General features: G+C 45.2%; 5 protein-coding genes and 1 pseudogene across 13 annotated transcripts; 2 read left to right on the top strand and 4 right to left on the bottom strand.

Annotated features, from left to right (window-relative positions):
• Positions 1-50,367: 50,367 nt before the first annotated feature.
• MYOD1 (myogenic differentiation 1) lies at positions 50,368-53,162 on the top strand. Its single transcript, NM_001009390.1, is given in 3 exon segments — positions 50,368-51,339; positions 51,854-51,932; positions 52,193-53,162. Coding segments are annotated over 3 exon segments (960 nt in total). The 5' UTR covers positions 50,368-50,709; the 3' UTR covers positions 52,444-53,162.
• Positions 53,163-67,805: 14,643 nt separating this feature from the next.
• Positions 67,806-111,585, top strand: KCNC1 (potassium voltage-gated channel subfamily C member 1). 2 transcript variants are annotated; one of them, XM_004016119.6, is made up of 4 exons: positions 67,806-68,376; positions 99,990-100,923; positions 107,917-108,105; positions 110,117-111,585. In XM_004016119.6, exons 1-4 carry the CDS (start codon positions 67,807-67,809, stop codon positions 110,179-110,181), a joined length of 1,758 nt encoding a protein of 585 aa, XP_004016168.1. In that variant the 5' UTR covers position 67,806; the 3' UTR covers positions 110,182-111,585. The 2 variants fall into 2 exon arrangements, with proteins under 2 accessions (XP_004016168.1, XP_027835153.1); XM_027979352.3 differs by lacking the exon at positions 110,117-111,585 and having other exon boundaries at positions 106,926-108,034.
• A 4,800-nt stretch (positions 111,586-116,385) lies between these two features.
• On the bottom strand, positions 116,386-373,258 carry SERGEF (secretion regulating guanine nucleotide exchange factor). 4 transcript variants are annotated; one of them, XM_027979349.3, is made up of 12 exons: positions 373,136-373,258; positions 369,224-369,359; positions 367,868-368,023; positions 366,015-366,109; positions 360,482-360,542; positions 355,380-355,493; positions 351,275-351,337; positions 345,799-345,957; positions 315,831-315,997; positions 311,113-311,224; positions 206,128-206,164; positions 116,636-116,751 (listed from the first exon to the last, which is right to left on the bottom strand). In XM_027979349.3, exons 1-11 carry the CDS (start codon positions 373,193-373,195, stop codon positions 206,142-206,144), a joined length of 1,146 nt encoding a protein of 381 aa, XP_027835150.2. In that variant the 5' UTR covers positions 373,196-373,258; the 3' UTR covers positions 116,636-116,751; positions 206,128-206,141. The 4 variants fall into 4 exon arrangements, with proteins under 4 accessions (XP_027835148.2, XP_027835150.2, XP_027835149.2 ...); XM_027979351.3 differs by lacking the exon at positions 116,636-116,751 and adding an exon at positions 179,014-179,109; XM_027979347.3 differs by lacking the exon at positions 311,113-311,224 and having other exon boundaries at positions 116,386-116,751.
• Positions 373,259-378,606: 5,348 nt separating this feature from the next.
• Positions 378,607-415,777, bottom strand: TPH1 (tryptophan hydroxylase 1). 5 transcript variants are annotated; one of them, XM_060399336.1, is made up of 14 exons: positions 415,747-415,777; positions 415,146-415,315; positions 409,629-409,714; positions 408,275-408,411; positions 404,674-404,857; positions 394,743-394,843; positions 393,921-393,986; positions 391,776-391,843; positions 391,436-391,632; positions 385,380-385,515; positions 384,546-384,672; positions 383,459-383,554; positions 382,584-382,717; positions 378,607-381,854 (listed from the first exon to the last, which is right to left on the bottom strand). In XM_060399336.1, exons 3-14 carry the CDS (start codon positions 409,639-409,641, stop codon positions 381,680-381,682), a joined length of 1,434 nt encoding a protein of 477 aa, XP_060255319.1. In that variant the 5' UTR covers positions 409,642-409,714; positions 415,146-415,315; positions 415,747-415,777; the 3' UTR covers positions 378,607-381,679. The 5 variants fall into 5 exon arrangements, with proteins under 5 accessions (XP_060255319.1, XP_060255322.1, XP_060255320.1 ...); XM_060399339.1 differs by lacking the exon at positions 393,921-393,986 and having other exon boundaries at positions 415,648-415,777; XM_060399337.1 differs by lacking the exon at positions 393,921-393,986.
• Positions 415,778-429,268: 13,491 nt separating this feature from the next.
• On the bottom strand, positions 429,269-454,649 carry SAAL1 (serum amyloid A like 1). Its single transcript, XM_004016582.6, has 12 exons — positions 454,477-454,649; positions 453,037-453,150; positions 448,710-448,793; positions 447,673-447,752; positions 446,090-446,149; positions 445,840-445,955; positions 445,056-445,236; positions 442,771-442,853; positions 442,494-442,682; positions 437,847-438,043; positions 435,039-435,131; positions 429,269-434,032 (listed from the first exon to the last, which is right to left on the bottom strand). Exons 1-12 carry the CDS (start codon positions 454,606-454,608, stop codon positions 433,940-433,942), a joined length of 1,422 nt encoding a protein of 473 aa, XP_004016631.4. The 5' UTR covers positions 454,609-454,649; the 3' UTR covers positions 429,269-433,939.
• Positions 454,650-457,021: 2,372 nt separating this feature from the next.
• On the bottom strand, positions 457,022-465,242 carry LOC121816641 (serum amyloid A protein-like; annotated as a pseudogene).
• Between the last annotated feature and the right edge of the window lie 21,601 nt (positions 465,243-486,843).

Below are 486,843 nucleotides of genomic sequence, written 5' to 3'. Positions count from 1 at the left end.
TCCCCCAGCCTCTCCCCAGCAGCTACATCAGCATCCCACCCCTCCCTATCCTGAGCCTTGCTCCAATTTCAAAGCTTTCTCCAGCCCCAGCTGGGTGGGGAGACCAAGGAGGGGAGAAGGTATAATTTTTGTCCTATTTTTGGGAGGGGATGTAAAGAAGGAGCTGGGTGAAAGAAGGCAAAGAAGTAGAGCCTTTTGAAATGAAAACCAGGCCAAGTTCATCAGAGATTAATGTAGGAAGCACTCCACTCATCTGATAGGGCCCAGATGGTGGGCAGACTTGTTGAGCTCGCTGACAGATCGTGATGGTCCACAGCCTGCCTCCTACTTTCACCCTCATCTTGGAGAAAGAGATGCAGGCTCACCCCCTCAGGAACTTTGGGGTGTCCCACGGCTGACTCCAGACCAGCTGGGGCACCAGAACTCTAACTATAGGCTCTTTATGCCAACTGCTCATAAGCATGAGCCCGTACATGCCCATAGGCACCCACACACACAGAAAGGGGAAAAGAACAGACATGTGACCCAGGCTCCATCTTCCATGGGAAGCCTGGCCTGGAAAAGAAAGAAGCAGACTCTGGGCTCGCTCACTAGCCAGAAGTTGGTGGAAAGAGCGTTATAGCCATCATCACAGCTTGAAGCCCTCCCTCCATCTCCCCGTGGGCTCAGTCACTGCTCCATCTCTTTCTTTCTCTTTCTAGCCAGGCTGACTCTAGCCAGAGCTGTCTCTATTCCCAGTCCTGCACTTCCTCATCCCTACTCACTCAACTCCTTGCCATCTGGATTCCACTCTCTTCATCCCAAGAAAGCTCTTCTGTTCCAATCATGTCCCTGCTAACTTGCAGGGACGTGTCACATCTCAGTTCTCAATGGTCTGGACCTCTCTGCATTATAAGACAAACTGGCAGCTCCCTCCTTGAGCGTCCCTCTCCTTCCAGCGGAGCTCTTCTGGTCTCCCGGCTGTCCTGCGTCTGTCTTCTTCATTGGCTTTTCTCCTTTTGCCTTTCCAATGCCTTCTTTCTTGTTCCTCTTGGCACTGTCCTCAGTTCCCTTCTCTCTAGACACTCTCCCTGACACAGGTCTTCTCTCCCAAAGTCTTTAAACACCAGCTCTAGGCTGATGCATCCCAGAGCAACATTACCAGCCTCAGTCTCCCTCTGAGCCCCTGGTTTATCCAACCATCTGCCTCCTGAGAGCCCATTCTAGGCACCTAAAACTCAACCCAGCCCAGATTGTGGTCCTTATCTTTCCCTCAACTTCTCCTCCTGAGTTCCCCATCTCAGGAAAGGACACCACTGTCTATACTGTGGCCAGAGTCAGAAATCTGAGACTCACCACACCTCGCACATCCTCACCGCCAACAAGGTCTGTTGACTCTACCTCCTAAATAGTACTTGGACTCTGCTTCTTTCCATGCTCAATGCCCTCAGGTCCCCACATCTCCTCCTTTCTCTCCTGAAAAATTGATAGCAGCTCCTATCTGATCATGCTGCCTCCATCCTTGCTCTTCTCCAATCCATCTTTCAAAAATAGCACATGATAATCATTCTAATGCTATCATATTAGACAACATCCCCCCACCCCCCAGCTCCAATCCATTCATTGGATGCAGTTGACACTGCTTACCCTGCCGTTCAAGGTCCTACATATTTACCTCTAGTCTACTGTCCTGAGTGACAGTAAATAAGAAATATTTCTCTTATATGTTATTTCTCTTACATGTTACCCCTTATGCAATTCCCATGCACCCTACAATCCAGCCACAAAGATGTACTGCTCTCTCTATGCCTTGGCTCAAAGTGCTTAAAATTATTTTCCAGCTTTTTGTCTGGAAAACCCAGATGCCACCTTGTCCAGGAAGTCTTCCCAATTTACCAAGAAACAGGACTGTCTTGTCTGAGTTCTCATGGCCTCTTTCACTTGCCTCTAATGCAGCATTTATATTGACTTCTATTTTAACTCTTGGAGTTCTCCTTTCTTGGCTAAATTGTGATCTCCTTCAGAGTATAAATAATGTCTGAATCATCTTCATATAACCATTCTGTTGTTGTTGTTCAGTGGCTCAGTTGTGTCTGACTCTTTGCAACCCCATGAACTGCAGCATGTCAGGCTTTCCTGTCCTTCACCATCTCCCCAAGCTCACTCAAACTCATGTCCACTGAGTCATTGATGCCACCCAACCATCTCATCCTCTTGTTCCCTTCTCCTCCTGCCTTCAGTCTTTCCCAGCATCAGGCTTTTTTCAAATGAGTCAGCTCTTCGCATCAGGTGGCCAAAGCATTGGAGTTTCAGCTTCAGCATCAGTCCTTCCAATAAATATTCAGGACTGATCTCCTTTAGGATTGACTGGTTGGATCTCCTTGCTGTCCAAGGAACTCTCAAGAGTCTTCTCCCACACCACAGTTCAAAAGCATCAGTTGTTTGGCACTCAGCCTTCTTTATGGTCCAACTCTCCTATCCATACTTGACTACTGGAAAAACCATAGCTTTGACTACATGGACCTTTGTTGGCAAAGTAATGTCTCTGCTTTTTAATATTCTGTCTAGGTTTGTCACAGCTTTTCTTCCAAGGAGCAAGCATCTTTTAATTTCATGGCTGCAGTCACCATCTGCAGTGACTTCGGAGCCCATGAAATAGTCTATCACTGTTTTCATTCTGTAGCCCAGGGCTTAATGGGTGATGAAAACCCTTTGATGTTTAACTAATTGATTCTATCAAGTATTGTGGCTGCCTTCCCTATTTCCCTATGCTGATTGGAGGATCCTGAGTACCAGTCTAGTTGACCCCAGAAAGAACATAAGCAGAGCAATTCTTTCCAAAATGGGTGTCTTTACTAGCATAAGCAATACTATGAACATCTTTGCACATAAAGCTATTTCTATATTTTGAATTCTTTTCTTGGGACAACTAAGAAAGAACAGCAATCAGACTATCTGATTTTCTCAGGGAAAGGATAAGCCCCAAGAGTGGGATAAGCCTTCTTTGCAGGTCCTCTTGGCTTCCCAAGTGGTGCAGTGGTAAAGAATCCACCTGCTAATGCAGGAGATGCAAGAGAAACAGGTTTGATCACTCGCTTGAGAAGATCTCCTGGAGCAGGAAATGGCAAGCCACTCCAGTATTCTTGCCTGGAGAATTCCATGGACAGAGGAGCCTGGCAGACTATGGTCCATGGCATCACAAAGAGCCAGATTGGACTGAGGAAACAATCATACACACTCACATGCACTTGGGTACCTACCCTGGATCATACCACCAACCAGTGATTACAGGTGTCACATCTTATTAAACAGTTACAGAACATGGTGCCAAGAAGACCCGGGGACATGATGGAATGATTCTACACCATTGTGGGTGAGAATGCATGGCTCAGGGAAGGAGAGTAGCTCATCCAAGATTGTTCAAGAACATGACTAAGCCAAGTCTAAGGACCAGGGTTTCCTGAGTGTCATGCCTTGCTCTTGCTTCCGGCATCTCATGCCTTCTTTGGAATAGCAAGCAATTAACAATCCCCTGAGGGTAAGGCTAAAGACAGTTGCAAGAAAGAGTGAAGGCTCTGGGGGAAGCAGAACCCTTGAGGATAGGAAACAGTTGGCTTCTCCGAGGAAGGAGACCTTCACAACCTCTTCCATTCCCCTGTCTTCACAGGGCAGTAACTAGGTGCTTCCCCAAGGAAACGGGAATAGCAGGTGGGACTGAGGCACTTAAAGGATGCGGTGGAATCACCCTGTCCTCTCTTCATCATTCTTAAGATAATACATAGTATTAACAACGACAGTAATAATAAACATTTAATTGTCTAAACCTCTCAATATCGAGCCATCATGTTATTCTTATCTTCATTTTACACATTTGTAAATAGGTTCAAAGAAGTCAACCAACTTGTCTTAAGCCACACAACAAAGACTGGAAAGTCCTCGAAGCTGGGAAAGATTAGAAAGCAAGAGAAGGGCATCACAGCTGGATGGCATCACTGACTCAATAGACAGGAGCCTGAGCAAACTCTGGGAGATGGTGAAGGATAGGGAAGCCTGGTGGCTGCAGTCCGTGGGGTCGCAAAGAGCTGAACACGACTGAGCAACTGAACAAGAGACTGAAATGTGAATTTGCCAGATTACAAAGCCTACAAGACAGAAGTTTCCCAGCTTACAGCCAGTCTCAAGCCAGATATCTGCTGGGCAGGAGAGGCAGGAGTCCTGAGTGCAGACCCCTCACCTCAGAAAGAGCTGTGGTGAAGAATAAAATAGATAGATGTGAGGATACATCCATGTACACCTGACTGACGACAAAGATACCACTGCAGTGCCATAGGGACGTGATAATATTCTCAGTAAACAGTGCTGGGTCAGTTGGATATCCATAGAGAAAAACATAATGCTGAACCCCTCCACCTCATACCATACACAAAATTAACTCTGCTTGGATTACAGATCTAAATGTGAAATGTCAAACACCAAAGCTTAAAAAAAAAGAAAAAGGAACATTTTGGAAATCACTTTGGCAAGTGATTTCCCAGGCAAGAATACTGGAGTGGATTGCCATTTCTTTCTCCAGGGGAATCTTCACAACCCTGGGATCAAACCCACATCTCCTGCATTGGCAGGCAGATTCTGTGCCACTGAGTTACTAGGGAAGCCCAGGGAATTGCAGGTTAAAACAACAATGAGACAAGAGTCCACTACAGACCATTCAGTTCAGCTCAGTTCAGTTCAGTGGCTCAGTCGTGTCCGACTCTTTGCGATCCCATGAATCGCAGCACGCCAGGCCTCCCTGTCCATCACCAACTCCCGGAGTTTACCCAAACTCATGTCCATCGAGTTGGTGATGCCATCCAGCCATTTCATCCTCTGTCATCCCCTTCTCCTCCTGCCCCCAATCCCTCCCAGTGTCAGGGTCTTTTCCAGTGAGTCAACTCTTCGCATCAAGTGGCCAAAGTATTGGAGTTTCAGCTTCAGCATCAGCTCTTTCAATGAACACACAGGACTGATCTCCTTTAAGATGGACTGGTTGGATCTCCTTGCAGTGCAAGGGACTCTCAAGAATCTTCTCCAGCACCACAGTTCAAAATGAGCATCAGAAGGCCCCAAATCCTAAATACAGATGATACCAAATGCTTACAAGAATGTGGAGCAACAGGAACTTTTATTCATTGCTGGTGGGAATACAAAATGGTACAGACAGTGTGGAAGACAGTCTGGTTGCTGCTGCTGCTGCTGCTTGCTTCAATCGTGTCTGACTCTGTGTGACCCCGTAGATGGCCTCCTACCAGGCTCCTCTGTCCCTGGGATTCTCCAGGCAAGAACACTGGAGTGGGTTGCCATTTCCTTCTCCGATGCATGAAAGTGAAAAGTCAAAGTGAAGTCACTCAGTTGTGTCCTACTCTTAGCGACCTCATGGACTGCAGCCTACCAGGCTCCTCCGTCCATGGGATTTCCCAGGCAAGAGTACTGGAGTGGGGTGCCATTGGAAGACAGTCTGGTAGTTTTTTATAAAACTAAATGTATTCATACCATACCACTGATCTAGCAATCAATCACACTTGGTATATACCCCTAAGAGTTGAAAATTTATGCCTTCACAGAAAAACTGCACATGGATGTTTATAAGTAGCTTTATTCATTTACCGAAACTTGAAAGTAACCAAGATGTTCTTCAATAGGTGAGCTGATAGATAAACTGTGGGATATCCAGATAAAGGAGTATTATCCAGCACTAAAAAGCAAATGAGCTATCAAGCCATGAAAAGACATGGAGGAAACTTAATGGTATATTACTAAGTGAGAGAAGCCAATTTCAAAAGGCTACATACAATACTGCATTCTAGAAAAGGCAAAACTATAGAGATAATAAGAAGATCAGTGTTTGCAGGGATGAAGAGGAGGGAGAGATGAATAGGCAGAGCATAGTGGATTTTCAGGACTGTGAAACTCTTCTGTATGATACTATGATGGCAAATACATGTCATCATACATCTGTCTACGCCATAGAATCTACAACACCAAAAGCGAACCCTAATGTAAACTATAGGCTTCAGATGATAATTATGTGTCAATGTAGATTTACTGATTATAACAGATGGACCACTCTGGTGCAGGATGTTGATAGTGGAGAGGGTGCACATGTATAGGGGCAGAGGGTTTTAGGAACTTCTTGTACTTGCCACTCAATTTTGGTGAGAAATTACAACTGCTCTTAAAAAAAAAAAAAAGCCTTAAAAAAAAGGTGACACACAGATTGCAAGAGGCTATTGCAACGCAAATAGCCAACAAAGCACTCATATACAAACTCTTACAAATCAATGAGCGAAATAAAGACAAAGTAATTTAAAAAAAATTCACCAAAACTTGAGTAGATACTTCTCAAAAAAAATTATTTTCAAGGGGCCCGTAAATGTATGAAATGCTGCTCAGCTTCACTAGTTCTTAAGGAAACGCAAATTAAACCTGTCACACAATATCACATGCATTCCATTACATGACTAAAAGGAAAATGACAGAAAATCCCAAGATTTGGTAAGGATGTGGAAGCCAGGACTTTGTGAACTGCTAATGGGAATGTAAATTGGTAGAATCATTTTGGAAAATTGATTTGCAGTATGTATCAAAGATAAACATATGGACAGCCTAAGGTCCAGAAATTGCACTCTTCAGTATATGCCCAGCAGAAATGCTTATATATATTCATCCAAAGATAGACCAGAATGTTCATAATAGCACCATTCATAGCAGACAAAAATTGGAACCCACCAAAAGTGTCTACCAACAGTACAATGGGTAAATAAATTGTGAGACACCGAAGAATACAATAATGAGAATAAACAAATTATACCTACTGTGTAGCAACAAGAATAAATCTTGTAAACATAAGTTTCAGTGAAAGAACCCAGAAATAAAAGTATAGTGTATGGTATCATTCAGATAAATTTCAAATCCAGGGGAAACCGTTTGTAGTGATGGAACATTTCTGTGTCCTGATTGTGATGGTGCTTACATGTATGTGATAAAATTTTATAGAACTATATACCAAACAAAGCTATACATAAACCTGGTGAAAGCTGAATAGATCTGTAGCTAAGTTTCTATCATTGTATACTGATGTCAGTTTCCTGGTTTTGATAATATACTATAGTTCTGTGATATATTATTGGGGGAAGCTGAGTAAAAAATATTCAGGAATTCTCTGTACTACTTTTGCAGCTTAGGAGTCTAAGATTGTTTAAAAAAATTTTTTTAAACAGATAAAATCAAGGGTGCAAAAGTTAGGAGAGTAATTTCCCACTGGGGAGTCAGAGTGACTGCGAGGGGTCATAGGATCTTCTGCAATACTGTAATGGTTTGTTTCTTAATATGAGGGGGTAACAACACAGACACGTTCATTTTATGAAAATTCATCAATCTGTACACTTATGTGTATTTTTTTCTATGTATACTATACTTCAATAAAAAGGTTTTTTAAATATATATTTTTAAAAAACAATGATAGGAGCTTGGTCCAGGGTCCAGCACACTATAAAGCCTAGGAAGAGTGTTTCTCTGTCTGTGGTTTTCTCCTGCCTAACTCTCCTGTCAGGTTCTAACTTGTGTTGTCCCTACTGTGGTCATGTCCAGGTGAGCACAGTTATAAAAAAGCCCCCTTAACCCATAAACTCCAAGACTAGGAATTCCAGGCAGATATTAGGGAATAACAAGACCTTCTGGCAGGACAAATACACTGCAGTACAAAGTTTCAGGTGCCTCCACTCAGGACTGAGCACAATAAAGAAGACTTATTGTAAATACTAGGCACATAATTTTACTAATAACCAATAATTGGTTTATTGGTTAAAACAAAAATACACCTCCTGAAAAAAAAAAACTCTGAAAATCTAAAACAAATCTTGACAGTATAATATTCAAACAATATTCTATTGCTGTGAAGAATTTTATACTAATTACAAAGGGTATACTCTGATCTTGCAATGCCTCTGAGTGGGAGAAGGTTCAGTTATTTGAGCTTTTTTAATAAGCTGTGTTACACTCACAACTGATGCTCCTTCCCATAGTTCCTCAAAAGACTTTAATTTTTTCTAATTTGGAGAAAGAATATTCTTCCAAAGTCGAAAGGCATAAAAATTGTTCAGACTGTAGATTACATTTCAGAAAATCGGGTGCTTAGACTGTAATATTTCACAGTAACCATCCTAGCAAATTCAGGCTTATTTTTTGTCATTTAGCATTTAATGATTTTACACAAAGCAGCATTCTTAATACTTCTGAAGGATCACTTGAGAAGTCCTTTTACATTGTTAGTGTGCCTGCTACACTGGATTTTTCACCCAGTTTTAGTGAGTTTGGAGTAAGACATGCAAACGAAGCTGGACTTTGCCTCTGGAAATATTTGGTCTTGATAGGCAGCTAGTGTATCAATTACAGGATGAAAAATGATGAACTATAATCCTTTCCTCTAAAGAATCTGCAGATCAGAGAACCATCATATGCTCAGCAGCAGATGACACAAAAATGTTTAAAGTATTACCCTTTCAACCAAGAGAGTTTCACGATGTGGGAAATATGATTTAAAACAGTTGAGTTTTGCATAGGCTTTAAGACAATGCCATTGGCCACTGTACACTTTAGTAATAACTGGATTACGATTTATGCATCACAGGTCAGATACACAAGAAAATATACTTCTGTTTATTACTCTCTAAGCATTTTTTTTCTTAATTCAAAGTTCCCTAACAGATGCAGGTAGGAGAAAAACTGTACTCCAACTCTTCTAGTTAAAAAATGCTGTGCGTAAGTTCTCTATGTGGTAGTTACTCAGTCCTTCAAGACGCTCCACACTCACTCCTTTGTCTCTGCTCCCTGAGTGCTACAGGGACCCCTGGAGGAGAGAGGTCTCTGGCCTGGCTTCTGCTGGGGAAAGGGGAGCTCAACCCACCAGGCTTCTGGTCACAAACCTCATCCATTGCTATGACTGGACACCTTGCAGTCTGTGCTGAGCACAGGCAGATAACTCAGTGATTGCTTTCTGGGAGATGATTGTTTTCTCCAGCTTCAGCTGCTACCTGGACCTCCAGTTTTGGCCTGCTAACTGCAGCGTCTTGTCGTGGGATCATCATGCCTCCTCACAATGGGGGAGTCCTTGCGTCTCCACACCATGACCGCCAATCCTCAGTTCTCAGCCACTTTCTCTGTTTGCCAGAGACCTGTAGAGGCTTTGGGATCTCTTCCATAGCAAGTGGGAGAAAGTGCAACAGTGGCATGAATGTCTGCAGCATTTCCTGATGTTGGTGGTAGATAAGTATTTCCTCTGCGGCATCTTTCATCTTCCTTCTCTATATCCCTGGGGCTAAGGCAGCACCCTCATCTTACGTTATCTTTTCCTAGCAACTGAAGGGCTCTCAGCTTCCCCCTCCTGTCTGTCAGGGCTGCTCTTACATCATCCTCTCCTCCTTCCCCACTCCAGCCCTACAACCTCAAGGTTGATGGTGGAAATGCTATAGGGCACAAGCCCAAACCACTTGGTATTACTGTGTGTGTGTATACACACACATATATATATAAAATCCCTGACACATGATTCTGCAGATTTCCATATACTTTCAGCTAATAAGCAACCAAGTCCCAAAGGACCAATAGACACTGACACAGTGGTCTAGCTGTATCAATGTTCACACAAGCTTCCAGATTCTTCTTGCAAAGAGCAGGCAATGACCAGTTCACGTAGGACCTTCCAATATACTGACCAGGTATATGTATATTATTTTTGCACATGAAAATGATTGCATAGGACAACCTAACCCTAAGATTTTAGAGTTGGATAAGGGAATGGCAATCCACTCCAGTTTTCTTGCCTGGAGAATCCCATGGACAGAGATGCCTGGAGGGCTGCAGTCCATGGGATTGCAGAGTCAGACACGACTGAGCAACTAATGCAACACAAGATTTTAGAGTAATAAATACAGGTGAAACATTCTTTGACAAAGTCTAAATTCCAAAAGCTGGATTTGACCAATAGAGCAATTTCCTGTACCCTTTAAAAAAAACCCACTGGTGTTTTTATTTTTATCAGAACAATGCATTTTGCTTTTGTAGCTGCTTAACAAAGTAAGGACTAGGAGGATAGTTATTGTTATTGGACAATTGACAGAATGTTGTGTTAATGGAATGGTGCAAAGATACACTTTAATACACCTTAGATCTTACTTCCTCTGTTGTTTAATTGTTGCACATCATGATACTGTAGTCATGTGTTTGAAACCAGAGTCTTCATCCTATATTTGAATCCTACGCAAGTATGCATTTCTTCCTTTTCTAATGCTTTCATGTTCATTTTAAAACGCTTTAGAGTATTTAACAGCCACAGCCAATATTCTTGCCACTCCTGAATCACATCGTTCTCTCAGAGCACTGGTCTTAATGCAACGTCTTAATACCTCCTCTTCCCTGTCTTGAGCCTCTAGTCTACACATGAAGACTCTGCCTGCCACTCATGAAGAACAGGTCCAGGTAGGACCAGCCACAGGTTATCCACATCCAGAAAGAGAAGAACTGCATCCATGAAATCACTGACCACCATCCAGGTCTTCCCATTGGCTGATCTTTGGACAGTATCCTTAACCACTTAGGACTGGGTCTTTATTACTCTACCAGTTTCCTTCTCTCTAAATGCACAATATAAACAGCTAATACTTGTTGAGAATGTATTATGTGCCAAATATTTTATATTCATTATCTCCTTTAATCCTCATAACATGTGGATACTATGTACTGTGTGTGTTAGTCACATACACACACACACACACACCTAGTCGTAGATACTATGTACTCTGTGTGTGTGTGTGTGTGTGTGTGTGTGTGTTAGTCTCTTTGGGACCCCATGGACTGTAGCCCGCCAGGCTCCTCTGTCCATGGAATTCTCTAGACAAGAATACTGGAGTGGGTTATCATTCTGTTCTCCAAGTATGTATTACTACTACCCCTATTTTGTATCTGTGGAAAGTGAGGCTCAGAAAACTTAAGTGACCCATCTGAAATCACACAGCCAGCAAATTATATTTGAACCCATCTAACTGCAATGCTCTCAGCTATTAAATTTAAGGCATACAAAAGTCAAATAGTTGGTTTATGCTGCTGCTGCTGCTGCTAAGTCGCTTCAGTCGTGTCCGACTCTGTGTGACCCCATAGACTGCAGCCCACCAGGCTCCCCCGTCCCTGGGACTCTCGAGGCAAGAACACTGGAGAGGGTTGCCATTTCCTTCTCCAATGCATGAAAGTGAAAAGTGAAAGGGAAGTCACTCAGTTGTGTCCGACTCATAATCACAAAGCTAAGACGAGCCTAATCTGGGATTCAAATCCAGAGCTCATCTATCTCCAATCCTTACTTCCTCACCCTTCAAGACGGGGAGCAGGCATTTTAAAGTAGGTTTATTAGAGTTGCATAAATGCAGAAGATCATAGCAGGAATTATTAGCCTTTAAGTAGAAATTATTTCAAAGGTGTGCGAGAGCAGGGTTCTTCCCACTGACTGGCTGGTGGGACTTAGCAACCAGAAAAGGCGATCTTTGGTGAGCACATGGTGGATTCGACCAATGAAAGCTGCACATTATGAGGAGTGGGTGGTAGATCTGACCAATCAGTAACTTCAAAAAGGGCCCCAGTCGGTGAAACTGACAAATCGAGGAGTCACAGCTAGACCTGCATCTCTGAGCTGGGAACGTTCTCCTTGGAAAGGTAATCTGACTTTCAAAATGGCTAAAGGCCACTCTGAGCTCTGACTGGCGCCAGGGTTCCAGGAAACAGGTCGGTGGCCATTCCCGCGCCAGCAGCAACTGCCAGCGCGCCTTTGCTCATAGATTAGCCATGAGGTCAACCGTTTCAGTGACTCACCTCGTGAAAATGAGGCGGCAGTGTCAGGCCTTACTGTTTCTCTGTAAGCATTTAAATTGATTTTTACAGCTGGTTAAATTCTCCCCTTTGTTTTTATACAGAGGCTTAGGATATGGCTGGATATCAGCTCCAAAGATGTTACCAGGTAAAACAGTCCCCCACTCCAAGCAAGATGGGAGCCTCTGGGATCAGTGAAACTGGCTCACCGAAACTGTGGCCAGGTAATGATCTACCTGAGACAGCTCCACGGGTGAGAGCTTGGGGAGAGCCACCACCAAGGACTGAGGGAGCTCCCTAACTAGAGACAGAGACAGCCACATCCTGAAACACCCTGCTCAGTGATGACCCCACCCATTGCCCCAAATTGAGATCACATGCCTCCCATTTGGACAGAAATTTCAAGAGCTCCTGGAATTTTATATATGGAGAATCTCCATGGAAGGAGATCCTGGCTCCTGTGTCCCTCTAAGTTTATTTTCTGTTCAAAGTTCTTTCTTCCTTAGCCACCATATCCCCTACCTCACCCTTGCACACAAACAAGGTGCTGCTCTCAATTCACACAGCCTTCCAGGCATCACATCAGGTTAGTTTGGGTCACTCTGAAAGCAGAACAAGCAAGGCAAGGATTTGATGGAGGTGGTCTACTCAGGTGACCCCAGGAAGAAGTGTGGAGTAGGAAGAGCGAACCAGGGAAATAGGAAAAGCCAAAATGAGGGTGTGTTTCCTTCAGGCCTGTAGGCATAGCAGGCTCGAGTCCACTGGAACCTCTGAGAAGGCGACAGATGCCTCGCAGAAGGGTCCACCCCATGAATGATAGCTGGAGTCTCTGTCTTCCCCCTACCCCCCTCAGTGATGGGGAAGTTGTTCCTGGGGAAGTTAACTCCCTTACACTTCCAAGTAGCATTTGCAGGCTGTGAGAAAGCTTCTGTGGTGTAGGAGATAACCCTGAATCAGAATCAGAAAGACTCTGGCTCTGCTTGAGGGAGGACACTGAGAATGAGTCTGACCTCACATAGTTTCACATAGGTCTGTCCTCTTCGGCTGTGACTGAAATCAGAGGCAGGCCAGGCGCTGGCGGAGCAGACAACACTGGCTACACACCCTGACTGCAGCCCTCCTGAACAATGTTACAAACGCTGAGGGAAAGCAACAGGGAAATAAAGTCAAAAGGAACAAGAAATGTGAACCCAAACTGAAGTATGGAGGGCTTCACACTTCTACCCAAAAGGCACTGGAGAAAAACATATGACTTTTAAACTCTAAATATTTGGGTTCAAATCTACTTAGTAAATTAGTGACATTAGGTATGCTACCTGACTGCTTTAAGCCTCAGTTTCCCCAAATATAAGATAGGTATAAAAATACTTACCTTATAAAAACAGTGATGTGCAAAGCCCCTCGGACATAGTACGCCCTTTCTCAACATATGGCAGCTCTTGCCAAAGGGCCAGCATGTTTTCCACACCCTCAGCCACCTCGAAGCCCCAGATCATCTCTGAGGGAAGGAGGCTATTTCACCTTTTCTAGACAGGAGCTGCCTGACATCCTGGGGCTTTGAAGGCCAAGACCTCATAGCTCTATGGTCTCTGCCGTCCTCCCCCTCAGAATCTCAACAAAACCACTTCTTGTCTTAGATATTAGGTTCGAATCATTTAAGAGGAACAAGGGAAGCAGGTGTGAGTGAGATATGTAAAATCTGGGCATTTACAAAATGAAATTATGTGGGAAAGATCAGTCTTTAGGAAACTAGTCTTTTTTCTCAACTCAGTTCAGTTCAGTTCAGTCGCTCAGTCATATCTGACTCTTTGCGATCCCATGAATCGCAGCACGCCAACCTAGATAGCATATTCAAAAGCAGAGACATTACTTTGCCGACTAAGGTCCGTCTAGTCAAGGCTATGGTTTTTCCTGTGGTCGTGTTTGGATGTGAGAGTTGGACTGTGAAGAAGGCTGAGTGCTGAAGAATTGATGTTTTTGAACTGTGGTGTTGGAGAAGACTCTTGAGAGTCCCTTGGACTGCAAGGAGATCCAACCAGTCCATTCTGAAGGAGATCAGCCCTGGGATTTCTTTGGAGGGACTGATGCTGAAGCTGAAACTCCAATACTTTGACCACCTCATGCGAAGAGTTGACTCATTGGAAAAGACTCTGATGCTGGGAGGGATTGGGGGCAGGAGGAGAAGGGGACGACCGAGGATGAGATGGCTGGATGGCATCAGTGACTCAATGGACGTGAGCCTGAGTGAACTCCGGGAGTTGGTGATGGACAGGGAGGCCTGGCGTGCTACAATTCATGGGGTCACAGAGAGTCAGACACAACTGAGTGACTGAACTGAACTGAACTGAACTGAGTACTAAAGAAAAACTTCAAACTTTCCTCTATAAAATTTTCTGTTTCATGGTCTAGGTGTCCATACTTCGGGATGAAGTAATAACCTTTGGGTGACCATGATAATAAGCAAACTCAGATTCCAGAGATGAGTGTTCCTATGCGTCAGATCCATCCATCTGTGTTCCTCAATTGTGCTGAAAAGTGTTACATCTATAAAATACATTTTTAAAACATATTGCTCTTATTTCAATTATTTCCATATTTTTATTCCTGCTACTCCCTAAATTTCCAAATTCCAATGACCTGAAATTGGACTTCTTTAATCTGGGTTAAAAGGATCATGTGCTTTGGTTCAAAACTTCCCTCCCCTGATCTCCTCTGCCTGGTGTCTGGGGTTGGATGGGAGCCCCCATATCAGACCCCATCACCCAGACAATGGTCTGCAGAAACACTTCTTCGGGAGGAGCAAGGGAAAGAGCCTGGACTGTAACCAAAGAGATCAGAGCTCTAGGTAAGCTCTTCCATGGACAGGTTGTGTGACCTTGGGCAGGTGACTCGCCTTCTGGGCCCCAGTTCCTGTTCTTTAAGGTAAGGCACTTAGACAAGAGGTGCTCTGAGAATAAGTGGATATGATCCTTGGGGGCCTAGGCAGAGGTCCCTGGATAGCTGGGATTTCCTGAGCTCCGCCATGGCGTCCCTGGTTTGGCTAGGGGCTCCCGCAGGGCAGGATCACGTTGCCCCAGATTCCAGGACTGGCTGCAGCACAGACCCAGGATCGGGTGACAGATCCATCCAGCCTGGACTGGCTCAATCTCTCAGCTACAGCCGCAGCCATGGGGGCTGGAAAACCAGAGCTAATGCAAGCCAGCTGGAGGCCAGGACAAGATTGATGAAGGACAGGGAGAGGATTTGGCCAGGGGGTTGGGGGACAAGAGCATAATTAGTCCTGCCTGCTTCCCAGAGGCCCCCAAGCTGGGTAAACCTCATTAATTGGGAACCCCCAGTGGGGAATTCCTGCTCATGACCCAGGGAAGGAAGGGCTTGTTAGGAGTTAATTAGGAGTAGAAGTGCCAATCAGGGAAAGTGTTTAAACTATTAAATGACTAAGCACCTGTTTACTTACAAACAACTGATATGTCAATTATCCAAGCATCAAAGAAGGCCCCCTAGATAGTGATTACCAATCTCGGGTGATCCTCAAGGTCATCTAGGAAACTTGTAAGCATCCATCTCCAAAACAGTGATCCTGATAGGTCAGCCAAGGTTGAGAACCACTGCCCTAAGCTAGCCACTAGCCCAGGATCTCTTGGCCCAATCTCAGTGGCTACTTGTAAGCAAGCAATAAGTAACACCCAACAACTACTATAGCTATTGCTCTTTCTGTAATTAATTTAACATTTACTAGGCACCAAAAATAATGTTTTGCTTTTAGAATGACTTCTTTTAATCCTCATAATAGCCATTTGTGGTAGGTGTTGTTATCACTTGGCTACAGAAGATGAAATAATTGAATTCAAAGAGAGGGAAAACTCACTAAAAATAATGGTAAGTGGCAGAGATTGTATTTGATCCCAGATATTTTAACTCCAGAGCTCAAATCTTTACTGTTTTAATGGTCCCCAAAGCCCTTCCTGTCCTTTGGCTGAATAAGACAAATACTCTATTAGGCTTTTAAAGATAGTCATAGGACTATTCAAGATATTGTCCATTATATTGATGTCACCGAAAGGGGACATTAACTGATTCAAAGATTCTAGGTTTATGGCTTCCGCGCCTAGGCCATTTTCCTTTAGACAAGACTATCACCTGGAATTATGGATTAGAAGGAAGAAAAGAGGCCAGTCCCAGTGCAAAATGTCAACACATGTGCCCAGGTATTCAAAATACTAAAAGCACTGGGCTCTAATCACAGCCACACCACGGACCCCAAGTGTGACCTGGAGCAAGGCACTGAACTTCTGTGGGTCTCAGTTTACCCATCTGTCAAATGGGAATGCTGCTAACTGTTTGCCTTCTGCTTTGTAAGAAACAAGTGAGTGGACTGTAAGCGAGGGAAAAGAGATTTCTCTGTAAGGAACTGTTCCAACTGATGTGGGGCATTCTTGATGTTAGGGAGCTTCTCACACAATTATGTGGCATCTTAGGGCTTGATAAGATGGGCTTTTAGGCCCCAGAGCCAATCTTCCCCTCCCTGGGTTGCAGGATGCTAAAGAAAGCACTTCCTAATTTTCTTTAGAAAACTGGCAAGATGGTTGACCAGATGGCCCCCCTTGGTCTTCCTGTGTGACACCTAGATTTGACTTTACTGGTTGAGCAGACCTAGCCCTACCCCTCAGGCCAACGGCAGCTTCTTCCAGAGCCAGCCTCACCTAGGGGCCCCATCCAGATGCCCGCTTAGTTCCCTTCCGGCCCTAGCGGAGGCATGAGCCTCCCCCGCCTCCTGCTCACTCCTCGCTCCTCGGCCGCCAGCCCAGCAGCTGTTGCCTCAGATCAGTGTGGACCATCTAATCCCCTCTCTAGAGCCCTGGCCCCCTCCTCAGGCAGTAAATTAAGGAGGATGTAAGAACAGAGGGCACCAGCGTCAGCAGAGCGGCATCCAAAACATCCTCCCCCACCCTGTGCCTGAGTCATAAGGCCCTGAACTGGCCCCCTCTCTGCCTGGGGTGAGGGAGGAGGTGGCAAGGAGAACCAGGCATAAGGGAAGAGGGAAGCCGGAACCCAGAGGATGGAAAGGGTGTGGGGACTATGCAGAAGAACCAGGCCGGACTCCTAGAGGTGTTCTCGCTCAACTGCCTTCCCTGTCACCTGTGTGAGGCCCCAAATCCATAAACCAGTGTGATAGGGCACGGAGCCTGCACGTTAGCTTCTTTGTCATGCCCTGCCTGCCTAACTCCACCTCTTCCACATGCCACACCCCTAACTGTCATGTCTCCATCCCTTAAGTGGACAGAGAATAGTCAACTGACAAGAATAGGGAACACCTCACTCTAGGACCCACCCCAAATCCCTGTGTTGAGGGGCTGTGGTGGAAGGAGCTGTGCTAATCTCCTGCCCCTAAGAGCAAGATCTATAGGGCCGACCTTAGAATTCTATCATTCTCTGACTTTAAAACACCATCTAAGACGGTCTACACATATGATGTATTGAAGTTCACACCAAGAGCTTCCCGGCCTGACACTGATCTACCAAAAACTGAAACTGGAGGAAGAGGGAGAAAGATGGCCAGATAAAACGATGTGGCACCTACTGGTCTGACCTAGAAAGAAGAGCCACCCAGCTTTTCAGAGATGCACCCTGGGAGGAGGAGCTGGCAAATATTGCAGTGGCTTTCGATGTAGAGATCAGAGTTGGGTGATGAACCGCATGAGCTTGAGATTTTAAGTCAGCAAAGTCAATATCATCTTTTAGACTTCATGGAGACATAGTGGGATGAGGACTCAGCCCTCAGAAACCAGATGGAAACATTTCACGTGCACAAAGAAAATGAATCTGTTGAGAGAGAAGAGCAGACAATCCTGTGTGTCAAAAGCATCAATGTTTGTGTTTCAGCCCTGCTTTAAATACCACGTATATGCTGATGGCTATCCAATTTCTATCTTCAGCCAAGATTTCTCAACTAAACTTCGAACTTATATTAGCCTGCTTGATATCATCACTTGGATATACAATAAAGCTCTCAACCTTAACTCATCCAAAACTGAACTCCTGATCTGCTCTACGAAGCTTGCTCTACATATAACCTTTTCCATCTGAGCTTGCGGCAATGCCACCCATCATGTTGCTCAGGTAAAACACTACCTTTGAATCTTCTCTTTGTCTCTCCTCTCCATTCCCACATCCAGTCTGTCATGAGATCCTGTTGGCTCTACTTTCAAAAACTGTATCAAAAAGCTGACTACTTCTCACTCTCTCCACCACTCCCAATCCAGACCAAGCTGTAGCCATCTCTCACTGCAGAAGAGGTCTTGTGCAAGACCTCTTGTTTCTAACCTCTCTCCCCTGGCCAACACCCTATCTCCCCACCCGACCTGTTCTAAGCACAACAGCTAGGGGAATCCTTTGAAAATGCAAGTTAGTTCTTCATAATTTTTCTGCTCAAAACTCTTCAAGGCTCCGCATTTCTTTCAGACTAAAATTCAAAGTCCTGGCAATGCCTGCAAAGCTCTACATGGTCTTGTTTCATCCACACTTGGCCTTCATCTCCTGCTCCTCTTCCTCTTTCTCTGCCCCAGGTATATTGACCACCTTGTTATTTCTCAAACTTGGTAGACATGCTTCTGCCTTAGAACCACCTTTGTAATTTTTCTCACTACCTGGAATATTCTCCCACCAGGTATCTGCCTTCCTAACTCCTCCTTCCAAAGACTCCTTCAGGTCTTTGCTCAAATTTCACCTTTTCAACAAGCCAAAGTCTGCCCTGATTATCCTTCAACTACAGTCAGTTTCCCTCTTCCAGCAGCCTGATCTCCCATACCACAATCTACTTTTCTTCTGTTTTTAATATATAACACAAATACACACAAAGTATATAATTCACTATTTACTATCTTTATGCTTGTTGCCGTCTCTCCCAGCTGAAAGGTAGTGACACAAGACCTGTATTTTGTTCACTGTTGTATCCCAGGTGCCTAGAACAAAACCTAGCCCATTCATGAATGAATCAAGGTGGGGAAGGGGAGAAGAAAGTCGCCTAAAGCTCACCGGCCACATTATAGAAATGGAGTTTGGCATATTGAAGCATGTCCCAGGGCTGACCCAGAGACCTATGTAAGCACATGAGGTCTCCATCCATCCGGATGTCCTGCTACAAGGGACTTAATGGCTAAAAGTCAAACATGCTGCAGACTCTGAGGTGCCTTCAGCACAGCTATAGTTATGACTGATTCAACCGAAAAGGGCAAAAACTAGAAGTAGCTTACTCACAATATTCCCCTGATTTATTCTGTGTATGCTGCCCTGTTACAACAGGATAACTGTCCTAGTTCTTGATTTAGTCCTACCTCTTAACATTAGATGTCTGTCCTCCCACCCAGGGTGGTTCCAGACCTACCTCATGACAATGCCATTTATTGATTCTTTGCCACTCAACTCAAATGGCTTCTTTTGTGGTCAACTTTTTCCCCATTTCCATTTTTGCCATCTGGGTTTGAGGAAGCACCTTTATTAGATTTCTATTGCTGTAGAACAAGTCACCCCAAACTTAGTGGATTTAAACCATATCTATTCAATATCAACTGTCATTAGGGAAATGCAAGCTAAAGCCACAAAGAAGAAATACTTCATCCTTGCTAGGATGGTTTTAATTTAAAAAAAAAGAGAGAGAGAGAGAGAATTAACAGTTGTTCATGGGGATGGAGAAATTGGAATCCTCACACACAACTTGTGGGAGTGTAAAAGTGTGCAGTTACTTTGGGAAGCAGTCTGGCAGTTCCTCAAAAAGTTGAACATAGGGTTATTATGTGACTCAGCAATTCTGCTCCTAGGTATACGCTTAAGAGAATTGTAAATGTGAGTCCACATAAAAACCTGTTCATGAATGTTCAGAGTGCTTTCTTCATAATAACCAAAAAGTAGAAACAACCCAAATATCTATCAACTGTTGAATGGATAAATATAATGTGCTGTATCTATACAAGGGATTATTACTCATCCATAAAAAGGAGTGAAAGACTGATACATACTACAATTTGGATGAATCTTGGAAATATTATGCTAAGCAAAAGGAGCCAGATGCAAAAGGCTGCATATTACATGATCCTATTTATATGAAATGTTCAGAATAGGCAAATGCATATATACAGAAAATGGATTAGTGTTTGCCAGGGGCTGGAGGAAGTGAGGATCAGGGAATGACTACTTAACAGGCTTCATTTGGGGGAGGTGAGTAAAATGTTCTGGAATTATACAGCGATGATGGTTGCACACTTTGTGAATATACTAAAAAGCATCGAATTATACACTTTAAAATATTCATTAATTAGTTCATGGTTCTGTAGATCGGATGTCTGGACAGACTTGGCTGGGCTCTAATCTCAAGGACTTACAAGCCTGAAATGAAGGTGCGGAGGGTGGCATGAGGCGTATTCTAAGAATCTGCTTCCAAACATACTTGCTTGTTGGCAGAGTCCAGTCCTTGTGATTATAGAGCTGGGGTCCCTGTTGCCTGCTGTCTCTCAGCACCTGCACGCCACCTGCATTCCTTCTCACATGGCCCCCTCTACCTCCAAGCTAACAAATCAGAGCTCCGAGTCCTCCTTATGCTTCAGATCTCTCTGACTTCCCTTTCTGCCACCAGGGTGTGAGAGTTCCTTGCTGGCAACGACTTATGTGAGTAGGTTAGGCCCCCTCAGATAATCACCCCTTTTTAAGGTCAACTGTATAACACACAGCATAATACAATCAGGGGAGTGTATTGTATCTCATCACATCCTCAGATTCTAGGGATTAAAGTATGGCATCTTGGGAGCCACTCCTGGAAATTCTGTCACAACAGCACCTGATAAATATTTGAGGTGGACTTGCTGACAGTTTGATCTCCCAGAGGAGCAAGCATTCCTGAGCACCTGTTCCACTTTGATGCTGGGAGTTCCATGAATGACCCTCTTGTCTTCCTGGTCCCTAGCCCAGCCCCAGCACAGGATACGCACTCCATGAATACTCACCAAGTATTTGCTGAACTGTCCCTACCCTACAGTAGGTCTCTGTTCAGCTGAGAAGACAGAACCATAAACACACGGGAAAGCTTCAAGTGCTGGTCACTGTGAGAGGAGGGTATGCATGCTAGGGGCACATGGGAGGCCATTTCTTTGAAACTAGTCTTGACTTAGATGAAGAGAAGAGATAGGAACCCTGAACGAAAGTAACCACGTCACCTTAGAACTTGTGATAACCACAGAGATTATCTGCATGAGATAATGCCAAGCATGTGCCCAGTTTTGGAAAGGCAAATTATAGAAAGTGGGAGAGCAGACAAACTCCCAAGAGCAGATATGTTATTCAACGGTAACATTATTTTTCAGTTTAATTTCAAATGACTCCCAAGAAGAAAATTGGGGGCAGTTCGGGGGGAAGGGTCATATCCAAGGAGAACAGTCTAGATAATAGGGCCTCTGCCAAGTGTCTTCTGGTGACTGCACTCGTTCTTTCAACAAGCATCTCCTGAGAGCACAGTGATAGGTGGGCTAATTCAGGGACAACCACACTGTGATAGGTGATCTCTGCCTCCTGGTTTAATGTAATCCCTCCCCTTTGAATATGAATATCAGTGGAAGTAATGGAAGTTACTTCCAAGATCAGGTTATAAAAAGGTGCATCTTCTGGGAGGGGGTTGGGATTTGAGCCCAGGTGTCTTTGTCTGCCTATTTTGTCTGGGGCACCAGAATCTGCTAAGTGGTCTTCACAGCATTATCCAGTCCAGTGTTGCTGCCCCTGTGGCCCCCGGGTATCCAGGTCAGGTCACGGCTGTGCTTTCCAGTGTAGTAGCCATCACCCACCACAAGCATTTGAGACCTGGAGTTGAGAAGCACTCTCATTAAGACCAACTGGCAGTTTGGAAGTGATTTGGCCCAGATAAGAAGAAAATGGGAGGCAAATAATCCTTCTATACCTGTGAGGGTTTGGGAGTCTCCTGTGGAGGCGTGGGTTGACAGTGGCCTGCTGTGGGGTCAGAGGCACTGGCAGCAGCAATATCAAAAGACACATCTTTGTTTTGGGTGCATTCTCTGTCTCTTTCCTCTCTCTGATCACTCACTCTGAGAGAAGCCAGCTGCCATGTTGCAACTTGCCCCATGGAGAGTCCCTCGTGGCAAGGAACTGACATCTCCAGCCAACAGCCAGCACGTAACTGAGGCCTGCCAACAGCCACATGAGTGAGCTGGACATGGATCTGCTCCTAGTCTTGCCACAAGATAACGTTAGCCCCAGCCAACACCTTAGTTACAGCCTGAGAGAAACCCTGGGCTTAGCTGCTGCTGGACTCCTGACCCACAGAAACAGCAGGATAATAAAAGTTTATTGTTTTCAGCTGGTAAATTTGACTGTATTTTGTTGTGCAACAATAGATAACTAGTACAGGAAGCTTTATTCTAGAAGTGACAGTACTTTACAACAGTTATGATAAAGAATAGAAATGAAGAATATACCCCAAATCAGAGGCAAGACATGCACCTGAGGATAAAACAAAGACAGGGCTCGACAGGAGGGAGTCAGGAGGGGAGAGGACTCATGTGGCGTGAGAGCTGGGAAAATGCTCAAGGTGGAAAACAGGATTTCTTGAGTTTTGTTTAGAAGCAGAATAAAGAAGACTTCCTGTGGGGGTGAGAGTGGTGAGAACTCCCCAACTTTATCCTGCATCTGCTGCCTCCACTGGGATCATGAGCCTCATTCATTCATTGCTCAAAGGCTGCCAAGAGCAGACTTGGTTTGGTTGCAGCAGACTGAAGAAGGAGATGCTGAATAAGATTGTTCTAGAACCGAAACCTCTGCCAAGTGCAGTCTTCTCTTTAGGCCCCAAGAAATCCCAAGAGCATGTGAAGTGAGATTGTTGAAGTGCTATGGGTGGCCCTTAGGAAGATCTGGAGGATGGAAGAGGTCATACGGGATGGAGCAGACGTCCTGATTTTCAGAAAGAAGGAGGCGGATCCATAGATACATGGGCTGGGGGTCCTGACCCGGGGAGAGGGTCTAGCCTAGATTCTGAAGAGAAGATGGTGAGTCCCAGGCCCCAGCCCAGCATCCCCTAAACAACTCAGGTCTAGCCTTGTGCAGTTTCTTAGTTTTTAAACAGCAAAGCATGAGCAATCATACCTGACCAGGATCCAGGGAAGGCTGTGGAAATGGCATATCCTGATTTCATCTGCCAGTTGACATCTCCTAATGTGGAAAGTGGAATAAAAGTAGTTTTAGGGATATTTATAAACATTTAAACAGTTATGACCAGAAATGACCAATTAAAGGAAAATTATCACTGAGAATATCCCAGAAACCTGTCAGCCCCCACTGGTTAATAATATTAACAGTTAGCATGTATTATGGATTTCTATTGTATTAATACTAGAAACCATTCTGAGTACTTTCCATGGATTGTTTCATCTGATTCTCAAAACAGTCCTATAAGATGGATATTTACTATCAGTTCTATTGAACAGATGGAGAATCTGAGGTCCAGGGAAATTAAGTCACTTGACAAAGTCACCCAGTTAGGATATCACAGAGTGAGGGCTGGCAACCCAGACTGCCTGCCTTCATCTTTATCATGGGGCCCTGTGGCCACAGAGAAGGCAATGCCCATGTTGTCATACCTGGGAAGAAGCATCTTGGCTCAGCTTGCATGAGAATGAAGCAGGCTCAGACATGGGCATGCATGCCTGCAATCCCTGTGTCTGTCTGTGTTATGTGAATCTGCATAATATTAACCTGATATTTGTGTGCCTGTGTGCTCTGAACCAGCAGGTTGTCGGGGAAAATCTGAAAGGAAGGAGGCAGGGCACAGCAGCCCTGATCATACAGTGCCCAGGGTGCAGCGAAGCAGCAGGAAGTTGGTCAGTGGGTCAGGCAGCCGGTCACCCGAGCAGGAGGGCGACAGGTGGGCAGGGCTGTCGGGGGTGACTGGCCGGCTCCCACCTGCCAGGGCTGTCCATCAGCACCAATGCTGACAGTGCCTGAGGCCAGGACCCCCGCCAGGCCAGTCCCAGATGTGCACCCTTCCAGGGGACATCCCAAGGTGGCAGAGACCCCCTGCCCACAGCCAGTCCCAAGCCTTGGCCAAGCCCTAGGCACCCAGATTCCACCTTGTTCTCTCTCACTCATCCCCCATGCATTCATGCATCCTCAGTCGCTCAGTCGTGTCTGACTCTTTTGTGACCCCATGGACTGTACCAGGCTCCTCTGTCCATGGGATTTCCCAGGCAAGAATACTGGAGTGGGTTGTCATTTCCTCTTCAAGGGGATCATTCCCACCCAGGGATTGAACCTGCGACTCCTGTGTCTCCTGGCAGGCAGATTCTTTACCACTGAGCCACCTGGGAAGCCCACTCATCCCCATGCTGCTGCTGCTGCTGCTGCTGCTGCTTCTGCATCGTGTCTGACTCTGTGCGACCCCATAGACGGCAGCCCACCAGGCTCACCCGTCCCTGGGATTCTCCAGGCAAGAACACTGGAGTGGGTTGCCATTTCCTTCTCCAATGCATGAAAGTGAAAAGTGAAAGTGAAGTCACTCAGTTGTGTCCGACTCTTAGCGACCCTACGGACTGTAGCCTACCAGGCTCCTCCGCCCATGGGATCTCCCAGGCAAGAGTACTGGAGTGGGGTGCCATTGCCTTTTCCGACTCATCCCCATACCAGAGGCTAAAAGTTGCCTTGGACGACTCAGACAGTGAAAGCTAAATAATGGGATGAGACGGGGTGGGGACACATAGCCAGTGGGTGCCCTTCCACATTCATCTGCCTTCAACATTCAGGTGACAGGAAGTACACGACCTCGCTATCGTTATGGGATTGGAAAAGACAAAAGCTTCTCGGAGGTCATCTCAATCACACTTCTTTATTTTTCAGACAAGGAAAACTGAGATTCAAAGAGGCCACAGAATACCTCTGAAGGTCCTGGGATCCATCCCAAGGTCCAGCAAGAGTCGGAAATCTAGAACTGAAGTTCAGCTTCCCTGGGGGGAGATGACTTCTGCCTGGGAACAGGATGAGCAGTTGGAGGCTGGAAATATGTGTGGTGGGGGAAGAGGGGATCCTGGAACTTTACAGATCCAAGTAGGGGAGGGGGACCCCAGCTCTGGCCAGCAGAAGGGGCAGGGCAGGTAAATGAGAGGGGTGAGGCGTGAGGAGGGTGGAGCCCAAGTCAAATCCGGTGGAGGAGCGGGCACGGAGCTGGCATTGAATGGCTCTGGGGCAGAGTAGGGCACCGCCGGTCTTGCAGTGGAGAGACTGGAATGGGGTCGGGGAGGTGCGGGGAGCTCTAACCAGCCGAGGACCCAGATGGCGGCTGTAGTGGGAGGAGCTGGGGGCGGGGCAGTGGGGCGCTAAGGGCTAGATAGGGTGGGAGCCCAAGGTCAGTGTCTGCGGAGGAAGCGCGAGGGTTGCCCGGGACTGGGGAGGTGGGAGCCGTGTGGAGGGTGGGGAAGGCCCCGCGGTGGGCTGGGGCTGCGGTGATGGGCGGCGCGTGGCCGGCCGCCCCCAGCTGTGGCGTCGCTCAGGCCCGGCTTAGCGGGCCAGGGCCAGGGATTAGGGGCAGTGGCCGCACCTGGCGGGGCGGCCGCAGGGCTAATGCTGTGTGACCGCGCGGCCCCGCCCGACAACTGGCTCCCTCCCGCCGAGCAGGGCGTGTGCGCGGGGGTGTGCGGCTGCGGGCGCGTGCGCACGTGTGCCACCGGGGGCCCTGCGGCTGTCGCTGATGGCCGGAGGCTGCGCGGGCCTGAGAGGGTCTCAGCAGTGAGCTGCCGGGGGGCAGTGGTTTGAAGGTGTGTGGGGACTTAGAGGGGCACGTGGGGGCCACGTGACTGTGTGCCACTGGGACAGCCATCACCTTGTGATGGTGTCTCTCGGGTCCGATTCCCAGGGGCTCTGACTGAGTGTGTCTCTCCGACACGACAGTTTCTGTTATCACCCTGTGCTGACTGTGTGCCACTGTCCAGGACCTTAAGGCTACTGTGAGACCCACAGACTCTACAGGGATGTCTCTGTGTCTTTAGCATCAGGAAGAACGTCCACCTTCCCTGGGCCGGGTGCCCACATCCCCTGTGCAGACGTAGCCTTTGCAGCAGTCTCCTCCCTCAAGCTCTTTCCCCACAGCCGTGTCTCCGCCATGTATCCTCCTGGTGCTGAGTGGGGCTCTCTAAATTCAGACCTGCCCCCTCAAACCCATCTGGAACCCAGCGCCTTAGCTTAGGGGCCCCAGACTTGCTTTCACATGGCCGAAATAACCAGATCTTGGCAAAGTCAGAATTGAAAATTCTTATCTAATGTCGCAGATAAGCCTCTGAGCCCTTGCACCTGCGGTTCCCTAGGCTTCCCTGGCGGCTCAGACGTAAAGCATCTGCCTGCAATGCAGGAGAGCTGGGCTCCATCCCTGGGTTGAGAAGATTCCCCTGGAGAAGGAAATGGCAATCCACCCCAGTATTCTTGCCTGGAGAATCCCATGGACAGAGGAGTCTGGTAGGCTACAGTCCACAGGGTTGCAGAAAGTTGGACAGTTCAGAGCGACTTCACCTTCTTTCTTTTCTGCCTAGAAGAAGGTCCCTCCCTTTCCTAGAACGCAGGAGCCACCTCCACCAGGAAGCCCTTCCTGTAGCACCAGCCCAGCCCGCTCTTTTCTCTCCTTGAAGAACCTTGGATCACACCTGGCTTAGGCCACTCCAGTGTCATCTGCATCTCCTGGAGACAGGAGCTTCCTGAGAAAAGGCAGGTCTAGACACATGATAACAGAGAATGCTCTCTGAGCGGAGACGCTGGGCAGGCAGAGACATGGACCCTGCCCCTGCCCACCGATAACTAGCAGAGGCTGCTGGGGACCTCATTTCTAAGAGGCAGCAGAGTCTGGCTCACTCCTCCACATACACTCGTGTCCTCTGTCCTTCCAGGGAGGCTCCAAGCTGCTGGAGCAGCCCTAGGCGCCCAGCAGTGAGAAGCTGGGCTGAGCTGTCCTCACCCGCCCTCCGGCCTCACCCTGGCCCTTCCCCGGTACTGTCTGCAGAAGCCAGGCCCCACAGCAGGTGCCTGGACAGACTTGGAGAGCAGGCCTGGGCGCAGTGGGCCAGCCTCTAGCCAAGAACAAGACTCGTAGAGAAACAAGTTCCCAAATCCTCCTCTTCCTCCTTCTCCCTGCCCCCTCCTTGTGTGCTAAGTTGCTTCAGTTGTGTCCAACTCTTGGCGACCCCATGAAGCCCACCAGGCTCCTCTGTCCATGGGATTTCTCAGGCAAGAATACTGGAGTGGGTTGCCAGGCCCTCCTCCAGGGGATCTTTCCGACCCAGGGATCGAACCTGTGTCTCTTATGTCTCTTGACTTGGCAGGTGGGTTCTTTACCACTAGTGCCCTTTTCTGCGTGCTTATTGTCTGCCTTACACAGTGCTTGACGCTGTAGGTACACTATTTAATCCTAAAGCAATCCCAAAATGTGGGTGTTACCATCCCCAACTTTCCAATGACACAGTAATGATTCAGAGAGTTCAGATACCTTGTCCAAGGTCACCTCACTAGCCAGAGGCAGAGTGAGGATTCCCACTCAGATCTGTCTATGCCCTTGTCCCCCGTGCTGACCCTTGGGTGCTGCTCTCATCCCCATGAATGGTGACTTCGGCAGACCTCTGCCTTCCATATTAGGTGGGAGCTGTGGGTGCGGGCAAGGCTCCCTCTCAATTGCCCCAGTGGAGGCATTGGAAATGCTAATGGACGGTGTTACCTTGGCTGTTAGTATGGCAAGTGAGTGAAGTGAAGTCACTTAGTTGTGTCCAACTCTCTGCGACCCCATGGACTGCAGCCTACCAGGCTCCTCTGTCCATGGGATTTTCCAGGCAAGAGTACTGGAGTGGGTTGCCAGCATGGCAAGTGGTAGCCTTCAAGTCCCAGCTCTATCTTACCTGCTCTATGACCTTGGGACACTAATCCTCCATCCCTGTTTCCTCATCTATAAAATGGAAGAGATAACCGTCCTCTAGTGTTAGGAGTGGAGTTGACTCAGAAGTAATTCTTGTCATACAGTAGGCAGTATATGTGTTAGATATTATTGTTGGTATTGTCTCCCACTAGCCTAGAAGTCACTTTACCCTGGTAACCAACACAACATTTTAAATCTTTTCCAGATTCTTTTCTGCTATGGGTTATAGCTGCTTAGTTGCTCAGTCACATCCAACTCTCTGCAGCCACATGGACTGTAGCCTGCCAGGCTCCTCTGTCCATGGGATTCTCCAGGCAGGAATACTGTTGTGGGTTGCCATGTCCTCTTCTAGGGGATCTTCCTGACCCAGGGATCGAACCCACGTCTCTTGCGTCTCCTGCACTGGCAGATGAATTTTTTTTTTTTACCACTGGAGCCACCTGAGAAGCCCATAAGTTATTATATGCTATTGAATATAGTTTCCTGTGCTATACAATAGGACCTTGTTGTTTATTTTGTATAAAGTAGTGTGGACACCCCATCTTTGGATCCAGGGTAGGGGCTACAAGCAGCACAGTACGCTGGCCCACATACCCTTCAGGTCCCAGGGCAGAAGGCAGACAGAGCCTCCTCCACTGTGTGGGAAACCGCCCCCCACACACACCCTGGGACCAAGATGCCTCCTTCTCACCCTTTTCTGGGTCTTCCCTGAGTAACTGGCAGCTTAGGCTTTGGGAATGGTGTCAAGTGGACCAGAAGTCACCCAGGAGATATCCCAAGCCAAACTTCTTTAGAAACAGAATCCTACCTTCAGATCCATAAAGCAGATGTGGGCATGCCATTTTGTTGTTACAAGTTAATTTTACCAGTTCAAATGTATAGTTCTTATTTCTTGTAAGGAACACTGTTTGTCTCTATCAGCTACAACTGAGCCTGGCACAGGCTAGGCCCTCAATAAATAATTGTTGACGGAATGGATAGTCAATTGGTAGGGGGGAAATGAGGTTATTTCGATAAATACGAATATGGGAGATGGGGTCACTAAGATAATTGGAGAATCCTACTGGGCTGAAATGCTCATCCAGCCTTTGTGGTAGCCCCGAGGCACTTCTGAACGGCCCAGGACTCCACCAAGCATAATTTGAAAACAACTTGTCCAGCTCTCCTTTTAGTGAATGAGGACAGAGGGTCAGCAGCAAAGCTGGGCTGAACCCAGGCCTCCTGCTTCCTGTCCCAGGGTTCCCTTTCATCCTCTCAAACCCTCAGCATGATGCATTCTGGAGCCATGATGCAATGTGGTCCTTCCTGATCATTTCGCCCTGGGTGCCAGCGGCCCACCATCCTGTTCCAGACATTTCCCACCAGCCTCTGCCCCAGGCTGGAGCCAGGAGGGAGCCAGGCCCTTCCCAACTGACTCCAGTCCGGGCTCTGTTCCTAATGTGTGTCATCTGGCGAAGGAAGGCCCATGGCCCAAGACCCTTCTTGGAACCCTAAGTGGCAGGCATTCCCAGTGGGTTCCAGGTTAGGGTGGGTGAGGAGTAGGGGGATGGGTACAGCCAACGAGGGCCTCGGCAAGGGGGGGATCCAGAAGCGCCCCGCATCATGGGCCCCACAGCAGTTGGGGGCATTTATGGGCCTTCCTATAAACTTCTGAGAGGGTAACTTTATCCTGCTTCTTTCGGCCAAGTATTCTCCTCCAGCAGCTGGTCACAAAGCTGGTTAATCTCCCAGAGTGCTCAGCCTAAAACCCGTGACTCACAGCACAGCCAGTGTGGGGGAGGGGGCAGCCGCCTCCAAAACGTGGCGCCCAGAGTCAGCTGTTCTGGGGGCCTTCTCGAGTTTCTCCAACTCAGGTCTGATATTCGGGGCTCTGCCTCCCTTCCCAGAGTCCTGCTCCTCACTGACCCCTAGATTCGAGCCATGAGATGCTGGGGCCCTGGGAGGAGGGCCAGCTCCATGCCTTGGCTTTGGCCAAGACCTCAGGCTGTCCCCAGGAATGACCAGCAGGCAGTGGCCTTCAAGGGAAGGGTGAGATTTCAAGTGTAACTCTGGGAGTGAGCAGAGGAAGCCCTACAGCTGGGGGACCCTTACCTGTACGTACCTGAAAAAATTCCCTTCAACTATGACCCCCTCGCTTCAGAGCTGCTGTTGCTTTGTCAGTGTGTGACTTGAAGCCCATGAGTAATGGCTGAAGCAGGCTTGCAAAAAGTAACACAAATGTCAAGTAGCCTGATGTGGGCAGAATAAAATACAAGAGCTTTAAGGGAAAAAAGTGAAATGGCCTTGGAATTGTAGAGACTTGGGTTCAAGTCCCAACTCCGCCACTTGTTAGTTGAATGACTTCTCTGAGCCTCAGTTTCTTCATCTGTAAAATGGGCTGAGTAATAGTACTAACTTCGGTGAGTTAATGTGAGAATCAGATGAGACTCAGTTTTGCCTACTTAGTAGGTGGGAGCTATGAATATTATTACCGATATCATCATCATCATCATCATTGCTCAGAAGGCAAAAGGCACATTTTTATTTGTCAAGGACTTGTGTCTGTAGTTGTAGGGAGGCTAATGGTTTGAAAGTCTTTCAGTGACTCTTCTCATCTGACAGGAATCTATGTAGATGAGCAGGACACTGCAAATGATCAGCGAATGTCTGTCAACCAGTGACACTGTGCTCATCGAGGCTGAAGACCAAACTCAAGAAAGAGCCATGGCAGGTACCTGAGGGAAGGGCTCTACCAAGTAAAGCATACATCTTTGTCACCCTTTGCTGCTGTGTCCCTAGCAATTCTCAGTATCTTCTACTCTATCCCAACGGTCCTGGAAGCAGCCTAAGATTCCTGTGTGAGGAGGAACTAACCACTTAACAGTTCCCTTCATGGGCCAGGCAGGCCTCTGTTAAACTCACCTATCTGACCACATCTGATGTTCGTGGGGAAGACACACCATTGTCCCCAGAGGGTAAACTAATCACATTAGGAGACCTAGTTCCTCACGCCTAACGCTCATTGTCCCCACTGTCGTGAGACTCTGCAGCTCTTCACATCAAGGGGCCTATATCTTCATCCCTCGGTTCTCAGTTCAATCAGGTAACTTGTTGTGGCTCCCAAGGGGCTTGAGCAGAGGTTTGGAAACATGCTACATGCTTTGGCTTGCACTTTTGCACCACTTCTGTCACCATGAAAACATGCCCAGCCAGCCTGCTGGATGATGAGAGACCTGCAGAGAAGAACTGAGTCACCCCAGTCAAGACCAGCATGGAGCAGCCACAACAGGTGAGGAGCCCAGTTGAGCCCACAGCAGCCCTATCCGCATAGCCCACCTGCAGATTCATAAACTAAATGCTTATTGTTTGAAGCCACTGAGTTGTGGAATGGAACATGACATATAAGCGTTATCATAGGAATAGATAATAGACACAAACCTTTTTCAAAAAATAGACTTTATTTTTTAGAGTAGTTTTCAGTTCATTTCAGTTCAGTCGCTCAGTAGTGTCCGACTCTTTGCGACCCCATGAATCGCAGCATGCCAGGCCTCCCTGTTCATCACCAACCCCCGGAGTCCACTCAAACTCATGCCCATAGAGTCGGTGATGCCATCCAGCCATCTCATCCTCTGTCGTCCCCTTCTCCTCCTGCCCCCAATCCCTCCCAGCATCAGGGTCTTTTCCAATGAGTCAACTCTTCACATGACGTGGCCAAAGTACTGGAGCTTCAGCTTTAGCATCAGTCCTTCCAAAGAACACCCAGGACTGATCTCCTTTACGATGGATTGGTTGGATCTCCTTGCAGTCCAAGGGACTCTCAAGAGTCTTCTCCAACACCGCAGTTCAAAAGCATCAATTCTTCAGCACTCAGCTTTCTTCACAGTCCAACTCTCACATCCATACATGACTACTGGAAAAACCATAGCCTTGACTAAACAGACCTTTGTTAGCAAAGGAATGTCTCTGCTTTTGAATATGCTATCTAGGTTGGTCATAACTTTCCTTTCAAGGAGTAAGCGTCTTTTAATTTCATGGCTGCAATCACCATCTGCAGTGATTTGGGGTCCCCCCAAAATAAAGTCTGACACTGCTTCCGCTGTTTCCCCATCCATTTCCCATGAAGTGATGGGACCAGATGCCATGATCTTCGTTTTCTGAATGTTGAGTTTTAAACCAACTTTTTCACTCTCCTCTTTCGCTTTCATCAAGGGGCTTTTGAGTTCCTCTTCACTTTCTGCCATAAGGGTGGTGTCATCTGCATGTCTGAGGTTATTAATATTTCTTCCGGCAATCTTGATTCTAGCTTGTGCTTCTTCCAGCCCAGCATTTCTCATGATGTACTCTGTATATAAGTTAAATAAGCAGGGTGATAATATACAGCCTTAGCTTTTCCTATTTGGAACCAGTCTGTTATTCCATGTCCAGTTCTAACTGTTGCTTCCTGACCTGCATACAGGTTTCTCAAGAGGCAGGTCAGGTGTTCTGGTATTTCCATCTCTTTCAGAATTTTTCACAGTTTATTGTGATCCACACAGTCAAAGGCTTTGGAATAGTCAATAAAGCAGAAATAAATGTTTTTCTGGAACTCTCTTGCTTTTTCAATGATCCAGCGAATATTGGCAATTTGATCTCTTGTCCCTCTGCCTTTTCTAAAACTAGCTTGAACATCTGGAAGTTCATGGTTCACGTATTGCTGAAGCCTGGTTTGGAGAATTTTGAGCATTACTTTACTAGCATGTGAAATGAGTGCAATTGTGCGGTAGTTTGAGCATTATTTGGCATTGCCTTTCTTTGGTATTAGAATGAAAACTGACCCTTTCCAGATTCACAGAAGAATTGAGTGGAAAGTAGAGAGGATTCCCATCTATCCACCATCCCCCTTAACACACACAATCTCCCCAGCTATCAGCATCCTGATACATTATTTGTCACCATCAATCAACCTTCATTGACACATCATAATCACCCAACGGCCATAGTTTTTATCAGGGTTCACTCTTGGTGTTTTACATGCCATGCTGTGCTCCTTAGTCTATTAGTCAACTCTTTGCAACCCGCATGGACTGTAGCCCACCAGGCTTCTCTGTCCATGGGAATTCCCCAGGCAAGAATACTGGAGTGGGTTGCCATGCCCTTCTCCAGGAGATCTTCCCAACCCAGGGACTGAACCCAGGTCTCTCACATTTGCAGTGGATTCTTTACCATCTGAACCATCAAGGAAGCCCCTTACATCCTATAAGTTTAGACAAATTTATTGTGATATGTATCTACCATTATAGTTTCAAAGAGAATAGTCTTACTGCCTTGAAACCCCTGTGCTCTGCCTATTCATGTGTTCCTCCTGCCTGACCCTTGGCAACCATTGTTTTTTTGGTTTTTTTTAGGATATCATATAGTTGGAATCATACAGTATGTAATGTTTTCTTCCACTTAGCAATATGCACTTAAGTTTTCTTCATGTCTTTTCATGGCTAGATAGATCATTTCTTTCTAGTACTGAATAATAATTCATTGTTGGATGTACCAGTTTATTTATGCATTGCCCTGCTGAAGGACATCTTGGTTGCTTTCTAGTTTTGATATGCCATTTTTAGGTGAGGAAACGGAAGCACAAAGTGGTTAAGTAGTACATAGCCATAAGTGGCAGGTCTGGGATGCAAATTTAGGTTTCATTCCAGAAATCACAAACTGAGGGGTGTAGGATCTCTCTAAACATTCAATAGGTGGACCCCACCACTGAGTTGTGGACAGGTGCAATCTTAAACATAGCAGTTTATTGATTCCTTACTATGTTCCCAGCTCTGTGCTTTGGATCCACTTTTCATAAAGCTCTTATTTAATATCCACAACAGCACTTTGACAAATGTAAATTTACATATGTGGAGAGAGAGGCTCAGAGAGATTAAGGAGCTTGCCAAAGTCACATAGTCAGTAGCAGAATCGTCACAGGCAGCTTGACTCCCAGAGCCCACAGTCTTAACCATGCTATTGACATTACTTCCCTTCCTGTGGCTCTTATTTTTCATCTTCCTTAAAGGTTACTCCAGAATCTCTGCTTCCATCTCAGGGGCACACCATCTACTAGCCTGGGGAACCTCTTGGCCATCTCTGCAAAATGAAGAAAACTATCCTTGCTTACCTAGCAGGAGTTTGTTGTTGTTGTTCAATCCCTCAGTCATGTCCAACTCTTTGCAACCCCATAAACTGCAGCACACCAGCCTTCCCTGTCCTTCCCCATCTCCTGGAGCTTGCTTAAACTCATGCCCATTGAGTCAGTGATGCCATCCAACCATCTCATCCTGTCATCCCCTTCTCCTCCTGCCTTCAGTATGTCTCAGCACCAGGGTCTTTTCTAATGAGTTGGCTCTTCGCATCAGGTGGACAAAGTATTGGAGCTTCAGCTTCAGCATCAGTCTCTCCAATGAATATTCAGGATTGATTTCCTTTAGGACTGACCAGCATGATCTCCTTGCAGTCCAAGGGACTCTCAAGAGCCTTCTTCAAAACCACAGTATTCCAAAAGCATCAGTTCTTCAACACTGGGCTTTCTTTGTATCCAACTCTCACATCCATATGTGACTACTGGAAAAACCATAGATTTGACTTTATGGGCCTTTGATGGCAAAGTGATGTCTCTGCTTTTTAGTATACTGTCTAGGTTTGTCATAGATTTCTCCCAAGGAGCAGGCATCTTTTAATGTCATGGCTGCAGTCACCAACTGCAGTGATTTTGGAGCTCAAGAAAATAAAGTCTGTCACTGTTTCCATTGTTTCCCCCATCTATTTGCCATGAAGTGATCGGATTGGAAGCCGTGATCTTAGTTTTCTGAATGTTGAGATTTAAGCCCGCTTTTTCACTCTCCTCTTTCACCTTCATCAAGAGCTTCTTTAATTCCTCTTCACTTTCTGCCATAAGGGTGGTGTCATCTGCATATCTGAGGTTATTGATATTTCTCCTGGCAATCTTGATTCCAGCTTGAGCTTCATCCAGCCCGGCATTTCACATGGCGTACTCTGCATATAAATTAAATAAACAGGGTGACAATATACAGCCTTGATGTACTCCTTTCCCAATTTTGAACCAGTCCATTGTTCCATGGCTGGTTCTAATTGTTGCTTCTTGACCCGCAAACAGGTTTCTCAGGAGACAGGTAAGGTGGTCTGGTATTCCCATCTCTTTAAGAATTTTCCATGGTTTGTTGTGATCTACACAGTCAAAGGCTTTAGCATAGTCAATGAAGCAGAAGTACATATTCTTCTGGAATTCTTTTGCTTCTATGATCCAATGGATGTTGGCAATTTGATTTCTGGTTCCTCCGCCTTTTCTCAATCCAGCTTGGACATCTGGAATTTCTCTGTTCACATACTGTTGAAGCCTAGTTTGGAGAATTTTGAGCATTACTTTGCTAGTGTGTGAGACGAGTGCAATTGTGCAGTAGTTTGAACATTCTTTGGCATTGCCTTTCTTTGTGATTGGAATGAAAACTGACCTTTTCCAGTCCTGTGAGTTTTCCAAATTTGCTGGCATACTGAGTGCAGCACTTTCACAGCATCACCTTTTAGGATTTTAAATAACTCTGCTGAGTTTTCCCAGAGAAGGCAATGGCACCCCACTCCAGTACTCTTGCCTGGAAAATCCCATGAACAGAGGAGCCTGGTGGGCTGCAGTCAATGGGGCCATGAAGAGTCAGACATGACTGAGCGACTTCACTTTCACTTTTCACTTTCATGCATTAGAGAAGGAAATGGCAACTCACTCCAGTGTTCTTGCCTGGAGAATCACAGGGACGGGGGAGCCTGGTGGGCTGCCATCTATGAGGTCGCACAGAGTCAGACACGACTGAAGTGACTTAGCAGCAGCAGCAGCAGCTGTTTTGCAAATTTGCTGATATATTGAGTGCAGCACTTTCACAGCATCATCTTTTAGGATTTTAAATAACTCAGCTGGAATTCCATCACCTCCCCTACCTCTGTTCACAGTGATACTTCCCAAGGCCCACTTGACTTCACATTCCAGGATGTTTGGCTCTAGGTAAGTGATCACACCACTGTGGTTATCTAGGTCATTAAGATCTTTTTAAAAAGATAGATAAATATAGTTCTTCTGTGTATTCTTGCCACCTCTTCTTAGTGTCTTCTGCTTCTGTTAGGTCCATACCATTTCTGTCCTTTATAGAGCCCATCTTTTCATGAAACGTTCCCTTGGTATATCTAATTTATTTGAAGAGATCTCTAGTCTTTCCTATTCTGTTGTTTTACTCTATTTCTTTGCATTGATGCCTGAGGAAGGCTTTCTTATCTCACCTTGCTGTTCTTTGGAACTCTGCATTCAGATGGGTATATCTTTCCTTTTCTCCTTTACCTTTCACTTCTCTTCCTTTCTCAGCTATTTGTAAAGCCTCCTAAGACAACTATTTTGCCTTTATGGATTTCTTTTTCTTGGAGAAAAAGCAGCAATTCAGTCCAGCAAAGATTTCTTGTCTCCTTTGTTTATGCCTGCATAGTTTCCTGGATGTGTCTCAGCCACCACACTTACCATGTGCTTTATACAGTTTATTTCGTCAGGACCCATGTCATTTCCAGACACATAGTAGAGATGCATATAATTAGGATATAGCTTAAGCTGCTGAAACAACAAAGATGACTAAAAGTACAGTTTGTTTATTTCCTACATAAAATTCCAGGGAGGGCCCAAAGACTTGCAGGGAATAACAATACTGGGGATCCAGGTTCTTTCTATTTTGTTGCTTTGTGATCTTTAGTAAATAACTTCCATCACATGATCTAAAATTGTTATATTAGTTTCCTATCACTGCTGAAACAAAGTGCCACAAACTTAGTGGTTTAAAATAACTAGAGGGACGGGATGGCAAAGGATGGTGGAATGAGAAGGTGGCTCAAGAGGGAGGGGATATATGTGTACTTACGGTTGATTCACGTTGTTGTACAGTGAAACCAACACAACATTGTAAAGCAACTACCCTCCAATTTAAAACCAAACCAAAAACATACACACACCTAGAGCCAGACATCTTGGAGTGTGAAGTCAAGGGAGCCTTATAAGGCATTACTATGAACAAAGCTAGTGGAGGTGATAAAATTCCAGCTGAGCTATTTCAAATCCTAAAAGATGATGCTGTTAAAATACTGCACTCAGTAGGTCAGCAAATTTTAAAAAACTCAGCAATGGCCATAGGATTGGAAAAGGTCAGTTTTCATTTCAATCCTAAAGAAGGACAATGCCAAAGAGTGCTCGAACTACCGTACAGTTGTGCTCATTTCACATACTAGCAAAGTAATGCTCAACATTTTTCAAGCTAGGATTCAGCAGAACATGAACTAAGAACTTCCCAGGGTACAAACTGGATTTAGAAAAGGCAGAGGAACCAGAGATCAAATTGCTAACATTTGTTGGATCATAGAATAAGCAAGAGAATTCCAAAAAGACATCTACTTCTGCTTCATTGACTATGCTAAAGCCTTTGACTGTGTAGATCACAACAAACCATGGAAAATTCTTAAAGAGATGGGAATACCAGACCACCTTACCTGTCTCCTGAGAAACCGGTATGCAGGTTGGAAAGTAAGTTAGAACCAGCCATGGAACAATGGACTGGTTCAAAGTTAGGAAAGGAGTACATCAAGGCTGTATATTGTCACCCTGGTTATTTAACTTATATGCAGAGTACCTCATGTGAAATGTCAGGCTGGATGAAGTACAAGCTGAAATCAGGATTGCTGGCAGAAATATCAACAACCTCAGATACGCAGATGACACTACTCTAATGATAGGAAGTGACAAGGAACTAAAAAGGATCTTGATGAAGGTGAAAGAGAAGAGTGAAAAAGCCAGCTTAAAACTCAACATTTCAAAAAACTAAGATCATGGCATCCTGTCCTATCACTTCATGGCAAATAGATGGGAAAAAAAGTGGAAACAGTGCAGATTTTATTTTGGGGGCTTCAAAATCACTGCAGATGGTGACTACAACCATGAAATTAAAAGATGCTTACTCCTTGGAAGGAAAGTTATGACCAACTTAGACAGTATATTAAAAAGCAGAGACATTACTTTGCCAACAAAGGTCCATCTAGTCAAAGCTATGGTTTTTCCAGTAGTCATGTATGGATGTGAGAGTTGGACCATAAAAAAGGCTGAGCACCGAAGGACTGATGCTTTTGATCTGTGATGTTGGAGAAGACTCTTGAGAGTCCCTTGGACTGCAAGGAGATCAAGCCAGTCAATCCTAAAGGAGATCAGCCCTGAACATTCATTGGAAGGACTGATGCTGAAGCTGAAGCTCCAATACTTTGTCCACCTGATGCGAAGAACTGACTCATTGGAAAAGACCCTGATGTTGGGAAAGATTGAGTGTAGGAGGAGAAGGAGGGCAACAGAGGATGGAGACGGTTGGACGGCATCACCGACTCAATGACCATGAGTTTGAGCAAACTTCGGAAGACAGTGAAGAATAAACACCACCACCATTATCTTACAAGTGGCCTTCCAGGGCTAAGATTGAGGTGCTGGCAGAGCAGCATCCCTTTGCAAGGCTTTGGAGGGTAACTCTTTCCTTCCCTGTTCCAGCTTCTAGAAGCCATCTGCATTCCTTGGCTCATGGCCACATCACTCTGACGGGTGCTTCTGTAACCAGTCTTCTTCTCTGATTTCCTGCTTCTGCCTTTCCCTTTATGGACTCTTGTGATTACCTTGGGCTCACCTAGGGAATGCAGGAATATCTCCCTATCAAGATCTCTAAGTTAATCACACCTGCAAAGTCCTCTATGCCATGTGATCCACAGGTTCTGGAGATTAGAAAAGGGATGTCTTTGGTGGCCCATTAATCTAACACAGATGGCCACTCCAGCTCCTGTCATTCACCCTTATTCCAACCAATGGGGAGGAGGAAAGGAGAAGTCATAACCAAGAAGTTGCTTACAAAGTCCTTCCATTCATACGTGAAAGTTCCATTCAGAACTTACTCACATGGCCACAGATAGCTGCAAGGAAATCTGGAAAATGCAGGCTTCTGGTTGTGTTTCAGTCTAAAAATTATATTAGTAAACAAAACAGCAACAAAACAAACAAACAAACATATGCCACAGAGGTGCAATCAGGAAACTCCAGACTATAGGAAACTCTGCAGGACAAAACCCCCAGCTTTTGTTTGGCCACGCCGCAAGGGTTGTGGGATCTTACTTCCCAACCAGGGATTGAGCTGGACCACAACAGTGGAAGTGCCCAGTCCTAACCACTGGACCACCGGAGAACTCCCTAAAAAATCGAGGTTTTGTTTTTCAATTAATAAATTACAAAGGAAGAAAGATATTGAAGTTAGATTTACAGGGGCTTAAAAAGATGACCCAATCACAATGTGTAAGCCCAATTTGGATCATGGGTCAAGCAAACAAATAAACAAATAAAAACGTATCTGAGATAATTGGAAATTTGATTATTGTTTGGATATTTGGTGGTAAAAGGAGTTACTATCAATTTTTTAAGTAGCCTGATGGTATTGTGCTTATGACAACAAAAGTTCTGATCTTTTAGAAATACATAATCAGATATGCACAAGTGAAATGATATAATGTCTGAAATTTGTTCCACGACAGGAGGGGAAAAAGGGGACAGTGCACGAACAGGTCAGCTTTGGATATGAGCTAATGGTTGTCAGAGCTGGTAGCCAGGCTCTTTACACTGCTATGTCTCTTTCTACATTTGAAGTTATTCATAATTTCAAAAAACTGTAAAAAAAAAAAAAAGGAAGAAGAAGGAATTTTGGTTAGGGAGGGAATAAGAGGCAGAGGAGGGGCTGAGTGGACAGGGAGCATATTTGATGGGTCCAGCATGACCCCAAGCCCAGATGTCTCTTCCCATGTTCTCCCCACCTCCCTGGCCTCTGGGACAAGCCACTGAGCCCCCAAGCCCAATCAGCTAAGGAGGGACAGTGAGACTAGAGACTTCTGAGCCTGGCAGATCAGAGGTCAGATGTCAGGGCAAAGGTGGCCACCTTTTGACCACAGAGAAACCAAATCAATGTCAGCCCCTGGTGACCTTACAATTGCCCATGCCCAGCATATGGGAGTGTCCTTGCTTAGAGGGCATGAAGTGGGGGCAAATTCATCCTTATCTATTCAGAGAATCCTGGGCATTAAGGGCCCTCAAGAAGCCATCAAATCCTTTCCCCTGTCTCCAAGATCTGGGCTTCCAAGAGCTGGCCAGATGTGTAGAACCAAGAGACCAGAGTTCCCAACCCAGGGCCTCCATAGCTAAGCCTTCGTGAGCCCTGGACAAGTTGCCTAGAACCCTGGGCCTCAGATTTCTACACTATACAGCAGGGATGAATGTTGTTACTGGTGTTGGGGTGGGGCAGGGCCATGGCCACTGAGCTGGACACTTTGCTGGACCCCAGCCTTTTCCAGGGCTGCCTTCCACAGAGCTGCCTCCTCTGGCCTCTCCCAGCCCCCCCCCCCCCCCCCCCCGCCCTGCCCGCACCAGCCTCGCTGCATCTGTCATCAGCCTACTCTGCTCCCCTCCCCGGGCCAGGCTTTGTTTGGGGGCGACTGGCAGGCTGCCCATGTGCACGGTGGAGGCAGCGACACCCACTGCGGCAGACAAGGCTTCACGGCTATATGGTTTCCCACGTTTCCAGCAGCCTTGTGCCCGCCATGGCCCCCGGCTCCAAAAGGTTCAGAGCCCAGAATAACCAGGCCAGCCCCCACACTGCCCCATCCTCACCCCACCCACTGGTTACTCAGAGTTTCCATCCAAAGGGAGAGCTCGCCAGGCAAAAATAATTCCCAAGCCCCTACTGAGCACCGTGAGATGGGCCTCACTCAAGGATGCCACAAGCCTTGGCATATTGATCCGTTACAATTCTGAGAGATGGGCACCAGGAGTAGTCACGTTTGACAGCTAAGAAAGGTGAGACTCGGAGAAGGAAAGTGACTTCCCCCAAGGGAAGTGAGGGGCAGGGCCGGCATTTGAGTCTTTGTCCGTTGGACCCTTAAGTCCAGTGGAGGTGCTGGGAGCACAGCTCCAGGCACCAGTGACCCAGCTTCTGTGTCAAGGAAGAGCAGCATCATATTCTCCAAGGCCACATTCAGACAGGGCCTGAGAGAAGGTAAGCCACACCTTCAAGCAAAGCCGAGGACTGACATTCATGGCTCCCCAGTGCTCCTTGGAGTGGAGACCCTCATGTTAACTGCCTTTCCAGTCTGAGCATCCCCCTCACGCAGGGCTCCCTTTCACTCACCCCCGCCCCGCTGGGCCAGCGGACAGATCAAAGGAAAGGCCTCTGCTCTGCGTGCCAAGAAGGGAGCCCCAATAGGGAGGCAGGGAGGCCAAGCAGGCAGGGACCCCTGGCCAGACCCCTCCCTGAATGAGAGTAGAGACAGGAGGCCAATGTCTCTCTCCTTGTCCAGAGAGTGAGCCCCAAGTAGGGGTATGGAAGGATTCAGGGCCGGGCAACCCCAAGCACAGCAAACACTCTGGTTTGGGCTCCAGTCCAGCCTCTCTTTCTGTACAAACTCGCTGTCCTCTTCCTGCAAGCCCTCCTTACACAACTCTCTGCCCACGACTGAACCCATTGTCCTACCTGGGAAACTAGTGGGCTTCACCTCAGAAGGGGGGCCCATTTATCCTTCTGGGGGGTCTGAGACCACAGGTGTCAAATGACCAGAGGAACCCCAGATAGTGTCTGTCAGCCACATGGGGACATCCTCTGGCCTGGCTTGGGCTGGTCTCTAAGCCTAGAATGTTGTTCCCTTCAGTAATCCTACTGGGCAACTCTGCTTACCCTCCAACACCTCAGGAAGAAGTATTCCCACACATCCTCATTGGGGCAGTCTTCACAGCTATCCACAGGAGAGTTCCTTACCCCTTTCAGGGGTGTTTTGAGGATTCACTCATGAGTCTTCCTCCTCCCACTTGACGGAACTCCCAGAGACCCTGTCTGAATCGGCTTCAGATCTTGCTGCATTGCCCAGCTTGGAGCCTGCAACCAGAGTGGCTGCTTATGGAGGAATGGAGGGAGGGGTAGGCCGGTTGGGGCACCTGGGCCATAAATCTCTTGCCCAAACTAAAGGGGAGACAGGAATCGAGGAGGCTTCATGAAGCAGGGCAGGATGTAGGGCAGAGACAGATGACAGATGTCCAGGGCAGCCTGGGTACCAGTCATGAGGCTCTCTGCTGTCTGTCTCTGCCAGGAAACCCCTGTCCTGGGCGCCACTGGCCAAGGGTGGGCAGGTTTGGGGGAGAGAATCAGGCCTCCCCCAGGCGCCCGACCTCCCCTCAGAGGCGTGTGCCTGGGGCAGCTGCTGGGGGCAGCAGCTGGTGTCTGTCCCTGGAGCCCAGCGGCTGTGTGTGCCTTAATCCTGGTTCCTTGGAGCCCCCAGGCTGGCAGGTGGGCTGATTAGGCAGAGAGGAGGCAACGGGATTGTGGGGAGGAACTGAGGCCCCTCCCCAGACCCCACAGCTGCCCACTGGATCCTGCCACGTGTGCCGGCCCTATGGCCGGGCCCCCCATCGCTAGCTCTTCCCTCGGCCCTGAGCTGCTCCTCCTCAACCCTGACATGGAGGCCTGACCTTCTCTCAGCAGGAAGACTCAGCTTAAAAAGTTCAAAGTAGAAACTGCAAGAAAAAGATGGATGCCACCGCCAATACGCCCACTTAGTATCTTTTTTCCTCGATGGAGTAGGGGAATTCCAGGTACATAGGTGGAGACAAGTGTTTACACTGAGACAAAGGTACAGATGTTGTTGTTCGGTGGCTAAGTTGTGTCCAACTCTTTGCAATCCTGTGGACGACGGCATGCCAGGCTTCTTTGGAGTCTTCAGGAGTTTGTTCAAGTTCATGTCCATTGAGTCAGTGATGCTATGCAACCTTAAGTCTGTGATGTATGCAAGGTATAGTTGTACCTGGCCTAGAATACGAGCATGTGGGACACAGGAGTGTTCCATAAGGTTGGTGTGCACAGTGTATAAGGTATACGTGTTTGTGAGGTATACATGGAGTGTGAGGTATACACATTGAATATGATGTGTAATGAGTGTAAGAAGCATGCACAGTGTAGACGATACGCCCTCTATATAGGATATACAGATGTATGAGGTGGGCATGGGGTGGGAGATACAGACAGAATGTGAGTCGTACATGCTGTGTGAGATGTGCCCAGAGTGTGACTGAGGTGTCCATGGGGTGTGAGGTGCACGCGGTGCGACAGATGTCCTTGGTGTCCATAGATGCATGGAGGGACGGCAGTGAGGGCAACGGCCCTTCCGAGGAAACGCGCCTGGCAGCTCTGTCCTTGGCCCTCCTGTGGGCTGTCATAGGCAGAGGAGACAGACAGACATCTGGTTTTTCACAGATCCTTACGTGCACAGAGTGGAGGGTGACTTGGAGAGGCCTCTTCCTTGACCTTCTGCAGCATCCACACCATCTTAGCGCAAGGACGATGCGCATACTTTGATAATATTATTTCTTGTGCCTGACTTAAATCTGTGATGCTTCAAGTTAAATTTGCATTTTAGAAATTATTTTTGAGAGTATATTCGGTGAGGATGGTGAACTCTCCTTTCATGAAGTTCTTCTCACCCCAGGAGCCTAAAGCACTCAGCCTGGAAGGCTAATTAGCACCTTCCAGAACCCTGCCTGCATTAGCACCTCTGGTCATTAAGCTCTTGTCACCTTATTTGTGCAGTTTAGTAAACCAGAGCAAGTTTGTACTTCAGACTTCAGGAACCTGGGTCCATGAAGACCTCTGTGCTCACCTGTGTGACTGAGAAAGGCTTTAATTACATTAAGGATAAGCTTGAAGGGCAAGAGACTGTATGAGTGAAATCCGTAGGTCTTTCCAGAAGCCAAGCATCAGCGGTTCAGAATCTGGGCCTCAGCTTTCCCTGCCTCAGTTAAACAGTCAGGGCTCCCATTAATTTCCCTTCCCTGGCTTCTCAGGGCTTGGAGAAGAACCTGGAGGTGGGAGGGATACCCAGAGACTGAGGTGTGCGTGCAGCGAGGTGCGCTTGGCCCCGGTGTGAGTTGGGGTAGGCAGGGTGAAAATCTGTGCAGCCTGTGGGGAGACATGCCCTTCCCTCCCCTCAGTGCCAAGCTCTCTCCCAAGCCTTCCACCCACTCTGTCAACACGCAACGCCTGGTACACGTGTTTCTGTGTGAACAAAGCATCACATCCTCACCTCACCCTGTCATTATGTCACCCATCCAAGCCATCCCCAAGCCCCATCTCACGCCACCCTCTCACCCTTAGCCTGCGTACACAGCATCAGACATTCAGGCCAAGGGCTCCTAGAACAGTGGAAGCCACACCTGTCTCTTCCTCAATGAATCATCTGCTTCTGGCGGAGGCAGTTATCCTAGAGAAGATGCTCAACGGTGATCTGTTCTCCCCACCCAGAACTTTCTTCCCCAGATGGGCATGAGGCTGGCTCCCAAGCCTCTTTTACCTCTTCGCTCAAATGTCACTGTGTCAACCTGACCCCTCTGTTTAATTCTGCCCTGGCGCCCCAGGTCCACTCACCCTGCTCTGCTTTCAAAATCTCTGTGCCTCCTAACCTACTCCATGATTTACTTATTAGAGTGCTTATTGTTTAGTCTGCCTGTTAGACTGTCAGCTCCACGAGGGCAGGGTTTGTTCTCTGCTTATACTTCCTGGCACAGAAGGTGCTGTGTAAATATTTGCTGAATGAGTGAACGAAGCACAGAGTGGATGGCCGGCACTGGGCATATGCCCCACTGTGCGCATACCACTCCATGAAGTCCCACCCTGCACACGAGGGGGTGCAGGATACACCCATCATTTGTGGTCTCCCTGTCCCCTTCCCTGTCCAACTCCCAGTTGCACCCCTTTTCTCCAACTCCCAGTTCAACTACTAGACTCCCAAGCCCTGTTTGTATGTGGGAGGCTGGGGAGTAGGGTAAAGTGGGAAATACGGCCACCTGTGGAGGATCTCTGGGACCCTGACCGTGAATCTAGGACCACATCTATTACTGTCCTCAACCCAGACTGGCCTCAGTTCAGGACTAGGGATCTCATTGGCAGAGACAGAACAGGGTTATCGAGGTGGATCCAGGGGCAGGAAGGGGAAGCTGGGAGGCAGAGGGGATCTGAAGCTGGCCGTCCCCCACCTGGCCCGCTCCTGTGTTCACCCCCTGACCCTGTGTCTTGTGCCCTCCCCCAGCAGATACATGGCCTGTGCCAGCCCCGGGGGAAGAGGCCACAGGTCCAGCCTGGGCAAGGGTAGGGTGCTTGAAGACCGGGGCAGGTGTAGGCTGGATTGGGTTTCCAGAGGCTATATATATATAAAGGCTGCCGGGTGCCTTGGAGCTGGCTGCTCCCTGAGGGTGCAACTCTGTGGGGCCCAGCCAGGCATGCATTCCTGCCCAGAGGCCGGCTCTCCATTTATAGCCGCAGGCAGGCAGGCCAAGGGAATTGAGGAGGGAGGACTGGAAAGGGTGGAGAGAGAAGAGAGCCCTCCCTCCCTCCCTGCTGCCAAAGGAGCCCCTCATTGTAAAGACCAGAAGCAAACTCGGGCAGGATGAGGTGTGCCCTTGCTCCAGACCACACTGCCCACCACTCTGCTTAGCCCTGAGATGGAAGGAGAGGTGCTGGGGGAAGCCCACTCCATAGGTCCCCCAGTCCGTTGCTGTTGGCCTCTCCCAAAACAAGTCCTTGACTAGACTCTACAATGTAAGAGCTTGGACTCTTTCTGCTTCCAGACTTGACATCTTTTTCCCTCTCTGCCCCCAAGCCAGCACTACAACTAAAAGGTCCAAGGTCCCTGGGCAGACACATTTCTCCCTAATCTTTTGCAACAGGGATGGGATGGTGGTGTTGGCAAACCTTTGCCAAAAGATGTGGTGGCATGTCCAAGAGAGTGACCCCAAGCAGGCATGGGGGCCAGCCCTGGAAAGGTCTGTAAAGGTCACCAAGTTCAGTATTTCCCAAGCTCTTCAAGCAGCCAAAGACTTGCTGCAAACAAAATCCCACTTGGAAGTCTAATAGAAAAATGGCATCATACCCCCAGAATGTGTATGCATTTTAAAACCATGCTTTCTAATTTCCAGAGAAGATGAAGCTACAAATCAAGTCAAAAACTGTCAATGGAGTTTAGATTTCTAAGCCAAAAGAGATAAAATATTAAATGTGTTTGGTAAGTTTGAACATGCAACATTTACTTATTGTAAAGGCACCTTGATGACAGCCCTGAGGTGGTTTTTATGAATGCAAAACACAAAAAGCAAAGTTCTGATCGTTTAAGTGTCAGAATCTAATATATTTCTGTGTTTTCTTTGCTTGCTCAGGTTTGAGAAGAATCCAGATCTGCATGAATAAATGGCTTGAAGAGCTTTACCTGGAAATCTCATGGTACCCTTCAATTAAAGACTTTGATTCATTTATCCAAGAAACATTTATTGAGTGCCTACTATGTGCCTACCTTCCCAGGTGGTGCAGTGGTAAAGAATCTGCCTGCCAACGCAGGAGACCTGGGTTCATTCCTTGGGTTGGAAAGATCCCCTGGAGGAGGAAATGGCAACCCACTCCAGTATTCTTGCCTGGAAAATTCCATGGACAAAGGGGCCTGTGGGCTACAGTCTATGGGGTCTCAAAGAGTCGAACACAACTGAGCACACACACATGAGCACACACACATGTACACACACAGACACACAGACAGACACACACACACACAGTGTGCCAGGCATTCTGCTGAGGCTTGAACCAGTGGGAAGAAACATTTATTTCAAACTAAATTACTAATATGATAACTATTCACATTCCTCATTGTAAATTTAAGTCAAAGGAAAAGACTCAAGTTTATTATAAGCACCAAATCTTCCTATAGTATGCTATGACAATATTGCAGCAGGCCATGCATATTTGATGAACTAAAGATCATTCTTCAGGCAGATGGACCTGAGTCTTTCCTGGGAAAAGTGACCCAGCATGAACGTCTAATCGTGTATGCGACAATCTTGTTCAGAAGAAATACATGCAGCCTCATTAATGACACTTTTCAAGATGTTCAAATATATGCATAGAGACTCAAGGCTATGAGGCCACCCATTCAATCATTTGACATTTATCAAGTTTCTACTATGTGACAGCCACTCTGATGGTTTCAGAGTATACCATGGTGAACAAAGCATCCTTGACTTCTTGGGGCCACATCAATCAATGAACGAACCAACTAAGAAGTTAAGAGTGGCTGTGCTAAGAAGAAAATGAGCAGGGTGACGTGACTCAGCTACCATAGAGAGGATAGTCAGAGATATCCCAAGCAGGCGAGTTTGAGCTGAGACCTGATATATAAAAAGCAGCCAGTCTTGGGAAGGGCTTGGCAGAGAAGCAGCAAGTATAAAGCATCAAGGTAGGACCATGCTCAGAGTGTTGGCAGACAGGAAAGAAGGTCAGGCTAGCACTGAATGATCGAAGGGGATGGTGGGTCCAGGCGCAACTGCAGAGATGGGCTAAGGCCAGTTCATGTAGGGCCTGATAGCCCAGGTGAGGAGATGATAGTTTATTTAAAATGCAATGGGAAGCTTTATGGAATTTGAAGTAGGACAGAAATATAATCCCATGTACATGTTTAAAAGATTATTCAAGCCGCTGTGTATTGAATGGATCCTACTGAGACAAGAGTGGAAGTGAGAGGAGGAACCAGGAGGCTATGGAGGGCATCCAGGCCAGCAGTGTGGCAGTGTAGTCCAGAATGGTTACAGTGGAGATGCAGAGACTTGAGCGATGTCTTAGAGGTGGCATGGTCAGGCTACCCATGGGCCTAGACCTCCCCTTTGACACTCCAGCCTCATAAACCCCCTCCCTACTCGACCTTTCTACCTGGATGTTGAAAATGCATTTCAAATATTGTGCCATCCTGAACTCTGGGTCTGCCACCTACAATCCTGCTCTTCTCCAATTCCATTCTTCCAGGAGTCATCCAAATTTCTCTTGCCTACATCCAATCACAAAGAAACTGTGAAGATTCCATTCCAGTGGTCAGCACCATGACCACCCAGATCTAAGCCACAATCACCACTCACCTGGATTATTTCAGTGGCCTCCTAGTTGGTCTCCCTGCTGCGCCTTTGCCCTCCATAGCCAGCTTGCTCCTGTTAAAATGTAAGTCAGATGGTAATTCTTTGCTGCTCAACCTTTCTGGTGACTTTCCATCTCAGAATACAAATCCTTTGCTCCCTCTCTGACCCCATATCTTACCACTCTCACATTTTCTCACTCTGCTTCAGATATACCAGCCTCCTTCATGTACTTTAAAGCTGATGAACAGTCCTTTCCCAGGACCGTTGCACATGCTCTTCCTTCTATCTGACTCCAGATAGCTGCTTCTGCCCTCCCTTCATTCTGGTCTCTGCTCAAATGGAATCAAGCTAGAGAGGTCTTCCCGGACCACTCCACATAATGAAATAATTTCCATCACTTTTTTCCCTGTCTTGCTTTATTTTCCTTCATTGAACTTATAACCTCCTGACATCATACATTTCCTTGCTTATTTGTTTATTATCTGCCAACTAACCCTACAGTGTGAGCACCATGAGAGCAGAGCCTTGATTTTGTTCATTGCTGTATCCCCAACACCTAGACCAGTATTTGGTACACAGTGGACACTCCATGAGGTGTGCTGAATGAATAAATGAAGATGGTGCTATGGAGTGAGAGGAGGTGAGCACTTCCTAAAGGGGGACCTTCGGCACTACTAGTGCCAGAGGTGTAGAAGTGGCAGAGAAGTAAAGAAGATAGGGCTCGAGAAGAGAAGAGAAGGACTAAATTCTCAGAGCACAGAGGGACAGTGGACAGCTTCCAGAAGTTAGTGGGAAAGGAACAAGGATCACTCTTGCTTATATCTTTGGGCTCCAGGGGGAGAGACCCAGTAGAGGTGTCTGGTCCAAGAGATCTCTAGCCCAGGTGTGGAGAGGAAGGTGTGGACTGAAGTTCCAGGAAGAGGCTGAGCCACCCTACAGGACTGGAGAGGGAGCCCACCCCAGAGCTTGTGAGAGAGCCAGAGTTCCAGAGTTCCAGGCTGCCTCTTCCTTCTATTACTAGTCTCTCCCGTGGTCCTGCCAAGAAGGCAATGGCACCCCACTCCAATACTCTTGCCTGGAAAATCCCATGGACAGAGGAGCCTGGTGGGCTGCAATCCATGGGGTCGCTAAGAGTTGGCACGACTGAGCGACTTCACTTTCACTTTTCACTTTCATACATTGGAGAAGGAAATGGCAACCCACTCCAGTGTTCTTGCCTGGAGAATCCCAGGGACGGGGGAGCCTGGTGGGCTGTCGTCTCTGGGGTCGCACAGAGTCAGACACGACTGAAGCAACTTAGCAGCAGCAGTAGCAGTCCGTGGTCCTGGCTGGGGAGAAATGCCCTGAGACCTTCACAGGAGCCTAGCCCTAAGACTACCTTGGCCTCCATAGGAGCTCAGTGCCCCAGCTGACAGCGGAGAGGGCTATAAGAAGCACAACTTCCAGCTGTCCAGCTGGTGTCAACGACAGAAGCAAGCCCTCTTGTTAGTATATCCTTGCACCTCGGACTGAGGGCTTCCACATCTTCGCTCTCTTTAGATTCTCACCGCCCCCCCCCCCCTCAACCCTGCAATCACTCTGAGAGATCGCTATTAATATCCTCAGATTTACAAAGTGGGGAAACTGAGGTTCAGAAGGAGATGTGACTTCCACAAAATCACACAGGGAACTGTGGGGTTCTGCTCATTGGTCTGCAAACTCCGCTCTCAAAGACTCCACCCTGAAGTCAGGTTCTCAGGTGGTCTCGGCGTTCTAAGCCTTTGTGCAATGAACTTTCCCTTTTTTCCCCAGCAGAAGAGACATCGCGGCTGAGACCCGCACTGGACATCTCCCTGCGGAAACGCGCAGGTTGAATTGGGCAGAAGTTTGTCTCCTTCCCTTCAGACTGGGACAGGCCCTGAGTTTGGAGAGATTGGCACGAAGCTTTGGCAGCGATCATCGACTCCTGTGTAGATGCGGCTGGGTTTCCAAGCGAGCAGAGAAAATGGGCCCGCGACCCTCTGAGTGATTCCCTTGGCAGGAGCTGGCCAAGTGGTACGACGGCAACGTTCAGTCTCAGGTTCCCCCACTTGGACTGAGTCTCATTTCTCGTTGCTCATCTTCCTGCCTCTGACTCTAGCTTTCTGCTCTCTTAATGTCTCTCAATGCCTCTTGGGTTTACCCCCTCACCGTCTCACTAACTTAGCTTTGAGTGTACCTCTGCCTTATCGCAGTGTGTCTCTTTCCAAATCTCTCCCGATCTGATTTCTACCCCTATCCTGCTCCTGGGTCCCCACAAATCAGTGGACCAAGGGGACCCCAAAGTCAGCCCAAAGGTAAGCGCGCGTTGCCAGCGTTTCCCGCGGAAACACGAGGAGTCCAGGGCTGGAGAAATTTGGAAAGAGTGTGCCCGGGAGCCAAGTGCAGTTGCGTTGGGCTGCCAGCCTCTGCCTTCCTCCCCGCCTGGGGAGGGGCCCGAGCGCTCGCGCGCGGGTGTCAAGGGGTAGGGGGCTGGCCAGTCTCTGGCCCCAGCTGCCACCCTGGGGATCCCAAGCTCCTCCCTGCTCTGTTCCTATTGGCCTCGGGCGCCCCCGCCCCTAGCCGCTAGCTGGGGCTCGGGGGCCCTTAGGCTACTACGGGATAAATAGCCCTGGGAGCCTGGTGTGAAGGTAGGGGTGGGGAGGCCTCAGGGCGCTGCCGCGGCTCTCCTCGCCGTCCGTCCCTCAGGCGGGACAGGACCGGGGAGGGTGAGGAACAGCTGGTTATACATTCAGACCCTCAGTGCTTTGCTCTCTCATTGCCGGGGCTCCAGAACCGCAGTAAGTTTCTGGCAACCCCTGCCGCTGCCGCTGAGGCTGGGCAAAGCCAGGACCGCGCCGCCCCACGCCGGGATATGGAGCTGCTGTCGCCGCCGCTCCGCGACGTAGACTTGACGGGCCCCGACGGCTCTCTCTGCAACTTTGCAACAGCGGATGACTTCTATGATGACCCGTGTTTCGACTCCCCGGATCTGCGCTTCTTCGAGGACCTGGATCCGCGCCTCGTGCACGTGGGCGCGCTCCTGAAGCCGGAGGAACACTCGCACTTCCCTGCAGCGGCGCACCCGGCCCCGGGCGCGCGCGAGGACGAACATGTGCGCGCGCCCAGCGGGCACCACCAGGCGGGCCGCTGTTTACTGTGGGCCTGCAAGGCGTGCAAACGCAAGACGACTAACGCCGACCGCCGCAAGGCTGCTACCATGCGCGAGCGGCGCCGCTTGAGCAAAGTCAACGAGGCCTTCGAGACGCTCAAACGCTGCACGTCTAGCAACCCAAACCAGCGGCTGCCCAAGGTGGAGATCCTGCGCAACGCAATCCGCTATATCGAAGGCCTGCAGGCGCTGCTTCGCGACCAGGACGCCGCGCCTCCCGGCGCTGCCGCTGCCTTTTACGCGCCTGGCCCGTTGCCCCCCGGCCGCAGCGGCGAACACTACAGCGGCGACTCGGACGCTTCCAGTCCGCGCTCCAACTGTTCCGACGGCATGGTAAGGCCAGGACCCTGGGCTAGAGAAGTGCGGGCAGCTCTTGGTATATCAGGAATGTGTTTACGAGAGGGCAAGGAGCTGGCCATCTGGTAGGGAGGGTTGGGCGGGGAACCTTCCAGGGAGTGGACCCCTGGTGGAGTCCACTGCCACCCCAAGCAGCTGTCACTGGGATGGCCTAGGGCTTTGGGGACGCACAGGAAGAATACGATCCACCCGATTGGGGGCACTGTTAGAACACTGCTGCGCCGACACGAAAATCTGCTTTTTCTCCTCTAATCCCTGTTGCCGAAATGCAGATTTGTGCTCCTGGGTGACTGTCTGCCCTCTGTTTGGCCCGGCATGCTGCAGACAGCTCCTGCCCACCCTTGCTCCCGAACCCAGTCAGATCCGGGCCCGGAACTCTCGTTGCTGAGATTTGGGGAGTTGGGGAGTCGGGGAGGGGGCGGCTGCAGGGAATGGAGCTCCTGCCCTGCGCAGTTCCCAGGCCTGACTCGGTCTTCCTTTCCATTTGCAGATGGACTACAGCGGCCCCCCGAGTGGTGCCCGGCGACGGAACTGCTACGACCGCGCTTACTACAGCGAGGCGCCCAATGGTGCGTAATCGCGCCTCCTTCCCCATCCCTTTTGAGCTACTCTGGCTTCTCTTTATCTAAGACCTCCTTGCCCCCATCCTGGGAGATGGTACCGGGAATGAAATACTAAGCATGTAGTTCCCTCCTTTTTCATCCTGAAGTTTCGTGGGATCCTCACGAATTCTGGCTGGCCCTCAGTTTCCCCGTCTGCCTCAAAGCACTGAACTCGGAGGTGGGAGACTTATGCACCCCCGCATACTAACCTACCCCTCCCCGCGCAGAACCCCGGCCCGGGAAGAGCGCTGCGGTGTCGAGCCTCGACTGCCTGTCCAGCATCGTGGAGCGCATCTCCACCGAGAGCCCCGCAGCGCCCGCGCTTCTACTGGCCGACGCGCCGCCGGAGTCGTCTCCCGGCCCGCAGGAGGCGGCCGCCGGGAGCGAGGTGGAGTGCGGCACCCCCGCCCCTTCCCCCGACACTGCCCCTCAGGGCCTCGCGGGCGCGAACCCCAACCCGATTTACCAGGTGCTCTGAGGGGTTGGGCGGCCTCATCGGGGGGCGCCGCTGCCCACAGGCCCGAGGGATGGTGCCCCTAGGGTCCCTCGCGCCCAAAAGATTGCGCTTAAGTGCCAACCACTCTCCTCCCAACAGCGCTTTAAAAGCGACCCTCCCGAGGTAGGAGAGGCGAGGGAACTGTTGTGTTTCCGCCTCCCGCACCCCAGGGCAAGGACATGGTCCTTCCCCCCCCCCCCCCCCGCCCCCCCTCCCCACTCAGCGCTCTTCCCTGAGACCCGCTGTGGTGGCCACTTGATGTTACTCCGTGGGCCAGAGCTGACCCTTGAAGAGCCAGGCCCTTCCTCTTCCTCGCCCCCTCCCCCATGGCGGGGTGGGGCCCACGCAGGCCTAAGCCCCGCCCCCAAGACCCCCGACCGCTTACAGGGGCGTGCCCCTCCGTTCCGGAGCCCCCTGGTGACTTCAGCTGTTTCCCGCCGCTCCCTTCCCAAGTGTTAACAGGTGTAACGGTAACCACTCCCACCCCCCAACCCCCACCCCCGGTTCAGGACCACTTTTTGTAATACTTTTGTAATCTATTCCTGTAAATAAGAGTTGCTTTGCCAGAGCAGGAGCCCCTCGGGCTGTATTTATCTCTGAGGCATGGTGTGCGGTGCGACAGGGACTTTGTATGTTTATACGGCAGGCAGGCGAGCCGCGGGCGCTCGCTCAGGTGTTCGAAATAAAGACGCTAATTTATACCGCGGTGGCTCCGGCTTTCGCTAGGGTTGGGGACTGGATTTTGACAGCGAGGGAAATCCGCAAACTGGGCCAGCTGTACCGCAGCGACCCCTGTAGGCGGCAGACGGACTGCAAGGAGGAAGCTTGAGGCCTTTGGGAGGAAGGGGCGTGTATGTTTCTATTACGTGAGGAGGTTCTGACCATAACAGCTCGTCACAGCACACAGATCAGTAGTTCTCCTGTCGGGATGGATATTGGAGCGATCTGAGCAGTTAATAAAAGGTCCATGAGATTCTGATGTAAAATATCTGCCCCCCAGATACCCCCAGCCAGGTACCGGTATTTTTCAAAACTACTCAGTTCATGCCGAAGTGCATACCTTTGAGAATCACGCCCCTCCAGACACAGAGTGAAGCCAGGTATGGTGTCCAGAAGGATCCCTGGAAAATTATGTCTTCCAGATGCCACTCGAAATCCTCATAGGTATCATAAGGGGCTTAGAGCATTATGAGGGAAAACGAAATGAGTGTAAAGGGGTACCTCCAGGCTCTCGGTGATGGGTGTGATCACGAAAGGACAGCAGGGAAGGCCAGGCAGGCACAGACACATCTACTGTCGGATCTCATAAGAAGACACGGGTCCAGAGCCTGCAGGGAGAGGGGAGCGTGCACAGCTGCATCGTCACAGGTGGCATCAGTGCTGGTTTCAAGCTATAAACACTCTGAGAGCTGAGAAGGGGCTTCTGATTTAGTCAGGGTGCTGGAGAGGGCTTCCTGGAAGAGGTGCCACTTGAACTGTGTCCTGAGGAACAAAAGAAGACGACGCATGCCCAATGCCACTGACCTCCCCTCACACACATACACACGGGGGACACACAGACATACTCAGGGAACACACACACATAGAAGTACCTCTGGGAGGGCACCCCGGATGGATGGCTTGGCAAAAGTTCAGCCCAACCCCAACCCCTAATTCACATACACGTGTCACCAGGACCTCAATGGCTCCTATAATCCCACTACTACAAACGTTTTTTTCCCTGAAAACCTTATAGGCCCACTTTCAAGGGCTCCTCTCACCCAGGAGGGGCAGATGTGAAGAGTGCCTGGGGAATGCAGGCAATACATAATGGCAGAAGGAAGAGTCGGGGTTCTGCTCTCTGCTCTAGGAGAGCCTCAGCTCTCCCCCGTGTAGGGCCCCTGGGGAGCCACCCAGGGCTCTTTGCTGCTACTAATGATTCTCCACTTTTCATCTGGCTGCCACCCCAGATGTGCCTTGGGGTTCCTTACACTCCCTTGAGACCCCTTGGGGCTCATTCATGAATTTATTCATTCAAATGATGCCAGGTGCCAGGCTGGGTGAAGACAGAAACTCGTGGACACAGTTCTGACCTTGGGATGCACCCAGACATTTTGGGAGGCTGGATCTTTTAGCAACTGGTTACACGGTGATGAATTAAGTGCTAGAATGGGGACGTACGTGGAGAGGAGTACAGTAGGAACAGAAGGTATAGACAGCAAGCAGCCCCTAATAAGAATCTTGAAGGAGCTGGCCAGGAAAGAGCTGCCAAAGAAGGATGCTCCAAGCTAAGGATATAGCAACGGCCAAAGGCCCAGAGGTGACAGAAGGTAAACTATGCCTTCACACAACGGGCTAGAGGTGAGATGGGGAAAACACAGAGGTGGGGCCACAATGGACCTCAATTAGGCTTTATCCTGAAGGCCATAGGGAGCCACAGACGAATCTAACCAGGGGAAGGATACAAAGAAATGTGTATTTTAGGAAGACCAGTCTGCGCTGGCAGAATGGATAGGAGGGAACAAGACTGGAGGCTTGTCAGGAGGCCACCAGGGTTGCTCAGAGGAGGCATGGTATGGCCTGAACTGGGGTAGTGACTGGGGATGGGAGAGAAAGAGGAATAGAGACAGTGGTGCCAGATAAAGTGTAGGTGTTGACAGGACACCGGAGAACCTTGAGGGCAGAGTTCCTACCTTCACAGAGCTTAAAGAGGGAAACAGCCACTAGACAGAGACTCAAGTGATGTTAGAAATGGTGGGTAATATCATAAGAAGAAACAAAGGGAGGGCGCAGTGGGAGATGATGATGGAGTATGAGAGAGTAATCCAGCAAAGGGAGGAGGAGACAGAGCTTCTGCACTAAGGAACCAGTAGTTTAGAGGGTTATGGGCTCCTGTATATAAGAAGAAGGCCCCAGTAGCCTATAGGGTTACTACAGCCTATAGAGAGCTAGTGTGCAATTTGAAAAGGGGGTCTCCTCTTCCCCAAGGATGCTGTCCTGCACAAGGGTTCACGGCTAGGGACAGACAGCAGGCTGGCCTTCACCCCTCTCTCACCCTCACGGCCAGGTGCACTGAACTCTTCACAGAGCCTCGTGTCTGGAGGCCCTGAGGAAGGCGGGAGAAGGAGCCAAGGGTGACCCTGGACTCTTGTTTGCTTCAGGGTGGAAGGTGGTGCTGTTACAGAGATAGAGGCCTCTGCAGAAGAAGAAGCAGGCATGGGGGCAGACTTAGTCAAGGACACTTTGGTTACAAGTGACAGAAACCCAATTCAAACAAGGTTAAACCCTACAGGGAATATGTTGGAAGGACGAAGGGCCGTTCACATAAGGGAGCAGGGCTGCAAGCACCACAGCACCAGTGGGCCTTGAGAGCTGGGACTGGAGCCCCTCTTGCTCTTCGACACACCTCCTTCTTGCCTTCTCTCTCTCTCCTGGTCCATATTGGTTTTCTGCAGCAACTCAGGGGGTTACCTCACCATTTAACTCTACTTTGAAAATTCCCAGAAAAAAACTTCAACTAGATCAGCTTAAATCATGAGGGAAGATTTGAACCCATGCAGAGAGGTTCCAGAGATTGCATGCTTAGTGGCCCGGCCCTAGAGCCTCTGCAGAGGAAGTAAGGAGAGGAAGAGAGCATGTCAGGATGCAGGGGAGTAGCTAGAGAGTAGCCACCAGAGTGGCTCAGATGGTGAAGAATCCACCTGCCAATGCAGAAGACCTGGGTTAGATCCCCGGACTGGGAAGATCCACTGCAGGAGCCCACGGCAATCCACTCCAGTATTCTTGCTTGGAAAATCCCATGCACAGAGGAGCCTGGTAGGCTACATTCCACGGGGTTGCAAAGTCAGACGTGACAGAGTGACTAACACTTTCAGCTAGAGATCAAATCACCCCATGAATGATGGGGTTTGAGGTCCCCTCCTGACCTGTTTTTCATCCCAGTTCCCTGGGCAGGGCCAGAAGTGGGGGACATCTAGCTGAACCCCATTTGCAGTGTAGATGAAACATCCCTGCTCTTGGGGCCATTTCTGCCTGGGCTGGATCTGAGGAGACACTGGGCCATGCTCTCCGTAGAGGCATGTGTGTGTCTGTACACACGTGTGCTCACACAACAGCACACAAGTCCTCAGAACATACCGTCAAAGCTGGTATTCCTGGAAGCTAAGGACATTTAAGCTTTAGGTCCGGTCCTGTCCCTGGCATAAAAAGCCCTAGAAATAGGTTCACATGGTTTAGTTTTTTTTTTTTCCACATATTTCAAAGTAAAATATTTTAGGAAACTGGTTATGACCATTGTTTCTATTCTGACTTCCTCCCTCATGTTGGGTGGCATTTATGGGCATGTTGAGGTCCTCTCAAGAGGTGTACAGCTTGTTTGGGTATAGTGGAATATATTTAAAATAAATGAAATATAAAACAGAAGCAGTAACAATGAACAATGAAATAAATTACAATGATTCTGACATTGAGAAGACAATTGTACCCCTAACATCTACTTAGATCATACCAAATGGAGCTGTTACCCTCGTAAGTTCAAGGAATTTTTCTTAATTTTGAACAGGCTGCATTCTTCATATTTAAACCTGTCTTTCTTATCAAAGCCCATCTGAGAACTCTTTTAGAATTAATAAGCCCTTTTACATGTGAAAATACTGTATATTTTGTTAGTGTAATTTAATTCCTTAAAATTTGAAATATATCTATAATCTATTGAATAATGATTAAATACAAATTTTTGCTTTCAGGTTCTTTGTTAGTATGCTTAAAGGTATAATTTTATTCTATCTTCATTAGAGGAATGATAAGTTGAAATTCCATTGTTAAAAATTATTTTTAAAAAGGATGCTACTCTTGTAGCATTAAATTTCATTATCTTTAGCATAAAGAGAAAATGATTATTTTCCTGTGGAGCTAGAGTGATACAGGCAGTGCGGTAAACATTATTCTCTAAAGAGTTATGCAGAGCCTTGACTCGCCGTATACATCTATATAGTTTTAAATATTTTTGATGTCATATCCTAGGACAAATTATAGATGGAATTGTCTCTGACTAACATTCACTTAATTCTTAATTATGTAAAATAATACCAGTATAAAATACTGGCAGGTTTCCCTGGTGGCTCAGTGGTGAAGAACTCACCTGTCAATGTGGAGGATGCAAGTTCCATCCCTGGGTCAGGAGGGTCCCCTGGAGAAGGAAATGGCAACCCACTCCAGTGTTCTTGCCCAGGAAATCCCATGGACAGAGGAATCTGGCAGGCAATAGTCCACGGGGTTGCAAAAAGAGTCGAACACGACTTAGCAAATAAACAACAACAGCAAAAAGCAATTTATTAAAAGAGATAACTTTCGAAGGGAATTATTGATAAGACTCTTGCATTGTTTGGTAATCTAATCAACAAAGAGTGAATTATCTGAGCATATTGAAAAAACGATTTAAGTTTTTTGCTGGTCTAACACAAAATAGTTACATCAACAAAGAATAAAATTCATAATATGCCACTATAACATGACCTCCAGTTCAGTTCAGTTCAGTTCAGTCGCTCAGTCATGTCCGACTCTTTGTGACCCCATGAATCGCAGCATGCCACGCCTCCCTGTCCATCACCAACTCCTGGAGTTCACTCAGACTCACGTCCATCGAGTCAGTGATGCCATCCAGCCATCTCATCCTCTGTCTTCCCCTTCTCCTCCTGCCCCCAATCCCTCCCAGCATCAGAGTCTTTTCCAGTGAGTCAACTCTTCGCATGAGGTGGCCAGAGTACTGGAGTTTCAGCTTTAGCATCATTCCTTCCAAAGAACACCCAGGGCTGATCTCCTTTAGAATGGACTGGTTGGATCTCCTTGCTTAGCATCAACAAATTTTTAAATGAACATTACCAATTTAAAAGCATTTATAATTAATCACCACACAGGAAAGCTGAAAATACCTTGAACTCCTATAGTCCACAGATGAGAGAAATTTGATGGAGCTTCTGCCAAATTTGACAATTTTAAAAGTGTACATTTTAGATACACTTTCCAATAGATGTTTCCAATAGAGTGGTACGCCTGAAAGAAACTTTCCTAAATTATCAATGATATCAAAACAAGTTTTGATCAACTGTGCTGAGGGAGAGACTGAATTAGCTCTTAATTCTCTATCTAGAAAATGACATTATAGAACCACATGAAGAGGAAATTAAAGAATATACAGCCTGACCGGATACGACTGAGCGACTTCACTTTCACTTTTCACTTTCATGCATTGGAGAAGGAAATGGCAACCCACTCCAGTGTTCTTGCCTGGAGAATCCCAGGGACGGGGGAGCCTGGTGGGCTGTCGTCTCTGGGGTCGCACAGAGTCAGACACGACTGAAGCAACTTAGCAGCATGGGTGGAAAGGGGTGGGCAAGACTGAAAAAGGCAAAAAAAAAAAAAAAGAGAGAGAGAGAGAGAGAGAGAGAGAGATCCAGAAGAGGAAGGCAGAAAGGATGAGGAGATGAGAAGGAAGAGAAAGACCAAAATGGTGATGGCAATAATGATGGAAAAAAATAAACTGGTTCTATCTCAAGTTTTTCTCTCCTATAAAACACTTAAATCCTCGGCACACAGCTCACTAGTATTAAGGGGAACAGTGTGAGGCTGTGTAGTATTTGGTTTTATACCATACAGCGTCACTTTTGTATAGTTAAATTTATTCCCCAGATAACATTTAACTGTGGATATTAGTTCACAAAGAACTTTCCCAGTATAAGTGAGGTGCAAGTCCCAGCTGATGTCAATGGCCACATGTTTTCCAGGATGTGGGCCTGGCTGTGCTGCTGACCAGCTCTGAGACCTTGGGAATGTGGCTTCACCCTTTTGGACTTGAGCTCTCTCTGTGTGTGTGTAATGAATTAGTGAATTTAAAAAGTATGTTCCAGTTCTGAAACTAACTTAAAGCATTTCAGAGAAAGAAAAAGATAACAAAATAAGTCACTACAGATAAGGGAGCTGGCACCATGACAGATTCTTCTTAGCATAAGCAAATTATTTATAGCCTCCTGGTTTATTAATCCTTCTTTTACTTTTCACAATTAAAAAAATAAGGGATATAATTTACATATCACAAAATTCACACTGGTAAAGTGTTGAATTCACTGGTTTGTACTATAGCCACCGCCATAGCAACCATCATTATTATCAAATTCCAAAACATTACTCCCCAAAGAAACCCATAGCCCTTAGCTGTCACTCCCCCTCTCTCTTCTCGCCCCAGCCCAAGGCAACCACTCAGTTATTGTCTGTCCCTATGAACTGGCCTATTCTGGACATTTGACATGAATGGAACCGCACACTAGGCGACCTTTGGTGCACGGCTTCCTTCACTTAGCACGTTTTCAAGGTTCATCCATAGTGTAGCAGCTTAAAAGTACTTCATTCCTTTTTATAGCTGAATAATATTCTACTGTGTGAACACATCACATTTTGTCTGTCCATTCATCAAGTGATAGATATTTGGCTTGTCTCCATTTTTTTAGCTCTTATGAATGATGCTGTTATAAACAGTTATGTGCAACTTATTGTGTAAACATAGGATTTTAATTCTTTGGGGGTGTACTTAAAAGTGAAATTGTTGGGTATATCATAACTCTATGTTTAAATTTTTGAGAAACTATCAAAGTCTTCCCCAAAGCAGCTGTACCATTTCACATTCCCATCAGCAAGGCATGAGTGTTCCAATTTCTCTGCTTCCTCAACAAGCGCTGTTATGGTCTTTTATTCTAGTTGTCCTCGTGGGTGTGAACTGTATCTCATTGTGGTTTGATTTGCATTTCCTTAATGACTAACGATGTTAGCATTTTTTATGTTCTTCTTGGCTATTTGTATATCTTCTTTGGAGAAATGTCTATTCAAATCTTATGTCCATTTTAAAATGAGGTCATTTGTCTTTTTATTATTGAGTTATGAGGGTTTTTATATATTCTAGATACTAGACCCTTATCAGATATATAGTCTGAAAATATTTTCTCTCTTTTTATGGATTGTCTTTTCTCTTTGTTGATATTGTTTCCTGAAGCACAAAAGTCTTTTTGGTTTTGGAGTCCAATTTATCTATATTTTCCTTTTGCTGCTTGTATTTGAGGCATCATATCTAAGAAACCATGACCTAATTCAAGGAAGAATTTTATAGTTTCAGCTCTCACATTTTAGGTGTTCATTTAGTTTTAGTTGATTTTTCTAGAGGATCTGAAGAGGGGATCCAACTTCATTCTTTCGCATGTGGGTAGCCAATTGTTCCAGTGCTATTCGTTGAAAAGACTCTTCTTTCTTCCATTGAATTGTCTTGGCACCGTTGGCAAAAATTAAATGACTATAAAATGTATGGGCTTATTGCTGGACTCTCAATTCTATTCCATTGATCTGCATATCTACCCTTATGCCAGTACCAGACAGTCTGATTACATAGCTTCATAGTAAGTTTTGAAATGAGGAAGTGTGAATCCTCCAAGTTTGTTCTTCTTCAAGATTATTTTGGCTACTCTGGGTCCCATCCATTTCATGAACGTGTCTGAATAACCCAGTCCTGGTGGTATTTTCAGTAGTCGCAAACCTTGCCTGATACACTATGGGAGGCTGTAAAGTGGCATGTAAATTTAAAGCAGATTCATGTTGATGCACAGAAAGAAATAGTTATAAGGGAGGATGATGATTTTTTTTTCATTTTCAGCCATATTTGATGAAGCTTTAATACAACAAATGTGGTTTTGTTAACTGAACATCATTTGGTAGTTGCAAAAAAAGTTGCAACTGTTTTCATTGGTATTATGAATGCTTCCAAGTAAATACAGCATATTTAAAAGTATTATGTAGGTGTGTTAGAAAGTTAATAACAATATTAAGCTATTGTTTTTCTGGATTTTATAAAACATTTTTGGTATTTGTTGGCTTTCTAAATTTTACATTTGGTCCTGATTTCTTCTCTAAGTCTCAATAAATATTCACTTTTGTACATAACTTTCTGGTTTTTTTTTTAATGTAACCCCAACCCCTCTCCCCAACCCTCACCTCCGTGCCCCACCAAATGTCTAAACTTCAGGCCTCCCTGGTAGCTCAGCTTGTAAAGAATCTGCCTGCAATACAGGAGACCCTGGTTCGATTTCTGGGTTGGGAAGATCCACTGAAGAAGGGGAAGGCCACCCACTCCAGTATTCTGGCCTGGAGAATTCCATGGATGGAGGAGCCTGGTAGGCTACAGTCCATGGGGTTGCAAAGAGTCAGACGGACACAACTAAGCGACTTTCACATTCACTTTCACTTTCCGGACTCACAGAATCTGGACCCAGCCCTGCAAGGCTTGCCAACCAAGCTTACCTGCAGGCTGACTCAGACATGAGGGCCCAGGAGAACACACAAGGTTCCTACAGGGAGTCGCAGAGGGGGAAAGACTCTTGGTACAGCCATGCATCTCCAGCTACTTCTGGGAGAACTCGGTGGTGCCAACTGGTCCTGTGGGGACACTCTTGCTGTAGTGCCCACATCCACCCATTTTTCCTACATTTGCACACCTGACCATCCTATGCATCCTTCACCACAGCCATCATCATTTCCCACTCCTCACCTCCCTCCTACATTTAAGAACAAGAGGCCAGGTATTGAGGTCCTTCTTCCTCAAAGTCAAGGCCAGGGAGGGCTGATGCTCTGCCCCTGAGGCCATACTGCCACTGAGCAACGGGCTTGGCTGTGAATGGCAGGAGCCCAGGAGAGAGACACAGGATAAGGCTGGTCACAGAGGGTTTGGAGGAGATGGGCAAACCGAGGGAAGGGGGATGAGGGAAGGAGAGGAAGTTAATGAGAGAGGCTAGCTCACTGAATCCTCACAAAATACTCCCTTTACACAGCTGAGGAAACAGAAGTGTGGAGAGAGAATGTGGCTAGTTTACACAGCTAGTAAGTAGCAAAATGAGCTTTGTAACCAAATCACTCTCCGTCAGTGGTTCTTGCAACCAGAGGAAGTTTTACCCCCCTCCAAGGAGTTTTGACAATATCCACAGACCTTTCTGATTTGTCCTGAATGGGGAAGGAGTTCTACTGACATCTGGGCTTCCCTGGTGGCTTGGTGGTAAAGAATCCGCCTGCAATGCAGGAGGCCTGGGTTCAGTCCCTGGGCTGGAAAGATCCCCTGGAGAAGGGAAAGGCTACCGACTCCAGTATTCTGGCCTGGAGAATTCCATGGACTGTATAGTTCATGGGGTCGCAAAGAGTAGGACACGACTGAGCGACTTTCACTTTCTACTGACATCTAGTGGGTAGAGGCTAGGAATGCTACTAGACCTCCTAGGAGAGCCCCACGACAAAGGATAATCTGGTCCAAAATGTGAATAGTGCAGAAATTGACAAACCCTGCTCTCACACTTGCCTGGAAGATTCTTTACCTTGGCCCTTTCCTAGACTTTCGCTGGACTAAGAGATCTGAGATCCACTCGCCAGGGATCACAGGAAAAAACAACTGTGCGCCCCACCCCATTCCCAGCTTCGGCACCAGGCTCAGTGCTCGCATCTGACAGCCACGGTCACCAGTTTCCAACTATGGCACCTCTAGTTTCACCCTCCCCTGTCCATTGGAGGGAGGAGTTCTGATCTGCAGAAGAGATACGCCTGTGTGGTGCACTGCTTATTACCTCCCCAAAGCCTGCTCTGTGCCCTGGTTAGGTTAGTTTTCAGATTTGGCCACAAGATGGCACCCCAACCCACCAGGAATATGAAGGCTCTTGGCCTGGGAGAGAGCACATGGGATGGGCCAACCTGTATCAAGGCCTGCCGGCTCTGGGCTTGGGCCAGTTCCAGAGCCTAGCAGGACCAGATCTAAGGTCTGCAAGGGCCAGGTGTGAGAACACAGGCCAAACTTGGCTTCAGGACTCCCTTCACCTCTTTCTAGCCCATATTCTGCCTTAGTTCATTCTTCATCACTCCCATCAACCCCCAGCCTCAACAAGAGAAATGACAGAGCTGAGGTGTTATGATATAGGGCTTATTATTATCCATCAATAAAGAAACTGACACAGAGAAGTTGAGTAATTTGCCCAAGGTCATAGCTAGTCAATGGTGGAGCTAGGATTTGAACACAAGTAATTTGGCTCCAAGGTTTATGCTCTTGACCACTGAATAACATCACCCCACTGTTAGTTCACTGTACCCTGAGCCCTGCCTGTATGCTCTTTAGTATCAGCCACTGATACCAAAGACACTCTGCATAGTACCATTGCTTTCCTCTGCAAGGGAGGGAGCAAATGTCTACGAGTAAGAGGAACAGCTCAAAAGTGGTGATGTTCTCATCTGGGCCGAGGGTCTGTGGTTAGTCTGTGGGTAAGAGGCTAAGGCTCTGTTCAGTGGTTCCTCCTCCCAACCCCCATTTCTCTCGGGTTATTTCCCTTCCCCCACGCCATGATGCCCTCTTGGTTTTTCTGGGCTTTATGCAAATGCCAGCCTTCTCACAGTGTGAAGAGGAAGTGAGAGAAGGAACTTTTATGTCTCTGCTTAGGATAGAGAAGGGGGGCATCATTTGGAGCCTCAGAGTGTCATCAAGGATGAAGGTGGGACAGCATGGGGCATCTCATGGGCAGCTACCCTCTCCCACCTGGGAGGCTCCTCTTTCTGAGCCTGCTCTGCTTACCTTATAGGGGATTTTAGGTGCGATGGATACACTTTCACACTCCCCCTCCCTCCAGCCCTGTCCTGCTTCTTTCTCTAGCCCTACATGGCCAGGCCTGACCAGGCCTTCTTCCAGCTTCCCTCTCCTAAGCACCCTTTGCCTCTCTCTGCCTCTCCCTCTGCTCCTACCCACCCCCTGGGGCATGCTTCAGTTTCCCATTATGGTTCACCATGGGGTAGAAGCCTGAGTGGGGTCTGCACTGACTCCCCAAGAAAACCTGGGTGGGTTTCCCCTTGACTCAGCCCTGGTGTAGGGCTCCAGACTCCTATGGCCTCTCACACGAGGATTCTAGGAGCCCAGCCCCTCTCCTGGCCTTTCTCAAATCACCCCGCCCTCAATGAGGAGCTACTGTGGCTCTGTGCACTGTGAGGGGAAGCAAGCAGGGAGCCCTGGTGCAGCTGAGAGCTCTTTCCCGAGGAAACGAAGTAAGCTACAGTGGAGGCTAAGGAGCCACAGGCTGATCCATGTGGCCCTGCAGGAGAGGGAAGAGGTGGAGCCCTGTGCCCCTCTGGTTGGCAGAATCACAAAAAGCTTCCATGGGGAGAAGAGGGACTGGATATCTGGCTGGAAGGAAGGGAAGGTTTGAAAAGGCTTCGGTCTTGTGTCTCCCCATCTTGATTTCTCCCAGCTCTGTGTGTGTGAAAGAGAGACCATCTCTCTGTGTCCATCTTTTTCTGTCCCTTCTAGGGACTCTGTTTCTCCATTTTATCACCTCCTTGGGTTAAGGCAGAACTTTGTGACAGAACTATGTCCTGGGAATCTGAATTTGGGCCAACCTGGGCTGCACCAGGTCCGGCCTCCTCTTGGGTAGGGGGTGGGATTCACACTGATCAGGGTGAGAGGACACTGAAAAACACTCTCACCTTTGTATTACTCTGAAGTCATCGTATTGAAGGGGAAACATCTCCCCTTTACAAGAAGAATACAGATCAATCTCTGGAGGGAGGAAGTGCCATCCTGGCCCCGGACTCCAGCTCTCTCTGTGCCTCTGCCCATCTCTGCCCTTATTTCTACCATAACTCCACCTCTCTCTGTCTCTCAGTTGTCCTTCCATGACCCTTCATCTCTTGCTCTGCCCCTTGCCCCTCTCCAAACCTTTCCATTCCTCCAGACCTTTGCCCCAGCACACACAGCTTTCCCTAGAGCTGGGCTGGGATTCCCCTGGCAAGTAAGGACAGAGATGCCTGCAGCACAGCTTCGTCCTCAAGCCCACAAGCAGGTCTGTGGGTCAGTGTCGAGGGACAGTTGTCTGCACAGTGAGCAAGTGCCGACAGGTAAATAGAGCCTCGTGTCTTCTTAATTAAATCGCCCTTTGCCCAGGCAGCCTTGTGTTCGATTGGGCTGGGCTGGATCAATAAGTCTCTTTTCCCAGCACAGCCACCCCTGGAGCTGGGCCTGACCTCCCCAGCCCTGTCCTGGCCCACCTGCCCACTTTCCTGACTGCCTGGAGCCCCTGGAGGGGCTTGTGACTCTCTGCCTGGGACCAAGCCTGGAACAAGTAAGGAGTGAAGGGGTGATGGCTTCATTGAGTAAACTGAGGGACTGCCAGCAAACATGGGCTGAGAAGGCCCAAAGTGCAGCTCCCACCCCAGCATCAACGGTGAAGCCCAGAATCACCGCAGGGGGCTGCTCCTATATAGCCCCCAGATATTGCATCAGCCTCCCCTCCAGTGTAGCTGAAACCCTTCGAGAAAGGCGGCCTGTCAGTGTTCAGGACCACTAGGAGTTGCTTCTTCTCACCTCTAAGGACAGAATCCCCACTGAGGATCCTGGACTAGTGTGGAAGGATCAGTGAGCTGGGATCAATATGCGCAATGAGGAACTCAAGGGAGACTAGGGTCAGCCTGGAGTTAAGACGGGCCCAGGGTCAGAAAAGGGTCGAAAGGGGTTAATAGGGGTCCAGGATTATTAGGTTGTTAGCAGATGGCTTAGAGGACAATACAACCTAGTGGAGGTGTGTGTAGTGTATAGGGGAGCGCGGAGAATTTGGAATCCATGCAATAGGGTACCTATGAAAGCGACATGGGGACTCCAGGTTCCCTGGAAAGGTCGATATTAAAGAACTGCTTGGAGCGATCCGGATCGAGGTGTCTCTAATAGCGGTCAAGGGTGTTTCATTTCACTAGGGAATCAGACAGTCCCTAGTTGGGAAAGATAGGGGCGGGTACCAAACCGCCTTCTCACCTCAATTTGACCCAGGGGCGCGGGTCGAGACGTCTCCCAGAGCCCCCACCCACTGAGTGGCGCTCCCCAGGGCGGAGCGTTGGCGGGTTCCTCTCTCCCACCCCTCCCCGGGAGCCGCAGGATGGGTGCCCGGCTGGCGCCCCCAGCGCCGGGGTTGAAGGAGGCCGGGCTCCGCGCGGGCCTGGGAGAGGGGCGCGGAATCAGGGCTTTTTAGGACCCAGCGCGGCGCCTCCCTCCGGGGGCGAGTGCGGCTGCGCGCGCCGTGTGCCCGTGTCCGGAGAGCGGCGGGCTGGACGCGGACCGCGCGAGCGAGCCAGCGAGCCAGCTAAGCCCAGCAGCAGCCCCGGCAGCAGCAGCGTCGCGGGCGGCGGCCGCCGCCGCTCCGCGCCTCGCCTCCCCGGCCTCACCAGCCTTGCCTCGCCGCGCCCAGACCCGCCACCCTCGCCTCCCCGGCCCGACCGCCGCAGCCCCCTCGCCTCGGTCAACAGCGCCAACCGCCTGCCCGAAGCAGGGCGCAGAGCGCAGGGCGCAGAGGCACCGGAGTCAGTGCCCGCCGGCCCCGCAGACGGAGCCCAGTCGGGAGAACCCTAGCCCGGCCCCGCGCAGCTCCGCAACAGTCCGGGAGCTGTCCCTTCAGCACCGCCGCCGGAGCCGGAGCCTGAGTCGGAGCGCAATCCAGCGGAGAGCCCCAGATCCAACCGGAGCGCACGGAGCGCAGCGCTCCGCGGCAGCAGCACCGAACAGCACCCCTGGTGCCCCTGCCCGGGGGGCCCGCCATCTCCTTCGAGAGGCGGGGAGAAGGAGAGAGGAGGGCGGGCGAGCGGACAGGCGCGCCTGCCGCCGGGGGGAGCAGGCAGCCAGGCAAGGAGAGGGAGGGGGCCGGAGTCCGCCCTGCGCCCCGAGCTGCAGCCGGGCCACGCAGGGAGGAAGGCAGCGGGCATCCATCTCCCCCGCGCCGAGAGCGCGCTGCGACGACCACCTCACAGCAGAGCGCGAGTTTCCCGGCTCCCTCTCCTTTCCCCTCCCCCTTCCAGGAGCTGATCTATGTCCGGCCCTGGAAGCAGCTGACCTTCCCCCGGATAGCTTTGTGTCGATTTCTCTATCTTCCCGCTGAGATGGGGACGGGAGCCCGGCCCCCCCACCCTCTTTTTCCTCCTCCCGGGGCTCGCCGCTGAGCGCCGCCTCCCCATCCCTCAACCCCTTCCCTCTCTCCCTCCCTCCATTCTTTCCTCCTCTGCCTCCTCCGCAGCCGGACTAGCTCCCTCCCACATCTGGCGCCCGGAGACCCTGGGGATCCCGCGCACACTCCCTTGAACCAGCACCCGACAGAAAGCGCCCTGAAGGGCTTGGGTTGCTCTCGGAGTAGCCGGAGCCGCGGTCCTCTGTCCCCCCGACGGCTTGGGGGGAGGGGGGAGGAGGCCGCGCGCCCCCCTCCCCGGCGCCAACTCCCCCTGGCGGCCGCTCCCATGGGTGTCGCTGGGCCGCGCCATGCCTAAGGAGGCGCCGCGATGGGCCAAGGGGACGAAAGCGAGCGCATCGTGATCAACGTGGGCGGCACGCGCCACCAGACGTACCGCTCGACGCTGCGCACGCTGCCCGGCACGCGGCTCGCCTGGCTGGCGGAGCCCGACGCCCACAGCCACTTCGACTATGACCCGCGCGCAGACGAGTTCTTTTTCGACCGCCACCCCGGCGTCTTCGCGCACATCCTGAACTACTACCGCACGGGCAAGCTGCACTGCCCGGCCGACGTGTGCGGGCCACTCTACGAGGAGGAGCTGGCCTTCTGGGGCATCGACGAGACCGACGTGGAGCCGTGCTGCTGGATGACTTACCGCCAGCACCGCGACGCCGAGGAGGCGCTGGACAGCTTCGGCGGCGCGCCCCTGGACAACAGCGCGGACGACGCGGACGCCGACGGCCCCGGCGACTCAGGCGACGGTGAGGACGAGTTGGAGATGACCAAGCGCCTGGCGCTCAGCGACTCCCCGGACGGACGGCCTGGCGGCTTCTGGCGCCGCTGGCAGCCGCGCATCTGGGCCCTCTTCGAGGACCCCTACTCATCCCGCTACGCGAGGGTAAGTGACAACTTACCCGTGAGAAGAGTGGGGCGGGGAAGGCAGCGTCCTCTGCCTCCCTCGGGCAGGTTTGGATGCTCAAACTGGTGCCGGGGGAGTCGCAGCAGAAAGGAGGATGTTTGTGCGCGTGTGGCCGAGACAGAGTGACTCTCCTCAAGGGTGGCTAGCTTTGTACACATGTAAAGGCCTGTGTATTTCTGAATTGAGTATGTGTGAGTGAGTGTGAATGGGTGTGTTTGTGTGCATGAGTTGATGTATTTCTGAATTGAGTATGTGTAAGTGAGTGTGAATGGGTGTGTTTGTGTGCATGAGTTGATGTATTTCTGAGTTGAGTATGTATAAGTGAGAGTGAATGGGTGTGTTTGTGTGCATGTGTGCATGAGTTGGTAGTGTGGCATGTTTATGTAAGTGTGGTGGTGTATATTTGGGTGGTAAGGTATGCGGTGAGAATGAGTGAGCGTGTGTTGTGTGTTTGAGTGTGCAGGCGTGCCTGTGCATGCGCATTGCCGTCTCCGCAGGTGTACAGGTGAAGCTCTGAACTGTCCTTTAGATTTGGGTGTGGGGAGGGAAGTAGGAGCCCTTCCTCTCTCCCAGGTAAGGGGCTTGTGGGACCAGCTAGGGCCCACAGAAGAGGGCTTGAGACCTGATCTGCTGCCTGAGATGGACCACCCCACCCTGGGAAGCAGCCTCAGACCATCCCAGGGAGATGGTCAAGGGGCAGTCTTTATGGCTAATTAGCTGATAGATGGGGTGGGAGGGAGGTGTGATCCCTCTGAGACCTGCTGCTGGAAACAGAGCCTGACCTTCTTCCTTGTCAAAAGGAGAGAGGGCTGGAGGGGGCCTCTGGGCTTCTGCCTCTGCTGCCTCTAAGACCTGTCCGGACAGGGAGGGTGTCTACAGGGGTGTGACAGGGAGGTATGTCTTCATCAGCCACTCCCCTTTAGTGACAGCAGCTTGTTGCCAGGGAGAAAGGGCACCCTGCTGCCCACCCTGGCCCATCAACTGGCTCCTCCAATCAGTTCCCTCAAATGTAAAGAGAGAGAGGGGGCCTGGTGAATTCTAAGGGTCTTTGCTGCTTAGCTGAGTCCAAAAGGGAGACAGGGGTAGCAGCCACCTACCCTGGAAGAAACCCCTCTTGCCTTTGCTAGGCTTTGCTCTCAGAGATCTGAACAGAGGGGAAGGGTCAGAGCTGGGAATTTAAAGCAGAGTCCCTCCCCCATGTGTGAGCCACCCCTTAATCCCCTCCCAGGCAAGACATTACCTTCAATGCCCAATCTCCTTTACTGCTCCACACCCCTTCCCTCCTGCTCTGGGAACCAGGGATGGAGGTTCGGGCAGGGGAGGGAGCAGGAGTGCCTGCCTGGCTGACTTCAGTGGGGTGAAGGGACCAGGGGGCACTGAAGCGTCCACAGCAGGAAAAGGCTGTTTAGGCATAGGCCTGATGGACGTATTACTGAGATCTAACACTCAGTGTTTTAGCATCTGAGGGAGAGGGCAACAGGTCTTATATATTAAATCCTAGGTCAGATCTGTGTGTGTTTGGGGCGGAGAGGGGGTGTGTGGAGATGCAGTAATAGGGAGAGAGTTAAACCCTCTGTTTTGGAAAGCCTGCCCAAGGTCACCCAGGGAGTTAGAGGCCATGGTGTACTGTGACCCAAGTCCCCTGGGACCCCGTCCTCCACTCAGCTGGCCACCAGCTCCCTGCCATCTCCAGAGGAGACTGGGATCCTCAGAGGTCTCCCCCCTCCCCTCTCCTGACAGAGGCCACCATAGCCAGGGGATTATGTAACTGGAAGCTGTAGCTGAGCTGTGAGGAGGGGCAGGAGAAAGGGGACTGGGAGGTTGAACTGGGGCATGTGGGGGCAGGGGGCAGGGGACAGGGGTTGCAGAGGCCTAGGTTAGAGCAGCTGCCCATTAGCCTGCATTTGACCTTGGGAAGCATCTTGCTACCATCACCACCCCCTTGTCCCCAGAAGCAAGGAGTAGGCCCAACTTCCATATGGTCCTCTCCACCTCCTGGTGCCCTAGCAAGAGGCTGAGTCCCCCACCCAACTCCTGGGGTCAGCTTCAGGGCTCTGCCCCTAGCCCCTGAGTTTCAGGATAGGCAGGGGTCATGTGGGAGATATTATAGCCCCCTACCCCGCCCATCTCCTCCCACAGGCCATCCCTCCATGCAGATACATGAGTTGACTAAAAGGGGTCGTGTTGGTGTACAGAGTCTTACAGAAAAGCCCTGGTTCTCTCCAGCATCCACTGAAGAGCAGCCTGAGGGAAAAGTTGAGCAGTGGGTGGGGGTGGGGGGTGGGGGGGTGTGTAGAAGGTGCCCCTTCAGCCTGTCTGTGCGACATTCTTTCCCCAGTGGCCACATAGAGTTGTTCCAGCTCCCTTGGGTGACAGCTGAGGACACTGGGGCCTGCCCAAGGGCACACAGGAAGTGAGGGCAGAGCCTGGATTAGAACCCAGGCTTCCCGCTGCACACCCGGCTGGCCTAGCTGCATTGCGCTGCCTCTCTGCGGCTCATCTGCGCAGAGCCCAGCCGGCTGCCCGCCCAAACTCCCTCCTCCATCTCGGCTCCACCGCTGCCCCCTTTGTTTACCCCTCCCCCTCGCGGGCCCCAGGCCGCCTCAGATTGCTGTGTAGGGATTCAGATGTTTATTCAGGATTCCAGACCAGAATCCTGTGTGTGACATTGTAGATGTGTGTGAAAGACAAGCTGTATGTGTGAGAATCTGTGTAAGAGAGATTCTGTGTGGGTGTGAGAGGGTCTTCATGTGTGTGTGTGTGTGTGTGTGTGTGTGTATGTGTGTGTGTAAGGCCACATGAGAATAAAAGCATGTGTGAGTGAGACTCGGGGGGTGGGTGCGTGTGTGTGTTGAGATTGACTATGTGAGAGAGATTCTGTGTGTTTCTGTATCAGAATAATCCCGTGTGAATGTGAAAAAGACAGATTCCGTGGGTTTTGAGAGATGGACTTTGCGTGTGAGAATGGGACTGTGTGGGAGAGAGTGCATGTATAAGAGAGAGGGGGAACTGTGTGTGTCAGAGAGCTGCTCTGTGCATGTGTGCGAGAGCAGGGTTCTTGGGGAGGGTGTGAGAGACTTGAGGTGAGTGTATTTCTGTGTGTGGCGGGTGGGACACAGGAAGCTCTGCACGTAAGGTTGCGTGCGTGAGACCTTCTGTGTGAGAGGCTGTGGCGGGGAGCTCTATGTGTGTGACAGAGACCCTGTGGGTATGTGAGGCGCGTGTGAGGCAGGAGCTCTGTGCGGGAACCTGGTGTCACTGTGGCTGTGTGCACTTGTATGGGAGAGGGGCTTTGGGTTACCTGTGTGTGTGTGCCTTAAGGGAGGTGAAACTCAGACCCGCTTCCTGCCTGCTGCCTTTATCTCCTGGGGCTTCTGAGCTGCCTTAGTGAGTGGTTTTGCCCCCATCTCCCATCCTCAGTGGAAACGCTGCTCTAGCCCAGGCCAGATAGTTGTTGGTGCACAGTGAGGCCACCACACTGCAGGCCTTAGTGGTGGCCCTGGGAGATAGGGCGAACCAGGCGGGTGGGAGGTTCTGTCTGAACTCTTTGGAGGTGACAGTGCTAGCCAGAGCTGCTGGTTTGCTGGCCCCTCTCTCCTACTGGTTCCTGGATTCCCAGGCTGAGGGAGTGAGGGGTAGGGAGGTGAGCTGGGGCAGGATGAGCCCAACTTGTCTTTTGGCGTGAGGGGTCATGCCCCAGACACACACAAGCAAAAGATGACGATGACACTTTGTGGTGAGGGCCGTGAAGGGGCTTCCTGGGACTGTGAGAGTAAGAACTATCCCGGAGGAGGTAACTCGGGGATGGACTTTGAAGTGCAAGTAGGAATTACCCAGGCAGAGGGCAGGGAACAGCAGTGCTAGCATGCAAAACTGTGGAGGTGTGGGAGCAGGCAGGGTCATGTGGGAGCAGCCTGGAGCAGCCCAGCCTTGAAAATTGCCCTCCTCTCTCCCCTGGGGGCCAGCACAGGTCTGAGGCTCTTGGCTTTTATCTTTGATGTTCATATTGTCATCAGGAGCATTGTTTGGTGTCAAGTCACACATCACCAGTGGTGTGCCCTGTGCTACAGACCACAGAGTGTCCTGTGCATGTGTGTGTGTTGATGTGTGGACATCTCTCCCCCAAAGTCACTTGACTTTCCAGTGACAAAGAAGTGCCAGTGACCCCAAGCTTGGGAAGCCCCACTTCCACCCACCCCACTGCCCAGCTCTCCTCTGACACCAGGTCTCCATCTCTCTTTCTTGTCCCCACCTGTTTGGAACCTGATGTAGTTCTCCTCTCCCCCAACCCCCTGGGAAGGATCCTCCTCCGGCAGCTGGGATGAATTGCCCAGCCAGAGACTTCGGCCCTCCCTTGGGTCCCAGCTGACACTGGGCTCTTGGCTTGGCATGTGGAGGGACTGGGGACAGGGGTGCTAATTTATGGGCACATGTGAAGGAGACCCATGAGCAGGGCAGAAGGGCTCGGTACCTTCCCCTCTGGCCACTCTAAGCACTCCTCACCAAGTGTGTCCACCATCCGGTGTTCCTCACCTTCTTGCAATGTTTTGACAGGTGTCCGCATGTCTTTGAATGGTAGACAGCCTCCCCTGCGCCAGCCCCCCAACCAGTAATGAAGTTGAAGTGAAGTCGCTCAGTCGTGTCCAACTCTTTGCGACCCCATGGACTATAGCCTATCAGGCTCCTCCGTCCATGGGATTTTCCAGGCAAGAGTACTGGAGTGGGTTGCCATTTCCTTCTCCGGAGAATCTTCCCTACCCAGGGATTGAACCCGGGTCTCCTGTATTGTGGGCAGATGCTTTATCCTCTAAGCCACCAGGGAAGCCCTCCAACCAGTGATGAAAGTCACCAACCGAGTGTCTTCTAGTGAGTTCCTCAGCCTCTTCACCTCTAAAATGGGCATAATGATAGAATCTGTCCCAGAGGTTGATGGAAAGATTAACTGAGTTACCTGCCTGTTGGTGGAAAGCCCCAAGTCACAGGGCCTGGCATGCAGTCAGTGCTCAATAAATGCTGGCTTCTGTTATTAAACTCCTGTTGGTCGGATTAGCATTTCACTCCATGACTTTCTCTAAGCTCCACCCTTTGCCCTCTGTCCTATGCCCACTATCCTGGTTTCCAGCCATCTTTGTGTCCCTCAGGCCCACCCTCCTGTAGCTTCCCGACTCCTGTCCTGCCTCCAGCCCCTGGCCCTTCCATGTCATCCTCCACTTGTAAGCCGCAGAGATCTCTTCAACTCACAAATCTGTCAGCTCACAGCCTTGCCTGCTTAAAACCCTTCGGTGCTTGCCCAGCCCATTTGTGGCCCCTCAGGCCCTGCCTGTCTCTCTAGGCTCCTCTGGCCTGGCTCTCTCCATCACATCAGATGAGCTTCAGTCATCCTGGCTGCAATTCAGTTTCTTGCACATGACAGGTCCCCCTGCCTCACGGCCTTTGCATATGCTGTTCCCTTTTTCCTCCTGAGTTGCCCCTCTTTATCCCTGACACCCCTCCTCAAACCTCAGCTCCCTGGCAATGCCTTTCTGGACCCCACAGGCTGGGTCTAGGACCAGAGTCCTTCCCTTTAAAGTAGCAATCTAGTGTGTAACAAAATGCTCATTAACAGTCTTGCTTGATTCCAATCTGTCTCCTGCTCCAGAATCTAAGCTTCTTACATACTCAGCTTAATAGGAGCCATTATTGAAACAGATGAGGAAGGCGAGGCCCAAAGAGGCGTGCTTTGTCCAAGGTCACGTGTGACCAAGTTAGGGGGCTGGTTTAGAAATTCAGGTCTCTACCTCCTGGTTCCGTGGCTGGAAGCCCCGTCTACCTTACAACACCTCAGCGAGTACCGGGGTCTCGCACTCTTGGGGCAGGAATATGTGCTCCCTAACTCTGGGCAGTCTAGAATATGCCAGAGCTTTAGAGGAGACTGGCCTGATCCTCCAAGAGAGGGAAGTATGTTGTTTCAGAGGTGGGGGAAGGGAGCTGGTGGGGGCTCATTCCAGGGCCCACTGCCTGGACCAAGGATCTCGGGGCCTCCCAAGACAGATGAATATAGTGCTATGACTATTCTGAGCAGTCCCATGACCAGTGTATTCACTCTGGACCAAAAGGTCATGGCCTCAGGCTGCAGCCTCCCATGGGCCCTGGGCCAGCCTGACCACACCCTGGGTGCGGGCTCCAGGGAAAGGGGAACCTAAGAGGCTCTGGGGACGGTGAGATGCCCGGTCCTAGTGCCGGGGAACCACTTGCGGGGAGGGACCGCCGTTCACATGCACAGGGCTGTTGGGTGCTGCCAGGCCACCTCTAGCTACTGCCCTCATCCGGCAGAGGAAAATCAGGCTCAGAGCAGGGAAGACACTTGCCTAAGACCACACAGCCCATCAACGAGGCTCAAACTCCAACCCAAGCCTCTTGGCCTAGGGGCTGGCCATTTGTATTTATTTGCTCTGTCAGTTTTAAGAGAATGTTAAATTCCACCTGGGCAGCAGTTAGCTGCCCTCCTTCCTCCCTTCCCCACTCCCCTCCCAGGGCCCAGTACAGCTGATAGACACCTCTCTTACCCAGTCAACCCCTACTTGGCCCAGATCCTGTATTCATCCCCCAGGCAAGATTTTCCAGAAGCCCCTTTCTTGAGTCACCATACTAATGGCTACTGTTTACTACCCAGGTGGTGTTAGTGGTAAAGAACTCTCCTGCCAATGCAGGATATTTAAGAGACTCAAATTCAATCCCTGGGTCGGGAAGATCTCCTGGAGCAGGAAAGGGCAACCCACTCCTGTATTCTTGCCTGGAGAATGCCACACACAGAGGATCCTGGCAGGCTACAGTCCATAACGTCACAGAGAGTCAGACACAACCGAAGCGACTTAGCACACACGCACTTTATTTACTAAAGCACTTACTATGTATCAGACAGCCTTAAGGGTTTGATTTACATATTCTCATTCAATTGTCAAACGAACACCCATGGAGCTGTACCATGATTATCACACCAATGTCCCAGATGAGGCTGTTGCAGCTCAGAGAGGTTAAGTAGCCTTTCCAAGGTCATTGTAGACCCTGAGTAGTGGACCAGCATTTAGCTGTAGGACCACCTGACCCCGGAGTTCCATCCATAACCACAATTCAGTACCGCCTCTTGTCGCTATTCCAGGGAACTGGGGGCTGTGGCTGGCTGTGGCACAGGCTTGGGTTTCCTTCTGTTTTCCTTCCTCCTTCAGCAAACTCTCTTTCCCAGAAACCTGTTCGGGAATCCTGCTCTGCAGTTCTGGCCCCTGAACCATGGCAGGTGAAGGCCCAGCCTGGTGGGGTAAGATGATGCCCTGGCAGCCCCCAAGAAGAGGCTTTTCAGAAGGTGCCTCTCCTGCCCCTGCCAGCCGTGCAGGCCCCCGGAAATGGCTGGGGGGCTTGGGAGGATCAGAAGTTATCCTGCAAGAGGTGACACCTGGTGAGCATGCTGGCTCCTCCTCAGCTCCGCATTCGAGGCCTTCTGCTCTGGAAGCTGGCCACGGGTCCTGCTGCTCCCTTCTGCCAGGCTCCTCCCTTCTGCCAGGCTCCTCCCTGACCTCATCTTCAGCCCTCAGTCCAGCCTCTGGGTTTTTGCTCATCTATTCCCTCTCCCAGTAGCCTTTCTAGTTTTTGCTGAACCGAAAATCCATTCCCCCAGGTCCCTAATGCTTAACCTGACTACTCCTGCCCTCTGTGACTCCTTTGGAAGTGCATGGTTTGGGTTGGGCAAGAAGTCACCAGGCTTGCCTGATTTGAGCTGACGGTCAGTAGGTCACTCCTGGGGGCCTGTGGCTTAGCACCAGCCCACAGACGAGGAGAGACGAGGCTGCAGACAGGACCCCCGTTGTGGGCATGAGGCAACTACACCAGGGCAAGATCTGTAGCCAGGCCACTAAGCCAACCAGGCTCCCATAGGCAGGTTCAGGCTATAGTTTCTCTCCCTTTGGAAGATAGTTCAGTTCAGGTCAGTCATTCAGTCGTGTCCGACTCTTTGCAACCCCATGAATTGCAGCACACCAGGCCTCCTTGTCCATCACCAACTCCCGGAGTTTACTCAAACTCATGTCCATCGAGTCGGTGATGCCATCCAGCCATCTCATCCTCTGTCGTCCCCTTCTCCTCCTGCCCTCAATCCCTCCCAGCATCAGGGTCTTTTCCAATGTGAAGAGTCAACTCTGCATGAGGTGGCCAGAGTATTGGAGTTTCAGCTTCAACATCAGCCCTTCCAATGAACACCCAGGACTGATCTCCTTTAGAGTGGACTGGTAGAGGACCTTCTAAATCAGCAGTCCCCAACCTTTTTGACCGCAGGGACCAGTTTTGTGGAAAGCAGTTTTTCCATGAACCAGGGTGGAGGATGGGTTCAGGATGATTCAAGCACAATACATTTATTATACATTTTATTTCTATTATTATTATATGAGCTCCACTTCAGGTTATAGGGCATTAGATCTCAGAGACTGGGGACCCCTGTTCTAAATGACCACCAAGTCCCTTCACCACTCTGACACTCCAGGAGTCTAGAGTTCCAAGCTTCAGCTTCCCAAAGGCACTGTGGGAGCCAGGCTGTGCATGCACGCTAAGCTGCTTCAGTTGTCTCTGACTTTCTGGGACCCTGTGGACCATAACTCGCCAGGCTCCTCTATCCATGGGATTCTCCAGGCATGAATACTGGAGTGGGTTGCCATGCCCTCCTCCAGGGGATCTTCCCAACCCAAGGACTGAACCTGCATCTCTTGTGTCTCTTGCATTGACAGGCAGGTTCTTTACCACTAGTGCCACCTGGGAAAGCCCCGGGAGCTGGGTTAGTCCTTACCTATTTCTCCTTCCACATTCTGGGCCCAGCTCCTCTCTAGGGCACATGTGAGCTCTCCTGGTGTCAAGCGGGCAGGAGCCCAGGGGAGGGGGTCTGAGAAGCTTCCTCCTCCATTCATTCAGGCTCCCGTAGTAATCCCGTCCTGCCTGGCGTCGCCATAGGCACTGGACCCCTTGGAGTCACCGGGTGTGTAGACTCCCCCAGTCCTCTCATGGCATAAACCGGGGGGTACCACCTCCCTATGGTGTGCTTGCTCTGGCCCAGCGGGTGGCACCTACAGCTCTCTTCTCCAGGCCCTTCTCTTAGCTGTCTGCCCTTCACGAGTTGCAGAAAGGTATACTGAGAGACCAGATGCTATGCCAGACTCTAGGAGCTGAAGCAGGGCAGGCTAGGGCTATCTTCGATGGTGCTGGGGCACTGCTGAGAAGGGAGGCAGTGGGCTGCTGCTGTGCTGGACGGGCCAGGGGTGTTTGCAATCGTTGTAATGGGGCTAGAGGGGTGTTTGCTGGGGACCCCCATCCGTGGCTAACTTTCAGTTTACTTCAGTTCAGTTCAGTCGCTCAGTCGTGTCCAACTCTTTGCGACCCCATGAATCGCAGCACGCCAGGCCTCCCTGTCCATCACCAACTCCCGGAGTTCACTCAGACTCACGTCCATCGAGTCAGTGATGCCATCCAGCCATCTCATCCTCTGTCATCCCCTTCTCCTCCTGCCCCCAATCCCTCCCAGCATCAGGGTCTTTTCCAATGAGTCAACTCTTCGTATCAGGTGGCCAAAGTACTGGAGTTTCAGCTTCAGCATCAGTCCCTCCAAAGAAATCCCAGGACTGATCTCCTTCAGAATGGACTGGTTGGATCTCCTTGCAGTCCAAGGAACTCTCAAGAGTCTTCTCCAACACCACAGTTCAAAAGCATTAATTCTTTGGTTTACTTAGGATCCTTCAAAAACATCAGGCTTGAACTTCCCTGGCAATCCACTGGTTACAATTCCACACTCCCAACACAGAGCACAGGTTCAGTCCTTGGTCAGGGAAGATCCCACATGCTGAGCAGCCAAAAGCAGAAGACAGGTCCAACTCCTGGGCTCTGTCCCTGGAGAACTTGACTCCTGGGTCTGGAAGGAGATGGTCAGGATACTTATGCTCTAGAGTCTGTTCTCTGGCGATGCTGATACTCAGAGAAGGAGGATTTGCCTTGGGGTCTGGGACACAGGCATTGTTGCTCCTCAGTGTGGTCCTCTGACCAAGAGAATCAACATCACCTAGGCACGTGGTAAAAAGAAAACGTTTCAGGTCCCAGCCCTGCCCCCAGTCCTACCGATTCAGAATCTGCGTTTTAACAAGATCTTCAGATGAATCATATGCACACCAGATTCTGAGAAGTGCTGAGGCAGGAAACCGTTCCCAGTGGAGGGGAAGTATCAGGACACAGAGAGGCCTGGACGGGTGTCTGCGGGTTGGCAGAGCTTCATGGGTGATTCTGATCTTTCCTTGTGCCCAAGACACTGACATCGGGGTGATGGGCCTGGAGGGTGAGCCCCCAGCTGGATAAATGACAGCCGCTTCCATCCGGGTGCTGAGACCAAAAACCTCGGCACCCATCCTTGATTCCTCTTTTTCTCTCACACATCAGCAAATCCTGTTGTCTCCGTGCTGAAAATACAGCCAGAAGCCGACCTCGTCACATTGCCTCCACCGCTACCTCCCTAGCTGAAGCCACCATTGTCTCCCCCCGCACCCCGGATTCCTGTGAACAGTCCGCCTGCTTCTGCCCTTTGCAGCGCCTTCTGCACACAGCAGCCAGGGCCCTCCGCCTGTCAGGTTGAGCCATCCCTGTGCTCTGCTCACTCAGGGAGCAGCCCAGGCCCCTACAAGGGTTATAAGGCTCCGCAGGAGCTGCCCGCACCCAGCTCTGTTTCCTCCCCACTCATCTGGCTCCTTGGTTTTCCGCCAGCGCAGTGCTCGTGCTTCTGCCTCAAGACCTGTCCTCTCACCCTGCCTTCTACCTGGAGCACTTTCCTCTCACTGTTTACTCCCTCACCTCCATTAGGCCTGTACTCAGAGGTCGTCCCCTCAGGTTGCACCCTTGCGATCCCTTCCCCCATTTCTTGCTTTCCCGTTTTCTTCTTGGCATTTAACAGCATCCAACTGTATTTTATTATTGACCTTGTTTATTGTCCACTTCCCCCACTAGAATATGTTGTTGTTCAGTTTCCCAGCCGTGTCCAACTCCTTGTAACCCATGAACTGCAGCACACCAGGCTTCCCGGTCCTTCACTATCTCCTGGAGTTTACTCAAACTCATGTCCATCACATCGGTGAAGCCATCCAACCATCTCATCCTCTGTTGTCCCCTTCTCCTCCTGCCTTCAATCTTTCCCAGCATCGGGGTCTTTTCCAATGAAATAGTAAAGAATGTTCTACTAGAATATAAACTCTATATTCTTATATAAGAATAAAAGCTTCACTAGAATTTAAGCTCCAGGAAGACAGGGATTTTTGTCTTTTACCCATTGTTCTGTGCTTGGTACCTGGAATAGGGCCTGGCACATAGCGGGTTCTAAATACATAGTCATTGGGAGAATAGATAAGGAGACCAGAGTTGAAGACCTAGGCCAGACATCAGCATCATGCTTCAGAGCCTATTACTGGCTGACCCGGTCCTTCTTTGCCTCACCTGGGAGCACAAGCCCTCCATCCCAACTCACTCCCCACAACCAGAGCTCAGAGACTGAAAAAGTATTTTTGAAAACCAGGATGTGCAAGCTCTTGGGATGATGACATTGTGCATTGCAAGGACTCTGAGCTCTCACGTCCACTTGGTCCAGCCGAATGCCCACATCTGACTTCCTTTGGGACTCTGTTTCTCCTAAAGACTAGCCAGGTTCTTTTTCTCCCTCTCCTTCCCCACCTCCTTCTCCATTCACCTCCTTCCCTTGCTTTACCGCTCCCATCGACCCCTTTCCTCTGTCAGCTGTGTTTGCGTGAAGTTCTAGGTATTAGTTACTGGCTTTCAATACAGACTCATCCCCTGGAAGTCCTCAGATGCCTTTTGTCCCAAATTCCCCTGCTTAAAGCCACAGTCCTGTGTTCAGTAGAAAGTGCATGGGCTTCGGGGCCGGCCCCCACTTCCTAGTGACCCAGTCTTAGCGATATGCCCTGGAGCCCCGTTCTCTCCTTAAAAGCATGGCCTCTTGAGCCAGGAGGCCTGCATTCGAATCCCAGCCCCACTTCCTCTTTTCAGCTGTGTGACCTTGGACAAGTTCCCTAACCTGTCTGTGCCTCAAGAGAGGGTTATTAATAGCACCTGACTCATAGGGAAGTCGGGAGGATTGAATGTGTTAAGCACTTAGCCCAGAACCCGAAACATAATAAGTGCTTAATTATCGTGGGTTCCATTATTGTCTTTTTAACAGTGCGTGGCTCTAGAAGAACCAAACCCTGGCCTGTTCACTACCTGCTTCCTTTTTCAGCAACTGACTCTCCCTTTAATACCTCTCTGAGGGTCACCTCACCTACTTGGCCCCAGGGGCCCCTTCTTCCAGAATCATCTCTCTCCCAGGAACCAGATCTCAGTGGTGTCGTCTTTGGAGGCAGGCCTGGATTCCGTCTTGGTCCTGCCGTAAACCTGCCGTGTGCCATGGGCAGGTCATAGCCCTCTTCAGAGGGCTCGGCACCCCCTCTGTTGTCACGGGCCACTCACCCCTGCTCTGCCTCCCTCTCCAGGCGTAGCGGGGTGGGGAGAGAGACGGATGATGGAACTCCTGCCCACGGGCAGAGAGGGAGGGAGGCCGCTGACATCAGGCTGTGGTCAGGAGCCAAGCCCAGGGACCTAAGGTGCTGAGAAGTGTGCCAGTGTGGCGGGGGTGGTGGGCCGTGTCCAGGCATCCCAGTGCAGGGTGTTGAGACATATCTTTGCAGGGGATGCGCAGGCTCAGGGAGCAGTGGCAGCAGGGCCCAGGCCGACCCCAGGAGCTGCTGGGGCCTCGGGGCTAAGGACTGGGGCTCCTGTTGGTGCCAGTGGGCAGTACCTATCCTCAGGCTGGACTGCCCCACCAGGCTGAGTGGGAACAGTCTAATTTTAGCTGGAGTAGCCCCAGACAACTGAGCTCAGGGGACCAGAGCCAACCTTGCTGGACCCAGAGTCTAATACTCTGTCAGCCGGGCCCACGGCAGCCAGAGGAAGCTCACTCAAGCCTCAGGGCCTCAGATGCATGCCCCTTCTTCCCTGGCTTAACTTGGCCCTTCCCTGCCAGCCTGGCAACCCTAATTCTGCTTTACTTTCCCCCTGACCCTCTGCCCATGGTGCACTCCATCTCACCTTCTACCTCCCCCATCCACAGTGTAGGAAGGGACTGCTGTCCCTACATCCCGACTGTCCACATGAAGACAGTCTGTGTGGTTCCCCTGCCAGGGGGCTGCTCTTAGCACCTGGTCATTCATTCCACAAATATTTATTGAGCACCTACTTACTAGGTTGCAGACACTGTTCTAGAAGCTGAGAGTGGAGCAAAGAATAAAGCAGTCAAGAATCCCTGCCCTCAAGAAGCTTACATTCTCAAGCAGGGAGAATAAAAAGAAAGAAATACATGTACTGTTTCGTGTGTCGGATGGTAAGCAGTGCTAGGGGGATATACAACAGAGGGAAGACCCGGGGAAGGCTGGAGGTGGTGACTTAACTCCTGTGGCAGGGAAGGCCTCCCTGGGCAGGTGATGTTTCAGCAAAGACTTGCAGGAGGAGAGGGAGGAAGACATGTGGCATCTGCAGAGCAGAGTAGATGGGACAGGTAAAAACCCCAAGCAGGTGTGTGCCTGGGGTTCAAGGCGCAGAGAGAGACCAGGGTCCAGGGCTGAACTGGGGGACGGTAGGAGGAGAGCAGAGCTCTGCACAGCCCCCCGGGGTGCCTGACAGTGGGGTCTTACCCACAGTGCGTGTCCTTCCAGCACTTGGCTGTGCTCACATCTGCACTGCCATCTCCTCCCCTCTCCTGGCCAAAGGCACTGCCCAGTCTGGACCTCCAGGAAGCTGGGCCTCAGGGAAGGGCTCTTGCTTCACCATCCTGGGGGACCTCTGTCCTCTCCTCAAAGGCAGCTGCGCCCAGGAGGAGACACTGGGGCCACATGGGGCTGCCACCAGGGTAGCGGTGGAAGGGTGAGCTGCTCTCTGAGGGGTTGTTGGGCTGGAAGTTGGTGAGGGAGTCAGAGGTGAGGGGCCCGTTCAGGCAAAGGTCCTGTCTGCAGTTTCCTGTGGCAGAACCCTCACTCCGAGTGTGCTGAGAGAGATGGTTAGTGTGGTGGTGATGGGCCAGACTGGAGCCAGGCTTGCCAGGGTCCAAATGTAGCTCTATTGGCTGTGAGCCGTATGACCTTGTCAGCCTTGGCTGCCTCAGCTGTAAAGGGTGTTCTGCAGACGCTGGCCTCACCTGCTGTGGGGGGTTCTGAGAACATGAACCTGATGTCTGTGAAGAGAGGTGCTGTAACGGGGGGCTTCAGTGGTTCCCCAGGGCCCTTCTCTGCCTGTGCAGGTGGTACAGTGGGGGAGTGGGACTCCCTTGGACCTTGTCAGCAGGACAGGACTGAACATACAGCCTCCTGCAGGGGCCGCTGTCTTAGCACTTAGAGATGAGTGTTTTATGCTCAACCTCAGGGGCTCTCTGAGCAGCTGGGAAGAACACAGCCACCCACTGGGTCACCTGGAGACTGCCTGAGCCCTGGGCTGAGGGCTGCCCTTTTGGAAGCCCACAGGGCTGTCATCTGCTAAGGGTCAGCCCTGAACAGCGTGCTTCTCCTCGTGGTGCCGTGGGCACTGGTCACATGGACCCTGAGTGGCCCGCACCCCTGGAACATGGCCCTTGTCCTTCTGGGCCTTAGTTGCCTCACCTATAAAGTGTACATGATGGTGTCACCTGCTTCTCGGAGATGCTGGAAGAACCCACTTAGACCAGAGGCAGAAAAGTAGTTTCTGAGGGAGAAAATACAGTCAGAACAGGGCTGTGGTTGGGTGTGGGGTCCATGAGGGGAGACCAGATCCCAAAGGCGGAAGGAATGTGAGGAGCGGACAGGGTGGGATGAGAGGACAAGCCTTGGATCTGGCTGGGCCCGGCTTTTGGTGCCCCCCGCCTCAGTGTGGGCTTGGGCAGGTGGTCTTGAGCCATTTTCTCCTATGTGAGATGGGGAAGAGTCCCAGAGGGGTGGAGCCCTCGGCACGGAGCCCAGTACACAGAAGGTGCTCGCCAGGGGTTGGAGCTGGCTGTCTAGGGCACACTGAACCTAGTCCTGGGTTCAGATTCCCTGGGGATGGTGGTATAAGGAGGCCTGGCTGAGCCGCAGACAGGGAGGCAGCCGTAGAAGCCTTGTCCGGTAGCCCCATAACCTCAGGGTCATGAACCACTGTCACCAATGATATATTTAGTGGCGCAAAGGTCAGAAATGCCACTGGCTTCCCTTCTAGGTGGCAGGAATCATGTCTCCTGAGGCCTGGCTGTCACCAAGAAGATATTTTTTCCTTGACTGGCAGTCTGGGGATCTGAGTAAAGGCCTCAGTGTAAGAAGTCACCATGGTTTATACTGACTTGCTGAGGCTTTCCACGTCCAGGGCTCTTCCCAGACCCTGTTGCGCTACCCCAGGAAATGCCACCCTTGACTTCAAGGCAGCAGAGGAAGTCCTATCTCTCACTAAATGGAAACATTCTAGAGGATGGGATTTGGATGCTGAGGACTTCAGGGTAGAAGGCAGGGTGGAGCCACCCAGCCTATCTGTGGGTTTGCTGATACAAGGAATGGATGGTTTGTGGAGTGAAGGAGCTGGAAGCTAGGGGCAGGGACTGGCCTGGGGAACTGGCTCAATCTCAAAGGTGAGAGGCTCTGATGGAGCAGAACCAGGACGGGCTGGAAAGAAATTGCAGGAAGAACCATGTGACAGGGAGGTCCTCAGGGCCTGGGGGTTTTCCAGGCTCTCTGCAGCCACTGGAGGAGGCCGTGAGAGGAGGATTGGCCTTCAGTCCCTGAGGATTGACCTCAGACCGCACTGAGCATACCTGTGGTTTCAATCTGTTCTGGGGTGGGGAGGCCGCTCTTTCTCCTTAGGTCCCCAGCCTTGGCAAGCAGGCTTCCTTAATACCTCTGATGTGCTGGCTGAGGAGGGGCTCTCCTGAGACCCTGGATGAGCCTGGCTCAGGTATGCTGAGGTCCATCCACACCCAACTGCTTTTCTCCATCAATCCCCAAGCTCTAGACACAAACTCCAAGGCTTTTAATTGCCTAACAAGGGCCAGTCAAGGGACCATGGACATGGGGGGCCAAGAGTTGAGCTTAGCAGGGCTTGGCAGCTTAGATGCAGCTAGTCTGGAGCTGAGGCTCTCACTTTGCATAAGGCACAGTGCTGAGCCTACCAGGCCCCTCCCCAAGCCCTGCTTCAGCGTTCCCCAGCACCAGGCTGCACCCGCTGCACACGTGCGCACACACACACACACACACACACACACTGGCCCTGGCGATCTCCCTGGGAAACCAGGTCCCAGTGAGAGTGCCTGGTGTGCTGCTAACTGCTCATTACAGTCACAGCTACAGCTAAGTATAGCTCCAGCACACACAAGGCCAAGACAACAGGGAGAGTCTTTCCATAAAACAGTTCCGCATGCAAACACATAAACACCCGCACACGCGTGCTCCCCACGCTCATGGGCTCGGACACCCATGAACCCATACTTGCCCCAATGCAAAGTTTTACTCATTCACCCAGGCAGTCATTCAGTCAGTGTTTATCCAGGGGTGAGGCGTTTGGTTAAGAGCATGTGTTTTGGAGTCATGGAAAGCTGGATTTCAAATCCTAACTCCATCACCTTCCGGGTATCTGATCATGGGCAACTTCTTCAACCTCTCTGAGCCTCAGTTTCCTTCTTTGTGAAATTGGGATGGTAACTGCAGTATGGACCTCTGAGATGGTGCAGGGGTCAATGAGATGGGGCACTGGGAGTGCTGATGATGAGTCCAGCTCAGGATGTAGCACTCAGTGGATGTTTTTACCCTCACTATTGAGTTCCTACTATGTGCCTTCCCCAGTGCCGGAAGCTTTATTTAAAGCTGTGACTTCTGGAGGTTCCTGTGAAACGTAAAATAGGCACTCAGTGAATGCACGAAGCTTGAATGAATGACCATGTGAGTGAAAGCTGCATCCGTGGCTCGCTGGATGGAAGACTCCATGCTCACTTGTCTCTCGTTCAGGCTGTGTCTCTGGTAGGACTGAGATGTTCTTACGGGTAACATGGGGATCCTACAAGAGGAGCTGGAGCGGGTCTGGGCCCCCTCTCATTTTGCAGATGGGGAAATGGCAGCACAATGGCACCCGGCAGCGGGCATCGTCCAGGCCAAACATTCGGCCCTGAGTCTAGAGCTACCGCCATGAGCCAGCCTAGCACAGCAACCCAGTGCAGTGGATGGTATCTGGCTCAGCCACAGCCTCTGAGTCTCTGAGCCTGCTCAGGCCACAGGCCCGGTCCCGGCTTGGGCAAACACAGGAGTCATACAGCCGCAGCAGAGCCTTGGCTGGGGCTGTCGGGCAGTCTGGGGCCTCTGGGCTGGCCCTAGACAGCACTCCATCCACTGGGGCAGGGGCTGGAACTGGCATGGGAACATGAAATTTCCAACCTGGGTAGGAAACAAGATTCAGGATTTGAGGGCAGTGTCACCGTTCCCTACCTTTGAATAGGCCAGCAGCTGAACTGCCTGGCCTTTCTCCTCCCATCGCACCTCCTCAAAAAGAAAGTGACATTTCCTGGTTCTGTTTTAAGCCCAGGCTGGCTGGGCCAGGCCCGGGTGTGGGGTGGGGAGGGGGCGGGCGGCACCAGGAGTCACACAGCCCGAGTCTCTCCTCACCTTGAGTGATCTCGAGGTGCTGGGAATAGACATGGTCTCATCTCCTCGCCATGTGTCCCAGATTCCAGCATCCTCACCCCACAGCCTGCACTGGGGTTTTGAATTTCATGTTCCCATGCCAGTTCTGCCCCCTAGGCAGGACTCAGGCTGCTGAATTCCGCAGTAAGCACCTTCAGCTGGCAGCCTGCTGGGAGGGGAGACTGTCTGGCCTCTGAAAAGGAACTTTGGTGCCCTTGTGCCCACTCCCCTCATTCATGTTCTCAGCCAGTAACGGTGCAGGTCTTTGCCCCTGGACAAGAGATGAGTGTGACTGGGCCTGCCACCTGTGTAGACATGAGTCTGCTGTTAACGAGTATACCCGCTGCCAGTGTAGACCTGGATCTGCTCTCGGTCACAGTGCCCCTTGCCAGTGTAACACACCACCTCTATGGGAATGAAGCTGATGACAACACAGCGAAATGATTAGTGACTGCATCCAAGACCAGGTTCGTCACGGATTCATGGAGAGAGATTATGCTTTTACCAGCGTGGATATTGATCTGCTGAGAGTGTGGCCAGTGCTGGTGTAAACACAAGTTTGAAGCCAACGACTGTACACGTTGCAAAGTAGAAGCAGATGCTGTATTAGTGAGTCTGTGACTGCGTGCACTGCCCGTGCAGGCAAGGGAAAGTGGGCGTCAGAGGAGGTGATCTCCTCCTGAGGAGGCTAAGGGAGTTGTTGTGCCCACTATGTAGACAGATGGGTTGAGGCAAGCAGATGCATAGGATGGGAAGCTGTGCTCTTGCTTAGCTGTGCCCCTGGTTCCCAAGGAAGGGACCCCTCTTCCCCTACTAGTGTGGAGCGTGTGACTTGAGTCTAATGGCAGGGCCAGTCCTGATCCTCTGATCTGACCGCCGCATGGGCCTTACATGCTAAGGGGGAGAAAGGCAAACAACAGACATGAAAATGAGCGAATTGGATGGTGTGAAGTGCCAACATTGTCCAGGTGGATGCTTAGAATGGGTAAGTGTTGCTGTATATACCTCGTACTTCAGTAAAGCTGGGGAGAGTTAGTGTTTGCCAAAGGGGGGCGTGCTCCATGGGGCGAGCAGAAGAAGGAGAATCAGATCCGCGTGGGGTGCTGGCTGACATTTTAGAGTGGTCAGTGGGCCGCGTGCAATGGCAGGAGAACGAGCCACAAGGACGCTGGGGAAGGGCACCCTGGGCTGGTGTGAGGGCCCTCAGGCGGGCGTGTGTCTGGCATGTTTAAGGATTGTGTTTGAGGAGGCGGTGTGGCTGGAACAAGCCAAGGGGGACAGCGATAGGAGATGAGCTTGGAGGCGAATGGAGAACCCAATCCCGTGGGGACCTCAGGGTGTTGTGAGGCTCTTCCTCCAAGAGAAACGGGGAGCTGAAGCAGGGTTTTGAGCAGAGAAATGACACAATCAGATTTACATTTTAAAAGGATCATGTGGCTGCTGTGTTGAAAACACTCCGAGAGCTCCAGGAATATTGGAAGCTGAGGGACCAGTTAAGAGGCTCTTACCGTAAATCTACGGATGGGGTGGTAATTGTGGTGGTGGGAAGTGGTCAGATTCTGGATTTATTTAGATCTGAGCCAACAGAATTTCCTTACAATTAAATGTGAGGTGTGACAGAAAGAGAGGTGTCAAGGATGACTCCAGGGTTTTTTGGCAAGAATGTCCTGGGAGGATAGAGTTGCCATCTCTTGCAATGCAGAAGGCTGCCGGCAGTGGGGGTGGTATATAGGAGCTTATTTGACGTGCTGAGCTGCAGAGACGCTAGTAGATCTCCACCACAGAGACACGAGGGAGGTGGGTGCTGGAGTCCTGACGCAGATAAGTGTTTGGGAGTGTGCAGTTAGTGGTATTTGAATAGGTGATGGTATTTAAGCTTTCAAACTGGATGGGTCACTAAGGGAATGCGTGTCAATGGAGAAGAGCACCAAGGACTGCACTCTGGAGCACCCCACAAGTTAGAGGCTGGGGACAAGTTTGCCAAGGATGTCAAGAAGGAGCAGCCAGTGAGGTGGGAGGAAAATCAAGAGACTGTGGGGACCTGGAAAGTGTGACAGAAAAGAGGGAGTGGTGAGCTGTTTTAGAGGCTGCTGATGGTCAAGGAAGGCAAGGATGGGGAATTGTTCCTGTTCTTTCTGCTTAGAGTGCTTGTCCTTGGACCTTGCATTTCCCTAGTGATTTTTACCTACCTTTCCAACCCCTGTACCCTTGTCACTTCCTCCTGGAGGCCTCTCCAGTTCCCAGGCTTGTTGTTAAAAGCCCATCGAATGCTGTGTGCATTCCCCTCAAAGTCCTCATCTCCTCATACAAATATGTATTTGCCTGCCTGGCTATTTGATAAATGTCAGTCTTTCCCAGCAAGACCTATGGCTGTTTTGCTCACCTTGTATCCAGTGCCTGGCACAGGCCTGGGGTAAAGCTTAAATATTTTTTGGAGGAAACACAGGTGGGCAGTCAGCTGTGGTCCCACCTGTATTGTGTCCACTGCCCTCCCTGACCTGTCCCCCTTGGGGTCATCTTTTTGTGTCTCTCAACACACACACACGCACACATATGTACACACACATGCATACCCTATGGGGAGTCAGGACCCTTGACTCAGTGCAAAACCATAAGTGAGCCCTAGGGGAAAACTTCCCTGTGGGTTCCTAGTGGACACTTCGTAGAGCTTGGAGCCTCAGTTTTCTGATCTACCAAATGGGGGCAATAAAGGCTGTCCTACTGATGGCCCAGCTAGTGTGTGTGTGTGTGTGTGTGAGAGAGAGAGAGAGAGAGCGTGCACGCACACACACACACACACACACACATATGCACGCGCATGCACAGTGTTTATATGGGATTCAAAATATGAAGATACTGTAAACTTTAGCCAGCTGTTCCTATGACATTATAATGGGAAGACAAATGTCTTCGTCCAAGGGTTGCCTGGATGGATATGAAAGAGATTTATAAATGGAAGCCCTGGAGTATGGTGGTTTTAGCATCAGGGAGACCTGGTTTCAAATTCTGCCTATTGCTTCCCAGCTGGGTGGGGTTTTATTTATTTATTTTTTGCACACATCTTAACCAATCTGAGCCTCAATTTTCTCATCTGCTAAATGGAGTTACTGACGCCTCCCCTGGGGAGGTTTTTAAAGATAAATGAGATCATGTTTGCGAGAGTAGTCATTATTCCTTTACGGCAGAGGTCAGTGAGGCTCAATGGAGCCCGGTACTCTCACCACTGAGGTGGCTGTGAGTGCTGAAAAAGGCCATGCGTGCCATCCATGTGGCCACCTGCAAGTGGGTGCCTAACACAATCAGGCTCTGAAACAGGCCGGGAGCTGGCCCAAGATAGGAAGCATGGATGGAGCCAGAGGAAGCCTGGCACGTGGGAGGGACAGCTCAGGGTGGGCCCTGTGGCCTATCTGCAGGTGTGGGCAGGGCTGTCAGAGGGAGGAAGTGTCCTGGTGACCCCAGAGGGCAGAACTGGGATCCCTGGCAGAAAGAGGCAGGGAGGCTGGCTTAAATAAGAAATACCTGTCTGGATAGCTGTCCAAAGACAGAATGTAGTCTCAAGGGCTCCTGTCACTGGTGGTCACCAGCAGAGACATCTGCTCTGGGTTATTGACCCAGCCCCAGAGGGAGTGCCTTCCTGTTCACTTCCTCATCTGAGAGTCTGAGTCAGGTGTTTCTTATTCCAGTCTGTGGCACAAGAAGGTTTGAGGCCCATGAGACACACGTACAACAGAATCCTTAGAAATAAGGAAGGAAAGAAAAGAAAATGTGAGTTGGATAATGAAAACAAGAAATAGCAACTCTCCATACTTCCCTGATGGCTCAGATGGTAAAGCATCTGCCTATGATGTGGGAGACCCGGGTTTGATCCCTGGGTCAGGAAGACCTCCTGGAGGAGGAAATGGCAACCCACTCCAGTATTCTTGCCTGGAAAATCCCATGGACAGAGGAGCCTGGTAGGCTACAATCCATGGGGTCACAACGAGTCAGACAAGACTGAGTGACTTCACTTTCACTTTCATACCTAGGTAAATGATGGGTTCAGCCTTGAGCATCAAATTTAACTGAGCTTCCTGGCAGTCAGAGCAAAAGAGGAAATATGAAGGGTTCCATAAGTCATCATTTGCTAATAGGAAAGTAGACAAGCTCATCCGGAAACAGACATAGTTCTATATCCTAAACTAGAAGAGGAATTTCCCATGTGGAAGACTGGTATTCCTCCAAGTTTAAGATAATGGGAGGGTTTCCACCTTGCAGTGCAGGAGATGCAGGTTTGATCCCTGGTCCAGGAAGATCCCCACATGCCGAGGGGAAACTAAGCCCAAACGCCGCAGCTACTGAGCTCTGGAGTCCGAGAGCCGCAACTGCTGAGCCTGTGTGCTGCAGCTCCTGAAGCCCACTCGTCCTAGAGCCCGTGCTCCACAGCAAGAGGGGCCGCCTCAATGAGAAGCCCATGCCCCGCAACCAGAGAAAGCCCACATGCAGCAACGAAGACCCAGCGCAGCCGAAAAAAAAAAAAAACAAGTTAAACGTTTAAAAGATGCTAATGGAAGATGTTTACTGTCCATTTTCCAGCAGGAACCCTCAGGTCACAGGAGCAGGTGGGAAGGGCACCTTCTCTGGGGCCCTGACACCTGGTCTCCTTGGCCTGAGGCACGGCAGGGGAGCTCTGTGACTGCACAGCCCCGCTCCTCTGAGGCTCCGGGGCTTGTGGCTGACTGAGGTCGAAGCCAAGCTGGAGCAGCCTCATTCATCTCATAGGGCACAGCCAGGCCAACCTGCACTGTGGACATTTTCCATGGCTGTCTAAGGAGCCTTTGGAGGGTCTGAAATGCAGGGCTTTGGAGCAAAACCAATCCTGCCACTGAGAACCTCTGACATCTGGAGCAAGAATCTTCTCTTCCCTAAACCCCAGACTTGTTGTCTGAAAAGCACTAATAACAGCAGAACTTACCTCCCTGGGCTGGCTTGTGGTTTACACGAGACACGATGCTAAGAGAGCCCCAGGAAGCCTGCTTGACAACAGGAAGCTCCATCATCATTTTGTCACCCGAGTTAGGGCCAGGAAGCACGGAGCTCACTGTGTGACCTTGGGTGTCCTTTCCCGTCAAGCCTCATTTCCTCGCAGTCCTCAGCCTGGGGCTCACATGGAAGACCCCACGGAAGTGGGCCTGTTGATCACCCCAACTCTGAGCAGCATGAGGCCGCAGTGCTGGGTCTGGGACATGGCCCCATCTTGGGCTGTGACCCTGGGAAACAGGCTCTGCAGGGCCAGGTGTTGGCTCTCCACAAGACTGTCATTTTCTTCTGGTTTGTTGTTTGCAGGCAAGTAGTTGCAACAGGAGCAAAAAAAAAATAGAGGGAAAAAACCTAAATTAGACACATTTCTCCCTTTAGCTGTTGCTGCTGTTCCTTGCAATCACTCCCCCACCCCCAACAATTTGGGTGGAAAAAACCCAAAATGCTGTGTTTGGATTTTTGTGGAGGGAAGCCTTGGCCCAGCTCCTGGAATACCAGTGTGCAAGGGAACTGGCAGTCTTGGGGTTTCTCCCTGCCCTGGAATTCCACCCTGGATCTGGGAAAGCCCTAGACACTCGGCCTTTCCCCAGGTGCCTCCTTGTGCCTTGCTTCCTGGGGCATGTTATTATTCTTATGATTGTCCCCATTTGAAGAAGGATGGGATTGAGCCTCTGCAAAGTGACTTGCCTGCCCTCACACAGCCAGTGGCAGAGCTGGGATTTGAACTCAGGTCTCAGAAGTCAAGCCCGGGACTCTCTCCCTTCTACCATGCCACCTACTTTCCAGCCCCCAGTGTGGTCTCAGGCTGAAGAGGTCCCTTGTGCATCAGAGCTACCGGGCACTGGCCTCGTGGATCCCAAAGTCCAGGACGGGGCTGGCAGCATCAGAGCCACAGAAGACATAGATTAAAGATAAATGTCCAGCCCTGCCCACTGCTGTGTGTGCAGCCCAGGACTCTGCATTTGAGTCTCTGCTCAGTCCTGCTTCCCCAGCATAGTGGCCTCTACCCACCCCTGGCTCCTTTGTGCTATACCAAACGCCCCAGAGAGGGCCTCTTACTCCCTGCTTTCCCTTCATGCTTCTGGGGGCTCTGGGTTAGCTCTCCCCCTAAGTTCTCCTTGTTGCTAAATCCAGAAAGTTCTCCCTGACCCTGTCCTGCCCGTCTCTTAGGAAACATGGCTCCCTTGTCCTCAGGGGTCAGGGCTGACTTCCGATGGGCAGGCTTGGGCAGGAGTGTGGACTCGTCCTCACTTGTGTCGTATGGCTGAGCGTGGGCATGGGGTGACTCTCTGAAGGACCAGGGTGCTGTTTTGTGATGGGAGTGGGGGCAGGGGGGCAGGTCCGCCTGAGTCTCCCAGGTGCCTCCAACTCAGCGATCCCCTGACCATAAGATTCTCAGCTTTTACATCTGACGTGCTCTGATGCTGCAGGTGCTATTTTGATGGGAGAGGGCCAGAGGTGGGAGAGGTCCACCTCTGGTTCATGGGGACTGAAGCAGCGCGTTCAGACACCTCCTTCTTTCTTTCTGTGTGCTGTTTCTTCTTAATCACAGCCACCCAGAGGCAGGGGATATTATCTTCCCCCTCCCTGTCCAGGAATGAAGGCTCAGAAAGGGGTGCTGTCCAAGGTCACCAGCCGGGCCAGGCTCCAAACTCAAGCTGGTCTCACCTCGAGGTCCAGCCGTTTCTGCTCCAGCGGCTGCCTCCTTTGACAAGTCAGATGTATAGTACAATGGGAAGCATCTCCTGCCTGCTGCTCCCTGAACTGGGTGCCAAGAGGGCAGGATCAGTGAGAAGGACCAGAGCTGGAATGCGGATGCTGGACAGAGCACTCAGGATGCAGCCAGGCCTCTGACTGGGCATTCATAGTGGAGGCATTTATTAATGGACCAAAAAGGAGATGGACCCCAAAGAGCCTCCTGTACCCCTCAGAGCCCTCAGCTAGGCCAGCACAGTGTGGGCGTGCCCAGCCTAAGGAAGCCCAGACAAGCCTAATTCAGTTTCCAAACTCAACTCGACCGACAATTTATTTAGGCCAATTGGCCATCCCGCTTGCTCTGCATCACTGACTCCGCATGGATTAACTTAAACGCAGCACACCCCTGCTGGGCAGATTTAATTAGGCAGAAAAACTGACCTGACGCCTCTAGGGGCTTGGGGCCTGGACACCAGCCAGGGCTCCCCTGATTAGTCCCACTGGCCGGAGCCTTGCCCAGTGTCAGTATCCTCAGAAGTGACCAAGTCCAGCCCTACTGTACCAAGATGAAACTGAGGCTCAGAGAGGGGAGGTGATCTGCCAAGGTCACACAGCGAGGGAATGGCCAGATCAGCATGTTGGCCCATGCACCACATCACAACCATGGCCTTACTTCTGGAATGCCAAACTGCAAGAACACAGATTCCCCACGGTGAACCCCTGAACAGTTCTGAAAGACAAGCACAATTTTCTAAAGATGACTGTGATATAAATAATTTATAATGAAAGTCACAGCACATCTTGGTCATTTTAATAGATAGTAAATTGCCTTTCTGATTTATAGTTTTAGGGGTGGGGTTACGATAAAAATAACTTGGTGATTTATAAAACATCTTCTTAAGTCAACAGATCGTTAGTAGGTTTGTCTGACTTTACAGCCAACAGTCTCACCACCCTGGTTACCATAGAAACAGGATGCCTCTCTCTGTTGCCATGGCTACCTCTTTCTAGAACACAATTGGTGGGTCTCTCACAGTTTGTGATTCTGAAAAAAAGAAAGAAGAAAAGCCAGAACTACCAGTTTGGGTTTATGCTGCCTTATCAGGCAATATTGCCTGCACTGTCTTGAAATTTCTCAGAGTAACCTCTGAGGTGCGGCCAGACTGGGTGACGGCTGGCCCTGGGCTGCCAGGCAAAGCTCCCTTTGTGGCCGCCTGTTAGACTAGACGCTCAGGAGGGTCAGCCCTCCAGCTGGTCTGGGTCCTCGATGTGGGGGCATATAGCTACTGCTGCTGGAGAGGGCTGGGGAGAAAGGATAGGGTCTGGCAAATGGCAGGAAATCAGGAATTGGTGGGTGACAGGCAGGTCTAGGGATAGGAAATCAGGAGTCTGGGCAGGGAGGCAGGCTGAGGGCATCAGGGAAGGCTGGGGAGGCTGAGGCGGGCTGGGACTGCCATCCTGTGGGAGAGTCAGACATTGAGTCAGTCACACCCAGCGGGGGTGAGGCGGGCAGAGGAGGGGCCAGCTGTGCAGCGACGCCCGGCGTTCGGGGTGTTTGTGGGAGGCACGCTGTGTGGTGACCATCCGTGTGCTCTGAGTGTATACATGGAGGGAGTGTGGGGGCTGTGTGGGTGTGTGCCTCATGGCATAGCGCCTGCGTGCTCGTGCCCGACGGGCAGTGACGTGTTCCAGTACAATCCGTCTGCCCTGTGTTTTCTGTGTGTGTGTGGTCAGGACCCTGGGCCGTAGTTTGTGTGGTCACTCGTCACAGGTGTGTGCTTAGGTAATGGGTCAGGTGCCTACTCTGGGCAGCAGTGTGTGTCTGGGGGTGACTGTCCTCAGGTGCCCAGCCCTTGACGGCAGCTCCTATATCCCAGCCAGCTTTGGGGGCTAAAAACACAGCTCTGTGCACAAGGGAGCTGGCCTTAACTGTGTCTGGATGACTCGATCTTGGAGCTTGACACCCATAGCTTGGACTCTGTGTGCCAGCCCAGGGTGCCGCAGGGACAGCTCCTAAGGCTCACTGCCTGGGCCTGCCGGGCAGAGGTTCCCTCCCTGCCAGGGGTCAGCTGATTCTGGGAACTCCCCATCCTTGTGCATCCACCCTGTCCCTCTGGCTGAGCTCCCTGAACAAGTTGTGGTCGTCTCTCAGCCTGCCCTCTCTGGGTCTGCCAGAACACGGTGGGCCAGATAGAGATGCAGGCTGGGCCATCTGAGGCTGCTGTTGGCATTGATTCCCCGAGCAAGATGGGGCAGCCTCCCCGCCCCAGGCACTAGCGAGCACTGGGCACCGAGGCCCAAGACCATTTCAGGCATTCTGGGCTCCAGCCTGTGGATTCAGGTATGCTGGTTCTCTCTCTCACTGGGGACAGACATAACCTGACCTCAGGGAGTCCGAGCTATGGGTGTCAAGCTCCAAGACTGAGCCATCCGGACCCCATCAGAGCCGGCTCCCTAGTGCACAGAGCTGTGTTTTTAGCCCCCAAAGCTTTGGCATCTCTGGTGGTGGACAGAGCTTAGACAGTGGAGCCGGATCAACTTGGGTCCAAGCCTCAGCTTCATCACTAGCCTTAAACCTTGGTTTAGTCCCTGAACCTCTCTGTTTCCTTTTTGACACAATAAGGTACAACCACCTGTCTCACCAGCTCTGTGGGAAGGTTAAAGGTGCACAGTAGGCCTTTTAGCTTCTTTTTTTTTTTTTAATGGATGTACTGGGTCTTTGTTACTGTGCACGGGCTTTCTCTAGTTGTGGTGAGTTGGGGCTGCTCTTCTTCGCTTGGGCTTCTCCTTACGGTGGCCCTTCTTATTGCAGAGCACAGGCTGTAGGGCGTGTGGGCTTCGGCAGTTGCAGCTCATGGGCTCTAGAGCACAGGCTCCGTAGCTATGGTGAACAGTCTCAGTTGCCACGGCATGTGGGACCTTCCCCAACCAGGGATCAAACCTGCGTCCCTGCATTGGCAGGCAGATTCTTAATGGCTAGACCACCAAGGAAGCCCCAGGCCTTTAGCTTAGACAGCTTCTCCTCTCTCCTTCCTGGCTCAGCTTCCCCGAGGATGGGCGGGAGGGCACTAGGAACTTGCTTGGCCATGGGCTCTTGCTTTGGCTTTGATGCACTGGGCTGACTTGCTAGTCGCTAGGCTTAGGAGATTGTGGCAGTCTGAGCAAGCTGGGGCGCTTTTCTCCATGGTGATCCGAAGGGCCCACTTGGACCCAGATGTTGCTGGGGCCCTGCCTGTGATAAGGGACTAGGTGCCAGCAGCAGAGCCTAGGAAGCCTGACTTCCACCTCCCCAGCTAGTATCTGACTCTAAGGCTGATCGCTGCTGCCCACCCCGGCACCCCCACCCCTTGGTCACTGAGGCCCAGAGAGGAAAGAATCTGAAAGGGATGGCGATTGATCCCTGAGAACCCAGGATTTGTCTATCCTAATTTCAGAAGACCTGATTGCTTCCTGGGCCTCAGTTTTCCTGTCAAGACCTGTTGTTCAAGAAGAGCCAATGGGTGTAGAGCTCTGAGGGCCTTTGAGGGCACCTGGGAGGAAGTGAGAAGCCCCCAGGGACATCAGTGCCCTCTCTGGGCTGTTCCTGTGAGGCTCCCCAAGCACTAATGAGCACAAGTTGGAGACAGCCTTGCTGCCTCCCTGGGGGAAATTTAGAGGCTCCTTGGGCGGTTGGGTGGAGGGACTTCATTTGCTGCCTCCTAAGGGCCTCAGGGCCAAGAAGAAGTCTCCCCAGGAGAGGTGTCCCAGGAGAAGGGCTACTTAGTGGGGCACTGATGGGTAGATGGGTGTTTCCACGTGGAGATCAGCAGGAACACCCTGGAGGAAAGGGCAGCAGGTGCAGAGACACCGAGACGGAAGGTCAGAAATGGCAGAGGGTTGCATGTGGCAAGAATGTTGGGTGCTTGCAGGGAGAGGTCCCTGGGAAGTCAATGCGGTCAGGGCACAGGGAACCTCACAGGCTAGGCTGAGAAGTCAGGGCTTTTCTCTGTAGCCAGATGGCCAAGCAGAGAGCTGGGATTCTGGTGGTTGCCCCCTCTGATAACTGGGTGGATGCTGTACTCGTGGCTGAGATTGAAGCCTACCATATGCTGGCCTTTATGGCAGTGACCCCATTGAGAGAGAGTCCCATGTGCATGGAGGGGACAAAGGAGGACAGCTGTGGGACGATTTAAGAAGGGGATGCCATGGCTGATGGAGCAGAGAGGAGAGACAGCGCCTCCTGCCTTCCACCACTGGCTGGGATCAGGAGCCCAGAGGTGCAGCAGGCCCAGCCTCTTGGCATCGTTTAGAAACTCACAGTGTCCATGTTCCTCTCCTCTCTCAAAAAGACCAGGGCAGGAACATGACCTGGCCCTGGGAGTCTGGGCTGTGAATTCCAAGCTCTAAGACGGGGCCCTTCAGAGGGAATCTGAGGCCAAATACCCAGCATTTGGGGAAATGTTCCAGGCTCCAAGAGCTTTGACAACTGCTAAAGGAAAAAGTGCTGGAGCTGGATGAACCTGGATCAGAGTTGGTGACCTCTTCCAGTGGCTTCCAGTTTGCTTTCCTGGCCTGCCCCTGTGGTGTCCCAGGTCAGCACTATCTGGACCCTTTAAGTGCTATTTCCAGAGTCGAAAAACCTGGCTTAAGTCCCCGCACTGCCCCCATCTTGTCCAAACCCCATGTACTTCACAGGGCTGATGGGGGCTCACCTTTTCAACCCACTGCATTTTACTTGTCTCTGTGTGTGTCCTTTATCTTCAGCTGTGCAGGGGGCTCCCTGGGGGCAGGGCTGAGGTCTTATTGCGCTCTGTGCTGGGCATAGCCTGGCGCTCGGTGAGGAATGGAAGGAAAAAAGTATGGATGGGTGGATGGATGGACAGGTAGATAGATGGGTAGGTGGAAGGAAGGAAGGGAGGGAGGAAGGAAAAAGAGAGAAGGAAGAGACGAATGAATAAATGCATGTCAGATGGAAAAGAGGGGGAGAAGGGAGGAGGAGCAAAGGAAGGGATAGAAGAAGGGAGAAAAGAAGGATAAATGAATATGTGGATAAAAAGGAGGGAGAGAGGGTAGAAGGAAGGATGAGTGGGTGAAAGGGATAAAGAAAGGAAGAAACAAAGAAAGGGAAGAAGGGAGGATGGATGGAAGGAAGAAGGCAGAGGGGTCACACTCGATAGTAGTCAAGTATCGAGTTTTTTAAAATTGCATGACTCTCTAAAGCCAGCAGGAGCCAGCGTGCCATGATGAGTGGCCTGGGTAGATCATTTCCTGTTTCTGTGCCCCAGACTTCCCATTTATAGCATGCAGTGTCTTGGGCCAGATCATCTCTGAAGGCTGCTCTTACTCTGGTATTCTAAAATGCTGACTTTGTCCCTTCCCCTCTCCTCTCCCTTTCTGTCAACCTGGAATGTGTCTTTGAAGGTCCACACAGCTCTTCATTTCTAGATCTGTGCTAGGTTGGGTGTCAGGATGGCCACGGTCGACCCAGACAGGGTCACCACCGAGTGGGGAGCTACGTCAATACAAACCAAAGAAATTACTAGAAGCAGCACGCTGCCTCTTGTGGCAGATAAAGAGTGGCACCTTGGCACTCCTTGAAGTTTTCTGTGAAGGCAGCTCTGGAGAATGAACTTGCCACCCATTCTAGTCTGTAGCCCAGAACTGCCTCCAGGGAGATGGCCTTACGCCGTTCATGGTCTGTCTTGACAGGCTGGGAGGAGGGGAGTCCAGAGGGGAGGGAAGCAGCAGGAACATGAAGGCTGGGTTCCTGGGGAAGAATCCCCTGGCCAGGGTTCATCTACCAAGGGCAGTGTTAAAGTTCCATGATCCCACACTGGAGGCTATAAGAAGAGCCCTCGTCTGGAATTCAGTCTGAGAGGGAAGGTTTGAAACTCTGACAGCTGCTTGATTTTCTTTCCTAGGGTACCCATGTTTGCTTGTGGCTGGAGAAGCCCAGTGGGTCATCAGATGGGGGTGAGAGTGACCGAACCAAACCACAAGGTCTCCTGAACCTCTCTCAGGGGGCAGGTCCACAGCAGGCCATTCTGGACAGACTGGGTTATCCTGGCCATTTCCTTCTCACCCGGGTGGGGGATCTCAAAGGACCAGGCACCCACGTATGTTTGGAAAACCTCAGTTCCCCAGCAGCTTCTTCCTTCCTCCCACCCACCCACTTCCCCTGGGGCCAGCCGGCCGCAGCAGGAGCAAAGCCATCTCTATGGTTTATGGTGCATTTGAGGACCCCTGGTCCCATTCTCCTTATGCCTGAATCTTCAACCCAGTATCTCTGACAAATAACTATTTAGTCTTTATTTCTGTATCTCCAGGATGGGTAACTCACTTCCAATACACGATGTGAGTTCCTGGGACAGTAGAGAGGAGTGGGTAAAGGAGCTGTGTGAGGCCTTGGGGAAGATACATCTTTTGCAATTCATCATAGGATAGAATATGAAGAGACTGCCTGCATGAGGTACAGATCCATGAAAAAGAGAGTGAACAGCCTAGCCTAGGGATGGAAGAAAGGTGGGAAATGCGGCCTCTGTGGGGCCTGGCTCCACCATAGCTTCCCTACCCTCCTTTCTTTGCAACCTCAGCCTCAGCCACCTAGGTCACTTTTATCAGTGGTGGGGTGGGGTACTAAAAGCTTTAATAAATCACATCTAGAGTGCAACGTCTCAACAAAGGAGAAGTTCATTTCCCACCCGTGTATTTAGTAGGTGTCTCTCCAGGGACCCAGCTACTTTCTTATGGTGGCCCTGCTGGCTTCCTTGGGCTTCAGCATTTGACTGGCAATCAGGGAAAGAGAGAGGGCATGAAAGGTTGAGCAGGAAGGTTTTGTGAGCCAGGGTGGGCCTTCTCGCACACCCTTTTGTGCACTGGCCTGAGACCAGTCATATGACCCCGCCCAGCCTGGAGGGCAGGCTGGGAAATTATGGTCTAGCCACTCATCCAGGAAGAAAGGAAAGGCATTTGTCAAGACAGCGAAATCTCCGCCACAGCCTCTTAACCCTTCAGGTCTCTTAACCCCATACTCCACGCTCTGAAGAGGGAACAGTAGCCTGCCTGCCTGGCCCATGTCAGAAGGGGCGTCCTGCAGGCATCTTGCCCAGCCTGGCCCCAGACTGGACCTGGCCCAGAGGTACCCAGTCTCTCTGCTTCGGGGGTAGGGCCTCCCCTCTGACACTGTGTGTTTCTCCTCCACAGTATGTGGCCTTTGCCTCCCTGTTCTTCATCCTGGTCTCCATCACTACCTTCTGCCTGGAGACCCACGAGCGCTTCAACCCCATCGTGAACAAGACGGAGATCGAGAACGTGCGGAACGGCACGCAAGTGCGCTACTACCGGGAGGCGGAGACGGAGGCCTTCCTCACCTACATCGAGGGCGTCTGCGTGGTCTGGTTCACCTTCGAGTTCCTCATGCGTGTGGTCTTCTGCCCCAACAAGGTGGAGTTCATCAAGAACTCGCTCAACATCATCGACTTTGTGGCCATCCTCCCCTTCTACCTGGAGGTGGGCCTGAGCGGCCTGTCCTCTAAGGCTGCCAAGGATGTGCTGGGCTTCCTGCGCGTCGTCCGCTTCGTGCGTATCCTGCGCATCTTCAAGCTGACCCGCCACTTCGTGGGGCTCCGGGTCTTGGGCCACACTCTACGAGCCAGCACCAATGAGTTCTTACTGCTCATCATCTTCCTGGCTCTGGGCGTCCTGATCTTCGCCACCATGATCTACTATGCCGAGAGGATAGGGGCTCAGCCCAATGACCCCAGCGCCAGTGAGCACACCCACTTTAAGAACATCCCCATCGGCTTCTGGTGGGCTGTGGTCACCATGACGACGCTGGGCTACGGAGACATGTACCCGCAGACGTGGTCCGGCATGCTGGTGGGAGCACTGTGTGCGCTGGCGGGCGTGCTGACCATCGCCATGCCCGTGCCCGTCATCGTGAACAATTTTGGGATGTATTACTCCTTAGCCATGGCTAAGCAGAAACTACCAAAGAAAAAAAAGAAGCATATTCCGCGGCCACCGCAGCTGGGATCTCCCAATTATTGTAAATCTGTCGTAAACTCTCCACATCACAGTACTCAGAGTGACACATGCCCGCTGGCCCAGGAAGAGATTTTAGAAATTAACAGAGCAGGTAGGAAACCGCTTAGAGGCATGTCGATCTGACCTTTCACCTCTGCCCCCTGTAGCGATGACTCCAGATTCAGTCAGACTGCTTCCTTAGTTCCGTGGGTGACTCTGGACCCCACGCTCAGTCTCGAGGTGTGGCGTCTGGGGGCCCAGGGAGATGCTGGGCAGCCAAATTCACGAGGCGAGAGCCTGCTAGAACCTCACTGGTGGCCCCCGGTAAGGAGGTTGACACACTGGTCTCGTGGGGTTCTGAAGAGATGCCACGGCCCGCGAGGTTGCTGAGGACTCTCTTAGCAGGAGCCCAGGGGCTCCGCTGCTCGATGGGCAGGAGTTGGGCATGAGTCGCTGACTCAGGCCACTGACCCAGAGTCACGGCGGGGTGGGGTGGGTGTGATTGGGAAACGCCAGACAGCTGCCCATTTGGTCTTTACATGGCTCCCTTCGGGCAGTGCACATGGCACGGATGGTGCCTGGGCTCTGGCAGGAGGTCCCTGCAGAGACAGCAGCAAGGATTCTCACCCCCCAGCAGAGCCTGTCTCCATAGCTGAGTAGCATTCCTGCTCCGATGCCGGCTGCCTAGCTCCAGGCGCGTCCTCGGAGACGCCTCTTGCCCTCCGTAACAAGCTTACTCACCCCACAGCATGCGGAACCAGCTCATCTTCTACCACCACTCTAGAGTTTAGCGTTTATCTTTAGGAACCTGTTGGAGTGACTCTAGCTTTCACGTTGTCTGTTTGGGTTGATGGTCCAGTGGGAGTTTCTGGTGGCCTTCTTTCTGATGGAAGCGGCTGGTGAGCGAAGGACTAGAGGGGGCCACCACCCGGGCAGCTTAGATGAAAGCGCTTCAGACCAGCAACAACCTCCCACTGAGAGTGTTCCCTGTTTCCGGCGGTAGGGACTGCAGCAGCAATACACGACATCCCAACAGTGTACGCCCACTTTCCCGTGAATTCAGTGGGGGTCAGGGAGGGGGGAGGGAGGCCATGAAACAATACTAGTCACCGTGGGATATATTCTCATATTCCATGGCTAGTGGCTCGTTATGGGACTATCTCAGTTTTATGAGAACCTGCACACAGCACATAAAGTTGATCATGGGGCTCTGGTCCGAAGATAAAAAGCCCATAGTCTACCTCTACCCATGGAATACCATCGACTTATTCTGTGGACACAGGGAGTTGAAGGGAATGAATGGCCCAGAACAGCATGGCAACGCTGAGCTCAGAAGGAGTGCCGGGGCGAGGGAGGGCTGAGTGGGTGACAGGTAGTGTGTAGTCTGCAGAAGATACCCCTGTGCCCAGGGCAGGAGGTAGGGGCTGCAGGCTCCCTCAGCCCTAGAGGAGCAAGTTGTCCCCTGGTTTGAATGGCCTCCCCAGTGGCTGACTGATTCTTTCTTCCCTGATGCCCCACTCTCTGGCCCACCACCCCATCCTCCTCCTCATCCGGCTTCATCCCATAGCTATTCTGCCCAGAGTGGTACCCCCAAAGTCCACGTCTCTGTCTGAGGTCTTTCTAGCCCCTTCACCTGGTCCCATACCCCTTCCCACTCCCTGGGATCCCTGTAGACACCTGAGAGGAATGTGGCTAGTGTTCTGGGCTGGGCCAGGAGCAGGACAGGGGTCTCAGAGGCTGGAATGGGAGGGTCTGGGGTGGGGCTGGACTCCTCAGCCAAATGCATGGCTTCTGCTTAGCCAGCCAGGCATGGGCCATGGAAAGCCCCTGCCCCACCTCTCTGCTTTGGATCATCTTGCCCTCCTGTTCAACCTCAGGAGCACTGTCACAGCGAGGAAAATTCCTGGGGCTCTGGGCAAGGGTCTGGGTGGGCCTTGCCCCTAGCTTCACTACAGGCCTCAGCAGGAAGAGTTGAGCCTGAGTGGCATCACCGTAGCACTCCTTGGCCCCCTGTCCCATCCTCCCCAGTGATTCGCTCCAGTCGGGCACAAATCCTTCAGTCCCACACAGTGCCAGCACTCTCCATGTGCTGAGGGCATGTGTGCATGCGCGCACACACATGCACACAGACACATGCACACACACACGCACACACACACGTGTACACATGCATGCGCGCGCACGCACAGAGTGCAGATGTGTGTTCTGATATGTACACCAGCTAGCCCCAGGACACAGGCCCTCTTCCCGGAAAGCCTGTGCCCTCCTCCCAGAGCCCCTGCATCCTACCACCACGACAGCCCTGGCCTCAGGTCTCAGGGATCCAGACTGCCCTGGCTTAAGCCAGGTACTTGGAGCCCTTCTCTCTGCGGCCCAGATGCCTCACTCCCTCCCGTCCCCCACACTCTGCCTCCTCCCCTTTCCCAAGTTCTTATTGCTCCTAGGGGTGCTGTCTTGACATCCCAGACCTGCTCTGAGCCTGGTCCCTCACCAGAACCCTCCTCCCTCTGAAAGCTGGTGTGTGAGAACGAAATTATCACCCAAGTGATAAGGATAAGTGTGTGATCCTTAGGGGGTGTCTCCCTATCTCTGCATCCCCGAGTCTCTTTCTGTTGGCCTCCTTTTCTGCTTGCAGCTATGCTCCTTGAGGGGCAGGGGGTTGGGGTGTGTTGGTGAGTGAGTGCGGGGGAGGCCAGAAGTGAGGAAGGCAAATGTGATGGGAGGCTGGACCCTGCAGGAACTGAGAGCTGAGATGCAGTCCCCAAAACCTTGACAACCTTTCTCCACCCCAAGGACAGTCAGTTGGCCCAGTGAGACCTGGGGTTCTCCATTTCTACTTTTAGAACATGGGTTGGGGCAAAGTGCAACATGCTGGGCTCTGAGGGCACTCCCTGCCCAGGGTCAGATTCCTGGGACTTAGGCAAGCCGTCCCAGTCATGCCAGCAACACCCTCCCCTCCTCTCCCCTCCCCTTCTTGGTCTCTCCTGCAGCCTCAGGTTGAGTGTCTGGTATCCTCGGTACCAAGGCTGACGTGGCCCCAGTGTTTGGGGGGTTTGTCCCGGCAGGGGTTGTAGGGTCTCATGGGAGGATGCCAGGATGGCACCCCCATGGTCAGGGACTGGGGTTGATAGTCCAGGAGAAGCTGTTTCTCTCGCAGAAAGGGGGTCCCTCCCCGACCTGCAGTCGGGGGCCCAGACCCCCTGCTCTGGGCAGTTCAGAGTGCTCCCTCTGTCCTGCCATGTGCATTCACGTATGTCTCGTCCGTCTCTGCTCCTGTGATGTGGGCTGCTCCTCTGTGGTGCTGCGTCTGGGGCTGTGGGGTCCCACCATAGGTGAGCAGGGGGCTGGCACAGGGGACGGGTGGTGGCCAAACCTCCCCCTTCCTGTCCATCAGCACCTAGGGCAGCAGCGAGGTCCTGAAAAGCACCCCTGTCTGGGTCTGCCCCGAGCTGGGACAGAGCTGCCCCTGCAGCCTCCAGGGTCTGCCCTGAGCAGCTGAGTTCAAAGCGCCCCCTGCCCCGGCCCTCCACGTCTCGCCTGCTGGCTGCAGTGGGTGTGGGAAGTGGTGTACCCCCCGGGGCAGGGGAGGTGGCGGGATTGGGACAGGGGTGACCAGGCAGGGTGTGGGCAGGGCCCCTCTGCAGGGGCTAACCAAGTTTCTGCTCAGATGCAGGGCCAGGGTGGGCAGCGGGGGGCCCTGAGTGGGGTCAGCGAGGCCCCCAGGTGGCTTAGGGGGAAGGAGCGGAGAAATAAGGGGCCCTGAGGCCAGGACTGGGTGTTCTTTTCTGTGTTGTTCACATGCTCTCTCTTTCTGTCTCTCCACTAATCATGTTTCTCTCTCTCTCTCCTCGTTCTGTTGCATGACTTGTGCCGGTTCTTGTGATTGTATTCAGCTCGTGTCTCTCACAGACCGTACCCAGTTAACCTGGGGCTTTTACCCTGAGCCCCCAGCTGGGCAGCCCCCTCTGGGGGACTAAACCCAAGGACATTCCCAGCCACCCCACCTGCCCCACCCTAGCCCTGCGTGCGCCCCCGGCGCCCGCTGCTGGTGTGAACAGTAAGTACCTTGGTGGTGCCCGGAGACCAGGGCACACAAGCCAGCCTGCTGGCTCAGGGCCGGACATCGGGTTCTCCTTGCTCCAAAGTTTAAAAAAAAATGACCCTCTCGCGGACACTCATCTCTCTCAGCCCATTTCAAAGCCTGGAAACCATCTTTGTGAGATGCTGCCCATGCTGCCATTTCATCATCGCAGGCCCTCGGGTCTAGTGGGGGCCAAGGGGCCCTGGGCCAGGGAGGGCAGGGCTCCCAGCCTTCTGGGGAGCAGGTGGGAACTGAGGGACCTGGTGACCATCTCATCTAAAGGACAAGGTCAGGGTATGAGGGGGCATTCTTGGGTGAGCTGGCGCCTCTGGCTTTTTTCATGAGTTCCCCAGGTTTGGTGAGCTGGCCACTTCTTGGCCAGTCTCTTTTCCAGCCCTCCTCTGGAGTTGGGGAGGGAGAGTATGGTTCCCAGTTTCTGAGAGCACCCCACATCGCAGAGAAGCCCACAGCCCAGGGAGGCTGGCTCCTTCAAAGAGCAGGACCCAAACACTCCCACCCAGGCTCGGCCTCTTCTCAGAGGACATGTTTGGGAGAAGAAGCAGGCTCTGAGAAGGGAAGGGGGTCTGGCTCACACCCACCCAGGCAGCCCCCTCAGCTGCCCCCTGGCCCGACCCCTGCAGGGAAACCAGCCTCAACTTCAGGTCCTCTAAAGGCTGTGGGAGCTGGCTGCCTCAGGGGCACGGCACTGGGGGGCAGAGTCACATGGAGGGTCTCAGGCTTGGCTACCCAACGCTGGGTGAGCCCTGCAGGCGGTAGATACCTCTGCTGGCAGGCGATGGCCAGTGGAGAGATCGCAAGTTCTGGCTCTCCCCCAGATGGAGGTGCTGCCTGGTAGGACTTGCTGTTTTCCCCTAGAGAAAATCTGCACAGGGCACTATGGGCTCCAACTTCCGTCCCCCTATCCACTGCCTCCTCCCTTGAACTTCATTCCCCTCTCCCCAGAGACCGTTGGGAGGGCCAGCCAGACTGGGAGGCAGGGCCAGGCTGGTCTGTGTGCGCACCTGTGTGCCCTCAGACACCCCCCCCCCCAGTGTTAGGCCGTGCCCAGTTCCCCAGAGAGGCCCCAACCCCAGTCACGTGGTATCCGAGTTACCCTGGTAACTGGCCTTTCTGGTTCAGAGTGAATTGGGGACTGAAGCCCCTGGGATTTGTCAAGAAACACACTGTACATGAAATGCTTTGCCATCTTGTACGACAGACTTTTTTTTTAAGTTCCAAAATTATGATGGGATTTTTTTTTTTTTTTTTGGATTTGCTTTACGAATAAACCTGATTGGTCCATTTCTCTTTTGACTGACTGCCTCTTTGTAGTGACATGATGTGTACACGGGTGGTGGTCCCGCCCGCGGGCACGCCGAGTGTGTGCACACGGAGAAGGATCACTTCTGCGTGTAGTTACATGATGTGAACAGGGTCACGGAGGAGGGTCAAACCGAGTGGAGACTCTCTCCAGCTTTTTGCCCCTCTTTAGCCTTTCAGAGGGCCTCCCCCTGTGCTCACACCCGTGTTGGGTCTGTCTCCCCTTGAGGCTCTCACCCTGGAGGAAGTCTTTGAGAAAACCGCAGGCTTCCCTCGTAACTCAGTCGGTGAAGAATCTGCCTGCAATGCAGGAGACACAGGTTTGATTCTTGGGTTGAGAAGATCCCCTGGAGAAGGAAATGGCAACCCGCTCCAGTATTCTTGCCTGGAAAATCCCATGGACAGAGGAGCCTGGTAGGCTACACAGTCCATGCAGTCACAAGAGTCGAACACGACTTAGCAACTAAACCACCACTACCACCACCAGGGCCCACCCTGGGGACTGAGTCGGTGCCACCCTAACCAGGAAGAGTCTGCTTGGAGGGCAGAAAGCCGGGGAGGGGTCCCCAAGAGTGATGGGTGGGGACAGAGGCCGACAGAGCCCTCTCTGCCAGCTCGAGAGGCATCCACGATGCTGCTCTTGGATTTGGGGGAGCGCCCTGCTCTGGCCAGAGCTGCGCCCTCACCAAATGTGCCCCCACACTTCTTCCCAGGTTCCTTCTCAGGCTACCGCAGAGGCCAAGACTCGTCTTTCCCACCCGAGTCCATCAGCCGCTGTTGTCTTTACACATCCATTTGCTCTGCTTTGCGGGGGACGCTGCCGAGAGGAGACGGAGGAATGGGAGCCCCTCCCAGACCTTGGCTGCTGTCACTGCCTCATGCCTGCATTCTTGTTGCGCCTGTGCAAGCTGACGAGGCCTGCTTGAGGCAGAGTGAGGTGGAAGACCCTGGCGTGGTCTGGGTGGTGATCGGAGTGGACTGAGTGACCAGCTTAAGTCTGTACGGAGAGGGAGCTGATCGAGTGGTCAGCTGCATGGGGGACCAGGAGACTGCGTGACCAGGCCTAGTCTGTATGGGTGATGGAGCATAGAGAGTGATCGGATTAGGTCCATATGGGGGTGGGATAGAGGGATCAGATAGGGTGTGGGGGGGGGGGGAGCAGCGTAAAGCAAATGACCAGAGAGGATCCCAAGGGCCTGGAGTGGAGTTGACCTTGGGGTTCGGGCGGGGCCCAGGGATGCCTGAGCAGACAGCTGGATGTGGAGGGGGCAGCCGGGCTCTGGTCAGCAGCAGAGGGATCAAAAAAGGCTGCCACTCTGGACAGGAGTGTTTCTGCGTGTCTGTCTGTCTTCTCCCTGAGCTCTGTGTCTGGCCCTCTACCCATGATCGCATCCACACCATCCTGTCTCATCGGCCCCGCCTTGGACGTTGGGCCTGGCCCCTCAGCACAGCGCTTGCTGGGCCCATCACCAACTCATCTTTTTGCAAACTTTGAGCAAACCCAGGAACCCTCCTCCCCAGCACTGTAGGCAGCCCAAAGGCTGCCCGAACGAGCTGGGAACCTCCAGCCTTGTGCCTCTCCGGCTCACTTTTCCGTCCTCAGTCATGGGCTGCCCTTTGCTGATGTCCCACTCTGGCCTGTCCCCCTCCCCCTGCACTAAACAGTTTTCAGTGTCTCAATAGCTTCTGCTTATATGTTTGAAGATTCCAAACTGAATGGGGAGGTGGCGAAGGCCGCGCTGGCGAACGAAGACTGCCCCCACATAGACCAGGCCCTCACTCCCGATGAGGGCCTGCCTTTTACGCGCTCGGGCACCCGCGAGAGATACGGACCCTGCTTCCTCTTATCAACTGGGGAGTACGCGTGCCCACCTGGTGGAGGAGTGAGAAAGGGTATGTAGAGGAGGCCGGGGTGCTCTGCGTCAGCAGGCCTGCCTCGAGCTCCTGCACAGGGGTGGGTGGGGCGGCGGGTGAGGGGTGCTGAGGGGCAGGCAGGCACACTGAGTGGGGCAAGGAGCAGGAGGAGCCCCAGGGTCGGCCCCCGGAGGTCTGAGTCCCACCCTCCCCAAGTGGGACGGCAGACTGGCAGAGAGAACCTGAGGTCCACGCAGCTGTGGGTTGGAATTGAGCTCGGGGGTAGGAGGGGACTTGAGGACAGGCTGGCCGACTGTGTTCCCCCAAGGCAGAGGGGTACCCAGAGATGTGGGAAGGTTCTCGACTTCCCCCAGGCTACTCTGGCAGATGGCAGGTCAGACCCCAAAGGCAAAGTGATCTCCCCTGTCTCTTGGCTGGGGAGACCAACAGGGTAGGCATGGGCTGGCTGGGACCTTGTGGGCCTAGCCACCCCAAATCCATGTTCTGGAAGAGGCATTCTCTAAAGAGAATCCATAGACCAGTTGGGGTTGGGGGGCAGTCATGACGAGAGAGAGGTAGCTTAAAGGCTTGGCAGTGAGGTCAGCGTCCTTGCAGAGGTAAGGTATGTGCCAGTCAGGACACTGCCAGTGGCAGATAGGAAACTAGCCGAGAGGAGGTGGTTACGTACGGCTCTGTGCAGCCCCTTCCGCTCGCAGCACCCATTTAGCGGCCCCAGGTGTGGTCAGCGCCCCCTTGTGGTTGGTGAAGGTGGAGCTCCGTGGTGGTCAGGGTTGGATCAGACCCTTGTCTTGTAAACCGACCTCCTGGGGACAAGGCTTCCAAAAGAGCTTGAGCATGGACTGGGGAGAGGTTTGGGGCGGGGGCTCAGCGCACCCTAGGGATCCAGGCTCCGGACACTGAGCAGGGCCTGGAAGGTGGAGGAAGCCATACTCGGCACAGCGGGCTGGCTGGGCGGCTCATGCATGTTGGGGAGCAGCTCACAGGCTCACACAGGATGGTTGCATGCTGACTGGGGTGAACAGGTTGGGCTAGAGAGTTGGCTTTTTAGAGCAACAGTTGGTATAGCTGGTGGCCATTCACAACTGCTCCAGTATTTGAAATGGTTCAATAATATGCGAGGAGAAAATAGAGAATTCAAAATAAAGGGCAAACCCAGAAGAGGAGAGGCAGCCCACATGGAGTCGGGGAAGTCCTTCTGGTGCTTGGTGTGCTCTCCTGATCCAGGCTGGCCTCTGCTTCCTTGCCCTGCCTGGAGGGCCCATGGACCCCAGTGCGGCATACCACGCTCCGCATGGTGCTGCATGGAAGGGGGGCTGCTGGCCTGGGGGCTGCCTGCCCCATCCTCAGCACCTTCCATGGATAGGCCTGAAGCTCCCCTTCACAATCGGCTTTCTCCCAAGTGGAGGCTCTAGAAAACCAGGATCAGGGGCAAGCCCAGGGGATGGGAGAGGAAGGCACGTAGAACTTTCCCCATGGCTGTGCTCTGCTGGTAAGGTCTCATGGGGCTGCCTGTCTCCCTCATCTTGAATGTTAGATCAGTCTGTGTGGCCTGAAAGAGCAGATAGGAGAGTTTCTTGACTGGGCTTCCGGAAGCCCAGGGTGTGTGGGACAGAAGCAGCCCGTAGGGAGCAAGGAGTCCGATGGCAACCACTGTCTGCAGGTGGTACCCACTCCGCAGTCCCCCAGAGGCACTGAGGGTGGGGAGCCCCCACCCACATCCACCTGGTCCCGCTCTCATGGAGTCATGACAGCCGCTGAGGACTTGCTTTTCTCAGGATAATGCCAGGCCATGAGCTGTGTGCGGGGTAGAGAACAGTTAGGGGCTCAACCCATTCCCCCAGGAGGGAGAGAAAGAGGCGTGCTGGGCTGGCTCACTGCATGGGAGAACCAAGCCAACTGGAGAAGATCCTGCCTGCCTCTGCATGCGGCTGTTCGGTCTTTCCTCCTCCTTCCTTAAAAACTAAGTACCAAGCGGGATGGGAAAGCCAAGAAGAGAAGCTCAAGTGTTAATTGTATTCTTTACATACAGATCTTTGCAAAGAAAGCCCTGTCATTGCTAAGTATATGCCGACAGAGGCTGTGAGAGTGACTTGACCAGGCGACTTGGCCCAGGACACTGGTGGCTATTAAGCATCTGGGTGGACCTGCAGCCCCTCCTCGCCCTCGGACAGAGTAAATTCACGCCATGCAGGTTTGCCGGACGAGTCCGAGTGGCCCAGGCCTTGTACTAGGACGGACGTAGCTTTTCTACGGCCAAATGGTAACCGACCGTAGAGGATTTCTTTTCCTTCTTTTCCTTTTTTTTTTTTTTTAAAAAAAAAAAAAACAACAACTTTTAATTTATTCGGGGAGGGGGTGGGATGGAGGGGTTCCTTAGCATGACTTGCATGAAGTTCAACAGAAAACCCAGCAATCCAAACCCACGAACCCACCCCCCAACAACTGTATGATTACCCTAAACCATGACAACATGAAGAAAAACAAGCAAGAGTCCTCTATTTTCTTTCAAAGCTCTTTCTTTTTATACATGTTGTTGGAGCCAAACTGTAAAGGCGTTCGGTAGAAACCTGTACGGTTTTTTTGGGAGGGGAGGGGAATGAGCAGGGTGGGGGCAGGAGTGGGGATGAGTAATGGATTGCTTCCCTTTTGTACACGGAGATTCGGAGATTCGAGAGTAAAGGTTCCCAAAAGGGCAGTTGGTCAGTCGTTGGTCATATTGACCTCACCTTCATAGTTCATCTCTCACGTGGAAACTGAAAACTTTGCTCCAAGTAGAATTGTGGAAACGCACTGCCGCCTTCTTCCCTCTGTTTGGCATGCTTGCGACCCAGCGGACGTCTCCCCAAGATCCCTGACAGCGGCTAGTCTAGGTTGATTCGATCATCTTAGCAGTGTGTAGATTCAGTGTGACCAACTCTCATAACAAATTGTTCATAGTAGATAATCAACACCGTATGGATTTTTCAAGTGTTCTTTCAGAGCACCAAAAAAGATCAGGACTGTGGGAAGGCCAGTCCTCCTCCACCTTTATCAAGGCACAACCCGGCATTGTATGCAATTTAGTACTTCAGAGTTTAACAAAAAAACAAACAAAAAACAAAAAAACTGCATGCCCAATGTTATGCAAAGCGATTCTAGCATGAAATAAATTTTGTATCATGGTTTCTGTATAGTCTAAAGCAGATTTGTTTTCCTGAAGCAATCGGAGGTTTGCAGAGACGCAGTTCTGCATCTCGAATAAATATAGTATTTTCCCAACAGAAACAGAGGACAGTAGCTTGGCTTTGGTCTGATTCTAAAATTAGTGGTGGGGTGGGGGGTGGGGAAGGATGATATTTTTGAAAAACACATGCTTGAGTTGAAAAAAAAAATGCAACATCTCAAGCTCTCACTGCAGCTCGCAACATTCCTGGAAAGAGAGCAATGCTGCTTTAGTTCAGCACCCTCCCCTCCCTGGGCCCTGGCCCTCGATAATAAAAAGCTGACTTTGGACATAAAGCATGAATTTGGGTTTTTATTGCCTCCAGCAGTGTCGCAACTCGGTTCTGGGCCCCTGGTCGGGCCTTCTGCGGCTGGGCTGGGCTGGGCTGAGCCTGAGCCCTGGCTCCTCTGGTCTCAGGGACCCATCCAAGGTGCAGGCTGTCCTCTCACTAGGAGAAAGCCAGGACTGCTCTGACCACCCCACCCTGCCCCTCCCCAGATCCTGTTGGTTGGGTGTGGAGGGAGGCAGCCCTCAGGAGGAATCAACAAAAAAGGCCTTGACCTAAGACGGGCCCATCCTCTGGGGATTCACCAACATGGAAACGTCTCTATGGATCCTGCCGTATTCATGACCCTTGAATCTGGTTATGTGGAGTTTCTAACCCCTGCCCCTGCCACTGCCCTTCATGTAGACCATGGTCACCTCCCTCCTAGGGCCATTCTTGAATCTGATGGAGCCAGAGGCAGGGGTCTGATGGGTCTGAGTGCCCCACCCAGCTGTACCCTTGCTGGGCACTGTCCGGCAGCCACCCCATCACATACCCCTCATTCAGCCTGGTGGCATCTTGGAAGGGGTGCAGGCCTCTCCTAGAGTCTTGATTTGCTCACTTGGTCTTGATTTGCTTGGGTATTTCATTTGGTTTTGGTCAGGGGTAGGGTGGGGATCGGAGTTCCAATTCTTAGAGAATCATTAGAGAATCTCAGGTGGTAAAGTCCCTAATGGTCATGGCAGGCCACCTCTGAACACTTTACAGATGAGAAATTGAGGCCCAGATCAGGGGCCTCTGACCAGGACCACACACAAGTGGAGGTCAGTTCCTCCCGGATTTCCATTCCCTCGATCCCTGCCAGTATGGCCAAGTCAACAATCATATGGTGGGTAGAAGTCTGAAGGTGGGTGTCGAGTTCTCACCCAACAGTTTCTCATCCCCTCTGAGCACTTACCTCAACTTCTCAGCTCCCTGTGCAGTCCAGCCACCAATGAATAGGGAGTGATGAGTGCAGCAGTGAGCAAGACCTCTGCCCAGGGGTCACGCTGCCACAGAGCTGCCTAATCCACTCCACCTGAATAACAGCCATTCATAAGCATCAGGACAGAGAGCCAAGCGGTGTCAGCAGCTGCAGGGAGGCCAGAGTTCCCTCGACCTGGGGTCCGTCCTGGGAGAAGTGCCTCTGGTGGACTCAGGTGGGGCTTGGCACGAGGCCATTTGGAATAGGGGTTTTCAGGGACACGGGAGCTGATGGGGAACAGGGATTAACATACACTGAGCATCTGTCATGTGCAGGACACCCGAGACAAGCTGTCTGATGAGGACCCACAATAACTCAACATGCCCATTATAGAGGCAAGAGAAGAGGCACAGAAAGATAAAGTCACTGGTTCAAAGCCACGCAGCTGATGAATGATGAAGCTAAGTTTTTAACCCAGGTCTGACTCCAGAGCTTAGGTGAAGCCATCTCAAGTCCTCATTGAGGACTTCCTGGGCCTGGAGGTGGAATTGATTGGAACACCGGAGTTATTGGTCCTGAATACCAGGGTCCTCAGGCCATGGGTGTGACAGAAGGGCTATTTACCTGCTGCTCTGAGCTTTCCATGCACATATTTGACTACCTCAATTTCCCGCTTAAACACCTGTTGTCCTGAGAATGAAGCCAGAGTTCCTTAAATTGGCTGGCAAGGCCCTCCGGATCTCCTCTCGCAACTCTCACCTCTCTGCGCTCTGGTCGCTGGGGAATTTGGACACTGCCCTTTAGGACCTGGAACCCCCTTTCCACTTTCTGACTCACTACCCTCCAATTTCTATTTATCACTAAGTCACTTCACTCAGAAGTGGTGGATGCAGGTGGAGGGCTTTACTCTGAGCCCCTGGCCTGGGTTCACCATTCTCAAGCACAGCCTCATCAAATTTTGACCTGATAACCCACTGGGACTGAAGGTGGTGCGGTGTTAAGGGGAGCCGGAGTGCCTGGGAGGGGAGCCTGTGTGGCAGGTTAGGATGTAAACATCCCCAAAACCTGGTATGTGGCTGCCCTTCAACAGTCATTCCAGGAACCTCAGACCTAAGACCTGTGAGCACACAGGGGATCTCACTCCCCTCTCTTTCTTCCTTCCCTCATTCTCATAGGGCAGCATGGTGGGGGGAGGGGGAAGGCCAATCAGCTTAGTCTAGCAGAAAAAAAATCATTCTTAGAGATCAGTGGGCATTTTCTCAAGCTGGCTTCTATGGCTCATTAGCTAATCACCGTCAAATGATTGGCTATCCACAGCATAGTTAACAAACATTTGTTAGAGATGAAGGCAGAGGGTGGGTGGGGGTGAGGGCATCTTAGAGCTCATGCGTTCAGCCTTTCCACCCTATGGTAACCCTAAGTGTGTACTGACCAGCTCATTCATTATTACCCATTGGGCACGTCCTCTGTCCCAGGACCCGTCCTTGGTGAAGGGTTCCAGAATCAACCAAGACCTGGTCCCTTGCTCATGAAGAGCTCGAGACCTAGTAGAAATGAAGGGCTTGGGCATCTACAAGTCTGTGAATAACCAATAGGGTTCAGAGGACCCCAAAAGTCTGGGAGACACTGCCAACAGCCTCTCACCCCACTGAAAGCCCTGGGGCTTTCCGGTGCTGCTCTGATCCGGCCAGTGAGCTGACATGGAGAAGCCTGTCCACTGCTGTTACCAGAGGGGACTGAAGGGTCCGAGGTGTCGTCTACTGCCAAGAGCCATTCATTCTGGCATGAGTGGATTAGCTGGGCTCCACAGGCTTCTAAGAAGAGTCTGGCTCAGGTTCTGAGGCTTAGGGCCAGTGCACCACCTTACCCTGACTCAGGCTGGGAAGGAGCCCCACGATCTTGTGCCCACAAAGAAGCCTTGGCAGGAGCATGAGGGCTCAGCAGCAGAGGCTTCAGGGTTCAGATCTCTTCCAGCAGGTGCCAGAACAGGTAGGGAGAACTCTACACGGCTGTGCTGCAAGACAGACTGCATGTGGGTTCCTCAGGCATGGAAACCCTGTCTAGAAGGTACGGGCCTGAGGACTCACCCATGTGGGGCTGCCTCTGATGCAGACCATTCAGCCTGTAGGATAGCAGGTGGCAGCCAGTAATGGTGGACTTGCTCCAGTTTGGGTCATTTCTGGGCCATCCGATTACTCCATCTCAGAAGGCTTGGTCTCCTTGGCAAGACCAGCTCAGTGTCCAGACAAGCCCTTCCTTCCACTCTGGAAGTGCTTAGAGGTTGTACTGGCCTCTACTGGTCCTGAGATGTGGGAGGACCAAAGGCTTTGCTGGCCAGCGCAGTGATGTAGACTCTATGCACTGGTGTTCAAGGTCAGCCACTGGCCATGGGTGGTCTCTAGGTGCAGGCCTGAGGAGCTCAGGGTGGCCCTCATCCCCACTCTCCTGAGTCGAACCCCCTGCTGATCTCAGGACCACCCCTTGTCTGTACTCCTTTCCTGGCTCAAAGTACTGGATGGGTCACCTCTCGATTAGGACCCTGGGTCAGAAGTGAGGTGTGTGACCTTAAGATGGTCCCTTCCCCTTTTGGGGCCTCTCTTTTCCCACATGAACAACAAAAATGTTGGATAAGAGCAGTGGTTTTAAAACTTTTTCAAGGACCTCTTGTCAAGTGAAATCATATGTGAAGCCAGGTTAAAATGATGCTGCTGTGAATAAGGTTGAGGCGGGGGTGGGGGTGGGGGGTGGGGGTGGGGGCGGGGCAGACCTCTGTGTAGTGGCTTTCCTTTACCCACAGCCCACGCGGTGGCCACTGTCAGGAGGTTGCTCTCAGTCTCAGGAGACTGCTAGGGTCTGGAATACAGTTTAGAGGCCACTAGGCTAGAAGGTGATTACAGTCCTCCAGTCATGATGTTCTGGGCCTTTGTAATATTCTCAAGCCTTTGGAGCCTAGCATTCGCAGATTCAAATGCTCTTCTGAGTCAGAAGGAGGCGCTGTGCAATGCACCACAGCCCTGGCTGGCTGGTTGGTGATACTGCCCCTCAGGGAAAGCCACTTTCTGAGGCCTCTGGACAAAGGCCTGCTGGCAGTCACAGCAGAGGGAAAGGTGCCATGGCCCCCAGAGCCATAGCCGCCACCAGGGAAGCCTGAGGCCTGTGGTCTGGCCTGGCCCCCATTTCACCAGAAGGCCCTCTTCCTGCAGAAGCCAAGGGCCTGGGGGGCAGAGCTCAGGGGTTAGGGCTCTGGATGCTGCTTTCCCTTAAGTTCCCCCCCCCACAGGGTCCTGGTCCCGCACCCAGAAATACAGCTTGGCAACTACAGTCACACAGACTGGCTGCAGAGTCCTGCCTGGCTCAGAGGAAGACACTGACCTTGGGAGTTTCATTGGTTCTGAAGATTCCCTCGTCTGGCCCAGGGGTCTCTTTGGCCTGGTCTTTCCAGAAGTCTTGTCTCTTCCTCCACTTACTCATCTACACTTCCTCCACTCCTGCTCCAGAGCCCTCTCCCTCGGTCCCAGTCACCAAGGGAAGAACTCCATCCTGTCCAAGGATTCAGTCACCGGATCAGGGTACATCAAACCAGGGTACCTTGAACCAGCAGACTGTATGCTCTGGATGCTGAGAATGAAACCCCAGAGCTGAACTTTCTGTCCCTACCAGTTAGGGACAGGCTGGAGACTTCTTGCTGCTTCCTATGTCCTTGGGTAAAGACCTCTCATGCACTGGGTAGAAATGATGTCTGTTTCTAGAGCCCAGACACCAGGCAGGCAGCCACCCATCATTCTGGTCTTGTCGGCCCACCTACAGTGCCTCCTGAATCCCTCTCAGGATTGCTGCAACCTGACAAAGCAATTGTCCAGGGACACGTTAGGTGGGTAAGGTCACTTTATTCAAGGGTCTCTGCCACAAGCCCCCCATTTCTGAACCTGTCAGATTGGGCTTGGGGAGAAGTTTCTGCGTGTCTTTCCTTCTGGTTTCTTTCTTGCTCCATGGCTACTTGAGATCTGGCTTCCTCGATGGCGTCCGGGGAAGGACTGGTGACCCTGGGGTGCTGGCCCAGGTCAGGGAGGGCTGGCAGCTGGCAAAGGGCCAGGGAGTGGCCAGCCCCACAGCCCACATGGAGTCCCAAGGAGGAAGGCAGGCCCGGCACGGGCTTCGGGGCCCAGACATCCGCTTCGGTGCCGTCCCCGCACATGCCATGCTCGTTCCAGCCCCAGGAGTGACACACGCCACCTGAGACAGAGACAGAAACAGCCTGTTGTAGCCGTGGTTCTGGGGAACAGGCCCAAAACACTCCCCCTGGGGGTGCGGTATCCCCAAGGACCCCAGGTTACACCTGAGGAAACCAAAGCTCGGCCACACCTGGGGGCCTGCCCGCCCTCCTGGCTTCCTCCCCTGCCCTTCCGGGGCTGCTCTACTTCACTCCCCCCACCCTCCACCTTCCTGCCTCAAACCTGGCTCTCCTCCTTGGCCCCTCCCTCTCCCTCCCCCTACAGGCACCTCTCTCTCTCTTGCATGGCCGGCGTTTGCAAGCGCGTGCGCACACACACACACACACACACACACACACACACTCCTAGACCCGCCAATTCTGCCTCTGAAACTCTCTCCAATCCTTCCCCACCCCTCCATCTCCTGATCCCAACCCCATTTTCTCTCATCTGGGTCACACCAACAGCCAACTAACCAGGCTGCTCACCATCCACTCTGATCTTCAAGGAGCATCAGGATAATCTCTGACAACGGCAGATCTAACCAGGTCACTCCCCTGCTTCAACCCTTCACTGACTTCCCACCGCCCTTAAAGACCTTTTCTGGCCAGTGAGGCAGAGCAGTCTGGCTCTGGACCAGCCTGCGGGGCTCCCCTTTCACACTGTCCCCACCCCATTGCATGCCAGAACCCCTGCTTCCTTCAGCTCCTAACACATGCCCTGCAGGACTGACCTTTCTCTCCAAGTCCCGGCTTTGCTGGGCTTTACATCCCCCTCATGCTTCAGATTCTGTTTAGATCATGCTCAGAGGCCGGATTTCCCGGCACCCAGTCAACCTGGATTCCTGTCATCGCCCTTGTACTTTTCCCTGTGGGCGGTGGATAGATGGTCTGGGTGGTGATGGGTTTATTCGCCACTCCTCACAAGACTGTCTGCCCTACAGAGAGGGAGGAACATGGATGTTCTGTTCACTGCCCTATCTCAGTTGTGGCTCAACAAGGTTCACTGAATTGATCAACAATTAAAGAACTCAGACTCCTACAGCCAATCTCTGAGCCAGCATTTGAGCGCATGTCTCTCCGAAAGCCCATGAGGCTCCCACCCCATCGCAGCACCTCTTCCTAGGTTTTGGACCCTTTCCTGGAGTCTAACTAAACTCACTCACATTTTTCTATGGTTGTTAAAAAAATTTTTTTTTTTCTGGATATAAAAGTAATACATCTTCGTGGTAAAAGCGAGGGGGGGGTGTAGAGACAAATATGGATAGGTGTAAAGAAAAGCAGACTCCTAGAATCTTGCCCACTGCAATGAATATTTTAACTATTTTATTTTACTTTTTTTGGCTGCACAACACAGTATGTGGGATCTTAACTCCCCGACCAGGAATTGACCCATGCCTCCTGCATCTTAACCACTGGACCGCCAGTGAATATTCCCACTATGAATATTTTCAGTCTCTCTTTCAAATCTTCAATTTGTGAAACCTGTAAATATTTGTGCACATATCATCTTGCTTTTCTGCCTTAATAACATAAACATTTCTCCATAGAATTACAGATTATTCAAAAAGTAAATTAAAAATAAATTGTTTGAAATTTTGAAAATACTCAATATGCAGAAAAGTACAAATAATTTAACAGAAAGACATGTTCCCCAATCAGATTTAGAACATAAGTTAACATTTTACCATATTTGTTTCAACCTTTAAAAAAATAAATTATAAAGATACCATTTAAGACCCACCTCTCATCCTTGGCCCTCCTTCCAGGAAGTAACCACTATTTGAAGTTGGTGTACATTGCCTGCATGCTTGTTTTATATTTTTCTACATATATCTGTCCTTAAGTACAATGTAATATTTTTAGTTTGTTTTAAAGATTTACATAAGTAGCGTCACTCAAATATATCTTTTGTTGTAACTTGCTCTTTATACCATTGTTTTTGAAATCTATCTCAGCTGATAGTTACAGATTTAGTTCATTTATTTCAACTGTGCGTAGTATTTCATTATGCATAAATCATATTTTACTCACCCATTTCCCTTCTGATGGACAGTTCTTTAATGATGATCATTGCTGCTATTTTATCACACAATATATAATTTACAACAATCCTATTACTATTGTTGCCACTATAAACGGCACTGCCGTGTGGAACACGTGTCCTTATACAAACTGGTATTTGTGCACACTGATCCCTAGAAGTGTGAGTGTGGTGGAATCACACGTCTACATTTGCCAGGTATGGCCAAGGGCTTCCCAGGTGGCTCAGTGGTAAAGCATCCGCCTGCCAGTGCAGGAGCCACTGGAGACGTGGGCTTGGTCCTTGGGTCGGGAAGATCCCCTGGAGGAGGAAATGGCAACCCACTCCAGCATCTTGTCAGGATAATCTCATAGACAGAGGAGCCTGGTGGGCTACAGTCCGTGCGGGTGACAGAGAGTCAGACGCGACTGGGCACGCGTGCAGGTACGGCGAAACCGCTCCTCACTGTGGCTGCAGCCTCATGGTTCATAGTCCCATCAGCAGTGGAGATGAATTTGTTTCCTTCTATCTTTGCCGTTACATTCTTTCGATTCTTATTAAATACATGTAATTATTTTGCAATTTTGACTACTAGTGAGATGAAGCATCTCTTTATGATACTACCCCTAAATTGCTTCTTCTATGTATTGTGTGTTTCCATTCTTTCATTCTTTGCCTGTTTTTGGTTGCTTGCCTTTTCTTTCTTCCTAATTTGTAAGTGTTCTTTGTGTATTCTTTTGTTTATATAATCCTTTGTTATAAGCATCATGTCTTCTCCCAGAAGGCTGTGGTGTCTCTTCACTTTGTTTATGGTGTCTTTTGTTATAAAGATTATTTAAAATGACTGCCTAGTTTTGCCCATTATGGAGATTAAAGTTTCCTTAACCTGCATTTTATTATCAGATAGGTTGTTGCTAATTTTTCATTATTTTGTATAACATTTCTATGAACATCTTTGTGCATGAATCTTTGCCTACATTTCTAATTATTTTCTCAAATTAAGATTCTTAGAATGGGAATTTCTGGTCAAATGGCATGGACATTTTTGAGATTCCTGAGTATTGCTTTGAGTACTGCCAGAATACTTTTCACAAAGGCCACTCGAATATAACTACAGCAATCTGTGCAAATCTCTGTAGCACTCCAGTATTGTCAGTAGTTATTCATTATTATAATATTTTAAAATATTTTCTAATTTGAAGGCAAAGATTATTACTCAAAGATTATTCAGTCACTCAGTCGTGTCTGATTCTTTGCAACCCCATGAATCGCAGCACACCAGGCCTCCCTGTCCATCATTATCATTATTTTTATTGTACTTTTCTCATTCCCACTGAAACTGAAAAATAATTCTTATTTTTCTCAGATATCTATATTTCCTCTTTTGTGTACTTTCTGCTTTACAAGTTTTCCCTGTTTTGCATAGAAGAGTTTAAGTGTTCAGACCCAAAAGCCAGATGGCCTGGGTTCAAAATCCCAACTCCTCCATGTATTAGCTGTGACCCTGGGCGAGTTACTTAGCTTCTCTGAGCTTCAGTCTCATCTGTTAAATGGGGATAATAATAGTATCTTTTTTATAAAGTTTATACATACTTATTCATTTGCACTGTTTCTACTGTTTCCCCATCTATTTGCCATGAAGTGATGGGACCAGATGCCATGATCTTCGTTTTCTGAATGTTGAGCTTTAAGCCAACTTTTCCACTCTCTTCTTTCACTTTCATCAAGAGGCTTTTTAGTTCCTCTTCACTTTTTGCCATAAGGGTGGTGTCATCTGCATATCTGAGGTTATAGATATTTCTCCCAGCAATCTTGATTCCAGCTTGTGCTTCTTCCAGCCCAGTGTTTCTCGTGATGTACTCTGCATAGAAGTTAAATAAGCAGGGTGACAATATACAGCCTTGACATACTCCTTTTCCTATTTGGAACCAGTCTGTTGTTCCATGTCCAGTTCTAACTGTTGCTTCCTGACCTGCATATAGGTTTCTCAAGAGGCAGGTCAGATGGTCTGGTATTCCCATCTCTTTCAGAATCTTCCACAGTTTATAGTGATCCCCACAGTCAAAGGCTTCGGCATAGTCAATAAAGCAGAAATAGATGTTTTTCTGGAATTCTTGTCAGACTTTTTATTTTTGGGGGCTCCAAAATCACTGCAGATGGTGACTGCAGCCATGAAGTTAAAAGACGCTTACTTCTTGGAAGTAAAGTTATGACCACCCTCGATAGCATATTCAAAAGCAGAGACATTACTTTGCCAACAAAGGTCCATATAGTCAAGGCTATGGTTTTTCCAGTAGTCATGTATGGATGTGAGAGTTGGACTGTGAAGAAAGTTGAGCACCAAAGAATTGATGCTTTTAAACTGTGGTGTTGGAGAAGACTCTTGAGAGTCCCTTGGACTGCAAGGAGATCCAACCAGTCCATTCTAAAGGAGATCAGTCCTGGGTGTTCATTGGAAGGACTGATGCTGAGGCTGAAACTCCAATACTTTGGCCACCTCATGTGAAGAGTTGACTCATTGGAAAAGACCCTGATGCTGGGAGAGACTGGGGACAGGAGGAGAAGGGGACGACAGAGGATGACATGGCTGGATGGTATCACTGACTCGATGGACATGAGTTTCAGTGAACTCTGGGAGTTGGTGATAGACAGGGAGGCCTGGTATGCTGCGGCTCATGGGGTTGCAAAGAGTCAGACACGACTGAGCAACTGAACTGAACTGATTCATTTACAAGGATTAAACGAATAAGTATATATATAAAATACATAGTATCGCAGTCCGCCCTTATGTGCAGGGGACACTTTTCAAGACCCTCAGTGAATGCCTGAAACCATGGATGGTACCAAATCCTATACTGGTTCTTCCTATAATAGTGGGCATGTAGCATGTACTGCATGGATGGGCTGCACAAAGGGTTCATTTACATCCTGGGCAGGATGGAGCAGGACAGAGCAAGTTTTCATTACACTACTCGGAATGGCATGCAATTCAAACCTTGTGAATTGTTTACTGCTGGAATTGTCCATTTAATATTGACTGACCATGGTTGACAGTGGGTAACTGAAACCACAGAAAGCAAAATTGTGGATGAGGGGACACTACTGCACTAAATAAATATTTGCCATTATTGTTCTCAAGAGCCTTACTAAGATTATTTTAAGAGTATTAATTCTGTGTATATGTGGCATAAATATTTATTTAAAATTTTGCTTTGGGTGTTTTGATGTAAAACATAAATTTTATGGTTCCACATAGTACAATTTCTTGCTCTTTTATCTAATCATTTCTCCCATTGCTGTAAGAATTGGAAGGCCATCCCCATCCAGATTAGAAAATACTTTGATTGTTTTTTTTTTCAATGATCTGAGTTTGTAATTATCTTTACATTTCACTCATTAGCCATGGAAAAATCTGTTTTGTGGACCACTCTTTCACAGAGGGAGCCTGGCTGGCCTGGGATTACCCTTCTTCCTTTTCCCTGGGAGGAAGGCAGTCATTAGCCAAAAGCTCGGGCTTGGGGAAACACAGATGTCTGCCTGTTTGGCCCATGAGTGAGGAAATGCACACAGAGAGGATGAGCCCCAGGCTGCAAGTCCTGCAGTTCAGCAGGCGTTTCATCCAGGCCGATCTGAGGCACAAGGTGGACAGTGGGACAGGCTTCAGACCTGTGGGCTTCATTCGGCACCTGCTGTGGGCTTTGCGCCCGGCCCTGGTGAGCGGCACCAGCTGACAGTCAGCAGGAATGGGGGTGGGAGGAAGGCAGCGCTGACCTAGCAGCAGGACATGGCACAATGGGCACCTGGCAGGCCCCTCTCCTCCTGCCAAAGGAAACGCTCTGAGGAAGCCATGTGCAGGGCTGGGGTAGCCCACTGGGTTGAGAAGCCTGGCACAGGCTCAGATACAGCTTCTTCCAGCCCTCCCAAAGAGGCTGGCATGAGGGTAGGTGCTTTATATTCTTTATCTCACTTTATTCCAACAATCCTGTAGGGCAGTCACGCTTCAAAGATTAATCTCATTTTAGAGATTATGAAACTGAGGCTCTAGAACCCAGGAGGTGTGGCTCCAGAATCTATGCTAAACTCTGCATGTTCTATATCAGGGCTTGCCGAATTTATTCTGTAAAGGCAGACAGGAAATACTTCAGGTTTGATGGTCTCATACAGTCTCTGTTGCCTATTCTTATTCTTTATTACAAGACTTTAAAAATCATTCTTAGCTTGCGAGGCCATACAAAACAGGCCATGAATTAGATCTGGCCCATGGCTTGTAACCCACCAGCCCCTGGGACATATATAACACATACTATGGATGACTGTGGACTATGCTACGCTTGCCCCGGTTCTCACATCACCACACAGCTGTGTGACAATGGCACGTCTGTCCCCACCTCCCTCATGGGCTCCTAGGAGGAGGCCCACGTGCGCTGATATACATTGATGCCCTGGCACCCTGCCTGACACATAGGGACAGCTCACACCCACATGAGAAGGAGGAAAAGGCAAGGAAGGCCATGCTGGTGGGAAACCCTCCCCGTAGATGGGGAGGCTGAGGGTGGAATGACAAGTCAAGGGTTCCCCAACACTGCAAAGAAACCTCCTGTAGAAAAAGACCAGGCTGCTGAACTTGGAGAGTGAAAGATGGGCTGCCCTGTAATAGAAGGGCTCACCCAAGACTAAAGTTCTGAGCTCCTCCAGCATTTTAGAAGATGTTTCACACACATACCTGCCTCCCACCCTCACTGACGGCCACCTATTCAGGGGCACAGTGAAGACGGGAGGGCCCTCTGGACTCAGCAAGGTGCTACTGTTCTCATGTAGAGGTGGGAGCCCATGACAAGTCTCCTCCTAAGCTAACTGGCATATGGGACACCCAGTTTCCAAAACAAGTGCATTCATGACTCCTGGAGTTACACAGGGATCTCTGCAGTGTGTCTGGCACTCACCAGGCTCTCGAGGACACTGAGATCCCACCTGATTGACCCAGAGCTGCTCCACGGGACCTGGGACACCTGTCTGAGCCTTGGGTCTCAATCGCTTCAGTCGTGTCCAACTCTTTGCAACCCTATGGACCAACCATAGCCTGCCAGGCTCCTCTGTCCATGGGGTTCTCCAGGCAAGAATACTGGAGTAGGTTGCCATGCCCTCCTCCTGGGGATCTTCCCAACCCAGGGATCAAACCCCTGCAACTCCTGTATTCCAGGTGGATGCTTTACCACTGAGTCACCGGGGAAGCTCCGAGACTTGGGTAGAGAGCTCATAGATACAGAAGGATTCCTCAACCTCTAGAGTTCAGTGCCCTGCCTATGGGGCTCAGCGGAGCTGATTTGGGCTGTGACAAGTGACAAAGCTTAGAGCCCACCACACTTGCATCAGCCTAAGAGCCCTGCGGGCGGCAGAATCTCAGGGTGGGACGGTCCCTGGCACAGGTTGGACACAGCACCTCAATCTGTTCAGGTCTGTGGCACTTGCCTGAGCTTCTTGGCAACCTGGGTCCTCACAGGGCCTTATGGTGCTGGGACTGCAGCCCAGCGCTAGGAAGAGGGCAGCTTTTCTGTGGGAGCGTACTTACCTAGAAGAGGCAAACACCTGAGCATGTGTGGCAGAAACCCTTGGTTGTCCCTGAACCACAGAATTGAGACTATATTTCCCTACTTCTTATACAGTGGAGTGTGGCCAATGAGTTGTTCATTGTTCAGTTGCTAAGCCGTGTCCAATTCTTCGCGACCCCATGGCTTTCCTGCCCTTCACTATCTCCCAGAGTTGGCTCAACTCATGTCCATTGAGTCAGTGATGCCATCCAACCATCTCACCCTCTGTTGTCCCCTTCTCCTCCTGCCTTCGATCTTTCCCAGCATCAGGGTCTTTTCTAAGGAGTCAGTTCTTCACATCAGGTGACCAAAGTATTGGAGCTCCGGCTTCAGCATCAGTATTGGAGCTTCAGCTTCCAATGAATGTTCAGGGTTGATTTCCTTTAGGAGTGACTGGTTGGATCTCCTTACTGTCCAAGGGACTCTCAAGAGTCTTCTCCAGCACCACAGCTCAAAAACATCAGTTTGTTGGTGCTCAGCCTTCTCTATGGCCCAACTCTCACATCCGTACATGACTACTGGAAAAACCATAGCATTGTTGATAATAGACCTCTGTTGGCAAAGTGATGCCTCTGCTTTCTAATATGCTGTCTAGGTTGGTCATAGCTTTCCTCTCAAGGAGCAAATGTCTTTTAATTACATTTGCAGTCACTGTTTAATTCGCAGTTACTGTTCACAGTAATTTGGGAGCCCAGGAAAATAAAATCTGCCACTGTTTCCACCTTTTCCCATCTATTTGCCATGAAGTGATGGGACTGGATGCCATGAGCTTAGTTTTTTGAAGCAAGCTGAAATGTTCTGTATTAGTTTATAGCACTCTTCTTCAAAGACAGGTGGCATGTGCCCTTTGCCCCTTTCTTCTTTGTCCCTTCCTCCATCCTGTCACTGGAAATGTAGATATGATGGCTGGAGCTCTAGCTGCCTCCTTTGACCATGAAGATGAGGGCTACAACCTAGGGATGGTGTTTCTCGGTTTCATATAAATGTTACTTTAATTCTCACAGCAACCCTCTGAAGTGTTCTTGCCTCCATTTTATAGATGAGGTAACTAAGCTCAGAGAGGTAAAAGAACTTGCCCATGGCCATTCTAGTCAGGACTAGAATCCAGGGCTCCCGAGTCTCAGGGTGATTCAGTAGTTCCAAAATGGTAATAAAGTCACTGAATACTTAGTGTATGCCAGGCCCTGTGAAAAACACTTTATGTTTGTTAATTCACTGAATCCCCACAGCAAGCCTGTGAGATACAACCTAACACACCTGGTGAGAAGTGGACCTGAATTCCAAGCCAGGCAGAAGGGCTCCAGAATCTCTCTTGTCAATATGTCATCCTCTCTAGCAAAAGCCCTGCTCCTCAGGTAATGAAGACAGGTTCAAAGTCATGGCCCAACTGCACAGGGACAAGGTCAGTGATGGGAGGCAAGAGGTGTAGCAGGTGGGAGGAGGAACATCCTATAGAAGAGCAGGATCCTCCCCGAGCCCTCATGAGCACTGGGGATGAGGCCGCAGCAGCTGCAGAAGACCCTGCTTCCTTCTGCCACCACCCACCCCACCACATCTTGGGGAGGGGGAAGAAGAGGGAGAGATGGTGCAAAAAGTCAGGCTGCCAATGGTTCACCTTGCCTGCTGCCTGCCAGAGGCCAAACATGGACCTTGGGCCTCAGGCAGAGCTGCTCTTCTGCAACACCAGGCAGAGACAGAGACAGAGAGAGAGACAGGAGGGGTAAGGTCTGAGCACCTCAAGGAGAGCAAGGCTCTGGATTCAGGAAGGTGGTAGATGTCAGTGTGGATGGAGCTGGCCTCAGGGCCAGGCAAGTTTCAGAGGAATGTCTGAGTGTCCAGTCGCCCAAGTTCACGCATATCTCACCATGCGGGCTGTAACTGGTGGTCCCTAGGTGCTGTGAGCAAGGAATTCAGGCTTCCTGATGTGTTTTGGATCCAGGTGGCAACCTCAGGACAGAAAGATGAGATTCAGGGCCAGAGTCTCTCTTGCCTGGACGATTACAACAGCTGGTTTCTGGGTGGGGGAAGTCAGGCTGAAACAGTGTGGACTAGGCCCTCTCGTGGACAATTTCCTGTCTCCCCACCATCTGTAAGGGACCTCTTAACCGACTCTCACGGCGGCCTGTCCCTCTTGGCTGCATCAGTGTTCTTTCCGCTGTTCCAGCCCCACAGGCTTGCCACTACTCTCTGAGTTCACCCAGATCTTTCACACAGTCACGATTCTGCTCAGATGGTCCATTTATTTCATCGTGTGGACGCCTCTCCTGGCTTGGACCCTGTACTGGACACAAGACCCTGAAGAGGAAAATTGAGTTTCTGCCTTGGGGCTCCCAGGCCATTAGGGTACACACCATGTGCATGCATGCTCAGCCGCTTCCGTTGCATCCGACTCTGTGTGACTCCACGGACTACAGCCTTTAAGGCACCTCTATCTATGGAATTCTCCAGGCAAGAATACTGGAGAGGGTTGCCATTTCCTTCTCCAGGGGATCTTTCTGACTCAGGGATTGAACCTGAGTCTCTTACGTCTCCTGCATTGACAGGCAGGTTCTTTACCACTGGTGCCACCGTGCTGCTGCTGCTGCTGCTGAGTCGCTTCCGTCGTGTCCGACTCTGTGTGACCCCATGGACAGCAGCCCAGTAGGCTTCTCTGGCCACGGGATTCTCTAGGCAAGAACACTGGAGTGAGATGCCATTTCCTTCTCCAGTGCCACCATGGGGAAAGACAATTATGGGGACCAATGGCATGTACAAGGGGGCTGGCACGACAGTGTTTACTGTGGTATTATTTCTAATTGTGAAAGATTTGAACAGAAACCCCAAAATACCCATCAACAAAGGAATATGCAAAGAAACTATGGTTTGACCCTACCATTTGAACCATATATGGGTCAAGTATATTGAATAATATTGAATAATATTATGAGTTATTTATAATAATTGAATAATATTGAATAATATTATGAATAATATTGAGTAATACTGAATAATATTATGAATAATATTATGTCAATATTATGTCTTGAATAATACACAGCTATTTAAAATAATGAGGTAGCACTCCGTGGCCTGACATGGGACAATACCTTGGACATTTTTAAGAGAAAATAGGATACAGAATAATATAGAGGAATTATGACTTAATTTATGCAAAGCCACTATATATTTCTGTATGTATAGATTCTGAAGAATACATCCCAAACTGAGAACACACAGTCTCTGAGGAAGAGAGGGAGATGTGGGGGAAGGATGACTGATATTTTCTCTGTTGTGTGTTCAAATATTTTAAAAACCAATAATATAGGATGATGATTTAAAAAAAAGCAACAGTATTTCTAAGGGACAGAGGTAGCATAGAGGAGAGAATTATATGCTCTGTAGTGGACATGAGGCAGGTGTCACTGAAAGTTCCAGGAATTAATTTTGAGCTGGATTTTGAAGGATGAATGAGTTCACCCGTCTTAAGTAGAAGGTACTCACTGAGATTTGCCTACTTGGAGCGACCTTCACTGATCTTGCTGGCATCTTTTTGGCTGCAGGAGTAAATTTTGGCCCAGTGTAGGGCCGGGTCCTCCTGTGCTGTTGGAAGGCTGTTGATCTCACTTCCACTGAGTTCTTAAGGTACCCAGAGCTCTCTAAGCACACACACCACACTCCTCCTGGATCTAGACGTGTAATGTCTCACTGGTCTGTGAGCTGGGATGAGAGCCAGGCCTGGGGTCTGGGTCACACTTGTCAACCAGTCCTCAGGTACGCAGTATGGGCAACTCAGGATGGAGCTACTGAGCGAACGTGGATACATCTGGGCCGTTCCCCTGGCCACAGTCTTTCTGAGGCTCCTGCTCTGTCTGGAGAGCAGCAGAGCTGGAGCACACCCCTGACACTGAGATCTAGTGCCATCAACGCCAGTCCTGTGCCTGGATCCTTATCTCCATCTCCCTATCTGTGGCCAGAGCCGCCTCCTGGCCACTGGCCTCAAGAACAGAGGGCCACGGTCACGCCGCCCAGAGAGGGGCAGCTCCTCCGTCAGAACAGCCTAGAGAGTGGCTGCGAGGACAATGGTCCCCCCGGGCCAGTCTGAGGGAAGAGGCACTCTCAGTGCAGGACATGTCTAATAATGCATCCATTTGTCCCTCTCTGGGGCCACTGATGCCCTCCAGGCAGGCTCCGAGGCAGCAAGAGGAAGCAGGCTTCCCAAATCAGGAGGGGGAGCCTGCTGGCCCCCAGCGTTACTCTGGAGATGCTTTCGTGACTGCAGCCCAAGAGGCTAAGCAGAAGCTGACTGGCCTGGGGTCCTTTCCAGATGAGGATCCACGACAGCGCTGAGAACAGGGTGAGAGGAAGAGGTGGGGTTTGGGACTGAAGGTGAGGGGGCCAGAGAGGAGGCTGTGGCTGTGCACCAGGTAGGAACAATGAAGGATTCAGGAAGGCAATGTTTAAAGGACATCCGGGATCTCACCAGCCAATCACTCTGCACGGGTGCTCCTGCAAGGGTGTCCTAACTGCTCTCTCTGCTGCCCCTGTTGTATTCTCTACACAAAAACTGAGTGAGGCTGTTCAAACCTGGCAGTAAGTCAGCACGGCACTGCTCTGCTCAGATCCTCTGATGCCTCTTCATTGTCTCAGATAAATAACAGCTGGTGTCAGCTTCTTCCTGGACCTCAGGTTCTATCAAGTTCCACCTTGCTGACATCACCAGAGCTACAATGACTGACTTCCTTCCTGTTCTTCAAAGAGCACTGGCCTCTGGGCCTTTGCTGTTCTCGCTGTCTGGAATGCTCTTGCCCTGACGTCCACAGGTTCACTCCCTCATGTTGTCAAGTATTTGTTTAAATGTCACCTTATCTGGGCTTCCCAGGTGGTGCTAGTGATAAAGAACCTGCCTACCAAAGCAGGAGACATAAGAGACGTGGGTTTGATCCCTGAGTTGGGAAGATTCCCTGGAGGAGGGCATGGCAACCCACTCCAGTATTCTTGCCTGGAGAATCTCAGGGACAGAGGAGCCTGGTGGGCTACAGTCCATAGAGTCACAAAGAGTCAGACACGACTGAAGCAACTTAGCACACGTGCACACACATTATCTGAGAGGCCTCCCCTGGCGACTCTATATGAAATAGCCGTCTACACCCCTCCCCATCTCCTCATTCGCTTTATTTTTCTTTGCATTTTTAACCTGTTACTTACAATCTGTCTCCTGACCAGAATACAAGCCCTTTGAGAGCAGGACTCTGTTTGCTGCTATTTCTGCACCTGAAACAATACTCACAGTACACTGGCACTCACACCTGTTGTTTGAATGAACGGACACCCGAATGAATGAAAGGCTGGCAAGAGCAAGGAGCTGTCAGATCTTTCCCAGAGGCTAAAAGAGCCCACAGACCTGGGGAGGAGATGCCACACGCAGGCCGATTTCTGCTTACCATCAAGAAGAACACTGTAAGGACTGCCCTGGAGAGGGGCAGGTCACTGTGCCAGAGGTTCTGAGCCTCCAGCTGGTGACGGCATTCCTGTGGTGGGCAGAGTCTGAGATGAGACAGAGCAGAAGTCCTTCTAAGTCTGGAGAACTTGCGTGGTGGTGTGGGTGGGTTTGGATGTGAATGAGAGAAAGAGAGAGAGAGGAAGAAGATGGAAGTAGAAGAGCCGAGGAGGGGGACACAGGCCCTGGGCCTGAGGCTGGCTTCCTCGGACCTGACAGAGGAATGGCCTTGGTTCAGATGATAAATAAAAATGGGTTGAATGGATGGGGTTTGCCCTCAGAGGTTTCAATCTGAGGCTGCAAGGCTGGGACTGTTCTAGCACCTCTGTTAGAATCTGATCGCTTAAACTGTTGTTCAGTTTTCCCTGTTGATCTCTCTCCCTTTACATAAGAGGAAGCAGGCCCGGAGTGGGGCAATGTCACGCCAAAGGTCCCCACCTGCAAGCCTTCTACTGCTACGTCCCCCTCTGCGTCTCTGCGGGCGCAACATTTGATGGTGAAAACAGCCCAGTGAGGAAGGGTTGGGAAGGGAGGGAAAGCCGGGTCTGAGAAGGTTCAGAAACAGCCAGGCTGAGAGAGACGGAGGCCAGCTGTATGCACCCTACCTCCCAATACACACCCAGGGGTAAGGAGGTGCTGTGGCTGCCGTGGCGGCCTGGGTCACCTGCGGAGAGAGTGTACTGCGGCACGTCGGCCCCACTGGGTGACTATTCTTAGATTCAGGGAGCTAGGAGCGATGGATTTAGAACTTACGAGGTGGAAACGTGTTGGCCTGTTTTATAAACAACCAAACTCCTCCCCACAGACTGCCTTTCTGAATTCTGTGTTCTCCGTCAGAACTGCGGACTTTCTGGGCTTCTTGGCTGCACTGGGAGAAGGAACAGAAAAGACAGCTCGCCCTCTCGAGGGCCTGCCAGGACCCCAAGTGCAGCCAAGGGCTCTGCGCGACCCACTCACTGAATACAGCCGCCCTGGGAAGGAGGTGTTTTGATCACGCTCTGTGGAAGAAGAAACAGAGGCTGGGAGAGGCCCCAGATCAGCACAGCCTGGGAGGCGAGGCTGTGAGTGAGGAGGCCCAGGGTGGAGTCTGCTGCTGCCAGCAGGGGTCTGCCCTGGAGATGGAGTGGTAAGGCCACAGCGTGGTGCCTGTGGGGCTTAATCCCTTTCAGTGTTTGCACATCGCTCTCCTGTCTTCCAGACTTCTCCACTGCAGGTAATAGGGAAAGACTGAATGCGGGAGGAGAAGGGGATGACAGAGGATGAGATGGTTGGATGGCATCACCGACTCAATGGACATGAGTTTGAGTAAACTCTGGGAGTTGGTGATGGACAGGGAGGCCTGGCGTACTGTAGTCCATGGGGTCGCAAAGAGTCGAACACGACTGAGCAACTGAACTGAACTGAACTGAATTCAGATAACCTAGTGGCCTGTCCCACAGCCCCTCCTCTTGGTAGGTCCCAAGTTGTCATCATCCGTCCTAGAAGTTTGGTCCCCAGAGCTGGCCGAGGGCTCTATCTAGACGCTTGGTTCCCAGCGGCTGCCTGCATCAGTGCAGCCTGAGGCCACGACAGCTGCGTTGTCCAAGTCGGCTGACTCTTCCCACAGCCTGCCTCCACCCCAAAACTGTTTCTGCAGGAGCTGCTGTACTGTGATGTACAAACACTGGCCTCAGCGCTGGTGTCTAGACCTGACTGGGAATTTCAAGATGTCTCCATCATATATCACTTTTCTAAGTGAACACAGCCACTTCTGAGGGGCACCAGCAGAGGGGCGCAGTGCAGCACTGAGGCTTGGAGCCTGGCCACAGCATAGCCTCCTGACACTTTGCTCCCCACGCCTGTTTGGGAACCCCCAGGGTTCAGAAGAGGAGGCAGGACACTAGTGCATTAGCGGGGGTGGGAGGAAGAGCGTCTGTTCTCAAGTCCAGCAGCAGGTCCAGAAGGAACTACACTCAGGTTCGGAGGTTCGGGCACTAGAGTCCATTGAGAAGCCACGGGATGACACAAACCTGACCAGGAATTCTCCTTATGCTTTCCAGCCACTTCATAAATACCTGCTGAGTGTCTACTCTGGGCGGGGAGCTGTGCCCGGCTCAGCCTGATCCATTTGATCCACAACGACCCGGCTCCCACACAGGTGGGGTGCTCATCCCACTGTGACGGTGCCGGGAGCTGGGTGCCCTGGAGAGGGTACACCCAGAAAGGCGGCGGTCAGTTCTTCAAAGGGACCACACTCCCTTGGGAATAGGGTCTGTCTCTTATTGATCTCTTTTTATTCCAGATGGTAAAATTTTCTTGAATTTCATGACATTAAAAAAAATTATAGTACAATATAGGAAACAACTAAGGGATTAATACTTTCAATTCACATTAGTGCACTTTTTTTCCTTTTTTAAAAAGTTATTTTTTTAGAGCAGTTTTAGGGTCACAGAAAAATTGGAAGAAAGTACACAGTTTCCTGCCCCCACACTCATAGCCTCCCCACTGTCAACATTCCCTATTTGAGCAACACATTGTCACAGTCAACAAACCTACACTGACATCATTATGACCCAAAGCCCACAGTGTACATTTAGGGGTCACTCTTGCTGAAATTAAAAGACGCTTACTCCTTGGAAGAAAAGTTATGACCAACCTAGATAGCATATTCAAAAGCAGAGACATTACTTTGTCGACTAAGGTCCATCTAGTCAAGGCTATGGTTTTTCTTGTGGTTATGTATGGATGTGAGAGTTGGACTGTGAAGAAGGCTGAGAGCTGAAGAATTGATACTTTTGAACTGTGGTGTTGGAGAAGACTCTTGAGAGTCCCTTGGACTGCAAGGAGATCCAGCCAGTCCATTCTGAAGGAGATCATCCCTGGGATTTCTTTGGAAGGAATGATGCTAAAGCTGAAACTCCAGTACTTTGGCCACCTGATGCGAAGAGTTGACTCATTGGAAAAGACTCTGATGCTGGGAGGGATTGGGGGCTTGAGGAGAAGGGGACGACAGAGGATGGGATGGCTGGATGGCATCAGTGACTCAATGAATGGGAGTCTGAGTGAACTCCGGGAGTTGGTGATGGACAGGGAGGCCTGGTATGCTGCGATTCGTGGGGTCGCAGAGAGTTGGACACGACTGAGCGACTGAACTGAACTGAATGAACTTGCTGCTATACATTCTGTGTGTGCATGTGTGCTAAAGTTGCTTCAGTCATGTCCAATTCTTTGTGACCCTACGGACTGTAGCCCACCAGGCTCTTTTGTCTATGGGATTCTCCAGGCAGGAATACTGGAGTGGGTTGCCATTTATATTCTATGGGTTTGAACAAATGTATAGACAGCTATCCACCATTATTATTTAATTGTCCTAAAATTCTGAGGTCCACTTATTTCCCTCTGGTTTTACCTACCAGAGATGAATGAATGAATGAGTAAATGAAGAGTTAGAGTGTCCATAAGGTTCAAGCTCAGTTCTAGCGGGAGGGGTATAGCAGAGAACACAGCCTAAGGTTCCGGTACTCAAAGGGTTTACATTCCAACAGGGGACCAACAGGCAAGCAGACACAAAACTCTTCAGCACATGGCAGGTTACATGAGTTACGTAGAAACCAAAATAGAGTGATAGAATTAGAAGGACAGGTTGTAAGAAGTCTTTCCAATAAGGTGGCCTCTGAGCTATGACCTGAAAGATGAGGAGCCAGCCATACAGTCACCTGGAGGACGGGGTTTCCAGGAAAGGCCCAAAGCCAGAGGGAGTTTTGCTGGTTCCAGGAACAGGCAGGAGGCCGGTGGGGTCCGGAGATGAGAGCCAGGGGAGAGGCAGGCCTCTGAGTGAAGCAGAGGCAGGGCCATGCGGAGGCGGGGGAGAGGGCCAGAGGGTGTGGCAGGTGGGCTAAGAAGCCGCTGGAGGGTTAAGAAGCGGGTGATCAGCTCTGACTCACATCTGAAAGGGCCGCTTGGTGACAGGCAAACAAGGAGGGAGACGGGTCAGGAGGCTTCTGCAGTGCTGGGGATCAAGCTGGCCAGGACGGGGTGGTGCTCGGAGAGGGCCAGCAGGAGTGGGGACGGAGGAGCAAATGGATTCACAGTCTATTTCAGAAGCAGGGTGTGTAGGACCTGCTGATGGAAATTTACAGGGAAAGAGTGAAAGAAGGGATCAAGAGGGACTCCCTGAACGATGGGCAAAGAACGTGCTTATTAAGGTGAGGCAGCCTGTGGGGAGTGGTCAGCCTGGGGAGCATGTCCACAGTTCTGCTTTGGACATTTTAAGATGGAAGGACTTTAAAGAAATGAGTGAGTGACCTGAGTGAGAAGTGGGAAACCATGGGAATAACAAAAGGCAGGGGCTATGAGATGTGGGAATAACTAAAGGCAGGAGCTACCAGGTAAGTTTATGATGTGATGGGGCCCGGATGGCGCCTTTATCACTCTGAATTCCAGCTTTCTGAATGAAGCGCATGACTGGGATGTATGCATGCTACATGGGCTAATATATAGATTTCTTCTGTGAATGTCCCTACTTCATAAAAAACACATTACACTGGAAACAAAATTGCCACTTCGGATAATTATAACCCACCAGCCCAAGTTCTCCCACTGGTCCCACAGGAAGTGGCATTCTTCGTTCAAGTCTGTGAGCGGCCAGGCTGCTGGGCTGGGGCGCACAGGCTTGGGGTTCTCCCGGGGCCAGGAGACAGCAGAATCAGCATTCCCAGAGGGTGCAGGGCTGGCGCGGGAACACTGCAGCCCTGCTGCCAAACTCTGCTTGGGCTGCCTTCTAACTCCCAGGGAGTGTGGGGCCACCCAGAAGTGAGGGCCTCGGGGCAGGCAGCTCCCTGGCCCTAAGAAGAAACAGAGCCGCATCCAGGGAGGACCAGTGAGTCCCCGGCTGTGTGACCGATCACGTCCCCAGAAGGGGCTACTCAGCCTCCTGTGTCTCAGTCCCAGGTGACAGACTCCCCTCGCAGATAACAGGAGTAGAGGCTCTAAGGCTGAAGCCAGGCGCAGGGTGCTAGTCCTCCAAAGGCGCCCTAGCTCAGAAGAAAACCAGAAGTCTGGCTCTTGGCCTCTAAGGTTCCACACTGTCTGGTCCCCAGGCCCCTCCCTCATGCCCACTGCTGCTTCTCTGGTCCTCACTCACTCCTCTCCAGCCACAGTGGCCTCCTTGCTATTCCTCCAACTCCCAGGCATGCTTCCTGCATTAGCTTTCACACTGGTGGTTCCTTGTGTCTGGAACATTCCTCCTTAGACATCCACAAGGTTCTTCCTCTCCCTCCTTTCACTTGGCTCTTAGTTCAAATGTCACCTTCTCAGAGAGCATTCTCTGACCACTCAACCACCCCTCCAGCCCTCACACTGCTGTTTTCCTTCCTAGTATGTCATGCGTGCGTGTGTGCTAAGCTGCTTCAGTTATGTCCAACTCTTTGCGACCCTACGGACCAACCATTGCCCACCAGGCTCCTCTGTCCATGGGATTCTTCAGGCAAGAATACTGGAGTGGGTTGCCATTTCCTCCTCCAGGGGATCTTTCTGACCCAGGAATTGAACCCACGCCTCTTACACCTTCTGCACTGGCAGGCCCACAGCATTACAGGACAAACTCAATGAGCCCCCTAGTATGTCACACCCCCCACCATATACCTGTCTTCCCAATGGAACGGACACTTTCAAGAGAGCAAAAATTTCATTTTGTTCAACTGCAGCATCCCCAGCACTTAGAACAGTGACAGGCACATAAAAGGTGCTCAATGAACATCTATTCTAGGAATGAGTGGGTGTCACTTGCCCCACGAGGAACTCATCTCCTTGAGGAGAAGCCAACTCTGAGAGCTGGGCAGGCCGTCCACAGGGGCCATCAATCCAACGGACCTGCAGTGGGTATGAATAGAGGGGCAGTCGGGGAAGCCCATGTCTAAGGCACCTGCAGTTTGAAGGGCACTGGGGCCCCCACTGTGGGGGCAGGGAAACATTATAGCTAAAGACTGGGCAGACTCCATCTCCAGCTCTAGGAGCACCAGGGCCTGGCACATTGCAGCTCTTTGCAGAAGCACCAGGACTCACCTAGCTGCCTGCAGGCCGACCCTCCCCTTCCAAAGACAAGGAGAGGCCAGCTGTGGAGCAGACATCCCAGTCCTCACTCACCGGCCAGAGGCTCCAAACGCAATTGTTGCTCACTGGCTACGGAGCCTGCCAGACTTGGATTTGATCTTGCCTCCGTCACCTACTATGTGTGTCTGAGGTTCAGTTTCTTCATCTGTAAGTAAGGACGGTCATCTTTCTTTTCCTTTTTTTTTGAATGAACAGGTAGCATGCCCGGCGGAGTCCATCACAGTATACATGCCTAGATGGCCCTCGCTCCCATCCACATCTCTCCATCCACTGGTGGACAGCCGCAGGCCTCTTGCCCAGAATCTACCCCTACCCCTCCTCGGTGTGCTCTATCTTGCTGCCAGCCATGGGTAAGCTTGGGAGAATCCCCCAGTACGGGGCGCATGACAGAAGCACGCCTTCCATCCTCTTCCTCCCTCCTTTCTGCCAGACTCCCTGCGTGGAGCCAGTAGATCAGATTTCACACAGGTTCTTGCCGAGGGTTCACATGAGTGTTTGTCTGAGGTGTCCTGACAGGCACAAACCGTGAAGCGTTGCCACGGAAACCATTCTGGTATTCTCTGCGGTGTCATTTGTTTTCTGGCTGAGCTGCAGTGGTGGTGCGGGGGGAAGGGCAGCGGATGCCATACCGGGCTTACAGTCCCCACAGGGGCCTCTGCTCCCACAGGGCTGTACGGCCCAAGGGAACACCCTGCTTCTCCTTGGATCTGACTTACCTCAACTCCAAGAAGCAGGCCACTGTTTCTCAGAGCATGGCCTGATGACCATCTGCACTTGTAAACAGTCAGAGTCCTGGCACCCATCTCAGACCAACTGTCGGAGTCTCCCATGGAGGCTGTGATACACACCAGAGTTTGAGAGCCCCTGGTGGAGGAGTCAGATTAGTTAAGATGTTTTCAGCCTCCCAGTGGGTAAAAGATAACACTGAAGCTACTCTGGTTGGAGCAGGGGTGAGTGGCTCAGAGCCAACACAGCCTCCTGGTACCCTCAACTGACTCCAAGGAATCCTAGGTTTTCCCAGAGCACGGTTTGAAAATCACTGGACCAGATGATTTGCAGTGCCTTCCCTAGAAGGGGAGTCAAATATTCATTTATTCATTTACAATATTTATTAGGTGCTTTTTGCTTTCTTTATCCCAAGTCTTAGTTTGAAGTCATAGCTCTGCTACTTACTAGACGTGTAATCTTGAGCAAATTACTTTATCTCCCTGGGGCTCAAATTTTTCATTTGCATTAGGAAAATAATACTTGTTTTCCCTACCTCACAGGACTCTTACAATGATCAAATAATCAAATGAGAACACCTATGAACAAGTGGTTTGTTACTTGGAAAAGACTCTATAGATGCCAACAACTAGTGTTAGTAGCCTAACTATCTGAAATCTGCAGAACTGAATTAAGTCCTTTCAGGCCCCTACGGACTGTTACTTTCCTACTCTTTGCAGCTAAACCTGCAGAAAATGTTACAGGGTATAGGGGACCATTGGTCTAAAAGCTTCCATTAAAAAAAAAAAAAAAGCAACAAATATGGCTCAGTTTGTTATCTTCCAAATAGAACATTTCTATATCACCCAAATTTTCTTCAATGATCATATAAACAATTTGAAAAACTAACATTGTTGAAAATATTGTCTGAAATACACAGTTCTTTCCCAAAAAACTCTTTTTAAACATCTGATTCTTTAAAATGATTTCAAATGAGGCACCCAGAGCAGGGGCAAATGCCAGGCTGGGCAGGGCTGCAGCATGGCCCCACAGGAGGAGCATGGGGCGGTTCTGCCACCAACTCAGCTCGTGATCTTGGGTGAGTCACCACGTCTCAAAGGGCCTCTGTTTCCCCACCTATAAACCGAAGGCAGCAGCTTTACTGATCTCCAAGGGCCCTGCCAGCTCTGATGGTTAGTGTTTTAGGACAACGGTGTGTAGCTTCCAGCACCCCCAGGCAGTCCTCCACAGCACAGAAGCATCTGCAGTTTTGCTGGGCTCAAGATGGCTCAGGGAGACCGCCTTTGCTGAAAACAATGTCTCTCTCCCCAGTCACTAAATCAGAATCTCAGACTTTCCAAAGCACCCTCAGCCCTACTACAAACCCAAAGAAGGAAGATGAGGGAGTAAGCATGTAGAGGAGAGAGGTGGCTCACCTAAGAGCTGCACCTTTGGAGGTGATGGGGTCCCAGGAAGAACTACAGACCCAGAGAGGCTTCAGACGGTGGGAAGACCACCAGAGTTGACATCAGAGGATAGGACTGTGCCCCTCCTCCAGCCCTTCCTGCTGTGTGCTTTGGGACCAGCCACTCCCTGCTACCAAGCTTCGGGGTCTCCACCACAACCTGGGCTATTACACAGGACAAATCCAGTGCTATGATAAGGCTCGTGTGAGAGTGAATGGAAACTTCTTGTATATTGTAAAGCTATACATTAGTTACCAGCAACACCATATATTGTGCCCAGAGATTGAGAGGGACCGACTCTACTGGTCCTTTAAGAAACACATAGCCCTGGGGCGTATAAGTCCTGGGTCTCAGGACAGGTGGGTACAAGTTACTTCACTGTGTGAGCTGAGCTACACAGAAAAGACTCTTGGCCTGGCCTGGTTCCAGTCCGATGGAGACCAGGCAGTACTGAAACTGAAAGCAGTCAATAGGAGCACAGAGCCCATCAATGTGGACAGTTCTCTATTCCGAGCATTCTTGTGTTCACCCAGTTAACAAACATCCCTCTTATATCAACTTCAGAGAGAGTACTACTTCACTGCCTTGGGTGTGCAAGGAAGGAAGAGGAGGGAAGGAGCAAAGATGAATAAGATAGTCCCCATTTTTAAGGAATTTCCAGTCTCTTAATTAATAACATTTCCTGAGCTCTTACTATATACCAGGGACCCCACTGTACAACTTCCATGATCTCATTTCACACCCATAATACCCCAACAGGGTGGGAATGTTCAGGATTCCTATTTTACCGCTAAAGAAGCTGACATTTAGGCTCACTGGAAAACTAAGTGATGCAGCCAGGACTCGAACCAAGGTCATCTTGGTTCCATCTCCAGATCCTCAGTTCTAACCACTATGGTCCATGGCCTCTGTGTTGCTGGGGACCTTAAACAACCTACCTTCCTCTGTGGGTCTCAACTCCCTCTATGAACGTAGAAGATCAGTGATTCCAGTGGGCACACACCATACTGCAAATGACTACAAACCAGGATAGAAAGCAAGACTTATCCACCTGACATGAGGTGTGGAGATTGGTTCCCAAACCTCAGGAGAGGAAGGGGTATGACATAATCTGGGTGAAATGAGGCCAAAGGCTGGGATTTGTCAAATAGGGCTCAAACCAGCAGGTTTCAGAGAGGCCCCTCCACCAACCTCAGTTTTCCCATCACACTGAACTGCCTACCCCATCCCCCTACTCCAGCCACCTGCCCAGGGAGGCCTCTGTCATGCAGTTCCCCTACGTTCCCCCAGCTCCCCTTATTTTTCTCCGCCAGGAGTTCTCTTCTGATCCTGCAGCTTTCCCCAGGAGACTATAACAGACATTCCAATTCTATTGCATCAAGAAGACATCACATCAATGGAACAGCCTTTTCCTTTAAGACCCTGGTCCTTGGTGCAAGGCTCCCTGTCTTCCCAATTTGCTCTGTCTCTAACGGAGAAAGAGCAGTGTCCCTTCTCCATCTGAATCGTTCATAGCAGCAGATGCCGGTAAGGTTGCCTGGAGAGTCTGGAAATGCCATGTTGCCATGGTAACAACAGACCAAGGTTTGGGATGCTTTATCCCCAGTGAGCTGCCCTGGCAGTGCTACTCCAGGCTGCTGGTAGAGTCTTCCTTGAGGGACAACAATAACAACAAAATCCCATTAATGGACCAAAAACTGCTCTGCTGGTGCCGAGTTTCAGCTCCTGCAAACACACTTGTGGGCTACTTCCCCAGCCCCTCGGCTGTAAAAAGAGGCCAGGCCCTGGCTGTCTGCACTGTGCCTTGCTCAAAGGGTAATATGGTTTTCAACTGGCTCAGCCAACAAAGCAGGCCCTTCCCCACTCCAGCCCCCAAATTACCACTTCTCTTGTTTGATGCCACCAACCAAAGTTCTGCCGGCATGGACCCTGGCAATTAGCACAGCATCCACATTTGTTGGGGAATTAAGAGCCACTGATTAGCCTAATTCCGTGCCATTTACAGGCAGCCAGTGTCAGCCTGAGATTGGCTTTTCCAAATGGTAGCCCAGAGGGAGGCATGATCATGGCTTGGGCTTGAAATGGAGCAAGGGCCTGGTGGGCCAGTCAGTGACCCAGAAGGAAGGCAGGACTCACCTCTGAGCCCAAGAACGTATCAGCCATTGCCTCCCCTAGAACTACCCACTGAAAAGGAAATGAAGCCCAGAAGCTATTTCCAAACTGAGGTCATGCCTATTTCCAAGCCAATCTTGTCCAGAAAGGGAGTCCATTTCCCTTTAATAGCATCTCTGCTGACTCCTGCTGGGAACGCCCAGCCATAGGACCAATGAGCCCTAAACTAGGGGCTCCTGAAGTTAGAGGCCTGAGTCAAACTCTAGCCATCTGGGCAGGACCCTGACACCCTGCCTATACTCTCCTGCCATCCCACCGCCTGAGCCTTTTATCTGAACCTTTTATGTATCCCCAGGTTGCTCTCTGACTGGAGCCTCTTGGAATTTGAATGCCCGGTGGTGATCACCTTAAGATTCCCCTGTCAGAGGACCTCTCAATGGGCCCTCCAGGATACTGACATTCCCAGGCTCACACAGGCCCCTACACCTGGACTGAGCCCGATCCCCACCTGGCAGGAGCTAACTCCACAGCTGATATGAGTCCCCCGGGTTTCTACCCTTTTCTGCCAGTTTGCTCATACACCGAATAAAGGGGTCATGACCACATGGAACTAGCTAACTAAATACGTGCCCACAGACCCTGGGGAACTTCCAAAATCTTCAAGAAAATATACAGGCATCAAGACCTGGCTTGACAGGCCTTGGCCACTGAACTTCCAATGCAAACTCTAGCTGCTTGAAAACAGGGACTTAACCAGGTCTTTCTAGTCATTCATAAAACACTTACTGAGTTTTATTGGTAGATGCCACCAGGAATATAGAACGAACTGTTTGTGGTATCTGCCATCAAATCTAGGGGATCAGTAGAGACTTCCAAGCAGAAAAAGAAAGTGAGAGGAGAGGAGAGGAAGGGCATTCCAAGAAGGAAGCACAGGGCAAACAAAGGCCTAGCTGAGAAGGCAGATGGAGCCTATAGATCTAATGGTGGTAGTTAAGCTTGGAAGAAGTGTAAAAAGAAGTAGAAGGAAGTAAATTGGGGGTAAAAGGGGGGAATACAATCCTCAAAATGCTTGACTAAAGATATGGACCTCAGGAACTTCCCTGGTGGTCCAGTGGTTAAGACTCCCTGCTCCAGATGCAGGGGACTTGGATTCAGTCCCTGGTAGGAAGATCCCACATGCCGCATAGTCAAAAGAAGAAAGAAGATATGGACTTTATTCAGGAGCTTTCAGGCAAGAGAGTAGCAGAATCAGAACCTGCTGACTGGATGAGAAGGTAAAGACCTGGAAAGGGTTGGCCTCTCCTGGCTCTGATCCTGGGTCTTCCTGGTGGAGGTCCTTCTGCCACAGTGTACGTCAGGCTGGGGCCCCTAGGTAGGGAGGAAACCCTGGTTTCCACCTGTCTCATTTTCTTCTCTGTCTGGTGGCTCAGATGGCAAAGAATCCACCTGCAATGTAGGAGAGCCAAATTCAATTCCTGGGTTGGAAAAATCCTCTGGAGAAGGGAATGGCAACCCACTCCAGTATTCTTGCCTGGAGAACTCCATGGACAGAGGAGCCTGGCGGGCTACCATCCACTGGGTTATAAAGAGTCGGACATGACTGAGCGACTAACACTTTCCTGCAGGTCCCACCAGGGCCCCAAGCTCTTGGGGACAAGTGTCCTTGGGTGGAAGGCAAGAGCCATCTCTTCAGAGACTGCTCTGGTGATAGGCCTCCCGCCTCACTCCACCCTCAGCCTGGGCTCCCTGGTCTCTGCTTGTGTTCCTGCACCCTCCTTCCCTCTCTCTCTCCTGGGCCAGGCCAAATGCTAGCCTAGCCTTCAAGGCTCAGCTCAAGTCTCCTTCCTCAAGAAAGTCTACAACAACCATCCCTTCACTGAGCACTTAGAATGGCAGTTTCAAAGCAGGAAGGGAATGAAGTGATCACAGGCCCAGATGTCTCAACTACACAGAAGAGGAAACCTGGGTCTGGAGAAGGGAAGAACTTGCCCAAGACAGACGAAGAGCTATTGATAGATTCTCTGGACAGCTTCCTGCGACCTTCACAGTTCTACTTTGTGTCTCCCATCCACGTCACAGATTGTGAGACTGTCTGTGGGGACGATGACTTCCACATCTTTGCATCCTTCTCAGTGCTGAGCACAGAGTCCTGGATTGCAGGGAGCTTGGGAAATAGAATTCTCAGTAGCTGAAGGTCCCAAAGGCAACAGGTCTGTGGAAAAGCAAGACATGGGTGAAGAAGGCAAAAACCCTCCTTCCAGGAACTCTCCACTGTTTCTGGGATGCAAGCCAAGCTCAGCCACTGGATTGGGGGTGGGAACAGAGATGATGCATTCAAAGGGACTTTTATGTCCGAAAGAGATTTCTACAGAGCTTCCCGGGAAAGCAGCTTCCAGAGGCTGGCAGAAGGGTTCATGCTGAGGTCAGCTTCCAGCCTGGGGCACTGGGGATGTTGGTAGCAGCAGCTGAGGGAAGACTTCTCTTTTAAAGCTGAGTCTTCAGATTTTTAGAAAACAACAACAACAACAACAAAAAAAAAACCCTTCAAGATGACCCACTCCAATTCCTGAATTTTTTGAACAGGGTAACTGAGGTCTTGGTAAGGAAAGGGATTTGATCAGGTCATACAACTCATCAAGGATCACAGTGAGGACATGGTCCAGGGCTCTCAATCCCAACCCAGGGCTCTCTGCAAAGCACCTTTTCTCAGTGGGGCCCCACATGGGTGTAGAAGGAGACTACCTGATGGAATTAGTGGCCAACGGTAAGTTCTACATTGTTTTTTTAAATGTCAAAACTCAGTTACTGAATCCCTGATGGGTGATGCGGATGTAAAGAAAAGTACTGGGTTTGACTAAGCCTTCAACTGAAGAAGCCTCCTGCTTGAGATTACAGAGCTAGGAAAAAGTGGAAGCAAAGTCAAAGGCACCCTGGCCTCGAAGTCCTTCCTTTTTCCGCTGGCTCACACTGCCACACATGCTGTCTCTGTGCTCAGACGTGAGGGAGAAAGACAGGATGGACGGACATCTGAGGGGTCCGACGAAGCGCTCCGTTAGACACATGCTTCCAGGTGAGCCCCGTGCTGGGCGTGGGGGACACAGAGAAGAAACAAGACCAGCTTCCAGGTGAGCCCTGTGCTGGGCGTGGGGGACAAGGAGAAGAAACGAGACCAGGAGTGCAGAGACTAGGAGGTGACTTCCAGGAAGACTCTAAAGGAGCAGCCTTCGTGATTGAAAGAGAAACAAACCCTGTCCTTTAAATTCTGAAGCAAGAATGAGGCTGACGCACAGGGATGGTGTGACGGCATGCTGGCGGGTCCTGCCTGGGGATGCGTGCCCCTGGCCACGGTCGTCACCCTCCTCACAGAGCCCAGCACAGGTTGAGCCCCGCACGGGAACACAGGAAGGCACGCGGGGCGGAGCTGCTGGGTTGACGCGTGGATGAGGGAGGTTCCTCCCCGGCAGGGAGTCGAGATGCAGCTCCAGGCCTCTCAGAGGAAGGGTCTGTCCCCCCACCCCGAGGTGGGGAGTGCTCTCTCCATCTGTAGAAGGAGCAGGAGGCAGCTGGCAGGTCCAGAAATGCTGACACAGAGAGGGACAGAGCTTTCAGCTGCAACCAACTTCTCCATGGCAACGAGCTGATAGAAAACTGCACAGGAGACTGGGAAGGCCGTTTTATTTAAAAATAAAGTCACTCGCAGTCTAAAATCACACATGCAGAGCAGTAGCTCCTGCCTCCCAGACCCTCAGGAAGGGTGGGCATAACCCCTAGGAAAGGTAGCTCCTTCCGACCTGCCATCCCCTGCCCAGGGCCCCGGGTGCCTCCACTCCTGCTGTGAACCTTCCCAGAGCTGTCAGGCAGAATCGCTCTCGCTCTGCAGTCCATGCTTCAGGGCACCACACCAACTCTGACAAGAGAGGGTAGGGGCTCCATCAGGGTCAGGGCTGGCCAGGACCTGCAGCAAGCAGGCTGCGGCAGCCGGCATCCTGGCGCACCAGGGCAGGGGTAGCTGCAGCGGGGTAGGGGGTTGGCAGGGAGGACGAGCAGGGCAGAGACCCCTCTCCCTCTCTGTCTCCTGATGGTCACATCCTGCTTCAGCCTTCAGGGCTCAGCTGTGTTTGCCTTCATCTCCCCGGGATGGCTTAATCGTACACAGCTTCCACTGTAAATCCAAAGCTTTCTGTTTACATTTCAAATATAAAACTTTTCATTATATACGTCTGCTTACAGAAGCAGACAGACAATCTGCTTTGCATTACACTTCTTCTCACTTATTCTGCCCCCAGTAGAGAACCTGGCCTGTGATAAAGCCTCAGTAAATGTTTTCTGAATGGAATCTACAGCATGAGAAAACATTTTAATTTTAGTCGCTAAATCGGCCCTCTGTCAGTTTAAGGGCATTCACTCATTTCCTTCCAAAGCCTTGGTGTTTTGGGGGCATGAAGGCAGTATCATCCCCTCTTCTATGCTGCTGTCTTTCCTGCTGGGTCCCCCCCACTAGCTTTCTGCCAACTCCAATGTGTTCCTTCCCTTATAGTTTCATAGACATCACTGTATTCAAAAGGGGACCCAAGAACAAGCTGGACTATGGATCCTGGGTTTAGCGCTAGCTGTATCACTTTCCATCTGTGTGAACTAAGGCAAGTCATTTAATCTCACTGGACCTTCTCTGCAAAATGGGAACAATTCATCTCCATACCTATATCCTGCCTACCTCATGAGTCTGGTATAAGGATGATGAATCATGAAGATGCTCTGGAAGCCACAAAGTGGTCTCTGGGGAAAGGTAAGGAGGAGTGTGGCTTCCAGCCTCTTATGAGGGAGGCATCTGAGGCCTGCACGGGGCAAGTGACTTGCTCACGACCACACAGGGAGACTGTGATAGAGCAGAGTCCAGGTCTTCTAATTCTTGGTCCAGAGCTTTTTCCCAACCTCATGCTGCCTTAGAGGTTCCATCCAGGCCTTCTTCAACTTTGGCAAAACCAACTCCACATTCCATTAAAACACGAAGCATTCTAGATCACCTGGGGAGGATAAGTCTCTGACCAGGAACAGCTCTGTATTTCCAGGCTGAATGACACTTGAAACATTGTAAGCAGGAAGTTAACTCTTGAGCTCCCCCATCAAGACTTTCCTTTCAATTTCTCAGTCACTGCTAACTTACCCATGCCAGAAATCTCATTCTGGCAGTAACACAGCTTTGCTGCGGCAGAGCCCAGGTCTTCTGATTTGACCCTAGAAATGGCAGCACTGCACATATCAGAGAAGCAGATCGGAATAACCTGGACCGGATATAGAGAAAACTTGATATGGCTTGGAGCACAGACTTCAATGGAAAACCACCAAGGCTACTCTAGGCTTGACTCGGGAAGTAGGGACACTGATTCCCTGGAGTGTGAGGTCAGCAGAAACAGATCTGAGGGTCATAAGAGGGACACAAAGGCCCTCAATCTAACAGCTCCAGGCCCTCATGTCAAAGATGTCACTGAATGAGGCTTCTTCAGACCTCTGTATTGATTTTGAAAAGGAGAAAAGGTAGAAGAGAGGGAAGGATACGTCCTCGTCTAGAGCCCTAACCCATTCGTGATGTGATGGTTAATTTTGTGTTACCTTGGCTAGCCCATGGTGACCAGTTGTTTGGCTAAACACTAGTCTAGATGTTGCAGTAAAGGTATTTTTTAAAATATTAGTTTGGCTGCATTGGGTCTCAGCTGCAGCATGTGGGATCTTCATTACATCACGTAGGATCTTTTGTTGCTGTGCACAGACTCTCTGGTTGTGGTGTAGGCTCAGTAGTTGTGGCACATGGGTTTAGTTGCTCTGTGGCATGTGGGATCTTAGTTCCCTGACCAGGGATTGAAACTGGGTTCTCTACATTGCAAGGTGGATTCCTAACCGCTGGACCACCAGGGAAGCCCTTGGTAAAGGTATTTTTTAAGATCTGATTAACATTCATGATCGATTACAGTGGGCCTTGTCCAATCAGTTGCAGGCCTTAAAAACAAAGACAGAAATTCCCTGAAGAAGAAAGAATTCTGCCCCAAGGCTGCAACATAGGAAATCCTGCCTGTGTTTCCAGCCTTTGGACTTCAGACTGAAACATCAATTCTTACCTGAATCTCCAACCTGCTGGCTTGCCCCAAGGATTTCAGACTTGCCAACCCCCACCACAATGGGAGACAATTGTTTAAAATAAACCTAGATAAATAGGTATAGTATATCTTATTGGTTCTGTTCCTTTAGAGAATCCTAACACAGGTAGCAGAGAAGGCGATGGCACCCCACTCCAGTACTCTTGCCTGGAACATCCCATGGATGGAGGAGCCTGGTGGGCTGCAGTCCATGGGGTCGCAAAGAGTCGGACATGACTGAACGACTTCACTTTCACTTTTCACTTTCATGCATTGGAGAAGGAAATGGCAACACACTACAGTGTTCTTGCTTGGAGAATCCCAGGGACAGGGGAGCCTGGTGGGCTGCCATCTATGGGGTCGCACAGAGTTGGACACAAGTGAAGCGACTTAGCACCAGCAGCAGCAGCAACACAGGCAGAGCTGAGTGTTTCCATCTAATTCACCTTACTGAATCCTCCAAATGAATGGAGAGTAGGTTTTGCTATTCTGATGTTTGTTCACAGATGAGGAAACTGAGCCATTTGGTAAGGAAGACTTCAAAGCCCTTACTTTATCAGTTTTACCACAGGGCCATGAAGAAGCAGAATTTCTCTAAAGAAGACTGGGACAAGAATTCCTGGCCAAATAGTGCTGCTGATTCCTCTGAGTTCTCCTTCTTGGAGTGAGGTAGCCTTTCCCTTCTCCAGGGGATCTTCCCAACCCAGGGATTGAACCCAGGTCTCCTGCATTGCAGGAGGATTCTTTAGCAGCTGAGTCACAAGGGAAGCCCTTCTTGGTGGAGAGGCAATTAATGCCAACAGAAATTAGGGGTATGAATAGGCCTGAGCCCTGCTCACTCAAGCAGGAAGACTTGATTTGCAGAATGCTGTCTTTAGGATTTCCATCCTTTCCGGGATCTGTATCTGGACCCAAGACTTGGGTCTGTATGAACACTGTGGGGTCTCATCACTTCTACACATGAGCCCTTACTGTTAGCCTTTGAGGGAGTGGGCTTTGCTTGTCTCAGTAAGCTCCTGCCAGGAAGCAGGAAGGCTGTGCTCAAGCGATGAGCCCTCACTGGGTGCTTTCTCTATGTGAGCCGCAGCCTTCCTCCACCTCTCAGCTGTCCTTTCTCCCATCCCCAGAGGTTTCTCACCACCACAGTGTCCCCTGGGGGAGGGGAAGCATTCTTCTCCTGAACAACTTTTACCAGAGGATCGAAGAGCCCTCTTGCTTCCATTCCCGTTAAAGCAGCTGAGGCGGAGTGGGATTTGCAGGCGGAAGTTTGTTAAATGCTAGGGGGCCCCTGAAAAGGAAACCATTACAGCAATTCAAGAACATCCACTGGCAGGCAGGGCTGCCAAGATGAGCCTTGACTCTTTAATAGCTCTCTCCTCTCTCCAAAGGGCTGAGACATACATCTGCAGCAGCCTCCGCTCAGCTTCCAGTCATCTGAACATGCAGTAGTTTCCTCTTGATTGCTATTTGGCTTACTGCCTCAAAGGCATGGCCTCCGGGGTAGAACCTCCCAACATGTTTTCAGGCCCACATCAAAAAATGATACTGTTTGGGACGTCTCTGGTGGTCCAGCGGTTAAGAATCTGCGCTTCCATTGCAGAGGGCACAGCTTCATCCCTGGTCGGGGAACTAAGATCCTGCATGCCACCTGGTGTGGCCAAAAGAGAAAGAAAGAAATGATACTGTTTGGGTAAATGTGGAGGTGGATGTGCAGTCCGAGGACTGGTTTCTGCTAGCCCAGGTCTGGCTACCACCCTTAAGTGCTGAGGGCATCGCTGTCTTGACACCCTGCCTGGGAAATCTGTCCTGCAGAGTCTTGTCCCACTCGGGCCCAAGTCAAGAGATCCGGAACCAACTCAGCCTCCTGGCTGGGCCAACCCCTTCACTCCTGGGACTGGTCAGAGGGTCATGCTTGCTCCACAGGTAATGGGCTGGGACGTGGTGATAGGTAAAAGACATCATCTTTCAGATGAAATCTTACCCCCCCCCCCCCCAACAGATGAGTAACCTTGCACATTATAGACCAAAGAGTCCTCAGAGGACCAGGAAAAGTGCTGCTCCCCCAGGAAGCCTGCCTGGCAGACACAGTCTCCCCTGTGTCAACTGAGACACCAAGAACCCATCCTCTCCTCTGCTGCTGTGTCAACACAAACAAAGAGTTGTCTGCATGTTCACACAGCTGCTAGAGCTTGGGATCCCCAACAACCAGCACTCCAGTGAGATGGACACAGAAGCTACCGATAATAATAACAATAATAACTAAAATTTACTGACAGTATACAAGGTATTGTGTTTCCCTGGTGGCTCAGACAGTAAAGAATCCACCTGCAATACAGGAGACCCAGGTTCAATCCCTGGGTGGGGAAGACCCCTCGGAGGAGAGCATGGCAACCCATTCCAGTATTCTTGCATGGAGAATTCCATGTACAGAGGAGCCTGGTGGGCTACAGTCCATGGGGTCACAAAGAGTTAGACATGACTGAGTGACTAACACCTTAACTTTTTTGCTTTTACCTCATACAAGGTACTAAGCACTACTCTGAGCACTTTACATGCTTTAATGTTTACTCATTTATCTTCATCATAACCCTTAAAGTTAGGTACCATCATCACATTCATTTTATAGTCAAGAAAACCAAGAGAGATTAAACTATTTGCCCATATTACACATCTAATAACTAGCAGAGTGGGGATTCAAACCAAGGCATTCTAGCTCCATATCATTTAATCCCAAACAACAACTTTGCCAAGTTGGTCTTATTAATTCTGCTTTAGAGGTTGAGGAAACTGAGGCATAAGCATTGTCAGCTAAGACCACATAACTGCTGCTGCTACTGCTGCTAAGTCACTTCAGTCATGTCCGACTCTGTGCGACCCCATAGACGGCAGCCCACCAAGCTCCCCCGTCCCTGGGATTCTCCAGGCAAGAACACTGGAGTGGGTTGCCATTTCTTTCTCCAATGCATGAAAGTGAAAAGTGAAAGTGAAGTCACTCAGTTGTGTCCAACTCTTCGCAATCCTGTGGACTGCAGCCCACCAGGCTCCTCCGTCCATGGGATGTTCCAGGCAAGAGTACTGGAATGGGGTGCCATAGCTAAAAAGAAGCAAATCAAGTATTCAACCCAAGGGCTGCATCCTTCCTCAAGCTCTTCTTTGTAAGGATTGTGTTACAAACACTCCAGGCTGAATTCAGGGAGGCCAGCTGACCTCATCTGTCTTCTGGGATGAGAACCAGCAATGGATGTCCACTGTTCTTCCAGCAGGTCATTTTGAATGGGTCTCCACAGTACTTTTTATAGATGATTACGTACACAGCCTGTTTCCCCTTAGGGAAGCAGAAGACCAAGATGAGCCAGCCTCCTGGGACAGTGGGCACACTTTTCTATTACACCGCATGGACTCTGTAGGGTTGCAGGTTTCTGCCCAGGTGCTCTTCTAGAAGTAGTCTAGTTATATATGAACATTCTTGTACCCAGTACTGAGTGAGATACAGGAAGCAGTGTTTCCCAGCAGAAGGACAAAGGCTTAGAGAGTCTGAGAGCTACTGTTCCCTTCTGGTGGGGATTGAGACAAGTTTCTTAATCTCTGAGAGTTCCAATTTCCTTCTCTGAAGCAAAAAAAAAAAGGAAACAAAATTCTTCCTTTTGGGGCAGTTATGAAAAAAAAAAGTATGAAATTTTATAGCAGAGAAAGAAAACATGTTTACTAAGCACCTATAATATGCTAGGCTCTCTGTGTATGCATCTCATTTATGTTTCATAAAAATCACACAAGAGAGATATCTCCACTTTATAGACAAAACTGGAACTCAGGGAGGTGAATGCTGTTCAAAGCCACACCACTAGTAAGTGCCACACCCAAGCGGTGAACCCAGATTGTCTGGAATGCACCGGAAACTTTACCACCTCACCAAACTCCTCCCTGAAAAGGCACAATAGGCTCTCCAACTCCACTGGGGTGGGGGGGTGCCTCAGGCTTTTACCTGCCAACTTGGCCCTCTTCTGCAGGGCCAAGGCTGCACAAACCTTCCCAGAATTTGTTTCTGTGAGGTTTCAATAAAATACATGAACAGGAATTTCACGCTTGGACTTAAGTGATCGAACAGCAGGTGAAAGACCCTCCTGTGTCTTCTCCCAGGTTTCCGGTGGGACTCCTCTCTAGCTCTCAGATCTCAGGGGAAGGAGGAGAGGCTGTGATGGTTAAGGTCGTACAGCTTGATTCTGGGGAGGCGTTTCCTTGCAGAGCCTTGAGCCACCAGGATCTGGGATGCAGCAGGTGCTCTCATCTGCAAGATGGGTACAGAGCCTGGCCTGGGCAGCTCCAGGCCCAGTGGGTGACTCAGCACCAGCTGGCCCTGGCCCTCTGCCATGGGAGGACATCCTTCAGAAATTCATGGGCTGAGAAGTCAAAGCTGGGTCTTCAGAGTGCCTCTGATGGAGGTCTGTGACGGGGGCTGGGCTCTGCGAAGTCCCAGTAAAGCTGCTGCGGCTCTGCCTCGTGTCCCTGGCTCACTGTCACCCAGCCCTGGGGCCTCTGCCTGAAAAGAGCCCGGTAATGTTTCCTCCTCTCTGCCTTCATTCTTCCCGTCCTAGTTGAGGCCTGCATCCTCCTTTACCTGGCACAGTAATATTAGCTAACAATACTCACTAATTTCTTCCTATGTGCAGACACTCTAAATACATTTTTTAAATTCTTATTCTTTTTTTAAAAACTGTCATAAAACACATATGACACGAAGTTTACTAACTTAACCATTTTTAAGTGTTCTATTCAGGGCTATTAAGTATACTCACACTATTGGGTAACCATCACCACCATCCACCTTCAGAGTGCTTTCTATCTTTTCATAATGAAACCCTGTACCCATTAAACAATAACTCCCCATTCCTTTCCCTTCTAAGTCCCTGCCAACCACTGTCGTACCTTCTGTCTGCTATGAGTTTGACTACTCTCAGAACCTCATAAACGTGGAGTCACACAGCATTTGTTCTTTGACAGCTGGCTTCTTTCACTCAGCATAATGTTTTCAAGGTTCGCCCATGCTGTGACGTGTGTCAGAATCCCCTTCCTCTTTTAAGGCTGAGTTAATATTCCATGAAATACATTTTCTTATTTAATCCTCCTAATAGTTTCTATGAGGTAGATACATTATTAAGTCCATTTTACAGAAAAGAAACTGAGGAACAGAGCGTCTAATTAAATGGGTCATTCATCTGGTAGGAAGCAGAGCTGGGGTTTGGGCCCAGGCTGTGTCACTCCTGAACCCTTATGCTTTCCCAATCTGCGATGAGCCCCACACCTTCTCTCCTACTTACAGGACTCCCAAGTTCCATCCTTCAAGCCAGTGATCTTTCTAAAGGCCAATTTAATATTGCCACTCCTCTACTTCACACCTTTGCTTGCTTCCCTCTGCTTACAGTCATCTTAAACTCTGGCATGACATTCAGGCCTGGCCCTGACCCAGCTTCTATCTGCTTTTTCTGGCCTTTCCCCTCTCCTAACACCCACTAAAACCCAAGTCTTCACCAGCTGGACTCTGCACCTTTCACCTTACTATTCTCTACAACTGAAATGCCCACTCACCAAATCAGGCAAACTCCTATTCATCTTTGAAGGCCTAGCCTAAATGTCACCTCCGCCTTCCCAGACTTCTCCAGGAAGTGTGTCTAGCTTTTCCTCTCTCCTTCTCTAGAACCTGAATGCAGCTCTGTAAAAGCACTGATTGCGCATAATCTGATTTGTCAGTTTACAAATCTGTCTCCCACACTATACCTGTGGTTGCCAACATACTTGAACATGAAGACTCCCTTTTAATATCAGAGAATTTCAGGGTTTTTCCATACACACCGATCAAAGCAATATTTAATGACAAAGTCACCACAAATTCAGAAAAGCTTTTAAATTAGAGTCACCACGATACCATCTATATATAGTTGAAAACAATGCTTTTTGCAGGTGTACAGAGGAATCTGGGGGCCTTGTGGCAGGCAGACTCTGGATTCTAAGGCACCAGAGCCTACAGTTTGGGAACTACTGCTCTGGCCTGAAGAGGCAGTCTTCTGATGAAAAGGAAGTAACACCCATCGACCCTATTATATTCTAAGGCTGTGACAGTTACTTTTCATCTTTATCTCCATTAAACCTCAAAAAAGTCCACATTTTCCAAGTAAGAAAACAGAGCCTGGAAAGGTACAGTGCCTTGTGGGAGGTCACACAGTGAGCGAGACAGAGCAGAATCTGGTTCTGGATCTTTCTCTCCTCTTGTCACTCTGCCTCGGGGCAAGGACCACAGGTGTTCCTCTCTGAGTGTCCGGCGCCTCACTTCCGGCTTTGCTTGGAAATGTCAGGGAACAAATGACTCAAACCGAGAGCCCTTCCCTACATTCTCAGGCCCTCCAGCTTGTAGCAGGGAGTCTTCGGTCAGAGACCACCCCCAGCTGCGGGCAAGCAGAGAGGTCCTTCAGACATCAAGGAACCAGACAAGGCGCTGGGCAAAGCTCTAAGACAGCACAGCATGGCTGCATCTCGTTTAGCTGCTGTTTCCCTTATTTAGTAGGTACTCCTGCCCCAGCTCTGGGCTCTGAGCCCCTTCTTCGCAACCAGTGCTCTGCCCCCACTCCCTTCCTTCCCACAAACTTCCTGTCCGGCTGCACAGCAGTTGCTCTCAGCTAACAGTTCCCTCAGGCTAGTTCATATTTGATCCCAATGCCTGGTAAAGCTAGGTGTGGTCTGCCTAACAGCCACTTGTGTTTGAAACCAAAGGAGAGATTTCTCAGAAATTCTGGTTGGTCAGGAGGCCAGGGGAGGACAGGAATGGGCTTCAGTGTCAGATACCTCCAGGTGTCCATCCCAGGCTCTGCTGCTTCCTTTCTGAGTGACCCTGGGTTAATTACGTAATTTCCCTGGGTCGTAGTGTCCTCCCATGGAAAATGAGAATAAAATCAACCTCCCAGGGTGAATATGCACAGGTCTTACACTCTCATACCGCATGGTAGGATGAACAGTGGCCCTCCAAAAGACAGCTCCGCATCTTAACCCCCAGAACCTCTGAATGTGGCCTTATCTGGAAAAAAGAGTCTCTACAGATAAGATTTTAAGTTAAGGATTTTGCGATGAAATGATTGTCCTAAATCATGGACGTGGATCCTAAGTGCCACCACAAGTGTCCTTGAAGAGAAAGGCAAAGGGAAGTCTGACACACAGAGAGAAGAGGAGGAGGCAAGGCGACCGCGAGACAGAGACTAGAGTGAGGTCAGGGAACGCCAAGAAACACCGGAAGCTGGGGGAAGCCAGGAATAGGTTCTTCCCTAGAACCTCTGCAGATGTACCTAAATTAAGGACCCCAAAGTGAGATCACCCTGGATTATCCAAGTGGACCCTAAACCAGACACGTGTCCTTGAAGGGACAGAAGAGGAGAAAGACACAGAGAGAAGGCTGTGTGGAGAAGAAGGCAGAGACTGGTGTTTGCATTCACAGGACAAGGGATGCCTAGAGCCAGCAGAAGACAGAAGAGGCAATGGAGGATTTGCTCCTAAAGTCTCCAAAAGGAGTCTGACCCTGTCAAAGCCTTGTTTTCAGACTTCTGGCCTCCAGACCTGTGGTGAATATATTTCTGCTGCTGTGAGCCACTCAGACTATGGTACTTAATTACTGCAGCCCTGGGAAACGAACACATATTGTGTATCTCCCTAATACCACATATCATCCTTCATCTCCTGTATTATGTCAGAGCCATACAAACCACGTGTACAAGAGCCATACACACTATAGAAACCACATGCACAAGAGCCATACACACCATAGAAACCATGTGCACAAGAGCCATACACACCATGCAAACCACGTGCACAAGAGCCATACACACGATGTGCACAAGAGCCATATAAGCCATGTGCACAAGAGCCATACACACCATAGAAACCACATGCACAAGAGCCATACACACCATAGAAACCACGTGCACAAGAGCCATGCACACCATAGAAACCACGTGCACAAGAGCCATGCACACCATAGAAACCACGTGCACAAGAGCCATGCACACCATGGGCACAAGAGCCATAGAGATTATGTGCACCAGAGCCATACAAGCCATATATGCACAAGAGCCATACATACCACGTGCACAAGGAAGCATGATTCAGGGAATGAAACTTCGTTTGATTTGGTCACTGCTGTAACCCTAACGATTAGCATGGTGTTGGGTCCATGGTAGATGCCTGAGGCATTTTTTAAAATAAATGAATGAATTATAGTTCTCAGAGAGCAAGAGCTGTCTATGATTTACTTCTATACCCTCAGCATGTCGAGGACACATGCTCCATATATGCGGAACTTCCTCCTCTCCCCTATATTCCAGCACTAAAGGGGCAACAATGAAAAAAGGGGCAAATCTCAGCCTGGAGCCCAGAGATAAGCTTCCAGGCTCCAAAGAATAGACCTGTTTCCAAACTACCTCTAAACAGAAGGCTTGGAGAGAACCCAGGACTGCAGAATCCTGGGGACGATGTTGTTTAATTAAACCGAGACTCAAGTCACCAGCGTCTGGCCCGGGCTGCGCCTCTGGGACCTGAGCCGGCAACATTTCATCATTAAGAGGAAAGGAGATGACAAATTCTTTCCTGAAAGAACCCAGCAGGCAGTCAGAATTACTGGATGTGGTAAATAAAACCATTATTTCCAAATACATATCCTAGGCAGCACTAAATGCATTCTCCCTATCACAGGCAATACTAAATTTAGAACTGGCAGTTTGAGTCATATGCTGATTCCTGAAGAGAAAAACTAAATTCAAGGAGGGGAGAAATGAAGTGAAATATGAAAATAAAAATGCAATCTTAGTCCCTCAGAGCAACCTGTCAAGAGAAGTTCCTGCAGGGAATTCTGGCTATAAAGGAACTCCAGTGGGGTGGGGCTGGGCCCTGCTAGCTGCCACAGCGGCAATGGCCTTGGAGGAAATTTCTGGAAGACCCTTGTGTGGAACTGCAGAGGCAGGAGGGAATGCTGCATGCAAAGCCACACCGAGGGGATACTGTCTCAAAGCCCTGTCACACAGTCTCACTGAAGCTATTTCTCAATCCTGCAGCGAAGGTTCTATCACACCACCACACAGCTGAGGTACTGAGCCTAATGGGGTGAAGTGACCTGCCCAAGTCATTCAGTGAGTAAGCAGGAGAGCAGGGATTTATTTCAATAAACTGCTAATTTTACAAGAGTGTTATTTTACAGAAAACTTGAAGAGACACAGTAGTTTCCAAACACCCCTCCCCTAGTTGCCCCTACTGTTAACATCTTAGGTCACTATGGTATATTTGTCATGCCTAAGGGACCAACACTGGTACATTACTACTGACTAAATGCTATACTTTGTATAGATTTTGACTTTTTTTCTTTAATGTCCTTTTCTGCTCCAGGGTATGGATACCACATTATATTTGGTTGTCATGTTTCCTTAAGATCTTCTGGTCTGTTAGAGTTCCTCTCACTTTCCTTGTTTTTTGATGATCTTGACAGTTTCAAAAAGTACTAGTCAGCTATTTTGTAGGATGCCGTCAACTTAGGTTTTTCTGATGTTTTACTCATGGTTAGATTGTGATTACGGGTTTTGGAGAGGAAGATCACAGAGAAGTACCCTCTCATCAGGTCATATCAAAGGTACAAAACGATTTATTACTAATGATGTTATTATAACTTTGATCACCTGGCCAAGGTAATATCTACCAGGTTTCTTCACCGTAGAGTTGCCCTCCCTTCCACCACTCCCCCTTCTGTGGTCTACTCTTTGGAAGCATATTACCAAGCAGAGCCTATACTCAAGGAATGGGAAGTTAAGTTCCAGCTCCTAAAGTAGGGAGCCTCTACATAAATTAATTGGAATTCTTCTGTGTGGGAGAGCAGGGATTTATAGACTGGTGGTAGCTCACAGGCTCTGAGAAGTGGAACTGTTCTTGTGAGTGAGAGGCTCACTTCCAGCTTCCTCATTTCCAAAATGCTCATGTTTCTTAGGCATAGACTACTGGTGATCTACTCAACTCTCATTCTCTCCAAATTTTATTCAGAGCAGTCAAGTGCCCAGCTAAAAGACTAACTTCCCAGCCTTCATTATGGTTAGGTGTGGCTAGGTTCTAGCCAAAAAGTTGCAAGCGGACACGGCGAGGTACCACTTCAGGAAAAGTGCCTTAGTGCTTGTGTGCTCAGTTGCTAAGTTGTCCCTGCCTCTTTGCAACCCCATGGACTATAGCCCACCAGGCTCCTCTGTCCATGGGATTTCCCAAGCAAGAATACTAGAGTAGGTTTCCATGTCCTTCTCCAGGGGATCTTCCCAACCCAGGGATCGAAGCTGCATCTCCTGCACTGGCAAGTGAATTCTTTACCACTGAGCCACCGGGGAAGCCCAGAGTGTCTTTGTAGGACCTCTTTTTGCCTTTTTTCCCTTCTGGGTGCTTCCTGCCTGAATGTGGATGTGGCAGTTAGAACTCTAGCAGCCATCTCGGGCCATGAGGAAACCTTGACCATGAAAACCTATGCTAAGGATGGTAAAATACAAAGATGGAGATTACTGGAAACAATCACACCCTAGTGAGCTGGGTGAGCTGAGTATCACTAGACCTGAGCTCAGTATCACTAGACCTCTCATATGTGAATGTATTAGATTCCTTGGCCTGCCATACAAAATACCACAGACTGGCTTAAAGGACAGAAGACTTTCTCACAGTTGTGCAGGACAGAAGTCCAAGATCAAAAGTTCCTTGGTCGCCTAATGGTTAGGATTCTGGGCTTTCACTCCCACGGCTCAGTTTCAATCCCTGGTCAGGGAACTGAGATCCCACAAGCTAGGTGGCAGAGTCAAGAAAAAAACACCAGAGTTGGTTTCTGGTGAGGCCTGTCTTCCTGGCTTGCAGATGGCCTTTCCTCTGTGCTTACAAGAAGGGAGAGTGAGCTCTAGTGTCTCTTCCTCTTCTCTAAGGACACCAGCCCTGTCAGATTAAGACTCAAGCTTTACGACTCAATCTCTGTTATCTCCTTCGAGGCCCTCACTCCAAGTGCAGTCAGACTGGGGGCAAGGGCTTTGACCTACAAATCTTGGGCAGACACAATTCAGTGCATAATAGTCACAGAAAACTGACTTATCTTTTTTTTAGTCATTATTATTGCTGGTGTCTATTGCTAGCATGTGCACACAAATCCTTAATGACAGACCATCAAAGTCTAAGGAACGCTTTCTAAAGATTCCACTTTGATGACCCTATGAGCTGAGAGTCCAAAGGAAAGTACCAAAGATGCCACCCTTCAAGTTACTTTGGACGCTGATTCATTAACATATTTGATTCATTCAACTGACAGACATGTATTCAGCACCTACCACATGCCAGATCCTGGGCTACGGGCTGAGGACACTACCATAACCAAATACGGTCCTTGGCTTCAACACATTTATAGTCTTTAGTGATTGACTTACCCTAAACTCATCTCTTTCCAAAGGGAATTTCTATAACACAGTGAGTAAAACAGAAATGGAGATGCAAAACCAGGAAAAGGAGGAGGATCAAACATGTTATCCCTGCAAATTGATGTACACGCTATGTGTGACTCAAGCATTCAAGCTGGCCTTGAGCTTCCTAGGAGTTGTGACAAAGTACAGAGTGATTTGGTCCTGCTTTCTGAAAGGAGAATGAATCTTGGTCACTCATGGAAGCCAGATATAAGTGTTTTCCTTTCTGAACAAATTCCAGCCAAGTGACTTGAATGTCCTGCAAACTACTATTTCCTGACCCAAACCCCAATGATTGCTCTAAATTCCACGAACAATGCATTAGCTCTTAGGTGCTCATAGAATAAAGCCAGAGAGCTCCATGGTTTACAGGCATGGCTTCAGTTTCCTATTCTGGAGCAGAGGGCTTACTGAAGACCACGAGCGATCCCTCTCAGATGGTGCAGAGAATGGGGGCTAGTAAATTCGCAAAGCTCTGAGGCTTGGACATTAGGTGAATGATTTAAGAAGAAGAAACAGCAAAAAGGGCAGGGAAGATGGAAAGATGTAATACTGAAATGAAGTCAATATGATTCACTCACCCATAGAGTTCCCTTCTTGGTATATCATATCAGGTGGCATCTTACTGAGTATGGGTTTGAAGGGCAGCTCTCTTACTCTGTTACTAGCTCTGTAATTTCAGGGGTGTTAACAGCCCAGAGCCCTCGCTTCCTCATGTTAAATGAAGCTGATATCTACCTACTGTGGGGATTAAATAACAGAACATACATAACAACTTTTCCACAGTGCAATCATAGCAACAACAGTGTACCTATAAAGACGCTATCCATGCCAGGCACTGTATTACACACTTAACATGAATTAGCTCATTTAATCTTCACCATGAGATACATGCTATTGAAGAATTCAAAAGCTGTTGGCTTCTCCCCAAAGTTATGCCAAGCCACATCCTTGGATATCTTTGGAAGGAACGGACTAGTCCTTGGAAGGCTCTTTGAGAATCCATTCCATGCAAAGCAGCTTTGCTCTACATCCATTTGGTAACTATCTGTAATCCCCAAAGTTTGCTGCAACTGACACAGAGCTTTAACTCTTGGGCTTGCTGGTGGGAGTTTGTAGAACTCAAAGAAAACCCTAGCAGAAAGCTCTTTCCAAGCCCCATTTACGGTAGGAAGAAAGACACTGAAGAACCTGGAGAGTGCCATTCCAAGACAGTGACCAGGCTGGGAGGCTGGCAGGAACGGGGAGTTACTGTTTAATGGGTACAGAGTCTCAAAGTGGGTGGATGGAGACGTTCTGGAGACGAATGGCGGTGACGGCTGTACAACACGGTGAGTCCACTTAATGCCGCTGAGTTGTACACACGAAATGGTGAATTTTATTAGGTATATTTTACCACAATAAAAACAGTAATAGTAATAACATTACTACTAAAGTAACCAGAGTGGTAAGGGGTCTAAAAAACATAAACGATGGAAAGCACCCAAAAGAACTCATGTATTCTGCAGGTAAAAGTTTTTGAAAACCCCTGGTTTTCAGGATAATGAGAATATTAGTCACTACTTATCAAGCACATCGTATACACAGGCACTTTATCTGTATCACCCTTTATTCTCCATTATGGCTCTACCAGGCATTTCTTGTTTAGAGGGATCAGGTGATGAGCCCAGGATCACACATTTGGTCCACAGTGGTAATGATGAGATTTGAACTGAACCAGTTCAATATACCACATCCTCCTATACCACACTGCCTCATTCAAATATGAAACAGCTACCTGGATCTTAAAATGCTGAGATTTCCTTTAGTCTTCAGAGCCTATTCTGAGCTGGGGTGGAGAGGGTGGTAGGAAGGGCAGACGTCCATCTTCTCGAAGGCTCCCTGGATTGCCAGGGCATGTGGGTGAACCTGAGCCTATTGACCGCCCTACACTCCAGCGATAGCCATTCTGATGACAGGAACCTGGAGACCTCTGAGATTAGAACTGGAGACAATACGAGCTGATGCTGCCGTGGCTGCAGAGCGCCATGGGTCACAGTGAGCTCCCAGGGCCGGGGAGGAGGCCGCCAGCCAACAGAGAACACGAAGCAAGTTCCAAATACAGCCAGAGCTGCTGAAAGCATTACTCCCCCACAGAGTAGTCACCGCAGCCCAGAAGAGAAATTTTGAAGAGTAAGAGGATGGAAGAGGGTGAAGCAGAGGAAGGACCAGAGACAGATGAGAGGGTTCTGAAGCCTCTGTTCAAATCCCGGCCTACTGTTCTGCTGGTGAAAGCAGACTTGTAATCACTCTGAAGCTGGAGCACAATCTCACGACTGCCTGGGGTGTCTTCCAAAGTCTCTTGGCACCCCTTCTACTTCTCAGTGACCTCCCTCCTGTCACTGAGTCATGGCTTCTATAGACAAATGGACTTGGGAAATAGTCCTCAGGTCTAAGTCAGTACCACAAACCCCCAGATAACAAAGGTATTATGGCAGAGTCAAGGGACGAGTGCCAGGGAAATGGGTTTTCTGTGATGCTGGCTGTTGATGTGAGAACCCTGGACACGGACTGCCTCTTCCCCACTGGGCAAAATGCAGACTTGCTGAGTCTGAGGTTCTTTCAGAAAGCAGGAGAGCCTTTTGTAGGAGAGATGTTTGTAAACATTCTCTTAAAGGAAAACAGAGAAATTGTTTTAAGTTCCTCAAGAATAATGAGCCAAGCCTTGAGTAATAAAAAAATAAAATAAAATAAACATCTGTAATGTAGCAAGAAGTGGCTGTTACCCAGATGTGGCAGGACCTACTCTGCATGGCCAGAGTCAGCAGCAGAGGCATGCTCTGTTACAGAACCAGGAGCCATTATCAAAGACAAGGTCCAGAGACCCTGTATCTACTCCTGTCCTCATTCCCAACACATACCTGTATCCTCGAGTCATTAAGTCAGAACTCAAAATAATCTTCCAAATGGTGCATGCATGCATGTGTATGTGTGTGCACATATGTGTGTGCCTGTGTGTGTGTTCCCACCATCCACAGGCTCTCACTGCATTTCCTTCATTCTCCTTCAAGAATTACCTTCTTGCTACAGCACAAGGAACTCTGCTCAACGTTAAGTGGCAGCCTGGATGGGAGGGGAGTTTGGGGGAGAATGGGTATGTGTATATATGTATATGGATGAGTTCCTTTGCTGTCCACCTGAAACTATCACAACACTGTTAATTGGCTATATTCCAATATAAAATAAAAAGTTTTCTTAAAAATGAATTACTTTGTTTCACTGATGCTATCGTGAACACTTGTAAGCTGGGAGGCATGAGCTACACGGGCTGCTCTATACTGGCAGCGAGAGTCACCTTTTGAGAAGGACCCCTGGCATCCTGAGCAGAGTGTGGTGACCACCCTGCCCTGCCACATGGATCTAGCTGGAGTTGGCTGGGCTCCACTCCACACAGGGCTTGGCTGTCGCCTGCTCACTTTGAGTGGAGGATCCAGCACTTATTTTAGGCCCTTATAAATAATACATTCTGTCATCTTGATTCTTCAAGGCCTTCTTTTAAGCTATTTTTTCCCTCTTTGGGAAAACCACTTTTACTCTACGAGACAGTTGTTCATAAATCAAGAGGAGCTCCAAGTGACCGAAGATTGAATTCCTGAATTTCTGACTTTGGAGGCAGTGAGCAGCCACCAAATCTGATTAGTTGAGGAAGAAGCTGACCTCATACAGAAAGAGGATCTTACTTCAAGGATGAAAAAACATTTACAATCTCTCTGATCCCTTGACCTCTGATCTAGGAAGTCCCAGTATCATACCTTTAAATACCATCTTCAATCCTTACCTTCCCAAGTCCCTATGGGTCATTTACGCTCAGTAAAAGGCTAAGGATTCCCACCAACTGTAAAAAGGAGACAAGGCTACATGCCTCGCATAAAGTCAAAGCTCACTTGGTGAGCTCTTTGACTCTCCTTGTCTCCTGAAGCTCTCAAGAAGACACATTTATACCTTGAAAAAATATTATTTTTTCCCCTCTTAATTTATCATGAACTATTGAAGAAGTGTTATTAATTAATACAGTACAAAGAAGCTAAGTACAGTGGACCAAGTGTTGAACTTGGAATTCAAGTAATCAGAGCTTGAATCCTGGCTCCACTACTTTATACACGATCTTGAGAAAGTTCCTTAATCTGTCTGGAGATGAGTGTCCTAATCAATAAATGGGGATTAATCCCTAACTTTGTAGTCCTTTTCAAACTTTAATGTGCATAAGAATTGCCAGGGAATTTTGTTAAAATACATATTCTGATTCAGCAGATCTCAGGTAGGGACTCAAGTTCTACATTTATTTCTTTTTATTTTTTTTGGAGTATAGTTGATTTACAATGTTATATTAGTTTCAAGTGTACAGCAAAGTGAATCAGTTAAACATATACGTATATCCACTCTTTTTAGATTCTTTTCCCATATAGGCCATTTCAGAATATTGAATAGAGTTCCCTGTGCTATATAGTAGGTCCTTATTAATTATTTATTTTATATTTTATAGTCATTTGCATATGCAAATCCCAATCTCCTAATTTATCCCTCTTCCCCTTACCCCCTAGTAACCATAAGCTAGTTTGAGATTCTGCATTTAAACTCAGAGCTAGCCAAGGTTGAGGCTGAGGACTTGATGATCACCTTTAGAGTAGGAAGGATATACCTGGTCATGACACTTGGTGCGTTCTGAAGGGCTAGTTTAATTTAGGATCTGATTCATTATCCATTGTTCTTCTGCCTTAAAACACTAAGAGAGAAGTTCTACAAGTCAACTTTGACTATGTATTAACCCTTAATTCTTTACAGATAAGCAAAGTAGTAATCATTTATCTAGTAAAACAACAAGGGCTGGGGAAAAACACTTGTCACCAGTACTCTTTCCCCTAAAGAAAAAAAAAACAACAACAAATCTAACCAATCAAGCACAACACCTCTCCCATCAGCTGGCTGATATAGAAGGCAAACAAACAAATCTCCAGTTGAGGTTAGTTTGGGGGTAACAATGTACATTGCACCCCTTCCCCAAAAAAAAGCATTGTTTTAAACCCCAGTGTTTATGACTAAACCTAAAAATTGACTTAGAGTGATAGCAGATTTTGGTGAAAGAAGGAGAAAACTGAATTCCTGAAACTGGTTTGATGGGGGAGGAAACTGATGAGAGAATTGGATGGGATGGAAGGAGGCAGCCAGTGAGTGACAAGGACTATGTAAGGGGCTTTCCTTCTTGGAACAATGATACTTGTGCTCAAGACAGAGCTCTAGGGTCATCTCCTTGGTGACACCTTTCCTGACACCTGATACCTGTTCTTGTTGCCAGAGTAGTAATACCCAGCCTCTACCCACCCTGGAGCCAGTGCTTATCACACCGTATTGAACATTCATTTCCATATTGATCTCCAGCCCCTAGAGGTCAGGGACCATGTCTTATTTATCTCTATATTCTTAGCCCTGGCACGGTGCCCTGACACATATTAGGCACTCAGTGAATGATGCTGACTGAATGCATGAGGTAGAGGATATTGAAGAGAAAGCGTAACGATTTTGCTTCGGGTTTATCTTTCCTGGAGTTATTCATTCATATTGTCTCTTACTTGGTAAGCAGACAGGCTCCAGATGTGAGCACTCAGATCTTTTACCAGTACTCAGTGTATTTCAGTCTGAGACATATTTCAAACTTTCTTGACCCCAAGATTGTAAACTGAGCGATACACGTAATAATTTTATGTATATGTATGCTGTGTTGTGCTTAGTCACTCAGTCATGCCCAACTCTTTACAATCCCATGGACTGTAGCCCACCAGGCTCCTCTGTCCTGGGAATTCTCCAGGCAACAATACTGGAGTAGGTTTCCATGCCCTCCTCCAGGGGATCTTCCCAATCCAGGGATTGAACCCAGGTCTCCCACACTGCAGGTAGATTCTTTCCCATCGGAGCCACCAGGGAAGCCCATTAGTTTTATAAATATATGTACTTAACTTTTAACACTTTTTTTCCAAGTGCATTTCTTTTTTCACAGTAAATTGAGTACACAGTTTCTCAATTTTCAAACAAGGAAACTGAGGCCCAGAAAAAGTATTAAGTGATCTAAGGCAGAGTCTCAAACTTCAGGTACATAAAAATCACCTGGGGGCACTTATCCAAAATACAGATTCCTGGCCCCCACTCTGCAGTTCTGATTCAGAAGGGGTAAGGGAGAACCCAGGAATATGCATTTTCATGCTTCCAGGTTCTGAGGCAGGTGGTCTCAGCCCAGACCATCCTCAGTCCAGGAGTCAGGAGCTCGGTATTTGCTGGAGGTTGTCTCAGGGCTTTGGTTCCAAACCTAGAGTGATGTGATGGGAGGTAAGTCACACGCACAGACCTTCACAGGGTCTGGCAGGAAACCTAAAATTGGGGACACTGAGATGATGATGGTAGCTCCAGTGTCCCATATGTAAAGCCACGAAGTCAGAGTGCTGGCTGGTAAATGGATAGCATTGCTGAGGACTTACAACCTGGAAGGTCAGGCTCTGGAAAAGGTCCTCTAGGCAAGAAGGACCAAAAACAAACAAACAAACAAAAACAAAATTACAAAAAAAGGGTTAACATAGGAAACGTTGAGGGTGTTTGACGCATTTATGTTCAATTTGTTTCCCGTCCTGCTTCTGGGAAGGGAAAACTTGAAGGTAGTTTACCAAATTGTTACCAAAATGGGACAACTTGGTAAAGAACAGAAGCCAGAGCACATACCAGTAGACTCCTCCTTTCCATCTGTCTTCCACACCCAAGCCCCACCAGCTGGACCTCGGTGTTTCTCCCCCATCAGCTCCTTCCTTGTCAATCCACTGTCAAGGCCCTAAAAGCCCCAGGTGTTGCCTTTCATCCAAACTTTATACAAAAGTCTCCCAAAGCTCTGCCTCTCTGACCCTTGCCTCTCCTTTCCCAATTGACCTCCACTAGAAAGACTCACGAATCTCTCCCTAGTGCAGATCTCATCCTGGTGGGCAAAAGACCACTGTATTTGAAGCTGGAACATCTAGATCCAGTGCTGGCCCTGGCTCCAGAACTAGCTGTCTGACTTTGGGTTAGTAACTTCCCCGTTTTGGGATTCAGTCTTTATGTGTGAGATGGAGGGCTGGACTGGGTCATCTCCAAAGTCCTTTCCAACCCTTGGATTTTAAGCACACTGCAATGGCACTCCACTCCAGTACTCTTCCCTGGAAAATCCCATGGACGGAGGAGCCTGGTAGGCTGCAATCCATGGGGTCGCTAAGAGTCGGACACAACTGAGCGACTTCTTTCACTTTTCACTTTCATGCATTGGAGAAGGAAATGACAACCCATTCCAGTGTTCTTGCCTGGAGAATCCCAGGGATGGCGGAGCCTGGTGGGCTGCCATCTCTGGGGTAGCACAGGGTCAGACATGACTGAAGCGACTTAGCTGCAGCAGCAGCTGCAGCTGCTTAAAAACTATCAGTGACATCTTATTGCTTATAGAATTAAATATATAATTGCTTTACCCTGGAACACCTAAGGAGGCCCACTATAGTCTGGCCCTGAGAGAGAGATAGTGAAGTCGTTCAGTTGTGTCCAACTCTTTGCAACCCCATGGACTATAGGAGTCTACCATGCTCCTCTGTCCATGGGATTTTCCAGGCAAGAGTATGGAGTGGGTTGCCATTTCCTTCTCCAGAGGATCTTCCTGACCCAGGGATTGAACCCGGGTCTCCCGCATTGTAGGCAGACGCTTTACCGTCTGAGTCACCAGGGAAGTCCAGTCTGGCCCTACTAAGGACTAAATGCTTGTGTTCCTCTAAAATTCTTCATGTCAAAACTCTAATCCCTGATGTGATGGTGTTTGGAGATGGGGCCTCTAGGAGGTGATTAGATGATGAGGGTGGAGTCCTCATGATGGGATTCAGTTCAGTTCAGTTCAGTTCAGTCGCTCAGTCGTGTCCCACTCTTTGCAACCCCATGAATTAGTGCCCTGATAAAAAGAGTTTTCTCTCTTTCTCTCTACCACATAAGGACACAGCAAGAAAGCCATTTGTGAATTAAAATGAGAGTTTTCACCAAGAACCCAACCATGCTGTCAGCCTGATCTTGACCTTCCACCCTTCAAAACTATAAGAGATAAATGTGTGCTGTTTAAGTCGGTCAGTCTAGGGAACCCTGTTATACAGCATTCTAAACTGACTCAGATGGGCCTCGAATTTTTTTTTTCCAAAGCATTGTTCTCCTTTATGTTCCTTTTATTATATATAGTCAGACTGAGGTATTCCCTGTTCCCTAAACATGCCTGGAATGTTTTTTTTTTTTTTTTTTTTTTGCCTCCTCAACGCTTTGGTCATCATTTTATCTTAGAAAACCTACTACATCTATTTCAATGTGTATGGCCCTTACATTTTTTGAGGCCCAAATCCCATGGATCTCTTTTAGGTTTTCCCTTTTTATAGCCTTAAAATAAGGTGCTCCTCTTCTGACTGCAAGCACTTCATTTGCCCCCTCTCACAGCTGGGATTACAGTCTTCCCTCGGCCTGGCTCATGCAGCCTTCTGTCAGCTCCTTGAGGGCAGGGCCTCTATGGTCTGCTACCCACTTGGCACAGGGCCCTACACAGAGAAGGGTTTGACAAGTAATTGTTGGATAAATGTCAGAAAGCATGTGCCCCCATTTTAGTTAGATCTTGAATTTCAGTGGGAGCTGAGGCAGAAAGGGTAACATGGGCAAAAGAAAAAATAGGAATTCCTATTGTAGTAAACATCTTTTTCTTTGAATTGGCCCCAAGGATAACAGCCATGAAAAGGGGCCCCTGAGCTTGGTGGTGCGGTGTACCCATTGCTCATAAAGACCAATGGCTGAATGCCTGGGGTGGTTTTCCCTGCCAACCAGAGCTTGGGCCAAGGGGCTTGACTCAGTGGCTGTAGGCTAACCAGGAGTTCTGGGCAGCTCCATCCCATGAGAGTATATCCTCATGGCCACAATGGCTCAGTGAATTCTAAGCCCTACATGGTGTATTAAGAGGCTGACTTCCTGCCTGTATGATGTACTTGAAGGGGTTTCCTCCTCCGACCTCCCCTAGTCCTGTCCCAGTTAATTCTCAGTCTACCTGGGGCCACAGTCAAGTGTGTACATTTTATCTTGCTGACTAGACTGTCAGTTTCTGCCTAGAAGGCTCTCGTACATCTTGTGTCTTGTTCATCTCCCTCTCTCCCACGTGCCTAGCACAAAGCCCTTCTCATAGCTGATGTCAATAAATGTTTTCTGGATGGATGCTCAAATTTAGATCAAATTGACTCAAATCCCAATTAAAATCCCCAGTCAGGAAGACAAGATTTAATTCATTTTCCTTCCTACCAAAAGGACAATCTTGCTGTTTAATATAACCTAATACATTTTCTTCACAACTCAGAGACAGACGCAGGTTCTGTTTTTAGAAGGCATATCAGAGATGTTGTAAAGTACTGCTTGATTTTGGTATTTTATTCTGATTAAATTTGAGGCATATCAGAAATATGAGTGATGACTTGGCTTGCTCTGAACCATTCTATTCATCATCCTCGAATCTGAGGACAGCAGAATGTCTTGAAGGGCCACGGAAACCAACCAGGTCATTGTATAGCTAAGAGAAACAAAATTCAAGAGCTGGGATTAGAACCCAGGTTGGATGTTTGGTTGGCTGGTTATTTTCTTTTCCTAGTTAATTTACTCAACACACACCACTGAGCACACACTGTGTGCCAAGTCCCATGCTGGGTGTCAGGGATATGGAACTGGCAGAGACAATCCCAGCCACCACTGAACTCTCAGATGAACGGTTACTTCCTGGTTTCTCAGCCCAGGATATTCTGCCTTCTTCAAAGGAGCTACATGACATTTTCAAAAGAACTTCCTGGCGAAAAGGATCAATGTCAGTTGGACACGGAAGCCTTACTTACATTTACTAAAACACTGTACTTCCCTATAGATCAAAGGCATCCATTTAGGGACTAGTGAAGCAGAATTCCTTGGAAATCTGGTACTTTCTGCTCAGCACTGCCTCCTTGCCGTTCATACAACCATGGCCACACTCAGAAATATGTTCCTACAGGCTAGATGGTTATTTCTCCCATCAGTCCAACAGCCATTCTCCTATGAACAGCAGGGACGCTGGGTTCTCTCTGACTGTCCTCCAGGTCTTGCACAATGAAGGCAATTTGTACTTGTGGCTGATGAAGTAACTGTAAAAGATAGTTTTTGGTCCTAGAACACTTCTCTCTTTAAACTCATCCACAGATTCATCTTCTTTCGAGAAGGGCAAATAAGCCTCATCCCCTGCCAATTCTGGCTGACTGGAAGTGACTACCTGGAGTGCTGTGTTAAGAATGTTTCTGAGGCTGCATCCAGACGCAGTAGGAAATGAGGATTTGATTGATTGGCAGTCTGCGGGGCAGCTATTTGCTTTGCATTATCTAGACCCTGGTTTTAAGACCTCCAATGGTTCCTGGATGCATAAAGGATTAAGTCCAATATACTCACCATGGCACAAAAGGCACTTTGCAGTGCAGTCAACAACCTTTCATAGCAGTCCATAAGCCGCCCCATCCCCCCTAAACCCCCGCCACACTCAGCTGTTTTCTGTTTCTTGGGTGTAGCCCTCTCTTTCAGGAGCCTGGCCTTTGCACATACAATTCCCTTTTCTGGAATGTACGCCTAGCTCCTTTTGATGCCTGATTTCTCTGTGAGGCCTTCCTTTACTTCCTCTATGAAGAGTCCTGTCCTTCATATTTCCACATCCCCTTGTTTATCCCTTTGTCATTATCCTTACCCACTGAGATGTATCTATTTACATTTCTACCTCCCCCAAGAGAAGGGAGGTGCTAAAGACCAGAGCCTATCTCACTCACCAGGGACAGAACACCAGCCACAGATAAGGCCCTTGCTATAGGACTGCTGAATGAACCGATTCTTTGAAAATCTCCCCGTGTCACTCCTCCGAGCTGCCTTTCAGAGATGCAAGGACTAGCCTCTCTCTATCTGCAGTCTCTCAAACTTGCAGAGACACATCCTGGCAGTCAGGCCTGCAGCCCTTCCAGTCTACCTACTGCCAGGCGTGTGTCATCCCCCACAACTCCCAGTTTAGAACTGAAGCTAGGTATCATCTGGGTTTACACTAATGGGGTACTGAATAGATGGAGCAGAATGGATTATTTCATCTAATTCTTTTACTGAGCCCTGCTGTCCTAACCTCAACATAATCACAAATTCAGGTCATTTGTCTCCACTGTCATAACCCAGGCCAGGCCACGGTCAGCTCTCCTGGGCTATTCTAATAGCGGCTAACTGGTATTGCTTCACTGTTCACGTTTTACAATCCATTCTCCATTTGGCCGCCTCAGCTTTCCTTCAGGTCACATCACTCCTCTGCTGAAAGCCCTTCGGTGGCTCCCTGCTGATCCTAGACATACCGTCTCTCCATGGCCTCTGAAACCCACTATCTTCCAGCTCCTGCTCTCTGAGCTTCAGCCTTGTCCCTCTGCTGCCCTGTGCCCCTAGCTGTCCAGATCTGCATTTCACTCCTCGAATGGCCAAGCCCCTTCCGCCTCCAGGTCTTTGTTCTTGCTGCTCCCTCAGCCTGGGATGCTCCAGCTTTTCCTTGAAGATCACAGCTCAAAATGGGACCTTCTCAAGGAGTCCTTCCCTGACCACTCTGTCCATCCAAAGTGCACAACGCACCTTGCAGATACTCTCCATCCCACAGTCAATTTATTTCATGGCACTTAAAATCTAAAATTCTCTTACCAATTGACTTTATGTTTTTTTTAATTAATTAATTTATTTTAATTGGAGGCTAATTACTTTACAATATTGTAGTGGTTTTTGCCACACATTGACATGAACCAGCCATGGGTGTACATGTATTCCCCATCCTGAACCCCCCTCCCACCTCCCTCCCCATCCCATCCCTCAGGGTCATCCCAGTGCCCCAGCCCTGAGCACCCTGTCTCATGCACTGAACCTGGACTTTATGTTTTTATTCTCCACCTCTCACCCTAGAATGTGAGTTCCATGAAAGCTTCTTGAAGGACAGACCTGCCTGCCTCCTTTATGGCCACACCTAGGGCTTGGCTGAGAGCAGGTGCTAAATAAATAAATTTACTGAGAGCCCAATAAATACATTTCTCAGGATCTCCAAAGATGGGGCTCCTATATTCTCCCCATGACCTATTGTGTATGCCTCTTAAACTTAAAATAATAAGCTGTAGAACATGACACTGGAAGTCAGGAGACCTGGTTTCAGGTCACTTCCATATGCGCACCCTCATGAAACACAACATAATAACATGAGGGACTCAGGCAAGATGCCAAAATAAGACAAACAACCTCTATTTGCCTTAGAGAAAGTTGGGAAAGGGGAGAGCCCCAGCTGGAGAGGCCAGGGAAAGCTTTAGCGTTCCAGAACACAGCCGTGGGGCAAATGTCAGGGGTGTGTAGCGTCATGCCAGGAGAGGATGGTGTTTCCTGAACTGGCAGAAGACTAAAGAGGCGGTACCTGCCAGAAAGCTCAGATCAGAGACTTGAAGTGACCCTCTGAGGGGTGCGGGGATAGTGAGAAAGAAAGTTATGGAAAGACTCCAGCATGACCTCAGCTTCCAAGTGGGTTAAAGGGGCTGCAACGGAAAGACTTGGATTAGGAGTCAGAGGAGGAGCTAGAGAAAGGAAGGAAGCATTAACTAAGTGCCTCAGCCATCATAGCCCTGTGCTCTGAGTTCCTGGTGGCTCAGTTGGTAAAGAATCTGCCTGCAATGCAGGAGACCTGGGTTCAATCCCTGGGTCAGAAAGATCCTCTGGAGAAGAGAATGGCAACCCACTCCAGTATTTTTGCCTGGAGAATCCCATGAACAGAGGAGCCTGGCAACTAGTGTCCACGGGGTTGCAAAGAATCAGACACGACTGAGCAACTAACACACACACATGAAGTTTATGCACATTCATTCAGTCCCTGTAATCACCCTTCCAGGGGGTATTCATATCCTTATTTTATACAGAAACTGAGGCTCAGAAAAGATACTCTAGCTCTCTGAATTTCAGGATGCTTATCTGTGAAACCACTGTAGATGGTGACTGCAGCCATGAAATTAAAGGACGCTTACTCCTTGGAAGAAAAGTTATGATCAACCTAGATAGCATATTCAAAAGCAGAGACATTACTTTGCCGACTAAGGTCCGTCTAGTCAAGGCTATGGTTTTTCCTGTGGTCATGTATGGATGTGAGAGTTGGACTGTGAAGAAGGCTGAGTGCCGAAGAATTGATGCGTTTGAACTGTGATGTTGGAGAAGACTCTTGAAAGTCCCTTGGACTACAAGGAGATCCAGTCGGTCCATTCTGAAGGAGATCAACCCTGGGATTTCTTTGGAAGGAATGATGCTAAAGCTGAAGCTCCAGTACTTTGGCCACCTCATGCGAAGAGTTGACTCATTGGAAAAGACTCTGATGTTGGAAGGGATTGGGGGCAGGAGGAGTGGGGGATGACCGAGGATGAGATGGCTGGATGGCATCATGGACTCAATGGACGTGAGTCTGAGTGAACTCCGGGAGATGGTGATGGACAGGGAGGCCTGGCGTGCTGCAATTCATGGGATCGCAAAGAGTCGGACATGACTGAGCGACTGAACTGAACTGAACTGAACTATCTGTGAAACAGATAGTAACAAAACCCATCTCTCATGTCTAGTGTGAGAATGCAGTGAGATATGGTTTAGAGAACCTACCACCATGCCAGATGCTTTGGAAACTTTACTGTTATCACCAGTATCAATAACCATCTATAATACTAATGACTAGTATGGGTGAGGTCACACAGCTCAGGAAGGTCACAGGTGAGAGGTGCAAATGCTGGACAATGTTCTCACTCTGTCAGGCTGCCGCCTACAAGGCCATGGTTTGAAAGACCGCTTTGCCAATCATTAGCTGCATGACACCAGACAAATCAGTGCACCTTGTAAGATCTATGTTCTCTTAATCTGAATAAAGAGGCCAAGAACTCTTCCCAGGTGGCACGTTAGTGGAAAAGAACCTGCCTGCCAACACAGGAGACATAAGAGATGGGGGTTTGATCCCTGGGTCAGGAAGATCCCCTGGAGGAGGGCATGGCAACCCACTCCAGTATTCTTGCCTAAAGAATCCCATAAACAAAGGAGCCTGGCATGCTACAGTCCATGGGGTCACAAAGAGCCAGACATGACTGAAGTGACTTAGCACGCAATTATTAGCTGCATGCATCAGACAAATCAGTGCCCCTTGTAAGATCCATGTTCTCTTAATCTGAATAAAGGGGCCAAGAACTCGACCCTACAGAGTCTGCAGGGATGCTAGAGGGGAAAATCACCAATTAATACAAATCTGCATTGTGTGTGTGCAGATGGAAACTGTGATGACTGGGATGGGCACCCTGAACCGGGACAAGTATCTTCGGGCTGGCGTGATTCACATGCATTAGATGCTGACAGATGAAGCCAGAGTCATACCGAGGGCACCAAGGATCTTGCAGGCAGCAAATGGCCTTGAGCTGACAGTGACTTTGCTAGCTCTATCCAAAGGCTAGTCCATATTTTGCTAATGCTCCCCTGGAAAATAAAAACAGTGGGATCCTCCTAAGACACCATCAGAAACACGCACTGAGATTTTATCCAACATGTCAGAAAATAACTCCTCATAAAACTGGCTTTAGGAGAGAGCTGGCATGAGAAGGGAACATAGCCAGAATTCTTACAGGGGTCAGATTGCAGCAACACGCCACCCTCAGAACCTGAAAGGATTTCTCTGTAATGAGGACTGAGCTTTCCGGGGAAACTTAAGCCAGGTGGGCTAACTGCTTGTTGAGCCCATGTCTCCCCAGGCAGAAACAGGACAGTGTGTTCTGGGCCACTGCAGGCTGGCAGTGAGCTGACATATGCCCTGCTTTTGTGCTCTGGGGAGCAACGAATGTTCTGTCTGAGCAGAGCGTGCAGACCCAGGCCATGCGCACACACCGCAGTTGACGGCCAATGCAAAGCAGCTGAGCGGGAGCTCCTCAAAGCTTCTCCCTGTTTTATATCCTGGGGTGCTGGCTGCTAGGCTTAACTCAATTGACCCTCATACACACAAAACTCTGCAAAGTATTATGGACCTGGTTTTACAGACCAGGAGAAGGAGGTTCAGACAGTGGCTCGCCCAAGTCACACAGTTAGGAGACGTAGAGCTGGGATTGAGCTGTGGTCCTCCTGATTGGAAAAGGTCAGGAGAAAGGCAACGCCAAAGAATGTTCAAACTACCCTGCAATTGCACTCATTTCACATGCTAGTAAGGTAATGCTCAAAATCCTTCCAGCTAGGCTTTAACAGTGAACTAAGAACTTCCAGATGTACAAGCTGGATTTAGAAAAGGCAGAGGAACCAGAGATCAAATTGCCAACATTCATTGATCATAGAAAAAACAAGGATATTCCAAAACAACATATACTTCTGCTTCACTGGCTATGCTAAAGCTTTCGTGTGGATAACAACAAACTGTGGAAAAGTCTTAAAGAGATGGGAATACCAGACCACCTTACTTGCCTCCTGAGAAACCTGTATGCAGGTCAAGAAGCAACAGTCAAAATGGGACATGGAACAATAGACTTGTCCAAAATTGGGAAAGGAGTACATCAAGGCTGTATATTGTCACCCTGCTTATTTAACTTATATGCAGAGTATATTGTGCGAAATGCTGGGCTGGATGAATCACAAGCTGAAATCAAGATTACTTGGAGGAACATCTACGACCTCAGATATGCAGATGATACTACTGTAATGGCAGAAAGAAGAACTAAAGAGGCTTTTGATGAAGGTGAAAGAGGAGCGTGAAAAAAAAACTGGCTTAAAACTCAACATTCAAAAAACAAAGATCATGGCATCCGGTCCCATCACTTCATGGCAAATAGATGGGGAAAAAGTGGAAACAGTTACAGACTTTATTTTCTTGGGCTCCCAAATCACTGCAAACAGTGACTGCAGCCATGAAATTAAAAGATCCTTGCTCCTTGAAAGGAAAGCTATGACAAATCTAGACACCATATTAAAAAGCAGAGACATCAATTTGCTGACAAAGGTCCATACAGTTATAGCTATGGTTTTTCCAGTAGTCATGTATGGATGTGAGAGTTGGACCATAAAGAAGGCTGAGCACTGAAGAATTGATGCTTTTGAATTGTTGCACTGGAGAAGACTTTTGAATGTCCCTTGGACTGCAAGGAGATCCAACCAGTCATTTCTAAAGGAATTCAACCCTGAATATCCATTGGAAGGATTGATGCTAAAGCTGAAGCACCAACCCTTTGGCCACCTGATGCGAAGAGCTGACTCACTGGAAAAGACTCTGATGGTGGGAGAGATTGAGGACTGGAGAAGAAGGGGGCGAGAGAGGATGAGATGGTTGGATGACATCACCGACTCAATGGACATGAGTTTGAGCAAACTCTGGGAGATAGTGAAGGACAGGGAAGCCTAGTGTGCTACAGTTCATGGGGTCGCAAAGAGTCAGACATGACTTGGCAACTGAACAACTTCTGACTTCAAGGACACTTCCACTTGGCAGACTTGCCCAAGGCAGACTTACTTTTCAAGATGAAAGGCAAAGCCAAGACTCAGGGAATCTTAGAGATGCAATTCTCAGTCTACCATCCCAGCCTGGGAAGGAGTGGCTCAGCCCCACCTGACACATGGTCATTCTCTGCAGCAAGATCTCCCCAAACACGGGCTCACCATCCACTGCAGTTGTGTCAACTTCCCCTGAGTGCCTAAACGGCATAGTTTTTCTCCTCCCTCACTCTGAATGTGAGCTCAGTTGCATCCAACTCTCTGAGGTCCCATGGACTGTGGCCCGCCAGGCTCTTCTGTCCATGGGATTTTCCAGGCAAGAACATTGGAGTGGGTTGTCATTCCCTTCTCCAGGGGATCTTCTGGATCCAATCTGCGTTTCTTGTGTCTCCTGCATTGGCAGGCGGATTCCTTACCACTAGCGCTATCTGGGCTCCCTCACTGTACTGCATGTTAAATATACTAGAGGATTTCTGCAAGGACACTATGCTCCCTTTCAGGATGGTAATCACTGTCCTGAATTCATGTGGCTTGTAAGTTTAGATTTTCACAAGGCAAATGTTCTTAGAGCACATGGGTATTCACAGATCCTATCACATGGTGCCAGGGCTGGGTGAGTCACTCCTCTGCTCTTCCCCCGCTGCCCGCCAGCCCCACTTCCTCGGCCATTTCAGACGAGGACGCAGAGCTGGTGCTGCCACGTCTCTCGCCCTCACCTGGACACAAAGGGATGCTCTTGGACAACAAACCAGAACACGTGGCCCAGACTTAGGCGTGGGAGGTGGAGCTCAGGCTATCCAGCTGTGCCCCTTTTACAGTGAAGAACTGGCATTGATGCAGATCCTATCTAGGAAGCCTCTGCGAGAGAGGAGAGGCCCAGAGACAGACGGAGGGGGGCGGGGATTCTTAGCTGCAGAGGGAGCCCCTCTGACAAACCAGCTCTCTGAAGTCAAGGACGTGTCCCCTTGATAAAAGTCCGCAGGCAGCATCCTGGAGCTTCAGTGTTCAGAGAAAGGACAGTATCCTGTGTGGTTTCTTTCTGGTCACAAGAACAGAAATGCCAGGACGTTTCTGGAGATGACATTTCCCAAAGAACCAGGGGTCCTTTCTGACTTGGCATCATGCTTGCCATATTAAAGATATATATTAATAGGAAATACTTTAATTAATAAATGAATAAGGAAATAAACACATCTCAACCACAAATTTGGAGGAAAAACACCTATGACAACATGCATCAATGCCTAAATCCTTTCCCTTCGGGATGCTGACTCTCTCCCTAGATTGTTCATACTCCTCCCTTAGGCTGAATTCTCTCATGACACCCCTTTTAAGTCAGTTAAGGAACTAGAACTATGAAGGGTGAGAAGCAGATTCACAAGTCCTCAGATCAACTGGACTAAACAAGCCTGAGCACTACAGAGGCTGGATCTGGGCCAGAGCACCCCAAAATGTTCCAAGGTCAGTGTGTCCTACGATTGGCAGCCTAGCCCTCAGCATGGGTCCTCTACAGTTGGATATCTAAAAGGCACCTCAAATGTAGTGCATTCAAAATCAGATCAAGATCTTTCTACCCAAATCTAGGTGGTTTTTTTTTTTTTTTCCTGCCTGTTTTTGTTTGTTTGTTTCAGATTAGAATGGCAGGGCCATAATCCATTTGTCTCTACAGAAACCTGGGAGCTGTCCTACATACTTTCTCTTTCTTCATCAGTCCATCATGAAGTCCTGCCAATTTTACTTCCTAAATATCTCAAAGCCCTTCTCCTCTGATCTCACCACTCAGCCCAATCCAGCATTCTTTCTTTCTGGGACTAACGCAAAGCATCCTGGTTTCCCCACAGGTACTCTTGTAACCTCCCACCCATTCTCAAGACCACTACCAAAAGATCTCTTATAAATACCAATTGTTCATATTGCTCCCTATGTGTGCAACACACACATACATTAGCCTCTGCTTCAAATCCTTCAATGGTCTCCAAGCTCTTAGAGAAGAAAAAAAAAAAAGACATCAGCGAGGCCCTGAGCTGTCTCTCCAGCCTCACACTCTTCCCCATTCTCTATACTCAGGTCCCACTGATTTCCTCAGTTCTCTGAAAGCACTAAGCTGCCTGTCACCTTAAGGGCCACATTGGTCCACATGCTTAGGAAGCCTTCCCTCACTTTATTCACTCCCTCACCTAATAAACAAATGATCCTTCAACTCTCAGCTCAGATGTTACTTTCCCAGTGAAACTATCCCTGATCACCTGAAGTAGGTCAGGACCCCTGTTATATGTTCTCATGGCGACCTGTCCCTTTATCTCATAGCATTTATCCTAGTTTGCAATTTTATAATTATTTTAATAATTATCCTAGTGTAAGTATTTTAATAGTGTTTGATTCCCCCATGAGACTGCAAGCTCCTTGAAGGCAGAAATCACATCTGTTTTATCACCATTGCATCTCCAGGTTTCAGCACAAGGCCCGACACAGAGTAAGTAGTTGATAAAAACACACTGAATCAATAAAATACAGCTCTTCTCTGATTTTATTCCAACCAATCATACCAGGTTCCTTCCAACACCATTTCTGAAGTTCTCCTGAGTTTATCTTAGGAACTTCTGGGGGTTTTACCATCTCTCCTCCTCCCTCTAGAATCTACTACGATGGCCAACCTTCTATAGATCAAGAGATCATACCACTGTCACCTTCATTGTAATGGGTCATCACCATACACTGATGGGCTCCAAAATCACTGCAGATGGTGACTGCAGCCATGAAATTAAAAGACGCTTGCTCCTTGGAAGGAAGGCTATGACAAACCTAGACAGCATATTAAAAAGCAGAGATACCACTTTGCTGACAAAAGTCCACATAGTCAAAAATATGGTTTTTCCAGTAGTCATGTATGGATGTGAGAGTTAGGCCATAAAGAAGGCTGAGCGCTGAAGAATTGATGCTTTCAAACTGTGGTACTGGAGAAGACTCTCGAGAGTCCCTTGGACTGTAAGGAGATCAAACCAGTCAGTCCTAAAGGAATTCAACCCTGAATATTCATTGGAAGGATTGATACTGAAGCTGAAGCGCCAATCCTTTGGCCACCTGATGCAAAGAGACCCTTTTCCAGGGTCACTGGAAAAGACCCTGATGCTGGGAAAGATTGAGGGCAGGAGGAGAAGAGGGCGACAGAGGATGAGATTGTTGGATGGCATCACCAACTTGATGGACATGAGTTTGAGCAAGCTCCAGGAGATGGTGAAGGACAGGGAAGTCTGCAGGCGTGCTACAGGCCATGGGGTGGCAGAGTCAGACGCAACTGAATGACTGAACGACGACAACACTGATGGAGGATTTCCTTACCATGTGTTAGGCACTATGTCAAGTATCAGGAAGGTGATATTCACACAGTCCTCATATTAATAGTATTAACACTATAAGGTTCAATACTGAGCGACTGAACAACAACTGTAATGTATACATTACTAACCCTATTTGCTGATGAAGAAACTGAGACTCAGAGAGGGCTGGCTAAAACATGGTGGGGCCAGAATCTGAACCTTGGTCTAACTCTGAAGTCTACACTCTTAATGACAACCTGCTCCCCTATAAAATGGAGCTAATAACACCTACTCATAGTGATGTCAGGAAGGCTCAGCACAGGAGGCACTTAGTAAAGGATGGCTGTTCCTGCTATTGTGATGTTGAAAGTATTGCGGGGAGGGATAACCACTGACCATTTTTCTCAGAGAATAATCCGGCTTTCCTTCCAGGGCTGAAACAGCTAGACCTAGTTTGAAAAAGATTTTAATAGGAACCAGCATGCTGTGGCAGTTCCAACACAGAGTCTGCAGAGAGGGGAGCTGACGTGCTAACAAAACCAACCCAAAGATCTTTGACCCTGGAAATTCTCCTCTCTAAATAAACTTGGGTTTCCCACTGCAAGCCCCAGACATTGGGCCTGCATGAGGGACCCAAACCTATAACCATTCCTTGAATTTCTTTTGCTACCTCTTTTCCTACCTTCCTATAGCAGAGTAATAGAGAGAATACACTGCATTTGGAGTCAGGAGATTCTAAGTCCAAATACTGGTGTGCTCGGGACAGAGCAAGTAGGGGGCAACCAAGCTGCCTGGGCTTCAGTCAGAGTCTCAGGGTCCTGGGAAGCCAGGGAATGACGAAGGACCTTATTTCATCCTCAGTGGCTGGCTTGGGGATGATCCATTCTTCTGAGTCTCCTTCCCTCCTTTACCTATCACTTACCACGTAAAGGAAGAAAGCAACTAAAATATTTGAGAATGTCAAGCACTTTCACGTGTATATTCTCATGTATTAACAGTAAGTTAATCATTACAATTATCTGTAGCAACAGGTGCCGTTATTCTTATTGTACAATCAAGGAATCTGGAGTTTAAAGAGATTACATGACTTGGAATAAATTACTATACAGTAAATGGTGGAACTAAGATTCACACCCATTTTTGTGAGTTTCTGAAATCTCTGTTCTTATCAAATCAGAAGATGTATAATGACTGAGTCTTATAGGAAAAATTATGAAAACTACTTGGATGTGCACAAATGGTAGCGAAGCCATGAAAACTCGGTCATTTCCTTCTTCTGCTCACTCAGCACATCCCGTGTGCCAGGAACTGTGCTGAACTCCAGGGATACAGAGGTGGGCAAGATGTGGCCCCTGTTCCTGAGAGGTTCATGGTCTCATGAGGGGAGCTCTCTAGGGAAAGAAAAAAGATAGGAGAAAATCAGGAAAACTGGGCAAGAAAGAAAAGGCAGAGGATTCTAAAACAGAACCAGTGGGGTTCTTGGAAGATAACTATTTCAAACCTGGCTGCACGACCTGGCATCACCTGGAGGATTGCTAGAAGTAAAAATTTCCAAGTACTCAATTCCCAGTTCTATACGTGGGCAACTGGCCCCAGTAATCTGTATATGTAACAATTATCCTAAGTGAGTCAGTAGCACCAGTTCACAGACCAGATGTGTAAAACTACACTAATCCATCCCCTTCATTCTGCAGGTTTGAGAGCTGAGGGACAGAAGGGGAAAGTGACCAGCCCAAGGACACACAAGAGTCAATGCTTCAGACTCACGTTTCCAGCTCACAGTCAGATGACTTGAAAATCATTTTTCAAAACTTCAGAATGATTTATTTTTGAGTGTGACAGATGCATTTTTTAAGTGCACATATGACATATTTTATGGACATGGAGTAAGTACTGCTTTAAGGATGACTTATGTGCCTACTGGAAAACTATATTCTACAAAAGTACAGTATGGAAAATAACAGATCGATTTAGGAGACTAAAGTTGTACAAAGATATACAAAATTGATGCAGGTTTTCATAATTAACAATATTCTCACCCTCCGATTGCCTCTGACCTACATCTGACCTACCTGCTACCTCTGACCACCTCCGTCCTAGGGGAGGAGATGGTAGGACAGAAAACTTTATTAATTAATCAAGTTATTTCAATATACTCATTCCCAGACTGTGAGGAAGAGAAGGGGAAAGCCACAAACAGATGCTTTAGGAGCTGGCTAAAGCCTTGTCTACTCACAGCATCTTCCTCTACCCAGAGTGATGTCCCTGGTCACTGAAAAAGTGTTGAGCCTCCCGGTGCTGACTTCTCTGCACTGAACTCAATCCCCCTGCCCTACTAGACCATCAGAAAGATCTTCTCTTCATCCCAGCTTGAGGTTCTTTCCACGGGGCTAAATGGAGGACTCAGGCAAAGGGCAGAGAAACAGAGGGGCTCTGCAGCATGAGGTAAGGCTGGCCCCTCCGTGGGGCTCCAGCGAGCTGCTCACCAGCCACCTCCATCAGCTCCCCTCTCCTTTCTGGTTCACTGTCGTTTGCCCGTATCTGCCTATTTGAGAACTCGCAGCAAACTCTACCTGCTCTTCTTCCTCTCCTTCTTGGCCATCTCCCTGGTGGTCCTGGTGAAAGGAATTCCAATCCTATTCACCTTCTAAGGCTCACCTACCAGATTAGCCACCTCCGAGGCAGAGCTGATCTTTCCTCGTCCACTTGCAGGCTGAAGGCTCCAAGGCTGGTAAGAGAGCCCAGAAGCAGGGGTCAGAGAAGTAGGAAGGAGAGACTCAGGAGAGCTCAGCATTCAAGGAGCCGGATGTAGAAAGGGTTCTGAGGAGGGGCTCATCAGCAGTGCTGAGAGAAGAGGCAGCCTCAGACAGGCTGCAGGTGAGGTTTGGCTTCACCGGGCACTGGCCTCCCCAGCCTGCTCTGCCACTGGGCCAAGTCCCACTCTTTTTTCTCTCTCACATTTTTCTCATCTGTAAGTGAAGAAATTGAACTAGCTTGTGTCCATGGTTCTCATTTCTGATTCTGATCCAGTTTCTGAGTCTGAAATTCCAGATTTTCATTTTTCTCCCCTTTGGCATTGTATACAAATGAGTAAGATTGACACTAGGATTTAATAATTAATGTTTATAATCCAGGATCACAGATTCTGAAATCTTAGAGCTAGAAGAGATTGAGCAATCCATTTCTCTCTTTCCTACTGATTTGATGACAAGCAAAAGAAAGCCCAGAGAGGGACTGCAAGTTCAGTGAGGGCAGGAACTGTCGGTCTTATTCTCTGCGACATGCCTGGCGCATTTTCAAAAATACATGTTGAATAAATGAATGAACAAACGACCCCCCTCCTCTGAGATGATGCAGCCGGGGGCAGAGGAAACATCCTCACCACTTGCTTGGAGGGAGGAGCAGGATAAGGTGGGAGCCTCTGACTGCTTCTGGCCCTGAAGGTACCATGCTCTCCAGCTGGAGAGCCAGAACAGAGCCAGGAACAGATTCTCAAGGCTGGCAGTGCCAGCGGCGGCTGGCCACAAAGTGGGCTTCTGCTCGAGTCCTCCGTGCTGTGCATAATGAATCACGATGTGTCAATTACTGCATTCTGTTAACAAGCTCGCGTCTGCCTGTGCATTGCCAATGAGCGCCCTGCAATTTGCCACAGATCTGCAGTTAATATGTGGCAGAGCAAGTGGGACAGAGCATTTTGAGACACCCCAGGTCCAGGGAAATCAGGTGGCTGGTTTGTTTTTGGCAGCTGCTGGCTTCGATGATTGGGCAGCAGCATGGAGAAATGTGCTTTCTCCTCTCTAGGGAAGAGGTCGGTATACCCTTTCCTGTCCTGGAAGGAATAGGTTGTCTGACTCAGGTAAATCCAGCTAGAGAAAGACATTTCTGTGCTGTTTTCTCTGAAGTGACAAAATAAAATGGGGCAGAAGTAGAATGGTAATTAAAAAAATCACCTCCAGCATGGTTTGATGCACTGGTCATTTGGTCATCAGCTTTGAAGTCTGACATGGGGATTCAAAATCTGCGTCCACTACACATGAGCTCTATGATCTTCAGTAATTCTCAATTTCTCTGTGACTCAGTTTCTACATCTGTAAAATGGGGATAATAATACCTACTTTGCAGTGGTATTTGCAAGGATTAAATGATAATACATATCAAACCCAGAACAGTAGCTGGTATGTAGTGCGAACACAGTATAAGAACCCCCCATCATATTCCCTGGGGGGATTCTAACCTCCTGAGGAATCCTGGGGCCGGGACCCTAGGCAAAGCCAGACAAGAACCTCTGTCTTAGATGTGTGTGTGTGTGTTTTCCCTGGAGTGGCTCCACAGTGACGACTGCAGTCATGTGAGGATGCCAGGTCGGCCTTCCTCACCTCCACACCGGCTGTGTGAGAGATGAACAAGCCTCCCGGTGAGAGGGGAGGCTGCTCGTTTCTCAGGCAGCACCGCTGCAGCCCCTGACCTACTTTCTTACTAAAAATAGCCCCTCTTAGGTCACTGCCGCAAATTGAATTCCGCTGCTTCACTGCGCCCGGTAGGCAGGTGGGTGGGTGTCAGAGCACATTTGGTGAGCAGGAGCCCCCGCTTATGTGGCGCATGGCTGCCCAAGTCTGCTAATCCCACACGTCTGCACAGAGGACAGGGGCTCCAGGGCCCACCCCACTGCACCCGGCCTCTCCTCTCCACACACAGCAGGCTACACCTGGCCCTGCCGACAGGGGAGGCAGAGAAGGGGCCGGAAGGGAGGTTCTGGTTCCTGGGCTTTCATGTCTGAATAACTGAATTCAAATAGGAGCTCCACTCCCTTCTTGTTATTTAACCTTGGGCCAGACACTGGGCTTCCCAGGTAGCTCAGCTGATAAAGAATCCGCCTGCAATGGAGGAGACCCCAGTTCAATCCCTGGGTCAGGAACTTCCCCTGGAGAAGGGATGTACTACCCACTCCAGTATTTTTGGGCTTCCCTGGTGGCTCAGAAGGTAAAGAATCCACCTGCAATGCAGGAGATCTGGGTTCAATCCCTGGGTTGGGAAGATCCCCTGGAGGAGGGCATAGCAACCCACTGGGCTTCTCTGGTGGCTCAAATGGTAAAGAATCTGCCTGCAATGCAGGAGACCCAGGTTCATTCCCTGAAGAAGGGACTAGCAACCCACTCCAGTATTCTTGCCTGGAGAATGCCATGCACAGAGGAGCTAGGAGGCTATAGTCCATGGGGTGGCAAAGAGTCAGACATGACAAAGTGACTAACACTTTCAGACACTTAACTCCTCTTTCCCTCATCTATGAAAATGGAGATAGTGAAACTGATCTTAAAGCGTTGTTGTACAGATTTTTTTAAAAAAGCAGTCATTGGCCCAGAACAGGTGCGCGTAACACAGTCATCACAGTTATTCCTGTTGCCTGGCCTGCTGCTCCACAATGCCTTCATACTGACACTGCTTGCGGCAGGCGCAGCAAGGAACAGGAGGCCCTCCAAGAAGGAGGAAGAATCCAGGCTAAAAGCACCTTAGAGGTACTTAGGTCAAGGGGTCCCACCCGTGACTAAGCATCACAATAACCAAGCGGCTTGTTAACAATACTGATTCCAAGTCTTTGCCCTGAAGACTGCGTTCAGGAAGCTTGTCCAGGGGTGTGGGAATTTGCATTTTAATAACCTTTCCTAGTGATTCTGACGCACTACTAGGTTTGAGAATCTTTGAATTAGGCCAGTCACCTCCTTAAAAATAAATGGATGAATGGATTACTGAGGTTTTTTTCCCCTTCCATTTTGAGCATAACGCAAGGTCATTACAAAATATGCAGAAAACATTGAAAAACAAAAAATAAAAGTAAGAAGTGAAAAATAATCAATACCTATTGCATGCCCATTAAACGCCAGGCCCCCTTCTAAGTACAGAGAATTTGGCCATAAGGCAGTTTTGACTCTCCAGAGATGTCCAGGCTATGCATGGAGGCAGACGACAGAATCAGACACAGAAGACTAATATGATACCCAGGGGTGAGAGGCCCCTTATGCAGTGTACCAGAACAGAGGTGAGGGAACAATTGATTCTTTCTAGGAAGTCGAGGAAAGCTAAAGCTGGACTGGAACGAGAACAGGTGATCATCTGCTGGACAAGGGAGGGAGGGGCATCTCAGGAGGGATGTCAGGACATGCAAACACAAAGAAGAAAGGCATTTGTTAAGAAAACGTCCTAGGGTCACCAAAGTGAGGTCACCCTATATGGTAAACAGTGGTGGCATGGGACACTGGTGTGAATGCCTGGGGCCAGATCGTGAAGAATCCCGGAGGACATCAAGAATGTTGCCTACATCAGGGAGTATGATTTTCCTAGTACTTCATATATGCCTTTTGGTTTTCCTGTTTATGTGTCCAAGGCTGTTATTCTTAGTAAACACAACAAATTAGTTGAGTAGATGGGCCATAAATTTATCTAATCCCAATTGCTAGATGTTTAGGCAACTTCTAATTTTACTAGATTATGAAACACTAGGATCAACATCTTTAATCATAATGACTTTTTCCACATTTAAGATCTGTCCTTAGGAGACAGTTTCAGGATATGAATCAATAAAAGTGAATGGACATCTTCAAGGCTCTTGATAAATAGTTTCAAAGGATTTTCCAAAAGTGGCCCATTTTTCATAAATGAGGAGGTAAAGCCCAGGGAGGTTACATGTCTCTTCCAAGTCACACTGTTGAAAAGAGATGGAACCTAGAGCAATTCTGGAGTCTCCCAACCCCAGGCCCAGGGTTCTTTCTTTATATACATTGTCTTCCTACAGATCAAGGAGGACAGTAAGATTTATTCAGCCAGAGTCTCTGATCACTTCCAGCTAAGGAAGTGGCTTTAGATTAGCAATGTATATGGGTAGAAGATGAGAGTAACATGTGTGTGTTTACATGCACATGTGAGCCTCTACATATGAGCTTTTCTCCCCTAAGCTCCCCGTATAGTTTCCACTTCAGTCAAGTCAAGCATATCTTACACTGTCTTACCTTCTTACCTTTGACCCTACATGAAATGTGTCCTGTTCTCCTAGTCAAATTCTATGCATATTTTAAGACAGACCTACATGATCCAAAAAGAATTTCCAGACTATGAGCATTTACTATCATAACATCCATATATGATACTATATTGCTTTGCAGTACCTCTTGTATTGATGGTGACCTCTGTCACATCTGACCTCTTATACTAAAATTATTTAAGTTTACCTATGAATAAAAATCTCAAAGGCATCTGTTATTAGAAAGAGATAAAACAAAAAAACCCACCCTCCTAAAGCTAATGAGAATATATTTACTCCAAAAAGGTACTTCTAGAGTTTGATGGGCTCAAAGACAGTTCAATCCATTCCCTCTGACCTTCCACATCACACCAACGGATATCTTGGTAGAATAGAAACAGTGCTGGACTAGGAGACAGAATGTTTCCATGTGCTACGGTTGGAGAATAAAATGGCAACCCACTCCAGTATTCCTGTCTGGAGAATCCCATGGGGAGAGGAGCCTGGCAAGCTATAGTTCATAGGGTTGCAAAAGAGTCGGACATGACTTAGCGACTAAACAACAACAAAATGTGCTAAGGACCTACTCTGACCAGGCACAATACCAGCTACTTTATATGCATTACACACTTAGAATAACCTTAAAATAATTCCAGCAAGGGCACTATTATTCTCCCTGTTTTTACAGATGAGAAATGTTGGGACCAGAGAGACTGAGTAACTTGCTCAAGGTCAATACCATTAGTAAGTGTCAAAACTGAGATTTAAACCCAGGTATGTCTGACTCAAAAATCTGATTGTTGGTTTTGGTGTTTTGTGTTTTTTTTTTTTTTCCTGCTTTACTGCTCTGTCTTGGCAAATGTCACTTCAGTTCTAGCTCTGCTAATCTCAAGCTAGATGGACCCTGATGAAGCCTTCCCGCTGAGCCCTAGTTTGCTCACGTGTGAGATGGGGATAATTATGTCCCCATCCTGCCCCTCACTCCCACCCAGCACACCCAGGGCTGCTGCCATGATTAAATCATACAGTGAGTGTAGCTGACCTACACAGATGCACAGATTGCTATTAGAGTCCTGAACATCACGACGGCCATTGTGATGATGCCTGGAGACCCTGCCAAGATTCTCTGTCATTTAAGGAGGATTTAATTGCGCTCACTAGACAGCCTCTTCTATCAATAGCATCAGAAAGTGGATGGCTGCAATGCATTTCAAAATCATCTTCAACAATGACTGAAGCCAAGGGGTTAATACTCATAGAAAATTCATTAACCAGAACACTGCACCCCAGAGCACTCTGGGGAATCGTGGTCTCCCAGGACATTTTCCTACTCTGTCATTTTAGATGTATGTATTTGTACACAAATGTGTGTGCACCCACACACATCTATCACCAGCAGTCCATCTCTAGGAAGAGGGATTCAGCAGAAGGAAGGTTGAGCTGGGATTCCACCACTACGGGGCCAGTTATAAATGAGTTGGGGGTATTTATTCCAGCTTTCCAGAGGCTTCTGGTAAAATATCAGGAGACCTGGTTTAAGGTTCAGACTCTGCTGCTTAGCAGTTATATAATCTTGGGCTAGATTCTTGACCTCTCAGCCTCATTTCCTTTTACATAAAATAGGGATAATGCCTATCTTAGATACATGAGTTAACCTCCCTGGGCTGCTGTCTCCTCTGCTACAAAACCAATGCCACAGTCACTTTGCGTGACATGCTTACTGTGTCCCTGGCCTATGCTGAGGCTCCACAGGTATTCTTTCACTTGTCTTCACAGCTCTGTGGGATGGGGACTATCTCCCATTGACAGAAATGGTGACCTGCACTCAGAGGACTTCACTAACCTGTCTTAGGTCACAGTGTTAAGCTGCAGAGCTAGGACTCGAACCCTGGTCTCTTTGATTTGAAACCCTGTGCTCTCAGCCACTAAACCACATTCCTGCCCACCAGAGAGGTGCTACCGGGAAGACATGAAACAACATGTGCTGTTACTACTACTCTTAAGTGACGGGTGGCCCGTGGTCTGCACTCCTCTTCTATGTCACATGAGACCGAGGAGGCTCTCTAGAGCTCTGAGCTTGGAGGGACCCTGTGGGGCACTGTACATTGTGAGAACAAGCCCTGCTGGAAAAACATGTACTGCTGTGCTCCCCAAATTCATGAAATCAGCCACACTGTGGACGCGGGCAGGGGTGATGGATGAAATTCCTCCACAGTTTTAAGGTGAAGGATGGTTTGGTGGTGAGAGAACCTAGAGTAAAAACTGGAAGACTGAAGACTAAAGTGAAGCCCTCATGTCCAAGGATCAGCACGGATTTCCCTGAAGCTGACAGTAGATTCCAGTGAGGAGAAAGATGGATTCTGAAGACAGGGGAAGCTGGGCAGCGGCCTCCTCACCCTGATCCTCCGCTGCTCACCCCGAAAAGGAGGAAGGGACATATGCGGAAGACACCACATTCTCAAACCTTAGGCAGGATGTAACTAAAAATAGGACTGTGATTCCAATGTCTATTACTGAGTCCTCTGCCTCTGCACTCTGGAAACCAGATCGTTTCACCCCTCATCAAATCAACCTCCCCAAGGTGCTGGTTCCCACAGCTCAGAGACTCAGGGCAGCAAGAATCATTGAGAGTCTAATGACCAAGTGGTATAGTTGCAGGGCCCCTTACACCCACAATCTCATCTGAACTGTACAACAACCCTGTGAAGCAGGTATTTTCACTCCCATTTTACAGATGAGGAAACTGAGGCCCAGCTGGGCAATAGGACTTGCTCAAGTCACTTGGCTAGTAGGTGACAGTGCTGACTCCAGAGCCCATGCTTTTTCAAATACCTATGCCTGGTACATTTCAAAGTAAGAAGCTGAGCTTCATCTTAGGCTTAGTGAGTGAGGAAAGCAACACTGCCATCCAGCTTGCCTTAGGAAAGGACTCAGCAATGCAGCCATTTGAATGATTCACTCCTATGACTGACAAGAAGACTCCTCTTGGTTATAGCTTCAGCAGCTGCTACACCTTCCTGCCCCCTCCAGCTGGCTCAGGGAGTTGAGATTATTTAAATAAGAATTTTAGTGGCCTCCTGCCTCAAGGCATGATCATCAGAGAACTTTAAGTGATAAAACTGTCATAAATCATACAGTCAGGGTTGGGGACAGTAACAGGCAGAGGACCTTCTGAATAGCAGGGCAGTAGGTACAGATGCAAAGGAATACCTGTCAAAGTTTACAAAAACACTTCCCTAGCAAGTCCTGCATCGGACCATCAGATGTAAGCGTCTCCATTTTACAGATGATGAACCCTAACGAAAAGTTAAGGTCTAAGGTTCAAAGTCAGACAGAGGCTGGGATAGCAACCTAAGTGTCCTAATCCCTACCTAGTGCTTCCTCCAACCCATCTGGCTCCTTAAAGTTGTGAAGACAGAAATCTGTAAGAAGTGTAGGAGGAAGAACCCTGTAGTCTTGTCCTCCTGAATGACAGGACCAGGGAGGGGAGAGTGGCTGTGTCAGTATCAGGCAGAGGCAGCACAGAATCTGAAACTCTGGCCTTGAGAATCGGAACTTTTCTTTCCAAATCCTCCCTTTGTATGAACTTGGGCAAGTTACTTCATCTCTCTTGTAAAATGTGCTTCATGATAGTACCCATCTTATATGATTGCTGTGACAATTAAATATGAGAAAATAAAGCATACATGCCATCTACACCAAGGTAAACCTTGGTGTTCGCTGTCACCATTTTCACCATCATCATTTTGAAGGCGCCCGGCACCTTCATGGCACATAGGAGGTGCTCGGTGAGTGTTCATTCCTTCTTCTTTCCCTTGCTCCCATACCTCCCAGTGCACAACCCTCCATCCATTATCTGCAGACCTGTCAGAGGAGGTCTAGGGTTGGAAGAGTCAAAGGGGGCTTGCTTCTTCCCAGGCAGCCTGCCAGGGCTAGCCTTGCTTTGCGGGGGGGGGGGGGGGGGCACTGAGCTGGCACATGGTCGTTAATCACACCTTTTCTATATGCTCTCAGGTCACAGCCCAGCAATTAGTGACCCCATCCTGGATTTTCCTCAGAAGACAGCTTCCGCAGGTATGGCTCCTACTGAGGCTCTAACTCTTGCAATGGCATCCAGGTAGGCCCCTGCAACAGTTGGCCAAGAAAGCAGTTTCTGCCGTGGGCTAAATCACTGCAGCAGCAGGAATAATCACAGAATGGTCACGCTGATGTAACATTACCAAAGGCACCGTGACAGCATACCCTATAGCCACTTAGCAGAAACATTATCCAAAAACTACTTATGAAGATCTGCTTCACCAAGCTCTCTTTCCAGAAACTCTCTGGCCTCTCCACAGAGCTAAACGTCTTCCTGCCAATCTCCTACCACGAACGTCTATTTGGGTGTTTCACAGGCATCTCACAGTTGTGTATGATATGCGTGCACACCCAGCTGTGTCTGACTCTTTGCAACCCCATGGACTATAGCCCACCGGGCTCCTCTGTACATGCAATTATTCCAGCAAGAATACTGGAATCAGTTGCCATTTCCTCCTCCAGGGAATCTTTCTGACCCAGGGATCAAACCTGCACCTCTGGCATTGGCAGGCAGCCACCTGAGAAGCCCATCTCACACTTGGTTATGTTAAAAACAAATAAAGCCATCACCTTGCTTAAGCCTACTCTTTTCTATGTATATCCCTCACCGGTCAATGACAACACATCCACCCAGTCTGGCCAGCAGAAACCTCAGTACCATCCCTGATCCTGCTCATTCTTCTTCTTTTCTCAACCCTGTTCGTAGCAGGTCACTTAGTCCCAACAAGCTGAGCCCGGCCTTTCAAATTGCTTCTGACTTTCTACCTCAGCTACCGCTACTTAAATGCCTTCCCCTGATGTAATGCGCTAGTTTCTCTATTCATCTCTCTGTTTCCAGCTTCTCTCACCTTCAGCTCAGCCTTCCTCCAATGCCCAGAATGATTTTCTTAAAATACAAGCTGGACCCTGTGATGGTTGGTTCTATGTGTCAACCTGTACCCAGTTAATCAATCAAATACTAATCTAAGTACTTGATGTGAAGCTATTTTGTAGTTGTGATTAACCTCTATAATTAGCTGATTTTATGTAACAGAGATTATTCTAGATAATCTGGGTGGGTCTGAGTCAGTCAGTTGACAGTCCTAAGAAGAGAACTGGGGTTTCCCCGAGGCAGAAGTTCTGCCTGTTGCTGGAGCAACAGCTTGCCCTTCCTGAAGATTTTCCCTCTGGGTTTCAGACTTGCCTCTCCATCCTCCTGTTGTGTAAGCGGACTCTGTGCATTAAATCTCTTAACTGTATGTCTCTTACTGGGTTTGATTCTCTGGTTGATCCAGCAGAGGGATCTTGTCTCTGAAGCAAAATCCTTACTTGGATAGAACCTACTAGACTAGCGAAAATTGCCAGCTCCTGGTTTGGGCAGGATGTGGAGCTGTGGAAATTTTCACGTGCTGTCGGTGTCATGAACCAGGTCCTTTACATATATTGTCCTGTTTAATTGTCATTATAACATTTTAAGTATTCTCATTCTCTTTATCCACAAAGGAAAACGGAGGCTCAGGGAGGTTGTAATGTACTCAGAGGAACAGAGCTAGAAAATGGCAGGGCTGATCTGAAGCCTAGTCAGGTGACTTTCACGGACTTAGTGTCCCCCCTAAATCACATCAAATTAACTTGAGATGTATAAAACAATATTTACTCTAACTATGATATTCTATCTTGCTTTTTATTCAAAATGATTACTTTTTCTTTCTAATCAAACTTATACTTTTTACAACACCAGGAAGGCTTTATGAGCAAGAAGGGGGTACCAGATTATTATTATTTTTTAATATTTATTTATTATTTTGGCTGTGTTGGGTCTTAGCTGTGGCTCACACAACCTTCGCTGCAGCATAAAAACACTTAGTTGTGGCTCATGGGATCTAGTTCCCCGACCAGGAATCAAAACTGTACCTCCTGTATTGGGAGCACAGAGTCTTAGCCACTGGACCACCAGGGAAGTCCCTATCTTTATTTTTATAGTTGTGCAATTATAGCTCCTGAAGGGCAAGCAAATTACTTAAAGTCACAAAGAAACAGAAGATTAATAAAAGCATCTAAAAAGCCTATAAAGGTCCAGATTAAACAGAAATCTTTCCCAAGGGAAGGGAAGTCTTAGATTTGGATGGTATCGGTTTCTGAGAACACATTGTTTGAAGCAAAGGGTTCTGGACTAAGTGGTGGAAGATCCGCTTTCTCAGTCAGCCTGGGCCTCCTCCCTGACAGCTCCCAACTGAACCCTGTCACTGCCCGCTCCAAGACTTGGGTATCTCATTCATAGAGGAGAAATGGGGATAAATGGTCTCTGGGGTCCTTTGGCTCCCACCCACTTTACTTCTACAGAATGAACATTTCCATGTATTGTGGGGGCTCTCCCTGGAGTGGATCAAGGTTAACGTGCAGTGTGGGCATACAGAGGTGATGCTGCAACCTGAGACATTTCAAAACTACACCCTTGTCCCTACCCACAGACTGGACCCCTTTCACTTTTTATCTTCAGGGCGCTCCAATGCCAGTTCCACTGACAATGGAAAGTGTAAAGGCAGTACAACCCATGAGCTCATCCTTACCCCTCTGCCAATATTTCTGCTGCTCTGACTGTCTGCCCCCTGCTCTGTTTCACTACTGCAAGTTGACCAGGAATCATCGAAGCAGTCAACACCCAATGTCTACCATTAGCCCTCCTCTGACATTTATGCCCAATTAAGTGTTACTTTGTTGACTTCAGCTCACATATCTGCCCTTGCTAGATTCTGATCTTATCATCCTTTGTATATATAAACCCTCCCAGTTTCCTGATATCACAGAAAGTAGAACACTCTGCTATGCTTTCATGGGGACAGGCTGAGGCTAGAGCCTTCTGGCAGTCACAAGAGATTCCCTTTGCAGCTCTTATTGATTTATTGCTGAATAATTGGGGAGAATATCACTCACTAATTATGAATCCACCACTTTGGATACCCAGACCCTTATACTGGAGAGCGCCCAGGACAATACTCTTCTCCTTGAGTGAATGATTTAACCTCTTTGTGCCTTAGTTTCTCTATCTTGAAACAGGTATAATAACAGTACCTACTTTATGGTTGATACAAAGAATAAATTCATATTGTATAAAACTGCATATATGAAAAAGAATATTAAAAAGAATGTATGTATATGTATAACTGAATCACTCTGCTGTAAGGCAGAAATGAACACAACATTGTAAATCAACTATACTTCAATAATGTAAAAAAACTTTTAAAGGAAAAAAAACTGCATATGGTCCATAAATATTTGAGAGTTGATAATTTCCTGTTTTGGCTTCCTAGGCCCTTATTTCCCCTTCCTTTCCCCTTAAAACTGAATTACTGAAACCTTTACTTTTTCTTTTAAGCACAGCTGAGTTCATGTAGCAACCCCTAGGAGAGACTCAAACATTAAGAAATCAAAGGAAAGAGGTCTGATTTCTATTCCTGGGCTGCATTTGCTGAAAACCTGCGATGTGCTGCTGCAGAGGGCGATGGCGGATGTGGGACCTTGGGTGTGGATGCACAGAAACTACCCAGCAGAGAGCCGGGCCAAGGACTCCTGACGCCAGGGCTGCCAGGTCAGCGTGACACAGGCGGGGGCCTCGGAACTCGCCTCAAAAGTTGCTGACGCTCTGTCTCCAAAGACGTGGTGGTGCCATGCAGTCAGGACTTGGGGGCTGGCATCCTGGGCTCAGCCTCTGAATTACTGCGTGACTTTGGGCAGATAATTTCTTCACTTGGGCCTTCCATTTCCTCTTTGGTAGGGATGAGGTCATTTCTGCAGTCTCCTCCGCCTTCAGACTGTGATTCTAGGACCCTATATCTCTTCTTACATTAGACCAGCTAAAATTCTCCTTGCCTTACTCAGAAAGGCAGTTTCCTCCCAGAGTAGAAACCTGTAAGCCTTTGGTCATCCATTCCACTTGAAAAAATTAAATTTCAAAAAGTGTCTATCCAAGAATCCCTATCATTTTACTTGTGTGTTTTTTTCCTTCTTGATATATAAAATGCCATTTGCCGAACATTTTTGCAAGTCAGTTCCCAACTGATGATAGTAAATTCCCTTCATATGCAGAATTTATCTAAAAGGTGCTGCCTGAATAAAGCGAACAGACTCACAAAAACTCACAAAACACAAAGGCCACGTAAGAGGCTACTGGTATAAGCTTGTGTGCTGCTCTAGGGCCACACTGTGCAGCTTCCTGACCAAGTCAGCCTCTTGGCTGCCACAGGAAAAGGCTGGGACTGGCCTTGGGCTGGACCTGGAGTTGTGTTTAGGGTGGGACCAAGTCTGGGCCAAGGAGTCTGATGGGGACTCTGGCGCCACGATGCTGGAGGTAACAATCAGACATCCAGTGTTCTGAACCCAAAGGGCAGCAGCAACTTCCTTGCCTCAGGCTGAAAACCACAAACTTACCAGATTCATATCTTACAAAGCCACAAAATCAAACCCACTGCCATTCCTCCAAGACTCCTTTGTTGAACAGCTATTTGCTCCTGGAAACAGATCAGATCAAGTCCCAACTCTGCCTTAAGACCTTTCCTGCTCCCTGTTGCCATACAGGATGAAGTCCTAGCTCCTCAACCTGCAGAAATCCCCGCAGCCTTGTCTCCCACGGCTTGGTTCCCCTCCCGATCCCTTCTTCACCCCCAGTTTACATGCCTTCTGCAAGCCATTGTTCAAATTGATCCCACTCCTTGGAAAGCCTTTCTCTTCCTCCTGCTTATCCTTGAAGACTCACCTCAAACATCATGTCTTCTTAGAAGTATTCCCTAACCCCATGCTAGGGTAAAGGTGTGAATTTATGAATTTTATGAACAAGACCCAAAGTGTCAGAGGTGGAAGAGACCTTGAAGATTACCTTACAGATTTCTTTTATTTTATCCATAAAGAAAAACATACCCAGAGAAGGAAAGTACTTGCCCAAGATGAAAGCAACCAGCCTGTACTCAGGTCCCTTGGCCCAGGACTCTTTCTAGTACTTGGTGCAGCTTCTTAATGAATGACTAAATGTATGAATGAGCAAATGGGCAAACAGAATGCTGAAGAGAGCACTTCGGAAGGAAGAGTCACAGCTGTTCTGCATTTAAGGGCTTAGGTGCACCCAGGCGGAATGGGGAATTCCACAGAGATGAGCAGTAACAGAGACAGTAGCTGTGGGGTAGGTGTTGTTTAGGGGCCGTGGTGCATGCTGAGGCCTGTGGCTGCTAAGGGGCAGCATTGTGAGACTGGGTGTTCACAGGGAGATATCAGGGTGTCACCCAGACTCAGGAAGCTTGCTCCTGTCTAAGAAAGGACAGAGCAGGCTTCTGGACCTGACTTCTTGGCCATTGTTAAAGCTGCCCCACGCTGCACATGGTCTCTAGATGCAGTGCTCTGAGGACAGACTGGGATACAGGCTGGTCTCTGCTCCTCTAGACAAGTACTATCAGTTTCTGCTGCCTTTTCCTGTCTTCAGAAGCCATGTGCATGCTATAGGCTTGGTAGATGCTGCTTGATGTGTTGATTAAGCCAAAGCCTGACCGCTGCAGGGAGCATGTGGTAAGGGGAGAAAATGCAGACCTCAGAGTCAGTGGATGTCAGCCTGAATCCAGGGCTTCACCTCTTTGAGTCTCTATTTTCCCATCTGGAAAGTGGGGATAATTCTTATATGTCTTCTTTTTACCTTGCATGGTGATGACCTAATAAAATGATGTAAGCAAAATGCTCAGAGTACATATAGTAGGTACCCATTACTGTCAGTTCTCTTTTGCTCTGTAAAAAAGCATTATTAAAAGAAAAAAAGTTCACTGCTGCAACCATCAACTTCTGAGTGTCTTCCTAAATAATGCTTAATGGAGCCACACTGTCTATATAGTAAAGTTAATGCCCCCAGAGACATGGCCTTAGCTGACCCTCTGCTGTCTTGCTGGTGGACCAATTGTCTCTCAACCGTAATTCACACTTTAAAGCCTTTCTTCCCTCTGCTTGTGTTGATCCCTCAGAATGCCCTTTACCCTTCCTCCACTCAAGAAGCCCCTCTGCCATGAGGATTTCCCAAATTAATCATTCCTCCCTCTTCACTCTTTCTTTTAAGTGTTATCCCCCTCTGCTTTGCACTCATTCATATGTTCATTCAGTATTTAAGTACATATCATGTGTCAGGCCTAACGTAGCTCCCTTTCCCATTAAACATGAGCTCCATAAGCTAAGACCATTTGCTGTATTCCACCTCAGCACCCAGAATGCTACAGGGCACATTATTAGTCACTAGCAAGCTGATGGGAAGGGATAAGGGAAATACTGTATGTAATATTCGTTCAGCATTTAACAAACATACAAACACCTACTGCATGCAAAGCAAGTATAGACAGTGCAGGTCTATTAAGATGTACAACACAGTTCATGCACATGAGGACAGACTTGAGCAATGAAGCAGACTTCAGAAATATTTCCCAGAGGGGATCCTAAGGTCCAGAGAGGGAGGGTGCTTGCCCAGACAGAGCTTAGTGGCAGACAGAGCTGGGACCAAAGCTCAGCCCTTCTGTTGCAGAAGGCTGTCTCTATCTCATGCTAACTCTGTATTTTTTTTTACTTTGAATTCACTTTAGTAAGACTTACTTTTGCAAGGCCACAGGCCTCTTGAGTATTTGCAAACAACTGCAGTGAGACACAATTACAGGTTCTGCTACTGTAAGCAACTCTAGAAGGATCAGTATATTAAGCCAAAACATGGTGCCGAATCTTGTGCCCAGAAAGGCTGCATAGAGATGAGTAATTTAGCAATTCTGTGAGCCTCCTTGACATTCTGGCACCTTCACCTGAGGTCTCATGTGGAATGACTCCTGTGGAGTGACACAAACATTGCTTATTTAGGAGTAATAGTGGGGAAAAAAATTTCATTTTTATGGAGAGCTAAGGAGGAGAAGGCAATGGCAACCTATTCCAGTACTCTTGCCTGGAAAATCCCATGGACGGAGGAGCCTGGTAGGCTGCAGTCCATGGGGTCACTAAGAGTAGGACACGACTGAGCGACTTCACTTTCACTTTTTTCACTTTCATGCATTGGAGAAGGAAATGGCAACCCACTCCAGTGTTCTTGCCTGGAGGATCCCAGGGACGGGGAGCCTGGTGGGCTGCAGTCCATGGGGTCACTAAGAGTAGGACACGACTGAGCAACTTCACTTTCACTTTTCACTTTCATGCATTGGAGAAGGAAATGGCAACCCACTCCAGTGTTCTTGCCTGGAGGATCCCAGGGACGGGGGAGCCTGGTGGGCTGCCGTCTCTGGGGTCACACAGAGTCAGACACGACTGAAGCGACTTAGCAGCAGTAGCAGCAAGGAGGCATTTTTTTGTGATGTGAGGCTATGCTTTGAAAACAAATGACTCAACAGAAATGTGACTCAAATGATAACCAATGGTCTGCAAAAATATCTCTGATTAATTGTGAAACACTTCTCTTGAATGCAGATCTGACCACATTCTAGCCTGGCAGTGAAGAAAATAAGGTGCCTCAAGTGGTGTGATAGAGGCAACAAGTATATCACCTCCAAGGCTAAGAAAAGTGGGACCTGGGACAGAGTACTCAGGACCTAAGAAACGAAGTAAAAGAGGCCTCTCTGCCTTTAGCAGCCCCCCTCCACTTAGCAAACAGCCTGGGAGATCACAATCACTTAGAAAGTTCCTGGAGAGCCAGCCACAAGCCCTGTCTAAACAATAGGAGCTGGACCCAAGTACTGGCCCCAACTGTGCCACTGATTAGTTGGGCAATCTTGGGTTAAGTCATTGCTCCTCATTATGCCTGAGGGCTATACTGGTAGTGACAGGACCCAGGAAGGCAGCCAAAAAGAGTGAATTCAATAAACAGTGTTGAGACAATTGAGTAGCCATCTGGAAAAATAATGAAGTTGAATCTGCACCTGACATATATCAGGATAAATTCCAAATAGATCAAAGATTCACATGTAGACTATAAAACCATAAAGTACCAGAAAAAAAAACAAGGAAAGTCCTTTATACCCTGGGATGGGGAGGGATTCTCTAACTCAAAATCCAGAAGCCATATTCTAAAGGCATCCAGAACTCTAGGAAAAGACTGGTAAATTTCATTTACAGTGAAAGAAAAGTTGCATGATAAAAACAGGACAAAATAAAAACATCAAAAGCAAAAACAAAAGGCAAAGATCTAGGAAAATACATGAGCAATGCAAATCACAGACAAAGGCCTAATCTTCCTAATATATAAAGAGCTCCTAGAAACTTATTAGCAGAAGACCAACAACTCAATTGCTGAAAAGGACAAAGGAGAACTTCCCTGGTGGTCCAGTGGTTAAGACTCAGCTCTTCCCCTGCAGGGGGCATGTATTTCCTCCTACTGCATGGAACAAGCACCTACTGCACGCAAAGCAAGTATAGACAGTGCAGGTCTATTAAGAGGAACAACACAGTTCATGTACGACACTACTTTGCATGCAGTAGGTGTTCAGTCTCTGGTCAGGGAATTAAGATCCTGCCTGTCGTGCAGCACAGCCAAAAAGGGGGAAAAAAAAGGAGAGAACATGGAGGGATATTTTCATTTTGATGACCTTGAAATAGGCAAAGTGTTTTAAGTAGGACCCAAATACCTCAAATCATTAAAGAAAAGATTGGTTAGCTAGACTTCATTAAAATTAAGAATATCTATTGATATTTATCAAAAGATAAATATCATCACTGTTTACATTAAAAGAACAAAGGAGAAAGTCACTGCCCAGGAGATGTCCGCAATATATATATATGCTACAAAGAAACTGAATTCATAAGACAAAGGATCTCTACAAATTGTTACGAAAAGCAGAGACAAAACTCACTTTAAAACAATGAGCAAAGTCTTCATGCTAGACAAACAGAAGCTATGTGCGTGGCCTATAAGCATATACAAAAGCGCTCCACATCATTGGTTACCAGAGAAATGCAAATTAAATCACAGTGAGACTCCACACTACACACCCAGCAGAATGGCCTAAATCAATAAGACTGAAAATACCTGGCAAAGATATGGCACAATTAGAACTCTCATATGTTGCTGGTAGGAGTATAAATTAGTACAACTACTTTGTAAAACTGTTGAGCAGAATCTACTAATGCTATACATATGACCTAGTAACATAGAAATCCTACTCTTAGTTACATTCTCAAGAGAAATAAATGTGTATGTTCACCAAAAAGCATGTAGAAGAACGTTCATAGCAGCTTTATTCATAATTTTCAAACTGGAAACAATTCAAACGCTCTTCAGCAGTTATCTGGATTAATAAATTGTAGTATATTCATAAGTGACATATTACTCATCAATAGAAGAAAATGATTGCTACACAGAGAGTGGATGGTTTTAATGGACACAGTTGAACTAAAGAAGCCACACAGGAGTTCATGCTTTATGATGCTATTTATATGAAGTTTAAGAACAGGGAAGAACTGATCTCTGGAAACAGAAGTGGGACAGTGGTTTCTGGTGGGTTACTGACTGAGAACAAGCAGGAAGCAGCCTTCTGGGGTGCTGGAGATGGTTTGTATCTTGTGCTGGGTGGTGGTTTCTTAAGTAGATACATATGTAAACACTCATCAATCTGAACCATTAAGATTTGTGCACTTTACTATTTACATACTGTACTTCAATTGAAAAAGTAAGATGAGCAGTTTTTCACCTATTAAATTGGCAAAAATCCCAAAGTTTCCTAACACACTATTAGGGAGGCTGCAGAAGCAGGCACTCTCATACACTGCTGTTGGGAGTGGAAAATGGTACAATTCCTATAGAAGCCAATTTCTGCAGTATCTTGCAAAATAATAAATACTCTTTAACAAAATAATTTTACTTCTAGGAATTTATCCTACTGCTATACTCACCTAAGCAAGAAATAACACACATATACAAGGTAATTCACTATGTCACAACTTGTAATAAGCAAAAGACAGGAAATCACCTAAATCTCCAGCAACAGGGCACTGGTTAAATAAATAGGTACATAGGTACTAAGATCATGCATCTGGTCCCATCACTTCATGGCAAATAGATGGGGAAACAGTGAAAGTCAGTGGCTGACTTTATTTTTCTGGGCTCCAAAATCGCTGCAGATGGTGATTGCAGCCATGAAATTAAAAGATGCTTACTCCTTGCAAGGAAAGTTATGACCAACCTAGATAGCATATTAAAAAGCAGAGACATTATTTTGTCAACAAAGGTCTGTCCAGACAAGGCTATGGTTTTTCCAGTTGGTCATGTATGGAAGTGAGAGTTGGACTATAAAGAAAGCTGAGCACCAAAGAATTGATACTTTTTGAACTGTGATGTTGAAGATTCTTGAGAGTCCCTTGGACTGCAAGGAGATCCAACCAGTCAATCCTAAAGGAGATCAGTCCTGGGTGTTATTGGAAGGACTGATGTTGAAGTTGAAACTCCAATACTTTGGCCACCTGATGCAAACAGCTGACTCATTTGAAAAGACCCTGATGCTGGGAAAGATTGAGGGCAGGAAGAGAAGGGGACAACAGAGGATGAGATGGTCAGATGGCAACACCGACTCAATGGACATGGGTTTGGGTGGACTCCAGGAGTTGGTGATAGACAGGGAGGCCTGGCGTGCTGTTTCATGGGGTCGCAAAGAGTCGGACATGACTGAGCGACTGAACTGAACTGAACATAGGTATACTAGAATATTATGTAGTGGTAATAATGAACTAGAAAGGCTTTTTAAAAATTAATTAATTTAATTTGGCTGTTTTGCATCTTCATTTTGGTGCACAAACTCTCTAGTTGTGGCATGTGGGCTCAGCAGTTGTGGCACACGGGCTTAGCTGCCCCATATCCTGTGGGATCTTAGTTCCCTGACCAGGGATTGTGCCCAAGTCTCTGCATTGCAAGGCAAATTCTTAACCACTGGACCACCAGGGAAGTCCCTAGAAAGGCTTTTATACTGATATGAAAAGATCTCCCAGATCAATTACTGAAAGAAAAAAATCAGACAGTAAAAAGCATGTAGAGTATACTACAATTTATGTAAAAGAGAAGATAAAAATAAATCTTAGCATTCACTTATGTATGCAAAAAGCAACTAGAAGGATATGAAGAAACTAATAATAGCATTAGTTTCACATGTAGTAGAAGGGTTTTGGGGCACTGGATAGATGGAAGATAAAGCAGGAGGGAAGTTTTTCATTTAAAATCTTTTTGTGCTTTTTAAGTTTTAAATAATGTACATGTACTAATTATTCACAAATTAAATAAGTAAAAGAAAATTTTAAAGAGAAGGGACACCAGAAGAAGAATCCTAAAAGCGATGGGACCCTCAGAAGGTAAAGAGGGAAACGCGATAAGAACACAATGTTATCAATGTCACAATGTTACCTAGTTACTATGCAGAGAACTGCTTAATCTGAACCAGACTGCATATAATCTAAACATACAGGACTTGCCAACATGAAGGGGAACTAAATATTGAAATGAAGAGATGAAATAATCTTGTCCGGTGGCCTTAAAAACAGGCTAGACTGTCAGGGTCTGCAGGAAGGCAGCAGCAGGCAGGAGACCACAGACTCTGGAGTTAGAGGCCTGGGTTAAAGACTCGACACACAGGTTCCTCCTGACCTGATGACCCGGTGGTGCAAACAGCTCAACCTAAGCTTCAGATTCTCTCATCTAGAAAGCGGGGTTAACAACCGTGCACCAACTGGGTTTGAGGATTAAATGGGACAAAATAAGTAAAGCATTTCTACTCTGCCCATCCCATTGTGCACGGGACCATATAAGCCTGTCCTTGCCTCGAAGATCTCTACAAGGCCCTGGGGTTTGGAGGTACTGCCTCTCAGATCTACAGCTAGTGTCAAAATAAGTTAGCTCTCTTGATTCAATTCCTATGCGACCCCACTTGACAGGTCTCAGGCCACGCCAGTCAGCTGTTCTGCTACACATATTAGAAAAGCACAAAGGTTCAACAGTTGGAAATAATCAGTGAAAGGAAAATAATAAAAAATAAAAGATCCTTGCACAGATTATAGTTCCAGTTTGGTAAAAGAGCTGCTTTTGCTTGGAGGAGGAGGCACTACACTTCGCTGCCAAACATCTAACCCTTTACCAATGCCTGTCTGGCATGCGTGAGTGCTCCAGGAAAGGGCCCCCAGTAAAATCCCTTCTAAGGGCCTGCATGGAGCGGGAGAGAGGAAATGCAGTCAGCTCTTTTTTCTCTGCAGGAAGGGGAGGCTGAACAACTGCACATCAGGAGAAAAGGCAAACAAATTGCCCATTCAAGCCAAAGTAAGCCGCTCCCAAGGGGAAGGGAAACAGCTGGAGCCCATTCAGCCAGACACAGAGGTGAGGGCCCCAAAGACAGAGCTGGGCCTGGGACACCTGCCCCTGGCAGCCAGGGATCCTCTGAGCAAGTGGCGGCCACACGCCCTCATCTCACCCCTGCTCACCTCAGCTATGCCCACGAAGGGGAGCTGGCCAGCTTCGTCAGAATGTGGAGGGGAATCCTGGGTGAAAAGGAAGGAAGGAAGCAAGCAAGCAAGCAGCTGAACTCATGACCCTGCCAAGTTCACCCGCTGAGCACCTATGCTATGACAGGCACTGGGCAGGCGCCTGACACACCTGTGCCATTTGGAATAATAACTTTTAGAGTTGGGTATTGTGATGCTGGTTTTATAGATGAGGAATCAGGCTCAGTGGGAAAGAACGACTGTACAAGGCACACAGCTAGACAGGGGCCAGGCCGGCCACGGCCAATGGCTTCCGCTTTTCCTTCCTGTCACTGAGTTCGTCTACACTCAGCTCCAGAGGCTCTTCCTTTGTCTAATACGGGAGCCTGCCCTGCCTCACCATCCTCTCTAGCCATGGGGGCAACCTTGTGGCAAACACAGCCCAGGTCAAGAGAAACTTCACTGGACAACTAAGGAAAGAACCAAACCAAACTGCAAAAGAAGGAGGAACAAAGAAGCCCGGAAGCAGATGAAGTAGCAAAGTTGAATCATTGATGTTTTGACTTTATGGGTTTCCCCAGTGGCTCAGACAGTAAAGAATCTGCCTGAGATGCAGGAGACTCCGGTTTGATCCCTGGGTCGGGAAGATCCCCTGGAGAAGGGAATGGCTACCCACTCCAGTGTTCTTGACTGGAGAATTCCATGGACAGAGGAGCCTGACAGGCTACAGTTCCGTAGGGTCGCAGAGTTGAACACGACTGAGCAACTAACACTTTCACTTTAAGAAGCTAACATGGCTGCTGTGGGGCTTCTCTTGGGCTGGAACACGCAGGGCCCCAGTCCCTGTCTGGGACGGTGAACAGTAGAACCCTGACATTGAGCAAAGCTGGGCTGGCACTCTTTCCAGGGCTGTTGGGGTTTCGAGATCCCCCACATCAGTGTACCCAGGCTGCAGCTTACAAATCCATTCTGCTGCTCTGCCGAGATCCTGGACCCTGACAAGCTAGGTGAGGGAGACACTTCTCTCTCCACTTTCTGGAATTCCTACCATGAGCTTCAGCCTTCTTACAGTCACCTTAATATTACTTCCTTAAATTATATTCTCAACATATAATAAAAGCAACACCAACAACAGCTAACATTTACTGAGCCTTTATTTTTGTGTCAGGCACTGTCAGCACTTTACATAACAACACTATGAGGTCAATAATATGATCTTCCAGGAGAGGCAGTCAAGCCACAGAGAGTACCCTGAGGAAACCAGAATTGAAAAAGATACACATGTACCCCAGTGTTCACTGCAGCACTGTTTACAATAGCTAGGACATGGAAGCAACCTAGATGTCTACCGGCAGATAACTGGATAAGGAAGCTGTGGTACATATACACAATGGAATACTACTCAGCTATAAAAATGAATGCATTTGAGTCAGTTCTAAAAACGTGGATGAATGTAGAGCCTACTATACAGAGTGAAGTAAGTCAGAAAGAAGAAGATAAATACCATATATTAACACACATATATGGGATCTAGAAAGATGGTACCAACAATCCTACGTGCAGGACAGCAAAGGAGACCAAGACATAAAGAACAGATTTTTAGACTCAGAGGGAGAAGGGGAGGGTGGGATGGTTTGAGAGGATAGCACTGAAACATACACATTACAATATGTAAAAGAGACAACCAGGATGAGTTTGACATGTGACACAGGGCACCCAAAGTCAGTGCACTGTGACAACCTGGAGGGATAGGGCGGGGAGGGAGGTGGGAGGGGGGTTCAGGCTGGAGGGGACACACTGTACCTATGGCCGATTCACAACGATGTATGGCAAAAACCAGCACAATATTGTAAAGTAATTATCTTTCAATTAAAATAATTTTTTTTTTAAGACAGAGAGGCTAAGTCATTCATATTCAAGGCTATACGGCTCATAAACAGAGGTACCAGGATTTGGATCCAGGAGATAGGATCCCAGCATCTGTGCTCTTAGTCACTCCCCACCCTCCTTGGCCCTGAGGAGGTGAGAGAGTCGAAGAAGCATTTTTGGAAAAGTCAGGCACAGAGTGCTGTCATCTACTGCTACTTAGCCCTGAGCACCTTGTTTCACCTCTGAGTCTCAGTTTTCTTCTCCATGAAGTGGGTACAACAAATAGGCTTTGTGGAGTCCTGTGCATTTTAAGACAGAGTAGGGCCCAAGTTACATTGTTTCCACCATCTCCCTTCCCCCTCCCTTCTGGTTTGATGTGTTTCTTCTCCTCCCAACCAGCGAAGTGTGGCTTCTCTACATTCTGCTCCAGTCTATTCCGTAACTGTTTTGCACCCATCGCCTGTGTGACCTAGCACCAGGCATGGAGGGCCTGGATCTCAGGGCTGAGACTGAAGGCAGGGAAGTCCACTTGAAGGCAGCAGGGGCAGGAGGGTGGCGAGGGGAGCTGGCCGTGAGAGCCAGGCATCCAGCTGGTAGGAACTCTGCTCCTCCAGCTTGTCTCCCTCTTGCTGGCCTCCTGCCAGGGCTCACAGGGTCTTCTTGTCGCTTCCTGCTGCACAGCTTGCACCCTGCCGGGCACCCACTGAGAGCACCATGCCCCCAGGGGCGCTCAGCCTCTGATCCCAGCTCACACGCAGGCAGGTATACGTGTCCAGAGTCCTGGGACTGGGCCCACCTTTCCTGACTCTGGAACCATTCATTCAGCAGACTGAGCCAAGCCCCAGGCGTTGGGAACTAAATGGAAAATAAGAGGTTTGCCCTCAAAGAGTTCACCAGTATGCCATGCCCTGCTCTCCCACTGGCTCTGCTGTTTTCCCCACTTATGTAGGAACGCTGGACACACCTTTCCAGAATGTCATCATTTCTCTCTCCCAACCAAGAATTACTTCACTAGAACAGTTACACTAACAAGTGACTTTCCCCTCTTCCTACCCTGACCAAGCAAACTGAAAAAGAAATGGAATAGTTACTTTATTTCTTACACATCTCCTATATAATACCAGGTACTTCAGATATATTATCTTCTCTAATTCTCACAACAACAATCCTGCAAGGTGGAATTATCCCCTTTACACAGATGAGGAAAAGATGGAAGCTCACACAGAGATGGAGCCGGTTTAAACCAGGGCTGTCTGCGCTCTGTCTACAGCCCTAGGCTGCCTGTCGGCTCTGCCTGCCACCCTGCTGACTCCGGCCCCCTCCGTCAGCAGTATTTTGTTCTTTCTCGTATTTAGATTCCCTGCAATCTTATTGTTTGTGCTGGTCCCAGAAGAAGCCAACCTCTCTTCCAGTCCAGTGACAGCAGCAGCCGCAACATCCGAGGCACTGCCTCTGATTCTTTGATTAGCTTGTCTTAATTGCACCCAGGCTGGAGCAATTCCAGTATAAAATATCTGGTGTTGCAAAGCACACAGGTTTGCTGTTACATTTTCTCACTCCCTCTCTGACTCCAGCCCCTTTCCTCCCCCCACCCCCTCTGCTGGCTGGCAGCCTACCTCCTCTGCTGTCCTTGGTTCTGCCTTCTTGCACATCACATTTGGGCCTGCATAGCAGTGCTTCAAACTGCCACCCCAGGCAGCTGAGCTGGCCAGTCTAGCTTAATCCAGAAAACAGTGCTTGAGTTTCTGCTGAGTGCCAGGCACTGCTCTGGGTGCTGCAAATAAGCAGGAAACAAAAGGAAAATGCAGGGGCCTTGCCCTTCAGAGGCTGAGATTCAGAGGCTGGGAGAGGGATGTTCACAGAACAGACCTACTCAAAGCAGACAGCAGTGGGGTTGTAATAGAGCCCTAAGATATTGGGCTGTGATGACCTAAAAGGGTGAGATGGAGGGGGTGGGAGGGAGGCTCAAGAGAGAAGGGATATATGTATATTTATAGCCAATTGATACTGCTGTACAGCAGAAGCTAACAGCACTGTAAAGTAATTATACTCCAGTTAAAAAATACCCTTAAAAATAAAATACTGGGGCTGAAGGGAACTTGGTTTTCTGTTTTAACTGCTCCATTCCACAGATGGGGGACCTAAAGATGGGGGCAATTATTTGAACGAATGATATTAGATAATATCAACTAACACTTCTAAAACCCCTACTAGGAGCTAAGTGCTCTTCTAAGTGCTATACACATATCAACTTCTTTAACCTTCACAACAGCCCCAATAACCCCAAGATGCTATTGCCCTTCTCATTTTAAAAATGAGAAAGATGAGGCATGGAGAGCTAAGCACCTTGGCTGGGGTCACACAACTAATAAGTAGAAGCCTGCATTGAACTCAGATAGCCAGACTCTACACTGTCTCTTTAACCTACCGACTGAGTCTACCTGCGGAAGTAATGAGAAACCTTTTCGAAGGAATTACTCACAGGCCTGATTATAAAAACCACTGAACCTTGGTTATCAACAGTCAATAAGAGGAAACATCAATTAATCAGAGGCTTGGGAGTTCCTGAGTGCCATGAAACACAAGGCAGGAAAGCGGTGGGCCAAGCCCCCTCCCCCCCAACCACCAACCCGTCTCCAAAGAAAGAGCCAAGCAAGAGGGAAGAACTCGGCGCAAAGGACTGACTCAAGAGCCAGGAGCAGCCCAATCCTCTTCCCCTCCTATGTTCGGCTCTCTGCACACGATGCCCTCAACCTGTAAGATCTTTAATTTCCCCCAAAATGCCTCTTCCTGAAGCAGGGAGGCTACCTCAGGTACCTTTTTAAATGCTCAATAATATGAATAGAAATTTTAGAGAAAGGGCCTCTAGCAAAGCCTTGGTCAACTAAACACTTCCATTTCCCAGAATCTCCCCCCAACATACACACACACACACACGCACTTTGCCCTTTGCTTAACCAAGAGTCCTCCAGTTCTGCCCATGAGTTTCAGAATAAACGCAGTTATCAGGACACAAATTACTTACGAATCACCGCCAGATTATGCTCTGAGCCACAGGAGATCTGTAAAAAGAAATAAAATAAGTTATATTATAGATATAAATAGAAAATTTATTTAAGCCATTATATTTTATGATCAGAGTTATTTTTAAGGATATTAACATCCAGTTTTTGAGCAATTTTAGGAAGTAGAAAGGGGCAAATGAACAAAAGGCTATAATTACAATACACTCACAACTCCATAAAAAGTGAAAAAAAAAATATTCAATGGAAAAATACCACAATGTTAATGTATTTGCTTGTAGGCAGAGACCATAAGTGATTTTTTAAAATCCTTTATTCTTTATACTCTTTTTTATTTTTTTAATTTTCTATAATGAGCATGTGTTACTGTAAAAAAATGAAAATATAAGGCAATACAAATGACAGTTTTGGAAAACTGAGCTAAAAGGTCCATCACTCTGGCCTGGAATGATAAAATGAGCAAAGAATTCAGTGGAAACAGACTTGCCCAAGGGAAAATGCTTGACTTCTGCCCATCTGCTCACTCTCCCTTCTACCTTCTAGCCACACAAACCACCTGCAGTTCTCTGAACACATGTCCTCTCACACCTCCGGGCCTTTACACATGCTGCTCCTCTGCTCTGCATGGCCTCTCCTGAACTGCCTACCTCGAAAACTTCTTTTCGTCCTTTAAAATTCCAAAGCATTCAGACACTCCCTTGCTACTTCTTCTAGCTGACTGAAGCACTCCTTCCATTAGGCAATTTATATATATCCCCACTGCAGCAATCATCTTGTCGTCTTTTACATTTTTTCCCATTTCCTCACTAGACTGTGTGTATCTTGAAGACAGCGCTCTGCCTCATTCCCCTCTGCACTACTCACAGATGGACTGCACAAGGTCTGGGGCTCGGAGAAAATGAATGAAAGAACAAAGTACCTAAAGAAGAAATACCTAAGAGACAATCATTTGGGGTTCTGAATCCAGTGCTGCACCCAATGAGAGCTATTTTTTGCCTCTCAGTCTCCGCATGTCCCAAATGCTACCAGAAGGAAGTGACTGGGAAAATAAGAGCATAAATTGTCCCCCAGGTACTAATTAAAAGGAACTCTAAGCTCTGGAGAATATCCTGCGACCTTTACTGTGATGCTTACTTTAGCTCCTGGCAAGAAAAAGGGCTTTAGGTACTTATGGAGTGTCAACTGGAAGAGCCCTGGAGATCACCGAGTCCGATCTTTCACACGACGTGGAGAAAATGGGCTTAGGAGGAGGAAATACAACTTGCATCAGGTGCCAGTGGAAGTGTGTGTGTACCCAAATTAAGACTAGAGCCTCTCTGAGTCCCTCATTCTCACAGTTTCCTGGTGCCGTAACTTCTTACTCTTTGCCAGTGAAAAACCACTTGGCAGTGATATTCAAGGGTAACTAGCACAGGCCCCTGACAGTCAAGGTAACAGGCTCAAAAGACATTTGAGTATGGCAGGCCTGGTGGCTCAGCTGATAAAGAATCTGCCTGCAATGCAGGAGACCTGGGTTTGATCCCTGGGTTGGGAAGATCCCCCGAAGAAGGGAAAGGCTACCACTCCAGTATTCTAGCCTGGAGAAGTCCATGGACCAAGACCATGGAGTCGCGAAGAGCTGGTCATGACTGAGCAACTTTCACTTCACTTCAAGAGAGAAGGGGCAGCCAGGCTTCTCAGGCTTTTTCCTTTGTAAAATCTATGGGTCTAGGATCTTAGTTTCTGCAGGGAAGAGGGCTACCCACATTTAGTTGGAGTCCCTGACACTGTCTGGCAAAGAAGTACCTGGATATTAAATATTTCCAGGGTGACTAGTCTCTGAGCTCCTTTGAGGCAGGCTCTGTATCTGATTTATCTGAGGGGTCCCCCTAGGCCTCACCCAGGCCATACACACAGCACAAGTTCATCATGTGCTTCCTGGTTATACTGAGGCCGGTTCTCTTGGTTTTGTCATAGGAAGCTACTTAGATGGAAGAATTAGGAACAAACTTAGATGTCTAACAATAGGAGAATTCTATGTAAGTTACAGTAGAGCCATCTGATGACTTGGAAAGTATTATGCAGCCTTGGGAAATGATGCTTACAATAAAGGAAAATACGTGTGATATCCTATAAACTGAAAAACTACATAAAAATTGTATACGTAATATGATCTCAACTCTATAATAAAACATGAATAAAAGACTGGAAGGAGTTATTCCAAAAATTTAAGTGATAGCCTCTGGGCTAAGGATAAGGGTAAGGATAAAAACAAAGATAAGGGGGGCATTATGAGTATGACTATGCCAAAGCCTTTGACTGTGTGGATCACAATAAATTGTGGAAAATTCTGAAAGATATGGGAATACCAGACCACCTGACCTTCTTGAGAAATCTGTATGCAGTTCAGGAAACAACAGTTAGAACTGGACATGGAATAACAGACTGGTTCCAAATTGGGGAAGGAGTATGCCAAGGCTATATGTTGTCACCCTGCTTATTTAACTTATATGCAGAGTACATCATGAGAAACACTAGGCTGGATGAAACACAAGATGGAATCAAGAGTGCCGGGAAAAATATCAATAGCCTCAGATATGCAGATGATACCATCCTTCTGGCAGAAAGTGAAGAACTAAAGAGCCTCTTGATGAAAGTGAAAGAGGAGAGTGAAAAAGTTGGCTTAAAGCTCAACATTCAGAAAACTAAGATCATGGTATCCAGTCCCATCACTTCATGGCAAATAGATCGGGAAACAGTGGAAACAGTGGCTGACTTTATTTTGGGGGGCTCCAAAATCACTGCAGATGGTGACTGCAGCCATGAAATTAAAAGATGTTTGATCCTTGGAAGGAAAGCTATGACCAACCTATTCAGCATATTAAAAAGCAGAGACATTACTTTGCCAACAAAGGTCCATCTCGTCAAGGCTATGGTTTTTCCAGTGGTCATGTATGGATATAAGAGTTGGACTATAAAGAAAGCTGAACACTGAAGAATTGATGCTTTTGAACTGTAGTGTTGGAGAAGACTCTTGAGAGTCCCTTGGACTGCAAGGAGATCCAACCAGTCCATCCTAAAAGAGATCAGTCCTGGGTGTTCACTGGAGGGACTAATGTTGAAGCTGAAACTCCAATACTTTAGCCACCTGATGCAGAGAGCTGAGTCATTTGAAAAAACCCTGATGCTGGGAAAGATTGAGGGCAGGAGGAGAAGGGGACAACAGAGGATGAGATGGTTGGATGGCACCACCGACACAATGGACGTGGGTTTGGGTGGACTCCAGGAGTTAGTGATGGACAGGGAGGCCTGGCGTGCTGTGGTTCATGGGGTCGCAGAGTCGCAGAGTCGCAGAGAATCAGACACAACTGAGCAGCTGAACTGAACTGAACTGATGAGTATGGTTTTCCCTTTGCTTTTTTCTATGCTCTTTAAATTTTATATACAATTTTAATAATCAGAAAAATTATCTAGTAAAAATAAGAAAAATAAATATAATGCAGTTCTTGCCACAGAGGAGTAAAATTAGAAAAAAAGGCTCTTGACTATAAAATAAATATTCTATAAAATCTGACATGTTCTGAAGTAGTAGGGATAAAAATTTGAAGGAAATAATTCATTAAATTATAAAGGTAGTTGTATCATGGTGATAAGATTATAAGATTTTTTTTCTTTTAATTCTCTATTTTTCAAACATTCTTTAAATGTTCGAAATTAAAGCCACCATACACTGAGGACTCATGTGTGCCAGGTGTCATGCCAAGACACTTTATAAACACCATCTCACCTTACTCATTACAGTAATCTTTTAGATAGGTTTGACTTTGCTCATTTTAGAGAAAAGAGAACTGAGGTTCATATATATTCATAACTTCCTAGCTTGCCAAGTGGCAGCCATAAAACTAAAAGCCAGGTTTGTCTATCTCCAAGCTCATGTTCTATACTGCCAGGTTACACTACCTTTATTTTTTTTTTTTTAATGAAGTTATTTCATTTTATAAATGCAGGCAGAAAGGGCCTGCCTCTGACTGCCAGGGCTCACCCTGGGGCTGCAGGCTGCAGAGCTGACCAGCCGTGAAGACCAGGGGTTCCAGAAACAAGTCACTGACAAACGCCAGCATCAGGCAGCAGATGCTGCTGTGAATTAATGAGCGAGACAGTGATGAATGGATTTTGTCAAGGCAATATAGTGCTTGAAGCTCAAAGTTCCCTGCTGTTTCTTGCTGTCTGCGCGTTGGCACAGAGGTCAGGAGACTGAACGCCACAGGCCACAAAATCCCAGCGCTGCACTCCTTCAACAAGATTGTGTCAATGGCCATTTGCTTCACATTGCCTCTGTCAGCATCTACCCACTGCCCAGCTTTCTAGAAGACTCTGTTAACAATGGCAGTGTGCCCAGCAGAAAGAGAGTCAGGGTCAGAACCAGGTGAATGCTAAGCCCTCCGCTTTTTGGCTCTCAGACCTTCGGCAAGGTATTTAGTCCTGGAGCCTCAGCGTTCTCAGGAGTACAAGATAGAAAAGAGTATCCTCCCATCTGCCTGACAGAATTGCTAGAGGACAAATGACACAGTCCATCCCCTGACATCCATGAGTGTCATCTTCCTTACATATAACCATGCACACATCACGCCCCTATAGAAAACCCTCCACAGGATTGCAGCATTGGAAGGGCAAAGTCTAAGGCACATGGTATAGCTTACAAGGTCCTTGCAAGTGGGCCCCTGCTCACCTCTCTGGCCTCCCTTTTCCCCCTTGCTACTCATGAACTCTCAACCCCAAGTCACATATTCCTTTTCCCATTCACACTAGCTACATTTTCTGTAAGAATATCACATGATTTCAGACTTTAACACATGCTGTTCTCCTTGACTTGACTTCCCTTTCTCCTACTCTCCATCTAGCAAAATCCTTTATGATTGCTTACGTTGTGCCTGTATGCTCAGTCCTGTCCGACTCTTTGCAACCCCATGGACTGTAGTCTGCCAGGCTCCTTTGTCCATGGGATTTCCCAGACAAGAATACTGGAGTGGGTTGCCATTTCCTTCTCCAGGGGATCTTCCCAATCCAGGGGTTGAACCTGTATCTCTTATGTCTTCTGCATTGGCAGGTGGGTTCCTTACCACTAGTGCCACATTACCTCGTGGTAAAGCCTTCTCGGACTTCTCAAAGTCGAGCCAGCTGCTCCAGCCTGGCTGTTACCACAGCACCATGCACCATGGCCCCTACCGCACGATGTTTACTTTTGAACTGCGCGTGTGTTAAGCACCTCTGTCTCTCACAGATCCAGCAGGGTGCCTGCCCAGTAATGTGTCTGCCACATAGCCCAAGCACAAGGCATGGAGGGGCCCAGACAAAGATGGGCCCAGAGATGTGAGATGATCCCAAAACAGTGTGAGTAGTGGTGTGGAGATGGTGTGGAGATGCCAGTCCAAATGCAGAAAGGCACTGCAATGCACCATGAAGGCAGGAAGGGAAAGATATTAGAAGAATAGACAGGAGAGATGAGGGAGGGTGTCAAGAGCACAGGACTGTTCCAGGGTGGGTTTCAGCTTGCTGGTTCGGGCCTTCAGGATTCAGGGGGCACATCCCCCCAAGAGTGAGGAGTGGGGGACAGAGGAGTTTATGGAAAGTTGTCCCGTCACTCGGTCCAAACACTAGAGGGGTCTGCTCTGCTCAGGCAACTCAGCCTGAGGAGGCAGAGCTGCAGAAAACAATTTCCAAAGCCTCAACTGCCATGGGGACAAGATCTCCTAGGATCCCTCCTATGGAGCTGGACTCTATCAGTTCTCATGAAGGAGGCCACAACTCCCCCTGGGCAGGATCCCACTAAATACAGTTGGACAGTGATAGGCTGGGGCAAGAACTGACTGGTAGTGGACACTACCAGTAGATGCTGAAACATTAATGGGCCAAGTAAAGGGATAACTAAAAGCGTAAGTAGAAATTAGATGACTAGGAAAATATTTGCCAAACGTTGAGTATGAGTGCTTTAGTTTCCACCATCACACTTGTACCATTTCTAAAAGCTGCTGACTGGCCCTTATTGAGTGCTAGTGGCCAAGAACCTGGCTAACTGCTTTGCCTATATTATTTCATTTAAACCGAAACCAAATCTAAAATTCTTTTGTTACAACCACTTTACAAATGAGACAATTGGGGTTCAGAGAGGTGAGGTAACTGATCAGAGTCTTACAGCTGGTGGAGGTGCTGGATTCTGTGCTCATTCTCCTTCAACATTTCTGTCCTGTTAACTGTCCAAACCCTTCCTAGTGCCACATAGCATGTTCTCACATCTGGCAACCCTGTGTCAATTATCAAGGAATCTTATGCTGGGAAAGCCCCAGGTTTACAAGGCTCAACCATCTGCCTCGGGTTACGAGTATCTACCTCTGGTAGATCTAGGTTTACCTCGATCAAGGGCTGGTCCAGGGCTTTTTCTCAGGGGACATGGCTGTAAAATGGCAACAAAGATTTGTGGAAGCTATCACCTCGTGGGGAAGGCCACCAGGTTGTTCCACTCCGCACACTTTGATCAGGGAAATCAGAGTAGAGCAGGGTGCGACCAGGACGCAGGGAAAGAAGCATTGAGATTCCAATGAGGGAAACCAGGCAGAGGCCAGACCAACGCCGAGGCTGGTGCCCGTCACTATCCAGGGACCATCCTCAGCGCGGGGACCTCCCAACGGCGAGGTGGCAGCTCAGAGACCACCCTGGTGCGTAGCAGCGTGACAGGCCTACTGATTGGTTCTTCCTCGCGCCAATGGGCTTGGGCGCCGGCCGATGCCATGGCAACAGGGCGCACGTGTGAACGCACGTGACGGCGGGCGGGCGGGGCGTCCACTCCGTAGGGTACTCTGCGGAAAGAGAGCTGTGGCGATACAGCCTCAGCTCCCCGACTTCACCGCAGGTCCTTGGCCAGCGCCCCCGGTCCGGAGAAAGAACAGACTGGCAAGCAGCTCCAGAAAGGCAGCCTCGCGCCGACTGGGATTAATGGGTTAACAGGGAAGGGAATGGGCGCCTCAGCGCAGCCTTTGCTAAATTCTGCCCTAACCCAGCTGCCACCTGCATAGAACTCACGGGAGAGAAACCAGAATTTCCCAGCCTGTTAGAAAAGCAGGCTGGGAGGCTGGGCATGTTTTACAGCAAACTGCAGTCCTGTCAGTCAAAGGCGTTTTACCACTAGACTCCGAAAAAGCTTCAAAGGTGGTCCTTGGTGACAGCAGAGCGGCAGCGCGGTTGCTTGTTTCTGGAAGCACCTACCCTGACAAAGACACCTCTGACTCCCTTTGTGGGGGCGTCAACTTTTGACTGAAGCCTAGATGTCAAAGGAGGCCAAAAAAAAAAAAAAAATGAGACCTCTGGGGCCAGGGGTTTCAGCTTGTCATCCACCTCAAAATCCAGGGAAGGAAGAACGCATACACCCTGCAAAGCCTATTTTTCTTTCTTTTGTTTTTTAAATAGATTTACTATTGTTTTTCTTTTGAACTTTTTGTTTTGTATCAGGATACAGCCGACCAACAATGTTGTGATAGTTTCAGGTGAACAGCCAAGGGACTCAGCCATACATATACATGTATCCATTCTCCCTCCTTTTGCACAATCTATACCTAAGAATAGGCCACCTAATGCAAAGAACTGACTCATTGGACAAGACCCTGGTGCTGGGAAATATTGAAGGCAGGAGGAGAAGGGGACGACAAAGGATGAGATGGTTGGATGGCACCACCGTCTTGATGGACATGAGTTTGAGCAAGCTCTGAGAGTTGGTGATGGACAGGGAAGCCTGGGGTGCTGCAGTCCATGGGATCGCAGAGTTGGACACGACTGAACGACTGACTGATACCTAAGACAATGAACCTTAAACTAGGTCCTACTTCCTTCTCAAATGGAGAGGTTGGGGCGGGGAGGAAGAGAGCTAAAATTTGTTAAGTGCCTGGGTGCCAAATGTGTGATATTATGGAATTTCACTTTACTCGCAAACCTGCATCCTCCCAGCTACTCTTAGAAGTGGGGATCAATCTTCTAACAGGTCAGCAAACACACTTAGAGAAGTTAAATAAGTCACACTGGGCTATTTACTAGGTAAGCCTTGATCCAAAGCCTGTGAGCTTTACCCGCTACACATCCTGCCCCTCTTCTGGTTCCAGACTGCCCCAGGCATTAACTCTCAAGAGACTAACAGCTCTCTGACTCCTTTGTCTCTCTCCTACTCTGTCTCAAGAGCCTGTTAATTCTGCCTTCTCCGTGTCTTGGTTTTTTTAGCTGCTACCATCTTAGTTCAGTCCTTTCCATTCCAACTTGGAAGCTTTTGAGAGCTGCCTCTCAAGCTTTCTTCTCGCCATCCTGTCATGATCTGATTTAAAAAGAAAATTTTTAAGTTGTCATAGTCTCAAAGCCTCCAACTTCCTGCCACACTTGATCTCTCACTCCTTTCCTACATTAACCCAGCAACACAAGTCTCTTCTCTGTCCCTGGGAAATCTCTGTGTTTTCCCTCTTTTGCACCATTATTTGCACCATTCTCCCTTCTCCATACCATTCTGAACCTACCAACTTTACAAGGCCCAGTTCAAAACTCACTGCCTGGAGGAAGTCTCCCAGATCATCTCAGCCCTTAAAAGATCTGTCTTCTCTCAAATCCTACCACTTGCCTTGGCTAAAGTTGGCTTTTGTCAAACCTCCTTTCTACTGTTAATAATTTGGGTGTGGGGGTAGGGCATATCTCCCCAGGTAGTGTAGCGTAGTGGGAAGAGCTTGGAACCAGAAGATCTAGATTTTGAGTCCTTGTCTTGCCACCTCCTTGTCATAGGACCTTGGGCAAATCTCTTTACCTCTCTGGATTTCAGTTCCCTCAACTTTAGGATGGGATGGTAAAAAACAAGTGAATCTCATACATCCTAAAACCCTTTCACACCCTATCCCAACTTCTACAGAATAGAATTCACTTTGAGTTTGACCGTGTTCTGTAGACATCTCTCCAAAACATATAAAATATATAATTTGGAGAACATATAAAAGGAAACTATAAGCACTTGGAACTGGCATATGTTCACTATGAACAGTTCATTTCCTTTTTTCAACAATTACTCACTGCCAGATAAGGAGAGGACTTGAGAAATGTCTAGTTAATTAGAATATAATATACACAATTAAACTAGCCAGCCAGCCACTCAGAATGCTTGCTTTTCCCATAGTGCACTCAAAGAAAATTCCTTTCTCCTAAGTTGTTATGTTGATACTATGTGCACTGTGGTATAATTGGTGTGAATGGGCTATTGATGGATACCTGTACAGAGAAGGTTAACGCAGAGATTGGCCACAGTCTGTGCAGTGGCTTAATGTGAAAATTCTGCCTGAAAAATGTTGTACGGTATAAGTCGTCTTGTTGGTAGCTGGAGCGGTAACCGGAAAAAATAGACACAAGAAAGGTTAATATAAAGAGGAGCTACAGTCAGAACAGTCAGAAGCAATAGGAGCAAACTAAAGAAGAGTAGCTAAGTCACTGGAATGTGAGATTTCTAGATCCTACTGCTGACAGTGTAAGAAAGTCTATATTTTTGAGCTATCTTGTGTGTTAAGTGACTTCCCAGTTGTTCTTTTATAAGGCATTTGCTTCACCTGTTTCCAGTACTTATGCCCATACTAAAGTAACCTGAGAGTATCTCTGATCCTTATAGACTAAAAGTGCCAAACACAACAATGCATCTGAATTTCAGTAAAGGCAACACCAGGAAGTTACTTGTGCCCATGAAAACAAGATACAACTACGTGAGCTGAGCACCTAACCTCAGAGACAGGTAATTAACAGAGTCAGGCCAGCATGCTTCTCCAAAAAACTGAACCCTTTGCCTAACAGCCAAGACAGGCTGTAATTTATAAAGACTGCCAATACCAAATGCTGATGAGGATGTGGAACAACTGGAAATCTCTTACGTGGCTAGCAGGAATATAAACTCAACTGCACTGAAAAATTGTTTGACAGTATCTGCTAAAAGTAAATACACACACACACACACACCAGGAGACTCAAGTACCCAAAACAAATGGTTACTTACTTCCATCAAAAGACATGTATAAGAATGTTCACAGCTGCTTTATTCATAATATATAAACACATAAAATTACCCAAATATTCATCATCAATAGAATGAATAAAGTATAGTATAATCAGAATACTTTATAACTTTGGGGGGGTAAAAACCCTACTGCTATTCAAAAAATGGATAAATCTTCAAGAATAATAGTGAACAAAAGACACCAGACACAGAAGAGTAAATATTGTAAGACACTATCTACATGAAGCTCAAAAACAGGCAAATTTATTTCAAATAAATAATATAATTGTTCTGAAGAGGGGAAAAAGAACCAGTCTTAGTAACTTTTCAGCCCAGTACTTTGACTAAATAAAGTCTGTTTAAAAACAAAAAGAACTGTTAAAAATACCCTTACTCTACTTAGTGGATTCATTTTTTTCCCTTAGCAGTATGCATGTATTAATTCTGAAAGTATTTTGTATATATTTTAGGACTGTGCACATGAAATATATGAACGTTCTTGGGAGCTAGAGTTTTCACAGTAGATAAAGAAAACACAAATATGTAATGAGAGAAGGCCAAGAGGAACTCTGTGGATATAAGGTTAGAATTAGACATATTAGTATGAACTCACAGTTTTCTACATGTACACACACAGAGGTTGAGTTAAACCAATATGAAATTGTCTAGAAGCAATGACACCCCAGCAGCAGTGAGGTCACTTGATGTACCGATTTTGTTTTTTTTTTTTTAATACTGTTTAAGAAGAATCGGAGCTCCCTGAAGGAATGGCTGATTCCAGGGTTGAGACTGGGAAAGAACAGTTTGAGCCTGGAACATCTATTTGTGCCAAGAAGAAAAGAAGTGATCAGAGAATGACAGGGATATGTCAAAAGGATATAGAAGCTTGAAGGATCCCCCACTGGCTAAGTCAGAGAAAATTGGGGCATCAAAATGAATAATGATAATATATTATAGCTCATTAAATACAAGAAAGAATCCTAAGTATATACTACAGTTATGAATAATAAATAAATAAGGGAGCAAGGAAAGCTCTCCCTTATAGTAAAGTGTAGAAAATTATAAATGTAAAAGTAATAATAATTTTTTATCAAGAAAATAATTTTTTGCAATATAATGGTGAATTCAGGCAAGAAACATTAATAGATGTTAAAACTATTGGGCCAAAGTATGAAGAGGAACAGGATATTTACATAGTCTCACTTCACTGACTCACATAGTATCTCTTCACAGATTACTTCTTAATTACGAAGAAAGGAGAAATGGTAGCTTTATAGTAAAGGAGGCAGACGTCACCTCACTAAGTTAGCATCACTGACAATGGCATAAATCAATATCAGTTGCCTCTTCATGTGGTACATTAAAGAAATATCACTTACTTAATATTCCTGCTGAAAGTGCCTAATGAAATCAGATAGAACCAAATTGAGGGTCATTGTACTAAACAACTGTCCTGTGCTCTTAAAAAAAAAAATCAATGTCATAAAAGGTAAGAGAAGCTATTCCAGATTAAAGGAAGCTAAAAGACATGACAGCTAAATGCAATATATGATCCTGGATTGGATCCTACATCAAAGTGAAAAATTGTCATAAAAGATGTCATTGAGACAACTGGAGAAATACGAAGATGCTCCGTAGATTAGACAACAGTGTTCTATCAATGTTAAGTTTTTAGAAAAGAGAGAGACACACACACATAAATGCACACAAGTGTGGTAAAATGTTAAAACATGCTGTGTCTGGGTGACGGATTTGGAGAGTTCTTTATTCTTGCAACTTTTCTATAAATTTGATATTTCAAAATAAAAAGTTAAAAAATATAAATAAGCAAAACTAATCTATGGTGGAAGTGTAGAGCAGTGGTAATCTTGGGGTAGGTGTATCTGAGAAAGGTCAAGAGGGATGCTTTGCTGAGGTGCTGAGGTGCCTAATTTGGGTGATTACATAGGTATTTACAAATGTAAAGTTTCATTGAGTTGAACACTTAAGATCTGCATATTTTACTGTGTTTAAGTTATACTTCAATCAAAACAAACAAACAAGAAAAAGAGAAAAGTAAAGTAAAAAGTAGGCTTCCCAGGTGGCTCGATGGTAATGAATCCACCTGCCAATGCAGGAGACACGGGTTCAATTCCTGGGTTAAGAAGATCCCCTGGAGGAGGAAATGGCAACTCACTCCAGTATTCTTGCCTGGGAAATCCCACGGACAGGGGAGCCTGGTTGGGCTATAGTCCATGGGGTTGCAAAGTGTCAGACATGGCTGACACACACACACACATACACAAAGCAAAAAAGCACAGTCTTCCTTCCTGAATCATTCAGTTCAAAAGCTGAAGGAAGGAAGGTGGCTAAGCAGGGGAGTGGACGATGGGAGCCCACGTGAGGCAAGTGGTTCAGCAGGGTTGGCTGCAGCCTGGGGAGCTCAGAGCCTGGCTCGACAGCAGTTGCCTGCTGGACCGCGGGACCCCAGGCACGGGAGATCATAGCAGGACTGTGGGCAGTGCACTGGTTTCATACAGGGGAACTGATCAAAGAAGTAAAAGCAGTGAAAACAGATGAGACGTTGAGGCTCATGGAGATTAAGAATCTGGCCCTAAATCTGATACTTGCTAAATTACCTGACCTTAGGCCTAGGGATTTCACCTTTAATCTTTCATTTCTTCAGTGTATATCCTAATACCTGCATCACAAGATTGCAGAGATTCCATAAGATCAAGTATACCAAAGCATCCAACCCCACTCCTGATACTGGGTTGGCCAAGAAGTTTGTGCAGGTTTCCTATAAGACATTATGGAAAAACCTGCATGAAATTTTTTTTTTTTTTGCCAACTCAATACTTAGACATAGTTCAATAAATGTTACCTCCATCTCCTGTGATATCCCAACTCTTTTTATATTATAAAGCCTTTGGAAAATATGTCTTTATATTAATTTTCATTAATGTAAATGATTTTAAATATTAGGCTTTTCTTCATAAAGGTTCCCCTGCAATAAGACTATTTCATATTTCAGCATGTTCTACAGATGCTCTGTGTAAGCCATTGGTGTCCACACACAGGAAGACTCAAGTATATGCTCATCTCATAGGCAATGCAATGAGCGCAGTTACATGGGCAGAGATGCATGGGTGGATCAGCCTTGAGGTCAAGAGGCTGAACATAATCTCAGAATATTAAAATTGATGGGCTACATGGGATAAACTGCCACTCAAACCAATGTTTCCATAACAAGAAAACCACAGGCCCCACTACGCTAAGGGAGTCAGAGAAGGGGTCTTAGTTCTGGCCTTAACTCTTGCCTGGAATTCTGCAGCAGCTTCTGTAGTGTCCCTCTCCTTCTCAGCCTCTCCCTACTCTGCCAAGATGCTCTTCTGAAAGTGTACATGGATCAGCTGTCTCCGTGTCACCCAAACCCACACTCCTTGTCTGGCACTGAAAATCCTCCATGGTCTAGACCTAGAGTGGTTCTCTGGCTTCTCTTCCAGTTGAATTATCCACAGATACTTGCATGCCAGCCTCATCAGATCCCAGACATTGTATCGCCCTACTCCTCATCACACCCAGCTCACGCTGTCCCCTTGGTTCGGGGTAACTCTCACCATTCATTCTTGGGAAGGAGGGAGACAGCAGAAGAGGCGAAGGGAAAGGACTGCTAACATCTATGACTGCTAAATCCCATGTAGACACTTCATGGGAATTAACTCATTATATCTTCATTTGATACATTACCTGAGGAATCGAATGGTTAAATACCTTGAATAAAAGCACATAGCTATTAAGTAGCCAGGCCAGTTCAGAAGTAATTACTCCCTCCTCTGGGCTCTGCTATAGAAATAGCACTCATTCCACTTATTATTAAGTGGTTCCCATGTCTCTCATCCCAGACTTTTAAAGTTGTAACTTCCTTAAGCATAAGGGTTGTGTCTCATTAATCTATTTCCTCAGTGCCTTGCACAGTGCCCTGAACATAGTAGGTCCTAAACAGATGTTTGCCAAATTGAAGTCACTTATCTGTGTACCTCCCCCAGCTTTTGGCTCAGAATCTGACATTCAGGGTAGATATTAGGAAATGCGGAGAAGGCAATGGCAACCCACTCCAGTATTCTTGCCTGGAAAATCCCATGGGTGGAGGAGCCTGATAGGCTGCAGACCATGGGGTAGCTAAGAGTCAGACACTACTGAGCGACTTCACTTTCACTTTTCACTTTCATGCATTGGAGAAGGACATGGCAACCCACTCCAGTGTTCTTGCCTGGAGAATCCCAGGGACGGAGGAGCCTGGTGGGCTGCCGTCTATGGGGTCGCACAGAGTTGGACACGACTGAAGCGACTTAGCAGCAGCGGCAGCATTAGGAAATGCTAGATGAATGACACTGGATTTATCTGAATTTCCTCAGCTCTCACCATGCTTTCATAAATGCTTTGAACTCTGTAAGTAATGGTTGAAGTCAGAGACTAGATGATCCTTCAGATGTTCAGATTTTAAGTCACTGGATAAACAGAATGGCCTCTCAGGACAATGACAGCTAGATCCCACAAGGTCTGAGGAAAAGCCCCTGGATGGGAACAGTTTTAGAAAGTGAATTCCTAGTGTGTGGATGGAGACAGCACAACCCTACCCTCTCTCAGTTCTGTTCTCTGCAACAGAACAGCAAAAACAAGCCTACAGGCTGACTCTGAGCCGTTTGTGCACAAGACCCGAGAACCTTTTTTTGCCTTTGCTGCAACTACACAGCAGAGCTTGGCTGGGCCACTGCCAGGCATGGGGCAGGACCACCTGAATATGGCTCTTGACCAAGAGGCCCCTCTGGTGCCCTGGAGCTCCTCACGATGAGGATCAATTTGCTTTTCTGACTAGAACAAAACAAAGTCTAGAGGTTCAGATCCCAGAACTTAATTCTTTCTGGGATTACAAAGCCCAGAATGCAGATAAGATGTGACAGAGATGTCAAAACTTATCATAACAAGCGGGTGTGGTATAACACTGAATGCAGCGCCAAGAGTGACCTTGCCTCAGCAGCAGCTGATTGTGCCATGTGACCCAGCCCGACATGTGTCCTTATGAGGTGGCAGTCCCACTGGTCAACAGTCTAATGAGAGCTGCCATCCTGACCCCAGGGGCGGCCTGCTAGAATCCCACTGCCTTCAGGCCCATTCCCAGCTGAGTGATCATCAGAGGTGCTCTCGATCTACTGATGTGACTCTGCAACTTTTCTCATTCCAAACAAAGTTGTGGACTACCAGGTATTATTCTGGGCTCCCTACTTAAAGTAATTTTAAAATAACATTTATTAATTTTTTTCAGATCATAAAAGTAACACACAGTTATTACAAAAAAATATAATAAGGAAAATAACACCATAAGGAAAATAATCCCACCACTCATTATTAACACATAGCAGATTTCCTTTCAGTCTTTCTTTTCCCTAACAATATCTGTCTGTGTGTGAATAAAATAGACATAATTTCAGAAACACAGTTAGGGTCATGCTATATATTCTGTCTTATATTATGACTTTTGCAATAGACAGGGAGAAGGCAATGGCAACCCACTCCAGTACTCTTGCCTGGAAAATCCCATGGACAGAGGAGCCTGGTAGGCTGTAGTCCATGGGGTTGCGAAGAGTCAGACATGACTGAGCGACTTCACTTTCACTTTTCACTTTTCACTTTCATGCATTGGAGAAGGAAATGGCAACCCACTCCAGTGTTCTTGCCTGGAGAATCCCAGGGATGGGGGATCCTGATGAGCTGCCGTCTATGGGGTCACACAGAGTCGGACACGACTGAAGTGACTTAGCAGCAGCAGCAGCAGCAGCAATAAACAATGTTATATTTCTCATGTCATTACTTTCATTAAAAATGTGATTTTTATGGCTTTGTAGCATCAAACGAATGTACCCTAATTTCATTGTTTCCCTATTCTTAGTTACCTAGATTGCTTTCAATATTTCACCATTATAAATTGTGTTATGACAAATATTCTTGAACAAAAATCTTTGCCTAGATCTGATTATTTCCTTGGGATAAATTTTATAAAAAGAAGAATTATTGGATATAGAACTTTGAATTTTTTTTAAGACACTTGTGTAATACAGGCAGCATGTTTTATTAATGTCATTGCCAAAACAGATCACATCCAGAAAAAAAAAGAACAAAATGGGGAAAGAGTAACAATGTAGAAAGAATAATAGTGGCTAACATATATTAGTTATATGTAATGTGACATGAGAAAGTGATTAACAGCTTTGCATACATTAGCTCATTTAATCTCTGAATTTATCTTATAAAGTATGCATAGATAAAGAAATCAAAGTTCAGAGAAGTTAACTTGTCCAATATCTCAGTAAGTGGTATAGCTGAATTTAAATTCAATTATGTGTGATTCCTGGCTTCCCTGGTAGCTCAGCTGGTAAAGAATCTGCCTGCAATGCAGGAGACCCAGGTTTGATTCCTAGGTCAGGAAGTTCCCCTGGAGGAGGGCACGGCAACCCACTCCAGTAATCTTGCCTGGATAATCCCATGGACAGAGGAACCTGGCGGGCTACAGTCCACGGGGTCACAAAGAGTCAGACACGACTGAGCGACTAAGCACAGCACAGCATGTGTGACTCAAGTGTACACTGACTGCTATGCTACAACATGTCCTGTAAAAGATAAAGGGAACACTGTGAGTGTTTTCAATCTAGAGAAGAGAAAACTTGAATGGTGCAAGGGCCATGGGGCAGGGAGAAAGGGAATCAGACTGCAGAATGAGATGGCAGAATGAGGATCAATGGATAGAAATGGTTAAAATGTCAAAGTACAGCTTCATATCCAAAAGGCCGTTCTAAAAATGAAAGTCTATGAGAAATGGAAGGGCTGTCTCCAGCTGGCCTAATCGAATCACACCCTTTAGAAGCAGAGCGTTTTCTGTGGCTGACGACAGGAAAAGTCAGAAAGATTCAAGCACCAGAAGGACCTGCAGCACCGTTGCTGGCTTTAAAAATGGAGAAACAAGGCCGGGAGGGCGCCATCTAATCCAAGACCAACAACCAGCAAGGAGATGGGACCTCAGCCCTGTTGCCACAAGGAACTGAAATCTGCCAACAAGCTGAATGAGCTTAGAAGCAGACTCTTCCCTAGAGTCTCATAGACTTCTCTTGTCAAGTTCCTCTTACAATATGCCCCACGTATCGAGAAGGGCTAAGTATTCACAATAATTTAACACTATTTTTAAACATATTTAAAATGAGTAACAGGCAGCAGTGATGACTAAGGAACTCAAGACTCTGGTCCTGCCTTCAAACAAAACAGAGGTCAAATATTGTTGAATTAATTACTGTTCTAGCAAATGTCATGTGAAGTTGTAACCATAAAATGCCCCCACCACCCCCTGCCCCCCCGCCCTGTGCCTCACACAGCAAGAAAGCTGCATGGCAGCGGGGAGGAGCGTGTGCTCTTCCATCACAGACTGTCAGGAAGCTACTGCAAGAGACGAAGTGAAAGAGGTCTCACTTCTGGTTCTAGCACCTGGTAGTCCTGTGAACTTGGCCAAATTACTAAGACTTTCTAAGCCTATTTTCTCATCTGCATAGCTGGAATCACAGCAATAATCTCACAGGACTATCACCAGGATTGAATTCAGTTACCTGTATTTAATATTTCGGACAAAGTAGATACTTAGGTTAGTTCCCTTTCCACTTTGGTCACTGGAAATCTGATGGTTCAGAGAAACAAAAGAGGAAATGGAAAGTTGTTGAAAGGTCGGGAAGTGTTTTTTTCCCCATACCCCTTTTATCTTTCACTAAATATTTAGAAGAGAAAAACAACTCTTCCTAGTTTTTTAAATTTGATTCTCTCCAAATATGTCAGTCATGATAATTTAATGAGCAAACAAAACATTTTTATATTCATCAACAATGACTTTAGACCTCTAAATGGCACTTTAAAAACATTGTATATACACAAAAATAAACTCGAAATGTATTAAAGACCTAAATGTAAGACCAGAAACTATAAAACTCTTAGAGGAAAACATAGGCAGAACACTCTCTGACATAAATCACAACAAGATCCTCTATGACCCACCTCCCAGAGTAATGGAAATAAAAACAAAAATAAACAAAGGGGACCTAATTAAACTTAAACTTTGCACAATGAAGAAAGCTTAAGCAAGGTGAAAAGGCAGGCTTCAGAAAGGGAGAATATAATAGCAAAGGAAACAACTGACAAAAAATTAATCTCCAAAGTATACAAGGAGCTCATGCAGCTCAATACCAGAAAAACGAACAACCCAATCAAAAAATGGGCCAAAGAACTAAACAGACATTTCTCCAAAGAAGACATACAGATGGCTAATAAATGCATGAAAAGATGCTTAACATCATTCATTATTAGAGAAATGCAAATCAAAACCACAATGAGGTATCATCTCACACTAGTCAGAATGGCTGTGGTCAAAAAGCCCACAAACAATAAATGCTGGAGAGGGTGTGAAGAAAAGGGAATCCTCTTACACTGTTGGTGGGAATGCAAACTGGTACAGCTACTGTGGAGAACAGTGCAGAGATTCCTCAAAAAAACAAGAAACAAAACTGATATATGACCCAGCAATCCCACTGCTGGGCATAAAAACCAAAGAAGCCAGAACTGAAAGAGACTCATGGACCCCAATGTTCATCGCAGCACTGTTTACAATAGCCAGGACATGGAAGCAACCTAGATGTCCATAGGTGACGATGGATAAGGAAATTGAGGTACACGATGGAGTATTACTCAGCTATAAAAAAGAATGGATTTGAGCCAGTTCTAATGATATGGATGAAACTGAAGCCTATTATACAGAGTAAAGTAAATTAGAAATAGAAACACCAGTACAGTATATTAACACATACCTATAGAATTTAGAAAGATGGTAACGACGATCCTATATGCAAGACAGCAAAAGAGACACAGATGTAAAGAACAGACTTTTGGACTCTGTGGGAGAAGGCGAGGGTGGGATGATTTGAGAGAATAGCATTGAAACATCTATATTCCCATACGTAAAATAGATGACCAGTGCAAGTTCGATGCGTGAAGCAGGGCACTCAGAGCTAGTGCTCTGGGACAACCCAGAAGGATAGGGTGAGGAGGGAGGTAGGAGAGGAGTTCAGGTTGGGGGTACACATGAGCACCCATGGGTGATTTGTGTCAATGTATGGCAGAAACCACCACAATATTGTAAAGAAATTATCCTCCAATTAAGATAAATAAATTAATTTTAAAAGCATTGTATATATTTCCATATTAATCAAATGTTGATTTTATCCTTAAAAATGGCTTTTTTTCTATTTACAGTTTCAAATTTTCCATCAGTAATAACACGGTCCAGCTTTATTGAGCGCTATGAGCCAAGTACAATGCTAAGAGTCTTTTTTTTTTAATACACACAAAACATCAATCTCAGCATCGATGTCACCTGAAATATACTTTTTACTTTAACCATTCTACAGTCTATCTACTTAAACAACTAAAAATCATTCCAACTCTCTCATTTGATTTTTTGGGCTCCAAAATCACTGCAGATGGTGACTGCAGCCATGAAATTAAAAGACGCTTACTTCTTGGAAGGAAAGTTATGACCAACCTAGATAGCATATTAAAAAGCAGAGACATTACTTTGTCAACAAAGGTCTGTCTAGTCAAGGCTATGGTTTTTCCTGTGGTCATGTATGGATGTAAGAGTTGGACTGTGAAGAAAGCTGAGTGCCGAAGAATTGATGCTTTTGAACTGTGGTGATGGAGAAGACTCTTGAGAGTCCCTTGGACTGCAAGGAGATCCAACCAGTCCATCCTAAAGGAGATCAGTCCTGGGTGTTCATTGGAAGGACTGATGTTGAAGCTGAAACTCTAGTATTCTGGCCACCTGATGCAAAGAGCTGACTCATTGGAAAAGACTCTGATGCCTGGAGGGATTGGGGGCAGGAGGAGAAGGGGATGACCAAGGATGAGATGGCTGGATGGCATCACCAACTCGATGGACATGGGTTTGGGTGAACTCCAGAAGTTGGTGATGGACAGGGAGGCCTGGTGTGCTGCGATTCATGGGGTCGCAAAGAGTCGGACACGACTCAGCGAATGAAGTGAACTGAATGCCTTCAACTGTGCTTATTATTAAACTAAAAGTTGCCATTTATTCCCTAATAACCTTTTCAGCGTATGGAGGGTCAGTGGCTCATTGATTTTACCTGGAGGGACTGGGAGAAAATGACAACACATTTCTGACCATTCTAAGTGCTCCTTTAAACTTTCATACAAACAGGAACTTCGGTTGTGATAATGTCAGTTATAATCACCAGACATTCATCTCACACATATCAGGTATATATTTGCGTCTGAGGGCATGCGCTGGGGAGACTGGACTCAGGCAATATCCAGTGGCATGGACAGTACATCAGAGGTTCAGAGACAAACAAAGTTCGCCAGAGGGCGACGTTCAGCTGGACTGTAAAAGACAACCAAACGTTTGCTTAACAAAGAGGAAGGACAGAAGGGAGGAGGATAGCAGTGGTGAAGAGCGCTGAACACAGACATGATTTAGGCTACCCACCAGCACCTGAAATTCCACCTGCACAAACAAAACAAATCATCTACCACCAAACGAGCCCTTCCCACCCCCGTATCTGTTTCCCGTCTGACTCTCTCTGTTAGGCATTGCCATCATCATCTCTGCAGTCACCTTGGAATCGTCTCAGAGTTCTCTCACACCCCAAGCCCAGCCCGTCACCAAGTTCTGTAATTCTGTCTCTCGGGTTCTGCTCTCATATTGTCCCTTTTCTCCATCCCATTGTCACTGTGATATTTCAGGCCTCAGAACAAGTTGCACTGGACAGTTGCAATAGCTGCTAATTATTTCCTGTTTCCTCTTCTAATTTATTGGGTGCCCAAGGTAAGCTTTCTAAATCTCAGCTCTAAGTAGCAACTCACTTGCTCAAAATGTGCTAATGGCTCCCCTGCACCTATAGACCAGGCCATAAATCTTTTTTTTTTTTTTTTTTCCAGCTGCATAGCTTCCGGGATCTTAGTTCTCCAATCAGAGATTGAACCCTGGTCATGGCAGTGAAAGTGCCAAGTCTTAACCACTGGACCACCAGGAATTCCCCAGACTGTGAATCTTTTAACCAGACATTGAAGTTGATCTGTGAACAGGCTACAGCTTATCTTTGTAGCCTCACTTCCCACTATGTTGTCCCCTATAAGAACTCTGTGTTTCAACCAAAGTGGACCACTCATTGATGATCTCTGCTGACACCAAAGGCGTTTCCCTCTCTGTGACTCTGTCTATGCTAGTCCCTCTTTTCTTGGCCTAGTTTCCTACGTCTTTCTGTCAAATACTATTGCCCATCCTTCCTGCTCTGTAGAAATCTACCTCCTCCATGAAGTCTTCCCTAATCCTCCTGCTAGGAGAAATTCACCGTTCTCAGATCTCTGCAGCACCACTTCTGTAGTCCTTGGACAACAGGAATTCCACACCAGCCTAGAGACTTTTTAGTTCTTACCCACCTCTAGCACCCAGTCCATGGCATAGCAGAAGAGAACATGCTTTTCCCCTCATGGCCTCAGCTTCCACATCTGTAATATGAACATAATCCAACCCAACTCACAGGAATATCAAGAGAATTATATCAGGTAATACATGCAAATTACCAGCACACAGTAGGTAAATCATCAAATCTAAAACCCATTCCTCTCTTTCACACAGCAGGGTTTGTTGAACCAATAAAACCCTGCATGCTTCATAGTTTGCAAAGAAATGTTATTATGTGTTTTTTTTTTCAGTGAAGGAGGGAAAGAGAGATGGAGGAAATACATGAGCACCGAGTCACTAAATATGTAGGAGATATGAGTAGCCCTGTCTGACGGGTATGAACAACCCACACTGGAGATGGCAGGTTACACTATGAAAGAGCTGGAATGCTTAACCTGATAGCTTCAGGGAGTTTTAGATTCCGGATTCAGGAAGTGTTTAGAGTCTACCAGTCTACATGAGGCGATGAAGGACAAAGGACCAGGAGGTCACGAAGAGGCTGCTATAGTGCTGCAGGACAGAGGGCACAGCTACCTGGCCATGAGGGGATTCTGGCCACCAGGGAGCAGACAGGGATAGGCGGGAAAAATGACTGGATTGGTGAGTGCTGACAGATCAAGTGACTGGAGGACGCCTATCAAGCCAAGTCACAGAGGGCTCCGGGCTCCGGTAATTAGGAGAACAGAAGAACAACCAGAGAACCGAGAGATAGCCAGGAGGTGGGGCGAGCATAGGGCACACGCAGAGAGAATACAAATTGCTCTTTTGGTTTGAGGTGCAACACAGGTGGAAATGAAGAAGTAGTGCTTAGTGGTCCTGAGGGACTGAGAAACCACTGTAGAAACAAAATCCTCCTTTGGTACATGAGGGCCGATACGGATTCCCTGAAGAAGAATCAGGTAAGACAAAGGGTCCCGCAGGCCAACCCCCTGAACTCTCTGGGGAACAAGGAACAGGGGATGCAGCGCGTGTCTGCCTGTCCACCAGCCATCACCTGTCTGGGAGGAGGTCACGTCTAGGCTGCTTTCCTTCCGTACATTGACAAGACACAGGACTGCAAAACGGGGGTCCCATATTGTTTCTCTGTTAAATTCAGAGATTTAATGCCTTCCCTAAATAGAGAGCTGGATTACCCAGAGAGGATAAAGTACATTGAGAGCCTAACGTCCAGTCTGGCATTAGAGCTTAAAATTTATGAGCTGGGTGGCCATGGCTTAGTCACTTAAATTCTTTGGCTCTCGGGTGTTTTATTTGTTAAAATGCAATAGCAGTATCTCATGTGCCAGAATGGACCAGAAGATTTTAGGAGGTCTCTCAGTTCAGAGATCTATGATCCAGTACTTAATCTAAACCCCGCAGGTCAGACTCCAGTCTCTCTGAACCCCTGGGCTGTGACTCACTGCAGAACCCCACATGGTACAGAGATGCTGAGAAACCTGGCAAGAGCATAGTTCAGGGTGGGGGTAGAAGTTCCAGCTGTCGGGTCCCAGTCACAAGAAGGCACAGCAAGAATATTAAAGCTGGCCCAGGGACAAAAGATAATTAATCTTCAAGGCAATAAAAATATTTAGTTCATTCATCTGAGAGAAATGACAAGAGAGAAGATAGATATTTGCTTTTCTCCCCACTCTGTTCTGACAAGGTTGCTCTGGATGGATCGTAGAATGTTTAATGAACATTTAATATGAGAGCCTGAGATGCAAACAAGTAAATGATGAGGGGCCTTGGAAGCAAGCAGCGGAAGCTGACATTGTAAAAACTGCAACCAGGGCAGAGGTTTCCAGAGAAGAGGTTTGAGAAGAGAAGCTTATTTGCAATTGTTCATGTGACAAGAGCCGACTCCTTGGAAAAGACCCTGATGCTGGGAAAGATTGAGGGCAGGAGGAGAAGGGGGCAACAGAAGATGAGATGGGTGGATGGCATCACCAACTCAATGGACATGAATTTGAGCACGCTCCAGGAGATCGTGAAGGACAGGGAAGCCGGAGGTGCTGCAGCCCATGGGGTCGCAGAGTCGGACATGACTGAGCAACTGAGCAACAACATGCGACAACACAACAAGAGAAGTGAGAAGACAGGGGTAGATTTGAGGGACACTGCAGAGGTGAAATCACCGGATTTTATAATTTTTTAAAGGTCTTTATTGAATTTGTTACAATGTTGCTTCTGTTTTGGTCTTTTGGCCATGAGGTATACGAGATCTTAGCTCCTAGTCCAGGGATGGAACCCATACTTTGCGTTGGAAGGCAAAGTCTCAACCAGTAGACCACCAGGAAGGTCCCAGTATTTGATCACTGAATGGATAGATATGAAAGAGAGGATGGGGCACACTGAAGCTGCCTGAATGGATAGATATGAAAGAGAGGATGGGGCACACTGAAGCTGCCTGACCTTTCTAACTGTTCCCAGAATTAGGGAGTCACCAAAGTAGGCAAGAGGTCAGCCATGGAGAGAGAAACAAGGGGAACCTCTATGCCCTCTATGCTGATGATCTTTAAGAAAACAACAGCCATCAGCAGTGAACAATCCTCCTCTACCTCATCTTTACAGGCTTTAAAGGCATGAGCAGAAAGCACCAGAGCAGCTAGCCCATATCTGTTCCATGCCCAGAACAGAGCAGTGGGCATCTGGGGCCGGAGAGTGGGGTACATTAGGGGAAGTTTCAGAGGGAAGAGGAGAAAATATGAGAAGCCCACTGCTTTAGACCTTATCCTGGTTGTGTGTCTCGTACCCTGTGTTCCTTAGAGAGGGTGAATGAGGGCTCCAAGAACCAGAAAAGCATCGTCAAGGCTGGCAGTGGAAGCATGGGCCACAGCAGAACCAGTGGGGCAGAGGGGGTCCTCCAGGAGAAGAGCCTGGGTCCTCCAAGCTGCCTTGGCAACAGCCAGCATGAACAGCTGAGAGCTAGGGACCACTCTTAAGTGTCCCTGACTAATGAGGCCAAGGCCAGGGGTGGATAAGCTCAGGAAAGACTATAGAGGATCCTGGCCAAGCCACACTGAGCCTGTATGGGCATTCTACTGTGACGCCTGCCTTTCGCTTCCTTTATGTAACCATGTTAAGGAAGATAGGTGGCTCTTGACAAACTTCAAATTACAGCTTTTCTGTCTCTTCCAACCACTTCTGTGAATGTTCAGATGATGTTCACTCTACTGACAAGTCCTAGTATGACCCTAAAATGAGAATATATGGAAATTTCTATGAATGTGTCAGCCTCTGGGTGGAAACCTGCCAAGTATCAAGAAGCATTTCTTCTTTCCTTCCCTCCCTTCCTTCTCTCCCTTTCTTTCAGCAAATACCAATTAGATGCTAGGCCTACTAATTTGCAACTGAATATAACCTTCTAAAGCCAGGAAAATTATTTAGAGGCATTTAAAACCACCTGCTCTGACCTAAAATAAAATAAAAGAAATTCTGATTTGAGGACAGGATCTGTTCTGGCCATCCAACTGCCAGGACCTTCAGAGGCTGATCTTCAGAGCTGGAATGTCTGATGACTATTCTAATGGGGCTTATTCTTCTGTTCATTCCACTTAGCTCACGCCAGAGGCTACCTGACATGTGAGTTATCAATATCAACTGTATTTCAAAACAAGCTGGCCTTGAGGTTGGCTTTGAAAGATCCTGTACAGATTGTACATTTGCTCAGAAAACTTTGGTATATCTATCCAAAACTAGTATACATTTCTGCATTTCAACTGTAACATCAATACTTGATCCAAAGACAGAACTCCTCACATTGAATTGAGACTATCCAAAAGATTCAAGGAAAATTACTAGAGAGGTTGTTTCATTCTTACTCTCTGATTTTGCCTTAAAAGGGAAAAAGAGATGCTGTATAGAGTTAAAATGGTCAGGCAAAAGTTGTATTTAAAGCAAATTTCAGTAAATTTAAGTATATTTTATTAAAAACAATTTTCAGCCAAAATGAGCCAAATACTCTCACAGAATAACATAAAAATTCAATGACCTGGATTTCTGCCATGCCCAACTTTTCTGACTGTGAGAATTTGAGCCCTTGCTCTGAGACAAGACCCATTTCTACCAAGCATTCTTGGGGAGGCACCAGCCCTTCTGAAAAAGCAGTCCTGGCCTGATCTGGTTTGGCTTGAGGAAGGAATGGAATGTAACTAACCATCAAGGATCCAAGTGATCTAGGAGCCCAGTGCCAGCAGGGCCCAGGTCCATTCCCTAACTGGTAATTTATAGGTAGAGACCACTGAGTATCTCTGGGTTCACATAATGGGATCAAAAAACAATAATAGGAGTGAAACCCAGAAGGAGGAGTGGATGTTCTCCAGACTCTGTCAGAAATGAGGCCAAGTGCATGACTGGGCAGAGTATGGTTACAACAGCATTGAGCTGGCCTATCTTTCCGTCCCCTTCCTCTCATGCCTTCACTTGTCCATCTACAAAATAAGGAGCCTAGAAGAACAGATTCTTGAGATACATGCTACATCTCTCCTACATGCTGAGATAGATTCTAGCCCCAGAACAGTGAGGAGGTCTCCAGTTACCACAAGGCAGTCCAGAGGCAGCATCCTCCCCTCAGTGCCTGCCATGTTGACCCAATTCATTGCTCAAAGCGTAGCTTGAATGCCACTGCCTTCAAGAACTTGCCCCTGAACCTTCTGGCATAATCACTCCCATCTCCTTTCAGAAGACCCTGATTTATCTTGGTGCTCAGCACTGAGACTTTCAGAGATGAATTCAATAATCTTTGGGGGGTGCAGGGTGAGAGAGGAAGGAAGGAAAATCAGGAGAAAGGCAAATGGAAATGGGACTGTTAGGGGAAGCATCGGAAAAGGCAATGGCAACCCACTCCAGTACTCTTGCCTAGAGAATCCCATGGATGGAGAAGCCTGGTGGGCTGCAGTCCATGGGGTCGCTAAGAGTCGGACATGACTGAGTGACTTCACTTTCACTTTTCACTTTCATGCATTGGAGAAGGAAATGGCAACCCACTCCAGTGTGCTTGCCTGGAGAATCCCAGGGACGGAGGAGCCTATTGGGCTGCCGTCTATGGGGTTGCACAGAGTTGGACACGACTGACGCAGCTTAGCAGCAGCAGCAATAGCTGGGGAAGCACACTTATTGAAAACGCCCACCCTGGCCAGGCACCATAGTAACAATTTCCATAAGTTGTTTTATGACAGGAGGTCCTGGGGAGGAATAGGGAATTAATAAGCCTCCACCAATCACAAGAGTTCAAGAAAGGTCAAAAGGAGACATCACCTGTCCGACAACCTCCCAGAAGCCTTCTCTCTGGCATCCATCTTGGCTGAACAAGGCGTGCACCACCAGGAAGGACTCTGAGTCAGAATAATTGGCCAAAGACACCCCGGAAACTAATCCCATCATCATAAAACCCGAAACTGCTAGCCACGTGGTAGAGCTGCTCTCCTGGGTTCCCTTGCCCTCCTGCTCTCCACCCGGGTGCCCTTTCCCAATAAAATCTCTTGCTTTTCAGCACATGTGTCTCCTCGGACAATTCATTTTCGTGTGTTAGACAAGAGCCCAGTTTCAGGCCCTGGAAGGGGTCCCCCTTCCTGCAACAAATGGCAACTCTGGCAGGGACTCTTCTTCGCTGAGACTGACATCCTGACCACTCAGGGTACTCAGGGGCCAGCTTGCCTGCCAATGGACCAGACCCAGTGGCCACAACTGGGACCCTTTGTCCCTGGTCTCCTCCTGATGTGGACAACTGGCCAGAGTGCCCCGAGTGGTAAGGAACAAGAGACTTTATTGACCTCTCTCCCCTTCCCTCTCTCTTTCCTTTCCTTAACCCTTCCTATCCTTTCCTATTTTTCTAGTCCCCCAGTCCTGGATGCAGGAATCTGGTCGAAGGGCCTCAGCCTGAGCTGAGGATTGGAGACTGATCACCTCCTCTTGGCAGAGAACTCGAATTTTGGTTCTGGTCTGGTCTGATTTCTGGTAGGGCCGAGTTCTAGTCCCCCCTTCTCTGGAGGCCCAGGGTAAAGTCCCATAATGCCTGGGTATCTACAGGTGGCAGGAGATGTCTGTAAGGCCACCCTTTTTCCCCCCTCTCCCGCCTCCTCCCCTTCTTCTTTCAACCTGGCTTCTTTTCCTCCCTTTGAAATCTTTGAAGACCTGAGATATTTTCCTTTACCCTGTTAGTACTGGGATCTGAAGTTCTGTGTCTCTATAGGAGGTTTTCTGAGAGACCGTATTCTTGTATTTAAGGGAGTGTCTGATGAGGACTGCCAGGTTTATATGTGTATGTTTTAACTCTGTGCTCTGTGTTATGATTTTTGATGGCCATTTTGCTTTGTCTGGCCACCATTTGGTTTAGACCTGCCACCATTTTGTTAGAACTTGATTTTCTTCCCCTGTGCCTTGAGACCAGTGCTCTCAGGAACACTTATCTAGACCATCTCTAACTCCTAAGACTGAGGAAAAATGGGAAAAAGCCTTTAAAACCTTTATTTATTCCAACGGTTTTTAAATAAACTAGTAAATTTTATATTGTAATATCTAATTCATGACTCAACTTAGAAAATGAAGCTAGATCTTGCACTGTGTCTAAATGTCTTGGTATGTCTTTATCTCTGGGTAATATTTTTGAGGTTAATTTGTAAATGAGCTCTATTAATTGGTTTAAAAAAAGGTAAGCACTCACAAATCAAATAATTCTAAATTAAACAGTAAATTCCAGGTTCATGTGAACTGGGAAATATTCAGTATTAAATACCTGATATTAATGTTGGTCAGGAAGCAACAGTTAGATCTGGACATGAAACAACAAGACTGGTTCCAAATAGGAAAAGGACTACATCAAGGCTGTATATTGTCACCCTGCTTATTTAACTTCTATGCAGAGTACATCATGAGAAACGCTGGGCTGGAAGAAGCACAAGCTGGAATCAAGACTGCCAGAAGAAATATTAATAACCTCAGACATGCAGATGACACCACCCTTATGGCAGAAAGTGAAGAGGAACTCAAAAGCCTCTTGATGAAAGTGAATGAGGAGAGTGAAACAGTTGGCGTAAAGCTCAACATTCAGAAAACGAAGATCATGGCATCTGGTCCCATCACTTCATGGGAAATAGATGGGGAAGCAGTGGAAACAGTGTCAGACTTAATTTGGGGGGGCTCCAAAATCACTGCAGATGGTGACTGCAGCCATGAAATTAAAAGATGCTTACTTCTTTGAAGGAAAGTGATGACCAACCTAGGTAGCATATTCAAAAGCAGAGGCATTACTTTGCGAACAAAGGTCCATCTAGTCAAGGCTATGGTTTTTCCTGTGGTCATGTATGGATGTGAGAGTTGGACTGTGAAGAAAGCTGAGCGCTGAAGAATTTTGAACTGTGGTGTTGGAGAAGACTCTTGAGAGTCCCTTGGACTGCAAGGAGATCCAACCAGTCCATCCTAAAGGAGATCAGTCCTGGGTGTTCATTGGAAGGACTGATGCTAAAGCTGAAGCTCCAGTACTTTGGCCACATCATGCGAAGAGTTGACTCACTGGAAAAGACTCTGATGCTGGGAGGGATTGGGGGCAGGAGGAGAAGGGGACGACAGAGGATGAGATGGCTGGATGGCATCACTAACTCGATGGACGTAAGTTTCAGTAAACTCCGGGAGTTGGTGATGGACAGGGAAGCCTGGCGTGCTGCAGTTCATGGGGTCGCAAAGAGTCGGACATGACTGAGCAACCAAACTGAACTGACTAATGTTTGTCTGTTGACCTATCTAATATAGACATGTCTTAGAGTAATTAACATTAAGTAAAATATTAATATAAGTTAAATATTATATATGTTACAAGTGTGTCAACAAGGAAATTACCTCAAGTGAAGAAACTTCTAAAAAATGTAAATGAGATATGAGCTTTTATATAAACTCTATTAAGAATAATTATTTTTTAGAAATATCTGTCTAACATAATAAAAGCTATATATGACAAACCCACAGCAAACATTATCCTCAATGGTGAAAAATTGAAAGCATTTCCCCTAAAGTCAGGAACAAGACAAGGGTGTCCACTTTCACCGCTACTATTCAACATAGTTCTGGAAGTTTTGGCCACAGCAATCAGAGCAGAAAAAGAAATAAACGGAATCCAAATTGGAAAGAAGAAGTAAAACTCTCACTGTTTGCAGATGACATGATCCTCTACATAGAAAACCCTAAAGACTCCACTAGAAAATTACTAGAGCTAATCAATGAATATAGTAAAGTTGCAGGATATAAAATCAACACACAGAAATCCCTTGCATTCCTATACACGAATAATGAGAAAGTAGAAAAAGAAATTAAGGAAACAATTCCATTCACCATTGCAACGCAAAGAATAAAATACTTAGGAATATATCTACCTAAAGAAACTAAAGACCTATATATAGAAAACTATAAAACACTGATAAAAGAAATCAAAGAGGACACTAATAGATGGAGAAATATACCATGTTCATGGATCAGAAGAATCAATATAGTGAAAATGAGTATACTACCCAAAGCAATTTACAAATTCAATGCAATCCCTATCAAGCTACCAGCCATATTTTTCACAGAACTAGAACAAATAATTTCAAGATTTGTATGGAAATACAAAAAACCTCGAATAGCCAAAGCAATCTTGAGAAAGAAGAATGGAACTGGAGGAATCAACTTGCTTGACTTCAGGCTCTACTACAAAGCCACAGTCATCAAGACAGTATGGTACTGGCACAAAGACAGAAATACAGATCAATGGGACAAAATAGAAAGCCCAGAGATAAATCCACACACATATGGACACCTTATCTTTGACAAAGGAGGCAAGAATATACAATGGAGTAAAGACAATCTCTTTAACAAGTGGTGCTGGGAAAACTGGTCAACCACTTGTAAAAGAATGAAACTAGATCACTTTCTAACACCGCACACAAAAATAAACTCAAAATGGATTAAAGATCTAAATGTAAGATCAGAAACTATAAAACTCCTAGAGGAGAATATAGGCAAAACACTCTCTGACATACATCACAGCAAGATCCTCTATGATCCACCTCCCAGAATACTGGAAATAAAAGCAAAAATAAACAAATGGGATCTAATTAAACTTAAAAGCTTCTGCACAACAAAGGAAAATATAAGCAAGGTGAAAAGACAGCTTTCTGAATGAGAGAAAATAATAGCAAATGAAGCAACTGACAAACAACTAATCTCAAAAATATACAAGCAACTTATGCAGCTCAATTCCAGAAAAATAAATGACCCAATCAAAAAATGGGCCAAAGAACTAAATAGACATTTCTCCAAAGAAGACATACGGATGGCTAACAAACACATGACAAGATGCTCAACATCACTCATTATTAGAGAAATGCAAATCAAAACCACAATGAGGTACCACTTCACACCAGTCAGAATGGCTGCGATCCAAAAATCTGCAAGCAATAAATGCTGGAGAGGGTGTGGAGAAAAGGGAACCCTCCTACACTGTTGGTGGGAATGCAAACTAGTACAGCCACTTTGGAGAACAGTGTGGAGATTCCTTAAAAAATTGCAAATAGAACTACCTTATGACCCAGCAATCCCACTTCTGGGCATACACACCGAGGAAACCAGAATTGAAAGAGACACATGTACCCCAATGTTCATCGCAGCACTGTTTATAATAGCCAGGACATGGAAACAACCTAGATGTCCATCAGCAGATGAATGGATAAGAAAGCTGTGGTACATATACACAACGGAGTGTTACTCAGCCGTTAAAAAGAATACATTTGAATCAGTTCTGATGAGATGGATGAAACTGGAGCCAATTATACAGAGTGAAGTAAGCCAGAAAGAAAAACACCAATACAGTATACTAACACATATATATGGAATTTAGAAAGATGGCAATGACGACCCTGTATGCAAGACAGCAAAAAAGACACAGATGTGTATAACGGACTTTTGGACTCAGAGGGAGAGGGAGAGGGTGGGATGATTTGGAAGAATGGCATTGTAACATGTATACTATCATGTAAGAATCGAATTGCCAGTCAATGTCCGACACAGGATACAACATGCTTGGGGCTGGTGCACAGTGATGACCCAGAGAGATGTTATGGGGAGGGGAGGTGGGAGGGGGTTCATGTTTGGGAATGCATGTACACCCGTGGTGGATTCATGTCAAAGTATGGCAAAACCAATACAGTATTGTAAAGTAAAATAAAGTAAAAATAAAAATTTAAAAAAAAAAAAACAAAAGAAAGAAATATCTGTCTAAAATAGTGTAACTATTGGTGTATCCAGATTGGTGTAACTTAAATTTCTAAGGGTTGTGCTAAGTGTGCTAAGTGTTGAAAGTCTATTAAATAGTTAGGTCATTTCAAAATAAATTAAGATTTTGAAACATTTACTGCTAAACACCAATTTCCTTTTACAGAGAAACTAAAGAAATTTGGAACTATAAATGAATAATGTTTGGTGCCATCCTAACACGTTCTAAGAAGGCAAGGGTTTTAGAAATTATCACTGGTATTTATGCTCACCAATTTATAAAATGCTAATATAAAAGTTAGTTCTTGATTGCTAAAGGAAAGTATAAAGTGTGTTTTCAGTTTTTAAAAAAAAGGTATAAAAAATACTAAATAGTTATGCATGATCAGGATTTTCTAAAATTGGATTACAATTTGTTAGATAAATGGATTTTGTTTAAAATGACACAACCATTAAAAAAAAAAAAAAAAACTGGTTAGAGCCAACTAGGTCCAAGATGGCGGGAGCTGACTTTCACTAGACCTTGAGCCTTGGTATTTACGCTCATTATGACATATCAGTAAGCTAAATGATACACCCATCAACACTGACTAAATCTGACCAAATGTTCTAAATGTTTTTCATTGATCTTTTCGATAAAACTTCCTATCAAATTCTTTTGAAGTTCCTTAAGTTCCCGCTTCAGAGGGCCCCTGAAACATCCCAAAGAAAGATATTAAACTGTGTTTATTTGGTTGGTTAAATTACATGAAAAAGATTTCGAGTGAGTAATAAATCTGCTCATGTTATAAAATATGGTAAAATTACTAATACAGATATCCTAGAAATTATATGGAGTTCTTAACATTTTGATATGTCCTGGTATTCTAATGAAAAACCTGATGACTTCACAAAAGTTAACAAAAGACTGAATGAACCAGCGAATATGCTTATAACTTTTATGGTTTCTATCTGAAAAATTACAGGTTTGAATCTTGAGTTTCCCGGGAGTAGGGAAAACCTTCCTCTCAAACTAATTATGAAAATAATTTGGTAAAATTATACATTATAAACAAAACAATTATATTTTCTCTTTATCCGACTCCTCCGGAAATTTGAAACTCTTAGTTTTCCAGTAAGTTTATCAAATGAGCTAGGAAGGTTATCTCACTAACAGGTACAAAAATCTCAAGGAATTTTTGAGACCTTAAAAAGGAAAGAATTCACCTAGATTTGTTAGGCAAAATCTGTGATAAGCCTTTGGTGTGAGTTTCCCAGCCCTGTTTTATTTTAAAAGTTCAGTCTGAGATTCTATAAAGGTTTCAGCAAAATAAAAAGTCTATGATCAATTATGGTTATATAAATCATCAGACCAAAATTAGTGAGAACAGACCTATTTTGCAAACAAGCTAGCCTTAATTTGGTTATATTTGATAAAAATGAGGGAAATTTTAGAGAGAAAAAGATGTTTCAATAAATGTTAAATCCCAGTTTGTTAATGGAGGTCTACCAATGGAGGTAGTAAGACTCATTTCTTAGACAGTTCTTTGCTGTTATGTGATATTAATGTAAAATTTAATTGAATTCTTAAAGAACACCCTAAGTTTGTTTCTGAAGCTTATCTCAGTAATCTTTCTTTGGATGAAGATCAGATGCCTCATGACCTGCAACCAGGACTGGAAAGAGACATAATTTAAGGGATTGTCTCCAACCTGGATGGAAGGACTATTTTATCAGGAGAAACTACACTACACCAGGATGAGAAGACGATGACATCAGAGGTAGACAGCTTGTCCAAGATGCTGGACCCGATTCGTATGATTAGTTATAATGTTTTTTTTGACTTCTTAGACCTTTGCATATAAATCAAATGCTTTTCTATCATAGGCCTGATCCTGTGCCAGTTTTAGAAAACAATCCAATTGTTGTGTTTGTGGCCAATTACCTGTGTCTAGTTCTGGGTTACCTTGGTAAATTTCTCTACTACAAGATTCTAACTGGTTGGCCCTGAAAAAACTTACTTAAAAAATTATAGTCATATTCAGGTCACTGTGATATTACTAGATGGGATCCCCTCACCAGGCCAATTAATAATGCTTGCTCTGACTCTGGCTATAAATTTGAGCTTTTTTCTGTTACTCAAGCTCACTCAGAGCAACAAGAAAAGTTTCAGCAAAGGAAGAAAAAATCTCCCACAATTATGGGATGGATTTATATAGATAACACCAGGCTATGGTAATTTAGGTTTAAAGTCTCCTCTGTGTTGGAAACAATTAAATCATACTAAGGACAATCACATCCATACATGACCACAGGAAAAAACCATAGCCTTGACTAGACGGACCTTAGTTGGCAAAGTAATGTCTCTGCTTTTGAATATACTGTCTAGGTTGGTCATAACTTTTCTTCCAGGGAGTAAGCGTCTTTTAATTTCATGGCTGCAGTCACCATCTGCAGTGATTTTGGAGCCCCCAAAAATAAAGTCTGACACTGTTTCCACTGTTTCCCCATCTATTTCCCATGAAGTGATGGGACCGGATGCCTGTGAAGAAGGCTGAGCGCCGAAGAATTGATGCTTTTGAACTGTGGTGTTGGAGAAGACTCTTGAGAGTCCCTTGGACTGCAAGGAGATCCAACCAGTCCATTCTGAAGGAGATCAACCCTGGGATTTCTTTGGAAGGAATGATGCTAAAGCTGAAGCTCCAGTACTTTGGCCACCTCATGTGAAGAGTTGACTCATTCGAAACGACTCTGATGCCTGGAGGGATTGGGGGCAGGAGGAGAAGGGGACGGCCGAGGATGAGATGGCTGGATGGCATCACGGACTCGATGGACGTGAGTCTGAGTGAACTCTGGGAGATGGTGATGGACAGGGAGGCCTGGCATGCTGTGATTCATGGGGTCGCAAAGAGTGGGACACGACTGAGTGACTGAACTGAACTGAACTGAAGGATAATCAGTCTAGTAACACTAGGAAACTGGGCTATGTGCCTTATAGACGGTGGTGCCAATATATAATTTCCCTGGAAGATAAAGATTCTACAGAGTAGACCAATTTAGATGACCTGAGATATACTGGACTACATCTAATGGAAGCTCTTAACTTAAGTCTTACTTGTGACTTTACTAATACTGCTGGCTATGTTATTTGTATTTCACCTGTTTTACAAAATTGCTGTTTCTTACACTGCCGTGTGTCTGAGGCTTCTAATAAAATAATATATAGTCCCATATGAGATTGATGATGGTAACAATATAACTTTAGATACGGGAAGAAGCAACAAGTGGTCCAGAAAATTTTGGATACTGTTTTACGGCCTAGTCCAGTAACGGCACATTGAGTGGCCTGTCAACAAAATCTTTGCCAAACCTGAGAATGAATATTCTTAGCTCCATGAGATAAAATGATCATAAAATACCCTCCTCAAAATCATGGTAAAGTTTATGAACAAAAAGGGGCTCTGTCAACTCAAGACTGACATTTGCCATCTACATCTACAAAGATTAAATCATGACCACTGCAACTGCTGCTTTTCAACGCCCCTGAAAGGAGTTCAGGGTGAAAATCAGGAATAAGGCACTCTGTGCTCTGGGAAAAACTGGCAAAACAGGCCTTCAGATAGTTAGATCTTTTCAAGAAAAGATTTTACGAGTTCCAATTCTTGCATCTTCTCATACACAGGAAAACACTGACGTCATTAATGGTGACATCTGTTTTGGCTATTAAAAAAAAATTTACAATCAAAAGTCAAAATAGAGTAGCTATGGTTCAGACATCCTGGAAAATAACTAGGTGATACTATGGGTATAATTTCAGATTAGACATTGTATTGCTAAACACTTGAGTTTTCTGAGTCGTGTCAGGCTTAGGTGCCACCATTCTCAAATCAATGTCTGCTGGAAGCTAGTAATTGTAACCTTCAGTTCAGTTCAGTTCAGTTCAGTTCAGTCACTCAGTCGTGTCCGACTCTTTGCAACCCCATGAATCGCAGTACACCAGGCCTCCCTGTCCATCACCAACTCCCGGAGTTCACTCAAACTCATGTCCATCAAGTCGGTGATGCCATCCAGCCATCTCATCCTCTGTCGTCCCCTTCTCCTCCTGCCCCCAATCCCTCCCAGCATCAGCGTCTTTTCCAATGAGTCAACTCTTCACATGAGGTGGCCAAAGTACTGGAGCTTCAGCTTTAGCATCAGTCCTTCCAATGAACACCCAGGATTGATCTCCTTTAGAATGGACTGGTTGGATCTCCTTGCAGTCCAAGGGACTCTCAAGAGTCTTCTCCAATACCACAGTTCAAAAGCATCCATTCTTCAGCACTCAGCTTTCTTCACAGTCCAACTCTCACATCCATACATGACCACTGGAAAACCATAGCCTTGACTAGATGGACGTTTGTTGGCAAAGTAACGTCTTTGCTTTTTAATATGCTATCTCAGTTCAGTTCAGTTCAGTCGCTCAGTCGTATCCGACTCTTTGCAACCCCATGAATCGCAGCATGCCAGGTCTCCCTGTCCATCTAGGTTGGTCATAACTTTCCTTCCAAGGAGTAAGTGTCTTTTAATTTCATGGCTGCAATCACAATCTGCAGTGATTTTGGAGCCCCCCAAAAATAAAGTCTAACACTGTTTCCACTGTTTCCCCATCTATTTCCCATGAAGTGATGGGACCAGATGCCATGATCTTCATTTTCCGAATGTTGAGCTTTAAGCCAACTTTTTCACTCTCCTCTTTCACTTTCATCAAGAGGCTTTTGAGTTCCTCTTCAATTTCTACCATAAGGGTGGTATCATCTGCATATCTGAGGTTATTGATATTTCTCCTGGCAATCTTGATTCCAGCTTGTGCTTCTTCCAGCCCAGCGTTTCTCATGATGTACTCTGCATAGAAGTTAAATAAGCAGGGTGACAATATACAGCCTTGATGTAGTCCTTTTCCTATTTGGAACCAGTCTTGTTATTCCATGTCCAGTTCTAACTATTGCTTCCTGATCTGCATATAGGTTTCTCAAGAGGCAGGTCAGGTGGTCTGGTATTCCCATCTCTTTCAGAATTTTCCACAGTTTATTGTGATCCACACAAAGACTTTGGCATAGTCAATAAAATAGAAATATATGTTTTTCTGGAACTCTCTTGCTTTTTCAATGCAACCTTACTTTTTTATAAAACTAGGCAACTGGCTACCTGGCTACAAGTCTCCCCAAAGTACCAGGTCCAGACTGGGTTTCAGGCTTATTCTTCTAAAAAGAAATGAGATTTATTTTGTCTATTAAAATTCCAGTTATCCCTCCTCCAGCTACTTCTAGCTGGCTCTGTTACAACAAAATGGCAGACCAAGGGATTGAGATTTTAATCATACAAGGCTCAGATCTAGGACTTGGAACTCAGGAATACTTCCAATTCAGTGTCTATTCTCCAAGCTATGACCCATTTTGATAGGAAGTTATCACAGTCATAGTTGCCCTGTTCCCTAAATTAAAACTGAGCAGGACTCTATGGGGCTCTGGCACAGAGATCTGTTCTGTGTTCTCCATTTCTTGTCTGTAGGATATAGGCTTCCTTCGGCCTCCTTGACCTTCCCTGAGTTCCAAAGGGTGGATTCAAACAATTGCTAATCAGGGAAGGGAGGGGTTATAGAAATAGAGGAGAAACAATCAAATGGTGGTACAGCCTTGAGGCAGGTCCTGGCTCCTACTCAAAGAAATATGCATAACAATGTGTTTGAGTTCTTCTACAGAACTGGAGCCCCCACCCAGGCGGAGGATGGTAACTTCAGACTGAACACAAGATTCCTGGAGCACAGCTCTGTTGCCTCACCACCAACCAATCAAACAAACAAAAGTCACAAACCCTGCAGCCCTCACCCCAAATGTTGCCTCCTGTTTCTGGGGACCAGTGATGATCATCCTGTTAGGTCTCCTGTTTGGCCCCTGTCTATTTCATCTCTGAGAAGAGCCAACAATTTCAAACTAAATTGCTGTTATTACAAGGGTAAATGCTGGTTTCAGACAAAAAAATACTTTGACTTAGATCAGGTAGAGAGAGACTTCTGCTCTGCTAGGCAAATCTATCCCCATGCACAGCAGGAAGAAGTTACAGAAGAAAGAGACCTCCGCCCCAATTCCCAAGAAATATCTTGAGTGTGAAGTCTCTCAGGGGGTAGTTGTTAGAGGAAGCATACTGATTGAAAATGCCCACCCTGGCCAGGCACCATAGTAACCATTTGCATGAGTTGTTTTATGACAAGAGGTCCTAGTGAGGAACAAGGAACTAATAAGCCTCCACCAACCACAAGAGTTTGGGAAAGGTCAAAAGGAGACATCACCTGTCCGACAACCTCCCAGAAGCCTTCTCTCTGGCATGCATCTTGGCTGAACAAAGCATGCATCACCAGGAAGGACTCGGAGTCAGAATGATTGGCCAAAGACAACCCGGAAACTAATCCCATCACCATAAAACCATGTGCAAGCCACATGGCAGAGCAGTTCTCCTGGGTTCCCTTACCCTCCTGCTCTCCTCCTGGGTGCCCTTTCCCAATAAAACGTCTTGCTTTGTCAGCACATGTGTTTCCTTGGACAATTCATTTCCGAGTGTTAGACAAGAGCCCAGTTTCGGGCCCTGGAAGGGGTCCCTCTTCCTGCAACAGGACCAAGCCTTTCCTCAACACTGTGCAGGACTCTCAAACCCCTTGACAAATCCAGCTCTGGAAAACCAAAAGACTTGCTCCACGGTTTGGAACACCAGTGGCTGATGAGGGTTTCATGTGAATTAATCTTTGGCTTTTTTTTTTTTAATTAAGAAAAAGCCATTCCTGAGCTGCCAGATATAAGAGCTTTGCAGTTATAGAGAAACAGAAGGCAAAATGGCCACAGGAAGGATCACCTGCAAAGGCAAGTGGGGGGGGGGGTGGGGGGTGGGTGCTGCAGCGCAGAGCTTGGGGGGCGGGGTGCTCACCGGCCCAGGCTCTGGGAGACAGTGCCATGCTGTGGCCACCTGCCGCCTGTGCGCCGCCTTCCGCAGCCGCTGCAGGTACAGGAGGCCTGTTTCCTGACCCAGTTTTCTCCCCAGTCTCTATTTAGCTGTTCGCTAGTGATGCTTCTGGCATGCCAATCAGACACTGCAGCCTTCAGGGCAGTTTGCTACAACAAATTCACAGTTCCTAGTAAATTCAGTGGAAAAGTACTGTGTCAAGCAGCCTGATTAAACTGACGTCATTTCCACCACCATACACTTTTGTCAAATAAGAAAAAAAAAAAAGAACACTCAAGGAAAAAAGAGAAAAGAAGGAAATCATGTCTTTTGGATCTTATAAAATCGACTGTGGTTGTGATGCATTTGAAGAATGAGTCTGCCCGTTGTCTTTAGAGCCAAGAGTCTTGGGCCCTAGGTGAGAGCTAGGGCTGTGCTGGAAAGAGCATTAGAGTCCAAGTCTGGAAACCCCTCTACCCCTTGCTCACCCTGCAACCTTAGACAGGCTATTTCCAGTCCCTTTGGAAGTGGGGGGTATGGGAAACCATCTAATAATATACACTTATTGCTAAAGCAGCCTGTAAGTCTGATTCTCCAAACTGTCCAAAAAAAAAGTTTTTTTATGGAAAAAAAGAATCATGTATTTTATGGAGCGACTGAAACAAAAACTGAAGTAGAGGGCCTTGGTTCTGGTCCTAGCTTTGCTACTAGCTAATCGCGACCTTGGGCAAACCACACCATCCCCTAGAGATCTCAGAGTCTTCTGCAAAACAAGGAAGATGAGCTGGATGATCTCCAAGGCCCCTTCTGGTGCTGATGCTCTATTCTGTTCCGTAGAAGATCAAACCCGTCAGCACAGCCATGGAGAGGACAGTTCCGAGTGTCACCAACCTGGAGCATCTCAATCTGCCCACACCATGCTTCCTCTTCTCTTGATGGGGAGTAGTTACTTGCTCTTTTCTGTGTTTAAAGATTTTTCTATTCCAAAAGTGCAAAATACTTGTCCTCTCCTCCTTTAGTGGTAACTTAGCAAATAAAGTCACCTTGTATCTCACTCCCCCCCAGGTAGCCTCTTAGAAGATGCTGGCACTATCCAGACAGAGGGGGAATGATGGCTACCAGAGGAAACCTGAGTGATACCTCTTGGTTGATCTGCAGTGTCACTGTTTCCAAGTGCAAACAGAAAGAATGCCCTGGACACTGACCAGACAGATAATAAAGGTAGGGTTAGCCAGAAGAAGAAGGACCTTGCAGGGAGAATGGGGTAAGGGAAGAGAGCCAACTGGAAAACAAACATCAGATTTCTCTTCTGACTGCAAACAGAGACCGCATAAAGGAGAAGGCAAGGCAGCACATGTAAGGGAGAGACAAAAGAGCATGTGTCCTCTCAATTGCATGGACAGCTAACCAGTTAGTAGCTCCAGAAATTCCACCTTCCGTATATTCTGAATCCATTCACTCAGTCTGTCCATTATTGCTGCCCTAACCTCAGTTCAAGTTCTCATCAGCTCAGGCCTCAGTTACTGCCACAGTCTTTTGACTCACCTCTTCTCTCTCTCTCTCTCTCTCTCTCTCTGATCCATTCTTCGCCCGCCACCATATCTATCTTTCTAAAATGCTATGCTTAACAAGTCACTCTTCTACTTAAGATCTTTCTATGACCCTTCATCACCTTTAAAATGAAATGAGTCCTGTACAATCTGGTTCCAGACTACTTCTCTTGCCTAATCCTCAGCATCCTTACAATCTCTACTCCAATCAGGTCAAAGTGCTTGCAATTCCCTAAACTTGATGCTCTGGGTCTTTATATAAGCAGATCTTTCTAACTGGTACTCTGCTCTCCCCACAATTCCCCCCAACCACCACCACCACCACTCGCTCTAAGCCAACTTCAACCCACCCCTTAGGACTCAGTTCAGACATCAGGCTCTCTTCCAAGAAAACTTCTGTGACAAGCCCCTGCCCTCTGCCAAATCTGGATCACATGTCCCTCCTCCTATGCTCCCACAAAAACATTTGTTTATGCTTTAACAATCATTACCAAATTGAACCATAAAGGCTCCTGATTCTTTATGGTTTCCTCAACCATGTTTTAACATCTCAGAGCCCCCAGTCCTTAAACACAGTGGTTGACATCGGCATACAGGAAATGCTTGATGAGTAAGTGAATGAACGAATAAATACATGCAGGAAACTGAGCCTACCTGATAGGAGGGAGAGCCTTAGTCTATCACAGAGGCAAGACTGACGGGAAGAACCCTGAGCAACATTGAACAGGTTAGGAGAAAAAGGACAAGGGTCTAAGGTTCAGATCAAGGGTAAACTTGACAGTGGGAAAAATAAAGGCAGAGACCAGCAGGAGCTCTAGCTAAGAGAGATGAACGGAGTTCCATGGTCAGCATGGGAAGTCACAGAAAAATCTCAGGGTCTGAGAGAAATAAACTCCTTCCTGCTGAATTCTATGGAACACTTCCAAGACTAAAAAGATGGAGAAGCTGCAGAAAAGGTAATAAACAGTTTAGCTTGGAATCACAGAAAAAGCTGGAGCTTATGCCAGAACAAGTCTAAAAGATCAAAGAGTACTGGTAGGAGAAGCCAGGAGTACAATGGAAGGAGAACAGGGTTTGGAGTGAGATGGCTCTGGGGACCTTGGGCAAGCCAAGCCTTTTCTTTTTCTCTAGGGAGCTTAGATTCTTCATCGGTAAAATGGGAACATAATACCCATTTCCTAGAATTCTTTAAAGGAACATATGAGATATGTTGCACTTTGTAAGTGAAAGGAACAATGTAATTGGCCATCTATTATTATGAATGTTGACCAGAGCCGTGCTTCTTCTGTCCCAAGGCATCTGGTGCTTCTAAGTTGTTCCATATTCCTTGTGAAGGGAAGGAACCCATTGATAAATGAACGTGCTCCAAGATATGAGGGGCCCAATATGTTATCATTTCCAGTGGGAGATGCTGCTGCAAAGAATGGTGCTAACAAGGATGAGCCTGCAAGCTAGATCAGAGCCCAGCAGGCACAGAGCAATGTGTCATTTTGTGTGAGTAACTATCACAGTGTGGATATCTTATTGATGATATGACTAAGTAAGCATCATTACACTATGAGACTCATATAGAGGACAAGCCAGAACTACCTCTGTAAGGAATGGAGAGACAGACGTGAAGGTGCCAAAACCTTAACTTTTCCTATTGCCATGTGCATAAATGCCATTAAAGCAGCCCCAACCATCGGCCTCTTGGCTCTTGCATGAAAAAGCCCCAACCCTTATGCTTTATATCTACATGAGTTTAGAATACGCTGCCTAAGCCCATCCCAACCCCAGTTTTCTCATCAATAAAATGGATGAACAACTCCTGTCCTAATTAAGTCACAGGACTGTTGTGAGATTCCAATGAGATAAAGGGTGTGAAAGCTCCTTGCAAGCTGTAAAGTCGGTGCGTATCTGAGGGACTGACATTCTGAAACAGACTGTGAATAAGGTCAACCCTGGCAAAACAGATCCAGGGAGGAAAAAAATAATCTGTACTAGCAACTCTGGCTTTGCCTGTCCTTTTGAGCAGCATATGACCCTGGGGATGCACCAGCTACAGGCAGCATCTGGCCAAGGGCAGGCAGTCCTCTCTGCACAAGCCTGTATCAGCAAACTAGACCCAGTCACCACCTCCCCCCATCAACCCTGCTTTCCTCCAGCCCCCCACACATATGGTGTCCTAGCCTATGCAGATGTCCTATGCACTCAGAAACTTCAGCTCTTTGTAGATGAACATATTCAGATAATGAGAGGCTCCTGAAAGTATACCCCCTGGCCCATGGCTCCCGGCCCTTGCTCAAAGCTGTCTCTGGAGGCAGGCTGTGCTCAGTACACCCAGACAAAGCTTAAGAAATTAGCAGCTCCAGATACTGGTCGTCATACCCGATGGTATCCATGGTGCTGGAATTAACCAGAGATGAAGTAAAAGCACACACTGCCACATTAAAATAACAGAAACCTCTGTCTCAAAGGTTCTGAGTTTCATGTGTAAAAATTCTTCCCTAGATAAAACGGCCTATCGTTTCAGGAAGGAGGCCTTAACAGCACTCTCAGTTCATCAGTTACGCCTAGGACAAAAGTGGGCTACGGGTGCAGTGGCACTTGGCTCCCCTGGCTTGATCAAAAGGTACTGATCACTGCAATGCCAGTGATTCCACCAAGAGCCCTCAAAGAAGACCACAGCTGGAGGGTGGGCAGGTTTTGCGGCCTAGCTGTACCTCACCCCTTGTCTCCAATACCAGTGATGCAACCCTAGGTCCAAATTACATGGACCATGGTACCACCTCTTAACTGGCCTCCCTGTCAGCTTCCAAGCCATTCATCCTCCAAGAGCAGTCAGGGAAAAGTCTGATGATATTGCTTCTGTTTAAAAACCATTCATAGTTCTCTCTGACTGCAAAACTGAATGAAGCTGAAATCTCTAAGCCTAGAATTCAAAGACCTTCTCAAGCTGGCCACAGCCGACAATTACAAATGTTGCTTTAATTATTCCCTTTCATGCTCTTTAGGCTCCAGCCCCAAATGAACTCCTTCTGATACCTGAACTCAGCCTGTAATTCTTGTCTTTGCACTTTGTCTATGCTGTGTTCTCCATTTGGAATGCTTCTTTCTTATCCAAATCCTACTGGATTTTCAAGCCATCTCAAACCCTACCTCTTCCATGAAGCTTTCCCTGATTTTTCTAGTTTACATTATTTTAGCTACCCATTATCTATACTTGGGAAGCTCCTATAAAATACTGATGTCCAACCATCACTCAGAGATGCTGACTTAGTATGGAGTAGGACCTGGCAACTGATTTTTTTTTTTTTTAAAGTTCACAAGGTGTTTCTAATGTGCAGGATTTAAAGATCATTGTCCTAGTTAGAAGTAACCTTTCTCTTCACTGAGCTGAAGGGAAGTTTTACATAAATAGACATAATTTCTAGCTTCTTGTGTATTTTTATTTTTAAAAGATTTTACTGAGTGTTTATTTTATCCATGCACTAACCTAGGTGCTTGAGTATAGCAGTGATCAAAATAAAACCCCTGCTCTCATGGGGCTTACATTCTGATAGAGAGACAGATACAAGACAAATAACACAAAGTCAGGTGATAAATGCCACTAAAAGTAGGGTAAGGAGACAGAGAAAAAAAGGAGAGGGCCTCTTTTAGAGACAGTGGTTAGAGTATGTACACAACTTATCTACCCCTAAGACAGCATGTTACGTGACAATGAAACCTGCGTTTAATTTACTTTTGTTTCATTCATAGCTTTTTGCATAGTGCTTGGCACATAATAGATGCTCAATAAATAAATGATTGTATATGAATGAATGAAAGAATGAATGAGTGAATGGATTTGTGTGGCTTATCTATAGCTACATCACCCATAGCATACAGGGCAGTACTTGAAATACTGGAGACTAGATGCTCAATAGATAGTGGTTGAGTGGGTGAATTTGACTGCATTTTGGGACAAGTTATTATGATGGCACATGTTTCTGGGAATAGGTCATCAAAAGAGCATATAATATCAAGCTGATCCTGAGATCACTGAGCTCAATCCCCTTATTTTAAAGATAAAAGTGATATCCAGAGAGGTGATTATCTAACCTAAGAACACAGAAGAAATCAGAGGGACAGCTGACCTGAGTCCCTACCTCTTTTGACTCTGGGTCCAGTGCTCATTCCATCAAACTGAAATACTGCTCCCATTAGCATCAGAAAGTTACCCTGAGAGCTGTTACATCAAATGGCTCAAAAACTAATTCAAATTAGCATCAACAGAACTAAAGAAAGTCTCAATTTTCTTTGGTTTCACAACAATCTTTCCTGATGGCTAAAACATGGTACATTTAACAGACAACTTTATCCTTGCTACACCTCACTGCCCCATTCCACCCCCATCAAGACAGGCAGACAGGACCTCCTCCCTCCCCAGAATAGGCGAGCAGTTGGTTATTTCCAACTGTAAATATAACTCGAAACATTTCCCATTTTCTATCCTTAGCCATAGTTTCAATGAAATATGGAATACACAACCCCAGGCTAAATGCAAAATCCTATGCAAAGAAGCCACTGGCTGGAAAACCAGAGAAGAGCTTAAGGCCCTGGCAAAGTGAGGGAGACCATCAACTGGGGCTGTTGATGAAGAGATGGGGTATGTGTGCTCCAAGCAAGAGGCTGGCTTTGTTGTGGGAAAACAAGCCCTGACCATAGAGAAGCAAGTACAACATTTTCTTTTCATCTTTCTTAAAATCCTGTGGAATCATAGAATCCATCTGGATGAGATGGAGACCGATTTCCTAGAAAAATATTCCAAACAAAATGCTTTTCCTCAAGACAGCCAAATATTATACAGTCAGCCCAGGCTTCCTTGACTGGCCTGGGCTTCCTTGGCCTTCTAATAAATAGAATGCTCCATCACCTAGTCTTTCTGCACCTTTACAATCAAGGGATGTCAAAATGAAGGCTCCCAAGGCATCTAGGGCTCCCAAAGGGTTTTCTGAAACATCAAAGAAAAACTGGACTTAATGTAACTTTTAATGTAAACATATCGTGTTCTATTGCTGCGTGTGTGTGCGTGTGCTCGGTCGTGTCTGACTCTTTGTGACCCCGTGGACTGTAGCCAGCCAGCCTCCTCTGTCCATGGAATTTTCCCGGAAAGAATACTGGAGTGGGTTTACCATTTCCTACTCCAGGGGATCTTCCCAACCCAGGGATCGAACCAAAGTCTCCCATATCTCCTGCAGAGGCAAGCGATTTCTTTACCACTGAGCCACCTGGGAAGTCAGGGAAGCCCCTCTATTATAGCATTTCTTTGAAACTGGCAGTTTTAATATGGGACATAGATGAAAGAGAAGTAGAGAGATGATTAACTAGATGAGAGAGTTCCAGGCCTACCTGACTGTAAGAACCACCGGAGATACTAGGCCTCACCATATGAAATCACCAGGGTAGAGACCTAGAAATGTGTATTTTTAGCAACCACACCAGTTGACTCTTACAAATCAGTTAACATGGGAAACACCGAGACAGAAAATCACAGTATCCACTTCAATAGAATTTTTATCAGAATTAAGTGGGACTATATAAGGCTTTTGGCACAGTGCCTGGCACATAATAAGTGCTCAGCAAGTATTGCTTACTGTCGTTATTTAATTATTAATAAGACATTCCAGAGCCTTGTCAGTTAACAATTATCATATGGACTTCTACAACCAAAAGAGCAGAGAGCACAAGTACCCTGGCGTTCAAGAATTACCATTACTTCCCTCTTTTTTCTTATTAACTTCATGCCCATTACCTCACAACCACAATGGTTCTCAAAGTGTGGTCCCTCGCCAGCAGCATTGGCATCATTTTGGAAATTATTAGAAATGAAAATTTTTAGAACCCAGGCCAGATGTACTGAATGAATACATCATTAGCAGTGGGGCCCAGAAATCCAATTTTAACAAGCTTTCCAGGTGACCTGGAGGCAGGCCGTAGCTTGAGAGCCATCACCCTAACCTCTTGCTACTCCAAATATGGTCCCAGGATCAGCAGCGTGGCATATTAGAAGCAGAATCTCAGGCCCCATCCCAGACCTACAAAATCAGATTCTGCATTTTAATGAAGCTCCCAGGTGATTCACACCCACCATAATATTCGAGCAGCACTGTCCTAGACCACAGAAACTTCCAAAATGCACAAAATAAAAGGAAAATAAATGTTCTGTTGTTTTGAATGTTGTTAAATGACATTTATAAGTACTTATTAGGACTTACTGTCCTTTATTCAGGTTACCTTGCTGATCCTCATTAAGCCTAGTGGTAGAAATGTTTATTTCTGCTTTACAGATTAGAAAATTGAGGCTCAGGTCAGTAAAGTACCTTGCGGAAAATCACACAGCTAATAAGTGGTAGAGCTGGTTATCTCTCTGTGACCTTTCACCTCAGAGTGCCTTTGGATAGTGGCTGGCAGTCTGGCTAAGCAGACATTACCTGCCTGCCAGTACAAATGGGGCATCTTGAAAAAAAGAGGCAGTCCCCAACTTATGAATAAACAAGCCGCCAGAATTGTGTGATTCTAAGTCAGATATTTGGAACTACTAATGGAATTACTCATAACAACTATTTACATCATGGCTTCTATGAGAAAATGCCTCTGAGTTATAGCACCAGACGATAGCAGCTCCATACAGACTCAATACACCTGGACTCCAGAAACTTGTTAGTACTGCATTCCTATCAGCATAAGGGAAAGAACTGCCAAGGCAAGTCTCTCTCCAGATGTTCTGGTTTGGAAAACATCCACTCAGTCTCTCACTCAAAGATTCACTGAGTGCCTCCTCTGGAAAAGGTGCTGTGCCAGGTGCTATGGGTGGTAAAAGATGAAAATGATCCATGCCTCAATGAATTTATAGTCCTAGAAGGGAAATAAAGTACACACACCTACATCCCAACCTAAAATCCAAGGTGGAAAGCTGTGAATGACAAGAGAAATGCTGTTGAAGTTCAGAGAAGGGGGAGATCACTTAGGACATTAGGATCAGGGAAGACTTCACAAGGAGGTGCCATCTAAAGCCGAGTCCAGAAAAGCAGGCAGATCATAGATTAGGGAAAACCAGCACTTCCAGCAGGCGGAAGAGTGTGAACAAAGGCATGGAGGGTGTGAGGGACTTCCCCAGCAGTCCAGTAGTGAAGGCTTCATCTTCCAGCGCAGGGTGTGTGGGTTCGATCCCTGGTTTGGAGCCTGGGTGACTGGGAGAATGAAAATGCCATTGGGAAACCTGGAAGTCCAATGGAAGAGCAAGGTGCACTACAGATGCCTTTCCACTGAATCCGCACAACACCATGACCTCTGTCCTCAGTTTCCCTTATTCTTGCCCATGCTCACTCTGTCTGCTTGAGCCATGCTGGCTTCCTTGCTGTTTCTCAAACACACTAGGCCCGCCCCCACTTTAGGGCCTTCATATTGGGACATTCTTCACCAGATACCTGCATAGCCACCCCCTCACTAACCCCACATCTTTTCTCAAATGCTTCCCTCTGGAAGTCCCTAAGGATTTCCCAAAGGCCTTACCCCACTCTCTTTCTCTTTTCTTCTTTTTCTTGTACTCATTATCTTCTAACACATGATATACTTTTCTTAATCACTAGGTTTACAATTTAATGTCTGTCTCCCCTCAATAAAATGTAAATTCTACCAAGAATTTCTATTTCCCAAATGCCTTGAATAGTGGCTGGCACATAACAGACACTCAATAAATAATTTTTCAGTGAATAACCTCCTTTTATAGACGAGGAAACTGAGGCTCAGAGAGGTCACACAACTTTCCCTCAATAAAAGTGGCGTCCTATACTCAAACACAAATCTAACTCCAGCTTCCACTCTGCCAGGCTGAGTCTTGCTTTAGACAACTTAGAGGAGGCAGTGGTCTACCTAGGAGGAAATAATAAGAAGGCAGTAAGAAATGTGAAATTAGAACCGACAGCAACCAGACCCACAAGACAGTAGACTTGGCCTGGCTGAGGCCTGAACTGCCTATGGCCTGAGAAACAAGCACCTTGACCAGAGAATCACCAAGAGAACCAATGGCTTCATTTTCCAAGTGCAAGTCTGAAGAATCAGGCCAAGTTCTCCAGCAAAGCAGCTCCTAATTTTTCCAGCTGTCTAACTTGTCAAATTATAAACACATCTTCAGGGGAATGTATTTAACAAAGGGACATGTTCTATTTCCTTTTTTACCACCCATCCAGTGGATCTGCCCTTGGTTTCCTTGCTTTTCCAATCCCCCTGCATAATCCATACATCACAGGCTCAATTTACAGCACAGTACATTAAGGCACTGGAGCCGCTTAAAATAAACAGGGTTGGCAAACTGTAATTATTTCCAGCAAAAGAGTCGGTGCTGCATTTTGACAGTCATCTGATATATTATTGTACTCGATGCTAAAACTCAAAGCTGTGAAACTGCAAAATTAGAAGAAAGCATTTTTTTTAAAGTTTCTAACGTACTCATTATTAAATTATAAGGCAGGTCATTTGTGGTGAGTCAGTCCCAAACCGGAAGGATCACAATGAAACACTGCAGAAAGCTTGACTTCTTCATGTAACCTCTAGCATCTACCATCCAAGGCCATTGTGAAGATTAAATGAGATGGCACAGCCAGCCCAGCACCCGGGCCAGAATAGGTCCTCCATAAACGTCAACTTTCCTCCTTAATTGTTATTGTGATTTTTCCAGCAGCACAATTTACAAACTACTTCCATTTGTTCATTGGTTCATTATCCCATCATCTCCCAAGAGCTCTCAGTCCACCAGGGAAAGACAAGTAAACAGACAATTCCACACATGGGGATGAGTGCCAAGAAAGAGGAGACACAGAGGGCCATGGACATGCAGAGAAAGACCCTTTACCACAGAGCCCCTGGGAGAGCCAACCTAACCGAGCCAGAAGGAGGAACAGAGGTCCGCAGGGTGTGGGGGAAGGTGAGGAAGGCAGGGGTGAGCCCCTGGGAGAGTCAACCTAACCAAGCGAGAAGGAGGAAAAGAGGTCCGCAGGGTGTGGGGGAAGGTGAGGAAGGCAGAGGGGCCTGGAGGCGAAAACAAGCACATGACTTGGGTAAACGGCAATTAGAACTGTCCTCAAATGACCAGTACAGGGTAAACAGATGGCACCTAGACCTACAGCGGCCCCTCTTTCTGTGCTGAAGTGACAAAAGGCACTGACTCCTCTGAACAGTGGGAAACGGCTGCCATAGATCACCCCCCTTAGTCCAAATTCCCAGTCAAGTGATCTCCGGCCCTAGCCACGGAGCCTCCCAGGATTGTTCACAAAGGTGAAACAGGAGAGATGGCTCTTGAAAGGAGGACTTGATGAAACCTCGGTGACCTGGCGGCCACAACCAAGCGTGCTGAATCAGCTGCACTTCAGGAAACACAGCGTCCTTGGGGGACGGGGCATATCACTTACACCCAGAAAACTGCTCCTGTCCGCGAAGGACAAACTGTGAGACATTTAACGTTGGCCTTCAATTATTAAAGGAGCCCAAATGAGCTCTGGCAGTAAGACAGATCACACACACTCATGGAGAGGGCTCCGGCAGGCCAGCCTAAATCGTCTTGAGGTTATTCATCAAGACGCCAACAGACGGGGTGAGACAGAGGGCTCCCTCAGAGATTGTGGGATCATACCCAGAGCTTGTGGAGGACCCTAGGAAGAGACCGCCATGCCCAGGGCAGGGAAGAGAAGGTCAAAAGAACCTTCCACCACTCTTGGTAGAAAACACAGGGCTTCTTTCCTAGCCCCTGCTGACAAAGATCTTATTAACAACTTTTTGCTCCTTGGTTGGCACTTTCATAGGGGCCAGTCTGAGGCTTCCTGTGTGGTATGTTAAGCTTCCTCAATCGTCTCCTCTGCGGGTATTTTTCAGTGCCTGGGGGACAGCAGCAAGCTGAGGTAATGCTTAGGACTGACCAGGCTTCAAAGGCTACTCTCTGTTTACCGGCAACACAACCTCAGTCTCAGTTTCCCATCGATAAATAAAGATTCAAGCAGTTGCTATGAACTTAACTAACACACATATTATTACATAATAACCTGGCACAATACACACAGGAGGGGCTCCTTATAGTTTGCTCCCCACTCTTTTATTCCCTTTCTTTGTGCCCCTGAAGAATTAGAATGTTTTCTTCTGTAGGCACTGGATTTGCCTCTTTTGATGTTGGATCAAAACAGTTATCCTTTAGAGCCTCTACCTGGTTTGACACTAACATCCACATGGGGGGTTACTCTAACAGGGAGAAATGTGGGTAAGATCCTGGGGATAGCTCGCATCTCTCCTTACTCTGACCTCAGACAGTCCACCGCACCTCCAACCCCCACTGACTCATCTATGAGGTCCCCGCCGGTGCAACCTTCTCTCCTCACACCTGATTCCTGTGCTGGTTCAGCGCTGCCACAGGCCCAGGGATCACCCTCCAGACCTACATAGGCCTCAGCCCCTCACCTGGTCTGGGCTACTGTATCCCAAGCCCCTGAAGAACAGCGGTCACATCTCAGAGCTCTCTGACCTGCAAGAATCCAGCGCGTGGCAGAGGCCTAGCCAGAGCCTGTGGGGTGAGAGAGACAGGGTGCCAGAGGGCCCAATCCTGGGACATGTTCTTAGAAGTTCTGTCCTGAGGCCAAGAAAAATTTTCCTAGGATGGAAACGCTCCAGGAAGCCGAGGCAATGACAAATGAGCTGAGCACAGGCAATCTCCAGAGACTCCTGGTACTCCAGAAACCATCCCACTCTCACCCACGCCCTCCCCCGCTTGGGGTGGTTTGTGTGAATGGGGCAGGAGGGAGACAGCACACGCTCCAAACTTGATGGAGGAGGCGCTGCAGAAGGACTGATGAGAAACTCAGAGTGGAGCAAAAGTGGAGTGAGACGCAGAGTGCGGGTCACAGAGGGAAGCAAGCAGGGCCGGGTGCGCGGGCACGGAGCACAGCCCCGGTGCGCCCTGCCCCCCCACTAAGGCGCCCTGCACCCCCTCCGCACGGGACTCAGCATCCTGGCCTGATACTGACTTACCTGTCTCACCAAGTAGACCACAAGCTCCTTGAGGGAAAAGCTGATGTCATCTTGCATGTTATATCTACAGTATCTAGCATGCCTGGCCTGAGCCCCGGATCTCCTAATTACTAGTTCTAGGATCTTTCCAAGTCACTGAAACACTCTAAGCCACAATTTCCTAGTCTGTACAGTGGAGAAAATAATAAGCTCTATGCCCATGGAGGACGAAATGAGTGAATGGAAAGCCCTAACTGTAGCCTAATGCCTGACTCAGAGTCAGAACTCAACAATGGCTAGATAGTAATAGCACAAAGCAGAAACTTATATTCATATATTTACTTTATAAAGAGACCCAAGGATTCAACCCAATTTGGTAAAAATGCACACAGAGAGGCACATTTAGGTTTGTTGTTTTTTTTTTTTAAGTTTAGCATTTGAAAAATGCTATCTAATGGGAATTCCCTGGTAGTCCAGTGGTTATGACTGTACACTTCCACTGCCGGAGCCTGGGTTTGAAAATCCCTGGTGGAGGAACTGATATCCTGCAAGCTGTGTGGCCAAAATAAATAAATAAATATATACATAAATATGCTGTTTAAAAAGCACCAAAAATCAAATGTACAAGCAAATGCTTGATGTATTTGTGGTAAGAAAGAGGGATAAACATTCAAACAAATGATTACAAAATTATACAGTTAAAAAAAGAGAAAGAATACATCTGAATTACTAAAAGCAGAAAAGAGAAAGAAAACACCTAATTTTGCCTGGGCATATACTTGAATTAGAAACTAAAGAACTAAAATCTTCTCAAAGGACCGGCAAGTGCAAAGGCACAGGGGCAGGGAGGGAATCCGAGCAATCAGGAACTGCTCTAAGTCTGGCCACAAACAGGGTCCGTGCAAAGGAGCAGTGGTAGTACATGGGTTGAAGAGACCGGAAAGAGCCAGCAATTCCCTGCAAGCTCTGCCAAGGAGAACAGACTGCTTCTGGGAGACTCTGAGCAAGGAAGGAAGGAAGTGCATGGGCACTTCCTGTGTGGAAAGTGAGGAAAGGGGGCAAGACTAGGGATGAACAGGGAGACCACAGGGTAGTAAGAGGGGTTGATGTAGGGTGGGGGAAGGGAGCAGAGATGGGAGTAAAGCCAGGGGAAAAGGAAGCAAGCCAGCCCGAGGAGCTGGTAGAAACTGGTCTCAGAAAAAGCACAACTGGCCCTTGGCACTCCCCAAGGCTCCTTCACATAAAGTACGGGCCTAGGAGTTCGATCAGTCACCTTCTCTCCTCATTTGCTACCTTACAATTTGTGCAACAACAAAGAGGCATGAATATGGAAAATTCCGCCTGAAAGCTTTGATTCAAGTAAGCAGACCCAGAGGTCAGAGTCGCCACTGAGAACTGGACAAAACCACCTACAGCAGGCCTGGGATCAGGGCCAGCACTGCTGTACTCACATGCAAACTTGGGACCCAAGTTTCAGGGACAAAACCTTTCAGGTGTACTTTTTTTTTTTTAAGCTATTTACAGGAACCCAAGGTCCTCCAAGTACTTCAGAGAAATGGCTTGTATCTAGTTTATTCTTAAAGAAAAACCACTAGCCTCTCTGCCCTACGTGTCTGAGTGCCAACAAAAAGATACAATGAGTCACCAAGTCTCTAGGGTCCCAGAAATCAATCTGTCACTCTGTCTGTCTCTCTCAATTTCTCTCTCTCTGTGATGGAAATATACTATCATCCTGTGAAACAAGCTGCATCCTAATGGTCTTCTGGAGAAGGAAGGCTGGTTCAAGGCCATATGTGACCATTCCTGCTACAACAAAATGGTTGCTTCTGCCACTTCCTTCCTTGGTTTCAATCTAATTAGATGGAGCTAATGAGTAGGCAGCAATGGTGCTTGGTTCAGCTGTTCCAGACCCAAGTGTTCCTTCCTTATTAAAAATAAAGACACCCAAGGGCTCAATTTGGGGGAAATGCACACAGAGAGGCACATTTCCTTTGGAAAAAAAAAGTTTTGCATTAAAAAAGTGATATCTTTTTATTAACTACCAAAAATTGAATGTGCAACAGCCAGGTCCCCAGCGGTACCTGTGTGCATTTTCAAACCCGTCTTCAAAGACAGAACATTAGAAAGAGACTCAGCTGAGTTCTAGTATCAGCTTGGCCATTTACCAGCTATGTGATCTTGGGCAAAATATGTAACACCCTGAGCCTCCACTTCCTCGGTATCAAATGGGTAGAATGCTCTGCCTATCTCACAGAGTCTGGGAGAGGAATGCCTTGGGAAGTGTTTTGCACACTATAAAGCACTTTGTCAATACCTACTCAGTCAAGATGTATTTACTGTGGGCCTAGCAGGCACCAGACATTGCTCCCCGCTTGACTGTCACTAGCACTACCAACAGTGCACCCCTTCCAGCTTGGTCCCTGGATGTCAATTTCAAACACAGCCTGGCTGAGGGGTCTCAAGTCAAGTACCCATTCATCCAGTCTTCTCCCATTGAAGCATTTAGTCACTTGCCTCACCAGGAGACACCTAATGATATCTCAACCCTTGGAGATGTTAGTATAAGTGATGATGGGAGCCTCTTGGCACCTCTGATCCCCCAAAGGGCCAGACCTGAGAAGCTTCCTGCACCTTAATCTCTATAACCACAGAATAAGATGATTCTTACAACGAAAGTAGCCAAAGGCAGGAAGGGTGAGCAGGTAAACAGACGGTAAGCCTGCATGATTACATTTTTCTGGTCTCAGAGTGCCTGGCCCTATGTTCTCACCAGGTGATCTTCCCTGTGGGCTCAGTCCCAGCCCAGTCCTGAGTAGTCAGCCCTGCCCTCAGTTAGGAGAGGTTTCAAGTATCTGAGGTTAGCAGCTCAGAAGCAAACTTGGGGTGGTGCCATTTCTGTTTTGACCTTTTCCTTGGCTTTCCTCACTGGGCATTACTCCAGAAACCATGCCATCCTTGCTCTGTGCTAGACATCCAGCAAGTATACCCCTAAATTCTGTCCTCTATCTGAATCCCCACCTATCAAATCGTTCAACCAAGATCAGAGTCCCACTTTGATATTACTCCAAGAGATGACTGTGATGCAGAATCTAGCTGGGAGCCTCCTGCAACCAGAGCTCTTAGGAATTCATCTTCCACATCCACAAGTGCACAGCTCAGCATCTGGTATGTTACAGGCACACAATAAATATTCACAGAATGAAAAGTGTGCCCACTTGCCTGTGTGTTCAGTTGCTTAGTCGTGTCCAACTCTTTGTGACCCTATGGACTGCACCCACCAGGCTCCTCTATTTGTGGAATTTTTCAGGCACAAATACTGGAGTATGTTGCCATTTTTTCCTCCAGGGTATCTTCCTGACCCAGAGATCAAACTGGTGTCTCCTGCATTGGCAGGTAGATTCTTTACCACTGAGCCATCTGGGAAGCCCTTGCTCACTTGCTGAAATGACCGCAAACTGCCTGCACCTATGTCCCCTCCCCAACTCCCAGGACCTTCTTGACGGACAAAAGTGTGGTTGCTATTGTACTGTTCTCTGGGTGCCATGCTTTTCCCACAACCCCAGGTCCTCAGTGGCATCTCTGGGTCAAACCTACCTATTGCATTCCAAGGACGTCCCCTTTGCCACTGGCCTGTATAAGCCAAAGGGCTAAGCAAGTTTGATGACTGGCTCAGTGTCATATACCACCCTTTCTGTTCCTGGAATCTGAGAGTTAATTCAGTCTATATGCTCAGCTGGGGCTACCTGGCACCTTCTGGCTGCTGTGTGAAAGGGACTCAAGTTCTGCTCAACAAGCAATGCTGATACCAAGAGTGGTGTGAGGGGGGCTCCATTTAAGATCCTAAGGCTAATACAGAAAAGTGAAAGAAAGTGAGTGTTATTCACTCAGTCATATCCAACTCTTTGCGACCCCATGGACTGTAGCTCAACAAGCTCCTCCGTCCATGGAATTCTCCAGGCAAGAATACTGGAGTGCGTTGCCATTCCCTTCTCCAGGGGATCTTCCTGACCCAGAGATTGAGCCTGGATCTCCTGCATTGCAGGCAGATTCTTTACCATCTGGGCCACCAGGGAAGCCCCTAACATAGAAAATGTCTCACTAAAACCTAAGAAAGAAGAAATCCAGGTGGGTCTAAACTATAACATACTACATTTTGGCTCTGTGAGGTTGCTCAAAACTTGATAATGACAACAGGAAACATTTTCATTTCCTTCATTCCTTATTTCTAGTTTTCAGATCATCAGATGAAAAGCATATACAACATCAAGGGAAAGTGATGAAGTGAGATTTAGTCCTGGTCTCTTCCACTAATTTGCTGTGTGACCTCAGGCAAGCCACTCTTCTTATCTGGGCCTCTATATCCTCTGTTGTACAGTCACAGGGTAAGATCTGGCAATCCATTTCTAAGGCCCCTTATATGCCTGACATTCAGCAATTTCCTAGCTACTCAATGGGGGAGTTCTCAGACCCCAGCATCAGCATCACCTGGGAGCTTGTTAGAGCTGCAGAGCAGACCTACAGAATCAGAATGTGCATTTTAACAAGATGCCTAAGTGATCTACACACACACTGCAGTTTGAGAGACACTGTTCTACAGCTCTCAGAAAGACCCAGGCCGACCTAGAGCATGACATCTTCTGCAAGAAGCTGGAAGAAGAATGAGTCTGTCACAGGACTTTGCTGGATGTGATTAGAAGCAGCTGGCCAGTAGTAAGGGCTGGGGAGGGATGCTGCAAGATCCTTTCAAACTCAGCTGCGATCCATAAAATATCTCTCGAGTACTTAGCGTCTCTAAATTTGAAGCCTTTAGACAAAATGACTTAAAAATACTAATTATGCACGGAAGTCTAACCATGAACCAAGCATTAGTGAATCCAGAGCTCCTTCTGTACTGGCAGGTGGCCAGCAAGCACTGAACAGAGCTCTAAAATCAGCAAAGAGGTCACCTCTGAAACGACAGCACTCTTCCCAGCCCCACTGTCCCCTGACTGGTCCTCGCTTACTGGCGGACTTCAGTCTTTATTGGAATCTCATGGATAAGACCATACTCAAAGGAACACTGCCTGAGCCTACTAGCAGGACAGAAATGGGAGAGGGTCATAACCTCTGAGGTGATAGACCCATATGGAGTCAGTCCCATGGGGCAGAAAAAGAAGGGGAGAAGCAGAGATTGGAAGCAGCACAGATTAAACAAACCTTGTCCTTGCTTCCAAATCCAGGGAGACCAGGTTTGAATTTGGTGATATCCAGCTGAGAAAGTCTCATTTGGCCAATGAGGCTTTGAGACAAGCAGAGAAAAAATTCTAAGCCTTGGGTTCTACGTGTCCCTGGGAGCGAGTCTCCCTGTCCATCCCCGTCTCCTGTTCCCCATCGCTCTACTCCACACTGTAGAATTATTCATCTTTGATTGCATGGCTACATCACTCACTTGTTGTTGTTCAGTCGCTAAATCGTGTCCAACTCTTTGCGGACTGCAATCTACCAGACTCCTCTGTTCATGGGATTTTCCAGGCAAGAATAATTGAGTGGGTTGTCATTTCCTCCTCCAGGGGATCTTCCAGAACCAGGGATTGAACCTCTGCCTCCTGCACTGGCAGGTGGATTCTTTACCACTGAGCCACCAGGAAAACCAATATCAGCCACTATGCAAGGGCTATATCTCAGCTGCCTGGTGGGGATAGGAGGAGAAAAGAGGGGAGAAGGGGCTCAGACTTGATGACTGTGCAGGTCATCAGCAAGTTAGAAAGGGACTCCTTTCCTGAGACACTCTCAGTGTCACAGTGCACATTTTTCATTCTGAATACACTATGAAAAATAATTTATAGCCCTCAGAGCCCAGCTCCAAAACCTCTCACTGCACCTGCCAAAGGACCCTCCTCTACGAGACGGTTTTAGGATGACACAATAACTACATACATTGTTCAGGAGGATTTCTGACCACCTGATTTCCCTGACTCTGATAGAAATCTCAAGTGGAAATCTGACTATAGAATTCTCCGTAAGCCGTTAGCTACAGCTATACTCTGCTTCCAAAAATCAACCTCCAAGAACTCCTAAAGGAGCAAGGTGACAGGACTCCTGATTACCTCTTGATTATCCTTCTTGAATACCCCTGCTCTTACTGTGGTGGGGGACATGTACAAGATTACTCTGAGTACTTATTGAATGGACTCTGGCCAGCTCCGGTCTCACCTAGGGAGGGGGTGAAGGGCTTGCCTTTGTGAGACCCCTAGGATTCACCTTCTCCAAGGATGCCCTCTCTGGCCATCACTGTTGCATTAGATGCCACCCCAAACCACCACCCCCCCCCCATCTTGTATCTGTCTTACCCAGGCACTGCAAGCTTTGCAAGGACAGGACTGTAAAACTTGTCTCTATATCTGTGGTGGTCTACACACAGGAGTCATTAACACTGCTTTATGAGTGAATGAATGGACCAAGCAATGAAAAACAAACAAGAGCCAAAGACCATTTCCTCAGTTTTGTCATTGTCTGACCTTCAAACTCATTTAGTTAGGCCTACTCCTCAGCCCAGAAGTTAGAAGAAAAAGAGAAGACCCAGGAGCTTAAATCAGGAAAAAACTGGGATACAAAGTGGCTTGGAATTTTTTCTGGACCAAGGTATACTAATGATAGGCTATTCTCACCTATTTCAAGGCCTGCAGTGTCGTGCTACTCCTATCAGAACTGTTTCTTCTTTAGAAACACAACACTGTTGATATTTTAGATATTAAATGCAATGTGAAACAGCACATATTTGTTGTTTAAAGTAACATTTGTTGAACCTCTGTCTGTAGAATTCTATTTCTCTGTCATGAACTAGGAATTTGCAAATAGTCAGAGTTACAGAAGCACTCTGGGCCACCCACTTTTGTGAATATAAAAGCACTTAAGTAAGGCAAGCTGACTTTGGTGGAATAGCCTCTATTTTTCATCCACTTATATAACTCTGCATTGTCAAAGTGCACCAATAACTGGTGCTGTCATCTCTCATGCCCCCAAGAAAAACCTCCTTTGGGGCTCTTTCTACATTTATTTTCAATTGCTGGATCCCCAGAGGAAAAAATCAAATCACTGACGCTATTTCAAACTTCATGCTCAAGGCAGCCACTAAGAGGATAATGGGGCAGTTCAGCTTTTGCTCTCTTTGAGGCAGGAAGACACCCCATGGCTGTGACGGAAAAGCAGGACCCGTGTGAGGACATTCAAAATATAGCGAGGAAACCCAAAACAACAGAAAGCTAAGAAGAGATGGAGGAAAAGGCTGTTTGGAACTATGACTCATTCCAAGGTAACTTATGCTATTACGTAAGAAACAAAATGAACTTCCAGAATTGCCATTCATTTATTGTTTCATCCATCCATTCATTCATTCAGCCAACATTCACTGGGTGCCCATCATGTGCCAGGCACTGTGCTAGGAAGGCGGCAGCAGAAGGTGGATTTCTAGTAAATAGCAGGACATCAATCCACAACTGCTCACTATGTTCCTGCCTAACTAGCTTTCCTTCCGGTCACTGTGCAAGGTCCTTTCACCCTTCAGCATAGGGCTCAATGTAAACATTTCTCCTCCAAAGGGTCTTGTTTGATTTATACCCCAACCCCATTCATTGCTAGATAAGCATCTCCTTCTAACACTCTATATACTCATCATTACTCTGTCTTCCCCAATAGATGGTAGTAAGCTCCGTGTGGGAAGGGACTGCCTCTCCAGTGACTAGCATAGGGGCTGAAAAACAATAGAACTCAATAAATACTCACTGAACAAATAAGTGGACTGGGATTTATGGGTGAACTACAGGCCCTGACAGGTATAGTACAGAAAGTATGGGATCTGGAGTTCAACAGACTCAAACTTGAACCCCAGCTCCAGCACTCATTAGCTGTGTCACCCTAAGCAAGTCCCATGATCTCTCAGCACTTCAGCTTCCTTATCTGTAAAATGAAATTAAACTTGATGAAAATGTGCTTGCATGCTCAGTCACTGAGTCATGTCCAATTCTTTGTGACTCCATGGACTATGGCCTGCCCGGCTTCTCTGTCCATGGGATTTCCCAGGCAAGAATACTGGAGTGGTTGCCATTTCCTCCTCCTCCAGGGGAGCTTCCTGATCCAGGGATTGAACCTGAGTCTCCTGCATCTCCTGCATTGGGAGGCAGATTCTTTATGACTGAGCTACCTGGGAAGCCCCTCATTAAACTGTGGCAAAGATTAAATAATATGATGTGAGTAAAGTGATCGGCACAAAATAGACATCAACAAATAATACTTCCTAACCCTCCACCCCTACCCCAATTCTCTACAGTAAAAAACAAATTAATAACAGTAAGACAGGGCACCAACCCTCTAAGAACTTATCAATTTATCAAGACAGGAATCAAGCACAGAGTAACAAGATTGGAACTGGGCAGGTCAGGATAGGGGTAGCAACCACCCAGATGACATCTTACTGACTCCCAAGCTGTGAACTGGAGCCTCTTCAATCTACCTGATCAAGATACAACACTGGGCCCAGGACTGAGCCTGAAGCTGGAGATCAAATAGCTGTGGCTTTGGGAGAAGGTGGCAGAAAATGGCCTTTGAAGCATAGAGAAAAAAGCACACACAACTCTCCTCCATAAACCTGCTGTCTGTAGCTAACTGAAGGGAACCCAAAGGTCTAAAACAGACTACAGTTACCTTGTAAGACTGGCAAGGGGAAAGTAGTGCAGTGCAATGGGAGGAGAGCTGGGCCTAGACTTGGGGCAGGACTCAAGTCCAGACTCTGCCACCTCTCACCTGTGCTTTCAGTTCAGTTCAGTTGCTCAGTCGTGTCCAACTCTTTGCAACCCCATGAACTGCAGCACGCCAGGCTTCCCTGTCCATCACCAACTCCTGGAGTTCACACAAACCCATGTCCATCAAGCCGGTGATGCCATCTAACCATCTCATCTTCTGTCATCCCCTTCTCCTCCTGCCCCCAATCCCTCCCAGCATCAGGGTCTTTCCCAATGAGTCAGCTCTTTGCATCAGGTGGCCAAAGTACTGGACTTTCAGCTTCAACATCAGTCCTTCCAAAGAACACCCAGGACTGATCTCCTTTAAGGAGGGACTGGTTGGATCTTCTTGCAGTCCAAGGGACTCTCAAGAGTCTTCTCAAACACCACAGTTCAAAAGCATCAATTTTCGGTGCTCAGCTTTCTTTATAGTCCAACTCTCACATCCATACATGACCACTGGAAAAACCATAGCCTTGACTAGATGGACCTTTGTTGGCAAAGTAATGTCTCTGCTTTTTAATGTGCTACCTAGGTTGGTCATAACTTTCCTTCCAAGGAGTAAGCGTCTTTTAATTTCATAGCTGCAATCACCATCTGCAGTGATTTTGGAGCCCAGAAAGATAAAGTCAGCCACTGTTTCCACTGTTTTCCCATCTATTTCCCATGAAGTGATGGGACCAGATGCTATGATCTTACTTTTCTGAATGTTGAGTTTAAGACAACTTTTTCACTCTCCTCTTTCACTTTCATCAAGAGGTTCTTTAGTTCTTCTTCACCTGTGCTTTGGGGCAAGTCTTTTCCTTATCTAGGCCTCATATCACCATCTGTAAATGGAATGGCCTAGACTAGGATGATGTCCCAGGGCCCTGACAGCATGGAAGAGCTGAGATTCCAGATGTATGTCTATCAGCTGTGACCAGCGGGCAGAGGGAAGCTCACCAATCACCCACATCACTGACCTAATGTTCTCCTGCACCTTCAGTTACACAGCAGACAAAATGGTCAGAAGGAAAAGCTAACACAGTATTTCCTGAGCCTATTTTGTCTCCCGATTCAGCCTTGCATCTGTCCCTTCCAGGCTGGCAATTTACTAGGCAATATCATCACAGGCACACCCAGAACAGCTACCATTTGTCAGTTGCTTGAGTATCTCAGGTCTTTTTTTTTTTTTTTTTTAAGACCAGAGTATTATAAAGATTCATCAGTAAAATTGCTAAATAAAGTTGGCCCAGAAAACAATCTTCTCTTTACTTTGTTTCCATCACAAAAGCAATACCTTTAATGAGTTGTTGACCTGTCCTAGAAATCAGACTACCATCAGAAGAGACATGGGGACAAATATTTAATGCCTACTTCCAAACAAGTGATGCTACACAGTGTAGCATCAATATATCCCATTCATAACCCAGAGCCTTTCTTTTACGGAAACAATTCTATAAGTGATCCTCAATATCCCAGGCCTTCTGCCTTGCAACAATATCCACCCTCACCCCCAAACATATACCCAAATAATAGCTCTTAATGTAGCCATTTTTCTTAGGGATGGAGAAACAGTGTTAAAACACACATTCCGTCCTTAAAGTCTGAGGCTACAGGTTAAGAGGTCTCAGCTATGGGAAAAAAAGTGGCAGACAGGAACCCAGTCTGAATGCTAGAAAATGTTCTCTGTAGGCACACAGGCCCGAGAATTAACTGCAAAACACTGCCCAATACCCACACCAGAGAGACCACATAACCCTGGGGCAGTGGGTTTTCAGAGTGTAGTCCCACGGCGTCAGCATCAACACCATCTGGGGACTAGTTAGAAATCAAGTTCTCGTGCTCCATCCCAGGACTACTCAATTAAAACTGTTGGGTTGGGTTCAGCAGTCTGTTATAGCAAGTCCTCCAGAGAATGCATGCTTAAGTGTGAGAATCACCGCCTTAGAGCATCCCAAATGCCGAATATTTGCAGTAAAAGAAAAAAAATTAAACCTTAGAGAAAAACAGGGAAACCAGGTAAGAAATAGGTTTTTAAAATTATCTTGAGGGTTGGCATTTTTAGAAAAAGCAGGCTTATCAGAAGAGGAAGGAAGAGACAGAGACATCAGTACTGCTGGTTCTGATGCAGAAGGGAATGTCTCCACGTATTCAGGGGTCTCTGGGGTGTAGGGCCTCAGGCCTTTTCCTGTGTGGTACTTCATTTCCAAATATAGGCCTTTTCTGGCCCTTAGCTGAGAACTCATCACTTTAGAGGGTGTTCCCACACATTCACTAGCAGGGCTCTCAGTAACTACAAATAAAGTCACTTTTTTTTTTTTAGGACTCATAAATAGGATGATGAAAAGTCAAAAAGGAGCAATGAATGTTGTGAAGTCACTAAATTAAAAAATGAAGGGAGTACTAAAAGTAAGAGGGAGAAAGAAATATGTGAGTACATATGAGAAGGAAATTAAGGTAGGATTTGTTGAGCTCTGAATAACAAACGAAAGAAGAAGAGGGATAGGACCAGTCCAAGAAGGAGAAAAGAGGTAAAGAAAAAATGTTGAGATATTTCTTTTCTCTTTAATTGGAGTACAGTTGATTTATAATGTACTGTTAGTTTTTGGTGTATATCAAAGTGATTCAATTACACAGATATATGTGTTTTTTTTCAGATTCTTTTCCTTTATAGCTTATTAAAAATACTGAGCAGAGTTCCCTGTGCTATACAGTAGGTCCATGTTGGTTACCTATTTTATATAGTAGTGTGTATGTATTAACCCCAAACTCATAATGTATCCATTCCCCTCCCTTTCCTTTGATAACCATAAGCTTGTTTTCTTACCTTTGTGGATCTATTTCTGTTTAGATGTAAGTTCATTTGTATCTTTAGATTCCACATATAAGCAATAGCATATGATATTTGTCTTATATCACTTAGTATAATAATCTTAAGGTTCATCCATGTTGTTCCAAATGGCATTATTTCATTCTTTTTTATGGATGACTGATATTCCATTGCATAAATATACCACATCTTCTTTATCCTTTCATCTGTCAATGGCCACTTAGGTTGCTTCAGTGTCTTCACTATTGCACTTAGTGAAGCAATGAACACTGGCGTGCGTGTATCTTTTCAAATTATGGCTTTCTCCAGATATATGCCCAGAAGTGAGATTGTAGGATCATATGGTAAGCCATATTTTTAGACTTTTTAAGCAACCTTCATAACTTCTCCTTAGTGGTTGTACCAATTTATATTCCCACCGACACCATAGGATGGTTCCTTTTTCTCCACACACTCTCCAGCATTTACTATTTGTAGACTTTTTGATGATGGCCATTCTGACTGGTGTAAGGTGATACCTCATTGTAGTTTTGATTTGCATTTCTCTAATACTTAGCAATGTTAAGCATTTTTTCATGTGCCTTTTGGCCATCTATGTCTTCTTTGGAAAAATATTGTTGGTCTCTGCCATGAGGTGACAAAATAAACGCAGCACAGCTTAGTTGCTGTCCAAAGCTTTCATGGTGATTTGTCTTTTCTTGTTTTTATTGCTATGTGGTAAGAATGGTGATGCAGAGCAACTTGCAGTGGGGTAACTGGGGGAAGGGAGATAATTATAAGCAATGGATGGCTATTATGCATGTTAATTCAATCAGTGACCTTAATTAAGGAGTATCATAATATTTAAAATGTGGGAGCAACAATGTAATAAAAAGTGCCCATGATGATAAAGGCTATATACTGAGTTTCATACATTAATATTTTACCACAACTAAATTTTAAGATAGTACATTTTAGTTTAAAATATCTATTTTCCTGGAATGAAATTCAATGTCAAGTTAGGTCTAATCTTATGATCCAAATGCAATTTTCCTCCAGCACACCACAAAATGTTAAATACTGAGGAAGACAATAATAATGTATTGTAACAGCAAATTTCCTGTAGAAATGGTCTGAGGTTCTACAGGTCACAAAGGAAAAGACACACATTGTTAATCATAAATCCATCTAAAGACAGTTTATTTCTAATATCTTTCATTTTAAATGGAAGCTTAAACAACTCTCTGGGCTTGGAAGGTTGTAAATTTAATGACGTTGTTCCAATCCACTACTGGGTCCCATTGATTTTCTCTCGTTTTAATCTGTATTGATTGATTAATGTCATTTTGTGACATCCAATTGGCAGATTGAGGAAGAAAAATGATATGCATTGAATTGAGCCCCTCTTAGAAAGAAGAGTAACCTGGGACTCAAAGAGAACTGGGTTTTGGTGTTTGCATCTGGTGTTGCATCTACTGGGTTTTCACCCCAGGGAAAGTCACTTCATCTCTCTGGGCTTCAAGTTCCTCTTTATATTATTACACAATAAAATAATCTTTGTAACGATTCACCAAATTTTTGTGATGAGCAATCGAGAGAACAAAAAGTTGTTACTCTGAGATAGTACCTAGATTCCACTAAATTCGAACCAAGCAAGCAAACATACCCTTGCTGAAGAATGAACTGGTGTGAAAAACTTTTAAAATTAGACAAAGAAAACTATGCTGCTTTAAGGATTGCAGATATCAGGACAGTCAGGTAGGAAAACTGAAAAATAGCTCTCGGAGTTGTTAGATACCCTGATTTTGGATCGTCAAAATAACTGTCTTTGGAAAAATTGAGTTTGAATAATCTCAAACATGATGTTAGAGTTACCATAGCAACAGATAGGACCATTTAGTTGACGCAATCAATAAGAGCCTCTGCTTGTACTATGATGACAGCTACAAGAAAGTTTCTACTAAAGGTGATACCTCTGCACTTATACATACAGTTTTTAAATGCTCACAGAATTAACAATAATGCTTTAGAAAAAAACTGAATAACAAAAAACACTAGGATTTTTTAAAAAATGTTGAGATACTTGAATGAAAGCTATTACCTGGGTATTTTTTTATCACTGCTATTATCCAGGAAGGAATACCAACTAAATGAGTCCACAAACAATTTACTCTGAATGTTTCTTAAGCTGCCATATTAATAAAAGGTAATATAATACATGGTAAATATGTACTCAACAAAACAAAAGCTTTCAACCCTTCTTGATTATTAGTGGATACTCAAATTCAAATAAGCCAAACCATCCTTCAAACAATTCAGATCACAGAGTTAGACAAATATTAGCTTAGCTTGCTTCCCAGCTGGTGCCCAGACAGAGTTCAATCCAGTTACATAAGAAAATAAACTTCCCGTGTCATTTATCTTTAACTCACTATCTTGTTGAACCCATATATCTGACAGCTTTCCTCCAGGTAAGACCCATGGCTTAGACATTAGCTGTATTATTAACAACAGTGGTCTACTTCAGTGCAGTGGGACTAGTGGTGGGCCATGACTGGGGGAATCTTAATGTAAAAACTTCATAAGTGAAAAGTGAAGTAGCTCAGTCGTGTCCGACTCTTTGCTACCCCTGTGGACTGTAGCCTACCAGGCTCCTCCATCCATGGAATTTTCCAGGCAAGAGTACTGGAGTGGGTTGCCATTTTCTTCTCCAGGGATCTTCCCAACCCAGGGATCGTACCCGGGTCTCCCACATTACAGGCAGACGCTTTACCATCTGAGCCACCAGGGAAGACATAAAGGCCCATAATTCTCTGGCAATTCCAAAACAAACAGAGCTCTAGGCCTCAGGCTACATGAGATTGGTAGCCATGGAAGAAGAAGGAACTAGAGGCCAAGCTGCATTAAGCAACCTCAATCAAATGAGTTTCTAATAAGATCACAGAACCAAAAATAATTTATCCTAATTTTATTTTTGTATAACAATAGGTAAAATTATTTGCAGAAAGAAAACTCAATCTACAATTCCATCATCTAAACCACATCTTTTTTTCATTATTCAACATCTCCATCAAATCCGTATCTCCACACAGACAGAATTTTATGCAGATATATGGCTACTTCCCATTTCTCACTTAATCTAGAGAAAGAATTTTCAAACTGTGTCTGAGACAGACCTTGCATTTCTTAGACAAACCCGTGGAGCTCACAGAAGAACCAGCCTGCCAGCAGGCAGCCAAGTTGAAAGGCCTCATTCTCCTGTTCCTATCCCTAAGCCCAATTCATTCAGAGCAGCTCCATTTTTATCTGTCTTAGATATTAAGATTCTGTATAAAATTTTATTTGAAAATAAAACAAAATATTGTTCTATTTCTACTAAGCATTTAAAAACTAAGGATGCACAGTCATGAAATGTTAGAGCTAGAAAGAACGCTAACTTAAGTTAGAGATCCAATGTTTTTATTTTACAGGCACTAAAAGGAGACCTCAAAAAAACAAAGACTTGCCTAAGCTTATACAGGTGATTCGGAACTAGAATTAGATCCCAGGTCTCCATCCCCAACTAGTTTGGGAACTATTCATTTGCTCCTACAATAAATAGTTAACAAATGCTACTGTGTACACTGATTTAAACATTGAGAAGTTAAAAGAAACCCCCAATCCTAACCTCATGGCACTTAGAATTTAGTAGAGGAACATAGATGATAAAAACAACAGATGAATACAGTATACAGTATATTAGAATAAAGTAAGGAAGGGGGATAGAGGCATCAGGATGGGAGACTGGAGGTTGCAACTAATGAATGTCCTCAAAGACTACTGTCGTGAGGCCTTTATGTCCCTGATCATACGATAAGAATATGTATGTATGTGCTGTAGTTCTCACTAATTCAGACTAACTCACTCAGAAAAAGAAATAATCTAATGGTGAGTCTGTCTGAAATTTCCCAGGACTCTATCTATTGGAAATAAAAGCCCAACACTTGTTTTAATGGCATACAAAACAAATAAGTATAATAAGCAGAGTGTTAAAAACTCTTTGGTAAAAATGTTAGACAGGAAGATGGCAACATAGGACAATCCCAAACTCAACTCCCCCCACTGATACATTGAACCCACAGTCATCATGGAATGATTTTCTCTGAAGAAAACCTAAATACTGGCAGAACAACCCCTTCACCTTGAGCAAATGAGAGGGAAGACACATCATAGCAGGTAGGACAGGCTGAGACACAGTCTTGCCATGATACGCATGCCCAGCACAGCAACCCATAATTGGCGGATGGTGGGAGTAAAAACCCAGAGCTTCTCCCAGAGGAGCAAAGAGTTTGTACTCCACATCAAGCATCCCAGATTTTAAGACCAGCACCTGAGAGACAAGCCCCCAGAACATGGAGCTCTGAAGTCCAATCTACTTGCATGAGGCTGTGGTAAACTGAAGAAGGTCTTTTAAAGGGCCCTGGACTCACCTGTGCCAGAGTCCCATACAGAAGCAGTGATCTGAAAAAAGCCCACTTTACATGAACGAGACTCATTCCCTAATTTTAAATGTTAGTCTGAGGGATAGGGGCCTGCTGGGACACTCCAAGGACTGAGGCTGTTTGGGAGCCATCTTCTACGCTCTCCTGGTGGTGGTTTAGTTGCTAAGTCATGTCCGATTCTTGTGACCTCATGGACTGTAGCCTACCAGGCTCCTCTATTCATGGGATTCTCTAGGCAAGAACACTGGAGTAGATTGCCATTTCCTTCTCCAGGGGATCTTCTTGAACCAGGAACTGAACCTGGGTCTCTTGCATTGCAGGCAGATTCTTTACTGAATGAGCTACCAGGGAAGCCCTAAAAGGCATACTGGGAGAAAAGTCCAAATCAGCCTCACTAAAGCCAGTAGGCATCATCTTTTCTTTTTTTCTTTGTGTTGGGTTGGCCAACAATTTCATTCCAGTTTCTGTAGGATGTTACAGAAAAACCCAAATGAATTGTTTGGTCAATCCAATACTTCCTTTCTTTTTTCTTACTTTTCTTTTCATTTTTCTCTTTTCCTTTTGTTTTCTGGTTGTTGGGTTTTTTTTTTTTTTTCTTTTTTCTTTTTCCTTTTTGCAGTGAGAGTTACTTTCTCTCTGCCTTATTCTAGAGCACCAGTATCTCAGAGAGGGGAGTTCCCACACACCCTCTAGTGGTCTGGTTTTTCTGTATGGGGGCCTGGTTTTTGTGGCTGCCACCCAGGGGAAGCCCCTTGATCACATGGCTCTGGAGGCTGGGGGTCTTGAGTTTCTGGGTGCCACGGGCCTAACAATCAGAGAGACAGTTCTTGGCAGACTGTCACTCCTAGGGCACTGTGTGGACCACAGACTGAAACACACCCCCTGCCTTTCTGAGAAAGAGGCCTAACATGCTTGTGCAGGAACTGAGGTCTGAGGGGCAAGTGTCTGACCTGGCACACTTAGAGGAACTAACAGAGGGGCTCTCTGGGAATGAAGGCTGAAGAATGCATTTTTTTTTCTTTTTATCTTTCTTAACTGAAGTATAGTTGCTGTACAATAGTATATAAGTTACAGGTGTATGATAAAATAATTCACAATTTTTAAAGGTCACACTCCATTTATAGTTACTATAGAATATTGGCTATATTCCCTGTGTTGTACAATATATCCTTGCACCTTATTTTATATCTAACAGCTTATACCTCTTAATCCACTGCCCTATATTCCCCTCCCCACCTTCCTTCTCCCCACTGGTAACCACTAATTTGTTGGAGAATGCAATTTTTACACTCTCTCTCTCTGCCTTACACCAGCTCATCTTACAGAAAGGAGCTTACATCCTTCTCTGGCACCCCAGTTTTTGCAGCTGCTTCCAGGGGACCCCTCTCCATCACCTCGCTCTGATGAACAGTGGAGCTTATGCTCATGCGTCTCACAAAACTATAAACAAGTGAGAAAGAGTTCTGAAACAGCTAACACCCTCAGGGCATTGAAAGAGGCAATAGACCCAGGAGCTCAATCCTTCTAGAAAGAGACCTATTAGCTGCAGCCTGAGGGGCAGGCTTCTAAGTAAACACACATCCAAGGTTGACTGCAAAGCTTTCCTGAGAGCTCAGAGGATGGGCACTATCTTTGTGCTCCCCCTCTGCCGTACCCCAGAGAGTCACGGTCTCTCAGAGAGGAGCTCTTAAACGTATCTGGCACACCAGTTTTTACATCTGGTGCCCCGGTTTTTGCAGCTGCCGCCCAAGGTATACCCTTTAATCACCTGCCTCTGAAGACCAGGTAAGCGTGTGTTCCTGGATCCCATGGGACTATAACAATCAGAGAGGCAGTTCTAGGCAGGCCACCACAGCCAGGGCACTGCACTGGCAGCACACTGAAACACACTCCCAACTTTTCTGCTTGCTGGTCCTGGAGCTTCAGCCTCAGCATGCATCTGGAGCCTACAGAGGTGCCCCAGGCAATGTAGGCCAGAGGATGCCATCTTTGCACTCTTCCCCTGCCTCACTAAAGCTCACTGGTATCTTCCAGAAAGGAGTCTGTGCACACATCTGGAGCCCCAGTTTTTGCAATTGCTTCCTAGGAGACACCTCCAAATTAACTGGCTCTAGAGGCCAGCGGGGCTTATGCTTGCAGTCCCACAAAACTGTGTATATTTATATCCTTTAAAAGCTGTTGCCTGAGGGTCTAGCTTTCAATCAGCCTGAATCTAGCTGCTGACCGAGAGCCTCCTGTCTGGGACACAGACTGGTCCTGGCACATCCTCAACTACTGGCAACTGTTAAAAATAAAATAGGCTGCTTGGAAAAATCACAAAGGTTGGATAGACAACCAAGAATTAGGGTAGACCTGAATGCTAAGGTTCATGTCCTACAGAAGGTAATCCTTCAAGACTGGGAGAAGTAGCTTGTTTCATATAATGCATAAAAAACAAAGTCAAGCAAAATGGGGAAATGGAGGAGTATGTTTCAAGCACATTGTATCTTCACCTCTCTTTTCCTTCTGGGACTCCTATAATGTGAATATTAGTCTGCTTGATGTTGACCTATAAATCCCTTGAGCTATCTTCCCTTTTTTCCTTCTTTCTTATTTTCTTCTTCTTCCCTTTTTTTTTTTTTTTTTTTGCTGCTTTTATTGGGTGAGTTCCTTTGCCCTGTCTCTGAGCTCATTGAATCTTTCTTCTGCTTCATCTAGTTTGCTGCTGAACTACTCATGCATATTTTTCATTTCACTTATTATATTTTTCAGTTCCATGATTTCTGTTTGAGATTTTCTCACATTTTCCATCTCTTTGTTGAAGTTTTCATTTCGTTCATCATTCTTATCTGAAGTCCAGTGAGCATTTTTATGACCACTACTTTGAACTCTTTATCAGGTAAATTACTTAGTTCAATTTTATTGAGCTTTCTTCCCCCCTGAGGTTTTACCTTGTTCTTTTGTTTGAAACATATTCCTCTATACACAGACTTAACATGAAGGGACAGAAAAAGATATTCCATGTAAATGGAAACCAAAAGAAAGCTGGGGTAGCTATACTTATATCAGACAAAATAGGCTTTAAAATAAAGACTGTAATAAAAGTCAAGGACATTACACATTGATAAAGAAGTCAATTGAACAACATGATATAACTTGTAAATATTTATGCACCCAACAAAGGAACACCTAAATATATAAAGTAAATATTAACAGAACTAAAGGGAGAAATACATAGCAACACAATAATCATAGGAGACTTTAATATCTCATTTACAATCAAGAGGTAGATCATCCATACAAAAAAATCAAGAAGCTTTAAGTGACATGATAGACCAGATGAACTTAACAGATACATACAAAATAGTTCATCCAAAACCAAAAGAATAAACATTCTTCTCAATTGCACATGGAACATTTTTCAAGACAGATTAAATGATAGGCCACAAAATAGGCCTTAACAAATTTAAGAAAACTGAAACCATATCAAATATCTTTTTGGATCACACTAGAAATCAAAAACAAGAAGAAAACTGGAAAAGTCATAAATATGTGGAGCCTAAGCAAGATGCTACTGAATGACCAAAGGGTCAATGAAGAAATCAAATGTGAAATAAAAATCTACCTTGAAACAAACAAAATGAAAATATGACACATGAACATTTGTGAAATGCAGAAAGGAGTTCTAAGAGGGAAGCTCATAGAAATTAATGCCTATCTAATGAAAGAAGAACTATCTAAAATAAACAACCTACGACGCTAAAGCTGAAGCTCCAGTACTTTGGCCACATCATGCAAAGAGCTGACTCATTGGAAAAGACTCTGATGCTGGGAGGGACTGGGGGCAGGAGGAAAAGGGGACAGCAGAGGATGAGATGGCTGGATGACATCACCAACTCGATGGACGTGAGTCTGAGTGAACTCCGGGAGATGGTGATAGACAGGGAGGCCTGGTGTGCTGCGATTCATGGGGTGGCAAAGAGTCGGACACGACTGACCGACTGGACTGAACTGAACTGAACCTTACACCTCAAGAAACTAGAAAAAGAAGAACAAAGCCCAAAGTTAGCAGAAGGAAGGGAATAACAAAGATCAAAGCAGAAATGAATGAAAAAGAGACTAAAAAGACAAAACAAATGATGAATGAAACCAAGAACTGGTTCTTTGAAAAGATAAACAAAATTGACAAACCCATAGCTAAGCTCACCAAGAAAAACAGAGGGCTCAAACAAATAAGTCAGAAATGAAAGAGGAGACATTATAACTGATATCAACTGATATAACAAAAATGCAAAGGATCATAAGAGACTATCACAAATAATTATACACCAACAAATTAGACAGCCTAGGAAAAAATGGATAAATTCTTACATATAACCTTCAAGGACTGAATCATGAAGAAATAGAAAATCTGAACAGACTAACTGCTAGTAAGGAGATTGAATCAGTAATTAAAAACCCTCTATAAACAAAAGTGCAGAACCAGACACCTTCCCTAGTGAATTCAACCACACATTCAAAGAATTACTCTGAGTCCTTCTTAAAGTCTTCCAAAAACAGAAGAGGGGACACTTTTCAAACTCATTTTATAAGGCCACCATTACCCTGATATCAAAATAATACAAGGTACTATAAGAAGAGATAATTACAGGCCAATATCCTTGACGAACAAAGATGAAAAAATATACAACAAAGTATTAGCAAACTGGATTCAGTTCAGTTCAGTTCAGTTCAGTCACTCAGTCATGTCCGACTCTTTGCCACCCCATGAATCGCAGCATGCCAGGCCTCCCTGTCCATCACCAACTCCTGGAGTTCACTCAGACTCGCGTTCATTGAGTCACTGATGACATCAAGCCATCTCATCCTCGGTCGTCCCCTTCTTCTCTTGCCCCCAATCCCTCCCAGCATCAAAGTCTTTCCCAGTGAGTCAACTCTTCCCATGAGGTGGCCAAAGTACTGGAGTTCAGCTTTAGCATCATTCCTTCCAAATAAATCCCAGAGTTGATCTCCTTCAGAATGGACTGGTTGGATCTCCTTGCAGTCCAAGGGACGCTCAAGAGTCTTCTCCAACACCACAGTTCAAAAGCATCAATTCTTCGGTGCTCAGCCTTCTTCACAGTCCAACTCTCACATCCATTCATGACCACTGGAAAACCATAGCCTTGACTAGACGGACCTTAGTTGGCAAAGTAATGTCTCTGCTTTTGAATATGCTGTCTAGGTTGGTCATAACTTTTCTTCCAAGGAGTAAGCGTCTTTTAATTTCACGCAATCACGATCTGCAGTGATTTTGGAGCCCAAAAAAATAAAGTCTGACACTGTTTCCACTGTTTCTCCATCTATTTCCCATTCAATACTACATTAAAAGGATCATACACCATGATCAATGGGATTTATTCCAGGGATGCAAGAATCAACACTGTACATATACTATGCTAACAAAATAAAAAATAAAAAATATAGGATCATCTTAATAAATACAAAAGAGCATTTGACAAAATTTAACATCTATTTGTGATATTAAAAAGCAGAGACATTACTTTGCCAACAAAGGTCCATCTAGTCAAGATTATGGTTTTTCCAGTGGTCATGAATGGATGTGAGAGTTGGACTGTGAAGAAAGCTGAGTGCTGAAGAATGGATGCTTTTGAACTGTGGTGTTGGAGAAGACTCTTGAGAGTCCCTTGGACTGCAAGGAGATCCAACCAGTCCATTCTTAAGGAGATCAGTCCTGGGTGTTCTTTGGAAGGACTGATGCTGAAGCTGAAGCTCCAGTACTTTGGCTACCTCGTGCGAAGAGTTGACTCATTAGAAAAGACTCTGATGCTGGGAGGGATTGGGGGCAGGAGGAGATAGGGACGACAGAGGATGAGATGGCTGGATGGCATCACCGACTCGATGGACATGAGATTGGGTGAACTCCGGGAGTTGGTGATGGACAGGGAGGCCTGGCGTGCTGCGATTCATGGGGTGGCAAAGAGTCGGATACAACTGAGCGACTGAACTGAACTGAACTAAACTGTGATAAAAAGAAAGTGGGTAAAGAGTGGTCATACCTCAACATAATAAAGGCTGTATATGACAAGCCCACAGGTAAATCATACTCAACCTTCCTTTAATCTCAGGAACAAAACAAAGATGTCTACTTTCACCACTTTATTCAACATACTATTAGAAGCCCTAGCCAGAGCATGTGGTCCACTGGAGAAGGGAATGGCAAACCACTTCAGTATTCTTGCCTTGAGAACCCTATGAACATTATGAAAAGGCAAAATGATAGGATACTGTAAGAGGAACTCCCTAGGTCAGTAGGTGCCCAATATGCTACTGGAGATCAGTAGAGAAATAACTCCAGAAAGAATGAAGCTCAGTTCAGTCCAGTTCAGTCACTCAGTCATGTCCGACTCCATGCAACCCCATGAATCACAGCATGCCAGGCCTCCCTGTCCATCACCATCTCCCAGAGTTCACTCAAATTCACGTCCATCAAGTCGGTGATGCCATCCAGCCATCTCACTCTCTGTCGTCCCCTTTTCCTCCTGCCCCTAATCCCTCCCAGGATCACAGTCTTTTCCAATGAGTCAACTCTTCGCATGAGGAGGCCAAAGTACTGGAGTTTCAGCTTTAGCATCATTCCTTCCAAAGAACACTCAGGGCTGATCTCCTTTAGAATGGACTGATTGGATCTCCTTGCAGTCCAAAGGACTCTCAAGAGTCTTCTCCAACACCACAGTTCAAAAGCATCAATTCTTTGGCACTCAGCATTCTCCAAATTCAGACTTAAATTGAAGAAAGTAGGGAAAACCACTAGACCATTCAGGTATGACCTAAATCAAATCCCTTATGATTATACAGTGGAAGTGAGAAATAGATTTAAGAGACTAGATCTGATAGAGTGCCTGATGAACGATGGACAGAGGTTCCTGACACTGTACAGGAGACAGGGATCAAGACCATCCCCATGGAAAAGAAATGCAAAAACGCAAAATGGCTGTCCAGGGAGGCCTTACAAATAGCTGTGAAAAGAAGAGAAGTGAAAAGCAAAGGAGAAAAGGAAAGACATAAGCATCTGAATGTAGCGCTTCAAAGAATAGCAAGAAGAGATAAGAAAGCCTTCCTCAGTGATCAATGCAAAGAAATAGACAAAAACAACAGAATGGGAAAGACTAGAGATCTCTTCAAGAAAATTAGAGATACCAAGGGAACATTTCATGCAAAGATGGGCTCAATAAAGGACAGAAATGGTATGGACCTAACAGAAGCAGAAGATATTAAGGAGAGGTGGCAAGAATATACAGAAGAACTGTACAAAAAAGTTCTTCACAACCAAGATAATCACAATGGTGTGACCACTCACCTGGAGCCAGACATCCTGGAATGTGAAGTCAAGTGGGCCTAGAAAGCATCACTATGAACAAAGCTAGTGGAGGTGATGGAATTCCAGTTGAGCTCTTTCAAATCCTCAATGATGCTGTGAAAGTGCTGCACTCAATATGCCAGCAAATTTGGAAAACTCAGCAGTGGCCACAGGACTGGGAAAGGTCAGTTTTCATTCCAATCCCAAAGAAAGGCAATGCCGAAGAATGCTCAGACTACCGCACAATTGCACCATCTCACATGCTAGTAAAGTAATGCTCAAAATTCTCCAAGCCAGGCTTCAGCAATATGTGAACCATGAACTTCCAGATGTTCAAGCTGGTTTTAGAAAAGGCAGAGGAACCAGAGATCAAATTTCCACCATCCGCTGGATCATGGAAAAGCAAGAGAGTTCCAGAAAAACATCTATTTCTGCTTTATTGACTATGCCAAAGCCTTTGACTCTGTGGATCACAATAAACTGTGGAAAATTCTGAAAGAGATGGGAATACCAGACCATCTGCCTCATGAGAAATCTGTATGCAGGTCAGGAAGCAACAGTTAGAACTGGACACGGAACAACAGACTGGTTCCAAATAGGAAAAGGAGTACATCAAGCCTGTATATTGTCACCCTGCTTATTTAACTTATATGCAGAGTACATCATGAGAAACTCTGGACTGGAAGAAGCACAAGCTGGAATCAAGATTGCCGGGAGAAATATCAATAACCTCAGATATGCAGATGACACCACTCTTATGGCAGAAAGCGAAGAGGAACTAAAAAACCTCTTGATGAAAGTGAAAGAGGAGAGCGAAAAAGTTGGCTTAAAGCTCAACATTCAGAAAACGAAGATCATGGCATCTGGTCCCATTACTTCATGGGAAATAGATGGGGAAACAGTGGAAACAATGTCAGACTTAATTTTTTTTGGCCTCCAAAATAATTGCAGATGGTGATTACAGCCATGAAATTAAGAGACGCTTACTCCTTGGAAGGAAAGTTATGACCAACCTAGACAGTGTATTCAAAAGCAGAGACATAACTTTGCCAACAAGGTGTGTCTAGTCAAGGCTATGGTTTTTCCAGTGGTCATGTATGGATGTGAGAGTTGGACTCTTGAGAGACCCTTGGAATGCAAGGAGATCCAACCAGTCCATCCTAAAGGAGATCAGTCCTGAGTGTTCTTTGGAAGGACTGATGCTGAAGCTGAAGCTCCAGTACTTTGGCCACCTCATGCGAAGAGTTGACTCATTGGAAAAGACTCTGATGCTGAGAGTGATTGGGGGCAGGAGGAGAAGGGGATGACAGAGGATGAGATGGCTGGATGGCACCACGGACTCGATGGACGTTAGTTTGAGTGAACTCTGGGTGTTGGTGATGGACAGGGAGTCCTGGCGTGCTGCGATTCATCGGGTCACAAAGAGTCAGACACGACTGAGCGGCTGAACTGAACCGATCCAGAGCAATAGGCAAAGCAAAGAAATAAAAGGCATCCAAATTGGGTAGGAAGAAGCAAAACTCACTATTTGTTGATGACTTGATATAAAAAAAAAAAAAAACTCTAAAAAATCCATCAAAAAAAAACCTGTTAGAATAAATTAATTCAGTAAAGTTGCAGGATACAAAATCAATAGACAAAAATTCACCACATGTCTATACACTAGTAACAAATTATCAGGAAGTGAAATTAAGATAACAATCCCATTTATGAATGTATCAAAAAGAATAAAATACCTAGGAATAATATTAAACAAGGAGGTCAAAGGCATACACTGAAAACCATAAGACATTGGCCAAAGAAAACACAAAATAATGGAAAGATATTCCCTGCTCATGAATTGGAAGAATAAATATTCTTAAAATGTCTATATTACCCAAAGCAATCTGCAGAATCAATACAATCCCTATGAAAATTCCAAAGGCATTTTTCACATAAATAGAATAAACAATTCTAAAATTTGTTTGGAAGCACAAAAGACCCCAAATAGCAAAAGCAATCTTGAGAAAGAAGAACGAAGCTGGAGGCATATTACAAAACTATCGTAATTAAAAGAATACAGTATTGGCATAAAGACCTAAATCAATGGAACATAATAGAGAACCCAGAAATAAACCAAACATAAATGTCAATTAATTTATGACCAAGGAGCCAAGAATACACAATGGGAAAGAATAATCTCTTCAATAAATAGTGTTCTGAAAACCAGACAGTTATATGAAAAAGAATGACATGGGACCACTATCTTATACCATACAGAAAAACGACCGCAAATAGATTAAAGACTTGAATGTAAGACCTGAAAATCATATAACTCCTAGAGGGAAAACTAGGCGGTAAGCTCCTATACTGATCTTGGTGATGAGTTTTTGGATCTGACCCCAAAGGCAAGGGCAACAAAAGCAAAAGTAAACCACTGGGACTATTTCAAACTAAAAAGCTCTCCACAGCAAAGGAAACCATCAACAAAATGAAGAGGTAACCTATCAAATGGGAAAAAACATTTATAAATTATATATCTTATTAGCAGTTAATATCCAGGGGATTAGGGGCATGAACTCTCTGTCAGTCAAAAATCTATATGTAACTTGTAGTTGGCCCTCTACACATGTGGTTCCTCCTCATCTGTGGTTCTGGCATCAGTAGATTCAACCAACTGTAAGTACTGTAGTATTACCTATTGAAAAAAATCCACATATAAGTTATATAAGGGTCAACTGTAAAAAGAACTTACATAACTTAATATTAAAAATTCAATTAGTGGGGAATTGGAGAAGAGACTCCATGTGATGGCAACTTCTTCACTTCTCTGCTTACTGATGATAAGAGAGTAGAAAGTATATTTTGGGGAGAAATGAGTGAGATCATAAATAAAGTTCAAACAGGAGAGAGTGGAAAGTTGGACTAGCATGGTCGTGATGGAGATGCAAAGAAATAGAGAATCTTTAAAGATGGAGAAGTCTTGAGGCTACTGTAAGAATAAGACTGAAAACCAGAGGCAGGAGGCTTAAGTCCAAATCCTGAGAACACCAGAGAACTGACTCCAGAGAACATTAATCAATAGGAGCTCATCAAACGCCTCCATACCTACACTGAAACCAAGCACCACCCAAGGGCCAACAAGTTCCAGAGCAAGACATACCACACAAATTCTCCAGCAACACAGGAACATAGCCCTGAGCTTCAATATTCAAGCTGCCCAAAGTCACTCCAAACCCAATGACATCTCATAACTCATTACTGGACACTTCATTGCACTCCAGAGAAAAGAAATCCAGCTCTACCCACCAGAATACCAACACAAGCTTCCCTAACCAGGAAACCTTGACAAGCCACCCGTTCAATCCCACCCACAGTGAGGAAACTCCGCAATAAAGAGAACTCCACAAACTGCCAGAATACGGAAAGGCCACCCCAAACACAGCAATATAAACAAGATGAAGAGGCAGAGAAGTACCCAGCAGGTAAAGGAACAGGATAAATGCCCACCAAACCAAACAAAAGAGGAAGAGATGGGGAATCTACCTGATAAAGAATTCCAAATAATAATAGTGAAAATGATCCAAAATCTTGAAAACAAAATGAAGTTACAGATAAATAGCCTGGAGACAAGGATTGAGACGATGCAAGAAAGGTTTAACAAGGACCTAGAAGAAATAAAAAAGAGTCAATATATAATGAATAATGCAATAAATGAGATCAAAAACACTCTGGAGGCAACAAATAGTAGAATGACGGAGGCAGAAGATAGGATAAGTGAGGTAGAAGATAGAATGGTAGAAATAAATGAAACAGAGAGGAAAAAAGAAAAACAAAAGAAATGAGGACAATCTCAGAGACATCTGGGACAATGTTAAATGCCCCAGCATTCGAATCATAGGAGTCCCAGAAGAAGAAGACAAAAAGAAAGACCATGAGAAAATACTGGAGGAGATAACAGTTGAAAACTTCCCTAAAATGGAGAAGGAAATAGCCACCCAAGTCCAAGAAACCCAGAGAGTCCCAAACAGGATAAACCCAAGGCAAAACACCCCAAGACACATATTAACCAAATTAACAAAGATCAAACGCAAAGAACAAATATTAAAAGCAGCAAGGGAAAAACAACAAATAACACACAAGGGGATTCCCATCAGGATAACAGCTGACCTTTCCATAGAAACTCTTCAGGTCAGGAGGAATGGCAAGGACATACTTAAAGTGATGAAAGAAAATAACATACAGCCCAGATTATGGTACCCAGCAAGGATCTCATTCAAATATGAAGGAGAAATCAAAAGCTTTACATACAAGCAAAAGCTGAGAGAATTCAGCACCACCAAACCAACTCTTCAACAAATGCTAAAGAATCTTCTCTAGACAGGAAACACAGAAAGGGTGTATAAACTTGAACCCAAAACAATAAAGTAAATGGCAATGGGATCATATTTATCAATAGTTACCTTAAACATAAGTGGATTGAATGCCCCAACCAAAAGACAAAGACTAGCTGAATGGATACAAAAACAAAACCCCTATACATGTTGTCTGCAAGAGACCCACCTTGAAACAAGGGACACATACTGACTGAAAGTGAAGGGCTGGAAAAAGATATTCCACACAAATAGAGACCAAAAGAAAGCAGGAGTAGAAATACTCATATCAGATAAAATAGACTTTAAAACAAAGGCTGTGAAAAGAGACAAAGAAGGACACTACATAATGATCAAAGGATCAATCCAAGAAGAAGATATAACAATTATAAATATATATGCACCCAATATAGGAGCACTGTAATATGTAAGACAAATGCTAACAAGTATGAAAGGGGAAATTAACAATAACACAATAATAGTGGGAGACTTTAATACTCCGCTCGCACCTATGGATAGATCAACTAAACAGAAAATTAACAAGGAAACACAAACTTTAAATGATACAATAGACCAGTTAGACCTAATTGATATCTATAGGACATTTCACCCCAAAACAATGAATTTCACCTTTTTCTCAAGAGCACACAAAACCTTCTCCAGGACAGATCACAACCTGGGCCATAAATCTACCCTTTGTAAATTCAAAAAAACTGAAATCATTCCAAGCATTTTTTCTGACCACAGTGCAGTAAGATTAGATCTCAATTACAGGAGAAAAACTATTAAAAATTCCAACATATGGAGGCTGAACAACATGCTGCTCAATACAACAAATCACAGAAGAAAAAAAGAAATCAAAATATGCATAGAAACGAATGAAAACGAAAACACAACAACCCAAAACCTGTGGGACACTGTAAAAGCAGTGCCAAGGGGAAGGTTCATAGCAATACAGGCATACCCCAAGAAACAAGAAAAAAGTCACACAAATAACCTAACTCTACACCTAAAGCAACTAGAAAAGGAGGAAATGAGGAACCCCAGGGTTAGTAGAAGGAAAAAAATCTTAAAAATTAGGGCAGAAATAAATGCAAAAGAAACAAAAGAGACCATAGCAAAAATCAACAAAGCCAAAAACTGGTTCTTTGAAACAATAAATAAAATTGACAAACCATTAGCCAGACTTATCAAGAAACAAAGGGAGAAAAATCAAATCAATAAAATTAGAAATGAAAATGGAGAGATCACAGCAGACAACACAGAAATACAAAGGATCATAACAGACTACATATAATCAGCAATTATATGCCAATAAAATGGACAACTTGGGAGAAATAGACAAATTCTTAGAAAAGTACAACTTTTCAAAACTGATCCAGGAAGAAATAGAAAATCTTAACAGACCCATCATAAGCACGGAAATTGAAATCAGAAATCTTCCAGCAAACAAAAGCCCAGGTCCAGACAGCTTCACAGCTGAATTCTTCCAAAAATTTAGAGAAGAGCTAACACCTATCCTACTCAAACTTTTCCAGAAAATTGCAGAGGTAGGTAAACTTCCAAACTCATTCTACGAGGCCACCATCACCCTAATACCAAAATCTGACAAAGATACCACGAAAAAAGAAAACTACAGGCCAATATCACTGATGAACAGAGATGCAAAAATTCTTAACAAAGTACTAGCAATGAGAATCCAACAACATATTAAAAAGATCATACATCATGACCAAGTCGGCTTTATCCCAAGTATGCAAGGATTCTTCAAAATCCGCAAATCAATCAATGTAATACACCACATTAACAAATTGAAAAATAAAAGCCATATGATTATATCAATAGAAGTAGAGAAAGCCTTTGACAAAATTCAACATCCATTTATAATAAGAACCCTCCAGAAAGCAGGAATAGGAGGAACATACCTCAACATAATAAAAGCTATATACGACAAACCCATAGCAAACATTATCCTCAATGGTGAAAAATTGAAAGCATTTCCCCTAAAGTCAGGAACAAGACAAGGGTGCCCACTCTCACCACTACTATTCAACATAGTTTTGGAAGTTCTGGCCACAGAAATTGGAGCAGAAAAAGAAATAAAAGGAATCCAAATTGGAAAAGAAGAAGTAAAACTCTCGCTGTTTGCAGATGACATGATCCTCTACATAGAAAACCCTAAAGACTCTACCAAAAATTACTAGAGCTAATCAATGAATATAGTAAAGTTGCAGGATATAAAATCAACACACAGAAATCCCTTGCATTCCTATACACTAATAATGAGAAAATAGAAAAAGAAATTAAGGAAACAATTCCATTTACCATTGCAATGAAAAGAATACTTAGGAATAGATCTACCTAAAGAAACTAAAGACCTATATATAGAAAACTATAAAACACTGGTGAAAGAAATCAAAGAGGACACTAATAGATGGGAAAATATATCGTGTTCATGGATCGGAAGAATCAATATGGTGAAAATGAGTATACTACCCAAAGCAATCTATAGATTCAATGCAATCCCTGTCAAGCTACCAACGATATTTTTCACAGAGCTAGAACAAATAATTTCACAATTTGTATGGAAATACAAAAAACCTCGAATAGTCAAAGCAATCTTGAGAAAGAAGAATGGAACTGGAGGAATCAACCTGCCTGACTTCAGGCTCTACTACAAAGCCACAGTCATCAAGACAGTATGGTACTGGCACAAAGACAGGAATATAGATCAATGGGACAGAATAGAAAGCCCAGAGATAAATCCATGCACCTATGGACACCTTATCTTTGACAAAGGAGGCAAGAATATACAATGGAGAAAAAGACAATCTCTTTAACAAGTGGTACTAGGAAAACTGGTCAACCACTTGTAAAAGAATGAAACTAGAACACATTCTAACACCATACACAAAAATAAACTCAAAATGGATTAAAGACCAGAAACTATAAAACTCCTAGAGGAGAACATAGGCAAAACACTCTGCGACATAAATCACAGCAGGATCCTCTATGATCCACCTCCCAGAATATTGGAAATAAAAGCAAAAATAAACAAATGGGAGCTAATTAAAATTAAAAGTTTCTGCACAACAAAGGAAACTATAAACAAGGTGAAAAGACGGCCTTCAGAATGGGAGAAAATAATAGCAAATGAAGCAACTGACAAAGAATTAATCTCAAAAATATACAAGCAACTCCTGCAGCTCAATTCCAGAAAAATAAATGACCCAATCAAAAAACGGACCAAAGAACTAAACAGACATTTCTCCAAAGAAGACATACAGATGGCTAACAAATACATGAAAAGATGCTCAACATCACTCGTTATCAGAGAAATGCAAACCAAAACCACAATGAGGTACCATTTCATGCCAGTCAGAATGGCTGCTATTCAAAAGTCTACAAGCAATAAATGCTAGAGAGGGTGTGGAGAAAAGGGAGCCCTCTTACACTGTTGGTAGGAATGCAAACTAGTACAGCCACTACGGAGAATAGTGTGGAGATTCCTTAAAAAACTGGAAATAGAACTGCCATAGACCCGGCAATCCCACTGCTGGGCATACACACCAAGGAAACCAGAATTGAAAGAGACACGTGTACCCCAATGTTCATCACAGCACTCTTTATAATAGCCAGGACATGGAAGCAACCTAGATGTCCATCATCAGCATGGATAAGAAAGCTGTGGCACATATACACAATGGAGTATTACTCAGCCATTAAAAAGAATACATTTGAATCAGTTCTAATGAGGTGGATGAAACTGAAGCCTGTTATACAGAGTGAAGTAAGCCAGAAAGAAAAGCATCAATACAGTATACTAATGCATATTTATGGAATTTAGAAAGATGGTAATGATAACCCTATAGGCGAGACAGCAAAAGAGACACAGATGTATAGAACAGTCTTTTGGACTCTGTGGGAGAGGTCGAGGGTGGGATGATTTGGGAGAATGGCACTGAAACATGTATGTTATCATATGTGAAATGAATTGCCAGTCCAGATTCGAGGCATGATACAGGATGCTCGGGGCTGGTGCACTGGGATGACCCAGAGGGATGGTATAGGGAGGGAGGTGGGAGCGGGGTTCAGAATGGGGAACACGTGTACACCTGTGGCAGAGTCATGTCAATGTATGGCAAAACCAATACAATATTGTAAAGTAATTAGCCTCCAATTAAAATAAATAAATTTATATTAAAATATTAAAAATCAATTAAAAAATGGTCAGAGGATCTGAACAGAATTCTTTCTAAAGAAGACAAATGGCCAATAGGTACATAAAAAGATGTTTAACATCACTAATCATAAGGGAAATGCAAGGAGAAGGAAATGACAACCCACTCCAGTATTTGTGCCTGGGAAATTCCATGGACAGAGGAGCCTGGTGGGCTATAGTCCATGGGGTCACAAAAGAGTCAGACACGACTTAGAGACTAAACAAAAACCACAATTAATATTAGATATGCTATTAGATATGATATTCTTAAAGTTTACTGATATAATATGTAACTATTTCTACTAATACTAAGGTGTCAATTTAAAAGTTACAATCAAGTATTTAAAGTTCACTGTGTACAAATTATCAAAAGGAAAAAAGGGCTGTATAATCCTAAGAAAGAATTCATATTAATAATACCCTAAATCTGTCTCGTTCTCCATATTACCATCTAGTTCTCTCTTTTTTTTAATTGAAGTACATTTTATTTACAATGTGGGTTAGCTTCAGGTGTACAGCACAGTGACTTCATTTTATACATATATTTCATATATGTATTCCCTGATAGTTCAGTTGGTAAAGAATCCGCCTGCAATGCAGGGGACCCCAGTTGGATTCCTGGGTCAGGAAGATCCACTGGAGAAGGGATAGGCTACCCACTCCAGTATTCTTGGGCTTCCTTTGTGGCTCAGCTGGTAAAGAATCTGCCTGCAATGTGGAAGATCTGGGTTCAATCCCTAGGTTAGGAAGATCCCCTGGAGAAGGAAAAAGCTACCCACTCCAGAATTGTGGCCTGGAGAATTCCATGGACTGTATAGTCTCCATGGGGTGGCAAAGAGTCAGACACGACTGAGCAACTTTCACTTTCATTTCATATATGTATATATTCTTTTTTCCAATTATTTTTCATTATAGTTTATTACAAGATATTGAATATAGTTCACTGTGCTATACAGTAAATCCTTGTTGTTTACCTTATTTTTAAAAAATAAAGGAAATGGAAATCAGAGCTACAATGAAATATCAAAACCATGCCTGTTAGAACAACTATTATAAAAAGAAAAGAAATAACAAGTATTGACAAGGATGTGCAGAAAAGGGAATCTTTGTGCATTGTTGGTGGGGATGTAATTTGGAGCAGCCACTATGGAAAACAGTATGGAGGTGGTTCCTTGAAAAATTATAAATAGAACTACCATATGATCCAGGTAACCATATGATCCAGCAATTCCATTTCTGGGTATCTACCTGAACAAAAAGAGAACGCTAACTCAAAAAGGTATATGCATTCCTATGCTTACTGCAGCATTATTCATAATCGCTGAAGTATGGAAACATACTAAGTATCCTACGTCAACAGATAAAGAAGATGGGTATATACAAGACAGATAAAGAACAGATGTATAAAGAAGATGTGATATACACACACACACTACAATATTATTCAGTCTAACAAAATAAAGAAATTTTGCCATTTATGACAACACGGATGCATGGATAAACCTTGAGGGCATTATGCTAAGTGAAATAAGCCAGACAGAGAAAGACAAATACCATATGATCTGATTTATATGTGGAATCTTAAAATTTTTAAAGTTTTAAATAATAAAAAATAATAAGCTTATACATACAGAGAACAAATTGATGGTTGCCAGAGAATAGGGGTAAGGGCTTCCCAGATGGCTCAGAGGTAAAGAATCTGTCTGCCAATGAAGGAAATGCAAGAGACACAAGTTTGATCCCTGGATTGGGAAGATCCCCTGGAGAAGGAAATGGCAACCCACTCCAATATTCTTGCCTGAGAAATCCCATGAACAGAAGAGCCTGGCGGACTCTTCTGAAAGACTGGAAACTCTAATTCAAAAAGATACACACACCCCAATGTTCATAACAGCACTGTTTATAGTAACCAAGTCCCTAGGGTTGCAAAGAGTCAGATACGACTGAGCAACTGAGCACATACTCACAGAGGAGGTGGGGAGAGGGATGAGCAAAATAGGCGAAGGTATACAAACTTCCAGTTATAAAATAAGTAAGTCATGGGGATGTAGTGTCTAACGTGGCAAGTGCACTTAATAACACTGCACTGCATATTTGAAAGCGGCTGAGAGAATATACATTAAAAGTTCTAATCACAAGAAAAAATATTCTGTAAACGTATGGTGACAGATGTTAACTAGACTAATTATAGTGATCACTTTGCAATATATACAAATACCAAATCATTACACTGTAACACCTGAAACTAGTATAATGTATGTCAATTATACCTCAATTAAAATAATACAATTAAAATGTAAAATGGTACTTTAGCAGCACACATGAGCAAGACTGCACTTGGCTTGCACTTGGTTGCACTTGGCTTGCACTTGGTTGCACTTGGCTCTAAAAGTCAAGAATATAACCCTCCCGCCCAAAAAGAGAGAGAGAGAGAGAGAAAGAAATAAGGAGACCTGCCTGCCAGCTTATTCTGCTATGTGACATTGGATGGCTAAGTTCTCTGAGACTCAGTTGCCTTATCTGCCTTCCCTTTTAAGGAGGTCAGAGTAAATATTCTCTCTGAAGTTCCATGCTATCATTCACAGCTCAACATCCTTTATTCTGCCAAAAGCATTACATAATATCTCAGTAATCATATCAGCATTATTATCTGAATCCAAAATAACCCTAATAATAACACATTACATTTATAGAGTTCTTCACAGGTTTCAATGTGTTTTCACATGCATTATTCTAATCTGACAAGTAACAGAATAGCATTTTTTTTTTCATGTTCTAATAGGGAAAGCTGGTCCTCCATCATTCCAAGGTAAAATGAGGTTTCCTGCTCTCCAGGGCCTATTCTCTTTTCTGCGTGTGGCTCTGACCAAGGAAATAAACAAACCCCTCACACAGAAACTAACAGTGAGGGGTGCCATTCAACAGGATTGAAGATGGCAAGAGCATTTTAAAGTCCCTTTAAAATCCCTTCCTCATTTGAGGGAAACAGGAAATTTTCCAATGAGATGCTTCAGCTGCTCTGGCATCTTTTCTAGTGAGAAGTAATCAGCACAAGGATCAAGGAACAAAATTCTTGATGGCAGTATGGCGGTAATTCTTGCCATACTAAATATGTGTCAAGATTGTTGGTGGAAATGCAAATTGGTGCAGGCACTATGGAGAACAGTAAAAAAACTAAAAATAGAGCTACCATATGATCCATCAATCCTACTCCTGGGTATATTATATACCCAGAAAAGATGAAAACTCTAATTCAAAAAGATACACACACCCAAGTGTTCATAACAGCACTGTTTACAGTAACCAAGACATTGAAGCAACCTAAATGTCCATCAGCAGATGAATGAATAAAGAAGACTTTGTATATGTACAAAGGAATATTACTTAGCCATAAAAAATGAAATTTAAAAAAAAAAGAATGAAATAATGCCATTTGCAACAATATAAATGGACCTAGAGATTATACTCAGTAAAGTAAGTCAGACAAAGACAAATATCATATGATATCACTCATGTGTGGAATCAACAAAAATGATACAAATGAACTTACTTACAAAACAGAAACAGACTCACAGACATAGAAAACAAATTTATGATTACCACAGAAGGGATAAATTAGGAGTCTGGGATTAACAGATACACACTACTATATATAAAACAAGTAGCAATTTCCTATTTACAGCACTACATTCAATACCTTGTAATAACCTATAATAGAAATGAACCTGAAAAAGAATATATATTTATACATAACTAAATCATTCTGCTGTACACCAGAAATGAATAAAACATTGTAAATCTGCTATACATCAATAAAAAATAAAGTTTTTAAAAATAAAATGTCTTTAAAATATCTGTCAAAGCAAACACTCAACGGTTCCTTTTGTGTCTGTTTTGTATTTTTCAAAAATAACAGTTTTATTGGCAATAAATTTGAGAAATGCAAAATGTGTGTATGTGTGTATATCAAGATCCTTAAAAATTCTATATCCTTTCATCCAAGAATCCTATTTCTAGAAATCCTTCTTGAGAAAACAATCAGAGATTTGACCAAATTTTTAAGTACAAAGATGTTTATCACAGCATAAGTTTTAGTAGCAAAAAATTTAGAAACAACCTACACTTCCATAAATAACCACATAAATTGTGGCATATCCAAATAATAGAATGCTGTTTTTAATGTTAAATAATTATTTTTTAAAAAATATTTAGCAATATAGGGGAAATGTTCCCAATATAGTTATAGATGGAAAATCTGGCTGCAAAGCAAACATACAATATGCACATCTTGTGGTGCTTTTTTTTTTTAAATACATGTAGGAAAAACTGGAAAAATACATTAGAATGTTACAAGTTATCTTCACTAAATAGTGAAATTATAAATGATCTTGGTGTTCTATAATTCTGCAATGAGCATGCCCTATTTTTACAACCAGAAATTAAAAGTTATTTTTTAAAAAATCCTTGTCCTACCTACCTCCCAAAGTAGTGATGAAAGCAAATATGAAGGCTGAGCTTTCTAACAGTATCCTAAAATGGAATCCCCAGGGAGAGGGTACAAGCATTGCCGTGTGACCACACAGCCCTTGATTAGATCAAACATTTGGAACTTGGAATTCTAGAGCTTTCTGTGAAATCCCTCCACCCTCAGCATGTGTCTTGCATTATTGGCAGGGCAGACTGAGTTGGGTTGGTCCCATTCTTCCTGCTGCTTAGCAGTATGTGCTGTGAGGAGTAAAGCAAGCAGTCAGTGGCCAAGAAAGAGAAACCCTCTAGGGAACCAATCCTAGCAGACAATAGCCACTGTACCCTTACAGCCCCAAGTGGTAAAGGTCCTTCTGCCCAGCGCACATGTTGCTGGGACCCCTGCTACTGGCCCTCAGATAACAGTCCTCATGATAACCTTCCTGAAGACCTAAACTGGTCCTAAAGGCTTTGTTCTGCAGCTGTGATCCACTCATGGCATGGAGGAAAGGACAAGTGAGAGTGTCAAATATAAACCTGAGATGTTTTTCCTTTGTCCCACTATTTGTTTGAGCCAACAAGTTTCAAAAAACAATATACTTCAATAGTTGAATAGCTTGGTCAACAATAGAGAATAAGCAGCTTAACTTAAACTGATGCCCCAGCAGGTACTGAAGCTTGTAATAAATGAAGAAAACTAAGAGAAGGATGGGGATCTGTCCATGCAGCAAGTTACTAGCTAGAATACCAGGTTATAGGGTCTAAACCTGGTATCCTGACTTCCAGTTTGATGTGTGACATTACAGAATCTCTGACCCAGCAGGGACTCTAGAACCCCTGATATCAGGAGATGCCCCCATACTCTCCAACCTTCTATGCGTCTCTTCGCTCAGTATCACAGGAGACTTCAGTCATTATTTCAGGTTGTCAGTGACTACAATATGGGGAAATATGAAGTTCATACTTGGGACTCAAGAGTGACTGTAAGCAAACAGGAAATGACAGCACATGCTAGGAAGGACGGCATGAGGAAATGAGAGAAGCCCTGCTTCCCCAGGGTGGCTGATACAGAACCAAGTTAAAGCAAGTGAACAAACAGCATCTTAATGCTAAAGAGATGCATAAACAAAGCTACATATTCATACAGCTCCCCAGAGCAGACAGGCAGGAATACTTGTGGCTCTCAGAGAAGACTGAATTGATGGAACAGATGATGGTGAGGGAAAGATGATCCATTTTCACCTTGGTTTCTTGTTCCTCCTTAGCTTGGCTGCAGCCTCGCTCTCATCAGACAGTTCCCTGGGTGGGACAGCGTATAACAAACATAATAAACCTTGAATGCAGGAAAGTCACATTCTTGACTCTCTCTTTAAATGATGACTCTAATACCTGGGGAAGGGGTAGGAGTTTGGCGATGGTATTTCCCCTACCATTCCATATTTTCATATTCTCAGAAGAACAAATGATACAGAAGTAGAAGGTGGGGCAGGGCTGGGAGGAAGAAGAGTGGCAGGACAAGGAAAAAGAGAAAGGAAGATTAGGGTAGAGGAAAGAAGTGAGAGCAGAAAAGCATATTCATAGTAAACAAGTTGGATGACAATGCAGGAAACATAGGAGTTTCTTCTAACATAAAAAAAGGATGGTGGACTTCATTACTCTGAATTTTATCCACCCACAGACCTGTCTCTGCCTCCCTCCCCTAGCCTGTCAGCTTCCAGGATAATGAAGTATCAGGGTATATCCGGCAAGAGCATTTTGAGGGTGGACAGAAAATTCCACCTCAACCCCACCTCTTGCACCAGAATACTCTGAACTGCCATGAGTCTCCTCAGCTGGAAGGACTGCTAACAACAGTGAATTAATTTGGGCGTTTCACTGCAGAGGAGCAGAGGTGCCACCTCGCTGCATGAATACAGTGTGCTGCTGGCTTCTGCTGGATCATCTGTGTGTGCCCAGACATCACAGGCAGCAGGATCCTGGGGGCCTGGGTGAGGGAGGGGGAATCCACGAGCCAGCAGGGAACAAAGACACAAGGGGTATCCCCAAAGAGCAAACACACTGCAAGGCCAGCTCCTGGGTCAGATTCGTAGCTCAGGGGCACCCTGTCCATCTGGCAGCAGATGGCTGTTCTATTCTAGACTTGGCCATTCCCCTTGAGAAAACCTCTTCCGTAATGGTGTTCTCAGTCCCTTTCTCAATTTGCTCTTAGTGCTCAGACATCATCAGAACACGCAACCAAGAGCAACAACACAAAGATTCTCAGCAATATTTGGAAAGGAGAAGGAACACCGTTATTTATTTTATTTTTAATTAAAGGTGCTAACTGCAGAGGAAAGAGACCCAGAAAAACCGTTTTAGTAACATAGGCAGTACACCCTCCAGCGGGCTGCTCCTTCCCTCTTCCAGCCTAGCACAGAAAAGGAAAGCTGAACAGGGTCTAGTGAATCAACTGAATTCACTCTCACAGGCATCACAGGGAAGCTGGAAAACCACTTTTCAGACCAAAAAGAGGAGTCAGAGGAAACCTGAGCCACCCTGAAACCTCAGTACTCCTCTCAATGTACTAATGTCTGAGAATGCTGACAAGGCCACCTGGGAGAGCACGAAAGACAGTGCTCTGGGAGGCTGGGCGCAGGCCCAGCACTGCCACTGGCCTGCTGCGCAGCCGTGGGCCTGGCTGCTCGTTTTGCCTGAGTTCGAGCACTGGCCTGCTGCGCAGCCGTGGGCCAGGCGCTCGTCTTCCCTGAGTTCCAGCACTGGCCTGCTGCGCAGCCGTGGGCCAGGCGCTCCTATTCCCTGAGTTCGAGCACCGGCCTGCTGCGCAGCCGTGGGCCAGGCGCTCGTCTTCCCTGAGTTTGAGTGTGCATGCATGCGTGCTCAGTCATGTCCAACTCTCTGCAACCCCATGGACTCCCCACCAGACTCTGTCCATGGAATTTTCCAGGCAAGAATACTGGAGAGGGTTGCCATGTCCTAATCCAGGGCATCTTCCTGACCCAGGGATCAAGTCTGTGTCTCTTGCATCTCCTGCATTGGCAGGCAGATTCTTTTTTTTTAATGAATTAATTTTTTAAATTTAAATTTAGTTTTAATTGGAGGATAATTGCTTTACAATATTGTGCTGGTTTCTGCCATACATGAATCAGCCATATGTATGTATGTCCCCTCCCTCTGGAGCCTCCCTCCCACCTCTCACCTCATCCCACCCTCCTAGGTTGTCACAGAGCCCCAGGTGGCGCTCCCTGTGTCACACAGCAACTCCCACTAGCTCTCTGTTTTACACATGGTAGTGTATACGTTTCAATGCAACTCTCTCAACTCATCCCATCCTTCATCCCCAACTGCGTCCGCAAGTCCATTCTCTGCGTGTGTCTCTATTCCTGCCCTGCAAATAGGTTCATCAGCACCATTTTCCTAGATTCCATATATGTGATAATATACAATAATCGTTTTTCCCTTTCTGATTTACTTCACTCTGTATAACAGGCTCTAGGTTCATCAACCTCATCAGAACTGACTTGAATCCATTCCTTTTTATGGCTGCATAACATTCCATTGTATATCTGTAAATCAAATTATTTTCATTTTTATTGTTAACATACTGTACTTTTACAGCAAACCTTCAAGTTAGGTAATGTGAATCCTTTAACTTTTCTTGTTTTTCAAGACTGCTTTGGATAATCAAGGTTCTTTATGTTGCCATATAAATGTTGGAATCGGTTTGTCAGTTTCTACCCCAAGAAAAGCCTCTTTGACTGGGGCTGCTTTAAATCTATACATCAACTTGGGGAGGACTGACAATACTGAGTCTTTCAATCCATAAATGTTATTTATCTTTCCATTTATTTAGGTCTTTAACTTCTCACAGCACTGTTTCAGAATTCTTATATACAGGTCTTTCAGATTTTTTTTTTTTTGTTAAGTTTATACCTGAATATTTTATTATGTTTTGCAATATAATCATAAAAGAATACTTTTAAGATCTTTCAATTTCTTGTTGCTGCTGTATAAAAAAAATCAATTTCTGAACGTTGAGCCTTTACTCTGTTAAATTCACTTCTTGCTTCTATCTAAAGTTATCTTCTAGATTCCTTAAGACTTCCTGTGTCAACAATCATCTCATCTGCAAATAAAAACAGATTTATTCCTTTCTCATTTTTAAGCCTAATTTTGCGTTTTCTTACCTTATGGAACTCACTAGAATCTCCTTCCAGTATGAGGTTTAATAAAAATGCTGAGAGAGGGCACACTTGCCTTAGTTTAATCTTAAAAGGAACACTTCCAATTTTTTACCATTAATTATGACATTTGCTTTTTATAAATGCCCTTTATTAGACTGTAGAAGTTCCCTTCTATTTCTAATTTGCCAAAATTAGAGTTATTATCAAAAATGGATGTTAAAATTTTTTCCAATTTTATTGAGGTATAATTGACAAATAAAAACTGTATGTATCTAAGATGTGCAATGGAATTTGATATACATATACACTGTAAAATGGTTACTACAATCAAGCTAATTAGCACACCTATCACTTCACATAGTTACTTGTGTGTGTTAAGAACACTTAAGATCTACAACTCACTTAGCAAATGACAAGTATATAATACAGTATTATTATCTATAGCTACCATACTACACGGGCTTCCCATGTGGTGCTAGTGGCAAGAACCCACCTGCCAATGCAGGAGACATAACAGACATGGGTTCAGTCCCTGGGTTGGGAAGATCCCCTGGAGGAGGTTGTGGCAACCCACTCCACTATTCTTGCCTGGAGAATCCCATGGACAGAGGAGGCTGGTGGGCTACAATTCAAAGGGCCACAAAGAGTTGGACATGACTGAAAGTGACTTAGCACACACACTCACCATACTACACATTAATCTCTATAATTTATTCATCCCACATAACTGAATCCTTTGACCAACATCCCCGCATTTCCTCCACCTGGCAATTACCATTCTACTCTCCTTCTATGAGTTTGATTTTTTTTGAAACATATATTTCTCTTTTTTCTTAATCAGTCCAGCTAGTTATTTGTTGATATTTTCAGAGAATTATTTTGGCTTTGTTATTTTTCTCTACCTTTGTCAGTTTCCTATTTCATTAATTCCTACTCTTATCTTTATTGTTTCCTTCTTTCTACTTACTTGGGGCTTACTTTTCTTTTTTCAGCTTCTAAAGGCAAAACCTTAAGTCACTGAATTGAACACTTTCTAATATGTGCACTTAAAATTATCAATTTCCCCAAAAGCATTGCTTTGGCTGCAATCTACAAATTTTCATTATTATTCGGCCAATAAAATGGACAACCTAGAAGAAGTGGACAAATTCTTAGAAATATACAATCTCCCAAGACTGAATCAGGAAGGAATAGAAAATATGAGCAGGCCAATTACCAGTATAAAATCAAATTAGAAAAATAAATAAACAACTTACCAACAACAAAAAGTCCAGGACCAGACAGCTTCACAGGTGAATTTAAACATTACCAAACACTTAAGGAAGAGTCAACACCTATATTCTTAAACTAGTCCCCAGAATCACAGAAGGAACATTTCTCGACTCATTCTGTAAGGCCAGCACCACCCTAATACCAAAATCAGACAAAGATACCACAGACATACACAAAAATTTACAGGCCAGGGCTTGCCTGGTGGCTCAGACGGTAAACAATCTGCCTGTAATGCAGGAGACCAATGTTCAATCCCTGGGTTGGGAAGACCCTCTGGAAAAGGGAATGGCAACCCACTCCAGTATTCTTGCCTGGAGAATTCCATGGAGAGAGGAGACCTGGCAGGCTACAGTCCATGGGGCTGCAAAGAGTCAGACATGACTAAACAACTAACACACATACATCACTGATGAACATAGATGCAAAGTCCTCAGCAAAAATATTAACAACCTAAATTCAACAAGACATTAAAAGAATCGTACATCATGATCAAATGGGGTTTATCCCAGAGTCGCAAGTATGGTTCAATTTCTGCAAATCATTGTGATAGATTATATTAACAAGTTGAAGAATAACAATCATATGATCATCTCTCAATAGATGTAGAAAAAATTTTTAAGGAAATTCAGCATGAAGTTTTTAAACCTCTTTTTGAAACAAATTCTAGCAAAGTTGCAATACTATATATTTTGAAACAAATTCTAGCAAAGCTGCAATACTATATAAAGAACACTCCTATACTCCAAATATTAACATTTCACCATCTTTGCTCCCTTTCCTCTCTTTCTCCATTTTTTTTTCCTGAACTATCTCCGAGCCAGTTACCAATCTGATGCCTTATCAATCTAAAATATGTGAGTGTATTTGTCACCAAAACCATCAATACTCTCTGCATAACAACAATTCAACTATCAAAACTAAAAAAGTAACACTGGTATGTGAGTACCCACACAACTACAGACTCCATTTAGATTTCTCCCATCATTCCACTAAAGTCCTATACAACGAAGGCTCCAATTCACAATGGTATATTTCATTTAGAAGCCACACCCCTTTAGAATCCTTCAGTTTGGAACAGTTTCGCAGTCTGTCCTTGACTTTCAGGACCTTGTGAAAAATAGGCCTGTTTTTGGTCACTCTCCACTTCCTTCATGGGGTTATATTTTTACATTTTATCTGAGTTTACAGTTGCTTTCTGTGGGGCCTGCTCCAAAAGAACTACTTCACCATTACCAGAAATGGAATCAAGACGGGGGTTCAAACCTCTTCTCACAGCAGATACCACATGGAAAACCTGTCTATCTGACTAGCATGAGCGTTCTCACATCTACAAAAGAGGAATAGCTCTGATAAGCAGCCTCGGGCTTCCCTGATAGCTCAGTTAGTAAAGAATCTGCCTGCAATGCAGGAGACCTGGGTTTGATCCCTGGGGTGGGAAGACCCCCCTGAAGAAGGGAAAGGCTACCCACTCCAGTATTCTGGCCTAGAGAATTCCACGGACTGTATAATCCATGGGGTCACAGAGTCAGACATGACTTAGTGACTTTCACTTTTTCTTATAATTTTTCCAAACATCTATTTTATTATTATAATTAAGATGATACCTATTTGGAGTTAAAGATCAAATAATACAGAAAAATATCAAGTGAAAAGAAAAACTCCCATATCTAACATTAAAAGAATTCTCTTTCATGAGCAGAGTCTCTCTATGCTTGACACACCAGTGATAAAGAAACTCTAGCTGAGAATCAGAAGATCTGAGTTTCCAATCCTGGTGCTACTGCTCCAAAAATGGCTTTAGGTAAGTCACTGATTCATGCAAAAAGTATTTACTTAGCTCTTGGTAGCATATATAACTCTCTGCATCTGTTTCCTTATTTGTGAAATGCACATAACAGTATCCATCTTTTCCATATGCCTCACAGGCAGGAAAATAATGATGCAATATTGTACGTTTGGGTGTGCTGAAAGTTAAAAGCCTAACACAAATATAATAATATATCAAGTATTAGACCTCTGGAAAAATCAACATGGAAATCAGAAGACTTAGTTGGAACACGGGAGACAAACTAAAGACGAGATGTGAATGGAAGAATCCATATTCTGCTTGGTTTTATATTATTATACTATCAACTACTGCATTGAACCAATGCAGACCATTTCCATTACCATATAAAGTTCTAAAGGAGAGTACCGATCTATATTATTTTATATAATATATATTCTTAACTGCCTGATATTAATGTTGTTAATTATTGATATTAATGTTGTTAATGTTGTTTCTGTGGAATTAATACATAGCAACTAGCCTATGAAACAACAACAAAAAAAGTTTTAAAGCTAAAAAGAAATCCAGATAGGGAAGAGTTCTAACCAAACCAGAATGGTAGTGGCCTTGTGTATGTGTTAAGCACATAGTCGTGTCTGACTCTGCAACTGCATAGACTGTACCTTGCCAGGCTCCTGTCCATGGAGTTCTCCAGGCAAGAATACTGGAGTGGGTTGCCATTTCCTTCTCTGGTAGTGGCCTTAGAGCTTGGGAAAAAAACCTTGGAATTGCTTGTCATTACACAGATCTAAAAGCTGAAGCCCAGGAAGCAGATTCTCTGACTCCAAGCCCCACAGAGAATTAACATTCAGGTTTGAAATGCAATCCTGGTTATTTCACAGCCTAGGCTTTGCAGTAGCATCTGGATTTTAATCACAACTCTGTCACTTACTAACCATGTGGCCTTGGACAAGTGACCACCCCCAAGCCTCACTCTCCTTATCTAAAAACTGAGGAATAATAACCGCAATGATTCTGGGTTGTCATGAGGATTAAAGGGCTTAGCAAAGAACCTGGCACCCCACTGAGACTTAGAGGATGCTACCTGCTGGCATTATAGCTAAGACACTGCTCTTTTCACTACACTGCAAACTCTGATGGGGAAGGCTTCGGCCCCCACATGCATCATCACCACAGAGCTGGTGAGTGTCGGAAAAAATGGGGAAATTAATGCAGCTTGGCAAAATGTGCCCGGGGAGCAGAATGATAAATGCCTGTATAGTAGTAACTATGCAACTGCTCCCACAAGTCGCCATGCAGTAGTGGAATTTTCACCTTGAGGGGTGCCAAGGGAAATGCACCATTTTCTTGCCTCTGCGCTCTCGCCTTTACATCAGCATCTGAGGAATGGAACACTGCAGACTAAGAAAGCTCCTTCTGTTTCAATGACCCTCAAGCTGAGACAACCAGAGGAGTCAGTGTTCTGTTTCCATTCCTCTTCCTCCAGAATGAATACATCACAACTCTGTTAGCAATCAGCAGCTATCCATCTGCAGACCTGTCCAAGCCTGCTTCTGAGTAGGTGGAGCTCAAATCCCTAAGGATTCTCCAAGCACCTGCTGTGTGACCTAGCCTCTTGCCCCCTGCCCATCAGGGTATGAGATTGCCCCCAAATCCTGAAATACAATGTCTACTCTGCAGTACCATATGCTTTCCTCTGGAAGACCACTATACACGGGGTGATTAGATGCTAGAGTAAAACTAAATAGTAACAAGTGACTCAGACTTCTGAGGAGAGGTTTCCATTCAATTCCATAACTGGAATTGAAGCAACTACTGCTTTCTAGACACTGTGTCATGCACGAAAGATACAGCCACAACCAAGACATGGTATTTGTCCTCAGGCAGCTTACATTTGAAATGGTAACTGTCTAAGGTAATCAGCTGGGTAAGCTCTAATCTGAATCTTGTAAAGTCATACAACTTGGATTTGCAGGTAAGGGGCCTGGGGTTGAAATATGCCAAAACTCATCCATGTTATATCTTTTTGCTTTTTCATACTGTTGATGGGGTTCTCAAGGCAAGATTACCAAAGTGGTTTGCCATTCCCTTCTCCAGTGGACCACGTTTTGTCAGAACTCTCCACCATGACCCATCCGTCTTAGGTGGCCCTACACAGCATGGCTCATTGCCACTATGAATGGAAATAAAAGCTCAAGAAAGGACCCTAAGCAATTAAAATAACTCCTCCTAATTCTTCAAAGGTACATTTCACTGTCCCAGCTTTAAAGTGGCAGTTTTGGGGGAAGGAAGGGCACCACTGGCCTAGTCTGTGCCCAGATACCAAAGAGGGGAGAATGAATTTCACAGGTTCTATCTCCTCTGGCACCATCTGGCCGTTTAGGAGGTGGTGGTTGGTGAGCACCATTCTCAATCACCTCTGCCCTGTAGCCTGCACAACCACTATCCAGTCACCTCGATGTCCATTCTTCCATGATACTGCCACAGAGCCACTGTGTAGCTCTGCCACTTCCCAGCTGTGTCCCCAGATAAGTTACTTCCCCAAGCTTTGATTTCCCCATCTACGAATGGGAATAACATAGTATACTGCTTCATGGGAATGCGGTAAGAATTGAAAGGGATGTTTATACAGTGTATGATGGATGGCACATAGTCAATGTTCAACAAAAAGGAGCCTTTATTATTTCTTAAAAATCCTTAAAAAAAAAAAAAATCCTAGGGTTCCCCATCATGTCTTTCTTAATTGCCAATCTCTGTGCTCAGACCCAAGCCTGCCAACACCATCCCCACGTTTATCATCTCAGAAGCAACCAGCCGCTTCCCATAGATCTTTCAGGAGCCTAAAAGGCTTGATCTTCTTCTCACCTACCAAATTCAGTCTCCCCCAGACTGCAAATTTCATCTCCTATGAGAAGCTCTCCCAAAGATTCAAGATGCCTGGCCAACAACTATTCTATGACACTGCCCCTAGATCTTTCTGCTCTCACGGTCTCAGCTCTTACCTGTAGGAGATACATGCCGTCAGTCACATCCCATTTCGAAAGCTGTAGAACTCTGTGTCCTCCCTGTTGTCACATTCTAAGTCCACAGCTCAAATGCACTGACAGGTAATAATGGATAAAGAGGAACCCAAGAATCACGGAAATGATTCATATCAAACTCCAGCTCTATGACAACTGACAACAATTTCCAAAGAGCTGTAAGAAATGGAAGTTGCCTGAAAACCCACAGAAGACTGGATATGACAAAGAAATCAACCAGCTTAACTAACATTTGTTTGTTGCTTCATGGTTATAAAATACTTTCACATTCATAACATCATTTTGACAACCACTCGGAGAAGCAGGCCTAATAAGCAGGATTATACCTGACAGATGCAAAACCAGAGGCTCAGAGCAGTTGGTCCAAAAATCAAATGACAATGTAAAGTCACTTGATTCTCCCAATTCCCTCTCCTACTGGTTGCTCCTTCACACAGACTCTTATCCTCAAATGATGTGCATGCTCTAGGTTAGTAATGATATTAAAAAAATCTTACCCGAAAGGGCTCCCATGGAAATAAAACCAGAGAAGATACTCAACAATGACTAAATTATCTTTCTAGATGAGGAACTTTCCTCAAGCAATCCCGGCAGTGCTGGCTACAGCGACACATATATTTTGATCAGCAGCCACGAACAACTGTCCCCAGCCAGCTGGATCTCCTGAAGTGGCACCTGGAAGGTCCTAAAGGCAGCGACAAGCAGCCCGCAGCACCTACGAGTGGCTTCGAGTCTGCCTCCTGCTCTCCTTTCTCCTTGCACTTTTGGCCCCTCTGAAAAGCCAGAAGATTCACGGCTGATTGTCACAGCAGCTGCTCTTTTCACAAAGACATCTCTGACTGCTTCCATTTCTGCTACCACAGTCAGTCTCCCCCATCTTGGATGACACCAGGCATCCAGTAAAAAAAGCTCCCATACAAATAGCAAGCTGCAGATGCAGGAGGTGGTGGCCACCACCTGCAGAGCTCCCACAGACAGAACCACTGCATCACAGAAGGGAATTACAGAATCACACAAAGACTAACTTCTTCCTTCTAGTCATAATTGGGTGATCCCACTATCAAATGACCTGGCGTCTTGGGGTTCTTAAGGCTACATGCCAAAAGAAAGGCCTGGTTTTGCTTCCTTGGAAGTGATGAGAATGTTTTCTCTTTACCTACCTCATGGGGAGCCTACCAGCCAAGGCCTCAGCACCTCAGGACACTGGAGGCAAAGAAGAGTCTGGAACTGAATGGGATTAACCTTGGGGAAGAGGGGTAACTACAGGGTTGGTTCCTAAGGCAACCATTCAGTATAATATATCCAAAGGAACTGGCAAAGAGAGGCTTGATTCAGGCCATTGCCAATACCAAAGAAGGCCTCCAGCAGGAAGCTCCAAGAAGTGATAACCCTTGGAATTAAACACTTGACGCTCTACTGGGGAACCAGCCATTCCAAACAAGGTCCCAAACAGTGACCAGGGGTCCAGGACACAGAATCTATTCCCCGGGCAATGAGACTGGCAAAATCCAGGGTAAGGTTCCTGTCCCAGTTCTCTGCTAGAACTGGCAGAGAGATCCAGCTGTCTGGACTGGATGAGTGTGGGAGGGAGAAGGCATTTAAGAAAGGCAAAAGGAAGGCCAGAGTTCATCACAGCCAAGAAGCCAGGCCTCCAGCAGCCTACCAAATTCCAGAGCTGGACTCAAGAGGTCTCAGGGAAAAAGGGAGGTGGAGAGAAAGTGGAAAGCAGCTCAACAGAGTCAAGGCAGGTGGGTAATGACACCAAATGAAGGAAAACTTTGAAAGAAAAGACAAGTCTGTCAAGCTGGATGGCAGAAAAACTGAGATGAATACAAGACATCACCCTTGTTATTCACTGGGGGTGGGGGGAGCGGGCAGCAGTTGTCCAAGCAGCTAAGGGCAAAGGAAGGCAGAAGAACCAATCCATGCAAAGACCCAGAAGTAACAAACAACATGATTTCTCTGGTTTGGCCACGATGAGTTGCAAAGTGCAAGGGAGAAGTGATAGAAGGTGAGGTTGGATATTGACAGGGGTGGGATCAATCTCTTAGGACAAGTCAGAGATTCTGGACTTCATCCTGTATGGGAAGCCATTAAAAAGTATATTCATCCCCATGACAATTATTTGCTGATGACCTACTGTGTGCTAGGCACTAGTTAAGGTGATGGAGACACAGTGGTGAACAAGGCCAACAACAATTCTGAAACTCACGCTCTAATAACCGCATTCTTGGCACACTGGCTGTGGGGACTCTGTGTTTCTTGTACCTCTTGAGGGCAGAGGTTGGGTCTCATTTTCCACTATATCCTGAAGGCTCAGCTAAATTTCTTCCATATAAAGTTTTCCAGTTGGGTTTCCAATAAGTGTTTATTGTGGGAAAGGATGCTTTCTGTATTTTTTTAAAATGTTTTTTAAAAATAAGATCCTAACATGGTCAGATTTATATTTTAGTTCATTATTTTGGCAGCTGGGTGGAGGCAGCCAGAATGAGCCCAGCTAGAAACAAGGGGTTCTCAACTAAGGGGTGGTCATTGTCATCAACAGATAGTAGGGGTCCAAGCTAGAGGGACAGTGGTGGAGATGGAGGTAGTTTTAGTCCCCTGGACGACTGATTCACTGACAGCTCACTCAGCCTTCACAGACTTTGTACGTCTCTCATCAAACCACTGCAGCCTTCTTTGAACCCTCATTGGCTCCTGTTTTCACTCTAAACCTCAGCATGATTTACTTTTACCCTGGGACAGCCAGGTTTTCAAGGTCAAAGGCAACAGTAGAGAGCTTGGTCAGCTCCAGGATGACCCTGGGCACAGCCTGGGGCAGTCGTAATGCTGCAGAGCGTGGTGGTGACACATGAGGTCACTGGGACTTTAAATCAGCCCTGATGAATTTCCTCTGCTGCTGAGAGGAAGTGCTGGAAACATCCTTGCTGCGGATGCTGATGGCTACTTCAAAAGACAGGAATTCACGCTCCCAGGAACCGCATGGAGATTGGCCATGGATTCCCAAGTACTGGGCCTCCAGTATTTCCACTGGTTGTGATTCTAAGGGCTTCCCTCATAGCTCAGTTGGTAAAGAATCCACCTGCAATGCAGGTGACCCTGGTTTGATTCTGGGTTGGGAAGATCTGCTGGAGAAGGGATAGGCTACCCACTCCAGTATTCTTGGGCTTCTCTTGTAGCTCAGCTGGTAAAGAACCCACCTGCTATGTGGGAGACCTGGGTTCGATCCCTGGGTTGGGAAGATCACCTGGAGAAGGGAAAGGCTACCCACTCCAGAATTCTGCCCTGGAGAATTCCATGGACTGTATAGTCTCCGTGGGGGTCCCAAAGACTTGGACACGACTGAGCAACTTTCACTTTCACGATTCTAAGAAGTTTTGCCACAAGATCTAAGATGGTTCTTTGTAGCTCCTAAGATCTCAAGTGATTAAGACAGAAGAGCAGCTCTGATTCAAACTTATAATAAAACATGTATCTGAAGTACAGAGTGGCTCGCATGTTATGAACCCAATAGTAACTCTTTTGTACAGCACTTTACAGTTCATAAGAGCCCTTATATAGTTTATTTGCATTTTTCAATAATCCTGTGGGCAAGGTAAACTAGATATTATTACTCCCATTTTGTAGATGAGAAAACTAACGCTTGGAGAGGTTTTGACTGGCCCAAAGACATATGGACTATAGGTGACAGAGCAGAAATTCCAACCCAGGTTTCACTCCATATTCAAGCCTCTGTCCACCAGAGATCCAACTCCAGAAAGCAGTAGGCTTGACCGTGGTCATGAGTTAACATCTCTGTGCCAGTCCTCATTGAGGCCAGTCCTCTCTTCGCTGCTTTTCCTCAGGAAAGGACCCAGTCTGGAGTCTGCAGAGTGCTACCAGGATGCACCCACTGCAGAGTAAAGCAAACTATCCCTCCCTGGAAGCCTCCTCACACTAATCTCATCACGGCAGCAGACAATGTGTCTTTTGATCTAAGCAAGATTTATGCCCCCCAACAGGAGTTCTTGCACTGTGTCAGCGCACTTCTCCTGATGATTTACTTTGTACCAAGCCTCGCCCTAATTATATAAAAATAAATAAGACACTTAGGCCCTCAAAGAGCTCCAGGTTGATTTAGAGATGGACAGACTAGTAAGGACTGTATTACTAATAAATACGGTATTACAGCGTCAGGTTAGCAACTTTGCCTTTTCTTTGTGAAAACTTGGCTCACAGCACTGTGCCTGGCCCACAGCAGGATGCAGTAAACACTGACTGGATAAATAAACGAAACTAAGATAAAACATGACAACAAATGGTGCACACACTTCAGTGAAAGCATTGCTCTTCTCCACCTTAAAACTTCCATCTTCCCACAGCCCCTTTTCTCTTTATGCCTGTGCTGAAAGAAAAAGCATCCTTCTTTCCTGTTGGAACTAAGCCCTTCACAGCGATGTCCCTCTTCAGCCTCATTGCATTGGCAGCCCTCTTCCAGCCACATCCCCCAGCCCCCGCCCTTGCCTCTGTCCTCAGAAGATTTCTCTCTTCCCTGCTCTCTGATCCTTGCGTTCAGGTTTCTGTCCCACCCCAGGTTCCCCGAGCTTATAAAACTAACAAACCAAGCTCTCCTTTCAAGTGTCTATGCTCGTCCTCAACCTCCTTTGACCACCAATCTCCTGATTCTGTTGTTCACGCCTGCAGCTGGGTTTCTCCTCAGCCTTCCATTTGTACCACGTCCTTGCGTTAGCCTCCACCTGAGCTGGTCTCTGATGCATCATCCCCACTCCCCATCGCCAAGGCCAGTGGTCTCGTCTCCGGTTCCCAGCTCCCTGACCTCCTGCTGAAATCCCCTGGGCTTCTGCGACGCTGCAGTTCCTGGCTCGCTTTCTCCCTCTCCTGTCAATAATCATCTCTATCTGGCTGCTCTTCCTCTGCTTTCCTCTTAATGCAAGTTCTTGCCAAGATTCCCCTGTTACTTCACATTAACTCCCTTGAGAACTAATTTAATGTCAAAGCTTCCAATTCAGGAAGCCTTTCCAGTCACCACCTCCCACCCCCACCACCCCACCCTACCCCAACCCTGTAGAACCCAAAAGAACCACAGGGACTGAAAATGCAAGAAAGAAAAAGGTCCCCGAGGGCAGGGGAAGGGATGGGATCAACAGAGTTTCAATGTCAGACTCTCACCGCCTCTGACACATTCTGCTTGTCCTGCAATGAACTTTTTACCTAGCCCTGCCACCAGCTCACAAGCTCCTAAGACAGGACCTGTCCCACTCTGCTCTGCTGCCCCCGTTCGACTCATGGAGTGCCCAGACAGACAGGCAGACATAAGCATCTGCTGGATAAAAGAAGAAAAACCAAAGATAAACATGCGTGAAGGCATAAACTGGTCAACTGTGAAACACTAAAAGACGATAAGGCTCGCCATCAACAGACTTCATAGGAAACTTCCAGGTTGCTCGGGCATTTTACAGGTCTGTCCATTTTCTGGCTCTGTTGGACATTTGATGCCCAAATGCCTGAGAACATGGAAGTGCTTATTCTGGAACTGGCCTGGGATTGAGAAGCACAGACTGTAGCGACAGAGAGAGAGAGGGAGAAGCTGAAGAGGAGCTGAAGAGGACCGCAGCCTCGGAAACCATCTCTTTCTCAATGTGTTCAATCAGTGAACATCCACTAAGCACCTCTGAGGTGCCAGGATCTATGCCAGACACTGGGAACACGGCTTTGAACGAGATGATAAGGTCCTTGCCCTCCTGGATCTTATATAGTTCAGTGAGAAGAGGTGAATAAATACAAATAAATAAGAAAAACAGTGGGCAGTAAATAAGCGCTTCTGCATCAGATCCTTGACCATCACTTTCAAACAAGACAGCCCTGACTGGTGACTCCTTCTCTCTCCTGAGTGTTCACACAAACAAATCCAGTTCCCCGCTTTGAGGTTTGTTTTGTGTTTTTCTCCTCCGGTTAGGTCAGCAGCTACAGCATAGATGTGCTGGCTTTTTTAATCTCCAACGAAACCCTGTTTGGATGAACACTGCCCCCCGCATCTGGGGAGGCCTCTGAAACCGCTCCACGCAGACAGCTTGGGCAGCCAGACGCCTTGGTCTCAGAGACCTCCTGCCCCTTAAGAAGAGCCAGGATGCTGTGGATTACTTCCCAGAAAGCTACTTGGGGATGCTTTTTCAGGTTGTGTTCCATTCTGTCAGAGCCCTCCGGACTCAGCTGATTGCTGGTGGTAGATTTCTGTGTTATTTAGGGCACCAAAGTCCCACAGTCTTGACACAAACTTAAAATTAGAAATGTATTAAATATAGGAAAGGAGGAAGGTCATTCAGGAAAGGCAGCCTTCTGAGGGAGATGCAGGACAAAGACGCCCTGGAAACTTCCAGGTTCATTAATGGGTTTTACACAGCATTCAAGTGGTATTTCTCCTTCAGAAATAACACTGTGGAAAGCGTAGGGGACTGGCTCAAACCTCAGCTAACACAGCTGAGTGAGTGACTCTGCAAACTAAAAATAGCTTCTTTCCCACTCATTCTGACAGATTTCACTTAGACCCTGTGCACAGGTTGATTCTCCAACAAACAGTTTCAGTCTGTAGCAAAATGAGGGTTGGTGACATTTGGGCTTGACAATTACCCAATCCCTGGTTCAACTTTTGTTTATTTCCATGTTTCTTGCTCCAATGGCTGCATATGTGCACACGTGCACGTGTGCACTGAGCTCCCTGGCTGGGATCTGGTGCTCTTCAACCAGACGTGGGCAGAATTTAAACCAGGAACATGACTCAGGACCATGGCTGCAGACGGAGCCCAGAGCCAGGCTCTCAGAAACAGTGGGAAGCAGGCTCTTTGTCTCAGCAAGCCTCTCCGTGTCTCAGTTTCCTCACTTATAAAACAAGGATAAACATTCCTATTCTGGCCTACTTCACAGCATCACACTGGGATCAAGAGAGAGAACGCACATGAGAGTTACTTTCTTTTAGACAGGACTCCTACCAGAAGGATGGATGGCAGTGATGGAACAAGTGAAACAGGCAGCCAGACTATAAAATTCAGCTGGACCACTGGCCGGGTCAGCCATCCCGCTCCTTGACCTTCCTTCCAGGAGCTAAAAGCAGATCCAGATTCAAGGCTTTAGTTCATGTTGTCCCCTCTGCCTGGAATGTCCTTCTCCCTTAGCTAAACTCCTATGCATCTCTAAGAACCCAGTCCAAACACTTTTTTTTGGTTATTGTCTTCAGAGTAAATCATTCCATCTTCACTGCTCCCTTGGCCTTTTGCACATATCTCCCACAGCACTTTTCACTCTACATGGTAAGGAATTTATTTACACACCTGGAAATTCTTTGATGGCAAAGAGTATTTATCTTTGTACCCACCTCCCCAGCCACCACCGTGTGATCCAAAGTAAGCATATGGTAGGTGTTAACCAATGTTCCCCAAGTTGCCTACAGAATGGGCAACAGCCCAAAGCCAAGAAGGGGATAAACCCAAGAGACATGCACAAAGGTGGGATAACACACACAGAACCAGCAACGGGGGTGGCAGGAGGGGGATGTAGGAACGTGGAGTCACCCAGGTCTGCTGTTACCAGCAATAAGGTCACAACCACAGGGACAGGAGTCAGAGCCGAACTGCAAGTCCTGGGAGGGCCAGGTAGGAGCATCCAAGTCCCAATGACCTAAACTGGAACTGGAGGCCCTGGGCATGAGGAACAAGGGCAGAAAGCAGAGCCAACATTTCCAGATCTGCCAAAGTAAGGCCAGTAGCTTGGGGTTGAGTGACCTTGGCTGTGACACCTAGGGACTCTAGAGGCAGGAGTCATTACAAATTTAAGTAATGATCATCTCCTTAAAATAAGAATCAGACATGGAAGGGACTTTAAGAGGTATAAGAAACTTGAGGAATCACCTGGTCTAACAACCCTAACCTATATATTGGAGAACTAAGGGTACAGGAGGAATGGGGTTTATCCAAGTTTAGCCAGTCAGGGCAGAATCATGGGGCTTCCCTGGTAGCTCAGCTGGTAAAGAATCCACCTGCAATGCAGGAGACCCTAGTTCAATTCCTGGATCAGGAAGATCCGCTGGAGAAAGGATAGCCCAGTACTCTTGGGCTTCCCTGGTAGCTCAGACGGTAAAGAATTCGCAATGTGGGAGACCTGGGTTCGATCCCTGGGTTAGAAAGATCACCTGGAGAAGGGATCAGCTAGCTACTCACTCCAGTATCCTGGCCTAGAGAATTCCATGGACAGAAGAGCCTGGTAGACAACAGTCCATGGGGTCACAAAGAGTTGGACATGATTGAACGACTCTCCAAATAAAAGGAGGTGGGTACAGGAGGAAAGGGGTTTGCCCAAGTTTACCCAGTCAGGGAAGAATCATGGCTAGACCCAGGTCTTTTGAACCCCAAGCTGGACCTTGTACCCTCAGAGGCTGTTGACCTTCAGTCAAGAATGTCTCCTGATAGTTCTACTAACATAACAGGTACCCTACTCTAGCTGCTTCAGAATCCTGGGGGAGCCCCACTGAACCCACTAAGTGAGTACAGATACTTCTGTCCTACTGGGAAGTGTGGGCTTCTCCCTTTGGGTGGAGTTCGGAAGCAGTGTTCCACAGGAAATGAACAGAGAGTAGCCCCACCGGGCACTTAGAAAGCAAAAGGCTCCTGGCAGGGAGCAGACAAACCAGTTCACCCACACCCTACCCTGACATGTGCATGGGGGTAATCCCAACCATTGTGCTCACCCTGGAATTTTCCAAGAGTGGTTAGAGAGGGCCAGTACCTAAGGCAAAGCTGAAAGTACATGAAACACAGTCTTCAGTACTGTAAGAACACTGAACCACGGCCTGTCTGGTCTAAAATCTCAGTCTTTCTCAGGCTAGAGATAAGACGGGGCTCAGAAGAAAAGAACTGGGACTCTCAAAGAATCAGAGATACTGACTCCCAGAACTTCCCTGCCAGTGAGCATACACAGGCAACATTGTTTCATCTCTACAGAGAGTATGAGAGCTTCAAGTCCAAGTCCCAGCCCCACAGTTTACCTACTGTGTGATCCAAGGCCAGCAACTAACCCATTAGTCTCCTTATTTTTACCACAGTGATTATAACATCTATGTCCAAGTTTATTGTAAGAATGAAAGAATAAATGTAAAGCATTTAGCATGCTTCCTGGGCCATAATAACCACCAAGTTACACAGGATTTATTTGCTTTCCTTTGTTCGTGGGAGGGGTCAGTCAGACCGGAGTCCAGCTGTGTCTACCTGTGCCTTCCTCTCCCACTTGGTTGTCTCTCTGGATCCTCCTGGGCAGACATCCTACCTGAGGCCTCAGCCCAGATAGCTCCCTCCTCCCTCCGTTTATCCCTGGACATAGCAGAAGGTAACAGGTCAGCTATGGGCTACTCCAGTCAGCAATCAGCTCAGTCCAAGGCTGTTCCTTTCTCCCCAGGTGTCTGTGCACCTCCCTGGCCAAGCCCCTATCAGGGTATCCCCCGGTTTATTACTGCTCTGGTCTTCCCTAAGGTGAACCCACTCCTAGCAGCTTACAGCTCTGGGCCTCCGGCAAATAGCTGCCTGAGCAGCCAGACCTAGACATCAACAGCAGAGAGAATTCCCAGATCCAATTTACCAACAGGAAACGACCTGGGGTCTGCGCCTGCAGTGAGACCAGTGAGTACACACACTGGTACCAGCTTTCCGGAGTCTGGAGAGGAAACGGAGGGGAGCACAGAAATGAAGCTGCTACAGGGCTCAGAGCTCAAGCTGACTCCTCACACCGCCCTTCCAAGAAGCTCAATAAAAAAATCACATCAGGGTGAGGCTCTCCAGCTATCTGCTTGCACTGCCACAGGGCTGCATAGCATGACCACCGCCGGGCCTTCCAAGGCTCCAAAGGGGAAGAAGAGAAAGGACCCCACAGGTACTGCATGCTGGGCAGATGCCAAAAACTTTGCGTGTGATCTTTATCAATGACCTTCTGTGGTAGGTATTCTTGCCTCGTCTTGCCAATAAAACCAGAGACTCAGAAAAATCCATGAAGCCAGTGTGCCTCTGCTATGCTACCTGACCACTACATCTTAAGCATCCTGGGAAAGAAAAGGAAAGCAAAAGAGTCTGCAGCAACAGGTACCAAGCTCTCAGCACCTTCCTCGCTCAGCAGACAGCACTAGCTCAAGTACTGCATTCCCTCCTTCACTGGAGTCAACGTCTCTCAAACACAATCTACAGAAATACAGCAGAAGCCATGAAGATGTTCATGGCCTTTGCCCCTGCAATGTCATCCCCAAGATTTTCCCTTCAAGAAACAGTTAACAGAATATTTGCTGCAGAATTCACTATAGTGACTAAAAAACAAAAAGAAAGACAGAAAAGAAATGATCTCAATGTCCAATATTCACAGAATGGTTTGGAAAACCCCAGAACCTTCAAACCATATAATATTAGACAGTCATTTTGAGTAATCAAAGACCAGGAAGAAACAAAGCAAGGCATTTGTGATCAAACAAATGAAGTTTGACTATAAAAGATCATAAATGCCATCACTACAACTTTGTAAAGTGTCTACATGTGTATAGGCAGAAAAGGAATGTGGTTGTGTTAGGGTGGCAAGATAACAGGTGGTTTTATTACTAGCGTTATCATATCTAAATTGGTATTGTTCAGTTCCTTTACAACAAAAGAAAAAACAGACAGACTCAACCCAGCACCAAGGAAAGACCCAGGAGGACCAGGGCTGGGATGTGAGGCAGAAATTGAGAACCGTCCTACATACCCGGAAGGAGGAGGCCAGGCAGGCCCCAGGGGAGGGGAAGCCCTCTAGGTATGGAGAGGGTTGTAATTAGTCTGATGCTAATTACAGAAGTCTCACTAGCTTATTAATTTTTTTGACAGACTCAATGAAGACTGAACTCCTACATGAAGCCAACTTGGGTTCAGAGGCACATTTCCTGAGTGGCCATCCTCCTTCTTCTCAAAAACCTAGCCTTTTCTTTTCTTTTTTAAGGACAGCAGTAAAATAAAGTTTAGTAATAGAAACACATACCCTGCAGAAATTAAGACTCCTGCCTTAAATGGAGAAATTCAAGACATTTCAGGGAACGAAGGGGCTTGAATAAGCAACTGAACGACTGTGTTTTCTACACTGGGAAATATAAACAGAAGCGCAAACTACTCAGCTTAGTAGTAGAGGCCCCTCTGATAAAGTTCCAACTCATCCTTCTGATATTATCTCATACTCCCCACCACAGACACCCCAGGCTCCAGCCAAACAGAACCACCAATGCTCCCCAAACACCGTCCTCACTTCCCACCCCAACTCTGCTGCAGCTGCGGTGCCCACCAGAAAGTCCTCCTTTCCCTCTCATGCCTGCTCAAGTCTCACCCATACTCCAAGGCACAGCTCAAGCCAGGCCCTCCACAAAGCCCAACCCAGCCCTGTACCCTGAATGCAGCTCTCACCCTCCGAAGTGGACCCAGAGCCCCTGGAATCTCTAAAGGAGTCACAGACAGTCTGCCCTACAGTACAGGTATCTGGGTAACTGCCTTTTCTACCATATTCAACGTGAACAACAAAGCAAAGACCCCTTCAGGCTCCTGTGTGGAACTCATTGTATGGCCTGGACTATAAGCACACAGTAGGCCTTCAGTGAACACTCCCCCAAACGACAAGGAAGAGAGACACATCACCCCTGTGGAAAGAGGTCACTTCCTACCTCGGTTGCTCCCGTTAAGCAAGGCAGACACGAAGGTGTGCCCTTCTGTGGCCCGGAGCCAGGGAGGGATGGATCCTGCTTCTCTGACTGCCAGCCTTCACGAGTCTCCACTGTCCTCCCCAGCTGCCCGTAGTCCGCTCGGCCCCAGGTGAACACCTTGCCGGTTACTACAACAAAAACAAAACTTGAATTAAGGCTATATTCCATGGCTGTGCTCCCAGGGGTAAGCAAAGAACTACAAGAGAATGCGTGATCACTCATTTCAGTACCAGTACCACGCAGCAGGGGCCTTCCTACCTTCCTGTAAAGAAAGTGCACGCATGCACATGTTAACAGATATGGGAAGTGAGGCTCAGAGAGGCGAGATGTCTGGCTTGACCAAGATCCAACAAGGGGTGAGTGCCAAAGCTGGGTTCTAACAGAGGCTGCTCCTGCAGCCTGGGCTCCTGCCTTTTACATGTGGACATGGCCACCGAGAACACTTCAACCGCTCCGTATGTAACACTTCTAACCCCCCTCCCCTTCCCCACACCCGCCTTGTACTTTGCAGGGGAAAATGATATCTGTTCTTGGGCTCCCCTCCCTCTCATCTAATCCAGAGCCCCCCATCAGCCACTTTGTGGTTCCCCAGGCTCCTGATCTGCCCCCGGCCACAACCTCTCAGTGGCCACTGGCACATGTCTTCCCCTCCATGTAACACAGAGGACCATCCAGAGTCTGTGCTCTTACCCGCAGGAGCAATGTTAACAGTCCCAAGGCGAGTGCCTATGTGTGCTAGAGCAAAGGGAGTGAGAGGGGAAAAAAAAAGACAAAATCACTTGGAGCCAGAAAAGCAGTCAGCACCCCCAGATGCACCACCTGGGAAGCTGGCCAGTGCTGAAGACGACTGAAGAAAATGAAGTTCGGAAAAAAGGAACTGGCCTTTCTTCTCCCCAATAAGAGAGAATTCACCGAACTTCTTCAGTTGTACCAAGTGCCACTTTTGTTATTTCAACAGAAATGCAAAATCTGACGAGGCATAGATTATTAACAGATTCTCTGCAATAAATATGCATAACCATGTGCGCTGTATAAATTCTTTATACATGTTTGTTTTAACAAAGAAAAACTTTGCTTGAGAGACAAAACACCAAGTAATGCATATTAAATTCTAGACAAATCTACTACATACTCTGTGTTTTAGTATCAGCGCTTCATCTGGCCCCACATTCAACTTATGGTTTATAGTGTCAGTGAAAAAACAACCAGAGAACTCACAGGGGAAATGTCAGAGTTGTGAAGGGGTACAGGGCTCCGCAGGAATACAGTTCTCAGGACCAATCTGCTCACAGACACCAACATCAATACCAAGAAGTTCTTCCTGGCTTCCTCAAAGGGGGAACCAAGTCTGTGCAACCCATGGGGTAGCAGATATATTACAAGAACAGGGAGAGGGTCCATTCAGATGTGCTGTTTCCTGGCCCCACACGCGCTGTTCCTTTTGCCATGGATGCCCTTTCCTTACATCATTCACCTGACAAACTATGATTCAACCTTTAGAGTCCAGCTCAGGGATCCCAGTTCTGCAAAACCTTTCCTGACTTTTAAACTCTCCTCAGAATGGAAGAAACCTCCTTCCTGCGAGCACCTTTATTACTGTGCTCATCAACCACTATGATCCCATGAAACAGGTGAGAAGATTAAGGTTCAGAGAAGTGACCAGCCCCGGGTCACACAGTTAAGCCACATCTCCTTCTACTAGTTCACGGCACCACTCTGCACTGGTTATCCACACTGGCCCACATCAACGTCTCTTAACTCTTCCTTAACTTCTGTAAGGTTAGCGGTGGGGAGCTGGGCGGAAGCTCAAGGGCCCAGGACCCACAAAGCATTCCCAACTGGGAAACTGTCCCTCTGCTTGAGCTGGCTGGGATTTACCACCAGGCTGCCCTAGCAAGAGCCCCAAGAAGCCAGAGGATGAGATTGCTATTTCTTAAAGGACACTAGCATTCCTCCGCTGAGAAGAACTGGCAAGTTGCTAACTGCAAGACTACAGAAAGAACTGTGTTATCACAAACCCCACAGTGAATCCTTTCTTATCAAGTAAGACATCTTAGAACCTTCTCTGCTATTGATTACTGATGTCCAAGACAGGCAAGACTGCCAGAATATGGCACTACCATGATTACATTTCCAATAGCAATTCAACCATTCCACTTATACAGCACTTTTCACCTTCAAAGCACTTTACAAAAATGAACTAATTAATCTCCATGCTCCCTGGGGATGCCACAGACATTTTATTAGAGACAGTCAGGCTGCCTGGATGGCCAGCCTTCGAGCGCCAACCTAAGATTGCTCAGTCAGGTAGGTCCACTCCCCGAAGCTGTCTGTTTCTCCCCAAAGTACATTTTGCATCAGAAGGCTCACAGGGGACAGAGGAAGTGATCCCTTTTTTCTTTTCCTTTAAGCTGACCACCTTCCAGGTGTCTAGCATATTCACAGACCATATCTCAATCAATCCTCATAAGAATTCTGAGAATTATAGTTTATTAAGCTTATTTTACAGATAAGATTAGATGACTTGAGAGGTTAGATGACTTGATCAAGTCCATGAAACCAGCGGGTGATAAAAAGCAAGATTCAAACCTCTGTCTTCTGATTCTAAGACCAATGGCAGATTCAGTGATTGCACAGCTGCTGTCACAAACTGATGAAACCTGGCTGATGAAACAGCCGTTCTCACAATGTTTGAAGAGGGGGAAAACTCAGATTAAATGGATATGTTCTGTGTACCATCCAGCTTTCCTCACTAGAATGGCCTCCTTCCCAGGAGACCATTCAGAACTTGGAACTACAAGCACTGAAATAAAGGCATTAAACACAAGGATTATGATTTTTAGGTCACCTGGAATAAAAGAAAACAATGAATCCACATACAAAAGATGTTCATTAATGCACTGTAGATAAATGTCTGCCTGCCTCGAGCTGAAGCATGCTGGCAAATCCAAGCACATTCAGATCCCAAATGTATAACAAATGAATCTTTACCTTATAGTAAATAATAGCACAGGGCTTCCCCAGTGGTTCAAGCAGCTAAGAATCCACCTGCAATGCGGGAGACGCAAGAGACGCGGGTTCGATCCCTGGGTTGGGGAGATCCCCTGGAGAAGGAAATGACAACCCATTCCAGTATTCTTGTCTGGAAAACCCCACGGATCGGGGTGTCTGGCAGGCTACAGTCCATGGGGTCGCAATGAGTCAGACACAAGTGAGCACACAGCACATCAGCACAAATAATTATATTTTACTGTGATAAAAAAAAATAGATACATTAATGTCATCCAACAAGTATAGGTGTGTGTCTCCAGATAAATGGGAGAAACAATATACACCTCAAAATAAAGTCTGCAAGTAAATTATAATTTAAAGGCACATCCATGTGAGAGTTAACATAGGATAACCAAGAAACATACATGGCCAAGGGTCCCAACGCAATGGAGAAAGCAATGGGGCCACATGAGTGGTATTGATAAGGTAGGTCTAGGGAACTTAGAGGGAGCGTTCCAAGTTGGAATTGTCCCAGAAGGCTTGATGGAACAGGTGGCATTAAGGTGAACTTCTGGATAGGAAAAGAAAATGAGAAAATCAGGGAGAACACTCCAGGAGCAGGGAGGGGGGAGAAGCAATGACAGAAATCCAAAAGCACGAAGTGGGCAGGTGGAGAGTGTGAGGGTCACGAGGCTGGGAGGTGGAGGTGAGTCAGGGCTGCCAGACTGGGGCCACCACAGGGCAACGCCAGGCTCAGGCTCTGGACCTGACCTTCAAGACTTGTTTGCTTGCACTTCTATCAGCAAAATACTTTCAACATACCACTGATTGTATATCCATATATATATATATATATATATATATATATATACACACACATATATATTCATTTATTTATTAACGTATGTACTTGCATCATACATATTTGTGAATTAGATACTTTTATGCAAAGATAAAGATAAAAGTAAAGGTGGCAATGCCAAAGAATGCTCAAACTGCCCCACAGTTCCACTCATCTCACATGCTAGTAAAGTGATGCTCAGAATTCTCCAAGCCAGGCTTCAGCAATACGTGAACCGTGAACTTCCTGATGTTCATGCTGGTTTTAGAAAAGGCAGAGGAACCAGAGATCAAATGGCTAACATCTGCTGGATCATCGAAAAAGCAAGAGAGTTCCAGAAAAGCATCTAATTCTGCTTTATTGACTATGCCAAAGCCTTTGACTGTGTGGATCACAATAAACTGTGGAAAATTCTGAAAGAGATGGGAATACCAGACCATCTGCCTCTTGAGAAACCTGTATGCAGGTCAGGAAGCAACAGTTAGAACTGGACATGGAACAACAGACTGGTTCCAAATAGGAAAAGGAGTACATCAAGGCTGTATATTGTCACCCTGCTTATTTAACTTATATGCAGAGTACATCCTGAGAAACGCTGGGCTGGAAGAAGCACAAGCTGGAATTCAGATTGCTGGGAGAAATATCAATAACCTCAAATATGCAGATGACACCATCCTTGTGGCAGAAAGTGAAGAAGAATTAAAGAGCCTCTTGATGAAAGTGAAAGTGGCCAATACTTTGGCCACCTGATGCAAAAACCAACTCATTGGAAAAGATCCTGATGCTGGGAAAGATTGAGGACAGGAGGAGAAGGGAGCAACAGAGGATGAGATGGTTGGATGGTACCATCGACTTAATGGACATGAGTTTGAGCAAACTCTGGGAGATACTGAAGGACAAGGAAGCCTGGTGGGCTGCAGTCCATGGGGTTGCAAAGAGTCAGACATGGCTTAGTGACTGAACAATAAGAAAAACACCTTTATTCAAAACTATCCAGTATAAAAGACCCTGATGCTGGGAAAGATTGAAGGCAGGAGAAGGGGATGACAGAGGATGAGATGGTTGGATGGCATCACCAACTTGATGGACATGAGTTTGAGCAAGCTCCAGGAGTTGGTGAAGGACAGGGAAGCCTGGTGTGCTGCAGTCCATGGGGTCGCAAAGAGTCAGACACAACTGAGCAACTGAACTGAACTGAGTATAAAACACACTCCAAAAGTAGAAAATTTAAAAGAATGAAATAAAAACACAAAAGCCATCATAATTTTCTGTCCCCATGCCCTGGCAATTCATTGGGCATGCTCACTCTAGGGATGACTGCTACACGGGCTCTCAGTCTCAGACTGCAGACTTTGGGGCAGAGGTGGGGTCTGATGAAATGAGTGTCTTGGGGGTGCGACATTCTGCAAAGAATGAGGGGGGCAGTAATAACACTCATAGTTAACATTTCCTTCCACAGCACCCACTGTGTGCCTAAGCACTCTGTCCTAGGAATTCTCTACATACTGTTCTAAGCCATCTCTATGTAGTATCCTAACAACACCACGAGATAGGTACTCTTACCAGCCCCTTCTTACTGACAGGGAGAAGGTTCTAGGGGTGAGGAGAGGGGATAAGCAAAGTCATAGTAGGAGTGAGTTAAAAGGAAAGAAAGGAAGGGAAAGAAGTCACCACAGTGACACAAGCCTGAGATGTATCAGCCACGGCCAGGGCTGAAGTCACGAGGGGCTGGGGAGGTAAGGATTTGCAAGGCTTGACACCCCATTTGATGTGAGAGAAAGGGGATGGGAGGAGGTAAACAGCACTCTGATTTCAGGACTTCAAGGTTAGTGGGAAGGCGGTGATGCCATGAAAAGGAACAAAGGGGCAGAGATGCTAGACTGGGGGTTCCACTGTTGGGACTCAGGCAACACTATTTCGTTACTAAGTGATTTAAATCCTCTGGGCCTTTTATAGGCCCCTTTTGATAAGCATCTTAACAAACAGTCAAATACAAATAAAGGGGGAGTGAATGAGGAGAAAGAAGACGAGGTGCCAAGCCCTGGATGCTGTGGAGTCAGAGCAGACTCGGGAAGGGGGGTGGGTGGGGAATGGTCATGGAGCCAGCTTCCTTTACCATCCAGGGGGCTGCCCAAGATGTTGGTAAAGGCAGGGGCTGCAGCCACAGCAATAGGTGCAGTGAGAAGCAGCGCCCACAGTATCATCAGTCCTCGGGGGAAGGGGAATCTTCACCCTGTTCAGGAAAAGGGGTCCTGAAGGCGACAAGAAGGTAGACTACACAGTAATATAAGGAACATCCATATTTTCTTAACAGAATCTGTCCCAGGAGGAAACAATGCCACTGAAGATATCAAAATGGAGTTATAGCAACTAGAGGTGGATGTTACAAAAAGAATCCCACAGGGCAGGCAGAGGAAAGTCCACACAAGCTCTTTAGTCCCTCCCACCTGGAATGTTCCAGGATGCTATGACACCTTCTGGAGTACACACACACATGGAGGAAACCTCTGTGCACTGAGGAGTTATATTTATAATTCACCTGTCTACAAACACCTATTACTCTCAGGGTTATTAATTCTAAGTCCTTGGAGTATAAGCACCTCATTTCTATAACCCATCCTCCATTCTGCCATGTGGACAGAGACTTTATAAAAAGGCACTTGATGATAAAAACCAAGAAGTTTTCAACACAGAACTAACTGCCCGAGAGCCACTGAGCAGGAGAGAGGAGAACAGAGAGGGGAGCTCAGAGCACAGGGGCCGGAGGCCAGCACACCAAGCTACTGCCCTCGGGTAGACGTGTCATCCCGCTGTTTCTCAAGGCCTCTACACTGCTTCCCTTCATCCCACTGTCTCCTCTACCCCCCACCCCATTCACCTAGTCAACTCCTAATCACTCTACAGCTCTGCTCAGTCCTCAACCCATATCAGACTCTTCTGTGAGATGATCTCAGAGAAGCACTTTCCTCATCTGGGGAGCACTTGTCTCAGTTTATAAATGTACACTCATTAGAAGGACTGTTGATTAAAGTCTGTCTCCCCTCCAGAGAGTTGGCTCATGATAGCAGGCGCTGTGTCTGCCCATTCCTGTATCTTAGAAAAATGCCCAGCACAGAGTAGATGCTCAATAAAATATTTGTTGCTTGAATGAAAAAATGAACAATCTAACCATCTCCACTCACCTACTTCTTGCTCACCACTACTAACCTTTGTCACTTGCTGGCTCTATAATCTTGAACAAATGACTCAACATATGAAAAATGGGAATAAGAACACCTTCTTTGTAGGGCTGTTGCAAGGATACTTTTTCATAAAGTGCATGACACATAACAGTAAATGTTAGCCCTATTACCATTATCCTCCTCAACTCAACACCACCAGGATTCCCATCGCTCCACTCCCAGTTTCTACTGATTTGCCAAATCTTCTCTGCCAGCTGCCGACTACCAATATCTTCAGGCCATTGCTTCTACTGACAATAAGAGAAGAGTACTGAAGTTTCACCTTTGGATTTTGGGATTTTTATTAGATGCAAGCATAGTATCTGGCACATCGCATCATAGAGCACAAATAAATTTAAACTCAAGGGTGAAAAGGAAGAGGGTGGAAGAGAGCAATGGAAAGGAGATGAAGCAAGGTGAGCTGGAGAAGATAAGATGCTTTAACCAGAGACTCAGAGACCTGGATCCTAAGCCAGGCTTCTCTCCAAGACTACATTACCTTGAACACGTCCCTTCCCTTTGGGACCTGCTTTTCCCATCCACACAGTAAGAGGACTGGGAGAGATGACCTCTGAGACATTCTCCTGGTCTAAACTTTAATAATGATGTCTAAAAATTTTCAGGGTCAAAATGAGTGCTGTACAAGGAAACCAGAACTGAGAGACATATGTACCGCAATGTTCATTTCAGCACTGTTTGCAATAGCTAGGACATGGAAGCAACCTAGATGTCCATCAGCAGATAAATGGATAAGGAAGTTGTGGTATATACACATAGTGGAATATTACTCAGCTATAAAAAAGAACACATTTGAGTCCGTTCTAATGAGGTGGATGAAACTGGAGCCTATTATACAGAGTGAAGTCAGAAAGAGAAACACTAATGCAGTATGTTAATGCATATATATGGAATTTAGAAAGATGGTAATGATGACCCTATATGCAAGACAGCAAAAAAGACACAGATGTAAAGAACAGACTTTTGGACTCAGTGGGAGAAGGCAAGGGTGAGATGATTTGAGAGAATAGCACTGAAACATCTATATTCCCATACGTAAAATAGATGACCAGTTTAAGTTCAATGCGTGAAGCAGGGCACTCAAAGCCTGTGCTCTGGGACAACCCAGAGGGATGGGGTGGGGAGGGAGGTGGGAGGGGGGGTTCAGGATGGGGGGGACACATGTGCACCCATGGGTGATCCATGTCGAAGTATGGCAAAACCACCACAATACTGTAAAGCATTTAGCCTCCAATTAAAATAAATAAATAAATTTTAAAAATGAGTGGTGTACAACCTAATCTTATTGGCACCTTCTGAATATCTAGTCTGACCAGTGTCCTCAACTAAAACATCCACTTTAATATCAAAGTGAATATCATCACTTCATGGCAAATAGATGGGGAAACAGTGGAAACAGAGGCTGACTTTATGTGGCGGGGGGGGGGGGGGGGGGGGGCTCCAAAACTACCGCAGATGGTGATTGCAGCCATGAAATTAAAAGACGCTTACTCCTTGCAAGGAAAGTTATGACCGACCTAGACAGCATATTAAAAAGCAGAGACATTACTTTGCCAACAAAGGTCTGTTTAGTCAAGGCTATGGTTTTTCCAGTAGTCATGTATGGATGTGAGAGTTGGACTATAAAGAAAGCTGAGCACCAAAGAATTGGTGCTTTTGAACTGTGATGTTGGAGAAGACTCTTGAGAGTCCCTTGAACTGCAAGGAGATCCAACCAGTCCATCAGACCTGGGTGTACACTCGAAGGACTGGTGTTGAAGCTGAAACTCCAATACTTTGGCCACCTGATGTGAGGAGCTGACTCATTTGAAAAGACCCTGATGCTGGGAAAGATTGAAGGCAGGAGGAGAAGGGGACGACAGAGGATGAGATGGTTGGATGGCATCACCAACTCAATGGACATGAGTTGGGGTAAACTTAGGGAGTTGGTGATGGACAGGGAGGCCTGGCATGCTGCGGTTCACAGGGTTGCAAAGATTCAGACACACCTGAGCGACTGAACTGAACTGAATATCAAAGGCCACTAATGTGGTTAACAATCCTTTTTTACTTCAGTATAGTTGATTTATAATGCTGTGCCAATCTCTGCTATACAGCAAAGTGACTCGATTGTACACATACATACATTCTTTTTTTTTTTTTTTTGAAGTACAGTTGATTTGCAATGTTGTGGTAACCAGTTTTAAAAATTGGAAACCTGGCTGTATATCTTATTTTTTCTTTTTTTTTGTAAAATTTCCCAAGTCTCCAAAGTTGTACCATGAAGAATATCACATAACAAAAGTTTGGAATTTTTTAAAAATTAATATAGAAATAAAAATTCCAAACATGAGCTGTCCAGCTAAAAAGAAGAGAAGTAATTTGCAAAGAGATTGAATAAAAACATAAGGGCCTGGGGAGAATTATTTATTGGGAGCTGACTCAGTGCAAAACTCTATTTTAGGCATTGCCATGAAGTTCTATAATTTGATCAACACTGAACAATGGGTATGAACCCCATTTTACAGAAAAAGAAACAGGTCACAGAGGTTAAATGACTTGCTCAAGATCACACAGCTTGTGAGCGACAAACCTGCAACAATGGTGATAATGATAATAGCGTGTGTCCTAAGTGGTTTCGGTCATGTCTAACTCTCTGCGACCCCATGAACTGTAAGCCTGCCAGGCTCCTCTATCCATGGGATTTTCCTGGCAAGAGTACTGGAGTGGGTAACCATGCCCTCTTCCAGGGGATCTTCCCAACCCAGGGATCAAACCCACATCTCCTACATCTCCTGCATTGCAAGTGGATTCTTTACCACTGAGCCACCTGGAAAGCCCCAATAATAATAACTAATATTTGAGAGCACTAACTTTATGCCAAACTCTTGACATGGATTGTCCTGTTTAGTCCACGAACCGCCCGTGAGAAGACATTATTACAATCCTTCAGTTACAGGTAAGTTAAAGCATAGGGAGGGGTGAAGTCTCAGAGCTGCCCCTAGTCAGTGCCCCTGGTCACTGCCCTGCAGGGGACCCACCAGTCCGTGTCTGGCTCACACTGCCTCTCCAAAAGGGAACAGTGCATGGACTTCCAGAGGTTGTTCAGAGTCCCAGGGACACCTGTGTGGACTAGGGGAACAAAGCTGGCCTGGTCAGTTTACTAAGGGAGCATCATCCTCGGCCCATACAGCAAAGACATGCCAGACGCTCCACACAGCTGCTCCATTTTCACCATCGATTTTATTAGCTGTTCAGCTGGGGGCACTGGTGAGAGAAGACCAGACAGACCGTACCTGAGGAGCCCCAGACCATACCTGAGGAGCCCCAGACTGTTCCTGAGGAGCCCCAGACCAGCCGCAGGACTGTCTATACCCTGCAGGATGGGGGCTTCCCAGACAAACGCAGGGAGGGCTGGTTTCTTCTCCAGTCCTGGTGAGGGCGTCTCGGGAAGCCCCGGTCCTAGACTGTTTGTGTGTTTAGCTCTCTCGCCCTACACAAGCCTGTCCCTCCAAGCACCTCTGTTCTCTCAGCACCGATGACAGCCCTTCTGTCAAGGGCACATTCCAGCTCCTTGCTCCCAGGCCTCAGGGTTGTGCTGTGCCCCAGCCCGTATTGCCGGTCAGCCTACTTGTTCCACCCACAGGATCCCTTCTCACTCTTCAGAGTCTGGCTCCAATGCCACTGCCTCCCTAAAACATTCCATTATCCCCTAAGTCACAACAGGCCATCCCTTTCTTAGGAGCCACTGGCATGATGCTTATACCCTGTTCCAACTACTCTCCTATGCTGCCAAATAGGAGATCACTTGATGAGATGTCTTACATCGCCCACTGTCTTGGTCAAGGTTCTCCAGTGAAAAAGAACCAGGGGGTCCTATAGAGCAAGACAAAGTAGAAGGAACTGGCTCACCCAGTTATGGAGGCTGGCAAGTCCAAAATCTGCAGAGCCAGAGTCCAAGTTCAGAGGCTGTTGGTTGGTGTCAGGCAGGAGAGTTTTACTCAGAGAAGGGTCAGCCTTTTGTTCCATTCAGGTCTTCAACTGATTGGATGAGGCCCACCCACATTAGGGAGGGCAGCATGCTTTACTCAGTCTACATATATGAATGTTAATCTCCAAAAACACCCTTATAGAAACACCTAGAATAACATTCACGCAAATATCTGGGCACCTATGGCCCAGTAAAGGTGACACATTAAAAAATTAACAACCATATAAACCAAAGGGTGCAGAACAGTGACCCTTCCTATGCTCGCTGTATCCCTCGCAGCACCTAGCACAGGGCCTGCCCAGAGCAGGTGCTCAGTATTTGCTGAAAGGAAGAAGAGTTGCAGGCATTGCTTACCACAGGCTTTTGTTTGCCACAAGGATGTCACAGACCATCCCATCCAACTCCCCACAAAAGAAAACAAAAGTGAGGAAAATAAATAACTCTTCCAAGTCACACAGACTACTTGGAAGCAGAGCCAAGCACTCTTAATATTCAATAAATAGTTCCTGAGCACTTTCTACACACCGGGTGCTGTCCCAGTGCTAGGGGCCACAGCTGGGAAGGAAACAGACAAAACCCCCTTCCTTGATGAGGTTTACATTCTAGCATTTGGGGGCGGGGGGGCGGGGAGAGGAAGACAGAACAAGAGACAAAAATCACATGAAATATACCCCCTGGCAAAGGATTTTAAGTGCTATAGAGAAATACAAAGTAGAGAAAGGGGTCAGGCAAAGCGGGCGTGGGAGGCGGAGGCCAGGACAGGTGCCCAGCTCCACGCTTCCTGTCTGGGGCTTTTCCTCTGTAGCACACCCCCTTTCTTAAAGGAAGACTCTTGCATTGAGGAGACCTCATCCAACTCCTCAAGGGGCAGTGAGATCGGCTCTAACTACCTCTCAGGTCTATGATGAAAAAGGAGACAATAAATACGAAAGCACTTTATAAACTCTAAATAGAGGAACTGGCAATATGACTATAACTCTTTCTCTAAAGCCAGTTTGCAAGAACCATCCTGAGAGGCTGGACCGCGATCCCCGGCCCTGAGGATGCTTCTCTGGCTGAGTGCAAGGGCTTCCTGCTCCTCCAGGGGCCCAGTGGCACACCGGACCACTAGTCACACCTAGCAGTCACTTGGCACCCACAGGGAAAAAAAAAAATCCCAATAGAGGCCGCTGGCTCTGCAGATGTTTTCCATCTCATTCCACATTCCAACTCCAAAGCTTCTCTGCACACTTTCAGAGTCTTATTAATAACATTTTAAAATGTAGATTGCTGCCTAATCTTAGCTGCGTAATTAAAAAAATAATCTTGCTTCTCTCCCTCCCGGCAAGAAAGGGAACTATACCCCAGGGCTTCTGCAGCTAAGAATCACACCCTGCAGAAAAGCTAGCAGGAGCCTAGGTGGCGGGTGGGAGTTGGGGGGAGTTGAAGCCAAGAAGGGAATCTAATCCTTGATTTTCAAGAAAATGGAAAAGGAGGTGAGGGATTTGCCCGAGGATATACAATGTATTTTGGCAGAGCCAGAACCAGAATTTCAGCTTCCTGCTTTCCAAGAGCCTCTGTCCACGGCCTCGTGGGGAGAGGAGAGGAAGCAGGCCACCAGGACGTTCCTGAACCTAGACAGCGCATTAAAAAGCAAAGACCTCACTTTGTCAACAAAGGTCCGTACAGTCAAAGTTATGGTTTCTCTAGTAGTCATGTATGGATGTGAGAGCTGGACCATAAAGAAGCCTGAGTGCTGAAGAACTAATGTTTTCAAATTGTGGTGCTGGAGAAGACTCTTGAGAGTCCCTTGGACAGCAAGGAGATCAAACCAGTCCATCCTAAAGGACATCAATTCTGAATATTCATTGGAAAGACTGGTGCTGAAGCTGAAGCTCCAATATTTTGGCCACCCGATGCAAAGAGCTGACTCATTGGAAAAGACTCTGATGCTGGGAAAGACTGAGGGTAGGAGGAGAAGGGGACGACAGAGGATGAGATGGTTGGATGGACATGAGTTTGAGCAAGCTCTGGGAGTTGGTGATGGACAGGGAGGCCTGGTGCGCTGCAGTCCATGGGGTCACAAAGAGCTGGACACAACTTAGCGACTAAGCGATAACAAGGAACCTGTACCTGTGTGATTGTCTGTCAGCAGCGCTCACTGCATCAGGACAAACAGCTACAGGTCTCAACTGTTGAAGGTGACTGTGGGACCAAGGCTCAAAATTCTTAGATTCAGTTCAGACTCACAGAGCACCAGAGCAGCAAGGGTCCTCAAGGGACTCAAACCCCACGCCCACCACGTGCTTCAGCCATAGAAGTGCAGTCCAGTGAGCAGAGTGACTAACTTACCCAAGGTCACATAGTGGCTTAGAAGCAAAACAGGACTAGAACTCAGGTCATTCTGGCTTCTAGCATATTCTCCTCACAGATTCTTAGAAAAACCTCAGTCAACCTATCAAAGCTTTCATTGTCACCTGCATCAGTTAATTACCCAAGGCCTCCTGGGCTCCTTGGCAGAAAAGAACAGAGACCAGTGAGGCCCACACAGCCCCTCACTGCCTGCCTCCCTAGCATGGCTTCTTGGAAGGCCCAAGGGCAAGGTAATGGAAAGAAACACATCCCCACCCTTATCTCAGAGTTCTCCTCTCCCCACCTAGAACTGCCGTCCTGGCCCTGAACTTCGCCTTCAATTGCTGTCTCTTGCAAATGATCATCAGCAGTTTCCATCTCTGTGAAGCTACAAAAAAAAGAAGAAAAAAAGGCCAAGCACTGCACCCAGCTGTTGGTGAGGCCGAGTTTTCCACTGATGACGATGACTCACGGTGCCCAAGCTGGAGGCTGAGCTGGGAATGAGACTTGGGAGATCCAGCAGGGCCAAGGGAAAGCCGCAGTTCTCCAGCACGCCTGGGCCTGCAGAGAGGCGCTGCCTGGGTCCCTTGGGTGAATTCCCGGCACTCGGCTGTGTGAACACAGCTCCCCCTGCAGGCCAACCTGAGGCCAGCGGGACCGGGAGCAGGAAAAAACCACTACCTGGGGCCAGGGCATCCTACAGAATTCACCGCGGCATCCAAGCTGTTATGTTAGGAAACCAGGATTGCACCTCCGAAACCCCAAGAGATCCCACAACACTATTTGCATCCTTAGTTTTCAAAGAGAAACTGAACTGTTAATTAATAGGAGGCCCAGATTAAGATCTTCAAGCAGAGAGGCAGATGTTGCCCCCGAACTTTGGAAGGGCAAAAAATTCACCCAGGGGTAGGAGCACGGAGGGAAAGCAGCCTGTCCTGGGATGCCAGTCTGTGATCAACCAGCAAGAACACCTTGGGACCTGACTCTGGATGGTGCCTCGAATTTCTTCTAAACCCACAGACTATCCCAGGTTCTTCAGCAGCATGTGTGTGTGCCCAGTTGCTCAGCTGTGTCTGACTCTTTGCAACCCCATGGATTGCAGCCCGCCAGGTTTCTCCATCCAGGGGATTCTCCAGGCTAGGACACTGGAGAGGTGAGTGTAAAAGACCTACTGGGGAGACTTCCCTGGCAGTCAGTGGTTAAGACTCGGCACTTCCAACGCAGGGGACGTTGAGTTCAGTCCCCGGTGAGGAAACTAAGATCCCACATGCCACATGGCATTTAAAACAAAATTTTTTTAAGACCTATTGGAGCCCTAAAAGAGCTGTACTCACAGATGGGGTGGGGCAGGGGGGTTCTCCCATCCCCACCTTGGAGGACCCTGCAAGAGGGAGACCTGAGAAGCAGGACAAGGGCAGGAAGAGTCTGTAGAAGTAACACCCACTCACTGTTGGTGCCCGAGAATGTCCCACTTGCCTCAAGCAATGGCAGTAAGGAGCACCACCAGAAGAGGCCATAAGGAGGACCATTATGATCAAGCACTCATCAGGAAAGGGAAGATAATCAGACGCGGAGTCCCAGTAATTTCAACAAAAGGGGCACTGCAAGTTACACTCCAATTGCTCACCTGAGGCCTCACGGTGTGAAGAAGGGCCACCAGGCCAGATCCACAGAGGGACAGCCCGTCTTCCACCGTCCACATCCGATCTCTCCCACTCTGCTCCCTGAGCCCATCTGTCCCTCAGGCCCCAGAAGAAACATCCTTTTTACCAGTACCCCACCCACCAACAAACTGCACCAATGTGACCCTTCTGTAAAAACCCAAGCCAGTTTAAGATGACCTCGGGGACTGACACTAAGTCCCACCAGAAACGGTGAAGCTACAGTGCCTTCCCCAAGTGGCTGGCTTTTCCCGGGCCAGGGACTGGGAAAGGCATCTGCTGCATGGGGTGTTTCATTGCAGAGGATCAGCTCCAAGCAAATCAGCACAGCACTGTTACTATGGACCATCTGCCAGGACCCGGAAACAGCCCTGTTACATAAAGGGCTGGTGTAATGAAATTTATTAAACTGGATTCTTCCTTCCTCCACAAAGGAGATGAAGCAATTAAAGTCTCTCTCATAAGAGGTGCTGCAGGGCAGTGAAAGGGCCATGGGCTCAAGACCCCTGGGTTCTAATCCTGGCCCTGTATCCATGAGCTGTGGGACCATCTCCCCAGGCTTCTCTTTCCTCATATTTCAAGTAAGGATGAGAATGTCTCTTCCAGCATTAAAATTCCATAACTTCTTACTGCTTTCACCAAAATGGCCAAAAAGTAAGCATACATTGATATGAATTTTGTACTATAGAGTTTTCTGAAGAAGAGCGATGCCTTCATATTTGCAGACTAAATGAGAACAGTGCTAAGCGGAGCCCCTGGCCCAGGGGCTGGCTAGGGGAAGGTGCCCAGAAGAGAGACCAGAGCTTTGAACCTTCTAGCACCAGGCAGGAAAGGCCCAAGGGAGTCACACGTAGGTCTCTGGGAAGCAGTGCTCCAATGAGCCACGGCCTATGCACGCAGCATCTGCATGTATTGTACACAGTGCCTTCATATCCAGGATCTTACCTGATCCTCCTCGTAACGCCCTCCAGTTGACAAGGTGACATTGCCAACCCCATTTCACACTGAGCAAGATAAGGCCAAGTAACTAGGTGGGGTGAGGCCACGTCTCTTAACCTCTCTTCCTCACACATACAGTGGAGAGGGAGCCTTGCTAGGCAAACTTTGTGTAAGGATTAAATAGACGATTTTGCAAAGCCCTGGCAAAACGCCTGGCACACAGTGCATCCTTGGTAAACATGAATAACCATTCCCTACACCCTTCATCTCCTTGGGGAGGTGTGGGAGAAACCCAAAGCTGCTCATCCAGTGATTCAAGATGGAAGGAAATGTGCCGTGGTCCCCACGGCCTGAGACAGCTCCCCAGAGGCCGAACCAGTGAGCCAGGTGACTCCAGTCCCCATCTGTTTTGCACTTTCTATTAGATCACAAGGGAGAGGACTCCCTAGAATCCAGAGTACCTCAAAATCAGCCACAGAGAAGAGGCTGCAGCAGAAAGCTGCCTATAAGAGCCGCTCCAAGGAAGGGCCTCCCTCCCTTGTTCACGTCTCTCACCCCTTCCCCGAAACCTTCAGCCCCTCCTCCCACTGCTCACAGCAAAGCCAGAATAAATCCATAGCTATATTCTTGAGGGATTCCAGTCCCTTCTGATCCCATCTGACCCTGTGGTAAGCAAACTACACCAGGGAGCACTTCCTACTGCTATACCTTTGTTTCCAGGATTCCTTCTGCCTGGAATGCCCTCCCCTCTCCTCAGCCTATTCAACAAGAATTTGTTGAATAGTAGAGTGAGGATGGGAGAAGGCGATGGCACCCCACTCCAGAACTCTTGCCTGGGAAATCCCATGGACGGAGGAGCCTGGTAGGCTGCAGTCCATGGGGTCGCTAAGAGTTGGACACGACTGAGCGACTTCACTTTCACTTTTCACTTGCATGCATTAGAGAAGGAAACGGCAACCCACGCCAGTGTTCTTGCCTGGAGAGTCCCAGTGACGGTAGAGCCTGGTGGGCTGCCGTCTATGGGGTCGCACAGAGTCGGACACGACTGAAGCAACTTAGCAGCAGCAGCAGCAGCAGCAGAATGAGGACGTGGAAGAAGGAGTGTGCGAGGGCATGAATGACACGGTATCTCCCCCTGGAGGCAGCCAAATTAGGAATTACGTTTCTCGTTTGACAGATAAGGGTATTCAGGCCGGGAGAGGCTAAATGACCAGCCCAAGATCCCCTGGCCAACTAGCAGCCGAAGTAGGACCTGAACCTGGCTCTTCCGGGTTCTTTTGGCTGCATCAGGCTTCCTCCTGGGGTAGAAAGTCACTCTTAGATTAGGAAAGAGCTGATCCAAGATTCCTCAAAATGGGCCAATTTCATCCTGGCCCACATCCGAGAGCACTTTAAGGCACTGGCTGTCACTACGATTACTGAGCATTCCCGAGAGACAGGCAAGGTCCCCAGAGGAAGGGCAAGCACAGTGCCATCTGTCAAGAACCTAAAAATGATGGCGCAATTACAGCCCGGTCACTTAATGCTCACTTTTAGAGAGCTCCTGGAACAAATCAATCCCCACCAGGAAAGAGGAGGAGGGTTCTCTGAATGGAAACTCAGCCCTCTTGCCAGGGACCAAGGAGCCCTTCCCAGAAGCACCCTGTGAGCTCGCGGCAGGGTGGGCCCCCACCCCTGCCTCCCCTGGACAGACTGGGCAGCCACGGGCCCAAGGCAGGGTCTGGCAGACATGCAGCAGCAACCTGGGGCCCTAGGCCTCACCGTCAGCCTCAAGGAGCTGAAGCTCCCTGGCCCTGGGCCTCTCCAAGAAGGTGGGAAGAGGGCAGGGCCTCGAGCCAAGTCATCCAATTTCGGATGCCAGCCTCCAAAAATGGCATCTCTCCCACATCCAAAGCTCCAGGCGCCCATGCAGCTAACTCTCACGGAGCCCTTTTCTATGCCAGGGGAGAGCTGAGGAGCATAAACCAGACTGGTTTATTTCACCTAACTTGCTCACACCTGGTGAGGGGAGAATGATGACAAATGAGTAAACAAGCCATATGTGGTTTCAGGGAGTGAAAACTGTTTGGGTGGAAGATAAAGGTGGGCAGAGTAGACCGCATCTGAGATAGGCGAGGGGGCCACCTCCGGCGTGGCAGACAGGGAGGGCCCCTGTGAGAGGTGACAATGGGCAGAGGGCGATGGGCACGCGGCAGTTGCTACACAGGCAGGGCTCAGGGAGACGAGCACGCCCAGCAGAGGGAACTGCTGGACAGGAAAGGCACTCGAGCTCTTCTCAGATGGCCTTCCACCGCCAGGTGCCGCCCCGAACCTGCTCCACAAACACCTGCCCTTCACTGCTTCTCAGGCCCCCTCTCCCCAGCAGCCCACCACCAGCTTTCTCTACAGAGGAGAAAAACCCATTTGTTCCTCCCTGCCCTCCAGCCTGGGGGAGTCACTTGCTACTTTTCGAGGGCAGTCTCTTTGAAGGGAGGTAGCAAAGGCAAAAGAAATGAGTCTGACCTTTGATATCAGAGCATGCTTCCACTGTCTGCTTGGTTAATTAGCTGTGTTACTTTAGACAAGTCACTGAGCCTCTCTGAGCCTCAAGTTCCTCACCTGGACTGCAGGGGAGATGAACCCCACCTCAGAGGGTTCTGGGAAGTATGGATGTGTACCCAGCAGAGCATGGGTACTTAGCATGTACCCAGAACATGGTACGTGCTTGGCAAGATTGGTTCCCTGCCCTACTCTGACTTCCTGGGAAATTTTTTTAAGAGAATTTTTTTGTTCAACCAATTGTGCTAACTTACTGCAATGTGCAAGGCCCTGGGCCTGCAGATCTGTTGGGTGTGGGACTCTGAGATGACCCTTGACAAAGATTCCATCATGGTACAACCTGATAGGAGGACTGTGAACCAGAGGACAACTGTGCAGGCAGGAGGGGAGCAGAAAGACAATGGACGCCGTCCTTACTGAGGGTGGGAGGGTGGAGACCGTTAAGACCAGACGCTCGAAGAGATCAAGACCAACACGGACAGTTAACTACTGCCCCCTTCCCTTCCCACCTCCAGGTCACTGGTCCATGGCCTAGGTCTTTGTCTCCTGGTTCTTCCTGTGCGGCGGCCAGCTAGAAAACAAACCAATCTCAGTTCTTCTAACAAGCGAGGAGATAATCACATGTTAACGCACGGTGAGACCTCAGGTATTGTTGTTGTTTAGTCACTAAGTCATGTCTGACTCTTTTGTGACTGCATGGACTATTGCCCACCAGGCTCCTCTACGCATGAGATTCCCAGGCAAGAATACTGGAGTGGGTTCCCATTTCCTTCTCCAGGGGATCTTCCCAACCCAGGGATCAAACAGGATCAAACCCAAGCCTCCTGCATTGCCAGTGGATTCTTTACCACTGAGCCACCAGGGAAGCCAGAGACCTCAGGTACCCTACTTCTTTCTCTGGGCCTGGGAGTGACCTCTGGGGTGCTTTCAGCTCTGACCTTGCTAATTCTAACTCTGGATGCTGGCTTTATCGGCTCACCCCACGACTATCTGCCTGCCCACTGCTGCCATCTGGTGGCCTCATGGGACCAGCTGAACCTGGCTTGGGCCAGGTCCTCTGCAAGGCCCTTATAAGAAAAACACACACTTCAAAGGGTAAATTTTGCTTCTGCTGCAGCTGGACAGACACTGCACTCCTCTAAACCACGGATCAATGGGTGTTCATTGCCAAACACAAAAACCAAAAATAACGCCAAAACTTCAGCTCTCTAGCAGAGATGACACAGCTGCAGCTGAGAGCTTGACTTCCCTGCCCAAAGAAAGGAGGAACCTGCCCAAGGTCACACCGCTGCCAGCTCCCAGACCATGCTCATTTCTGCACTGTTGTTTGGTTTTCTTTTTTTATGTGGGGGGTGCAGTGTTCTTTTTTGTTTGAGTGCTGGTTTTGGGGGGGATTTTTTTTGGTCATGCTGCTCAGCATTTGGGATCTTAGTTTCCAAGTTTCCAAGCCAGGGATCGAGCTCAAGCCCCCGCATTGGAAGCATGGAGTTTTAATCACTGGACCACCAGGGGTGTCCTACCAGAGCACAGTTCTACTTTACCACAATGCTTAGGGCCAGTGAGCACCCTGGAAACCAAAAGTAAAGTCAACCCCAGGTCAAGGAAATAAAACCTTTGGAAGGTGGCAAATAAAGTGCCAGGACTCCCTGCAAACCTCAAGAAACGGCAAGAGAGGACATGTGAACATGTGAGTACTGCTTGAAGAAGTTCACTGGGAATAACAAACTGGAGACGGTCAGCGTGCCTCCTGCCCTTGGAGGACGTCATTCAGGAGGATGTCTGCAGGTCTTCAGTAAACCAGCCTCCAAGCACTACCACAGCCCGGATCCTAGGCTAGGCAGACCACAGGAGGGTGACAGAGATGGAGGAAGACACATGGGTAGCATCACGTGTTTGCATGGGTTTCCCCCACCAGATGCTGCCCCTTGGGGTCTTGTTTTATCTTCTCTTTTCTACCTCCAGGCCTCTTGGCACCTGGCCAGAAGAGCTGGGTGAATGTGTACACAAGCAGATCCCTCAGATTCCTGCACAATCAGGAGAAACAGTCCATCTTCTGTGCGTGCAACTGATCACATTCTTAGCTCTGTCTATAGCCTTCTTCTTAACTCTATAATAAAGACCCAGAGGAAAAAAAAAAAACCTATGTGACTTAAAGCAGGTCCCTTGCCTTTTCTGGCCTCTATTATCTCACATATGCATAACTGAGTTCTGCTGGGTGGTCTTCAAAGTCCTCTTCAATCTAAAATTCTAGAATCTGAAATAAAATTGAGACAAATCAAGGCCACTCTTCACCCGCAGAGCAGATAGGGCAAGTAGTCAAACACTGCTTCCCTCTAGTGGTGTAACACTGTCACTACACTCCCTGGTCTCAGCCCCATTGAGTTTCATCCCCAACTCTGAATGGGACAGATCTTACAGCTAGCCAGCTAAATCCAGGGACTGAGGAGTGAAAGAGAAAGAAAGGACCCAGTCTCAAGGAATCAGCTGGTTCAGCTCTCAGCTGAATCAGCTCTCAGCTGGTTCCATGACAGCGAAGAAATTCTCCACTTTTAGGAATGAGTGTATCTTGAGCTCAAAGGACTGTTTGTGACCTCCAACTCCCTTCTTCAGATGAGGAAACCAAGGCTCAGAGATGTGCAGAAAGGTCACAAAGTTTCCTCAGGCCACAAAGCTGACTCATGACTGAGCCAAAAATAGACCTGTGCTTTCCTGCCTCCTTCTACAATCTCTTGCCTCTTTTCCATGCGACCTCCCAAACGAGGCCCATGGAAGTGATGTCAAGGGCATATACACACAAGAATACACCAGCAAAGGGGCCAGTTCCCTGCACTGAGGGACAAGAAAGTTTATTCACTGACATTTATGGGGGATATAATCAGGCTGCAAATTACATATTCAGCATAGAAAATACAAAAGAAAAGAAAATTCACCCATGTAAACATTCTTTTTGGAAAAAAAAAATAGAAGCTGTAGTACAGTAACCTTGCAATCTACTCTTTTTACTTACCATATCATGAGCATATTCTTCGGTTATTAAATATCCTTCTAAAACATTCTATGTAGTGGGTATATATTCCAACATATGTTTGTACCATAATTTATTTAACCAAACCCCCTACAATTTCATTTGTTTCCATGGATTTGTTTTTGTCATTATAAATTAGGCTGCAATGAATGGTATTACACTTAATCTTCCAATGTATCCATAATAATTTCCTTAGGTCAGTTTTACTTTTTTTTAATATAATGGAATTTCAGAGCTGGGATGGCCTTTGGATATCCTGTCCATAACCTGCTATTGCTCAGATGGGAAGAAGGGGACCAGAGAGTTCTGTGTCTTACCAGAGGACAAAGAGAAAGCAACAGAACCAAGTCCCAAACCCTCCACACATTAAAATGAGACCTTCCCCAAGGATTTCACACCCCTCTGTGACCACACTGACCTCCCCTTCCCCTAAAACCCTAGAACCTTCAGTGTCTGGGCCACTCCTCTGGCTGTTTGCCATGTTTTATAATTTTTCTACTAAATATTACATTTGTTCACCCTACTATAAAATTCCTGAAGGTAGTTCTGGATTTTATGTTTCCCTGTAGTCTATAGCATACTGTTAATTTCATCTAGGTAACCATACCATTTGGAGAAGGGAATGGCAGCCCACTCCAATGTTCTTGCCTGGAGAATTCCGTGGACAGAGGAGCCTGGTGGGCTACAGTTCATGGGGTTGCAAAGAGTCGGACACGACTGAGTGACTAACATACAAGCATTCCACTAATACCTGCTGAAGGATCAAGGATAACTAGGAATGTTCTTTCTTGCTGCTTGTGAGAATCACGGGCAAAAATTGAGAAAAGATGCTTCTTTGAAGAGTAAAAGAAATTTAGTTCATCGGTTAGAGCATTCTGAGATATGTGCTTCTTAGAGTCAGAGTAACAGGTTTGGGGACAAAAGACCAGGTTCAAGTTTTAACTATGTCCAACTACGTGAACCAGGGCAGTACAGTTAACTGATTAGGGACCTGTCTGGAAAGCAAGGATAATAACACCCATCTTGCCACCTTCCTATGAGAAAATGGAGGTGAAGGCACTTGACAGTGATACAGTGGTCGACGAGAGCTAGGACTGCTGTTATGTTATTATAATGTGATAATGTGTTACAGGACTTATGGGGAAAGGAGTTGCTTCTGTGAGTCCCGGGATGGCCTCCAGACCTGTGCTCCCGGAGCACCAGCTCCAGTTTCTACTCCACGTGCAAATCCATTAAAGGAACCTCTGGCTACACATTTCAGGTAAGAATTGGTGTTTTATTGAGGCTGAACTTCATGTACAGAAGGAACTATTATGCCTGGTTTAGGTCGCTTGGTGTGTGTAGTTAAATCATGCACATTTCCTCCTCATCTCTGCAGAGAAAGTGACAAGGTGTAAAGAGCACTAAACCCAGGCCATGAGACCCCAGTCCTGTCCTCCCTCCTACCTCACTCTCAGTGCGTCCACCTCTTCAGGCTTCAGTTTTGCCATCTCTAAGCTGAGAGAGTCAGACCAGATGAGATCTAAGTTCTCATCCATTCCTGACATGCTAAGGATTCTAGGATAAAAAATAGTGGTTTAAACAAGAAGCAAAAACTATCCACTTCAAAAAGAATCCTTTGAAAAAATAAATAAATAAGTAAATAATTTTTTTTAAAAAAAGAGTCCTTTGGGTTCCATTTGACTTTCAACCTTTGGGTTTTCAAAGTTCTAAAGCACAAACATCAAGAATTCCAACATCCCTGCTTTACATAGAGCCCATGAGGTCAGAACCTCCCTGAGCTCGGTTGAGGTTTCATGACATAAGGTCCCAGAGAAGACAGAGTAATATACACTATCACCCTATTCTGGAGGGATCTTGGCCCCCAAACAGAAAAATCAGCATTAAGTATATTTATAAACTCAGTTTAGTGTGAATCAATGGCTGGGCTTAGATTTCACTAATGCTTAGACATCAAATGCAATAAAATATTTCTCCATCTGTGACTCCTGAAGAAAGGAGAATGGCTAAGATCCGGTCCCTTCCACACGTATCATGCAATTCCCCACTTTGAAGAAATGAAAGAATAAAAAATATCTCAACTGAAAGGACATAACCAAGAACCAGGAAAATACTGAAAGGAGGGGGCGGGGAAATTACTGAAAAGTAGAACTGAATTTGCAGCCTCGATGCTGCCATAGATGCACGTTCCTGCCTCTCAGTTTCAGTTTTCTCACTTCCCAGGTGAGGGAGTTTCTCTTTCCATTTCTGATTCTTGAAAAGATAAGACTTCAGGACCTTTTAAGGTGACATTGAAGAGAGTGAAGAGTGTCAAGAACTCTGCGTTGGGGCTCACTTTTTCAGTACATAGCCTGCGTGAGACCGCAAGGCTGTTCTGGGATACTGCGTGGCCCAGGGAACACTTCTAGCATCCCCAAGGCAGCTGGGCTCTAAACATTCTAACCAATCCTATATTAAGGTTTGGATCTCAGGTAAATCGTTCTCCATGAAATTCTAATAAATCACCAGCAACCAGCACTTAGCATCTTTAAACATTGATCTTTCTGCACTTGCCAGGACAGTCCTGAGTCAACCTGTTACCTATCCAGAGACATTCAGATCCAGCCCCACAGAGACCTCTGCCGGAAAGAGAAGATATGGGGCATTTGACTTCCTGATCACTCCAGTTTCAAAGGACAGAGGAAGCTAAGGTATACTGAACCGACGCAAGCCCAGTCCTGTGCTGGATGCTGGAAGATTTGATACACCATCTTATTTAATCCTCATCCAAGGTCAGCAAAATTTCCCTGCTTTCCTAATGAGGAAATAAGCTCAGAGAAATTAGGCTTATTCATTAGTCCGGCACGCACTGAGTACCTACCTCGGATGTGCCAAGTACTTTGCTAAGCACAGAGGACACAATGCTGAGCAAAACAGATGTGGCTCCTGTCCAGATGGAGCTTACAATCTAGTGGGATGGAAATGAGTTAAAGAATCCTATAGAAAATAGCACAAAGGAGAGGCTGTAGTGCTTGAGAAGAGAGAAAAGGGAAAAGTGATGAGTCAGGAATGTCAAGGGAAGGCCTCCCTGAGGACGTGATGATTAAGTTGAGGTCCAGCGGGGTGGGGAAAAACGTATTTAACTAAGTCAAAATGAAGAAGGAGAGCAGGGATAAGCATGACAAATAGAAGGAAGATCAGTTGCAAAGGCACTATGATGGGACATACAGGATGCATCCAGGTACCAGACGAGAGGTCAGCTAGAGATCAAGGGTTTGCATGGTCAGAAACAGGGCTGGAAAGGCAGGCAGAGGGCAGACCATGCAGGGCCTGGCAACCACTAAGGACTTGTCTTTATCCTAAGAGCAATGGGAGACGCTAGAACTCGACACATGGGCTTGAAAAGATCTTCCAACTGAGAGATGGGGAACAGAGTGGGTGAGAGGGACTGAATGAATGTGGGAAGATGAGGTCACCAGGCAGGGGCCACTGTGGGACCCCGCAAGAGGTGACATGGCCTGAACTACGGGGTGGAGCGGGGGCGCTGCTGGTGGGGAGAGGTGGAGCTGCCACCACTGTCAGAAGCTGGCAGAGCCGAGAGTCACAGCTCAGTCTGTCTGACTCCAAAGCCAGGCTTCTCTCTACCTCACCATTTGGTCATTCATTCAGCAGTTAGTTACTAATCCTTTACCCTGTGCCCAGGCCTGTGCCAGGTGCTGGGGATATAGCTGTGAACAAACGCTGCTCTCATGGAATTTACAGCCTAGACGTTAAACAAATAAGAATGCAAATGAGACTCCCCTGCTGGTCCAATGGCTAATGCAGGGGACACGGGTTCAATCCTTGGTCCAGGAAGAGCCCATAGGCCACAGGGCACCTAAGCCCATGCGCCACAACTACTGAGCCTGCGCTCCAGAGCCTGGGAGCCACAGCAAGACAAGATACTACGAGAGTCCATGCAAAGAAACTAGAGAGTAGCCCCCGCCCACCACAACTAGAGAAAACCCACACACAGCAGTGAAGACCCGGCACAGCCAAAGAATAATGAATAAATACTTTTTAAAAAAGAATGCAAATGGATGTATACAGTTACAAATTGGGGTGGAGTGTGATCAGAGATTTTAACAGGGAAAACTACCTGTAAGGCCATGATAATCCTACATTGATCATATCAGAGAGCTACATGCCTGCTGCATGTAAGTGAAAAACCTTAGAAAACTGCCTGTCAGAGCTGGATCTCAAGCAAGGCACCCCTAGCCAGTTCATGAGCCCTGTCTCCAGCCCTGCACAGACCCTGCTGAAATAAAAGCCTTTCTAAAAGCACCTGCTAATTCCTTAATATTATACTCACACACCCTAACCACAGTCATCCCCACTTAGGTATACGGAGCATTTTACAATTAGTTAGGACCATTCATGTAGCTCAGCTGATAAAGAATCCACCTGCAATGCAGGAGACCCCGCTTTGATTCCTGGGTCGGGAAGATCCCCTGAAGAAGGAATAGGCTACCCACTCCAGTATTCTTGGGCTTCCCTGGTGACCCAAACTAAAGAATCTGCCTGCAACGTGGGAGACCTGGGTTCGATCCCTGGTTTGTAAAGATCCCCTGGAGGAGATCATGGCGACCTATTCTAGTATTCTTGCCTGGAGAATTACTTGGACAGAGGAGCCTGGCAGGCTACTGTCCATGGGGTTGCAAAGAGCTGGACACAACTGAGCCGCTTAAGCACAGCACACAGCACAGCACCATTCAACAGACTGACTCATTTGAACCCTACGGCAGCTGACGGAAGGGAGGTAGGTTTTAACATCCTGGCTTGAGAAATGAGGAAACTGAAGCCTAGACAGGTGAAGTGACTTCATTAAGGTCATCAACTAAGAAGGCACCCAGATCTGCCATCCAGTTCTCACAGGAACCACTTCAGGCCAGGAAATCACGAATCTCAGAGGAGACAGCTGCAGGTCACCGAGCCCAGATAAAGTCACCCAGGAGTCCCATGAAGTTCCTGAGAACAATGATCAGGGACATTAAGCAGCTTGGGAAAGGTTTCTAGAATGCAGCTCCACCAGCCTGAGACACAGGTACCTTGCCAACTTTCCCAGATTAGAACAGGTTCTCCTGGACTCTTTCCAAGTGCTTCTGACTAACGGAGAAAAGTATTTTTCCATCGCAAGTACTGCAGGCAGGCACCAGACTCCTGTTGGGGGAGAGCAGAGGCTGCATCCCAGAGTCCCATGCGCATGAACTGCAAAAGTTATCCTGGTACCATGTGGCCTGCCCTCGCTCAGCACCTGCCTCAGGGGTGGCCATCTTGGGCAGCGTTCCTTGATGGTGGCACCACTACCAGCTGGGGCTGGGTGTTCTGTGTTGCGGGGGCCACCTCTGCATGGTAGGACATTTAGCAGCATCCCTCGCCTGTACCGACTAGAGGCCAGCAGCACCCCAACCCCAGATGTTACAACCACACACATTCTGAAACCTTGCAGATATCCCCCAAGGTACAAAGTGGCCTGTGGCTGGGAGTCACTGGTGTAGGGACTATCACACCAGTAAGGCGACAGCACTGTCTACTTCCCTGCTCTCATCCTAACCCAGTCCAGCCCACCTTACTGGGCAGATCCATGGTCACGGCCCATAAGCTGTTTTTAATCAATATCACACCCTAATGCCTTGCAGAATGAGACAGGAGGCAGCCTTCTATGCTGATGTGGCTGCAGGTAGGTCCCAGGAACCATTCTCCTCCGGACCTTGTGAAAACAACTTGAATCAAATAACTCCTTGTTCCAGTAATGAGTTGCTTCTGACCCTCTAAGCAAATTTTGTTCCTGTTAACATGAGCAGCTGGGTCTGATTAAACTGGAGGCCCTGGCTGTTTTCTTTTCAATGACACCGTCCCAGGGCAAAGGCGTCCATGACTGCTGGGGAAGAGGGTAAAACTGGTGAGTCAAACAGCAGGGATCTCTCATCTACCCGAAACTCATTACGGCAACCAGGCCACTCCACATCCCAGCTTCCAACCACTCTGCACTCGGGAGAAAGGGGAAAGGGACAAAGCACACAAACAAGAGATCCGAATCAAGGTAATTAAACAGCAAAACTTTACCCAAAGACCATGCTTTCAAGGGGCGGTAAAAACCTGAAGCTGAGCCCCACAGAGAAGCTGGGGTGACTCAGGCAGTGTCAGGGACATGGGTTCCAACCTCCCACCCCGAGGGCCGTGCCATTTGCCCAGACGTGGAGATCAGAATGAGTTCCAACGATGCAAAGTCAGAATCAAAGCAGCAACACCTCTATGCCTTTCTTTAGTCAGCTGCCTAACCAGCTAACAGGCTTACTGACAGACTCAACTAAACCCACTGCCGCTTGGTAGTAAGTGTATCCTGCTGCACTGCGATTCTCTGAAGACTGACTAAGCATGAAACGCCCACCTGTTAACACCCAGTGAGTCACACTACTGCTAGTGTCTGTGCCCCTCTGCACGATGACTTGGCTCCACTGATGCACTGGGATCGGACACCAGACCTGTCTCCCCCACTGACAGTGGGCTCCTCGAGGGCAGGACTAGGAGCAAGCACAAGGAATGGTACCTAAACGGATCCTCACCATGTGTATGGTGGACGGATGGGTAAAACCTTCTGCCTCTGCACTCTTCAGCCCGTCCACACATGGCAGGGACAGGGCATGCGTGCGTGCCAAGTGACTTCAGTCATGAACAACTCTTTTCGACCCCATTAACTACAGCCTACTGGGCTCCTCTGTCCATGGGGTTCTCCAGGCAAGAATACTAGAGTGGGTAGCCATTGCCTTCTCCAAGGGATCTTTCCATCCCAGGGATTGAACCTGTGTCTCTTATATCTCCTGCATTGGCAGGCAGGTTCTTACCACTAGCGCCACCTGGGAAGCCCCAACAGGGCATGGCCCATCTCCTCTGTTTCTTCAAGCTTAGCCCACTGCTCAAAAGGTTCCCAATAAAGAGACAAACTGAAGCCTTCTGATCATGGACCTCTTAAGAGGAATCCTCGCAGTCTACCCTGCCTCATTGGAGTATGTTTAGTCTCTTTTAACTAGAAGGTTTAATGCAGCCAATGAATACTTTCTTTGGGAGGCGGTGGAGATACAGATGTGAGCAAGGCTAATATGGGGCTTCCTCTCATAGAACTCACTGTCAGGAGGAGAAAAGAAACAGTTAACAATTATACAAATAAGTAGCTACTATGCTCAGAGAGTCTCTTTAAGATAAATTTCTGTAGATGGTCCCAATCTTTAAGCAGTCTGAACTACTGTGAGGAAAGTCATGACTTGCCTCCAAATGAATGACATCATTAGAGCATCCTCTGAAAAAGTAAATGCGGAAAGTTTATTATACACCTTGGTTATACAGGCCTCTGTTTCAAAGCAATCTTAAAAAAACAAATTTAAGAACCAATTAAGAGCATCATGGATGTAAATACTCCTAAGCCTATGTTTGTGTGTTCAAACATGTAGTATGTGTGACTAACCAAGGATAACTGAAGCGGACTTGAAAACCTGCAGAAGTCAGAAGGCACTGGAATAAGTCATCAGGTATTTGGGGGTCTACTGATCGGCATGGCGCTAACAAGCAGGCCAAGAGCAAGCAAAGGGACTCCTGAGAACCCCTGAAGTTCAGAAGGCCTTGACACGATGATGGATCTCAAGAATCACAACCTGCCAGCCTGGGAAACTCTGTGTCAGCAAGAGCTCTAGGAAGGTTGGGAGGAAGGGCAGCTATGAAAAAACAAACCCTGAGAACACAGTCAGGAATATGAAGACTAGGAAAGAAGAAATGCCCTATGGGAAAGATGAGAAACAATAAGGATGAATCAAGAAAAGACAAAGATGCCAAAAGCTGGATGGCCCGGCCTGGTAAAGTAACGTCTGAGGGAACACGTGAGATATTCGAATCAATGTACAATTTGTTAGGGTTAATAAAAATCCACACCAAAACACCATGCCAGCTATGACTCAAAATAATGCTCCTGCCTCAATCTTGAACATTTAACTTAACAGTTTCTGATGCCTTGAATTTAGACTCAGGTGGAAATGGAAATAGAGTCACTCCTTTAGCTATGAGAAGGCAAAGATCTTCCCAACAACCTGGACAAATTCCTGGGTGGTGCCTGTTCCTTCTCGACACCTCATGGACCCTTAGAACCACAAGGAGTTAACCTAACCCAGCCTTACATTTTTGGATACAAATCTATGATCCAGAGAGGTAAAGCCGCATATCTGACTGACTGCAGAACTATTAATAGATCTCAGATCCTCCCCTTCCCAGTCCTTCAAGCTTTTCATCACGGAAAACCAACCTACCTACTGCCGCGCATTCATAGCTATTTAGACAGCTGTCCCCCAGCTGCTCTTCCCAACCACAAATTCCCTGCTGTTCTCTCACCTGTCTGAGCAACCAGGTGTGTCCACCCACTCCAGACAGCAGCGATCTTTTCATTCTGGAAACAATGTGCTTCTATTCTCTGGGGCAGGAGGAGGAAAGCAGCCTGGGAAGCCAGTTGCCCGTGTTTGTTGCTTCCCCAAACATACAGCTCTCCTGCATCTTTAAACAAACAGAAGGGAAACAAAAGAGGTAAAGAAACATTAGCCCAAAATGATGGAAAATAACCAGAGTCTGGGGGAAAAAAGTGATTCAAAGAAGTTGTATTATTCTTACCCTACAATATTGAATAGGGCAAAGCAAGATACCAAATTCATGTATAGCATAATACATAAGATTTTTTTGTAATTCTATAAATAGGAAAAAAGGCCAAATGTTCTTAACAGTTTGTCAAGGAACAGGAAAGTGAGTTTATTTTTTCATTAATTCATTCAACAAATATTTATTCAACATCCACCATGTGCAAGACATATGGTTCTCTGTTTTCTACATTTTTTAAATAAATGCTTACCTTTTGTTAGGAAAAATATATATTAGCTTTTCAAAAAACAAGTTAAAAGACAAATTATTTAAAGTTTAAACTTTATAAATATCTGATGATTTCACCACATGCCCTGTTCAGTGGAAAATATAGTTATTGTATCACATTCGCATAGCACCTAAGCTCATTTGAACCTCACAATAATCCTTTGATATAAGCAGGAATGAGACTGACTGACATTGTGATTTAATAGAAAGAGAGCAAATTCAGAGTCAAGTGACTCTGGCTTCTATTCTTGGATCTGCTAACTAGTTACTGACCTTGCACAAACCACTTCCTCTCCAAACCTTGGTTTCACCAGCTGAAGACTGGAGGGAAAGCTGATGGTGAAGAAGGGCACTATAACTGATGTACAGTAGAGATTAGCGGGCGACTACGGCAAACCAGAGGGCACATGGCTGTCCAGAAGGCATTCAAATTCAGCAAATCTTTAACTGGAAGTCAAACAAAAGGGGGCACAGGCCACAGTCTGGCTTATGAATCTACAGTCTGTGACTGCTTGGATGATCTCTCAGTGCTTCCCCGACCCTAACACGTAACACTGTGCAGGACAGCACATGGTGCCCACAGGCGGCTAAGGAGCCAGAGTCACTTGACTCTGAAATTGCTCTTTCTATTAAATCACAATGTCAGTCAGTCTTATTCCTGCTTATACCACAGGATTATTGTGAGGTTCAAATGAGATGTTTTGAAGACAAAAAAAAAAAAGCACAATGTACTGCAAAAACTTATGACTTTTGTTTGTACAAAAACTTAAAACTTTTGTTTGTGCAAAAACAAAGAGTATGGCTCCTTAAGAATTTTCATATTGATTACACGTTGCAATAATATTTTGGATGTACTGGGTTAAGCAAAATAAATTATTAAAATTAATTCGCCTGTTTCTTTTTACTTTTTGCAATGCAGCTCACATTATATTTCTCCTAGACAGCACTCTTCTGGAAGATAAATTAACCAAGGATCAGAGACATTAAGTGACTTTCAAGATTGCGAGGCTCATTAGGGATCAAGCAGGACCAGAAGCCAGATTTTCCACTTCCACTGCAGCCTGTGACCTCCCAATAAAGGTTTACAGCATCGCTTGCCCTGGAGCAGCTTGATCTATTCTCAAAAACCAATCAGAAGCCAAACAGTATCATTAAAGGATATGAGGCCAAGACTTGGGGTTTAAGTCCCAGATCTGCTGCTGGATCACTCTTTGACACTGGGCACATCACTTCACATTCTGGGTCTCTGTTTCATAGTCTAAACTCTGTGCTCGGTCCCTCAGTCGTGTCTGACTCTTTGCAACCCCATGGAGGGTAGCCCGCCAGGCTCCTCTGCCTACAGAATTTTCCAGGCAAGAATACTGGGGTGGGTTGCCATTTCCTTCTCCAGGGCATTTTCCCAACCCAGGGATCGAACCTGTGTCTCTTACATCTCCTGCACTGGCAGAGGGGCTCTTTACCACTAGGGCCCCCGGGGAAGCCCAAGTCTAAAATGCAGGACCATAAATCAGTGGAGTCTTTGTGTCCCCCGGGTGACCTTGCAGCACTGACATACAGCAGTTCTATACAGCAAATTTGGTCTGTTTCATGCCTAGAGAGAAGACAACCTCCCTAGACCTCACCAGGGTGTGTTAAGTATGAGGATCCCTTACAAGAGGGAAGTGGAGCCCCTCGGCAAAGCCTCCACCCATGAAAGAGACTGCTGAGCTACCAAGGTGCCACTGACAATGAGCCTGTGTCCGTTATAAGCCTTCATTTATCTTAGTAAGTCTAAACCATCTTTTTGCAAAGACAAACTGTCTTCCACATGCAGATCATTACGCTGTGCATCAGCAGGCAAAATTAAATTCTGCTGCAATGCCAAACAGTTACATAAGCTACAACTCCAGAGAGGTCTAGAGAGCACCGAACAAAACGCAGTGTGTCACAACTTGAACCGGACCAGGAAAGAGGGATATTAATCTTGACCCTTTTAAGTCACATTCAAAATATCCAAAACAAATTATCTTGTGCATATACTCTAAAAATCACTAAACTGCACACTTTAAAGGAGTGAGTTTCATATATGAAGCACATCTCAATAAAAAATTCAACATCTGGGTTTTTAAAACACCATAACAAAAGTACCCGCATATGAAATAATAAATCGTTTTAGTAATATAAGATTTTTGAAGAAATCGATATTAACGAGCAATTAGAAGAATCTCTAGGTTTACATAATACTAGCCATTTTAAGTTAGACTAAAAGTTGAAACCTCTTAGTCTATTCTTATTCTTGGAAAAGAATGCCTTCTCCCAGAGCTAGTGAGGACTACAAGGGATGAACTAGTCACTTCTCGTCCCCTCTATAAAAGGGGAGGTGGGGGATCACATGCCCAGAAGAGTCCCTTAGAGCTGTCATTCATTTCAGCTCACCCGTTTTAGCATATCTACAAATCTACCTAATATGAGCCAGAGGCTAAAAGCAGGTATTTCCTTCATTAGTTAGTTTCTTTTAATTCATTAAATATCAAATTATCTATAATTCAGAATTTATAAAGTGTTTGCTGCTTCTAAGTCACTTCAGTCGTGTCCGACTCTGTGCGACCCCATAAACAGCAGCCCACCAGGCTCCACCGTCCCTGGGATTCTCCAGGCAAGAACACTGGAGTGGGTTGCCATTTCCTTCTCCAAAGCGTGAAAGTGAAAAGTGAAAGTGAAGTTGCTCAGTCATGTCTGACTCAGCGACCCCATGGACTGCAGCCTACCAGGCTCCTCCGTCCATGGGATTTTCCAGGCAAGAGTACTGGAGTGGGGTGCCATTGCTCTTGTGTTCTGGACACCATAACAACTCCTCAAATTTGATGTTGAAGAATGCATGCCCCCATTATTTTACAGATACACAGCTGTAAAGTGTACACATCTTTAATTTCCACATAAAACACTGTAAATACAGTGTAGGAAAGTCATTTCCCTTGCCTTAAAAAATGAAATGCATTCAACTCTGGGCAAGAGGGCTTACCAACATAAATCTCTCATAGCTATAGTCTCCAGACTACCTGCAGGAATCAGGGCAATCTGGGCTTTGAAAAAGATAAACTTTGAGAGAGATAACTTTCACTTTCAAGAAAATGCTGGGGCTTTCCTGGTGGTTCAGTGGTAAAGAATCCACCTGCCAATCCAGGAGACATGGGTTCAATCCCTGATCCGGGAAGATCCCACGTCACAGAGCAACTAAGCCTACAACTACTGAGCCTGTGCTGTAGAGCCTGGAAGCCGCAACTGCTGAGCTCCCGTGCCACAACGACTAGGGGTGGTAAACCACTAGGGTGAAGCCCACGCACCCTAGGGCACGTGCTCTGCAACAAGAGAAGCTATCACAGTGAGAAGCCCTCGGACCACAACCAGAGAGGAGCTCCCACTTGCTGCAACGAGAGAAAAGCCTGTGCAGCTACAAAGAGCCAACGCAACCAAAAAAAATGCTGCACTGTCACCAGACAGTTTATACTGTATTGACTAAGTGTGTCAAATAGATGGATGGATGGATGCATAGCCAAGACAGACAGATGTACGTAGTGTGTGAGAGAAAAAAGGCTAGATAGAGAGTGAAAGCGAAAGTCACTCAGTCATGCCTGACTCTTTGAGACCCCATGGACTATACAGTCCATGGAATTCTCCAGGCCAGAATAAAAGAGATGGAATAGAGAGATCAACTAGAGAAATAGATAAAAACATAAAATAAATTAGAAAAATATACACACAAGGAGAAGGCAATGGCAACCCACTCCAGTATTCTTGCCTGGAGAATCCCAGGGACGGGGGAGCCTGGTGGGCTGCCATCTATGGGGCTGCACAGAGTCGGACACGACTGAAGCGACTAGCAGCAGCAGCAGCAGCTTAGCGGTATACGGAGACCTTGGTTAGATATAAAGATGGAAGATAAAAATAGAAACATGTAGTTAAATAAAATAGAGATAAACAGAGAAAACAGACAGGGCAAGAGATAAAAGGAGTAGAAAGGCACAGGGCTTCCCTGGTGACTCAGCTGGTAAAGAATCTGCCTTTAATGCAGGAGACTTGGGTTCAATCCCTGGGTGGGGAAGATCCCTTAGAGAAGGGAACAGCTATCCATTTCAGTATTCTGGCCTGGAGAATTCCATGGACTAAACAAGATCGCAAAGAGTCTGACATGATTGAGTGACAAAGCAAAGCAAAAATATGCTAGTTTGGGATTAAATAGCTAGAGAAGAGAAAGCTAGAGAACCTAGACAGCTTAGATAGTTATATGTGTGTATGTGTTAGCCACTCAGTCATGTCTGACTCTTTGCAACCCCATGGACTGTAGCCCGCCAGGCTTCTCTGTCCATGAGATTCTCCAGGCAAAAATACTGGCGTGGGCAGCCATTCCCTTCTCCAGGGGATCTTCCTGACCCAGGGATCAAACTCGGGCCTCCTGCATTGCTGGAGACTCTTCACTGACTGAGCCACCAGGGAAGTTTAAAATAGTTACATCAGACATCAGAACAGATTAGATGAATAACAATCAGTTCAGTTCAGTTCAGTTCAGTTCAGTCGCTCAGTCATGTCCGACTCTTTGCAACCCCATGAATCGCAGCACACCAGGCTATGTTATACATAAATTTACTGTTGCTTATACGATTTGACAATCACAACTACTCTGAAAGATATTTTTATCCCTATTGTACAGCTGAGAAAACAAACTCAGAGGAAAGGAAGTGAGCTTCTATTTCACATGAGTGTTTTAATGTGCATTATCATAAGAAATTCTGAAAACTACCCCCAAAATATTATATAGACAAGTCAATGGTCTCAGGAAGGTCGAGTGACTTGCTAAGAGCACATCAGCAGTGGCATCATTATCCCGACTCCATCGTCTATGCTCTTCCATCTGTATCCCAACAGCAACACTTGAGGCAGAAACACCCGGAATTCTGAATGGCATGTTACCTACCTGTCAGTGAAGCTGAGTGATCAGAGCCAGCAAGAACACATACTGCTTGAGAATTCTCTAGGCCTACCAAAAAAAAAAAAAAATTCTTTTGAAATCACATTTATAACAGAACAAATTGGGTAGAGAAGGGCCACAAGCAGTGACCCACCAGCTCCTGGGGAGAAACTAGGCCAAAGCGTGAAGGTCTGAGTCAGCAGCTCTGGCCAAGATGAGTGGCGTGGGAGAGAGACTGGTGATATCCAGGAGGCTGAACAAATAAGTAAATGTTTTGAGGATAAAGGAGTCAGATTTCCCACTATCAGAAAAGAGAAGGAAGGAACAGATATGAAAAGGTAGAAGGCTAGAATCAACCATTTGACACTGGATTATAACTGAAGTCAGTGTACACTCATGGTTTCTACAAAAGATAAACAAACATAGGTGTACGTAGGTATAAACACAAGTGTGTGTCCCTGTATATTTCCTTGCTCTGTCCATGGAGTGGGCCCAGCAGCAATGACACCTCTTATATTTAGCTGCTATCAAGTGCAGACACTGAGACACAAGTCCAGGCCGTCTAACGACACACAGACAGAACTAGAATTTGAACTTGCCTCTCATCTCAAATCCAGGCTCTTCCTCCCTAAATACACCGCTTTCAGTGATGAGGTATAACCCCAATCAACTCTGCTCAAAGCTGTGATTATCTGGTCTGGCATGCAGATATGCAGTCTTATTTCGTAACTTTCTTCTGACATTTGTTTAATTTACTCAGTTCAGTTCAGTCACTCAGTCATGTCCAACTATTTGTGACCCCATGGACTGTAGCATGCCAGGCTTCCCTGTCCATCACCAATTCCTGGAGTTTGCTCAAACTCATGTCCATCGCATCAGTGATGCCATCCAACCATCTCATCCTCTGTTGTCCCCTTTTCCTCTTGCCCCCAATCCCTCCCAGCATCAGAGTCTTTTCCAATGAGTCAGCTCTTTGCATGAGGTGGCCAAAATACTGAAGTTTCAGCTTTAGCATCATTCCTTCCAAAGAACACCCAGGGCTATAGTAGTAGGAGTAGTCAATAAAGGAAAAGTAGATATTTTTCTGGAACTCTCTTACTTTTTCTATGATCCAACAGATATTGGCAATTTGATCCCTGGTTCCTCTACCTTTTCTAAATCCAGCTTGAACATCTGGAAGTTCATGGTTCATGTGCTGTTGAAGCCTGGCTTGGAGAACTTTGAGCATTACTTTGCTAGTGTGTGAGATGAGTGCAATTGTGCAGTAGTCTGAACATTCTTTGGCATTGCCTTTCTTAGGGATTGAAATGAAAACTGACCATTTTCAGTCCTGTGGCTACAGCTGAGTTTTCCAGGATTTGCTGGCATATTGAGTGCAGCTCTTTCACAGCATCATCTTTGAGGATTTGAAAGAGCTCAACTGGAATTCCATCACCTCCACTAGCTTTGTTCATAGTGATGCTTCTTAAGGCGCACTTGACTTCACATTCCAGGATGCCTGGCTCTAGGTGAGTGATCACACCATCGTGATTATCTGGGTCATGAAGATCTTTTTTATATAGTTCTTCTGTGTATTCTTGCCACCTCTTCTTAATATCTTCTGCTTCTGTTAGGTCCATACCATTTCTGTCCTTTATTGTACCCATCTTTGCATGACATGTTCCCTTGGTATCTCTAATTTTTCTGAAGAGATCACTAATCTTTCCCATTCTATTGTTTTCCTCTGTTTCTTTGCACTGATCACTGAGGAAGGCTTTCTTATCTCTCCTTGCTACTCTTTTGAACTCTGCTTTCAGATGGGTGTAGTTTTCCTTTTCTCCTTTGCCTTTAGCTTCTCTTCTTTTCTCAGATATTTGTAAGCCCTCCTCTGACAACCATTTTGTCTTTTTGCATTGCTTTTTCTTGGGGGTGGTCTTGATCACTGCCTCCTATACAATCTCATGAATCTCCGGCCATGGTTCTTCAGGCACTCTTATCAGATCTAATCCCTTGAATCTATTTGTCACTTCCACTATATACCTGTAAGGGATCTGATTTAGGTTATACTTGAATGGTCTAGTGGTTTTCCCTACTTTCTTCAATTTAAGTCTGAATTTTGCAGTAAGGAATTCATGATCTGCGCCACAGTCAGCTCTGGGTCTTGTTTTTGTGGACTGTATAGAGCTTCTCCAGTGTCTTAAAATATCCCTTATGCCGTCAAGTATCCTATAGAATTAGAAAGGAACAAAACAGATGTTTTTGCCACTTTCATCAGTGAGGACGAAATGGTCCTCTAGTGGCCAGGTTGGGAGAGGACGCCCAGGGTCCCAGCTCCAGAACTGATGGTGATGATGTAAAGATGGAGGGAAGGTAAAGCAAAAGACTTTGAGGGCAGGAAGCTGATATCTCTGCTACTGTCTCATCAGAAAACTCCCCTAAATCACCTCTGAATCTAAGCTGTGCCCTGAGAAGATTCCTAACCAGGTTAAGTCAAATCAAATAAAAATATTACTGATTCCTTTTAGATACAAAATCTGTACAAAAACAGAAAGTAGACACAGTCCCTGGCCTTAAAATGCTCATCATCTTTGGCATTTGGGAAAACATGTAAACAACTCACAACAATACAACACACTGTGCTGTCCCTGCAGAGAAAGAAAATGCCAGCGGAGGCGAGAAGAGGGAACAGTCTTTCAGTTGCAGCTGAGCTAGGACCTGAAAAATTATCAGGATTTTTCCACGGAGAACAGAAAGGAAAAGGCATTCTGCACAGAGGTAATAGTCTGCCCACAAGCACAGAGGGATGAGAACACAGTGCATGCCCAGGGAGCAGTGAATACCTTGGTGAGGCAGGAAAAATGTTTGGGAAGGATGAGTTTATATTACAAATGCTTTCAATGTGAGGCAGACTCTCTGGCGTGTATCCAGCGGTCCCTTCTCCTTCTCTGAGAGAACTCTCCCCAGCTCAACCCCTGGGCTTCAGAGGGCTAACCTTTTACCCCCACAGCAGGGGGAAGCCTTGAGGACTAAATCAGATCAGGGACTTCCCTGGTGGTCCAGTGCCTAAGACTCCACACTCCAATGTAGGGGGCCTGGGTTCAATCCCTGGTCAGAGAACTAGATCCCACGTGCTACAACTAAAGATTCCTCATGCTATAACTAAGACCGGGTACAGCCAAATAAACAAATATTTTTTTAAAGAGAGAGAGTGGGAATCAGAGCACCCCAACAACTTGTAGCACACTCCCACTGTGGCTCACTTCTCAGTCTTCTTTCCCTGGTTCCTACCACCCTCAAAAACCCCTCCTTTGTTCTGAGCTAGAGGAGAGTAGAGGTTTCCTGACAGATTTTTCCTAGAGCCAACCCTCAGTTAACTGGATCACAAAGTCAGAGAGCCAGAGAGGAAGAGAAGGAGGAAGTGGAGACATGTACTACATATGGGGAGAGAAAGGCCCACCAAGAGAGTGCAGAGGGAGAGAGACAGGAAGTCCTAGAGGCCACCTTCCCAACAAAAGGCTGACCAGCAGACCGGTAGGCAGCACCCTTCCTATCTGCTCTTCATGTGCTCATGGAGAGACTTCCCTAAGGGAACACTTCTGGCCCCTCTCTCTACGTCCTCACCCGCTCCTGCTTTCCTTTGGGGAGTGGCCGGGCAGGCATGGTCTTCGTGGCTTCTCTCTCTGGGCTGTGCCTGCCTGTAGAGGGCCCCTCCTCCAGGTGCTCAGTGGCACCAGGAATTTAGCAGGACTGCCTGCAGCTGCTCCTGTACCTGGTGGGTAAATCCAAGCTGGGATTCAGAACTTGGAGGCTCACTACTGCTACCCGTTATTTCCAAACACCTAACTCATGTCTTCCGATCTAACTGTTAACATTTTTAGAACCACCATTTTGATTTCTACATACCTGACTTGCATCTGTCTCTCAATGGGTTCTGAACTCTGGCACCTAAGAGGGGTACTTTTACTGGGCCTACAAAAATCCCCCAAAATTAAGAGACCTACCAACAGAGAGTTAAGCAGAGAGACCAAGAAACAGCAAAAAGAAAAATGCCATTTACCCATTTTCTGCATGCCTGTATCTCCATTTCCAGACAAAGAATGAATACAGGACTCAGAAGAAATAAGGGCCTTACCTGTCACTGTGCTGGGTTCCTTTGCTGTCAGAAACAGTGGGAGAGTCTGCCCAGGACACAGTCGCCGTCCAGATGATGCCAAACCAGTTCCCCACTGGAACACAGTGCCACTAGCTTCCCGCAGCATAGGAGAGAAAAAAGGGAAAATGTTTACCTGGATTAAGACTAGATGGTGCTTTCAACCTCATGCCATAAGAGATTCCCCATTCATGGTTAGTTAGCATGAACGAAAAAGCTTATGAAAAAGTTTACTGCCTCAAGCAGTCCTATGGCTGGTCCTAGGGATTGCCACCAAGCCAATCATAAATCCAATCTTCAGGGCAATCTAAGACCATCAGTGGAAATCCCAACATAGTAAAATTCCCTTCAGAAAGTTCTCCTTTGACTCCCCTGGAGTCAAATTTGACTCCTTCAGAGTCAAATTACTGGAATGATATCTTTTTCATGATTAAGCTGAAAAGACAACCCAGACTCCAGACCAAGCAGGAAACAACCTTGAAGCCTACCACGTCCATGCCCCACATTCACTGGATGAGAAACTGAAGCCTGAAGAAGGCACGTGATTTGTCCAAGGTCATACAGGGAGCAGGGAGCAGAGAAAACACCAGGACTCAACTCTCCTGCACCTAACATAGTGCCTGTTCTACTACACCAAGATCAATTCTGAGATTCCTAATTGTCAAATAAATACATACTTATGACTGCAAGATAGCTTCTTAATAGCCACCATTTCCACACGTGGAATGGTCTTTTGTTTCCTTATTCACTGAATTTAATTCATATACCAATGTTCTGAAACTCATACAAATGCGTAGATGAAATACCATATTTTTGGCTTACAGTCAGATGTATGTAACTAGGCTCCATCACCCAACAGCAACACCAAGATACTGCTCTTCCAGAAGCATCCTATACCCAATGGTCCTCCAGGCTGAAAACAGACAAGCTTACTGTGTGAAATGTGAGTGGTGATGATTGAGCGCAAAGTGAACAAAACACAGTGTTGAAGTGAAACGAAACTTACCAGCTCTTCAACAAGTTCCAAGAGAAAAAACAGAGGAAAAGGTACATAAAGAAACTGGAGATATCCAATAAAGGACTAATATTTAAAACATATAACAACAAAAACAAAACCTGATTCAAAAATGAGCAAACGACTTGAATAGACTTTTCTCCAAAGAAAATACACAAATGGCCATAAGCACATGAAAAGATGATCAACATCGCTAATCATTAGGGAAATGAAATCAAAACTACCCTGAAATTGCCACTTTACACTCATTGGGATGGCACTGGGATTGCTACTACAACCAGGGTTGGCAAGGATGTGAAGGAATTTGGAAATCTTCTGCACTCCTGGTGGTCATGTAAATTGGTACAGCCACTGTGGAAAATAGTATGGCAATTCCCCCCAAAACTAAACATAGAATTCCTGTATGATCCAGCAATAATACTTCCGGGTAAATATCCGAAAGAATTGAAAGCAAGATCTCAAAGTGATATCTGTACACCCATGTTCATAGTCATATTATTCACAATCGCTAAAATACGGACACAACCAACTGTCCATCAACAGATGCATGGATAAGCAAAATGTGGTACACACATACAGGAGAACACCATTAGGGCTTAAAAAAGAAGGAAATCCTGACATTTGCTATAACATGGACAGCCTCTGAGGATATTATATTGAGTGAAATAAGCCACAAAAAGACAGAGATTCCACTTACATGAAGTACGTATGATTTCACTTACATGAGGTACCTGTATGAGTGGTCAAAATTATGGAGATAGAAAGTGGTCAAAATCATGGTGGGTGCCAGGGACTGGCAGGAGGGGAAATGAGGATCTATTGTTTAATGGATATAGGGTTTCAGTTTTGCAAGATGAAAAAAGTTCTGCAATGGGCTGTGGTAATAGTTGCACAATAATGTGAACGTACTTAATCCCACTCAATCGTACACTTAAAAATGATTAGGATGATAAAACTATGTTATGTGTATTTTATCACAATAAAAAACTAAAAGGAATAGGGACTTCCCTGGTAGTTCAATGGCTAGAACACCATGCTCCCAATGCAGGGGGCCCAGGTTTGATCCCCGGTCAGGGAACTATCCCACATGCTACAACGAAAGATCCTCATTGAAGATCCTGCATGCCACAGCTGAGACCTGGCACAGCCAAAATAAATAAACAGATATTTTCAAAAAGGAATAAATAAATTTTAAAAGAGAAAGAGAGAGACTTGAGATACATATTAACTAACTGAAATGATAGATCTAATTTGGATCCTGAACCAAACAAAACCATAAAAAGTATTTTTGAGACAATCAGGGAAATTTAAATACTGACTGGATGCTTAATGAAATTACAGAATTACTGATAATTTTTTGCATATATGATGGTGGTTTGTTTTTTTTTTTTTTGGTAATGTTTTCAGAAAAAGTCCTTATCTTTTTGAGATGCAGGTAGAAATATTTACTGAAAAAAGTGGGGGAAGAAGAGGACCTTAAAATTAAACACATAACTGTGTTTCTCTGTAACCTGACAAAAATGTACACATGAGACCAGCGGTCACAGAATCTTGGTGGGCAAGGGGCAAGGAAACCAATGACAGGCAATTCTCTGGCTGGCCCTGCTAATTTCTAAGGGAATCCGCTTATAAAAGTATAATCACTACCATACAACTCAGTCATCACACTCCTGGGCATTTATCCCAGAGAAATGAAAATTTATGTTCACATAAAAACTTGTCCACAAATGTTTATAGCTTTATTCTTAATAGCTAAAAACCGGAAACAGCCAAATGTGTTTCAATGGGTGACTGGTTAAACAAACTGTGGTTGTTATAGACTGAACTGTATCCCCCGTAAATCCATATATTGAAGTCCTAAACTCCAATGTGACTGTATTTGGAGATAGGGCCTATAGAACGTGATGAAAGTTAAATGGGTCACAAGAGTGAGGCTTCTGAAAGAACTGGTATCCTTTTAAAAAGACAAAGATTCACCCGAGATCTCTGTCTCTCCACATGCGTGTATAGAGGAAAATCCATGTGAGGAGAGAGCAAGAAGGTAGCATCTGCAAGCCAGGGGGAGAAATGTCACCAGAAACCAACCCTCATCTTGATCTTGGGCTTCCAGCCTCCTTAACTGTGAGAAAATATTAATAAACTCCTGTTGTTTAAGCCACCCACTCTGTGATATTTTGTTAATGGCCACCCTAGCAAGCTAATAGAGTTTAACTAACAGAGTATATATAACTAATACAGCTATACTATGGAATACTGAAGCCCCCTTGTGGCTCAGACAGTAGAGTCTGCCTGCAATGCAGGAGACCTGGGTTCAATCCCTGCGTTGGGAAGATCCCCTGGAGAAGGAAATGGCAACCCACTCCAGTAATCTTCCCTGGAAAATCCCATGGATGGAGGAGCCTGGCAGGTACAGTACCGTCCACGGGGTCGCAGCGCAAAGAGTCGGACACGACTGAGCGACTTCACTTTCACTTTTTCATGGAATACTACTTAGCAATAACAAGGAACAAGTTATTGATACTCCCAGCTTGGATGAATCTCCATGGAATCATAAGCTGAGCAAAAATGCCAACCCCAAATGGCTATACACTGTATGATACCATTTTATAACATTCTTACAATGACATTATTATGGGAGAACAGAAGAGCTAAGAAGGGGGTGAGGGTAGGTAGAAAGTGGGTGCAGCTATAAAAGAGCAATAAGGGAGATCCTTGTGAAGGTACTCTTCTGTATCTTGACTGTGTCAAGACACTCCGGTTGAGCTATTACACTATAGTTTCACAAGATGTTATCACTGGGAGAAACTGGACAAACAGTGTGTGTGATCTATTTCACTTCTTACAACTGCACGTGAATCTGTAAGTCTATCAAAATAAAAACCTTAATTTTTCAAAAAACTATAATCAACCCAAAGCCCCAGGTGACCACCATGTAGCACCAGACACTTGCTCATCTCTACTCCTCTCCCGGTTCCAAGACTGGACTCACCAATGCTTGGGCCTCGGCTGCCAGAGCCGGTTCAGGCTGTCCTTCAGCCCAGAGGAGTGGGAACAGAAAGCAGAAAAATGAGCAAGAGAGAGAAAAAAGGGTCATGCTCCTCTACTTTCCACCTCTGACATCACACACTCTGTCAGCCCTATACCCATCACCCTCTTAGAGGGCAGGAGACAAGCTCACTAGAAGCTTTTAAATTAATAAACATTAAAATCCACTAGAAAAGCAATGCAGCTCATGACAAAGAATATGGGTCTTGGAATCCAGCCTAGACTCTGATCCCAGCTCACCTTTTATTTCCCAACTCCCTGTGTAACTTCAGACAAGCTCTTTAGCTCTCTGGATCTCAGTTTCTTCATATGTAAGACATATAAACAATTATGTATAAAATAAAACAAGCAATAAGGATACATTGTACAAGGAACATGGTCAATATTTTCTAACGACCATAAATGGAATGTAATCTTTAAAAACTGTGAATCACTATGTTGTATACCTAATACTTATGTAATATTATAAATCAACTATACCTCAATTTTAAAAAAACAACTCACATTACTGCATGGCTATGAAGATTAATGAGCTACTAATTAAACGAAGGGAGCTTCCCTGATGGCTTAGCGGTAAAGAATCCGCCTGCCAATGCAGGAGACGCAAGAGATATAGGTTCCATCCCTAGGTTGGGAAGATCCCCTGGAGAAGGAAGTGGCTCCGGAAATGGCTCCCACTCCAGAATTCTTGCCTGGGCAATCCCATGGACAGAGGAGCCTGGCAGGGCTTCAGTCCATGGGGTCTCAAAAAAGTCGGATGCGACTTAGCGACTGAACAACACCAAACAATTAAACCAAGAGAACCTAGCACCAAGCCTAGAACACAGTGAAAAGCTAGACCACCTCATTTCCTTCCTCCCTACCTGCTGAAGGCTCTCCCACATGACCTCTGCCTTGCATCCCCTCCTTTTAATCAGACTGGAGCACAGCAGACACTCTGAATTACTCCTTAAAGTTTATTTCTTCCAAAGCTCCATGTCTCCTTATTAAATGCCCATTAAGAAAATAATAGCAAAATGATCACCTGTTGCAGCTAAAGCATGCCTCAGTCCAGCAGCAATACTAACAACCTTCTCTCTCAGGAGCTGTCAAAACAAAGAAAAGGATGGTGATCTCAGATCTCTCCACCTACAAAGTGTTACGTACTTTATGCCCAAATACAATGCAGCATGGTCCTCATTATGCGTCTGATTAGTGTGGCGCTCCCAATTCCCAACATTTCCATTCACAAATGCCTCTATATGTATCCCTAAAAGGCAAAATATTTACCAAATACCATATGCCACTCAGGGCTAGGAGGCACCTGCAAGGTCACTCAGTCCAGGGGTTGGCAAAAGTTTTCCATAAAGGGCTAGATAGTGAAAAGTTTAGACTCTGTCACACCACTATACTCTGCCATTGTAACGTAAAAACATTCATAAATATATGAATAGGTGTGGTTGTGTTCCAATAAATCTTTATTTACCAAGGGGTCTAGTTTGCTGATCTCTGATCTAGTCCAATCCACACTCAATGCTAGAAACCCTTCGACAACACCCCACCAGGGGTCATCTAACCCCTGCCCAAATACCTTCTTCCTGTAACACAGGCTCACCACCTCCCCAGGTGCCTGCCCATATTTGCACGGTTCCATCTGTCTCCCTAGGTGGAACCAAAGCTAACTGGCTATTGCTTCTGACAAGGCTTTCCAAACATTTGAAGTCAGTTGTCACGTCCTCTCTAAGACATCTTGCAGTGGCTTTAAAAATAGGTCCTCCGGGGGTGGGTGTGGGAGGCTCAAGACGGAGGGGATATATGTATACATAGAGCTGATTCATTTTGTTGTACAAAGGAAAACTAACACAACATTGCAAAGCCATTATACTCCAAAAAAATAAAATTTAAAAACAGGTCCTCAAATTCTTTTAGACTCCCCGCTTCAAGATATGCAGCTTAATTTCCCTCACTTTCACTGTAGGCTGGTCTTAGTGACTTGCTTCTAGTGAATGGAATAAGGAAGTGTTGAGTGACTCAGAGACTAGACGATAAAAGGTATTAAAGCCCCTTGCTTGACCAAAGGCGGTGAAGTTTTCTTTCCCTCTCATCACTTTTCAGTTCAGTTCAGTCGCTCAGTCGTGTCTAGCTTTTTACAACTCCATGAACCACAGCATGCCAAGCCTCCCTGTCCATCACCAACTCCCGGAGTCCACCCAAACCCATGTCCATTGAGTCGGTGATGCCATCCAACCATCTCATCCTCTGTCGTCCCCTTCTCCTCCTGCCCTCAATCTTTCCCAGCATCAGAATCTTTTCAAATGAGTCAGCTCTTTGCATCAGGTGGCCAAAGTATTGGAGTTTCAGCTTCAACATCAGTCCTTCCAATGAACACCCGGGACTGATCTCCTTTAGGAGGGACTGGTTTGATCTCCTTGCTGTCCAAGGGACTCTCAAGAGTCTTCTCCAACACCACAGTTCAAAAGCATCAATTCTTTGGTGCTCAGCTTTCTTTATAGTCCAACTCTCACATCCATACATGACCAACTGGAAAAACCAGAGCCTTGATTAGACGGATCTTTGTTGACAAAATGATGTCTCTGCTTTTGAGTATGCTGTCTAGGTTGGTCATAACTTTCCTTGCAAGGAGTAAGCATCTTTTAATTTCATGGCTGCAATCACCATCTACAGTGATTTTGGAGCCAGAAAAATAAAGTCAGCCACTGTTTCATCACTTTTGGGGGAAGCCGTATCACGTCTGAACAGTCCTACAGAAAGGGCCATATGGCAAGGAACTAGTCTCCTGCCCATGAGAAAGTGGAAGGAGGAACCACCAGCCCAGTCAAGCCTCCAGCAGACCTCCAGCAGCCTGACTGACATCTTGACTGCAGCCTCATGAGACCAGCTAAGCTGTTCCCAGATTCCTGACCCTCCAAACTGTGAGACAATAAATGCTTGCAGTTGTAAGCTGCTAAATTTCAGGGGATGTTTATTACACAGCTATACATAACACATACATATCTTTTCTTTAGGCCAAACATCCCCAATTCTATCAGCTATCATCGAGTTTCCAATTCCCTCCCTCTCTTGTTTTCTCTCCTCTATGCTCTGGTTACTCAGACTCTCTTTTAAGGGACTGTATATGCACAATCACAGCCCCTGTGAGGCTTTACCATATTTGCTGATTTAGGTCCACAGTGTCTTTCTAAAGGAGGCCTGGCATGCGAGTCACATGCCTCCATGGAGTCACAAAGAGTCAGACACAACTTGGTGACTGAACAACAACAGTGTCTTTCTAAACTTTAGAGTCCTCAAAGGCAGGGTCTGAGTCTTATTCACCTCAGTGCCCAGAGCCGAAGAACCAAACCCACACCAGGACACAACATCGCTGACGTAGTGTGATCAGCACAAAGAAGGACAGAGCTCTGGCCTCCCTTCTTCTGTAGACTATACTTCTATTAATTCAGCCCACAATCACATTAGCTTCAGGAAGATCAAATCTTACTGTTCACAGAATTTGAAAACACTATCTTTAAATTTTTTTATTTTTTTTCTTTTCAAAGGTAAATAAAGGGGCTTTACATGTGGATTCAATCTCTCCAAAATAACTTATCTCCAATCCTTTCCACCTCACTGCTGCTGCTTTAGCTTGGGGCAGGATCATCTCTCAGGTGGATTATTAGCAAGAGCTTTCTTGCTGAAGAATCTTCCTTCACTCCACACCCCCACACTTCCCCACGTGGCCCCTCTCTAATTCACTGTTCTTACCATTTGTCAGATACTACCGGCCTGCTCCCCACTGGCACTTCTACCACTTCCTTACATTACAATCATACTAAGTTGCTTGCAGCATCTCTAAAACTCCTGTTTTAAGCCTGTTTTATCCTTCTGTTTGCAATGTGCTTCTTTTGTACCTACTCTGCACATCCTCCTATCCCACACCAGGTCAATTTCTACTCAACTTTCAAGATTCAGCGTAGGTCTGTTCTCACCCTACCTTCCCCTAGAAAGAGTTCAACACTGCCTTTTGGAGGCTCCACAAGCGTCTGTCATAGTTCTAACATGGTAATGCATCTAGGTGTTTCTATGTCAACACGTACTACTAAACTACAAGGTCCTCGAATGTTACAATTTGGTCTTACTCCCCTTTGTCTCTCCTGCCTAAATACAGCACCTTCACACAATAGCTGCTATTAAATAAATGAATGAATTTCTCTTACACTTCACTTTAGCACATTTCTCCCATTGTTCTATAAGATACGCATGTCAAAATATTCTTACCTTCTTATTTTGTCATCCAACATATTTTAACCTTTGTTCCTCTGTCTTCTTTCATCATGTGACTCAAGCTAAATTAATTACAACTTTTACACAGGTTCTTAAAAACTCATCTATTTGCTACTATTAATAGAAGCTGGAGCACTCCTTACAACAGGGACTACACATTCTAGAATTCCATGTACACCATATGCTATACAGACTGAGTGTCTGTCCTCGTTGAAAAGTCATATGTTGACTAATCCCCAACATGATAGTATTTGGAGGTGAGGCCTTTGGAAGGTGATTAGGTCATGAGAGCAGAGCCCTTATGAATGAAATTAATGCCTTTATAAAAGACAGTGCTTTTCCCCTTCTCACGTTTAAGGACACAGCAAAAACAAGGCTGTCTATGGACCAGAAAGTGAGCCCTCACCAAATACCAAATCTGCTGGTGCCTTGATTTTGGACTTCTCAGCCTCCAGAGCTGTGAAAAATCAATGTTTGCTGTTTGAGCCACCCACTGTATGATATTTTTGTTAGAATAGCCCAAAGGAACTAAAACACCATGGAAACCATGACCCCAAATAATATTCCCCCAATACCAGCCAATTAGAATTCAGGTGATAGGCGCAGACCCAAGCTCTATCCAATGAAAACAGACCCCATTCTTAGTCACTGTTTAAGAAAATTAAGTATGAATGGAGCAGCTTAGATGAAACTCAGTTTAGATTCCAATGTAATTTCTCTAAAAATTTGCTTCCATATCTTCAGAAAAATGTGTACATTTTAAGTACAATGCAGTGAAAAGAGCTCCGAACTAAAACCAGGAGTCCTAATACTTGTGCCATCCAATACGGTAGCCTCTAACTACATGTGGCTGTTGAACACTTAAAAGGTGACTATACTGAACTGAGATATACTCTATATCTATAGAAAATAGATATAGAAAATCTATACCACACTAAGAGTCTTCATATAAGTTAAAGAATATAAAATGTCTCATTAATAAAATTTATATTGATGATACATAAAATGAAATAATCATAGATTGGATACATGAGACTAGTTTAAAAGTTATTAAAATTAATTTTACCATGTCATACCATGACTTAAAAAATGATATGCAATGAAAGAAACCACACACAAAAGGCTACATATTATTTGATTCCATTTATATGAAATGCCCATAAGAACTGATGCTTTCAAACTGTGGTACTGGCGAAGACTCCTCAGAGTCCCTTGGGCAGCAAGGAGATCAAACCAGTCAATTCTAAAGGAAATCAACCCTGAATATTTGCTGGAAGGACTGAGGCTGAAGCTCCAAGACTTTGGCCACCTGATCTGAAGAGCCAACTCATTGGAAAAGATTTTAATGCTGGAAAAAATTGAGGGCAAGAGGAAAAGGGGGTGACAGAGGATAAGATGGTTGGATGGCATCACTGTCTCAATGGACATGAGTTTGAACAAACTCAGTCATATAGTGAAAGAGGGAAAGAAGCCTGGCATGCTGCAGTTCATGGGGTCGCAAAGAGTCAGACACGACTGAGCAACTGAATCACAAGAGCAACAACAATAAGGGGCTGTTGAGAGGTGAAAATGGGAGTTGATGGCTATTGGGCATGCAGTTTCTTTCGTGATAATAAAAATGGTCTAAAAGTAGATGATGGTGATGGCTGCACATCTCTGTGAATATACTAAAAACCACTGAAACATACATTATTTATTTACATTTTTATTTTTACTTTTTGGCTGTACCACACAGCATGTGAGAGCTTAATTCCCCAACCAGAGATCGAACCTGCCCCCTCCTCCAACCCCCTGCATTGGAAGCATGGAGTCTTAACCACTGGAATACCAGGGAAGTCCTGAAACACATTTTTTAAATAGTGCTCCTAGAAAATTTTAAGCTACATATGTGGCTCACGTTACATTTCCACTGGCCAGCACTGACCTATGCCATCTGCCTCCTTTAGTGTCCTTAGGGAAGTCACTTCCAAATCAGAACTATATCTAACACAGTTTCCACTATGATAACTTTTAGAATTTTAAGATGTCATTAATGTCATTATAAGATATATTAGTTTCATTCTTTTACTTCACAAAAAATTATAACATGTATGAGAGCTAGCAGAGGCTTTTCATTCACAGCACCCATCCCTCCAACCTAATTTTCCCAGGAGAACCTAAGTTTTCCAGCATACATTCTAACTACCCCATGAGTTTTCAGGGACCCAGCCAGCCTTTCAGGGTTGGGGGGATAACTGTGATACCTGGAGACCCTTTAACAGGACATAGGCAAGCTCAATATCAAGTGCCGTCCTTACCTCGATGGCCTGGGGGATCACACATCTTCGAGGCCCACGAGGAACTCCCAGCTGGCCAAAGGAGTTGGATCCACATGATAGAACTTGACCATTTTCTGCAAAAAAATACAAATACTTGAACTGCAGATCTAAGAAGTAAGATATCTAAAGTCCAATGGGTAAATTCTGCAGGATGATAACAGCAAAAGGAATGAGAGGCACCAGTGCTTCAGCCCATTCAATCCATAGTTCCTGCTCTGTTTCCCTAGGAATAAAGACTGGGCACTGGGCTGAGCATCTCACACAGACTGCCCACTCCGTACCTGATTAATGACAGGTTAACCATGAAGAACACTTAGCTCTGTGCCTCATGTTGAGATGCAGGATACTTATCTCCCACTTTTCACATTTCCGTGGAACAGAATTTCCATTACTTTAATATGTGCTGTGCTTAGTCGCTCAGTTGTGTCTGACTCTTTGCAACCCCATGGACTATAGCCCACCAGGCTCTTCTGTCTGTGAGGATTCTCCAGGCTAGAATACTGGAGTGGGTTGCCATGTCCTCATCCAGGGAATCTTCCCAACCCAGGGATCAAACCCAAGTCTCCTGCATTGCAGGTGGATTCTTTACTACCTGAGCCACCAGGGAAGCCCAAGAATACTGGAGTGGATAGCCTATCGCTTCTCCAGGATCTTCCCAACCCAGGAATCGAACCAGGGTCTCCTGCATTGCAGGCAGATTCTTTACCAACAGAGCTACCAGGGAAACCCCTACTTTAATATACTTCAGGTCTTTTCCCTGCCCTTCTCCATTTGCACTGCTTTCTGAAGAAGAAGGGATAACCTAGCCACCTGGTGAATTTCAGAGAAGAAACAGGACATGTATGGCTTAGCACCTTCCTCTCAGGCACCCTGGGCTGACACACAGGAGGGTCTCCCCTGTTAAAGTTTAGGGGGCAGGCTTGGATTAGAAGAGTGTCAGCAGAACTTCTTGGTGTGACAGTCAACCCCATCCTCCAACTTAGCTTGTATCAGTAAAAAGCTAATCGTTTGCTCTCCACCTGTCTGAGCGTTCTGAGTCTGTCTCACAAGTGGTCCCAAAAAGCAAGAAACAGTGGTATCTACTGACTGCCTACAGCTCTGACCCAGGCCCACACTCTAAGTATTTCATAAACGAGAACTATCGTTTGTGTGTGCTCAGTTGCTCAGTCGTGTCTGACTCTTTGTGGCCCCATGGACTGTAGCCCACCAGGCTCCTCTGCCCATGTAATTCTCCAGGCAAGAATACTGGAGTAGCTTGCCATTTCCTCCTCCAGGGGATCTTCCCAACCCAGGGATCGAACTCAGGTCTCTTGCGTCTCCGCATTGGCAGGCAGGTTCTTTACCACTAGCAACTGCTTAGATTCTAATAATAACCCTCCAGATTTTCCATCCCAACCTCCTTTACTGTTAAGACTCTCCTTGCAAAATGCACCCCACAACTTGCCTTGACGCTAGAAAGCACATGTGTCTGTGTGTGTGTATGTGTGTGTGTGTGTGTGTGTGTGTGTGTGTGTGTGTGTGAATATTTATTTGGCTGTACCAGATCTTATCTGTGGCACACGGGATATTTAGTTGTGTCATGTGAACTCTTACTTGCAGCACATGGGATCTAGTTCCCTGACCAGGGATTAAACCCAGACCCCCTGCATTGGGAGCATGGAGTCTTAGCTACTGGACTACTAGGGAAGTCCTCTGTGTGTGTTTTTAAATACAAAGCGGGTTTCATTGAATCAGGGCGCTCAGCGTCATGCTCTTCTCACCGAAAGCCTTGGCAGTGATACAGATTTACCTAGAAGTGGACTCACCTGTGACTTAGCAGCAGCGGCACTCACCTGTAAGTATAATAGTAAAGTCCCAGCCACAGGCCACCTGCTGGATGGCACAGCCAAGGAGCGATTTGCAGGGGGTAAAATACAGGACCTCCTCTGTGTGACCCAGCCCCAGCTGCCCATCTTTGTTGAGGCCACACACAAAAAGGCTTCCTTCATCTGCAAAATACAAAGGTTTTGGTGGTAGCATGTGCAGGGGAAATTACAACCGCCAAAGTGAGCAAAAGGATTTCATAAATTATTTGGAGTCATGGGCCCACTAACTTTTTTCCCACCCAAGTTAATAAGCCATGCATGTTAATATGCTCTGGACCTAATGGCACAGGGCCAAGGGGTTACAACCTAATATCTAAATGGAAACTCCAAGTTCTACAGCAGTGGCCAATCAATCACCAAATTGAGCATCTACTCTAACAATAAAAGCCATTATCTATTTGGAATATAAAATGTGCCAAGTACTCTTCTAAGGGCCTCGTGTGTGTGGCCAACTTATCCTTTATGCATAGTGCCAGGGTGCACAATACTGGTAGAGGCCCACAAATATGTTTTAATTTAAATTTTTTAATATAAAATATATGTAATAAAAATATATAATACTAAATCTAGCCTGGATTATATTAATCTTCATATCAGTGCCACTGTAAGTATAATTTTAAATATTTCTTTATAGAGGAAGGCCAAAGTGTCAAGTACCCATGAAAGTCATAATGCAGTCCTGTTAACTTACAGATTCTCCTCATCCACCATCATCATCTTCATATAACAGAGAAGCAACTGTGGCACAGAGAAATTAAGTAATTTGCCCAAGGCCACACAGCCAATAATTAAAAGAACCAGGATTTAAACCCAGGAGGTTTGGTTCCAGAGCTCAAGTTCTTAATCAGGATGGAACATGCCCTCTTTGGCAATATTATAGCACTTGTAATCCTTACTAAGTACTTACTAAGTACTACTCCAGCTACTGTGAGGGAAGATTAAGGAAAATACAAAGTTCTTGCTCTCAGGGAATATTCAACTTAACTTCAAAGACTTCTAATTCATAGGTGAAAGTTAAATATCAATATACAGCATAAAGTATAATATACATTGCAACTTGGCCACTATTTGTCTTATAACTTGAAGCAGTTTTCCTCTCTGAGCCTCATGTGGAGAGGAGAGGGAGGGGAAGAAAGGGGTGGTCTTGATCTCTAAAATCCTTTTGGCTCTGACAACCTAGGATTCTCTGATGGTAGCCTGATTTCATCACAAAAATGCTGTCCTCTACAAAATGCAAAAGGCTGAAAGATGGTAATATAACACCCTAGGGGGAAATGTCCAAATAAGAAAGTGAGAAAGCTATACGTTCTTGAAGAAAGTTACCTGTGACAACAGCAGAGTGCCCCCCTCCTCCTGTGATCTGCTTGATACAACCAGATTTACAGAAGTCACTCAGTTGCTGGGCAGAAAGCACATCTTCCTTGTGGCCAAGGCCAAGTTGCCCATAGCTATTTGCACCCTAGGGATAAAACAAGCCAATCATGAAACGTATGGGAACCTCAATAACCTCAACTGGTCGATTTGAATCTACCAGTCCCCACCTTTCTCACCCTGACACTCCTCTCTGAGCCTATGACAGATTAGACGCCATAGGCTCCTTCTTAAGAAGATGTTATACAACACCTACACTTGGACAGAGATCCCAGAACACCTCAATTTCCATGTGGGTGGAGCCATCAGCATCCACAGCGCATCCTGGGATAATCCTCAGCTTCCCCTTCCAACGTCCCAGCCAATACGTGTTGCTTCAGGGAGACAGCGTAGGATTTCCTTCTGATAAAAGCTAATTATCTAGGAGAGCTAAAGTAAGATATAATCAGGAAAAATAGGAACAAAGTGGGCGGGGAAGAATGTAGTAGTACTAGTTCTTATCCCTTCTCCCCATAGCCTCACTGGGGAAACTGGCAATGAGTTTCTGGAATCAAAGTTAGCTGCGGATTTGTGCCCGCAACAGAGCGCATCACTGTTATTTCATACGCACAGTGAAACAGATTGGCAATGATCTCTAAGGACCTTTCCAAGTACACTGTTTTGGGACTCTAAGACTCACGCCATGAGATTCCTCTAAGGAAACATATTTCTCCTTGGTGGGCAATATGTGTGTCATCATTATTATATGATAAAGGTCCAGAATCCCTAATCTGAAACCTTTGCAGCCAGATGTATTTCAGTTTTGGAAGTCTACAGACTTCAGAAAAGCAATGTGGTATATAAATCATACACGCGGCTGCAAGGACTGGGAGCAGCACTCCGTGAGTAAAATATTATTTCTGCGGTGAATGGTACGAATACTCACAGTTAGTGGTCAAAGACTGTAAACAGCCTCATGTCAAGTCAGTATTGGGTTTTCAGAGTTTCCTGTATTCAAAATTGAAGATCAGGGATTATGGGTGGGCCTCCAGGGAAAATCTTATTAAGATTTTGAGAATCCTTATAATTTCTCCAACTACCTACTGCTGGTTGGTTCTTAAGTAGTAAAACTTTCAAAACATGTTCGTTTTGTAAGTCACCTGAATGAAGAAAAGTGATTTAAACTCAAAAACGCATGCATGCATACAAACTCCTGTCCCGTGTGGTCTATTCCACAGCCATCCCGGCTGCAAGGACTCCCTGCTGGACGAGCAAGCCATGCAGGGACACAGGTCCCAGAAGTCCCAGAAGTCCCCAGGGCAATATTAGCTACCAACAGCTGAGTGCTTGCTTCTCTGTATGCTGGGCATTAATTCTCACAACAGAGGAGAGGGTATTATTGCTCTCAGTTCACAGATGAAGAAACTAAGGCTCAGAGAGGTTAAATAACTTTCCATGGTCACACAGCTGAGTAGACAAGTCAAATGCCCCACTCCTTTCATTATACCCTATTTTGCCCCTAAGAATAAAGAAAAAAGGCATATATGGTGAACCAGCCCAGACCTCACCTAGCAGGAAGCTAACTGTATGACCCTATCTAAAATAGCACCCCAAGCCCTTTACGTCCTTTTTCTGCTCTATTTTTCTTCATAGCACTCTCTGGCATCACATTACATGTTTACTTGTTTACTGCCTACCTCTCCCACTAAAAAGTAAACTCCATGAGGGCAGGAACCTTGTTCTTTTCACTGCTGTTTCCCCTGCATCTGAAACGGTGCTGGTCCAAAGAAGGCGGGCACGTATTTTACAGTGAATGAATGTAAGACCCTATGAGTCTCTACCTAGAAAAGACCAAATGAAAGTGTGAGGTGGAGAACAAGTGTACAGGATTTCTCTGTTAGCTGTAAGAGCTCCATGGCTGCCCACGACCAGGGCTACAGGTTGCTGAACAGAAAGTAATGCACCAACATTATGGGATTCAAATTTGGCACCAAATTTTTGTGATGCAGCAAGAGGCCCTACACCCATGATAGAGCAAAACAAAGGGAAATTTTAATACAACCTATTACACCTGTACTTGCTTCTCATCCTTATAAACAGTCCATACATCACACACACACACACACACACACACGTCTCTATAAAGGTAAATTCCCATGTTATGAACTGAACTGTGTTCCACTGAAATTCATCTGTTGAAACCCTAATCTCAGTGCCTCAGAATGTGATTTGTATTTGGATTCAGGGCCTTTTAAAAGGTAACTAAGGTTCCATGAGATCATAAGGATGGGTCCCAAATCCAATATGACTGGTATCCTTATAAGAGGAAACACGTGAACACTCCCCACCCACAGAAAAAGCCGCATGAGGACACAGCAAACAGGAGGCCATCCCATCCATAAGCCAAAGAGATAGGACCCACACGAAACTTAACGTGCTGATACCTTGATCTTGGATTTCTACCCTCCAGACTGTGAGAAAATAAATTTCCATTGATTAAGCCTCCCCATCTGTGGTATTTTGTTATGGCAGCCTTAGCAAACTAATACATCCCTCCACACAGATAATGCGGCAGGAAGAATACACCATCAAGACTCCAAGCACAGCAAGGAGGTTAGGTTCAACAGTATTTTTGCTTCAGTACTGATAAGGCCATATCTGAAAGGCCTTGTCAGTACTCTGTCTACACAGACCCCAGTCCCTGGCCTGGGACAAACACCCATCCCAGGCACACAGCCAATCCCTAATTCCACCCCCAGCTCAAGGGCCATCTCAAAGGCACATAAAGAGTCAGACTACCTCAAGCCACGCCAGGCTCTCCATTCTGCCCGTCAGAAGCAATCCCGCATTCAATAAATGCTACCCAGTACTGATAATTAGCTTTTAAAAAAATTAGTCAATACATACTGGTTTTAACAGCAATACAGGTCTTATCCTCTCCCACCTCCTTCTCCACCATCCCCAACGCAAGAGCTGCAAGTCTTTAATTCTTGTGCTTTTCCCAAAAGACCTGCACATAGTTCTGCACACAACAGGTACTCATTCATCCATTAGTCAACAAATGTGTACTGAGCACCTTACAATGTGCCAGGCATAAGCCCTGCACCATACAAGGCAGGCACAGTACCCACCCTCCTGATGCCTACATTCTAGCGAAGGAGACTGATATTATTAACAAGTCATACATTTCAATACAATTATGCGCTGTGAAGAACTACAAGACACTGTGTCTGCTTGTTCCCGTGCATCTGGTCGGATGCCTGCCACGCTCTCCTGCACACAGGCTGTCCTCTCGCCCAACCACGATACATAATGATGACCCCGTCTCTCAGTGCTCTGGTCAAACCAACACCAGCGCAGTCTCCCACACTCCCAGTGCAGGCAGGTTCCAACCAGAGCCGAATATCTGCAACTATGCAGGGTCTCCGCCGCGTGCACGGTTCAACACGGCAGGCCTCACACCAAAGGATGCTCCAACTAGGCGGGGGTGGAGCTGGGGAAAGGCCTCCATCCTCCTGGCAACGGGAGGATGAGAAACACAGGTGGCCCCACAGGGCTGTAGTCTCTGCACAGAGCCCGCCGCGCCGTCTTTCCCAGCGCTATCGAGGCCTGAAGTCTGTCGCGGACTCAGACACTGTGTCCGGGTAGCAGGTTCTTCCCTCTGCGCCGCAGCTCCTCCGATCCGAAGCCCCTAAGTCACCCCACGAAGACTCTTCCCTCCCGATCCTCTCCTGCCCAGACCCCAGCCCAGGATCCTCCAACCCGGAGCGCCTCTCGGACCGCGACCACTGGGCCCCAGCGCCGCCCACACCCAGGCCGGGGGCTTCCCAGGGTCTGTGCGACCCTCAGTCCCAGCTGCCTCGGCCCGGGGGCGGAGTCACGTACCCAAGCGAAGAGCGCGGCCGCTGTAGGGACGGCCTCCAAAGAGTGCGGTTCTGGCTCCATGCGGGCACTCTCAGCCGGCGCTTCCGTGGGGGCCGGCGCGGGAACCCGCCCTCCCGGAGAGAGGGCGGGGCGGGGGCGGGGAGGGGCGGGGCGGTGAGGGGGCGGGGCGGGGAGGGGGCGAGGCGGCGGGGCGGGGCCCTCATGGAGAGGGGGCGGGGTGGGGCGGGTCCTCCAGGGTAGAGGGCGGGGTGGGGCGGGGCGGGGCGGAGCCCTCCCGGGAGGGGGGTGGGACCCGCCAGGGAGGGAGCGGGGCGGGACCGGCCGGGCAGGGGGTGGGGCGGGGCCCGCCGGGGGAGAGGTTTGCGGAAGCGGGGCAGGCCTGGGAAGGGATTGGTGTAGGGTGTGCGGCGCCCACGCCGGGGAAGGGTTGCGGCTGGCTGTGGGCCGCCCCCTCTTGCAGCTGGTAACCTGGCTCCGGCGGGAGCGGGTTTGCAGCTCCCCCATCACCCCGCCCCGGCGCGCTACGAGCGTCTCCGCCCCGTGCCTCCGTTCTCGCCCGGCCGCTTGGCGTCTCCTTCCCTCGCCTCGCAACCTATTTTTAGTAATAATTCTGTACGCTTGCACTACGCCAAACGGTTCACAAAGCTCGCTCAGGTTAGAGCCCCATGACGGCCCAGAGTGGCTGACAGGACGGGGATTGCATCACCATTTTGATGGGGAAGAAATTGAGCCTGGGAAGGGGGGTGGAAAGGGTCCTGACTCTGTCTTAGGCCGAACTGGCTTCGGGCCTGCTTTGGTGTGGTTTGCAAAATCGAAGGGTGCTTCCTAGTGGGCGAATGTAGTGTCTTACAGCGCTGCTCAACGCCCTAAGCTCCTGGCACGGAGCGGGAACTCACCCCTGCGATACTGAACTAAGGAGGCTGGTTTTGAACTGATTCCCGCCTGCCAGGGCGGCCTTCTAACCCTCAGCGCTGCCAGCATAGCCCCGGCCCAGATTCTGATCATCAGGTAATAACTTGGGTAATAACTGAATGATTTTCATCCAGCAAAAATTTTCATATAAAACAGCTTTTATCAAACACACCTTTATATACTACCGGACCATTTTTCTGAAGGAAAATGTAGCAAAGAATACTAAGAATATGAAGATGGTCATTTAGCTAGTAATTCCACTTCTGCTCATTTATCACAAGAAAAAAAAATTGGAACTATGCACAAACCCTTGTACTGCAAGTTATTCATTATGGGGTTACATATAATAGTAAAGAACTTAGAATCTAAAGTCCTTAAATTTCAAAAACAAATTGATTAAATTGTATAGCCATGCACTTGAATACTAGGCTGCCATTAAAAAAAAAAGTTTTGTAAAATAGTAACAGACATACTCATGATGTATCATTAAAGCAAATATTATATCAATTTCATGCACACACGCTGGGTGTTGGATTACAGGTGATTTTTATTTTCTTTTTTGTACTTTTTGTACATAACCCAGACTCCAAGCCACAAATTATCTTGCAGGTACAAATGGGGTCACATTAAAAAGATAGTCCATATTCAGTGGTTCTTGACCCCTCTACTGACGCAAGCCTCCAGGACTCATCACCCTTCATACCTGAAAGGCCCTGGCCAGTGTCTCCCTGAGCTCTTATAGTACTTCCCATTCTTTCACTCCTCCCACTCCTTGGTGTTTCTGCCTTAAGACCACTTAAGGGCAGCACTTCGTGTTTACCTGTCCAGTCTGTGGCATCTTGAAAACATGGAGGACTGTGCTAATAAAAATGAAAAGCTTAGAGGCAAAGCAGCTCTTTGTTCTCAAGAGAACTTGATGTGCAAAAACTATACTGTTTGCTGATTGTTTTATGAGTTAAATGATTTAGTGAAAGTCACTCAGTCATATCCCATTCTTTGTGACCACATACAGCCCATGGAATTTTGCAGGCCAGAATACTGGAGTGGGTAGCTGTTTCCTTTTCCAGGGGATCTTCCCAACCCAGGGATCGAACCCAGAGGCAAATTCTCTACCAGCTGAGCCACCAGGGAAGCCTGTCTTATAAGAGTGGCCTTTTATATGATCAGAATATCGTTCCTTTTTTAAAAACTAATTAATTGATTAATGGTTTTGGCTGTGGTAGATCTTCATTGCTGCACACAGTCTTTCCCTAGTTGTGGTGAGCAAGGGCTACTCTTCATTGCAGTGTGCAAGCTTCTCATCGCAGTGGCTTTTCTTATTGCAGAGGATGGGCTCTAGGCACGAGGACTTCAGTAGTTGCAGCACACGGGGCTCAGTTGTCCCGCTGCAGGTGGTATCTTCCCCAACCAAGGATCAAACCCTTGTCTGCTGCATTGGCAGGTGGGTTCTTAACCTCTGGACCACCAAGGAAGTCCCTGACCATTCCTTTTAAGCATATGTAATTCCCTGGTGGCTGCCTGGAATGCAGGAGACCCGGGTTCGATCCCTGGGTTGGGAAGATCCCTTGGAGACGGAAATGGCAACCCACTCCAGTACTCTTGCCTGGAGAATCCCATGGAGGGAGGAACCTGGTAGGCTACAGTCCATGGGGTCACAAAGAGTTGGACACGATTGAGCGACTTTATTTACTTAATAGTATAAAATGAGACCCTCCTCACCTCCATTTGGCTAAGACTCTAAAGTAGTAAGTGCCAATTACTCCCACATTATTAAATGAGGTACAAAACCACCAAAGCAGAACTTGTGAAGGTGTCTAGAAACCTTCACATACCCTGGAAGTCTATGAAAGAGATTGAAGAGACTGAGAGAGAATTCTGAGAGGATATGTGCAATATTGTCAGTGTATGTGAATCCTGCCCATTCTGTGTCTAAGGAAAGGCAAGTGTCAGCAGGGCCACTGAGAGAGCTTGTCCTGTATCCCTCCAGATTGGGACCAGGCAGGTTGCTGTCTGGGCTTCCCTGGTGGCTCGGCTGGTAAAGAATCCGCCTGCAATGCGGGAGACCTGGGTTCAGTCCCTGGGTTGGGAAGATCCCCTGAAGAAGGGAAAGGCTACCCACTCCAGTATTTTGGCCTGGAGAATTCCATGGACTGTACAGTCCATGTGGTTGCAAAGAGTCAGACACAACTAAGCGATTTTCACTTCAGGTTGCCGTCCAGTTCATGCTGAGAAATGTCCAATGGCTTCTGGCCAGATAACTGCTCTGATAGTGAGCAGAGATATTGATACTTTGGAGGGGTCTTTCATGTCCAGAGTTTTTTAAGACAAAGAATGTCTGAATATCTCCTATGTGAGTTTTTTCCATGCGTGAGCAAATTGCCCAGGGTATAGTGTTAGACCCAACCCATGGGAATTTCTGGAGGGCTGAAGGGACCCCCACAGGAGAGTTGACTACTTGATTCATAGAGGCTGAGCAAGATGAATTCAACATCCCAGTCAGAGACATTAATATACCCGAATTAAGAGATTCCAAGAAATAAGAAGTGGGAAGCTCTTTCAAAACACCCACAGACAATGAGTCAACACTAAATACTTACCAAGTACAGAAAGCATATATACCAAGTTAATAGTATCAAACCAAAAAAAACTTCTTACTCCTTACCTCTCCTCCTTATCACCATCCCCAAACCCTGGAGGAGCCAGAAGCATTCTTGTGAGTAGAGAATGAGCCACAAGAAAATAAAAACACAAAGCACATCTCTTCCTTTCTCAGTTCTAGAGAAGAAAAACTTTAATCTTAAAATTTAATGTTTTGAACTTCTTCATAACACTGGAATTTTTAAATACTGAAATGAGAGAAAGAGCTTAGAAGCTAAGGACTTAAAGTGAACAGAAAATTCAAGACAGGGACCTGAGATTTCGTCCAAAGGGGCACATGAAGGAACAACCTAGAGTCAGTTTTCATAGTGAGAGGATCTGGAAGAATACAGTTGTTAACCAGTTTCATCCCTTGAATGTACATGCATCAGTACTTTAACTAACTTATATTATTATGTTATATCCCTTAATACAATTTCTTGAAAGTGTTGCAGTAAAGCTACTATCAGTATTTGAACTATGTACATACCACTGACTAGCTCTTCCCATTAGCAGCTTGGTTGAGTTCAGTTCTTGAATGAAGCTCAGTTCAGTTCAGTCACTCAAGTCATGTCCAACTCTTTGCGACCCCATTGACTGCAGCATGCCAGGCTTCCCTGTCTGTCACCAGCTCCCCAAGCTTGCTCAAACTCATGTCCATCGAGTCAGACGTGAGTTTGAGCAATGAAGCTAGATACAAATTATTTGATGAATTATTGAATGAAGCTAAATTTGAATTATTTGATGATAACACTTTCAGGTGCCTTGTCTCCCCATAAGAGGAAAATATGAAGTTTTTTGAGTATGCGGAATACATCTGTATCCTATACAGGTTAGGAAGTTTTTTCTTTTAGATTATCTTATTTGATCCTCTCAATATTACTGATATAATAAGTATTGTTGGGATCATTATTTTATAGATGAGAAAACTGAAGCTCAAAATTAAATTATTTAGTCCAAGGTCAGATTTCCACTTTTAATATAGGCAGATTAGCTAGCTACAGACCAGTTCTCTCACCAAAAACAATTAGGAAAGATGGGAAAATATTTTTAAAATTTGTTTTAAGCCATTGGAGAGCTATGAAAGCAGCCAGAATTTGGAGGGCCAGGATCTAAAAGCTGAGGGATTTCATTTGGCACTACTTTTCTGCTTGAAGCATTTGCTAATTAGCAAGCAGTGACTTGGAGGCTAAGAAGCTGGGCCGAAAGAAAAAAAAGAAGGAGCTGGGCTGAAAGCAGCAGCTGAGAAACTGAACAGCACTTTTAGCAGTTTTATGCGATCAGGAGGAATCAGAGTAAAGGGAAGGAGAGCAGAAGTCCAGGATCCCCACGGAGAAGCCCTGGTACATACTCAAAGCTCTCCTTTGAGATTCCCAAAGAGCTGCACCCTAAGAGCAGAGGTGACCTGGAAATAAACCAGCCCTCAAAGACTGAAACATATCATCCAGTTGACTTAGTTCCTACTTGGACTGAGATGAGCATCCCCTGCCATTATACACTGCCTGCTCAAGCAAAAGTCAATTCCTTCTGGAGAAAGATAAAGTCATCCAGAAGCTATGAAGGATTTCTGATGAGGAGATTAATGATTCTTTGCTGTTGTTCAGTGGCTAAGTCACTTCTGATTCTTTTGTGACCCCAAGGAGTATAGCATCCCAGGCTCCTCTGCCCATGGGGTTCTCAATGGAGTGAGTTGCCATTTCCTTCTTCGGGGATCTTCCTGGACCAGGGATCAAACCCACGTCCCCTGCATTGGTAGGCTGATTCTTTATCACTGAGCCACCTGGGAAGCCCCAGTGATTCTTTACATACGGCTAATAAGTTTATTTTTACAGAGTCCTCTCACAATGTAATTCTTACAATAACCCAGGAAAGTACATCTAACCCACGTAACAGATGAGAAATATGAGACTGAAACTTGTTACTAGGTTTTCCAGGTGTATTTGATTTCACTTATATCACATATTCATAGGCTTTTTAAAAAGAATAAGGATGTTACAGATTTTTGAAACTAATAAAATTGCTAATATACATTTAAATCCATTTTAACATACATTTGACAAAAAATATATACTTATTGAAAACATAAATTTTGTGTCCTTTCATTATCCAAATGACTAACAAACTTTCAAATCATAAATGTGTATCACATTGTAAAATAAAGACAAGACTGAAATAAGACCACAGTGTCTTTATACATTTCCTAGAGATTAATATATGAACTCTATTATGTGTTGCTCTAGTAATTCCAGGATTTTTTTCTTTCAGTTTAAACACACTTTGGTGTGTCATTACCACTGTATAACTCCAAATGACAAAATAGGCAGATTAAGAAATGTAGGCATTCTGACAACCAGATTTTAAAGTGTTCTTCAAAAAGTCAGGAAAATACCGTCTATGTCTCTGAGTAATAACTCACTGATTAAGAATTATGAACCACACTTTTTGTTCAAATCTATTCTGATATTTGAGTAAGTATTAACATATTCCTTGAGGCTTTGAAGAAATATATTTAAAATGCATGAAAACTCTAAGACTCTCAGGATTCCTCATTTACCAAATATCACAAATTCAGAGGTTAGAAGATCTGAAATCAATCATAAAATATTTCCATTATTCTGAAGATGTGAATTATAATTGTTGTATCTTTAACATTTACTTTAGTGTGCTTTAATCATAGTGATTTGAAATACCATCGTTTAAAAATTCAATAACTATGATTCTTTACCATAATCAAGGTTGTATGAAAATAAGCAGGCACAGTATGCATAATTTGTTGTTATTTGCTATCTATCATGGTTTGCTTCATAGATTTCCTTGCAACCAAATACTATAAACTACCTAACAAGTATTTCAAATGGTTTCAGATTAACTGACTTAGATCTAGTACTATCAAAGGTATATTTAACAGTTGATCAGCTATTAAAATTTACAAGTAATGTAAAAGTCTGAAGTAGCATAAATTACTCTTCCTAATTCTATTTCCTTGTATAACATAAAATGAAATAAATTTTAAGAGTTTTAAAATTTTCCTTTGAGGCCTAAAAAGCATTAAAATATCTAGTGATCTGTTGGGAAAAAAATGTTACATGGTATACAATTTGACTATTAATGTGAAAAAATTAAAGACACAGTTTTTAAAGTAGCTGATTAAGAACAGAAAATTGGCTGAAAATATGACCCTGGCTTCCCTGGTGGCTCAGACAGTAACGAATCTGCCTGCAATGCAGGAGACTCAGGTTCGATCCTGAGGTTGGGAAGATCCCCTAGAGAAGAGAATGGCTACCCACTCCAGTATTTTTGCCTGGAGAATCCCACGGACAGAGAAGTCTGGTGGTCTACAGTCCATGGCATCACAAAGAGTCAAACATGACTGAGTGACTGCCAGTTTCAGTTTCATTCACCATTAATAGAAATGAGAAAAAGAAAAAAAAAAAAGAAATGAGATCACTGGGAGAGGAAACTGATGGAGCACAATATTCAGGTGATTCTGAGTTCCTTTTTGGACCTATAGAGTTTAAAATTCTTGGCAGGGCTGCCATGTTGCACAACTCCATTTCATTCTATGTAAATAGTGTGACAAGAACTTATACAACATTGGCCTAAGTTATGGGGCATTAGATGGAAATATCTAGTAGGCAGTTGGATTTAAAAGGCAAAACTCAAGACAGGTGTTAAGAGTTAGAACTGCAAATATGGGAGACATAGGTAATAAGAATTGAAGTTATGGACATGGATGACATCTCCATGAACAGAAAGCAGAGAGGAAAGAGGGCCAAAAGCAGAAACTTGAGGAAAGTCTTCTTTTCGCGGGTGCAGGGAGAATAGGAGCAAACTGAAGAAATAAAGCCTGTCCTGTGGACTCCAGAGTTACCCGTTAATACCAGACCTGCTCCCTATACTACACCGCTGACACCACATAAAAGCCAGTGCTAGCTATCTTCACTGTTTCAGTGTCAGTCCGAAAATGCTCTTCCTGACATTTCTTACACCATTTTCTTCCCTGTTCCCTACCCTATACCCTCACTCCTGGCCTTCCTATTTATGGTCTCCCCTTAAAGTGCTTGGCACTGCTTTCCAACTTTAACTTGGTATGTCTCTCCTCTGTCTCAGTTTGAACTCTCCCTCTAACAACACTGTCTCCTACTAACCTGAGGACATTCTCTGGGGCTGCATGTCTGAGTTCAGGACCTTGCAAGTGGCACGCCTACCAAGTTCCCTTTGGCCTCCTGAGTAGGACAGATCTTGTAAAACATACACAGCGCCATAGAAAGAAAAGACCATCCCCAAGGAAGATGGTCACTCGGCAGGGGCTCCCTAGTGCCTACAAAATAAAGTCACAAATTCTTAACGATTATGTCCCAATCAGCCTTTCTAGATTTAGATACTCCTCTTTCCCTATAAGACGTTACACTTAAAATTAGACTATCTGCTCTTTACTAGGCACATTTCATATGCAAAGCTCTCTCTGCTTTTGCTCAAGCTAGCAGTGGAGAGAGTTGGTTTCCTATTAAATTGAGGCATGTGAATGTGACCAAGCTTGGCCCAAATTTGATGATAAGTTAGATGCTGTAGAAATAAGAGGATCTTAGATAACAATATGGATTAGCTCCATAATAACCATCAAGGTGTTTTAAGTGATCATTGTACTCAAGAAGAACTGGGGAAAACAAAATCAGGCTAAGAACAGATCTATACATTGGGTCAAGCAAATTCTCTATAAAAACTGGGATGGTTGGTGAATTGTATAGCATGTGAATTATACTTCACAAAAGCTGTTACCAAAAGAAAAAAATAAGTAGTGGCTAAAATATCTAGATGTGTACTCGGGGTATCTGGGTACACATTTTCAAAGAATAATGGTCCCTTAAAGAATGGGAGTAGAGACTATTGTTTGGCTGCTGTCCCTCCACAATCGCCTCTTCAAGCAAAGCCACAGTTGCCCCACAGGCCTCCAAATTGGTGCTCAGATGCTTTCAGGATTAGAACTGGTAACTGTCAGATGCTCAGCTGCCTGCTGACCTTAGCAAGGGCATCACTGACAACATCAAGCTCATGCTGAAGCTCGTTCATGGCGCTGGTTATACTCTTGGTATCTTTCAAGATCTGAATACTCCGTGTATATGGATTATACTTCACTCCAAATGGACGCTTGATTGTTTTGGTAAATTCTCTATATAAGAAAACAAATAAGAGGCAATCAGTTTCTAGGGGGAAAATTATGAAAACAGAATACTGTCCATTAGTCTAACATTCAGTTCAGTTTGGTTCAGTTTTTGCGACCCCATGAATTGCAGCACGCCAGGCCTCCCTGTCCATCACCAACACCCAGAGCTCACTCAAACTCACATCCATTGAGTCAGTGATGCCATCCAGCCATCTTATCTTCTGTCGTCCCCTTCTCCTCCTCCCCCCAATCCCTCCCAGCATCAGAGTCTTTTCCAATGAGTCAGCTCTTCGCATGAGGTGGTCTAACATTGAACATATCTAAACCCTATGTATACTACAAGTCCTTTTTCAAATGCCATTAAGCTTTCCCTTTCCCCTAGCTGGAATGAATTGCTCCTAGATAAAAGAACAATGTTTCATCTGTATCTCTTTAAGGCTTCCAATTTGTTATATAGTAATTTGCATGCATTTTGTTTTCCCTATTAGATTACAAACTCTCTGATAGGAAGGAATGGGAAGTAACCAGTTTCTCAGTGTATCTGATTCATATTTGCAACCCTGAACATCACTGTAAACAACACATCCTAAATATTTACTGTGGAAGGGAGATATGTTCCAGGCAGAAGGTGCCTAGAGGGCTTCTAATTATTAGCTGCTTACTTCTGTGACTTGTTACATTACTGGACCTATCTAAGGCAGAGGCAAATTAAGGCATGAGGAAGGTATACTTTACCTCATCTTCTCCTTTGCATCTTCAAAGCTTTCAGATACAAAGTAGACCTCCTGAAAAGTTGTGATGAGACACTCCTGTTTGCATGTAATCTTGGGGTCAAAGGGCTTTACTTTGGCATGTCCGGAAAGAGCGTGCTAGAGGACAAAGAGTCCGTAAATCAAAAAATACTATCCATTTTCATAGATCACCTTCTTTACACAGCTGCCAGAATCAGCACACCTCTGAATATATTATTAACACAGTGGTCCCAATCTACAATTCCAAACTTATTTCCTACATCTCTATTTAATCCACAATACACTAAACCAAAACAAATGAACTGCTATTCCCTATAAATGCCCCACTCTTTATAACACCCTTCTCCATGTAGGGTGTACCCAAGGATCTTTATTTATTTACTGTTAATATAGCATCTGCTTTCTACCCAACAGTAGTTATTCCTGTACATGACTTTTACCCTCTAGCAGGTGGTGGGCTCTTTGAGAGTAGGACTGTACTTTGGACAATACTGAATACACACTCACCACCTAACAAACAGAGGTTCATTCCTTTATTGGATACATAATAAATCTCATTGAAGAATTCCCTAGAAAGTACTGAAGTTATTATTAGCGCACCAAAAACAGTGAGGAAACAGCAAGACTTTGTTAAGCAAAAACTTTAAAATACTTATTTATTTAGAAGATATATCTATATTCTGAGTAGGCATCTATATTCAGAAAACTTAGGAAAGAGAGGAAAATACCTCTTAGGTATGCTTACTGCCACCCCAAGTATTTTCCGCAGTAAGCTCTTGTTCAAATCCAGAAACTATTTCAGGTCGTATCAATTACATTAAGTGAATATGGTTACGTGCAAATATTTACAACTCTTACTTTGAGTTCACTGATGGAAGAAAGTAAGCCGGCACCGAAGACTCTGAGCTGCCCCTCTTGTTTGCACAGACCAAACTCCACAGTGAAGAAGTAGCACTGCAAAAGGACATCAGTATTTCTCTCACATCATGAATGGCTCAACTTAAAACAAATTATGACTCTTAGTCACTGACCCAAATTACCCTGGAATAAAATCCAAGACCCCCAGACTAGCTCACAAGTATTTCTACAGTCTGGCCTTGACCAAGTCAGACTTCTCAAAGTTTTGTTCCGGGAACTCTTACATACTTTTAAAAATAACTGAGGACCCTAAGGACCTTCTGTTTATGTGGGATATAGCTAACTATATTTACCATATTCAAATGTAAACTGAGACAAAATTTAAATATTGACTAATTAATTTTAAAATATAATAAACCATTTTATGGGCTTCCCAGGTAGCTCTGCGGTAAGGAATCTGCCAGCAATGCAGGAGACCCAGGTTCAATCCCTAGGTCAGGAAGATCCCCTGGAGAAGGGAATGGCTACCACTCCAGTATTCTTGCCTGGAAAATTTCATGGACAGAGGAGCCTAGCGGGATACAGTTCATGAGGTGACAAAGAGTAGTATATGACTGAGTGACTAACACATTAAGTTCCTTGAAGGTGGGAATTAGACTTTACTCATCTTTATATTTCCAGCATGTTGTCTTATAAAGTGCTAAAAAATATTTTTAGCATCATTTTTAGAAAACCTATCATTTTTACTGCAAAAAGGGTATATAAACTATTAACATTGTTGTATTCTAGTGTTCTTTGTTTCTCTGCCTTTTTTTAAAGCTCATGTCTTTGAAGTGACGTGAAGTGAAGTCGCTCAGTCGTGTCTGACTCTTTGCAACCCCATGGACTGTAGCCTACCACATCTTCTTTGAATAAACCTTAAACCTCTTCCTTTAACATTATTTGAATTATTTAAAATTAAATTATATATGAGCAGAGACAAATTTTCTAATGCTCATCTGGAATATGTACTTTTAAACTACACAAATACCCACATCCCACCCCAGTTAAGAATTAATGATCTGTACAGCGATTTCCAGATTTATACCGTTGCCAGTTTTTGAACAGCCTCTTCTGAAGCTCCAAGAGAAGCCAGGCCAATTTCTTGGGAGAACTGAGCAAAACTAGGTTCAGCCAAAAGAGGGACATGACCTAAGAGTTCATGGCACGTATCTCTGAAAAAAGAGGTACAAGCTGTCACACCATGACGTTTAACATAAATGCATGACCAACCATTCAATCAAATAAAAACCTGATCTTACTTTTATTCAAACCGATCAGGTGGTATTACTTTGGAAATGGACCACAAAGGACATTATTATAGTAAAGAAATCATTTTGGTTCAAAACCTTGAGCATTCACAAACACATATACATAAATTCATGCAAATACCCACAGACTTCCACATGTCGCCCCACCTCCACCCCCAAATCAGGTCTCTGTTCAAATGTCACCTTCTCAGAGAGTCCTTCTCTGATCACTCTTTTCAAAATAGAAACACACACACATACACACACACATTTGTCCCCCTTCCCTGCTTTATTTTTCTCCATGGAACTTATATTCTAATTTATTCATATTTACTTGTTTATTTTCTGTATTTCCCATTGGAATATAAGCCCTATGAAGGCAGGAAACTTTGAATTTTTTTCAGTCTTACATCCCCTATGCTTAGAACAGTACTTGGTACCTAACAGGTTGTCAATTACTACTAGTAATAATAATGGCTAACATGTATAGCGCATAAGAACATGTATTATAGGCCAGGCACCATTCAAAATGCTTTACATGTGCTTATTCACTTGATCTTCAAGGAAAAAAAAACCAAACTCATGAGGTAAGTACCATATTGATGGATGGATGCTGCAGTAGAAGTACTTACGGTTCTGGAGTGTAGAGAGGATCCGAACTGTGTCTCACATACTGTGTGCAGTGAAAAACTCGAAAGGCTAAACCTGATAAGAAATCCCTCGGTGATAAGTAACCAGCCACAGGACGGATGGAAAAACCTGTGCGTTCTGCAAAGCAAAGGAGAAAAATGTTCACCAGAATAGACTGGTTACCACAACATTTTAATTCTGCCAGTGGCACCAAGTTAACGCTTTGAGGGAGAACATGAAACTAAAATGTGTCATACAAGTCATAATTATTAACCACTTACAGTGGCCAGACAGTGAGTTAAGAATTTTTACACATGACATCTCCTTTCATGTTTATGATTGAGCCAGCTATAAAACTATGGCTCAAAGACTCAATAATGTGCCCAAGGCCACACAGTAGATGATAAATGTAGGATGAACCCAGGCCCTATACTACACCTTGCTATCTCCATGAAGAGGTTAAACTATTCTTTAGACAATCTTTCTTTTCTTTTTTTTTTATTAAAAAAAACTTTAAAAATCTGTTAGTACAGATCAACCATTTTTTGAAACTATGACATTTTTAGCCAGTACCCTCTTGTAGTTTCTTTATTTTATGTGAACTGACTGGTGCTCTTTCATTCCCCAGCAGTTGAGACTGCATGCCCACTCTAAAAGTTATTTGCTGCAGTGGCTCTGGGGACCTCTATAAGCTCTAATCCTGTCCTTCATTTCAAACTCTCAGTTCAGTTCAGTTCAATCACTCAGTCGCGTCTGATTATTTGCAACCCCATGGACTGCAGCACACCAGGCTTCCCTGTCCATCACTAACTCCAGGAGTTTGCTCAAACTCATGTCCATAGAGTCAATTATACCATTCAACCATTTCATCCTCTGTCATCCCCTTCTCCTCCCGCCTTCAATCTTTCCCCGCATCAGGGTCTTTTCCAGTGAGTCAGTTCTCATCAGGTGGCTAAAGTATTGGAGTTTCAGCTACAGCATTGGTCCTTCCAATGAATATTCAGGACTGATTTCCTTTAGGATGTACTGGTTGGATCTCCTTGCAGTCCAAGGGACACTCAAGACTCTTCTCCAACACTACAGTTCAAAAGCATCAGTTCTTCAGTGTTCAGCTTTCTTTATGGTCCAACTCTCACATCTATATATGACTACTGGAAAAAACCATAGCTTTGACTAGATGGACCTTTTTGTTGGCAAAGTAATGTATCTGCTTTTTAATATGCCATCTAGGTTGGTCATAGCTTTTCTTCCAAGGAGCAAGCATCTTTTAATTTCATGGCTGCAGTCACCATCTGCAGTGATTTTGGAACCCAAGAAAATAATTGCTTCCATTGTTTCCCCATCTATTTGCCATGAAGTGATGGGACCGGATGCTATGATCTTAGTTTTTTGAATGTTGTATTTTAAGCCAGCTTTTTCACTCTCCTCTTTTACATTTACCAAGAGTCTCCTCAGTTCCTCTTTGCTTTCTGCCATAAGGGTAGTGTTATCTGCATTTGTGAGGTTATTGATATTTCTCCCGGCAATCTTGATTCTACCTTGTGCTTCTTCCAGCCTGGCATTTCGCATGATGTACTCTGCATGTAAGTTAAATAAGCAGGGTGACAATATACAGCCTTGACAATATACTCCTTTCCCAATTTGGAACCAGTCTATTGTTCCATGTTCAGTTCTAACTGTTGCTTCTTGACCTGCACACAGATTTCTCAGAAGGCAGGTCAGGTGGTCTGGTATTCCCATTTCTTGAAGAATTTTCCATAGTTTTTTGGGATCTACACAGTCAAAGGTTTTGGCATAGTCAATAAAGCAGAAGTAGATCTTTTTCTGAAACTCTCTTGCTTTTTCTGATCCAATAGATGTTGGCAATTTGATCTCAGGTTCCTCTCAGTTCAGTTCAGTTCAGTTCAGTTCAGTTCAGTCACTCAGTCTTGTAGGACTCTTTGTGACCCCATGAATCGTAGCACACCAGGCCTCCCTGTCCTTCACCAACTCCTGGAGTTCACTCAGACTCAAGTCCATCGAGTCAGTGATGGCGTCCAGCCATCTCATCCTCTGTCATCCCCTTCTCCTCCTGCCCTCAATCCCTCCCAGCGTCAGAGTCTTTTCCAATGAGTCAACTCTTCGCATGAGGTGGCCAAAGCACTGGAGTTTCAGCTTTAGCATCATTCCTTCCAAAGAACACCCAGGACTGATCTCCTTCAGAATGGACTGGCTGGATCTCCTTGCAGTTCAAGGGACTCTCAAGAGTCTTCTCCAACACCACAGTTCAAAAGCATCAATTCTTTGGCGCTCAGCCTTCTTCACAGTCCAACCCTCACATCCATACATGACCACTGGAAAAACCATAGCCTTGACTAGACGGACCTTTGTTGGCAAAGTAATGTCTCTGCTTTTTAATAGGCTGTCTAGGTTGGTCATAACTTTTCTTCCAAGGAGTAAGCATCTTTTAATTTCATGGCTGCAGTCACCATCTGCAGTGATTTTGGAGCCAAGAAAAATTAAGCCTGACACTGTTTCCACTGTTTCCCCATCTATTTCCCATGAAGTGATGGGACCAGATGCCATGATCTTCATTTTCTGAATGCTGAGCTTTAAGCCAACTTTTTCACTCTCCTCTTTCACTTTCATCTAGAGATTTTTTAGTTCCTCTTCACTTTCTGCCATAAGGGTGGTGTCATCTGCATATCTGAGGTTATTGATATTTCTTCCGGCAATCTTGATTCCAGCTTATGATTCTTCCAGCCCAGCGTTTCTCATGATGTGCTCTGCATATAAGTTAAATAAGCAGGGTGACAATATACAGCCTTGACGTACTCCTTTTCCTATTTGGTTCCTCTACTTTTTCTAAATCCAGTTTGAACATCTGAAAGTTCTTGGTTCACGTACTGTTGAAGTATGGCTTGGAAAATTTTGAGCATTACTTTGCTAGCATCTGAGATGAGTGCAATTGTGCAGTAGTTTGAACATTTTTTGGCATTGCTTTTCTTTGGGACTGGAATGAAAACTGATCTTTTCCAGTCCTATGACCACTGCTGAGTTTTCCAAATTTGTTGGCTTATTCAGTGCAGCACTTTAACAGCATCGTTTTTAGGATTTGAAACAGCTCAGCTGGTATTCCATCACCTCCACTAGCTTTGTTCGTACTGATGTTTCCTAACACCCACTTGACTTTGCATTCCAGGATGTCTGGCTCTAGGTGAGTGATCACACCATCATGGTTATCTGGTTCTTGAAGATCTTTTTTGCATAGTTCTGTGTATTCTTGCCACCTCTTCTTAATGTCTTCTGCTTCTATTAGGTCCATACCATATCTGTCCTTTATTGTGACCATCTTTGCATGAAATGTTTGCTTGGTATCTCTAATTTTCCTGAAAATATCTCTTGTCTTTCCCATTCTATTGTTTTCCTCTATTTCTTTGCATGGATCACTGAGGAAGGTTTTCTTATCTCTCTTTGCTATTCTTTGGAACTCTGCATTCAGATGGGTGGGTATAGCTTTCCTTTTCTCCTTTGCCTTTAGCTACTCTTCTTTTCTCAGATATTTCTAAGACAGCCTCAGACAACCATTTTGCCTTTTTGCATTTCTTTTTCTTGGAGATGGTCTTGATCACTGCCTTCTGTACAATGTCACAAACCTCCATCTACAGTTCTTCAGGCATTCTGTTTATCAAATCTATTCCCTTGAATCTGTTTGTCACTTCCACAGTATAATCATAAGGGATTTGATTTAGCTTATACTTGTATGGTCTAGTGGTTTTCCCTACTTTCTTCCATTTAAGTCTGAATTTTGCAATAAGGAGTTCAAGATCTGAGCCACAGTCAGCTCCCAGTCTTGTTTTTGCTAACTGTATAGAGCTTCTCCATCTTCAGCTGCAAAGAATATAATCAATCTGATTTCAGTATTGACCATCTGGTGACATCCATGTGTAGAGTTGTCTCTTGTGTTGTCAAAAGAGGATATTTGCTACAACCAGTGCATTCTCTTGGCAAAACTCTGTTAGCCTTTGCCCTACTTCATTTTGTACTTCAAGGCCAAACTTGCCTGTTACTCCAGGTATCTACTTTTGCATTCCAATCTCCTATGATGAAAAGGACATCTTGTTCTGATGCTAGTTCTAGCAGGCCTTATGGGTCATCCTAGAACCTTTCAACTTCAGTTCTCACATTCTGGTAATTCCAGTTCTACCCCATTCCCTTGTACTTGGATTCTCCCACTCTGATGGGCCAAAGAATTTTCCACAAAGATGGAGATGTTCATTATGTGGACTACCCAATAGGGTATCCACTAGCCATGTGTGGCTACTGAGCACTGAAATGTGGCTAATATGGTTGGGGAACTAACATCTTGATTTACATTTATTTTAATTATTTAAACAACCACAGTTGTCTAGTGGCCACCATATTTGCCAGGGTAGGTAGCCCTTTCCAACTCACATTTTGTTGGAACTGACTCTTAATTTTGGTTTCTGTCTTTGACACTTTCCCTTGAAACATCTTTAGCTATAATATAAGCTCTGCAGCCTGCTCAAACTCCAGACCCCAAGTGATCAGCTTTCAGTTTCATATCCATAACAAAATATTTCCTCTAAATCTCATGCAAATGTGATTTGATAATAACTTCTGTAGCATATGCTAGTCTATCTTTGTTAAGCCCCACAAGTTCATGTGCTTTGGTTCTCTGCCATTCTTAATCACTACTATTTTTAAACCTAGTTTTCATAGGAACTACTATCATGAGTTCTTCCCTTGTAAAAACTATATTGCCATCTTCTGTTTAGTTCTTAGTTTTGTATGCAGTGGTTGAGGAGTGAGAATTATGGAGTTGAAAAAATATGTAGATGTTTATAACAGCCTATGTAATAAATTCTATTGTGATTGGAAGATACTATTTTTGATGTAAACATCTACATATCTATTCAACTCCATAAGATAAACTCCCTTTGAGGCTTTCCTGATAGCTCAGTTGGTAAAGAATCCGCCTGTAATGCAGGAGACCCTGGTTCGATTCCTGGGTCAGGAAGATCTGCTGGAGAAGGGATAAACTACCCACTCCAGTATTCTTGGGCTTCCCTTGTGGCTCAGCTGGTAAAGAATCCGTCCACAGTGCAGGAGACCTGGGTTCGATCCCTGGGCTGGGAAGATCCCCTGGAGAAGGGAAAGGCTACCCACTCCAGTATTCCGGCCTGGAGAATTCCACGGACTGTACAGTCCATGGGGTCGCAAAGAGTCAGACATGACTGAGCAACTCTCACTTTCTCTAAACTCTCTTTGAGTCAACAACATAACTTCTATTTTTTCCCCTAAGGTTCTAATCTGCTGAGATCAAAGGGGATGTTTATTTCTCTTACATACTGTAGACTCTGGAGATCACTGATCATTTTATTTCTTATTTCAGCTAGGAAAAAATAAGGAAACCTGGCCCAAGTAAGCATGATGGACTAAAAGGAGGAAAGTTGTCCTTACTCTTCATTTATGCGTCCCCTAAAACATCTTCTTTCTTGGGAAGACAGTAGAATCTTAGTGTAGAAAGGGGCTTCAGAGATCATTTACTCCAAGCTTTCCGAAGATGCCTGAATCTTCTCTATCACAGGTGGGTATGGAACTTTTGCACGAACATTTCCATGGATGTAGAACTTATTAGCAGGCTGCATTTCAAATGGCTATTTTAGCAAGATCTCCATTTTGAACTAAAAGTTTGCTCTTTCTATCCAACTGTCCTTTACTTTAGATCTGTATAATAATCCCTCCAATACATAAGATGACCTTCAAATATTTAAATAAAGCTATAAACTCCCCTAAATTCCCAGGTTCCCTAAGGATCCTTCAGATTTTATGTATCTGATACATTTTTCTATCCCCTCACAATTCTGCTTACTTTCCTCCACATTTGCTCCAGGTTATGAATGTCCCTCTTCAAATGTGGTGCCCAATTCTCCAGGACAGAATACAAAAAAATTCTGACTTTCCATATAACCAGATGTTAGTCCTCTATAAAAAATTCTGTTGTGGTTGAAAAAGAGTTCAATACTCCTCCTATAAAACTTAATTAGCTCATTACCTTTTAAAAAGTTTGAGACATCTTCCAATTGTGGAATATTATCTTCCCGGTATCCACAGTATTTAGAAAGCAAAGGTAAGTTTTTGAGATACTCTCTGCAGGCGTGAGTTGGGTAAAGTTTGTTGAGCTCTCGGAACACAGTTCCCCAGGTCTTAATCTCTTCTTCAGTGAATTCAACCCTAGGAATGGGGTCTCCACTAATGAGATAAAGAGAAGTCATTTTGAATTAGCATCCAATAAACAGTAGCATATATTTTGTTTTCTATTTACTGTATGAGCATAATTTATGCCATTTATTTCATTTTTTCAAAGTTTTAAGTTATTTTTATAGTACACTTACTGTTTATAGTTCATAGCCAAATCTGCAAAATACTTTCGTCTTTTACGGTAGACGTTGTCTTTGAAGCCCTAAAAATTAAAGAAAAGTTTTTAAATATCCATTCTAAAATATACTTGACAAATGATTTAGAAAACATTTCATTATTATGCGAGTGACTATAAAGAAGGGCTATATAACTTATTTTGAGCAAGCACTGTTTAGAAGTTTACGATCATTTTAAAGTCAATGTTATATGATAGCTTTATATGATAGTGACTACAAAGATAAAAGATACTATGGATATAAAAATACTACAGTAGCTACAAAAATAAAATAGTTTGAGGAAAAAGAAAAGTACCACCCTAGTTAAAGTACATGGCTGTTTTCCAAGGGCAAGATTTTTTCTTAATTGTTTGACTACATCTTCAGTTATATTTTCCTATAAAGTAATCAATAACAAAGTAGTAATTACTAATATTTGATATCATGGCAGCTGAATCTAGCCTCAGAGTTTATTGCAAAATGCTGACATATTAATCACTTGCAGAAGAAAATAACGATAATAAAAACAGACAAAATAGCAACATTAGAATTTATACCTACAAAAGATATTTAATAAAAACAATAAGCAAAATAAGGCATCAAACAGTAAGTCTCAGGAGGAAATAATCCATGATACAAAATTGGAAAGAAGGGGAGGACACCTGAAAGGAAAGAATGAGATTTGTATGTTTAACGTAGATTTACAAGTCCCTACTATGCACCTGGCCTTGTGCTAAGATTCAGAAAAACACAGCACAATCTGGGTCTTCAAGGAGCTTATTTTAACCAATGATTTTGAAGCATATGATAAATGGCTTGTTAGAGACAGGCACAAATACCACTCGAACTCACAAGAGAAACTCGAATCCAAAGTATGTGAAGAGGACAGTGGGGGTAAGGAAAGGGTCCCCGGCATTGACTCCTAAGCTAAGTCTCAGAAGAGGAGCTGAGAGAGCTAGGTGTAGGACAGGAAGCACAGCACCAAGGACAACACAGAAATAATAGCATGTTGTGCCTGGGAAAATAGACACGATCCGACATTGAGGAAGTCTGGAGAGCGAGCTGGAGCGTGGTGAAGACTAGTTACAGGCCTGCTAACAAAGGTCTGTTTGAGAGCCTGGATTTTAGTCTTGGGGTAATTGGAAGCCATTAGGATTTTTTTTTAAATAACAACTTTATCAAGATGTAAAATCACATACCTTAAAATTGACATTTTAAAGTGTATAATTTAGTGGCTTCTAGGATATTGTGAACCACCTCCACCATGATTCCAGAACACTTTATCACCCCAAAAGAAACACCCTACTCATTTGCAGACTATTCCCGTTTTCCCTCATCCCCAGCCCTGAAAGCCACTAATCTACTTCCAATTGCTAGGAATGTGCCTGTTCTGGACATTGTATATAAAAGAAACCACACAATATATGGCCTTCTGTGAATGGCTTTTCTTTCACTATGACAGAGATTTCAAAGTTCTTCACCCATGCTGTAGCATGTTGAGTGTTTCACGCTTTTCTATGGCCATTAAAAGGAAAGTGAAGTCGCTCAGTTTGTGACCCCGTGGACTGTAGCATACCAGGCTCCTCTATCCATGGGATTTTTCAGGCAAGGGTAGTTGAGTGGGTTGCCATTTCCTTCTCCAGAGGATCTTCCCAACCCAGGGATCAAACCTGGTTGCAGGCTTTACCATCTGAGCCACCAGGGAAGCCTCACGGCCATTAGTATTTCATTTTGGGGACATACCATGCTGAAGTTATCCATCCATCATGATGGATATTTGGGTTGTTTCTACCTTTTTGCTACTATGAATAATGCTTTCATGAACAACCATTTACAAGTTTTCACATGGACTTTTATTTTCAATTCTCTTAGATCTGTACTTAACGCACAAGAGGGGTAATTGTGACACTCAGGCTTTAGATCATTCTTGTGACTATAAGGAGAACAGAATGGAGGTTGCAAGGATGAAGGCAGGGAAACCAGTTAAGGGATATGGTAAGAATAAACAAGGAGCAAATTTAAGAAGTAGTTAGGAGGTGAAAATCAGCAGGCCTTGGTAGTAGGTCAGTAAAACTGATTTACATCCTTTTCCCCTTTCCATAAACATGCCCCAGATTTTCTTACCTTTGAATCTTTGCTCGTTTTGCAATGAATTGTCCTTTCTCTCCATCTCTTTACTGCCCAAATTCTCTAAGGCAAAGTTAACAGGTTACCTTTCTCTGATCTCTTCAGCTAGAAGTGTTTCCTCCCTTGTGTACATCTCAAAACAGCCTTTGCATGCCACTTAGCACACTTTTCATATTTAAATCTTGTATGTGTGTTTATATATACCTGATTTACTTTTGCTGCTAGACTGTAAGCTCCCCAAGGGCAGTTATAGGAATTCATTCATTCCAATACTTACTTGATAAGATATTATTATAAATTCACTGATCAGCTGGGAGCTGTCTACAGCAGTACATGGTCACATTTATACAGCTAATGAGTGACAGAAGCTAGATTAAACCCCTGGCCTGTACAACTCTAATGTGGACTTGCTCTTCTCCTCCCGTCCTAGGATCCTAGATGTCCATAAGAAGTCCTAATGCTCCAGACTTAGTAATGCTCCAACTCATACCTGTACTGTATCACATTTTAATAGAAACTGCAGACACAGTCTTAACTGTAGCATAATTCTTGGAAGAGCTCTCAATTTTAAGAATTCCAGACACGGGACAGATGTTTTGGAGCCAATGAAATTGGATGCTCTTCAGTCACTTTGTATCAAGTCCACCAACATGAAGGTCTAATAACACTTCCTGAAACTCAGATTATTCAAGATCCTTATTTAGTCTAGAATAAGCACTTTCTCTAAAAAAGAAAAATAATACCCTTAACATTTTAGTTCGTTTTAAATTATTTTCATGAAAATATTATATTTTAATATTTTATATTTAAAATATTTACAGGATGGTCAGCATCCAGTTCGGATCCATACATCAGAACTCTGTTGGAACAATGGTCCAGGTCAGAAATCTTCTTTGGAAACCAAGGAACAGTTTCCATACCTGCAAAATACAAAAACCACTACCAGTTGAAGAGATCCTCTTAAATTAGGCAATAAGAAAGAAGAAATTAAGGAAGTCACAAATCCATTTGGATGAGATTTTTTATTTTGGCTTGCACTTTGAGGCAAAATGTAAACAAGTAAGTTGCTCTAGTTCTATTAAGTACATCTTATTCAAAATTTTTGAATTTAAAAATGTTTTGAGCCTTAACTTCCTAAGTCTTGGAGAAATGATGTATTTTAGTCACAGACCAAAAGTTCAAAACAGTTTAAGCTACAACTTTCAGTTAAATTCAGTCGCTCAGTTGTGTCTGAATCTTTGCAACCCCATGAATTGAAGCACGCCAGGCCTCCCTGTCCATCACCAACTCCTAGAGTTTACTCAGACTCAAGTCCATTGAGTCCGTGATGCCATCCAGCCATCTCATCCTTGGTCCTCCTGTTCTCCTCCTGCCCCCAATCCCTCCCAGCCTCAGGGTCTTTCCCAGTGAGTCAACTCTTCGCATGAGGTGGCCAAAGTACTGGAGTTTCAGCTTTAGCATCAGTCCTTCCAAAGAACACCCAGGACTGATCTCCTTTAGAATGGACTGGTTGGATCTCCTTGCAGTTCAAGGGACTCTCAAGAGTCTTCTCCAACACCACAGTTCAAAAGCATCAATTCTTCAGCACTTAGCCTTCTTCACAGTCCAACTCTCATATCCATACATGACCACTGGAAAAACCATAGCCTTGACTAGACGGACCTTTGTTGGCAAAGTAATGTCTCTGCTTTTTAATAGGCTGTCTAGGTTAGTCATAACTTTCCTTCCAAGGAGTAAGCATCTTTTAATTTCATGGCTGTAATCACCATCTGCAGTGATTTTGGAGCCAAGAAAAATTAAGTCTGACACTGTTTCCACTGTTTCCCCATCTATTTCCCATGAAGTGATGGGACCAGATGCCATGATCTTCGTTTTCTGAATGCTGAGCTTTAAGCCAACTTTTTCACTCTCCTCTTTCACTTTCATCTAGAGATTTTTTAGTTCCTCTTCACTTTCTGCCATAAGGGTGGTGTCATCTGCATATCTAAGGTTTTTGATATTTCTCCTGGCAATCTTGATTCTAGCTTGCGCTTCCTCCAGCCCAGTGTTTCTCATGATGTACTCTGCGTATAAGTTAAATAAGCAGGGTGACAATATACAGCCTTGACGTACTACTTTTCCTATTTGGAACCAGTCTGTTGTTCCATGTCCAGTTCTAACTGTTGCTTCCTGACCTGCATATACGTTTCTCAAGAGGCAGGTCAGGTGGTCTGTATTCCCATCTCTTTCAGAATTTTCCACAGTTTATTGTGATCCACACAGTCAAAGGCTTTGGCATAGCTACAACTTTAGCTATCTTTAAAAAGTAGATAAGGATGAACTTTACAGATCAAGGTGCAAATTTATTAAAAACTCTGAATGTTTTTAAATTTAAATGTTTAAAACTCTGAATGTCTTTAAATTTAAATACTTTTAAATTATTAAAAACTCTGAATGTGTGACTTAGCTGGTAAAGAATCTGCCTTTAATGCAGGACACCTGGGTTTGATACCTGGGTTGGGAAGATCCCCTGGAGAAGGAAAAGGCTATCCACTTCAGTATTCTGACCTGGAGAATTCATGACTATACAGTCCATAGGGTTGCAAAGAGTTGAACACAAGAAACTTTCACTTTCACTGAATGTTTATTTTTGTTGATTAAAAGTATCCTAGATATCACATATGTCTTTGCCACTTTGATCTTCTTGCCATCCCTCATACATACAAGCCTTCCTAAAGCTCTTCTCCCTGGAATAACTATTCCACTCCCAGTCCTGCTCCACCTCATCATTCAATTTTCCTGAGGATATCCTTCTCCTTCAAGACCCAAATCAAATGAGCCTTCCCTGACCCTGTAGGTGGCACTAATTCTCTATCTTCTAGGTTCCCGGGACTATGATTCTAATTCTTCAAAAGCTTTTACTAGAATCTGGGGAGGTGGGCTTGGGCAAGTAACTTAGAGTATATAAGTTTTCACAAAAACTGGTTGGGGTCCTTGGCTAAGAGGAGACTCTGCCGTGGGCCCACCAGTGTAACAAACTGCACTCCACTCTCTGCGTTGTCCTGAGTGAGTTTGTTTCCTGGAACGTGTGGCTACGACAGTGTGTTTGGAGGGCAGAAATCAGAAAACTAAGGCCTGGCTAAGCATCCAGAAGAAGAATAAACATACTTCTGACTCCTAGTGTTATCCATGAAACTAACAGGTTGACACAAATACCATACTGTCTGGACTACCAGATGTCCTGAAATCAGATATAATAAAAAAGCTAGAGAGATTAGGGAAAGATGGCGGAGGAATAGGACGGGAAGACCACTTTCTCCCTCACAAATTCCTCAAAAGAACATTTCAACGCCGAGCAAACTCCACAAAACAACTTCTGTAGGCTGGCAGAGGACATCAGGCAACCAGAAAAGCAGACCATTGTCTTCAAAAACAGATTTTTTAATCTTTGCTCTTAGGTTTTTGTTGTCAATTTTGTACATTTAAAAACCCAAACTTCACTACCCAAGTTTACCTGAGAGCGAGATTACTGGCTTGACCACTCTCTCCTCCTCTGGACTCTCCTTTTTCTCCACCAGGTGGCCTCTGTCTCTTCTCCCCCATCTCTTCTCTATCCAACTCTGTGAATCTCTGTGTGTTCCAGACGGTGGAGAACACCTAAGGAACTGGTTACTGGCAGGATTTGTCTCTCTCCTACTCATTCTTCTCTCTTATCCTCCTGGTCACCTCTATCTACTTCCTCTCTCTCCTCTTCCCCGTATAACTCTGTAAATACCTCTGAGCGGTCCAGACTATAGAGCGCACATAAGGAAGTGACTACTGGCTAGCTTGCTCTCTCCTCTTTTGATCTCACCGCATCTCATTCCAGTTACCTCTAACTACCCCCTCCATCTTCTCTTCTCCTTGTAACTCAGTGAACTTCTCTGAGTGTCCCTCAATGTGGAGAAACTTTTCATCTTTAACCTAGATGTTTTATCATCAGTGCTGTATAGATGGAGAAGTCTAGAGGCTACTGTAAAAATAAAACTGAAAACCAGAAGCAGGAGGCTTAAATCCAAAGCCTGAAAACATTAGAGAACTCTTGAATTCAGGGAACATTAAGCAATAGGAGCTCATCAAATGCCTTCATACCTACACCGAAACCAAGCTCCACCCAAGGGCCAACAAGTTCCAAAACAAGACATACCACGCAAATTCTCCAGCAACACAGGAACATTCCCCTGAGCTTCAATATACAGGCAGCTCAAAACTATCCCAAAACCTTTGATGTCTCATAACCCATTACGGGTCACTCCACTGCACTCCAGAGAGAAGAAACCCAGCTCCACCCACCAAAACTCCAACACAAGCCTCCCTAACCAGGAAACCTTGACAAGCCACTGATAGAACCCCACCCAAAGTGAGGAAGCTCCATAATAAAGAGAACTCCACAAATTACCAGAATATAAAAAGGCCACCCCAAACGCAGCAATATAACCAAGATGAAGAGACAGAGGAATACTCAGCAGGTAAAGGAACAGGAGAGTTGCCCCCCAAACCAAACAAAAGAGGATGAAGTAGGGAATCTACCGGAGAAGGAATTCCGAATATTGATAGTGAAAATGATCCAAAATCTTGAAATCAAAATGGAATCACAGATAAATAGGCTAGAGACAAGGATTGAGAAGATGCAAGAAAGGTTTAACAAGGACCTAGAAGAAATAAAAAGAGTCAAAATATAATGAATAACGCAATAAATGAAATCAGAAACACTCTGGAGGCAACAAATAGTAGAATAACGGAGGCAGAAGATAGGATTAGTGAAATAGAAGATAGAATGGTAGAAATAAATGAATCAGAGAGGAAACAAGAAAAACGAATTAAAAGAAATGAGGACAATCTCAGAGACCTCCAGGACAATATGAAACACTCCAACATTCGAATTATAGGAGTCCCAGAAGAAGAAGACAGAAAGAAAGATCATGAGAAAATCCTTGAGGAGATAATAGTTGAAAACTTCCCTAAAATGGGGAAGGAAATAATCACCCAAGTCCAAGAAACACAGAGAGTTCCAAATAGGATAAACCCAAGGCAAAACACCCCAAGACACATATTAATCAAATTAACAAAGATCAAACACAAAGAACAAATATTAAAAGCAGCAAGGGAAAAACAACAAATAACACACAAGGGGATTCCCATAAGGATAACAGCTGATCTTTCAATAGGAACTCTTCAGGCCAGGAGGGAATGGCAAGACATACTTAAAGTGACGAAAGACAATAACCTACAGCCCAGATTACTGTACCCAGCAAGGATCTCATTCAAATACGAAGGAGAAATCAAAAGCTTTACAGACAAGCAAAAGCTGAGAGAATTCAGCACCACCAAACCAGCTCTCCAACAAACTCTAAAGGATATTCTCTAGACAGGAAACACGAAAGGGTGTATAAACCCGAACCCAAAACAATAAAGTAAATGGTAACGGGATCATACTTATCAATAATTACCTTAAACATAAATGGGTTGAACGCCCCAACCAAAAGGCAAAGGCTGGCCGAATGGATACAAAAAACAAGACCCCTCTATATGCTGCTTACAAGAGACCCACCTCAAAACAGGGGACACATACAGACTGAAAGTGAAGGGCTGGAAAAGATATACCACGCAAACAGAGACCAAAAGAAAGCAGGAGTGGCAATACTCATATCCGATAAAATAGACTTTAAAACAAAGGCTGTGAAAAGAGACAAAGAAGGCCACTACGTAATGATCAAAGGAACAATCCAAGAAGAAGATATAACAATTATAAATATATATGCACCCAATATAGGAGCACCGCAATATGTAAGACAAATGCTAACAAGTATGAAAGGGGAAATCAACAATAACACAATAATAGTGGGAGACTTTAATACCCCACTCACACCTATGGACAGATCAACTAAACAGAAAATTAACAAAGAAATGCAAACTTTAAATGATACATTAGATCAGTTAGACCTAATTGATATCTATAGGACATTTCACCCCAAAACAATGAATTTCACCTTTTTTCAAGTGCTCATGGAACCTTCTCCAGGATAGATCACATCCTGGGCCATAAATCTAAACTTGATAAATTAAAAAAAATCGAAATCATTCCAAGCATCTTTTCTGACCATAATGCATTAAGATTAGATCTCAATTACAGGAGAAAAACTAATAAAAATTCCAACATATGGAGGTTGAACAACACACTTCTGAATAACCAACAAATCACAGAAGAAATCAAAAAAGAAATCAAAATATGCATAGAAACTAATGAAAATGAAAACACAACAACCCAAAACCTGTGGGACACTATAAAAGCAGTGCTAAGAGGAAAGTTCATAGCAATACAGGCATACCTCAAGAAACAAGAAAAAAGTCAAATAAATAACCTAACTCTACAACTAAAGCAACTAGAAAAGGAAGAATTGGAGAACCCCAGAGTAAGTAGAAGGAAAGAAATCTTAAAAATTAGGGCAGAAATAAATGCAAAAGAAACAAAAGAGACCATAGCAAAAATCAACAAAGCCAAAAGCTGGTTCTTTGAAAGGATAAATAAAATTGACAAACCATTAGCCAGACTCATCAAGAAGCAAAGAGAGAAAAATCAAATCAATAAAATTAGAAATGAAAATGGAGAGATCACAACAGACAACACAGAAATACAAAGGATCATAAGAGACTACTATCAGCAGTTGTATGCCAATAAAATGGACAACGTGGAAGAAATGGACAAATTCTTAGAAAAGTACAATTTTCCAAAACTGAACCAGGAAGAAATAGAAAATCTTAACAGACCCATCACAAGCACGGAAATTGAAACTGTAATCAGAAATCTTCCAGCAAACAAAAGCCCAGGTCCAGACGGCTTCACAGCTGAATTCTACCAAAAATTTCGAGAAGAGCTAACACCTATCCTACTCAAACTCTTCCAGAAATTGCAGAGGAAGGTAAACTTCCAAACTCATTCTATGAGGCCACCATCACCCTAATACCAAAACCTGACAAAGATGTCACAAAAAAGAAAACTACAGGCCAATATCACTGATGAACATAGATGCAAAAATCCTCAACAAAATTCTAGCAATCAGAATCCAACAACACATTAAAAAGATCATACACCATGACCAAGTGGGCTTTATCCCAGGGATGCAAGGATTCTTCAATATCCACAAATCAATCAATGTAATTCACCACATTAACAAATTGAAAAATAAAAACCATATGATTATCTCAATAGATGCAGAGAAGGCCTTTGACAAAATTCAACATCCATTTATGATAAAAACTCTCCAGAAAGCAGGAATAGAAGGAACATACCTCAACATAATAAAAGCTATATATGACAAACCCACAGCAAACATTATCCTCAATGGTGAAAAATTGAAAGCATTTCCCCTAAAGTCAGGAACAAGACAAGGGTGTCCACTTTCACCGCTACTATTCAACATAGTTCTGGAAGTTTTGGCCACAGCAATCAGAGCAGAAAAAGAAATCAAAGGAATCCAAATTGGAAAAGAAGTAAAACTCTGTTTGCAGATGACATGATCCTCTACATGGAAAACCCTAAAGACTCCACCAGAAAATTACTAGAGCTCATCAATGAATATAGTAAAGCTGCAGGATATAAAATCAATACACAGAAATCCCTTGCATTCCTATACACAAATAATGAGAAAGTAGAAAAAGAAATTAAGGAAACAATTCCATTCACCATTGCAATGAAAAGAATAAAATACTCAGGAATATATCTACCTAAAGAAACTAAAGACCTATATATAGAAAACTATAAAACACTGATGAAACAAAACAAAGAGGACACTAATAGATGGAGAAATATACCATGTTCATGGATGCAAAGAATCAATACAGTGAAAATGAGTATACTACCCAAAGCAATTTACAAATTCAATGCAATCCCTATCAAGCTACCAGCCACACTTTTCACAGAACTAGAACAAATAATTTCAAGATTTGTATGGAAATACAAAAAACCTCGAATACCCAAAGCAATCTTGAGAAAGAAGAATGGAACTGGAGGAATCAACTTGCCTGACTTCAGGCTCTACTACAAAGCCACAGTCATCAAGACAGTATGGTACTAGCACAAAGACAGACATATAGATCAATGGAACAAAATAGAAAGCCCAGAGATAAATCCACACACATATGGACACCTTATCTTTGACAAAGGAGGCAAGAATATACAATGGAGAAAAAGACAATCTCTTTAACAAGTGGTGCTGGGAAAACTGGTCAACCACTTGTAAAAGAATGAAACTAGATCACTTTCTAACACCGCACACAAAAATAAACTCAAAATGGATTAAAGATCTAAATGTAAGATCAGAAACTATAAAACTCCTAGAGGAGAACATAGGCAAAACACTCTCAGACATAAATCACAGCAGGATCCTCTATGATCCACCTCCCAGAATTCTGGAAATAAAAGCAAAAATAAACAAATGGGATCTAATTAAAATTAAAAGCTTCTGCACAACAAAGGAAAATATAAGCAAGGTGAAAAGACAGCCTTCTGAATGGGAGAAAATAATAGCAAATGAAGCAACTGACAAACAACTAATCTCAAAAATATACAAGCAACTTATGCAGCTCAATTTCAGAAAAATAAATGACCCAATCAAAAAATGGGCCAAAGAACTAAATAGACATTTCTCCAAAGAAGACATACGGATGGCTAACAAACACATGAAAAGATGCTCAACATCACTCATTATTAGAGAAATGCAAATCAAAACCACAATGAGGTACCACTTCACACCAGTCAGAATGGCTGCAAGCAATCAATGCTGGAGAGGGTGTGGAGAAAAGGGAACCCTCCTACACTGTTGGTGGGAATGCAAACTAGTACAGCCACTATGGAGAACAGTGTGGAGATTCCTTAAAAAATTGCAAATAGAACTACCTTATGACCCAGCAATCCCACTTCTGGGCATACACACTGAGGAAGCCAGAATTGAAAGAGACACATGTACCCCAATGTTCATCGCAGCACTGTTTATAATAGCCAGGACATGGAAACAACCTAGATGTCCATCAGCAGATGAATGGATAAGAAAGCTGTGGTACATATACACAATGGAGTATTACTCAGCCGTTAAAAAGAATTCATTTGAATCAGTTCTGATGAGATGGATGAAACTGGAGCCAATTATACAGAGTGAAGTAAGCCAGAAAGAAAAACACCAATACAGTATACTAACACATATATATGGAATTTAGGAAGATGGCAATGACGACCCTGTATGCAAGATAGGAAAAAAGACACAGATGTGTATAATGGACTTTTGGACTCAGAGGGAGAGGGAGAGGGTGGGATGATTTGGGAGAATGGCATTCTAACATGTATACTATCATGTAAGAATTGAATAGCCAGTCTATGTCTGACGCAGGGTGCAGCATGCTTGGGGCTGGTGCAGGGGGATGACCCAGAGAGATGTTGTGGGGAGGGAGGTGGGAGGGGGGTTCATGTTTGGGAACGCATGTAAGAATTAAAGATTTTAAAATTTAAAAAATAAAAAACTAAAAAAAAAAAAAGCTAAAGTAATTATCCATTTAGTTGTACGTGTATACTTTTTCCCCCAAAAAATAAAAGTTTTCCATGAGGAAAAAAAAAAAAAAAAAAAAGCTTTTACTATGTTTTACTGTAATGAAACCGTATATGGCTGTCTTACAGAAAAGAACTGGAATGACTCTAGGGTATGATTATTTTTTTATATCCCCATTTCTTAGTAGAAATATCTGACACAAGCTGCTGTTCCCTAAATATCAACTGAACAATTTAGCCACTATAAAACTCATCATTTTATAGACGAGGTAACCAAAGTCCAGGGCTTCCCAAGTAAAGAATCTGCCTGCCAATGCAGGGGACACAGGTTCGATCCCTGGGTCAGGAAGATCCCCTGGAGAAGAGAATGGCAACCCACTCCAGTATTCTTGCCTGGAGAATCCCATGAACAGAGGAGCCTGGCGGGCTATAGTCCATGGGGTCACAAATAGCTGGACATGACTGAAGTGACTTAGCACACATAAGCATACAAACACATAACAGATGACAATCAGCACTTATTACATCCCCAATCTTGTAACATAATCTGAAGGGATTATTTAAAATTGAGGACCATATACAATAATGACTGATTTATTTGCTTGTGTTTTGCCCTAGGTAAACTACAAGGATTTTTTCACAATAGAGATTTTAGACTATATCCTTGCTATCTGAGCATCCAAAAACTTAGAGGGCTTTACTGCTTTTCCATTTGGTTTTGGTGGAAGTGAGGGCAAGGAAGAATGTTGTATTTCACATATAAAGTATTTCATATCATAGTTGTCAGTAATTGTCAACAGTTTCAGCAGATTTAAATATCCATTTAATATCTGCTAAGAATCTGCCCTGTAAGAGTTATTAAGTGCTCAGAGATTGTGAATTTGAGATTTGTGAAACCAAGAAATGCCTGACAATTTAAAAATTGAGATAACTAAATGGATTTCTAACTATTCTGAATTCTTTATTATACTCAAGGTTTCCTTTTCTCTTCTCTCACCTTTGATAAAGTGTTGCTTTATAATTTTTCTTTAGCACCTTGAGCAGTTACATTTTGTATTTCTTTATTATCAGATTGCAAGCAATTTGAAGAGACAGTGTTTGATTTTTACTTTCATGCCTTTAAGATAAACATAAGATCAGACACATATATTATGCACTTTATCATCTGAGTAGCATTTTCACCTTTCAACTTACCGTCTTCCTTCACAGTAAAATTATCTGGTAGATTCACAGAGAGAATATTAGAATGAGACTTCAATAGATGAAAAATATCATTCAGTTGTTCTCTACTGATATCACAGTCAACAAAAATCTCAAATTCTGAGCTTCTTCTCTTTGATTTTCGGGACTCGATGTGTAACAGGTTCACATGCTTCTCCTGTGGAAAGAAGAAGGTGAAGAGTATCCATGGCTGCCACAAATGGTTATAGTCTCTGAGCGAACTGCTTTCATTACTGCTGAAAATCAATCTCATCATTTGTCACGGTAGCCAGCGGGGGGGAAAGTCCATTTCCAGTCCTGCCAGCAGCAAAACAATTCCTCCTAAATGTTAGGTACTTTTTTTTTAAGTTTGAAAAATTCATCACACCCTCCAGAAACCAATAAATGAAATGAACACCCACTAGGGAGTCCCCCAGATTTCCACAACTGATTGGCATTCAAATCAAAAGACCTAGTCTCCTAGATGAAAAGAACTCTTTGAAAATTCTCACAAATAAAGGCTAGCTTTTTGAAAAAGTTATCTTAGTGTCTAGTCCTTCAGAAAGAAAAGTTTCCTTTGAAAAAATCCATTTACTAAAACTAGATGAACAGCTTGAACACAAAATGTTGAATACCTCCAATCTCCTAGGCTACAAACTCAAGTAACAAGCTGAATCAGATTGCTTCGTCTGATGTCTTCCCATGCCAGCCTGAGCTATGGGTGCCATATGTGTAAACCTGCTAGGGGAGGGTATCTTCTGTTACCAATTTGGGTAGTGAGGGAAAACCCTGGTGGCATAATCATGAAACATAAGAACCAATCATCCAACCTCTAAAAAGTGAGAAAGAGTAGATGCTCTCCAATATTAACATGTCGAATCTAACTTAATTTTATGAACACCTGTATAGCCAGGTAAGGGCGGTGAAGCATATGAAGAAAGACAAGACATACAAGGAGCTGACAATCTAGTTGGCTAATACATGAAAGACTAAGTGTGTGTGTGTGTGTGTGTGCACGCAGGCATGCACGCACGCACACGCTCAGTCGTGTCCAACTTTTTGTGGCTCTGTGGACTATAGCCCGCCAGGATCCTCCTCTGTCCATGGAATTTTCCAGGCAAGAATACTGGAGTGGGTTGTCATTTCCTACTCCAGAGGATCTTCCCCGCCCAGGGATCAAACCTTCATTTCTTGTGTCTCCTGCATCGGCAAGTGGATTCTTTACCACTAGCACCACCTAGCGAGCCTGAAAGACTTCAGAAAATACAAATAGTTTGGCTTCAGGGGCAGAAGATGTTCCACAAAGGGAAAAAGCATCATGAGCTAGAGAAAGTAGAAGCTTCTATGAAGTAGATAGGAACTGAGGCGAGTCTTAATAAACAGAAGGGGAGAAGTGGGATTCCAAACAAAAGGGACTTGTATGAGTAAAAGTAGGGATGAGATAATTATCAGGGAGCATGAACTTGATAAATAACAACAGAGAGTGAGTGTCAGGGATGTTGGGAACTGGAATAGGCAGGGTTCATCCTGGAATGTAGAATCTATCATGGAACCAATAGAAGAAAGTGAGCTACAAATACTGGAGCTGATCAGGAACAAAGGAGAGTTTCAGTGAATCTATTTCTTATGAATTTTATAAGAAATATTTTTTGAATGATTACTTGAACAAATGTAAAGCTATACATTATGTTTTTGGAGAAAAAGACACAAAATGTCATTTCTTCCTAAATCAATCTAAAATTGAGTGCTATTAAAATAAAAATATTGATGGAATGTGGCAAGGAAATATAATCAAATAATTTAAAAGTCCATCCAGGAGAAAAATTTAGTCAAGAAGATACAAGAAAATTCCAGTAAAGTTAAAGCAATAAGTGAGACATTCCCTATCAGATATTTCAATTACAGAGAGGCACAGAGAGGTTAAGCAGTTTACCCAAAGGCACACAGTTAGTAAGTGTTCAAGCTGGAATTCAAAGTCAGGCTGTCCAAATCCATAGTCTATGCCCTTAAACACTACGTTGTAATCTTGTACTAGGTACATAAAGAAATAAAAAGTCAGAATAATGGATAATATGGCTTTTCTCTGAGCAAGATTTACATAATCTTAATAATGAAAACACTAAAGACTGATATAGCCAAAAACTGGGGCATAACTACTCTGGGAAGGTGGGGGAAAGGGGAGTTGAGGAGACCTCTAGAAAGGGAGTTGTGCCAAGGAAGCTAAATGTTTACTTCTATCGGAGAAAACCAATAGGTAATATCTACAAATGGAAAAATCAAGAAATAGCAGCAGAATACACATATTGTTTATAAATGTAGAAGTTAATACCATACAATATAGTTAAAAGAGTTGAAAATGGTTGCCCCCTATAGGTTGAAAAAGTGAAAAAAGAGAAAGTCAAACCTGGGTCTCCTGCAGTGCAGACAGATTCTTTACCATCTGAGCCACCAGCGAAGCTCAGTGGATAGGAATCCGCCAGCTAATGCAGAGGTCACGAGTTCACTCCCTGGGTCAGTAAGATCCCCTGGGGAAGGGAAAGGCAACCCATGCCAGTATCCTTGCCTGGGAGAGGAGCCTGGCAGGCTACAGTGCATGGGGTCACAGAAGAGTCAAACACAACTTAGTGACTAGACAACAACAACAATCATCTCTCTACTAACATAACTGTTCAGTGTTTGTCTTCTGCACTGGACTGTGTGCACTGGGAGGACGGGCACTGGGTCTGCTCTGCTCCCCTTTATCCAGCAGGGCACTGTGCCCTTAGTGAAGTGAAGTTGCTCAGTCGTGTCCAACTCTTTGCGACCCCATGGACTGTAGCCTACCAGGCTCCTCTGTCCATGGGATTTTCCAGGCAATAGTACTGGAGTGGATTGCCATTTCCTTCTCCAGAGGATCTTCCCGATCCAGGGATCAAACCCGGGTCTCCCGCATTGTAGACAGACGCTTTACCGTCTGAGCCACTAGGGGGGAAGTACCGTGCCCTTCAGTTCAGTTCAGTTCAGTTGCTCAGTCGTGTCCAAGTCTTTGCAACCCCATGAATCGCAACTGGCACTCAGTAAGCACTCGTGTTCTGACTGGCTGACCCAATTTCCTTAAGACAGATTTATGAAAGTGAAACTACTGGGCCGAAATGTGTGAACACTTTCAGACTCACAATACATATTGCCAGATTGTTTCCCTACATATCACAGCAATTTTCCTTCACATCAAAGGTATAGTTAAGTGCCAAATGCACTGAAGCTCTGACAGTAAGGAGTAGTATAATTGTAGAATCCTTGCTATTTTGCTGTATAAAAATATAATTTAACATATTAATATCAATGATATCATTAAAATCTGAATATTTATTTAGCTAAAATTAAAATTTGCTTCCTCAAAATCTATGAAGTAAATCTTTCTTTCTCCACTTCATTACTTAAGTAATAACTTGTTTCTATAAATTGTTTGTATCCCTTGCCCACCTGATAGAACTGAGCAATATTTTAGAAATTTAAATGCTTAAAACATTTCTGTAGTCCACCAATGACGAATTTACAAATAATCTTATAGATCCATTTCATAAAAGTTTTATGCAAAAATATGGAGAATATTTACCTGGAAGATTTTCAGTGCTTTCATAAGTCCTCCAACTTCATTTTTTAAGGAAAAAATAAGGGTTGCTCTTTCCCTTTCAAAGGAATGGTCTTTGTTATCCTTATTGTCTTCAATCATGATCAGTTTGGTGTACTTCTCTAAAAACAAAGTATGAAAATAGAAAGATCTAAAAAAGAAAGTTATGCGATGTAGGCAATGTTTGATAATACAGATATTTGAAACTCAGACAATATTTGATAACATTAACCAAGTTTTAGTTTCTTCACCTATAAAACATGAGTGTACAGATATACTTTGCAAGGCCATAATGAGACCAAAATAAGCTAAAAGATTGCCTAGCATAGTACTTAGAATATAACAGGCATACAATACATGTTAGTAGTTTCTTTCTCTCTTTTTTCCTAATCCAGTGCTTTCAGGGTATGACTCAAGCCCATGGGCTTCTTGCAGTCGTCCTGACTGTTGTGGTCTGAACTGAGCACCCTTCCTCTATGAGAACCTACGTCCTCTCCCCCTACAATTTTAGCACTTTGTTAAACTAGATCTTTCTTGTTTTTTTAGTGTCAGATGTACAACTTAGTGATTCAGTGTTTTCATAGATTATATTCCATTTAAAATTATCATAAAATACTGATATATTCTCTGTGCTGTATAATATATATATCCTTGTATCTTATTTATTTTATAGGTAGTAATTTTTACTGTTAATCTCCTATGCTATTTTGCCCCTTCCTCCTCTACTCTCCCACTGGTAACCACCAGCTGTTCTCTATATCTGTAAGTCTGTTTCTGTTATTTTCATTTACTTGTTTCATATTTTAGATTTCACATGCAAGTGATAATATACAGGATTTGTCTTTCTCTGACTTATTTCAGTAAGCATCATACCCTCGGGGTCCATCCATATTGCTGCCAATGGCAGAATTTCATTCTTTTTATGGCTAATATTCCATTGCGTATGTATACATATTTATATATTGTTGTTGTTCAGCCACTAAATCATGTCCAGCTCTCACAAGGCTCCTCTGTCCTTCACTATCTCCCGGAGTTTACTCAAATTCATGTCCATTGAACGGGTGATGCCATCCAACCATCTCGTCCTCTGCTGCCCCCTTCTTTTGCATTCAATCATATATATATGTCTCTGTGTCTTGGCTATTATAAATAATGCTACTGTGAATATTGGGGCACGTGTATCTTTTCAAAGTAGTGTTTTCATTTTCTTTGAGTGTAAGCCCAAGAGGAATTTCTGGATCACATAGTAGTTCTATTTTTAGTTTTTTGAGGCACTTCCATACTGTTTTCCAAGTGGCTGCACCAATTTACATTCCCACCAGCAAAGCAGAAGGGTTACCTTTTCTCCACATCTCACCATTTGTTAATTGTAGTTATACTGGGTCTTGAATGGCTTTCCTCAAAAGTGTCACTCATACATGGCTTCTAAAAAGAGAGCAAACTCCTTCAGAACAGGGATAGGGCCTTTTATTTCTTTTGTAAATTCAAGAGTCTGGACAGCTCTGGACACAGGTGGACTAGATGGATAACTGCTAGCCTAGAGAATTCTGGTTCCAGCTAAGTATGTGCTTTCTCTCTGACTGTGGAATCCCCTAGGCCATGAGCCCTGAAGCCATTTTAGTATTGGCCTACAAATGCCATATGATTACAAATACAACTGTGTGTATATGTGTTGGGGAAGGTGAGAATAGTGTAGCAGATAGATGTAGGGTACAGTAACTTTGTACTGGTGACTCTCAATTGACAAATACACACTTGAGAAATAAGATTTAGATTAGTAAATGGAAACAGCATGTTGAAGATTTACGGTTATTAGTTTTCTTTGGGTTATTAATTCTTCCTAATTGCCCAGTTTTACATCATTGTTCTAGCAGAACTGACGTTTAACAACTTAAATTGACATAACCAATCTCACTGCCTTTTGCCACCTTGCATGCATTGATCCAAGACTGTGGAGCAAGTATCATAGGATGGCATGGGCTTGAAGCCAGAGAGACTGTGTTCCAGTACCCCGCAGTTCAAACTTCACGAACTCGTGGAAGCCTTCCCTGACCTCCTCAAGTCAACCCCTAGTGTTGATTCTCATTGCACCAGATACTTCCTACTCATAACAGCAGTCACAGGTGCAGCTGTAGCTCACCTGTATATATGGTTGTTCTGTATTTACAACTAGCCTATGAGTTCCGTGGGGGGCAGGGATCACATATACTTTCATTCACCATTGTTAGTACCTAGCACAGTCTCTGCACATAACAGGGACCAAACAGATGTCACACAATGAATAAATGAATGAGACTGGCGACAGACATGGTCCCTACCCTCAGGAAACTATAAGAGTCTTATATAGAAGAACAATGTGAAGGCTAAGCACTGTAACAGAGAACACAGATGGTAGAGTGATGGCAGTGGCTAGATTAATTATCTCACTGTGTATTTAGAGGTGCTTCACTGAAGATGTGTTTGGATTCCTCTCCTAAAGAAAAAGGGGAAAGAGTTCATGAGGATGCGAAAGACGACGGATGACTGGGGAAAGACAACAGGAGGTGACCAAGTATTTCAGAGCACTGAGGGATCACGTAGGCATGGTAAGCAGGTCAGATCCTTCAAAAGGCTCTGTGCAGTTAATGCAGAGGAGTTTGGACTTGATCTTCTATGCCCATCCAGATACCCATCTCAGGTACCCATACAATGACCAGCCCGATGAAAGGCTAAATGAGAAAAGTTAGGACAAGGTAATTTTCCATTAAGCTAAATTCTTGGCTTGGAAATGCTTTCTATAGGCTGATGCAAAATGAGGGGCTTCATGAATTTCTGTCCTTCTGACCAGAGAACTTTGTGAGTTTTCTCTTTTGGCCATAATGCCCTTTTTAAAACCCATACTGTGTAACATTTGGGGGTACCTTATAAGAAGTAACCCTAAGAGCCCTATCTGGCTTGATAGAGGTTATAAAGTACCAAATAAAGCTCAGGAATTTCCAACTGTATGGTCATAAACAATAGTCTGCTACTAAATTTGCCAATGGAGTACAATTTTCTGTTTCAGAATCCAGTCTTTGATACCTTTGAAATTTAGTTTTAAAAAATATTTATCAGGCAGATACTAAGTTGAAGGACTTCTACATATAAGTTCAGAGAGTGTGAAGATAAATAATTTCCCATGCCATGATAACAAGACTCCATCCATTTTTAACAAACCAAGAGGTGGGTAAGGGAACTGATACATGTCAAATGCCTATATATATCATGCACTAATATTGTCCCATATAATTCTCATAAAAAATCTTGGTGGAGAGAGATAGGAATTATATTCATTTTATAAATGAGAAACCTGAAGCTCAGAGAAACTAATCTGTCCATGGTAACACAGCTAGAAATGTTAAGAACACAGATTGAAAACTGGCCTATGAAAATGTGAATGCTAATGTGTATATCTGCCTTCACAGAATTACCCTAAAAATGTTCAGAAACACAAAAAGTAGAGCAAAATTCCTAGGATCTAGTTGAAAGTTGATGTCTCAGATGAACTAGATATCTACCTTGGCATCTTCTCAACCACTATTTACACTGCAACAGTGTAAGGAAATATCTAATCACTGGTCTAACATTTGTCAGTGTATGACCTTGGGCACACTACCTAACTTTTCTAATACAGCAAAGCAACCAAACAGTTAATCAGAACTCACAGCATTCAAAACTTGCTTACACATTTTAAACACATAATGTGACTTGGTATTCTGGTGTTTTCCCCAGAGAAGAAACTAAGCTACTTCGGGTATCCAAAAATATAAAATTCAAAATTTAACAAATACTTATCAAATCATTGAGATTAAAACTGAAACTGCTTAGATATTTCTAACCGTGTCAATCTATTCTCTGCAACTAAGACAATCTCTGTGTCAAATGCTTTAAAACCAAATGGCCAGTTAAACTTAATGATAATGTGGATTTTTTCTATGATTCAAATGATTACTAGTGGTAAAACAAATAAAATTTCAACACAAGCATATTTATGTGAATGAATTACTGTAGTCAGTATTATGGCAGTAAAGATGAAAAAGACAAAGAAGACTATTTGCCTCAGAGGAATTCACAGATTTATTATGAGGGAGAGGAGGAGAGACAGACTTTCCAGCAAGGACAAATAGGCAGAAGAGAACAGTATACTGAGATCCGAGCTATGATATCTGAGAAGCACACCAAACCTCACCTACTTCCTCACCCTGTGACCAATATCCCATGAGATTCTAAAAGCGTTGGAGATGGTTTGTGGCCCATCCCTAAGTCTCTGAGCAGAAAAGATTTATGGATGGGAAGTAAGACATCCAAAAAGGGATTTTCAGCTTCAAAGGAATTGACCATTTCTTAAGGCAAGCTTAATTATACACAGGAAATTCTGAATTGGTGGCTCTAGAGCTAAAAATTCAGGGATGGTCTCAGATTTGCATTCTTAGAGATGTGAAAACCTTTGGAAACCGTTCTTACGTGTCTAACCATCACTCAAAGACCATGCACTTTTTTTTTTCTCACAGTATTGGTGACTTTATCCTATAGTATACAACTGCCAAAAATAAGAGAGATGTAAAATGACAAAGCAGATTTCTGTAATAAATCCAACTACAAATCCATGTAGACAAGTTATAATTTCTATGTGCATTAATTTCCTTATATGCAAAATTGGATGGAGGCTAATTAGCCCCAAGTTTGTGGCTATAAGGAGAAGCAGTATAATATATGAAACTCTTAGAACAGATGCTGACCTACACTAAGTACTCAGTAAATATTAGCTCTAACAATGGGAAGTGCATCCCACATTTTCCAGTCTTTCAAAAAAAATATTAAACATAATAAAATTGATGTCCTAAAGTTCCCTGGCTAAAAACTTTTCTTTCCCTGGGAATTAAGCATTTCACAAGATAGTTATAAATCTACTTCTTATAATAGAAAGCACATGAAAAGATTGTGTTATGGCATAAAATTTAAGTATTCTTTTGTCTTAAGGTGTTTTTCAGTTTTATTTGTTTATTTGCTATGAAACCCCTAAGTGTATTAAGTTCAAAATCTCAAGTGAATAGTTTAGCAATTCTTTTGCAAACAAACAGATGAAGACTCCAAAGTACAATTTACTGAGTCAGTCTATATTTACTGAGTCCCCATTTTCCCTCATATTATCACCATAACATGCTGAAGTAACAGCATACTGAAAATATGAGTTATTTCCTGGTCTACCACTATTTTCAGAATATAAGCAAACTTTAACAACAAGCAAGGAACAGAAAACAGGAAAGAAAAATGATGTTTTTTCCAGTCAGTGGTAACACCAACAGAGTTCAGATCTCCTGATAGTTCATCCTTCAACAGTCCCTCAGAGCTTAGAATGCAACTCTTCATATCAAACTGTATCAAGACTTTATCTCACATTTCAAACTGACCCTTGACCTCCTGTGGCAGGAGCCGCTGTAAGAAGGTACTAATGCTCATAGCTAATCCATCATTTTGGGCTTCATAATTCTTTCTTTTCTCCCTGGTTCTGAAATGGATCCAGTGTTGCCTAATGCGTGGGGGTAGAGGAAGGTGAAGGATACATTAACTGAATATTTATGACAGGTAGGGCATATACTGAGATTTTGAAATATTCCTATCCCTCTTGTTAAGTCAATATAAGAATGAAGTTTTGCAAAAGGGACTTCTGCTAAGAAACTAGAAGAAAAGAGTTCTTTCCACTCGCCAACTCTCACCCCAAAATCAACTTAAGAACATAGGGCTTTGATCTTTACTAAAATTTGGCCACAGCTTGACCTGATAGAACTTATGAAGCATTTTTATTCTGTCTTTATTGTTACTCCCAAACCCCTTTTAGAACCTAAACATTTTCCCCTTGTCACTTTTTTTCTTTCCCCCTTCAGGCTACCTACCCCCTCTTACTCCTTCAGGGGCAAAGCCCACCATACTACACTAGTAAGATAAAAGGTTATGAACTATTCAATGGGTCACACTTGTTTGGACATATGTCTCATGAAGAAGTGTATATTTTACTTTGAAAGCAACACTCTAATAGACCAGTGCCAACTGGTACTTCCCATTTTTCTGTGAGAGGCAGTGAGCTATTCTCCTATCACCTTTCCTGACCTGAGTAAAGATACACTGGGATATAGGAACCTGCCATGTGAAATGATGAACACATACCAAGAAGACAGTCTGAAGTCCAACATGCCCTTGGTATAGAAGAGGTCAAGGTGTTTACACTGACTGTTTTCTCCATTTAGTTTAATCTGTAACCGTGTGACTTAAATTTCTATGATCTAGGAAGTACAGCGCATTATTAAATTAAAGTATTTTGAAAGCCTGGATGCTATTTGAAGACAGAATTAAAAGCTTCTAGAAAGACTGGTGTGAAAGAAGAGAACCCTCCAGAGAACCTTGATGTTCTTTTCTGAATGGAGGAAGGGAATGAGGATGAAAGTAAAGATGAAATAAAAAATAAAATATGAAAATGTGAAAAACATTATTTCAGGAAATAAAGGCACCAGCAAACAAAATGGTAATAGAAGATACATCCCTGCCTGAAGATAATCTGACAATAATACATCTCCAAATGAACTCCAGTGAACTTCATAGGTCACAGATTATAGCTTTACAGAACCATGTATAGTTATTTTAAGCTGTGCTCATTTCTACTTTTAAACCAAATAAGTGAATTCCATCCTTCTTTGAGAATTAATTCACAGGTGCAAACTTTCACTGGGTTCGAAAGTTCAACTCTAGTCTTTTTGCCCTAAGTCAATTAGAGTAGAGCATCAGTGGGGAGTTAATTTTAAACCTCTGTAAACCAAATGGCCAGAGGCAAGATTAAGCTTACCTCGACTATTAACAGGATCTGAACTAGTAGGTCGGATGCCTCTTTGTTAGCTGCAACCTTGTCCTGGAGCTCTTAGTCCTGTGTTGGGGTGGAGGTGATGAGATGAGATGCTGAGAGGCTTTGCATCAGAGACACCCTTTTCTCTGGGAGTGTCTAAGGGAAGGTTCCCTCTGCAGGAGTAGAAGCAAAAAAAGAGATGTTGCAGTTTGACACAGAAGAGAAGGAAGAGTGCGTCCGTTTCTGCTAGCATAGAGGAATCGTGCACTCTTGGGTTCACCTCCACTTCAGTTTCCTCATCTGTAAAATTCAAGACATATCTACTTCACAGGGTTTGTTGGGGAGGTGAAATCAGATGACATGTAAAGAGCCTGTTTCTGGCACTCAAGAGGTCCTCAAAAATAGTGTCTTTTCGCCCCAAAGAGAGTAGGCGGAAGGGAGAAGAATGAGTGAGCACAGGAGCACAACTTCGACTTCCCAGACCCAGCTCCCCACAAGCATTTACCTCCCGGAGGATGATCCTGCCTCTCCCCGAGCCAGCCCAACGCCCCCAAATCCTTGACTGTGGTCCCTGATCTCAACGAGAAGGCACCAACCCACTCACCTCGAAGGCAGCTTAGCTGTGAGCTAGGTCCGCGCGCAGCCTCGCGCTGCCCGCCTCTTATAGAGGCGGGCGTCAGAGCCGACCAATGGGAGCCCGAGACGGCCGTGCAGTGACCAATGAGGAAAGGGTTCGCCTGCCGGGCGGGGGTTGACGGGGCACCCAAGGAGCTGACCTCCTCTGGGTGCTGACTGTCCCTGCCAGCCTGCGCAGAGACTGGCACGCCTTAGCCTTTTAACTAAACTAATGTGAAGTGAAGTGGCTCAGTCGTGTCCGACTCTTTGCGACCCCGTGGACTGTAGCCCACCAGGCTCCTCCGTCCATGGGATTCTCCAGGCAAGAATACTGGAGTGGGTTGCTATTTCCTTCTCCAGGGGCCATCCTTAACTACAGAAGTCCGACCAATATTAAGCACTCAAGTTGGAAATTCCCTCCAAATCAAGATAACATCCGTTATTGACATCGTAGCCTTGCACTGCTTTTCCTGCTTGGCGACAGAAGCAGGAATCCGCCGCCTCACCCCCACCCCACCTCTCAGAATATGTGCTCTTAGGTTAATAGTCCAGCCCAGCCTCATCGTTCTCTTGGTGCCTTCCCTTGTTCCTTAAAACAAGGCAATTGACCTTTTAAGAAGTGCTCAGTACCTTTCCAATTTAAGAAAGTTTAAAGCTGCAAACAGATGAGCACGCTATATTAGAAAATCGTACGTGAACAATGTGGCACTAAGGTCAAAAATTTGGACTAAAGTACTTGTTGATTGAGCACTCAGTCCATAAAATCCTGTCCCAAAAGGCTATATATGTGCTTCAATTTTTTTAAAGTCGTTTGTTGATGTATAATTTACTCCCAGTAAAATTCACCCTTTTGAGAAGTACATTTTTGAGTTCTGACAGATATAGTTGTGTAGCCACCAAACTAACAGAATATAGAACGTTTTACTCACCTCAAAAAAGCTCCCATTTCAATTCTCTCCCCCTACATCCAACCCTTGACAACCACTGATATAATTTATGTCAGTCTAGTTTTTCCTTTTCTGGAATGTCATACAAATGGAATTATACTGGCATGTGTTTTTTTGGCTCCTGGCACTTAACATGATCTTTTTGAATATCATCGATTTTGTTGCCTGTCTATCAGTAATTTGTTCCTTTTCATTGTTGAATATGGATATATTTTTAAAATGCAGGACACCTGCTGCTTTCAAGTGCACTCTTCCTTTTATCTGCCTAATAATTCTATGAGATAAATATTATCCTCATTTTACAGATAAGGAAACTCAGGCTCAGAGAGGTTCTGTGACCCTTCTCTGGCACAGGCTGGTAAATAGAATCACAAATTAAACAAAAGTATTTTGACTTTAAATCTCGTGTTTTTACTACAATTCCATGAAAATCACTAGCTAGGTACAGACGTTTCAGAATCAAGCTGTGGTCAACGACCGCTTTCCTGAAGTAAGTTGGGTCTATGGGAGCGCTTGAACCACCTCTGTTAAGTCATTCAAAGAAATCAGGAGAACAAGTTGGGCACTAGCTCTATGTGAAAAGTTTTGAGTAATTGATATAAATCTATCTAAGGTCACTTAGGACTGCGCAAAGCAGGAATTGTCTCTGGACCTCACTGAACATACTCAGCTCCCACAATCCTAGGAGCTTGCAGGCATTTGGGCTTTCCCACTACTCTGACAGAATTCTAAGGTAATGCTGACTCTCCCCTAGGTATAATGTTTGACATCTCAAACATTGTGCTTGGAATTCCACCAAAGAATAATTTTCACTGGAGCTAATGATACAATTTAAATTAAATTCATACACTCTGACAAGGCACAGAGAAAGAACTATCAGTTGGAGAAAAACTTTATATATATATATATATATATATATTTGCCTAATTAGAAGAGCTTATAATTAATATGAAATTGATATCATAGAATGAAAAAATTACATTTCCATGGAAGTTATGGAAGAGGTAAATTAATCAAGACTTGAAGAAAAGAAGCCGTCTCAGTAAATGTATTCATTTTCCACCATTGCTGGAACAATTTGCAACAAGCTTAGTGGTTTAAAACAACACACATTTATTATCTTATAGTTCTGAAGGTCAGATCCAAAATGGGTTTCACTAATCTAAAATCAAGGTGTCAACTGGCTTATGTTCCTTTTTGGAGGCTCCAGAAGAAAATCTGTTCTCTTGCCTTTCCTAGCTTCTAGAGGTCCCCTGTGTTCCTTGGCAGTAATAAACCATAGTGGAAAGGAATATGAAAAAGAATATAACTGAATCACTTTACCATACACCAGAAAAAGACACATTGTAAATCAACTCTACTTCAATCAAAATAAATTTAAAAAAAATTTTTAAGAGACTTTCAATTGCCTTTAATGCTACTCTCCAAGTTAAGGACAGAAGTGTCACCACTGGATTCAGCAACAGGGAAGTCACTGGGATCCTCAATAAAAGCAACATCAGTGATATATGGCAAAGGGAATCCAGTTTGTATGTGCAGAGGTAAGATTAGGCTTCAGAAATAATATCAGCTCCTTCAGGAGGTTTATCGTAGAGAGGAGCATAAAAACTGTGGTACAAACTGGAGGGGAATATGAGGTGAAGGAAGGGATTTTTTTAAAAAAATAGGAGATAATAGAGAAAGAATGATTCAATAGGGCAGAAGAAATGGATGACTTAAAGAAATGAGAAGATAACTGTAGAAGCCGAAGTCCACCCCGCTGATCTCATTAGTTCTAATAGGTCAGTCAGGTAAGCCTCCTGATTTCCTAGGTATATAATCATATCCACTGAAAAGGCAGCTGAAAAAGATCTTAGTACTTTTCAAATAAGTGAAAAAAGATCATCCTATGTGAGTAGAATGGTTTGGAGGCCATATAGAGGGATATCTGGTTGGCTGACAAAGTTGTTTCTCGAATTGGCCGATGGAAACAGGAGTATTTGCCTTTTAATAATCAATGAAATTCAGTTTTCTGCCTTTATATTTTGACAAGAAAAAGATTGATGAAAAACAGAAGTTATGAAAAATAACAATTTGACCCTTTCTAATATTTAAATCTTATTTGTTTTTCATCCTATTCAATTAGTCGGGCTGTCAGAGCAATTTTCAATAATAACATCTTGTTTTGTTCCAGACTTTAATGCAAATGTTTCTGTTTCAATTAAGAATCCTATCTGCTACAGGTATTATGTTAATGAAATTTTCTTTTATTTCAGATTATAAAGGAGTTTTTCTTAGAAACAGATGTTACAAATTTTATCAAATTGTTGGCATTTACTGATTTGAGTTCTTTTTAAAGTTCATTTCCTAATGTTAACTTATCCTTGCATTCATAAGATAAATTCACTTTGTTCATGATGGTTTTATGGTTTTTTTAATATATATTTTGTGTGTTTGCTCAGTCATGTTCAGCTCTCTGTAGCTCCATGGACTATAGCCTGCTAGGCTCCTCTGTCCATGGAATTTTCCAGGTAAGAATACTAGAGTGGGTTGCCATTTCCTACTCCAGATCTTCCCAACCCAGGGATCAAACCTGTCTCTTGCATCTCCTGCATTGGCATGCCAATTCTTTACCACTAGTGCCACCTGGGAAACACAAATAATATATAATTCATACATCTTTTAATATGGTGTTAAATTGTATTTCTTGGTATTTTGTGTAGAATTTTTGCATCCATATCAATAAATAAGACTGGTTTATAGTTTCTGGCTCAGTCAGTAAAGAATCTGCCTGCAATGCAGGAGACCCGGGTTTGATTCTTGGGTCAGGAAGATGGCAACCCACTCCAGTTGCCTGGGAAATCCCATGGACAGAGGAGCCTGGCAGGCTACAGTCCATGGGGTCACAAGAGTCAGACATGACTGAAGTGACAAAACCATCACCACATAGTTCCTTTGTGTATGACTCTTCTTATTCAGTTGTTATCTCTGTAGAAATAATTCAAAAATTTTCCACCATTTTCTGTTGCCTTGAAGTAGAGATGGGGTAGTTCTTTCATTACCTTTTCAACGTCAATATCAGTCTTTTAGAGTTTTCTGCCTCTTTCTGGGTTTAGTATTGAATCTTTCCCTAAAAAAATTTTTTTTTAATTTCCTTGTGGTTATGTTCTGGTTTTCCTTCTAAATTTTTTTCTTTATTGCACCTGAATCAGAGAATGTATCTGTATGATTTCTACTTAGAAAAATTTATTAGGATGTCTCTTGTGGCTCATCCCATTATCTCTTATGGATGTTATATTAAATTTGAAAAGAATGTGAATTTTTCATTTGGGGGTATGTAATAATCAAGGCAGAGTAAGCAATCCTATAGTAATGAATTATCCTTTTATCATCATAACATAGTAAAGGTTTATTTCTCTCTCACTCTAAGTCCAGCGTGTATTGGGTGACTCTCTGGGGAAGCTTCCCTCCACGTGGTTCTGTGTGGTTACTCAGGGATTCAAACAACTTCATCCTGTTGCTCTGCCATCTCAAGCCATGGCTGTCACCCAAAGGGAGAGTTTCCCAGTAGTATGCCAGCTTTTAAATGCTTTGGCCCAAAAATGATACTTGTCATCACTGTTCTCACTTCATTGGTTATCACTAACTGTATTGTTCTTTCTTACTGCAAGAGAGCTTTGAGGTCTAGTCTCCCGATAAGCCCAGAAGAACCAAATATGGAGAGCCCAAGTATTCTTTACTATAGAGCACAAAGGTCTATGTATGTGTGCATTCAGAGCATAGGAGTTAAGAGCATGGACTGTGGGGCCATACACAGTCTTGCCATTTACTTAGCTGTGTGATCCAAGGCAAGTTACTTATGTTTTCCGTAACTGGTTTTTTCCATTTGTAAAATGAAGATAGTAACATGTCTATCCCATAGGACTGTTATAAGGATTAAATGAATACATGCTTATAAAGTATTTAGAACAATGTCTAGCTCATAGATTTGATAATTAAAACATAAAATCAACATTTAAAAATAGTTATTCACATTCTCCATGTCCTTACTTTTAATTTACTTTAATTTTTTTTAAACTTGGTTTGTCCATTTCTGAAAGGCAAGTTTAAGTTTCTTACAATTTAAAAAAAAATCTCCTTGTATTTCTAACAATATATTTGTTCCCTCTATTATTTGGTATTTTAAAGTTTATGATTGTTATATCTTACTAATTTTATCACTTATAGTTTATGAAATAAACCAAGTGTCTCTTTTTGCTATTAACTTTATTCTTAATTTTTTCAATTCTTGTTTTCTATTTTATTACTTACTTAATCATTATCCACCCCTTTATTGAGTGCTGTCTGTCTTAGGTTTGTCTCTTGTAAACAACAAAAAACTTGATTTTGTCTTTTAGGAAAATCTTTACCTTTTAATAATGAGATTTAACTCATTCATATTATGCATATATTTCACCCTAAAATGTATATTTTTCTTTCCTAGCCAAACTTTTGCTGGATAGATCAAATTTTCTTTGGTCTCCTTCTTTTTTAAGTAGTGGTTCCACAACTTTTTCTTATTTCAATAGTAATTATCTTTGAATGCTTAACATACTTAAATGCTAATGTTCATACATTAACACTTAACAACTGTAACAAACGCCCCATCAACTTTTACCAGTGATTGTTTGATATTAACTAACAAACTTCCTGATTTATTGGTTCATTGCTTGTAGAAGATATTACTGTTTTTACGCTCTGCATCTATTTTCTCTTCTTCCATTAGCAGAACCCCATTTTCCTCTGGAGATCCACACCTCTCCTAGTCTCAGTCCATTTGCTTTGGGTAGATTTTATTCTACCTACTTTCCACCCAGTTCTAGGGTAATCACGTGACTCTAAACTGCTGATCAGAGAATTGTAAGCCTTTAGCCAGATTAATCAGTTCAACGATGGTAACATGATCTGGTATGAGCCCATGCGAATCAGGCCTACGACTTATTTATAATTCAGAAAAAGATCCTCTTTCTTATCTTTAACCTTGGAGGATAAAAGCCTGGAGTTAACGAAAGTTAGCCAGTGGAGAAGGACACCAACATGAAGAGACGGCTGAAAGATGAAGAGAAATTAGGACTAATGACTTTGTTTGAACGTCTGGAACCAGCCATACCCGAAGCTTGCCTCCCATTTTTTATTAAACCAAGGACTAAGTTTACCATGAATTCATATTTTATTTTCTTGAAGTAAATCCTTGACTTTTTTTTTTTCTAGAAAGACTTGGATGGGTATTAATTATATTTTCAGAATACTCACACAAGGAAAAGTGTTCCAGTTCTGGAGACTTACTTACTGTCTTTGTCATTTCATGTGTCTCTTCCGGAAAAGAATAAGTAAAACTCACAGAGCATTTCATACCATGGCAGTCCCATGTTCAATATGATAGATATAGGAAAAGGAGAATTTTTAGGTAAAGAAATAGGCTTTACAGCCAGACAAATTTTGATTCAAATTCCAACTATCTCTGTGATCATCAAAAATTTTCTTAACCTTTCTGAACTTTTCTTCATCCAGAAAACAAAGATGATATAATCTCCCTTGTGAAACTATTGTATTAATAAGACTATGTATGTAAATTCCCTGGTTCGGGGATCAGGTCCCAGCATACACTAAGCACTCAATAACTGTAGGTTTCCTTCTTTTTCCCTTTCTTTAAATCTCTTGAATATAAAGTAGAATAGCACCAGAGACAGGAACATTTAAATACATGTCTTAATACAAATACTTTGTTGAGTTGAAAAATAGCATTCATGATCTACACAATTATTTTTTAAAAGTTGCAGTCCCAAGATAACATACTTCTAAGATAGCCAGAGTCATGCTGAATTTTCAGTTTTGAGTTTTGATATATTAAATAATATATCAAATCTGAGTGTATATTGTATGGAATGTATGGAGGGCTTTCTCTTTTTTGTGTAGTAAGACCTCAGATGTTAGAAGCCATATGGGGTTCTATCTATTTTCAAATGGAATTCATTTGATGATGCCAAGGGATGAGAGAGATCAGGCCACACATAATCTTTTGAGTCCTCAAGATCTAAATCTACTAAATCTCCCTCCAAAAACAGTAATCTTCACACCATGGTGTCTTCAGGGATCACGCATTTCTGATAACACTCACATGGCTTTATGGGGGAGAGTTGTGTACTAGTCTGTTGACACACAGCTTTAACGCAAGTTTCATTCCAGATCTGCTTCAATTCTCAATTCCACTTCTAAAAATTACAACTGGAAACCCTGTTTATCATTTGAACATTCTTGCTTCAACACATTACTCCAAGAGATCATTTGTGGTCATTTCTAACACAGTGAACAAAGCAGTCCAAACAGACAAAAGCCTTCTACTTTTTGTGCATTACAGCTTGCCTGAAGTCACACAGGGAACGACAAAGGGGAGCCAGAATCCAAGACCTCACTTAACCCAGAGAATTTCTCACCTCAATGTACCACCAAATTTAAAAAAAAATTGACTAAGGAATCCAAAGGACTTCTTTTTTTAGTTTCTTCAGGTTTCTAGACTTCTTTGGCTTTGGGCTGTGAGTCATATGGAAACCTCCTAGTCCATTACTGAGAGGTAATTACGAATACCATCTGCAAGACCCAAGACAGTCCAAATCCAGGAAGCAAGATTTACATAAAAGGCAATGCAAATGGTGCTCCCTTGAGTTGTGCAAAACAGCATTCCTGCTCAAGTTAATAAATCAAAGTGTGAAAAAATGCCACTAACTGCAAGGTCATGCTGGTTATTCAGACTTTTAGGACGAAAGAGACTATCTTACAGCTTGAGAAACAACTGGAGAAACAGGCCCCACTGCCTGGGCATACTTGGTTCCCCCCGCTGCTGTCCTGTTTGCTTTGTACTGTTTAAAGAGGCATCATCCCTCCTCTCATTCAACACAACTAGTCATTCCTCCTACAAGTCAAACAGCATTAGCTGCAGCTGCAGAAAGAAAAGCCAGTAACATTTTTCTAATTAACGATCTCCGAAGCTTCTATGAAAGGGTATCACTGAGCCTACATCAAGAAAAATGAGCAAACTTGATGATTAACGTCCCGTCTCCTTTGTTTCTCCAACTGAGCTCAAGATAGTGTGACCAAGCTTTCACATTATCAGGAAGATTCTGAAAGACTCTAAAAGTGACCACTTAGAAGAGTCAAGAGAGGAAGGTATACCATTCAGACAGACAAGGAGTGCCCCTCTTGGAGTTCCACAGGGTCAGAAAGGAGAGATGGGAAAATCTACCTAGCTGGCAATTATACCCTGGATCTCACCCCAGAAGAGGTTAGTTGGGGGCACATTTTCTTAAGTGCCAGATATTAGAAGACTATAGATGCTATTACAGCAGAATTTAATCCAAAAAGCCCCAGTCTTTCCCTACAGAGAGAGAAGCAGCCATGCCCTTAATCTGCCTTTAGTCATCACTGGGGGCTCTGGCTTATGTGTTACATAATATTTTCCTCAGAGTGCAACAAAGACACTGATAATCAGATGCATCAATAACTTGAATGTGACCTGCTAAGTAGGTGTTTAATAACAGAAAGAGCCAAGAGGACTCACACCAAAGCATGATCAGGAAAAGGAAGCCTCAGAGAACCCCGAGCAGCCTGTGCACCCTGTGGATGATATGGGTAAATACAGATCATACAGCCACTTGGCAACTTCAGAGCCACTTCCAAACACCGCTGAGAGCCTCTCATCAGCGGCTGCACAGCGAGGTGTTCTACCGCTTCCTCTGCAGGCTGTGGTCGTGCTCACCCTATCGAGAGTCAGGGAGGTGACCTCCCAGGTGGGTACCTGGCCAAAGGCAAGGAAGAGGAAGCGCTGCACATGGCCCTGCTCTCTGCCAACTGGCCCACATGTGCCGCAGACATGGTTATTGTTTGTCTCTGTAATAAAGTCATTGAGTGAATTCTGTAGAGCTTTAAATCAGCTGCCTAAGCGTCACCAGGCAACTCCTCCAGGAAAAGGAGCGGGGGATGGTGAGGTACAGACCTCCAGGGACAGTAAAAAGACAAGTGTGTCTCTTGAAAAGGCCCTTGCACTGGAAATGCTATGACATCATAAACTTTGTGCTGACCGTGAAATCCAATCAATACAGTGGTCCTGGAAGAGGCCCAAGCAAGTGAAGGGTCCTTAAACCAATGGTCCCCAAATTCGCTGTACATGTGAACCACTTGGGGGGCTTTAAAAATCCTGATGTCCAGTTTGTACCCCATACCAATCAGAATGTCTAGAGGTGAGAGTTGGGCATCAGTAATCTTTTTTTAAAGATTTAGATTCCCAAGGTGATTTCTAGGTGCATCAGTTTGGGAACCACTGATTTAAGTTCATTAGCTTCAGGTAAGCCCCCCTCTAGAAATGGAGCATAGTTTTTACTTACTTATTTAACATTTGTGGAGCGAATGTCACATTCCAAGCACTGTATCCCCAGCACTTAGCATTGTGACTTCATGTAGCTGGCAACTGCTAAATGCTTGCTCAGTGAATAAATGAACTCTACTTACGCAGTCTCTCTTGTTTCACATAGAAGACTGGTTGTGTGTTAGACCTGGAATTCTCCAGTTTCTCTTTTCCTTTAGATAGGCCAGCTTTTAAAGGAACACAGGGTTTCACCCCATGATAGAGATCCTTCATGGCTCCACCATACATATTAGGTGGTCCCTATAAATTCTAGATACAGATGTCAGTCAGCAAGCCTCCTGAAATGAAATCTTTTTCATCTATTGTCTTCCTCTGTTTTCTTGGAAATGAATCTATGCAGAGAAACACTGAGTATATCTGACTGCAGAAATTCCAAAAGGAGTCTGTAAGGATTCTCACTTATCTGCTAAAACTTTGGCAACTCCTTCTCCTCTCTTTCTTCATGTTGCTGCTGCTGCTAAGTTGCTTCAGTCGTGTCCGACTCTGTGTGACCCCATGGACGGCAGCCGACCAAGCTCCCACATCCCTGGGATTCTCCAGGCAAGAACACTGGAGTGGGTTGCCATTTCCTTCTCCAATGTATGAAAGTGAAAAGTGAAGGTGAAGTTGATCAGTCGTGTCCGACTCTTACCTACCCCATGGACTGCAGCCTACCAGGCTCCTCTGTCCATGGGATTTTCCAGGCAAGAGTACTGGAGTGGGGTGCCATTGCCTTCTCCGTTTCCTCACGCTACAGGGTCTCAAAATTCAATTCACACTGGTACTCTGATAGAGAGAGAAAAAGTAACAGCTTCATTTTGTTACCATAATAAAGCTGATATTTTCTGGGTCTCCATCTGTTAGTAGCAGGAAAATTTAAAAACCAAATATCCAATTCCAATGAAATTCACTCTGGTCCAATAATTTAAAGAGGTCCTTCAAGACTGCAATCTTTAATTAGGAAGAAATAAAAAAGGCTGGTGTCTTACACAGCCGCCTCCTAAGATGCTGTCCAGGTACATAGAGGAGGGGTGTAGCCAAGGTGTCACGGTAGATGTGAAGATTTTGTTCTTTTCCACTTGGACTTCTTGGCTTCCAGGGGTCTTGTTGTTGCTTCGTCCTCACTTGAGGTAGTGTCCTAGTTTCTGCAAATTCAGCATTTTATCTTGCTGGGTTTGCCTCGGGCTCCACAGTGCTCCGAGTGACTAGGCCTCATCTCAGCTCTCACTGGCAACAAACCCTTGAGTCTCCTACATACACATCATTGCTCCAACCTCCTGGATCAAGGCCTCATCCTCTCCAGCCTCTACTGTGGCATCACCATGTCCTGCTACAGCAGGCCTGCTGGCATATTCACCAGCTCTCAGAGCCTCCCTCTGCAGGCGGGATGGAGTCAAGCCCCGGGCTGGAGATGCTTTCTTTATGTGGTCCCACGAGAAGGGGGGCAAGTATTTATCTGATGTCCTTAACTGTGATGGCGGATGGGCAACAGTGGAAGGGAGCTTGCTGTTAGGCCTGTATTTAACTGCAGGGAGCTCTCTACCCACAAAGAGACCTATATATCTCTTAGAGTTATGTAAGCCTCAAGAGAGCCCCAATCTCTGACTAGCATGTAACTTTGAGACGTGAAAGTAAGTCATTTCAGAAGAGACATGGACTCTGATTTTTGGAGATAAAATAAACGCTTGTTAACTTTGTTTTCTTTCTGTACCGAATTGTCAACTTCTTAATCCCACTGAGCATCGTGCTAAACACATGGCGAATTCAGCACACTACAACTTTCACACCATGGCATGCATCACTGAGAAGTGTTCATTCACAATTCAGTTTCTCTCTTCCTGGTTCAGCAAACTCCAACAAAGCACTTACTGACCACATATTGGAAGTTTATCCCTGGTTTGAGATGTGACAGAGACCTGTGTTCTATGAACATCCATTTTCTCCCACAGAAGACTAAATCCTCTGCTACTGGAACACTTCAAGACTCAAGAGCAATGTTAACAGAAATCAATACTAGCATATAGGGTGAGCGAACTGGTCCAAAGTGATGAAAGTAAAAGTGTGAGTTACTCAGTCTATCCAGTTCTTTGAGACTCCATGGACTGTAGCCCGAGAGGCTCCTCTGTCCATGGATTTCCCAGGGAAGAATACTGGAGTGGGTTACCATTTTCTTCTCCAGGGGATCGTCCCAACCCAGGGATTGAACCCAGGTCTCCTGCATTGCAGGCAGATTCTTTACCATCTGAGCTACCAGGGACAAAGTGATGGTATGGCCTAAAAAGAACTGAGCTCAAATTTCAGAGCTGGAAATGAATAGATTTTAACCAAAGCATTTCCCAAACTCAGGATGTGGCAAATAAATTCATGGCAGCGCTTCTGTGGTAGAAGTAGACACAGATAAAAATCACTGCTGCTGCTGCTAAGTCGCTTCAGTCATGTCCAACTCTGTGCGACCCCGTGGACGACAGCCCACCAGGTTCCCCCGTCCCTGGGATTCTTCAGGCAAGAATAATGGAGTGGGTTGCCATTTCCTTCTCCAGTGCACTAGACCAACCCAATTCATTTGATGACAATGACATAAGCTACAAAATCCCCTTTCTGCTCCCTTTGCGTTTATTTCCAGGAGCACAGATAACCTTCCATGTGTATCTTGGGTCCAATGCCCAGTGATTCTGTTGTGTTTGGAGTTATTTAGGCCTTTGGGCATTAGACTCTCTTCCTGTACCTATCTCTTCCTCACTGTCCAATTGCTTTCTTCTGGTTCTCTATATCCAGAATTGCAAAAAAATAAATACCAGCTCCAGCTGGCAACAAACCCTTGAACCTGTCTCATCACTTTTCCAGGTTTCGAGAAGAGGCGAGAGGAAGAATTTTTTTTTTTTTCCTTTTCAATTAATTTCCATTTCTTTCAAGTCTGAGTAAACTCTGAGCACAGAGCAACCAGGATGATATGATTATGGAAACTATTAATCTCTCCATCAAAGGAGAGCCAAGTCATGGTTACGGAGCAGCTGGCACGTTCCTCCAAAGGGCTTCTGCAGCATGATCCTCCTGGTTTCCTTTGGGCTGTAAGTGCTCAGGGCACAACCTGTGGCAACTTCCTAAAAGATAAAATAATCCTTGAGTGCCTTGTGAGTTGTTCTGGAAAACTGTGTGTCTTTTCAGCAACAGTCCTAAATAGCCAACCCACATTAAAACATGTTCAAATAGAAATGAAAGATAAAAACTTACTAAGATTTCACATTAGTCAAGACTGATCTGAAAATGTGAAATTTGGATCTTTAAAGATCATTTAGGTATCACTTTATGGGGGCAACAAGCAAAGGGGTACATTTGGAGTAAGAAATCTCCAAATTGCTTAAGATATTGAATACTATAATCACAAAAATTAAAGTAACTTCTATAAGTCAGTCAGGACACAAAAGACAGTTACCTGGTCTGTCCAAACATTTTTTTTTTTTTAATTAAAGAATTCAATTTGAGGACTGTGTTCCAGGGTCCACAAGGTTGACAGAGTTTTTTTTCTACCACTGGTGACAGAATACAGACTTCTCTGTGGTGGGGAAGTTAAAGGACGTAAGTTCGTCCACGTGAATGCTAGCTGACTGACCACATAGATGTTTGTTCCTGGTTAACACCAGCTGCATTTTGAAGAAAGCACACTCATAGGTTTACAAATGCCACCAGCCTTCCCAGACACAGGTCCTAGGAGAGTTAACTTCCAAAGATGCCAATTTCTTCAAACGGTATAGGGTCAGAAAGAGCCATTCAAAATAAAATTACATGATCCTACATTGACTGAGTGACTTATAATAAAGCCGTATGTCTACATATATATATTCTTGAACTGTGGACTATGATAAATATACATTCCCCACTAACCCACACGCCTTGCTTTCAAAACATACACTCCTTCGTGGAAGCAAGCCCAAACTTCAGGAAGTCAAGCTCCTTCAGAATACAGAAAGCCTCCCTGTCCTTTCTTCCACTGTCTCACTGCTGGAGTCTGCATGCACAACGGGCCTGACCAAGCAGGAAATTGTCAGTTTAGGGACTGTTCCCTAAAATGTTTCAATTTCTCATGTAATCATATAAACCCTGAATGGTAAGCGGGAAAACCCATAAAATTATAAACAGATGCCGTGATGTCAAAGGAAAAGAAAGAGTTTAATAAGCAGGCTTCTTTTATTACAATAGACTTGACGTCATTATTTATTATTTCCAATACTAAAACACAAAGACACTTGCCACATTATGGACCAGGATGAAAAGGACATGTGGACTTTCCTGAGTCTTTTAATATCCTCTTATTGACAATAGATAGAAGAACTGAACAAGGACTGGAAACAGGAAATGATTTTAGTGATTTCATTACAGTAACAGAGAAAAGCATTTCCAATGGCAGAGATGGGCAGATGGTCTCCTAAGCCTCCCACTTCTAAACAGCCTGCAGGTCACCAAGCCCAATATTGATACAAGCTCAGTATGTAATTAACTAGGTGTCCTAGTGAGCAGAAATGTTTTTATAAATACATGCTGTAGCCTTAGCAGTAGAACACGGAACCTGGTGTTTAAAAGTTAATTTAAAATCATTTCGCAAGGAAACGTATTTAGAGGCAGCAAGAGGCACATAGTTAAAGCTGCCACTAAAGAGCTCTTGATGTTCTAGTACAAATCATGTTTGCAGTAAAGTTTCAAATATTGTATATTTCACTTAATATAGTGAAAAATAAATGCGGTTGCAGAATTTTCAGATACTTGAGACTTTTCAGATCTCATTCAAGAAAACTTAAAAGGCTTTGCAATATATTTTGAAATCATGACACATGACGTCTCCAGCTTTGTTTTTTTTTTTTTGGCTCAAAACTGCTTTGGCTATTAGGTGTCTTTTATGTTTCCACACAAATTTTATGATTTTTTTTCTATTTCCGTAAACAAAATCAGGATTTTGATAAGTGCTACAATGAGCCTGTAGATTATGTTGCATAGTATGGCCAATTTAACAATATTAATTCTTAGAATTCATGATCATGGATATCTTTTCATTTGTGTCTGCCTTAATTTCTTCTGTCAGTGTTTTATAATTTTTCAGTGTCTAAGTCTTTCACTGCCTTTTTGATGCTACTCTAAGTGGGATTGTTTTAAGAGCAGACATATAGACCAAAAAAATAGAATGGAGCCCAGAAAGAAACCCATACACACGCAACCAATCTTTGACAAAGGTGGCAAGAAGATACCATGGGGGAAGGACAGTCTCTTCAGTAAGTAGTGCTGGGGAAAACTGGGTGTCCGTGTGTGTAAGAATGAAAATGTACCTCTCTTACATCATACATAAAAAATAACTCAAAATGGATAAAAACATAAATGTAAAACTTAGACTGTAAAAACTCTGGGAAGAAAACATGGAGGGAAGCTTCTTGATAGTAGTCTTTGTAATTATTTCTTGGATATGATCCAAGAGCACAGCCAAAAACAGACAAGTGGGCCTACATCAAACTATTCTGCATAGCAAAGGAAGCAATCAACAAAATGAATAGGCAGCCTACAGAAAGGGAAAAAATATTTTTAAGCCATATATTTGATAAAGAGTTAATATTACAATATAATGGGAAATCTGCAACTCACTAGCAAAAAAAACTTCACAAACAACCTGATTAAAAATTTGGCCAAGGAACTGAATAGACATTTCACCAATGAAGATGTGAATGGCTGACACCTATATGAAAAAGTGCTCAACGCCGCTAATCACCAGGGAAACACAAATCAAAACCAAAATGAGATTACCACTTCACACCAGTTAGGGTGGCTATTATCTACATACACTAATGAAAGATAAGTGTTACTGAGCATGTGGAGAAAAAGGTACCCTTGTACACTGTTGGAAGGAATGTAAACTGAAAGTGACATCTCAATAATACCACGGCAAGGTGATCAGGGCTAGTATGCTCCAGATCAGCCTTATCCTGACAAAGATGGAAAAAAAATCATTATTTTAGGAAAAAAGAGTTGGGAGAGGGGATGAATTAACCGTTTTCTTAGCTAAGTTACTTACACTTCAGCAATCTCACTTCTGAGTATCTAACCAAAGGAACTGAAACCAGGATCTCGAAGAGACAGCTTCACCCTCATGTTCACTGCAGCACTCTCCACAAAGCCAAGACACAGAAGCAACCTAAGTGCCCACTGACGGGGAAGAGAATACGGCATATACACACAATGGAATACTATACAGCCTTTAAAAAGACGGGTGTATTTAGACTGCTTATATTAATGTTCAATTGGCTGAAGCAAAACGCCTTGGCCAAGCTCAAAATCAAAGGGCAGAGAAACACACTCCAGTCACCAAGAAGCCATGGCAAGAGAATGGACACAGAGAGGTGAACTGTGGACAATGATCTGCTCTGCTCCAGGCTGAGTGACCCTTCTGTTCTTCTATGCAGGACCATTTCTTCCCCTGTTACTCCACAGAAGACTCTAGAATGTGAGCTCCACTTGGCCAGATTCATGTCTCTTTGTCCACTACAAAATTTCCAGTATGCATATCCTGTCCGTTAAGTTGGCTGCTGTCTTCCTAATATTTAGAACACCTGGTACATAGTAGACAATAAATATGACTGGCTGCCCCCAAATAGGGTCTTCAGCCTTGCAAGTTACATGATTTTCAGAGTCCAGCCCTGAACCTGCTTCTGCAGAAAGCACCATTTTAAAATATCACTGTAATTGATATAAGTGTTAATTTTTGGTAAACTCTTCAAACTGTGTAGCATTTTAAAAAAAAGTTTTAACATTGCTCACTTAAAAAAAACTATTTATTATAATTTACAGATTTAGGAAGTTTTCAAACATATCGAAGTACTATGAAAATATGCACCACTTCATAATGTTATAATAGCAAGAAGCATCAATAAGGCAGGTTCAAGGCAGAAATGGAAGTAGAAAATAACATGGACATCCCGAGCCTCCCCCCATGTATCCTTTTTCTCCCTCTGTAACCTGGCCACTCTGAATGGCACTGTTTTGTTCAGACACCCAAGGTTCCTGTGCTCCCCCTTTTAAAATGTGCCCTCAGGAAAAGAGAATGCGAATTTATACACTGACGTTAAACATGACAATAACTTGGAGTATTACTCTTAATAGGCTTCTTTGCATCTTTACCCTTAAACTTTAAGAGATAACAGAAGTAGAATTTTTACCACTGGCGCACCGGTAGAAGTGATTACATAGGTGCCTTTAAAAGCTCACATTAAAGTCACATTCCACTTGGCAGACAGGCTACCACCAAAGACATACAAATATACATAAAGCAAACCTACCAACTAAGAGTTTAATCGATATGATTTTAATTTCACAGTTCAATTCTTTTTGGCAGGGTACTTTCAACACTAAAATTACCCCCAAACTGGAAATGCTATATCTCTTACAAACAGCACAGGAAAACCCTGTGTTTTATCAGCAAAGGTCATTCAAGGAAAGAATACAAAGTGTCAGGCAAGACTAATGCTTTAAAGATTAAAAATTTAAAAGATTCTGCAACAGACTGAGAAGAGGCTATACCAGAAGAGAGGCTTTAAAAGCTGGCTTTTTCATTCATAACTGCTATTTTCTGAAAATCTACTAAAAGTCCACTTTCAGTAACTGAAATAATACAAACTGGGTACTTCCTATAAGTCTACCTGGTTGATTCTCGGAATACGTTTCATTAGGAAGCACTACACTAAATGATACAGTGTGACAGGAAAATCACGTATAACAGTCTGTAAACAACCAAGTTATGAAACTTCCTCAATCTTAACTTATCTGAAGTCACTCAAGAAAATCGTTTTCTGAAATTAAACCAGATAATTTTGCTAATGTGCTTTCATCAGAATGTTAGCATTTTCATCTTCATACGTAAAACACTGGAAAAAACCTGAACTGTAACAAAGCTAAACTAGTAGTTGCTTTTGATTGTTACTAACAACCTAGCATGGAATCAATACAATTAAAATGGATAGAAAGGTTTGCATATTGCGGCAAACACCATGAACTGGGTATACTATCTCCCTTCTCTCTTGCCTTTCTCTCCTATAGAGGCCAGAAAGAAAACAAGTACTTAATTTCAAATACCTGCAATTAGGGACAGACATAAGACACGGTTCTGGCCAGGGAGAGCTATCTTTTCTAAATAAAAAGTAAAGATTTGTTAAGAGAAAGCCCCTTGGCCTCTTTCTCTTTTTACTTCCATGAATGTGAAAGAAAGGACCAGAGATATTATAGTCCCTTTAACCAAAAGACAACAATAATGAACACAAAGGTCTACCCGGCAGATCACATAGAGATAAAAGGAGTCATGGTCCCTGAGCCACCTTATCAGGGCTGGACTGCACACTTCTGGACTTCTTATTGCATAAAATACATACAAGTTAACAGATTAAGCTACTGTAGTAGGGTTTTCTACTAGTGCAGCTGAATGCACTTGCAGCAGATATGAATACAAAATTCTGAGTAAAAATCAAATTGAGTTATGAAGAAAATCCTCAGTGACCTCTCAAATATTCTAAAAAGGACCTCTATAATAATTTTGTTTTCTTTATCTGAAGACAAATACTATACAACCAACACACACACAACAAAAAAAAAGGAGGGGAGGGAGATGATGTTTGATGGTAGTGAAAATATTTCAATGCCAAACAAAAATGAGATAAGGCTGGAGGAGAAGGGCATGAGTATAATACCAAACAATAATGGTGCAATATTTCCTATTTGTCAATTTCAACAGTCAGCGAGTCAATTTCAACAGTCAGCGAGTCCATTTCTTGGGCAGAGGATTCTAATAGTTTTTAAGTCTGAATCTTCAGACTTGGGAAGCTTTCCTCCAGGTTACCAGCAAGAGTCTTATCAACTTCACGGAGGATTTTGAGAAAGTCTTCCACCTGTGAGTTAAACAAAAAAATCAAATAAAAATAAGCAGAGGAAAAGATACCTTAAAAGATACAGACTACAGTCTATAAAAACGCTCTATGTCTTCTAAATAGTCCAATGGAAAATAAATGGTAACAGATCGTCAGATAACAAGAATAGTACTTCCTAGATAGTCCTCTGAAACACCAAGGAAATGCCCAGCCCTTATCACTTCGTTTACTTTTACTTTTATTTGTTTTTGGTTGTGCTGGGACTCCGCTGCTGTGTGAGGGCTTTCTCCAGTTGCGGCAAGCAGGGGTTTCTCACTGCAGTGGCTTCTCTTGTTATGGAGTGCAGGCTCTATGCGGGCGAGCTCAGCAGTTGCGGCATGTGGCTCTAGGGCACTCAGGCTCAGCAGTTATGGCTCACGGGCTCTAGAGGACTGGCTCCGTAGCTGTGGCGCATGGCTTAGTTGCTCTGAGGCATATGGAATCTTCCCAGACTAGGGTTTGAACCCATGTCCCCTGCATTGTCAGGAGGATTCTTATCCAACTGGTCCACAAGGGAAGTCCCCTCGTTTATTTTTAAACCAATATTTCTCCTCCTATTGATTCCCCTTGAGGGTCCATTACCAGTTATATTATCATCCTCCTTTCTGACCCACTTCCTCACTCCCACATTCCACATTCCATTTTTCTCAAAAAACATTATTTTGAAATTGCCTCTAATGGTAGCAAATGCAATGTAATTTGAAGGACCATAAAAACCTACTGACTGTACCGATCTAAGAATCTTATTTTTAATTAGTATATATGCTACAACAGAAAAGGATACTATAAATTCAGGGTTGATCCCTCTGTTGCTCAGGCTAGTGCCATGAATTATCCAGCAGTCATCTATCTGACAAAGGCACCGAGTCATGTGCAGTATATGCACTCTTTCTGCACAAAGGCCTCAGAGATCAAGTGCTTAGTACTTAAAACATTTTACGGAGTAATCCCCTGAAACTCGGCCACCTATACATTTACTCATACTCACCACAGGGCTATAGAAAGGAAGAAGATTTTCAAATGCACAGGAACACTTCTGTTTGCTTAACTGGCCCTCCTTTAGTCCCTGAGTTACAGTCTCCTAAAACAAATAAATAAAAAGATCTGTTATCAAAAAAAGGAAAATTTCTAAAGCTACATCTGGCGAATAAATACAAATCAGTGTATCCAGTTCCCCACTGATCCTACAGGCATGTCAAATGTTCCAAACTGAACCCGCCATCATTTCTCCTTGTCAAACCCAAACATGTGCTCCACTGAAGGCACCACCACCCCCGAGGCCTGCTGTACAACCAAAACGTAGGGTATCGCCAAGACGTCCTCCTCTGCTGCTAGCCCCTCCACCTAAGTGTTTAGTTCTACTCTGCTAAATCTCTCTCATCTCACCCCTGCTCTCCATCCACTCTTCCACTGTCTAAGCTCTCACAATTTTTTCCTTGAGGATTACCAGCCACAAGAACCTATTGGTTGGTCTCCTGTCTTGCAGCTTCAACTCATTCTAATCCTCTACTACTTCTGGAGGAATCTTTCTAAACAGGTCATATCACTTGATGCTTCAAAAAAAAAACTCTAGTAATTCCCCAGTTTCCTCAAGGTTAGGTCCAAATTCCATTAAGTATGGCATATCAGAATTTTCAAGACATATCCCTGGTTTATTCTCAGCCCACTTTCTTCCCATATTCTTATCACATAAAAATTAAGAAACACCTACATCCCTCCCTCCAAAAAAACAAAAACAACAACAAACAATGGGAAAAATACTTGTAACAAATATGCAAAAGATATAGAGTTACCCAAGGAGTTCATACAAAAATCAAGATGGATAAGTTTATAAAGCAGGAAACACAAATAATATACAAATATATGGAGAGATATTCAATCTCACTAATAATAAAAAATTATTAAGGCTAAGGTTTTTCCAGTAGTCCTGTATGGATGTGAGAGTTGGACTGTGAAGATAGCTGAGCACCAAAGAATTGATGCTTTTGAACTGTGGTGTTGGAGAAGACTCTTGAGAGTCCCTTGGACTGCAAGGAGATCCAACCAGTCCATCCTAAAGGTGATCAGTCCTGGGTGTTCACTGGAAGGGCTGAAGCTGAAACTCTGGTACTTTGGCCACCTCATGTGAAGAGTTGACTCATTGGAAAAGACCCTGATGCTGGGAGGGATTAGGGGCAGGAGGAGAAGGGGACGACAGAGGATGAGATGGCTGGATGGCATCACCGACTCAATGGACATGAGTTTGGGTAAACTCTGGGAGTTGGTGATGGACAGGGAGGCCTGGCGTGCTGCAATTCATGGGGTCGCAAAGAGTCGGACACGACTGAGTGACTGAACTGAACTGAATAATAAAAAAAAATGCAACCAAAATAAGGTGCAATATACCATCTGTTGCATTTTACTTGAAATAAAAATTATAATACACAACAACAAGGATCAAGTAAAATCAACATTTTTCACATGTCAAGAGCATTTTGGCAATATATAGCCATTTATGCCTCAGTCATCTTTACATTTATCATGTCAAACCCAGCCATTTAGCTTCTGAAAATCTATGTTAAGGTAATAATCCCAAATCTGGAAAAGGGAAGCATGATAAATCACCAAAAATACAAATCATCAGAATAACTAAAGCTTGTTTTAAGGAATACTCTTCTTAAAAGCATCAATGAATATGATCTTCATAACTGCATGCATAAATATATTCTTCCTAAAATACATGGCTTCATGGGAAATAGATGGGGAAACAGTGGAAACAGTGTCAGACTTAATTTTTCTTGGCTCCAAAATCACTGCAGATGGTGACTGCAGCCATGAAATTAAAAGACGCTTACTCCTTGGAAGAAAAGTTATGGCCAACCTAGATAGCATATTCAAAAGCAGAGACATTACTTTGCCAACAAAGGCCCGTCTAGTCAAGGCTACGGTTTTTCCAGTAGTCATGTATGGATGTGAGACTGGATGGTGAAAAAAGCTGAGCACCAAAGAATTGATGCTTTTGAACTGTTGTGTTGGAGAAGACTCTTGAGAGTCCCTTGGACTGCAAGGAGATCCAACCAGTCCATTCTAAAGGAGATCAGCCCTGGGTGTTCTTTGGAAGGAATGATGCTAAAGCTGAAACTCCAGTACTTTGGCCACCTCTTGCAAAGAGTTGACTCACTGGAGAAGACTCTGATGCTGGGAAGGACTGGGGACAGGAGAAAGAGGGGATGACAGAGGATGAGATGGCTGGATGGCATCACCGACTCGATGGACGTGAGTTTGAGTAAACTCTGGGAGATGGTGATGGACAGGGAGGCTTGGTGTGCTGCAATTCATGGGGTCGCAAGGAGTGGGACTCAACTGAACTGAACTGAACTGAGAAAGAATATGCTCAAAGAAAGAATATGCTAACAATCCTGCACATATTCAGGAAGAATACTTCTTAAGACAAGTTTACAGTAAATTTTGAAAACCGATTTTTTGGCAAATTGAGTATTAAACAAACTGGTTCTCAGTGAAAATTTTTTCAGTGTATTGATGTGGAGTCAGGAAAAGTGCTTATAATGTTAAGTGAAAAGAGTGGCCTTTAAAAATTGTATAACTGGTGAGAAGTATATGAAAAGCACATAAACAAATATACCAATTTACGTCAGCTGTTAGTTTGAGTATAAACTTATAGTGATAAGTTTCTTCTTTCCCTATTTCCCCAAATTTATGTAAAATTAAAAAATAAAAACACTAACAATAAAATTTGAGAGCAGAAAGTAATCCATACTTTCTTTTGCGGAAGAAAGCATTTATACTTTTCTCCTACCTTTGTTAACACTTGGAAAATATTAGAAAGAAATTCACATGAAATATCCTTCAAGATTTTCAAGTGGAAATCCTCTTGGGTTACATCAGACTTTTTAGTTTCTTCTGTGTTAGACTCCACTGAGTTCTCTGGTTTCTTCTGACAATGTTCCATATTTTGTAAGACACGAATCAGGCTGTCAATTAGAGGAAGATCCACTGTATAAACAAATCAAGGCGCAAGGAATCAGCCAGTTAAATTTGGTTACCATTCATTCATTCCTGCACATGTACTGAACACCTACTAATACTAGACACCACTGTATTTTAGGTACTGTAGATATGGCGGTAAACAAAATTGTCAAGGCCTCAGACTTCAAGAGGCTTACGTTTTTATACTCTCAAATAAGCAAATGAATAAAACAGATTGAAAAAGAAACCCAAAATGATGAAAAAGAATAGATATCAAAAAATATAATTCAGGAACTGCCTCCTCCCTCAAGATTTAAGTTTGTAGTTTGAAAATACCAGGGAAATGGATAAAAAATAGTCAACATGGAGATATATGCTTTATCAGATTTTAAGGATTTTTTTTAAATGAGGGGCATTATAATTGTATTTTGAGACAGTTATAGTTATTAACCTTATTAAATCTCAAATATACTCACAAAACAAAGCAAATAAATCATATGCTGAAGTATTTCAATATAAATGTACATCATGAGAAATATGACAATATTCAGATCAAACATAACTATCAACATATTTAAATGGTTTAACTCATTTACTGAAAAGAAAGAACACATCTAAAGCAAAGTATTCAGAAAGGCTGAAAAAAATAATATAGACAAAGGTATCAGAGGCAAATGCAAACAAAAGGAAAACAGGGGATATGAACTTTATATCTGATATAACAGGATTTGAGCAAAAAAAGTAAGTATTATGGGAGACAAAGATGGACAATTTATAATGAATGTCTCTATACTAAACAATATGCCATCAACATTCATTAAACTACAAACGATGAAAAGGGCAAACATATTGGCAGTAAAGTATTAATTTTCCCTCTTTTCATATCAAATCAAGTCGAAAGAAGTAACTAAGGTTTATGGAAGACCTAATAAGCATAACAGCTGACAACGCCAACATTTATAGTCCAGCTCAGGCCTCTCTTCTCCGCTCTAGACTCAAGACTGTCAGCTCAACTGCTCCAGCTGGTCATGGAGTCGACATCTCAACCTTACTAGGTTTAAAAGCCAGTCTTTTCTACCTTAGTAAATGGCAATTCTTTCGCACAAAAATGCCAGACAGAACTTGACTTTTCTAACGTTCATTCTACTAGTCGGCAAATCTTGGCACTATATAAAAACGATCAGAATCTGACTATTTTTCCCCACCACCTCCCCATTACCTTAATCAAATTATACCACCTCTTGCCTCAAGTTCACAGCAGCCTCCTAACTAGTCTCCCTTTTGCCCCCACAGAAAGCCTGTTAAAGTCTGCTCATGTCTGTCCATCCTCTGCTTAAAACTCCCACAGTTTCCTAGCTCATTCAGAGCAAAACACAAAATCAAGCCCTCTCTACCCAACCCCCATTACCTCTCTGGCCCCAGGTGCTATTTCTCTTTCCCATGTGGTCCTATCCCAACCATATACACTTCATTGCTCTTCTTCAAATATACCAGGCATACTTCTAATTCAGGGCTTTTACACTTGCCGTTCTGTCTGGAATGCTTTCTGCCCAAGTATTCACATTAGTCACTTCATTACTTCCCTCACATTTGTACTCAATGTCATCTCTTCAGTCAGGTAACTAATCCATAAATGCAAAAAAGACACTTGAAAAAGAACAAAGCTAGTGGAGGTGATGGAATTCCAGTTGAGCTCTTTCAAATCCTGAAAGATGATGCTGTGAAAGTGCTGCACTCAATATGCCAACAAATTTGGGAAACTCAGCAGTGGCCACAGGACTGGAAAAGGTCAGTTTTCATTCCAATCCCAAAGAAAGGCAATGCCAAAGAATGCTTAAACTACTGCACAACTGCACTCATCTCACACAATAGTAAAGTAATGCTCAAAATTCTCCAAGCTAGGCTTCAGCAATACGTGAACTGTGAACTTCCTGATGTTCAAGCTGGTTTTAGAAAAGGCAGAGGAACCAGAGATCAAATTGCCAACATCCACTGGATCATAGAAAAAGCAAGAGAGTTCCAGAAAAACATCTATTTCTGCTTTATTGACTATGCCAAAGCCTTTGACTGTGTGGATCACAATAAACTGTGGAAAATTCTGAAAGAGATGGGAATACCAGACCACCTGACCTTTCTCTTGAGAAACCTGTATGCAGGTCAGGAAGCAACAGTTAGAACTGGACATGGAACAACAGACTGGTTCCAAATAGGTAAAGGAATATGTCAAGGCTGTATATTTGTCACCCTGCTTATTTAACTTATATGCAGATTAGATCATGAGAAATGCTGGGCTGGAAGAAGCACAAGCTGGAATCAAAATTGCTTGGAAAAATATCAATAACCTCAGGTATGCAGACGACACCACCCTTATGGCAGAAAGTGAAGAGGGACTCAAAAGCCTCTTGATGAAAGTGAAAGAGGAGAGTGAAAAAGTTGGCTTAAAACTCAACATTCAGAAAACTAAGATCATGGCATCTGGTCCCATCACCTCATGGGAAATAGATGGGGAAACAGTGGAAACAATGTCAGACTTTATTTTTCTTGGCTCCAAAATCACTGCAGATGGTGATCACAGCCATGAAATTAAAAGATGCTTATTCCTTGGAAAGAAAGTTATGACCAACCTAGATAGCATATTCAAAAGCAGAGACATCACTTTGCCAACAAAGGTCCGTCTAGTCAAGGCTATGGTTTTCCAGTAGTCATGTATGGATGTGAGAGTTGGACGGTGAAGAAAGCTGAGCACCGAAGGATTGATGCTTTTGAACTGTTGTTCAAGGGACTCTTGAGAGTCCCTTGGACTGCAAGGAGATCCAACCAGTCCATCCTAAAGGAGATCAGTCCTGGGTGTTCATTGGAAGGACTGATGCTGAGGCTGAAACTCCAATACTTTGGCCACCTCATGTGAAGAGTTGACTCACTGGAAAAGACCCTAATGCTGGGAGGGATTGGGGGCAGGAGGAGAAGGGGACGACAGAGGATGAGATGGCTGGATGGCATCACCGACTCGATGGACATGGGTTTGGTTAGACTCCACGAGTTGGTGATGGACAGGGAGGCCTGGCAGCTGCGATTCATGGGGTCACAAAGAGTCGGACACGACTGAGCGACTGAACTGAACTGAACTGAACTGAATAAAATAAAACTGGATTAGTATCTCCTCAAATGATACAACATAAATAGCTTAACCCTAAAACAGCATCAGGATTAATGAAGCTCTAGAATCATGGCCAATTAAAGTCAGGAAAAAGGTAAAGATCACCATTATGACATAACCCCAGAGGTATAAGGCAATCCATTAAATAACAAAGAAGTAGAAAAGTGAAAAAACATCTAGGTTCAACTAAAAGGAGTGTCAGATAAAGTCCAAAATTACCACTGGAACAACCACTAAGAGAATTCAGTTGGAGAAGGAAATGGCAATGCACTCCAGTATTATTGCCTGGGAAACCCCAAGGACAGAGAAGCCTGGCGGGCTACAGTCCATGAGGTTGCAAACAGCTGACATGACTTAGTGAGTAAGCAACAGATGGAAAATTAATACACAGAAACCCAACAGTCCTCATGTATTCCAACAGCAATCAGTGGACAATACCACAGACAACAGCAACACACAAAATATTTGCGAATACACCTAATAAGAAATATGAAGATCTGTATGAAAAAAATCATAAAACATTACTGAGAGACATAAGACATAAAACTCATAAAACATTACTAAACAAATGGAAAAGCACATGTTCTCAGATACTCTATAAATTTAACATCTCAATCAAAAAAGTCAAGAAGACATTTTGGTTTGGTTTTGTTTGGAAGTTGTCAATCTAATTCAGTGTTAAAAAAAAAAGAATAAGAGTCAAAAACACACTGAAATATTAGAATGAAGGAGGACTAGCCCTCCTAGGTATCAAAACATAAACTCTTAATAATTAAAACACTATTGCTATGAATATATGAATAGAGCAACAAAAATGAATCAAGTATATATGGAAATATAAAACACAGTAACAATGATCTTTCAAATCTGTGTGGGTAAACTGGTTTATTCACTCACCAATGTTGAGACAGCCAGGCAGCCATCCGGAAAAAATGTGAAACCACATCTCACATGTAACACCAGAATAAATTCTAGATGGGTCATGGATTTAATTGTATTAGTCATAAAAAATTACTCTGTGAAAGACCATGTGTTTGCAGAGGAAAATATTCATTTTTATTTCTCAATGAAAAAAGCTGCCTAAAAAACAGGGGAAAAAAAAAATACTAATGGATGTGAGTGTATAGTAGTTATCTCTGAATGGTCAGATTACAAGCACTAGATTTCCTGTTATAAATTTAATTTTTTTGTGTGTTGAGCATGTGGTATTTTTTATTCAAGGGAATAAAAGCACCAAAAAAAATGGGAAAAGGAATAAAATGAACAACAAAGACCTCTGATGAACCAGAGTTTAACTTAGTGAACTAAAATTACACTTGCCTTTTCCTATCTTTAGATACTCCTGTTCAGTCTGGGAAGCATAGATGGCAGACAACACTGAAAAAACCGAGGCCAGCACTGTTTTCTGTTCCTGCAGTATGATGGGCGGATCATCAGACTGGCAGAATTCATGGCACACCAGATCAAAAAGTAAATTCCAAGTGTCTTTTCCAGTATCTGGACACTGTACTTGATAAAGATGATGAAGAAAGTAATAATTAAAAAACAGAAAACACTTAAATGAATAACTATTGTGCTCCCCCACTCAACATCTTACCAATTGCTTGAATTCCTTCATCTACTGTGGTGAGCAGCTGTAAGACATGCATGTAAACATCGAGCCCTTCTGGATTTTCAGAGCTAAATATAAAAAGCAAAAGCCCTGAATCAACTCTCAGTCTGTGGAATTGTGACCATTCATTTATTCAGTAAATATTTATCGTGGTACTAGGCACTGCCCTACATGCTAAGGATGAAAGAGGGAACAGGACAAAGTCCTTACATTCTAATGGAGGAAACAGTCAAAAAACAAATATTATGTAGTACAATCAACACACACTGGGCAAGAAGTAAAAATTCGTTTTGACCTTGGCCCATGAAAGCAACAATGCAGAAACCTACCAGGTGACAGATACTTCACCATGCTGGTTTACTTGAATCATCAGACAAAAAGTGACTGAGACCTCTACAGAATGAATGTAAGGCCCACGGCACCCAGCACTGACAATAATGCTGTTCTTAAAACTTCCCAGGATCATCTCACCCGCTGAGCTGGGAATGCTAAAACCTGCTAAGTATAATTTTTGTGATAAACAATCTGGATTCCTAAACTCACAGACTTAGTTCTTTAACCACACAATTAAGTGAAAAGATAGTGAACAACTAAAAGATGGTTCATAAGTGCCTACAGCTTGTAGGCACTATGTTAGAGGCTGGGAAAACAGATATATATACGACACCCTTAGCTTCATGAAATTTACTGTCTAAAAGGAAAGACGATAATTACAGGGATAATAAATAATAGTAAAGTGATATGAATGTAACACTAGAAGATATCCAAGTAGCAGACTTAATTTAGTTTGGAGAGTCAGGGGATGTATCCTAAGAGAAACATTTTGCCCTGAAAGGGCCAGAGAAATGTTGGAGGCAGAGACAACATGGTGTGCAATGGCCTGGAGTCACGGTGGCTTGGTTCAGTTGAAGAAATGAAGGAAATTTCCTGTAGCTGAAACAGAGGACACGAATAAGGATGGAGAAGCACTGTATAGGGCCTTGTAAGCCAGAAAAATCTGGACCTCATTCAAAGGAAGGCAACTGAAGAGTCTGAAGCATGAAACTGAGATGATAAGTGTATGTTCTGGAAAGACAGCTCTATAGTCTAGGCCTGGAAGAGCGAGCCTTGAGGCTGGGAACTCAGGTTAAGAGAATGGTACAGCTAGCTGTCCAGCTGTGCAACTGTCCATCATAGCCTGGCAGGGGCACAGACAAAGTTCCAGAAAAGCCAGGAAAAGAGACTTCCCTGGTGGTCCAGTAGTTAAGAATTTGCCTTGCAATGTGGGGGATGCAGGTTCAATCCCCAAGCAGTTCAACACCCACATGCCAAGGGGCAACTAAGCCTGGTACACCGCAACTAGTGAGTCTGCGTGGGGCAAACAAAGGTCCTACATGCCACAACTAAGGCCTGCTAAAGCCAAATAAGTAAGTATTTTTAGAAAGTTAGGAACAAGGTGTGGAGGTTGACTGGCCATGGGAAAAGGGTGGGATAGGGAAGTGTCAGTAATGGCTTCCACAGTTCTCCCACATTATCCAAATGGAATAATGATTACATCATTTATTGAGATTGAGAATACTGAAGAAGCAGGTCTGGGGGAAAATGATGAGTTTTATGCTCACCTGGATAAAAGACATAAAATTTATAGGTTTCAGTGTGGATTATTTGGAATTCCCTGGCAGTCCAGTTGTTAAAATCCTGCACTGTCACTGCTGAAAGCCCAGGTTCAATCTCTGGTCAGGGAACTAAGATCCTACAAGCCACAGGGAGGAGCCCCCCCAAAAAAGTAGGTCAAAAAGCATTAAGAATGAGTTGACCAACAGGCAGATCAATTCATAAATTAATCTTCTACTGACTAGCAAAAACCAGTTTCGGTGCTCTACAAGGAAGACACCAGAGCCCAAAAGGCAGTCACTTACCGAGACTGGCACATACATGCAAGGAGCAAGAAAACAAATGATATCTGACATTAAAGGAAGAAGTTGTCACACGGCCAGTAAAAAATAAAGCACAAAGAAAATCTTTTCCATTTGATATAAAACTATACAAAACTGCATAAGATTTTAGCCTACTGCTAGGTAATACTAGTATTAGAACAGGTATTTTGCAATCATTATGATTCTTGCAAAGAGCAAATACACTGTCACCAATATTAGTAGTGAATCAAACCTGTCAAAGATCAGCTATGTGCTACTCATCCCACCGAAAGGTAACTAAGAAGACATGTGATGTAAGGATGCTTCTAGCAACGGGGTTTTCCCAGAGCATTTTGCACAGAAGGGCTCACCTACCGCACTTGTTTGGCAGCTTCAAGTACACACGGCACAATTCGAAACGCTGGCTGCTGTTCAGAATCTTCCTGGGGTTGGTCCAGAGCCTGAACAGCCCCAATTCTAATCCATTCCAACATCAGCTTCTCATCCAAATCAAACAGCTTGTCCACAACCTCCCCAACCTTTACCAGCAAGTCAACTGCAGAGAATAAAAGAGATACTGAAATAAGAAACAAAATTTTTAAAGCAGTAAGTCTAATCAAAATTCCTAAAATTTGAAGGCTAAATCTTATCAAAAAAAGCTAAAAGGCCCAGGTTCAATCCCTGGTTTGGAAACTAAGATCCTACAAGCCACAGGGAGTAGCCCCCCCCAAAAAAGTAGGTCAAAAAGCATTAAGAATGAGTTGACCAATAGGCATATCAATTCATAAATTAATCTTCTACTGACTAGCAAAAAACAGTTTTGGTGCTCTATAAGATCTAGTTATCACTCTTAGGAAGATACCAGAGCCCAAAAGGCAGTCACTTATCCAATCAAAATTCCTAAAATTTGAAAGCTAAATCTTATCAAAGTATTACTTATTCCAAGCGCAATCTGTTTTCTACCTTCATTTAAATTTGCTTGTGTTCCTTCAAGTGGGAGATTTATCGGTATCTCTTAAGAAGAAAGTTTATATCTTGAACTGAAATAGTTTCTCACCTAACACTTAGTTTTTAAGTGACCTCTAGAAATAGTTACGTGGTTTCCTAAAAATTAAATATAATTTTAAAGATTTTTTTTCTAGATTACATGGTGACTTACCATTTGTTGAACTTGACATGATAAAGCAAATACTATCATAAATAGCTGGATTGTCTCGAATTCTTTCAACCCAGACACTGGCCACTTCTGTCTGGGAAAGGCAAGTAAGCAACAACCTACGTGAAAAATGTGAGCTTAATACCTATCTTTCAAAAACAGTAAAGAAAATTCAAGAGGGAAAGGGCAACTCTATTCTCCTGGGTCCCCTTATGGGCGAGTATAGAGAATCCATAAAAAGAAGAAAGCATACCTGCTTGTTTCCAGCAGAGTAGGAGGGTCTGAATCATGCAAACAGTGCAGCAATACCTGGCTACGAAAACAAAACCGGTAACCCACTGTGCCTCCCTTCTCTCATTTCAAACACCACAACAGAATTTTTAGCTTTTTAAGCATTTTAATTGTGGAAAAATGGCTTACAAACATAAAAACCAGTAAGATGCAAATCTACACTTGGGGAACAATTATAAAGCAAGACAGAGAACAGAGCTGTACCTCTGTAGCCACTCTGTGTCCCTTTACAAATCACAGTTCTCCTTCCCACCTAGAATGAGTACTATCCTGACTTTTCCAGCAATCAGTTTCCTGGTTTACCCTATAGTTCACTTATAAATTTTGGTTTTGAACTTTATATGAAAGAAATGATATTATATATACTCTATCGCATCTGAGCTCTTCTGCCCAACACCATCTCTTTACAATCTATCCATCTTGTTCCTGTAGCTGCCGATTCACTGCTGTGGAGCATTTCATTGAATGAATATAAAACAATTTATTTTTCCAGCCTACTACTGATGAACATTTGGGTTGATTCCAATTTGGAGCTATTTCAAGCAATAGTCATAATACTTTTTGTATGAGTATCCTGATTTATGTGTGCAATTTCTCTTACCATATACCTGTAAGCGGCATCACTGGGTCACAGTGCATCTTCTAATTTGACTAGGTAATGCCCAACTGTCCCAAAGTGGTTGAAGAAATGTATATCTTATCAGCAACGTACACGGTTCCATATTATTCTTAAGATAAGTATTTAATTAAATTTATAAAACTCGTCAATATTACTCATTCAGATTTTTAATAGGTATCACTAGACACCAAACATAATCCTGAGTCATTTATTCCACGAATGATTGTCAGTTATGGAAGAATAAATACCTTAAACTAGGATCTTAAAGTCCTTCCACACCTAGAAGAGGTAATAACCTCTATTTTGGAAGCCCCAGGTACTTGAATCCTGTGATAAGCCCTACAGCTCTTCCTGAAAATAATCTAGAACAGTTTTCTTAACCTACTGTAGGCATGTATTTCTTTAAGATTCTGATTAACAGAATTAAAAAGAGACCTATCCTCTAAGGAGAAGCATGAGAGCCTTTGAATCACAGGGGCAACCCTGTATCCTATAGTCTGTTGGCAAGCCAATCCACCCACCATCTAAGTCACAATTCCCAGGGTTACTGTGGTCAACAAGTCTAGCTGTTTTAGACTGCAGCTCTGTGCCTCTGCATTCCCTGAGCCTGAACTGTTCTGGACTCTGGTCAGGGGCTCCATCTCCAAGCTCTGCCCCACTGGTTCTTATCCCATGTGGGTGACGATTCGGGCTCCTCTGCAACCAATGCTGAAGACAGGCTTAAATTCTGAATCATGTCCACAAATAGTATGGAAGCCCTCAGATACCATCATCAACACGGAGTGAAGTTCCTAGAGTGTGCTCACCAGGAGAAAGGAAGAACTACATTCCACGCTTTCCTCTCTTTTATGTATAAGAATTTCCTTAGGGATGCGAAACATGGATCTGTCTGTTTAAAAACACAGTTATTATGTAGTAAAACTTACCCAAGATTTTTATCACTGCTGATGGACACACATATCTCCTGGAAACAGGCCATATTACCTAATATCCCCACACAGATTTCCTGCCAAATCAAATTTCACATGTCACAATGGTGACAAGGTGAAAGACATATATACAAAAATAACGACTTGGAAAAAAAACCAACAACTTTTACTGAGCGAAGTCTGGGAAGAGAAAAAGGGAAGCAGCACACGGGAGTATACTGCCTGTGCCCTGATCTGACAACTGTCCAGTAGTATTTGAGAGGAGACGAAAAACACAAGAAAAAGAAAGATCAAAAGCAGGCAGGAGTTTGTGGAAGAAGAAACCTTATGGATGAACTGAGTCATAACTGACTGATAGGACTCGAATGTACAAACAAGACCGGCATTCAAATGAGAGGGACAGTGTCAGCCAAGACAGGAAGCGGATAATGCAACAGAGTGAACAAAAGCTAACACCCAAAGCTGCCTCTATTATCACAGTTACTGGGTCAGACAAAAGGCCCATTCAGGTTTTCCCATGACACCGTAAACAAACTTTTTGGCCAACCCAATATTAGTAGCACAGGGTGGGAGGAGAGCGTGAGATAAATACAGCGGATAGAAAGGATCAGGATTAAGGGCCCTAAATGTCATGTTGAAGAGTTTAGACTTAATTTGAGTTATCTGAAGTCATGAAGGTCCTCAAGAAAGTTGTCAACATACTGTAATATTTTAGGAAAATTATTTTGGCAGCAAAATGTATAACACATGATAGGGAAAATTTTTTTAAAGACGCTAACTCCAGTAGTAACAACTAATATTTATTTAGCACTTACTATTCCCATGCACTTTCCATGTACCATTTCATTAATAATTTACAAGGTATGTCCCATCATTATCCCCATTTTTCAGATGAGGAAATTAAAATACAGAGAAGGTAACAACTTGCAGACTGATCTGTAGCCACTTCAGAACAGTAAAGTGAGAAATGAAAGACTATCCAGCATCTTAGGTCACTGCTCCAGAGAGGCAGCTTTAGAAATGTACATACTCACTCTTAATCGAGGGCATCTGGATTTGGCCAATACTCCCATAAATATGTCAGGAGCATTAAATTCTTGGAGAAACAAAGCTACATCCTGAAAAGAAAAGTGATTATTAACTTGGATGCTGAATATTCCTCCTGAAACCCAATAGCTTAGGCAACCTTAAAAAAAAATGAATTTCACATACACTTCTCTTCAGGCACAAGGGAAAAAATGCATAAGGCTAGGAATTGTGTCAACAGACAAAAGTAATATGATAGCACTGTGGTATCCGGCCTCAAGGCAATGGAACAATTCCACAAGCAAATCGGAAGTGACTGTGATATTCCAGAGCACCGTCCTCCTTTCTCTGCCTTGGATGTAGTTATCTTAATGATCTTTCTACCCACCAGGAATTCTCATTAATTCATTCAAACACATTGCTGATTCCAGGTATCATGCTAGAACATGGGAGAAGGGGGGAAAAAGTAAGTCATAATTTTTTTTGTCTTCTAAGAGCTTAACACTAGAAAAAGAGATAAAAGCTCCTATTGGGTCATGCCCCAAATCAGAACTTTTGTTTTCAAAATCCTCAACAGAAAAAATTCTGATCACAATGTAATTGCAACAGCTTCACATGTTCAGCCTAGAGAGTCTGCCTGGACCCCAGAGCCTAAACGGACACATCATACAGGTGAATGAACCGGGGGTGGACATGTGGCCCAACCTCACTAAAAATGTGAACTCCAAAACTAAATCAATTAGCTGTAGAGATTTTCACTGTAAAATACTGAAATAAAATTAAGCTTCTGGCTGCCTATTGCCTTGGATATTCACCAAACCTATGGAGTGTATTCGCAATAGTTTAACTTAGAACACATGATAAGTGGCTCAAATGAAAATGCCCTTCAAAACGCCCTCAAAGAGAAAGGCAGTAATCCTTCAAAGCAGATGAAACCGTGGTAACTTGCATGACTGCTGGCTAGGAGAGAAATACTATACTTATTCAGAGATCATGGTCAGACAGAACAATATCTTCAAAGATATACTCCAAACTGAAAGTCACAGCACCAGATGCTCTCCACCCTAAGTGATCAAGCTGTCTGTCAAGTGCGCATCTCTCTGCAGCATGCAGGGGTTTACTTATTTAATGACAGTTAATGACTCCTGCAGTAGCACAAGGTAGCCTAATAATATCAATGCCAGTAATAGTAACAGCAGTGAACATTTATTGAACAAGCAGTAAATCCAAGTGAAGTGGTTTGCACACTATCTCATTTAATTCTAAAAACAATCTTAAGTAGTAGTTACAATCATTACACTAATAAGCAAACTCAGGGTTTAAAAGGTTACATAACCTGCCCAAGGTTATACAAAAAGTAGGAGAACAAAGTCAGAATTTGAAATCTGATCAAGCCCATGCTCTTAGCCAGCACACCATCCTAACTCTAACTCTTAGGTATTCATCCACTCATTTGGTCCTCATAAAATATTTACTGAAAAACTCAAGTAATAGGCACTGTTCTGAACTCTGGAGACATACTAGGGATAAGGTCTCAATCCCATCTAGTTTTCCTTCTAGAGGTATAAACAAATAATAAACATACAAACAACTAATCTATTAATACATAAATTCTAAGTACTACAAAGAAGATAACAAGATGGTATGTGCTAGAAACCAAGGTAAGGGGGCCTACTCTAGATATATCAGAGACGGTATCTCTGAAGAAGTGACGTTAAGCTTTTAAGAGAAGGAACTGAAATCTATCAGAAGAAACAGGCTCAAAACAATCACTGAATAACAAGAATGAACAGCTTTCACAAAAGCAGAGGAGAGGAATCCTGCCTGGAGTGTCTCCGGAGACATCACAGGAGAGGTGACATCAGAGCTGGGCCATGAAAGATGGGGAAGATTTTGTGGGGTGGAGGACATTCCGTGCCGGGAGCTGCATGAGCAGAGCATGAGCACATGAGAATGCAGGAAGCACCTGGAAGCCTCTGGCCCTGCTCAGACACTGAGTGGCAGGGGATAAGGCTGGGATGAGCTTCACTGGAAGGACTCTACCCCAGAGAATCAGCAAGCAGCTCTGTTCTCCAGAGGCGCTTCAAGAACCACCACAAGGGACAAAGAGAAGACCAAGAGCATGACCTTCCCTCCACCCATGATCTCAAACAGCGGCTCTATTTCACCTTTTTATATTTGAGGTTTTCACACTAACATTTCATTTGAAAAATGAGTTTTATTTCTTTAAAAAAATGTTTTCACACCATAGCTTCTTAACAATTGGAGGACAAACAGAGAAGACTTGAACAATACTCTCAACCGACCTGATCAAACTGACATTTACAGGACACCACCCAGCAACAGGAGTATACACATTCTTTTTAAGAGAACACAGAACACTTACCAAGACAGATCAAATACTGGGCCATAAAACAAGTCTCAATACATTTAACAGAAGTCAGAGTGTTCACTAACCACAGTAATAGAAAGATAGCTGAAAAATCCCCAAATATCTGAAACTTAAACAATGTACTGCTAACTCATTAACCAAAAAAAATTAAGGAAAATTAGAAAATATCAATTGAACTAAATGCAATGAAACATATCAACATATCAGAAGCTGTACAACAGTTCTAAAGCAATATTTAGAGGAATATTTATAGTGTTAAATGCCTATATTAAAAAAGAATGATTTCAAATCAACAACCTCAGCTTCTACCTTAAGAAATTATACAAAGAAGAGCACATTAAACCAGAGTAAGCAGAAGAAATGAAATAATAAAAGATCAGAGTGGAAATCAATGAAGCAGAAAATAGTAAAGCAACAAAGAAAAATCTGTGAAGATTAAGGACCCATCACTACATATATTAGAAGGATAATAACAGACTACTGCTGCTGCTGCTGCTGCTGCTAAGTCGCTTCAGTCGTGTCCGACTCTGTGCAACCCCACAGACGGCAGCCCACCAGGCTCCACTGTCCCTGGGATTCTCCAGGCAAGAACACTGGAGTGAGTTGCCATTTCCTTCTCCGATGCATGACAGTGAAAAGTGAAAGTGAAGTCGCTCAGTCGTGTCCGACTTTTAGCGACCCCATGGACTGCAGCCTACCAGGCTCCTCCATCCATGGGACTTTCCAGGCAAGAGTACTGGAGTGGGGTGCCATTGCCTTCTCCTACTATGCCAATAAATTCAATAACTTGGATGAAGTGGATTAACTTCCTGAAGAACACAAACTATCAAAGTAACCAGAGCAGCCCTGTATCTATTAAAGAAACTGAATTTACAGTCTTCCCCACAACATACTGCCAAGTCGCTTCAGTCGTGTCCAACTCTGTGCGACCCTAGAGACGGTAGCCCACCAGCCTCCCCCATCCCTGGGATTCTCCAGGCAAGAACACTGGAGTGGGTTGCCATTTCCTTCTCCAATGCATAAAAGTGAAAAGTGAAAGTGAAGTCGCTCAGTCGTGTCGGACTCTTTGAGACCCCATTGACTGCAGCCTACCAGGCTCCTCCATCCATGGGATTTTCCAGGCAAGAGTACTGGAGTGGGGTGCCACTGCCTTCTCCGAACATACTGCTGCTGTTGCTGCTAAGTCACTTCAGCCGTGTCCGACTCTGTACGACCCCAGAGACGGCAGCCTACCAGGCTCCCTCGTCCCTGGAATTCTCCAGGCAAGAACACTGGAGTGGGTTGCCATTTCCTTCTCCAATGCATAAGTGAAAAGTGAAAGTGAAGTCGCTCAGTCGTGTAGGACTCTTAGCGACCCCATGGACTGCAGCCTACCAGGGTCCTCCATCCATGGGATTTTCCAGGCAAGAGTACTGGAGTGCCTTCTCCGAACATACTAACAACCACTAAATGGTGAGTTTTATGGTAATGATTTGTATCTCAATAAAACTCATTTTTTTAAAAAGTAACATATATATATATATACACAAAACTAAAAACAAACAAAATCTTCCCACAAAGAAAACCCCAATATCAGATGGCTTCACTGGTGAATTTCACCAAATATTTAAGGAAGCATTGATAGTAACTGTACACAAACTCTTCCCGAAATGCGAAGAGGGAAAACTTACCATCTCATTCTGTGAAGACAGCGTTACCTTGGTACCAAACCAGACAATGAAAAGAAATGAATCTCTCTCATGAATATACATGAAATTTCTAAACTACATTTTAGTAACTTGAAAATCAATCAATGTAGTTCATATTCACAAATCAAAAAGAAAAACCACATGACCAACTCAACAGATTTAGTGAAAACATGATAAAATCCAGAGACTTAAGGACTGAAGCATTCACCATCTCCTTACTCAACAGTCTTTTCAGCTTCATTTCCAGTCCCATACCTCATCCATGGACATATCCCATACTCTGCAAATTTCATTCTCCATTTCTTCATCAAGCTCCATCTGCTGCTCCTCGTCATCCGAGCTGGATTTGGCATTTTCAGGGCTAACCATCTTCAGAAACACAAAGTAAGGAGATGAATAAAGGCTGTCCACAGCACTCCTCCAGTAATATTATCCCATAATCGTTTAGAAGTCACAAAGGTTAGTATCCTCAAAGTACCTTCTTCTCCAAGAAGCTTATTTTAAAAAACTAGTACCTGGGGCACCTTGGGGAAATACTGCTGCTAGGCACTGGGGTAGAAATATAAAGGTAAATAAGATTTACTTACTTACTTCCAAGTAGTTAAGGATCCAGTGGGGAAAAGACATATAAACTGATAATCACAACAGAAAAGGTAAGTGATTCCACTGGATTGTGGACAGAGTCGTGAAAAAAAGATGGATCCATGACCTATGTCTGGGAGCTTTCCCAAACTTCTCTTAGGAGGGGATATTGAAGCTAAATCTGAGGGGAAATCAGTTTGTCATCCTGAAGAAGAGGAGACAGAGAAAAGTACAAAGAGTTCAGAGTTAAGAAAAGGCCTAGCATGTGTGGGGAATGGTGAGCAGTTTAGCATGCCATGGGCAGATAAATCTGGAAAAGCTGCAAAGAGCCCTGGATTTCCGTCTAAGAAATAGGAGTTTTCCACTGTAGGCAACAGTAACTATGAGAACTCCCATGGACGACTTTTTTTTTTTAGATGATTCGGGTAGCTGTGCAGAAGATGGACTACGGAGGACAGTGATTGAAAGCAGAGGGAAAAGTTAGGGAAACATGAGAAGAACGTTCACATTTATTGAGAGGTTCCTATAAGGCAAACTACGGTAAGCATTCTCTGGCTATCATAATCTTATTTAACTCTATAAACAATAATACAAATACTACCCCACTTTATAGAAACTAGGAAAGAAGTCGGTTACGTGACTTGCCCAAAGTCACGGAGGGCAAACCGCGCTTTTGACATTAGAGCTGCAGGAAGCCCATTTATTCTACCTCAGTGAAAGTCCTCGAAACAGATAAATTACGACCTGGGCTTCAGAAACTACAGCGGCAAAGGGGCGCAAAAACCCACCGCATCACATGCACTGCATGTAAGCAATGCATTTACACGGTCACGTATATTTGGAAATTTTGTAAAAATAAAACATTCTAACCAAAAGCATTCCAGCATCCCTACCGTTACACTTCCGTTTGTACTGAGGGGCACAAAGAGTGGCGCCCGGCAGTTTTGGGGTCCGCGGGTAGACAGCCTGGAGGCCAGGGGTAAGGCCCGGCCGCCGGGCCTGGGGAGGGGTCGTCGAAGGGACGGCGGCTCCCGGGGCAGGAGGGGGGCTGCCCGAGGCGGGGCGGCAGCCTGGGGAGAGTAGGGGGAGCCCACTCGAGGCGCGTTTCCGCACCTGGATGAGCCCGCTGAGGACGCCGAAGAGCCAGTGCTTGCTGTAGACCGTGCTGCCTATGCAGTCCCCCCCGGCCGCAGCCTCCTCGTCCTCGTCCCGACTCGGCGGCGGTGGCGACGGGTTGCGGTCCATGTCTCGGCCGCCTCTGGCGCGCGGGAGCCCCTCCGGAAGCCGCGGGAGGAGGCGAGAGACCGCCAGGCGCCAGAGGGCCTAGCGCAGCTCCCGCCACAGCGCCCTCTGCTGCCCGGAGCCCTGCCGGCCTGAATACCCGCCGAATGCATTTGCTGACTGGGATGGGGAGCCCAAATGTCTTGGTCTTACCCCAGCTCTCTATCCAGGACCCCCGCGCGGTTATATTCATAATTGTTATTTGTCACCCTCCCTGGACCACATATTCCATCTCTCCAGGAGCTCTTAGCCTGATTGGAATGGCCAGGGTGCGGGGACAGGGAACAGGAAGATGTATCCGCTACAGACGTGAAACTATTCGGACCTCTGCCCTTTGGGCACAGTTGCCATTCTTAAAAACATCGCTCTTCTCCCAGGTGTGTTCGGAATCCTGGGAAAGACGAAAGTCACCAGTAAGAATGTCAGTATTACAACTCAGTTCAGTTCAGTCGGTCAGTCGTGTCCGACTCTTTGCGACCCCATGGACTGCAGCACACCAGGCCTCCTTGTCCATGACCAACTCCCGGAGTTTACCCAGACTCAAGTCCATTGAATCGGTGATGCCATTGAGTCGGTGATGTATTTTCAGTTCCTGCTACTATTTAGTCTGATGGTACTAAACCTCAGACCCCATGCTCCTCCACACCCCACAGCAAATATTTTAGAACACCCCTTTAAGGAAATGAAATTTACAGATGATATAACCTACCTCAAAAGGTAATGTCAATAATACCAATATGATTCCTTAGAGAAGGAAATGGCAACCCACTCCAGTATTCTCACCTGGAGAATTCCACGGACGGAGAAGCCTGGCAGGCTGCAGTCCATGGGGTCACAGAGAGTCAGACACGACTGAGTGACTAACACACACACACACGCAATATGCTTCCCTTACAGAAATGAAAAATAAAATTAATTTAAAATAAAATCAGTTCAGTTCCGTCACTCAGTCGTGTCTGACTCTTTGTGACCCCATGAATCGCAGCACGCCAGGCCTCCCTGTCCATAACCAACTCCCGGAGTTCACTCAGACTCACGTCCATCGAGTCATTGATGCCATCCAGCCATCTCATCCTCTGTCGTCCCCTTCTCCTTCTGCCCCCAATCCCTCCCAGCATCAGAGTCTTTTCCAATGAGTCAACTCTTCACATGAGGTGGCCAAAGTACTGGAGTTTCAGCTTTAGCATCATTCCTTCCAAGGAACACCCAGGGGTGATCTCCTTCAGAATGGACTGGTTGGATCTCCTTGCAGTCCAAGAGACTCTCAAGAGTCTTCTCCAACACCACAGTTCAAAAGCATCAATTCTTCGGCACTTAGCCTTCTTCACAGTCCAACTCTCACATCCATACATGACCAAAGGAAAAACCATAGCCTTGACTAGATGGACCTTAGTCGGCAAAGTAATGTCTCTGCTTTTCAATATGCTATCTAGGTTGGTCATAGCTTTCCTTCCAAGGAGTAAGCATCTTTTAATTTCATGGCTGCAGTCACCATCTGCAGTGATTTTGGAGCCCCAAAAAATTAAGTCTGACACTGTTTCCACTGTTTCCCCATCTATTTCCCATGAAGTGATGGGACAAGATGCCATGATCTTAGTTTTCTGAATGTTGAGCTTTAAGCCAGCTTTTTCACTCTCCTCTTTCACTTTCATCAAGAGGCTTTTTAGTTCCTCTTCACTTTCTGCCATAAGGGTGGTGTCATCTACACATCTGAGGTTATTGATATTTCTCCCAGCAATCTTGATTCCAGCTTGTGTTTCTTCCAGTCCAGCGTTTCTCATGATGTACTCTGCATATAAGTTAAATAATAGTATGTATTTTAATGTTTTAACTGCTCAGGCACAAGAGTACTAGAAGATATCAATATACTCAGTTCAGTTCATTTCAGTTCAGTCTCTCAGTCGTGTCCGACTCTTTGCAACCCCATGAATCGTAACACGGCAGGAAAGATCTCCAATTTTGGCACATACATATCAGATTACTGTGAGCCTCATATTTACAAATGGAGAATGACTTAGGTGTGGTTCCTGAGGGACCCTGCTTCTCAAAATCATGAATAGATGATGGTAAAATTTCTAACAAAATAAAGTTCCAATTTACATAGCAATTGCAGTAATGGAAAATTTTTAAATATATTAAAAGTGAGCAAAAATACTCTGCATTATTATATAAAATACATGTGGGTCTTAGGCTCAAATAATTATCCACATTTTTTCATCTTTTGTTCAGGGGCAGACTTTGTGGTATTTGAATTATTCAGTTTTGGAAGCCCATTTTAGGGAAAACACTACAAAATTACAAACAGTAAGTTAGTTACAATATGAAATATTTATTTAGAATGGGAAAAAAGAAATCACAGCAAAACACCAATTTAAAGAAGCCAACTAATACCTTATAGTGAAATCCAGAAAAATACCTGTTTTTATTAATAAGCAGCCTGACATACTTCCACAATCCTTTTTTCTTGTTTTAATAGACTTTATTTTTCAAGTTTTAGGTTCACAGCAGTATTAAGCAGAAGGTACAGAGATTTCCCATAGAATCCTTACCCCCATTCATACATAGCCTCCACCATTATCAACATTCTCCACCAAAAACAATAAACAACATTTGATACAATTGTTGAACTTACATTGGGGTATCATTACCACCCAGAGTCGATAGTTTACATTAGGGCTTACTCTTGGTGTTGTACATCCTATGAATCTGGCAAATTCGGTGGTACTGGTGGTAAAGAATCCACCTGCCAATGCAGGAGATGGTAAGAGACAGGCGTTCAGTCCCTGGGTTGAAAAGATCCCCTGGAGGAGGGCATGGTAACCCACTCCAGGATTCTTGCCTGGAGAATCCCATGGACAGAGGAGCCTGGGGGGCTGCAGTCCATAGGGTTGCAAAGAGTTGGACATGATTTAAGCGACTTAGCATGCATGCAAGCCCACTGGGGCATCTTTATCATCCAGAATCCATAGTTTTCATTAGGGCTCACTCTTGGGGTTGTACAATCTATGACTCTGGCAAATTTGTAATGGCAAGTATCTACCATTATAGTATCATACAGAGTAGTTAGTTTCACTGTGCTAAAAATCCTCTGTGCTCTGAGTATTTGCAATCCTTTTTCAATATAGTTTTTGCTATGATTTCTTTGATCACCTTTTTATATGACAATGGCCTTGTAAGGTCATTTTCTGTGACAAAAAAAATGGTAATTTTGTCTTTAGCATAGTTGTTTAAATATTTAAAAATTATTATTGGTAGTTTAGGAAATTATGGGATGGGGGAGCCTGGTGGGCTTCCGTCTATGGGGTCGCACAGAGTCAGACACGACTGAAGCGTTTTAGCAGCAGCAGCAGCAGCAGGAAATTATTATTGATAGTTGAAAGCTCCTTTCAGCTTCACAACTTGTTATTGATAATATTCTGTAAAGTTTTGACCACTTGTACTTTTCTTTCATTTTCACAGTGTCAAGCTTCCCTATGCTGGGGGGGTATTTTCTACTTAGCAGAATTGTTTGTACAAAAAAATTATTATTCACTTTTTTGAAGGGTTAGATTTGTCTGTAGGACCCTTTGGGAGTACTGTATTCCTTGGAGGAAGATTTGATCTTTTACAATGATTGTAGACTAATCAAAGTTTTCATTTCTTCTTGAGTCGGTTTCGGTAAATTGGGTTTTTCTAAGAATTTGATGATTTTTATCAAGTTTTAAGCTTTACTGCCGAAGTTTTTCATGGTGTTCTTAATATCCTCTACAGGATTTGGAGCACAGAGTTGTGGACAGATAACTGTTCCATATAATGGTCCATATATGGTTTATAAAGCATGGTTCGTGTTCTGGACATAAAACTGGCATGCCCTCCATGTGGAGGGCCGACTATACTGTGTCATTTTATATGAAGCACTTAGTATTTGCGGATTTTGGTTTCTGCAGGGGTCCTGAAACCCATCCCCAACAGTTATCAATGGATAACTGTAGTTTTACTCTGAATTATTCCTGAGGCCGGCCAGCAGGTCTGCAGTGATTGGGTCTTCGCCGCTCCAGTCCCATTCATTGGCACACTTGTCGGCCCTCGAGTCCTCTCACCCATAGCCACTGTCGCCATACTTAGACAAGCCTGTGACTCTCTTAGCATTCTCTCTGGCATCACTGGAATGGAGAAGCGTGGGGAGGAGATTAATCCAGGGCTGATGAGCCACAGCTGCACCCTCCCCACCTCTCCTCTTTCCAAGGAATCAATGACTCTGAGAGGAGCCAAGGAAAGAGGGGCTAAAACTGAAACAGCGCACGTCAGCCCAACTTAGCCCTTGGTTGGTGAATAGCTCTCATAGGGAGAGGGCTGAGAATTGCTGGTTCCACCAGCCTCATTCTGCTCTTCAGCCACTCAGACCCCACACTGGGCACAGAGCAGGAGGGTGGGTAAGAGGAGGAGGGCCCACAGCCGAGCTCTGCTCACCCATCCCTGCATCGCCAGCGTCCCTGGTACCTGATCACTTTAGCAGCCCAGGTGCTCCCTGGTCCTCTTTAGGCAGCATAATAGTTCCCTGGGAGTGGAAGTATTTGTCTGAATCTTTGTAGTTGGCTTCTCTCATGTCAGTAAGAAATGGCCAGTATTCAGGTTCGATCCCCTGAAGATGGAAATGGCACCCCACTCCAGTATTCTTGCCTGGGAAATCCCATGGACAGAGGAGCCTGGCGGGCTACAGTCCATGGAGTCTCAGAAGGGTTGGACATGATGTAATACTATGGGGATGATCAATAAACATGATTGTTTTTAAAAAGGAGATAATGTACCAATAATACTGGCCATTAATAATAATTAATCTCCAGTATTCTTGCCTGGAGAATTCCATGGACAGGGAAGCCTGGCAGGCTACAGTCCATGGGGCCACAAAGAGTCAGACACGACTGAGTGACTAAAACTACTAATACTCTGTCATGTCAAGTAGGCCCTCCATATGTCTTTAGCCACTGGAAAGGGAAAGAAAATGATGAGATGAATGTGATCATATCTTGGCAAAATAGAGAAATGATACATTTTCTTCCCACTGAGTCCAAATTTCAGCCTTTGAGTAAGCCCGTGGAAATTATTATATTGGCTTGAAATAAAGATTCCTTTACTTTTCACTTCTCTGATTTAAACTTGTGAGAATCACACTTGGTGCAAGTTTTATTCTGTTTGATTCCATTTTAAGCCTGTTGGTACTTTGTTTCTGGTGGGTGTGCAAGAAGAAGTCAGATGCTCTTTAAAGGACATTTGTTTATACAATGAACCTCTACCTGGAAAAATACAGGAAAGGCTCTGACCAGAACTTGAGAACAAAGGCAATACTAAGGGAGGCTGCAGATACAGGATAGTTCTAACAGAGTAAAGGGGAAAATATTCATCCCTGTACACTCAGTGAGGACAACTTGGTTCTGCATACATCTGAGTTCAGTTCAGTCACTGAATTGTGTCCGATTCTTTGCGACCCCATGAACTGCAGCATGCCAGGCTTCTGTCGGTCACCAACTCCCAGAGCTTACTCAAACTCATGTCCATGGAGTCAGTGATGCCATCCAACCGTTTCATCCTCTGTCATCCCCTTCTACTCCTGTCTTCAATCTTTCCAGCACTGGGGTCTTTTCCAATGAGTCAGTTCTTCACATCAGGCGGCCAAAGTATTGGAGTTTCAGCTTCAGCATCAGTCCTTCCAATGAATATTCAGGACTGATTTCCTTTAGGATGGACTGGTAGGATCTCCTTGCAGTCCAAGGGACTCTCAAGAGTCTTTTCCAACGCCACAGTTCAAAAGCATCAATTCTTTGGTGCTCAGCTTTCTTTATAGTCCAACTCGCACATCCATATATGACTATTGGAAAAACCATAGCTTTGATTAGACAGACCTTTGTTGGTAAAGTAATGTCTCTGCTTTTTATCATGCTGTCTAGGTTGGTCATAGCTTTTCTTCCAAGGAGCAAGCGTCTTTTAATTTTATGGCTGCAGTCACCATCTGCAGTGATTTTGGAGCCCCCCCAAATAAAGTCTCTCACTGTTTCCATTGTTTCCCCATCTATTTGCCATGAAGTGATGGGACCAGATGCTATGATCTTAGTTTTCTGAATATTGAGTTTTAAGCCAACTTTTTCACTCCCCTCTTTCACTTTCATCAAGAGGCTCTTCAGTTCTTCTTCGATTTCTGCCATAAGGGTGGTATCGCTGCATATCTGAGGTTATTGACATTTCTCCCAGCAATCTTGATTCTAGCTTTTGCTTCATTCAGCCAAGCATTTCACATGATATACTCTGCATATAAGTTAAATTACCAGGGTGACAATATACAGCCTTAATGTACTCCTTTCCCGATTTGGAACCAGTCTGTTGTTCCATGTCCAGTTCTAACTGTGGCTTCTTGACTTGTATACAGATTTCTCAAGAGGCAGGTCAGGTGGTCTGGTATTCCTATCTCTTGAAGAATTTTCCAGTTTGTTGTGAGCCACACATTCAAAGGCTTTGGCATAGTCAATAAAGAAGTAGATGTTTGTCTGGAACTCTCTTGTTTTATCAATGATCCAACAGATGTTGGAAATTTGATCTCTGGTTCCTCTACCTTTTCTAAAACCAGCTTGAACATCTGGAAGTTCATGGTTCATGTACTGTTGAAGCCTGGCTTGGAGAATTGTGAGCATTACTTTGCTAGCATGTGAGATGAGTGCAATTGTGCTGTAGTTTGAACATTCTTTGGCATTGCCTTTGTTTGGGATTAGAATGAAAACTGATCTTTTCCAGTCCTGTGGCCACTGCTGAGTTTTCCAAATTTGCTGGCATATTGAGTGCAGCACTTCCACAGCATCATCTTTCAGGATTTGAAACAGCTCAACTGGAATTCCATCACCTCCACTAGCTTTGTTCGTAGTGATACTTCCTAAGGCCCACTTGACTTCACATTCCAGGATATCTGGCTCTAGGTGAGTGCTCACACCATCATGGCTATCTGGGTCATGAAGATCTTTTTTGTATACTTCTTCTGTGTATTCTTGCCATCTTTTCTTAGTATCTTCTGCTTCTGTTAGGTCCATACATTTTCTGTCCTTTATTGAGCCCATCTTTGCATGAAATGTTCCCTTGGTACCTAATTTTCTTGAAGAGACCTCTAGTCTTTCCCATTCTATTGTTTTCCTCTATTTCTTTGCATTGATCACTGAGGAAGGCTTTCTTATCTCTCCTTGCTATTCTTTGGAACTCTGCATTCAAATGGGTATATCTTTCCTTTCCTCCTTTGCCTTTTGCTTCTCTTCTTTTCACAGTTATTGAGACAATTATTTTTGCCTTCTTGCATTTCTTTTTCTTGGGGATGATCTTGATCACTGCCTCCTGTACAATGTCATGAACCTCCATCCATAGTTTTTCAGGCATTCTGTCTATCAGATCTAATCCCTTGAATCTAGTTGTCACTTCCACTGTATAATCGTAAGGGTTTTGATTTAGGTCATACCTGAATGGTCTAGAAGTTTTCCCTACTTTCTTCAATTTAAGTCAGAGTGGTCTGGGCATATTTGGCACCTGGGAAAATTCAATTAGCAGGTAATAAAAGTGAGTAAAAACCTAAGAGATTTGAAGAAACAGGGTAATTAGATGCAGTAAAAGGGCAACTGGTCCACCAGTTCTAAAGTTCAGTGTCCTCTCCAGTAAAATGGAGGAGTGTTGCCTCCCTGGGGATGTTTATGCAGAAGAATTGAGGGAAATACAGGTTTAGTTTATAGAACATTGTAGGTGCTCAGTACACTATCACTCTCTGGTCCTTAGGAAGAGTGCGATAAAAAAAGAAAAAGAATGAACCAAGATGAGTGTGATAAAAAAGAAAAAGAATGCACTAAGATGAGGAGCAGAGAGTTATGGACAGAAGGATCTGGTCAACTAAAATTAAATGGCAACATCTTTTTTCTAAAAAAAAAAAACTGCTTATCAGGAAAACAAGAAAAATCTAATATAGAATTATAATCATGGTTTATATGGTGACTCTATGAGATAACCTATCTCCTTTTTATATATTTGTTATGTTTGGCATTTGGAAAGATAGTATTGTTGAGAGTTATGACATCTCTATTATTCACACTGATTTAAATAGCTCCTTGGAATCCAGAATTCTCATAAAAATATTTCCAAAATGCTTGACGTACGTATCTTATCACCTAAGAATAGGAAAACCAGAGGTAACTGTGCATACTTCAGTGTGTATAAAAATTAACTGGGGTGCTTAATAAAGGCCAAATTTCCAGTCTCAGCCCCAGGGGTTGTGTTCAGGGGAGGAGTTGTGTCTGGACCCAGGCATTTCCACAGAGCACCACAGGCCACAGGTGATTCTCATGCAAGTGATCCTAGAACAACCCTTGGAAGAACATTGACCTCAGAGATGAAAAGAAATTTTTAGCTGGGTCTGTGAGAATTTCGATCAAATTAACAGCAAACTTTTAAAACTGTTAAGTCAAAAACTATCAGAGAAGAAAAACACAAAAAATAATTTTGTGAAATAAATTTTGGGCACTTCACTCTGGCTAGTGAGGTCTACATATCTTGCTGTAGGATTCTCACCAGGTCTCAGCCTCAGTAGAACCATTGTCAAGGTAACTCATGGTGCCATTTTTTGTGGGGAGGAGAACTCTATAGAGTTTCCTTCCAAAGACACCACATCCCCACCATCTGTCACCTGCTCAGATAAAGAGCAGGACGTGTGTGCACAAACCCCTCACTCTCCTACATGAACTCTTGTCTAGGAGGCAGTAGAAGTGCCAGCGTTAACAGCAAGGTCTGGGAGCTCACCATACAGGGTTAAATCCTGCTCTGTTGAAGGACTTTGTTATGTGTCTAAATCTCTTGTTGCCTCGGGTTCTCTGTTAAGGGATAATGGTACCTAAATTTCAGGGCTAAAGGATTAAAACCTGAGGATGAAAACGAGTTTATTTATACATACAAAGCTTTTAGAACAGTGCCTAGAGGAGGCTCAGTTATTTTAGTTGCAAGTATTAAGTGGGTGGATAGTGTGAACACTCCCCAACCATTCGATGCATGTATCTCATGGCTACCAGACTTGGAAATGAGCTGTCCCCTGGTTGCCCACAAGGGGGAAGCAGAGCCATTCTTGTATTTAAGGAACACCTGATGGGGCTTCCCTGACAGCCAGTTGGTAAAGAATCAGCCTGCAATGCAGGAGACCGGGTTATATTCCTGGGTCGGGAAGATACCCTGGAGAAGGGATAGGATACCCACTCCAGTATTCTTGTGCTTCCCTCGTGGCTCAGCTGGGTATGAATCCGCCTGCAATGTGGGAGACCTGGTTCGATCCCTGGGTTGGGAAAATCCCCTGGAGAAGGGAAACTCTACCCACTCCAGTATCCTGGCCTAGAGAATTCCATGGACTGTATAGTCTATGGGGTCGTAAAGAGTCAGACACGACTGAGTGACTTTGAAAGGCTTTCCTGATAGCTCAGTTGGTAAAGAATCCTCCTGCAATGCAGGAGACCCTGGTTCAATTCCTGGGTCAGAAAGATCCGCTGGAGAAGGGATAGGCTACCCACTCCAGTATTCTGGCCTGGAGAATTCCATGGACTGTATAGTCCACGGGGTCATAAAGAGTTGGACACAACTGAGCAACTTTCACTTTCATTTTCACCCCTGAACCCAGATTTCTTCCTCACTCCTGTTGAAAGTTGGGGTCCAAACTTCATGTGACTTCAGGTTTGGGGATCTCCAAAGAAGAGTGCAAAGCTGGTCAGAAAAGCCTGACAAAGTGCTACCACAAAAAGCAAGCTCCTTTTCTGCCTGTTTGTGGCCTTTGCCCTGTGAGGATGTGGCCTCTGCTCAGGTGAATCCTTGGGGAAGCAGACACAGCCTCCCCTGGCCCATCCTTCGGTCCTCATTTTGACTAGCTTCCTTGAAGAATCTTCCCCATCTCTGACTGCTGATGCCCAGGATCAGGAAGCAGAAAATGATGCCCATGGAGAGCTTCATCCTGCTGCAGAGAGATACACAGACTCAACCAAGGATGAGAGGTCTTGGGGAGGGAGTTGTAATGTTGATACATCCTTACATTCCAAAAATAAATGCCACTGAATTTATATCTCAATAGATAGATATATGATAAATTGTATTATGGAGGATCCAGTTCTCATTTTCGTGTGAATCCTGGAATCCCAATGATTTCTTGTATGAAGGATTGCAACGGGCTTTTAGCATAAACCACTTTCCAGTCCAGTCATCCTCTATCAGCCCTGAAACCCAATGTACTGCGAGTTACCCAAAGGCATGAGGAGTCTGGGCACCACGCCTCTGCGGTGATGAGACAAGGTGAGCAATGCTCTGGTGTTTGTGGACCACCTGCTCACCCCATCTCTGCCTTCACACAGGAGAAGCCTATGAGGGAAGCCCTGCCCCCTGAAGCACTCACACCTGGTGAATTCTGTCAGAATAGTAGACTCAGGAAGGCAGCAGAGAGCTGGGGCTGCAGCACAGGAATGCTGGTGAAGAGAGAGAGTCTTCAAGGAGGAAAAGAGTTGGAAAGTTCTAGCACCTCACCTTTGGCTGTGTCTTCCTGCTGAGGTTCCTGGTGAAGCTGAGCTGCCTGTGCTGGCTGCCTGGGAGATGGCACTGGTGCTTTATATACTGAAACTCAGCTAGAGGAACAAATCAGAAGATGGGTTTGAAGCAAAAAAAGAAAAAAGAAGGGAAATTTGGGGAAATCCCTCTTGACCAGAACACAGCATTCAAAACAGCAGTATTATTCTTCACTCACATCTAATTTCCCTAAATTGTGCAATCCTGCAGCTTTCAAGAGAGTAGAAACTTAGGCTTTTTCTGTCTGTTTCCAGTCTCACTCCTGGTGGGGACAAGGTGTTTTTCCCCCACACAATAATGTACTAACATTTTCTGTGAAGGGTAATCAATATTAGAAAAAGAGAGTTGATTGCCTAAAGAATGTGAGGATACAGGGTGAATGGAACAGCAGAATAGGTCCATTGCAAAGGACAGCTCAGGATGAAGCTGGGACCCCAGGGTACAGCAGTAGGAAAGAAGAAAATAGAAACCAAGGAAAATCAAACTTCCAGCACCCGCATAGGGTGGACTTAGCACTGGGGAAGGGAATTCTCCACTCGAGGGTATCTATGAACAGACACTGTTGAAGATCATAATGACAGGCTATGTGGAGAGAGCACTGTAACCCCAGGAATGTTGAACTACAGTGTAGAAATTTGCCATAATGTTGTGTAGCAATGACACCTCATAAAAATGATCAGGAATGGACCCACTGGCTGTTAAATGGCCAGAACCGAAGATTTGAGAAGGATGCAGAGAAAGCTGGAACTTAGTACAAGAATGCTGGGAGGGTGTGATGTCAGAGAACAGTTGTTTCAACCAGAAAACAGGACTGGGCTTTATTCTGTGAGTTTCGTGAGACAATCCTGAGAGGAAACTTCATGCAGGTGCTATCACAAGGAGGAGTCTCTGATGAACTCCTTGCCCCGTCTCTGCCTCCTCATCCAAAAGGGAAATTTCAAAGGCCACTGGATTTCCCTAGAGGAGAAGGGATGGTGCGTGTGTAATACGCCAGAGATGGTTGGTGATTCAGAGGACTTCAGATCTGCTCTTCCTGATGGTGCGACCATGAGTTGGAAGCCTCAGGAGGGCAAGTAAGGCCCAGTGCAGGGAGCACCACCTCAGGATTCTTGCCTGGAGTGTTTATAGGAGAGAAGGAATGCACTGGAGACACAGAAAAGCAATCTCCAACACAGATACAAGCAAATCACAGAGGCTTGGGAACTGAGACGCTAGGAGATGGTAAATAAGAGTCTGGAAGGACATGGGACTTGTGCTCAAGTGGTAACCCTGAGAAAGGGAAGAGGGGTGAAGAACCTGCAATCTGTTATTAATAGCAGACTTGGGGAAATAGTAGGTGGACATTAGACAGAAGAACACTGGCCCCGGAGGAAGCAAGCCAAGTGAGGGTGACTCGTCTGTGGGAATCACTGTCTTAGAATAGAGCCTCTCAGAATAAGGATGATGCCTCCTCCTGGGTCTGGATCATATTTTATTTCTTGTAGGTGTAATGAGATGAACATGTAAGGCAGATAGCTGTCTAAAGGATTTCTCTGTCCCTCTGGTTCTTATCCAGGCAAAAACTAAGTAACATTCAAATATTCCCAACAGAACTTATACTCCTTGGGAAAGATGGGGTTCCCTGTGGTCCAGGTACTCCAGGTCCCTGAGCTGGCTCAGCTGAATATGAGTATGCATGGAGGGGAGAAGGGATGCTGTCAGCCACCCAGAGTCACTGACGCTGGGCATGCACTGGGGGCTACTCCATAGAGGGGGGCTGTGACATCCACCCCCCTTTCTCCTGCTGTCCTCCTACTTTCCTCAGGGCAGAAATCATGAGCCAGTGATCACATTCTGTTGCAACTCTTTTACTTAGTTTGGAGCCATTCATTACTGGAAATCCACTCCCCACTTCCTCATGTCACTCCCGTCATTTCTTCTTTGATAGAACCATTAGAGAGAAAGCAAGGACAATCTCTAGAAACCAAGTCAAGCATTGCAAGTTCTTCACCTTGTTTCTTAATGCACTCTGTCTTCCTGGCAGGGACATGCTTAGACTAATAGACAACAATGGTGGTCAGTTCTTTTCATTTGTTTTTCCTGCAAAAGAAAGGCACCCTGTCTTGGCCATATCAGAATCTTCAGGCTTTAAAGGGATCTCCCAAGAGTCTCCCATGAGTTGCTGTGTCCTGGTTTGCATAGATGGTCTCTGCTAGCGCCTATGGTCCCAGGGTGTTAGTAGTGACAGTTAGTAAACAGTTCTGCATTTAACCTGGGTTACATAAGAAATTAGATGGTACCCTCTACTCCAAAAGCCATGTGTGACAAGGCTATTGAGACACCTAAGGGATCTCCATTTTTCTCTCACACTTAATATAAGCTGTAGAGAATACCAAGGCTATGAAGAATCAGAAAACAGAATAACAAACAAAAAAAGCCCCACAGAATAGCATCTGAGGCCTAAGTCCCAGACTCAGCAGGACAAAAGGAAACACTCATGAGCAGTTCCATCAATGTAAAGTGAAGAAAATAATACCTACCTTATAGAGTTGTTTTTAGGATTAAATGGTTAATGTTTTAGGGCTTGGATCAGTTCTGGGCACATGTGAAATATTTAATACATTTTAACTCTTCTAGAGTAAGCAAGAAAATTCATAATAATTTATACTTTGTAGAAGACAGAAAGATAAACTAATATATTATTGTGAAAGCCATGCAGTATTAATACATTAACAAGTAAGACTATCAAACAGAATTAAAGTTTTAAAGATCAAGGTTTAATTTTACAGGGTATAGCAACATTTTTTGAAGCCTGGGTGTCTTTCAAGTTTTCTTTGTTAGAAATAACTGTTGCAAGGATAGTTTTTGATGTAGAAAACCATCTGTATTTCTTGAAGTTGCTAGAGACGAGGAGATAGTCTCCCCTTATGCTGGCACGACTTCTTTCACCAGCAGTTGAGTGGACATATAGTTTTTCTAAGACTAAGCCCTGGAATCCCACTACATAGCACTGAGAGAAAAAGAGACTGGCTTGAGAAATTCAAAATTTACCGAAAGGATAAAAGGCCAAAGTAGGATAGTGAGCGTGGAATATTGAGTATGTAATCTTTTGTGTCTAAAGTCACCTGTTTTGTTATGTGTGTGTATGCTCAGTAACTCAGTCATGTCCGACTCTTTGCAACATCATGGACTGTAGCCCACCAGATTACTCTGTCCATGGAATGTTCCAGGCAAGAATACTGGAAGGGGCTGCCATTCCCTTCCCTAGGGGGTCTTCTCAACCCAGGGATCAAACCTGTGTCTCTTGCGTCTCTTGCACTGGCAGGCAGATTCTTTACCACTGCACCACCTGGGAAGTCCCATTTTGTTATAGTTAATATTTTATCTGAATTTCTGTCTACATGGGTTCCTTATTCTCTTACTTTTCAGATTTGTCTGTCTAATATAAAATGCCTGTTTAGTATCCAGGTGAGAACATTTGTGAGCATCCTTTAAGGGTTAAAACTCACGTAGCATTTAAAATATTACTGGTTTGAAAAATAAGTATTATATTCAGCCTCATTAAAATACCTTTTCTAAAAAATTTAAGTCTTCATGGACTGGAAGAATTAGTAGTGTTAAAATATCCATACTACCCAAAGTAATCTACTGAATCAATGCAATCCCTATTAAAATTCCAATGCCATTTTTCACAAAAATAGAACAATCCTAAAATTCACATGAAACCACAAAAGACCCCAAATAGCCAAAGTAATTTTAAGAATAAAGAACAAAGTTAAAGGTATCATAATTCCTCATTTCAAAATGAGCTATAGTGGTCCAAACAGTATGATGTTTACATTAAAAACTGGCACATAGATCAATGGACCAGAATGGAGAGCCTTATGCATAAATGGTTAATTAATTGATGACAAAGGAGCCAAGAATATATAATGGGCAAAGGACAGCTGGTGTTTGAAAACTGGGCAGACAGTCTTCTAAGAGCATGAAACTGAAACACTATCTCATACCATTAACTTAACTTGACTCAAATAGATAAAGACATGGATGTAAGACCTGAAGCCATTAAGGTCCCAGGAGAAACATAGGAAGTAAGCTCCTTGGGGCTTCCCAGGTAGCTCAGCTGTGAAAGAGCTGCAGTGCAGAAGAAGGAGGAGACACGGGTTCGAGCCGTGGATTAGGAAGATCCCCTGGAAAAAAGCATGGCAAACCACTCTAGTATTCTTGCCTGGAGATTCCCATGGACAGAGGAGCCTGCTGGCTACAGTCCATAGGGTCACAAAGAGTCGGACATGACTAAAATGACTCAGCACACATGCATAGCACCGGGAGCTCCTTGACATCAGTCTTGTAAAGATTTTTTGGGGGGTTTAACACCAATGGCAGAGGCAACAAAAGCAAAAATAAACAAGTAGGACTATCTTCGGAGAAGGCAATGGCACCCCACTCCAGTACTCTAGTCTGGAAAATCCCATGAACAGAGAAGCCTGGGAGGCTGCAGTCCATGGGGTCGCTAAGAGTCGGGCACAACTGAGCGACTTCACTTTCGCTTTTCACTTTCATGCATTGGAGAAGGAAATGGCAACCCACTCCAGTGTTCTTGCCTGGAGAATCCCAGGGATGGGGGAGCCTGGTGGGCTACCGTCTATGGGGCCTCAAAGAGTCGGACAGGACTGAAGCGACTTAGCAGCAGCAGCAGGACTATCTTAAACTAAAAAGCTCCTGCACGGCAAAGGAAACCATCAACAGAATGAAAAAGTAACTACCAAATGAGAGGAAATATTTGCAAATCACATATCTGGTAATGGGTTAATTTCCAAAATATATTAAGAACTCATTCAATTCAATGGCAAAATAAAACAATCTGACTTAAAAATGGGCAGAGGATCTCAGTAGACATTTTTTCCAAAGAAGACATATAAATGGTCAACAGACACATGTGAAGGTGCTCAACATCACTAATCATTAGGGAAATACAAAAACCATAATGAGATATCATCTCACACCCATTAGAATGGCTCTTTTAAAAAAGAAACAGCAAGTGTTGGCAAAGATGTGGGGGAAAAGGGATAATTGTGCACTGTCAGTGGGAATGTAAATTGCAGCAGCCACTAAGGAAAACAGTATGGAGGATCCTTTAAAAATTAAAAATAGAACTACCTAAAATATTAGTTTAAAAGTATAACTAAATGATCTAACAATTCCGCTCCTGAGTACTTATCTGAAAGAAAGGAAAGCATTAACTGGAAAAGATATATGCAGCTCCATGTTCATTGCAGTATTATTTACACTAGTCAAGACATGGAATCAACCTAAGAGTCTGTTGATGAATGACTGCATAAAGAAAAGGTTATTTATATACTAATAGAACATACATATATATGTGCACGTGTATGTGTACACACACACACACACACACACATATATTCATACATAGAAATATTATTTAGCCATGAAAAAGGAGAAAGTTTGCCATTTACTATGACTTGGATGGACCTTCAGTTCAGTTCAGTTCAGTTGCTCAGTCGTGTCCTACTCTTTGCGACCCCATGAATCGCAGTACACCAGGCCTCCCTGTCCATGACCAACTCCCAGAGTTCACCCAGACTCATATCCATTGAGTCGGTGATGCCATCCAGCCATCTCATCCTCTGTCATCCTGTTCTCCTCTTGCCCCCAATCCCTCCCAGCATCAGAGTCGTTTCCAATGAGTCAACTCTTCGCATGAGGTGGCCAAAGTACTGGAGTTTCAGCTTTAGCATCATTCCTTCCAAAAGAACACCCAGGGCTGATCTCCTTCAGAATGGACTGGTTGGATCTCCTTGCAGTCCAAGGGACTCTCAAGAGTCTTCTCCAACACCACAGTTCAAAAGCATCAGTTCTTTGGTGCTCAGCTTTCTTTATAGTCCAACTCTCACATCCATACATGACCACTGGAAAACCATAGCCTTGACTAGACGGACCTTTGTTGGCAAAGTAATGTCTCTGCTTTTCAATATGCTATCTAGGTTGGTCATAACTTTTCTTCCAAGGAGTAAGCATCTTTTAATTTCATGGTTGTAATCACCATCTGCAGTGATTTTGGAGCCCCCCAAACATAAAGTCTGACACTGTTTCCACTGTTTCCCCATCTATTTCCCATGAAGTGATGGAACCAGACACCATGATCTTCGATTTCTGAATGCTGAGCTTTAAGCCAAATTTTTCATTCTTCTCTTTCACTTTCATCAAGAGGCTTTTTAGTTCCTCTTCGCTTTCTGCCATAAGGGTGGTATCATCTGCATGGACCTTAAGGGCAGTCTAAAGTATTTAAATAAGTCAGACAGAAAAAGACAAATAGCACATGATCTCACTCATATGTTGAATCTAAAATAAAAATCAAAAGCTGAATTTATAGATACAGATTAATCATTGCTAGAGGCAGGGAGTGGGAAATGAATGAGTGGAATGAAGGGGATCAAAAGGTACAAACTTCCAGCTATAAAATAATCAAATCCTAGGGATGTAATATGCAGCATGGTGACTATAGTTAATAATATTGTATATTTGAAAGTTGCTAAGAGAATAAATCTTAAAATTCTTATCACAAGAAAAAAGAATTGTAGCTATGTGTGGTGGTAGTGGATGCTATCTATACTTCTTGTGGCAGTAATTTCACAATACAGTCGTCCTATAATATCTGTGGAGGACTGGTTCCAAGACTCCTGTGGATACCAGAATCCTCAGATGCTCATGTCCCGTATATAAAATGGTGTAGTAGTTGCATATAACCTCAGACCTTCCTCCCATATGCTTTAAATTATCTCTATTTTACCTATAATACCTAGTACATTATAAATGCTATGTAAATAGTTGCCAAACCAAAGAAATTCAAGTTCTGCTTTCTGGAAATTTTGTTTTTCAAATATTTTAGGTCCCAGTTTAGTTGAGTCCTCAGATATAGAACTTGTGGGTGGGAAGTTCATTATGTTGTACACATGAAACCAATGTAATTTTCTACATCAGTTATATCCCAGTGTTAATTAATTGAATATGTTACCTTACAGAAAGAATTCAGCACCATGGACCCTTTCTTTCTCCACCTATTGATACTGAAACGCTGTTGATGAACCATGAAAAGACGCCAGGATTCTTGGCCTCCAGATGAGAAGAATTCAATCTGGGGCCAGAGACGAGGCTTGATCACTCAGAGCTTTTGTGCAATAGAGTTTTATTAAAGTATAAAAGGGATAGAGAAAGCTTCTGACATAGACATCAGAAGGGGGCAGGAAGAGTACCCCCTTGCTAGTGTTAGCAATGGAGTTATATACTCTCCAATTAGTTATTACAATGAATCCAAAGAATGTCTGGAGGTTGTAAAGACCTCACTAGACCTGCCGTCCATGGGGTCGCACAGAGTCGGACATGACTGAAGCGACTTGGCAGCAGCAGCAACAGCAGCAGCAGACTTACTCCCATAATTTACATTTTAAGATAACAGGATTAGCCAGAAGGTTTTTCCTGGAGACTGTCCTCAAGCGGGATACATTATTGTTATATAATCCTAAGGAACGTAGAGGGAAAAAAAAGTTTATCCTTTCTTCCTCCTTGAGAATTCCAGACCCCTCTCTCCTTGGGGACCCCTGGACTTCTCATCAACCTGCCTAGGAAATGATTCTCTCAATACTACATATCATCCAACAACTATTAATCTCAATTTGATGGGTAAGTATTGACGAGCACATGGATCCTCCATGTCAAATCACAGCGAGAAGGTCACCACTTGATTAGTCTCAGCTGTATCAGATAACACACACACCAACCAAAAAATCAACAAATTATTTGGAAATTACTAGACTGATTCAAAGGCTTCCCTGGTGGCTCAGGCAGTGAAGAATCCGCCTGCAATGCAGGAGACCTGGGTTTGATTCCTGGGTGGGGAAGATCCCGTGGAGGAGGTCATGGCAACCCATTTCAGTATTGTTGTCTGGAAAATCCCGTGGACAGAGGAGCCTGGGGGGCTACAGTCCATGGGATCACAAAAGAATCAGACACACAACGGACTGATTTAAGAAACAATGTATGTGTAACAGAATCACTGTGCTGCTCATCTGAAACTAACACACTATTGTAAATCTACTATACTCCTACAAAAATTTTTAAAAAGCAACAATGTGTGCTATACCCAAAACCTTTTTTAAAAAAAACCTTTTCATTTTGCATTGGGGTATACCTGATGAACATTGTTGTGACAGTTTCAGGTGGAGAGAGAAGGGGCTCAGCCACACACATGCATGTATCCATTCTCCCTCAAACTCCCCTCCCATCCAGGCTGCCACACAAAACTTGGCGGGGTCCACTGTGCTATGCAGTAGGCTCTTGTTCAATACCCATATCTTTTGCTGAGCAGTTTTAGAATTTATGTAATTTTGTTCTTATGAAGGTCAGTGGCAGAATAATTAAAATTAATGTATTAATTTATATTACTTTACCAGCTAAAGCTTTTAACGTATTCCTCTCCAAGAAGCCCCCAATCCAGAAAACAGCATATTACTAACATCGCAGAAGCCTGTCATGTCCCTCTCTCTTCCACACGTTTCTCTCCAAAGGTAATTTCCATCCTAAACTTAGGGTTATCATTCCCTTGCTGTTTTAAAATAATTTTTTTATCACATATGTGTATCCATAAACAATATATTTTTACGATTTTTGCCAGGTTTTGAACTTCTGTAACTAGATTTATGTTGTATAGTTCACTGGTCATTTACTTATTTTGATCAACAATATGTTCTTTAAATACAGGCATGTTGATGAAATACAGTAGTTCTTTCATTTTCAGCACTGAAGATTATTGCAAAACATGGGTTTATCAGTTTATTTTGACATTTGTGGGTTTTTTTTCCTGTCTTGGTATTACAGTGTTGCTTCTGGCAATCTTGTACACATATCCTGGTAAGAGAGTTCAAATGGTACAGACCTAGAAGTGAAACAGAATATGGTTATGTTGAAGTTTAGTTGATAATACCAAATTGTCTTTCCAAAATGGTCATATATATATATACTTACATATTTATATATTTTACATATTTATATCCCCACAAGCAGTGGATCCATGGCCCCTTTGCTTCACATTCTAGGTCATATTTGTTTTTTATGTCAAGTTGGTGGGTGATAAATAGTATCACCTTGTATTTTAAATTTGTTTTTCTGATTGTCAGTGTTTTTCTGATTGATGAGCCATTTGTGCTTCCTCTCCTGTGAAGTTTATATTCATTTCCTTTTCCTTTTTTATTGATGAGTAAGAGGCATCATCGACTCAATGGATATGAGTTTGAGTAAACTCCGGGAGTTTGTGATGGACAGGGAGGCCTGGTGTGCTATGCGGTCCATGGGGTCGCAAAGAGTCAGACATGACTGAGCGACTGAACTGAACTGAACTGAACTAAACTGAAGAGTTCATTACAGAATTCATACTTTTGATTATGTATGTTGCAAGTATCTTCCCCCAGTTTGTGGCCTTTATTTTCATCTGTTTTCGGTCATTTTTATGGAGTAATGTGTTTGGTTTTATATTTAACGAACTTATGATTCAACAAAATGATAATGTACAGCCATGCACTAATTCTTTTAAAATACTTTTTATTTCCCTTTATTTTTCAATTTTTAGAGTAATAAATTTTAATCCTAGGAACTCCAAAGTTGTCTAATGAATTTTGCCTTTTAAAAAATTTCCTTCTGGTATCTTTTGATGACTACTAATGCTTACCCTTGTGGTAACATTTTTTTCAATTAGGAACCATCTTTTAAAGTGAAAAATTATCTTATTCATTCCTCTGACAACCAACTTTTATAATTTGCTAATGTATTTGCTCAAGGTACAGAATATATACAACCTATGACATAGCTATCTTTGCAAGCACCTTTAGAGGTAAACTTTCATTTTTCTCTCGAGTTACAGTGCATGTTGAGTCGCTCAGTCATGTCCAACTCTTTGGGACACTATGTAGCCCACCAAGCTCCTCTGTCCATGAGATTTTCCAGACAAGAATGCTGGAGTGGGTTGCCTTTCCTCCTCCAGGGGATCTCCCTGACCCAGGGATTGAACCCACATTGAGATCAAGTTACAGAGTTTTCTTTAAAAGCCAGTGCCTTTTAAAAGAGTTTGTTTTGCTTGCTATTTTCTCCTGGGAAATCTACAAAACTTTCAACTTGGATTCAAAGGTTTAGCTGGTAGTCTCTACCCTTTAGAAGTGGATTACCCTGTGGTGTGCTAGAATTAGCTCATATTAGCTCAGGGGAGCTGATTACTACATTTTCGGGGAAGAGCCAACTGTTAAGTCTTGGTCATTTGAAATTAACGACGGTAGGAGTATTTGGGCATGCGTGCATGCTCAGTCACTCAGTCCTATCTGGATTCCCCATTCCCTATCCTTCAGTTCACTCAGGGAGATTAAAAGAGAATATTCCATTCAAACAACTTAAGAAATATTAAATTCTTGTGTACACTCTTGATTATGTGGCTGCATTTCTCCCCAGGGAAACAAACTTGGTGTGAGGCTGGGAGACTGTGGTGGGGCGCGGCGGGTCGGGGGTGGGGGGCAATGGATACATCAGAAAAGAAAACGTTTTACACAGCAGCTCTGTCTTCCTGAAACCAGGACCTGCACCTATAGGTTTATCCGGTAGAGGGCAGCAGCTCCTTGATACTGAGGTGAGGCCGCCTTTTAAGAGGTGGGTAGTTTCGCTGAAGGTCGGACACGACTGAGCGATTTCACTTCCACTTTCACATTCATGCATTCGAGAAGGAAATGGCAATCCATTCCGGTGTTCTTGCCTAGAGAATCCCAGGGACGGGGGAGCCTGGTGGGCTGCCGTCTATGGGGTCGCACAGAGTCGGACACGACTGAAGCGACTCAGCAGCAGCAGCACTTTCTGCTCTGGAGGGCTCCTCACTGTGCCCACACTCCAGGAGCCTGAGAAAACATCGTCCACTGGGCTGCAAGTGTCAGAAAGAATGACCAACCTCCCAGAATCACAAAGTCTGGCTCCAGTCACTCTCAAACCTAGAAACAGCCAGTTAAGAAACCAGATCTACCGCGTTTCTCCTCTCAGCCAGCTGCTGGTGGTGCATAGGCAAGACAACACTGCATTCTTCTGGCAGAATCCACAATCAACAGCAACTGCAACACAACACAACCAAACCCAGTAACTGTCCAACCATTCAACGACTGTAGCATTTCTCAGCACCAAGATTCTTCAGCAACATTATTTTGAGCTGGTTAGAACCAGTCCACAGAGACAGAGATTCCCTGTTGTCGTTTAGTTGCTCAGACGTATCTGATACTAGTGGACAGTTGTTTGCAGAAGTTTATAAAAATACTGATAAATAGGAATGGATGAATCCAGAAGTGGAACCGTGCTAGGTAACAACAAGCTGAAAATTGTCACAATGCCTTTTGATGAATGGCCCAAAGTGAACTTTAAGAAGAGATTCATGTCATCAGGAGAACTTCCCCTGGTGGCCCAGTGGCTGAGACTCTGCCCTTATAGTCCAGGGGCCTCAGGTTCAGTCCCTGGTGAGGGAACTAGATCTCACATGCTGCCACTAAGAGATTGCATGCCACAACTGAAAAAAAAAAAAAAAAAATCCTGCATACTGCAACAAAGATTGAATATCTCATGTGCCCCAACTAAGAACGGCACAGCCAGATAAATAAACATTTTTTAAAAATATGTATCACCAGGGAACTTGCGTTACAATGTAGTTGCTATCTGGGTTTTTAAATTATATAACAGTATTATTAATACAATTATCATTATAATGATGAACACTATTCTTATCATAGGTACTTAATTAGACATAGTAACATATGGGTATTAAATGATTAAATTAGTTACAAAAACTGAGTTTAATTGTGTCTATGGAGAAGTACTCTGCTGCAGTTCTAGATAGCTGCTTAACTGCTCTGCTTTTTATGAGCCATGGGCACCTGGTAATGAAACAGGGAAGACACAGGACAAAGAGCTCCCAGCCATAGCATCAAAAACCAGATTTGTTGCTCTTTTTCTCAGTCACCTAAATCACTTGTGATCTAAATCTTCTCTCTGGCTTTTTCTGACTCCGGGAGTGGGACAAAAAGCTTTAGTTTATAAGGTTTAATTACCATTGTGTACATGAAGATCATTTTCCCTCATAACTCATATTCAGTCAGGTATTTATTCATAAAAGATGTGTTGAGTACACTTATTAAATTGGTATAGCACAGTCTCTGCGTTTATTCATTCTGACATTTACCGCCAGTATGATCATGGGAAAGTTATTTACTCTCTTCATACCTCAGTTTCCTTATTAATAAAATGAATTTTCATAGCAATTTCTATGATGTAGGGTTATTGTATGATAAACTTAAAAGCACTTATATTAGTGCATCACTGAGTAAATATTCAGTTCAGTTCAGTTCATTCGCTCAGTCATGTCCGACTGCTTGTGACCCCATGAATCACAGCATGCCAGGCCTCCCTGTCCATCACCAACTCCCGGAGTTCACTCAAACTCATGTCCATCGAGTCAGTGATGCCATCCAGCCATCTCATCCTCTGTCGTCCCCTTCTCCTGCCCCCAACCCCTCCCAGCATCAGGGTCTTTTCCAATGAGTCAACTCTTCGCATGAGGTGGCCAGAGTATTGGAGTTTCAGCTTCAGCATCAGTCCTTCCAATGAACACCCAGGACTGATCTCCTTTAGGATGGACTCCTTGCAGTCCAAGGGACTCTCAAGAGTCTTCTCCAACACCACAGTTCAAAAGCATCAATTCTTCGGCGTTCAGCTTTCTTTATAGTCCAACTCTCACATCCATACATGACCACTAGAAAAACCATAGCCTTGACTAGATGGACCTTTGTTGCCAAAGTAATATCTCTGCTTTTGAATATGCTATCTAGGTTAGTCATAACTTTCCTTCCAAGGAGTAAATATTAGCTACCCTTTTAAGGACCCTGTGTAAAATTCTATGGGAGGTTCTGAAGATATAAACAAAACATGAATTCTACCCCTAAGTAATTAATATTTTAATTTATTTTTTTAATGATACATAAGAAAATATTGTGAATGATAAATTCTAAAACTAATGGAATTAATACTTTTAACTTTGACCATGATGGAGATTTTATTTAACCTGTTGATTTAAGCGACTAAATAATGTCAAAAGTACATACAGTAAGTTTTCAGACATCGAACAACAAGCAGTGCAGAAATGTAATCAGTGAGAGAAGGGAAACAATGTGAGCCCTACAATTGCCCCAACTTGCAGGCTGAATGCTGTTTGCAGGCCACAGCACAGAGATGGGGCAGGGGGCTGGCAGTGTTTCTGAAATGAGCAGAGATCAGAGTTCAGGGAGGCCAGATAACTTGACTGTTATTTCCAGGGAAGAAAACCAGAAATGAGAGAGTTGCATAGAAAGACAACTCTGCAAGCAGGCAAAGGGGGCCCCTTGGGATTTGTGCTGAATTATAGATTTCAGCACACATGAAAATTTTTTTTACCTGAAAGTGTGAACAAATACACAAGAAATCAGTAAGCAAATAATTCCCAGTGATCTCGTAGGGATGGAAACAGTTTTTGTTCCCACCAGCCAAACAGGAAAGACCTTTTAATAAACGGGACATTATTAAGAGTAAGGGGGATAAATTATCCCTATTGCAAAAACAAACCAAGCTTTTTCTTAAGACAATTTTTAGAACAATGCCTAAAAGGATCAACCCCGTCCACAAGTAACATAAGTGCCTGGGAGAACACAGTCTAACCCACCCTAAAAGAATACAAACCTAATCCATGACAATTTAAGGCAACATTCAGCCTCCAGGCAAAATTGTCAGGCATGCAAAGGGTGATATTGTTATATATAACAATGTAACAATGTATATTGTTCTTTATAACAATTATACAACAATGTATATTGTTATAGGTAACCCCAGGGGAATTCAGGAAAGGAAACATGTAGAGCAGTGTAAGCATGCTTGTCCTACCAGGTATGGGTGAGAGAAAGAGTCAGAAGATTCTAATTTTTGGAAATGGGATTTCAAGAATGCCTTCAAAGTTTGAGAGTAGTTAACATTGGAAAAGGCTCTGATGCTGGGAGGGATTGGGGCAGGAGGAGAAGGGGATGACAGAGGATGAGATGGCTGGATGGCATCACCGACTCGATGGACATGAGTTTGAGTGAACTCTGGGAGTTGGTGATGGACAGGGAGGCCTGGCATGCTGTGATTCATGTGGTCACAAGGAGTTGGACGTGACTGAGCGACTGAACTAAACTGAACTGAACATATATTAGAAATATTTTCTGGCTTTTTTTGTTTGTTTTTTGTTGGGCCATACTGCACAGTTTGTGGGATCTTAGTTCCCTTACCAGAGATCAAACCCAGGCCTCTGGCAGTGGAAGTACGGAGTCCTAAGCACTGGACCTCCAGGGAATTCCCTAGAAATATTTCCTGGATACTGTTATCTTTATCAATGTAACCCCTAATATTTCAATATAGTCAATTGTCAGGGAGGAAGAGATTTTCTTCTGCCTTTCTAGGTTCCTCCGGTTGGTCTAAGAAGCAAATTGATATGAGACAGATCAAGGGTATAAAATCAAACAAAAGTTTAATAACATATATTTGGGAGGGGTTTCCCGGGTGGCACAACTCGTAAAAGAACCAATGCAGAGACGCAAGACTTAGGTTCTGTCCCTGGGTTGGGAAGATCCCCTGGAGGAGGGCATGGCAACCCTTGGCTTGGAGAATTTTTGCCTGGAGAATCCCATGGACAGAGGAGCCTGGGGGGCTATAGTCTATAGGGTCGCAAAGAGTGGAACACAGCTGAGTGACTTAGTACACATGCATGCGTACTTGGGAGAGACCCAGGAAAACTGAGTAACTTAGCAAAAAGACCAAAGCCCTCATTTTAAATACCATCTTCAGCTAAAGACAAAAGAGGATGCTGAGGGTAGTGGTTTGGGACTTCAAAGGAGAGAAGGTAATTCACAGAGACATGGAAAAACAAATGTTTGCTGAGCCAGGCAGAGATAATGGGACCCAGAGTGGACTTTGGTCTCCAGGTCCTGCCAGGTTCCCCCACCACACCTGGTCCACATTCTTTACAGACATCTCTGCTGATAGCTCTATTCTGGGAACAAGCCCTTTGTCTAAACTCTTTGGGCAGCTAAGGGGGAGACAAAAAGGAAGATTCCTTAAGTCTTCGGTTTTTCAAAAATCATCAGCCTAAAATAATCTTCATGACAAACAGACACATTTTGGGGTGGCAAATTTTGTTCCCCTACATAATCAAATATATGAAAGTCAAAAGGATTCTATTATAAATTCACCTTAGTGGCAAACTGAAAATCCATTCTCTCAGTCTAGTAATTGACCAGGCTGAGCCTTACTGCTAGAAATATTTGCTCTGCCTTTAAAATACCTAATCACTTTTTTTGTGTGGGTGCTTGTTTTTCTCATAGCTAAATACCATAAGGGAGTCCCTGATCCTCTTGGGGTTACATTTGAAAGCTACATTTTGTTAGTAATACATTCCAACCACAAGAGGGAGTGCAAGACACACACATGCTGCCCTCCCTTCCACTTCTACCTAACCTCCATACCAGACCACCTTGTCTCCTGAGAAACATGTATGCAGGTCAAGAAGCAAGTTAGAACCAGACATGGAAAAATGGACTGGGCTGGATGAAGCACAAGCTGGAATCAAGATTGCCAGGAGAAATATCAATAACCTCAGAGATGCAGAAATACCACTCTAGTGGCAGAAAGTGAAGAGGAACTAAATCATCTCCTGATAAAGGTGAAAGAGCAGAATGAAAAAGCTGGCTTAAAACTCAATATTCAAAAAAATGAAGATCATGGCATCTGGTCCCAACACTTCGTGGCAAATAGAAGGGGGAAAAGTGGAAACAGTGACATTTTTTCTTGGCCTCCAGAATCACTGCAGACGGTGACTGCAGCCATGAAGTGAAAACATGCTTGCTCCTTGGAAGAAAAGCTATGACAAACCTAGACAGTGTGTTAAGAGCAGAGACCTCATTTTGCCAACAAAGGTCCATTTAAGTCAGAGCTATGGTTTTTCCAATAGTCACGTATGGGTGTAAGACTTGGACCATAAAGAAGGCTGAGCACCAAATAACTGATGCTTTCTAATTATGGTGCTGAAGAAGACTCTTGAGAGTCCCTTGGACAGCAAGGAGATCAAACTAGTCAATCCTAAAGGAAATCAACCCTGAATATTCATTGGAAGGATTGATTATGAAGCTGAAGCCCCAATACTTTGGCCACCTGATGCAAAGGGCCAACTTATCGGATAAGACCCTGTCACTGGGAAAGATTGAGGGTAGGAGCAGAAGAGGGTGACAGATGATGAGATGGTTGGATAGCATCACCAACTCCTATCCAGGAGTTTGAGCAAACTCTGGGAGATAGTGAAGGGCAGGGAAGCCAGGTGTGCTGCAGGGCATAAGCTCACAAAGAGCCAGACACAACTGAGTGGCTGAACAACAAACAGCAACCAGACACAGGAGTAATTAACAAGTTTACTGTATTGCACAATATAAGGGTCACTGCTCACACTGCAGTCTGTGACATATTTCAAATTCAAGACCTATTAGGGCCTAGGTGATCTGGTGCTTTGGATGACATAAGTGAGCCAGTTAAAATTTACACACACACACACTGTGTGTGGTTGGTGCAATCAGAAAAGCCAGGGGTCTCCTACCACTAAAGGCAGTGCCCTCCCCCTACTATAATTCCCATATAAAATATTGCTGGTATAGGGAACTCCCTGGTGGCCAAGTGATTGGAACATCTCCTCATCCTCTGTCGTCCACTTCTCCTCTTGCCTCAATCTTTCCCAGCATCAGGGTCTTTTCCAATGAGTCAATTCTTCACATCAGGTAGTGAAAATATTGGAGCTTTAGCTTCAGCATCAGTCCTCCCGATGAATATTCAGGGTTGATTTCCTTTAGGATTGACTGGTTTGATCGCCTTGCTGTCCAAGGGACTCTCAAGAGTCTTCTCCAGTAGCACAGTTAGAAAGGATCAATTCCTTGGTGCTCAGCCTTCTTTATGGGCCATCTCTCACATCTATACATGATTACTGGAAAAATCATAACTTTGACTCTACAGATCTTTGTCGGCAAAGTGATGTCTCTGCTTTTTAATGTGCTGTCTAGGTTTGTCATAGTATTTTTTCCAAGGAGCAAGCATCTTTTAACTTTATAGCTGCAGTCACCATCCACAGTGATTTTGGAGCCCAAGAAAATAAAAATTTAAAACAACTATATTTTTGGATAGTTCATTGTTAATGAATAGATATGCAACTGACTTTTGTTTGTTGATTCCGTTTTATGCTTCTTTAGGCCATCAGAGTGGTAAGATATCGAGGATCAGTATTAGAGTGTGAACTTAAGGTGTGAACTGAGGCTACTTTTAGTCATGAATCTCCCTCCTCTAACGGATGAGAGAAGCCTTGGCATACCTCACATCATCCAACTCAGCTCCAAGGCAAGTAACAGAGTGCATTCCTTCTCTTGCCCATATCCTCTAGGGATTCATGGGAGGGACTGCAGTTGCTGAAGACAGCTGGTCACAAAATTGAGAATTTGGAATCATGGGTCCCAGCCATGTCCCTTTCTATTGATTTTCAACTTAGACACAAATATTAAAATATTGGCAGAAGTGTATTGCGGAAATGTGAATAATGAACATTTTATTGTTTACAGATTGTGTCCTGGATAAAAGGAATTCAGTGATGAAGACTTTAGACTTTAAAACAGTTGGCATTTGAAAAGCTTAATAATTCACAAAGCAATATATTTCCAGCTTCCAACCTAGAAGCATCCTGGTTTTGGAACAGAATCAGATTCACAGAATGGAAGACTGGAATTCCATTTAACAAGGAATGATGTTTAAGAAGTTGAAAAATAGAAGTCTTCTATATCAGATGTGACAAGGACATCATGAATGAGCCAGTTCTATAAACTAAAAGTATTCTCATTTCCTTGAAGATCCTTAAGGCGTAGGTGATATAAACTTGTACTTTGGACATGGCTCACAAGGCATATTTAATAGAAAGTCTGTCTGTACTCTCTGCTCTTCACGCATGAGAATGGCAACCAAACAATGCCAAAAAGGCACTGGCAGGAGGAACTCACAGCTGTCTCCTCCATGTGAACCAAAGCCGGGGTGGACAGAAATAAGAGCAGCTGCCAGGAGCAGCTGAGGCTGATGACAAACTGATGCAGAAATGAAAACCCGATCAGACGTTCACTCCGGGAAACCTGAAAATGACAACTATGTCGTGGTTTAGAAACAATAACCCTTGAATTAAGATCTGTTGCCCTGGGTTCCAATCAGGGTCCAGCCATAAGCTAGATCAGTAGCTTCATGCAAGTCACTGCTGCTGCTACTGCTAAGTCGCTTCAGTCGTGTCCGACTCTATATGACCCCATCGATGGAAGCCCACCAGGCTCCCCCATCCCTGGGATTCTCCAGGCAAGAACACTGGAGTGGGTTGCCATTTCCTTCTCCAATGCATGAAAGTGAAAAGTGAAAGGGAAGTCGCTCAGTCATGTCTGACTCTTTGCAACCCCCTGGACTGCAGTCTACCTGGCTCCTCCGTCCATGGGATTTTCTAGGCAAGAGTACTGGAGTGGGGTGCCATTGCCTTCTCCGTGCAAGGCACTACATTTCTATTCTTTTCAGTTTCTTCAATTCTAAATTAAGGTGGTTGTGTATTCTGCACCATTAGTCTTGGTCCAGATGTATAAAAGTGCTTCTCAATGTCAGGGAAGGGAAAATTACCACCCCCCCCCCACCCCTGGTAGTTCTTATGGCTGCACTAATAATAAAATTGGCACAAAACAAGAGAAAGAGAAACAAATTTAATCCATGCGCACAGAGGTCTCATAAACATAGGCTCTAAGAAGTGGCCAAAGGAGGCAGCGTTTATACTTTTTTAGACAGAGAAAAATAAATTTGAAAGAAATTGCCAGGACAAAGATATTTAGGTTTGGGTGCTTATTTAGTTAGAAATGTAAGCTAAATTTTGGCTTGGATAATAAATTAATAGAAGAGTAACAAGATTTACTTATACGGGCTTCATGGCTCTGTATTTTCTATCTCTGGTGATAAGTATGTCTTTCTTACCTCCCAGTGCAGGGAGGATACCATTCTATGGGACATTCATTTCCTGATTCTGAGAGAGAGTCAAATTGTTCCTCTTGTATGGGCCACTTCTTAAGCAACTTAATTTCAAAAAAATAAGTATGCCATTGAGTCATATTTTAGGATAACCTGCCCTAGGCCCTGATGTCAAAATAAGACATGCATACAGATAGTCTAAAGAACCTGTTTAAAATGCAGGTTCTAATTCATTGGTTTTGAATGGGGTCCAGGGTTTTGTATTTCCAGTAAGCTTCCATCACATTTGATGTTATTCACATTTTAGCTAGTAAGGCACTAGAATTTGCTGGTTCAGTTTTCCTGGTGGAATCAACCAAAAAGGAGACAGTAAGTTATCTGATTGGCCCTTTTAAAGCATAGGATGAAGAGGGATGTGGACACAGAACAGACTTGTGGACACAGAACAGACTTGTGGACACAGTGAGAGTAGGAGAGGGTGGGACTAATTAAGAGAGTAGCATTGAAATATATACATTATTGTACGTAAAATAGATAACCAGTGGTGATTTGCTGTATGATCCAGGGAGCTCAGCCCCAGTGCTCACTGACTAATCTAGCCTCATGAAGCCTCCTCTTCCTGCCTGAAAACCAAGTTGCAACTATTCGCCTCTTACAAGAAAAAAAGACAACCTTTTGTCTCCCTGGAGTTTTTGGTGCATAAATTTTGTTGTCCCCTGGTAATTGTTAGATTCCGGAAACCATGCTTCCCTCTTGCTTCCTGGTTCCTCCCAGATTGTTTTTCTGTGAGTGAGCCAACAACACATGTTGTGTCACCCTCTTGACAGAAACCAGAAGTCTCCAAAGTTTACACAGAATAAGCCAATCTGTGTGGTAACATCTTTTCTAAATTCTTCTCCGCTTATTCCTAGTCCCTCCCACCATTCACAAACCATCAATCTAGGAAGAGGCGGGGAGGAATTCCCTGGTGGGTCTAGTGGTTAGGACTCCGCATTCTCTCTGCTGAGGCTGGGGTTCCATCCCTTGTTGGGGAACTAAGATCCTGCAGGCTGTACAGCACAGCCGATAAAAAAGGAAAAAGAGTGGAGCCAAGAGATAAGGAAAAGTAAAACTTTCAGTGATTTCCTTTAAGAGTTTTATCTGGTGCTCTTTCCTTCTTGTGGGCCCCAGACAGCTTGTGAAACATATCACCTGCTTTTCTGGACTGAATTGTGTCCCCCCCCCCCAAAAAAAATTTATAAGATGAGGTCCTCAATGTGACTATTTGAAGATAAAGCCTTGAAGGAAGTAATTAAGGTTAAATGAGGTCATCAGGAAGAGATCAAATCCAATATGACCATGTGGGCAGAAAAGGAAGAAACCTCCAAAGCATGAGCAGAGAGGAAAGGTCTTACAAGAATGGCCAAGAGGGCCTTTCCTGGTGGTCCAGTGGTTAAGACTCCACACTCCCAGTGCAGGAGGGCTTGGTTTCGATCCCTGGTCATGGAACTAAGATCTCACCCACCGTGCAGCGTGGCCAAAAGGGAAAAAGAGTGGGGGGAACAGGAAAAAGTGGCCATCTACAAGCCAGAAAAGAAGGCATCACCAGAGGCCACCTCTGCCAGCACTTTGACCTTCGACTTCCAGCCTCCAGAACTATGCGAAAATAAACTTCTGTTATTTAAGACACCTATTTTGTGGTCTTCTGTTACGGCAGCCTGAGCAGACTGATATACCTGCCAATAAGCACTAAAAAGTGCCCGGAAGAGTCTGGGAGTTTATACTATCCTGATGGCAAGGCTGCTTCTTTTAAAACATGTCTTTGAAATATCTAACATACACCTATCATACCAAATTTCACACATACATCATAAACGAAGAGAAGAAAAGAATTTCCTGGCAGTCTGGTGGCTAGGGCTCAGCACTTTCACTGCCAAGGCCCAAGTTCAGTTCCTGGTTGGGAAAATAAGATTCTGCAAGTTGCACCATGAAGCCAAAAAGAAAAATGCAGAGAAGGAAAAGAACCCCTACTGGAATTGTAACTATCTAACCATGATCCCAAATGGACACCATAAAAATATTCTCTAGGCAAAACAAATAAAACTTCTCCAGTAAAGAAATGGATGTTAAATGCTTACCCCCATATATACCATGACCTCACCTTGCCAGATAAGGAATGTCTTAAATAGAGATAAAGAAGACAAGTTAATGGAAAAAGAATTATTCACCGTTAAAGCATAATCTGGGAGTACCAGACCCAGAGAGATGTTATGGGGAGGGAGGTGGGAGGGGGTTCATGTTTGGGAATGCATGTACACCCGTGGTGGGTTCATGTCAATGTATGGCAAAACCAATACAGTATTGTAAAGTAAAATAAAGTAAAAATAAAAAATAAAAATAAATAAAATAACTGAATATATCCTAAAAAAAAAAAGAACTTCTGAGACATTTGAGGGATCTGTTATGTGCTAGTCACAGATAAAGAAAGAC

This window comes from Ovis aries, chromosome 15 (assembly GCF_016772045.2).
Source record: "Ovis aries strain OAR_USU_Benz2616 breed Rambouillet chromosome 15, ARS-UI_Ramb_v3.0, whole genome shotgun sequence".
Classification (NCBI taxonomy): Eukaryota; Metazoa; Chordata; class Mammalia; order Artiodactyla; family Bovidae; genus Ovis; species Ovis aries.
The sequence above is the reverse complement of the archived record's forward strand: the minus strand, read 5'-3'. Positions and strand labels throughout refer to the sequence as shown.

What these genes read in the sequence shown, in the direction of transcription:
- KCNC1 (XM_027979352.3), top strand. Translation starts at nt 67,807, where the DNA reads ATGGGCCAAGGGGACGAAAGCGAGCGCATCGTGATCAACGTGGGCGGC. An exon ending in ACTCATCCCGCTACGCGAGG is followed by an intron (nt 68,377 to 99,989) that starts GTAAGTGACAAC and finishes TCTCCTCCACAG; the next exon opens with TATGTGGCCTTTGCCTCCCT. An exon ending in TTTAGAAATTAACAGAGCAG is followed by an intron (nt 100,924 to 106,925) that starts GTAGGAAACCGC and finishes ACTTCTTCCCAG; the next exon opens with GTTCCTTCTCAGGCTACCGC.
- SERGEF (XM_027979347.3), bottom strand. Translation starts at nt 373,195, where the DNA reads ATGGAGCCAGAACCGCACTCTTTGGAGGCCGTCCCTACAGCGGCCGCG. An exon ending in CTTTACTATTATACTTACAG is followed by an intron (nt 366,110 to 367,867) that starts GTGAGTGCCGCT and finishes ATTTTTTTGCAG; the next exon opens with AAAATGGTCAAGTTCTATCA. An exon ending in TGATCCCCCAGGCCATCGAG is followed by an intron (nt 360,543 to 366,014) that starts GTAAGGACGGCA and finishes TTGTTTTGACAG; the next exon opens with CTCCTGAGAGAGAAGGTTGT.
- TPH1 (XM_060399336.1), bottom strand. An exon ending in TGTCTCAAACTTTTTAAAAG is followed by an intron (nt 385,516 to 391,435) that starts GTAATGAGCTAA and finishes TTTGCTTTGCAG; the next exon opens with AACGCACAGGTTTTTCCATC. An exon ending in GATGCAAAGGAGAAGATGAG is followed by an intron (nt 381,855 to 382,583) that starts GTAAAGTATACC and finishes TTTCTTATATAG; the next exon opens with AGAATTTACCAAAACAATCA.
- SAAL1 (XM_004016582.6), bottom strand. Translation starts at nt 454,608, where the DNA reads ATGGACCGCAACCCGTCGCCACCGCCGCCGAGTCGGGACGAGGACGAG. An exon ending in GTATCTAAAGATAGGAAAAG is followed by an intron (nt 438,044 to 442,493) that starts GCAAGTGTAATT and finishes TTGTTTATACAG; the next exon opens with TGGATCTTCCTCTAATTGAC. An exon ending in TTCCTTTCTATAGCCCTGTG is followed by an intron (nt 434,033 to 435,038) that starts GTGAGTATGAGT and finishes TTTAACTCACAG; the next exon opens with GTGGAAGACTTTCTCAAAAT.